Here is a 576,716-nt window from a genome sequence, read left to right as displayed (position 1 = left end):
TTGGATGTTAGAGTATAGCCATGGTGGACGATTGGTTCTCCATCTTGTCCATCCCAACAGTCCACTGGAAAAAACCACACGTAGTTTACAGTACAGTCAGCATTCAGATTAAATTGTTAAATTGCCTCAATAGCATATTTATCTCTTCAACATTTATGTACTGTGACTTGACTCCAAGACTCCAAGTGTAACTCTGAAAGAGCTAAAGAGAAAGATCCAGAGATCTGCTGACAATACTGATTACTGCTGATCAATGATTCTACCACCAACATGCTTCAGTGTGTTTTGAAAGTTACCCTTAGCCATTTGGTCACTTTTCTGTCTTTAACCGGTCACTTATTTTTAGTGGAAGGCAGAGTCGGAGTTCTCTCTATATCAATAACAGATATATCTTTTTTTCAAGAGCATGTGATAGCTTCTTGCTCTTCCTGATGCTATTTGTTAACATATTTTCTCTAACAAATTATGGGGCCAAATAATACCCCCCCACACACACACACCCCTTACAGTATAGTGTTATGGGCTATTTTGTGAAGATTCATGACATATCACACTTCAGTCCATTTCAATTCCAAGTTGTCACATTACAAAACATGGGGAAAGTTCAAGGGGGTTGAATACTTATGCACTCCACCGTATCAGAAAATGAAATCAGACCGAAGTGCACTGATGCCTTACCGTTTATACCCTAACTTAAACTGACCTTCCACACATCTGCAGCCTGCTTGCAGGACCCATGAGTACATGTCCACCCTGGACTGAGACATCAGCTGGTCCCCCATCAGGTAGGTGTTATGTGAGGAGGCGATAAAGTACTTGCACAGAGGCTGAGTCATGTCCTGGTTCACTTCATAGTGTTCGGGATTAAAGATGTCTCCAGCTGGACTTCGCATGTAATTTGTGAAACCTAAAGAGTAGAATTAAGAGGTGAGCTGATTCATACACATGCCCACCTCAATACACGTTAAAGGACAGATAAACCGGAACAGGAAGTGGGTGTGGTCTAGACCAGTAGTATTTTTCGAATTTCTGTAATATATAAATTTGAAACTGCAGAGCAAAACTTTATTCAACTCCTAAACTTTCTGAAAATTTCCCTCATTCCCTATCTTCCAAAGTCATAACTGGTCTCAAGCAGATGTCCAGTGGATCTTTCTAATCCTTCTAATTTTATCATATTTAAAAAAAAAAAATCTAATTCATCTATTGCTATGTAATTTCTGAGTAAGCTTTTAGAACAACCACCGTCTTTTTAAGATCAGGGAACTTTTGTTTCTAGCCACATTATAATGTCATCATATTGTTTTAGTTTGGGGATTTCTTTTCTAAAAAGATCAGGACATACTATTAAAATTTACTATAAAGATGGGACACAGTGCTGCTGTGAGTCAAATGATTTTCTGGGCAGATTTTCTTAAAATAATAATAATAATAATAATAATAATAATAATAATAATAATAATAATAATAATAATAATAATAATAATAATAATAATAAAAGTTAAACGTACTTAAACACTGATATTTAATAAAAATAATATTTCATAATTAATAATAATTAAATAATTATTAAAATAAAATTAATTATTATTTTTCGTACAGCCCAATTTTTTTGTGAATTTTAGGCCAGTTTGTGTAGAAAAATGCTAGACACCTAGTTTTATTTTGAAATGAAGTCGGCAGAATTTAATTTGAATTCAATAAAGCGAACACAAACAGCACACTTATTCATGTCTGTAACTATAACTGTTTAGAAAACATTATTTGTTCAATCTGTATAATGTATTTATATTCAGTTACAATATTATTGTATAAAATGTGACAGACAAGTGGAACCAAAAGAAGTCCAGGTTCGAAAGAATTGCTGCACTTTAATATTTGGAAGTCAGACATGGCCTGTTTATAATCTACTGTATATGATCTAATCTACAGTTTATTGTCTGTATTTGGTAAAGTCAGGTGTTTGGGGAGCCAGAAAACACTAAAATATGTAGGGCAGGTAGATGTTAGGTCCACGAGGACTCAGTTGATGAAAATTTCAATTAAGTCACACTTAGAAAACAACAGTTAATCATCTCCACAGAGCTCATTACAGACGAGTGGATTCACAAAATAAAGTTTTTCATTTAGAGTCGGACTAGGCGAGGCAGTTCGGCCTAATATAGAGACCTAAATTACATTTTGTAAATCCTGAGTAGCTCATTTTCTTCGTTAGCTGACTTTGTGATCATCTACGTTATTAAAATGCTCTCTGAGGAAGAAACCAGACCTCATCTTACCGTCAATACCTAGAACCCCCTGCTTCTGGTTTTCAGGACAAGGTTCAAACTTGGCGACGATTTCAAGGCAATGCTCTTTTGTGACTCGTACCATCTGAAATAAATACAAATATGTGAGATGAAAATAAGGAAGTTCTTTACAATCAGTAGATTTGTACTTCATGTGAACAAAGTATGGAAAACAAAACAGCCTGAATGCACCTAATCCCATTGAGAAACGCCATCACATGTAAATGGATCGTTCTGGAATCAGGCTGGTTTAGCCAACAGCTGGGTCTTAAATTGGTTTTATTAGTCAATCAGATTTCCATCCCATCCCATCAGCATCAGACCACATCCAACACAGCAGGGATGAGTGTTAATTTAGTGGTACATGGTGTGCATCACTGCCAATGTTTGCTAGCTTGCAGCTACAAGCAAAGTTCGGCTAATTTAGTTCTTCATTCACTTCAGAAATTGAGACAAATTAGCCATCAGTACACTAATACTGAGCTGAGGTAGCGGGTGGAGGCTAAGACATGAGCTACTGCTGATGTGGAGGCCTGGTAAGGCTTTCTGAAAAAGCAAAAAAAAAGAAAGAAATCATGCCTAAATTTAATTTTTATTTTAATCCTGTTTTCTCAAGCCTAGAGATAAATCCTCATGCAGTTAACATAGACTGGGACTTGTGTGTGTGTGTGTCACATAAGAATTTCATTCCAAACAGGATGTTTTGAGAAGAGAACGAAATCGCATGCTTGAAGCTACTAATAAATATTTCCATGATATTAGATTTTTTCTGACGCAAGAAACAATCCTGATTCATTTTATTTTCTTGCCAATATTTGAATTTCACTTACAGACTGTATTTTCAACTTTCAAATCATTGGCTTTATAAATCCTTTAATAAATGAGATCAGGTTATGAATTTACATTGCCCCTTTTTAAATGCTGTGATAGCTATAATGATATTTTATACCTCTGGGTTGCCAGATTGGAGCTCCCAACATGGAATACACTAAATCCCATGGGTCATGTGGTCTGACAGAATAATTTGTAGTAAATTACGAAGATTTTACATTATGATTGGATTAGAAACAATAGATCCGAGCCTGAATTTATACACAACTATCTGCTTTCATGCTGAATAAATCCAGTTTGGTTTGATTTCACATGGCCCATAATAAAAGAAACAAAAGAAGAGCAGCATCTGGATTTAGTTTTCTCTTTCAGTTCATTGTTAATTTTCTTTTGTTTTTGTTCCCATTTGGATCCAGATTTTAAAAATACTTCACATTACTTTACAGCTAGAGTGTTTTTTTCCCCGTCTATTGGCTCATATTATGGCTCTTGGCTAAGTTTAACTGCTCGCATCTACATAAAGATCCTTCAACACAACATACACAGAATCATTTCGGCTCATCAGTGCGGTTGATTTAGGGTTGAACTGCTTTCTCACTGCAATCAGACTATCTTTGGAAGTTAGAATCTGACTGAGAAGACCTCACTCACGGACTGGTCATATTGGTGTGATTGCTGTGTTCTCATCTTTTTAAATGAACTGCGGTGAAGAGGAAAAACACCAGGGTTTGATTAAAATCGAAACTCTACACACGTGAAAGCACCCTCAACCTCCGTTTCATCGAGAGCAATGCATGGCATTATAAAAAAAGGAATAAATCCAATAGACAAAGAGGACGGATTTATGTGTCAAATTACAGGTGGTAACCGAAGGCACTTATTAGTAAGTGATGTTCGGAGATTTCTAGAGTCTACATCTTCAGGAAATAGTAGGGACAATATTAAGCAAAGGGGCATGTCACCAGTGTAAATTACGCCTATGCCAAAAAGTCTGAATAATAGTAATAATATGTTGGAGGCTGCTGTAACCTAGATGATCTTTGGGGTGTGTGTTTGTGTGGGAGAGAGAAAAAGGAAGCAAAGCAACCAAGCAAGAAAAAAATAAGGCTTCCAGATAAGTGTCATTTAAAAAAAAAAGAAAAGAAAAGCCTTTGGACCCATTAGCAGGCGAGAGTCGAGCTGCATATTCATCACTGAGCTGATCAAATTACAGGCCTGAGTTTGGGAAAGAGCCCAGGAGATGCACATTAGATGAAAATATGGGGAAATATGAACACCTTCTAGTGCTGTATCTATGCGTCATTACTATCCACATGTCTGCCTGATGTAAACTCTTGAACTCTTCTGAAAACAGATGTTCAGCTATAAACATATCTCAAAAACCCTATAATTCGTCACCTTTTGTTCAATTTCGAGGAAGCGTGCCAGGTCGTCCGTGTCTAGGTGGTCTTTATGGTTGCTGTAGGTGAGCATCAGCAGGTACAGGTCTCGCCGTGTCGACATCATCTTGTAGAAGGAGCAGAACTCGTCAAAGCCCAAAGTGCCCTGGTTATCATCTGTATCTGCTTCCTGTAGGAAATAATACACAAGGCGAAACAAATATGAAACAAATCAATTTATTCATTCAGGAACATTTATTTATTCGTTTGTTTGAGTCCGCCTCAAATGTTGAACCTGAAGAGATCACAGTAAATAAATGTTAATCTTCATAGCATTCACAGTATACACCAATCAGGCATAACATTATGACCACTGACAGGTGAAGTGAATAACACTGATGATCTCCTCATCATGGCACCTGTTAGTGGGTGGGATATATTAGGCAGCAAGTGAACATTTTGTCTTCAAAGTTGATGTGTTAGAAGCAGGAAAAATGGACAAGCGTAAGGATTTGAGGGAGTTTGACAAGGGCCATATTGTGACGGCTAGACGTTCCCGGTCTGCAGTGGTCAGTATCTATCAAAAGGATATGGTCCAAGGAAGGAACAGTGGTGAACCGGTGACAGGGTCATGGGCGGCCAAGGCTCACTGGTGCACGTGGGGACCGAAGGCTGGCCCGTGTGATCCGATCTAACAGACGAGCTACTGTTGCTCAAACTGCTGAAGAAGTTAATGCTGGTTGCGATAAAAAGGTGTTAGAATACACAGTGCATGACGGGTGAGGGCTGTTTTGGCAGCGAAAAGGGAACCAACACAATATTAGGCATGTGGCCATAATGTTATGCCTGATCGGTGTATAATTTAAATGACTCCATCTGACCAGCGATAAAAAAATTGACAGATATAAACCAGTGTTTTATTGATTTGCCTGCCTTTCTTAATTTTGGGGTAGTTCGCTCAGTGCCCCTACTGAATTTCTATCAAGTGGTTAAGAATGTGAACTGCACAAAAGGGCAAATAGAGGGCTATTGTGGTAAGAATCCTAATGCCTCTCTGGAGGAGGACAGGTTAATGACAGATATTTATTTATTTATTCACTCAAAAGCCACTGCAGTCTTGTTTTATAGCAAATAATTGGGATTAATTTCTGCAAACAAAGACAAATTGTAAGTGTTGACAGCGTGCCTGCAGTATGACGTACAGAACCTCTTTTATTTCGACATATATTACAAAGAATGGAAGCTGGAGAGAGGGTTGATAGAGTGGATAATGTTTGTACGTCTGAAACATGCGCCACGGTGACCTTGTTTCCCACGTAAATGCTGAGAAAAAAGAAGAAAAATGTGTTTCCTTTTTCCACTGCCTGAATTTTGCGTGGGCTGAAAATTTTGCTGAAACCTGGCAAACCTGGTTAACGATATTAGCTCTTCTGTGTGTGCAGCGCTGACGGCGGAGAAACACACCTGCTTTATAAAAGCACATTTCAACAAATATATGACTAAAGCTGCTTAAAACAAGCTGGATGCTGGATGACTGTATGCTATTGACTGTCAATTGCCTATTACTGGATTGTTCTAAATATTCACCAGAGTCACTAGAAGCCAGTGTTGCCTTCATCACCATCAACAATTTGCCTGCGAATGACCTGCTATAGACCTCTTTCTATAGATATATTGATCGAAAATGAGGTTCTTACGTCGCATTTATCGATATTGCTCGCCCTCTCTAATTAGAAGATCAGCCCCCTTAGCTGGTCGAATCATTTTTCAGCACAGTGAATGAGGGGAGAATGTAAAATCTCAGCTGTTTAATTTTTTACTAAAGCACATTTGACTGGATGAGAAACACAGCTCCTGAGTAAAGAACAGCAGAAGCTGGAAAGCTCCATGAGGCAGCCATCTCCAGCCCAATCACATGAGCTTTACATGTATAATTGACTCGTGAGGATTTCGAACACTTCATTTAACGCACTAGAAACAAGCCGTTAACAGCAAACAGAAAAGAAAATCTGTTTTTCGCCATCAAGTATTGGAGAAAAATCAGCTTTCTAATTGGTTTCTTGGCAGGGGAATTGCAGAAACCTGAGCTAGTTAATGTACTGGATTTTAATTATTTGATATTGATTAGATAGCTACATTTCCAGCCTTTATTTCACAGTAAAGAAATTTTGTGTGAATAGTTCGTTGTTATACAGGCAGTGTGACGCCTGTTTAAGTCAATAAACACAAAATGAAAACGCTGCTATATTATCCTAATGAATTGACTGTGGCATTGATTCATCTTTGCAACGTGTGAAAGCTCGTTGATTGCTAATGTTATTACCAAGCATTGATTTCTGTACATGTGTCTGTACGTTCTTTAAGATTTCCCAGACCCTCAGAAAGTTGCTCATTCACCACCATGTTTGATATTTTAAACCTTTATTAACTATTAATCCTAAACTGTGCAAACAGCTATAGTACAGAATGTTGGGGTGAAGAAACAACAAAGCCTGTGCTACAAGGTGCTACAAGGTATCTCCATTTTACACAAATAATGACAAAAGCCCAAAAGTCTGGGATTCTACTTCATGCTTGTTGTGAAAACTTGAGAAGAAAGCGTTGAGATGCAAACCCAAGCAGAGGGAATGAGTGAGTGAGCAAGGCCATGAGAACATGATCGTCAACTGCTGAGTATCAGAGTGTGAAAACAGGTCATCAACACTCTGAACACCAGAGCAGGAGGGAAACATTCACACTAATTCTTCTTGGGTTTTTCTTTTTCTTTTTTCTTCTAGAAGTCATTCTTTATGCTTGTAGCAGAAATAACCCCTGCAGGGAGCGGTTATAAATCAGTATAAGACGTTCAACAGTATAGATTCAGTAGATACAGTAGCGAGTAGTCACAAGTAGTCACTTAATTCATATATGGAGGAGTCAATTAAAAAAAATTACAATTCAAAGTTCATTTAGGGGTTACTTATAATAATAATAATAATAATAATAATCAACAGTTGTAGTGAATAATTAATACACTATAATTTATTATTATTATTATTATTATTATTATTATTATTATTATTATTATTATTATGATTCAGAGGTAATTATTATAGTTTATTATTGTTTTTGTAATTTTCAATTAATTGAATTATTTCACATTTGTAATCAACGGTTTAGCTTTTCTAAACAAAAAAATCCTCCAGGGTTATTTTTATGATAATATAGGGGTTATTTATAATAATAATAATAATAATAATAATAATAACAACAATAACACAATTTTCCTCTCCTTAATTTAACTTAATTAAAAGTTCATTTAGAGTTGTGACTTAATCCACTATCAGCCTGGACAACAAGCAATGACCTAAAGGCAAAGATTAATACACCTTTATTCCTTTATTCCAAGAAAATGATGGATAAACTGTTCAGGCTTCTATAGATGTAGCACTTCACTTAAAAGAATCAAGATTAAAACCTCTCCTACGACACACACACACACACACACACACACAAGGCCAGATTGGTGTGCTTTATTCTCTCTTACAGTGTTGGCCATCTGTGTTCATTTACAGCAGATGGGGTGGGTCCTGATGGACTGTGAAGCTTAGCGACCTACAAACGGCTGAGGTGAGATCTCAACCACATACTGTACTGCACACACACACACACACACACACACAAATCTGGCCTGGCTGGGAAATTGTTTTTGGGAACAGCAGTATACCATAGAAAGAGAGAGAGAGAGAGAGAGAGAGAGAGAGAGAGACACACAGAGAGACAGAGAGAGACAGAGAGAAATACAAGCCTTTGCCAGTCGAGCAATGGTTTATTGCAAATATGTGCTGTATATACGAGCTATACCTACCACATATGGATTGGTGGTAATATATGTCATTAACAGTACAGTTTTCCTCCCAGTTTTACAAGACACACTAAACTCTAAAAAGACAAATAAATGACATACTCTTACAAAGCAATGCACTAAATCTACAGTCGATGAATGCTAAGCAACCGCCTTAATTGCTCCCCAGATGTGCTTTACCTTGAACATCTGCTTTACTTTCTGCCTGGGTAAGTTGACATTGAGCTTATGCAGAAGCTGTAGAACCTCGCTGATGCTCAGGCTGCCGTCTCCGTTCTTGTCAGCTTCTGTGAAAGTCTGCTTCAGCCACGTGACGCATGCAGTTAAGGAGAAGAACATCGTAAACAGAGACAGAAAATATACGCTACAGTACACTACAAACACACAGCTGTTGAGTCAGATGGTATATTATAAGAAAATCTGAATAATGACAGTTAGTCCACTATACAAATTAGATACAACACACACACACACAAAATAGAAGTTTGAGCTTAAATAAAGGCAGGGTTACTCAAAAAGAAAGTGAATTGATTAAAATGTGTTGCTAGGTCACTAAAAGATGCACTGACTTCGTGGTAGCGTGTTTGTGTCACAGCACGTAACGTCATGGCTCCTGTTTCGCCGCAACAAATATGGCCACCATATGAGCACGCTTAGTTTCAGTGCTCCTTGATGTTAGTAAGCCTTTCTTTGGACTTTGACTCAGATAGTCTCTGATTATCCTGTCTTGCTCCTGTATGAATCATGTTTTTACCTGCTGTTTTGGATTTATGCTATTACTGTGTGTATGCCTTTTGAATTATCTGGTATGAACAGATGAATGAATAGCATGTCTCCTATTTGTATCTATTTAGGACACAATATCTGTTTATTCTAAATAATGTCTTCATTTTCAGTCACTTATTAAACAGATACATATTTCACATGAATTCTCCTGAAATTTGCACCTTTTTTAAAGCCAATATCAAAACACATTTCTGGGATCAAGCTCAGTGTCCCTGATACAGCTTTCCATTAGGAAGGATATTGGTCCCGGGTGCGCTGGCGTTTGGCCAGACTGTCCTCATCGCTGATGCCTGCCATAAGGTACTTAAGACCAGTAATCCAGGTGCGCGCCTCCTCGCCTGTTCCCGAGACCAAATCCAGCGACTCCATATGTTCACCGTAGTAGATGCTGAAGCAGCAGTTGGGGTCGAAGCTGCCGTCTGCATAGCGCTGGAAGATCTCTGACTGCTTCCCCTCACGCACCTCACGAATCAAGTCGATGGAGACTGCAAACGACAGAGAGCAGAGGATGTGACACATGCATGTGTGGTGTGAGGGGTGGAACAGAGCAGACTGAGGAGGACAATTAGAGATGAAGAGAAAGAAAGAAAGAAAGAAAGAAAGAAGGAAAGAAAGAAAGAAAGAAAGAAAGAAAGAAAGAAAGAAAGAAAGAAAGAAAGAAAGAAAGAAAGAAAGAAAGAAAGAAAGAAAGAAATTAAATCTCCATTAAGGAAGGAAGAAAGGAAGGAACGAAGGAAGGAAGGAAGGAAGGAAGGAAGGAAGGAAGGAAGGAAGGAAGAAAGAAAGGAAATATTTGAAAATATGTCTATTAAAAAGGATTGTTGTATCCTTCCTCCAATCAGGAACAAGGAAGGAAGAGATGGAGGGAGGTACGGAGGAAGGAAGGAAGGAAGGACAGAAAGAAAAAGAAAGAAAGAAAGAAAGAAAGAAAGAAAGAAAGAAAGAAAGAAAGAAATTAAATCTCCATTAAGGATGGAAGGAAGGAAGGAAGGAAGGAAGGAAGGAAATATTTGAAAATATGTCTATTAAAAAGGATTGTTGTATCCTTCCTCCAATCAGGAACAAGGAAGGAAGAGATGGAGGGAGGTACGGAGGAAGGAAGGAAGGACAGAAAGAAAAAGAAAGAAAGAAAGAAAGAAAGAAAGAAAGAAAGAAAGAAAGAAAATCTCCAGAAGAAAGAAAGAAAAGTTTTAAAGTTCTCCATTAAGGAAGAAAGAAAGAAAGAAAGAAAGAAAGAAAGAAAGAAAGAAAGAAAGAAAGAAAGAAAGAAAGAAAGAAAGAAAGAAGGTATGGAAATGTGGTCATTAGTAAAGGAAACAGTACAATAACAGTTGTTGAGCAGAAACAGGAGTGAAGTGTGTGAGTGAATATAAAAGTACAGTTACAGAGTAAAAGCTGTGCAGCAGCTACAGCATTAAAGCAGCTGTGTTACTGCACACTCCACTCCACTCCACTCTCCTACAGCCGGAGCTCTCACGCTTCACGTTTCCTCATGCTGGAATTGGTGGAAACACAAAGCTGCCGGTTGTGAATGACAAGAGGAGCTTTGCGAAATCACAGATGGTGCTTGTAAAACGTTCACTTATCATAATCCTTGTTATTCTGTCAGTGACGATACTGAATCCTAACCAGGTGTATCATGTGTGTGATATGAAGGTGCGTGAAGTGTGAAAATGAGATCAGCACACTGTATAAAAACATACCTCCTGGATATCATGTGGTGGGAAAGTGACCTCAGGCTGCGCTGGTATGGACGAAGCCTGTTGAATAACTGAAGCCATCTTTGATATGCAGCGTCATGACTGATTGTCTGAAATTGTTGCTGTGACACTTGTTTGTCTTTCCAGAACAAACCTCGCTTTGTATTCTCACCCAGGTTAGATCCGTAAACTCATGAGGAAACATTTGGCTCTTTAAAGCGGCTGAACCCTTTCCAGTTACGGCTGATGAATTATTGAGGAGACTTAAGGAGCTGATTCATTTCGGAAATTTTCCTCACCTTGTGCTCTGTCACAGCGTTGTAAACGCTTCTGTGTGGTTTTTAACGAAACCATTAGTACAGAGATGTTTTTAAAAAGCTGCTTTTATAGAAAATATATATTTTACAAATTTCAAGAGAGGGAAAAGAAACAGCTTGTGTTTGTTTATAGCTCTTATAACTTTAACTAATTTCACTAATGCACACAAATTATTATTAATATACTAGTGCACTGTATATGAGAAGAAGAGAACACAAGATGCCAAACGACCTTTTATATTTAGAGGTATAATAATGATGGAAATACTAAGATCAATTCTGTTTTAGAGTATTTTACATATACAGTATACATTACGTATAGTGAACAAAAGTAATTTGAATAGAGAAAAGTTTTTAATTTGAATTAAGAAGATTTATGCGTCTTGATACAGTTTAGTCAAACATAGAACCGGTTCAAGGATAGTGTATAAAGTAAAATGGAAATGTTCGTATACAATACAATATGCAGTTATTAGTTAGTCCTAGAGTCTCAGGGTTGAGGCACAGATAGAGTTAACAGAATTAAGAGAATTAACAGAGTTAAATAAACTGAGTAAACTAACAGGGTGGCTGAATAAATGAGCCCCAATGAGAAAGCAGAAAGAGAAACTTACTTTTCGCCCTCTCATTCTTCCTGGAGGGTCTCCATCGGATGCAGGACTTGTGCTCGTCCACGAAAAAGTACCGTACCAGTCCCTTTGAACCACCTCTTAGTTTCACCATCTGTGTCCCTGTCTGCATCAAGCTCATGCATTTCTCCACTGACAGAAACAAAGGGAAAACAAACAAGGAGGATAGATTTTAGCCAGACTTGTCAAACAGGAAAAAATACATTTATGCTCATGCATGCTCCAATTGCTATCGAAAATATCGTATTAGTTGCAGTGTTATTCTGTGGTTATTATTCTCTGTAGTGGCTTGTATGGTCTTAATGATTGCCACATAGAATTACCATGCAAAGAAAATGCAAACAGTCAAAAAAAGTATATTTAAAAACACCCCCACACAAATCAATAGCAGGGAAATGATGCAGAATGATACTGATCCCTCCATCTCAATTACAACATGCTGTAAAATGCAGAAGGCGAAATTCACCAACTGGTGTCATGTGTTGCGGTTTGACGAGATCAAAATCACACTTTTGGCAAGGCAGAACTCATTGGCATGTTTGACAAAAAAGCCCCTAAACCTTTTGTAGAATATAAAGGATTATTAATGCTTTAGTGTTGTTTTGCTGATCTTGGGTAGAAACCTGGTTGCCTCTGCCAGGAGGTTATAACTTGACCATATATGGATATCAATCCATTTATTTTCTGTACTGCTTATACTACACAAGGTCAGGAACCTGGAGTTTATCCCAAGGTACTTGGGACACTGACAGGCTGCCAACCCATCACAGGGTACAATCACACACCCATTCAAACACTACAGCCCTTTTAGAAAGGCCAATCAGCCTACAGCTCATGTCTTTGGACTTAAGGAGGAAACCATAAAATCTCAGAAATTACATGCAAACTCCATGCATGCACGGAAGAAGCAGAAATTGATGGATTTCCATATACGGATATATTATAATATAATATAAAATAATATATTGACTCAAACCAAAATCAACTCAAAAGATGCTGAGCTACAAAATCAGTGTTTAGCCATAAACAGCTCAATCTCTAGATCTGAAACATGGTATGAATTAAAGAAAGCATTCCACATGCACAGAGCTATTAATATAGTTTGTAATATTCTACACGGAGGTATAAATCAAACTCAGTCTCCAAGCTTGTAGAGGTAATTCAAAATCCCTTTGGCCACTCACAACCCACAACCCAATCCAAATTTCCATCCATCAGGTGTTTAACCGCAGGTGCTTATACTCTGTTAGCCATTTCCATAAACTCAATCCAAATGGCTGTTCAGCTTTAATTAAGATGACTGAGAAACGATTCATCTTGAGAACACCACTACGGCTGCTCACACATTTTAAGTACAAAGTGAGGTTAGTTGCATTAGGCGGTAAATTTCTGATTGGCTTATTGACTATGGCTAATTGATCCGTAGTGTAGAACTGACCAAGCTGTTCAAAGTGATACGTTCGCTCACACTCTGCTTGATCAGTAAAGTATCTAGCATCTCCTCCAGTACTGTGCCATGTTCAAGCAGCAGTCTGCCATTAATAATTAAGGACTGCCCTTCTGACAGGCACAATGCAGCAAATGAAACTGCCCTGCCAAATGGATTGCCAACTCCAAATGCAAACATTGCAGATAACAACGACAGATTGGAGAAGGGAAAAGGTGCATTAAGGAGCACACAAATTAAAGACCTGCTACTCATTTGTACATGCATAATGACTTCCTGCAGCGTGAAATGTCAGTTTCCACGGCAAAGCAATTACGGTGAAGCTGAAGTGTACTCACAAGATGGACAAGTCAGTACTCCTGGTGCCGGGAATATGCATAATTTGTATCTAAGGAAGGTTTAACAGCTAGTAAAAACTCTTATAATTATTTCTTATTGACAAAACAAAATTTCATGTGGGTAAGTGGGTTTAAACTTATTGCGCTTCACAGTGATGCAATGAACCATAACGCTGTAACTGTAGCACACAACTGCACATAATGACTGAGGTGTGTGAGCAAAATCAAATCTGACACAGCCATGATACAACCCTCCTGTTTACACCATGCTGTGACAGAAATATCTCAAACCTAATCTTATTTCTGTGTGATGATGACAGAACACATACTCTCAGCACAGTGGTGGCTCAAGTGGTTAAGGGTTTGGGTTGTTGCTTGGAAGGTTGGGGTTCAAGCCCCAGCACTGCCAAGCTGCCACTGTTGGGCAATTGAGCAAGGCCTTCAACCCTTCCTGCTCCAGGGGTGCTGTACTGTATCATAGCTGCCCCTGTGCTCTGATCCTAACTTCCTCAGCTGGGATATGCAAAGAAATGTATTCCACTGTACTGTAATGTAAGTGTGGTGATAATAAAGGCTTCTTCTACACACTGTTAAATCATTAATTATTTCTACTCTTTAATACCAATTGTCATTGCAAGGACTGTGGTGGTGGTAACTCGGAAGTGGTAGTTATCATGTTGTTGGATTGCTGCTTGCAAGGGTGTGTGTTTGAATCCCAGGTCCACCACTGGGCCCTTGAGCAAGACCATAACCCTTAGTTACTCAGTTGTATAAAAATGAAGTAAAAGTAAGGGTGTTAATCATGTTTTATGGTACTTTTGTTTAACCATCTTGAAATGTTCACATACACCGTTTTGTCTAGGGTATATACAGGATGTACTACAATAGGAAATTTGATAGAACAGGATAATTTGTTAAATCAATTAAATGCACGTAGCTAACTACAACTAAGTGCCACAAATGACCACTTTTTTTCCACAGGACTGGGCAAGCTTTTACTTTTTCTCACGGAGCTAATTTCCTCTCAAAGGTGAAGCCAGTTGCAAATATATTCTTTACATTTTGTATGTATTTCATAGAACATCTGTGAGCCGTTACAACGTTATGGGACGTGTGAATCATTAGAGTCAGTCAATACAGCCTCATTACCTCACATCTTTTTTTTAATGAGATTATAGATTATTTTTATGTGCATAGTTTCACTGTGATTGCATTTGCAGCATTAATTACCTGTTTTTTTTTTTGTGTCAGCTATGTGTTTCACCAGTGATATATATATATATATATATATATATATATATATATATATATATATATATATATACATCTTAAAAGCAGCAAGTACATAGACTGTGAATTTAATCACAAGATAAACGGCAAATATGTTCACAATTTTCATTTGTATGCATCATAAACTTGCGATTCATAAAATCCAAATCGCTGTACTTACTGTTGAGTACTTTTCACAGGCAAATAACAGAGACCTGTGTCAGAAATACTACAATCAAAACCAAAAATAGTGGTTCTAGTGTTATTTCATGGATGAAGCCGTGTCTGAGGATCCTCTCAAAAGTAAAGGAAAAAAAAAAAAGGTTGATTGAACTCATCTGCTGTTCTTTGCTGTTTTATTATTCAAGACTCTAGGCACATTTTTTTTTAACATGCAAAAGCAGCAGAAAACATTCTAAAATTAATCCTTGTTGTGTGGGATTATGGGTGAGTGACATTATGTCTCCTGCGCTATTAAAAAACTCATGGATGCCAACCTGTGCCCACAGTGCAGAGAGTGCGGAGGGAACCTTGTGTTAACTTGCTAGTCAAGTCAGACATCCACGTTCTTCAACTCAAACGTGTCAAGTGGTTATAAAATCAACATTATTCAACAGAATGCCAAAACTGCTGTCTATTAGAAAGCAGGTCCTTGTTTTGGCTCCATTTTGAAGGCAGCACTGTAAACCATTCTGTCCTAATGAGATGTTACTGAGGTTTAATATTTGGCCAGTGAGAAAGCAAAGCATGCTGCAATAAAATATCGCCTGTGAAATTCATGTGGAAATGAATCTCACTGCATGGATCTCCATGTTAGGAGTCCAGACAGCAAATCATAAATGTTTTAAAGGATTAATCTAGGATTAAAAATTTTTTTGTTTGTTTTCAACCTCATATGTAGTGAATGTCTGATGATCACAGACACATTTCCTGCTCCTTAGAAAAACATTTATATTGAAAATGAATTGCAGTTCTATTAAACAAATGTTTAAATGACATGACTATACTGTAGAGTATGATGCAAGGAGGAAACGTCTGTGTTTGTCTTTACTACATCTGTTACATCCTGTGAAATAGACAGTGTCAGTTTATCTTGTCTGCGCCTCCAGACACCACTTTTTTTTTTTTTTTTTTTTTTTACTTCGATGCACCATAGACGTGATTATTGTGTGCAACAATAACACATGGCCAAAGGATTTGTCTTTCATTCATCGATCAATTTCTATGGTATTTGATATTTGATGTGCAGCGAGAGGCAGGCTGCAAGTGTGTAAATTCTACATGCTTTATTCGGGTAAATCCAAGAATCTAAAAGCACAAGCAGACACAAGAAATTAGAAATTAGGTACGTATTAACAGGGAAAACGTGGCACTAGAAAGTACCTAAAATGACATCAGATCTAAACACAGAATCGGTGACCACAATCAGGCAACAAACCAATAACAGGACGCGGCAAGACACCGAAACATGCACATGCACACGGCATGCATCACCATGGGAACCTCATCCGATGGAAAACTGAGCGTACAGTTGCTGTTACTATGGTTACCGCGCAGGAGATGTAAGCTATTTTTCAGATCATAAGCTGTGCTAAGCAGGAATGCTGAACTTTCATATACAGTAGGAGGAAGATTGCTGGAGGCTATGTCTAAAGCCTTTGATAGTGAAGGCCAATTTAATAGTGACTGTGATAGATGGACTTTATGGACAATATGGTGTTGAAAATCAGCTCGAACCGACTGCCTGTGTTTTGTCTACTACAAATTTGTCCTTCCTCTATACACATGCATTTAAATCTATGTAACCATACAAACATTTATTGACACTAGACATATGTGAATGAGCTTCTGTTTTTTTTGTCAGTACTGAAAAACTCTAAAAATGATTGAATATACACTACCAGTCAAACGTTTGGACACATCTTCTAATTCCATGGTCTTTCCTGATGTTTATTTCTTTCTACATTGTAAAACAATGCTGAAGGCGGCCGAAATCCACAATAATGTCCTTTGAACAGTTGATATTGAGATATGTCTGCTACTGATGCTCTGTAAAGCCTTCATAACGCCTCTAATCTGAGGTGCTGTTAATTGGTGATTTCTGAGGCTGGTGACTCTAAATGAACTTCTGAAATCTCCAATATTGTTCAAGAATGTAGAAAATAAGTCACTAAACAAAAAACACTGAATTAGAAGGTGTGTCCAAACTTTTGACTGGTAGTGTATCAGAATGCTTGTATACCTTAAAATGCATCCCTTTACACATCATAGCACCCAAACCAAGACTAAGTAAATAAATTCACTCCATGTCGAATGGACAGATTTGCTCACGTCCATTTTGCACTACAGGCTAAAAAAAAAAAAATGCTACTGCAGCTCTACATGATCAAATTAGCCACCCATTACGCAATGCAATATACCGTCTTACAACTTGTCAGGGACCTCTGAAAAAGCGTTGAGCTTGTTAGATTTTAATTGCACCAGACAAGTCCATTCACACCGGCAGCTACAAAGAGTACTCAGAGGAAACACTGCTTTATCAAATCTGAGTCGAGATGATTCCTATTTATAGGAATGATGTCCTGAGGGTCGAAACAAGACACAATGCGTGATGTTGCGTTTGCATTGCTCAAAAGTTACGAGTTATGAGACGAATCCAATAATCTATATACTCTACGTATATGAGTCAGATGAACCTTTTCCCACCAAGACTCCCGCCACTGGCTCCAAATTGGTTGCTGTGGAAACCAGGTTCAGATTAGCAGTAAATCAGATTCTAATAAATCGGAAAAAAATGAAATGCACTGCGAGAAAGGGCACCTAATCTTGTTCTACAACAATCTCTTGCATATATAAATGTTCTGTTAGAAGCGCTAAATGGCACTGTAAAGCCCAATTACGGCTTCATGTCCTCCAGCTTGCAACAAGATGCAGTGCAGTAGTGCCTGTCTCTTGCTTTCCTTCTTTCTCTATTCACCAATGAAGCATTCACAAGTAACTGTATTATAATATAATAATGATAGTATATAATAGTATCATACTTATAGCGGCCACAGTTTATCTTTTGAAGAAAATAAACCTTCTGGTGTGATGTTCATTATTTTATTCAAAGATCCGAAAATCAACATGATATCCGTCATCATGACAATATAAAAATACACTTTGGCTGACATTCACACTACGCAATGACATTTCTAATGTTTGTGAAATATAGTTTGATAGAAAAAAAAAAAAAACGGTCTTGAATAACAGATGATCTAAAGCGGCTCTAAGACATGTGGATCCGACTACACACATAAATCCTGGCAAGGTTTCATATTTCTTTAAGCGTCAGCTCAATATTGTGGGTGATGCAGCTGTCTCGAGATGAGAAATGGATGGAATCACAAAGGAGGTCAAACGAATGTGTGACGCTGCTGTTTAAGCTTGTTGAAGGGAAATGAGGTTTGAGCTCACATGCCTTCTGGATGTCTACTCGATGCGTGTCACCAGGCTCTGGTTGAGATTTAATCTTAAAGAGATTGTCTCATGTCCAAATGCCGACTAGGCTGTTAGGTGATTTTTGCGTGTTAGAAGTCGGCTCTTCGATCGAGGAAGGAGGACTTTGAAAGACGATGTTGTAAAATAGAAGAAAGCTGTTTGTCTTATGAGACTGATGAATCAGCAGAAGCTGCAATAAATTTACATGTCCTTAGGAAACATTTGCTTAGTGATGGCTCTAAAAGCAAAGGATGAAAAACAGGAGCAGGAAGACTGGAACAGAAAGAGCAAAGACACCATCTCATGTAACAACTTTCACATCTAACCTCATTTCAGAATTTTGAAGTGATGGATTAGTGAAGTAATTAAATAACAAAAATTGATATACTTAAAGAAAACACCCGAGTGTGTGCAGTTATCGGTAAATAATCACCAATGAGATGGTGTGATGCGGCAGAGTGTATTTATTATCACAGCAATTGGCCAACATTACCATTTATTTAACTTTTATTCCATTTATTACCACAGCAATTGGCCAACGATTACACTTTTAGTTTTTGATTTTGATAATAAATTGCGGGTTGAACATTTTCTCAGTCGGAGCTGTTCTGTATTTCCTCAGCAGTCTCTTTTTCTCCCTTGAAGTTAATAAGACAAGAAAATGAAGTGAAGTTCTGTCCTAAAGACTCGAGTGCTGACACTGGACCTTCCATGAAAGTCTATCTATCCATCCATTTTCTCTACCACTTATCCTACACAGGGTCACAGGGAACCTGGAGCCTATTCCAGGAGACTCAGGGCACAAGGCAGGACACCCTGAACCCCATGGCAAGGGCAGAATCACATACACACTCAAACACAAACAAATCCAGACAATTTAGAGACTGCGAACAGCCTATGAAACATGTCTTTGGACTGGGAGAGGAAACCAGAGGCAACCCCTAAAGCACAGGGAGAAGATGGATACCCCACACACAGAGGGGCGGAGGCAGAAATCAAACCCTCAACCCTGGAGGTGTGAGACAAACTACTAAGCCACCATGACAATGCAATTAATATCTCCTTATCAAAAAAAAAACAAAAACCTTCATATCTATAATTAGCTGTCAATCTTTGTTAGATAACGACATATATTAATGCTTTGTTTAATTTATTACTGTTACTGTAGATCTGGAATGACATCATAAGACAAGCTCATTTATCTAAATGTACGATATGAATTACACTCCACTCTAGCACATTTTGATAAATAGGAAAATAACCAACAATGATCTGATTTGACAGTTGGATAAAATCTGGCCTCAGATAACAGATCATATGGCGATGTTTGCAATTCCTGACAGAAATAAATTTGAGCAAATTTGCGACTCTTACCAAACCCTCCTAGCGTCCAGTTGGCGCTTGTCATGAAGGGATGGTGTACACAGAAGCTCTCTAGAAAGACAGAAAGGCTGAGTTTGTTTAGTTTCTTTGAGAAAGAGGAAGCGGCAGCCGAGTCCTGGAACTGTGAGGATGCCAGCTGTGATACTGGCGCAGGTCTGGACCCAGGCGTAACGACTAACGAATAAACAGGATCCACCACCATGTTGGTATAAAAAAATGCGCTCATGTCTCCGGAGACTCAGACCTGGGGTGTGTCTCACACTCTTCCTACCCCCGTCTCTTTCGTTGTGGATGATTTTAAAAGAACAAGCGTATCAGAAGTGAAAGATGTCTTTCAAACAAACTAAGCTACAGACAGATTTACAGGAAATCTTCCAGTTCACGGACGCAAGCATTCATTTCCATTCCCAAAGTCACAAAAGAAGGCATTAATCAGTTCAGTTTCTGTTCAAAATGATACGGTCTGTATGGTGCGGCTCCCTGATCGTTATCGTAAAGACGGTTTAGCGTAGTGACGCTAACAAGTAAGTGTGTGACGTGTCAGAGATCCTAAATCCTCTCTCGGGTGTAATCCAGGGTTAAGGGATTTATGTGGACTACTGTGCATAGTAGCAACAAGAGGGATGGGGGGTGGTGGGGTGAATTGTTGGTTTTCCATTCAAGGTTTTTTTTTGCTAATATTTGTAAAAAACAGAACAGAAAACTGAATTAAATTGTCTTTCCATCAATTACTTCCTTGAAGACCGTGTAAAACGACTAGGGTGAAAAAAAGGAACACGTTTCAATTCTTGAACCAGGGCTAAGATTTGTTGGGTTCCACAACATTAAATGAAATTACAAACAGTTAAAAAGTACGACATGCTGTTCATTAATAATTCAAAACAACGGTACTTGGATTGTTGTGCTATTAAAAGGAATGTTTGTAAGTAAACATACAGACAAAGTCTTTTGTTGATCAGAAATTCTCCAAATACGCAGAAACATCAGTTTCCGTCCCACTTCTTCCACCTGTGTAAAAACTTTTGCAGAGATTTTTTTCCATACAGGCTTTTTATTTTTTTTAAAAAATCTGCATTTTATCTCAGAAAAACGAGAGTAAGCATTGCAGGAGAGACCTGCAGATCTGCAAGAGAAAGAGCAATACAAGAGGGGCAAAAATATACTTCACATAAATATGAGACTGAGGCTTTGAAACGAAAAGACAGAAAGGTCTTACATACAAAGGAAACTAAGGATCTAAGATTCTGTTCATGGCTAAGTAATTCTAAAAAAAAAAGAAAAGAAAAAAAAATCAAAGATGTGACAATAGCTGGAGCCTGTCTGCTGGTGTACAAAGGACATGGATAAAAGGCTCAGAGAGGGCTTCTCATGCCACAATGCCTTCTATCAGTCTCACCATCCGGCTGAAGTAAGAGCAGGTAAGTGCAGCTCACCCCGAGGACCGCTGAGAAGAACAGCGAGAAAGAAAGCTTACCGAGGAGGAGGAGGAGGAGGATGAGGAGGAGGAAGCTGCACTGGCGTTAATTGAAACAATGCCAAAAATAGCTTGTGTAGTACAGGGTGTCCTCTTGTCAGCTCACAAAAAAAAAAAAAAAAAAATCGAAATTAATTCTGCCTTAAAAGAATCACGGCAGCGTGGAGCGCAGCATCCCGTTTTCTCATTATTTCTCGACTACCTTTTTCTTCGTTTTATTGCGGAAAGCATATTTGAAAAAGCCGGATACGTTTCGTGTACCACGTAGATGATTTGATGGGGAAGATCAATTTGCAAAGTTCGTTTATTAAAGCCGCGCTGACACAGAAATGGATTTTTCATTACGGCGGGCTGTGCTCCGTCCATCAAGATAGGATGTTTATGAATAAACATTTCCACTTCAGGTTGACATTTGCTTGTCAAATTAAGAACCCTGCGAAAGTTGAAAAACAAATCTTCGGTAATCACCTTGCATTAAATGGCTGCTTCATCAAAGGTTGTTTGCACATGGTAACAAGCAAGTCAGCTCCACGTACTGGAATAATAGCACGTCGGCACTGGACGCGATCCGTCAACAAGGATTTTTCTGCTGATGTTGATACAGTGCTTTCTATTATAGAGCTATACTGTATATAACATTATGAGCAGTGACAGGTGAAGTGAATAATACTGATTATCTCCTCATCATGGCACCTGTTAGTGGGTGGGATATATTAGGCAGTAAGTGAAGATTTTGTCCTCAAAGTTGATGTGTCAGAAGCAGGAAAAATGGGCAAGCGTAAGGATTTGAGTGAGTTTGACAAGGGCCAAATTGTGATGGCTAGACGACTGGATCAGAGCATCTCCAAAACTGGGGTGTTCCCGGTCTGCAGTGGTCAGTATCTATCAAAAGTATGATTTAATGGAGGCCATGAAAGGCTCCACCTCACAACTTCCAGGAGTTAAAGAATCTGAACCAAACATCTTGGTTCCAGATACCACAACACACCTTCAAGGATCTAGTGGAGTCCATGCCTCTAGCGAAATGTCAAACATATAAAATATATATGTTTGTAGCATTGGTTGATGCAGCATTATTATTTTTCCTCTGAAAAGTGGGTTCTGCTCTGATGTCAGGAGGAAATTTATCCTAGTAGAGGTTATACTGATAATTAATTCGAGAGAAAATTCAATAATCTTAACCATAAGGGAGAATATTTCTGGTTTTCCCGTTAGCTCATTAAAAACGTATATTGTTTACCGTTTGATGTTTAATGTTCAATGTAGAAATAGTAGAGATGACAAACGTTAGACTCACAGTGACAAATTATGGCAGAGGTTCAGTAAGCGATCCAGGAGTGATCCATTAGCATGATGGATTAAATGGTGGCATTATTGTGAAAGCTTTGGAAGCTGATCTCTTTGAGCTGGTTGTACAGATGAGGAAGCAAAAGAGCTGGACAGATTACAGGATTAAAGCCCTGCTGCATCGCTCTCTTTAGGCGGAGATGAAGCAAGACAGTGGGACAAATCCCACTGGCACCATGACAGCTTCCAGGCCATTTCCATCATTGCTACTATGTATGAAATATTCAAGCCTTAAGATGAACAAATTGTGTGGATCCTAAACAGCCCCAGAAACACAGGAACATGTGTCTGACATGAAGCTTACTTATTTGGATTCATTTAAATATCCTAGCCTTCTGTCATATCTTTATTAACGATCTTGTACATATATAGCAGGAAAGACTGTTAACCACTGAATCACAGGAGTCAGGCTGCAAAAAAATCAGGAGAAACATTTTGTCAGCAGCATCTTTTGTGCACTAAGCACGAGACTAAACACATCCTAAGACTTCTATGGCAATTTTCTTGGTGTATTGGCCCGAAACTAGAAAGCCACCCACGAGTGAACGCTTGACTCAGGTTCTGCACTTGTGGGTGGCTTTGTACAAAAATAATTACTGCTGTTAGTGAAAATTATCTTTACTCTTGTGTGGAAACAAGAGATGTAGCCTGGGAAGTTTTTTTTTTCTTTTTACTAAGAATAACTGTATTTAGTGTTTTTAGTGGTAGTGTGCAAAAACTGCTGCTGATTTGGTTTATTAATAAGCAAACATTCATTCATTCCATCAGTCAGTCATTTTCTATAGCTACTTTATCCTTACAAGCAAAGGTTTGTTTTTTTTCAAGGTTTTAATCCAAAAATGAAATGTATATAGATTATGTAGTATATAGATTTTGTACATTATTCCACATCATACAAAGTTGGTTCCAAGTTGAAAACCCAGTCTGATTTGTTTTCTGTTACAGCTTACTCTTACCTCTTTTTTTTGGTCACTAACTACCATTAAGAACGTTATTATACTTATTATTGACTTCTTTTGGCCTTGAAATGTTTGGGGTTCAATCCAAACTCCAACTCCAAAAACAAGTAGGAATATAATTGACGTCAGCATGGACATGTGCTGTAGGTGGAAAAGCTCTAATCTAACAAATAGACAAAATTTTATTCTAGACATGAAAGGAAATAAATCTGTACTGAGGGGATCTGTGGAATTTATTTTACAGTTTAAGGGGTCCCTGGTTACAAAAGGTTTGACAAACCCAGCCTTATAAAGTATAAAAGGAGTAATGAGCCATTCGGGATTTAACTAGTGGCATGGTCCAGTGATTAAATAGCTTGAAACGTTAAGGCAAGTGTGCTGAGCTTTTATGTAGCTCACTCCTTCATCCTACACTTGCCTTCACTATGGGGGTTCCAGCTTTACGGATAATGCTAGGATAATACATACAGAAAATCAGACGGTGACACTGCAGCTGGCTTTGCAGAATATGGAGTCTGTATAAGTATTCACCCTTCTAGCACTTTCCCCTCATGGTGTAGCGTCACAACCTGAAAGTAAACTAAACTTATTCTAACAGTAGACGTCTTCAGTTGCATTAAAGTTTGAATTGATAATAGAATAATAGAATAATGAAAGAGTCTTAAAGGATGATCACTATGAGTTTTTGAAGCATTATTTTAATCTGATATGGTTTTCTATGCAACGGGAGTGACGTAGAACCAGCGAGATGTAGACGTAGCATGAAACAGGAGTGACGTAGAACCAGCGAGATGTAGACGTAGCATGAAACAGGAGTGACGTAGAACCAGCGAGATGTAGACGTAGCATGAAACAGGAGTGACGTAGAACCAGCGAGATGTAGACGTAGCATGAAAAGGGAGTGAAATAGAAACAGCGAAATGTAGACGTAGCATGAAATGGGAGTGACGTAGAAAAGGCGAAACGTAGACATGGCATGAAAAGGGAGTGATGTAGAACCAGTGAGACATAGACAGAGCATGAAACATGGCGTGACTTAGATCCCACGGGACGTAGACATAGCATGAAACAGGAGTGATGTAGAACCAGCAAGATGTAGACTTAGCATAAAACGGGAGTGACGTAGAACCAGTGAGACGCAGACATAGCATGAAAGGGAGTGATGAAAAAGCGAAACGTAGACGTAGCATGAAAAGGGAGTGAAGTAGAAAAAGCGAGATGTAGATGTAGCATGAAAAAGGAGTGATGCAGAACCCGCGAGATGTAGACGTAGCATGAAAAGGGAGTGACGTAGAACCAGCAAAAGGAAAATATTAAATATTTAATTCAGAAGCTTAAGGCTGTCCACCTGGAAACAACACCGTCATGACACTCTACTCTCCTCATGGAAGAAGGAAGTTATGTTTACAACGGTGACAATGAACGCTTATAAGGATCAGACACACACAACAGCAGGAAATATTTCATTAGTGCCTTTGAACTGACAAGAATTCAGGGAAACTGGGTTGTTGCCTCTCTTGAGGTTCTCAAAACGCTCAGAACAACACAGCTTCTAGAGGTTCATGGTCATCTGTTGGGTCAAGTACAACGAATTTAGCAACTAGGGCTAAATTATTAATTAACCCATACTTCTGGGGTTTAAACAGTAATTCAGGTCAGGTTTGTTATTTGTTAAATATGAAATGTCTTGCTTCACTTTTTTTTATTATTAGAATTTGTTATTATCTGTCATTAAATTCTAATGGAATGATTCCATTATTTAAGTCAGTGTTGGACTACTGATCGGAAGGTTGTGAGTTCGAATCCCAGGTCCACCAAGCTGCCACTGCTGGGCCCCTGAGCAAGGCCCTTAATTGCTCATTTGTATAAAATAAGATAAAAATGTAAGCTGCTCTGGATAAGAGCGTCTACCAAATGCCAGAAATGTAAATCATAGAAAAGACAACTGGCTGGGTCACTTTCTGGAAGAATATATCTTTCAGTTTTACACCCCACCTGACGTTTGAAACAAACAGACTAATAAACCTCCACACTCTAGAGCACACACACAAATATATCACACATACACACACTCAGAGGGAGAGCTCACAGTGAAGGTTCCTGTTGGTTCATAGACGTCAGGAGCGGCACCGAGAGGGCAGCCTCCGGTACAGAGTGAACGAAAGGCTGAGAGAACAGATGGTGGCACAGAGGAAAGGACTGGGAGTCCTGCTGCTACACTTTCCCCATGTGGACGAGTGCGGAAGGAGGGGAGCTCGCACATTTCTGATTTAGTTAATCCTGTACCTCTGTCGAGTCGACTCTTGTTCTGGCCAAAAAACAGAACAATAACAGAACGTTCTACAGGTGTCAGAAGCGTGAGCTTTTATTTGGCCTATTTAAATGACCCAGATTGTATTTCATTTGGTTAACATTGGTACTAGACCTAAAATGATCATTTCAAAGGTACCTTCATTCATTCATTTGTTCATTCATATTCAGCAGCTTGTATCTTTTTTAGAGCCATGTGATCAGGAACACTGTGTATGTCTGACTAGGACACCAGTCCAATGCCATGCACCAGGTACACACAAATTTCGTACTACTGCTGTGCTTTTAGGCGGTCAGAAGAAATCAGAGAACTAACAGGAACTCCAAGTGAACAGAAAGAGAACATTTTAAACTCCACACCGCTCAGGGTCAAACCTGGGGACCTACAGCATGCTGCTTCATTTAGAAAACTGTTAATTGCAATATTGTTCCTTAAAAGGCAACTAAAAGGCTTATGTAATTTCAGCAGAAGGGATGGAGAAAAATGAGGCTTGTAATTACTTTTGCATTTCACCTCACAGGCAACATAAAGAAAAACTTAAAGAAAAACTTAAAGAAAAACTACACGCCTCTCTTTAAAGGCAAAGTTTTTTTGGTAAAAGTTTTATAACCAAGCATGGATGCCCTCTGATCATGAGTGTTTTGTATGTGATACTAAGGTACTCTTGTATTTTATTTATTTATTTATTTAGAGAGCATGTAACCCTGCATAAATTGCCATATGCTGTCATTCAGGTCTCTGAGGAAATTGCTTATTCCCGGTTTCTTGGAGAACTTGGAACAGTTCTTCTGCATCTGCAAGTAAACTCCCAGACAGCCTCAACGCTGGTTTTATCAAACCTTAATACAGAAAGCTTAAAATAGCCATGCAAGATACGGTATATACTATACAGCCACAAGTATATGACACCCAATATATAAAACATATAGTTCCAAAATGATGGCTGACGTCAGTGTTCCAATTTATCCCAAATGTCTTCAGTGAGGATGAGGTCTTGGTGAACCATATTTTTATGGACCTCACTGTCCTCACAGGGGCATTGTCACGCTGGAAAAGATTTGGGCCCCTTACTTCTAGTAAAAGGAAATCTTAACACAACAACACACAAATACATTTTGATAATTCTGTGTTTCCAACTTGGCAACAGTTTGTGATAGAAGCATATATGGGTGTGATGGTTCTATTAATAATTTTATTAGTTTAGGAAAGTTTTAGCCTTCTTCAGAGGGTCAGATTAGTAAATCCTATGGAGAGGGACCCTCTCTCCAGCCAACTATGCAGACCATCCCACAATACCACACTGCAACTCAATTACTGTGGCCTTTTTCTAGCTTTTTTCCATCAAACTCATCCACCAAAATGTGTTTAACCAGCTCTGACTCAATAGCCAGAACGTCATTCACAAAACTTTAGTAGAAGCCCTTATCCAGAACAGATTACATTTATTTCACTTCATACAACTGAGCAGTTTAGTGTTAACTGCCTTCTCAAGAGTCCAGCAGTGGCAGCTTGGTGATTCCTGGGATTTGAACTCACAACCTTTCATTCCAAACATCATAACCACTCTGCTATCAGCTTTATTGGCCCATTGGCCATTTTGGCCTATTTATCGGCCCATTTTATGTTTTCATTAATGCAATTCAACATCAGCAAATAAACTCTTTCATTCATTCTCTGATAGGGTTTGTGTGTGATGTGACGTAATGGTCTAATCCTTTAGACTAAATCTATGCTCTAGGGCCCTTGGATATGTCCCCTGTATTCCTGGTTTTAATCTATCCCTAAATATAGATGGAAATATAGATATCAGTTCTATTTTCTTTCTTTTGATGTCCTCAATCTTCTCCAAGATTCTTCCAGCTACTACAGAAACATTTACAGTCAATACAGACACAGAACCCAAACATGGCCCACATCATGCCAATAATTATCTGACTAACCACAAAACACCTGGGAGTATTATATGGGAAGCCATACCTTCCATACAGCTCAAGACAAAACAGTGCCAATGAATCATTTTAGCACACTGACTCACTAGTGTGTCCACGCTGTAACACTTGCTGCTGGTGTAATAAGATGACTAATGCACTATCTGTGTAATATCTGGACCCTGTGTGACCAGGGCACAGTAAATTGCCTGGTATTTATTAAAGACCTGCAGAGTGTCAGTTGATCTAATTTAACCCCTCTGCCTTAAATGTGACTCTGCAGGGGGTCGTTTAACACTGGTGCAGTAAAAGTGTGTGTGTTCGTATGTGTGTGTGTGAGAGATACACAGGAACATGAGAAAGCTGTGTGGACTGTCAAAATGTACGAGTGTGTCACCCAGAACAAGCCTCATTGTGACTAGAGCTCTCAGCATCCACACTTGCATGCATACAGTACACATTAACAAACAACACACACACACACACTTACTTTCTATCAACATTTACAGGAAGCTTATCTCTCATAAATCTTCCTTCCTCATAACTCATAACAGTAACAGAAACAAATATCCGTCGCATTTTGTTTATTAGCAAGCTTGTTTGTTAAAAAAAAATAACACACCCGACTATACTATTTAGATAGTAATATTCACTTAAACGCAGATCTACTGTACATTGCCAGCTTGTCTCTGAGCATAAATGATTGAATAATGGCCTCCAGAATGAGGAACACACACTCTTAACTGTGATCTTATTCCGAATTTAGATCTGTCTGTTCCATTCACACTTCCTTTAGTGCCAAAAAATGCTTTAAATCCAATTATGACTTGTACTTCTCTAATAAATGGATTCCCAGCCTTAGTGTACTGTTACATTTTAAGGCACTCTGCAGCATCCGTACACTCCTAAGGATATTCTAATGCAAGTTTTCCTTTGTATCGTGAAGCACTCTGCTTTTTCTGACAAAGCTGCAACAGGACACGTACAGGCCTCGGAAGGTGCATTTGCAGCAGCGAGTTCCAAGCGTTCCTGTTCGTGATATATATATAAATGCAAGCGCAAAGAACAAGAACATGCTGAGACAAAAAAGAACATCTTCTAAGCCAGGAGTCTCTCTGTCAGAGTCAAACAGTAAATGGATTCAAACTAAAGGAATGAAACGCTAGCTGTTCTCCGTAGGAGGAGAAACTTTAATGAGTCACGCACCTTCCCAATCTCGCAACAATTCACATACCTGAGCTGGACACCATGTTACACAGGAATTAAGTAGAAGCCTAAGCCCGGGTATGAGAGCTTTTGATGTGCCCATGAGTTTCTATACAAAGTAATTAAGAGGCAGACATTGTTGAAAAAGAAAAGCCATCGCAAGTATTTCCACAAGGGCTAAGTTTACGTGTCTGGATGCATAATTCCTTGGTTAAGTCCTCTCCTCGTTGTACCATCCTAATACACCAGATGCAGTCTGTGTCTCATTCTGGATGTGGTGTGACTTAACCTTTCGATGACATGGTTGTCCATGACAAATTACTTTCACTGTCTTGCTAATGAAATACCACAGAGAAAGAGAGAGAGAGAGAGAGAGAGAGAGAGAGAGAGAGAGCAAGAGAGAGAGAGAGGAGCCCTCACAAGCCATTACAGCTACTTGTGTGTTTTAGCATGGAGAAAAGGCTGCCTCAGAGCACCAGATTAGCATGAACAGGGCAGGTTTTGACACTTACAGCAGTGGAGCAGAGGGAAATTTATACAATTTACCCATGCTTTCTGTTTGAAAGGTACATAAAAAGCTAAGAGTTTTGGCAATCGTGGTCTTCAGAGTCACATTTACGCTGACACTACAAGGCTAATGCAGCTCTGTCATTTCTACCATACCTGCCTCGGTAAAGTTAGACATCCTGAAATATCAGTTTGTAGAGTATTTCAGGTTAAATATAGACCTTTTTTTTTTATTTACACTGACACTACAAGGCTAATGCGGCTAGCACGCAACACTTCTTTATGAAGTAACGTTTCATTAAAGCATTTAACACTACATGGCTAATCCAGCTAGCAAGTAAGGGGAAACATAGCAGCAGTTAGTGTGATAAAAAACACCCTCAATTGCCTCAATAAACTATTTTGAATCATTTGGCCTGATATATAGTGTATTTTCAGTGCTTAAATATAGACATTCATACTTTTTAAAAAGATATTAATGTATATGTACAAATAGCAAACACTATATTTTGATATAGCTAATTAGCAGGCATTAACATTCATTCCTTGCTATGGCTACTAGCTCCAGGCAAAAAAAAAAAAAAAAAAAAAAACCCAGTCTAAGCTGATTCAAGCTTGTAGAATTTTTATGTTTTCTTCTTCTAAAATGTTCCATTAACTTTGCACTGTGATGTTTCTGCCAAGGTTTCTAAATCATTCAGCTGGGTATATAACGAGGAGTGCTAACTGTTAAACCTTTAGCATCTTTAAACCCCATCTTCTCACTAGAAGTTGTAATTGAGTTGCACTTCACAAAAGTGCAGCTGCTCCTTAAGCGAATTTGCATCTGACTGGAAGTGAGCTGTCAAACGTTCCTGTTCCTTCCACTTTCATTCTTTTTGATCGTAGTCACTTTATCACCACCTCTTCTACCTCTCAGCGTGGTGCTGACCACAAGCGCTGAAACTCTCCTTGACTTCGTGAAGTGCAGATTGTCTCGCAATGCAACAGAGCTGTCAATCTACACATTAGTATTCTCCAGCATACTGTCGCTGGTCTCAGATATGCTTCAGGAAAATGAATTTCGGATGAAGTAAGCTTCAGTGTTGCCAGGTCTTGTCAATAAAAACAGAACATAAATAGGAAGGCAAAAAGTCAGACCCATTTCTTACAGATTGTATAATCGAATACTGTTTGAAACGCTAATGTGGTGATATCCAAGGCCACCGCTGACGTCCCTTCAGGGTATTATGTTTCATCATGTGGACATGATGTAGCAGAGAGAGAGAAAATGTGATAATAAATTAAATTAAGGTGTAACCCAGAATATCCATTTGCAATAAAATAAAACTATTTCAAAGCTCTTTAAAGATTATCACTTTTTTCGTTTAATAAAAGCCAATAATGGCTTTGAAGCATGTGCGACAATATTCTTAGAGAAGTAGTTTATATTGTTTTTGTTTAGAATTTTTTTTTAATGCAGTACATTTTGTTGGGTTAGGGTTAGGGTTAGTTTTGTTGTTTAACCAATCAAATATCTGCATCAACATTCTAATAACGATCAATAATTTAACAACTACTCCAGCTGAGCAATGCATTATATCTTGAGATCTAATATTCTAATATTCCACATGGTCTAGTGGTTAGGGTTCCAGGTATCTGGGGTTTGACTCCTGATATGAAAATGAAAGTTTGCACACTTTATATAACTGACCTGCATGTTAAATACATCTCTTTATATGCTATGACATGTAAGGTAACATCAAATATCAACCCTTATCCAGAGTAATTTACATTTTATACAACTGAGGGTTAAGGGCATTGCTCAGGGCCCAGCAGTGGCATCTTGGTGGACCTTGGATTCAAACTAATCAATAGTCCAATACCTTAACCACTAAGCTATCAGATCAGATTTTAGCACTGCTTTTTATTTCTACGTATTTGTCTTTAATTTGTTTTGTTATTTACATGGACAGTCCAAAAGGAGTGGCCAAGTTGTATATAACCTTAAAGGCCTGACTGGGTTCAAGTAGATGTTGGGTAAAAATTGAAAACCCTTTAATTTAAACCAAAATAATATACATTTATTTTGTGTGTGTGTGTGTGTGTGTGCATATTTTGAACTCTTTCTCCTCAAAAGGCATTTTAGGGAAGGTTCAGTATGATAGAGTAAATAATCCGTCCACACATTTTCTGTACTGCTTATCCTACCCAGAGTCACAGCCAACCTGGAGTCTGGACTGGGTGCCAATCCATCACACACACACACACACACTCTCACACAAAACACACAATTTAGAGATGCCAATCAGCCTGCAATGCATCTTTGGACTGGAGGAGGAAACTGGCATACTTAGCGGAAACCTTCAAAGTTCTGGAAGAACATAAAAAAAACTCCATGCACACACAGAGGACAGACTTGCGGATCGAACCCCTGACCCCACATCAACAAAAGTCCAAAATAATCCACTAAAGACATCTGAAATATTTTTTATATTTTAAATGCAAGGATAAGTTTGAAAGATAGCAGCAGTTTAGCCCTAATAGCCCATTTAATGCAGAAGTACTTTCTGAAGGCCAAGAGCAATCTGCTTAACCAAGCATAAGTTTTAAAATATTCTAGCAGTTTCTATGGCCAAAGAATTGACCTGTACTGCTGCTTGAATCTCACAGCACTGACTGTAATCCTGTTTGAAAAATAGTTCTGGTGGTATAATGGTATCACACCGTGAACACTTTTCTTTCTATAGTTGAATAATATTTTGGCAGATTTGTACCTGAGATAGAATATTTGCACTCTTACGCCTTACAGTTTTCCTGAGACCTTTAAAAGTACAAAGAAAAACGGATTACCCGTGCCCTATTGTGCTCTTACTGGAATGGGTTTGTGCACTGTGGATTATTAATACAAGCACATTTCTTTCTTGTTTGGCAGAATCATTCTGATTGCACTATAGCTATGACTAAGCTGTACTATAAAACTGACTAAAGCTGAAATATTGTTACGATTACAAAACCGATCAAATCTGTGGACACTTCCATTCACTGCAGAAAATGATTCATCGTCATTGTCCGGGAAGAAAACAAAAAAATGAGAAAAAATTGGTCAAAAACAATTTCAACTGTAATATTAACGATTCGTTGCCGTCTACATGATGTTTTAATGCCTCTGTGTCACAGTTTGAAGCTGAAGGTTTCTCACCGTGCAGGAGGCCACTCGAAAATAAAGAATTAAATCAAATACAATGCAGTGCTCGGGAATGAATAGTGAGGGTGGTGTAATCAGAGGTATATTGTGGCGGAGGTGCTTCAGGTTCAATTTGAAAACATGCCAAAGCATATGTTGACAGGAAGTTGGCAAGAGAGCAAGGAAATGGGGGAGAAAGTAATGCTGTTTAGGTTTTCCTGGTCACTTTTAGGGATGTGGATGTAGGAGAGAGTTATTTTTAACTGGTTTTCTGTGGGTTTGTGAAGACTAATTGTGTCCATAATAACTGGATGCATTAGGATTTGGAAAGTGTGAAGATGTTTGGCTGGTTCTTGCGAGACAAAATGTGCTTCACAAAAAGTAAAAAGAAATAAAACATTGATGAGGCAAAAGATTTATTAAGTCTGGGTTTTGTAACTGGTAACTGTGTTTATGTAGATAACATTGGATGTGTGTCTGATTAAAGATGCCAAAAATTAACTATTGTCTGAGTTTCACTTCTGTTATTGTCAGTAACATTCACCTGAACTATGATTTTCAGCACTGCAGGTCACTAAAACACAATCCATCCAGACACACAGTCAGGAAATATTCATCAGATTCATATTAGGAAAAAAAATAAATAAAACCGCTCAAGTGGTTAAGGCTCTGGGTTGTTGATCGGACAATGGGGTTCAAGCCCCAGCACCGCCAAGCTGCCCTTCTTGGGCCCTTGATCAAGGCCCTGAACCCACCCTGCTCCAGGAGGGGCTGCATAATGGCTGACCCTGTGCTCTGACCCCAGCCTCCAATGATGGGGTATGTGAAGAAAGAATTTCGCTGTGCAGTAATGTATATGTGACAGATAATAATAAAGGCTAAATCCTGCATCTGCAGACTGAAAAACTGAAGAGGACCTAAAACATAGTGCAAATCACATATTGATGTATTTCCTTTTGCTGATTCTTGACTAGTTTACATGCAAACATACAGTATTTCGCCTGGAGGAAAACACTGGCTTGTAGAAATCAATAGAGAAATCTCGACTCACATTTCCTTACACCTGCTTTAATGGGTGGGCTGTCACACCTTCACTTAGTTATCTTGAAAGACAGGAATTAAAGGAGCGATGAGAAATTCAGATCAATACCATTTTTTCATTTAATTGGCTGATGCCAGGATTTAATGCCAGACATGAAAACAGCATGCTGAGTAATCTTGTCAGGTACTGCAAAAAAAAAACAACCCAACCTATTACTGAAGTCTGAACATCCCTTGTTGTTTAGAAATGCAAATTTATATGTGTACAGGCTCTATTTTTGTCTGATTATTCAATAAAGGCTAAAAGGCATATCATAAAACATGTTGTTCAATTTCTTCAATGGGATTGGCTGAGCTGGGTTTGAAGCTGTTTTAAATCCTTTCAATACACACACATGTGACTGTCTCATTCATAGGCCAGGTTTTAGTCTACAACTATCACACTTAAGTCATTGCTCTATACAGCATGACTATTATGCAGCATGACTATTATGTTTCTTAGCAACCAAAGCTCACAGTAAACATACTACACTGTATGGCAAGAGAACTGTTTATTGCAAATATTATATATACCGCTGCATTGGATCATGTTTTGTCATTCTTATATACTTATAAAAGGAATACACTAGTCGAGGGCGTAAAGGTGTTCTTTAGGCTAGATGTAACTCCCTAAATCCTATCTATCTGTGAGTAAATCACTATAACACTATGGTCCTGCACTAAGCACTCTCAAATTTAAGAATGAAGTATCGGAGGATATGGTACACCATGGAAGTGGACTTCATACAGGTCTGCACTGGCCAGTATGAGCAGATGTTAATTCACAACAGTCAGCATGGCAACAAATTGTAGCACTGTGCACTAGACTGTTGAGTTAAGCTGCTTAAGACACATTTGGTGCTAAACCCAAATTCGGTGGTTAGCCTAATGACAAATACTTTGACTTTTTTCTTACAGCGGTCTGATCTTCCCCAGCGTTTTCACGTGTTAAGAGTTTAGAATAAATATCTGACAGAAAACGCCTTTTCTCACCAAACATGACCTTTCCTATGCATATTTAGTGGGAACCATGTGCACATGGAAGCCCGAGTACTTACAAGACTACACAGATTATTACCAACAGGCCATGTTGAGATTACATGTCACATGAGAGGTAAGTCAAGAGCAGCGCCCCATTGTGTTCTCTTGAGAAGAGACTCTTAAGAAAACTCTTGAGGTTCTTGTCTTAAGATTTCATTTTTGCGGAAAACATTTGTTGAATTCTGCATTCGTCCTCAATGTAAGTGAGAACATATTAGATTCCATCTACTGCAAAGACTTATTTTTTTACATTGCAAGAATTTTTTTCATGAAAAAATTGCTTAATATTAAAATATATCGATATTATTTAGTTATAAAATGATCTATTTAAAAAATATTTAAAAAATAAATAAATAAATAAAATAAAATAAATAAATAAAAAAATATTATTAATAATATAGGCTGAAATCAGTATAAATATTTTGGATTATTACTGTGATTTTTATTATTCTTGAATCTTTCTCCCACATTTTAACTGAAACTCAATCTGACTTGTTTGAGTTTATGAGTAAGCAGTCAAACAGATTAATAACTCAATAGTTGCAACTCAGTAATAAATATAATAGTATCTACAATGTGGATTGTAATTTATGGAAAAAAAAACACCCCTGGCTTTGCTTCACAGCCTCATGGGGGTCCTTGGTCCTCACTTTGAAAAACATGTGGAATAAACTAAAACAATAAACTTCTAATTTCCACCAATTGCTATTGCATGAAAACATATTTTGCATATTTTTAATCCAAACACTTCATTAAAACCCGCTTCATCTCTTCAGACAGAGAGCATCCTAATTCTATAGGAAACTCCTTTAATAACTACTTTAACGAGCAGCCTGTCTCACTCGCACTCCGAGTGGGATGGTGTTAAGCTTCCATCCCCAAACAAAGCCAACACAATACTTTCTCCTCCGCACTGTATACACAACAGCCTTCTTGCACACAACATTATCACACAAGGAGACAAATAAGAGAAGCACAGCAATGTCACAGGGGAAAAGAAATAAATGCTATGTAAGTCCATAGAGAGGATGCCTAGGAATAATCTAACCAGCTGAACTCACTTACAGCCAACAATTTTTCCTTTCTCTTTATTTCAGTCTTTTTCTCTTGAGGTTGTGTCCAAAAAATGTCAAGTATGCTTACCTTCCTCTGGGCTGAGACTCCTTATATTACTAAAATCCTCCATATTCCAGGAAGAAGGCTCTCCATGTGCTAGTGGGAGGGGGATGGAGGTGCATGGCACTCCAGAGCCACTTTAATGGGAGCGCATCTCCGAGATGAACAGATGAGTGGCTGTGTGGAGCGGCAGAGAGTCATGTCAAAGCTGAGCCACCTGGGTTACAGCAACTAATACCTTTTTATTTTGTCCCTCCTTCGCTCTTAGTCAGTTCTTGTTGATTTTCTTCCTCTTTCTCTGCTTCTTGCTTCTCAGGCTCTGGGTGTCTCTTGCTCTATTTTTCTCTCTGTGTCTCTCTCTCTCTCTCTCTCTCTCTCTCTCTCTCTGATGTGGTCCACACTCTAGGGAAAGCTTTGCATCCACGTGTGCAATTGGCCGCTCATTTTTTCTATACCACCAAGGGAAAGGTAGGAAAGGAAAAGCTGAGAGAACTGAAAGTGAGCAGAGATGAGTAGGGGAGGAGAAAGAAAACAAGAGGCACAGAGAGTAAGAGAGAGAGAGAGAGAGAGAGAGAGAGAGAGAGAATTGAAAGCATGGGTACATTTGTCTAAACAAGGGCTGTCTTTCATGTTTTATTCAGACCTATCTTGCTTATTGGGGAGTGAATGGGTGTGCCAGCCAGTGCCTCTGCCAAAGTGGGGTGTGTGTGTGTGTGTGTGTGCGTGTGTGTGTGTGGGGCTTAGAGATTTGACTGAGAGCCTATAAGAAGAAAAATTGCTCTGGTATCAGCTGGGAATATCCCCAATATCCTCAATGGATTTACAATAAAAGCACTTCCATATGCTAAAGCAGTCTGATGAGTGTTAATGTACCTTTCCATTGTGTGCTAAAAACACCAGGATGCAGTGCATTAGCTTCCCTCAGAAAAAAAAGCTTTCAGCACTGATAATAGTAAAAGCATGTTAAAATAAGTTTAGTCCAAAATCTAAAATGTCAGTTTTTGAGGATAAACAGGGAGCTCAGTCACTGTCCACTGAAACAAGTATTTCAGAACCATCTGTAACTGATTTGTGTCATCTGAGCAGGCACGGATTAGATGCGAACATCCCGAACCACCTTTTATTGCTGTAGATTCTATCGACAGGATCTATATTTGGAGCTCCACAAACAGGCTCCCAGTTGGCGAGGCACACTAATCTCAGCTGATACGAAGTGAGCCGGACGATATTCGACTCTGAGGCTGGAGAATCGAACGAACTGTAATGGAGGAAAGCGACGGCTCGGGAACTGTCCGTGGTTCTGAAGCAGCCTCGGGGAACCTCCTTCGGATCAAAGAAAGTAGGTCAGAGGAGACAGATGAGAAGAAAGGTGCAGGATGTGCAGGGAGCTGTCCTGGATATGGGCAGATTTCCACGTGCTGATTTTAAATCAGCCTTCAAACCACAAGTAATTTACAGTGAAGGGAAAAAAAAGGTGAGTATGAGGTTATACAATATGAATCTTATTAAAATAATAGGCAGCGGTGAGGTTTTTAAAGGGGATGGACTGCAGTTATATATAGCAAAAAAATAATGGACAAATGAAATGCAAACAACCTGTACTGAACACACACACACACACTTGGCACATCTATGCACCAATAGACAAAAGAAAATGAGACTGAATAATGCATAAACGTAACTGTGAGTGTAAGGTGTAATTAATTCAAAATTAGATTTCTTTTGCTGAACTGTGATCGTAGGGATTCTGTATCGGCTCCTTGTACAGTGAAATAAAAAAAAAAAGAGATGTGAAGAAAACGAAAGCACCATAAAGACTCTTCTCTGTTCTGTATTCCTCTCTTCATTTATTAGGAACCCCTCTGTGCCATTTGATACAAGACTCTGGTCTGTGATGAAGCCGTCGAGGCGTTAGCTCGGCAGGGAATCTGCATGGCTTTGACAGTTCCACCACAGATAAAGGAAGGTTAGATGTCAGCAAGAGGAAAGAAAGGAGCTGATAATCCAGGTGAATGGCAGGGTTCTGATAGAACAGATTGGATTGTGATTAAAGATGTAGCCAATGGTGTAACACAAAGATCAGCCAGACCGTTATCTCTAAGTCTCTTGAACTTGGACTTGACGCTACATATGTTCAGACCACACAAAGCCATTTTTGTATGGCAAATTGATACATAATACACACACAAAAAAAACTGAATTTCATCTTTTCTTATTGCTTCCAAAATTTAATATTGTCTCAATGTCCGACGGCTCCCCAGAAACCATTACATAAATTGAGCTTGCCTTTCATTGTCTGACCCTAAAAGACCTTCACTCTAATAGAATGTGCTTCCTGAGTTAGCTGCCCTCCATGAATCTCTGATTGAATTTCTATTTTGACATTTCTGCTAAACAAAGATCCAGTAGAGAAAAAAACACCAGTGTTTTATTTATTTATTTATTTTTTTGAACAATGCTCTGCAACCACTGGGTTCCCATATTAATCAGGTGTTTTGTTGCTAGTGTGTGCTTAGAGCACAGTCTGGAGTTCCTCCATTTGGCAAGGATTGAAGTGACAACATTAACAATGCTGTTGGCGTGTGCTGCTGTAGGGAGGAGCCCCTGCTGGGGACTCCCATTTTTTTTTTGTGTGTGTGTCTCAGTTTCAATTTACCGTAACATCACGATTACCTCATGGTTTAATTTGATTTAGATGCAAAAAATGTTGTGCAGCTGTTCTGACAATTATGGAATAAAATATGCATGTTATGTTGATGGCATCACTATGCATTATTGTAACAAGATCATCCACTCTGGACTCCTGGGAAGGATTTCCACTAGAGTTTGGAGCATTGCCTTTTTGTGGGATTTGTGTTCATTCAGCCACAAGAGCATTAATAAGGTCAGACGCTGATGGAGGTAGACATTCCAGTTCAGGGCTCACACACACAAGTTATTCCACTTCAAATTTGGCAAACCATGACCTCATGGACTTTGTGCACAAGGTATCGTCATGCTGGAACATCTTGGACCTCTTAGTTACACCAAATAGAATTTGTTATGCTACATAAAGAGACATTCTAAACAGTTATGTGCTTCTAGTTTTATAGCAACCATTTGGAGAAGAAGTATATATGGGAGTGTTATAGTCAGGTGTCCACAAACTTTTGCACAGACTCACAATTGCTGATTTCTTCATTCAAAAATATCTCGTATTTGCAAATTCCAATTTCACACAACACAAAACATTAAGAGGAAGGACAAGGAGGTTATATACAGGGCTAATGGGTGTACATTTTCTTATGACTTCATTTATATGAATGTGAATAAAAGCCAATAAACTCTTTGTGCAGGTTTACTGACAGAATCAGGGCAGACCAACCCGGAGGGCAGATCAGTAATCAGACACGTGAATCAAGCACAGGGTTAGGTGATGTTAAAAGAGGCTACAGTATACAACTGCCTGACAGAGACATGACGTATTTCCACATTTTATTCCTTTTATATATATATGTGTGTGTATCAAGTCATAGCACTGGACAGATTTGGGGGAAAAAGATTTGGAAATGATTTTGGAAGAAATGCACTGCATTATCTATTTTCGCAAATGTTCTTATACTCAGACTCTTTAGAAATCGATATAACCATTTGTATGAATTCAAAAGAAATCAAAAGATTTTAATCAGCCGCTCTCTGGTCCCCGTATACGCTGCATTCGGAAAAGATTCTTCTGTGAAATGTGAATAATAGTATTTTGGATTATGGAAGTGCTCTGCTCCATTTTAATTACTCATTTGGTGTCTACTTGGTATGCTATTTGTCTTAATAAGCACATTGACAGGATCTCTCTCTATGCAGTTTAGATCTAGTCTACAAGTTCATCCGAGTCTTACTCCCTCAATACATTCAGCCAGGAAAGAAAGTTATGTAGGATGTAAGGAAAGGAATAACTTAATGGTCATTAAGTTTGGAGGAAACCCATAATGGTGATGGACTAAGTTAATGGAGTATATCCATGAATAAAGGAGTAAGTAAATAAAAAATTATGTTAGTTAGCAATGTGGGGATTGTAAGTAAGCAAGTAATAAATAATATAATATAAGTAATAAATAATGCTAGTAAGAAATGAATGAATAAATAAAAATAAACAGTGGAATAAAATTTTTTATTATATATTCAATGGGGTAAGTATTGAAAAAAAAAAATATCAGGAGAATGAATGCAAGTAAGGGCACGGGTGTTTAATTTGGTAATAAAGTCATGGAGTAAGAAATGGGATTTGTTAATAAGATGTATGTAAGGCAATAATCAAATAAAAATTTAAATGGAGTATGAAAATGGTGGTATGTGTAATTAACTTATGGACGAAGTAAGATAAATAGGGAACATAATGGCATAAGTAAGAAATGGAGTATAAAATATATGCAGAAAAAGTAATGGAGTAAATAATGAATGTTAGATAGATAGATAGATAGATAGATAGATAGATAGATGTAAAATGTAATTTTACATGTATGTATATATATATATATATATATATATATATATATATATATATATGAGTAAGAAAGTAAACTGTATGGGAATAGAGTGATCGAATGATGTAGTAAGGTTTAATAAAAGTAAGCAATGGAGTATAAAAGTAAGCATATAAATATGATATAGAGTGCATAATTAAGTAATAAGATAAGTAATGGATGAAGTTAGTTCAGTAAATGATGGAGTATTAAAGTAAATAATTGTGTGAGTATGTAATAGAGTAAGAAAGTAACCTGTATGGAAATAGAGTGATCAAATGATGTAGTCAGGTTTAATAAAAGTATGTTACTGAGTAAGCAGCGGAGTAAGAAAACCATGGAGAAAGAATGGAATAAGTCAATAAGACTCAAGTGGTGCAAGTAGGTAAGTAATGAAGTTGTAAATAAATAAGCGAGGAGCGAGTAGGAAAGTGGTGGAGTATGAATGGGATGGAGGTAAGTAATGAAGCAATGGAGTAAGTAAATATGCCATTAAAGTAATAAAATCGTGAATTAAATAAGTGTGTTGTGAGAAAGATGTAGTGTTGAAGTGTGTATTTGTGTATTCATGTTATATCCCTTTACTTGTAAGTCACTTTAGATAAAATTGTCTGTTAAATGAATAAATATAAACATTAAACCAATAGTATTAAAGGGAATCATCAGTAGAGATGCCGGTATGTCTGTAACAGCTTCAGCTAATGTAAAAGTATTTGATATTTGATTCAAGACTGAATAAATAGTAACATCCATCCATTTTCTATACCTGCATTATTCCTAATTATGGTCAGGGGGATCTGCTGGAGCCTATCCCAGCACACACTGGCCAAAAGGCAGGGGTTTCACCCTGGACAAGTCGCCAGTCCATCACAGAGCCACATATAGACAGACAGCCACACACACTTACAACTTAGAATTACCAATCAACCTAATGTACATATTTTGGACTGTGGGAGGAAACCGAAGAACCCGGAGTAAACCCACACAAGAACGGGATTCGATCCCAGTACCTTCTTGCTATGCACACACTCTCAGGACCAAAAGGTGACCAGCAAACCTATTCAACACACAAACCTGCACTGTAACAAATAGTTTTCAATATAGTAGCATTACTGCTCCCCTCTATTCTCTTAGCTCAATAAACACATGCTACGGTTATCAAGAGAAGAATAAAAGAAGAACCGTTTTGGACAGCTGCGTCTGATTTGGAATTGGCGCTGGACATCTTTGGGGTTAGAGAGAGAGAGAGAGAGAGACTCAACCCTGTCTTCTTTCTGCCTAATAGGGCTTTCTGGATGATAAATGGGCAACAAAAAATGAAATCCAGGGAGAGAACAGAAAAAAATGCAAGACAAATGAAAAAAAGGGGAGAATGTAGTTTATAGCCAAGAGAAAATAAGGCTGGTTTATACTTGATGTGGCGCAGGGTTGCATGGGTCCACACAGCCAAATTGATGGCACTACGGCAGACACTAGCTATAAAACACACATGAAACTTTATCAGAGAAGCCTGGCGGGATGCTGATAGACCACTGAGACGACTGTGATACTATATTTCTGGAATGAACATAGCATTTAGTTTCAAATACATTTTAATTGTCCACTTCCTCATGAGATTGTCTTTGTTTGTTTTTTTGTGCTGTTGAATTCTTGAATCTTGAATCTGCAGACTGGACGCTCAACATAGTTAACAAAGCCTATAAATAGAATTTAAATTCTGTTATTTATTAATGAAATAAAAACATTCCGTATAATCACTGAATGGCGACGCTGTATTTAGGAAGATGAAGGAAGGAGTCTCACCGTCCGCATTCGCAGTTGCAGTTATAAAGGTCATGTTTTCCACCACAGGGAGTTTGTGGGTTTGAGAAGCTTGTGCTTTGCTTTTTTCTCTGAAACAGTGAAAGCTGCAATGTTTTTATTTTTTTCTGATCAAGAAAAGAATTGAGGTTTGCGATGGAAAGGCTGTTTTTGTAGCTGCTACAACGTAAGTAATATGGAATATATATACACTATATTGCCAAAAGTATTCGCTCACCCATCCAAATAATCAGAATCAGGTGTTCCAATCACTTCCATGGCCACAGGTGTATAAAATCAAGCACCTAGGCATGCAGACTGTTTTTACAAACATTTGTGAAAGAATGGGTCGCTCTCAGGAGCTCAGTGAATTCCAGCGTGGAACTGTGATAGGATGCCACCTGTGCAACAAATCCAGTCGTGAAATTTCCTCGCTCCTAAATATTCCACAGTCAACTGTCAGCTGTATTATAAGAACGTGGAAGTGTTTGGGAACGACAGCAACTCAGCCACGAAGTGGTAGGCCACGTAAACTGACGGAGCGGGGTCAGCGGATGCTGAGGCGCATAGTGCGAAGAGGTCGCCAACTTTCTGCAGAGTCAATCGCTACAGACCTCCAAACTTCATGTGGCCTTCAGATTAGCTCAAGAACAGTGCGCAGAGAGCTTCATGGAATGGGTTTCCATGGCCGAGCAGCTGCATCCAAGCCATACATCACCAAGTGCAATGCAAAACGTCGGATGCAGTGGTGTAAAGCGCGCCGCCACTGGACTCTAGAGCAGTGGAGACGCGTTCTCTGGAGTGACGAATCGCGCTTCTCCATCTGGCAATCTGATGGACGAGTCTGGGTTTGGCGGTTGCCAGGAGAACGGTACTTGTCTGACTGCATTGTGCCAAGTGTAAAGTTTGGTGGAGGGGGGATTATGGTGTGCGGTTGTTTTTCAGGAACTGGGCTTGGCCCCTTAGTTCCAGTGAAAGGAACTCTGAATGCTTCAGCATACCAAGACATTTTGGACAATTCTATGCTCCCAACTTTGTGGGAACAGTTTGGAGCTGGCCCCTTCCTCTTCCAACATGACTGTGCACCAGTGCACAAAGCAAGGTCCATAAAGACATGGATGACAGAGTCTGGTGTGGATGAACTTGACTGGCCTGCACAGAGTCCTGACCTCAACCCGATAGAACACCTTTGGGATGAATTAGAGCAGAGACTGAGAGCCAGACCTTCTCGTCCAACATCAGTGTGTGACCTCACAAATGCGCTTCTGGAAGAATGGTCAAAAATTCCCATAAACACACTCCTAAACCTTGTGGACAGCCTTCCCAGAAGAGTTGAAGCTGTTATAGCTGCAAAGGGTGGACCGACGTCATATTGAACCCTATGGATTAGGAATGGGATGTCACTTAAGTTCATATGCGAGTCAAGGCAGGTGAGCAAATACTTTTGGCAATATAGTGTATATATAGCAGAGTGCTATTGTGTGAAATAAATAAAAATTTCATAATTGCAAAACAAATTTCTGACACTCATTCTGCATCACAGCACACTGACGTTGATCTTCCTGATATTTTTTAAGAAACAGTAGGCCCCTGAATGTTTCACTCCTTACATAACAAGACTCTTTTTGTACTCCTGAGACCAACGTGTCCCAAAAGTAACCCAGAGTTGAGCACTGACCTGAATTTAAATCTTAATTACACACATCAGATACTCCAGAGAACAAGAGATGAGCAATAGATATGAATTTCCATATATGCAATCACCATTGAAGTCATCGAACTGACAAATTCACCAACATGAAACACAAATCTGTGCTGATTTTCCTCCAGGACGCAGCCTGGACACCACAACACCGCAATGTTAATCCTGTTCGGGATGCACCTGATCCGTGTACAAAGCTGTGTGTGCAAATTTAACTGTAACTAACAGGGCAAACTGATGTTGCCCATTCTTATCCAGGGAAAAGCTTATGTAACCCAACTCAATAGATCTGCCTCTTTACATAATACACAGAAGGGAGCACTCAAAAGGCACCAGGAACTCGGTGTAATGAAAGCAACACAATACTCAACCTTCACACACCTGCAAAATGGCTTTGCTTTGGACAGTGCTGATACATTTATTTCATCCATGGTGACTTCATCCATCATGCTGAAAAAAATATTCATTTAATCGAATTATACTCGAATGGGTCCTAAATAATCCTGTTATTTAATACGGATCATATTGCTGAAATATTTTGCTGAAACAAATGACTGATTATTTTGTATGAAGCATCATATTTTTCCCAGTGTGACTTTTTTTTACCTGTTAATCATGATAGATAAGATCCCCTCGCACATCCTATTACAGCTACACTCACCTGGCACTTTATTAGGAACATGTACACCTACTCATTCTTGCAATTATCTAATCAGTCAATCATGTGGTAGCAATGCAATAAATAAAGTCATGCAGATATGGTCCTGCAGCTTCAGGCAATGTTCACATCAACCAGAAAGATTTGGAGGGGAGTGGAGAACGTGATTGCAGTCATTGTGACTGTGGATTGATTGTTGGTGCTAGATGGGGCTGGTTTGAGTATTTCAGACTGCTGATTTCGTGGGATTTTCACACACAACAATCTCTAGAGTTTCCTTAGAATGGTGCACTTCCAGCGAACAGCAGTTCTGCAGATGGAAATTGATGAGGGAGGATAAAAGGACAATGGCCAAAATGGGTCGAATTGACAGACAGGCTATAGCAACACAGATAACCAATCTGTTCTATTGTGCTAAACAGAAAAGCGTCTCAGAATGCATAACATGCTGAACCTTGACGCAGACCATTTCCTGTTTTTATTTCACAGCCAAGAATTGAAAGATGAGAAAGTCTTAAAAAAACCTAGGCTGGTCTGAGGAAGATTCATTTCAGAGGCACAGAGATGGTAGGGTCAGAACACCAACAACATAAAAACCATGGACCTAACCTGCCTTGTCCCAAGCTGGTGGAGGTGTGGGGATGGATGTTTTATTGGGCCTGTTAATATCAATCAATGTTGCTGATCATGTGCAACCCTTCATGGCCACAATCTCACAATCCCAATCATGTCACAAAGCAAAATCCATCTCAAGCTGGTTTCACGAACATGACAATGAGTTCAGTGTCCTTTCTAGTCACCAGAACTGAGTCCTATAGAATACCTTTGCGACATGGTAGAAGGAGATTCACAGCAGGAAAGATCTGAAAAATCCCCAGGTTTATAATAAAGCAAAGTAAACCATTCTCTTTTTATTTTTATAGTAACAAGGATTTATATGGGAGAAAAACTCCAAGAGATAAACATTTAAGTTTGAAGAATTTTTGCTTTTTCTTAACATGACAAGCTGCAAGTTTTGTTTTTATTTTTTATTTATCTTTTTAGACTAAAAAAAGGAGGCTGGTGAGGAAACAACAGTTTATATCTGCTGTAATGTAAAATGTCTGGTACACATAATTAACTACTGATTTCAACACTGTATTATAGACCGGGTGGCAATTCCAACAGATACTCAACCAAACCTCATGAAAAATTCCCAAATTACAAATGAACAATTTGATTGAAGCGTGATATGGTTGATGGCTGGATTTTGCTCCTTTTGAAGCCTGAGACCATTATCCATATTCAGAAATGTGCTGTGCATGGCTGAGTTTTAGGGTGGCACATTTGGAGTATGGAAATGACTTTTTTGTGCTATTTAGACTTGTGTTGTTGCCTCTAGGTGTTTATTTTTTGTTTCTTTTGGAGCACAGCTTTCATATCATTAGCTTTTCAAGGAAAATTGCTTTTAAGCCCAAAAACAAAACAAAAGAATCATAATCAACTGATAAAGCATATGGATGAAACAGCAATCAGTATAAAATGAGTATCTGGGGATTTGGACAATATACAAAATATCTCCTGGTTTTGTGCAAAAGATCTCTAAAAAAGCGAGGAAACTAAAATTAGATCTGGTTTAAACATGTGCATTTCCTCGGTGTAATTCCATGTTTGGAGTTTCCTTTCTTCTTCAATTCTGACTTCTGCTCATTGACACAGTGTGTGTTTTCATCCAACTGCTCCTGGGCCTCATTACCATTATGGTCTCACCTCTGGCCCCAGGGCAATATTTCCAACTCTGACAGAGGTGAGAAGTAATTGAAACTCTGGGGGATGTTCAAGATCATTTTCTCTCTCTGTCTCTCATAACACACAAACAGTACATTTGGGATATTGAAGAGAAGAGAACATACTGCATCTCAAATACTGGGGATTTTTTTCTTTTTCAGCTCAGTCCTGGTGCTCGTTTGTCTTCATCAACTTCTCATTAGAAACCACTGATTATGCTTTCAGAAGTGGAGGAAATAAACAACATGCTTACATGGATAACACTCAATTATTGCCCTGAGAATGAGTTAGTTTGATTAGGTTATATAAGGGCTGCAAGCTTGCACACATTATTAAGGAATTAGCATTTTTGCTGAAGTGTTCTTTAAAGATACAGTCATTGGGCAGTAAGTACACCTTTGACTTTAGAGTCAGTGAGGGTTTTTTTGGCAGTGAACACTGTTGACTGATTGGAATTTGTATTCTGCATGGTTTCCCCAGCTACTTCAGTCACAAATGTATTCATTGAATGAATACTGGTGTATGTTGTACAGAGTAGAAGCCTTTATTCTGATCTTATGAGATATTAATTTTTTCATCACGCCGCTGACCAAGAGGGAACACGTGTTGCAGCAATGATGTTGAGGTCTGATATCCACAAGGGCCTGATCCCTGAGAACACCAGGCACCAACTATAGAATTGGAGGATCCATTGATCTAATGGACACTCTGTTCTGACTCACTACTGCCTAATCAGCAGTAAATTGCCCCATCACTAGTCCTTCCCCTGCTCTACAAGGGGTGGAGGTGCTGTTTTGGGCACATACCTTTGGCGAATGGAAGGTGGTCAGGCCTCCCATGTTAGGGACATGTCTGTGGCTTGTGGGATTTTTTTTTTGGTGGACTTTAGATCCAAGCTGTGTTGACATGGTAGCTGGTCTTGCAGCATTTGCTATGATGGAGGTAAACATGCTAGCTTTTTTAGTTTTAGATATGGTATCTTAGATGGCAAGGGCAGTCAGTCAGGCATTAGACTACAGACTGGAAGATCAAATTTTGAATTCCCAGCAGTGGGCAAGTTACGAGGCCCTTGAGCAAAGCCCTTAACCCTCAACTGCTTAATGACTCCAGAATGCACAGGAATTAGTGACTAGTGATGAGAATAAGGAGGGCTTAACTTGGGGGAAAACAATTCCCATCCCTCTTCTGTGTTTTAGCAGATCCAGGTAAGAGCAGAGAAGAAGATGACATATAGCAAATGAAACCTATACATACTCACCAGTCTGAGTAGAAAAATCAAAGATGAGAGAACTGACTAGGATGACTGAAAACAGGAAAAAGGTAACAGAACCCAATTCCAGCCCCTGTTATGTGCATTAGCAAGCAAACTTAGCAGGCTCAGGCGAACACTCGGGTTGGCAAGGTAGACTCACTCGAGCATGTATATATGCATGATGCCAGGTTGTGCACAGATGGGCTGCCTGGTTGTTTATTTGTTATGTAAACTACAAGTCACGTGAATAATGACACATGAATAAACTCTTCAGCTGTGAGTCAACAGTGAATAAAAGTCATTTCAATTTTAAAATAGAATGCCTCCCTAACACTATACCTGGTACAGCAGATGCACATATTTACAAGCGTAAGACTAAGCTAAATAAGGTCATGCGGAAGTGCATGCGGAAAATTGCTCCACAAAACCAGCCCTGAGGCATATCCCTTTAAGGACACTGATGGCCCCAGCCTTCTATCTGGATATTCGCCTGAGTTGACTTTCTCTGAACTTAAGCCGTGTGGAAGCCGGGCACTGTTTCACTCTCCCGGTGATCTCAGGCCTGAAATTGAACACGAGATGAAGAGTCGAGTCTCACTTTTCAGGGGAACTCTGGGGCACTCGCTTAACTCCTTTCTGAGGACAAGTGCTGCAAGAGTGAAATTCTTCCCGCAGTTGAATATAAACCCTGGCCTTGTTCTTATCAAGAATAACGAGAGAAGTGAAGCAAGATAGAGAGAGAAGCTTAATTAAGGCATGGCTGAATTTGCTGGAAAAAGATGGAAAGGGTGGAGAAAAGGGGGAGAGCAGCGCAGATGGTGATAAGTAAAGTGTTTAGAGGCTAATACAAGTATTTATTTTTTTTTAGCTATAGGAAAGTTTTGCCTTTAAAACATATGGGCTAGGCATTTACAAACTGGCTGTTTTATAAGCATCAGAAAATGTTTAACATCACTGAGAAGAATAAAGTTTTTATTCATGTGATCATGCTGAAAGCGTCTAATATTCATGCTGTCCTTCATTTTTAGCCTAATTTGCATAAATTGTGTGAATATGTGAGATTTGTATTTATGCTTCTGATTCTGTAAAATCTCTAAAACTTCACATTATATGTTTTTCAAGACAAACCTTACCTAGAAAGTTCAAATAAAAAATAAATAAATAAATAATTTATATATATATATATATATATATATATATATATATATATATATATATATATATATTCTTTGAAATAAAATAAACAAATAAGTAAAAAATATTTTAATGTTTAATGTTTAATGTTAAAGCAGCGCAGTACATGTTGGTTCTCTATAGCTAGATGTATGTATAAATAGATTTTTCTCACCCTCATAGATTTGTTATAGATCTCAGAGTAGAAGAGCAGAAACAGTTCTTTAAACCACACAAACACTACTTGGAGATTAGTCGAGGTCCCTCTGGCCTTCCTGTAGTCAGGCACCACTGTGTATTGTCAGTAATTGCTTACTCTCAGTGACACCAGGGCCAATTTACAGTAAAGCCACACATATGCACACACACACACACACACACACACACACACACAAACACAAACACAGTGTGTGCCTTTTCAGGAAATTAAGGACAGCATACATCTTGTTAGCACTGCATCAATGTAAAAAGAATCTGCTGATTCAATCACTTGGAATTCACCAGAGATAAAAGGAGCTATATGTGCTGCTTGTGTTCCTAGATGCTTTATCCACAGAAAATCCATTTAAAATGATGGATAGAACAAATTATTTGTAGATTTTAGGATTTGTTTGGAGCAATTAGATGTTTATCAGGTGTCAGGGGCCACAAATAATAATAATAATATAAATATATATTTAACAATGATAATTGCATGTTCTCCCCATGCTTCGGGGGTTTCCTCTGGGTCCTAGGGTTTCCTTCCCCAGTTCACAGACATGCATGGTGAGATGATTGGCATCAGTAATTTGTCTGGAATGGGTGTGTAGGTGTGTGTGTTTTTGTATGTGTGTGTGTGTGTGAGAGAGAGAGAGCGAGATTGTGCCCTGTGATAGGTTTGTACCCAATCCAGGATTACTAGGATAAGTAGTAAAGAAAGTGAATGGATGGATGGATGGAGAGATGGAGGGAGGGATGGAGGGATGGATGGACGGATGGAGGGATGGATGGAATTACAGTGTATCATTTTTGCTTTCCTTTCATCACAGAAGCCTGAAATGGCTTGGAGAAAAAAAAAAAAAAGATAAACAAGAATGTTCAAAAAATCTCAGTGTAGGAAGAGGAAATCGAGTGTAAAGAGATTTGTCTCAAACGCTTGTGTGAAGTGACAAAGCGACATATTCAGAACTGAGTCGGTTCTAGACGTAAGATTTGTGCATGGTGTCAGTTCTCTTTATGCTTGATGTTATATGCTGGTTCTGATGGCTTCATACATTCATCTTCAGTGATTACTCAATCCTGATCAGAGTAACAGATTCTGAGTATCACTGGGCAGGAGGCAGGAATACACCCTGGATGGGATGCATTCATATGGACAGATCATGTGAAACTCCAGACATTGAGGATCTCAGGGACAAACTCCTCCACCATGACACATTTATGTCTTTTAAAATAGGGTGAATCCTTGTCCATTGGCACCAGTTTCTAATTATATATAATTATAATTATTTATAGCCGTGCAGTGTAGACATAAGCATTACATAATTGTTATTAAAAAGAGATTTATTATCAGTTTAAAGAGTGAAACTTTCTCAACAGGGTACGATATCTTGAAGCAGGGCTTGAGGGATTAATCCAAAGTGTATGAAATCCAGGCCAGGAGTTTGATACAGTTAGAAGTGTTTCCATCAATGGAACAGATGCAAGTGTGTAAGATCTGATAGACAGGATGCTATGTTTACACATATAGCATCTTATAGCGACATGAACGAGATGTAAATGTTGCTGATCAGATAAAGGTGTGTGAAAAGTTTAAGGCAGAAATGCCTTAAGAATGTTTCCTTTTAGTGGCAAGAACATTTATATTGAATGCTAGTTGCATCACTTACTGATAAATGTTATTACTATGGTAACCAGTAAATTAGCATACACGTCACTTGATAGCCAAATCCAATCCATTCCTCATTCAGAAACCGAATAAACACTAGTTTCCAGTTACTCTTTGCGAAGTCTTGCCTGCTTTACTATACAATATTACGAGCCCTTTCTTATTTCTAGTCCTGGTATTTTGAATCTCAGGGCTGTTTTCTGCTTTTTCCTGTCCTTTTGATTAGTTCAGTGACTGTCACTACAATTTGTGTCACATTTTGTTTAATACGCTCTTCACTTGGACTGTACTCTCTTGTGTAACTGTTACAACTGTCACTGAAAATTAATGAAACAAAAAAAAGTCACCCTGATCTCTGATTCCTCGGCTAAACCTCATTCGTCCCTGTCTGTCTGTCTTTCTCTCTCTCCAGACACAGAACATCGTGTAAAATGTCTGGCGTGAGTTATCTTGAGATCTGCTGCCAGCTGGTGTTTAAAGCCAACAGCTATACTCCCAGCATATTACCATATCACCATATTGCTTTCCAAAAAATCATTTCCATGATTAAATAGACCTTCCCATGATTAAAGTTCTAAAAAGGTGAGAGGAAAAGCCTGGCAGTCATACCATGAGACAATTAGTCCATTATTACTTCAGATCCAGTAGGTCTTAAATGCTTAGCCTTTAATGAATCTGCTGATAAACAAGAAGTAATATTCTTTATCACATCCTTACAGCATAAACAAAACTACTAGAAGCAATTAAGGGGGCCAGGCACTTGCAAAATCAACAAATTCCACCCATTTGTGTGTCATGGTTGACATAATGCATTAACAAAATATCTATGCATCGTTTAATACGTTTTGAAGGAAACCGGATCCCAGCAATTTAATGTGAAGGCTGATGGGGACGGTGGTAGCTCAAGTGGTTAAGGCGCTGGGTCGTTGACTGGAAGATCGGCGTTCAAGCCTCAGCACCACCAAGCTGTCCTTGAGCAAGGCCCTCAACCCAACCTGCTCCAGCGGCTCTGTATCATGGCTGACCCTGTGCTCTGACCCCAAACCCCAAGGATGGGATTTGTGAAGAAAGAATTTCACTGTGCAGTAATGTATATGTGACAAATAAAGATAACTGATGAAATATTTGCTGGTGTTTATAATGCTACATAACACCTGTACATGTCCATCATGAATAAATAAACATTTAAACTTGTTTCAATAAGTGCCTTTAACTTGACTCAATAATAATAATGTCATAACAATCGTCTCTATTTTAGTGATAAAGTGCATTCCTCACTGTATCATCATTTTCCTCTGTCCTATTTGTCTTGTAAGCTAAAAGATATCTAAACGTTAATTGCAAGTATATTTTCAAACTAGTGCTTCAGCCTCAGATTTGTCAGCATTATATGCTATATCTAATTATAAGCCTCTTTATTGTTTTCTGGACTCAGGAAATAAGTTGCACTCGTGTTAATGTGCTCCGAGAAAAACTCAAACCATGAACAACAGCCACGCCTTGGTTAAAGTCACTAAGATCACAAGTTTTCCTTCATTCTGATGTTTGATATGAACATTAACTGTAGCTCTTGACCTGCGTCTGCATGATTTTGTGTATCGTTCTTCAGCCACATGACAAATGAGTGCATGAGACATGATTAAAATGATATCAACCTGATAAAAGTCATCTATATGTCAGTTGATTGTTTGTATAAACCTCTAGTAATGTTTATGTATATCACGTATATTAGGAGTCATATAGCCCTATCAAGATTGCAGCTACTAAATCATTTGTGTTGTCTATTTTCTAGAAAATTGCCATACCATGCATCATGTGATCGTGTTCTAAATAAATAACACAATAATCATCAATTGTTACATTACATTTCAGCTACTTATCACATTTAATATAACAACAAAAAAGTTAATTATTTCTAGTCTTGTCACAAAAATCATTATAAATCTGCAAATGCCTCATTTTAGTCACTTTTCTAAACCCTAACAAATGTTAATAATAATAATAATAATAATAATAATAATAATAATAATAATAATAATAATAATAATAATAATAATAATAATTACAGACATTTATATATTATTCACAAGCCATTATCAGTTATAAATCTTGTGATGTTTGGATCACATGATTACATATTACTAAGAACTGCCCTATAATGCATTATGACAGTTTTATGGGCTTCACAGAAAGTGTTACCGAAGTTTTTCAACGTGACTAGCGTCGACCACTGCCGAGATCAAACGAGAAAGTTAAATCTCTTGCTTTATTGCCTCAGACACAGTTTCTCCTGCTGTCGTCTACAATTTTACGTAACGCATTCTCGCTAGGAAAGTGACTGAAATATGGTTGTACTGTATTTTTTCCCTCCCGACATATAAACAGAAAAATAAATCTGAGAGATACACAGCAGCCAATGCATTTCACAACACAGAAGACGAAGCTCACTCGGGATTGTGTAAGAAAAATGTGCTGCATTAATGTCCGTATAGCCTCGAGATACTAAGTTTGGCTGACAAGGGAAAAAATGTAAAAAAAAAAATCAATGCAGAATTCAGTGTGTGGCTCTTGAGTGAATGAATAATATAGCAATGGCGTGTTTAGCTTTTAAAGAGTTGAATCTTTTAGAGTCGAACCACTCATGGGTGTCTAGATAAAATGCTCTGCCATCCTTTTTTTTCCCCCTAGAAGGTCACCTGTATAGTACAGAGTTCTGTTGGGGAATTTATTAAAGAAAAATAATGCACAGCCATTACTCTGTAGCACAAGGGAGTGAGATAGTTATTCTTCATCTTAATAAGGCATGATACACACCTTAATAAGGCATGAGCATTGTTTTGTGTCTCCAAACAGAAAGGCTTATGCAAAAAACTATTCTAGAAAAATAGATGTTATGTACAGTATAATAAAGTATATAATTATACTCTACTAGTGTTTACATTTTAACTGAAATAGGCAAGGGAGAACTGAACCCAGGTCTAGCTATCACATCCTTTTACTTTACTATAGCCATAGCTTAGTTATCTCATTCTTTCACTTTACTTGGTAATAGTCGAGGCTTAGTTATCTCATTTTTACACTTTATTAGGTCATGGCTAATGATTATTGTCTCTATTTTTATTATTGATCTTATTTTTCACTATACATGGTCATGGCCAGGGCTTAGTTATCTCATTCCTCATGCTACTAACCTATGGCCAAAGTTTTGTTATCTTGTATATTTCCTTTTTTTTTTTTACTAGTTTTTTACTATTTTTACTTGGTCATCTTTAGTTATTAAGTTATCTTGTTATTTCTCTTTACTAGGTAATAGCCTCAGCATAAACACTGTGAACTTTTGTTTTACTTGGTCATAGCCATGGCTTAGTTATCCCATTTTTGTCTTTAATTGGTCATGATCATGTCTTAGTTATCCCATTTTTGGCTTTAATTGGTCATGATCATGTCTTAGTTATCCCATTTTTGTCTTTAATTGGTCATGATCATGTCTTAGTTATCCCATTTTTGGCTTTAATTGGTCATGATCATGTCTTAGTTATCCCATTTTTGGCTTTAATTGGTCATGATCATGGCTTAGTTATCCCATTTTTGGCTTTAATTGGTCATGATCATGGCTTAGTTATCCCATTTTTGGCTTTAATTGGTCATGATCATGGCTTAGTTATCCCATTTTTGGCTTTAATTGGTCATGATCATGGCTTAGTTATCCCATTTTTGGCTTTAATTGGTCATGATCATGGCTTAGTTATCCCATTTTTGGCTTTAATTGGTCATGATCATGGCTTAGTTATCCCATTTTTGGCTTTAATTGGTCATGATCATGGCTTAGTTATCCCATTTTTGGCTTTAATTGGTCATGATCATGGCTTAGTTATCCCATTTTTGGCTTTAATTGGTCATGATCATGGCTTAGTTATCCCATTTTTGTCTTTAATTGGTCATGATCATGGCTTAGTTATCCCATTTTTGGCTTTAATTGGTCATGATCATGTCTTAGTTATCCCATTTTTGTCTTTAATTGGTCATGATCATGGCTTAGTTATCCCATTTTTGTCTTTAATTGGTCATGATCATGGCTTAGTTATCCCATTTTTGTCTTTAATTGGTCATGATCATGTCTTAGTTATCCCATTTTTGGCTTTAATTGGTCATGATCATGGCTTAGTTATCCCATTTTTGTCTTTAATTGGTCATGATCATGGCTTAGTTATCCCATTTTTGTCTTTAATTGGTCATGATCATGGCTTAGTTATCCCATTTTTGGCTTTAATTGGTCATGATCATGGCTTAGTTATCCCATTTTTGTCTTTAATTGGTCATGATCATGTCTTAGTTATCCCATTTTTGTCTTTAATTGGTCATGATCATGTCTTAGTTATCCCATTTTTGTCTTTAATTGGTCATGATCATGTCTTAGTTATCCCATTTTTGTCTTTAATTGGTCATGATCATGGCTTAGTTATCCCATTTTTGTCTTTAATTGGTCATGATCATGGCTTAGTTATCCCATTTTTGTCTTTAATTGGTCATGATCATGGCTTAGTTATCCCATTTTTGTCTTTAATTGGTCATGATCATGGCTTAGTTATCCCATTTTTGTCTTTAATTGGTCATGATCATGGCTTAGTTATCCCATTTTTGTCTTTAATTGGTCATGATCATGTCTTAGTTATCCCATTTTTGTCTTTAATTGGTCATGATCATGTCTTAGTTATCCCATTTTTGTCTTTAATTGGTCATGATCATGGCTTAGTTATCCCATTTTTGTCTTTAATTGGTCATGATCATGGCTTAGTTATCCCATTTTGGCTTTATTTTGTCATGGTCATAGCTTATTTATCTTTTTTTTGGCTTTCATTGGTGATGGTCATCACGTTCCCTCATGATATTGCCATGGCATTATTGTGCCCACGCTTTTGGTATCTCATACTTTCAATTTACTAGATTGTAGCCACAGCTTCGTTATCTCATTCCCTCATGTTAGTAAATCATGATCATGGCTTAATTATTTCATTCCCATTTTCAGTGACATAACAATCTTCAGTCAATACACAAGCGACAAATCAATTTATTCTGAGGATGTGTGGAGTGGACCCAGAGTTCACATATGGACACAGTGTCACAACACTGTTAATCTGTATTCTGATTAGACAGTGTCCTCTCCTCAACAACCCCTGCTCAGGGACCCTGTGTAATTATAGACACTTTCTCACCTTGTACAATGCAAATCCCCACTGACAGGGTGAAAGCTGATCTGTACAAGGATTCACTGTGCAATTTGAATTCCAGGCGTAATTGCAATGCTAAAATGAAGTCATTTGAATATTGCAAATGAGAATACAGTCCCCATGATAATAGCAGGTGTGAAAAAGGGCGGTTTCATTTTTTATTCTTAACGCTCTTAATGCGTTTGTAAAGTCGTTATCAACCACTTAGAATAGAATTCAATAGAATACATTACACATTGTTAGAATTTCATATGACTGCAATTATGCTCATACAGATAGGTGTGTGCTTTGGGCAAACTTCTCATGCCCTTGGTTCTAACTTAACACTGTACTTACTTCATATTAATACATATCTGAAAACAGATAAAATATTAAATTTAGTTAATTATTGACTTTTTAAAGTTTCTAGTTTGTTTACTTGTTTGGTCACATGAACTGAATGAATTTAATCCAGACCCCAAATTCTTCTCTCACTGGAAGGTTCTAGATAAAATGACCTTGATAAACAGCCAGAACATTTTTTGCATTGTACAAATTTACATAATGAGGCTAATATTTGAAAATCTGGATTTATTTCCAGCAAAGAGGCTGTAGTAGAGAATAGGAGTGGGGAAAAAATGATGTGGAGAATTACAAGATTTCTATAATAAAGAATTTTGCTGAACTGTGTGAAAAGCAATTTAGGAATTTGTTGTCTGTTGTCATCTTCTTCCAGAGAGAGAGAGAGAGAGAGAGAGAGAGTGCACAAGTCACTTGTCTTCCCAGAAGTGCGATAAAGGAAAGGTTGTGTACAACAACATGCCAGATGCAAGGCTTTTCCACTGACAGGAAATGAAATGTGTCAAATTGCCAGAGCTAGTTTGACTCGAAGCAAAACATGTACAGTATTTTTCATGTAACGTATATTAAAAAAATTGACATGTTGTGATGCCACAACAACAAAAAAAACAACAGCGTACGCTCCTGGAGGCCAGGCCGCATCACCGTTCCTGGCATTTCATTCACTGCCATACAAAAGGGAAGAGAGAGACAATTACTGCGGCACCGAGAGTCTCTCGCTCGCAGCCCTCCAGCTCACTCCTCGCCATGGCAGAGCCTTTCTTTTACACAGACTAATCTATAACACACCTCAGCACAATGTGCTGCCTTATCATTTCCCCACCGATTCACATATGAAGGCTCAAGCTGCAGTATACAGATATATAAACCCATGATCTTATATAAAAGGACAAACCACCACAGTGATCACAGTGTCAGGTCTACGTCATTTAATATTCTTCAGGGTTCCAAAGTTATTACAATATGTATTAAGAAACGCAGACCTGTTTAAGCTGATTCTCTTGGTTATTCAAGCCTCTGTTTTTGGCAGACACTGTTTTTTTTTTTATTAATAGCACCTCTACCTCACCTTTAAAAACAAAAACATGCCTTTAGGAAGGAAGGAAAAAGAACATAAATACATGTAATACCATTAAATACAAAAAATTACAATTTAAAAATACGATACAAGACAATAGCAAGCTTTGAATCTAGCAAGAGTCTTGTCTATTGTTGATATATTGCTATATCAATAGTCCTGATTGTAATCATCACAATAATTTAAAGATAAAAAGGTGTAACTGAGACTCCAGCCACCTGAAATCGACTACATGAACAATTTCAGGACTGAAGCATCACTTCCCGCTATACTCAACTCTGAATACAGCCCCATGACTCCTTTTGTCCTACAGGGACCACGGCTAAGAAAAGAACAGTCGATGATGAAGTGCTGATACTCACAGCCCAGTCCTTGATTTACACCTTCAAGAGCGGAGAGTGCATTTAACTCCCATGACACCGCAAAGCATCGCCGTGAATCGGCTCGACTCATGAACAAAGCGCTTTTATAAGCCAGAGACCTTTACACGGCAGAAGACAAACGGCAATAAGTGGCGTGTTTCGTTTGAAAACACAATGGTATTTCTATATTCGTTTGAGTTACATGAACGCAGGAAGACAGAGCTATAGTGCTAAGGTTAAACATTTTGAACAGTATGATAACTTAGTCTAAAAATATATCACATTTTCACTGAATGTTTAAATCCATATAAGCTTTATTAGGAAATCTTTGCATGACAATCTCTGTATACACTTACACTCACTGACCACTTTATTAGGAACACTATTGTTTCATGCAACGCATCAAACCGAATGCAGAAATAAATATGAGTGACTTTGACAGTGGCAGTGTTGTTGGGGCCAGATATACTGGTTTGAGTATTTCAGAAACTGCTGATACTGTAGAGTTTACAGAGAACACTGAAATTAAGAGTCAGCGTTGATTCCTTGTTGAGAGAGGTCAGAGGAAAAGCTCATTTGACAGGCAAATTATGATAACAGCTTTTAAAGAATAATCACTCTTTACCATGGTGGTGAGCAGGAAAGCATCTCAGGACAAAGAATTTGTCCAAACAGCAGAAACCACCTCAAGCCACTGACATATGATTGGCTGCGTGTGTGTGTGTGTGTGTGATGCAGAGTATCCATCAGAAAATACAGACAGACACAAGATTCCTTTGTCCTTCCTCTCTTCACCATGTCTTTCTTTTTCTCCTCCAGGCTCTGTTCACCTCTAGCTGGTGAAGAAACTATGAACTCCGATATGGCCAAACACAGTATCTGTGCTATTCCTGGCCTTATTGCGTTAGTCAATATTTAGGTGAATGATCCAGGGGATAGCAGAGGAAGTTGGGAAGGAAGTTGAAGAGATTATGAGGAAAGAGGAGCTGAAAAGCAAGCAGAGGTGATGACACCAGGACAGCCTGGTACACGACATAGGGATGCAATTACAGATTATAACACACACACACACACTATTAGAATGTTATAAAAGTATGTAGTATAGTATGAAGAAAGAGCATGGATCGTTAGATAATCCCTTTAAAGCAAGCCTACCGTCTAAATCCCAGGACATGAGCTGCCATTCAGTGCTACTGTACTTTTCTATGCCATACATTGTTAATGGACTGAAAAATAAATCCATAGATGTCTCTCTGTCAAGCAAGATGCTGTACATATGATATCTCAAATCACTCAAGCGGACTAAAGAGAGCGCTTACAGCTGACTGAGTGTAGTGATTCTTTTACTTCAGGTATGGATGGCCACATGACCCTTCTTGTGGAGATAAACAACCTTACGTGTGCTGCTAACAGCAGAAAAGAAAAAGGGCCAAATTATACATTTCTAGTTTAATATTCTAGTGAAACACATAGTGGCATGTGAATAATTGTTTAGCCTCACCCTATTTCATGCACTCTTTAGGCCCATGATTGCCTGAAGTCACACTGCAAAATATGTTGTTGATTGGAATATATAAGGAGTTGATGAATAAGGGTCTGATGAGACAAGAGTGCTGTTTAAGTTCAACACATATATTCAGGTGTCAGAATGTTGTTCTTTCGGCTGCTCCCTGTTCAGGTTCTCCACAGCCGATCGTTCTGTCCGCATGCTTTGATTTGTCACAGGCTTTTACCCCGCATGCCCTTCCTGACACAACCCTCCCATTTTGTCCAGGCTTGGGACCAGCACTGGGAGTTGAGCGCCTCAGAGGCTGGGTTAGCTCCCTGCATGGGACTCGAACCCGAGAGCACATGATCCTGCCACTGGACCACCAGAAGGCTAGGTCAGATGTCAGAATAAATTTTGAAAAATTTTACTAATGATAAAAAAATGCAAAACACAACATTGGTATACATTATTTTATTATTTATTTTAAACATCATGTGACAGGAATCAGGCTAGCTCATTATGGACCTTGTGACCACTGTGCACTGAAGCTACTAAGTGGAAAAAAACATGGACTGTGACCTGTACATCAATGTTACATGGAAATCCATCCATCCATTGTCTATACCCTCTTTATTCCTAATTGCTGGATCCCAGCACACATTGGGCAAAAGGCAGGGGTACACCAGTCCATCACAGGGCCACATATAGACAGACAACCACAAACACACACTCCTATGGGCAATTTAGAATCACCAATCAACCTAATGTACATGTTTTTGGGCTGTGGGAGGAAACCAGAGTACCTGGAGTAAACCCACACAGGCACGGGGAGAACATGCAAACTCCACACAGAAAGGACCCTGCCTGTTCAAACCTGGGATTCAAACCCAGGACCTTCTTGCTGTGAGGCAACAGTGCTAAGCACTAAGCCACTGTGCTGCCTGTTACATGGAAATAATATATTGTATTGTATTGTATTGTATTGTATTGTATTGTATTGTATTGTATTGTATTGTATTGTATTGTATTGTACTGTATTGTATTGTATTGTTGGTTTTTTTTTGTATATTCAGCAAAACATCTCGTTTGTTTGCTTTTTTGTTTACTGCTGATGCTGAACTTGAAGTCCCATCCCAATTACCCTGTAGACAGCCTGATGGGGTTTTCTTCTGGTTTTACAGGTTGGAGGTCAGGAATTACAAACAACTACCTTTTGTTGAATGCATTATATACACAGAGGTGGAAAAATCAGAGTCCCAGCCACTAGGAGCAAGCAGATCTAACATATTTGTCACCCAGCAGACTAGTAATAAAAAATCAAACCACTCCTTATTGACATTTGCAAAACAAATGTTAAGCTTCATCGTAGTGTGACGCTTCAACTGTAATCAGTTAGCGTGGGGCTTTAACTAAAATCAAGCAAAATCTACACAGATATACGCTATGTAAAGGTTACACTGTTGGCTCTGTTGTGCTGTTGGAATCTGGGCTCTCTGAATAGTTTAATGAGAAGGAAATTGAGGTAAATCATATGTTATTTCCTTCCCAGCCAGCGGTTCTCAACCCAAATGAACACCTATGGGAGATTTTGGAGCAGAGTGTTATACAGCACTCTCTACCACCATCATTATAACACCAGCTAAGGGAATCTTCTGGAAGATTTGTATTCATCCCTTTAGTACTGTTTCAGGGAACTGAAGTGTGTTGTAGCTGTTCTTAAACTTCACCTTACTATGTTAAGAGTAGATTTTTTTTCCCCTTTAATTTTTCATCCAGCTGTTGCTTTAGAAATAAATTGTAAACCTTACACACATCTTTCAAAAATTGGTTCAAGAAGGCAGCTCATTTTTAATTCACTGTTGTGTCAAAGGTTTAGAAATGAATTCACCAGAAATTATTATTAACGATTTTAACTAAACTAAGAGACACAGAATAGACAATGACATTATCCCATTTCTGTAAAATAAAGGTTAATGCTGATGTTGAAATCCACTTTCTTGAATGATTTTTCTCTTAAAAATGGACACATTTGGGGTCAGAACCTGTGGAAACCTGCACAAAATCAGTAGCGTATCGCAATTTCGTGGGCATGACATCCACAAGTGACTCTCGATAACAGACTCACACAAGAATTTGTTGCTTCACTCAAGATTTTCCTAGCTATGAACCATATCCAAATAACATCAAGGGTGATTTTCGAACTGAAGTTTTCAGCACTTAGAAGAATTTCCTGCTGCGCATATATAATCTCCATTAAATTACCAAGCTAATTAAGTAGCAGGCTAAGTCACTGCTGGATGGCACACTGCTGTTTATTTGATGAATGACAGCACACACATGGGAACGCACAAGAAATGGGTCCAGATTGCAGCAAAGTCACATCATTTCCGTCAGCACTTTGAAGGAACGCGTGCATTTTCTTATTCATCTTTTTCGGAGTGTCGTTAGCTTGATTTGGTTGCAGACTTACTCAAAAGAAAGTGCCTGGTGTGCTTAGTTCGCTGGAGAGACCCTGTCGCAGCGTTTCTTCCTCTTTCCACAGCAATCTCCCAATTAAGCTAGTACACTTGCTCCATAACATGTTACTGCTCTGTCAAATTCTATTCAAGAAGTAGCCTGATCCTGAAGATATACTGTACGGTTTAGTTTAGCTGATCATCCGGAATGTTCCTGCATTATGATTATATGCTGATTAACTCATAACGAAACATCTGGAAGAAACTGCCAAAAGTGCAAAATAATAGACACACCGTGTTATGCAATATCCTTAGGAAAAGGACATTCAGGTGTGTACCAGTACATTCCATATGCTAATCCGGCTCTCTGACTGACAATTAACGAGACTAGTAGGAGGTAGTCGTGGGTTTTTGGCAGAGTCCATGCCGACACAATACCAGAGCTAATGATACAACAGGAAATTTCTAGCTTGACTAAACCTGTAGGCAAAGATCTATAAGCTTTGCTATTTATACAGCACCCACCTTCTTATTTCCTTCCTTGCTCTGGGACTGAGATGACCCCTTTTTTATTAATGATAGATTAGTATAAGGAGAGAGAGAGAGTTTTATGTTTGTATGATTTTCTTTGTATTATTTCTGTAGTTATTCCTCTTTGCTCCTTCTTAATTTCTTTCATTTCTCTCTCTCTCTCTCTCTCTCTCTCACTTGTAGCAAGTCATCGAATATTCAGGCAGTAGATAAAACATTGAAGCAGATGGCAAGCAGATTCAGGCAGACGGTAAAGGAAGCAGTCTGAAAATATTGCAGGCTACATGAAGCCAATTCTACACTCAACTACACAACACTACACAGGGATAAAAAAAAAAGTGTGTCCAGAACTATTCTTGCATTGCTGAGCAACCAGATCATCATAACAGGGCCTTTTAAAGAGTTTATACGTCCTTAAATGATAGAATATGATACAATGACGTATTATTGTGCTTATTTATTGCATTTATCAATGCTGAAATACCACAGCAACCATATTTAGGAAAAAATAATACAAATCGATAGCTGTAAGTTAAGTGATAGAATACAGTTAAGATCACTGGATCTGTGCACTAAGTTCAGTGCATAGAATTAAATTAAAAATGGTCCAGCACTTTCTCCAAAACATATGAAACATCATAGTATGCTTATAATACAGCACCTAGGAGAACTAGGGCAATTTTAAGACACAAATATTAGCCACAAATTGATTGTATTTCGTTTTTTAATATTTACTTGTAGTATTGTTTTTTTTTTTTCCTTATTATTTTTCCTCTACCTTCTGCTCTGCCTGTGACACTAACAGTGATGAAATTGCAATGAAACATTAGAAACTGCAGGGTTTATTGGCTCCACTGACCAGGCTGTATATACATCTATCAGCACATCGCTGAGGAAGACTGAGGTGAAGCTACAGAAATATCTCTTTGCGATCAGGTGTGTGACAGCATACACACCTAGTCTGTTATATAATAAGAGGAAACGGACAGTAAGAGATGATGATAAATGATTAATAAGCAGTGTGTATTCGGTGACACTGCAAGACAAAAGGAAGAGCTGTGTCCTTCCAAATATGGCACAGTTTACTTTTTAAAGCATAAATCTACACTGACTACATTTACTACTTACGTTGCTATTGAAGGCGGTTAATGTTATTTCAAATCATATAAAAATGCGATCTGTAGGCCGACACTATAATGCGTCTAAGATGTGAAATTACACATCTTAAATACACACACATATACACACGCATGCATTCCTTTGTAGTGCAAGGATGATATATGGCACAGCTGTGCCTCTAACCTCATAATCTGCCAGTCACACTATAATGAAATATCTGGCTCCAACCCAAGGTGATGAATAGCACAACACATGAAAGATTGAGCTGGCGATGAGGCTGATCAATTTCTATCATTACAAGAAGGAGAGCGTTTCTTCACAGAGGCATTAGCATAACCTCAGGGAGGTGACACCGAAAATCCCTTTCGGCTCAAGCGGGATTTCCGAGCACCAAGAAACCTGCTAAAATGTGTCTCGATGTGTTCTTCTCCGTTCCAGCCTTCACCAGCACCCGCTCTTAATGAACGAGGCTTTAGCTGCTCACCAGTACAAATGTCACACTCAAATATAGCTCCACAGCACCATAGGTCATGTTTGAACTGCAATCTTTCGACCTCCAATAAACATTATTTATTTGGAGTGCTGATCCATAAATGGAGACAGATGTCATTTAGATGAGTGAGAATAAAAAAAAATGGCTGCTCTGAGAAGCTGAATGCTATCGATGTGACGATATCAGCATTCAGAGTTTAATCTGCTACTGTCACAGCAGAGCAATTCAATTACTGCTTCTCTTTGGAATGGAAATAATCAGGACTAAAACAAAAAGGGCCTGCAAAATCACCAGTGGTGTTTTTTTTTTTTTTTCTTTAACTTTCAAGCAAAATATGATTGTGGTAATATCAGAAATATTCAAGGCTGCTTGACTGATGTTTAGTTATGACCATGTTCCTATTATGTACCTTCTAGTACAAGAGACCTAACTGGACACAGTTAGTTACGAAACAATGGACCACATTTTATCAACATCTATCATAGATTATGACGTGATACTATGATGCGTACACATACTATTGAAATCTATTGAAACACTAGGGTTTTTTAAAAGTCAAGGCTGTGATCATGCCACGGCTTTTCCATGCAATTTGAACTTTCACAGCATAGTCTGTTTACTTTCAGGGTTTCTTCCAAAGGCACTTTAGCTGAAAAATGAATTATTGAGAAAGTCATCCTCAGACCCAGCTGATGATGAAGTCGGCTTAAATAAATGCCCCCGTGCACACAAAATCCAGGGGGCATTACTCTCGGTGTAATTAGTTGACTTGACTTTGGATGATAGGCTGTTTGAATCTACTTCACACCATCCTGTGTATCTTTACTCATGAACGGTGATGGTGGTGGGGGCATATTCTCATATGTATCTTGATTATGATGTAAAATTAACACAATCAATAGATTATTATTTCTCTTATTGCAACAAGAAATTAATCAGCTAATTCTGAATAAATGACCCTGTATAAGATTCTATATAGAACCATATAGAAACTCAGTGAGGCATAGCATCTCTTTCCAGAACCTCCAGACTTACTGTACCTCAGTGGTGGAATAAAATTCTAACCTAAACCTGGAGAGAAGAATCCATCACAATTCATCTTTCAAAAAACGGCTAAAGATCCACTTCAACCATGAAGCCAACCTCTAACTGCCCCCCTATTAAAATAAATAAATAAATAAAAACAATAATAGTAATAATAATATGCATTTACACAAGCTCCTACACCTCTACTTTGTGCACTCAATATATTGCGGCACTACTTGCATTGTCCTCTGCTTGACATGTCGCTTTGCTTTTGCTGTATTTCCCCATCTGTAAGTTGTCTTGGTGAAACGCTTCTGCTAAGTGAAAGAATATAAAATTAATTTTTTCTCAAAAGCAGGGAACAGATTTGCCCTGCACCCCCATTTATTCCAGCCAGCCATGTTCATTTGGTAGAATATAAAAATGTGTCATTTTTACCCACCAATCCAAAAATAGAGCTGTGTACTCGAGGGTTAAGATTCTTGCGCAAGGCTCCCAATGGTGTAACAGAAAAGTTTTGCTTGGTGTGTGAGTCTGAGTCCCAAGGATGTCACGGACGTCTGTGACTGGAAGCCAAGGGACCGAAATTGGCCATGCGTCTGCTCGAGTGTGTTACACTGCGCTGTGACACAACACAAGCAATAATTTGTAAAGATGCCATTGGCTGGTGGTCACATTTTTCAGAGGAAGCCTTCATCCTCAGTGGTTGGTAGCTATTTTGTGAATTGGGAGAGCTGGATGATGTGTAGGCACTGGCTCGTGATCAAATTTAAAAAAAATTAAACGATTCTTAACATTGGCAGTCTTGTGATTTGAACCCACAACCTTTCCTAAACAAATGAAACAGCATGATAATACTTATACCAAGCAACCACTTTCCATTCTATCACTGCTTTATTAACATGCATTAAAGCAGTCGTCATTAACCCCGCCTTTTCTTCACCACTGCAAAAGATCTGTAAGCAGCACACATTCATCCTCTCTCATTTCCTGGAGGCTGCATTCATCTTCGCTCAAAGCATCCACCTTCAAAGGGCTTTCTGACCTTTCTAAGAGCAGCACAGGCCTTGACCTTTCAATAAAGTAAAAGCAGGTTAACATGCGTACAAAGCAGGAGACCTGACGAGACACTGCTCGGGTCAGAAAAGGCAGAGACAGATTAAGATGCAGAGCTCGGACAAGGTGGCTTTTGATTAAGCTGCAAACTTTCTGAATTCGGAATGATTCATTTACACAACCTGCACAAATAGGGCACAGATTCTTCTGCTGCTAAACATTAACGTCTGTCTAGTAGAGAATATCAGGTCATATTAGAAGGTAAGAAGATGATGGTATTGATAACATTTTATAATATAAGAGTACATGAATAATCAAGCACTAACACCTGAATTAATACTAACTTAATTATGAACTAATGGAGTTAAGGCATATACTAATGAAGAGCTAACCTTAACTATGACGTGAGTCTGATGATTTAATGCGTGAATAACGACCATCATGACTGTTAGTTAATGTATTAATTAACCTGTAGGGGTCAATTACATCAAAAAGCTTTATCTAAGACTAAAACACCAGAAAATAATCTTACAAAAGACTTATAAAATAATCCAGTGAATTTGGCAGATTGTATATAAACCATTCGAAATGATGCATGATTAATTCATATTCTTTCATATAGAGCATGCTTGATTTAGATTAACCCCTATGTGTAAATTAATAATTAAGTTAGTCAGTATTTACACATGAACACACGTCTAGTTAAGGTTAGAGCTAGATTAGTTCATGATCAGTACAAGTATTCAATCATCATTAGCTTATATTTAAGTATTAATGCAGGGATTAGTGCAGAAAGTGCAGCCATAATATTTGACATCACATGCATTCTGGCTTCTACAACTGTAACCCTATAACCCGTGATTTTATCAAACTAGACGCACACGTATATAATATATGTAGCACCCAAGAAATGGGACATTCATCAAAATTAGTTCTGAGAAACTGATTTTATTTTATGAGGGCTTGTGAGACCAAATCATATAATTGTCTATGAATTTAACGGTTCATGAAAATGTACACACAGATGATTAAATTGCTTATTTATTTAAATTGTCAGCGTAAACGTAGTGAAAATATAATTAAATTAATGACTTAATTAATGACTAATGACTTTCTTTCATTAATCGACGATTTAGAAAGTGATCTTTCACCATATAGACGTCCGATTGTCATTTTCAGCCCACAATGGCCATCGATACATACAATTCAGCAGCCTATTAATCATGCCTGATTATTTATAGCTGGTTGGTGTTTAGCAATAAACGTACACTGGGACTTCAGTGAAAAATCTGTGTAAAACATTTGCACACAGTTTTACTACAAGAGTGAGAAATGTGGTCCATTGTTGGATTAGTGCTTAAACCCTGTAACCTGCCATTTGTCCTCTTTCTAAACAGATCTTAAGGTGATCACATTTATGGACTTCCTGCATGTCAAAATCCTTGGAGGAAACATCAGTTAACATCCATTATTATATTATTACTGCATATTCGTAATTTATTAATAAGCGTTTTCTCCTGATTTGGAATAAACTGGTTCTAATGTGAGCACACTGGGCTCAATAATGATGTAGTACTCAATAATTTAGCAGTATATATCCATTAAAAAACCAACAAGATATGAAACAATATAGAAGATCATATAGCTTGATTACGCTAATAGCTTGATTCAAAGCTAGAGGCTATGGTATTTCCCGGAACAGTATTAGTTGCACTTCATGCAGTAGTGTGCATAGATTCTTCTTTAAGAAGCGGATGAAACATTCTTTTCTTTTTTTTTTAGATTAATGCACTAGACCACTTCCTGTAGTGTAATGCAGACTGTCTGCCAATAGTTCCTTTAAGTGGCCATCTATCAGCAACAATACACTTTGCTCACTGCTGATAAGTCGTGATTACTCAGACCGCACGCTGTAATATGTGCATTAAGTAGTTGGAAAGCCAGTACAGTGGAATTGATTGTCACGAATCATATTAAGGAGCTGGCCGTCGCTGCCTCTCAGCCGTATTACCTGTAGCCGTATTTGAGACCAGAAAAGATATGAAAGTTATTTAATCAAGATGTCATAGATGTTAAAATGAAAGCTAAGCCCTGGGGACATGATTCTTTTCTGGGGTCACTGAGCATTGCTTGGAAATAGAATTTAATTGCATGAAGAATTTCCAGGATGATCATACGGTGACCCACAAGCGTTTTCTCTCACGGTACACCCGCCACTGAATCCATACCTGTTCTAAATAAATAATAAAATGAAATTTAGAAGAAAAAAAGTCAGTATAAAAGTCAGAATACTGAATATCTAAGTTAAAAACCTGTGCACACTCAGCGCAGCCTCAGATTCCTGTTACTGGCTGAAAGAAGTGGGACCCGAAGTGATCTTCTGCTGTTGTGTGCAATTCATTTCAAGGTCTGATGTGTTGTGCTGAGATCCGAGATGTGTTTCAAGTCAAGTGAGTTGTTGTTGTCATTCTGCTTGAAGACATTGGAAGAAAATGTCCATGGTGCAACATGGACGCAAGGCTGCATAAAGGTCAACAGTGTTGGACAAGTGCTGGACAAAAAATACACAGAAAAGAAGAAGAGAAACACAATAGAGTCAATACACACACACACACACACACATCATGGGCTGTTGAATTGAAGCAGCAAAAAATAATAAAAAATTGTGGTGTCCAGTTGTGTTGCGTCCTACTAGGTTAGGTGTTTGACTCTCCCAGGTGAGCGCAGGGAGGCAGCCTGAGGGAAGAAACTGTTATGAAGTCTGCTGGTGGTGGCATTGATGCTTCTGTACCTTCTGGTGGATGGCATGAGGATGGAGAGTCCATGAAAGGAGTGTGAGAGGTCACCCACAATGCTGCTGGCTTTGTAGATTCAGCAGGTGTTGTATGAATGCAGTGGTTGTTGTATGTTTAACTTTATGCTCACCTTGGTTTTAGTAAAGAGTAGTAAACCCCTCTCTCTCTCTCTCTCTGTCTCTCTCTCTCTTAATTTCCGCACCATTATAATGCGAGGATACTAGCAGTTTCTGAAATTCTTAATTTCAGCAACAACCATACTACAGTTTAAGACACATTTTTTGCCACACGTTTATTTCATGTGAACATTACAGTAATCCTGCAACATGACTGGCTCTATATGAACAATCGCACGAATGAGCAGGTGTACAGGTCTTCCTAATAAACTGTTCCCAACTGCTCTGCATTTCTTTTCCATCGCTTTATTTCTTTTTCCCCTGAATGAACGTAATGGATCACATTGTATTTCTCTTTTTTTATCCCAGCACTGATTGAGTTCATGGCCCTCGATTTATTCTGTAATATAACATAAAGGTTATTTTAAATTAGACAATTCAAGCCAATGCACACCAGGAAATTAATGGAATGGGAAGGCTGAATTTGAGCAGAATTATAGATGGGTAAAATCATTCCATCTCAGGTACAGAGATTATCTGATTAAAGGAGCGTTAGAATGAACACGATGAACACCAAATGCAAAATAATAAAAAATATTCAGAAATACGGTATTACATCAGCAGCTGCACAGAGACGTTCAACATGACCCTCAGGTGAGGAGCCGTGTCGAACAGATTAGATGAGGGTCTTGGGCTGAAGAACCCAACACGGAGCTCTGACAGTCCTGGCATTTGAACTTAACCTCTTAGTTACAAGCACAGAATCTTAAAAAGAGCCACGGCTGAACAGTTCTGCAAGCGGGATGTAGTTTGGCTAAACAGAACTTTAATTAGTCATCTATTTTAACTTCTTCAGCTTCCCACATGTTGGGAAATGTGTTAATTAGCTGATGAGCTGCAGTGGAGAGGTGAGAGAGGTGATGAAGGTGATTGAGGCATTTCCATAGACGACATCCATCATTGCTGTTTGATTTGTGTTGCACAAGCTTCTAAGCCATTTGTTTCCACATTGTAAGAATATATTCTGCATCACAGTATGGATGTAAGCGAATATCAAAATATAAATGTGTCTGAAACTCAAATACAAATAGAAGGATTGCTGGAAAGTTTCCCTGGGAATGTGTTGACGTGCATCTGGATTGGGATCCCGCAGGATGCTATAAAAACGTCTTGTGAGAATGGGATGTTTTATGTTTCATGAGTGAGCAAATAGAAATGAAGCTCACAGGACAGTGAAACATGGTTAGTAACATGAACATGCATTCAGGGGGGGACATGAATGCTGGCCTAGTGGCTTAGTGATTAGTATTTGTAGCCTCATTCCTCCAGGTTTGGGGGGTTCGATTTAATTCTCCCCGTGCCTTTGGGGGTTTCCTCTGGGTAAACTCTAATTCTAATGAAGCATCGTAGATTGAATTGAATTATCAGTATATCCTTAATCTCAGTAGTTGGCAGAAGTTTGCACACTGTAGAGTGAAGGAAATGTATCTAATATATTTCTTAGTAGGAGATGATTAAATAGCAGATATAAGATTTTTAGACATGTTTATACATTTCTTAAAAATGTTCTCGGTATATCGGCAAGTAATTTCTCTTCTTTCTGGAATTAAAAGCTTGAAAGAAGCGATTTCTCTGCAGAATCCCACGCAAATCCTTAGATATTATCAGATTTTATTAGTTCATGTTATTTGATTGAATAAAAACCTAATGAAGAGAAATATTTGCTCATATCTAAGACATTTCTCGCATAAGTATAGTACACCTAATTAAGCCAACTGTTATGTCTGCCAACGTATGCTCTAAAAGGCTAAAAATATATAGAAAGGCATGGTAAGAGACAGGCGTTGGCTGGTAATAGGCTTTTTTTTCCCCCTTCTCCCTCCTGCATAGGGTGAAAATGTGTCACAGCATTTTTAAAGGCAAAAATATTATTAAACTGTAGCCTCAAACTGTCAGAGATGTCAGGATAATTAGGCAAAGCACCTGCTTTGAAGGAGGAAAAGTGCGTGTAATCATGAGCGAGGTAATTGTGCACACACACCACAGTAATTGGACAGTAATATTATTTGTTTTTGCTCTGCTTTTTCAGCTCATTGGACGCTAAGTGTTAGCAGTAATGAATGAATGACTGAGCAAGGAATTTACCCAGGAGTTTAGCTGAATTACGAAGGTTGCCTTCCCCCAGTGTAGATATAAACACCATGAAATGACCACAGATTATATTATTAATGTTATATTTCACATCAAACCACGCGAACATGAGGCGCTATTTTCTTCAGCTTAGGAAATCATTCCACCATCCACCAGAGAGGATAAACCCATCTTAAATGTCCACAGCTCAGACTATGCCAATGGTCTCATGAAACATTTAGAGTTACTTGGGTTTGCACAGGAATAAACATCGGCCTTAAAAAGAAAGAAATCTACACAGCTCGCTGTCTGTTTTTTTATGGCTACTTAAACGTAAGAAATATCTCCTGAAAGCGGTCATTTAGCAGTTTGCATCGAGTCCCCCAACTGCACACTTAATTTGTTTCCCAATATTCCGTGAGAGAGAGAAACGGAGCGATGAGAGAGAGAGAGACCTTTACTTTTAATGTAGCTTCACAATGAGGAGCTTATGCGGCTTTAATTGCTGGGCTTTCAGACACTCTGTATCCATTTTAATTATCATCAGGCGGATAGATATCGCCACATAAGCCATGTGAAAGGGGAAAAGAAAACGCTTAGAAAAGAAGCTAAGCACAAACAAGATGTTTGTTAAGATATTCCTGGTTGACTGGTGGTTTAGTTTTAGTGCTTGGCAAATCTTTTGAATGATCACCTCTAAGGGCCCATTTTCCAAGCAATGATTAAACCTTGTTTCTAAGGAAATGAATTGCTCTGAGGTAAATTTCTTTCAAGTCAAGGTCTAATGTTGTGAATTATGAATGAAATCCTAGGACATTTTGTACATTTAAGATCTGAGAGTTTCAGGGCATCACCAGTAGGGCATGCAAACACCATTAGCATTTTCCATAATGGTAACTAGTTTACTGTTAATCAGGTTTCTTTATGGCTGGATTTTTAGTTGTGTCCATTTTCAGCATTGAATTATTTCTTTGTTCACAGTGGTGGTTAATGACTCCTATAGGAGTAGACACTCAGGGCTTTAAGAATTTGTAGTATTTTCAAATTTGTTCCTAGCCTACTCAGGGGCAGAATTTTCACAAATGTTTATACTGAATTTTCAAAGTAAATGGTGATATCAAACCCATTTCCGCTCTCTGAGATGCCACGAATAAGCATCTTGAATCCCATAAGTGCCTAAAATGTGAATTTTTCCCAACAGATATAAAATAAAAAGTCTTACACTGAAAGCCAACAGTGTCCTGGTTAGATTTGCATTGATAAAACAGTTCATTTGCTTGTGTTTTCAAAGTAAATGGTGATATCAAACCCATTTCTGCTCTCTGAAATGCCCCAAGCATTTGATGTTATCCCAACAGAGGTAAAAAAACAAGTTTCCCAGAATTTTATGTCATACTTGCGGTGATAAAACAGTTTATTTGCTCCTACTGATTGAAAATGTCCCATAAGTCAATTAACAGCGTATTAGTAAAAAGGGTTTAAAAACAGACACTTTTACGAGATGATCTGTCAGACATTCTAATCGAAATCCGATTTTCTTCCTCACGTATCGATCATTTGTCTCGTCACTTTTCGTTCGCCAATCAGCACCATGCAGTAATCATACACACTCAGACAAAATGACATGAATGGTCTGGGTGCTTAATGAACATGACAGTACGAACAATTACAATGCAGCCCCATCTGAACAGAGTCCAAAAGCAGGCCAGATGGTGAACGTGATGATGCAGTTCAGTGGCCCGTTGTTAGATTACTCCAGATAACGGAGAACATCTGGACACCACTGCTAACCACGAAAGCCTCCTGGCAAGAGCAACATGTTGAAGCAAAACATTTAGCAGCCATGTTTTATAACTCTGCCTCTCTGACAATATGATGATGACACTCACTCACATTAAAGTCATGTTATTCTGCCCAGACGTGTAGAGAAAGCAGCAGTTGTTGTATTATTTTAGCATCATTTTCAGATTCCTTCATTGCAGTATTTGATAATTCTGGTGTATCTTTATACACCTGTCGGGGAGCTACAGTTCTTCTTTGAGCTCTGAGACGCCATAAATATTGAAAGGAGCTTTCTGTGATGAAGGAACGCTCTTACTTTTATCCTGGCAGTTTTCTCGTGTCCAAGTATGAACCCTTAAGCAATGATTCTCTCGCTCTTTTTCAAGTGTCTGTCTTGCTTCTCATGCAAGGAAGGTGCAATGATGAAAGCAAAACTGTAATGTTTCAGGAAAAGTATTCGAGCGGTTTAGAGTCAGAAAGTGGTTACGTGTATACAGTGCTATTGTAAAGCACTGCCATGTGAGGATCCTTCATTATCTATCATTTTCATATGGAAATGAGAGCTCTGTATAATCTCCATAGTGCTTTCTATACTTTAGAGAAGTCACTGCTTCTCAATTTTTGGTCTGTGAAGTACAGATTTCTTTCTAATTGCATTCTACACTGGTGGAAATTATAACCCAACGTGCTATTATATTCATTACTGATTTCTTCAAGGTGTTATCTATTTTTGACCGAGCTTTAATGCAAGCCTCAATACCTCAAAAACAATTCACCCTATTAATAATGCTCACTGGAATCTTCTGATGCTGTGTTAGTGGCGGTTTATTGGAGCTGCTGAACTCATCAGACTCATGAAATGTTGACTCATGAAAGGACTGTGCTCATGTTTACAAAATCTGTTCTAAAGGGCGTCATGAATTCATTTTAGTGTAAAAAATGGCTGCAAAAAGGCTTGCGCTAGGTCACTAATTTACACAAATGTATTCATTTTGATGAATGAGAATAATAGACACTCACTGCACTGACTGTCCACTGGCCCATTCATGCAATTATCTGATTAGTTAATTGTGTGGCAATGGGAGTGTGATGCATAAAATCATGCACATACAGGTCAAGAGTCTCATCAATCATTAGATTGGGGAGAAATGTGATCTAATTGACTCAGTTTCGAGCTGATTTGAGTAAAAAACTAAAATAAAATAAAATAAAATAAAATATTCATAATAATAATAATAATAATAATAATAATAACATTTAGTTCTGTAGCCGGATAAGCCTTGTGAATGAGAGAGATCAACGTTGAATTGCTTGAGATTGAGCTGACTCAAATATTTACTATATCACTAAGCTTGTATTGTCATTTCAACCATATACACCTGGTCCACACATTTTACACAGTTCCTCCAGGACCATGGAGCTACATAAAACAGGAGACAACACAGAAGTAAATACACTACACAGACCTAAAGTGCATGTGTGCAAACATACAAACAGAGCAAGACAGTGCAGTGCCGACCAGTACACAACTGTGTAACAAATAAAGTGCAAGAGAGGAATTCAATATAATAAAAACGATGCAGATGAAAACATAAAACACTGCTGAAAAAAAGTTATAGGTGGTCTGTACGGGGTTTTTGTTTTAGTGTATAGCAGCGGTCTAAACAGACACGTGCAAAAATTGCAACGTGAGTGCAAAGTTATAAAGATGGTGAGAGGAAAAGCATCGCAAAACACACAGCACGTGAAATCTTAAGGTGGTTGAGCTACAACAACAGAAAACTACATCAGCTTCCAATCCTGTCTTCTACCAACACAAATATCTAGCTATCATGGGCACAGACTGACCCAAACTGGACATCTGAAGATTGGGGGGAAAAAAAGGTCAGACATTGTTTTCCTAATCCTCAGGTGATGTGTAGAAGATTTTCCATATAGAGAGAAAAGCAAGCCTGGTGTGTAGGAGGAGCTATCCACACACTGGTGCTGAAATCTATTCATCCTAACTGCTGCTTTTAGTATCCCACTATTTTTTAAAATTTGGTATAAAAGCTGTACTGCAAAAGTAAAATATTCCTTTTGCATCGTTTTTTGCATCTGTAAATGATCACTGAGAGGATATTTCTTCAGTAATGGCAGTATTGAGCTCTTATCGTGTCGAAAATGATAGCCTCGATCTTGTTCATGATGTGTAAAAATTAAGTAAATTCTAGGAAAATAATGCATTTTAACAGCAGTTTATCAACCACAGGTGACTGTAGCAGCATCTGGTGTCCATTAAAGCAGCAAGTTTTTCTTGCCTATCCAACAAAGTCTAATTGCGACTTTGTTACTGGATAGATTCACTCAGAATTTATCCGGAAATTCTCATTAGTTACCTCGCTCTGGGCTAGACGCCTTATCTTCCTGCTGTAATATCATCTAAGCTGATTATAAAAGTCTACAACGCCTCCACTGTGTTTAGCTCTCATGCTGCACAAGACAAAATCCAATATGAAACAAGTGTCAAGGATTTGAAGAGGAAAGTGTGTCGAGCTGAACCGAGTTAGAATCCGGATAGAGTCATGTAAAGGAATGCACACAGCAGCAGCAGCAGCAGTAGCAGCGGCACACACTCGCTCGCTGTACGACCTGCTGCCAAAGCACAACTAACATGTGATTGTTCACACATTTTTCTCCCGCAACTCTGCCAAGCATACGCTTTACTGGAAGACAGAAGCCTGCAGCTACAACCCCACCAGGGACTCAGCGGTTATGGCAAAATCCGAGAAACAAAGTGCCAATTAAAAACTAAAAGTGATACCAAGAGAAGCATGATGTCGCATGCAGCCAAAGCAAGCAATTAGCACACAAGAGAAAGAAGCCTACTGTGTTTCTCTGGCAGCGCTCCCAGCTCCATGCTCCTGCGTCTTCTGTAAGTTGGTCTCGAGGAGTGCGAGAGTGTGTGCGCATCTGTGAGTGAGAGTGTGTGTGTGTGTGTGTGTGTGTGTGAAAGATACCTCTCTGCTCTTCTACAGCTAAAACCAACTGATGGTTGCGCGACTGTGAAGGGGGAAGGGGAGAATGATAGTGAGTGTGCACGTGTGTCTGTGCGTGTGTGTCTGTGTGTGTGTGTGAGACTGAGAGAGAGAGAGAGAGAGAGAGAGAGAATTGAGAGTATTGACTAATAGCTACCTCGAATAATTCATATATTGAAAGTATTAACAGAGAACAATATACAAGGTAAGAGTAAAGGTAAAACAAATGTGCATGTAAATTAAAAGCTGGAAGAAGATAAACTAAAAAGAAAAGCAAAAAGTGAGAGAGGAAAAAATAAGAAAAAGAGAGAAGAGAGAAAGATGCAGGAGAGTGTGCCTTTATTAGCTAATAGTCTTTGTGAGAAAATGAATTAAGCAGATGACATTTGGCCCTGTGTCTCTCTACTCTGTCATTCTTTCTTTTTCTTTATCTTTCTTTCTTTCTGTCTTTCTTTCTTTCTTTCTTTCTTTCTTTCTTTCTTTCTTTCTTTCTTTCTTTCTTTCGTTCTACCTATATCCTTCTCATTCTTTCTTTCTTTCTTTCTTTCTTTCTTTCTTTCTTTCTTTCTTTTTCTCTCTCTCTCTCTCCCCTCACCCACACATGCAGGTGCTTCTCTGCTGCGTAATCACTCTCTTCCTCCCAATCAAGACTACACTGCAATTACATGACCCATAGATATTTGTTTTTAGATGCACCTCCATCAGTGACACGCAAAACTCTCACGCCGCTGCTTCTCCTGATAAAGTTCACACATGTTTTCAGGTCAAACTGCTTGTCACGCAACACTAGAACCCCAGCCTTATTTCCATAGCGACCACAGAAAATAAAGCGAGCTGGAGATCCTGCATCCTCGTGCTGCAGAATGCACCAGGTGACCCTGGAGAATAGAGTGCGCATGTTTTTCCTCGGTTCTCAAGTGTGTGGTGTTTGGACATCTGCAGAAAAAGCTGTGAACGAGGAACGAGCAGGAGGAAAGGACACATGGGGGAGAGAGAGAGAGAGAGATTTAAAAAATAAATAAATAGAACACCTCTCTTAAGACATTTAGAGAAAATATTTGCTCCTTCTTTCATTTTGTGTAATCAGATCTTCTCAATCTATCCCTTCTGAACGATTTCCATACTGACTCGGTTAATCTCAGGTTTGATGCAGTGTGGAATATTGTGTTGCGGTGTGATTTTTATTAGAAATGTCACAGCCCTTGAGGGGGGATAGCATTTCTATGTCATTTCCTTCATTATAAATATAAAATCACTGAGATTTGAGGAGGGTTGCGGAGGAAAACTACACCACTTGACACTTTTGGGGCTAGAAGGACGTCCTCTGGTGTACTTTCTGACTCGTTTTGCTTCCTCCTGCACCGTGTGGACGAGCATCATTGTGAAATGACACCAATTGAGACCAGCTGTTTCTCAGTGGGTCGGTGGCTCTGCTCTAATGGAACGGAAGGTGCGATTTTCACAGCACGGCTTCTATATTACCCTGTTCCCTGCTCTACCGCAGCCATCGGAGATACACACACACACACACACACAGGGCTGAACTGATCTTAACGGTTCTTTAGTTTGTCCTTTTAGGGAGATATTCTTCGTACAAGTTGTTCAAGAGAGATTCAAAGAGGAAGAAAAATGAGGTTTATTACCCAAACCAGCCTTAAGGAACCCTCTGTTTGTTTGTTTTTGAATACCTGTGAATTCAAAAATAGCTATATGTATGGAATAAAACTCCTCAGGGAACGCTGCTAAAACTAATGAATGAGGAAGGAGTTGGTGTGATGTGTCCTGACTCGGGAAGATGATTATTTTCCAATAACAGCATGGCCTGAGGGGGTTTATTGCTGTTAAACTACAGCAAGCAAATGATTTACATTTAGTAATGAAAACCAGCATGTAAAGTTTACTCTTCTAAAGTTCATATTGTGCTACATCATCACATCATCCCCTCATCTGCCACTCTCTTTTTCCCTTATTTTTAAGGTTAACTTGAAGTCATGGTCCAGAGAAACCACAAGACTGACATTGGAGACTCCTTCTATAAACGTTTAATAAACATCTCTTTACTGAAAGCGTCACCATAGCAACGGATTACATGTTTTTTGCTGATTACATTTTTAAAAAAAACACATTTTTAATCAGAATGTTCTGATTAAATCGTGTAGAGCATCCACTATGTACGAGGCTATACTGTAGGTTACCATGGAAACATTACGGTGTAAGAAGCAGGGCATTAATCTAAAGCTGCTCAGAGCTGCTGTTAAAGGAAATGAATCAACCCCTTCTGACCAATCAGATTTGAGCACATTTACACATGCTCAGATCGCGTCCTGAAATGGAAATCTTAAGAAACCATTATATCGCTTTAGCTTTAGCTTCACAGAATTGAAATAATAATAATAAAGCAAGCAATTTTATATCTTATGCTTTATTTTATATTCTTCTTTTGTGAGAAACAAAACATTTTTTTGCTCTGTAAATATCTTCATGTTGTATCATCGTTCACGGCTTGTAATACATGCATTATTCTTTTTATTTATTTATTTATTTTACTTATTTATTTATTTTGCAAGTGAATTCCATTGTAACGTATCAATGCTGGTATATCTTCCCGCTCCTCGTGTCTTCTCGTCTTGCCATTAATTCTAATGCATGTGAGCACAGCTATCTCAGCTCTCCTTACATGCCTTGTCTCCAAGCTGATCTCGAGCCTCTTTTAGAATTCAGCACAAGGAGGTCAGCATTGGCCAAATCTGCAGATATTTTCACTTGGTTATGAGTCACATGCATATGTACCCAGATATGGACGCCAGGCATCGATCATTAATATGTAGGCTGGAGGCAGGTTTATGGTTTATTTTCATTGTTGTATTCATGCATTTGCACAAATTAGCCTTGATTAGCCTTGATCTCTGTAAGTCAGCACACTGTGGGGAAATCATTTATTCATCCTCCTTATAAATGCAGAGCTGGCCCGAAGTCGGCTCAATGTAATCTGTGCAGCGCAGCTGTGTGGAAGGTTTTATTCAGGGTTGGAAAGAAGGAATGATTCAATGGCGGAAGCGACTGATTGAAATGAATGAATGAATAGATAGATGGATAATTGGATAGATAGATAAATGGATGGATGGATAAACAGATGGATGGATGGACGGATGGATGGATGGAGGGATGGACAAACAGACGGATGGATAAAAAGATGGATGGAAAAATGGATGGGTAAATGGATGGATGGATAAACAGATGGATTAATAGACCAATGGATGGATGAATGGATGGATAAATGGATGGATGGATAAACAGATGGATAGATGGATGGATGGATGGATGTATGGATAGATAAACAGATGGATGAACAGACAAATGGATAAATGAATGGTTAAGTGGATGGATGGATGGATCAACAGGTGGATGGATGGATGGATGGATGAACAGATAGATGGATGAATAAACGGATGGATGGATGGATGGATGGAGAAACAGATAGATGGATGGAAGGATGGATGAACGGATGGATGGGTGAATGAGTGGATGAATGGATAAATGAGACATTTATATTCTTGAAGGCAAAGCATCTTTCACATGACACTGATAATTGAACTCACTCAAGATTTAATACAAATGGCTGATATGAGTCAAGCTAAAAGTTTCCTTTACACAACCTACATGCAATTTTCAGACAAATAACTTCATAAACTCATAAATATAAATAAAAATAAATAAATAAATAAATAAATTTAACCAATCTACACTACAGCATTTTGGCCATTCCAGCCCATTATAACTACTTTACCTTGATATGAATCTTTATCATGAGGTTTTATCATGAGACATCCATTATAGCTTATACCTTTTAGCCCTACAGCATTCACTCAGCCCTGTTACCCGAACACATTTTAAATCTTTGAAAGATTCCACAAGTCAGTTGCATCATCCAGATTTTCTAAAGATCAGGTTAAGCAGAAAATCAAGCTCTCTCATTCTGCTTTCCTTATTTGACTGATGAAATTAAGTTGAGTGCATCCCTCTGTTACCCTGCAGACTGAATAGGAATTATTCATTAAAAAAATAAATAAATAAAAATAAAAATACTAAACCCTGTTACTCATTTAAGAGTGCTTATAAAAAAAAGAAAAGGGTGGGTTAATACATTTTAAATTGTTGAACGCATGAAAAATTATTTAAAAAGATTATTAAAGATTGTTAAATTTTTAAGGGTTACAAGCAGTAAATGTCACTCCAATTGTGGAATGGCCTACATAACCCTGTATGCATCTTATAGTCTGAAAAGCACGTTTTAATAATCAATTTACAGATCTGAATCATTTAAATGATTCTTCAGTTTCCATGGTACAGCACTGGTGAATATGAATTATTGAGAAGCAACCACATTGTGTCTAAAAAAGAGACACTACATTTGTGCTGAAGTGGTGTGGAGGCACTCTGGTAATGGCTCTGTGTTAAATCTACTTCATCATGGTCTGCACTTGGTGTTTAGGGTTTAATGACAGAGAGACCTTGCTGTTCTGCCGTGGTCAGCTCAGAGGCACTTCAAAAGGCACCTCGTCTGCGTTGCCTCCTTTACCTCCAATCACCCTGACCCCGGCGAGCTACAAAAGCCAGCCATGCCTATTATGGTAGCACAATGCAGGTATGCTGGGCTGAACCGAGGACAGAAAGTGTGCTTTCGAATTCTGTTCAGCCAGCAACAATGTGTACCCTGATGGCCTAGATATACCATTCAGGCTGTTTTGTAGTCGAGGGCAATGGCAGGCTCATATTTGCCCAAGCTCATTAAATGTTCGGGGCAATTGCCACTTATAGTTCTCCTGACAAATGTAAAAGAGAGAGAGAGAGAGAGAGAGAGAGTGTGTGTGTGTGTGTGTGGGCCCTGGACATCAAATATTCATCCATGTAAAGTCTATTAAAGTGACTATTACAGTGGATCATTTGCATAATAATATGTGCATATATGATAAGATCACATGACTCAAAATACAAACAGGAAAAAAATACCTCAATTCTGTTACATGTATTTTAGAAATGCAATTTAAAACATCTGCAAGTCTTTATGCAAGTCGTTTTTAAACATTTGCAACATTACACACAACGTCAGGCCTGGTCATGTGAGAAATTCAGGAACAAGTTAGTAAAGAGTTACTAAAACAAGAGCCGACGGTCTAGAAAAAGAATAACCATGCAGTAAACTTCCTATATAATCTCACTCGCCAGCTCTGAAACCTGATAATTGTCATACTGTGCTGTTGATAGGCTTTTTTTTCAGCCATGTAATCAGTAAAGTGATTTAGATAATGTTGGGGGAAAAAAACCTTTTTCTGTCAGCCTAAAAAAAAAAAAAAGTAGGTAGACGCATTAACAATAATGGAGGGAACAAACTCAAATGGAGCGCAATCAGTCTCATGGGAGGACTAACCAAAGCTGTCATTACGCCTGTCCACTAAAGCCCACTTACAGTAGGTGTGCTGAGTCAGCACTTCTTCCAATCACATTTCCAAGATGTACTCTAGAGTGCTGCAGGTAGACGTGTTCGTAGCATCACCCTGGTTCCCTCGACAAAAAGCCGATAGGATTTTTCCACTGGCTTTTGGATTATTGCGGGAAAGAAGCTCTGCCATTCTCGATCAAGATCATTTTCACAAGTGAACACAATGTTTGTGAATTTTGAAGCTTGAATACAATCAACCACAAAACGCTGTAAACCAGCTACATCAAAGTCACATGACTTCAAATATCATGAATTTTTCAACCTTAACTTAAAGAAAACCTATGTCCTGATAAGGATCCACTGTCTGTGAATCTAAGTGAATGAAAAGTGTGAGTTGGAATAGTTTGCAAAAGCAGGTTATTAGTGTAAACACAACAATGCGGTAGTTGATGAGTTTTCTTGTTCGGCATGATGACGTTTAATGTCCCGAAAAAATCCTTCAGAGTCTACGATTTGTTAGCAACTGATTTTTCCAAGACATATAAAAGCTTAAAAAGTCACAAGTGGGGTATTACTGATGTATTTTAAACACTTGAGGTTGTGTTAACCACAAACCTTGTTTCAGGCATTTAACCAAAGTCTTATTCAAACAAGCCATTGATTTCTGGATGGTGGAACTGGAAGTGCGATCGTTTTTCAATGTTTTTATGACTCATTCATGCAGCAATCCAACCTGCTGTTATAAAAACAAAACCAGAACGGCATATCACATGGCTCTAACTGGTGAGTTTCCATTACTCTGTTTTCATCTAGTCTCCTTATGCATAGATTTGCCATGTGAACAAAATGGTGTACTGTGGCAGCATGTACTGCATTCAATTCAGTATCTCATGCATTTGATTCAGTACCTACTGCATTTGATTCAGTACCTACTGCATTTGATTCAGTACCTACTGCATTTGATTCAGTACCTCATGCATTTGATTGAGTATCTACTGCATTTGATTCAGTATCTACTGCATTTGATTCAGTACCTACTGCATTTGATTCAGTACCTACTGCATTTGATTTAGTACCTAGTGAATTTGATTCAGTATCTCATGCATTTGATTCAGTACCTACTGCATTTGATTCAGTACCTACTGAATTTGATTATGTATCTACTGCATTTGATTCACTACCTACTTGATTTGATTCAGAATCTACTGCATTTGATTCAGTATCTACCGCATTTGATTCACTACGTACTGGATTTGATTCAGTACCGACTGCATTTGATTCAGAATCTACTGCATTTGATTCTGTACCGACTGCATTTGTTTTTGTACCTACTGCATTCAGAATCTACTGCATTTGATTCACTATCAACTGTATTCGATTCAGTATCTACTGCATTTGATTCACTACCTACTGGATTTGATTCAGTACCGACTGGATTTGTTTTTGTACCTACTGCATTTTATTCAGAATCTACTGCATTTGATTCACTATCAACTGCATTTGATTCAGTACCTACTGCATTTTATTCAGTACCGACTGCATTTGATTCAGTATCTACTACATTTGATTCAGTACCTACTGTATTTGATTCAGTACCGACTGCATTTGATTCAGTACCGACTGCATTTGATTCACTACCTTCTGCATTTGATTCAGTATCTACCTCATTTGATTCGGTACCGACTGCATTTGATTCAGTACCTACTGCATTTTATTCAGTACTGACTGCATTTGATTCAGTACCTCCTGCATTCGATTCAGTACCTACTGCATTCATGCAGCAATCCAACCTGCTGTTCTACAAACAAAACCAGCACATCAAGTCACGTGGCTCTGTTTCCATTTAGTCTGAAAGACTATTAGAAGACGCCCCTAGATAATGATGTGCAGGCAGTATGCGGAATGTAGAATATGATATGTTTAAGGGGTTCGAGTACGTAACTGTATGGACGGCTTCATTAAAGGTAAACGTGGCAATTGCATCCTTAATCGGTAGAATATAACAGAAACAGATATAGAAGATGAATTTATAAGATGCTATCTTCCATACAAAACAGATCCAGTATGAGCTGAACTGGAATAATTGCAAAGGCTATTGAAGAGGTGTTGTCGTTGTTATTAGCTGAACGCCGCCGAAATCTCAAAACCTAAATGCACTGGCACAAGACCATATAAAATAAGTCTTACTTGATGATAATCCTTTACAAGGTCACGCCATGTCTATCAAATTTGTTCCAAACAAACTTATCCCAGACCTCACTTTTTGCAGTAGTTCCACTTTCTGTGACAAATGAGCGACTCAGTGTCCGCCTTAAGCCTCTCTATTGTTTGAAGTGGGTTAGTGAGTGGTTCCGAAGAGGAGAAGAATGCCTAAATTAAAGACTGCTTCACTGCACCGCATCATAAAAAAATATATATATTTGATGTCTATCCCTGGAGCTTATTTCTTCATGGGCTGCCACTCCATCAGGGGGTGTGGAAGAAAGAACAAATATTGATGTTTCGTACTATATAAGTGTGTTTCAGAACACACACACACACGAAAAAAGTAAGTCGTTTTACTGTCGCTGGGTTGCAATGCATTGTGTTAGCATTAAATAATTAAAAGATGTGTGTAAGCACAACTACCCTTTCTTGAAACAATAACTTTTGTTGCGCTAACTGACCTTGGAATTGGAAAGTTAGAACTCCGGATGCTGTCTAAACAGTCAACTGTCAAGTTATGTCTGTTTGTTGTTAGTCTAAAGAAAAGACCTTGTCCTTGCATAAATCTTTTAAAGATAAGAAGTGCTACTTTGTTGACTGTTGATGCTGTGAGTAGTTACATTGGATTTGACATCACTTGCTGAACTCATGGGCTGAGGAAACCTTCCGGAGTGTCAATTCAGTACCTACAGTACAGCGTTTGATACAGTATCTACTGCTTCGATTCAGTATTTACTGCATTGAATTCAGTACCTCCTGCATTCAATTTAGTGCCTAAATTTACCTAGATTTGCCATGTGAACAAAATTGTGTAATGTGTCAGCACATACTGCATTCAATTCAGCATCTCATGCATTTGATTCAGTACCTGCTGCATTTGATTCAGTATCTCCTGCATTTGATTCAGTACCTACTGCATTTGATTCGGCACCTACTGCATTTGATTCAGTACCTACTGAATTCGATTCAGTATCGACTGCATTCGATTCAGTACCTACTGCATTTGATTCAGAATCCACTGCATTTGATTCACTATCAACTGCATGTGATTCAGTACCTCCCTCATTTGATTCAGTACCGGCTGCATTTGATTCAGTATCTACTGCATTTGATTCACTTCCTACTGGGGTTGATTCAGTATCTACTGCATTTGATCCATATCTACTGCATTCAATTCAGTACCTACAGCATTTGATTCAGTATTTCCTGCATTCGATTCAGTACTTGCTACATTGAATTCATTACCTATTGCATTTCGATTCAATATTTACTGCATTCAATTCAGTACCTCCTGCATTTGATTCTGTAGCTCCTGCATTCAGTTCAGTACCTATTGCAACTGACTCACTAAATACTGCATTTGATTCAGTACCTGCTGCATTCAATTCACTACCCCCTGCATTCAATTCAATACCTACTGCATTTGATTCCGTACCTACTGCATTCAATAGTATTCAGTACCAGTCGCATTTGATTCAAAACCTACTGCTTAGTGTTAATATCGTGCGTAGTGATATACAATCCAGGATATACAATCCTGAATACAATCCAGACATACTACATCCACAATGATGACCCATGACAAAAAGGACCTACAGGCTGCCTTCCACCATTTCTGATTCAGACAGTTCTTCCACATCAGTTGCATTATGGGATAACGCAGTGTGCATTGGTATTGGAACTGCAGAATCTTGGCAGAAGCAGTAGGTCATCTGGGTATTTCTCGCTTACTGTTTCATGAACACTGAGACCTACTACTCCTTTGGCCTGTGTAGTAGGGATATGTATGCAGCTTTGGTCTTGAAGTGTCTATTTTAAGATCTGGATCTGTACTGAGTATGTGTGTGTGTGTGTGTGTTTGTGTGTGTGTGTGTGTGTGTGTGTGAATTTCAGCACATACTGACATACTAAGAAAAGAAAAAGTCAGTTTAATTAAAACTTATTTTAGAAAACACTTTCATTAATAGACGTGTAAACACAGAAGCACCTCGGTTTAGTCCTGATCGAAGACAAATTCCACAGAAACCACCAGGAAAGAGTAATGTAGCGCTTTTATAAAGGCATGTTTGGCATTGTTAAGTCATATTTCAATGAATGTCTCAGACTCCCACTATAAACGAGGTTCATAAGTGAAGTTTCTAAGTGTTGCACTCATTTATAACCACTTTTTTTTATTTTGCCACCTGTAGAGTTGGTCATAAAACCTTCTCATTTAACATTAAACAAATGACTTCTTCTGTATATCCCAGTTTCCCACAGGGCACATTAACTTTCAATTTCTTATGAACAGATTCGGTTTTGCACAGCCGTCGGGGGTTAAATGCCTTGTACTTGTACAGCAACAGTACTTAAAATGAAACATTGATTATTACAGCGATCAGCTCTGTGTAATAACTGCAGTCTATTGCTAATTAGTCCTCCTGCACTTTTTCACGATTGCATCACTCACGCTATGGCTGACTGCTGTGTGATTAGTGTTTTGCAGCTCTTTCACTAGAATCCTGTGAAATCTTTTATTTATTTGTTTATTTGAATTATTTTAGTTTAGAAAGCAATTTTCTTATATATACAGTACCAGTCAAAAGTTTGGACACACCTTCTAATTCCATGGTCTTTCCTGATGTTTATTTCTTTCTACATTGTAAAACAATGCTGAAGGCGGCCGAAATACACAATAATCTCCTTTGAACAGTTGATATTGAGATATGTCTGCTACTGATGCTCTGTAGAGCCGTTATGAAGGCTATATATATACATATATATTTTCTTTTATTTTTATTATTATTTTATATGCTTGTCATCACGGTGCTGCTGAATTCTCGATCTGATTGGTCAGAAGGTTAATAGGAGGTTAATACCAGTAGTTTGACTCCAAGCAGAAAAACATCACAAGTTTATAGAAATGTGTTTGTTCTAATACATTTTCATGTATTAGAGGCAGAAGGTTAACAGACATGAAGCAAGCCACATTCAAGCCACAGAAAAGTGCTATCTGCCCCCTTCCTCATACCTGAGCTCGATCTAACCGATCAAGTTGCCATGATTGACCTCCTTGGCTACTATACACATCGCTGTGAATGAGTTGATATTACAGCAACTATTATAAAGGCACTACTGTCAGAGATGCTGTCAATCATCCTTCTGACCCAGCAGAACTGAGATTTTAATAGTAATGTGGTATAAAAGCCAATATAACGGTTAAAACTCCGGCTTCGTGCTCACAAATAGCAAGCCATGTAAACGTGCGCATTCATTCATTTAGTAAACATTTTACTAGGTTTCAAAAAGCTTCTACCTTTTAGAGCCTAATCTAAAAAGAAAAAGAGTTGCTTTCAGAGGTTTGTTTACGAAGTATATCGTGTGTCCTTATAGCACTTTATAGGCTTTTTGTGGTAAAGCTGGCAATTTTACAACACTGTTAGCAAAACTCTGACTCTGCAAGCAAAAAACCCAAATGTAAATTAATGTGAGAAAGATGAGTAAGAAGAATATTTTATGTGGGTTTTTTTTTTTTTTGTTCATCTCACCACATTCCTGTGTGTCTCAGTGATTTACTCGGGCATCTAGAGAGAATATTCCATCATAAATCTGTCAGTAGCATCCTATTACAGAATCCATCTATAAGTCTGCTAAAAACATGGTTCAGTGTCGAGGGGAGATTTGGAGGAGTCTCCCAAGAGACCACAGTATCTCTGTAAAAGCAAGCTGTTAAGCCTGAAACAGCCAATAACCGTCTTCGGTTCAGTGTGAGCTAGCATTTCTACGACAAACGACCAGTCGACGTTTACAGTTTCAGAGCGAAATGGGCATGAATTTACACCGCTCACATTACCCCAATGAGGCAGTCTGATAGGAGCCTAAATGCAACATTAAGGCCTGCTGAGAGCACAAGCTGCGCACTAACCGAGGACATATTTACAGCAACATCTGCTTTCGCTGATAAGACGTAACGATTTGGGTCTTTCCGTTTTCCCAACGCTTGTCAGTGCGCAAGTAAGAAAAACACAACGCGCAGACATGCGCCCACAGCGGAGTGAAATATATTTACACTCATTACTGTGGAAGCTGTTGTAAGTCTTAACATGCAGGGCTTTTTTCAGCATTTGTGTCACTGGGGATCGTGAAGAAAAAAATCAATTAACCAAGGCAAAAAAAAAACAAAACAAAACAAAGAACCACGCTTCTAAGAGAAAGCTTCGTAAACCATATTTAGGTGCAAATGAGTCTACAATTTGCCCACGTGTACTGTATGTCGATGATATGAAGCACGAGGAAGCCGGTTCTATTCCTAGCTCTTCATATTAATATTGATTTTGTGGTTTCTTTTTGTTTGTTTTTTTCTCTCTGAACCAGTCATTAGTCATTCATAAGATGATGATCTTACTCATGATATCGTCTACATGGCAAATATCAGAAGATTGATGAGGAAATAACTCAAATTTAACATACAAGTGACACAAATAAAACATCATATGTGCCGGATTATGTTTTTTTTTTTGGTCAATATTATGTATATATTGAGAAGGCTCTGCTCTCTGTGTGTGGTGTAGAAAAGCTCACTGGTTCACTGGACAGTTTATTCAGGAATTCATTAAAAGCAAAAAGTAAAACTGTAAAGTCATGATTAATTATTAGCATTTATTCTACAATCTGGTGTTCCTTAATTTTCTTTAACAACATGGCCGCTCATCATTAAAACTCAGACGAGACAAAAGACATCTGGACATTTTCAGAATTCTTTCAGAAATGAAGCCTAGAGATTTGGTTCAATAATGTAGAGACAGATGGACAGAGTGGGACTAAAAGTTTTATTATGTAGACTGTACACGATCCAGAGGATTGCATGAAGACCTGCGAATTACAAAAACTCTCAACCAGTACCAACCATTTTACCCCGAAACTGTAGGACAATGATACAGAGAACATCAGCAATGTTATTAGCTTGGGTGAGGATAAATGAATGAAATGGAAATGAAGTGCATAGGACAGTGAAGTACAATACGCATCAGCAAAACAGAAAAGACAACAACAAAATAGAAAAAACACGACAAAAATGCAATGAACACAACAATGAAATACAAAAACTCTACAATTAAAAACAAAAACAACAAAATAAAAAAATTAATTTTTTTTGTTTTTTAATTAAAAAATAATCAAAAACACACAGAAAACAAAGGTTAAATAAACATAACAACAAAATCCAAATTGTCTTATTTTGCTTTTTTGTCATTTTTTGCGATTTTATGTTTTTGGTTTTTTTTGTTTAATTTTGCTGATTACTTTAAGGCCATCGTACCAAAGGCACCACATTCCTATATCCAATATTTTTGAGCAAAAAAAAAATCACAGTTCTGCTGAACAGAAGCATAGCAGGGATAATGGGGATATGGTATTTTAGTGGTTAAGGTGTTGGGTTACTGATCGGAAAGGTTGTGAGTTTTAATCCCAGGTCCACCAAGCTGCCACTGCTGGACCCCTGAGCAAGGCCCTTAACCCTCGCTTGGTCAGTTGTATATAAATGAGATAAAAATGTAACTTGCTCTGGATAAGAATATCCAGATGCTGAATGTAAATGTTGCAGCATGATGCAGAGACTTTTCAATTAAAATATAGTGAGCTTTGTCTCCTTCTCCAGACTAAAATCTGAGGAAAACAACACACATGCATAAAGAATTTGAAAAATGATTAAAAAAAAAAAAAATGTGCTGAAGTATTTACTTTTTCTTTACTTCTTCAAACTAATACAAATATCTTCTATCTATCATCATCCAGAGCAAAATCTAGCATTTAACCTTGGATGGAAATAGCAGTGTCCCAAATTTTGAGACGTCCCATCCCTCTTTTTGGCCCCTGGATAAAGTTAGTTGTACCCCTTAGTGGGACTATATAAGTTATTACATGGGGGAAGGAGTGGTCAAGGGCACATCAGGGTGGTTAAAATAACTTATTAACACAAGAACGTCCAGCAGCACAGGAGCTTTATTTGGATTAAAATCCAGTCTTCAGGGATATAAATCTTCAGACAAGGTGAAAAATTAGCCATGTCATTTTGGAACAGAGATTGTTTCAGTTCTCCTCGGCACGAACGACTGTCAAGGAATTCTTATTTTATATATATATATATATATATATATATATATATATATATATATATATATATATATATTTCTAGAAGCAGATGCTCCACGTTGTTTCCCAGAGTAATAAGCAAAAAATTATTGTGAGGATATTTCAGCAGAAACAAGCAGATGTGCAGGGAGATGAAAGAATGTGGTGTTTCAGAACGGTTTCAGAAATTTCCCGGAAGACCTGCAAATTATTCTTTTTTTTTTTGTCTTGGGGAGAAAAGGTAAAGAGAAAAACAGTGAAAAAATGAAAAGTGTATATATTTAAATAAGCTGCAAAAATCCTCCCATAAGGATGGTGCCTTATGTAGAACAAATACTACTGCATAATATGTAAGAAAGGGGTTTTGTTATATAATTATATATATATTAGAAATGACAATTAAATGACTCAAAAAACTGGTTTCGATTACAATTTACTCTAGAACAGTGGCCTTTTAATGACCTACTGAAAGCTACAATACTAAGGAGGAGCGCTATTCTATTCAGTTGCTCAACATTCTACAACACACACACACCTTCCATTGACAGTTTTCCTTGTGTGGACTAGCCGAATGTTTCCATAAGGTCAGAACTGTCAGATTTCCAGCACACACACACACACACACAGCATCAGCAAGCTTCCAGTGTAAACATTTCCAAACAACTGGCTGTATCTTCGCATGTTGTATAATGAGTAATGTTAATCATACTGTATCATTGTTTAGAGATCCTGAGGGTGAGAAACTGCACAAATTCTGCCCTCTACTGGGAACCGAAGAGCTCGGTCAGATCACACCAGGGATCACGTCAACTATAACATTAATTAGGTACATGTTATTTAACATATTATTTTCATGAACATTATTTTAAAAGTGTATAAACTATATAAACTATAAAACTAGTCTATTTTCCCTATTGAAGCTTTTTATTTCTGAACCTTTCACCAACAGAGCCCATTAGGTCCAAGCTGGCATTATTTATAGAACTACTTTAAGAAGACATAGCCTACTGGTGGTCCAGAGGCAGGCTCTCACGCTTTCATGGCCACAGCCCGGATTCGATTCCCGGGCAGGGAGCTAACCCAGCCAGTGAAGAGTTAACTCTCAGTGCTGGTCCCAAACCTGGGTAAAATGGAAGGGTTAAAACCTGTGCCAAATGAGATTATGCGGACCAAATGATCTGCTGTGGCGACCCCAAACATAGAGCAGCCAAAAGAACAACAATTAGTTAAGAAGAACTATAACTATAACTTATTAATACATCTAATAAGCATGTATTAACAAAATCATGGATCTGCTGGCTAGGCTGTGGCTACTGACTCCACTTTCACAAACAACAAGCAAATCCACATGAGTTTGAAATGAAGTTTCTAGAGATTATTAAGATGCTGTACACAAAGAATCTTATATATTTTTTTCCAAGCTGTATATTTTTCAAAGCAGACTAGGTGTAACCTCACAGTCTTTCTCCTGTTGGCAAAGCTGCACTAAAAGGTGTGAAACAGATTTTCAAATCACATTAACTCCCCAGCCAACTGCTTCCCTGATAGCAACTCGGCACACAGACGCCTCTAAATGGATTGTCCAGACAACTGTTTACAGTTTTCTCTGAACCGTATATGGCTTCCCTTCCCTATTAACGCCCAATCAAACGCTTTTTTCCCCACCCTGGACCACACCCACAGCAAAAATTTCAAGTAAGCAAATCCCAGCTGGTGGCCAAGTCAGCATATTAGTGCATTACATCAGAGATGCAGCAGCTTCAGTTTCTTTAATATCCAGTGTAGTGCACTTTAGGTCCAGTAAAGAACCAATTGGGATTCAGCCGATGGGCTACTTTCTAAAAGCAATGTCTCTGGGTATCTACGAGTGTGTTGCAAACAGATGTGCTGTAATTACTCCCATGGCAGGTGCAGATAAATGAGCTCTGTTCTGTTTTTCACACACACAGAAACAACGGATATCAAAATGATGCAACAAATTTAATAGTAACTCTATAAAATGCACAGAATGAATATAGCAGCATGCAGCACGTATTTAAACAATCTACTACTTACTCAACTAAACTCATAACAGGGGCATATTAAATATACTGCCCCATTACAAGCATCTGAACTCATAACTATGACTTGGCATGCATTACTTGTACACTAAATAAAGATTACACAGTATTTGCTCCCTTTTAAGGGACTGATAATGAATTCCTATAACACATCACTTACTCAGTGTTTTTTAAAAGAAAGTTGGTGGAAATGACTCAGAATTACCAGACGGCTTATATGACGGTGGTATGTAGGATGCAGTTATGGACATGGCCGAAGCTTGTTTTTCTGGGCTGTCGGGGCATGTTGTGGGTGAGATTAATGCAAGTTTGAAGTCATTCAATTATGGCTTCGAAAATCAAACAGGAAAGCCCGCCAGCACAGCAGATGGGAGATTAAAGGAGTATTAGAAGATCTCTTTGTGTGCTGATAAACCCAATTAGAATGTACAGATGTGAGGCATGAAGCCAACTCCAAAAGTCTTGTAATGAATGTAGGGGATTTTTTTCCCAAAACAAAATATATAGAACCAAGAATGATTGATATGATGTAATGAATTTCTAATTCTATTACAATATTTAGAGATTATACAGATAGCATGGGAAAAAAGCTTACAGGATTGGGCTCAGAAGCAGTATATTATCATTTCCATCCTACTGTCCAACCCCCAAAACCTAATCTCTAATAAGATTATTGCTATAAAATAAATCCAATTAATTTCCTGCTTTAAAAAAAAAGATATAAACATGCTAGCTTGCTAAAAATCCCATGCCTATCCTGGGCTAGCAGGCTAAGTCGCTTTTCTCAACAACAAACCACTCTAATTATTACCACTCTAATGCACATTTCATCACAATTTTCCTTTTCTACTCTTTATAGTAACTCCAGGTACCCCTAAGGGCACATATATACCTGACCCTTTGAGAATACTGGCTTATAGTGAGTTTAATTTGTTTCTCAGCTGAAGCCATTTAACCTTGTAACTCAACCAGGAGAGTGTGTACAAAATGATTCACCTAATGAAATCAGGCAAGGAGTGACGTTGAGCCTAAACCATTTGGAAGACAGGAGATAGACATGAATACTAAGCTAGGTATAATAATACAGACTTTTTTAATGTTATAGAGTGGTAGAAATGGCTAAATAAGATGTGTCTGGATTTCAAGCAGTTGTCATGATACACCATCTCATATATGGCACCTATTATCAAATTCTACACTTGGCGGAAAAAGATGTTCCAACTTTAGGCACAAAAGAAGTCAGGCTACACTGTTACAGTCTGTCAGAGAGAGAGAGAGAGAGAGAGAGTATAAACAGTATAGAGAGACAGAGTCTGAAATGATATAAGGTCTGATTCAAGATGGAGTTTTATATGTATCCTGTTGGAAAGCTAAGGTTTTTATTTGTTCTCTAACATGGAAGGAAGCTAGCGATTGATAGATGACAGTCACATGATTTATCAGTTTCGTGGGGTTGCTATTTTTACCCAGTTGTGTTGAGAACTCTGTAGAATTGATATATGGAGATTTTAGATATCAAGCAGGGTCCCTCAGTGTGTAAACGGTTGCACTGACTAGCACGCTAACACTCTAACTAATACACAGAGAACACAAAATTCATCAAAACAGAGACGGCCATTTTGTTCGCTACATATACACTGGATATATATATATATATATATATATATATATATATATATATATATATATATATATATATATATATATATCAAGATGTTAACGGCCTAGTTCTCATCTATGGACATTAGAAAATTCATCTCAAAGCTAGACCCATGTGGTCTACACAGCAGGTTTCTCATTAGGTGTCTGTAATACTGAGGAAGTATTTAATTATATCCTCACAGTCATAAATGCTTCTTCTGAATCCCACGGACTTTAATATATTAAATAGTTTGTCACTGGTGTTACTGGTAATGAGAGCAGAGGTTTGTTAGTTCATCATTGGTGTTATTATTATTTAGGCATAGTACTTAGTGTTTATCATGAGCTTGTGGTTGCCTTGATTTGTGATCAGTTTATGCTTTGGAGATGAGCACAGCAAGGCTCACGTTAAGTATCTTGCAGTAGTATTTTTTTCTATTAAAGAGTAAAAATTCTTATATTCCAAAGCTTGAAAATATTGTCTGAATACAAATTATGATTGCTATTATTCGCAGACGCTTTCTACAGCTGCATTCTATTTCTTTCAGTCTTTTACTTACAAAATACTCTACTACTTCAGTTTTACTATTCAGACAGCATGCAGTCCAGGGCATTGCCTTGAATACCCTTGAATGTGTATTGACTCACCATTTGAATTGCAATAACCTACAGCTACCGTAGAGGCACACAAATCCCCAAGGTTATGTCCTATTGTTTATGGAACATTCCATAAAAATCTGTCATTTTAAGTAAATACAGTGGAATGTACACTGTATTCAGCATCAAACATCAGGGAAAATTGCCTTTAAGGAATCGTGCCGAAGTGTACAATGAGAACAAAAAGCACACAACCTTTCAAGTAACTTGCCTCTGCAGTACTGCCACAACTAATGCTTCCATATTTCAGGAAATAATCTGTAAAAAAAAATATCATTTTTTTTGTTTGCTGAAAGTCTGCATGCATGAATAGAAGTCGATGAGGTGTAAAAAAGCATGTGATCTGAATCCTGAATCTAGCAAGGATGAAAACCAGGATGTCCTGCATGACAAAATCAACAAGTTGCCCTCTGTACTTGCTTGTGCACTTATCATCTGTGAGCTTAAATGTTATATTAGCCAGAGAGATCTTCATTAGGGTTATTATGAAGACCTGTGATAAACAATTATTATAAAAACATATGACCGCTGGAGTGCGGATGTCTGTAGAGCACCCTCTGCAAGCTTCAAATAGACAGCAGACATTTCTTCTAAAATACTGAGACACTGTGACGATCAATCAGGTTTCGACCACAATAGCATAAACAACAGCACTCCTTTGAATCTTTTAACCTCTGTATATGGAAACTGATACCAAATAACACTGACCACAAACTCCAAAGTAAAAGTTTGAGTATAGAGCAGACAGAAACTTTGTTGTATCATTACATTATCAAAAAAGAACCACAGCACTTGCCTAATAATATATTGATACTGACTTACCGACACGAATGAAGTTAGCGGCTAAGAAGAAGTTCCAGTGTTGGCTCCGGCAAGAATCACTGTCATTGGTGAAGCCCCATGATTTCATTGATAGACTTGGAGACTCAGTGCCCACGCTGTGTCCTCCAGACTGCAGGGATGTATTCAAAGACAGTGTATCCATTTTTGAAGAAGGATTCTCAACTTGGAGAAGGGCGTTCAAGGGCACAGGTGTGTAAAAAAGTATGCATCCAAATAGGTTCTGCTATCAGACAACGTCAACTCAGGATCTCTATAAAATGTTGCACCGTGGACAGAAAGGACTTTCAGAATCGACAGAATCTCCAGCCAGGCTTAGTCTGACTGACGCTGGCAGTTCACTGGACTTTCAGCAGATGTTCTCATGGAGGCTGTAGTGGTTAAATGTCTGGAGATGGCAGGATGACTGGTTGGGGTTGATGAGGGTAATAGGGTGAGCTGGAAATCCTTTACAGCTGTTTTCACTGAATTTCAGCTCCCAGGCAGATGGCCAAAGCTAGGACAAGCTGGAGCAAGTCAGCACCTGAAGACAAATGACAGTAGATTCGTTTTGACAATAGTTTGACAATGGTTTTGTATTTGAGTGACATTTGTCAAGAAGATATTTGAAGGAAAATATTTTTTATTGCAACACGTGGGTTCAATAATCACTGCAAAAATAAAAAAATAAATAAACACACATTTGTTACTTGCAAAAGATTCTCCCTCCTGGGTCAATATTTGTTAAATTATCTCTGAAAGTCTTCTAAGATATATCTCTATTAGTTTTATGCATCTGTATCATATTTCAGGCAGTTTTTTGTTGAGAAATTGATCAAGCTGTACAGTATAACATGGGATGGAGTCTGTTAATGGACTGCAGTTGGTCTGGGTTTTGAATGGGACATTCTTGGTCATTCAGGTTCTTGGTAGGATCGTTGGCTGTTGGAAGGTGAATCTCTGCACCAATTTTTTTCCAGCACTAGCCTGTATTTGGCTCCCGTTCTCAACCAGTGTCCCAGTGACTGCTAATTAAAAGCAGCTCCAAAACATAATGTTGCCACTACCATGCTTCATGGGTTGCTTTCCTGACTAATCTGATTAACGACTGAGATGGCTTCCCTTTTGTAATTTGTAAAAAAGTTAGAGAAATGCAAAGTACTTTATGGGATAATCATGAAGCAATCAACAGCTGCAAACCTACAAAATTGCTCATTTGAGATAAACTCAACTTTTTTTATTTTAATTTAGATAATCACTCAACAGTGCTAAACCCTTTTCTTTTCTTTTTCTTTTTTTTTTATTTCTTTCCTGATATCTACAAGCTCCTGATCCTATCCACATCCTATTCCTGTCATCCTGAAGTAAAGGAGCTCCTGCCTCTACTACTACTACTATTGCTCACTTGCTGAAGTCTGTAAGCTCTGGCCATACTGATCTCTACTACATTTATAATGAATGACTGCTGACTATGACCAAAGATTAAGGTGTTAAGGTTTATTCCTTTAAAAAGAATGATGATGGTCTCCTATTAATTCCTACTATGGTTTCTGTCATTGTCATTTCTGTCAAGTGTTTAGACACTTCATTTTAAATATCTTTAATAAACTATTCCATACTATTATCTTTTGTTCTGTTTTAAAGTATGTTGCAACACTTTAGGAAACACTGGTCTGGTTGTATAACTGAATAACAGTGTCTAATTGCATAGAAGAGTTTGTCTGCCTCAAATAGCACACTTGTCCCTGTCTTTGAGGGAATTCCTTCTCCGGTCTCCAGAGAGGATTAGAGAGTGTGTGCATAGCATTGTAAAAGTTGATATGTGAGTGACAATTTAATGGAAACCTTCTCTCTTTCACAGGTTGGGGATTTCAGTCTTCGGAGAAAAAGCTTTAAAAAAGGTGAAGTTTCCTTCTCCAGTCAAGACACCCCCATACACACACACACACACACACACACTGTTTTAATACGGCAAGTAGTGGATCATTCATATGTATCAAAAGCATGTCTCGAGTACACAAATTTCTTTGTTCCTCTTTTCAATTCCATCACACATCACCTCACAGATGATTGCTTTTTCTGGCTTAGTCAAAACATAAACTCAGCCACTTCCATCCTGCCGAACAATGGGACACTGTTGTGACAAGACAAGTTTAGGCCTGAGGGCCACATGAGGAGATGTGTTAGCAAACACAACACCTGGATACTCTCCGAGGGGAAAAAAAACCCAACAACCCCTTCCCATCTAACCATCCCCCTACACAGCAAAGTATGACAAATATATCTGATGTTAAACACCCTGCTTCAAACTGTAATCAGGATATAAATTATGCACTAATATTACACAATTTAACAAAAAAAAAATCTCATTTACAGTTCCAGGCCTTTCAGATCATACTAAATGTATAATATATATATATATATATATATATATATATATATATATATATATATATATATATATATATATATATAAATGCTGTCTGAAAAACTCATTTATTGCTCCACTGAGCAGTAAACAAAGTAAAGAAAAGAAACTTTCCGGTGATAAAAAACACTATAAATGGAAAGCAGATCTTCAGCAAGGTACTAGATTTCTTAACATTCAATGCAGAAAGTGTGAAATGGAGATATCTGGCAAGTTTTAAATCACTGTGCATTGTGTTTCGATGTAAGCCGAGCCGGCACGAGGAAACACAATGATCTGCCTGAACTTTGCTCTCACCTGCCTCTGTACAAAATCTCCCTCTAAACCTCAGACAAAGCCTTTTGTCTGTTTAACTCATCTGCCGCTTACAGATGAAGGGAGTATGCAAAAGTTCTTAATTCCTCATTCTCATGCAGCTAGAGTAAAGAACAGCAGCTGTTATTTAAGAAAGGGTCAGTTAAATGGGTGCGTATCAGAGAATACTGTATGCAGGAATATCTGCACTGCTGATCAGATGCATGACTGATAGGAATATTTGAATAAAAACAAATTACCGGATTAACTACTTACACTTTTTGCTTATCATACAGCGTATGGTTCGGTAAGTACAGTAACTATAATAGAATATATGGGAGAGAAAGAGAGAGGGTGTTTCATGGGTGGTTCATGGGAAATCTTTGAAAAAAAAAAATTATATGGCAATTTATTTTTCACGCAGTTTTATTTGGGAGGGATTAGAAATGACAGGAAGGAAGATTTGTCCTGGTACACCCTTCCAACCACACAACACACTTAAACAGGTGGAAATTAGTACTTGTGACAATCAACAACTCTTCTATTTTAACCAGTGTTTATTGTGTACAGTTAAAAAATTTGCAGCTATTAAATAATCGAAGCTGCCTTCTTCAAATACGTAAAAAAAAAAAAATCGTCGGTTTACCAGCATTAAAGTAACATGCAAAATGAAAACACGTGAAGCTGGACATTTTCTCTGTTAAGCATTCCTAATTTTCTCTCATATTAGCAATAACATGTTTGCACAAACGTCGTTCAACACATATGCCTGTTTCGGCTCAAAGCGTGTCGTTCTTATCAGCGAATAAGAGATGGTGATAAGAGATTACTCGATACTTAAGAACACTTAAAGGTGCAGGTTCAGTCATTTGAATATCGTTTACATTTCTAGCAAATATGTCACGTATAAAGGCTTGCCAACACACTAGTAGGTCACCAGCTGGCAACCTGGAGTTTTCTCTATAACTCCGAGTCACTCGCTGGCACACAGAGCAGCCAAACACAATAAGCCTTTTCATTACCTTTCAACCGACCGGTTCATGTTGCACCTCACAATGCAGGCTTCAAGACAAAAAACAAAACAAAAACATGCATAGGCTAATTCAAAGCCTGATTTTATTTTTTTTTAGGAAGCTCACATGCTGGATTTCAAAGGAGGGTCGCTAGAAACTCTACTAGGGATTTAAATAAATGGGGCATGCTGTAAACTTTTGAAATGACATAATTGGAGGGGTGTTTCATGTCTAAGTACACGAGTTAACGTCTAATTTATGGGTGTCGGAGTCGCAGTTTAGCCTGAAGCGCTGTTCCTGTCAGAAACGGGTGCCTGATTCACAGTTTGGCCCGAAGAACTGTTCCTGACAGAAACGATCGCTGCCAGTTCATGACAGCATGAAAAAAAAACAAAAAGAAAAACTTCTGATCCATTGAGAGTTCGCTCACCTGAAAGCTCTCCTTGTTATTCTCTTTCTCTGTGCACTTACAGGTAAGGGATATAGAGTTTCAGAGCAGTGAAGCTCCTACAGTGAAAACCCAAACCAACTGAGATCCAGCTCCACAGTCGCGCCTGGGCATTCACATTATCACTTGACAATATCTCGATATATAAAAAATAAATCATAGGGTATCAGATCACTTTACCTTTGTGAGACACAAGAAGCAATCTTCCTGAGGCAGGAACCGGTAAATCCCAGAGTGACTGTGTAATAGTGATAGTGAAACACACACTCTCCTCAGGCTACTCCACTCCTTTTAAACTCAATATGCTGTTTGATTTCCATAAGCATAAAATGTACAGTTCCACGTTCCAGGTAAAGGAAGTTGATGTCATCTGAAAGTTCTTTGTCCACAGTGGGTGTTCCCGTATGGGGTAACAACTGTGTCAACACCGGACAAGTAAAGGCAAAAGAGTCTTCGCAAGAGAGGGGCGGGCAACGGGGTGGGGTGCTGAGAAGAGGAGCACATGGGAAACGTGCTGAAATGTTGTGTAGGTGATCGCTGGAGATTACTGGGGTCAAAAAAAAAACAGGCAGACGATCGATTCTACTGGCTTCGCTTCTCACCAGCTGCTAAGATGTCTTCTGGCTCCAGTATTTCATACCTAGTCGTCATCCAGCATGTGGACGTTTTCCTAATCCTCTTTAGAGGACACAGAGTTCACAAAATACACTGCATCAGGATAACTCATGCAGTTTGTATCACCGTAAAAAATTTAATAAAGTTGAAATGACATTTTAAATAGATCAAGGATTCATCACAGTGCTTTTAGTGTCTGTCAACAGGACAAAGTCCTGTCTGTACCAACCTATGATTTTACCACAGTCAAACAAATCATGGAACTGTGAATATAGAAGAATGAGTTTGCACTTTCCTTCTAATTAAAAGCAATTTTGGCTGTAAATCATATGCAGAAGGATTCACTCACTTACATGCTCCTTCACCGACACTTTATGTTGAAGACTTTCCAAACTAATAAAACAGTGACATCTATCATATTTTGTTTTTTTAAGTCAAGTTAAAAAATAGCTAAACCAGTTTCACTCCCTTTGCAATCATGGCAGCTAGACAGAACTGTACTGAAGCTTTAAACTTTGTAAGACCTGTAGATAAAGAAAAAGTAGTGTTTGTCTGCTACAAGGACTATAAACATCATGTACATGCAATAGAAACATGACCAAACTAACTAAAAACCAACTAAAAAATAATAAAAGGAACAATAAAAGCCGTACCTCAGCAAGCTTGTAGTTTATACGAATTGAAATCCAACTTCTGTTGCTTTCCTGAGTTAACCTGTACACCATTTAACTTCACACTGCAAGAGCTCACATGTATCTCCTAGTCTGAAAGACTCTGCCCCTCCTCAAGTGTAAACAGTGGCCACACTTTCTTGACTGCCACAGTGAACCAATAGGCTCCGGCAAGTCTTTAATCAAACAAGACTTGCCTTAGCATAGTTGACGTCTGGGAACAAGTCATGCTTAGGAATTCTTCACCAACGTGAAGAGGGATTTTCAGTTTCCTTTACAACCTGATTTCAATAGTGCTGATGGATCCGGGTGGATCTCAAGAGAAAGAAAACTGAAAACTGGTTCTGCCACTTAGGCTAGGGACTAGATGATAAAGAAAATAATAAACTAATGCCAGATAGCTCCAGGGTCTATCTATGTAGACTCTCTAGAAAGGACTTTACTCAGTAAAGTTTGGAAAATGCTACTCCCAGCCATGGAGTTTACAGTGAAAGCTATAAAAAGAAACAATAAAGAGCAAGACATAAGGACGTAGGAATCCTGGGCTTTCACAAATAATCACTTCAGAAACAAGTAGGTAAGACAAAAACAGGATTTTCAAAGTAACATCATACAACAATAATACAATAACAACAATATGTCGGATTAAACCACTGTTACCCCTCTGCATTGTACTGCAAATTGTACAGTCTAATTAGCGAAAAGACATTCTGTACGAGCAGCTCTGACAGTAGTACAGGCTATAATTGATATGATTAATATTAATGTGCTTGTTTTAATATGGTATTAATTAATAAAATAGTGTAATGACAGTGCAATGTGAAATATATTAAGGACATGCTTATTATGTATGATTGTGTACGGAATGTATTATCATTGCTACTGTGCAGTTTACTGTACTTTTATTTGACTTTTTGTTTGTTTGTTTGTTTTTGTTTCGGCTACTGTAAAATCCTCAGGACAGAGGAGTTTGCACTTTCTGGGTTCTCGATACCATGACCAGCTGCATTTATTTATTTTATTTTTTTTACTTCAAGACAGAAAATGAGTAAGCCTGGTAAGTGAATAGCTGTATGTAGCTGTTATAGCAGATGTTGGGCTTGGCCTCTTAGTTCCAGTGAAAGGAAGTCCTAATGCTTCAGCATACCAAGACATTTTGGACAATTTTATGCTCCCAAATTTGGGGGAACGGTTTGGCGACATCATGTTCCAACATGACTGCACACCAGTGCACAAAGCAAGGTCCATAAAGACATGGATGAGCGAGTTTGGTATGGAGGAACTTCACAGAGTCCTGACCTCAACCTGATAGAACACCCTTGGGCCAGGCCTCCTCGTCCAACATCAGTGCCTGACCTCACAAATGCGCTTCTAAAGGAATGGTTAAAAATTCCCATAAACACACTCCTAAACCTTGTGGAAAGCCTTCCCAGAAGATTTGAAGCTGTTATAGCTGCAAAGGCAGGCCAACTCCATATTGCATTCATGTGCATGTAAAGGCAGACGTCCCAGTTTTGACCTGGTTCACAGTCTCCGCTCTAATTCATCCCAAAGGTGTTCTATCAGGTTGAGGTCAGGACTCTGTACAGGCCAGTCATGTTCCTCCACACCAAACTCACTCATCCATGTCTTTATGGACCTTGCTTTATGCACTGGTGTACAGTCATGTTGGAACAGGAAGGGGTCATCCCTAAACTGTTCCAACAAAGTTAGGAGCATGAAATTGTCCAAAATGTCTTGGTATGAAGCTGAAGCATTAAGAGTTCCTTTCACTGGAACTAAGGTGCCAAGCCCAACCCCTGAGAAACAACACCTGAACTCAATGATTTGGAGAAGTGTCCCAAAACTTTTGCCAATACAATGTAACTTGTCTTATAGCACAGACGTTCCATAACATTTAATGTGACTGTAAATTAAAAAAAATTAGTATGGCATGTTGTTCCTTAATATATTTTTTAATGCAATTTAGCAGGTTAATGTGGTATGAGAGGCATAAACACATTGCTGTCGTCTTGTTGCTTACACAACACATCTGTTTTAATTCTTACTAAACATTTTCCAAAGTAGCAATTCAATAATGAAACTAATACTGTATATGGAAAACTTCCTACCCCTTAAATAACTCCATCCTAGATCACGGATAAAAAAACACAGATCTGGCAACCGTCGTTACAAAACATACAGAGACGGTCACTCTTTTCATAAGGGGAGTCTAAGCAACCAATAGAAATGCGCAGCCGAGTCCACGTGACTAACACGGAAGTGAAAGGTGTGCAGCTCGTGTTAACGGTGCACAACAACATTAGCTCCTAGTTTACAATTAAGGTGTTTTTCTTCCCAGGTTTGCTAAATTCAAGTATTTAAGAAAGAAAGAAAGAAAGAAAGAAAGATCTTGTGTAGATTCCCTAACAAGCTTGATTACAGTATTTGGTGACAGGTTAAAGCAGCATGCTAAAGGAGCTCCATTAAAGTTATTGAAGCTTCATAATGCCGCTTGTTCCAGCTAACCAGCCGCAGCTGATCCGCTCTGCCCAGAAGGACGAATATTATCAAACTAGTCTGAGAAATAACGCTAACGAGGCTTTCCAGACTCTTGCTGGTAAGTTTTACATGGTTCAAGCCTGAATAACTAATGATCAGCAGTTAAATTTGGTGCATTAGATCAGAGAAAGCAGGAAAATTCCCCAGGAATAGGATTTGGAAAGTCTGTGTGTATTTTTCAATGTAGGATCAAGACGATGGCTGCAGTGGAGGAAAGAAGTGGAAGTACTGTCAGATCTCGCCTATTATGCACTAACCACTCTGTCAGGTACAATTACTGCTAAATCACTGTATCATTACCTCACTGTGAATGTCAGAGTAACATGTAGTATGTCAACATTGTAGGATATCAGACATTAGGTGAAGAATACGTCAGCATTATCCAGGTTGACCCCACCAGACGCAGGATCCCTTCCCGGACACGCAGGCTGGCTCTGGTTCTGCTCCACACCTTCGTACCGTATGTCCTGGACAAACTCCTGGTGTGTATAGAACGTGAGCTGGAGTTGGAGGATTTAGATTCCCAGAACACACAGCGAGACACGGCATTAACCTGGAGCCCGATGTCCTATATAAAGCCATGGATTCAGAGGGCGGTGAGAATGCTGAATAGTCAGCAGAGGAAATCTTTAAAGCCTGTGGTCTTCGCAGTGCAGCAGGGGATCACCATTTTAAACAGGGTGCATGTGGCTCTGTTCTACATCAGTGGTGCGTTTTATCACCTGGCCAAAAGGACATCAGGCGTCAGCTATGTGAGTGAGGCTTCAAATCTGAAGAACATAAAGAATCTGAGTTATTTTCCAACAGCACTGACAAGCTTACATTGCTTGTCATTTTGTTTTATTTTTTTAAATCCAACTATTTTATAGACTATGCGCTATAAGCAAAAATGCACAGTACAGCTCAGACACTCAGTAAATCATTAAGTAGTTATTGTGCAACACATTTAGCAAAACAAATAGTAGAACAACCTTCAGAGTTTGTAATTAACATTACAGATTCTACCTCGTTTCAGCTCAGAGTGCAGGGGATGGCCGTGGACGATAAAGGCATCCGGACCAGCTATCGGCTTTTAGGGTGTGTGTCACTGTTGCAGCTGGCCATCACACTTGCTCTGCAGTTTAACAGCCTGAGACAGAGGCAGCGTGCCAGACAGGAGTGGACACAGCACAGAAATCTGCCCTCAAGGTAGGGCCACTGCTACATCAAACCTCAAAAAAAAAAAATTCAGACAGTCCTTGTTCTGCAGCAAATAACTGCTCTTATATCATTTCTAGTTAAAGCAATAGGATAAGTAATATATACTGCAAACATTCAGTGGGGTCCAAAAGTCTGAGAGCACTGATGAAAATGCATCTATTTTGCTTTCTTTTCTAACTAAATACAACAGATATATTACTAACTTGAATACAGATTATATTACTAACAAAAACGAAGAAGTGAAAAGAAGAATTTTGGAAATATTGTTTGATTTTCTTTGTATTTTGTTCATCCCATTTTTACTTCAATGGCAGTGTGCACTCAAGCTGGCATGGACTCCACAGGTTTGTGCAAAAGCATCTGATCCGTTTGAGATTAAATCCGGCTGTGTCTATTCAATAGAAGAGATTAGACAAGAGGAAAAATCTGACCTGTTGTACTAAGCAGTTAGCATGGTCAGTATCACATATTTGCTTACATTTAATTAGGGACCTAGAATTAGTGTAGAGTCTTGAATAATAGTTAAACATTCAAGATGTACAAGAACATTTTTTTTATTTATTTATTTTTGGTCGAGTGGTCAAATATTTACTCACAGTAGTGTTAATTGGAACAAATGTTTTGTATAATTGATATGACTGACACCAGACTGAAAAAGCTTGCCATGTTACTGAGAAAACCAGAGCACCAGAAACTCCTTGCTTAAATGCTATACATCTTTAAGACTTTATACACTTATAAGAATTATCACATTTGTTTCAGATTTCCCAGAAATCTTTACAATATGTGTAGCATCCACAATGCAAGTTTCTGTATATAATGCAGAAACTATAAAAACAGCATTAGCTCATTAATATAAACCTTGCACGCTGACCTGTTATAGAAAATGAATCAGAATCAAGCACTGCAGTATAAAACAAATGCCTCACGTAATTATTTTGCATATTTTTTCCCCCACTGGAGAATGCTGTAATGAATTAACTTGTAACGTTGGTGGAAGATGATATAAATCACCCTCATTACCCATCCCACTGTCACTGTCATTTCTCTTATCTGTATGAATAGTCACATGGATTGCTTCATCTCATGGATGCTGTTTTTTTTTTCCCCCATTCATTGCTTAGTCCAAAGGAGACTTCGTCCTCTCGATCTTCTCGCTGTATTCTGTGCTTAGAGGAGAGGAGACACTCCACAACAACCCCCTGTGGCCATCTGTTCTGCTGGGAGTGTATCACAGAGTGGTGCAACACCAAGGTAACATTCATCTCTTGTGAACTAGAGCTGCCAGAATGCAAACCTTACCAGTGCTTTCAGGTTTGATTTGCTCTGAAGCAGAAGCATTAGCATGAGCATTTTGAACATTTTCATTTGCTGTACTGTGAAGTCATTTGGGTTTGGGATGAACAGAAGAATATACCCCGATCAGCCATAACATTATGAGCACTGACAGGTGAAGTGAATAGCACTGGTTCTCTCCTCATCATGGCACCTGTTATTGGGTGGTAATATATTAGTTGATGTGTTAGAAGCAGGAAAAATGGACAAGCGTAAGGATTTGAGCGAGTTTGACAAGGGCCAAATTGTGATGGCTAGACGACTGGATCAGAGCATCTCCAAAACTGCAGCTCTTGTGGGGTGTTCCCGGTCTGCAGTGGTCAGTATCTATCAAAAGTGTTCCAAGGAAGGAACAGTGGTGAACCGATGACAGGGTCATGGACGGCCAAGGCTCATTGATGAACGTGGGGAGTGAAGGCTGGCCCGTGTGATCCGATCCAACAGACAGTCTACTGTTGCTCAAATTGCTGAAGAAGTTAATGCTGGTTCTGATAGAAAGCTGTCAGAATACACAGTGCATGATGGGTCAGGGCTGTTTTGGCAGCAAAAGGAGGACCAACACAATATTAGGCAGGTGGTCATAATGTTATGCCTGGTCGGTGTATATGTGAGTTTGTAATTTCAGACTTCATTTCTTGATACTTGCATCTGGATGTGTTAAACAGCTTGGAATGACACCTGATATGTAATAAAATACAGGACTCCGCCTTTTGTTTGTCACTCACCCAAGTCTTACAATTGTATCCCCTAAATGATTATAATACAGAAACGGCAGTGGGCCATCGGAGCCATCGCAGACGAAATCAGGCGCTCATTAGCTTAACATAGAGAGCATAACTTCATTAACATTAAAAGCCTGAAGTCTTGACTGTTCAGGGGTTCAGTCTAGCTTCAGTGTGCCCAAGGTACTTCTACGTGCTTTGTGAATAACCGGCATCCTTATTTTTCTTACACGCCTTTAATGGCAGAGCAAGCAAAAGTATTGAAACAGATTGTCTTGAAGGGGGGGAAAAAAATTGGTTCCATATCCTTTGCTTGTTATTACAGCATGAAATCTGTGACCTGCTGACATCATTAAATTGTTGTATTTGATACAAAGATTTGCTGGATTTACAGACTATAAATAACTGTTGTTTTTGTGGGTTGTGATTGCAGACGGAGTGTCCGCTGTGCCGAGAGAAATTTCAGCCTCATCGCCTGGTTTTTCTGAGAAGTTACAGATAGATGACTTAATATTTCACCACAACATGAACTGGGCCTTCATTCCAGGACTGCTTTAAAAAAAAACCCTCATAGCCAGCTGGCAAGTGTGTGTGTGATCTGCATCATGGTGCTACGACACAGGATCAGTGGATATTTAACCAGACCACACTTGCACTTTGACAACAAGAACCATACAGCTGAAATGGTTTCCTCTGAACTGTGTGCCCAGGCTTGTGATTGGTTGGGTTTGTTAATTAGGCTAATTAGCTAGCTACATGGTTATGTAAAATAAAATAAATAGCTACCAATGTGTAAATTTCATTGAAGAATAAGTAGGAAAAAATATTTATTGCTCATTTTTCATTTTCATTTTAATTATACTATTTAATTGTGTTCATGCTGTAAAAGGAAAATCGCTTTTCCTTATTTAAATTATAATCTCATTGCTTTTTAAGATAAGGCCCTGCCTTACTTACCCTTCCTTTAATAACCTGTTTCTTACCGGTGTCCCCCTCGTACACGCGACAACATGAAACGAACAGAGATTCTTTTAAAATAATAAACGATTGAGTTTTCATTCCTGATTTGTTTTCATCGAATGTTCCCACTTTCCTAGTCTATGTAGGAGTATAGAACTCTTAATTATTATTAAATTTTAGGGTGTGGTTTACCCAAATGGTTGAACTGGACATATGGCTGTTTATGTAGAATGTAGTAGGAAGGGACAATAAGACAGCATTTAAAAATTCGTTCCATTTATTTTGTGGCTTTGCAAGTAATCAGTAATTGAGCATATTAAGCTGGAAAGACCTCTTAACTGTGTTTTTCAGATGGATGACGCCTGTGACCAAACTGGATACAATTTGTTTTATTGAACACGATCCCACTAGTGTTTCCCCGAGGTGATTTTTCACATTCTAATGAGTCTAATGATTACTTTAATGCAAAATAAACAGTCCGAGGCACACAGCGTTTGAGCCTGTAAGTGTCCTCTACAGATCTAATTTTAATATCATCACCTCTTCTAAATCATTGAACTTTGCAAATGAGATATTTGCGCAATAAAACGTTTGCCTTGTCATGACCGTGAAAGAGGGATCGTTTATCATCTCATGATATTTAGAGTAGACGACCTGTAGGGTGCTGAAAAAGTTATTTGGGTATAGGAATTTCTGTCGGCTCTGTTTGATTGACAGTTTGAGTCTATCTTTAGTTGGACCAAGGATGCATTTTAATACAAGAGCTGACTTGAGGGAATCGTTTTCACTTCACTGAGCGCCATTTTCAATCTATCCCGAAGGATGCATTAGGTTTTAAATGCCTTGAGAGATTTAGAGACAAGTTATTCTCGCCGTATGGCTTCAGACATTACAGTGTTGCTTGTTATTATCCACAGTCTCGCTTGACTTCTATTTTTATGCAGAGAGGTTGAGTTGGGTTTTACAGTGCCCATGCTATAAGGAGTGCTATAAGTTGTCATGAGATGAACTAGACAAACAAAACCAGAATGCCAAAATGTGTGCCTTTTTGTAGAATAAATGGGATTTTTTTTTTTTTTGTCCAAAGCTCTGGTTGCAGTCGAATAGTGGAAAAGGAACTGCCTTCAGTACCACCCAAGGTGAACAGAAGTAGAAATCACACCGGACAATCTGCTAGAACCGATCTGTTTGGTTGATTTGTTTGCTTTGTGTTTGGCTATCATGTCTCTAGAGATTTAGGACAATCCCAGATGTAATTTTTGAGAAACACACTATCATTTGTGCAAGCAGTTACTATTAGTCTTTGCTCCAATTCGAATTGGACTGAAAGTCATTCGGTTACGTCACACATGGAAACATGGCATCAACAAGAGAGGACCATTCCTCTTTGTGATCATTAGAGAAGATGTGGAGGAATCTTCGTAATTTGTTCTTTGCCGTTCTCAACTTGTCCATTAGCTTGGGGATTAAAGCCTTGCATACTTGAGATATCACTGGGATAAAATGGTTTCTTAGAATGTCCTGTAGGTTTGGAAGGATGTAGTATGAGCCAGCTGGACCTTGAAAAGCAGTCTTTGACCACCAAGATGGACTTGAAATGAGAGCAGATATGTGATATAGTCTCCAGCAATATGGGATCATGGGCGTTGTGGGACCGGTAAGGGAAGGAGTTTGACAGTTTATGTGGAATTTTGACCTAATGCAGGGGTGTCCAATCTCCTCCACAAAGGGCTGGTGTGGCTGCAGGTTTTCATTCCAATCGAGCAGAAGAGCACACCTTTTGCTTTTGCTTGATTGGAATGAAAACCTGCAGCCACACCGGCCCTTTGTGGATAAGACTGGACAACTCTGACCCAGAGTAAATCTCTTGATGTTTTGTAGTATAGGGTTACGGTTAGGGTTAGAATATGCAGAGATGGCTCCCTCCCCCTTTTTATTTACTTGCATTCATAAACAAACTATCAGATACCCCTAATTTCTTCATAAATGCCTTGCACACTTGCTCTACAATTGTCTGTAGGTTTGAAAGGATGTGGAATGAGCCAGTTGGACTTTGATAAGCAGTCTATCACCAACAAATGGCCTTGAAATGAGACCAGATCTGTGATATTATGTCCAGCACTATGGAATCATGGGATCATTATGTCTTGTAGTAGGTATTCCACCTATTTGTTGTGGTGAGACGTTCTTAGTGACTCCAGAAAATTAGTTATGGGATACATATTGGCCGTGATGCCATGACATTGGTACAAGATGGCTGTCATCTCCTTTTAGATGCATCCATCTTTCCAATTTGAAAAGGATGTGAAAGCTAGCTTTAGGGTGTCAAATACATGATCTGCTTTAGTTGTGTCAAAGTAGTTTCTTTAATCCTCTTAGACTAAATCTTGGGTTAAAGGGGCTACAAGGATGCTGAGGTTTCTAATGGTAGAAATCTGCAAATCCCAGGAATCCTTTAGGTTCTTGATAGTTTGGGAAGTTGGCTATTCTGTTGCCGCTTTGTCCATGACAACATCTCACTGACTTATAATGTAGTCCACGATGATTACTTGAGGCTTGTGGATCTCTTGTGAAAGAGGTTGTTCCAGCCAAAAGTGAAAAGTTAAAAGTCATATGTAGCCAGTCACTAATTTTCTCAGCACGTCTCTGAGTGCATCATTAATGGAGGCTTGGATGACAGAAGGGGCATTAAGTAGTCTATATGGCATTACCAAATATTCACAGTGCATTGAATAACAAGCTTGATGAAGATGGTGGGTGTTTTAATCTGAGCGAGGTGAGGGCACCAGGGGCTGTAATTATCTACCCTGTTATTTGGTACACACCATGGTAATCTAAGCATTGAGGAAGATTGATTAATGTAAAACTTACTGCTGCAGTCAGCAAACCTACTCAGTAATCACCTCCTCTTTAGCTTTTGACATTATGCAGCGAGAATTGCAGGCTTGCCTCTTTAAGGCAGCTGACACGAAGGCACTTTATTTTTTTTTTAAAAATGAGATGTTCAACTGCTTCTGTTGCTCCACAAAACAGTTCAATGAAGCAGTCATTCATCTAAATGGCAGTCATCCTCCCAGATGTTTTCCTGGCAAGCAGTGAGGAGTGGATATACTTTATCTTTGTCAAACTTGATCTTTCAGGAAGAGATGTAACGTGTGCAGGTTTGAAGGAAACCTTGGCATGTGGATGTATCGTCATGATGGTATCAGCCTTCATCATTTGTTGTAGCCGGATGGCTAGGCTTCCTGGTGTCAGGTGGATGTCAGAGGGAGCCGTGGAGGGAGGGATATACATTCTCTCCCTGTCAATCATAGCGACATTGGCAATCGGAGGCATCTGTGAGCTTGCGCTTGGATAGGGGAGATGGCTCGTCAGAGGGAAAAGTGGGGAGTTTTTATACAGCATTTTATACTATACACAGATTTAAGCATAGAGGGGCTTGGTTGGTTTTCTTCTGTCCTGAAACAGACAGACGGATGCGATTGCAAACAAAACAGCTAGGCGATACTCAGAAAAATAACTGATTTCAAAATAAGTATTTAATGCGTTCAATTTCCAACAACTTTGTTAAAGAAGTGAATAAAAATCCCAGAAACAAAGATGTTCAGCATTTTTCCACTCAGGTTTACAACAGCACAAGACTTTTTTTTTTTTTTTTTCCCTTAAAAAGTGTGATTTCCACGAAGACCAAGGTTGCTTGGTTTGAAGTATTCTATTCCTCTCGTCTCATTGAGAATGCTATAAGCAAGCTAAGGAATATTACTAAACACTAGGGGACTGGTGTCAGAAAAATGTGTTGAAGAGGAAATTGGATAAAAGCATCTGCATAGAAAAAATTAAAAAAATAAATATACATGTCATGTGCACACAGGTTTCAGGTCTAGTCCAGGTTCTATGAGCTGCCGTGTTGCATTACAGCATACTGCACTCAGCTTCATCACAGCAGAATGTTTGGTCTCCAGCGAGCTGTTCTGCATCATCGTGCTCCGGCAGATCCTGCAGCGAGGAGATAGACTGCACTAATACTTACGAAGTCTTCACACCAGCTAAGCATAAAGGGGCTCAAGGTGGCATCTTACAGGGGACGCCATTATCATAATGTGATCTTTCAGTCTTTGTGATTGCATGCCACTGTTGAATGACAGAAAACACATAGAAATCTATAGCTAGCATACACAGGGTGTTTGTGTGTGTGTGTGTGTATGTGTGTGTGTGTGTGTAAAATTCATCCTGGTATATAACCAGGGAATGTTTATCCATCTCCCTAAGCCTTGGAAATGTCTGCACACTTTTTTTCTTTGCATCTATTACTGTACACGTACACAGCTGTTGGTTGGTGTGCATTTTGCATTAGATAAGGTCAAGAGTGTAATGCCTCCTGAATCAATAGTTCTAATGATGACTGATTCAGGAGTACTTACTGGTGCAGATTTGGACGGGAATGTAATTTATGAAAGAATAAAAAATTAGTGCTTCTTTCATCGTGAGTAGATCAGCAGGAAAAATTGCTGAAATGAAGCAAAAGCAAGTGGTTTCATGTGACAGTCTTTTGATCATCGACCTAAAATCTATCAGCATTATAGCATATACTGTGTTATGAAAAGCTGCTAAATATCGCTGTTTTGTTATCATACACTGATCGGGCATAACATTATGAGCAGTGAGGTGAATAAACACTGATGATCTCCTCATCATGACACCTGTTAGTGGGTGGGATATATTCGGAAGTAAGTGACCATTTTGTCCTCAGTGTTGATGTGTTAGAAGCAGGAAAACTGGGAAAGTGTAAGGATTTGAGCGAGTTTGACAAGGACCAAATTGTGATGGCTAGACGACTGGATCAGAGCATCTCCAAAACTGCAGCTCTTGTGGGGTGTTCCCGGTCTGCGGTGGTCAGTATTCATCAAAATTGGTCCAAGAAAGGAACAGTGGTGAACCGGCGATAGGGTCATGGGTGGCCAAGGCTCATTGATGCATGTGGGGAGCGAAGGCTGATCCAACAGACGAGCTACTGTTGCTTAAATTGCTAAAGAAGTTAATGCTGGTTCTGACGGAAAGGTGTCAGAATACACAGTGCATGATGGGTCAGGGCTGTTTTGGCAGCAAAAGTTATGCCTGATCAGCGTATGTTAATTATCTTTATTTTCTTTAAAATATTCATTATATATCTAAAGACAGAGAGGTGAGACTTCCTATGTTGAAATGACTACTTCTAATCTAATACTGCTATTTTTTAATGAGTAAAATGCTACTTTAAATACCAAAACAACTACAATTTCGATTAAATGCCAAATAAAAAGGATGCTTTTTCAAGTGTTAAAAGAGCATATAAATGTACACTTGACTGCTTAATGTAAAGCTGTATGTAGGTTTTGAACAAAAACTGGAAAAATTGGATATTATATAAATCCTTTTTTTTCCTGTGACTCTTTCAGTCAGTCCAAATCTGAGGAATGAAGAATTATGTGTGTATTACAGCAATAACATGTCAGATTTACAACAGACATGTCAGAAAGAAGGCTGATGATCGATGGACTTCGGAGGAAACTGCACAGAATGAGTATTTTATTTATAAGGAAGAAGCCACCCTTTTGAACTGATGCATTTTTTTATGTCTTATGTTATCATACAGACTTTGACCGCTTTCTTGCTTGAGATAATAAAGCAAAACCTACAAAATATCTTGCCGATATAAATGATTTTATCCAAATGGAAATATTTGCACTGTTAAACATTTTCCGATTAATACATACAGCAGATTTCTAGATGTTTTCCATATGTATTTCTGTCAGGTTTTTTGCAGCGTGTGTATGCAGAGGTCATTGCCTTTCAGCAAACATACAGGTCCATGAGGTTATGCTGTATATAGTGACCTGCGAGGTCAATTTCTGATCATATTTAGAGACAATATGTATTTTCTGAGGGTTTTATCCCTTCAGGCAATTCATTCTCTTCCCCCCTACATCTGTTCATCCATCATTAAGCTACATGTTTGTCTGTTTTTCTAAAAAAGATAGAATACTGTGGTTTTTAATTATTAATTCTTTCACATTTTCTTTCAGAAGAACACACACACACACACTTCTCATCTCTGACTATATATAGATAAGTTTTTCTTAAACTAATTGCATATATTACTTTTTATACTTCCTGTAACTTTTTGCGTTTGCCTTGAAAAAGACTTGAACTGTTTCAGACTTGAACTCTTGGGATTGTTTCGTCTGCTGTGAGTCCTTAGTTTCCACATAATTAGAAAAAATTTAAATAAAAATCTGTGTTGAAATTACATCTGACCTAGTTATTCTGCATCGCTGTGCAGAGAGTGCAGATGTTCTACTGAAGTTTAGTGAACTTGGTGAAACGCTGAAGATTTGGGATTTTAATTTGGGGGGAAAACGTTTAATATAGTGACTGCACAGGAATCAGTGGACTGTATTCAACATCGCCTGTAAAGTACAAAACAGTTTAGAATAGTAATGAGACTTAATGTAGATTATAATTGAATGAATGAATGAATGAATGAATGAATGATTGAATGAATGAGTTGAATTGAATTTTACTGCATCAGTGGATTTGAGAAGAATAATCCATATTCAGAATCACACAACTAGGAAACGCTTGCAAAAACACAAAACAAAGCTCGGACATAATGACCACAAATGCACAACAAACAACAACCCATAAGTGAATAGACAAACTAATGAAGGACTATCACAGTACAGGTGAACACAATCAGGTAACAAACCAATGGCAGGAAGTGAAGACAGGACTAGTAGAGAAATAGAGTGTTTGTTGCCATGGGAACAGTAAAGGAAACCAGGAAGCTGTGACAATGTGACTTTTTTTTCTCTATTTGGTCTCCCCTAATTTGGTCTTACCCACCAACCATGCTCTTAATCATAAAGCAGCTACCAACCAGGAGGAGTAAAATCTAAAATGATTTTTCTTCATGATGTGTGAATCCAGCCAAATATATCATTTCTGTGTTACAGGGAAGTGTAACACACTCGCTGTCTACCCTCTCCTACATACATAAGCTCACAGACACCAACAACTGACTAATCAGCTGTGATTGACAGGGGAAAAAGTGTTTAGAAGAGTATCCCTCCCACCCAGAAAACAATTAAGGACGAGTGACATTGTCAGCATTCGGGTGCAATCTATAATAATTATTTTTGCTTTACTGTTCTGTTATTTATTAGTATTGGTATCTCAAAAATAAATTAGGTGGATTTCACTTGGTAGTGCTGTGCACTGGATTGGTATCCAACTCCATCTTGAACGCTGTAAAGGGACACAATACACCTCATTGTGAAGATTAATGCATGAGCTCACCTGTTTGCCCCAAAGACTCAACTTTGTACTTAAGGTGTTGGGCTACTAATCAGATGGTTGTGAGTTTGAATCTCCAATGGTCCACCAAGATGCCACTGCTGGGGCCCTGAGCAAGGCCGTTAACCTTCTGTTGTATAAAATGAGCTAAAAAATGTAAGTTGCTCTGGATAAAGGTGTTATGTCTGCCAAATCCCATAAATATAACAATGAGTTAATTCAGGCTGAGTAGGGGCAATTGATTATTTAGCCAACTATAAGTGACAGTCCATCATGTACCATTCAGTGTATAGTGTATTATTTTTGTTCTTTTCTGCTTTCACTTTAACTGACAGAGAGGACCCCCCAGGAGAGGAACAACTTCTACCCATTTGTATTCTGTCCAGTAAGAGTGGCACATCCAAGACCATTTCCCTTTCCCCTCACCTCAATTGACTGGCAGTGGTCTGTAACAGCACCTGACAGTGTAGCCCTTCTGACAGCCACCATGCTCGAGGGCATGAGCACACCAGAGCTGACAGAACTCCACTGAAGTGAGAGGAGAGGAAATGATGGATGACTTTTTAGCTCTGAAATGACATTCATGACATGGACAAAGGCTATGGACACAATATATAATAAAAGACTAGGAATTTAAACAGGCAACATGTTTTGTTTTGTTTTTACGGCTAATTACATCGTTAATGCACGTAGTACTTATATTGCTTTTATTCTTTTAGTAATGGCTGTTTATTTTATTTTTATTCCTATTTTCTTCAGCCAGATAGCCATTGCTTTTTGTAATAATGCTCTGGGTCAGGTTGCACTTTGTAATAATGGAATTTCTAGCGCTGTTCTTGGACAATAAAGCAAGAAAGTGGCCTTTCTTGGGAATGCATGTGTTGGTTCATTTGCACAATCCATTAAGCTATGCAATAACCTTCCCAACGCCAATAACCAATAGTCCAAATAGGCACTAACAATGTCTCTGAGGGACCGGAATGGAAAATCGATTCAAACAAATCTTTAAAGCATGTTTTCGAAGGTTATGGAGTGTAACTCTGTGAATTAAGGAAGAGCTGGTCTGTAGTACAGGCCGAATGAATCGATATCAAACTTGGATCAAATTTCTCATGCTCATCATTTTCCTCTGTATTTAAGAACATTGGAACCGTGTAACCAAAAACCCTTAAAGATTCCGACCTACCATAAAATGAACAAAAAAATCATTAATATATGAGAACACAGCTTCAGAACAACGTCTAATATTCTAATGCATAAAAAGGAAAGTGAGCCTGATCCTGAAAAATGGGGATCCCTGATTGGTTTAGGGCAAATGATAATATGGAAAAAAATTCCAAACAAACAAATAGACCAAACGCATCATAGACAATGGGATGTGTTTTTTCTGCTAAGCAGCAGACCGAAAGCAACTTCACTCAAGAGGAAAAGGGAAATTCACTGGAGGGGAAAGGACACAGGACGTCAAAGACACACATTTTTGTAGACGGATTATTATCATATTCAGCAACTGATATAGATCTAACTACAGATGGGATATGAACAATTTTATAAGACTGGAAGGAATGCACTCAGCTATTCGCTAAATCAAACATGGTTTTAGTTTTAATTGTTATTTTGCTAGAATTTTCTTGTTAGCAATGTTGCCACCTCTTTATTAGCAAAAGCTGTTTTTGCTTCTCTTTTAGTTGATCAAGTCATGGAGTCACCACAGCATATAATTAATCCACATATATGATTTGGCAAAATGCACTGAATCCGAAGAGCCTAATGAATCCGTTGTCTTGTGCAATCCCCCAGTGGCTAAAGTCTGCACCGAAACCTTACCACTAGTCCTCCAGGGACCTCCTGGAATAATGTCAATTGAGATTTTAACATTAGGAAATCTCAACAAAACAGTGTCTTGTTTTGGTTTGTGTTTTTATTTATTTATTTTTTTTGTTGGTTTGGAGCCATGGTTGCTTCAAAGTCTCTTGAGAACATGTTCCTACATGTTTCTCAGAAAAACAACATGCTAATGCTAGTTTTTTTGTCTGTTAATATAATCCCTTTCTTCTTTAAATATTTAGCTTACAATTACTGCATGATTCATAACAGTAAGTCATGGTGTCTAACTCATTAAAGAAACAAGAGCGAGTCAGAGAACATCATCTCATTAATGCATGCATGCTCTTTATACTCTATCTTTCTTTCTCTATCTCTCTCATACACATATACTCCTCTCTTTCATATTCTTTTGCTTTTTGTCTACATCTTTTCTTATTTCGTTCACATTCCTTTCTATGGTATTTGTCTTTACTCCTTCACTGGATCTCTGTCTCTCTCTGTGAACACTCTCTCTCTCTCTCTCTCTCTCTCTCTATCACTCTCAACTCTCTCTCTCTCTCTCTCTCTCTCTCTCTCTCTCACACACACTCTCTCTCTCTCTCTCTCTCTCTCTCTCTCTGTCTCTCCCTCTGTCTCTATCTCTCTCAACACTCTCAACTTTCTTTCTCTCTCTCTCTCTCTCTCTCTCTCTCTTCAGATTGTTCTGTACACTTTACACTTTATAATTCACACATTATCTATGTATCACTTGTAACTTTTTAATGGTTTTTTTACATGGTACATTATTGTAATTTAATGGGTACTTTAATACTTATCGAGAGGTCATTCTCTGAGGTCATTTGGAGTAGGATCTTTGCTCTCTGTTATATTTGCATCTCTCATTAATGAGCACTGCACCAGAACAAAAGTACTAGCCATGTAGAGGCAAAGCTGAATAGAGAGAGAGAGAGAGAGAGAGAGAGAGAGAGAGTAATACTGCCCTCTCATGGCCTAAGCACAAAACACGTCTCTCGTTTAATGTTTAGCAGTGGGGTTTTTTTTGTTGTTTGTTTTGATTTTTTTAATACACTTTAGCATGTCATTATTATAAAGTTTGAATTAAGTTGATAAAATATAGGGACATTAGGAAAATTGGGCCAAATTTTCTGAGCAATATTTATTTATGAGAGAGAGAGAGAGAGACCTTTATTACATAATAAAAAAATATTGACATACAATTGAGTCAATAAACACAAAATAAAAGATAAATAGCATTTTTCTGTACATATTAACTCTAAAATGTTTTTTTTTTTTAATTACAAAAGCACTTAAAAGTGTGTAAAAATTAATTTTTCTTCATTGACAGTGCACAAAGCTTCATTCTTACACCACTTGCTACTCAAATGTTGCAAGGTCACTGACAGAATTACAAAAGCAGAAGTCAATCAGCACTTGTGATTTAACAAAGACTGCATTAGTGCAGTAACGTCTTGACACGGGGTTTTCTCAATTTTAATTTTATTATTATTATTTTATTTTTTTCTGAAATAGTTGGCCACTTTTGCTTGGCACAGGATAAAATGTTTTGAGCATACTTGAAATCAAATATAAAAGTCATTAGTTATATTGGGTATATATATATCAATTAGGTATGTAGTGTAAAGTGTACAGAACAATCTGAAGATTGAGAAAGAGAGAGAGAGAGAGAGAGAAAGAGAGAGAGAAAGAGAGAGAGAGAGAGAGAGAGAGAGAGAGAGAAGGAGGATGTGTAACAGAATTTCTGCTCTCTATGTTTATAAAGTCTGGTTATTTGATTTGCTATAGACTTCCTGTCAGCTCGAACCACTCTGACCTCTCTCACCAACAAAGCTTTCCTGCCTGCAAAACTACAGTTCAGCGGATGTCTGATTGTTTGTTTGTTTGTTTGTCCACACCATTCTGTGTTATCATAAATAATTATTAGAAGATGATTCAGTTTTTAGATGCTTACACACAGGTTTTACATTTTTTTTATTCTGTTAACAGATTATTTTTGCTTCTTTCTAGAAGTAAGTGCTTAAAAACCTGCCAGTAAAATAATTTTACTTGAATCTTTTAAATGACTACGAAATGTTTAGAAATAGGTTTCATGATTTCATGTATTTTGTTTATTGTAATCTTATACTATATTATGTAATGTGTTTTGGCTCTACTCCCATCACAGAATAGATCCGCTTTCTGTCTCTATCTCAGTCCTAAAGCACACAAAGTCTGAGATCAGTGGTCAGACTCACTCCCAGTCTATCTCTCCTAATCTAAGATTCCTTTTGGAGACTCAGTTCCTTCATCCTTGTCTGTGCCCCTGTAGGCCCTGTAGATTGTTTTCTCATGGCCCAATGTTTGATGAGATTTCAGAGCAAAGACCCCGAGAGTGCTCCTGAGTACAGAATCTCTTCTAATCCTCCCGAGTCCTAGCTTGTGGATTCTCCTCTCCATTTCACCTCATAGGTTTTTAAGCTGGTTTCGGTCAGGGGACTGAGATGGCCATGTCAAAAGATTGACTGTATTGTGATTGAAGCATTTTCGTGTGGATTGAGTGGAATGTTTGTTTTAGATCTTTGTCCAGCTAGAAGATGACCATGACACTTGTAGCATCTCAGAATTTAATTTTATGTCTTATGTCTCCTGGTACTTCTGGAGCCCACACTGTAAAAAACAAACAAACAAAAAAAAAAAACATCAGTTCCAAGTGATTAAATTGTGTAAATTGAGACCATTTATTTTCATTCACTATATTGCCAAAAGTTTTGGGACATCCCTCCAAATCATTGAATTAAGGTGTTGTTTTTCAGGGGTTGTACTCGGCCCCTTAGTTCCAGTGAAAGGAACTGATGCTTCAGCATATCAAGACATTTTGGACAATTTCATGCTTGTAACTTTGTGGGAACAGTTTGGGGATGACCCCTTCCTGTTCCAACATGACTGCACACCAGTGCACAGAGCAAGGTCCATAAAGACATGGATAAGTGAGTTTGGTGTGGAGGAACATGACTGACCTGCACAGAGTCCTGACCTCAACCCGATAGAACACCTTTGGGAAGAATTAGAGCGGAGACTGTGAGCCAGACCTTCTCGTCCAACATCAGTGCCTGACCTCACAAATACGCTTCTAGAGGAATGGTCAAAAATTCCTAAACTTTGTGGAAAGCGTATAACATTCATGTGCATGTGAAGGCAGACATCCCAAAACTTTTGGCAATATAGTGTACTTCAAGTGATCATGTATGTTCCTAAGCCTTAATTAAAGACACTGGTGTTTTGCAACCGCCAAATAATCGCTGTACTGTTCTACCTCATGTTTTAATTTAACATTATAGTAATATTTCCTGTTCATGCCAATGTCCTTCATAACATAATTGGGTTATATTAATACTATGTGAACTGACCAGGCTGATGCTGATGTAGGATCATTCAATCTAGTTGATAAAAGCAAAGTTTTAATAAAGTTTAGTATGAAATCATGTGTTGATGAGAAACTCTGTGGAACATTCTTCTGCAAATCTTCATCTATGATCATTGGAGAACATTTTTGCTTCTCTAACCTTCATCCTCATCTTTGCAGTCTTTGCAGAAGTTCCTGGCAACTTCATTACAGCTCCAGTAGTTTTTTTACTGACCCATCCTAGCATCAATGGATTAACCATCAAAGAGACCAGAAGAGGAAGAGGGTAAAACAGAGAAAGCATGAAATAGAAAAGGAGTGAGAGTGAGTGAGACAACATGCTGAGCAGACAGAAGAGAAGCCTTAATTAGCTCAACTAGTTGCTGAATGAAATATGGTCATTGTCCAATCTGTAGCTCTTTATTTATAGCCATTCCTTTTCTTACAGTAGTCTTGTTTGATTGATCTATTCTCTAATCTTTCCCATATATTAATGAATGTCTGAGGGAATTTGGCCTCTGGGTCACTTCATATTTCTGCTCTGTGGGAAACAGGAAATCATAGAAAATGAGAAGATGCTTCAGTTCATGATTCAGAATTTGTATGTCAGTATTTTTTGTTGTTGTTGTTATTATTTTTTCTTAGTATAAACTTAAATTAACTACACAATAATCTTTACTAAAAATGAAAGTGACTCTAGGTAAACTTTATAACTGTGTAGAAATTCTATATTTCTCAGACTGATCTCTGTTTGAACAGAAGAGGGCACTGCGAGTGATGGATGATGTCGCACACACACACACACACACACACACAGCAAAGAAGAAAAAAAACATAGAATTCCATTGACTCCTGGACTGTACTGGAGCAAAGTACCACTTTTCTTGGAACCCTAGCATTTTGTTGGTGAGCCGCTGCACTGCAATGAGCTTTGGGTTATCATGGTTGGGTTCAGCTTCCTGCTTGTCTCCCTGCACCTGTCTCCTCAGGTCTCTACTATAAAATACACTACCAGTCAAAAGTTTGGACACACCTTCTAATTCAGTGTTTTTTGATTAGGGATTTATTTTCTACATTCTAGAACAATACTGGAGATTTCAGAACTATGAAATAACACACATGGACTTAAGTAATCCATATGTAATGACAACAAAAAACAGTCAGTTGTTATTTTAAGACACGAAGGTCAGGTGTTCTGGAATAGTTCTTGCAAGAACAGTATTGTCAAGTGCATTTGCAAAACCCATCAAGCACCATGATGAAACTGGCTCACATGAAGACCATCCCAGGAAAGCAAGACCAAAACTGACCTCTGCTGCAGAGGAGAAGTTCATTTAGAGTGACCAGCCTCAGAAATCACCAATTAACAGCACCTCAGATTAGAGGCGTTATGAAGGCTTTACAGAGCATCAGTAGCAGACATATCTCAATATCAACTGTTCAAACGAGATTATTGTGGATTTCGGCCGGCTTCAGCATTGTTTTACAATGTAGAAAGAAATAAACATCAGGAAAGACCATGGAATTAGATGTGTCCAAACTTTTGACTGGTAGTGTATATGAAAATGTGCTAGCCTGTTTCTGAGATAAGACATAATTCAAATAAATTACATGATTCTTTACATAGCACATACCTGCAACACTGAGCTGCTTCTCCCTGTCTTGAAGCCTCTTCACCTCATCTGTCCTCTGATATGAAAGCATGACACAAATAAAAATAAACAAAAGTTCATTACAATTGAAACTATATGGAAATGGTCAACAAACAAATATCAAGGCCCAACTGTTTGTTTCTCTCCCACCACACAAGTGAGCAGGTAAATAATATGAAATCACACCTATGTGATGATGTGACCATGAAAAAATATTCTAAACATCTAAACACACACTTTGGCTCCTATTCATTTGGATTCATTCAAACTGTATTCACTACTTATCATGTACACTTCTTCCCTTTCATCACCAAGAAATCAAAATCACCTGGCCCTTCATACAGCACATAACCTACCAGTATCATTGTCCTGCTACTGCTTCTCCCTGTCTCACCCTCTCTGTTCTGAATTTTGAAAAGTGGGAGGGACATGTCCCCCCTGTACCCAGTGGAAATTACACCCATGAACCTTTTATTCTATGCTTTCTTCCTTACCATCTATCTTTTTATTCTAATGTAGATCCAGTTGGTAGAGGATGGAGCAGATACAACATCGCCTGATACTCCTGAAGATGCTATAACTAAAGTGCCTAAGAGAGGAGAAATTCTCTTTATGGCCATTTATAGGAATCCAGTGTATACAAGCTTTACTCTAGATTTGTTACAGTCTTGTTGGATTTTACAAATATGGCCTTCACAGTTTTTCGTCTTTGTGTCTTTCCTTGTCCACAGAGATTCTGCACAGTCGTGAGTCAGCAAAGTGAATAGCAGTGGACTTAGCACACAGCCCTGAGGAGCTCCAGTGCTCAGTCTGGTGGTGCTGGAGATGCTGTTCCTGATCCGGACTGACTGAGGTCTCCCAGTCAGGAAATCCAGGATCCAGTTGCAGAGAGAGGTGTTCACGCCCAGCAGGCTCAACTTCTCAATCAGCTGCTGAGGGATGATTGTGTTGAATGCTGAACTGAAATCTATGAACAGCATTCGTACGTATGAGTCCTTACAGTCCAGGTGTGTGAGGGCCAGATGGAGGATAGATAGATAGATAGATAGATAGATAGATAGATAGATAGATAGATAGATAGATAGATAGATAGATAGATAGATAGATAGATAGATAGATAGATAGATAGATAGATAGATAGATAGATAGACAAACAGACAGATAGACAGATAGATCACATGACTCAAAATCATAAACCATGATCTTTATTTCTATTCCTCTCAGTTTTATAGATTTCTGGTATATATTTAAAGCAAAGTGAATGTAAAAATCGTCCTCGATAATAATGAATGCCATAGATTTTCTAAAACCTTTGGAAAATCAGCTACACAAAAATATTGCTCTATTTTTGTACTGAATATGAACAGTTTTGTTAACAGATTGTTTATTAACACATTGCGTTTTTCCACATTTTTTTTTTCAGAAGTAATTTTTTTCGTTTGTTTTTGTAAAAGGCAGGAAAAAATGTAAGCTCCATCTATCCAAAGTAGCATATGTTAGCCCAGAAGGGGTATTTAAGGGCCAGGACAAATTCACTGTTTTTTAGGATTTGCAAACTTTCTTTGGAGATTTGTCTTACACTTCAGCATCATAGCATCACCCCTAACAGCCATGATGAAGGAAGGATGGAAAAGGTTGAAGTGGAATCCCTCAGCAAATCAATCATTTAAAGTCCTTAAAGGTTTGGTCCTTAACCTACAACACCCTGATCCTTCCATGCTCCTCATCATGGACATCTCAGAGACAGGGGTGAGGGCATTCTCTCAGTGCATTTTAGAGAAAAGTTCCAGCCTGTGGCATTTTTCTCCAGGAAGTTGTCCACTGCCGAGCACATTATTGTTTTCCAGGTTCGAGCTCACGTTCTTGCATAGACCAGGGTTGAAGAACCCCAAAGCTGACATTCTCTTGTATATACAGTCTTTCCGTTGAATGCATTCTTCCACAGTCACCCTTTGTAGGGGCTATAACTTGGGACAGAGGTAGAAACAAGAACTCCCATTCACGGTCCAACTGGGAAAATTTTCCATCTCATTTCTGTGACATGATGATCATGTGGTTCACCCCCTCCCCTCAGCTACAGTACACACAACACTCTCAGAACATTTCAACTAATACAGAGCAAATACTGGTGGCCAGACAGTTTCATCTCTTCCTGTTCTGTCTGTACCCAAGCCAAAATACCTTACAACCTGTCCACAGGAAAACTACTCCCTCTACCGACACCACAAAGGGTACAGTCACATATAACTGACGGCTTTGTCAAATCTCCCCTCATCACAGAATAACACGGTCATCATGCTGATTATTGACCATTTTCGAAGTCCCTTCATCTTCTTCCCCTCCCTGGCCTGCTGCTGCTAAAATGGCCGAGGTAATCTATAACCATGTGTTTAGGCACTTTGGCATCCTTTAGGAAATAGTGATTGACCGGAGAGCTCAGTTCACATTTCATGTATGGGGAAGGTTCATGGAATAACGTGAGCCTAATGTCAGGATATCATCACCAAACTAATGGCCAAGAGAGAGCTAATCAGGACATCGGAGTCTTTTTGCAAACGTTCTTCACTAACAATCACGAAGACTGGGCACAAGTCCTACCGTGAGCAGAACATGTGCAAAATTCTCTCTGGCACACAGCAAACACATCTCATCATCTAACTGCATCTTCCACAACACCATGTGGCTTTTAAACTCTCAGCATATCTAACTCATTACTAGTTGTTACCAAACCTGTATATTTTCTTAGTATTTCTGGCTTCTGGTTTCTTTTTTTTGCTCTTGTTGTCCTAGTTGATGCTGTTTGTTCATCACCTTACCTGACCTGGAATTGTGTAGCTTCAACTGTGTCTGTCTCGTATCAAGGAGTTAAATAAAATAAGCTTTTTTAAATATTTTCACACCATGGCCATGCAAAAATAATGCTGTAACTAGACGTGTGTACATTAAGTCATTTAAAATCATCTTTTCTTATCATCTCTTACCATCTGTCATAAACAGGAAGTACTACAGCCATGATCGGGAAGTGAGTTAGCTTCTCTCTGCAATATAATATAATATAATATAATATAATATAATATAAAATAATATAATATAATATAATATAATATAATATAATATAATATAATATAATATAATATAATATAATATAATATAATATAATATAATATAATATAATATAATATAATACAATACAATAGGCAACAGAGTTCTGATGATCATGAACTGAGCCTGTTATAGGAATTCTAACACAATCATAAATATCTGCACATATAAAATGTAAAATAACTGAACAGAAAAATGTAGATGACTCCAAATAGCCAGTGGGAGGTCTTTTAAAGACGCTGTTGAAATGTCCGGCAAATAATAAGAGTCAGAAATATTGATCGTGATCAGGTTTTTCTAGGCATAAGGTCCTGCAAACTGTGACCCTTGAAATAAACTACGCCTCTACTACTACCCCACATCACTGAGATATCTGTTACTCTTATGCATTTCACCCACATTTAAAGAATCATGCCAAGTTCATGTAGCTTCAATCATCTTTGCAGTTTCATGTATTCAGACCAAATCTTTTGGGGATTAGGAATTATAGACCGTTTCAGAGTGTGTACTAGAAACCCTGGGGGTTCATTTTTATTTATTTTAGCATATTTTATTTCATATAAAATAAAAATCATATCAGATCAACTTGGACCAAAAGTGTTTTGGTTTAATCATTTAATATGTATTCGGATTTTGTTCATAAAATAAATGGTGTGTATGGAGTGTGTAATGACAGAGATTTACAGTAAAAATGTGTTTTACGTTTTAGGCCAATGGCTAAGGCAAAAGAACTAAATTTCATTATTGAGAAATCCAGTGATTTCAACATTTCCATGTGTAAGCTTTTATGAAAAACTGCAATAACTGAATTATTGATAATTGAATGGCAGCTGACTGAGAGATGAGGAATATTTCCAATACAATCTGTAACAATAGCCCCCTCTGGTGGATACAAAAGGTAACAATGTCCACTTTCTCTGTAGGCCATAGACACTTTAGCCCATTAATGCAAAGTTGCGTTTTGCTTTCATCTAAATACCTGGCTGCCTTTAGTTGGTTAGGATTTTACCGTAAACATCTTCAACCTTTCTGTTTTAAATAGTCTCTTAGGCTGGTACATGCTTTAGCTAAGCTCTTTCAGGAAGGACTTACCCTTTCTGTTTCTGTAAGATGTAGATTTAAACTGGTGCTTTTTAAAGTAGAACCTCAAAAGAGTGTATCTAATTTTTCACTACTACACTTTTTAATATTATCCTCTTTTTTTTACTTCCTTCATGTCCTCTTAGCTCATCTGATCAATCCTCTTTCTACTTTTCCCTTCAATGGGTCTGTCTGTTGTTTCTGTCATTAAGATGTCTGCCAAAATGAAAGACCCCCTAAGCTGGATATCTGTCCAGGGAATATAAGAGCCACAGCTAAGGTGCAATAGTAACCACATGATGTACATTTACAGTAACTGTGGTGTTATTTTGCTGGTTACTGCATATGTAATGAGACAGTGGAGGATCCCATCAGTTAGTCTGAGATCCTAGTTGTTTCAGTGTAGAATCTTTAAAAGAAAAGCTATAAATGCTTCATTGTTTAAGTTCATACTGTGTGCTACTCCTTCTGTGCGTGTATGTGTGTGTATGTGTCTGTGGCACTGGTCTGTCTCTTTGGCTTTTTGTTAAGAAATGCGTCACATTGAAGCAGGCCTGCAGCAGAAGAGAAAGGCTGAATAGCGAGGCCACCTTCCTCCAGCTCGCTGCCTTAAAGTGACCTTTCCTTTTTCACTCTCATTGACGTTGGGAAAAAGAACAACTAAGAGCTGACTTCTTTGTGATTTAATTGGTGATGAATTGTGTGTGTGTGTGTGTTTCCTGAACAAGTGTTGATAATCACATATTGCAACCTTAAAGAATACAAGAGCCCAGAGCATCACACTGCAACCACTGGCTTGCTTTCTTCCCATAGTGCATCCTGGTGCCATCTTTTCCCCAGGTAAGTGATTCAAATACACCTGGCTGTCCACATGATGTAAAAGATAGCAGGATTCATAATACCAGGCCACATTCTTCCACTGCTCTATGGTCCAGTTCTGATGCTCATGTGACCATGGTCAGCAAGGTCAGCATGAGCTCTCTGACCAGACTGAAGCTACACAGCCCTATATGAAGCAAGCTGCAATGTACTGTGTGTTCTTTCGATCATAGCAAACATGAATTTTTTCAGCAATTGGTGCTACATTTTATATATAAAGCTCTGGAAAAAAAATAAGAGACCACTGTAGCATCTGTCTGAGTATGACAAGCATTCCATGCCATTCTTTGTTAAATTTCTTCACAAGCACACCTTTTTCTGCTTAATGAGATACTGATTTGGTGATCACCTGAATCCAATCCTATTTAATGGGGAAAAGTATAAAAAAGCACTGCTGTAATCCACACTCTCCTCTTGCAGTGTGACCAGATGGATGGTAAAAAAGTGCTAGAAGTCTTTCAAAGGTAATTGGAAATTTAAAAATAACCATTGAACATGCCAAAAACAGTGAAAAGAAAGGCTTTGAGTGAAGGAAAAAAGAAAAGGCTCAATCCTAGCTTTACTGGCACAAGGATTCTGTGAGCGTCAACTTGCTTCTATCCTTAATATTTCAAAGACGGCAGTTCACAAAAACAAGATCAAGCAACAGACACAAGGAACAACAAAGCTACAGCCTGGAAGAGGCCGAAAACGGGTCAGTAACAAGCGAGATGACCTTAAACTTATTCAAATGTCAATCAAGAACCGTAGGCTGACCTCAAGTGACCTTCAACAACAGTGGCAAACTGAGACTGGGGTGAAGTGCACAGCAAGAATGGTTCGAAACAGGCTTCTACACGCAGGGCTGAAGTCATACAAAGCCAGAAAAAAATCAGTGAAAAGCAAAGAAGGCTGAAGTTTGCAGAAGACCACAGGAATTGGACTGTAAGGTAATCTTTTCTGATGAGTCCAATTTTCAGCTTTGCCCGACACCCGGTCATGTTATGGTTAGACGGAGACCTGGAGAGGCCAAACAACCCACGGTGTCTTGCACCAACTGTAAAATATGGAGGAGGGTCAGTGATGATCTGGGGGTGCTTCAGCAAGGCTGGAATTGGACAGATTTGTCTTAGTGAAGGGCGCATGAATCAAGCCAAGTACAGGGTTGTTCTAGAAGAACATTTGCTTCCTTCTGCTAAGACAATGTTCCCCAACTCAGAGGACTGGATTTTCCAACAGCCATGCCATAGAGCCAGAGCAATCAGAGTCTGGATGGAGGATGACCAGATCAAGACCCTGTCATGGCCAGCCCAATCTCCAGATTTGAACCCTATTGAAAACCTCTGGAATGTCATCAAGAGGAAGATGGATGGTCACAAACCATCAAGCGAAGCTGAGCTGTTTGCTTTTTTGCAAAAAGAGTGGTATAAAGTTACCCAACGGCAATGTAAAACTGGTGGAGAGCATGGAGCCAAAACACATGCAAATCGGGGTTATTCCACCACATACTGATTTCTTATTGTTATTTAGCCAAAGCATTAACACAATTTGATTTGCATTTTGTTTTATTTGAGTTATTTAAGCTCATTTTGTCCTCAAAGTTGATGTGTAAAAAAAAATAAAATAAAATGTATGTATATCATTTCCAGCAGCCTTTATTCAGAGCAATTAACAATTCATGTCATTTTATACAACTGAGGGTTAAGGGCTTTGCTCAAGGGCCCAGCAGTGGCCTGAGATTCAAACTCACAACCTTCTGATCAGTAGCCCAACACCTTAACCACTAATCTACCACATTCCCCATCACCCAGCCCACTAACTTAAATTGGTTAGTAGGGGAAGTACTTGCTGTGTACTTATTCAGTCCACGTGTGCTTGTGCATTGCTGTGTTATCTGGGATTGTGTGTGTCAGAGTGTGTGTAGTACCAGTCAGAAAGCCAGGAACTGGGCCATCGTGTGCCTTAGATACACAAACCGGCAAAGTGTAAACACAGTCAGACAACAACAGAGGCACACACTCTTTCTGAATGCCAAAAACTGCTGCAATTTTAGAAACACACAATCAGTGAGCCAAACAAACCAACATGTAATTATTAACAGAGCTGGAATTTGAATAAATAGTAACTGTGTGTGTGTTTGTGTGTGTGTGTGTTTATATCTTAATATTAAACTCTTTATCAGGAACACCCTCTTAGCACACACAGTTCTCACACACACACAGACACACACACACAGTTGCTCAGTAAAATGAGTCACGTACATGCTGTGTATTAGCTTGCTGGACTGACTTTGACACTACACCATGTTGCAAATATTATCTAACAATATTTTTTGGATGGTTCTAGATAGTTTTGCGTATCTAACTGTGTATTGTGTATCTCATTCACACCACATCACCCTGATCCTAGTACACATTACACAAAATGTATCAGCACTACTCCAATTTCCTCCCAAATCCAAAATTATTCCAGGAGGCAGGTTGTGTGCGTGTGTGTGTGTGTGTGTGTGTGTGTGTGATGCCCATGATGCCTTGTGATAGACTAATCTCCTGCCTTTTCATTTGCATGTTCTGCGGTCAGACATAATATACAGAGCAAGAGAACAAAAATAGCTATTCAAATGTGATTCATTATCAAACAGTAGACTGATAAATTCCTGGATATTAAAGATAATGTTATTAAATAAAACAAATTACACTTTCGTATGGATGTATTGTATATTGAGGTTATAGCTAAAGAAAAAACCTTAATCTATGACCAGGAAACTAACAGCATTCACACTGAATAGCGCTTTCTATGTTATGATAAGAAATTAGATCAGTGTGGGGTTTTTTTGCAGTAAAAATGTTTAAATATCCATCATTCAGAAGTTTACTGTAGGAAATTCCACCCTACACACACAATAAATGCTTCTCAAATGTTCTGCAGATAACCTCCTAAAGACGTTCTCCTCTTTCTAGGGAATCTCTCAATTTCCAGGCGGATGAGGTGGATTAGAGCCTACATGTACTACAGATCCTATTTCTGTTTGATTCCTGAACATATAACCCTCTTTCCACCGTGTCCCTGTGGCACACAACATATTGAATTTCTTGCTCTTAATATACTGTACATCGAGAGCAACATTCAGGATCGGCTGTGGTTTTCACATTCTAGCTGTGCTTCTCAGTTTAAAAGCAAAGGATTTCACTAACAGCCCTTTATTTCTTAAGATTTTCAGCAGAATATGGTTTATTAACCAAAACTCTTTCACGGTTTAACAGCATTGTGTGATGTCCTTGAAATGTTAGTATATTTCTATAACTATCTGACTGATAAGTAATGTTATAACTTGACAGCAGAACTGGCTTAGCCTTGTCATGTTTAAAAGCTGTGCTTTTATAAAGTTCTGCTAGAATAAAAAGCCCTCAGATTAACAGCAGCAGGTTTGTTAATACAATGCTTCTTTATAGTTATACTGATAGCCAGAAAAACCCTAACCTTCTCTCGCTCATCACAAGTTTTAGAGTTTTCGGTTATTTTTGACTGGTCTGTTCTGGTCTGTAACCAAAGTTCTAAGTGACACTGAGCAGCAGAACATTCCAGATTCAGGTTATCCTGAAACCCTGTAAACGCCGACGTTCTACAAGCTGCAGAGATATTATAGCCTTAACCCTTAATTCAGTGCACAAGTATAATCAGAAGAACACATAGGTAAAGGTGCAAGGGTGATTCCACGAATGGGGTTACATTTATCATTCATTTCCAAATATGTATAAAATTCAATTTTTTAAAAAATGAATGCATTTTATATTTGCGGGATTTAATGCGATACAGGAACCAGCAAACATAGAAATAAAAAATAAAAAAGAAACAAAAGGTTATAATAACCAGGTTGCAAAAGTATCCACACCCCTTAATTAACACTTTGTGTAGAAAAAAATCATTTTGCTTGTAATACATTACTCTTTGTAGACTCCACTGCTCCTTGAAAGAAAACTGAAAGGAGCTCTCCTGCAATTCCACATAGAAGAATTCTATAGAAGTCAGATCTAAAAAATCTCCTTCTTTTTCTCATGCAGTTGCTTTACCTGACTTGGATTTTTGCTCTGGGTCATTGGCGTACTGGAAGTTGAAATCTTCAGCTTCAGAGGCCTGCAAGTTTGGTATTTGAAGCTGTTCCTTAAAAAGGCTGGAATTTGGAGCTATTCCTGGTTCCTTCTATCGTGACTAGAGCCCCAGGCCCAGCTGCCACCACCATGCTTCACCATGTGTATGGTGTTCTTAGCGGGATAAACTGTCTTGGGTTTGTGCAAAATCTATTTTTAGAATGACTTCAAATAGTTCCACCTTGGTCTCTTCACACCATAATGAAGTATAAGAGAGTGTTGTCACATGACCATGACTTTGCTGTAGCTCCTTTAATACTGGAGACATACTCTAGGTCTCTTTGCAGCCTCCCTGATAAGATTTTGTGTTGCTCATTTTTGAGGGACATCCAAGCACCCTCCATGAACGCTTCTATGTTTAAACTATATTTATGTTTAGCACCTTATTTGTACTGGAAAATAAACCTGTCATGGTCAATTAAAGAGGTTTATACTGGATAATATTAATGTACAAGATGTTTTCTCAGTATAAACTGACACCGAATAAAACGTTATGCTTCTCTATTTGGTTCAAATTAAGTTACATAACACCCTCAGAATTTCCTAAATATTGTTTTCTTAAAATAAGAAAGATTATGTTTTTAAAATAAGAAATTGTGTAAATATTAAAAGGCTTAAAATGTCTTGCTGCATGGTGGACTGTGTCATAATATACTGTTCAGTTAAATGAATTTATAATCCATTTTAACAATTAAATGTAATAATAAAATGATTAATAATTAAATGTAACAATTAATTTCATTTCAATTTAATTTTTATGTCAGGAAATTCAAGATATATTTTTTTTTTCAAAACAAGCAAAATAATCATTTTTTTTCTCTTAATGCTAGTTTAGATTTTTTTTTTATCCTTAAATGATTTTAAGATTTATCAGTCAGGATTTCATATTCTGCAGCGTTCTTGACAATGTCACTCTACTCCTCTCCACCTGTTTCTCCAATTTCTACAAGTTCTTTTGCACACTTTTGTACCGGATCAATACCTTTTAGAGGCTGAATACGCTTTATCAGCTCTTTATAGACCCTTGCTTCAGCAAATCAGATGAAACCAAGAGGATGTCGAGAACATCCTAGAGAAACAGCTCATCTTTCTTTGGGGTGTGTATTCATTCCATTTGAAAATGAGTGTGAAGATGATTTCTTCATGCTGAGCGCAGTCACATGCCCCATTATGAAAGGGCATGTACACTTACCTCTGCAATCAGGTTATTCTACATTTTTAGAAGAAGAAGAAGAAGAAGAAGAAGAAGAAGAAGAAGATTTCATAATTATTTTCAATCATACTGACTAAATGTTCACTTTGAAAGTATAACCATGTTTCCCAAATTATAGATTGAAAGTATTATTATTGAGGAATTCCATTCAAATTGTGGGTATTTGCTAATCATATTCCAAAAATGAAAACAAACTCTGTTACTTATTTAACAGCAGCAAAAAACACTGTAAACATAAAAAACATAGATTTTTAATGTTAAAAAATAATATTTTCCTATTCATATTTTCTAATACATAATTAGAATATTTTAAATATTGAAAAATTCATTTAGAAATCTAAAGTTTGAGTTATACTGGCTCTAAATTTTACTACAAAGCTAAATAGTACTTACTATTTTTTTTTTTTTTTTTAAATATTAAGGTAAAAGTTGAAGTACTCAGCTGATTAATGGACTATAGACCACATCACCTGACAGCTGTCCCCATTCACACCTGCACTTTTGATCTCTCTCACACACACACACGCACACACACACACACACACACACAATTTTAGAATAGACTTTTTCTGAGAATGTTAGCATTATGTGTAATGTAGCCCTGGAGATGCATTTGAAATGTAGAACTGTTTCTTTTCATTTCTTTCGTAAGTTGCTGTAATTTATTTTGTAAGGATATCACTTCAGTGTAAGGTACAGAGTTTTTAGCAAACTAAAATTGAATGCCAGCTTTGAGAACCTGTGCTATGGATATTACCTTTACCAGGTTATACCTCACATTTACACCGATCAGGCATAACATTATGAGCAGTGACCGGTGAAGTGAATAACACTGATTATCTCCTCATCATGGTACCTGTTAGTGGGTGGGATATATTAGGCAGCAAGTGAACATTTTGTCCTCGAAGTTGATGTGTTAGAAGCAGGAAAAATGGACAAGGGTAAGGATTTGAGTGAGTTTGACAAGGGCCAAATTGTGATGGCTAGACCACTGGATCAGAGCATCTCCAAAACTGCAGCTCTTGTGGGGTGTTCCCGGTCTGCAGTGGTCAATAGCTATCAAAAGTATCCTGTAAGTCCTTTCAATCCTGTAAGTATCCTTTAAGGATCTGCTGCTAACATCTTGGTGCGAGTGGAGTCCATGCCTCGATGTGCCAAGGTTGTTTTGGCCAAAAAAAAAAAAAGGGGGGGGACCGGCAGGTGGTCATAATGTTATGCCTGATTGGTGTATATTTACACTTGCCTAATTAGACCACACACACAACACAGAGTATATAAGCAGTATCTATAATCAGTCCTCTTTAATCTGATTAAGGAGTTTATACAGAAGCCATGTGTCTTAGGTCTTGTCGTGTCTTAAATTTAGAAGGAAAAAAAATCACAGTTCTTGTGATCTTTGGATTGTTGAGGAAAAAATGGGAATCTTGTTATGAAATGCTTGTAATGTCATGAATGCTGACTCCTATGATACATAATGATACAATACAGCACTGATGTCCTGTTTCTGATTATTCAAAACAGTGGTTTCTTTTATGCTCTTGTGGGATGACCATAACAGGATTTACAGAGAAGGATGACATCAGATTTTTATACATTGCTCATTCCAGGTCTGTTGCTGTGCCAAACCATGTGATCAGCTGTAATCATTAAATAATGCCAACAATGTCCCCTATTATAGTCTTAAAACAAACAATGTATAATAGAGTATTTCATAGCATTGCAGGCTGAAGAATGGCACCATAAATCGGTACTGATTTTCTATCTGCTATGATCTCTCTAAGGAAAGAACACTTGGTTAGGTCATCCTGTCCTCTAACACAGTAAACAAATAAAAATAAAGCACACATGGAGTAGATTGGACTGTGAGCTTGTTGGCAGTTAAAAGGTCAGTGATGTTAGTTAGGTAATCCAGGCCACTCTGCACTGTCATAAGCACTTGGAGATCTGGCAACTCAAATAGAGAGAGAGAACTAACCTCAGAGTTCATCAGAATTATTAATCAATTAGCAAGTCATGTGCTAGCAGTGCAATGCATATTCTTTGCAAAAACAACTACAAAAGTGTGATCATGATGACTGTGGCATGATCGTTGGCCATTTGAGTATTTCAGAAACTGCTGATCTAGGATGTTCACACACGGTAGCTCAAATATCTCAGAGCACATTTGAGGTAGATGGGTCTATAACAGAAGTCGACCACACCGGGTTCCACTCTTGCTAGCCAAGCACAGGAATCCGAGGCTACAGTGTTTACAGGTTCACCAAAACCACACAACTAAAAATTTGATTTTTTGCCTCCACTTTTGCCAATGTTTAACGGCAGAACTGCCAGTCAGTGGATTTCTTTTGTAAATTCTAGACACTGGAGCATGAATATCCCAGATCAGCAGTTTGTGAAATACTCAAAGCAGCCTTACTGGACACCAAACACCATGCCAAGGTCATAGATCACATTTTCTCACATTCTAAAATTAACTGAAGAGTTTTACTTGTATCTGCATGATTTTATGTACTTTGCTGCTATTTGTATTTGGCTTATATGAATAAGTACATAAAACTCCGGACAGATACACTGACCAGGCATAACATTATGACCACCTGCCTAATATTGTGTTGGTCCCCCTTTTGCTGCCAAAACAGCCCTGACCTGTCATGCACTATATATTCTGACACTTTTCTTCATCAGAGGGAGTCCCAAAGCCCAGAAACAAGTAATTATGAATACGGATACAAATGCACCTGTACCGACTCACTGTTATTGTTGTTCTTCAGTGGCTCCCTGTTTTGGGTGGTGATTTTGGCACAGGTTTTACATCGGATGCTCTTGCTCATGCATTGTATTTGGGCTGAGGACCAGCACTGAGAGCGGTGGCTGGTTGGTTCCCTGCTCAGGAATCGAACCTGGGCTACAGGAGTGAGGGGACAGCGTCCTGCTGCTAGACCACCAGGCCACCACATGTTCCTACATAACTTTCCAGTTATCTAAAAATGGTTTACATTAAATGTAATGTTTTGAATTTGGATCTGCGACAGTTTGCTGCGTAGTCAGTGCGGTGAACAAAGCTACATGGAATGCACTAAAAGATGAGTTTCTGGCTTTCCCTTATGAAGAGCAGCAGAAGAACAACAGCAATCAGTGGGAGTTCTTTCTATAACAAGAAGGGATTCTGGTAGTGAATGGCTGTATGTGATGTCAGTTCTAGTTCTTAGGTGTGCACATAGGAGCATATGGTGAATGACTCTTTTCAGGAAGCCACTTTGACTCTCAGCTTATCTAGGGCAAGTTTCCCCTGTCTCCTTCATCTAATCTGCCTGGTAGTGAAGTCCTAATCCCTAATAAGTGTTTGTAACAGATTAACCTTCCCACTGAAGGAGAATGTGATACAACCATATACGAGTAAGTCTGAATCATTTGTCTTATGATAATCATTTGTCCTTTCTTTAAATGGAGTCACAAAGGCATGTATAGCTCACAGTTACCATTGTGTAACTGATCGATTCAAAAGGTAAAAGATACACCTGCAGCACATTGGTGGATGAAGATAATGTCTTTGGGGAACGGAGAAAAATGTACGAGGGAGACTCCAACTTCACTGATACAGGATCCCTCACTGCTGATAATATGATTTGGTGCTGATGTTTGAAATTGTTCCAATGACCAGTTTCTGATGGACAGAAGGAGGCACAGAAAGTGGCATTTCAGGATACACTATATTGCCAAAAGTTTTGGGACACCCCTCCAAACTTTTGGCAATATAGGGGTTGGGCTTGGCCCCTTAGTTCCAGTGAAAGGAACTCTTAATGCTTCAGCATACCAAGACATTTTGGACAATTTCATGCTCCCAGCTTTGTGGGAACTGTTTGGGGATGACCGCTTCCTGTTCCTGTTTCTGTGACATCACATCTGCTGATGAGCGCGAGCCCAATTATTCTTCTCTAGTGATAAGGTTTCACCTTTACTCTCATTCTTTCCCATAATCTACAGCTGTGTTAAAGTTCTAATGAATGCAATGTGGCAAAAAAAATGACAAATACACAGTGTTACAGATAAAAGAATAAAACACAGGGTCTTGGTGTGCAGAATATTAATTTTTTTTTTATTTTGCTATTATTTGCCAGCAGCCCACAAATACTGTGGAAATAAAAAACAAAATAAACATTAAAAAAATAGAGGTTGAAATTATCCAAGGCTATGGCAAGCAACGAGTGTTTATCAGATTATAACAGTAATTACAATCACGGTCAACATCTATGGCCTTGGATTACGTGCGTTCACGTCTGCTTCAGTCTCTTTAAAAACAGAGCACGCTTGCCTTAGTGTGTTTGCACACTCCAGCTGGCAAAAGTTCCCAAAACAGCCTCAAAAAGCCTCAGACTTTGGACTTTTTAGACCGTTTATAAATAGCATTAAAAGCAGTCAAGTTAAACTCATAATAGTAATTTAAGTGCTGTCAAAATGTAAGCAAATAATTTTGCGTTATATTAATAATCTATGGTTTAAAACCATATTTCCTTAATAATACATTGGTTTTTTTTTTTTTTAAATAATCCACTCAACATGAATGACTTTTAAAACCAAGCACTGCTCTGAATATTACTGAGATTTCAGTATCGTATGCAACAACCAAAAGGTTAGTGGCATTAGAGTAACTGCCTATGTGGGGTGTTTACAAAAGTCCTAAAAAAAACAGCAGCAGATTGGTTATTCAACTTTTTCGTCCAGAAGTTCTGGAGGTGCGCCTAGCAATTCGAACATGTCGTCGATGATCTGCCACAGACAGCTGTCCAGCGGGAAATCATTGTCCACTAGGTTGACTAGGAAGTAGTTATCGTGGATGTACTGGACAATCATTCTGGAGGGAGACTCGTCCTCATAGAGCTTCCCCCACTGTTCAATCCACAACGCAAATGCCTCGTCCTGTAGTGGGGGAAAGAAATCTGCATTATCACTGGCAGGTGATTTCCCTCTCAGATTATACGTGTTTCTTATTGAACAATAAAGATAAGAGGCTATTCGAAAGGTGTGAAGCTTTCAATCTGGCCAAAAGAGAATAACCTTTAAAATCTAATGGATTCCCATCAAAATATCCCAATATCCTACTTCAACTTTATAACCAAAGCATATTATGAACACTTGTCTACCGGCTTATTAATGGAATTAATCATTAATTAATTAGTAAATCATTTGCTAGCAGTGCAGTGCATAGATTCTCTGCAAAAACAACTATAAAAGTGTGATCACGATGACTTACTTTGTGGCATGATCGTTGGCCATTTGAGTATTTCAGAAACTGCTGATCTAGGATGTTCACACACTGTCTATAGTAGCTCATACAGTTCAGAGCACACTTGAGGTAGATGGGTCTATAACAGAAGACGACCACACCGGGTTCCACTCCTGTCAGCCAAGCACAGGAATCCGAAGCTACAGTGTTTACAGGTTCACCAAAACCACAGAGTTGAAAAATAAGATTTTTATTATCTACACTTTTTCCAGTGTTCAACCACAGAACTGCCAGTCAGTGGATTTTTTTTGCTGCTATGTAAATTCTAGACACTGTGAAGTATTAAAAGCACAGATCAGCAGTTTCTGAAATACTCAAAGCAGCCCACTGCCATCAACCACCATGCCAAGGTCATAGATCACATTTTTTCACATTCTAATGTGAAAATTAACTGAAGCACATGATTTTATGTACTGTGCTGACAGATACACTGCCCAGGCATAACATTATGACCACCTGCCTAACATTGTGTTGGTCCCTCGTTTGCTGCCAAAACAGCCCTGACCCATTATGTGTATTCTGAAACCTTTCTATCAGAACCAGCATTAACTTCTTCAGCAATCTGAGCAACAGTAGCTCGTCTGTTGGATCGGATCACACGGGCCAGCCTTCACTCCCCACATGCATCAGTGAGCCTTGACCGCCCATGACCCTGTCACCGGTTCACCATTGTTCCTTCATTGGACCACTTTTGATAGATACTGACCACTGCAGACCGGGAACACCCCACAAGAGCTGCAGTTTTGGAGATGCTCTGATCCTGTCCTCTGGCCATCACAATTTGGCCCTTGTCAAACTCCCTCAAATCCTTACACTTGCCCATTTTTCCTGCTTCTAACACATCAACTTTGAGGACAAAACGTTCACTTGCTGCCTAATATATCCCACCCACTAACAGGTGCCATGATGAAGTGAATAACACTGATTATTTCCTCACCTGTCACTATTCATAATGTTATGCCTGATTGGTATATTTATCCATCCATCCAATCATCAATCCATCCAGATAAAAGGACTGTACTCAACCCCAGGTTATCACCATTCTATACTGAGGTAGAGGAACGTTTCACACTTGTAATTTAGGGTTAACCCCACATTGCAGGGCCAAACGAGTACAGAATGAAAATCCTGTGTTAGAGTGTTATAGATGCTTAGCAACAGACAACAGAAACTGAACAGCGCATTCCTCACATCGCATGCTTTGCAGTCACAGAAACCCCACATGCTGTATAAACCCTAGTTTATAAAGAAAAAAAGTCAAAGGTAAAGGAAAACGCATGAACTAAACCAAAGAGGAGACGTTATTATTTAGAGTTATAGTCAGAAATGATAGCAGAATGAGAAATAATTAAATTATTTGTCATGTACGGAGAGTTGAGGCAGATGCAGGTGCAATAAAAGCATTTTATTGAAAAGGGCATGCAGACAAATCAGAACAGGCAACAAGCAGAGGTCAGGCTTTCAGCAAACACCGATGGCGGGATAATCCAAAACACACACAACCAGAATAAGATCAAAATCAGAGCGGCACATCACAGAAATGCATGCAGGAGCGAGAGAGGAAAACACACAAGACACTGAAGCTAAATATCAACGAATACCCTGATCAACTACGTAACATACTTAAAATAAAGCCTAAAAAGATTACAAAGTTAGAAATAAACAATGCATGTTCGGCGCACAGAACAGCAGACCGGTCCTTTTTTCCAAACCGATGCGAAAATGAGAGACAAGCCGTTATTTAAACTGGGTCACGCGCTGTATTAATCCAGTCCCGATTGCTGGCACTACAAATATGCAAACAAGAACATTAACCCGGGGTTTACGAACGAACAGTGTGTAACGTCAAATGGAAAGCCAGGATTAATTGTCATGGGCAGTGCAAAAAAAAACGTGAAACAATAAAAATATAAATTTTTATTTATTTTATTTTAATTTAATAAAAATATATAAAATATAATCCAGGATTCTGTTTAGCCAGGGTTTACAATCACCCACGGTTAACCAATTCAAGTGTGAAAAGCCCTTATATAATAATCATATATAAAATTTTCCCTCACCTTCCAGTACATAAAGCTGACTGGGTCCACCACCGTGGGTTGAATAATCTCTCTGCCAGGGAAAATTCCCCAGGTTACAGCATTAGGTTGCATATCAGGGGCATTTGTAATATTCTCACCCTATAAGAGAAGATAGTGTCATGTAATGGTGATTATATAAAGAGAGAAAACATGAATCAGTATGGAAAAAGCAGAGAGAGCGGGAAGATTGTTTTACCCGCACGTTGACGAGGTGATAGTTCACACGTGGTTCATATTTCTTCAGCACTTTAAGAAGTGCACTTGCATTTTCGCTTGATGTGAAAAACTCCAGGTAAGCCTTTAAATAATAATAAATTAAAAAAAAAAAAATACATTTAATTAAGACAAGAGTCCACAATAAACGTAGCTCAATAGTCCGTTATAACACTACATAACCTGATCACTTTTTCGTGAAGGGTAATGATGTAGAGGAGGTAAAGTGAGATGATGAACCCACAATAACGTTTTTCATGACTTTGCTACCTTTTGGAAGACGTATCCTCCGGGTGGTCCCCAACCTACGACTGGGTCAGAGGAAGGTTTTCCGTTGATGTTGGGCTGGGAGTTGATTGTGAGGATACCTCTACGGTTCACTTTGGCTAGTGCATCCTTTAGCATGTTTGTTTCTGGAGCCAGAGGGTCATCGTTCCATGGTAGACAGATCACCTAATAAAAATGAGAATAATATATCATACATTACATTATATTGTATTGCCATGTACATTATAGTATTTAGTAGACTTCACTTTTAAGAAGTCCTGAATTTCAACATATGTTAGTTTTGCAATGCCATAAAACCTACAGAACTGATTAACAGTAATGTGCTGTGTAAGCACACGTAATCATCTATCTTAGTTTTTGGATTTAAGGAAATGAATGGTTTAAAATCATAGAACAAATACAGCTTTATAGGTATGTTTGAAGAATGACAGCCCTTCTACCTTTTGTCCATTTTGGTTGGGCTGTGCTGTAATGTAGTTGGTGAAGACTTCATACACACTCTGCTCATTCATTAGCTCCTCTCCCCACATTTTTAACAGGGCTTCTTTAGGAGACTTGCTCTTCAGGTAGAACAGATAGTAGTCTGTCAGCTCACCAAAAGCTGGAGATGAGGAGTTCCCCCTATAATGGAAGAAAGAGCAGGTGTTTGAATGAATGTTTCGTTGACTCGTTTTAACTGTTATTTTAAAAATTGGTGCTAAAATATTTAGAACGCATAATAATAAACAATAAACATTGTTAATAAACAAAAAATTATCTAGGTACCATCTCCCATTGGGAAAATCATCCCAGTCCTGTGTTCTATAGATGTAGCTTTTGGACCTTGTGGACCAGAAGATTGGCCTGACGTCCTCCATCTTTCGTTTGGGATGAGCACTAACAGCCCAGGGCAGAGGTCGCCTTTTAAAAAGATTACAACAATTAAAAATAGCAAAAACATACACTCAATTAGTATTCATTTGACGTTATTTAAAAACAGAGACAAATTCAATGCACTGTGGAGCTAAAGATCTCTCTCGGATTTGCTCACCGAGGGTCCTCAGCCCATAAGCCAAGCTGTCGGAGTACTTCAGTTGTAGCCACCTCTCTGTTGAGTGTGTAGAAGTGTAGGCCGGGCACATCGCCACTGTTAAGTAGCACCTTGCACATCTCTACAGCCTGCTGGACACCATAATTACGGATGGCAGCATCATTGTCTTTGATGGGCTCGATCACTTTCATGATTTCCTCTGGCACCTCCAGCTTCGATAGTTTGACCAGTTGACGTAGTGAGTGATAACCCTGAGAAGAAGGAAATATGTAAGAATTCTTCCCAAATACAATAAATCAGGAACTGTGAGAGACCTGCTAATATAGAATATTAATTCAACACTTTCTGAGCAATCAGATTAGAGAACTCAACAGTACTGTGCTATATGAAATACTGACTTCTGATAAATAGTTACATAAAACAGGGGATTTCTGGACCCTTATGTAGGTACAGACTCAATAGTGTGTGAATTAATTCAGCCTATAATGCTTCATAGCTAAAAGGTACTGATGTGTTTCTAGTTTCAAATACCTGAAGAGGGAATATTCCAGGCAGAATGGGACACGTGATACCTATAGCTCTGCAGTCCTTAAGGAATTTCAGAAACGTTTCAGCTCTGAAAAAGAGCTGAGTCACAATAAAGTGTGCTCCTGCATCTACTTTCTCTTTTAAGCGTTTCAGGTCCTCTTCATAGCTGTCAGCCTCTGGGTGCCCAGTCGGGTAGCCTGATTATTACAGAAGGTGAGGGAGAAAATAAATAAATAAATAAAAATCAATCAATCAATCAATCACTGTACACATTTTCCCAACTGATCCACCTGACAGACTGGAGCAGAGAAAACATGCACCCCAGTCATTGCTGACCAATACTTACCAGCGACACAAATGTCAAAGTAATCATCAAATTCACTGCGGATGTGCTTCACCAGGTCCACAGCATAGTTGAACCCTCCTTCTTCTTCTTCCCAGTCTGCTCCCACTGGATCTGCACAGATATGTTGTTGTCATGCACTGCGTGAAGAATACAATACACACAATAGTATGATGCAACACTAACCTCCTCTCAGCGCCATGATGTTCTTCAGTCCCAGGTGCTTAGCCTTGCTCAGATAGAACGTGAGCTTCTCTTTTGTTTGCTTGCAGCAGGTCAGGTGCAGCACACTCTCCAGGCCACAGTAGTTGACTGCCGTGCTAGCGATCATCATGGATGACGTCTCTTTGTCCGAGCCAGGATCTCCTGCTGGATGCCATGTGATGTCAATGAAGAGAGGTCCACCGGATCCCATGCGGTCAAATCTAAAAAACAGAAAGCAAATTAGACCAGTCAATAGACCTGTTTTAACATACGCTTCATCTTAGCTGACTAATCAAATTCTTTAACAACATTTATTTGGTTTCTTTATTCTGCTAGACTGTATGTTATGTAACATTGTGTGAGGCTTAAAAATCACCAAGGTAATCACTTCATCTGCTTAGCACCTGTTGCCAAGGGCAAGCATTATGAAACAAATAAATAGATAGATAGACAAACAAACAAACATGCTGCTCAGTGGCATATAGCTTAACAAAATTAAGGACTTGTTCTTTATCCAAGAAACACAGTATGGCCAAAAGTTTGTGGACACCTGACCAAAGATTTTATAATAACCTCCACTCCTCTGGGAATGCGTTCTTTAGTCTTTATGGGCATTGAGGACTGAGGTGTAGCATTTCAGGATCCTAAAGGTGTTCAGTGGGGTTGAGGTCAAGGCTCTGTGCAGGACACTAGAGTTGTTCCACTCCAGCTTTGCCAAAACATGTCTCCATGGACCTCGCTTTTGTTCACAGTGGTGCTGGAAGAGGTTTGGGACTCCTGTGACAGGAAATTGTGTACTCTGTGGCAATAGTTTGGGAAACAGTCACGTGTGCGTGTGTGAGATGTTCAGGTGTGCACAAAACTTAATCATTCATCAATTCATTCATTTTGGAGATGAAGGAAACCGGAGAACAGAAGCAGAGCAGTGGGAGATGTAAACTCACCTAGAAATGAGGTTGACAGCACCGCCAGCTGTGCGCGGAGGAAAGAACTCGAGGGAGAACCAGCGATCCCCGGACTCGATGCGCCGCTTCATCTTGTCCCTCAGCCGGTTTCCGCGATCCGTCTCCCCGACAGGGGTCGAGCACCTGGAGCTCTCCTTGGAGCTCTCACCGCTGTTACTCGCCCCGCTTGAGTCGCTTTTAAACGACAGGGAGCCGTTCTCCTCCCGCTGGTTCACCATGACTCCTAAACGATCACGGAACACAGCTGAATAACTACTACAACATTCATCATCTACACGAGACAATGGGGCAAGTGGGAAGCTCGTTAAACACAATAACGTACTCCATAATGAGTTTTATTTAACTGTCATTAACAAATAAACAACTCGATAAGAGAGAAGTTAACTAAGCTGCTTCTCGAGCTCAAAAGCATGCTCGGAACCATGTGCGCGCGTGCACTCCAGCCGCGCGTTGCTAGCCGGCTAACTCGTAAAAAAACAAACAGACAGGCTCACTTACACGAGCTCACACTCTCATGAAAACAAAAACAAAACGTAACCGGATGTGTTTACCTCAAACGAGTTCCTGTGTATTCAAATAAATAAATATATGCGAGCTGGAAAGAGTTCTTCGACCAACCGGTCCAGCATCCGCCGAATGGTCCCGAAAATGCTACTACTATAGATAGAGTGGGCGGAGTCTCCGAGCACAGGACACATCCCCGTTAAGGCCTGGGAAATGAGCGCGATTGCGTAGCAACGCAGAGAGGAGGCGGGTTCTGTGCGCGTGATACACAAAGACACAGGAGAGCTAGCTTTATTCACGAAAAGTCAATGAACAAGTGTGTGTGTGTCTGTCTGTGTGTGTGTGTGTGTGTGTGTGTGTGTGTGTGTGTGTGTGTGTGTGTGTGTGTGTGTGTGTGTGTTAGAGAGATTATACTTTTATTATAGTTTGATTGCGGCATCGTAGGATTCGTTAAGGAATATATATATATAGCTTCCAAAAAAAGATATTATTTAATGTATTTGTAATTAATATAAATGTGTTTATCTTTTGTTTTTAATCACTCTTTATTGTTGTGTACTCATATTTTTGTTGTCTTTTTTTTTTTTAATAAAAAGTATTTTAATTGCTAAAGATTTACTTGTGCGTTTTGTTTTTAGGAGCTAGTCCGCATCACACAATTATTAACAATATTAATTTGCAATTGATAAATGAATCGAAATGTTAATAACTCTAAATAATAATGCGCGTGCTATTATATGTAATGCAAATAGGAATTTTCTAATCTGTACTGTTTAAAAAAAACTTATTAAAAAAAGAGTCTTAAAATATATATTTTTTAAAAAGTATTAAAAAGACTTGAATTAATTCTGCGCAAATCGAGGGCAGAAACAGTTCACTTGAACAACTCCGTTCGCCTCCCTGTAGCTCACGTGACGCGGGTGGCATGCCCACCAGGTTGTGATGCTGAAGATGGCGTGTTGTGGGAGCTGTTTGTGTTGTCAATGCTGTTGCAGAGAGGGAGAAACCAGAACACCAGAGGAGCTGGTAGGCTTCATGTTCAATGAATTCCGCGTTATTGTGCCGTATAGGATAAAAATAGAACACAATCTGTGAGTGTTTTGTGGTTGCAGCTTGTGTTTTGCACGGTGCTACAGCTAGCAGAGATTCCACTCGAGGCTCCACCCTCTGTTTTCATTCTACACAACGGACCAAGATCATGACTTTTCATCTAACATCAATCATTCCAAGTGTCCAGTCTGGACTTTTCATGAAGTCTTCATCGTGTCTGACTTTAGAATAAATTTATCTGTCAGCTTTCAGTTCTCCTTGTGTCAGAGTTATGTAGCTGTAGTACAGGTAGAGGCTTCAGTCTCTGATTAACTGTGTATTGATTCAACACCAGGATAAAACTATAACCTTAAATACCTTTTCTGATTCTGTGTTTGTGTATTTAACAGTCTTTAGAACAGACATAGAAAGGACCGGCTGAGCTATGGATGTGGGAGCCTTTTGTACAGGAGTAATTGGCCATCTGGTGCTCTGACATTAGCCTAAATCAATAAGTCAAGCTGTTTTAGGGCTGAATCCCAAATGACTCCTCACCCCATACATATGTGCACTCCTTCTCCTATAAAACAGTGTTTCATGGATATAGTAATCTATTGCGAACATTAAATGACGATTTTATCAGTACCATCAAGCAAGCTTTCACTTTCCTTTTTACAGCTACACAATATTGCCAAAGGTTTTGGGACACCCCCCCAAATCATTGAAATCAGGTGATGTTTTTCAGAGGTTGGGCTCTGCCCCTTATTTCCAGTGAAAGAAACTCTTCAGCATTCCAAGACATTTTGGACAATTTCATGCTCCCAACTTTGTGGGAACAGTTTGGCGATGACCCCTTCCTGTTCCAACATGACTGTGCACCAGTGCAGGTTCATAAAGACATGGATGAGTGAGTTTGGTGTGGAGGAACATCAGAGTCCTGACCTCAACCTGATAGAACATCTTTGGGATGAATTAGAGCGGAGACTGCGAGCCAGGCCTTCTCGTCCAACATCAGTGCCTGACCTCACAAATGCACTTCTAGAGGAATGGTCAAAAATTCCCATAAACCCACTCTTAAACTTTGTGGAAAGCTTTCCCAGAAGAGTTGAAGCTGGTAGAGCTCCAAAGGGTGAGCCAACTCCATATTACATTCATGGGCATGTAAAGGCAGACATCCCAAAAGTTTTGGCAATATAGTCTATGTAGATAACTGGAAATGTAGTTTTTAGGCCTGAGTGGTGAATAATGTCACATTTCACTTGTTAATCAGAGAAATGAGATCAGCAAGGATTAAGACACATGAATACACAAAATGAACGGCTGTCAGAACATCAGGAAATGTCACGGCATGTATGGAAATAAACACTCAGAGGCATGCCAGTATAGGAAAACAATCTACAACATAGGCTGATGTGTTTTTTTCCTTTTATATTAATTTGAATGCTTTCATTTGACACAGAACATTCAGAATTATAGAGCTGTGACACTGGAGACTCCGAAGGTTTTTCTGATTTTTGTCTTAGATTGTACAAAGACTCTTGCGACTCAAATCCCTGTGTATGTACTGTTACTACAGAAGCCACACTGAAATATAAATTTCTGTGAAAACAAATCAGCACCTTTTGAATCAAGACTCCAACTCACTGTGTTATGCAAATTGTAATTACATTTACATTAGCTGAATGACAATAGAAAGAGTTTTGAGTAAGTGTTACTGATATGTGCGTATACATGTGTTCTGATTATTCATTTGGGATTCATTCAGTTCTGAAGTAATACATTATATTGTTTAAACTTTGCCAGACGATCCTGGGTGAAACCAGGGAAGATGAAGATGAAATCCTACCACGGAAAGACTACGAGGTGAGGCTACTATCCTTAATGCAGCTCATTTGAACCTGTGAAGAATATGGAGATGGTTTTAATGATTTTTACTGTATATTTGCAGAGTTTGGATTATGACCGGTGTATTAATGATCCCTATGTGGAGGTGTTGGAAGGGATGGACAATAAGGTAGCTATGAATCTCTCCTGTTTCAGTGATAATTGCATCTCATTTTCTTTTCTTGTGTGATTTTTAATTTTTTTTTTTTCCATTTCATTCTAGAAAGCCAAAAAGTTTGAAGCTGTCAAGTGGCTGTTAGTGTTTGCTATTGGAGTATCGACAGGCCTGGTACGATAAGTTACGATATGAATTATTTCTTTAAGCGGATATACACTGATCAGGCATAACATTATGACCAAATGCCTAATATTGTGTTGGTCGTCCTTTTGCTGCCAAAACAGCCCTGACCCGTCATGCACTGTGTATTCTGACACCTTTCTATCAGAACCAGCATTAACTTCTTTAGCAGTTTGAGCAACAGTAGCTCGTCTGTTGGATCGGATCACACGGGCCAGCCTTCACTCCCCACGTGCATCAATGAGACTTGGCCGCCCATGACCCTGTCACCGGTTCACCACTGTTCCTTCCTTGGACCACTTTTGATAGATACTGACCACTGCAGACCGGGAACACCCCACAAGAGCTGCAGTTTTGGAGACGCTCTGATCCAGTGGTCTAGCCATCACAATTTGGTCCTTGTCAAACTCGTTCAAAACCTTACACTTTTCCATTTTTCCTGCTTCTAACACATCAACTTTGAGGACAAAATGTTCACTTGCTGCCTAATATATCCCACCCACTAACAGGTGCCATGATGAGGAGATAATCAGTGTTACTCACTTCACCTGTCAGGGGTCATAATGTTATGCCTGATCGGTGTATATCATGAAGCACTCTAGCACAGCGGATATTGGGACGTCTAAGGATGTTCAGGATGCTTTGCTGTTTAAATGAATGTTTCTGTCTTTTCATTTAGATTGGCGTCCTTGTCGATTTCTTCGTGCACCTCTTCACCCAGCTGAAGTTCAGACTTGTAGGAAAATGTATCCTCCGTTATACTGAACCGATGTTGCGTCAGTTTTTTTTCCCTTGTGTTTACAGAATCATTCTGTGTTGCGTGTTGAACATGAACAATTCTCCTTAATTTATCTTTTAGCTGTGGAGGAATGCACTGAAAATGGCTGCCTAGCTTTGTCATTGCTTGAACTTCTAGCATTCAATATGGCATTTGTGTTTATCGCCAGCGTCCTGGTTCTGATCGAGGTAACACAGCCGTTACACCTCTCTCACACTGTAATCAGATCTGATGTAATCGGATCGCTCACCATCACCGTCATCATCCTTAGGTTGGGAAATGCATGACATCATCACAGCCTGAGAGTTAAATATGTAAATGTAGTATTGTGCAATGCAGAGTAGGTTTCTCCTTCCTTACACCCCTGATATATGGTATTTTATAGCTTTTATAGTTCATTGTGCTTCTCCGAGAAAAGATTTTAATGCCATCGTTGTGTTATTTCAGCCTGTGGCTGCTGGATCAGGTATTCCAGAAATCAAAAGTTACCTGAATGGCGTGAAAATCCCAGGAATCGTACGACTGCGCACCTTCATCTGCAAAGCCGCCGGGGTTCTGTTCGCTGTAGCCGGAGGTAGTCCACAGGTTTACTATATCATCTGTGATATCGTGTCAAAGATTCCTTTGTGATCGTAAACTTGTGGAATTTTGTGAGGGCTGTAATATTACAAACAGCTTCTTTAACAAGTGTAGATTAATTAAACAAGTCTAATGTCATACGTTTCTGCTTTCAGGTTTGTTTGTGGGAAAAGAAGGACCCATGATCCACAGCGGTGCCATTGTAGGAGCTGGACTTCCCCAGGTACAAACTAACAAATGTTTTTATGTGTTTAACCTCGAAGTTATTAATACTTTACACCAGCATTGATCTGGTAATGCATTTGAAGTTCTTTATTAAGGAATAAAACTCTTGTGGTGTTCAACGTAAAGGTGCCATGAAGCATCTTGGTAATGTTAATGTTAAGGTTAATGTTCCCACCCTTAAGGTTATTGTTTTTTTTTATTAACAGCATATCCCAAAGTGTGTTATCTTTGAATGCTTCTATTTATTTGTTTGTAGTCAGGGTTCATGTTGTGGAACCGTGGTCTCTTATTTTTTTTCCAGAGCTGTATGTGGTAGCACTCTAATAGTATTAATATTATTTATTCACTTTCTTTAATGTTTTTGACTATGATCTTGATTGTCATAAAAAAAAAAAAAAAAAACAATATGCTTCAATTTAGTTTCAGAGCATCACCTTCAAGAAAATCCGTTTTCAGTTTCCCTACTTCCGTAGTGACAGGTGAGAACGTCAAGGACATTTATAACGTATACACTGAAAGTCTTGGTGCCTCCTAAATTACAGCTTTGATGCTGATCTAACATTATGGGGTTTATACTGCTGTGTTAATGAAGTGCTTTTTTTTTCTTTCAGGGATAAGAGGGATTTTGTGTCTGCAGGCGCAGCAGCAGGAGTGGCTGCAGCCTTCGGGGCTCCCATCGGGGGTACTCTGTTTAGTCTGGAGGAAGGATCATCTTTTTGGAACCAAGCGCTTACGTGGAAAGTGGTGAGGAAGCGGTTCACACTGAGAGAAATTCTTGCATCCTGGAACAGTTTGTTGTTATAGTGGCTGAAATTGTGGTATTTAGATATCTTTCTGTGTTAATGATGAGACAGGTAGACTCAAATAAAGAATACATTTTTTTCTTTTGTATTTTTCCCTGTAGCTGTTCTGCTCCATGTCGGCCACCTTCACTCTCAATTTCTTTCGCTCTGGAATCAACTACAACCAATGGGGATCCTTCCAGCTGCCTGGCCTGCTCAACTTCGGAGAGTTTAAGGTAAAAGCATGTTTAAAGCAGTGGTTAAGGCACTAGGTTACTGATCACTGCCACTGTTGAGCCCGAACCTTAACCCTCTCTTCTGCAGGGACGCTCTATCATGACTGACCCTGCACTTTGCCCCAGCTTCTTAACAAGAGTAAATAATTTCACTGTGCTGTAATGTACATTTGCATATGCGAATAAAGGCTTCTTCTTCTGTTAAAGTCAGTTGTTTTCGCTTTTCAAGAGAGGGAGAGAGCACAGCTCGCTGAGATCACAGCCTACTTTTATCTCTTGGACTCTCAGACACTAGCTGTTGCATTACCAGGGATTCAAATCTCCAGATATCAACACGATTGGTTTCCTTTACCCGGAATTCCTCTGTGAATCTGAGTCTAGGCATTTAAAAAAAGTTTTAGGATTTTTGTGTAAATATATAGTCCCTGTTGTGTATCTTTTCTCTGCAGTGTCCAGACGGAGATAAGAAGTGTCATCTATGGACAGCGGTGGACCTGGCTTTCTTCGTGCTGATGGGGTTAGTGGGCGGTCTCCTCGGCGCCACCTTCAACTGCATCAACAAGCGGCTCGCCAAGTACCGCATGAGGAACGTCCACCCCAAAGCTAAATTCATTAGGTTAGCGTTCTGAGATGCTCGTTGTTTCTGTTTTAGCTGTAGTGAATATTTATAAGAATGAAATTCTTTTCTTTTTTAATGGCCTCTTTCTGGTATTCAGGGTGCTGGAGAGTCTGCTGGTGTGTCTGGTGACTACTGTGGTGATTTTTATATCCTCCATGACCCTGGGCGAGTGCAGGGATTTAGTCTCCCCAGCAGCTAACAACACAACAGCACAAGTAAGATTATACCTAAAAATCATTTATTGTCTCTTACTTTTGTTAGGTGATGATTTAATTTCAGTACTGTAATAAATTACGTCACACTACATTTTTCGAACATATTATGGATATTGTTTGGATATCTGGATATTTTGATATATTTTTTAGTTGTTTTCTAGCATATTATGGATTTTGTATGGAGATTATTATTTTAAAGTCAATGAATTCAGAACTGATTTAACTTTTTTTGTTTGTTTGTTTTTAACTATTATATACATATATATATATTTTTTTTAAACTTTTTTTTATTGTAAAATTTGATTTTAATTTTTTTCTATTCATTGCTAATTCCTTTCAAATATAACAAATAAAATAAATGTATTTTTTGTAGACCAATATACATAATAAATATGTGTTTGCATATATATATTTTTTAAAAAGAGCACTGTATTAATATTTATTTATAGAGATTTATCTCTTTGACATGTTAAGATGCTGTACACGAATATGTTTTGTTTAGATTGCATTAATTCATCATTTTTTTATTTTTTTTTCTATAGATAACATCAAACGAGGATGTGAACTCAACGATACGGCGGTTCTTCTGCTCCAATAAGACCTACAACGACATGGCAACACTTTTCTTTAACCCACAGGAGACAGCAATACACCAGCTGTTCCACCAAGATGGTGAGACACATGTTGATTATACACACGTGTACACACACACACACACACACACTTACACACCCATGAACTAGCCTTGAGTAAGAAAGATCATTAACCATGGTGAAATTAGTGCAAAGTTCAAAAGCTTTAGTGTTCAAAATGCATCATTTCTCCTTTCTTATCAATTAACCCCTAATTAAGCTTTATAACTGCTGCTGAGGTTATAATAAAGTTCAAACAAAAGGTATCATATATTGTCCAGATATCTGGCATTGAAACTCCTGAATGGTGTAAAAGAAATAAATAGCACTGGAATGAAATAAAAAAGAGTCACTTGTTTTGTGTATTTCTAATTACAGTCTATCTCTCTCTCTTTCTCTCACCAGCCACCTTTAGTCCAGTCACACTCTCTCTGTTCTTTGTGCTGTATTTTTTGCTGAGCTGTTGGACATATGGTGTCTCGGTCCCTAGTGGACTCTTTGTCCCTTCACTACTCTGTGGAGCCTCTCTTGGACGCCTAGTGGCCAACGTCCTTAAAATGTACGTATGTGTTTTTCATTTTCATTTTTTAAGCATAGACATTTTATAAGGAACAAAATCAGCCAATTGTGTGGCATCAGTGCAGTGCAGAAGATCTGATCAGGTCAAGAGCATTAGTTAATAATGTTTACATCAAACATCAGAATGTGGGAAAATGTGACCTTGTTAGATGTGGTGTGATTGTTGGCACCTTATGGGAGGGTTTAAGAGCTTCAGAAATTGATTATCTCCTTGAAATTTATTAAAGCAGCTTCACAGAACATAATAAATATAGCACAAAGCTCAAGATTAGTATTAGACACAAAACAGTTCACGATTAATGTTAGACTATACCGATCAGGCATAACATTATGAGCACTAACAGGTGAAGTGAATAAGTCTGATTATCTCCTCATCATGGCACCTGTTAGCGGGTGGGATATATTAGGCAGCAAGTGAACATTTTGTCCTCAAAGTTGATGTGTTAGAAGCAGGAAAAATGGACAAGCGTACGGATTTGAGCGAGTTTGACAAGGGCCGAATTGTGACGGCTAGAAAAACTGCAGCTCTTGTGGGGTGTTCCCGGTCTGCAGTGGTCAGTATCTATCAAAAGTGGTCCAAGGAAGGAACAGTGGTAAACTGGTGACAGGGTCATGGGCAGTCAAGGCTCATTGATGCATGCGGGAAGCGAAGGCTGGCCCGTGTGATCCGATCCAAGAGACAAGCTACTGTCGCTCAAATTGCTGAAGAAGTTAATGCTGGTTCTGATAGAAAGGTGTCAGAATACACAGTGCATGATGGGTCAGGGCTGTTTTGGCAGAAAAAGGACGACCAACATAATATTAGGCAGGTGGTCATAATGTTATACCTGGTCAGTGTATTTTTTGAAATTATTTGAATTAATCCATATTGAGCAAGCCTAGGTGTGGCAAGGAAAAAGTGTGGCAAGGAATTATTATAAACACCAGACAGTGTGATTTATAAATTATTCTAAACACTGGAGATTGTGATTATGAATAATGTCCTTTCTGCAGTCATATACAGTCAGTTGTAATCAGGAGCTCAACAAATTTCATTGACTAGTTGGCCACATTATAATTCCATAGGTGTTATTTATTAGTGTTAATGTCCTCATTATTATTCTAAAATTTTAGAAATTCTTTGTAACCTGTGAGTAAATCTTATGTTGCCTCTACTTCAGACATGACTAACAATGTACGTCTTGAGATGGATTTAAGAAATGAATAAAACCGAGAATGAATGCAAGCCCAGATTCGTTCGCAAGCATTTATTTTAGTGTAGCTTTCGATTTGTTTTTATAACAGAGCCATGTACAGTTTTTTGTTCTTGCTACTATTACTACATTGGGGGAAAGAATAGGAAGTTTCTAAATGACCGTTTCTCTTGTATTCTTCAGGAATCTTGTTATGCAGATATACTCAGGGACTTTTGCTCTGATTGGAGCAGCTGCCTTTCTGGGAGGCGTGGTACGCATGACCATCAGCCTCACCGTCATCCTCATCGAGTCAACCAATGAGATCACATATGGTCTTCCCATCATGATTACACTAATGGTGAGCATATAGTCAGGCTTCATAGTCACCTGTTTTTGGTGATTTCTAATAAAATGGGTAAGAATGATATAAGAAAAATATATAAAAATCTATAAATGCTTCAGTGATGATGTATATATGTGTCATATATATATTTTGTATATTTCTTTGCTCAGGTGGCCAAATGGACAGGAGATTTGTTTAATAAGGGAATTTACGATATTCATATTCATCTCAGAGGAGTGCCGCTGCTGGAGTGGGAGACTGAAGTAGAAATGGACAAGTGAGACAAAGTTCCTGTATTTCCTGTCTCCGTTTTAGCATTCAATCCACAATACACACCACTGGACAAAAACAGAGATTGTGCTGACAAGTAAAATTTTGTCTTTCAAACTTCAATGTAAATTTAAACCACACTGATGGTTTTTAAGGCCCACTGGTGGACAGGGACTTTTCCAGGAAACTAAAGGGACAAAAGTGTAACACTGATCTAGACTGTTGTTGTTGTTGTTGTTGTTGTTGTTCATTAATTTCATTCTCACTCTTAGACTAACCGCCAGTGACATCATGGAGCCCAACGTGACCTATGTGTATCCACACACACGCATCCAGTCTTTGGTCAGCATTTTGAGGACCACCGTGTATCACTCCTTCCCCGTGGTCACCGAGAACCGGGAAAATGAAAAAGAGTTCATGAAGGGGAACATCCTTGTCAGCAACAACATCAGATTTAAGGTACTGCCTTCATCATGTAGATTAAATGTAACTGTCATGTGTTTATTAGCAGTGCAAGGAATAAAACATACAGTGCTGCTGGGGATGTGGTAAGTGGTTAAGGTGTTGGGCTACTGATCAGAAAGTTCACTGCGGCCACTGCTGGGTCCCTGAGCAAGACCCTTAACCCTCAATAACTCAGTTGTATAAAATGAGATAAAGTGTAAGCTGCTCCGGATAAAGGCGTCTGCCAAATGCCACATATGTAAATGACGTAGGATAATAAACAACACCAAAGTATAGACATAGGATACATTCAGACATACAGTGACTTCATGCCTGCAAGTCACCATTCACTGTACTGTTTCTAATACTGGTTGCCATAGTAATAATGTTTATCAGTGGGTGGCACAACAAGCTTTCAAAACTGTTTAAACTTTCTTGAGGGAGAATTGGCATTTGTATATAAAATTCAGTATATACACCAATCAGGCATAACATTATGACCACTGACAGGTGCCATGAATATCACTGATTATCTCCTCATCATGGCACCTGTTAGTGGGTGGGGATATATTAGGCAGCAAGTGAACATTTTGTCCTCAAAGTTGATGTGTTAGAAGCAGGAAAAATGGACAAGCGTACGGATTTGAGCGAGTTTGACAAGGGCCGAATTGTCATGGCTAGACGACTGGATCAGAGCATCTCCAAAACTGCAGCTCTTGTGGGGTGTTCCCAGTCTGCAGTGGTCAGTATCTATCATAGTGGTCCAAGGAAGGAACAGTGGTGAACCGGTGACAGGGTCATGGGCGGACAAGGCTCATTGATGCAGGTGAGGAGCGAAGGCTGGCCCATGATGAGCTACTGTTGCTCAAATTGCTGAAGAAGTTAATGCTGGTTCTGATAGAAAGGTGTCAAAATGCACAGTGCATGATGGGTCAGGGCTGTTTTGGCTGCAAAAGGACGACCAACACAATATTAGGAAGGTGCTCATAATGTTATGCCTGATCGGTCTATATGCATCATATTATATATGAGATGAAGGAGAAACAGATAACATGCACTCCACTGTCTTTACTCCCATTGGTTGCTGCAACAAGTCGCTCCTTATTTGCATAAAGTCCTCATGCCCACATCTAATCGCAAACGGTTGCTGTCACTCATCAATGAAAACAAATGAATGTAGCATTAACAATGCAATGATATAATCTGATTACATAATATGATAATTGTATTATATATTATAGTATATGGTTGCAGTTATGCTAGATGATGGTGATTTGATTATAATAGTAATGGCAGGATGTGAAGAACTCTGTTCTGTCACAGACAGTAGTATTTAATCATCAGAGCCGGCAATGCTGTTTTTGTCCACACGATGGAGCAAGTGACCTCCTTTTAAAATCTCTTAGCTCACTTTCATGCTGAAGAGTTTGGTGTTCTAGTATAAGTACAGTCCTTTAGCTTTGTGTTTTTGCCAATGGAAGGATGCAATGTGCAGCTGATATGTTGGATCATATCTTTTTCCAAAGATTATGGAGAACATTTCCAAGGACATGATCAACAAAGCTTCTTATGAGGCTTTTGCTTCTTTCACAATAGTTATTACACTATCAATTTTCACCATATGGATATTAAATATAGATATAAGCTACGTTTATAAATATATAAGAGGATAAAAAGTAAGTTGTCTCCCCCTGTAGAAAACGAGCGTGCTGACGCGGGCCGGGGAGCAGAGGCGGAGGTGCCAGTCGATGAAATCGTACCCTTCCAGTGAACTGCGCAACGTATGTGATGAGCAGGTGGGGGTGGAGCTAGCTGAGGAAGGTCAGGACATGCTGCAGCAGATGCTGGACAGGAGGTAAGCAGTGTGTGTCACAATAACACACTTCCTGTAAAATCAAGCTGCCTAATTCTGGTAACTTACTACTTCTACTACTCTTTAAAGGAATAGTATAGTCAATGAAGTTGTGTAACCGGTGTCTCTGAGCTTCCCTTACTTTTAGCTCAGGATTCTATCCACTAGTCATCTAATACATTCACTTGTCACCATGAACAATCCTCCTTGCTCTTGCTGTTATCTTTATTCCACAATATTTTGAAATATAATGAAAATACTCATTTAAAAGAAATAAGCCACAGTTTTTCTGACCGGGAAGATATAAGGAACATGAACAAGTGTCCTATTTATCACAAAAATTGTTAATCACCATGGCTTTTTTCTGTCCCACAAGCTTCATATCTAACGAGAGATTATATGCCACTCTTGGACCTTTATTGTTGTTGTAAAGCCATGTCTGATGTATTAGTTTGCGAATTTATTGCATTGATTTAGTTCTTTTTGTCTTTGAGAATGTAGGCTGAAGAAGCATTGAAGCTGGAAATGTAATTCTAGCTGTTTACGGCTGTTTAGTTTCTTTAGAATGATCACAGAGAAGAAGGTGGTTTTTTTTTGGGGGGGGGGGTTACTGGTTGACTAATAAATAATAAAAACTACATAACTGTTACTTGTAGCTCAGTTAGCCTCATAGTTCTAGTGCAAAACTGAATAATTTGGAAATCTTGACTGATCAAATGCAAAGATAACTATATTATACTATTCCATCCTCTTCATTCTTATGAACTTGTGGAAAAGTAGGAAAAGTACTGGCAACCCTTAACGTAGCTCCAGATTAAAAACAGACACTAAATTATGAGTTTGTTTGTTTGTTTGTTTTTTGCCTCTTTTCACTTTTACTGATCCCATGGTAGGGCATTGCGTAATCCGACAAGAAAGAGTTCGACTCTGAGTCATCTGATAAGTAACATATTGCAGTCTTAGCTCCGAGAGGATCAGCATAATGTTTCACCAGAGCGTGCAGTTTGTTACGGCTCGTTAAATAGTGTTCTGCCTTCAGGGTCTGCCACCCTACTTTCATCTACTGCTAGTTTGACATTCATATCGTCTGCCTCCTGCAGCAAGCTCGCATCTCTAAATGGCAAGCTTCTGCGAGCAGGAACAACGAACTCGTACTTGGAAGGCTTAACACAGAGATGGCAGATGTTTGTTGTTATCAATCCCAACATAGCTGGATGAGTATTAGCAGGCTAGAGCGAAAAAAAAAAACCCACCTTCTGCACCCTGAATAAAGTTGCTGTAATGTGATCTGTGTGCAGAGACTGTAAACATGAGATCAGCTTTTTACCCATTATTTTGGCCATAAGGACTATTAAGGACAATTATTATAAATATACAAATATACACCAGATAATGAAGCTACAAGAAAAGAAAAATCTTTCCTTGAAAACGCCACAGTGAAACAACATAGGCTTGTTTTGTTTAGAAATAATCAAAAGACATATTGAGCATTAATTATTTAAATTATTAAAATATACAGTCAATCGCATGTAATGCTTCAGCTATGGGATGTGTGTTGTCTCCGACAGACACGCACCGTATCCGAGTCTGTACCCAGACCAGTCCCCCAGCGAGGAGTGGAGTATGGAGGAGAGGTTCCGCCCACTCACCTTTCACGGCCTCATCCTGCGCTCACAGCTCGTCAACCTGCTCATACGTGGCGTGTGTTACGCTGAAAATCAATCGGTCAGTGTTTATACACTATATTGCAAAAAGTTTTGGGACACCCCTCCGAATCATTGAGTGTCGTTTTTCAGGGGTTTTTGCTCAACCCCTTAGTTCCAGTGAAAGGAACGCTTAATGCTTCAGCATACCAAGACATTTTGGACAATGGTCCCAAGTTTGTGGGAACAGTTTGGGGATGACCCCTTTCTGTTCCAACATGACTGCACACCAGTGCACATAGCAAGGTCCATAAAGACATGGATGAGCGACAGTTTGGTGTCCTGACCTCAACCAGATAGAACACCTTTGGGATGAATTAGAGCGGAGACTGCGAGCCAGGGCTTCTCGTCCAACATCAGTGCCTGACCTCACAAATGTGCTTCCAGAGGAATGGTCAAATATTCCCATAAACACACTCCTAAACCTCGTGGAAAGCCTTCCTAGAGGAGTTGGAGCCATTATAGCCGCAAAGGGCGGGCCAACTCCATATTACTTTCAAGTCTATGTAAAGGCAGTCGTCCCAAAACTTTTGGCAATATAGTGTAACTCATCAGTTCAGTATATTCTCCATATTCTCTCTATATTCTGAGTTTGAGTATTCACTACACTCACAATCAATATATTATCCATGATTGAAGTCACTACAGAGTTCACCAGATCAGCTGTAATTGATAATTCATTCATATTATCACCTATTCCACTTGTCAGTGTTGGTTAGTGTTGCTGTGATTGATTGACAGGTCAGGGAGTATATGCCATCAGAAACACTGAGCAAGTTCTTGCAGACGTCTGGCCTATGACATTGTTGGAATTTGAGTTCCAGATTCTTCCAATGCTTTTTCCTTTTTTCTTTTTTTTTTAAATGTGATTTGTTGATGCCCCACTCCACTCAGCAATCCCATTAGCTCAAGCACATCTGACAATTCCCAAAAACCTTTTAATTTCTCTCCCGCAGAGTGCGTCTCAGCCACGACTCTCCTACGCAGAGATGACGGAGGATTACCCACGCTTCCCTGACATTCATGATCTAGACCTCACCCTCCTCAACCCACGCATGATAGTGGTAAGACTGCTGGGAGACGAGGTCTCTGTGCTCATGTTCAGATCTTAGACTCTGAGGAGATCAAGAGTAGAAGAGAAACATAGGCATAGAGAGAGAAAATGAAAGGGGGATGCTCAAGCTTTGGCCATTGTTAATTAGTAACTAATTAGTTATTAATTAGCATTAGTGTGGCTTTTCACTGAAGTGTGTATAATAATAGTTTGTTCCCTAAACTCTCAGAACTAATTAGCCTAATTATTTCCACACAAGCTCCATTCCTGTTGATTGCTCATGCCTTTCTCTCTTTTACCACAGGATGTGACTCCTTACATGAATCCAAGTCCATACACAGTCTCTCCAAACACGCACGTCTCTCAGGTCTTTAACCTGTTCAGGACCATGGGGCTCCGCCACCTGCCTGTGGTCAACGCAGTAGGAGAGGTACAAGCACTAATAAGGATTAATTATGACACAGATATAAAGCTTGTGTGTGGGTGTTTTGGGTTTATGTGACTCTGAAGCATTCACAGGTTATGACCGTGATCATATACGATCACTGGCCACTTTAATAGGGACATCATGTGATTATCCAGTCAATTAATCACACTGCAGCAGCATAGTGCATAAACTGGACAGATAAAGATTCTACACACATCATCTGAATTGATTGTTAAAAGCTCATGTTTTAGTGAACCAGTCCACAGTGTATCCTCAGATTTCTAATTCTTGGCTGACAAGAGTTGAACACAATGCTGTTGTAGCCTCAAGGTTTGATGGCATTCCGAAATGCTTTTCTGCTCATCACGGTTGTAAAGAGTAGTTTATTTGAGTTACTGTAAACTCAAACCAACCAACCGTTTTATTTTTGTTTGTTTGTGGGTTGGTTTGTTTGTTTTATATATCATACAGTAAAAATCCCAGGAGATCAGCAGTTTGTGAAATACTCAGAGCAACTCATTCGGCACTAATGCGAGCATTTAATGTGAACATTAACTGAAGCTCTTGACCCACATTTACATAATTTTATGCATTGCACCGCTGCCACGCGATCGGATACCATCGTGAATGAGCAGGTGTACGGGTGTTCCTATTAAGGTGTATGCATTTCTTTGTCTTGTGTTTACACATGATGAGGATTATGTGTTCCTGCTCTTCTTTTTCAGATTGTAGGAATAATCACAAGACATAATTTGACCCATGAGTTCTTAATGGCGAAGCTCAGACAGCATTCCATCACCATCTGAGAGGAGCGCTCACATCATCTGTTATCGGCTGCAGCTCAGATGGACCCAGGTGTGTGTGTTTATGTATGTGTGTGTGTGTGTGAGCCATGTCTCTACTCACACTTGGCCAGCTCTCACTGTTAAGCCAATCCTGGGTATTTCCTGGACCACTACAACATGGTAAAGCATGCTCATATTGACCGACACACACACACACACACACACATGTAAACACACAGGCAGACTGTATCATACTAATTTAAAGGCCGAGTCATGAAACATTCTCGCGTGTGTTAAACATTTGCCTTGCTTTATGAACCTCACTGTAGCACTTTTTTTTTTTTTCTTGGACGTTCATTATGTTTTGGTGTTTCTGTTCCCTGACGTTTTTGTATTTGTCTTAATATGCTCTTGCACTAACTGTTCATTTCAACAGGAATGTAAAGTTAAGGCCAGAAGGGAAGGTTACTGAAAGTGTGGCACTTTCCCATGTCCATCCTACAGTGTTTCATATATGATTTTAACTCCCCCATCAGTGTTCCATCAGAGTCGGGGGGGGGTTGAACTGGCGTTAAATCTGAATCTCATCTCAAAAGCAGGGCAGTTCCAGGATCGGATTGTTTAAAATGGCATTCATGTCTCTTTTTATTCATTTTAGTATTATGAATACTCCAGCATTTGGTTTGTTTTGTTTTTTTCAAATTCGCATGTATGTGTGATGACTACAGACAATAACTAAGTCTTGGAATGTTTCCCTGTACTGAGAACAGAACAAAAACCGTTTACTCCAAAACTGATTCATAATGGATGCTTAAGAGATATTGGGGATTTCAGTTATTGAAATTTCATATGTTACTATATAGCAGACATTCAGCTCAACAACCATGACACTTTAAAAGTTAAAAAGTCTTAAGATAGGATGTTCTTGAGAAAACAATCTTACCAACTCTGCTGCTTTTTATAGAACAATCTGATCATAGCATGAAAAGTGACATAAACCTATATAATGCTTTATAAATGCTCTTCCCAGCAGGTATCAGCTGGCATAAGGACTGCTTTTATTCATTTTAATGTCATTGTTATGTTATTATTAGTTCCAGAAATACGATGGCACCGTAGTTCGTTTTTGTTTTGTTTTTAACTATTACTTGACCCACAAGCATTAAGTTTACGTTAAGCATTAACGCAGTGTCATGACAATTATGTACATTTTCTCTGACACTGTTTAGTTGATGTCAGTTGAATTTGAGTAGGTGGTTGTTTATTAGTAACAGATATCCTCAAATTGAAAATTCCCTATTTTAAAAATTATGGCTTGATTTACAGATCATTTTAAATAAAGAAGTGTTTGACCCAACAACTTCTATTAGAAGTGAGTTTACAGTAAACAGGGTGTTTGTTGTTGTTGTTCTTTTCTCAGCACAGGAAAAGTGTCAGTGTGTCCACATACTCTATACACATAGTAGCTACAGATTGAAATACACCGGAGTAGTCCTTTATAACCAAGCTTACAGGAAGAAATGAAAAGACTTTTACTCTCTGAACCCTTTGAGGGACCAGCTTTAGTTCATCTATAGTCGTTCTTTATGAATAAGCATCATATCAGATGCCAATTTAATTTATTATTCCAATTTGGAGTAATAACAGTATTTTAAGAAACGGTGCAATTGCCGTCATACGAGAAGGAGGGCTCATACAAATGTACTGCTCCTCTTACGAGAGAGAGAGAGAGAGAGAGAGAGAAAAGAAGCTTTCTCAGGGTGTGTTTGTATTGTTGAACTGATCAAAATACCACACAAGGACAGGTTATTAAAGACATGTCTGATACTGTGGTGTAACAGTAGAAAGCCGTTTAGGCACAGCACCTATCATTCACGTTCATGTGGTGTAATATTGTGTATAGTGTTGGAAATTTATGGCATGAATACACTAAGCATTCCTTTTTTAAATTGCTATCATTTTATTATTTTTTTATTATTCTGTTCTGTATTTAAGATTAAGCTTCCGTTGAGATTTATTTGCTGAATGATGTTAGCGTTTTAAATGCTTTAATATGGATCGGTCAGTGTTTTTCTTTCGAAAAAGCTACACATTTCGAGTGTTCGTATTTTCCTCAAGCAGATGATGTGAACCAAGTAAACTGTAAAGGAACTTTCCTTCACCTCCTCCGTTACATGTAGGTGACTGTAATTCTTCCCTTCTGTTTAATTACACCTTTCTCGACTACACTGTCTTTCATACACGCAGTGAGAAACTCAATATGATTTCTTATTATCTTGATTAGTGTAGTAGTAGTATTTCAGCATTAAGCGTGTCAGTCTCAATAGCAGCAAACTAACTCCACCAACATGTCCAACATTGGATTATTTAAGGTTTATTTTGTGTAGATTTTCAGTATTATATTCATCTGCTTCTGAGATTCACATGCAAGCTTGCATACTGATGGAGTCACCTGACTCGAAGATTTAGTTAGTTCGGGTTTCTTTACGAATAGAAACGATTTTGACCCCAGCCCTTACTGTTATCTGTACACACCTGCATATCTACATCCCATGTCAGTTTTATGAGGAAATAATATTCATTTCCGAACAGTTAACAATCACAGAGTCATGACCAGCTTTTTTTATCCATGACCCCCTGCCCTCTTTTTTTTGTTTTATTGATGATGATGTTCCACTTGTCCTGCCTTGGTTTCTCTGTAATTGACACGCATTGAGATTGATGCAAAGTCCTGTGCCTTGACCCGACTTATAATAAACATTACTGCAAGCTACTGAATGAAGACTCGCATGGTAATTGCTTGTTTGTTTGTTTTTTTAAATCAAATGTCTGTCAAATGTTGCTTAAGTCAGCCATGTCAAGCCAGTTACAGGTGTGTAGATAGAGATATGGCATCATTGCAGGAAGATATTCTTTGTACAGTACATATTTCTGAAAGTTTCGATTTGACAATCTTTTATTCCTGAACAGTCTCTCTCAGGATGTCTTAAGATGCTTTGAACTAATTTTCAGGTAAAAGATCCAAATTGTAAGTACGTTTGGAGGGAAGTAAAGAATCAGAATAATCAAGATGGTATGATGGAAGATGATATTTTTGAATTTAGATTGAAAAGCACTTGTGAGACTGTATAGAATTCTAGAGTGTGTCTAGATTATAGGCTCAGGTTTCATGATAGTAACAACACTAACACTAAGGCTGCATTGCACTTACCTTCCAAGTGAGAAGCCTGGAATTATATCAGGTGCGATCTTCAAGCGTTCAAACCAAAAAATAAGAGGATAGTGGACGTTTCCGTGTCCGTCTCTTATTATAAACAAAACTATCCTAGGGGTGTTCAATTCAGTTCATTTCAATTTTATTTGTATAGCGCTTTTAACAATAAACATTGCCTCAAAGCAGCTTTACAGAACATAGGAAACAAAAAACCCAGTGTAAAGAGTCCTAGATGTTGGAGAAAATCATCCTTAGTGAGCAAGCCTGAGGCGACTGTGGCAAGGAAAAACTCCCTTAGATGGTTTGAGGAGGAAACTTTGAGAGGAACCAGACTCAAAAGGGAACCCATCCTCATTTGGGCAACACCGGAGAGTGTGATATGAACAATGTCCTTTCTGCAGTTATGTACAGTGTACAGTGTGAAGTTGGTCCATCTCTAGATGCCTCAGGATCCTCGCAGGGTCGGCCCTCTGTCTACTGGAGCTGGCACAATCTCCAGATGCCTCGGGATGGGTAGAAAAAGGAACAGGTGGAAAGGAATTATCGTAGCTGCTGTTCATAATATTAGCAGAACTAGATGATAACGTGCATTTAATCAGATGTACTGGAGTACGAGGTTATGGGATGAATTATGTGTATGCCAGGCATACACATATGGTGGTTCAAGTGGTTAAGGGTCTGGGTTGTTGATCAGAAAATTGGTGTTCTAGCCCCAGCACTGCCAAGCTGCCACTGTTGGGCAACTGAGCAAGGCCCTTAACCGTCTCTGCTCCAGGGGCGCTGTCTTATAGTTGCCCCTGTGCTCTGACCCCAACTTCCTCAGCTGGGATATGGGAAGAAAAGAATTCCACTGTGCTGTAATGTATGTGTGACGATAATAAAGGCCTCTTCTATCAAGCTATATGTTTTATGTAAAGTTTATTTTTTATCATCAAAACAACTCTGTAGTAAATGTTCTAGAATTAACAAGTGAATGTCTGTATGTCGCTTGATCTGAAGCAATACATGTATATTCAATATATTACAGTATATACAGAATAACTTCTTATATACCAGAATAACTTGCTGAACTCAGAGGAACTTTCTTTCTTTCTTTCTTTCTTTCTTTCTTTCTTTCGTTTTGTTTATTTCCTTATTTTCTTTCTTTCTCCCTTTGGATGACAGTGTAACCATTTATAGGTCACATGGGCTATACAAATATTTTTTGGAAATTGATATATATATATATTTTTAAATATTGCTACAGGATCATAAAATAAATATAAGATGTAAGTAGAAAATTAGAAATTAATTAAATCATGGAAAAGCTTTAAGGAAAAGTAAAGAAAATAACTAGAGCCTGCATTTGGAGAATTAAATCAAACGGTTCCTTCACCACTTATCATCATTTAAGCACAAATAACCGTCTTTTATTCTGTTTCTCTCAGCTTGTGATTTACATAAACCTGACAGCAGTAGCTGGCCAGCTGTTGCATTCTCCCTTGGCACAGGACAATGTGTCAGACCACAGAGACATTTCGGAGATGAGACTAATGCTGTGTCAGTCAGTAATCAGATGTCCCTCAGTAGAATATTCCACCGTGATCTGATGTGCCAAAGATCTCTGACTTACGAGAGCAAAGAACTAATGAGCTTCTAAAGTGAATCTACGTCTGCTTTGTGTCTTTTCTTATCACTGGGAGCTTGTAATTGTGGTTGATGTTTGAGTAGGCGGTCGTAATTGATATAGATAAACTTAAATGGACAGTGAAGACCCAGTGGCAAGCAAACGCATCTTTGTTATGAGGTACGATTTATTCAAGCTGTCACCATGTGTTCAAGTAACAGGCATATCGGCGTGTAAGACACTAATCTGCATGAACAACTTCCTGGAAATTTTACAGCATGCGCAAATGTTGGATGAAATGTGAAAATAATCTAAATATCAGACATCAGATTCTTAGCAGCAATGTCTGAGATTGTGAAGACAGAAAAGAATCCTTCAATTTTAACTGAAACTGTTTGATAACTCAATCCAAAACCTCAACATCCAACCTGAGGAAACGTGTACAGGTAAGCCATTAGCAAGCTGAGCAAGCTAGACTAGCTAGTCAGATGTCTTGATGTATGAAAGCATACAGTATAAAAGCTCTGTATTAATCTTAAGATGTCACTTCAATGTTCACTAACAGTAGCCTATAGTGTTAAATATATGCTCTGATCCAGTGGTCTAGCCATCACAATTTGGTCCTTGTCAAACTCGCTCAAATCCTTACACTTGCCCATTTTTCCTGCTTCTAATACATCAACTTTGAGGATAAAATGTTCACTTGCTACCTAATATATCCCACCCACTAACAGGGGCCATGATGAGGCAATCCACCCGTCCATTTTCTATACCCACTTTATTCCTAATTAGGGTCACAGGGATCTGCTGGAGCCTATTCCAGCACACATTGGGCGAAAGTCAGGGGTACACCCTGGACAGGTCGCCAGTCCATCACAGGGCCACACATACTCACACTCACAGCCAATTTAGAATTACCAATCAACCTAATGTACATGTTTTTGGACCGTCGGAGGAAACTGGAGTACACCCATGCAGGCACGGGGAGAATATACAAACCCGGGATTCGGACCCAGAACCTGCTGTGAGGCAACAGTGCTAACCACTAAGCCACCATGCTGCCCCGTGATGAGGAGATAATCACTGTTATTCACTTCACTGTCACTGCTTATAATGTTATGGCTGATTGGTGTAGAACAAACAAGAATATCTTTTTCAGATGTATATGAAAGTCACTTTTTAGTATTTACTCTCTAGTTTTTCCATCACACATTTACTCGTGTATATTTTTTACATTAGTGTTGCTTAAATGCTCCCTAGTAGTCCAGTGGCAGGATCCTGTGCTTTCACCTCTGTGGCCTGGGTTTACTTCCCAACCCACCCACTAAGGGGTGAGCTCTCAGTGCTGGTCCCAAGTGTGGATACAATGAGAGGGTTGTGCGAGGAATGGCATCCAGCATAAAACCTGTGCCTAAATCTGGATCATATGTGGATCATATGGGCCATGGTGGTGATGGCAAACAGAGAGCAGCTGACGGACAACAACAACAACTTTTGTGTGTATGTGAAAAGAAGTAGTACTATGCAAATTACGATGGGACCATCACAAACTCCCTAATTAAACACATTACACCAATCTTCACATTCAACAGGTGTGGGACGAGTACGCCAAAGCCTGAGTCCTCCACCACCACACATTTATGATGTAATTGGACAAGACAGTTCATAGCGTTTCTCCCCCGTGTGCTGGTGAGGACCTGGGGTAATTTGAGAAGCTGGAAAAGATGAGCCATTGACAGTCTGTTAGAATTTGATGAGGCGGCCGCGTGGAGCGGACGGAAACACGGCAGCTTTTTAATCAGAGTCGTCTGACACGACATAGTCTAAGAACCAGAGCATTATTAATGTAATCAGGAGTGGCCCCTGAGAGGGTAAGATAATAGGATTAAAGGCAATGCAGCTCAGGCTTTTCAGTAAAGGTTAGCACAGGTGTCAACAAGCTCAATGCTAATGACCTCCTGCTGCGGCGTAGGTCCTTGATCTGTTATAGCTTTGCACTCTCTCATAAACCTCATCCATTAGGCAGGATTTCATTAGTCACAATTTAGCGAGTTGTCCACTAATAAGCTCGGTCCATTAGGCAAGACTTCATTAGATATCCAGGATGAGTAGGAAGTGGAATTTGTGACCATGCTATCCTCCTGCTGATATGTTTTTAATGTGATAATGTGCTAAAGTGCCTGTATTTGAGTCCAATCATCTCATCACTAGCTCTATATAACTTCATATATAACTTATAGAGGACATGGTAAGGTATCGCTGCCTGAGGAAATGTTTCATAAGGTGAAATGAAATGTTTGAGACAAAAAACTTTTTTCAGACAGAGACAAAATAAAGGATTTATTTATTTATTCACACTGAGACATTTCAAAGTCGTTTTGATTTGACTGAAAAGAGAAACCTTACATACATGTAGATTGTTTGTGTGCATAACAAAGAGAACAGTCAAAGCAGAAGAATAATCTAGATAAATAAACTCCAGAGACAAAAGTCAGCTGGTAAGTACAATGTGAATACATAGACAAAACAATGTGATCTTCTCTATAAAATGAAAATCAACGATACATCCGTTAGCTGTGTTAATTTAGCAAGAAACTACCCTCAAATTTAAATCAATCTTAGAAATGTTAGAACTATAAATCACTGAATTACATTCACACTTTCACACCAATACTATAAATTTATGCTTGCCCAGTTCAACAGTTTTTCAGCATGTTTTTCTGAAGCACTGTTACCTACATGCTGTCCACATGAACTGCAAACAGATCCAGTCCCTTGCCGGAGAGGTTTCAACCTTTCATGGAGTTGCAGCCGAGGCTGCTGGAGGACCCGATACGGTCCAACCTTCCGCCGAAGCAGCCGGAGAAGTTCTTGCTCCTTGTGGACAGCAGGAGATCCATGAGGTGCTTCCTCTGCATCTCGAGTCCCTCATCTGTGTTGCTGTCCTCATTCGGGGCAACAGCCTGGTCCTCTCTGCCTGGAGAAACCTGGCTTTGACTTAGTGCTATGTTCCTGTCCTCATAATCCACAGCACCTTCAGCGTCCTCTTCAGCTACCAAGGCTTCTTCAAGCTGCTGGAGCAAGTTCTGAGAAGCACATCATGAAGAAGATTTAACGATTTAGTGGCTGTTTAGTGGCAAAAGTTCCTATGTTCCCTGTGTTCTCAAGGTCATCTTGATGTGTCCTGCTTGTGTGGTGGCAGAAACCCATATTTGGCACTGGTTTACTCATGTTCTCCAACCATCTCTTATTGGAATTATTTTAGTCAAAGCCATTAAACTGGTGTGTACTACTTTGATGTACATTTTAGGCAATTATAGATATTTTGTGGAAATGTATAGAAATTTAGTCTCATATGCTAGAATCATTTCAAAAAAACTGGTTGCATGGGTAAATCTGATAACTAGTTTAAATTTAAGTTAGCAAGTTCTTCTCAACTCATCAAAACCAAGATGACACCTTTTCTCCACAACTATTTCATCAGCAGTCATTTAGTTAAATAGACAAAGCATTAATGTTTCAGGTCAACATACCTTGATCTTGCCAATGCTGTTGGCACTGTTGTGCCTACTCAACACATGAGCTTGTACAGTTAGCTCATGACAGAGCAGGACCAGGAGTCCTGCTAGAATAAGTCCTTTAACCATCCCTGACTTCCTTTGAGGCTTGGCTATAACTTTCTGTGTTGGCTGTGTGCTTGGTTCGTGCTTTTATTGAGACAGTCAGCCATCCAGGGCTCATCCTTTCACAAGCCACGTGAAGTGCATTCCAACACCTCAACCTCCGATAGGTTCTTGTGGTAGATTTCCTTTTAAGTGGCTGTTTGGTGCTACGTGATGTGCCTTTGAGAGAGAGTTTGTGGTGGGCGACGAGTCAGGCACAAACAGTAAGTGACCTCAGGAGCAGTTTTTGAGGGCAGGAAGAAGACGTGACACCCATCATCAGGCATTCGTCCACTACACATGCCTTGCGTTGTTGGAGCATCAGGTCAGAACTGATAACTTCAACCTATACTAAATATACTGTTTGGATGGTCAGACCATAGGCGTTCTATATTTAGACTGAGAAAGCCTTATATCTCAGTAATATGTTAAGAAATCTGTTGACCTTTGCACTTTGGCAGACGTTTTTGAAGTGCAACAGTTTTTATCGATACTGTAAGTCAAAAGTAGCTGATAGGATATTAGGATATAAAATCTAGCTGGGTTTTTTTCTGAAATGGAAAACTTTTGCAAGGATAAAATAAAGAGGAACAGGCATTGATCAGTTGCCTTTCTAAACCCTTCATCATAGCACACTTCAAGAATCAAGAACAAGAAGTGTGTCCAGACTCCTCACTATCGAAGTCTTAAATACATTCTTTAGTTTCAAATATTTTATTGCACATAATGAATAATATGCTGATAAATATGCTCAATGTACAGCGAGTTTAAGAATGCTGGCACGAATTTAAGAATAACAGTGAATAGATATTTATGAATCGTTTTCTTTGTAAAGGCCTGATAGATCTGATCTTACCAATGACTATAGCTGCAAATATTAAGACAAATGCTGTAATGTGTATTAATTAACATGAGAGTGAACATGAAATTGATCAATTCAAACTAAGGGAGTCCATGGTGAGGAGTAGTCTAGTGTAGCACTATCGCATGTTATGTTATCTGATAACAGTTGGTCATTATCCTTTTAAACTTCTAGGACTCACAAGTGACATATATTCCTCACTTTCATAACTACTTCCACTGTAGTTTCTGAGTAATTCATAAAAGTTTACATTATGGTGACAGGACAGGAGTTTAATCTTGTCTCGTTAACAAGAAAGTACACAAATAAAGCATGTTTTGTCTGCCAAAATTACTGTCGATTGGATTGGACATTAGTAATTGGATGCCAGGAAGATCCTGAAATTAAAATCTGTCCTCTTTGTACACAGGGGTCTGAATTACAAGCACAAATGACGTGTTCTATGCATAAATGTCTGTCTCTGTCCATTTCCACTTAATACTGCTAACTAAATGCTGTCATCTCAATTCTGAGTCATTCACTGAAATTGTTCCAGGCCTAAATTAGTATAAGCTGCATGGAGATGCATGGAGAACAACTAGACCCTAAAGATACTAGGTAAGGCTAAATGTTTTATTTATCCTCATGAGATTAGGTAAGTTGTCTTATTTGTCATCACCATATCCAATGTTTTAACTTGTTAAGAGACTTGAGGTTCCTGTAGCAGCGTTCGGCTGGGGATACAGTACGCTCTCCATGGTGCTGAACAGAATATTGCGACACATTCACACATATGAAAATTGAAAATATTGCAACACATTCACATATATGGTATTTTCTTTTTTCCTGTTTCACACACAGGTGGAGTATGAACCGAAAACCTTGTCATATAGAGCTACTCATCCACACTTTTAATCAAAATAGGCCTAGAACTTCACGGGCCCATAATCATGTTGGAAAATGAAATGAATAAAATATGAATGAATGAATGAATGAATGAATGTGTTAAATAATTATTAGGCATGCATTTTTTTTTTCTTCTTCAAAATCATTTATTGAATATTTCATTTATATATATACAACTGACTATTGAGCATAAGTAAAGAATGCATATAAATATAAATTTGTATCTAGACAGATCAATAAATATTCTGATAAATAAATGCACATTTTAAATCAATCTGGTGTCATCGCAAGCAAAGACATAGCAGTTCTGCTTAAGACGTCATTTTCTCTGCTGTCCTGGAAAAAAAAAAGAACAGAAAAATCTTATAAGTGACTGAAAAAGACTTTCTGGATTTAAGAAAAATATATGTTTATCCCCCAAAACCACCTGATCTCAGAGCAAGTGCAAGACTATTTTGTGGGAGACTATGTAGTACACAGAAAGCATTAACACAGATAGAAGCCTATGGAATGATGAAGTTAACTTACTCTGGCGTTTAACAGTGTTGCAGCCCAGAGTGGACATGGAGCCGATCCGGTCCAGGCGGCTGCCGAAACAACCTGAGAACTTCTTGGAGCTGCTGGAGTCTTGGCGAACCGTCTTCAGGTCCCGAGCAGAGAGGAAGTCCCTCGCAAGCAACTCAGGCAGAGGTACTTCCTCTTCCTTAACTCCTGTTTCTTCTATTTCTGGTTCCAGTGTTTGAGAAGGAACTGATTCTTCCAACTGGCTAAGCAGAAGCTGTGAGAGAATAATGATATCAATACAGTTTACACAGTTATTTTGTTCATACTGAAATAATTTGTTGTCCTGCTGAACTTTGGCATGTATAGAAATAATAATTATGAATGTGTACACACTGTTTAGTGCGTTTTTTTTTAATGTGGCTACACTTACCTTCAAGACATCCAGGTCTTCTCTGGTCAAGGCTGTACTTTGTAGTGGATGTGCACTTGTGAGCGCCAAACTTATGAGCAGTAAAAAGCCAACAGTTGGAATGTAAAATGGAGACATGTTCTCTGTTTCCTTAAGATTCCTCAAGAATTGCTGGCTTGAATGTGATTCCTCTGGCCTTTGGAAGCTGCGTCCGTTGTCTGTGTGTCATAGCTCCCAACTGTGAGATGGAGCTCTTTTATACTTTAAAGTCTGACTCAGAAAAGTTATGTGAGGAATTAGAGGCTGCATTCCAACACCTCATGTGATAAAGCTGTCTGTCGGAAATAACTCCTTTTAAAGCTTCATCATAGCAGATATGAGCCCTATGACATCACCTGCAATGTGTTGTGTTTAGATACTGAGCTTGTGTTTATTTTGTTGACATAACGGAGTACATATCGACATATAGGCTTATTTGTGTGTATATTAAATGCTATAGACTTTATATTCCTTTACTTTAGTGTTAATAGTCAGCTCCAGAATAACTGGCAACCTTCGTAACGATCTTAAAAACTGAACCTTTGAAAATTCTCATACATACGTTTTTTAATGAAATCACAGACATCATGATCACTTCCACCCCTTAAAATGTATTTAAACATATAGTCACTGATACTGTTTATGCCCTTTTTTTTAAGTGAGTGATTCCGAACTGCTAACATCATCCATAATTTCCTGTTGCTCTTGAATAGATATGAATAACACAAGGGCCAAATTCCCTCAGTCGCTCATTATCAACATGGGGAAGATTAGAAAATATGCTAATTAAATGAGACAGCAGTGTATTATCCTTAAAAGGCTATAGAAATGGCAAGAATCCATATCCACTGTTAAAGCAATAATTCTGTGGTTTAATACAAGCCTAACAAACAAATCTACAATTACATACCACCTTCAAACTGTTTACAGAGTCCCAGGAGACTCTTTCCTTTCATCTAATTACAAATATGATCACATGGGGTTCAGAATTAAACAAAACAGCTTCTATAGTCAGATGAGACAAAAACAGACAAAAACGTTTTGCCAACAAACACTCAAGATGGGATTTTTTATAAAATAAAGGATGTGCATCGAGAAAACATTGGTAATACACATATGGTGGAGGATTTGGGATAGAGGGCTGGAAACTTTTAAATGATGGTCAGGTTGCCTCTGCCAGAGGTTACAAACTGTAGTGAAGGCCCACGTGGTCCGATCCAACAGACGAGCTACTGTTGCTCAAATTGCTGAAGAAATGCTGGTTCAGATAGAAAGGTGTCAGAATACACAGTGCATAATGGGTCAGGGCTGTTTTGGCAGCAAAAAGGGGGACCAACACAATATTAGGCAGGTGGTCATAATGTTGTGCCTGATCAGTGAATATAAATGTTTTTTTTACAATGTGATCACATATTTTTCATATATGAAACTTATAATCACCCAAGTAATTTGTTTGATCTTTTTTCCTCTAAGTGTATCGTTAGTGATACAACTTTACTCGCCTTACTAATCTTTAGTCTTCATCAGTGTCCCAAATGTGTAATTATGTGTCACTCAAAGTTTAATGGAATATCTCTTGACCTTGCAACCCTTCTCCCTAACTTTCTCCTACCCCAACTCTAGTCTTCATCTTGTATGTTGTCCTATTAGTGAATAATTACTTCAGCAGCAGGTAAATTATGACATTTCTGAACTGTCCTAATAAGTTGCTGATCTCTCTTATATCTTGAAATAAAATCACCAAAATGATCATGTTTTGATAAATATTTTAATTAGAAGACCAGGACTGTAATTATAGGAGCAGCATATTTAGTATTCTAATGCCTTCCTATATGAAATATTGGTATTAAGAAGGCTACAACATGTTTCCATGGTCCATTGGCTTTTTTTCCCTTCTGTTTTTTAGCTGTTATAATTGTCCGCTTGATGCAGTACAGATGTTGATGTCTTTTCTTTATCTCCCCCCACCACCACCACAAGACAAAACCCTCTGGACATTTTTCTTTTTTCCTGTGTCCTTTGCATCTGCATCCCATATTTAAGCGTTAAACAAGACTGACACAAATATTATGCAAAATATTTATTCAATATTCCACACCATTGAGTCTATGACATGAATTTGGACAAGAAATAAATACATACACACAAGAAGCAGTAAAAGCTTTAGATGATAGGCTTTAAAAAAACAGACTATATACAATTCTACACAGTTACCACAGAATAAATAACACTCAGCAAATGATGCGCTGTGCACAGCTGTAAACATGGCAATACTTTAAAATAAAGTTACGTCCAAAAAAAAATAAATCATAATAATAGTAATAATAATAAGACATGTGCCCTGCCCAAGGAGTTCAAGTAAGGAGTTTCAGTGCCCTGTTCCAGTACAAACAGCTCCTGTGGTGAGGAGAAGGGAGGGAGGGTTAAGAAGAAAAATAAAAAGCGCACATTAGTGATGTTTGAAATATATGTATTTATTATATATGTCGACAACTGGAAAAAAAAAATACACTGGATGTACCTGACACTTCTAGCATCCGAGACCACTGAAAGAGCCGATGCGCTCTAGCCTAACACCAAAACAGCTCCTTAGGCCACCTTTCTTGAAGCGACTGCGTTTGGACACGGACAGGATGTCTCCAATGAGGCGATCCAGCGCGTTCTCTTTAGCCGCCAGTGCGCCGCTGATCTCCCCGACTGTCCAGGCGCTTCCACTCAGACCGCGGCGCTCCGCTGTCCCGCCTCCATGCTCCGACTCCGACTCTGACTCCGACGCCGACTCCGACACCTCCGGTCCGAGGAAAGGCGCGTTCGCAGTTTGGTCCTCCTCCAGGAGCTCCTTAAGGCTCTCCTAAGCAAAATGCGTATACACTTTTTGAATAAATGTGCACAAAATAAAGCATGCACAAAGCAAAATAAAACCATAATCTTTAAATACTCAACGAGACATGCAAGTATGGTGAGCTTAAAATAAATGCGTAAAAAGCAGAGTGCAATAGTGCGCTGCGCATCACGAGCGGTTTATATAGAACAACGTCAGCTCACCTGTAACTCGGAGAGCGGTTTGGCCCCGATGGAATTCAACAGCAGGAGCGAGGAGAGGCAGAACACGCAAAAGTTGGCGGTCATGATGCGTTTGCTGTGGCTAGGTGGCCGGTTTCTGAGCGCTCCTCCGCACGACAGCTTCAGCAGCGCAGTCTCCAGGTGCGCGCTTTATATCCGCACTGATTTCGTCACGGGCTGCCAAAGAAACCAAACGAGCTGTAAAGTATAATGGAAGGGGAGGTGAAACAGGGCACATTCATTTTCATCCTAAACTCACCTCCACTGATTGGGCGCGAAGTGCCAAATTATCCTAGCTAATGTCAGGGATGCCACATAAGATTCTTTTACATCAGGCACCACACACTGAATTGTAACCAGCATGCACTTCCAATATATTTTTTCCCGTCTTTAATGGTATCAGAATAGCCCAGTAAATTGGGAAAACTAATTTGGAAGCAGCAGTTACACATTAGACAGGCAATCCACCCCTATAGTTGGAAAGAAACAATACTTTCTAGATACAGCTTTGCGAGCAAAGTGTCCCTGAGCCTGCAGGAGGTCAAACCAGTTGATTTTTCCACATGAAGAAATCCACAAATTTATATTAATCTACCTATTGGATTTGGGATGTTGTACTTATTAAGACTATCTAGATCAGTTGATCCAGATCTAAAACAATAAGGCTACCTTATCACGCATGCTGATAATCAATTATTTTTTAATTCTAATAAATATCAGGAGTCTTAGCTAGACTTAAAGATTTCTGGAGAAGATGTGGACCAATGCCAGTAGAACAGCTCAGATGAATGTATTTCTATAAGAAGAAATCTATTAGTTTTTGAGTAATAAAAATTTATTATTATGTACTTTTCACCTCACATCCATGTCTTTCAGCCCATGTGGGTACAGAGGACATTTGCTGTAAAATAATAGAAAACTGGATTGATGTATTATTATTTTAGATTCGATTCATCTTTATTGCCATTGTGCACAGTATATGTACAAAGCCAATGAAATGCAGTGAAACCCATCACTGTTTTAAAAGTGTATGTATAGTAAGGGATGTATAAGTACAAACACTGGTACTGGGTATTGTGTACAGAGTAGTGTACAGTGATGTGTTAATGAAATGACACCTTAAATTGGCAGTCATGTGGACTTAATTCATGATTAGCAATGGCAATGAAAACCAAGAAGAGTGCAAAATGTGCTCTGAGAAAAACCATCAAGTACATACTACAGCATCTTCCTACCAAAAAAGTAACCTGACAAACACTAGCGGTGTTTGAAGAGTATATTTATTGCACTATGACCACAGAGGCACCTGTGAGGAAGACGGCAGACAGCACTCCTCTGGGCATGTGACAATGCCCTGTGATGCAGAAAGCACTTCACCCACCCTGACTGGTAACTGTTAGTCGTGTGATACGGGAGAGCTGGGTGGTGGATGGTTAATGGGAGTAAAATGGGGACAAACCTGAAGAGTGCAAGGTGTTATGAATTGCATGAAACACAGCTTGTGAGTCAAGATGCATCTGACTCTGTTAAAGATACTGTTTAAAAGCCATAACGTCTTGAATAAAAAACTCAGCATGAGCCACATAAAGCAGCTACCAACATAAACAGAACTAAATTAAATGTTCCATGATGCTTCTGTTTGCTCAATACTAAATAGATTGCTCATCAGTGCTGGTTACGAAGAACACTGATAAAAATGTACCTGGATTCTGTCTAACATTTAAAAAGGCCAACTCATTATGTACGTCTTGAGGGGCTCCATGGGAGCCATTAAAACCAACACAACCGTAAACAATCAGAGAGCTTCAGCCATCAACAAGAGAATGCCCACATAACCTGTGGTTCCTTCTGTTATTCAAGCTGTCTGGGTGATGGTGTGGACGAGGTGTGTGAGGGTGTGTGATGGAGTGTGAGGCATGTTTTCTCTCAGGGATTTCCTGAATCTATTTCAAGCATGCACATTTCACCTGCTCACCTCTTGTCCTCCCCTGGTACAGATCACTGAGCTCCACACATTGTCATGATTGAGTCATAGAGCTAATTAAGATTTTAATGGCAGGCCAGAGTAGCCCATGCCATTTCACATATCCTCTTGCCAAAGGACATTTCGTTTGGAAATGTCACATGATGAATCACTGGAGAGGCTTTATACACGAGAAAGGCATTATGGTCCAGACCATGGAGAAAATAAAACGAGCACTAGGAAAGAATATTCTACCATTTCTAGAACATCGACTTTATATAATCTTTGGTACAAGGAGAAATGTGCCAGATGGACTCCAAGCCATTTCACCAACAGTTGTTCTGTAGGTGCCAACAGACACTAAAAAACTAATCAGTCCCTGTCTGTCTCCACATTGTGCCTCAGTTCAGAGCTAGCAGGAGACCATCGCTCATGCTGACTTTCTCTGGCTGTGTCTCTCACGCTGGATGGCAATGGGCCTCAGGGTATGAATGCTGAGGCTGAGACTCTCACACTTTCCACAAAAAAAGCCAAGAGAAAATAAAACTAAAAAAAAAAGAAAGAAAGAAAAGAGCTGCTCTCATATAGGCTAGCCATGAGCAGCCAGGAAACGGGAATATGATCCAATCTAGCCTCTGACTGACCGAGATCCTTATAACAAAACATCATATACCAAGATTTCTGTGTTACTCGAAGATTATCAATATTACAATCCATTCTCACAGCTAGAATAACTACATTCCATAACTGTATTCAATATAGAGTCATCAATAACTCTGTTTTATTAGTTCCATCCATATTTTCCTGAACCTCATCTCAAGCGAGGGTTGGATTTTTGTTGAGTGAAAAGCAATCATACCAGTGAAAAACTAAAAAAAACATGCTTTTCTTTTATGACTGTGACTGATTTCAGAAACTATATAAGAAAAAGGCTGCTGAATTGAGCTGTAAAATAGGGCATGTGTGTGTGTGTGTGTATTTATTGGTGGTGGTGAAGAATGATTTTAAAACAAGCTTAAATTTGTCAGAGTAGGTAAAACACATAGTTTCAGGTCCGGAAACTCTCCACAGATGTATACTGTGTGCTGAATACTCATGCAGATCTCACTAAAAGTAACAACATTACAGGACGTGTTATACAAATGCCTGTTGTTGAACAGCAAGGTTCAAGCCCAAGCACTGTCTGAGCAAGGCCCTTAACCCTCTCTGCTCCAAGAGTGCTGTATCAAAGCTGACCCTGTGCTCTGACCCCAACCTTCAAAGTTGGCATATGTGAAGAAAAAAATTCAGTGTGCAGTAAAGGGTATGCGATAATAATAAAGGCTTCTTCATCTAAGCTAAATCAACCAGATTCATGGACAGCTACTTCCCACAGGCCATTAGATTTCTCATCAGATCAGCCTGAAGGGCACCTCACCTCATTTCACTTTGCATTCAGTCATTTTTTACAAAAGACTAATTGTGTTAAATGAATGTTTAATACTGTCTGAAAAGTTTGTTCAATGAAATATTCATTGTCACTGTGTTGCTCTACTATGAGAGCGACATTTCATTCCTAACGTTACATCTAAATGTGATGAGAGGTATGCATCTATGGTATGGTTTGACTGCAAAAAGTATGTAGACACATCACACTCACGTGGTTCTTGCCCCAAATTTGGAAGCACACGATTGTATAGGATTTCTTTGTTTGCTGTTGCATTACAACATCCCTTCACTGGAACTAAGAGGACCCAATGTGTTCCAGCATGACAGTACAACTGTGCATAAAGCAAGCTCCCTGAAGATGTGAATTGCTAAGATTGAAGTGGACAAACTCGAGTGTCCTGCACAGAGACCTCAACTTAACCCCACTGAACACCTTCGGGATGAATTGGAACGCTCCTTCTCCTTCTACATCAGTGCCTGATATCACTTGTTGTTCTTAGAATTATTCCTATATTATGAATGATTTTAGCCCTGTGATGGACTGGTGACCTGTCCAGGCTGTCTGTCTTTCGCCCAATGTGTGCTGGGATAGGCTCCAGCAGATCCCCATTACACTAATTAGGAATAAGCGGGTGTAGACGATGGATGGATGGATGGAATTTAGTTGACTAACATTTTTCTTAAAAAATAAAAATAAAAATATGCACTTCCTTTTGGTTTGTTCCAGGGAGAACTGACAAACTACAAAAAAATGCACGGGAAGTCTTAATCTAAAAAATGAGAACTCTGACCCTCTGCATTACTCACACATATTTATGTCTCTCAGAGGAATCTCACAGCTGATAAAGGCTCGGATGTTCTGTTGCATGTGTTTTTTCAGACTTGAATATGTCATCGGGATCTTCTCACACCGTTAGATGACACTGGCAGCTTTATCGCCGAAGACCCAACAAGAATGCTCGACAGCCGACGTCCAAAGCACTTATTCTCGCATTTACATTTCCAATTCAGAAATCATTAAAGACTGCAGCTAAAAATATCCAAGAAGGTCCCTTCTGAATGCCAGCTAGAAAGGTCTGGTTGATGTTTAATCATCTGCCAAAAGCTTATTTTTGGTTTCGCTGAAGTGTGGCAGTTATGACATGTGTGTAATGACCAATTTAATGGCAATCACAACCTGTTTATGATCTTCAAGCTCTGTAACTCAAAACCAGGATCAATTTTAATTAATCTGATTATAGCATAGTCAGGCTATTCATGCTCTCATAAAGAAGCAAATGCATAAACCATGCAGTTTATTTCCTTACTTCTTGGTATTTACCAGGAAAAAGTCTGGCAAGAAAAGCAATTCATTTGGTAATTAGTGCAGAAAAATTAGATCGCTACCAGGTAATTGTAAAAGGCTTCGGAGAATTGGTGACATTTAAGTTTTAAAACAAATCACGCCAGTCACATGATTTAGTCCCCAGTAGTGAAAATGAAACTATAATCTGGTATTAACAAAATCTAAAATCTATTTTTCTGTATCATTTCATCATTACACATTCTTTACGAGTAACATGTTCTTGAAAAAAAAAAAATGCTAATCAAATTTCTGAAGACTGGACCTGAGCTATTCATGGTAATAGGAAGCTCATTATCATTACCGTGAATTTATATGTTAAAAATTGTCAGAGTCACATGAAAGCTGAAGGCAGGTAGGTCACGTAGCTTTATAAACTGTTTCTGTCTCTTGTAAGAAGAAGAATGCTCAAGTACGTCCCACTGGTACAGACCCTCAATTACATCATAACTCATGGGTCAGAAGCTATCCGTCTGCCTGCGTTACAGCCTGCTAAAAAGGCCTCCATTTGACACGAGTGCTATAACCTCTATGCCTCTTCCAGAGATAACACTATTTTAGCGGAACTAAGACCTAATTAGATATATTTAGCCCCTGTAATGGCTATATTTAACCACTGAAATGCGAGCATTTTGTCAACGGAAACAGCACAGATGCGATATTCTTTTACCATCGTTCATTTGGAAAACATATAAACAAAAACAGAATCAGTTTATATATACGTCCAGTAAACTTAGAAAGACCTAATCGAAGGCACAGTGCTAAGCTGTGATATCTTATTTTCAAACTCTACAGCAAAACTAGTTTAATGTATTCAACTGAGAGTCAATGTCTGTTCCATTCCCACAAACAAGACAGTGTTAATGTTGGAAATACTCCACAAGATCAGGGACAGATAACACCTCCATGGAGTTTTAATGACTCTGAAATGGTTCTGTTCTATTTTCAGGGCTTTTCAGTAGCTTTTAACGAATATATCGATAAATGAGTAAGAGAGAAATGACACATTCTGAATAAAATGTCTTATTTGGTATGAAATCACTTGCTCGTACATGTCGTTTTGTTCGTCATAAACCTGGAGTTGAAACTGAAATCTAGCTCCTGAAAGACGTATGGAGCAAAGCCTTCGAAGAATCTTTGTATTGCAAATAGAAAATAATTTTCTTCTTTCTGAAATTATTTATCCAGGTGAACTCCTCTGATGTCCGAAGCTACAGGCTGCATATGAATTAACCTTTTCAACAAGTTATTCGTTCATTTGTATAGCTGTTTATTTATTCATCTGTTTCTTTGTTTTGTATGCTTAGTTGTGTATATATTTTATATGCTACCTTTATTTTCCTCTATTATGATGTTTAATAAAAAATAATCAGGCATATAGATGATCTTGGAATCACACTGGAATATAAAAGGAGGGCTTTGTGACATTCTTTGCCAGTTGTATGAATCATACATCCCGTTTGTTCCTCCAGTTGTATACCCCAATGCAACATAACTCCATTAGTGGTTCTTTAAGAGTCATTAAACTGTCTTTAGTGCTCCCCATGATCTCAGTGACAGATATGAATGGCTGACTGTGGGGCTCGAGCCTCCCTACCGTGGTTCATGTTGGAGCAGCAAATGTGTTCACTACCACACAAGTTCCCTCACCCTTCCGACATTGTGCTTTTGTAATTCGACTGTGACAAGAATGCAGCATAATCTGCATCTCCATGCATCTACAGGTGGTAAAAAGGCTTAAAACATTTTCATTTAGGTGTTACCCAGCTCCATGGCAGTCCCTCACAATTAGTCGTGTTCATACAGATTTTACAAGTGTACAAAACAGGGCGTTGTGGTGAGCTCATAATTAATGGATGTGTATTGTTCTTTTGATGCATAAACTATGACTGCCCTTCTTTGAAACCTAGCCAAATGTCCAGCAGCGCCATTCAAACACAAAGCTCAGCTGAACAGAATAAACATGAATAAGAGTCAGATAGAGAGAGAGAGAGAGAGTCATCTGCATATTTGGCTCTTGTGTTTGTCACCTTACGGCAAGGCCACTGGTGCTGTCCGGCCCACACCACTGCCATTTTTGGGGTGGAATGTGGTGGACACCTTCATGCAGCATGGTCACACATAAAAGACACGGATAAAGTGCCACAGCATGGGTTACAGGATAAAACCATTTCTAGCTTCAAGGCTATACTTGGATATTTTCATGCCTCTCCTTTATATCAGTTTAGTCTGTTTCAAGGTCCATGAATGTTAAAGACATTGGTGATATACAAGGTCAAATCGTTTCAACGTAAGAGTCTGTAAATGGATCTGTAACCGTGAAAACCGTGCAGCTTTCTGGGTAGCAACTGATGGACGGGAAGCATGCCTTCGTCTCTTGATAGCGGTGTCACCATCTTTCACCACACTGACTAATTTACTGAAGGTTGCCAGATTGTTTTTAATCAAACCTAGACTTTTTAGCTTTATGATTTCGGGCTCTCTAATGACTGTATCAGTGTGGAGAGGGAAGAAGGTGGTGCCTATCCCCGTGACAGCTGTATTATCTTTCGGAATGTGCAGCCAGTCATTTCCAATAATGATCCCGGCAGTTTCCACACCTCCAGACAAGTGAGTGTGACTGACATGCAGAGAGAGAGAGAGAGAGAGAGAGAGAGAGAGATTCATCATGTGACTTCCAGGCCCCTCATTTAATAAGATGAGGTGCAGAAGATAATTCTTGACCTGTATAATATTTATTAATGTTACTTATAATATCAGAAAATAAAACCCCGAGATGCATAAACATGCTCCCATTAATTACTAGATAAATTTAATAATTGCTGTATTAAGCTTATATTAATTATAAATTTATATATAATATAAATAATATATATAACATAAAAAAAAATAACATATTTTAAAATAAAAATAAAAATAAAAATATAAAATAAAAATAAAAAAATAACATTTTTTTGTTATATTGTTTTTAATAGTATATTTATAATTAATTTTTGAAAACTATTATATTAATTATATTATATTATATTATATTATATTATATTATATTATATTATATTATATTATATTAATTATATTATATTATATTATATTATATTATATTATATTATATTATATTATATTATATTATATTATATTATATTATATTATATTATCAGCCTGACCTACTTCCAAATACTCTCTCTGAGAAACAGTTTGATTCCTAATTACTATTTCTACTGTGACATAATGGAGTATATGTACTGTTTATACATAAATGAATACTATGAAATGAACTGAGTTTTTGCATGACCAATCGTTGATCCTGGTATTGCAGTGATACACTGGTATTGCTTTTGATACTGAAGCTCAGAGTGTCTTTCTGCACGCGCCAGCACCCACACGTGTATATGATCCTACATCGTCCTCTAGTGTACAAAGAGAGAACTTGCTGGAAACTGGGACCAAATTATCTGAAGGTAGTTCTATTACACATCTATAAATAAATATGAAAATATAATATTTTGCTAATAATTCATGTGGGAGGGAAAGAATGCAAATCATGCATAATTAGTTGTACAAATGCTAATTTATATTAGTATAATTAAGTATAAATTTACTCATTTCAATTCCAAAAAAGAATATATTGATGTCAATATGTTAAATCTAGTTCAAATAAACTGTTCTATATTTCCAGTTATTTTGAATAGATATAAAAAATATTTTCCATATATTCTAAATGTATAGGGTTCCCTCTTATTAGTCTTTAATCCATAGCACATTTCATTTTCATTTTATTTCATCGTCTGTACCACTTATCTGATCTATCCTCGGGTCACGGGGAGCCTGTGCCTATCTCAGGTGTTATCGGGCATCAAGGCAGGATACACCCTGGATGGAGTGCCAACCCATCTCAGGGTACACACACACACACACACACTCATTCACTCACGCAATCACACACTACGGGCAATTTAGAGACTCCAATCAGCCTAGTAGCATGTCTTTGGACTGTGGGAAGAAACCGGAGCACCCGGATGAAACCCACCAAGCACTGGGAGAACATGCACTCCTGTAAATTCCTCCTAAAAATTTTTTTAAGATGGTCTTCAGTGAGCCTTTAGCTTGTAAAAACATATAGTTTACAGAAGCTCTGTAATAAAGCACAGCCCTGGAACATATTTAAATGGAAAGCACTACAAAGTTTGTTTTCTTTCTTCTTCTTTTTTTTTATCATCTAAAACTGTTGATATTGCTGTAAAGTCAGCACAAGTTGTGCTAATGAGGAAACTATGTAATGACTGAAAACACTGTAATGACTAAACTAATACAATCTTCTCAGCAAGACTCCAGTTATAGTCATGAAGGACTGACGATGTGTTGGAAGCTCTGCATACAAAAGCAATCTGCTCTGGTTAACAGCACAACTTTCTCTTCCCTTTATGAGTAAACATTCCCCGTGTAGGTGCTCATGGCACGGGCCAGATGGCTGTAAATGTGCCTGCTGTGAAGTGGAGTGTGCTTCAGCTAGGCAATTATCCCTAGCCTTCATCTGACTAAAATACAATGGCTCCTTTTGGGCACAGGCCGCGTCTTTTCATAGCACCTAAATAAGGGGGTATGTCTTCCAAATTACCCTCAGTGTAAGAGCTGGGATTTCTCCATGGGATTACACCCCATTTCGCCTAATGAAGATCATTTGGTGCTCTTTGATGATATGTGCGGAGAACCTGTGGTATAAGACCATAATGACAGAGGCAACAAAACTGCTATCACCACAGTGAAAACACAGGACTGTGAGAGGACTGGAGCCGTGTGTTTAATTTGTTAAACACTAAGGTATTTATGGTTATTTGACATGTACAGCATAATGAATTACTGTAAACAATCTCTCACCTTCATGTAGCATAAAGAGACAAACAAAATAATTGAGTAAAAAGAGGAAAGAGGAAAAGTACACACAGACCAATAAGAGAAAAGAAGCATACATTCGTAGTCCTAATTACAACGAAGTATAGTCACTATAACATAAACCAAAATTCCTAAAGCTATTTACATCCAAAGAAATTGTGGTTCCCAGAACCTCAGCCTACCAAAGAACCTCAAACCTCTTCCCAAAGACCACACCCCTCATAAATAGCAAAAGTCCTGCTCCTATAGAATTCTACTTTGTTTGTATATTCATTTTGGAGTTTTGCCCAGTCGCATTAATGTGTTTGTTGACCACCTGATACTTTGCCCTTCTGTCAGTTTTGGATTTGCCTGCTTTGTTTATTTATCACTGCACTTCCATCCAAACTCCTGTCTTTTTTTGATATGAATTGGATTGGTACACTCCCAGCCAACATGTCCATATGGACAGGTTTTTGGCATCGGTCTGGCCACTCAAATGGGGCCCATAAAATTCAATTTGAGGACTAGATGGGCTAATATCCATGTTCCCTGGTCCCTCATGGACTCCTTACCCTCTCGTAGCTCATGTATATTTTTCTGAGCAGCTCCAGTATTACCACAGATCCATCTGGAGTGCTACCAAGGCTACATTTAACCCATGTGGCTCCCACAAAGGCACACTGGTTGCAAATCGTTTTTGCCCTGGACACCATTTTTCCTTCTATCATTTAACCAGGTTATATGATTATCATGTCTGACATGAGATTACACTTTAAAGTCAAATATTGTTTCTGTGCGTGTCTGACAGTAAAATGTCACTTTTCTAAAATGATATTACTGATGAGCTACAGGATGTACATGTCTGCAAATCTGAAGGATTTACTGTAATAACGGCTGTCAAGTTTGCATTTGAATTTTATAAATGGCTGAGCACATAAATAACTAAGATTCTCTAAACCTGTGTCTAAAAAATACAAATAAAAACAAACGCACAAAATCAAATCTCAGTTCTGTCTAGCAGTGTGGCACGAGGCCTGGTAGTGAGGTTTCCTTGGGTGTTTGTGGGTTGGTGGACTTCTCCTCATCCTTAAGAGTCCCCATCACAGAGCCGAGGGTCCCAAAGCCGCCCACAGTGTTCTCCACCTGAGCCGACACACACATGGTGACCTCTGCTGTCTCTGGTATGTAAAGAGCCTCAGGCTGAGAAACCGGTGTGGTTCTTTCACTCATGCTCTGCACTGTGACAGAGGACTGGAAAGTCCAAATACAGAAGAAAAAAATACATATATATAAGTTAAAATTAGTTAAAAAGAGTCAAAAAACTGATTTCATTTAAATATTGACTGATATTTAATATCTGATTAATACTTTATAGTACTGAGACAACGAAACAAAGAATAATTGTGATTCATGTGATCACTCCCAACACATAGGTTTAATTATCGCGTCCTTCTGTGACTGCTTTTTCCTGTCAGGGCAGTAATGGATACAAAGCCTATCCCTGAATCACAGGGCACGATGGGATGGGTCGACTGTTTAATTCAGGGTACCACACACACACACATACACACATCTAAGGCCCCAAGAATCACTAATCCACCAACTGGCGTATTCTTAAAAGGTAGTAGGAAACCAGAGAAGCTGGAAAGCCATGCAGAGAACACAGGGAAATGAAACACTATACAGACAGTAACCTGAACTCAGGATCAAACTGGGGACCAATGATATAGCTACAGTATTCACTACAACACTGTACCCTTCACCTGATGTTTCCTAAATTATTACCATTTCTTATTACTATTATTACCAAATGTGCTACATACACCTATCAGGCATAACATTATGACCACTGACAGGTGAAGTGAATAACACTGATGATCTCCTCATCATGGCCCCTGTTAGTGGGTGGGATATATTAGGCACCAAGTGAACATTTTGTCTTCAAAGTTGATGTGTTAGAAGCAGGAAAAATGGGCAAGCGTAAGGATTTGAGCGAGTTTGACGAAGGGCCAAATTGTGATGGCTAGACCACTGGATCAGAGCATCTCCAAAACTGCAGCTCTTGTGGGGTGTTCCCAGTCTGCAGTGGTCAGTATCTATCAAAAGTATCCTTCAAGTGGAGGCCCCACCTCAGAATTTACAGGACTTCAAGTATCTGTTGCTAACATCTTGGTGCCAGATACCACAGCACACCTTCAGGGATTTAGTAGAGTCCATGCCTCAGGTCAGGGCTGTTTTGGCAGCAAAAGGGGGAACAACACAATATTAGGCAGGTGGTCATAATGTTATGCCAGATCGGTGGATTTCAGTACTCAATTTACTACATAAGAACTTTTTTCCAACAAGTATGAGTAAAGAATGAGTATTTGGAAAATATAATTTGAAAAAACTGTAAGAGATTATTATAACTGATAAATAAATTTGAACACTGATTAGTTTGTCTTCTATGCTATGTTCACCAAGTATTATCTAATTTCACTAAAGGGACACCTGCTTTAGTTGAATCTAGAGAAAAGTTATTAAACCGGTGAAAAACTCACCTGTGCTAGGACCTGGATTTGTGTAATATTGTATATGACATGTAGCATCGCATACACTTTCATACAGTAATTTTTTAATATACCTATACTCACATTAGCCACTGAGACATTACTCCCTATAGCGGTCTTTTTCTTTCTGGGGAGGTTCGGGTTCCAGTGGCACACCAGGCTGTCATTCTGGACGCTGTAGTTTTTGTTGCCAATCAACCAGTAGGTGTTCATTTTTCCTTTCCCCTGAAAATAATCAGAGAATCTTAGCTCATGGCATTCACACAATAGTGACACAACACGGATGTGATCGTTTCAGCATTAACAAATGTTTCCCCGAGCAACTATGTGCTGTTGTGCTGCAGAAACAACATCCAGTACTCCAGGACATTCTCACCTTTACTTCAATCTCTCCCCGTAACTGGAGCTCATATGCGTTGTCTTTCATCAGAGCCAGGTAAGTGGCAGAGCTGGCGTGAATCTTCTGAGCTGGAGCAACAAGAGACAAAAGGACAATTTACTTCACAGTTTTATTTTTAATCTTTGGTACAAGACAAATTCATTTTCTTTTACAGTTGACTGAAGCAGCCACTAAAAATCAGTTGTTGTGATCATGCATAAAGCATAATTTTATTTTATTTTCATAGCATGCTGTTCAGGATTTATTGTAATTTAACATGAAGATTAACCAAACAACCTTTAAATTATATCCTAATTCTCAGGTGGTCATCGTTTTTACATTATGTGTGAAAAATAATGTCACACATAAGAAACACCTAGAATATTCAATGCTTTTATAAATCAAATGAATATTTAAAGAGAGATAAATATTTAATCTGACATTAATAGTGTCAACATTTACAGTATATCATGTTCATTTTGCCATATCTGTATATTGACCTGTCTATGGCAGCCCTCTTTCTAATCACTTCTGATGATTATTTATTTAAGTTATTTGTACTTGTATAATATCATGCTGTTGTTTTTTTTAAAGTAAGGATTTTACTATTTACAATTTATAAATAATCTATAGATATACTCTATTGAATAAACAAAATCTAGATAATTTATCATTAAATCATTATTTATCATTAAATAAAATTTGCTAAAAGGGCACATGGGTAAGCAGTGAATGAACAGATGCTCTGATAACTTAAACCAAAAAACGAAGAACGTCATGATCATGGCTGAAATGGCGGTCTGTCTCTATGGTGATGTAGTAACTGAAAATATTCATGAACATCACCGCAGTGAGAAAAACAAGCCTTTCAACCTAGCTGCCTTCATTTCCACTCAAATTATAGATCCTGATCGTATATAATTTGTCCAATAATATGAGCGGATAAGTGGACGGAAATATTGATGTCAAGGTGTTATGATAAGGACACATACGCAGGCTGGTGGATTCCATTCGGGAGGCTGTGTTTACTGTGTCTCCAAACAGGCAGTATCTGGGCATCTTGTAGCCTACAATTCCAGCTACACATGGTCCTGCAGCACAAGGTAGATTTTCCTGTAAATAAAATCTCAAAGCCTTTTTGGGTGAAGAAACTCCTAAAGCATATAATATAATTCACTTCCAATATTATCGTCAGAATTCTCTTTATTTCATTATATAATCCTTGTAATCTCTTGTGGACAACATGAAAATATTAGAAAAGTACAAATATTTTTCCATAACATCTTGTGGCCTTGGCTTAATTTCATTTTAATTTATTAGAACTATAATTAATATTTAGAATTAATATTTACATATATTACAATGATTATATTCAACCCCTCTTCTAATCTACACATAAAACTGTGCACACACCAGGATATTAATTTTTTTTTAGGGATATTACATTTTGACTATATGCTAGTCAATATTTCTATTACTATATTAATAGAAATAACATTATTAAATGCACTATAATGTTACGTCTTACTATAACATTATTAATAGCCAGAACACAAGGGTTATATAATAACAAAACCCTTGGAGAAAACAGCACACAAAAGCGCACACCTGTGTGTATCCCTGCTCGAAGCTGAAGGCGTTTATTGGGCATGTGGGGAATGGAAACCTGCCTCACAGCAGCCACCAGGTCTAGAGACATCTTAGCAATCTCATCAGCATGTTTATCCCCATTTCTCTCAGGAAGCCCACTCACTACCATGTAGGCATCACCAATAGTCTCCACCTGTTACAGAGAAATACAGTGGAAACATCATGTAAGCATATAAAGTGAGCTTAACAGTATACGTCTTTGTTGCAGGTTACCTTGTAGACATCGTAAGAGTCGATGCGTGTATCGAAGCACATGTACAGGTTGTTGAGCATCTCAACCACTTGGAGAGGTGTGCACGAGGCTGATATGGCAGTGAAGCCCACAATGTCTGAGAAGAAAATGGTAACCTGAAATGAAACTGTGTATTAGTGCTGATCATTACTTGTTTAAAATGAGTTTAATTTAAATGTATATCTACAGCCTGTTAAATAACAAAATATATATTTTCTAAAGTAGTTACAGGACAGAAAGACATGCAAAAATTGGCTATAATTAACTGTTTTGTCTGTTTTTCTTTGTTTTGTCTGTTTTCTTAGTTGTTTGGTCTAATATTTCTGTTGTTTTGTCTAATATTTCTGTTGTTTTGTCTATTTTCTTTGTTGTTTTGTCTAATATTTCTGTTGTTTTGTCTATTTTCTTTGTTGTTTTGTCTAATATTTCTGTTGTTTTGTCTATTTTCTTTGTTGTTTTGTCTAATTCTTTGTTGTTTTGTCTAATATTTCTGTTGTTTTGTCTAATATTTCTGTTGTTTTGTCTAATATTTCTGTTGTTTTGTCTAATTCTTTGTTGTTTTGTCTAATATTTCTGTTTTTTTGTCTGTTTTATTCTGTTGTTTTGTTTGTTTTTCTGTTGCAGCCATACAACAATATACAAATCAAAACTAAAGCCTGTGCCCTAAGTATTCGTTTTCAGTATCTCCAACATTTACCGAATATTTAAGTGAAGAACCTACATGCTATTACAGAGAAAATGATCTGCCAAATTTATCCTCCATGAGGGACACACAATTTGCTTCTCTCCACCATAAGCTGTTTTATCTCCTAATGAATATGTAATACCGTAATTATAGGCAATTACTACAACAATAAGAACAAACAAAATGGGTGCATGTGCTCCTTCTGTGTGCACCAATCTTCCCAACATGTCTAATGAATATGGACTGAGCTTTCTAACATCAGTTTGATTTGTTAAAAGTACACGACTAGTGTTAAACGCTTCTCTTAGCGTTTTCTGGTTTAAAGCTGTTGAATTCCTGGTAATTTAACTGTCGCTTACACTCTCATAGCTCTCAGCCTCCACGTGTCTGTTTTTGCGAAGCTGCTTAGCCACAGACTTGGGCAGCATCTGATGAAGGAGATCCTCAGCAAGCTGCCTCTGTTTTTTCAAATCTTCTGTCTTCTCCTTCAAAGTATGTGCGTAGTCCTGGATCCAGCCAGTCATCTGCTTAAAGGAGAGCAGCACAATGGGGTAGATGAGGCATGCAATGGTGAGCAGGCAGATCTTCAGGCTTATGCTAGATGAGACATTCCTGGATTTCAGCTTCAGGACTGCCGTGGTTCTTGAAAGAAAGCATTTCTGGATGTTTCTTAAGGCAAAAATGAACATTTGGGCCACTTCCAAAGAGGAACCAGAGTTATACAAGGAAAAGTCTTTTAGATTGAGCTCCTGGTCCACATTCTCCATCCAGCAGCTCTGGAAATTCTCAGATATGTCTTGGAGGATCATCAGAGTGGTTAAAGTTTGTAACCATTTATTCTGGATGTCTGGTCCTCCTTCATTCAAGATCCACTGATAGTTCAGCTCTTGGAATGTTACTAGAAATCTCAGCGTGATCATGTCTATCCAATCCGCACTGTGCTTCAGAAGCCCAATGTCCACATCTCTTATGCCTGATAAGTCGAATATTTTTTCAATCGCAGGAGTGAAAATCCATGTCCCATTGCTGCATGTGGGATCATCTCCCCACATCATACTAACGAACTCAAAAAATTCAGACTGCAGTCGCTCACAGAACTCAGCAAGCTCTGTGCCACAAGGCTGCCCTAAGCCGTCCTTTTCCACACCTGTACAAGTGTCACTGATGGTTGACAGTTCAGGAGTTGGGAACGTCTCCTGATCGCTATGTTTGCTCTCTCTCAATGAGCATGAATTTCTCATCATCTGGAGCTCAGCAATGATTCGGAGTGTGGCTTGAATCCTGCAGGAGGTCAGTTCAGTGAGGCAGTTCTCAGTCATCTGCCATTGATCCAAGGAGGAACTGAAGTCCATGGCCACGGAGCAAAACAGAGCCAGGAAAGAGATGACGCAGGCAACCAGGATCCTGCGAACCGTGCGACTGCAACTGCTGCAACTGCAACTAGGAAGAAAGATACTGTGGAGCAATATAACGTACAGAATGAACTTCATATACAACTAAGCAATGAGTTGCAAAAATATATATCTTAGGGAGGTTTGGAATACATTCAACAGGTAATGTGTAATAACCTATTACAAAGACAGATTAAAATGATACCTCCAAGTATTACAGGGTTCCTCCGTCTCCTCTGGGTGTGATAAGAGCTTTTCTCTGGCTTCGTGTTTTCTGCTGTGAATTTTGGTTAAAGTGCCTTTCAAAGAGGTCGATGATAAGGTGCTGGATGCCAAACAGTCCTTCTTCATGGACTCCAGTGATGACATGAGACAACTCTCCTGCGTTACACGGACCGGGTGTGTTAAAAAGTTTGGGTTATTTCTTTATCTTTGAAAACGCGACTTCGGACCATATTTACAGCATGTTTGGGAATATGTCGTCTTTTCTTGAATATAACACGGATTCGAGCATCTTCCTCTCCTTTCCTGGACATTAGCGGTACTCAATCGGTGACGTATAACATAATTGCTCGAGGCTGCATTGTGATTGGTGGATTTATGCGCTCCGTGTTAATCCTTCGATTCCGGTTTAAACCGGTTTTAAAGTCAAATTCGTTAGTCTGATAGGTCTCATATATTCATTCATTTTAGCTTTCGGTCAATTCTATTTATTTATTTATTCGATTTGATTTTTTTTTTCCAGGTTCCAAATGATATGTTTACATGGTGTATTAAGTATTTACTAAGTAGTTTGTATTATTGGAATGTTTTTCTTACAAATTTTGTTGAATAATATTATTATAACCTAATTTTTCGATCATTTACGTCATTTGTAGTCATTAATAAACTACATTATCTGTTTACTATTCCCCGAAACTGTAAAAAAAAATAATAAAACATATATTAATCAATACGTTTATTAAAGTTTGTGGTACATTCCTTGTAAAGATTTTCCATCGGCATAAAAAATAAACGTCCCCACCAATTTCAGTTTTTATCGATAACCTTAATTAACTTTATTCCTTCAAATCAAAGTTTCCAACAAAACATTCATTATTAGCCATTAAAAAAAAAATTGTAAATGAAGCATATAAAATAATGAACATAATACAAAAAGTTTCCCAACCCACTCCACACCTCAATACAAATAACAAGCAGTTCTCTCCCCTGGCTCCATAATTTTGCAGAAAGAACCTCTTTAATATGCACAAGCCATACAGCTGATTTGAGAAGGTTGTATTTGTATACAAAAAAAAAAAATCCACATTAATTAAATATTATTATTATTATTTTTGTTTCATTCTCCTTCATTTTTGCATCTGCATTCACAAATCAATCTTACAGTCTACTTTAAACAAAATCTACGTTTCGATTTCTTTTATGTGTATATATATTATTAATATATATTATTATATATTTATGTGTATATATAAATTTCATGTCAGTGATTAGTGTCAAGATGGGTTTAAAGCATTTATTTTGATTTAGGATCAATTCTAAAAGAGATCCCCATTTAGTGTATGTGGACAAATTATTTAACAGACATGAAAAACTTACAATGATTGTGTAAATCACTATATAAATCATGTCAAGAGGAGACAATCATATGTGCAGTGCAAGCACAGGCACCTTATTCAGATTTCACTGTCTCAATCTCTGGAACACTTTCCCCCTCTTAATCATTATCATGATTACATCCTTCACTTTAAATGTGCAACATTATTTGTTTGACACCTAGCTTTTTACAGTACAGAGTACACTGGCCTGGCATAACATTATGACCACCTGCCTAACATTGTGTTGGTTTTGTTTTTGCTGCCAAAACAGCCCTGACCCGTCATGCACTGTGTATTCTGACACCTTTCTATCAGAACCAGCATTAACTTCTTCAGTAATTTGAGCAACAGTAGCTCGTCTGTTGGATCGGCTCACACGGGCCAGCCTTCTCTCCCCACGTCCATCAATGAGCCTTGGCCGCCCATGACCCTGTCACTGGTTTACCACTGATCCTACCTTGGACCACTTTTTATAGACACTGACCACTGCAGACCGGGAACACCCCACAAGAGCTGCAGTTTTGGAGATGCTCTGATCCAGTCCTCTAGCCATCACAATTTGGCCCTTGTCAAACTCGCTCAAATCCTTACGCTTGCCCATTTTTCCTGCTTCTAACACATCAACTTTGAGGACAAAATGTTGCTGCCTAATATATCCCACCCACTAACAGGTGCCATGATGAGGAGATAATCACCTGTCACTGCTCATAACGTTACACCTGATCAGTGTACATGTATCTAAATTAAATAGCTACGTAGCTAAGTAGCTACGACTGCTTACTACAAGTCTCACCCTTTAGTTACCTCTATCAGTTCTTTCTTTAACAGTGTAGTCTCTAGTAAGTTGGTAGAAAATGAGCTTTGCAACAGCTCTCTGCTTGAACTTCTCACATACAGATCACCTAGAATTAAAAATAAATAAACCCAAACTAATCAATCCAAACTATGTATGAAATAAAATGAACAAGGGAGGAGTGATTTGTTTTAGAAAGTTATTAGACGTAGACTAGCCCTATCTCTAACCCATTCTTACACATTCCCACAAAGTTAGCCATATGGATTGTTGGTGATTTGCAGACGTGAGACTGTGTTTCAGAATCAGTGAACAAACCCAGTCTTGAAGCAAAATTATTATTCTGTGCATCATGTCCCTTAAATCTTAAATAAAAAAACCCCTTAAATATTACCTAAAATATAAGCATTTCTCTAATCATGTGCATTTTAGCTCTGCATCGTATTATCTTCATTCATTATCATTCAATGCACATTGAATTTCCCTTTTATGTTTAATCATATTGCACATTATTTGCAAATATAAAATGCCATTTCCTGTTTTTCCTACTTTAACAGCACCAACAGAGCAACACAGATTTCTATAATTAAATTTAGTAAATAATAATATTCAGTGAGTTCCCAAGGTAAGGATTGACCAGGTTGTAGAGATAACTGATGATGAGAATTTGACTCGTTGTCCTCAGCACTTCAGGAAGGGCTTCACACATTACCTGATGGAGGTCAGATGTCATCCTCATACTGGAGACAGACATTAAACAGGTAGGAATTAGAAATAATGTGGCTTTTTCACCATGTCAGTGCACTAAGGATAAAATTCATTTGGACTACATGGATACTGAATTTTATTCAATAGAAATACACAGACCAGGCATAACATTATGACCACCCGCCTAATATTGCGTTGGTCCTCCTTTTGCTGTCAAAACAGCCCTGACCCGTCACGCACTGTGTATTCTGACACCTTTCTATCAGAACCAGCATTAACTTTTTTTTATCAGTTTGAGCAACAGTAGCTCGTCTGTTGGATCGGATCACATGGGCCAGCCTTCGCTCCCCACGTGCATCAATGAGTCTTGGCCACCCATGACCCTGTCACCGGGACAGGGTCATGGGTGCCACTTTTGATAGATACTGACCACTGCAGACCGGGAACACCCCACAAGAGCTGCAGTTTTGGAGATGCTCTGATCCAGTCATCTAGCCATGACAATTTGGCCCTTGTCAAACTCGTTCAAATCCTTACGCTTGTCCATTTTTCCTGCTTCTAACATCGACTTTGAGGACAAAATGTTCACCTGCTGCCTAATATATCCCACCCACTAACAGGTGCCATGATGAGGAGATAATCAGTGTTATTCACTTCACCTGTCAGGGGTCATAATGTTATGCCTGATCAGTGTATATACTCAATGGCAATCGGAAGACCTATACGTTTACATTTTCATGCAATTATCCAATCAGCTGGCATCAGCACAATGCATATAATAATATAGCTTACAGGTCAAAAGCTGATTTGGAAGAAAAAGTGAGCTCATTGACTTTGGTTGTGGCAGGGTTGTTGGTACCAGATAGGCTGGTTCGAGCATTTGAGAATCTGCCGATCTCCTGGGATATTCCCCACACAACAGTCTCTTTTTAAAACATTTACACAGGATAGCGTGAAAAAGGAAACACCTTGTTACTGAGAGAGGTCAGAGGTCCAGGATAGTTTGAGCGGACAGGATGGCTACAGTAGCACTCTTTACAAGCATGGTGAGCAGAAAAGCATCTCAGAACACACAACACACTGAACTGGACAGGTGATGTCTTTCTTCCGTCGTCATCTGTACCATTTCGGTGAGTCTGGGCCCACTCTAGCTTCAGATTCCTGGTCTAACTGACGGAAGTGGAACGTACTGTGATTTTCTGCTGTTGTTGAACATCTCCCTTGTGGTTCAACATGCTCAGTATTCTCACATGTTTATCTGCTCAGCATGGCTGTAGAGAGTCAATATTTAAGTTATCATAGTCTTCCTGTCAGCTCAAACTTGTCAGGCAATTCTCCTCTGCCCTCTGTATTCAACAAGGCATTTTAGACACTTTGGTGTTTTTAACTGAAACTTTAAAGCTGTATCTTCATTTTTTAATCCACATATTCGTCTGATTGAATAATTGCACAAATGTCAAGAGCGCAGGTGTTTCTAATAATGTGGTATTTTCAATATGTGAAGGTACACTGATCAGGCATAACATTATGACCCCTGACAGGTGAAGTGAATAAGACTGATTATCTCCTCATCATAGCACCTGTTAGTGGGTGGGATGTATTAAGCAGCAAGTGAACATTTTGTCCTGTGTTAGAAGCAGGAAAAATGGGCAAACGTACAGATTTGAGTGAGTTTGACAAGGGCCAAATTGTGATGGCTAGACCACTGGATCAGAGCATCTCCAAAACTGCAGCACTTGTGGGGTGTTCCTGGTCTGCAGTGGTCAGTATCTATCAAAAGTATCCTTTAAGTTCTGTAGGTACTTTAAGTCCTGCAAGTATCCTTTAAGCTGCGAGTTGGGGCCCATGGAGGGTTTAAAGGATCTTCTGCTAACATTGTGGTGCATGAAACCACAGCACACCTTCAGGGATCCAGTGGATCGATGGGTCAGGGCTGTTTTGGCAGTAAAAGGGGGGCCAAAAGAATAAATGGGCAGGTGGTCATAATGTTATGCCTGATGTATGTGTAGAAGAGATCCTTGTTTTGATGTGCAATCTAAATTCGAATGTCAGCTTTGCCATCATTTTTCTACATCTGTCACATGGTTCTTCTTTGACATTACATATATTTATGAGTTTTTCATAGTGGAATTAGAGATTTGGATCATATGCTCTAATGGAAAAATACATTAACTTCAGCATTCTTTTGTTTGTGCCTCTTGAGGAACTTTTACAGCTTCCATGTGGAGTTCATTTAGAAAGCCATTAACCACCCAGAGAACCCTTGAGGAACCCATTTTTCTAAAAGTACACTGTCTAGTTGTGAAAATTCTACTTGTGGTTAATAGAGCTGGGTGATATAGACCATAATTTTTTTCAAAATATTTATATACTATATTATCAAAAGTTTTGGGACACTTCTCCAAATCATTGAGTTCAGGTGTTGTTTTTCAGGGGTTGTACTCGGACCCTTAGTTCCAGTGAAAGGAACTCTTAATGCTTCAGCATACAAAGACATTTTTGGACAATTTCATGCTCCCAACTTTGTGGGAACAGTTTAGGGATGACCCCTCCCTGTTCCAACATGACTGTACACCAGTGCACAAAGCAAGGTCCATAAAGACATGGATGAGTGAGTTTGGTGTGGAGGAACATGACTGACCTGCACAGAGTCCTGACCTCAACCTGATAGAACACCTTTGGGATGAATTAGAGTGGAAACTGCGAGCCATTCCAAAACTGGGACATTTGCCTTTACATACACATGAATGTAATATGGAGTTGTCCCGCCCTTTGTAGCTATAACAGCTTCAACTCTTCTGGGAAGGCTTTCCACAAGGTTTAGGAGTGTGTTTATGGGAATTTTTAACCATTCCACTAGAAGTACATTTGTGAGGTCAGGCACTGATGTTGGACGAGAAGGCCTGGCTCACAGTCTCCACTCTAATTCAGCCCAAAGGTGTTCTATCAGGTTGAGATCAGGACACCAAACTGACGCTCATCCGTGTCTTTATGGACCTTGCTTTGTGCACAATCATGTTGGAACAGGGAGGGGTCATCCCCAAACTGTTCCCACAAAGTTGGGAGCATGAAATTGTCCAAAATGTCTTTGTATGCTGAAGCATTAAGAGTTCCTTTCACTGGAACTAAGGGCCCAATCCCTGAAAGACAACACCTGAACTCAATGATTTGGAGGGGTGTCCCAAAACTTTTGGCAATACAGTGTATATTGCATATACTTGTATAGAACAGGCCTAAATTTTGCCATCTTTTGTATAACACAAGAGTGTCATCAAATAATAAAGTACAATGAGGATAGCACAGAAATTGCAGTTATCATCTTAAGCCTATAAATCTTTGCTTCTGTCCGTCTTTCTCTCTCTCTGCTTAAGATCGTTTATCAGAATGGCACATTAGAGTATTTCCTGGATCTTAGCGTCTGTTCTCCAATATCCCAGCTTAAACATTTTATCGCCCAGCTCTAGCTCACAATAATCAAATTTGCAGGTAAATCAATCTCAGCAGACAAATCAATGACGATGAGCATCACCTCTGATTCGTTAATTTAATCATAGTGAGTCAATATAAAAACACAAATCAAGACTCAAACAAATGCAACACCACGAAACACCAATGATTTCCAAGCTGACACTGAAGGGAAAGAAAAACAATAAAGGGAATAAAAATAATAATAATAAAATAAAATTAAAAACACCTTTCACCCTGAAATTTCACCTCTAAAGTTTTGAGAAAAAAAGTCCATCAATGTAGTTTCACATTTATAAACTAGAACAGATACAACAAAGTGAAAGATCTTTTTTCTTTTCCAATTGCTTTGTACCACCGATGATTAATGGGATTCTTGGCTTGGGTTTGCTGGGGTCCAGATTATCTTTTGTTTAAATGAAACGGATTCAAAAAAGTATGAATTGTTTGCATATAATGTATTTACATTCTGACGATGTATTATGAATCTAGCGTGTTTTAGAAGCAGACATTTGGTTGACATGGTTTGTCTATTAAACCATTGGGTTTTATTAAGATACGAAACCCGATTTTAACCACGGACCATGCGAGCTCGTTTCCGTTTCTGCCTCTGTGGCAGCAGGTGTTTGTTTAGAGGTCTTCTTTGTTTAGAGCGTTCTTATGCATGGTGGTAAAAACAATTGTCTAAACAGAAAAAGACATTAACACCTAAGCCAAAGCAAAGAGGTGGAGCGCACAGACAGAGACCCCGTCTACCAGCTTGGAAGAAGAAAAACTTGAAGGCACCAGTGAAGAAATTATGCACAAATTTCTTAGATATCAAATAAAATTCAAATCCTCACTCTGTTTGATTGAACTACTTCACAATTCTCTGAAATGTATAGTCTACATGAGCAAAGAAGGAAGTTTCCAATTAAATGATGGAATTTTCTGACAAAAGACTAATTTGTCGGTTGTAATCTCGCCAACTAAGACGCATTTGTATAAAAAAATAAATATTTCATTTACTTTATGACTCGCAAATAATTATTAATAGCATCAACAATAATCAAACAAACCAAGAAAGAAAGAAAGGAAACGTTCATCAAGATCTTCGAGATCATCACACAGCAGTGCCAGCCAAAATTACACTGGTGCTTTCAGTTAGCAAGGAGTTTGTGTGTGTGTGTGTGTGTGTGTGTGTGTGTGGGAGGGGGGGGACACCCGGGCAGATGATTGTAGAGATCCTTCACCGCTGCCTTACTCTCCGAAGGTTTTGAGAGTACGGGGTTACCGACACCATTCAATCATTCTGATCAGTACTTTTCAGGAACAAAAAAGATTTGCGGATAAGAAAGAAAGCGAAGGGAGAAAAAAATAAAGGAAATCCAACACCACCCCAAAGTTGATGAGCGATCCCTGATGGATTTATACCTTGCTCCTGAAGAGCGGCTTGGCGCCGGGGCCGCAGTACTCGTTGTAGATGAGCTTGAAGAGGAAGAGGTGGAAAAGGGCGACGAGAGACGCCACGCTGAACCAGAACAGGAAGGGCAGACCTGGGTCCTGCTTGGCCATGTGCTCATCGTGTGCTAGGATGGCCTTGACGTGCAGAGTGTGGCGCAGATCCTGCAGGTGCCTCAGGTCTGTCGAGATGTAGAGCAGCGGCGTGAGAGGCTGCGTCACTAAAACAGGGATCACGTGACCCCGAGGCTCAGAAGTGAGCTCCACCGGCTCGTTGATGCATCCTGCCTCACAGGCGTACAGCTTCACCGGCTTCTCTTCGTCCTGCGGTTTGACAGAGACGTGCAGTGAGGGACGGCCGTCTGCGTCGGCCACCACGGAGAGGCTGATGCGGTCCCGGTGGTAGCGCAAGCCACGCAGCGAGTAGCTGTTATGCAGGACACTCGGCTCGGCCTGGAACTGCAGGTGGTTCTCTGTGAACTGGAGGCCACCAAAGCTGAGCGTCACGGCTTGCATCATGCCATGAGCACCTGCGGAAACCAGAGCCTTGCAGGCACGCTTCTGGAGGGTTAATGTCCAGAGATTAACTAGTTGCAGGAGAGAAGCAGCGCCACTCACGCGCTCAGGCCACAGGTTCTCGGCGTGCATGGTGGCGTGGCCGCTGAAGCAGTGATCAGCGTAGTTCAGGCTTGCCTCCAGCTTATCGCGCTCCTCTGTGCTGAGGCTGCTTTCCAGCAGGGGGGCTGTGGAGGAGGACAGGATGTAGTACAGTGTAGTGTTGACTGTACGGCTCGACGGCGTGTGAGCGTCCGTGATTTTCCTTATCTCTATACCTATGAAAAGAAGACAGAAGGGATCTTTCAGCAGGATGGAATTTTTGTATTTGTGCAGCAGAGTGGACCAGGCCATTATTTTTAATGCTTTTTTTGAGACACAGCAGAAAAATTAAAGATATAATAATATTTATGGGTCAGTACTATCTCAGCTCATGCTAGAGTGATTCGAACCACATAAAATGATATTGTGGTATAAAATACAGCCTTTATTTACATGTACGCATATCCATACTCTTAACTGGTTGGAAAAGCCCAATGAAATGATCACAATATAAAACATTTTGGTTAACTTGCCAGATATGAAAAGATCTGCCCAAGCCTGCTGGTGCTCCTGGACCAAATCCTCCAGTTTTGCTCGTAGCAACTCCACCATTTCTCTTTTGACGTCATCTCGAAGCTTGCTGAAGGTGTCGTCCGTCTGCATGGGCTCGACAGGCTCTGACGTGTGAATTACGCTCACAATGTTTTCAGTATGCTCAGATTTTGCAGGCACTTGAAAGCGCGTGCTCAGACGTTTTGTCCCCACAGCCATCAACACCGTTTCCTTCTTTTCTGTAAGAACTTTACCAGTGGACATCATGAATTCTTTATCGTCCACCTTTTCTGCAACACCCCTAAACGATGGCGATTCCACAGACACCTCGACCGATATCGCTTTGTCTGTTGGGTTGTTAATGTGAACCCGCTGAATGTAGACGTTAGGTCGGCTACGGTGGGCGATGTGTTCCTCTCGAATGATGACGCAATCCCGAGAGGACTGGGAAGTGTCGAGCAGGATACACCGTGAAGACAGCACAGAGCCTTTCCGGTACCACAACATTTTCGCCTGTGCCTCCGAGCGCTTTCCAGCTATCTGCCATCGTACTATGGGGGAATATTCCGTCAGGTGCACTGGGGCTGAACCCGGCTGAGAGGACAACGTCACCCAGAGTTTATTAGAATCCACGTCCACCAAAACATGTCCATTACCTGTTACAAACGGCACCGAGAGTTTCATCTGCGGCGTGCTCATGATGCCTTCACCACGGTCGACCTGTGTTGACCATCTGTTAATATCAGTCTGCAGACAGACTCCAGCCGTGCCTCCAGACTCCCGGAAGAAACTGGTGAACTTGAAGATCCTATCAGGGCTCAGGTACCAGTAAAATATTAAGAAAAGGAGCAAGACAACCAATACACGTCTGGCCCAGCTGCTTGAGAGCAAACCAGGAAGACCTTTTAACCTCTGCTGGAGCCACATGGTGTCCGCTTTCGACCTGATATCTTTTGAGTAATCACACATCAGCTAATATTGAGAACAGCCACTAAAATATAAAACAATATTAGTCATAAAATGACTTCCTGAGAATGAGAAGTGGGAGTGGCACAATCCCTGAATGCCACTGTAATTATTAACCAGCTTTGCTGTTATTTTTTATGCTTTTATCCCCAAACTGAAAGGCTGATCGATAGCAAGACGTTTGGCACGATATCCGTAGTTAATAAGTACAGGTAAGTCTAGCCCTAGCCAGTTATGCAACCGAGTAAACAAGCCATGTTTCTCATCTAGCAAGCTATGTGCTACCTGGACAACGTCTCCTTATATGACCTGAACTACTGGACGCTGTAAAAACCTACAACATGTTAATTCACTGCTACAATATGGATCACTGAAACATTTAAAACTTTCCTATCTAGCCCGTGCTCTTATGAGTCAGCTGACTCGGACATTACTTATGCAGCTAGCCTCATAGCTAACGTTGTCTCTTCGAGATAACCTTAAAAATATCTCGCGTAGCTCCCAATAAACGCCGATAGTTTTTACGATTCTCTGGCTTTACCCAATTTTCTTCCTGACGTAAATCCACGGAAACTCCATTCTAAGCACCATGTCAGCTATCTGGTTTAATCAACCCACCAAACTTGACATTTTGGTTTGTTTAAAATGCCGTAAAGCAGGCTGACTCATAACCGGAAGTGTCGCGCTTCAGAGCGCAAGACGCGATGTGTCTGAAATCGCTGATCTCAAAACAGCCTTGTCTGTCGCGCACGTTTTAGTTTAATCGTATGGTCTGACCTCGGATCGGTGTCTTTTATCAAGCATTAAAATAAAACTTTCATAAACCTGCTATAAAATCTGCTTGCAGTCTGAATTTTTTTTTCTTCGAGCCACACCGACTAGTGTCATAGTTATACACCGATCAGGCATAACATTATGACCACCTGCCTAATATTGTGTTGGTCCCCGTTTTGCTGCCAAAACAGCCCTGACCCGTCATGCACTGTGTATTCTGACAGCTTTCTATCAGAACCAGCATTAACTTGGATCTGTTGGATCGGATCACACGGGCCAGCCTTCGCTCCCCACGTGCATCAACGATCCATGACCCTGTCTCCGGTTCACCACTGTTCCTTCCTTTGGACCACTTTTGATAGATACTGACCACTGCAGACTGCAAGAGCTGCAGTTTTGGAGATGCTCTGATCCAGTGGTCTAGCCATCACAATTTGGCCCTTGTCAAACTCGCTCAAATCCTTACGCTTGTCCATTTTTCCTGCTTCTAACACATCAACTTTGAGGACAAAATCTGCCTAATATATCCCACCCACTAACAGGTGCCATGATGAGGAAATAATCAGTGTTATACACTTCACCTCTTAGTACTCATAATGTTATGGCTGATCAGTGTAGCTGTGTTTGTTTCTTTTTGTTTGTTAATGATAAACTGGAATTATAGAAAGTAGAAAGGGGAATTATGTTAAAATGCTCTTTGTCGACTACAGTTCAGTGTTTAACACTAAAATGTCCTCCACACTCGCCACCAAGCTGGAGCACCTGGGACTCAGCCCATCTCTGTGTCAGTGGATCTCCAGTTTCCTAACTGGCAGACCACAGACAGTGAGGATGGGCAGACATGTCTCAGCCTCCCTCACCCTCAGCACTGGAGCCCCCCAGGGTTGTGTTCTGAACCCCCTGCAGTACTCATTGTACATGTATGACTGCACGGCCACTACCAACTCCACCACCATCATCAAGTTTGCTAACGACACCGTTGTGGTTGGACTGATCTCTGACAACAATGAGACAGCCTACCTGGAGGAGATTAGGAATCTGGAGAACTGGTGCCAGAGGAACAACCTCCTCCTCAATGTCAGCAAGACAAAGGAGCTGAGAGTGGACTTCAGCACAAAGCAGGAGAGGAACTACCAGACCCCCATGATCAATGAGAGCCCAGTGGAGAGAATGGACAGCTTCAGATACCTCAGTGTTCACATCACGCAAGACCTTTCATGGTCCTGTCACATCAACACAGTGGTGAAAAAGGCCCGGCAGCATCTCTACCACCTCAGACGCTTGAGAGACTTTAGACTGCCTTACTGTGCTTAGAAACTTTCACTCCTGCACCGTAGAGAGCATCCTGACGGGAAACGTCGCAACCTGGTTTGGGAACAGCACTAGCAGGACAGACAAGCTCTTCAGAGGGTGGTGCGATCAGTTGAGCGCATCATCCATACCAAGCTCCCTGACCTGCACTCAATCTACAACTAACGGTGCTGGACCAAGGCCAGGAAGACCATGAAGGACATCAGCCACCCCAACAATTAACTGTTCTCTCTGGCGAGGTCAGGAAAGCGCTTCCGCTCCCTGAAGGCCGATACAGAGAGGCTGAGGAGAAGCTTCTTCCCACAGGCTATACAGACTCTCAACCAGAACTCCACATAGGACTCCTACTGATTGGATTTGTTATGTTTCCTTCACACGTGTTGGAACGCACCAAACCACTCTGAACATTTGCACACTGCACAGGACTGAAGAATTTCTGGTTCTGTTAAATATAAAGAGGACTACTGTGCACTACTGCACTTTAAAGATGGACAATACCACTGCTGCTCATCATTTCATTTCACTCCATGACCACCCCGTGCTGCTGCTGTCTGCACATTGCACACTTCACACACTTTATACAGTTTATTTATACAGATCTACTTTCTTACATTTTTATATATATTTTTACAGGTTTCCACTTATACTTTATTTTATTTATATTTTATTTTATTTTACTGTAACAAACTGCAGATTTTATATTTTTCATTCTTCCTTTGGCATTCTACCTCCTTATTTCCTTTTCCATTTCAAGGTCATAAACAGTTGTGTAAGCATTACACTGCATATCATACTGTGTACAACTGTGTATGTGACAAATAAAATTTGAATTTAATCACATTTGCCACTATAACATGCATCTACTCTCCCTGATTGTTTTACCTTCACTTGAGTATGAAGTATGTAATCTTCTATTGCTTTCAGCCCCTTGACCACATCCACCAATAAAAAATGATATACAGTGGTACCTTGCTCCTCGACCACCCCTGTGTTCGAATTTCCGGTATTTGATTAAAATTTTCGAGTCAATTTGACCTTGGTGTACGAAAATATTTTCGGTGTATGACTCAACCGTCAGGAACGCCGGTTTTTGTTTTATACAGGATTGCAACGAATATCTAATTTTCATTTAAGGCTGGCTCAGCCCCCAATGAGGGTATAATAGTTAAATAAATAAATAAATAAATACATACACGCTTGCCATGCAGCGTACCCTGGGGTAGACAATAGAGATGAAGCAGCTAAGAAAGCATCATCTGTGAGTGCTTGTGTTATAAACCCCACGCTATCTTTTGTGGTATCATTTCAGTAGCCATGTCTCCGAAAAAGGGTAAATCAGGCATCAGTGTTACCGAGAGGAAAATTGTGAGATCAACCATCGAGTTGAAACAGATTAATTTGTTTTACATTATTTCCTATGGGGAAAAATAATTCAGTTTTCGACCAAATCGGTATTCAACCAGACTTTTGGAACGAATTTAGGTCGAACACTGAGGTACTAAATGTACTAAAGTACTAAAGTTTTGGGTGGATGCGTAACAATGACTTATAACAACATTTCTTATATTATCATATAATCATGATCTCATCCTCCCACTGAAACAATCTGTCCAGAATATACACTCCTAATTATGGCTATACACTATATTGCCAAAAGTTTTGGGACATCTGCCTTTACATGCACATGAAGTTTAATGACATCCCATTCTTACTCCATAGGGTTTAATATGGCAGCTATAACAGTTTCAACTCTTCTGGGAAGGGTTTCCACAAGGATTAGGAGTGTGTTTATGGGAATTTTTGAACATTCCTCTAGAAGCGCATATGTGAGGTCAGACACTGATGTTGGACGAGAAGGTCTGGCTCCCAAAGGTGTTCTATTGGGTTGAGGTCAGGACTCTGGCAAGGCCAGTTAAGTTCTTCCATACCATACTCGCTCATCCATGTCTTTATGGACCTTGCTTTGTGCACTGGTGTGCAGTCATGTTGGAACAGGAAGAGACCATCCCCAAACTGTTCCCATAAATTTGGGAAGCATGAAATTGTTCAAAATGTCTTGGTATGCTGAAGCATTAAGAGTTCCTTTTAATGGAACTAAGCGGCCATAAAAACCCATTCCATGAAGCTCTCTACACACTGTTCTTGAGATAAACTGAAGGCCACATGAATTTTGGAGGTCTGAAGAAAATTGGCCACTTCTGCACACAGTGATTCTGTGATTTTACATAGCCTACCACTTAATGGCGGAGTTGCTGTTGTTCCCAATTGCTTCCACTTTGTTATGATACCACTAACAGTTGACCGTGGAATAAGTAGTGAGGTAACTTCATGAATGGACTTATTACGCGTGTGGCAACCTATCATGGTACCACGCTTGAATTCACTGAGCTCCTGAGAGCAACCCAGTCTTTCACAATTGTTTGTAGAAGCAGTCTGCATGCCTAGGTGCTTGTGTCCATAGAAGTGATTGAAACACCTGAATTCAATGGTGTCCCAAAACCTTTGGCAATATAGCTTATCTAATTTAATTCTGATATAATCTACTTTGTGTATTTAATTTTATACTAAATAATAAATTGATTGCTTGTCCACAGAGCCTCAAACATTTACAAAGCGTCTGATACTCGTACACAAACCTATCAATCTTGAAGGTTGTAATATCACTGTTTTCACAATTTTGTGCATGCATTTATACAAAATTTTTAAATAAATTCATTTTTAAAACTGCGATTAGAGCCTTTTGGAGCAAGCTTGAACCATAGTTGAACTGAAGATGTAGAAGACAACACCAAAGTGATTTTAGAAATTTGAACCAGTTAGCATAGAGCAAACATGACACCCTGGGTCAATTTGTAAAGTCGACTAAGTCAATAGTTGGTCACTTGCAATGTCAGTAAAATGGGTTCTTGACATGAAAGAAAGTGGGTTTTGGTTGTGATTAGTCAGGGAAAATATTTGACTCTCTCTAGTGAAAGTTAAAGGTCTGGCCAGAGCCAACACATGGCCCGGGGCTGATGAATACATGAAACTCCATCTGGACTATAATAAACATTAAATGTAACAGTAAACCAGGATTCAAGCTATTCAGGAAGGATACAGTTGTGTAGAGTAGAGAAAATAAGTACAATTACTTAAGTTTACTTTTAATAACACAATAAAACAAGTGCACTTATATCATTTATTTAATACAATTTCTTTGGATATGTATCACTACAACTAAACTCTCAGCCTTAGCTTTTCTCCATTAACTAAAATCAGTGTATGTACTTTAACTATTCACATTTTAATAAAAATCTAAGGATTTTTTATTAGATTTATTTATGTGCAGCCCTTACCAGATATGATTTTGATTCTTTAGCATAAGACAACCATCTAACAGAACACGCCTCTGCTTGCAGCCTGTATTTTATTCTCTCTTGTACAGTTAAGTCAAGCTCTGAGATGCATTAAAACACCACACTTTATTTTTGTTAAACATACAACAAACCTACTACAATACGATGTGGTGACAATTTTTTTTTATGAATTTCAGCTCATTTTCCCCAGTATGGATATAATCTTAAATAATGCACATTTTTATAAACCTGCACATCAGGAAGTGGATTGTTGTGTTGTTTTATCTAGCAAAGCCTGAAGGATGGATGTTATGTCTACACACCAGGCTAAAGAATGCTCAGGTGAGCTTATCATCAGAAGTCCAATTGCATTACTTAACTTAAGTCTAGTTTTTAAGCACCGGTTCTTTGGTTTTTCTTTCACCTAACACTTTTGCTTTTTACTTAATACATTTTAAACAAAACTAACCTCTACTTACTACATACACAGATCAGGTATAACATTATGAGCACTGAGAGGTGAATAACACTGATGATCTCCTCATCATGGCACCTGTAAGTGGGTGGGATATATTCGGCAGCAAGTGAACATTTTGTCCTCAAAGTTGATGTGTTAGAAGCAGGAAAAATGGGCAAGTGTAAGGATTTGAGCGAGATTGACAAAGTGCCACACTGTAATGGCTAGACGACTGGATCAGGGCATCTCCAAAACTGGAGTGTTCCCGGTCTGCACTGGTCAGTATCTATGAAAAGTGGTCCAAGGAAGGAACAGTTGTGAACCGGTGACAGGGTCATGGGCGGCCAAGGCTTATTGATGCACATGGGGAGTGAAGGCTGGCCCGTGTGATCCGATCCAACAGACGAGCTACTGTTGCTCAAATTGCTAAAAAAAAAAAGTTAATGCTGATTCTGATAGAAAGGTGTCAGAATACACAGTGCATGACGGGTCAAGGCTGTTTTTGCAGCAAAAAACGGAACCAACACAATATTAGGCAAGTGGTCATTATGTTATGCCTGATTAATGTATGCCTACAATCACTGCAGTAAAAGTGTTTGATAAGTTTTTTCTCACATTTCTTCTTTTTCTTTCACATTTGGAGAGTTTATCATGTTTTACTTTAACTAGTAAATCATTTAAAGGTGTACTTAAACTTTTACCAGAACTTTTTTATAGCCTTTTATAGCCTCTTGATCACCAGCATGATCAGAATAATCCAAGGCCAACTTTACCAGCTAGGTTTTCTTTTCTTTTCTTGTGACTAATACTAACCCTATCACATCCTACTGTATGCTGGTGTCCCTTTTGTCCAGCAGGGTAGCCTGGTAATAAAACAACAGACCACCAAACCTTGTGTGTGATTTGGATGCATATTACTATGTCCCTAGTGAAGCCGTAGGCCTCGAAATCACAGTATCTCTGGTCCTGCCCCTGCTTTATCTAGCGGTATGCTAATGTAGCATAGCGTCGTAGCTAACTGGGCAGTCTCATTGCAAAGGGTGGGCTTAGCTCTGTTTATATAAGTTAGGCTAACTTTTACTCGAAACGTCTTCAGCATTTAGGAGGCGTTTATTATCACAAAGATAGCCACGACTTTAAGGAGACATGAAGACTGAAACGCTAACATCTTTGCTTGGACTTTTATGCTTGAGCGTGTTTTCCCCGTTACACTGTGAGCCAAAGGGACCAATTCCTGAAGGTAAGACCTTCCTGGGGTTCTCAACATCAGCTCGTGCAATCGTAAAATAAACACATCGTAGCTTGTAGATGATGTAAAGGTTTATGGAAAAAATAAGAATGGGATAAAATCAAATCCGGAGGGGGAGATTTAGTGTGTGTGTGTGTGTGTGTGTGTGTGTGTGTTCAGCTGAGTGTAGCTGACGTGGAGTGTACATGCCAGAGCCAGTTCAGTTATTCTGCAACAGAGGCGGCTGGGATTATTTTTTATTATTATATCATCGTATATTAAACAGTATTTGAGACATGTGAAACTTGTAATAGCTCAGGTGTTTAATCTAACCTTGTTGAGACTGAAATTTGTTTATAACGGTGTCTGTGCAACAGCTAAATTCATCCTTCCGGAATTCCCAAAACATGATATGATTCCTCTTAGTTTTCCAGCTTTATTTTTCTGATCAAAGATAACGTCAGTATTAGATATTACTGTTTTAACAAGATCCGCTTTTCCTTACTGTTTTGTTTCCCTTTAAAGCCCTGAATGCTGAGTAAGCAAACATTTGCGCCATAGATGGAAAGAAAAAAAAAAAAATCTTTCTCCCTTACAGTTAATAGGATTTCCGCTCGAGACTCTAAATGTGTCGGAATTCGTGGCTATAAAAGAGGAGGAACTTGTCCCCATTATTCACGACCCTTAAGGCACGTAGGCTGTGGATCTCCTCATCTTCAAACAGCTTCATCTGGACATGAGGAAATGATACACTTCCATGTTTTTGCTCTTATTAAGGAACTAGTTAAGATTTAGAATATACAAACTTTCTTACATGTATTCCTTTCGAATCATTCTTCAAGCATTCTGCTGGACACATTTATAGACATTTAAAAGTGAGATATAGTGTGTAAAATATTATTTATTTTTCCTTAGTCATTAAAACCCCCAAACATTTTTTTAAACATGATCTACATATCACTTAAAGTGTCCATTACATGATTTTTAAATGTATAACTTTATTTATTTATTTATTTAAATGTCATTCCTACTAGTTGGATGTCGACAAAGCATATATGTTGTAAAAATCCATTTTTTATTAGTCAATTAATTTGGTAAATTAATATCTGTCTGTCTGTCTGTCTGTCTGTCTGTCCAGCTATCCATTATTTAGCTACAAGATCAGTGAACTCCTAGACAGTTATAATGAAATGTCTGGCGTTAAGAGATCTCCAGTGTAATCAGTATATAATATCAGGGAGTTGTTTCACATTTGGGTCAGACTATTAGATTTGTTAGGGTTTTATGCTAGGGTTTAAACCCACCATCTACCTTCGCATGCATATAGCTGTATAATTGTGGTTTAAGGCTCTTTTTTCAGGGGCCAAAAAGTGGGATTTAAACTTGTAGCCTTCTGATCAAAGTTTAAGCACAGAGCTTCCACTTCCTGAAGCGCACATTATTAACGGTCTCTAATATTTGTATTCACGCTCACATTTTTGGAGAAAACTGCTACTTTCTCACCTATCCTCTTACCAAACTTCACATATAAATTCGAAACCCTCAACCCTCGAAATAGGACAAAAATGAAAACAGCTTCATGCAGCTGGAGTTTTATAAGATGTTAGGAAAAAGTTTTTATTTTTTGTTGACCTGCAGCAGAGAGCTAAATCAGTACACAGTAATTTGAAATATCATTAAAAAAATTCCTTGCACGTTATTTTTACAAGCAGACCTCTCTGTTATTTTTAAGTTGCACAGAAATCCACTCCATTACATTAAACCGTTTAACACTTAAATGCACAATGTACTTTTATAAGCAGCAACTTATGACTTTATTGTAATAATAATAATAATAATAATGTCTTTTCTTTATGTCTTTTTTTTCCCCCTACAGAAAAACTCCTAGTACTAACCGTAGCTACAAAAGAAACCGATGGATTTAAGCGGTTCATGAGATCTGCACGCTACTTTAACTACACAATTAAGGTACAAAAATATGTCTATGCAAATTTGATATATCTCCAACTTTAAGCATGAGTCCACACGTCTGATTGTTACTCATTTAAAAAACTCTTTTGTAGGTTCTTGGCAGGGCTGAGAAATGGACCGGTGGGGACTACATGTCTGCGCCAGGAGGAGGACAGAAAGTGCGACTTTTGAAGTCTGCCCTGGACAGCATAAATGAGGAGGACAAAATCATCCTCTTTGTAGACAGGTATTTACTCTTACGGGTGATTTATTTCAATAAATTATGCATCCATTTAAGCTAATTTTACACTGAAAAGAAAGATTCATGGCTGAAATGAAACATTCAGGACAGAGCCAGAAACGCCGGATTAGATTTGATTAATATTTTTTTAGAAACTCTACTGAAAATGTAGGAGATAGGATCATTTTTCACTGAAATTAATTTCAAAGCAGATTATCCAGTGTAGGGCTTAAAACAAACCTCGGAAATATCACCATGCTGCTAGTGTAGGAAGATATTAATAATGAACAATGTTCGATAGCAGTGGCTTTTTAACCACTAAAAGTATTTCACATTGAGATTTGCTCTGTTAAGGTTATTGTGTTTAAAAAAAAAAGTCACAATGTATTTTTTATTTTTATTTAAAGCTAGTCCAGAGCGTTATAAATGACAAACGTTATAAATGATAAACGTCTTCTTAATCCCTGCAGCTATGACATGATCTTCTCTTCGGGCCCAAAAGAACTGCTGAAGAAGTTCCAGCAGACCAGGCACAAGGTGGTCTTCTCTGCCGAGACCCTCATCTGGCCAGACCGCCATCTGGAGGACAAGCACCCACATGTCAGAGAAGGGAAGAGGTTTCTCGGATCAGGAGGCATGTGTTTGTCTTATTGTTGACACAGCAAACGTCGTTAACTAGGCTGTTAGCACTGTATGTGATTAATGTTTGCACTGACATTCCCATCTCTGGGCCTGGAGAACCCCCTGTTTTGCACATTTGAGTGTTACTGCATCAACACACCTGATTCAACAAATCAGCTAAGTGATAACCCTTTGGGTGTTTTAGAGCAGGGGAAAAGTGCTAGAGAGGTTGGGAACAAGTTGTAAAGTAATTTAAGCAAGTGCACTTCAGGTCAATCAGGTTGCTCTGATTGGAAAATAATGACAGGGTGTGTTGCTTCATGCCATTACTATTACTACCAAAGTTAATTATCTTCTAATTATTATCCTTAACTAAATAAAGAAAGGATATTTTTATGCATTAAGAGTTCCATTTAACACACTAGCTCCTGTTAACTACACCTGTAAACAGTTGTTCTTTACACATCATCTTTCTGTCTTTTTTTAATCGATTTACGTATTATATCCATCATCGAAGCCAACGTAAATTAGTGGTTACCATAGAAACAATAACTTCTCTTGCTAACTTGCTTCCGTAGCTGTGATTGAAAATGAGTCAACACCTTTGGACCAGTCAGATTTGAGATTTCAACAGCGCTGTGGTATTAGATAGGAATAATGCTGAGCACTATAGTATATAAATGATTCAGTTTTATAATATTTTCACATTAAATGTTTTAAAGAGGTAATTCCAAAACGAATGGCATTTATTGAAGATCCTGCCACAAGTTTAAAGTTGCGCCTTTTCCCCTAACATCTCATTAACATGCTTGCAATGATTTTACTACATTGTTATGAGTTGATGTAGTGAGCTAACAGCTGTGATACAAGCTGGCAATGTTTTATTGTTAGTGAGCAGCCCCCCCACCCCACCCCCGCCTTCCATGATAATGTGAAAATCAGATGTGGGAACATGAGACAGGAAACTGAGACAATTCCATTTGTCCTACCTCCAGTTTCTGCTCTAGTATTCAGAGCTCTTCTTCTTTTTCTGCATCCAGGTTTCATAGGCTATGCCAAAAACATTAAAAAGATGGTCTCTGATTGGTCGGGGAAAGATGACGACAGTGACCAGCTCTTTTATACCAAACTATACATCAACCCTGAGAAGCGGGTGAGCTTTGTCTTTATCGTTAATGTTTTGTAAGAGAAAGTAGCGAGTTTGTCACTTTTTTTTCTTGTTTTTTTAAGGTTTAATAAGGTGTTTTTGGTGCTGACATTTTCTCTCCCCCACCCTGTCATTTCCTCCACAGAAATCCATAAATATAACTCTCGACAGCAAGTGCAGATTGTTCCAGAACCTGCACGGAGCTCTAGGTGAGTGTGTGCTGTGTGATTGTGGACAATGCAAAAGAGTTTGCTGAGACAGGAGAAGACAGTTTACTGGACCGCTTTATAGGGAAGCAAAGTTGCTGACTTGTCCAAGAACGGTGTAACAACAGTGCAGGTTTTATCGCTTGTAAAAATCTCCACTAGGAGGGCCTTAAAAAGAGAAACCCAACCCTTCCCTTTTTCTGTAAATTTCCTGCTTAATGAGGGCTTGCTTTGATGGTAAAGAGTAAAGGATGGAATTGACGATCTATTTCGCATTGAGCCCAGACTCCTTTCTTCAGAAGGTCTCACTGCAGGAGCAGGAGCTAGAAGCTAGAGCTTTGGCTTTCTTCCAAACTTCTGCAATCCCTGGTTTCCCCGCCTGCCTCCGTTTGCCTCGGGGAGTGGAATGTGAGAGTCAACTGTAGGATGTGCCTGTGCACACGTAGGCCAGCTGAACGTAAAGCCACCATTCATTCTTGTTTCAGCCTTCAGCCCCGCAATAGCTGGGTGTTAAGACAAACCTTCTGTGTTCTCGAAGAGCCTCAGCTCTCATTCTCAAGTGACTGTTTTAAAACCAACGTAAACAGCTGGGCCTCTGATAAATTACCAGATGCTCAGGTTAAATGCTAGTTATTCTGCATGTTTATGTGGGTGAAGTTAAAGAAAACTGTCTGTTCTATTTAAACAGCAGATCAAGTTGGTCACTTCAGTTCTACTGTATTTCCTTTACTGGCAGTAGATTAAAGATGCCAGAATCACTTGGCGTAAGAGATCTGTGTTTAGATAACTGCGAAAATCTGGAGGAAGTAGTGCAGTACAAAAGAGCTTTCTTTGTCCATCCTAGTGGGAAACCTGTCTTTTCTGGGTCATTTAACAACAACCCAGCTCACACAACTATTACAAAGAAGCTTGAAAGGGAATTGCTAATGGGATGGGGTTTTTTTTTCTTTGTTCCGAGCAGATGAAGTGGTGCTCAAGTTTGAGAATGCAAGGGTGAGGGCCAGAAATGTGCTCTTTGACACCCTACCTGTTATCATCCATGGAAACGGACCTACAAAGGTAGACAGAATTTTTTTTAAATCATTTAATCACCTTAGGAAATATGTATTTCCTTAATATGCCTACTTTTTATGAATGCCTCTCTATTTTTGGTGTTAATCACCATTTGCATGCGTTTTTCAGCTTCAGATAAATTACCTTGGCAACTACATCCCCAAAGTGTGGACCTTCGAGACAGGCTGCACAGTTTGCCACGAGGACTTGAGGCCTCTCTCGGGACTCAAGGTAGATTCCCCAGTCCCTTATTATTGCAGGCCTTCTAGATAATAGAAGCCTTTAAATTCCAGGCTTCACATTTTAATTCATTTTGGTATCATTTTTTATTATTCAGTTCAACAATACTGTATGGATTTATACTCTTAAACTCACATTGTAATGTAAATGTTCTGTTTTGATGTATGATTTATGAGTAACAAGCAAAGGTACAAAAAAGTAAAGGTCTACAGTACTTTTACTAGCTTTAAAAAGCCAAGTTTTTTTTTACCAGTTATTAGTTATTTAAAGATGGGATTAAAAGTGTGTTTAATAAAAACCTTTCTTGATAAGATTAAATAAGGTTACATTCCAATGGTCTCAGAATTTGAAGATTTTTCTTGTAAATGGCAAGACCTAGTTCTATAGGTATGGATGCTGAGGTATGGATGCTGAGCTTGTCATTTCTCTGCAGGAGAGCGAGTATCCCGGAGTGGTCATCGGCATCTTCATTCAGCAGCCCACTCCGTTCGTATCGGTGTTCTTTGAGCGTCTTCTCAGCCTCAAGTATCCCAAAAATCGTCTAAAACTCTTCATTTCCAACCAGGTGAGACATTATCCCCCATCATTTCAATTCATATTTCAAACAATACCATTGATGCTTTTGTAAATATTTTGCCATCTTTGATTGTTGCCGGAGTTCCTGTTTAACAGTATGAATATAAAAAATATCAAATGCCCTGTAACTATGAACGGTCTGTGATGTGGAAGTATGTGATATGTTCAGTTTCACTAAACTACTGGACATTACTGATAAGTAATGTCATCCAGTTAAAATTTTACAGGTTTACATTTTTATTCTTTTCTTTTTATGAGTTTTTTCCTCCATTAAAATTGATTTTTGTTCTTTTCCAGGAGCCCCATCATGAGCAGCACGTCCACGCTTTTCTACAGAATCATGAGGCAGAGTATCAGGCTGTGAAGCTGATTGGACCCAATGAGGGTGTTGACCACGTTACCTCACGCAATATAGGCTTGTGAGTTTCAAAAGGCCAATGACATTCATGAAAATCAAGGTGTAAATTCATCTCAGCCTAACGCACCAGAGCATGGCTCGTGTGCCTTGTGTGTTATACCTGGAATACAGAAGTAATTACTGTACAGTGTATCTGGAATAATATTCTTTCTGCGCAGTGACATGTGTCGAGACGACAGCGACTGCGAGTACTTCTTCAGTATGGATGGAGATGTTGTAATGAAGAACGAAGACGTGCTTAAGATCCTAATCGAGTTAAATAAGTAAGTTTGCAGTATTAAAAATTTGTCATGCGTCGAATATGCCAAGATAAAGACTTTTCGACAATGGAAATTATTGTTGCCTCTCACGAGATTGTGGAACTGTACCAGCAGCAGATTTCACACTTCATTAATAAACCCAGTGCCAGTCACCGTCTCATTCCTAACTCCACAGGCCATTCATAACGCCGATGATGAGCAAGCCTGGCCGGCTGTGGTCTAATTTCTGGGGAGCTCTTAGCGCTGATGGTTACTACGCTAGGTCTGAGGATTATGTGGACATCGTTCAGGGTCGCAGAGTGTAAGTCTATCTTTTTTTTCTTTTCTTTTTTTTTTTTACAGTGCATGAAATTCTAACATAAGCTTGGAAAACTCTGAAATGTATATTTTTGTGTGTTCTCCCACAGGGGTATCTGGAACGTTCCATATGTGTCTCAGGTGTACCTGCTGAGAGCGGACATCCTGAGGAACGAACTGAAGGCTCCGGATCTCTTCCAGTCGGCGACCCTTGACCCAGATATGGCCTTCTGCTCCAGAGTGCGAGACCAGGTCAGTGCACTGACAATGTTTTATTTAAAATGGACAGGATACAGCAACAAAATCCATTCTGAAAGAGATGCTTTGGAAAATAGCAGAGCTCTGATTCAGGTGCTTCAGTTAAATGTCAGAATGAGGAAAAATATGAATTCTGACCTTGACTGAGGCAAAGCCGTTGGTGCAGTATTTGTGCAGGAGCCAGCAGAATAATTGTGCACACATTTTTTTTAATATGAGAGCAAAAGAATTCTGTATGAGCACAGATCATGCTTATTGATTACTCTGTAGCATTCTAGGCAATACACCAGTACATCGTGAAATATGATGTAATGCTGTATGTACTGGTGACATACTGGGAATACAGTATCATGTATTATATATGTAATCTTATTCTTTTTTGTCCTTTAAGGGAGTTTTCATGTTCGTGACGAATATGCATACATACGGCCGAATCCTGAATACGGAAAACTACCAGACGAATCACCTTCACAATGATCTCTGGCAGATCTTTGATAACCCTGTGGTACGTGGAAATCGAAGATATTTCTAATAGCACATTGCTATGTCGCTTCTTTGTTTAACTCACTATTCCACCCCACGATTTATTTTACAGGACTGGGAAGAGCGATACATTCATCCAAATTACTCAAGAATTATGAAAGACAATATAATTGAAACGGTACGCATCACAGACAGAAGACTAGTGGAAACTAGTGTTTTAAAGATGGATTATCCAAATGACCTGCCTTACTCATCATTATCTTTGTCTATCACACAGCCATGCCCTGATGTATTCTGGTTTCCTATTTTCACCACTGTGGCTTGTGACCACCTCGTTGAAGAGATGGAAAATTTTGGCCAGTGGTCAGGAGGTGGCAATGTGGTATGTGGAGGATGTTTGGGAAGAATTCCTGTTACAGTTGCGAAACTAAACACACTCTAAGCATAATGAATAGGCACAATGAAGCAGTCCCACTTTCACATAATTTCTGGTTGTTTTCTCGTTGCAGGACACTCGGATACAGGGTGGCTACGAGAACGTCCCCACTATTGATATTCACATGAATCAGATCAACTATGAAAAAGAGTGGCACAAGCTCCTCTTGGAATATGTTGCACCAGTGACAGAGAAAATGTTTCCTGGGTATTACACAAAGGTAAGGCTTTTTAAAACTCTTCCTCTCCTTCATATTTTTTGTTTACAATTAAGAAATTATTATATTGTATACATATGAGTGATGAATAACCTCTGTTGCACTCGAAGTGTTCATGCAGGTTGGGCAGCTAATGCGAATTAATTAAATTGTCCAAAAGGCTGGTAAGTCACTAAAGCCTGGGTCACACTACAAGATTTTTTTACATTCTTGCCTTTGGATATAATTACAGATTTTGTTCAACAGTTCACACGAGACATTGTGCATTCTTCACACAGCGTACATGCTTAGATCGCCAGGGTTAAGACTAGATTTTATACACCAGACAAGCAGACTAAATTTAGAATATTTGTCATTACAGAGGTGAATCAGACTCAAAGGGGAATTAGTCTGATTGTCCTCTAGTGTGGCCCAGGCATAACTCATAAGTAAACGACGATTTGTCTCACCCATGTCTCTTTTCTCATCAGTGTACCTCCTACCTGAACTTTGTAGTGAGGTATAAGCCTGACGAGCAGCCCCTGCTCACCCCGCATCATGACGCCTCCACTTTTACTGTTAACATAGCTCTCAACAGCAAAGACATTGATTATCAGGTAAATAAGTCTCATCGCACAGAAGGACCTGCGCTGAAAACACAACGAAAGTCGACACTCTGGCGGCTGTAATGATGCAGGGGAGCTGGGCTTTTTTCCCTCTGTCTTCTTCCCCTCATTCTTGAGGGATCCTGTTCTGCTTGTGAATGCTGCATGACCTGTGTGTATGTGTGTGTATTGTCTCTCCCCGCAGGCTCAGTTTGACTTGGCGTTTGTAGTTAGGTATAAACCCGATGAACAGCCCTCGTTAAGGCCTCATCATGACGCTTCTACTTTTACTGTAAATATTGCCCTCAATCAAGTGGGGATTGACTTTCAGGTGAGTGAGATAGAGTGAGAGTGTCTTCAGGTGTTCGTTAGTTACATAATGTGCCCTGTGCTGCTTTTATTTTGTCTGGGACTAATATATCAGTGACATATTATTACATATCATATGTTACATGACTGTGTATTGTTGATGTAAGCATTTCACCCTGAAGCTTAGAGTAAAGGAACAAATCATGCTGCATGTTTAGGCTGAAAACTGACAGCATTTCTATGTTGGTGATGTCATTCTGCTTTTTTCTGCTTGCTAACTGAGGTCTTAACAAGTGTTCCCTGCATGTAGAGCTAAATTGGCTTCAGTTTGCATTGCGACTTCAGACGTTTCACATTAAACAGTACATTCAGTTGTTTTTATTCTTTCAAATACAGTGCTGCTTGAAAGTTTGTGCACCCCTTGAGCTGTTCAGAGTGTTCTGTTGTTTTACCTTGATTTTCTTATTTTATCATCACCTGCTTTTAATAAATGAAATGTCAGATGTATGTTGATCAATTGCATATGTTTGTTTAGAGGGAATTTTGCGAGTAGCCAAAAGACTATATGAAAGATTGAATTATTGTATGTGCAAAAGTAAGTGAAGCCAAAGCTGCATTGGTAAAGTCAAGTGGGTAACAGATTCAGGTGAAACACATTTGGGTGCTTAATTAATCAGTTAAGCAGACCAATCAAATTAGACATCCTTAGGAAAGTGGTTGGGTAAACACTGATTAAAAGAGAGAGGAAACCAACCAAAGCATTGTACTGTCAAGGAGTCAAACAATGCCAAGAGGAAAGGAGATATCTGAGGACATCAGGAAGAAGGTGGCGACAGCCCATCAGTCTGGAGAAGGCTATAAGTCCATCTCCAAGAGATTCCAACTCCATCCATCCACTGTAAGACAAATCATCTCCAAATGGAGGGCATTCAACATGACCACAACTCTGCCTAGAAGTGGACGCCCATCAAAACTATCTCTAAGAAGTACCAGAAAAATGATAAATGATGTAAAGGCCAACCCACACATCACCTCTAGAGTAAATGTACAATCAGACAAAAATTGAACAGACATGACATTTATGGAAGGGTTGCTAGAAAGAAGCCTCTGCTCTCAAAAATAACAAAGCTGCCCATTTTATTTTGCCAGAAAGCCTTTGGACAAACCAGAGGCCTTTTGGAAGTCCATTCTTTGGACAGATGAGTCCAAAATAGATTTATTTGGTCATTATCAAAGCCGTCATGTTTGGAGAAAAGCCAACACTGAATTACAGGAAAAGAACCTCCTCCCAACAGTGAAGCATGGTGGTGGAAATGTGAAGGTCTGGGGCTGCTTTTCTGCCTCTGGGCCAGGGCGACTCCATATTATCCAGGGAAACTTGAATTCTCAGACCTATCAACAAATTCCTGAAGAGAATCTCCTATCATTAGTCAGAGAACTGAAGCTGGGCTGAAAATGGGTGATGCAACAAGACAACGACCCTAAGCATTCAAGCAAATCCACCAAGGAATGGCTTAAAAGAAAGAAGTTTCACCCTCTTCATTGGCCTAGTCAGAGTCCGGATCTCAGTCCAATTGAAATGTTGTGGCTAGACCTGAAGCGGGTGGTATGTGCCGGATGTCCTTCCAACCTCTCTCGACTGGTTCTGCAAAGAGGAGTGGGCAAAAATCAGATGTGAGAGACTGGTCAGTGGTTACAAAAGACATTCGGTTGAGGTAATGGCTGCAAAAGGAGGTGCCACAAGCTAGTAAATAAAAGGCTTCACTTACTTTTGCACATATAATAATACAATCTTTCATGTAGTTTTTTGGCTACTCGCAAAATTTCCTCTAAACAAACATATGCAAGTGATCAACATACATCTGACATTTATTTATAAAAAAAAAAGCAGGTGATGATAAAATAAGAAAATCAAGGTAAACAACAGAACACTGAACAGCTCAAGGGGTTCACAAACTTTCAAGCAGCACTGTATGTAGGGTGTAACATGAACGTATTAAAGGCTGAAACAGCCATTTCCCCTTTTGACTTCCTGCTGATCAGCCAATGTAACACGACTTGTTGTATTGACTATGTCTGTTTGGCTTTAATAAGCTTGGGATAAAAATGTATTTAAAAAACGAGCCGATTAGATCAGCATTCTGTAGCTTGTGTCCAGAAAAGTGCGCAAAAGATATCAGATGCTTAGTAGCCCAGGTGCAGAGTGTCTGAGGCTAAGCCTGAGGCTAGTTTTCATGAACTTGCATAATCTTTACTGTAATGTGTATCATGTTTCTGTGTGTTGTTTGTCCAGTAAAACACTTTACCTTGATTGAAATGGCTGAAGATACAGACAGCTTATTTATTTATTTGTTTGTTTGTAGAGTTTGTTTGTTTGTGTGTTGATTTTGCCAGTAATTTTCATCTTTGCATGGAGGTTTGAACCATATCAATAGTGAGGCTCGGATTTACATTTATGTATAGTTGATCAGTTTCTAAAAGAAGCCAGAATATAACTGCATTTTGCAGATTGTTTATATGAAACTTCAAAAAATATAATGTACTCCTCAAAAAATATTAAGTGTATGAAGTATTGCTTGGCTAAATATATTTAGATTATCTACAGTGGCCATCCAAAGTTTTCTCTCAACACATTAATGGGTCAGTTATTGTATAGGCAACTAATAAGCCTTATACCTAATAAAAGGTTTTAAGAGATTTGCAAAATATTCTCATTATCTTATAAAACATTTAATATGCAAACTTGTTTAATCAGGTAATTGGTTTTTGTTTTCTTTTTTTAAGTTTCAGGAAGCTAGTGTTGCTGTATCATGTTATGCACTAGTAGTAAATAAATAAAGTCGCTTCAGTGACAGGCTCATGTAACTTCAAGTGAATTATTTTTAACAATGTACTGTTGGACAGTGTTTTATTTGTAAGTAAGCTTTGCTATGTGACTAATTATCATACCTCCTCCTTCGGTCAGGGTGGCGGCTGCCGGTTCCTCAGGTACGACTGCTCTGTACAGGCCCCGAGGAAAGGCTGGGCCCTTATGCACCCTGGCCGTTTAACACACTACCACGAAGGCCTGCCTACAACGGCGGGTGTCAGATACATCGCCGTCTCATTTGTGGACCCTTAATTTGAAAATCTTTAAAGGAATGTTACAGTCCCTTTCTTTAGTCCAAGATGTCCAGTGTGAGAGTTGAGACAGGACTGTCAGAAAGACAATCAGATATAACAGTGTGTTGAAAATCATTAAAATTGTGCCTTGTATTGTTGTAAAAGTTATAATGTACTGCCTCGTCTGTAATTCGAAGGCCGATCCGTGAACACAGTTTACTTTGAATGCAGATGAGGCCTGTACTTTTTTTTTTATTTATTTATCATTTTTTTTAAAGCAGTCACTCCATTCATCTGGCATGTTTGCTTGTTTTTAACGATTTGGCCTGGGATAAGTGAATTATACACCTGTTTTTCTCCTCGATACGTTTCCCAGGGAAACGGTGCTACTGTTTTAGAAAAGGCTGATGTATATGTTGGGTTTTTTTTGTCTCTTCTAGATCATTGTTCAATGTTAAATCATTTATTTGTTTTTTTATTGACATAAAACAATAAAAAGTGACTGTTTTCTTTATGCTTTTGTTATTTTGGGTTAATGACTGTTTAATACCTTGATTTTACAAAGCAAATCCATTGGATTTAGAATTGTAACATATTAGTCTTTTATAGATCTGATTATAAATGGGAATGTGCCTGAAGCTGAGGACAAACATTTCAGTCATGAGGAACTGTTCGGTGAGAAGACATGGTGGGCTTCGCCCTAGGCTGTCCTCGCCTTAATGAATCCTACCATAATGAATGTTCATATTGTTGCTTTGCTGTCCTTCCTTGAGCTTAAGATGTGCTGACAGGTTCCACCATTCAGAGATCTATCCCAGTGAGACCTTCAAGAAGGGAAATAAAAATATTTGCTGTTTCCTAGTTCTATAAAATGAACTGGAGTAAATTACAGTAATATGCCAAATACAGAAACTGAATTGGGAATATTGTTATTACCTAAAAGCAATATTAATTATTAATTGCAGTTCAAAATAAGCCCAGTAGGCGGCAATGGTGTATTAACCTTAAATAATAATGCAATAGATAAACACAAAAAGAAAACTGCTATAGGAAAAAGAAACCGTAATACTGTTTAATAATAAACCAACAGGTAAAGTTTATTTTATAGTTTAGTTTATTAATTAGTAATAAACAAAACATTCAATATTTGTTGACAACTCTTTGCTTTTTTAAATAGTCTCAGTTACATTTTTGCAGGTAATTCCCATAAAAGTAGTCTATTACGTAATATGTTGCTTTTTTTAATAGCAATGCTAAAATAATACTTTCTAAAAATAAGCACTTATTAGTTATTAGTATATTATTAGTAGTATTTAGTAAGGACTATATATGTACACATATATAAAAAAATGTAAGCCTTTGTAAAGTAGATGGTATTCAGTATATATATATATATATATATATATATATATATATATATATATATATATATATATTTATATACATAAATTTATATACATAAATATATGTGTGGTAAAGTGAAAAAAGCAGTATATAATTATAATAATAAAATAGTAGTTATATATTATATCTTATGATATATATATATATATATATATATATATATATATATATTCCACTTTATGAACATTTTGTTGTAGTAGTATTATCGTGCAAAATAACCTTTGCGCGTTATGATGATGTCATAAATTGTAGCCGGAAGAAAGTAGGCATTGCTAATGATGACCAATAATTGGACAATTGCTAGTTTTATATAAACGACCTACTTACTTACATTAATTTTTCCGGCTTAACAAGGTCATTTGTGTTAATAACGATAAGTGTGAGATATTTCTACATTATTTGTTAGTTATTTGGCATATCGAACTTAGATGTCGCAATCTTACTAGCTTAGCTCGCTAATGTTACTTTTACTTTCGGGTAGCAGCCATAGGTTCACCAGTGTTCGTCCCTAATCTGTTCCTGGTGTTTATTAGCACTGCAGAGACATTGTTCAAAGATTTCTGAAAGAGGAAATATATTAGTTTTCTTGGACCAACATGCCTGAAGACTTCTCGTAGTCACTTCTTCCCTGGTAAGTTGTTCATCTTAACCGTCTACTTTCATAATACCAGTTTGCTAACAGGTAACAGGCTCTATAATCATGTTAATTCATGTTAATGCAGACAAGTGTACATGCACTCTATTGCCAAACGTTTTGGGACACCCCTCCAAATCATTGAATTCAGTTGTTGGGCGTGGCCCCTTAGTTCCAGTGAAAGGAACTCTTAATGCTTCAGCATACCAAGACATTTTGGACAATTTCATGCTTCCAACTTTGTGGGAACAGTTTGGGGATGACCCCTTCCTGTTCCAACATGACTGCACACCAGTGTACAAAGCAAGATCCATAAAGACATGCATGAGACAGTTTGGTGTGGAGGAACTTGACTGACCTGCACAGAGTCCTGATCTCAACCTGATAGAACATCTTTGAGATGAATTAGAGCGGAGCCAGATCTTCTTGTGCAACATCAGTGCCTGACCTCACAAATGTGCTTCTAGAGGAATGGTCAGAAATGACCATTAACACACTCCTAAACCTTGTGGAAAGCCTTCCCAGAAGAGTTGAAGCTGTTATAGCAAAGGGTGGACCAACTCCATATTAAATTCATGTGGATGTAAAGGCAGAAGTCCCAGTTTTTACCTGGCTCGCAGTCTCTGCTTTAATTCATTCCAAAGGTGTTCTGTCGGGTTGAGGTCAGGACTCTGTGCAGGCCAATCAAGTTCCCCCACACCAAATTTGCTATCTTCCATTCCAACCTTAGCAAAGCATGTGAAGATTGTTTTCTACACAGGGGCATTGTAATGTTGGAACAGGTTTCAGCCTCTTGGTTCCATTGAAGAGAACTTGTAATGCCAGAAGACATAATGACAGAAACAGAAGGGAAGGGTGGTTTTGAGGAATATATCAGACCGAACATGACTAGTAATGACTACACATCAGTACATTTGTATATAATCGTAGCATATTTGTAATAAACTAAACTGGTTTCATTTGCAAGTTAGATGACTTCCTGGATAATTGGTGCAGTGACCTCCATTTCTGATGCTATTAGAAGACGTATCCAGACATTTGTGACTTGATGCATGATACTGTGACAATACAACCCAAAGCAAAACATTATAAAGGTATTAAGTCTGTCCATATGCGTAATACTGTCAGGTTGTGTCAGAGAAATATGTTTCTCATAAATCACTAACAGCTTTAAAGAAACTGTAATCTAGATTAAGATCACTAATAAGAAGCCAATGGTGACAGTGGCAGAGAAAAACTCCCTTAGACAGCATGAGGAAGAAATCTTGGGAGGAACGTTATTTATCTGAGAATTCGAATAAATGGTAAAAAGGGCCGGATATTAAAATGGGCTTTATTCCATTTAGTAGCTTGTACTAGTTCGCTAATCAAAAAAACATAAAGTTAAGGCTGTTGATTCTTGCAGATGATTTCCCATACCAGGTATCTTAAAATATAAATCATTTTTAATGGCGCATTTAAGCCCTGGTCCTGTATTTGTAATGCAGTCAGATTCAATGTGACATCATTTCTAGATTTTTTTTTTTTAGATTTCTATTAAACCTTTTTATTAATGTGATTGTAACTATAATAATAGACTCTCCTAGTGCAGCATGTTTAATAGATCTATAATAAAGTTGACCCTGAATCAGACCCTGAGCGCGGTATAAAAGTCAAACTCTTTCACGTGCGCTTTGGCACATACACACGAGGGGCGGGCTCTTGGGGTGGGGCTTTCTGACAGACGGACAACGCAGCCAATCAGATGCCAGTGTAGCCTTGCGCGCAGTAAAATTTGCGGAAGTGAAAAAGTAGACGGAGTGGAGGTGTAACCCCTGTGTGAGACACATGCGGTGAACGCATGAGGCAACATTAGATGCACGACGAACGTGGTGCTTATGGTGAACGTTAAAAGTTAGTCGGATTAACTCGCAAATATCATCTTTGATCGGATTCTGTGTAGTCGGATTTGAGAGCAGTGTCTTGTGTGACATTGACATTGGACTTGTTTTTGTTTCTACTTCCTGTTAACTCCCATAAGATTGATCTGCGAGTCGAGGTTATCAGACTGTAATCAGATAATGATGCTGTGTAAAGATTTATAAGTGGTTGATGTTTTTAAGCTAGCTTTTCTCACTATGGTGATGTTTGACCGCTGATCTAACTCTGAGCGGTCACTGCGCTGCCCCACTGGCGACTATTAACGCTACAGGACACATTTTTTATAGCAAGCTGCTTGTAGTACTCCAAGGTAAGTCTAAGACCAATATGAACCTGTTTTATTATTATACCATTAGTTTATTTCTATGATCGACGTGCTATCATACACTGCCTTAGAGCACACATCAGTAATACTTATGTATTTATATTTTTGCATGCTTAGTTTCTTGCTTTTGTGCCCCTTTAAAATATTCCTGACGCACTGGAATATTCAAAAATGACTTGTATCTACAAATCAAGACAAGTGTGTGTCTGTTTTAACCTGAACATAGCAGTATAAATGGATAGAAATCTCCAGTTAGACCTGCAAGAGCCCAGGATTTGGCAACAAAATAGTACAGAGGTCAGGTACTTAGTCTACCTATCTGTAACAGCACACAAACAAATCGATTGAGGCAAGTGAATTATATGATGTGCAGACAGAAATGTAAACAAATATTGAGTCACTCTGTGATAATATTAATTTACAGCCTGATAATTCTACATCATATTATACAGCCCTACTTCAAGTACCTAGTGTAGAGGGAGTCACTAATTTCAGCTTCAGGATCTGATCCCTGTGTGCAGCAACTTAAAGTTCAGTGTGTGCGCTCAAGGTGACTTTCTGTGGCGTGCATGTCGTCCAGCATATCTGTCAACCTCGCGCGTAACTGTGTAAGTGATCAGTCTTCTGTTGACATTGGCAGAGCTCTTATTTTATCAACACAATTTAATCATTTCTGTCCTAGCACAGAGAGAGAGAGTGCAAGTCATATACTTTGTCCTTGGCCAGTCTCTGGTTCATAGAATGGAGGATTGGGGTTCAAGCCTCAGCACTAATGATACACAATAGTGTATCATTGTTCATGTCATCTTAATTTACCTAAATTCTATTAATTTTTTTATTTATTAGTATACTCCAACCACAGCATTACAACATGAGCAAGCAAGCAAACAAGTCCATCTGGGAACTTCTCCTTACAATAGACACAATAGGAATGACTTTTAACCAGACGTTTGTTTGTGTTGTATTGGATGCATGCAGGATTTCACACACTCAGCTCTCTACAAACATGTGCAGGCTGTATGCAAACATTGCGAGTGTGGACAATAAGCTGACTTCTGTTTACCGGGGCTATTCTGATATGTAGGATGCGTTTAGTGTTTTATTTAACCCTGCTCTGTGTCATGTGATTGGCTTTTTAGTTTCGTAAATGCTTAAAATGGGTGTAGGTTAAAACCAAAAATAGCATTAGAGGGGGTGAACTGGTCTTTCAGTGCGATGTTTAGCCAGTGTCTACACAGTTGCCAGGTAAGGAGTGTTTGAAATGTGTTTTATATCACAATGTAGTTGAGGTTTTATTCTGATTGGTCAGAAGGTGTTAAATTATTTTCTGTAACGGAAGCTTTTCAGCACTTCCTGATGTATTTTCTAGGCAGGCTGGTGATTCTTCTACATTATTTCCCAAATCCATCACACAACTGTATTTTAAGTTGCATTTGCTCTTCTCTCTGTGGCTTCAGGGCAATGTCTCTAGTTTTCCTGCGGCCCAACACCAGTGCAGTCGGCAAAAAGGACAAGCGACTCATGGCGGAGGTGAACGCTTCCCCGCTCAAGCACTTCGTCACCGCCAAGAAGAAAATCAACGGCATTTTTGAGCAGCTCGGGGCCTACATCAAAGAGAGCTCGAGCTTTCTGGAAGGTAAGTGCTCGCAGATGTGTCATAATTCTGACCGAAGCACATCCTCAGTCATGCATTAGCTCTGTTATTTCACAATGCTGGTAAACATGGCTCCAGGAATGTTAAACACTGATGTTGGATGTCAGTCAATGTTTAACAATTCTAAGATTGTGAGGCTTTTGAAAGATCATTGATTGATTGTTCTGACAGAAGAAAGGTTATAAATTGACCAGAGGGGTGTTATCGTTTTACTTCCTAAGGAGCGACACAGACAGACATTGTATGCTACGCACTTGCATTACGTACACTACATCCTGTACTGTCTAGTGTATGATTTTTTCGAAGGGTATCCTCTCAAATGGAACATCAACAGTTTTGTACTAAACTGAAGTATTAGCAATGCCGCTTGCTTTAGCAGAATACGGTGCATTTGTGAGTATGATTAAAAGTAAATCACAACATGGGCTTATTTAAAAGACATTTGTAAAAGATGTCGTCGGCCATTTTGAAAATGTTTTCCACCCACCACTCTTCCACTACATAAGTAAAGCATGAACACTCTATTCACACTATTTATTTATGCAACATAATGATGCCGAATAGTGCATAAGTATGTGATTTGGGATCAGACCTTTAGTAAAGAGCAGAAACGGGCTACTTCACTTGTATAGAAATTTGTATTCTCATTCATAACATGGGGATGTGGTAGCTTAAGTGGTTATGGTGTTGGACTACTGATCAGAAGGTTGTGGGTTCAAGTCCCATGTCCAACAAGCTGCCACTGCTGGCCCTCTGAACAAGGCCCTTAACCCTCAATTGCTCAGTTGTGTAAAATGAGATAAATTGTAAGTCGCTCTGGATAAGGATGTCTGCCAAATGCCAGAAATGAAAAATGCAAGTAACATTTCTGCATTTCTTTTGATGACAGTTATGTAAAATGTGGATGCTGGCTGCAGTTAATACAAACCCTTAGTATGTTATGATGTTTGAGAAACAGTTAGAACAACCTTTATAGAAGTGCATTAATTGTCCTGTATCTATAACAGCATGAAGCAGATATTTTTAGCTTGGGTTAATAACAGAGCTTCTCTGGACTGGAGTCATGCTGATCGATCATATTTGTGTTGTATTTGTGTAACAGAGACTCACAGCAATGAGGAGCTGGATCCAGTCACTACAGAGGAGCAGGTGGGGGAGGTACGGGGTTACCTGTCCAAGGTGGCAGGGATCGGTGAGGTGCTGTCCCGCAGACACATGAAAGTGGTGTTTTTTGGCAGGTACGTGGTCACGTTCAGTTCCCAACACGAACTTGCATGCTCAAGTGTCTCTTTGCTCTTTATTTGCTCATTAATGACTGGGCATGGACACACAGGCTCAGACACATGCTGAGAACATCTGAACATTTGTTGCTCAGGGTGTGGTTGAGTTCAAATATTTCATAACGCAGCCAAGATGCATGCTTACTGGAGAAAGAGAGCACAAGGGTGTAACACAACATCTGCTGCTTTGTTTCCCAGATCTGATAAACACCTATGTACTGTCAGCTCTACAATGATTGGCATTTATGGTTAAAAAAAGGGAAAAATATATTAGAAAAATGTATTTGTCCTTAATTAATGTATCATTTCTAAGTACATTTACCCTAAGGGGGAATATGTGATTAAAATCTTGGTACCCCTAGAAGAAATTGTATTGGTTTTTATTTATATTTTACTCCATTTTCTCTGAGTGTTTGGTAATGCTTAACTGGTCATATAGGACTTCCTGTGACACTGGGATATGTATAAATGTGGAGTGATGCAGGTCAATTTTTACCTGTTTTTAACAGCTTTTCTCTGGCTGACTGGTTTTGCATTAGTAGCTTCTTAATGCTGTTGGAGTTTATAGCTTGTGTGTGTGTGTGGAAAAGCCCCTGATTTTATTTTGTACATAAAGGACAAGCAACGGCAAAAGCTCAGTGATCAACGCCATGCTGTGGGACAAAGTGCTACCATCCGGCATCGGCCACACCACCAACTGCTTCCTGCGGGTCGAGGGGACCGACGGCAACGACGCGTTTCTGCTCACAGAAGGATCAGAAGAAAAGAAGAGTGTTAAAGTGAGTATCTCTCTGTTACTTTAGAGATCTGATAGTAGTATTCTCACTATAATGCAGAACCTTTTGAACCCTCTGAAGTCTTTTTCAGCGTTCCCTAGCTAAATTTAATTCCTGCTCCACTGATGAATGAGAAGCATATAGTTTGTGAATGAATCATAATTGCTTAACTAATGGGTCTTGTTCTTTACCCGATCACAACTGAGTTCTCAGCTTGGCACCACACGCTTAATTTGTTTACAAAAAGCTAGCGTGAAAAGACATCACAGCAAAATTTCTTAAAAGCTCATATATCTGAGCAGTGATTGCTTAGAAGGTGTTGAATAATCTTCTATAACAGCAGATTGAGCAGAAATTTTCAGATGCAAGGTTTATATTTATGTGCTCCTTATAATGTTTCCATATCTATATTAACTTGCTGAATAATGGATGCACAAAACATAGGAGCATGTGTAATTGTTCATATACAAAGCAGGCATAACATTATGAGCAGTGAGAGGTGAAGTGAATAACACTGATGATCTCCTCATCATGGCACCTGTTAGTGGGTGGGATATATTAGAGGCAGCAAGTGAACATTTTGTCCTCAAAGTTGATGTGTTAGAAGCAGGAAAAATGGGCAAGCATAAGGATTTGAGCGAGTTTGACAAGGGCCAGATTGTGATTGCTAGACAACTGGATCAGAGCATCTCCAAAACTGCAGCTCTGGTAGGGTGTTCCTGGTCTGCAGTGGTCAGTATCTATCAAAAGTGGTCCAAGGAAGGAACAGTGGTGAACTGGCGACAGGGTCATGGGCGGCCAAGGCTCATTGATGCACGTTAGGAGCGAAGGCTGACACGTGTGGTCCGATCCATGCGTAAATTGCTGAAGAAGTTCTGATAGAAAGGTGCATGATGGGTCAGGGCTGTTTTGGCAGCAAAAGGGGGACCATATTTGAAAAGTGTGATTAGAGAATAGTGTTGATTATTTCTTGAAGCTTACTGGTTGTAGACAGCTTTGACCAAACTTATGTAAGCTAAGAGATGTGAAACGGTTGGACCTTTATCTGTTTGCTGCAGCCTCATCCAGTTAACCTATAATTAGTGCTACGTGAGCATGGAGGTCTACATTGCCAGCTGTCACAGGGCCACATGCTCGTTTTTCGCTATCTGAGCTCTGGTCTCATGACTTCACGTGTTGCACTGAAAGGCATGAGAAAGTTCTAGGTGTCAACTGAGAAATCTGTGCAGTTTGACAATGTGTATGGTTTTTTTTTTTATTCAAGTAAGCAGCTGCCTGTGATATTTGAATTACATGCAGAGATTTGGCATAATTTGTTGCTCCAGATCACATCGCTCTTATCATCTAAATATAGCACAGCCGTAATGAGCCACAAGCTCCTGATGGTAGTGTGGGTACTTTCTCGCGCACACACACACTAGCACACACCCCTTTAGTCACGTACCCCATGTCTGCTTTGCTGCTCTGCATAACGTACAGAATAATGATAAACACAGATGCATTACAAAGCTCTCGGTCATGAAGAGGTCTAAAAATAGCCTCATGTTTCACACCACAGAGGACTTCCTCTACTAATCTCTCAGATGTCTCCTGCCTTTGCAAAGTATTTTGACTCCAAAAGGGTTATGGGGACATTTTTAAGTGGGAGGATTTTAAAACGAGTAATTAGAATATTAACACAGAATGAACCATCTTGGAGAAGAATGACCGTGAATGCCTGTGAACAACTGAGTGTATTGTGTTAGGAAAGGATGTGTTTAACTCGACACACAGTGCAGATCCTTCCTGCTAAGCTGCCTGTGCTGGTTTTCCCCTGATTTACCCAGACGTCAGGGCTTTTATCTCATTTCAATGCGCTGCCTGTACTGTGCTGAGCTGAGCTGTAGTCTGTCTGCTGTCTCTTCCCGAAGATTTAATGATTTAACAAGCCAAGGAAGTCATCCTCATGCCATTTTAATCTGCAAACTGTTTCCTATGAAATAGTGAAACTTCCTTTATTTAGGTTTCAAGTAAAAAAAATATGCAGAGAAAATTAAACAACGCTGCACTGTGTAAATGAAATCTGCATCTCTGTGCAATATCATATTAATGTTAATGTAATAGAGACATCAAAAGAGCTGTGTGTACATGTAGGCTTTATGTGTGTGTGTGTGTGTGTGTGTGTGTGTTTGCAGACAGTGAACCAGCTGGCCCATGCCCTGCATCAGGACCAGGAGCTGGATGCGGGCAGTTTGGTGTGTGTCATGTGGCCTAAAGCTAAGTGCGCTTTACTGCGGGATGACCTTGTCCTGGTGGACAGGTACACACACACACACACACACACACACACACATTTACATGGGTATTGTTGTATTTATTGGACAGTATAATCTGAATGATATATACCTCAGTCACTTGTTTTGGAGAATCATGACTGATTACTATGTAACACTGTACAGATCAGAGCATGATGTATTCTCCTCCTTTCTCCAGCCCAGGCATTGATGTCACCACAGAGCTAGATAGCTGGATTGACAAGTTTTGCCTGGATGCTGACGTTTTTGTGCTAGTGGCCAATTCCGAGTCTACGCTGATGCAAACGGTAAAATTTCATCACCACTGATGACCTACTAAGCATTGACACTAGAGCAGCCCAACCACTTCCAGCCCAGGCAAATACATTTTGCACTGACTTACCCTGGGTGGGCGTGTGGTATGCCATGGGTGTTCAAGGAATGTCTGGCAACTTAACTCTTACAAAATAACCATCTGCTTGAGCCTTATTTTGATGAAACAGTTTGGTATAAAGTTTAGGACTTACTAAAGCAGTAAAATGAGGCAGAAGTGAGCAGTCTCATTCTCTCTGTTTATGTTATTCTCTTTGTAGGAGAAATCATTTTTTCACAAGGTGAACGAGCGACTCTCGAGCCCTAACATCTTCATCCTGAACAACCGCTGGGACGCATCAGCCAGCGAGCCAGAGTACATGGAGGAGGTATGGCGGAATGACTCATGTCTTGTAACCCTACTTCTATTCAAATGTCAGTATGTCTTCATGGCGCTGTATTACCAAGTCATTTGAATAGAGGGAAATTATTTGCATCTGCTTTGTACCTCTTACCATGTTAGAGAGTTAGGAAATGGCTGTGGTGCTTGTGTTGGCTTGATGGAATAAAGGCTCAGATGTGAACATCAACTGGATTTACAACAATCAGGCATAACATTATGACCACCTGCCTAATATTGCGTTGGTCCCTCTTTTGCTGCCAAAACAGCCCTGACCCGTCATGAACTGTGTATTCTGACACCTTTCTGTCAGAACCAGCATTAACTTCTTCAGCAATTTGAGCAACAGTAGCTCGTCTGTTGGATCGGATCACACGGGCCAGCCTTCGCTCCACACGTGCATTGGCTGCCCGTGACCCAATCACCGGTTCACCACTGTTCCTTCCATGGACCACTTTTGATAGATACTGACCACTGCAGACCGGGAACACCCCCACAAGAGCTGCAGTTTTGGAGACACTCTGATCCAGTCGTCTAGCCATCACAATTTGGCCCTTGTCAAACTCGCTCTTGTCCATTTTTCCTGCTTCTAACACATCAACTTTGAGGACAAAATGTTCACTTGCTGCCTAATATATCCCACCCACTAACAGGTGCCATGATGAGGAGATAATCAGTGTTATTCACTTCACCTGGCAGTGTTCATAATGTTATGCCTGATCGGGGTATAATCTTAAAAAATTGCTGCATATTTTTATATTGCTGTTGGTTTACACAGCAGTATGTGATTGTGAAGCTTGTTGTGTGTTTCAGGTTCGCCGGCAGCACATGGATCGCTGCACCAGTTTCCTGGTAGATGAACTGGGAGTGGTGGACCGAGCGCAGGCCAGCGACCGAATTTTCTTTGTGTCCGCTAAAGAGGTGCTGCAGGCGCGTGTGCAGAAGGCCCAGGGCATGCCTGAAGCAGGTAAACCACAACTTGTACATATGTAATAAACAAGATTTTACGTGGCCTGTACAATTTATAAACCACTAAAGATCACAAATAACATGTACATGAAGAATATAAAGTTAAATAAGTGTACACAATTGTTTTACCAGTCCATTGACCCCTTATGTCTTTTTTACTGCAATGCAGGAGGTGCACTGGCTGAAGGCTTTCAAGCTCGGATGTTCGAGTTTCAGAACTTTGAGAGGCGTTTTGAAGTAGGTACTTGGTAGCATCTGACGCTAGAAAACAACATTTCGATGGAGAATTGACAGTTTGAAAATCATTGATTTGTGTGATTGTAGGAGTGCATCTCCCAGTCAGCAGTAAAGACAAAGTTTGAGCAGCACACCGTTCGAGCCAAGCAGATCTCCGAAGCCTTACGACTTATCATGGACTCAGTGCATGTGGCAGCCCAAGAGCAGAGGTGTGAAATTAAACACTACACATCGGCAGTTATATGATCTGACCAGGCTCTCAAATCAGACGTAACCCAAGAATAAACAAGAGTAACCCAATATTCAAAATATCCAGGATAATTAGTAAAGTGTTTCTTGTGATCTGGAAGGCACAGGCACTGCAACACTGTACAAGTTGCTCTACATGATGGAGAAAATGTGGTTTTCATGCCTTTTAGATTATCTTAGGAGATTGTCGGAAATCTAACCGAACTTGTATCCAAGTTTACATTGGTCCACTGAGTGTATATGGAAATAAGTAGAGGTTTAAAATATTTTGTCTTTACATGCGTCGATGCAGTCATAAGCTGTAAAATTAATCTAGATCCTGTTCTGTAAAATAAGTCATTTTGCCTGATGTTTCAGGATCCACTGCATGGAAACAAAAGAAGAGCGGGAGGACCGTCTGGAGTTCATCGATAAGCAGCTGGACCTGCTCACCCAGGACTGCAAGAGTAAGATCAAGAAGATCACAGAAGAGGTCGAAAAACAGGTAATGTAAAGCACTGTGTAATTACCATGTGACCTCCTAAAGGGAGTCTCAATGTCTACATTCCTGAAACACTAGCCGGACATTAAACATTTAGTGTTTAAGCTTATATTTACTTCTGTTGTTCTGACACAGGTTTACCTGCTGGATCAGATTTTAATCCAGGATATTACAGCACATTTTACTGATATTTGTGTTTGTGTTCCATCTAGTGGTGAGAATAATGAAACGGCAGATAGAAAATGATGAATATTCATTTGCTTTTAATAAATGAAATTATTATTTTAAGTAAGATATCTGAAAATGTAGAAAAGTAATATAAAAATACAGATAATTTATTTTTAAATGTAAGTTTAATCAAATAAACTAATAACACGAATGAATCTTGTATTGTTTATGCTGCTAGAATAATACATTTAAAGAAATTATTAGCTTGTATTAGACTAGGCCAATTAGTGACTGACTATTTGACAAATCTACTAGAAGAACTATGATATTTTGTGGGTTTTTTATTTTATAACCTTAAGCGTAGCGTCTTGGTGGTCCTGTGGCAGGATCCCATGCTCTCATTGCCACGGCTCTGGTTCGATTCCCGGGCAGGGCGCTAACCCAGCCAATGCCTATCCCAAGCCCAGATTCAATGGGAGGGTTGCGTCAGGAAGGGCATTTTAGTTCAGTTGCAGTATTTGTAGTGTGTGTAAAACCTGTGCCAATTCGAAACGTGCGGACCAAATTATCCGCTTTGGCGATCCCAAACTGAGCAGCCAAAAGAACAAGCACATTTTATAACCTTAAGCGTAGAGTAATTTTGTGCAGAATGCTAATCGAGGTAATCTAGCTAGATAAACAAGGTAAACTAGTTCAACTATGTTTAGAACAGTAGATTTTTGGATCCTTTTTTTCCACAAATAAAATGTTAAAGTAACTCCAGTTTACTCTGTGTTTTACTTGTGTTGCCTTCCTCAGAAATGGTGTTTGTAGTCATATTTTTTTTCTTTTGCGCTGTCTTTCAGGTGTCTAATGCAATGGCCGAGGAGATCAGGAGACTGCACGTGCTGGTAGACGATTTTCACATGGACTTTCATCCGTCACAAGTCGTTCTGAAAGTCTACAAGAATGTGAGTGCAGTAGAACCAGCATTGAATTTCTCTCTTCTGTTGTTTGTTGTGCTGTATGCGGGTGTGGGTGTGCGTTTCTTTTGCTTTCACTTTATTGTTTATTATTATTGCACCGATCTGCTGAGTGGAAAGTCCACAGCTTTCTTGACCTCTAGTTTGTCCTGTGTTGTTACCTTGATATGCCTGCATTTGAAATCTGTGTGTTTTTGGATTGCAGGAGCTTCACAAGCATATAGAAGAGGGTCTGGGTAGGAATATGTCTGAGAGGTGTTCCAACGCCATCAGTGCAGCTCTGAACAGCACACAATCTGAAATGATGGGTCAGTGTTGCAGTCAAAAATAGAATATTGGTTTACAATGTCATACTGTACTGCACAGTTTATACCAATTCAGGCGTAAAAACATCTTCACTTTCCCCTAGATGGCCTGAAGCCCTTGCTGCCCACCTCAGTAAGGGAACAAGTGGATAAGATGGTGCCCAGACAGTGCTTCAGTCTCTGCTACGACCTCAACTGTGACAAGTTGTGCAGCGACTTCCAGGAGGACATCGGATTTCATTTCTCCTTGGGCTGGACCATGCTGGTCAATCGCTTCTTAGGCCCCAAGAACACACGCCGTGCCCTCATGGGCTACAACGACCAGGTAATTCCTGGTTTCTTACTGTATAATGGTGCTTTTAGGGCAGACTTTAGCTGCGGAACTAGCTTAACCCTGGGAATGTAGCTCTGTAATGGATCTCATAGAGAGTATGTGTATAAGAATACTAATATTGGATTAAAGTAGGATTTAAGGGCTTCTGATATCAGAATATGTAATCTTGTGTGTTTCTAGAAAAGCTGAACAGATTTGAAATGCATCTGACTGATGCATGTCTCCCTTTTATTTTTCTCTAACTCTATATAATAATATTTATCCTGCAATTAGCTGATAAAGTGAGTATGAAAGTGAAACACACCAGATAAAGATTAGGTCTCATAGTTTTAACAAGAATGTGAATTAATTGCCAGTGGGACTTCTTTACTCTGAAGCGATCATAGAATAAAGTCTGATGTCAGTTTGTTTACTGTGTAGCTCTTTATCTAAAATTCCTGCCAAATGTGTTTGTGTTTCTGCAGGTTCCCAGGCCTTTGGCAATCACCCCTGTTGGTACTGCCATGCCCCCCTTCCCACAGGGCTCCATGACCCAAGAAGAGCTCATGGTCTCTATGGTGACAGGACTCGCTTCTCTGACGTCCCGGACGTCCATGGGCATCATTGTCGTTGGAGGAGTGGTAAGATATCTGTTGTTCATCTAAACATTTCAATATTTTTATACGGGATGTTTGTAGGCATGAAATTTAAAACCTCTGGGCTTTGTGTGTTTGTGTGTGTGTATCAGATCTGGAAGGCTGTAGGTTGGAGGCTCATTGCTTTGTCAGTGGGGCTTTATGGCCTTCTTTATGTGTATGAGAGGCTCACATGGACCACTAAGGCGAAGGAACGAGCCTTCAAGAGGCAGTTTGTGGACTACGCCAGTGAGAAACTGCAGCTCATCGTCAGCTACACCGGCTCCAACTGCAGCCACCAAGTCCAGCAGTAAGTTTCAGTTCAACTGGATTCATGTACACTATATTGTCAAAAGTTTTGGGACACCCCTCCGAATCATGGAATTCAGTTGTAGGCCGGTCAAGTTCCTCCACACCAAAGTCGCTCATCCATGTGCTTGTGGTGTGCGGTCATGTTGGAACAGGAAGGGGTCATCCCCAAACTGTCCGAGTGAACCGTCCTATATGACCATGCCCACATTCTCCGTATCTCATATAATTTGATTTTTTTTGTTTTGTTTAATTTATAATGTCCAAATGGTAAAAGATAAGTTATTTATCCTATTTGTATAATTACATTTAGGTCACGTATTGAAAATCTGGACATTCATTTTTTTTGTCTTTATATAACAGAATACTCTTTACAGACTTGGTCTACAGATTTAGTCACTTATTCACTAGTCATTAACATTTATTTTAGTTTTATATTTATATTTTTTTTATTTAACCGAAACGCACTTAAATCTGAAAAAAATCTTCCATCACTGCAGTTCACAGATCATGAGAGCTTTTTCTGTAAGTAATTATTAATGCTTATGCATAAGCTTGGGTGTAATAAATACGCAATTTACAGAGTCCGCCATCTAGTGGACAAAGCTGTACACTGCATTGGAATGGCAATTATAAAGAATTTCATGTTCCTTGATGTCCTTGTTGTATTGTAAAATAGAAAATTTTAACAATACAGTGCTCTAATCAAACGTTAAATAAATAAACAAATATTTATGTGTCTTTTCCAGGGAGCTGGCCGGCACCTTTAACCAGCTGTGCCAGCAGGTCGATGTGACGCGGCAACAGCTGGAAGAAGACATTCAGGACATGAACTGCAAGATCGAACAGCTGGACACTCTACAGAGCAAAGCCAAGCTGCTCAGGTAATAACCTAATATTTTGTATTCTTCCATGCAAAGAAACGTAATCTTATAGAGTGATTAAAAAGTCGATTATATATGTATTTTTATTTTTTTTTGTAGGAACAAAGCTGGCTGGTTGGACAGTGAGCTGAATATGTTCACCCAACAGTACCTTCATCAAAGCCGATAAAGGAATACAAGTGTGATTATTTAACAATGTGACCAAGACCAACACACTTCACTTCTAACTAAACTGCTAACTAAAGAGTGCTGCAAAGAACAGCCAAACATTACTCCCCCTTTCAGTCGATTCAGTGCATTCACTTATTCAGATCTTTTAGCCATGCTTTTACAGAGGAGAAGAGGAGGAGTTAATAATTACCAAATCAATTTGAAGGCTGAAATGACTGCCTTGTTTTCTATTGGCATTAAACTCGTCTTGGGAGATACTGAGGTAGTGAACTGGCACCTTAAAGACAGGCTGTTTTCTTGTGTAAATCAATTATTTATTATTTGCATTGTGAAGTTGTTTACCTTGTCTTGTCTTGTCTTGGCTGTGGCCAGTGGGATATACAGCGAGACCTCCTGTACGATAAAAAGCCATTGAGAGAGCGAGAAAAGGATTGAGATAGTAAATGAATCCTAATCTTCTTTGATTGTGCTCATATAATGAAATATAGATTGAATATGGGGAAATAATGTTTTGCAGTCATAAACCCAGCTCAGTGGGGTAGATGTAGTTTAGGTGGCTTATTTAGGTGTCTGAGGATGTGCAGAAAAGGACATCATTGTGTCTGTGTTGCTTTAGTTGAATGTGTGATGGCCTGGGAAAACTCTGAAATCCATTATACATAGATCACAACCAGACAGTAATATCCCTCAAATATCGAAAACGGAGAAATAAACATTTGTATACTTCACGCCAGGCATCTTGACAGCCGGAATCTGATTCCAAACCAATTTGTTGAAGCTTATGTCTGTTTTGCTATCAAAGCACGGTGTGTGGAAATCACACTCGGCTATTACAGCTTTCCTCCTTACCAAATTTGATCTTTTGGAGAAAAATGGCCCTAGCAAGAGCAAGTCATTTTTTGGAGAAAGATACCTGTGGTTTCTTACATTGTTATATGCAGGGAAAACACACTTTTCTGCTGTTTGCCAGAAACCAGCTCCAGCGCCGTCCAAAAGGTTTTCCCAAACCACCACACCGATTGACTTCTGACTTTTGCATGGACAGCAGGATTTCCTGTGAATGATGTGTACTTTTTTTTTTTTTTTTTCTTTTTTACACATCTGTATAAGTAAGCTATCACATTACAGCAGATTCCTTAGCTATACAGATTTGGCGTCTTGTACTGGTGCGAAATGTAGGTCAGTGTTTGTGGGACCGTAGATGCAGAATGATTCCAGCTTGTAGTCTTGACATTGTGTCTTGTGCAAGAGGCACGGGTTTTTGTTGCTGCGAGCACACTATAAAGACTGAACTAAAATGCGGCACTGTGTATATTTGCAATGCTCACTGGTGTAGTAGTGGCACTGTTTATTTAATCCAAGCTAAAAAGAAATCTTCGGGTTTACGTTAAAAGAAAAATCGAGACCTGAAATATAGAATGCAGGATGAAATGTTCTGGCATGTGCTGAGTGCTAATGAACCATGAAATTTCCTCAAGAGGGGAGAAAAATTGCAGTTTAGGTTTACGGACTACTTATTTAATCTTGTTTGAATGAATGAAATGCCTCCAGGATTGGTGACTTATCACTTCGCTGTATTGTCTTGCACTGAGATTGATATAAACACATTACTACATATAATAAAAGGCCTAGATAAAGAGCATTCAACTCCTACATGTAATGGTGTGTGTGTGTGTAAAATAATCTCCAGTCCATCGCTGTTTCCACGGTGTGTGTAACAGCTGTTCAGCTTGGATTACAGATTGTGCCAAGTGTTTAAGAAAGAGATCTGAAGAATTCTTCACTGATTTTGCACTTTACTTTTGCTGCTTTTTTATCATTATTATTATTTTTATTATTATTATTTTTTGTCGCCATGTGAAATGAAATAAAGAACAGCTGATCCTTAGACTCCATGTCAGTAGTAATGTATAGCTCTGCATGCTTTGACTGATGTAACACATCTTGTATTCCACACATTAAATGAAATAAACTTGATACCACCAGAATTTTTCCCTGTGCTATATTTCGACGTTAGAGGCTTCAGATACATGCTGCTTGTTGCGATGGAATAATTTTTATCGATATGTTAATATTATTCATTATGATGGAAAGGGGGAACGTGTATTTGAAGAAGAAATGACAGCTAATAAAATGTATATCTCTTTTGGACTAATGGTATCAGTGCCTGAGGCATTGTATAATTTAATATGCTATTCAATTAAGAGCTGAACTTAGATAAACTGCTTAATTAAGCTAAGCTAATTAAAAGCTCATATTAAGCAGTTTAAATGTCTTCTACTTTATAATTAATTTAACCAAAAAAAACAAAACAAGCTGAATTATTTCACAAGATGTCCTCTTATAGGTTGTCATAATATACTGTATTTGAAAAAAAATAAAAAAATAATTGTCTTTTCGAAGTAATTCAGATGTTGAGGGATACAGTTTATATTGGACAAAAGAAAGGCAGGGATATTCTGGGTAAAAGAAAATCCCTTTTTGAAATCATCATAACTATCTCTCTTTCCCAGGACATAAAATAGCATGATTAATATTAAATAGTTTAGTATTCATACAGTAATTAAGGCTTTAATGAATGAAGCAGTGCTACCAACCTCTCTTGCTAGTCCCTGAACTCATTTGCATGTTAATTATCATTAGCAGCAAGAGAGAAAAAACCTACATAAGCTAAATTACCAGCTCAATCACCTACCTTATGGTACAGATGTTTCTCTACCTGAAGAATGAGGAAAGGAAAAAAAACAAAAACCATAATATTTATCATAAAATCTTATCACAGATAGATAGATAAATACTTAAAGTGGGTGTTTATATTCATGTATATATGGAAGTTTGTAAGGCATGCTTATGAGTTGATGCTGTATTTTTGTCACTCTTATCCGAAGCTAGCAAATTTCTAGCACTTTGCAGTTACCAGTGGATAATAATTAGATTAGATTAGATTAGATTCAACTTTATTGTCACTGCACATGTGGGTACAAGGCAATGAAATACAGTTAGCATCTAACCAGAAGTGCATTTTCACAGTGCAAATAATTAGCATATATAATAAGTATATAAACAATAAATAATTAATCTCAACGATCCTAAGCATAAGGGATAACAGGGATAACGGTCACTAAGTCACCAGTTACCAGCAACATTGAACATCATATTAATGTACAATAGTGGAAACTACAAACACTGGACCCAAAGTTTCCTCTGTTGAAACAGGAAATCATGTATTAATGAAAACTGTACCATTGCAACTAAATACACTATATTGCCAAAAGTTTTGGGACATCCCTCCAAATCATTGAATTCAGGGGTAGTTTTTCAGGGGTTGGGCTTGGCCCCTTAGTTCCAGTGAAAGGAACTCTTAATGCTTCAGCTTACCAAGACATTTTGGACAGTTTCATGCTCCAAACTTTGTAGGAACAGTTTGGGGATGGTTCCAATATGACTGCACACCAGTGCACAAAGCAAGGTCCATAAAGATGGATGAGCGAGTTTGGTGCAGAGGAACTTGACTGACCTGCACAGAGTCCTGATCTCAATCTGATAGAACACCTTTGGGATGGATTAGAGGGGAGACTCTGAGCCAGGCCTTCTTGTACAACATCAGTGCCTGACCTCACAAATATGCTTCTAGAGGAATGGTCAAAAATTCCCATAAACACACTCCTAAACCTTGTGGAAAGCCTTCCCAGAAGAGTTGAACTCCATGGTACATTTATGTGCATGTAAAAGCAGACATCCCAAAACTTTTGGCAATATACTGTACATCAGGGCAGGTAAAAAAAGTTTTAAAATGTCTTCCCTTTAACAACTCCAGTGTTACACTTAACACAAGCCTGACATACAATTGGACAGCTGTCACTCATATTGTGGCACGATACTTTCCTCCTTGCTCTGAGCTAGACTGACATTAACTGGTCTGCTTCGCAACATCCTGATGTTTATCTCCATGATGTCAAACTAAATGCCTTTAGAGCAGCCATTCTCCATCATGACCTGTAGGGGACAGCAAGGAGCTACAGAAAGCAAAGAATGAGCACCACATCCATTACACATTAACAATATTGTAGAGCTTGACATTCAGAAAATACACTAGTTGAGGGGAAAAAAACACCCATTTTTGTTCTTGTCACCTTGTTGTGCACACTGGATTTGACATTATAGTGTAACTAAGGGAAAGTGAACACAGGTTCTTGGGAAAGGAATAAAATGTAGGGATTAGTAATTGTTTGCACTGGTGACACTGACGACTCTTCATGTAGGCACCAGTCATTTGAAGTATAGTTCGGATTCTTCTGCAAGGCAGATTCAACATAAAGTGAGTTAATTAAGCCAATTATTAAGCTAAAAATGTGAAACAACTTAATACAGCTTTAGAAAACCTGGTCCAAATGCATAAAAGTAAAATTTTTACTTTTTTTAATTTTTTTTTTTACTTAAAAGAAAAACAGCTTAACACACCTATCAGGCATAACATTATGAGCACTGAGAGGTGAAGTGAATAAGACTGATGATCTCCTCATCATGGCACCTGTTAGTGGGTGGGATATATTAGGCAGCAAGTGAACATTTTGTCCTCAAAGTTGATGTGTTAGAAGCAGGAAAAATGGACAAGCGTAAGGATTTGAATGAGTTTGACAAGGGCCAAATTGTGATGGCTAGATGACTGGGTCAGAGCATCTCCAAAACTGCAGCTCTTGTGGGGTGTTCCCGGTCTGCAGTGGTCAGTATCTATCAAAAGTGGTCCAAAGAAGGAACAGTGGTGAACCGGTGACAGGGTCATGGGCGGTCAAGGCTCACTGATGCACATGAGGAGCGAAGGCTGTGATCCGGTCCTACAGACGAGCTACTGTTACTCAAATTGCTGAAGAAGTTAATGCTGGTTCTAGAACGATGTCAGAATACACAGTGCATCACAGTTTGTTGCTTATGGGGCTGCATAGCCACAGACCAGTCAGGGTGCCCGTGCTGACCCCTGTGCACCACCGAAAGCACCAACAATGGGCACATGAGCATCAGAACTGGACCACTGAGCAATGGAGCAACGGATTTCCCTGATCATCGACAAAGTGTTGCATCTCACTTCCAAAGTTGCTAAAAGAAACAACAACATTTCTATACAAAGAGGTGAAACAGGTCAGTGATCTGCAGACAGACTTTACTGCAGTACCTTGTTGTTCTTGTGGAGGCGTTCCTTATGAAGCTTCTTGGTCCAGGCAGCTTCTGGACTTTGGCCTGCTTCTTGTGCTCCTGTATCTCCTGATGATATTCATGCTTCAAGATTAGATTTATGTCATGTATGCCAAACTTAGTCACAAGCATATTGTCTCACATGGAAATAGAAAGGTTTTACATTGTCCAGCCCAACGTCCTCAGCATCCATGATGGAGATCTAGATGGTGGTACTTCAGAAATGACATCTCACTAAAAGACTGAGACTGGAGGTGGGAGGCAAGCTCAGGTTCAGATTCAGACTATGGCTAGGGAGTGGAGAGCTTCATGTGTCCGGTACTGTTGGTCAGAATGAATAGTCAGTGCTAAATGGTCAATATGACAAGTGGTCAGATATAAATTATGAAAACAACAGAGATAATAATGACACCAGTTTTACTGCAATATTATTTTCACAAAGTATGAGCTAAATGACGACAACTCTACGGTTTTCAGTTCATAAAACAGTCCGTAAAGTATATTCAATTAAGACGTATTAAAGCTCGGAAAAGAAATTTCTAGAAGCTGTACATCAGCGCGCGCATCTCTCCCTAGGCAGTTTAAACCGGTTTATAGGTGCGCGCGAGATAAGCCGTTCAATTTCCTCACCTGAAGTGAAAATAGCAGCTGAGGTAAATTTATATATATATATATATATTTAAAAAAAAAAAAACTTGTGTACTAAAATATATACCGTTTTCGAAACCAATTATAATTAATTCGATGTAGTTAAATAGATACTTGGAGCTAAACTATATAGAAAGTTCAATGAAAACTTTGCTGGCTAAACGCTCGGACCGTTGATTTAGCCACTTAGCTTAGGTAGTTAAAAGTTTTAACTAGCTTGACAAGCTAATGCAGGTCCTCCAGTGGAAATAAAGTGAGATAGTCGCTTGTTGTTTCCTAAATAATAAACACAAACTGTTTTTGTTGCTCTGTCACTTCACAGCAGTGTGCTGAAGGATGAAGATCTAACACTAGAGTGGAGCTGTGTATTTTTGAAGGTAAAGATAAACGTTGTTAAAAATACCTCTATGTTTTAGTCTCATGCCATAATACATACTATTAGATTATAATTTTAATAGCTTTTAATCTTTGCACCTTTCTGTTCTTTCACACAAGTCTAGAGCTTATACTGGGAACTCTGGGCAGCAATACACACGAAATGGGCACATTAATACACACACAATTACTAAAAAGGGTAAATTCACCTACCAGTAAGAACTGGAGACTTTAGAAGAAGAACTAAAGCTCAGACTCAAACCCATTACCATGTGACTATGTTCTATCAATGCGACTAACATTTGCTTAAACCACTGAGATATCAGGCAGTGATAACCATGCAAGTCTACGAGTGATATATAAACCTTTCTTTCCTTTCTTTTCAATTCTGCCAGACTAATCTTAAAGTGTGTGTGAGATCTGATTGACCGAATGGTATTTCTGTGATTATAATTATTATTACTATCATTATTTTCTTATGATGTATAAAAGAAGCAACGCTCAGGAGGCAGCCTGTAGGGCAAAGTAGTCTGTGAGTAAATTTTAAGTGTGCCAGGATATTATTTTAATTCAACAAAACAACACTATTTTCAGCTTGCTTTCTGAAGATTTAGGATAATAAGCACACCGACCAGGCATAACATTATGACCACCTGCCTAATATTGTGTTAGTCCTCCTTTTGCTGCCAGCACAGTCCTGACCCGTCATGCACTGTGTATTCTGACACCTTTCTATCAGAACCAGCATTAACAATTTGAGCAACAGTAGCTCGTCTGTTGGATCGGATCACACGGGCCAGCCTTCACTCCCCATCAATGAGCCTTGGCCGCCCATGACCCTGTTGCCGGTTCACCACTGTTCCTTCCTTGGACCACTTTTGATAGATACTGACCACTGCAGACCGGGAACACCTCACAAGAGCTGCAGTTTTGGAGATGCTCTGATCCAGTCATTTAGCCATCACAGTTTGGTCCTTTCGTCAAACTCGCTCAAATCCTTACGTTTGCCCATTTTTCCTGCTTCTAACACATCAACTTTGAGGACAAAATGTTCACTTACTGCCTAATATATCCCACCCACTAACAGGTGCCATGATGAGGAGATAATCGGTGTTATTCACATCACCTGGCAGGGGTCATAATGTTATGCCTGATCGGTGTTTGTTGGATCGAACAAAGCAGCAGGAATAGCATATTTACAAAAACAAACATATTCCCACTTCCATTAAAGCAGAACCCTCTGACACATGTTTTTAATAAGAAAGAATTCTGTCAGTAATGAGCGAAAATATGTTTTCGCCTTGCAGAAACAAAATTCATTAAGTTGTGCCATGAAAGTACAATAAAATAATATTAATAATAATGATGTGGCTGTCCACATTTTTTGTATTTCTTTGAAGGGACTCAGTTCATTATCACGTTGGTATTGATGTATTTGAATAAAGTACAGGTTTATTCAGGCTTAAATGTGGATGCGTTTGACTCGCTGTTCACTCAAATCCCATATTAAATGCTTTTTCAGGTTGTATTTACTGTCTGCGTCGACACGTAATATTTATTTCCAGCATTTTTTCAGACAGTGAGACACCACCTTATGGCACTAGGTGAAATTAATCTCAGATTTTTTCCCCCCAAAGAAACCTATTACACATATGTTAGGGGAAGGGTTTTAGATTAGATAAAAAAGCAGTAAAACAGTATTCTCACTTGTAAATATTATAAGATTATTCTTAAACAAATGTAAGATGCCAGCCACTGACAAATAAAATTCTAAAAAAAAGCTAAAGTTTATAATGAAGTTCGTTGCTCTATTTTGCCCTCTAGTGGAATAACTAAGAGCAAGGCAGATTTCTGATTGAACAGAGGTTAAACATTTTGTAGGTCAGGCTAGAAAACAAATATGCCTGTATGTGACAGGTTTGAAGTATTTTTTTATTTTTTTTTGCAGTGAATAAATCATTCGAAAGCACAAAAACATTTTGAGCAAGGTACCTATTTTCATATCCACTATATTTTAAAAATAATACAGTAAGATCTGACATACTGTAGTCGTCTTTGTTCTTGGTAAGTAGAATATCAGTGGAAATCTGAAATAGTCATAACATTAATCTTGTGCTATACCAGGATAGATATGCATTGCAGGGATTTTTTGGTATGATGCCTTGAATTATAATTATAATATAATTTTGTAGAACAGACATAGTATGCTTTTCATTTGTTCCCATATTAAAATAAATAAAGCCCAAGATGATTTTTTGGAGTCTGACCAATTCCAAAAAGCCTGAACACAATAACAAAAATTAGTGACATTACATGGTAACACACAGTATTGAGTTGTACAATTATTATATTGAATATTTTTCACACTTTTCAAAACACAAGTTATGTTTATTTGTATTTAATAATGCTATCTGAAGTGAAAAGTCATTAAATGACATTAAACAATTGAAAAAAAGCACATAAATGCTTTCCCATATTGCACAACAACTACCAACCAGGAACAATAAGGGCCAGTGCATGCGTCCTCTACCACTACATCTTCTTGAGCCGCTGCTCATGCAGTGCATGAAAACAGCAAATCATGCATAGAGAAAACTGCACGCTTCTGCAAACATACCCTTCCTTCCCACACTGAGAGCAGGGATAACTGGCTGTGGATAGCTGGTGGCATTGTCAGGAAAAGTGCCCAACAAAGTGAACACTCTTCTGTTTTAATACTCTCAGGATAAGAAATCAAGATTTACCCAAATAGGAAACACTCCCAAACCAGAACCCATGCCTGCCCTTTGTTTTCTATTTTCCTATGATGTATTTTTCCTGTGAGCACTGGTTTGCTTTTTTGATAGAATTTTGCAAAACAACTCCAGTGTCAGGTTTTGCATGTAGTTTTAGATTTATAAAGTTTAGGGTGACTTTGCAATGCAAGAAGGGGAAATTTGAATTGAGAAATTTGTTCCACTGGTGCCTTACAATGTCATTCTTAAAAACACAACTTGAAATTCTGGCTAGTCATTAAATACTGGTCATTGTGGTTTGGCTTTGCTGAAATATTTGTCTTAGCTCAGTTGCAATGCCGTAAACATATTAGAAATTAGGATGCAAGAGCAAAGGAAACCAGGAGCTGTTGCAGTAATATGTACTGATTTATCAACGACAGAGCTTATTTATGTGAGCAGACTATGCCAGTCTTCTGATGTCATACTGTGTGTGTTTGTGTGTGTGTGTGTGTCTGTGTGTGTGTTTTGTGTGGGCACGGAGGGACAATATGGTCTTTATGAGCAGAGCTGCGCTCCAAGGCAGAAACATTGTTCAGCAGTAAAACATTCTGAAACCAAAACCACATGTTCCAAAGTGCAGGACACACTTTACATTGCAGAGCTGTTACTCAGATGGGACTGGAGGCTCCTGAGCTGTGCCACACCAGTGTTGGACATTGCACTTTTTCATTTCTACCTGGAGGCTTAAATGAAGAACAGATTCTGTTTCAGGCATGCTGCAGGAAAAGAAAGGGGGAGCAGGGAAGGAGAGTGAGAGAGAGAGAGAGAGAGAGAAAGAGAGATAGAGAGAAAGAGAGAGAGAGATTTTAAGCACAATTGAGCAGGCTGCTTAATGTAGACTGTTTTGACAGTCTTACAACTGACTGTTTTGCATAGTGATTTATTTTCCATTTTTTAAAATGGATTTTACAGCTACCCTGTGTGCTGAAAGCTATATTCCTTCGTGTACCCATAACATGTTCCGTATTTGTTCATATAACACCAAATTCATTCTCTAATCAGTTTTTTATGTCTGTTTGTTAGAATTTTTGTTGTTTATTTTTTCAAGTAAAAGTTTAAGAGTATTGCCTAAAATATAAATGTCCACGGATGCCCTGTGTGGTGGTCTGCAGATAATCCACAGCACAGAACTAAAACCGGACCAATGCTCACTCAATCTGTGTCATTGTTTTGTTTAAAAAATGTATTTAATGCTGGCGCAAATACCACACTCATAATTTTGCACAGCATGGAGCTGCGAGGCCTCTTCAAAGTGGCAAGATTTCAAGACTCAATTAAAATGTGCCGTAGCCAGCGATGGGGGCCCCCTCATGAACAAAGAGAGCTCACGTGTGTCTGCTATCCGTGCACGAGGATGCTGATACGCAGGCAACAGTTGCCTTTAGCTAGAGTTGAACCCTTGACTTGTGAGCTACCCTGCTAGGTTTGGGTGTAACTTTGTGTGCAGTGTGACTTCACAGGTGTGTTTGTGTGAGTAATTAGCTATTAGAGCATCTAAATAAATAGGCTTTCGTTTCCATAACTACTGCCCTGACCAACTGATGTTGAACATGTGTTTGCCTCTGTATGCGCAAATATTTTCTGAATATACTCCAAGGTTTAGAGATGGCATGCGTTTCACTGTGTTACAGGTACCCATGTTTTATTATTTTGATTTTTTTCAGATGATATATTTCTAGTAAATTAGGTGTTCTAATTAGAGGCATGAAAAACTCATTAATCATAATGATCACTGATAATATATGGAAATATTTCCCAAAAGATGACTGTCTTTGCAATAATGCATTGACAAAATACACATGCAGGACATGTAGTGACTGTTACTGTATCCGTTGATGTGCCTATTGATGGTTGATGTTGTTATATCCATAGACGATATAACACGATTAAATTTATCCACAGATATAACATATACGTTGTGTAACTATTTTTCAACAAAACCACATTTTACAATTATTGGCATTCCTAGAGATTCTAATGAACAAAACAAAATTTATATTATACTCTTTCACTTTTATGCAAAAATATGACAGGACACAGAATGGTCATGCATCAACATTGGGAAGATTATAGGATACACAAATGAAATGAGACACAAAAGAGACAAAAGCATATTGACCATAAATCAGGTTTATTTATTATTATAGTTGTTAAAATAGCTAAACATCTTTAAAGTGCTATATTCACTATAATCAAAATGACTGCAGTTGTAATGAACATGCCTGGAAGGGGAACCATATTTTGTACCCAAGGACAGTGAGCAGGAAGTGAGAGGCAAAATGTATAGAAGGATCACAGTTGGAGGTTAAATGCCATCTTCATCTCCAACATACTGTTTGTGGGACCCTGAAGAAATCCTTTAACCAGAAACAAAACTGCTTTTCTACATGCTACTGGAACTTAGTGGAACAATAGTTCTGGGTTCTATGATCAGATGACACAAAAATAGGGCTTTTCGAGGTGGGTTTGGCATTAAAAGTCAGTAGGAAAAGAACCTTATCCCCAAAGGCCTAGGGAAACATGTTACATGGTCACCATGAAGTAAGAGGAGATTTAAACATTTTAATCAGGCAGCCAAAAAACTACAGCTTGCTCGTGGTTGGATCTTGCAGCGGGATACTGATACAAAACATACATCCCACCAAATTCATACAACTATTTCATTAACCACAAAATCAAACCTTGGACATAGACTCCTCACTCCTTTGACCTCAATTTCACCGAATAGCTGTGAGATAAGATGGAGGAAAGACCACAAGAGAGGACCCTGGAGAGATTGTGAATTGAGGAATGCTGTCAGATTTATGTCAAGTCAAGTCATCCTTACTTCTACAGTACATTTTAAAGACAGCAAGTGTCAACCAAAGTGCTGAACGGTAAAATTAAATCAATATAAGATTAAGATAGAATAACATCAATAACAAGACAACAACAAACAGATGTTAGAGACAGCCAGATGATGGAGACTTTACAAGGACTCAAATGCCTTGGGGAATAAATGTGTTTTTAAATTGGCTTTAAAAATGTCTCTTGTGGGGGATGACTTTATAAACAGTGGTAAAATATTCCACCATCTTGGAGCAGCAACAGAAAAGTCCTGTCCACCTTAACTTCCTCTGTGAGTGTTGAATGATTAAAAAATGCTGATTAGAAAATTTGGAGTAGAAAGGGGGCAAAGAAGTTTGGAGTTATATTTTGACGCAGTACCGTGTACAGCCTTAAAACAAACAATAAGACCATCATTTCAATTTTGGTCAAATATCCTTTATGCTCTAGCATATATACCCTGTTATGAATAAATCCATGTATTTTCTGTCTTTAAACAAAAGAAATATAATACCTACTGCTTCTTGAAACAGAAATTATGTGTTTAGAATCTTATCCAAATATAATCAAATCACTAATTACTATACCAATTCCATTGGTATGCATCACAAGATGGCTGCTGCTCCAGAACATTTTTTCTACACTCAAACTAGCTGTACAGTCACCTTAGGATTGAATAATCTGTTAGTCTTTCTATAAGTCATATACGCATGGCCAAGTTCATGACAAAGTGCTAAAGCATTAGATTTTTAAGACACTGCTGCTGATTGTAGTGTAAGTAAATGATAGGACCTGTGGGAAATTCCCACCTTTTAGTATGCTTTTTTTTTTCTTCCCCAAATGGTTTTGAACAGTAGGTTGATCAAGAGTATCAGATATGCTTTGATATGATTGTATTGTGGATCAAAGAGTCAGACCTGAGCTCCATCTTGACATTTTAACATGTAAATTCTAAATCATTGTATGGACATTTTCACTTTTTAAAACTCAGTGAAAATAAGTGGAAAAGCAGGGAACATTTTGCCCTTGTTTATTTGATTCTTTGATTCTTTGAACATGTTTATTTCATAATGGATCGCCATGACTGATCTATTTAGTTGAGACATAGATGTAGCTAGAACAGCTGTCTGGGAGGTGAAAAGTTCCCTTGTCAAAAAAAAAAACAAAAAAAAAAAAACCCAGCTTTATTTGATTACAAGGGGATGTATGCCTCTCATTGAGGAGAAATACTCCAAAGCCTGAGTCCAATCTGAGTCCAGGCATTCAGGGCTTGACCATAAGAATCTCTCTGAAAATAAAGTATATTTTCTCCAGTATTTTTGGCTTTGAAAAACCTCCAAAAGCCCCTTAAGCACCCTCCAGTTTTTTCATCAGGTACTGCTTGCCAGTGACTTACCACTAATATCTCTGTCCAAAATAAACAGCAGGAGATCCTATTGTCCTATTCCTCATGTTAAAGCCCACCCTCCCATTTGCCTTGTCTTCCTTTCTATATTCCACAATTGCCAATCCCAATCTAATTTATGGAATATTTTTAAGGTAACCGTATACGTTGAGGTGGCAGCGATAACATCTCCAGGCCCCTGTGACAGGCAGGAACTGTGCAGTGCGCAGTTAATAACATAAACTCCTGCAAAAGGCCAGGCCAAGTGAGCAGAGATGCAGAGAGAAGAGCGAGGAAGTCAGAGGGATCTAATTGGGAACATGTGAGGTTCCCTGATGGAGGATTAGCCAAGAAAACGGAACTCGGGCCTGAGCCCTGAGATCGCTTTCAATTAGATGCGCCCAGGGCGAATGAGTGAGAGAGACCCAGAGAAAGATTTGGAACGCTGCATGGAGGGCACAGTAGAGCACTCCTGGCTAGGGCTAGCATGGGGTCATGTCTAAGTGGTGCTAATAAGAAGGCAATGGCTTTTGAGAGTGCACTGGATTTGAACTGACCAGCAAGCAGCATAACAAATCGAATATCCTTTGGAAGATGGGATGAGGTTAGGTAGAGGAGTAGCCATCATTTGGGTACTTGTACTTGCTGATTTTAAGCTGTAATAAAAAAGGTCCCAAGTCTTACCTTTCCAAATCAATCTCATGTACTGAAGCAGCCTTTTAAAAATAAGAATGGATACAGCATAAATCCGGCACTACAGATCACATTTTTAGCATACTCCAGCCAAACTGCCACAAAACATTTCTTAGGATTATATGAGTGTTATGTTTGTATTCCATTGGAGCAGAGTCTGAAAGAGATACAGTTAGACACATGGATGTAGGGTATGTAACTTGTAGTCTGTCACAACAACAAAAGTTGTTCTTTTTTAGGGGCTAGTTCTTGATTCCATGAGATTAAACAACCTGAATTAAAATCAGTGCAGTACAGTAAAGTCCGGGTTTTCTGTCTTTATGTGATTGTGCTTGGCAGCAGATGGAAGTGCACTAGCTTTTTTCACACTCTGCTAATGGCTGTACCTTTGACACACACTTTGGCATTCACCCAACGGACTCCTGCAGCTCTGCTAAGTAAGTCTCCCTTTAGGCGGCAGTCACAAATTCAGCATATAAAAACTAAGCACCCATTGGGATGTTTCATTGGTAATTAAAAGTTGAAAGCTTTGTTTTAAAAGCTTACCAATTGACAGACACACAGTTCAGTGTGTTCCTCCAGTAGAGTGCTGGAATAAGTGTAATATAAGTGGATAAATATCATCACTGGAAAACTTCAACATAGCAACGAAGTTTCCAGTCACGCCAAGTCTCCCCTTCTCTGGATACTATTCACTGATGCATGGCCATTTAAAAACATAGGACAAATTAAATCATCTCTCACCTAGCAGCGACAGATTGCTGCTTACAGCATGTGACAGCTATGATTGATGCAGTTTGAACCCTCCTATGGTTGTTGTATACAAAGCACCACAAAGGCTCATTTCACTCAGCCCTCACCATCTCTCAGGCACCTCTTGCCTTCTTTGCTCCATCTTGCAGTGTAAGACCCTGACTGTTTAGTTTATGTAGCTTATTTTTACAAAGTTTTTTTTTTTTTTAAATCATACCTCTTCATAAAAATACATGTGGCCAATCCTTGTTATTCTTTCTGCATAATTGAGTTTAAACTGTGTGCTTTAGACAGACATGCACCTTTAACCACTGAGTACAGTGATCAGGTATATAAATTGGCTAACTGAAGTGTGAAGGTAGACATACACATACAAAGATATACATAACATGTGACTGTTGACAATACTTTATCCATGTTAATTCATCAAAGCAACAAAGTTAGTGAAAAGAAAACAAATATTCCCCTGATTGGAGTTTAGCGAGGCACTGTAATACATTAATAGAAACACTGCAGTGCAAGGTTAAAGGTCATTTTCTTTGCCTGGCTCTGTGAGGTAATTATGTCTTTGTGTTTATTACATGCTGACTACTCTGCTTCTGTCTCTGTTTCTCTCATTCTCTCCCTCCCTCCCTTTTCCTCCTCTCCATTCCTCTCTTCTCCCTCCCTCACATTAGGCCTCTCCCTGTGGGTAGAGGTGCCTGAGATGCTGGCTGGGCCATACATCTCTGTCAAAATCTCTATGAATAAATTAACCTTTTAAAGATTAGTGCACCCTAATACCTCAGGGTTTTTACACAGAACAAACACTGAAAAATGTTTTTTTTTTCTTTCCTCCAAAGCCTCACTAAGTTGGTGTTAGCCATGCGTTGAATCCTTTAAAGGTATAGGCACCCTGTTGGATAGATATTCCTGTTGTTATAAACTGGGTTAATGTTATACCCTTGAATACAGTTTACTAGGTAATGAATATGTAATTCAGATGATTTATTGTCAAGTTGATGACACATAGAAGGCAGCAGCAGTGGTCACTGGCTAACCTTTCTGTGCATATAATGAGCTTCAGCATGAGACTTCCAATCATTTTATAAACCACAAATTATTTCTCGGATTAACGTAACTTTGATGGAAATTTATTAACCACAGGTAGCATTTTTCCCCTGAAAAATTTAGATTTTTCTTTTTTCTCCCTGCCTAACATTTCCAAAAATAAATGCTTGTATTTGACCTGCTTCTGCAAGCATTTATTTTTTTTTATTATTGCAGATTATTTTTTTATTTTATAGGCAATTTAAATGTTTGGGATATACCAGGTTCGATGCACTTCTTGTGATGTATTAACACAGAACTAGGAAATTATTTAGGTTTAAGAATGAAGGTAATTCTTGTGGTTTTAGAACTGCTTAAAAGGCTGATTTGGACAGATTTCATCAGCGGCTGAGCTTGCTTAGGCTACAAGCCGCACCTGGATGTTTGCAGACTTTACTTGATTGAGTTGACTGCATTAAGAGTATAAATAGTCAGACATATTTAATTGATGATGGAAACATACCTTGAAGAAATTTCTAAAATAGATGAGATTTTATATGCACTTTTTTTGGTCAATAGGGCTGTCCACCTAGGTTTTAAACAAATCAGAATAATTGTGTGGGGCAGGTTTTAGGTTAAAATTCCTCCTTGAAAAATAAACTCGTCATGTAGATGGAGGGAATATGACATGTATTGGCTATGTCATTGGTTTTAGATTACACTTGCAGGATGGATGGGAGGCGTCTCCTATACTTCCTGACTTCTTGCTCGTGCCAACTTGTGCACAGGAGGTTTTCTCCCTCCCTAAACTTTGTGTTTCAGGGCAAAAAAAGGTGGTTCATGCACCCATCTGTGCCCATATTCCTACATCTCTCCCCGTTCCCCCTCGATGCTCAATCTTTGTTTAAACACTGACGTTTTAGGTAAGCATACTCAGGGTTAATTTATATCTGCGTGAGAAGCTTTCCAAGACGAGAGCTCAGGAGAAAAGGCCACTGCGTGAGTCTTGAGACTTATTCTGTGGCTAATTTAGTTTTTAGTGAGGAAGCAGGGTTTTTATTGCCATAAACTTTATAATGCACTCCACCTTTTTGTAGGAAAAAGTTTTAGAAATGGATTTTTTTTTCTAAGCACTTTCTTACCATGTGTCTAGAGGCTAAAAGCGTAAAGATATTTCAGCTGCATTATATCCTATAGGGTGTCCAAGTCTCCATACATATGAACACTTTTTTTTAGTAAAATGCTTTCCAAAACGTATATATATATATATATTTTTTTTTTTTTCAGCCTTTAAAAGTTCCTTTGACAGAAGACGACTGTATTGAAATTATTCTTATGGCTGAATCTGGAAGCTGTTGCATGGTTGCAGTGGACATGCATAATACCAGATGTATTAACACAAGTTCATCATGAGTGGGAGAGACAATATTAATATATTATTTATAATTTAATATAACTTATAATTATTTATATGTTACTTCTTCTTCTTTCGGCTTTTCCCTTCAGGGGTGGCCACAGCGAATCATCTCTCCACCTATCCCTATCTTCTGCATCCTCAACACTTGCACCCACTAACTTCATATCCTCATTTATTACATCCATATACCTCCTCTTTGGCCTTCCTCTTTTCCTCCTGCCTGGCAGTTCCATGTCCAACATTCTCCGACCAATATACTCAATTATTTATAATTTACATTGTAATAAAAAAAAACATTGAGACATTGGACACCTTGTAGGCTGTAACAGAAACACAATATAATACAAAAATGTATTATAATTCTCTTTTTCTGGTACTTTATGATCATTTTTATTTTATTTCACACTTTGGCAGAGGTCAGACAGTAATAAATTTAAATAACCAACACTCTGACTTATTGCTTAAGCTGAGCTATGAGCTTGAGCTAACTCCTTCTTGACCACTAATTGATCTATCATTGATACATCAACACCCAATGAGAAACACTAATCCAAAGAACTGATCCACTCAGTAAAAGCATGGTGAGATTTTTACACAGGATTTTAATGTTATTTTCTATAAAACACTTTTGAAATCAATACTGTAAAAATGTACTACATTTAGTATTATCATTATAATGGTTTGTATGATTGCACAATGAGTGTATCTTGAGCCATGGATTTGGCTTGTCGTCCAGGATCAGTGGCAAACAATGCTAGTGGGAAAAGCCACACTCCACTATTCACAGTAGGTGGCTCCCTAGCCCATGATATCCCGCAACCATTTGTCTCATGTCCCTGATAGTAAGCTGCTGTTCAGTTACACTCACTCACTCACTCACACACACACACACACACACACACACACACACACACAGGACCACTGCAGCAACAGCCAACATATGGAAATGCTTGATTTGATATAGTGTCATTTTACATTGCAGAAATAAGTGCATGTCTTTTTTTTTTTTTTTTCTTTTTCTTTTTTTTTTCTATGGTCCTTTTTTCTCACTCCCTAACTGGTGGAGTGCGAAATATGATCCGAGCTAACTACTAGTGTTAAAAATAAAAAACAGACATATGTTATTAAACCATTAACCGCATGATGGAGGAAGGAGCATAAGGTATGGATAACAAATAGTGCAAATAATGTGTTTTCTTACTGACTGTACCAAAGTCTGATGTATAATATACTGTACATACAAATACCATTTTGTTAATAATAATAATAATAATAATAATAATAATAATAATAATAATAATAATAATTTGATTTGTATTACATTTATAGTCTAATTAAGATCTAAATTGTGTGTATTGTATTATATATTCTTTTGCAAAATAATATCTATGGTATATTTATGTTCATCTACAAGCCATCCTGTATTTTCGCACATGCTCCGCTCCATGCTATTCTACATCAGTCTTATATTTTTCTATATTTTCTATATTTTTCTATATTTTTTCTATCTTTCCTACAGCCACCACCCTTGGGCAATAGAGCTTTTTCTTTACAAGCTCTGCTTTTTTTTTTTTTTACTTTTCTTGTGACAAAGGGAGAGAATGAAAAGCAGGAGCACTGTAAGGCACAGGTTGAGAAAAAGCTAATATGTATTACCATTCTCAGCTGTAAAAGCGAGCAGAGTGATTCTGTTTGGGTCAGGTCTACATCCAGAGTGAGATCATTTTAGAAAAGGAGAGCAGAGTAAAGGGGGTCTACTCTTACAATTCTGTCTGTCAAAGCAGCAAAATAACAGTGCCAGCTGTGGTTTCTCTTATGTTTACAGCAAGCTGCTCTACTGTAACACATGACAAGATGCTTTCTCAGGTTTGCTGGTAAACACTGTGTCCTGTAGAAACAAAGCAGGCTCATTGTCTGCTCTGTGTGTGTGTGTGTGTGTGTGTGAGAGAGAGAGAGAGAGAGAGAGAGTGTGTGAGTGTGAGTGTGTGTGTGTGTGTGTGTGTGTGGGCATGTTTTTTAAAATTTGGTGGGGACCAGATATTCCCACAAGGAGTTTTGACCTTGAGGGCACATTTGGTTGGTTCACAATTTTATTTTTTAAATAACAAATGTTGCACATTTTTATTAAAAAACACACAAACAAAAAAAACAACAACACACACACACGCAAACGTTTCAGGTTCCTGAGGTTAAGGTCAGAGCTCATAAGGTTAGGCTTAGGCGTTCATTATTATGTTGGAGAAAGGTACTTACAAGGATGAGATAAGACCAATATATGTGACCAATGTATGTGTGCATGTGTGTGTGTGTTTGTATGTGTGTGTGTGTGTGTGGTCATTGACATCAGAGCTTCTGTGTGGTGCATAAGGAAACAGAAGTAAACAAAATAACCCATGCGCCACATGAGAAACAGACCAACAAGCCACAGACTGTGCTTCAGGCAGAGGGCATGCTGCTCCTTTTCTTTTTTTTTCTTTTCTTTTTTTCCCTTTTCTTAAAATAAATCAGGTATAAGAAGTGATGAATGAGAAATAATGCACAAGCCGAACAAATCAAAAGTCTTATTATGGTGTGTGGTTATGTTGTCATGTTACCACTGTAATGAGCAATGGAACCTGTTGTGCTGGGCTGTGTCCATGGTGGAAAGTAACCAAATGTTTGTTCCCGTTTTACTAATCAGACTGCTTTCACATGACATTCAGTTTGAAAAGTTTTGACTTTGTATTAATGAAGTGAAAAATTAAATCAGACCATCAAAACTAATGTGTTTTGCAGTTCTAACACTTTTTATTTACACTGACTCTGATTAATGTCCTAGCACAGCACAGGCCTGACTTGACTGAGCATAGATATGGAGAACAAAATGATTAACTAGTTTTACATTTGCATGTAGAAGGTGACATTGTTCACACCTTATGTCAAATCCACAAGTGATCCAATGCGATTTGCGTCTTTCGAACAGGGTAGAAAACTGAACATGACAAAGATTTGTTGCAGCACAGAGAAACGTGAGTTTCTCTAACTGGTATTAAATAGAACTGTCTCCAGTCCAACATCAAAACTCTAGCTAAACACTCCTCCTTGTCTAGTAAAAGCTGATTCAAAGTGGTTTGCTGTTTCATTGGCTGTTTGTTGTTTCCTGCGAAGTTGTGGTTGAACTGGGCTCTCCTAATCTTGCATCGGTTGAGACCTCAAACGCCTGTCACCTTCTCTGCAACGCTCCGCTGCCTGTCCCCGATTGGCTGAAGGCAGATTTATTTCTCCCTGTCACAGCCAATCGCGTGGCAGCGCTGCTCAAGGCTCTGTTTAGTTACAGTGACACACATGCTGATTAGAGGCGGGACATGATGGATGGACCTGGCCCAGGAGTTTTTATCAGCTCATAATGAGCCTGACACTATACAGACACACACATACACTCCGCCTCACACTCAAAGGTCACGTCTCCCACATACACACTCACACAGGAGGTCAGGAGCTAACAAACAAAGCATCTTTCCCTCCAGAACAAGCCGGCCAAATGAAACGGACCTGCTTTCGGTCATCTGCTTAGATACTCCATCATCATTGCCATCATCATCATCAGCGCTGTCATGCTAAACAGCGCTAACGTTCCCAGTCCTCCTCCTTTGGCAGAGAGTGTGATTGAGTTCCATTTCTGGCTCGAATGAAATAAGGCAACGATGGGAACTTTTGCAGACCCCCTTGATTATGTCAAACCATAAGCAGTATACACTCATTTCCAACCCACAGCGGTGGTTTCTGTCTGCGTCGTATCCACCGTATTTGTGCCAATTCGAAGGGAATGCAGCCTGCGGTGTGTGACAGCTCGGCATGAAGTCATGCTTGAGATTGGGCCGTGAGAAGTGTACCATTTCAATCTGCCATGACTCTTGCCTAGAAGTCACTAGAACTCCTGGGCAGTTAAGGTTGCCAGGCCACTTTGCATGGAGTTTGAGGTGGTTTCTTTGTGCATTGACCTTGACATTGATTTTCATCATTGCTCCATAAGTGTACAGTGATGGTTCATGTGCATATTTATATTGACGTTTGCTTTATGAGAAGTTTATTCAACAAAATTGGCTACGGGTTTACCATGGCTGGTGTGCTTTTTCTTCAGTAACTCAACTCTGGGACTTAAGTCTTGTGATGGTTTTTTTTTAAGATGAATCTGTAGACCCAAATATGATAAATGTTTTTTTTTTTAATAATGTGTCAGCTGGGAGATAGAATGGTTCAAATCAAACGACTAGGTACAATAAAAGATTTATAAGTGAAGCCATTCAGATGGACTAGATATCATTTAAGAAAGTATTTGCTTTGAATGGCAGTTATAGCCCAGAAAAGTAAGGAACGAGAGCTTAGGGGCAGCCTGTAATTACCATTCTTCTGCATATACAAAATATGCTGGCCAGCATGATAATGACTCTAAAACTAAAACATTTATAAAGTGTTGCTGGATTTTGAGTAGCAAGGTTAAGAAATGCAACCTTAGAGGCCCAAAGTGCACTTTCTGGCTTCTTCGAGTGCTCCCCCATTCCCCCCTCAGTATGTCTGTCTGTCTGTCTCTCTTACTCTCTCTCTCTCTGTCTCTCTCTCTCTCTCTCTCTGTGGCCTTTCTCCTATGTTGGGACTGTCGGGTTACATCATCGGGAGCAGTGGCTCCAAATTGGATGCAGAGAGTGAGAAGTTCAGCACTAGCCTGGGGCTGGGAATATTTTTCCATTTATTTGGGAAGAGAGCGGAGAGAGTTGAGGGGAATGAGGGGGAGAAAAGAAGCATGACATGCAGACAAAAGGGGCGGAACACATTACAGGTTAAGTAATGAGTAATCAACAATGGCTCCTTCTGTGCAGCCCCCCTCCCTCCCCACTCAATCTCTTATGGAAGTGAAGCATGGTAGGATGGCAAGCGCCAAATGACCCCCCCACACACACACACACACCTCCTGGTGGTAGAGAGAGGCCAAACTTTAGGCTCTTATGAAGCTCAGATATCCAGCACACCAAGGTGAAAAGGGCCCCAAGACAATCACCAACATTGCTGCTTTTGCAAATTCAGAATCCTACAGTTTCCTATTTACCACTTGCCTTCCCTATTTGGTTATTATAATCGTGTCCTGGTTCTTGAGATCACATTTATGGAGGCACACTTTGCATTCACATGCATATACACATTTCTCATATTATTGTAGACTCCCCACGCCTGCAGCTCATGCAGAAAATGCACATGCACTAATAATTTTCACCACATCAAAATCCATGGCACAGCTACAGCATTTTTCTATTAGTTGTCTATTCTAAAGAAAATTAAAAACTACTTTATTTACATTTTTATTCAGTGTTGCTGGTCAGTATAATATAGTGTATTGTACCTTTGTACAAATATAAATGAATGAAATAAAATGAAATAGCTTTATAGAATTTGTATGTTTGTGTGTGTGTGTCTCCTTACACACGTTTACAGGCGTAGGGCATGTCTTGCTAGTAGACACATATTACTACAATAGCCCAGGCCGAGTGACCGTGTATGTGTGTGTGTGTGTATGTATGCATGCATGTGTGATCTATAACCATGCACTACGTAAAGCCTCAGGGACGCACCCAGATCTTGTATTACATTTCTCACTCCACACTCACACACAGTCTTAACACACTTATGGTTCTAATCACCTGATCATTTCCAGTATTAACACCCCCACTTGCTATCAATCGCAGTCATGTTCAATCAAATAAAGATTTCTGAGCTCTTTTTTTTTCACCGCGACGATTGTGATTTTCATCGCTTTTTATTCTCATGCTCAAATTAATGTTGGTGTACCGGACGGGACTTTTGTGAATGATTTGGGCTTGGCCGCGTTGTTAAAGCGCTATAACTGTAATCTAGAGAGAGTGAAAGTGTTAAGCCGCCATGAAATAGAGGTTGGAGTTTGGGTCTAGGCCCAGTTTGCTTTGTCACTCTGCCAAACCATCTGTACCAAAAGAGAAGCTCAAAGTTTTACAGCGCCTGCAATGCTATTTGAATCCATCCTAAACTAATGTGGTGAAAATATAGCCCAATCACTTTTTAGCTTCTGAGTTCCACACTTACTTGTACCTACAGATTTAGGAAACCATTTTGCCTGAGCAGTTCCAAACCTTGACCATTGTCGACCTATCACGTTAGCCCCTCCACTCAGACCAATGAAATGTGCTAATCTTGCTAGCTGTGATAATTGGATTAATGATTTGAGCTAGAAGACTGTGTCTGGTGGTGAAGTTGTTGGGAAACGGTTTGTGTTAGTGAATGTAGGAGACACCTACAGACTGGTGACCGTAGTAATAAAATCTGCAAATAAAAGTCTTTTGACAGGCAGGTCTGTTCTTCGCCATTCCTTCTTTTCTCAAATTCCAATTAAATACAAAGCTGATTCTTCTTAACGGTGTCTGCTTTTTTAATATCACACCAGTCACCACTGAGCAGAAATTTTATGAGTCTGCTTCAGTAACAGGACAGGACTGTTAAAAGTATTTTAGCAATAAAAATCCCATAAAAGATGTGCCAAATTGAATTATACAGAACCCTCGTTAAAAAAAATGGGGAATTTGGAAATTGATTGTGTAGTGTGGTTTAGTTTTTTAAGTGCTAAAGGTCTTGTGTAGTTTTAGACTGTTGAATCTAAACATTTCAATAATGTGTCGATGCTTTTATACATTTGTTCAGTATGCTTAGTAATGACAATATTTTTCAATCTATTAGAGAAATCTATAGTTACTATGACTTTTTTCTTTTTCTTTTGTCTAATTATATAACAAATTCATTGAAGGAATTGTGCAGTACATTTATAATAGTGAAGAATTTTGAATGCACTGGAGCTATTATGTGGTGTGGCATATGGCTCATATTGAAAAATATGTCTCGTGTCTGAAAAATGCCTAGAAATCATGACTTTGTAATTGGACCATTATTGAAAATGTTGCAGGTATGTATTGACACAATTCCGTTTTATGCTATTTTACTTACTCTGTTCTGCGCTTTTAGGTTTAATTCTTCACCCTTGTGACCTGCTTCCTTTCACCCTTATGTGAGGTTACGTATCCATAATGACCATAAACGCCAGCGTGGTGCTGGGGATCCGGAGAGCAGCTCACCTTGTCTCGGGACGTGACTCAATTAGTCCTTCATTAGCCTTGCTCTGCATTTTTTTGTGATTGCCGAACCAAATTGCTTTCTTATGTGCTATTTTCATTTCTACTGGCTTGCGGAAATGTATCTGATTTGGTGTCAGGGTTCAGAGAGAATGCAGCGTGCTCTTTTGCCGATAAATCTCGGGTGGGTGCCAGAATATGCAAGGCAGTTTTGCACGGCTGAAGATCTGAGATTCTAATCTGACTTGAGCTGTTTGTGCAGTGCAAAGATGCATACAAGGGCCAGTCTAATTCTACACTAACAATATTGCAAAAAAAGAGAAAAATACATGTTCTATAAGCATTTGAGGCTTTTGACATTTGCAGTCCATGTGTTTGCATATAGAGGAGGCAGTATATCCTTTCATATTCAGGCTTCATGTTGATAGGTGCAAGAAAACAGTCACGTCTCCACCCATTTCAATTCTATTTCCACATCATGAAAACCCGAATGAGGCTCAACCACATTCACTGGGCCTTTTCCCACTTAATATTGAAGGCCTTCTGTGCAAGTGCAAAAAAGATCGGTCCTCCAGTACAAGCACATGTGTAATGCGTCTTGTGCCCCAGGCCATATTTTCTTAGGGTGATGGTGTCCTTTTAATTCCCCCTCCTCTTTCCCTCTCTCTGTTTTGATTTCTACTTAAAGTTTGATGTCCGTGCCCTCCCTCTGGGGCAACATTAGCTTGTATGCTAATAGGCCTATGCATATTCTATTAGCACTGTCAGTGCAGGATGAGGGACATATGTGGTAAGAGCCGCTTTGGGGCCAATAAACCCAGCAAGGGGATTCTGGCTGTTCCTGCGCCATCAGTCATCTTCTTGCTGTGAGTGGCTCTGACTTATAGGCCTTAACAATCTCTCCATTTAGAGCTTGACTTTAACGGCTGCTATCTCAGTTCACTAGAAGGATGTGTAAGTGTAAATCAGTAGGTGGGATAAGAAACTTAAATACAAAATGGAACGCATATGTAGTATGTGGGACTAAATGTTTACAGGCATATTGGAGAGTAATACACTTCTTTGACAGATGCACTGTGCTAGTAATTCCAAGAGTGGGTATTTTATTTTTATTTAGTCTCATTGTGCTGTAATTGGATTGGAAGGAAGATGAGGGGATAGGGCAGGTACTTATAGTAGATATACTGCTAAAAATGTCTCTTAATGTCAAATGTGAAAATGGTATTTAATCAATTACATACTGATTGGTTCAGTGATTAAAAGGTTTGCTTGCAGCATCATGTAAAATGGTAAAAATATATGGTTAAAAATTAATGGTCCTGATTAAGGTTAGGGTGAGAAGGGTTTAGAAGTTGTAATTTAAATTCTTGAGATTTTATATATGATATATCTACATACTGTATATTCACAAAACAATTTTTTTTTAAATGTTTACAGAATCTGCCATTTTTGGCCAGATAGGGTCAGCACAGATAGAGTGCAATGTTAATGATAAATTAAGTACTGAGATATAGACTGAGCCACATGAAATAGGATTGGTTAAAAATGTTTAAAAAAGTCGATATCTGTCTTCACTTTTTAGCAGCATTTCCCCCTCCTTTCTGCAGCTAACCAATAAAGTGGTGCTCAAAATTGGAAAAGTCTGTTGGATGAAAAGTGGGCTGCTCGTTTAAGATGTTGAATTAAAATGATCTGAGTTGAAGTGTACACCGTGACAGAGCCAACTCAAGCTACTTTTCAGACCCTTAGTGTAGTGCTTGGGGACAACATTCTCTCTAATCTGAGATTCTATAAAAGCAGTCATCTAATGATATGACTGATTGAGGTTGAATATTTTACATAACATGCGCAAAGAAATGTTCTACACTGTTGGAAATATTTATACTGAGGTACTTTTTGGCTTCTCGCTGCGACATTACAATTCTCTACACCAGTCTGTAATGAAAATGGAAACCACACTGGAGATAACACAACCACCAAAATATTCACCATAAAAGAAAAGAAAATTCTGTTTAATCCTAAAACAGATGAACCTTTTATAAAAATGTGGAAGCGATTACTTTAAGGGTCGTCTTTTAGAGTAATTCCCAAATGAAACTCTCCGGCCCTGTATTTATGAAGCCCATTGCGAAGGACTCTAATGAGGCAATTAAGCAAAGGGTTGGACGACTTTGATCTAAATGTGGTGATTTTTACCAAAACATCTCATCATGATAGATACTCATAACTCAGGGCCCTTAATTGTGCTTAATTTGTTTGGAATAGGAATGTGTTTTCAATTAGACACTGCATTCTGCCAGCGTGTTTAAAGGAGTCTGTCAGAGAAAATTAAGAACTAGTTTGCTTTGGTAGTGACTGTTTTTTATCACGAGGAGGAGTCTCTTGAACAGAAGGCAGAGGATAATTAGATTCTAAAGAGTGGTCAGGGGAGGTGGAATGAGACAGAGAGGGAGATGGGATGAGAAGGAACAAAAAGTAAACAAATTCATCTGTGGCAATATGTGTGTATATATATATATATGTGTGTGTGTGTGTGTGTTACATAGGGTACACAAACAAACACACAGACACACACATACAAAATATTGTTGCCTTTATAAAATGTTGCCTTTTTTAAAAATAGCTTTGGAAGTTCTCACTGGTTCTCAAAGGGAATACTGTCAGAAACTGCAGATAAATTGAACATTTTTGGGTAGCACAATGCTAAACTCCACATCACAGTCAGGTGTGATTGTTGATGTACTTAAATATTGAATCTTATTTATTTGCTTGCTTGTTTATCAATTTAAATATGTATTCAGTCTTATGTCAGTCCTAATAATGTGTTTATGACACAAAATCAGATGCACAGTCTAACCACTAAAAGCATTCTCTCTCTCTCTCTCTCTCTCTCTCTCTCTCTCTCTCTCTCTCTCACTTGCTCCTCTCTCTTGGTCTTCCACTTCACACTCCATTAGCTGTGTCTTCTTCTATCTGCTCACTGTCAGTTTGTCAATGATAATCTGTCAGCTCAAATATATACACACACACACCTACTCCTTCACAATCATTACCAAGCAGAGGAGGCCTTAAAGTTTAATGCGCTGAGAGAGATACTGGTAATTGATTCAAAGCAGACGCTGACATCAGTGTTTCCACTCTAGCTGACATGAGAGTTGACATGACATGGGGAATCCCTCTCACTCAGATGATATTACTGCTAGTGTACCTTTCTGTGTATAAACAGATCAGGCATAACATTATGATTACTGACAGGTGAAGTGAACAACACTGATTATCTCCTCATCATTACACTTGTTAGTGGGTGGGATATATTAGGCAGCAAGTGAACATTTTGTCCTCAAAGTCGATGTGTTAGAAGCAGGAAAAATGGTCAAGCGTAAGGATTTGTGCGAGTTTGACAAAGGGCCAAATTGTGATGGCTAGATGACTGGATCAGAGCATCTCCAAAACCCGGTCTGCAGTGGTCAGGATCTATCAAAAGTGGTCCAAGGAAGGAACAGTGGTGAACCCGGCGACTGGGTCATGTGTGGTGAAGGCTCATTGATGCACATGGCTGGCCCGTGTAGTCCAATCCAACAAACAAGCTACTGTTGCTCAGCTTGCTAAAGAAGTTAATGCTGGTTATGATAGAAAGGTGTCAGAATATACAGTGCATGATAGGTCAGGGCTGTTTTGACAGCAAAATGGGGACCAACACAGTATTAGACAGGTGATCATAATGTTATGTCTGATTGGTGTATACTTGTATATATATTTGTATACTGGTTTCCTTAAGATCTCTGTAATAATGAGAGTGTATTAAATACATCAACGCAATTGTTGAAATACATTTAATTCATTCAGAGTCACTGAACTACATGTGTAATGATACATCGTATTGTATTGTATCATTCGAAAGAAGGCTTTTGTTTCATTATGTCTATATGAATGCACACAACAGAGTGCATAATAAAGTAGGCTATGCTTCATGAAATACAACTCATATTAGGTATAATGTGCTCTGAAAACTGAGATTTCTCTTTATCTTGAATCAGGGGAGGCTGCAGAGATGTTAATTAAAACATTTGAAGGTGGAACAATTATGTCAGATAGGGTGCAAAGATTTACTTATTAATTTCTTAATTTCTGTTAAGAACCTTACATAATTCCCAAAGATTTACATTATTTAGCATTATTTAATTGGTATGGAACTGACTGCTGATCTGACATGGTTCAGACCGTCTCAAAATGTGACTAGAGCATTAATGATTTTTTTTTCATATAGTCTACCTGAATATAAATAGATGAAACTGACTGATTGATTAATTACTATAGTTGAAACAAGCATGCGTAGGAATTATCTGCATAGTAGGTGGTGTTATACATCTATGCATAGTGTTTTAATCTGAATTCATACCCATTTATACTTTACATTGTTTATAACCAACAATTTCAGAAATATTTGCTCAGTGGACTGTTTATAAGTATGATCTGAAATTCTTAGTGCAGGATGTAGTTTTTTTAATTTTATTGATTGGTTATTATTACAGATTACAGATAGCTGCTGAGGGGTGTGTTGGATAGAGCAGTGTTGTATCATGTAGCATTGTGTTCTTGCTTTGTGAAGTATTGTGATTACTTCTCTGGGGGAGTGGATGAAGTTAATTGGCAACATCAATCATTAGAGTTTTTAACTATCATATAAACATTGATAGACCAGTATTATAGAGCCTGTTAAACAGCAGAACTGGCAAAACTCTGGAAATTAAGTATCTCTTTTATGAATCTATCTAAATATAAATGGCTAAAAATTGCAATATTTACAGTATATAACATCAGTGTTTTTAATAACATCATAGATTTGGTTTATCCCATTTAACAATTTCACAGAAAATTTGTATGCAATATATAGTATGTATGTTTTTAACAACAGTTTAAATAAATCTATATTTCATTAATAAAATAATATTATTTAAATTTTAATATTGTGGGCTTTTTAAAAGAAGGGGATTAACTGTGACACAATGAAATTGCAAAGGAAAACACATATTAATATGTCTTCCTTGGAATCTAGGCACCCCAAAGCTATTAAGCTATTTCTGCTCTCCTTTTTTGCTTTGTTCTTGGGAAATCATGCCAAAAGACTTAATTAGGCTGAATAATAGCCAAGCATGTGCAGCCTGTAATCCCCTGCACCGAAGGCGTGTGTTAATGGTTTCCTTGTCATTCACTGAAGTTATAAGAAAACATGTTTCCTTTCAGCCTCCTGAAACATGTTCTCTGCATGCTGTCTGGGCTGAGCGCCGTGCCTCTCTCCCCCCTCACTTTCTTTCTTCTTGATCTCAGTTTCTTTTGTGCTCCCCATCTCTCTTTCTCTCTGTTTCTCTTTCTTTCTCTTTTTCTGACCCTTCCTGCAGTTTTGATTCATCTGAAGGGAATTATGATGAGTCTGGTTGGGTTAGCACAAAGTATGCCTTCCCGTCCTCAAACGAGAGAACAAATTACTCACTTCCCTTCTTCATATTAAGCACACTTTTTCTGCTTTTCAGGTGGTGTCCAAGACCTTGCTGTTTTTGCTTTTTGCAAGTGCTGAAACACTTAAAGATATTCATGAACCTTTGACCGTGACTCGCTTACCCGCCAAACACAAATAGCTGAAGCATGTGTTTACCTTACGCAGAGAGCAAAATAGTGTTTTCTAATATTTCATATGCGGTAGAAATTGAATATTCATGAATCCCTTCTACATAATGTATCATGTGGTAGTCCACCTTTCATTCATGGTAAACAAGGTCACAAGCACATGCTTGAAACTATGTTTTGATTACTAATGTTAATTTTATAATATGTTTTATACTAAAAAGATTTCGCACTTGGTCTGTGTGTATAAATATATGTGTGTATACACACACACACACACACACATACACACACCAGTTTTGACCTTTTTTGTGTAAACACTGACTGACTAGACCATTCAAGTAAAATGAAATGAAATCATCTGTCATTAGAGCATCTTTAAAGCATCAGAGCATAAACCAAAAACAATTATTAATGTATGACATATATGAATATATGAACATACCATGCCATTCTGCAAAATATGCAACCTTGCAAAAATATATACGTTAAGCATATGCTTCTGGCACTTCTGACTGTTGTACAGGAGCCCTAATCAGAAGAAGCAGGATGGATAATCCTAAGATGGCACAGCTTTCATTCAAAACAGCTCCCCTTTCACTTTTAGTGCATTCACAGAAAAGCATGAACAGATATTGAATTGTGTGAAGGGCAAATAAAATTTATATTAGATGTAAATCAATAAATAGAACTATTTTAATGGCCAAATATAAATCTTTTGAACTACAAATTAATAAATGCTTAATACAAAAATAGGTATCTTACTAAATATTTAAGTAAGGAAGTGTAGATTGGAGGAGTGAACGATTATTTAGACTTAACAACAGATAAACAATAAACAACAGAGGGAAAACACACTCACACCTCCTAAATGTATTTGGTAGAAAAATGGTGAACAGCAGCTCATGACCATGTCCACACAAAATCATGTGAAACACTACACAAAAAGTACATACAGAGTTACCTAATGGCTAAACTAGAAAAAGACACACAATAACTGACACTCTTACCCTTATACAATATACAGTCTAGACCAAAATTACATAACGGTTATATTCTTAGCACCACCTTTTATAAACTTTTTGCTTTCTCCAAGAAATACCCAGGAATTTGTTTTGTAATGTACATTCACATGTTATGCGTATGCACAGTGTGTCATGCTGCTGGCACTCTCATCTGATGAAGCACTACATACAAATGTATGCTGCACAGGCACTGAATGCAGACTTACTGATTTACATTTATAACAAAGTGACTTACTTTTATCTCATTTTTTATACAACTGAGCAGTTGAGGGTTAAGGGTCCACTTGCTGGTCCTGGGATTTAAACTCACAACCTCCTGTTCATCTAAACCACTGATCTGCCACTAAGAAGCCTGAGAAAGGGTTCCCAAACACAAAAACATGCCAATGTATAGTAGACCCTGTGCTTGGCAAATAAATTCTGGCAGGTTGCTATATGTGGTGGCAGGTCTTGTTGAAGGTGCTAGAATTGCTGACAGTAGCCACCGCAGCAGTTTGCTTGGGCTGGCTGTAATTAATAGACTTGAAAAACAAAAAAGGTTATCAGCCTGTGGCTGGACTCCATATACTACAGACAGTGACATGCCCTCATTTCAGCAAGAGGGGCACAGACTCTAGCTATCTGGAGAAGCAGTATTTTTCTAATGAAAGGGTCCACTTGGGAGCAGTGCCCCATCTGGTGCTGAGATGTGTTGGTCTGCTCTGTTGGACCTCTCCAGTTTAAACAGAGACTGTCTCACTGGGTACTGGAAGTCATCACAATTGCCTATAGACAGGCTGGATTTCTGGCCACATTTATGAAATGCCACTCTATGAGGAGTGTTTCCTCCTGGTTGGCATTGCACAGAGGTTTGTCACTTCTGGAAGTCTCTCTGCTACTAACACCATGTATTTTTTCCACCTGCCACAGATTAGCATTGCCCATCCTAGTGCCATGGATGTTATGCATTTTTATTTTTGTGGCTCTCTGAACCCTGGCTAACTGTCAGAGTTTGTCATTCGGAATCAGTGCCAGTCTGGAGAGATGGATATATTATAGTAGTATTTATTGCAAATGCTTCATCATAAATCACTTTGTTGGAAGTTATTGTAATGAGTATGCATGTGTACATAGGATCCAGGTGATTCTCAGCACCCTTGCTGTTACTTACAGCATCTGTGATTATTGATGTAATGTTATTCTGTTAAGTTAATTTTGATACTGCTGCATAGTTATTTATTATATAGTAGCTATATTCATTTCAGTCACCATGAACTGTCTGATTTTTTTTCAACTCCAGATGGATATGTTTGCTTTATTATGATCCTTCCAGGGCACATCTTTAAACTATGTACCTTTTAAAGCATTTCCTGTTATTTTCGGACCATAAGACAGCCATGTCTGACCACCAGAACCACAGAATCACTGCACTAAACTTGCCGCACCTAAAAAAGTTTTTTGCTTTAATATGTTTATATCAAGACAAAATACTGTTTACCTATTTAATTACTTAATTCTGATTATTATCTATGCAGAAGTTTAGCTTAGATTGTAGCTACTTTGTTTAGAAAACATTTAACATCAAAGTGGCATGTTAACTACAAGAGAGGAGAAAAAAGTAATCAACGGGCTGGCTGTGACATTACAAACAGCACAGCAGGCAAAGCAGAGCTGAGAGCACCATTTCCGCCTTGTGCCCAATGTTTATCTGTTTGATGTGCGTGACGCCTTTTTTCCCGCCGGGAATTAATGTTGCGGAACGTTCCTACCATGCACATGTCTTTTTCATCTGCTCGGTGGGGAAAAAAGTGACACTGGAGGTGACAGTTCAATTTGTGGAGAATGTATGATGGCTATCAGCGGTGCGCCTAGTGTGTTGATTTCTGTTTGTGGCTGCTAGTGGAGTTGTGGCTGCGCGAGGAGCCCGAGAGCCAGTCTTCTCATCTCTGTTTGGACAGCTATAGCACTGTCAGCGCTTCGGCTTTTCACGCAAATTATCCCTGCATTTCCCTTCCGCTATATAAAGGGCACAGTGATCTATAGCTTCAATTTCCCCACTCGTGCTGTTCTAAGGATTGATCTCTCTCCATAAATGATGATGATTATTATTTTTGCCTTGTGCCGTCTTGTCACCTTTATTAGCTCCTAATGTGCTAATGATGAGCTTTCCTATTCTGTCATTCTCTCTCTCTCTCTCTCTCTCTCTCTCTCCACATTTTCTTATTCTATTTCTCCTGCACTGTTGTACTCTTTTTATTCCATTGCTTTTGTTTTATTCTTTTTCATTGTCATTCTGCCCTGTGTCTTTCCATCTTATTTTATATCCCACTATATAATTCTCCCCCCCCCTCCCCCTCTCTCTCACTCACTCACTCACTCACACACACACTAACACATATCTCTTTGCCTTGAAGTCAACGCTTTCCTTAATAAATATATTCTCATTCGATCATTTCATCAGGTATGACTTATTAAAAAAAGCCTGCAGCAATATGAAGAGCTGGCAGTGTTCTGCTTTTTTCAGGAATAGTGCTTGAAACAGTACTCTAGGCCTACTATAGAGAGCTCCAGCTTGGCAAACAACCTATGTGCTTGAAAAACTGATAATGAAACTCCAACTGTATCTTAATGAATCATTTTGCTATTTTAGCACCTTTATTATAGTGACCTGTTCATGTGTAGATTATGGCTACTCCACTGGATGATCACTGCTGTTTCTGCTGCATCTATCTTTTAGCCCCTAACCAACAGAGATAATTAGACTGTACATCAGAGCAGTGATTTTGGAAGCTTTTTTTTTTTTTTCTTGTATGTATCTAGCCTGTGTTCATTTTGGCATGTTAAACACTAGCAACCTTCTATAGCTGATGTAGTGAAGAAATCCCTGTTCACATTCATTAAGAGCCCTTAGCTGAGGCCAATAGCAAATGTATCCAGTAAATGGAATTGAAAATAATGAAGAAAAAAAAATTCCTAGTCTACTTCCACATCTTTTTCAATAGATCTAAAAGTGAATCTCTCTTTATTTACTTCCTATTTACTTCCTATGAAATTACAGCCAGCTGAGCCGCATTTGTGGCTGAAGCTCCTTTCATTTGTACCTCATTGATGACACCTTAATTTCAAATAAATAAAACTTGGCACTACTTGGCATGACAGGATGTTAATCGCTTCATCATATCATGCAGTACACCTCATGATTCTCCACTCACTTATTAATTGGGTGTACATAGATGGGAATGGCAGTAAATTGCAGTCACTGTGACAGTATCTTATTGTATAAATCATGGCTGTTTAACACAGCAACAAATAAACACAGGACAAACACTAGAGCCACAGTCCACCAGCAGTTATGTGTTTTGCCAGCAGTACCTCCCACACTATGGGACTATGAACTACAAGCTGAGTGAAAGGACACTTTTCGGAAAAGTTACACCCATTAAAAATGGCATGCAAGTGGATGAAACAAATAGCATCAGTATATTTTAAAGTAATCCTAGCAGCTTTTGTATTGATGCTTTTGTATAGTAGTAATTTAGTATCATATAGATGTCCAGTCTTTACTTAATTAAATTACTGTGCTCAAACATTAATGTGCACAAATAAACAGTTTTTATTAAACCTATTCATACCCGAGAGGAAGCCTAAAGTGTGCACATCTGTGTATTTGGAAGTGTGTGTGTGTGCTTGCTAGACTGTGAGGCAGAGTAATGGAGGAGCTTCTAACGGTAGGCCACTTCCTTTATCATCAGCAGAGGCTCTTTAAAACCCAAACTCAGCAATCTCACACTGCCCTCCAAACTGCAGGCCCAGCAACCCTGCATTAATGGATAGAGGAGAGCGAGAGAATGACTGAAAGTAAGAGAAATTATATTCAGCAGATTTTTGCCCAAACATTTTCTCTGCCTGAGCCCTGTCAAAACAGCCAGGGTCAGATCCTGATGGTCCCACATTTGAATCTATAAGCAGGGGAGCATTGAAGAGAGAGTGTGGCCTAAACAAAGCTGTGGTTAATATTTAACAAGAAAATAATGGAAAAACAATGTTCAGAAAAGGAGAGTCCAGCATGTCTTTTTTTTAACAAAAAGAAGGCAGTCTAAATAATATATCAAAGTCCTATGTTTTACATTAGGTTTGATATTGTGAATATTAAATATTAGAATATGTAGAGCACAACATACTAGAGCACAGCACACTACATGGATGGACTTGAGCTGTTGACTGAGTCAACTAAGTGTGAACAAAGCAACCTTTTTTCACTAATGAAATGTGATTTGTCTATTCCAAAACTCAAATTGCTCGCTCATTGGTGTTTTATCTTTCTTTACCTACTTTTTTGGTTTATATTACATTTTGGGTATTTTATTGAATATTGAATATTTATAAATGATTATGTTGAGGTATGTAGATTTCCACAGAAAATGGATGCATCTGCAACAAAATCCATCTAGCTTATGAAACGTCTATATATTTTCACCTAAAATTTGAACTCATTGCGAAATTTAATTCTATACATGTGATGATAGCTTTTTGTGTCGTGAATATTATCTCCATATTTGCATACGCCCCTTATTCTGACCTTGAGGCTAATTTGTCTCTGCCATTTAGTTAAGCATAAGCTTTTTTTATTAGGCATGAGACATATTTCACTTCAGTTTGTGTGAGACATCAATAGGAGGCCAGTCTGCCTGGGGGACAGTGCTTGACGCACTGAACATTTTTTGTGTATCTTGGCGGTGGAAAGATGACGAACTCGCTGAGGAATCTGTATTTTAATGGGCCCTGTAGTACCAGGGGAGGCAGCCCATGAGGAGAAATACATGGGCATAAGACCTATTTCTGAAGAATATCTTTAGGGTGCAGCAGGCTTAACTGTTAAAGGATTGTACTAAATATTTGTGTGTTTATAACACAGTTATAACACACATAGAGACCTTGCATGAAAGGATGATGTCCTTGTATTTCTTCCCTCAAATTAGAAAGGCTAATCACTAAATGAAATTGATTAGCTGTCAAACTAGTGGTCCCACAGTTAAAGACAGTGCCTTTAACACTATCAAAGCAAACAATTGCAGGTCTGACTTCTCTCTATTCATTGCTTTGCTATACTATATGCAACTCTTTATTTTTGTATTTATTCTGTATATTTTTTAAACAGTATGACTAAGGTTTGAGCAAGAAATCATTTTGCATAGTAAGGTCAGAAGTTTAGAGTAATTCTTATCTGTGCAGTACAGTCACCCAATGGAAAGACACTTAGTTACACTAGATGGAGCTAGTTAATAATAAGACTTTGTGGCTGAGTGGGACTGGGAGCCGAAGTAAATGTGTTTCTGAACCTGACCCTTGATTGGTGCTCCGATAAATGTAATTAAAAACAGATTAAACCAAATTGAGTACTGATTTTAATTTAATTATTTTGAATTAGACTTATTACATTTATTTAATTGTATACCTTGGTTTCAGCTCATTCAAAAAGTTCAAATGAAGAATCACAAGAAACATGATGGTAGGCACAAATGTTAATTGACACTGCTCATCAACTGTATTCCAGAGGCCAATGTTTGACATATTGCCAGTTAATTCAGAGACTAATAGTGGTCAGATAACACAACAAGGTGTCAAAAGCACGATCTCTCACCCTAACATATCCGTTACACATCTAAGTTGTCAAACCTAGGAACTGCATTGCCTTCAATGGGTGAAACACTTTCCTCAAACCGCCAAGTACTGATTCAGTAAAATCCCCCTCTCCAAGCTGACAGGCAGTTTCTTTACTTTGGATAATATGTGATTTACCAAGCAAAGGCAGGAGAAGGGAACTCCAGCCCTTGAACCTGCCTTGCGGTTAACTCTGCTCATTGGCAGAGACTCTGTTCGATTGTAAATGGTCTGCTTAAGCTTGATCATTATGAGGGAGCAGGCACTGCTGCTGCACGGTGTACAGGCTCTGCACACAAAGAGCTCTTTTCTTGAATAATTGGTGATTACCAGTGGAACAGGCACGGCCTGTGAGTGTGTGCATCGGTGGGGGGAGTGGGCCACTCCGTGGTCTGCTGGCACCATGTGGTTGTGATTTAAGCAAGGAAGGTGTGCCACTGTACTCTCAGCTGGCATCTGCAGAGTGACCTGAGTGTGCTGGAGCAATTGGCCCTACAGCTCAACCTCTGCAACCTTTTTCACCTCTGCAACACTTCACTTGTAACATACGCACAGGGATTGGCCAGACAGGTCTCCCTCAACTGCCCAAGTTTTTTTTTTTTTTTTTGCTGGCTACCTTGGAAAAACAGAAGGACGTAAAAGAATCCCAGTGGTATTTTTTTTTGTCCTCCCTCAGGAGTATTTGATTAGCATAAAGGAGTGTTGCTGTCTAGTCCATATTGGCCTCCTGCTTGATTTTCAGGTTGACCATTTATCTTTCCAGTAAATGATCAGGTTCAATGGTATGTAAAGAGACACGTGGAATGCCAAAACAGAGTCAATAAAGCGACGAACATCAAAGGTCTTGCCCCGGTACCAAGGACAATGGTCTCCCTTGGCTGAATGGTTGATCCATCACCTTTTAATGATGCTTTGTTCATCTGTTCTCTGGGGTCACTGCGCAGTGCATCTCTAATCAGAGGAGTGCTTCAAGACTTTGGGCAGCGGCCAGTATCTGATGCATTCCAGTAATTCAGCCATCCCAAGACTCCTGAAATGCATTTCCTCCTCTTTGGTGTACTGACCGAGGGGTCTTAATTTAATTGCACATCTTGCTGTTGTTCAGCTTGGATAGGCAGAAAGCCAATTGAGTGCTGCCTCAAGCTGCCCTGAGAGAGAGAATGAGAGAAACAAAATGCTGGAGATTTCAGGCGTTCTGGAGCGATTGAGATCTAAGATGGTTACCTTGGTAACATAGTTCTTAATGTCTGCTGTCTTGAGGTCTTCACACAAAATTTGTTCAAAATGAAGTATTTATTTAAATAGCACATTATGTTTCTTGGCATTACAGAGAAGCATATGGTCATAAGTACACATGCAGGTTTGTAAGTGTGGATAGTCATCCCTTCTCATACTTGCACTTTGGGACAATGCTACTTTACTGTGGTTTTTCTGTTGCATTTTTTCATGTTTTGTCCTGCTATCTGTGTCAGCTGCCAGAGCTAGGTTTTAGTTTTCTGCTGATCTACGATCGGCTTATTCACCCAACATCTAAGTTTGCAGTTTTAAGAGAAGCCACAGGACTAGTGTCAGCATAGTGCAACAGGGAAGCTGGATAAGACTAGAAGTGCAGAACTTATGATACATTGCCGGAGTGAGTCACCATTGTGCAGGCATTTTTAGAGCTGTGGTTGTGAGAAAAATCAGTGCTGTGGATTTTACGTGAGCAGTCGATACTTTTCCCAGACAAAACAATCGCAAATGATTATGAATTTCACTCAGTGTCTTTCACTATACATGTTTATAGGAGACAAATTTGTATTTGCATTCCTGCATAAGAAGCAGAGCCATGGTTGTTATGGGGGGGTGGGGGGGGGTGTCCTGCAATTATTCAGTGTAAGCATAAGTTATTCAAAGAGCAAGTGTATCCTTGGGGCATGGCAGTTAAAGTTGAGGATGAGGTAAGAGATCACAGAGGTTTGGGTTAGACGTTAATCTGGCCTCAAAGCAACTTTCGGCTCCATAAAACATCAGTGTGTTTCTACAGGGTGTCCACTTTCATGGTGGCAATTCAACTTCCTCCTGTCTCATTTTCTTTCCTCTGCATTCTTATTAGAGCATGTCTGTTTCAAAAAGAAAAAGATTCAAAAACTGTCGATGTCTCTCTGTTTCATTTAGTTAGTCAAAATCACAAATCAGTTAACTCAAAATTCACACTGAGATGGAGATTATGTGTCATTTTAGGTTTTTATGTCTACTAGTATTTTGTTCAAAACACTACTTGTGAATATTTAGCATCACACTTTAACTTAGCAACAGGGCATGTAGAAAAATATATCAGGTTTGTGTGGGGCATTAAAATAATTTACATTATGTTTATTCTATATGTAAATACTGCAGTTAAAATAAAATGACTGAAAGTACTGTTATGTTCTGTTACAGTGGCATTTTTAAGGATAAGGTATTCTCTCATTCTCTTGCTAATTTATATTTTTTATGAATGAAATTAAGAGCTCAATTCAAACCATGCACCCACATTGTAATTTAAGTCAATGTGGAGTAAATCATTTTTGTGGCTACAATTAAATATTCCCACTGGCCTAAAACGTCCACAATATTATGTTCTTGCTGAGACCACCAGATAAATCTGTGCTGTCGGCTCCGATTCACTACGCCACATTAAATTCTTTTAGATCAATTAAACTTAGCAGCTCGGTTTACAAGTGACAAGTTTTAATGTTAGCTGGTAGGAGAGCTGTGGTAGGGGTTACTGAAACTTGCAAATGCACAGCGGATCAGGAAAATCCCGAACTGGCCATTTGGAAACTCAAATGTGTGTGTGTGTGTGTGTGTGTTTTACAACTTGGTTTAGTCCCCTTAGAATGGAAATTTGCAAAAATACATTTTGGTCTCCAGAGCGGGCTTATTATAAACTCATTTTATGTTTACAGTTACTGCTGTAACTTTGGTTGAAGACCTGCATACCGCGTGTTTTTCATTGAACCAGCAGTTTAAAGAAGCTGCAGATAAATGCGTAAAGAAATTTCTTATTGGACAAACAACATCTGCAACAACAATAAGCGTCCATTTCCTCCTATCAGGCATTACAGTATAAAACTTGGCTTTGCTTGGCTTGTTTTAATTTTTCAGTGTCAAAGGGAATAAACGGTTAACATTATTAATAAGAGACAACAGATAACAGAAGCCCACACTGTTTCTCATTTTCACCTGAAAGGTGATGTCTAAATTATGCCATGTGAGAATATTTACGAAATTATTCTTTTTTTACTGTCTCAGTTTTGCCTGTCATAGAGAACAGACTAGGAGCGTTAAAAATCGCTGAATATATTAACTTTATGACCCCAGTGCGGCACAAGCATCTGTGATTTCACACACTTTATGTACACTGTACAGTTGCGGTATTGAATGACATGGTGGCAGAGGTAACCTGAGCCGTGGTCGCAGCTAAATGTCCGTTTTTTGTGAGCAGCGCACATGCTTTCCCGGCCGTTCTGTGGCTTTACTGCATCTCCCAATGCGCAGAGGTGTGGGCAGAACGAGATGCTGAGTGTCACGACTGCTAAATAAGCGCTACAGCGTTATTGGCCTTGCATAAGGGGCTAATGGGAAAAACACATGGGGGAGTGGGAGCGCTTTCATAGGGAGCCAAGGAGAGGATCTGTGGGCACGGGTAAAGCTTTTGACCATGGCTTAGCCTCAAAATTCATTCAAGTGCTATGAGAGATGTTGCAGTTGTTTGTAGTTCACACGATCACCAATTTCAGAGCAAGCTTTGTGTCACATCAGAGGCAACATACAGATTTCATACAAAATTCCCTCCTTTTGTATATGAAAAAAGATCATCTGTAGGACAAACACATTGTTCATAATCAAAACTTATAGCAAATTTGTGTTTTGACACAAATGGACAAGATGGTAGATGGTAGATTATATATGTATTATATAATATGTAAATGCCATATATATATATATATATAAAACATTGAGAATCTTCCACTCATTTAGTGTCTGGCACTATGTAACTGGTCTGTTGATATAAATAAATAACCTTTATTTATCATGGCCTGAGGGCACCTCTTGCTTATTGTCCGTCTTATGCCTCCATTTTTGTTTACACTATCAGTCATATATGTGCTCTTTGTTTGTGCTGGGCTAAGTCCAAGTAATACCACAGTGGAACTTTCAAACTAAGTGAGAGAGAAAGGGGATGTTTTACATACAGTACATCCTGTGTTGGAGTCTAAGTTTTCCATCCTGGTGAAGGTTACATCCCCTGGTGTTGAAAGCAGACTGTTTGGGTTGATGGAAGGAGGGCAGTGAGAAAGTTATGTTTTTTTCTTTCTTTGTGGCCCCTTAGTATCAGCAGTCCACCTGGGTCTCTGTCCATCACGTCAGGCCTCTCTGTGGCAAAGACGGTGTTCCTCCTCCTCCACCAAGCCATAAATGTGCAATAAAGTTGGTGCAGGCCATATGCGCGGTGTGGGTAACGCTCCATATATTTTAATGATACTCTGGACAAGTCCATACATTTTAAAGCGTTTCTGTCTTATGTGCAGATTCATATTTTCACAGAGTTGATAGGTTGTTTTTTTTATCATGTTGAATGTTCAAGATGGAAGCATGCCAAGCATTGCAATTCAGATGTAGGATCCTAGCTATATGAAGGATTTTAACTCCTTGAAATTTATTCACAAATGTGTTTATTCATTCAGAAATGATCATCACAATGCACATGAATTACAAAATACTTGACTTAGAAAAAAAAACCTCTCCAATGCAAGGAAAGAACATTTCTTTGTCCCAACATGTGATAGAATTTGTTTAGTGATTGGTTTCTCAGAGATGTCTAGGAAGGTTTTCAGTCATTGTACTTCTAAATAAAAAAGAGAACTATTTTTGCTGTTTTATTATACATTTCAACTGCATTTTTCATACTTTTCACCTTCTAAAGTCAACTATAATTAAGGAGGACTTTTTGTCTATACTCAGTAACAGGTGATTTTGGGAAAGACTAGCTATTACTGCTCCAAAAAGTAATCATCAGGACACTTTCACTTATGTCTTTTCATGTTTTCATGTCATGCTCGGTGTAAAAATAAGTCTCCTTTATCCAGTTTAAAATGCCTATAAGTGCTCAACAAAACACAGCTTTTCTTTATGACTGTTTCAGATATTTTATGATAACCTGCTGTCAGGTAGCATCAATTATAATATCAAAAATATAATTAAAGATTGTATCACTATATCACATGATTCGCATGTAGGTGTAAGGTCTCATATCAACTTTAATGTTATTTGTTTTTGTGGTGGAAGTTGATGAGCCAAACAATGTTTGACATTTTGGTAATCATACACTGATTGTTGATTTCATGTTGCGTAATCTAAATAGATCATGCCTAGTGAGAGGGGGGGTAATCAAGTAATAACTGTAAGAGCAATTATTAGGGTCTGTCCTGCCAGTTGGAGGTGGTAAAGACTAGGCCAATGATGGAAATTCCTTTAGAGTGAATAGACTGTTTTTGCTTTGCTTTTGTAATCATGCATTTTACATTTGTTTCAATTGAATATTAATTCATCCACACTGCTCTGGTTTTACTAATATTTCAGATAAGATTGCATGTGCATCAGCATATACGTTTTGTTATTAATTTGGGAAATCAGTTTTGTTTATATGCAAATGACAAGTCGATTGTTGTTGCAAAAAAAATCCCTATAGCTGCACTCCAAAATGTATACAAAATCAAATCCAAAACTAATATATCAAAATAGCCTAGGGATCTGTAATGACAGCTGATCATGTTCTACACTCATATTTGGTTGTGTTTTAGCACGGCTGTGAGAGATTGGAGTATGGAGATAATAAAGGGCTTCTCTTTTTAGTTTGCAAAAGCCCTTAAATTAAAGCAGATTCTGGGCACGCTTGCTGAAGGAGTGCTTTGAGCTGCAGATGTTCCTCTGGTTTTGATGGGAGCCCAAAGACAACAGCCAAAATGATGAACAAGACAAGGTGGTTAGTGCAGTTGTCTAAACACTAGGATGCTGAAAGCTCAGGCCTTTTCTTTTACTCACCCCAAGGGCAGCTGGGCTGGTGATGCGTACACTTTTGTGTGTGTGTTTGTGTGTGTGTGTGATTGCTGTGGACACAAGGTCAGGGACTGCCATGGGAAGCTGTTGCACTTGTGTGTCATTTTTTTTGTTGTTGTTCTTTAATGTCACCCAGACCCACCAAAAAGCTTTCTTTAGTATGTAATGTATTATGGTTTTGCTATTGTGCTTTCAATGATGATGAAATTAAAACATTACAGATCAGATGTCAGAGCATGTTATTAAACATATGCACATTAGGTAACAGCATTGCTAAGTTATTGTGACACCCCAGCTGGCTGGATAGGGAATGAGGACACGAGAGCCAGTTTGGATGGCAGAGCTGTCCTTTGTTTTTATTTTATTCAAACACAAATGGCTCATACAAACACTTTTCATTGCAATTTGTGTCATACACAATAAACAGGCAAACAGTTCTGTCATCTGGGTTGGTTTTATTTAATTCAGTATAGTTGAACTCAATTCCGCAGGTCTCCGCCTCTCAGGGAATCCACCGCCTAATGACAAAAGACAGGCACATGAGTATGCTAGTGCTAACAATGCACAGGTGTATACATTTACCTGCTCATTCTATCTGGCCAATTCCCACACAGCCATACCGCAACGTTATTTAATAAATAAATAATTTGAGCAGTGTTGTTTTACTCATAAAACATGTGAACAAGTGTGGGTGAAATCTTTGCTTGTGCCATAGAGCCAGGAAATGCAGATCAAAAATGACACTTCCTCCTGCTCCACGGATTTGTTGAGCATCACATTTTTTTTTTAGAGTGGATCATTTTCACATACTCCTATACTTGGCCCTGAGTGAGTTTGAGAAGTTTTTTTTCCCTTCAAACTTGGGTGAGTGCCTTAACTTTTCTCCCTGACAGCGCTTTGAATATCCAAAACCTTGAGGCAAATTCTAAGAGCTGAAAGCTGAGAGGCAGGAAAGGCTTCATGGACAGGCGGAATTTGTATTATTTTGTTTAGGCTCTGACAGCGATTTTCATTCTTCCCTGTTAAGACCACCTATTCTCTCTTTTTTCTTCCTCCACCTGGCTATAGCCTGCTCTCACATGTGTCCATAATGTATGCTTCTGACTTGCCAGGTCCCATCATCAGACCATTTTGAACATTTACCAGCAGTTTTTTTTCCCTGTTCTACCCATCTTCTTTTCTCATCCATAATCTTTTGGGATTCAAGTTGTCCATCCACCCAATGTGAGAGAAATGGGTTCGGAAATATTCCAGCGCCCCACTTCAGGTCTTCCTATGAGGAAAGAGAAGGAGAAAAATAGGAAAGGAAGACAAAATGAAAGCTCTATGAAAGAGTGCCAGTCGTGAAGCAAACCTGATTTATTATCACCAGAAATCAGCAGCAGATGTCAGTGTACCGCTCCCCGCTGCAGCCAATTAAAGACAAGCACGCAAAGATCTCCCTCTTTTTCTCTTTTACTCAGAACAAACATATAAACAACGCTCTTCGCCACTGCTTTTGTGCCATGCGCTGTTGATAATGGCATGTCACTGCAAACCAGTTGCTTTCTGAATAGTGCTTAATTCTCTAGAAACATATCACAGGAAAATGAAAGAAACACAGTGTGATAAGGGTTACTGATGGTATGCATTTAATGACAATTCTTTATAGTCTCCTCTCTTTGCCAGTAAATATGATTCAGAAACCTGTTTCTGATAGGAGGTACTACTGGCACAGATTTTCTTTTAGAATTACATACATACACTTGGAAAGGAATAAGGTATATTCCTTACAAATGACATATGCAAAAATAAATTGGAATTATCTGTGGTAACGTACATTTAATAAACATGTCTAGGTCCATCTCGATCAATAGTTGCCATAAATAACAAAATTAATGTGTGACATGGATGTGATGAAAGGAGTTTGGTGCAACTTCACTACATGCATTAAGTTGCTACATGCATTCCACCAGCGAATATTATCCATAAGAAGTTATTCCTCGTCACACTTAGGTACATTTCGTTTAGTGGATTACAGATGTTTGACCAGCATTCATAGCACAGCTCAAACCAGAGTGCGAGGCCAGACGCATAAGTGCCGTCTTATATTTCGATCTTCTCAGGTGGGCTCCTCTACTTCCAGAAAGCAGACCTTGGCCAGCTGGCTGGCGTTTCAGAATATAATGCATCCAACATAAAAATTAATATTAAGTAGCCGAAGTTTTGAGAATTACAAGGAAGAAGAAACATGCTGGGCATCGGAATTTCCTGTTTGACATATTATTTGGCATATTATGTTTACATAATGAACTTTGTCTCTAGTTTGCTAGGATCCTAGGATTTATATTCCAGTATTTCCATTGATGAAACTCATTTGATGATGTCGTAAATCTACAATGTGAATGGATGGATGAATGATTATTTGCAATACTGGATAAACATTGCTGCACAAAAAAGCTATAACCTATAATATAAACACATTCAAATCATTAGACCTGATCAAGTAAGGAATAAGGAGTTATTGTTGCCACCTCCAAGCTGATTATTTTCTTACGACAGCATGTCCCCATGTTTCAGTCCTTAATAACACAGCAATTTGCCAACAATAACAATAAATAATCAACACTGTTTATTCAATTACAGTTTTTTATTGATTTATAGTCAGATTTAAATAAAAGCATCCTTAACATCCTTAGTGTTAAATAAAAGCATTGTTACAGAAAATGTGATCATTCTGATTGTCACTGATTATGTGGCATGTCCACCATGCAAGTCTCGGTGAATGAGCTGTTACTATAGAAACAATAACGAAATAGAACCAGTGTTTTAATATGAGCCTATGATTTGAACCACAGGCTGTCAGAACTGCTGGTATGCATATGAGTGAAGAATTCAGCAGTGCTGTGATATCTATGAGTATGAATAAATGAATGACTGATCTATACAGTGTGATTTCATTTGCGGTTTATAACTGCTAGGAATAAGTGTACGTTCCTGAATTTACCCTGACCACACATATAAAGATTTAAAGCTAGATATAAGATGGTTGACATGGCTAATGCATTTAAACGATTCTTTACTAATAATAACAATAAAAAATTCCTTATGATTGCATTTTTAAAGAAACAAATGCCGTTTTATTCAGAGCACCTTTTTTGTATGAAAAGTCAGAGCCATATATGACAAATGATCAGAGTTATGCTTTGAGTAAACACCCACAGGTGAGCTTTGTCAAGAATCTAGAGATCTAAATTATAGTGACCATCACAGTACTCACAGGCGTTCAAGACAAATGAGCAGTCCGTTTCTCTTGCACCTTTTATCCTTTTAGAACGTTGTGATGCATGTTTCCATATAGCAACAAAGCTGCTTTCCTCACTAATGCAATCAGTAGTCAAATATTTGGTTTATGGTATGTAATGATGCGTAAGTGAAATAACAATTAAGCTTAATGGCTCCAGGAAAATCTCTTTTGTTTGGGTGGTATCTTTAAGTTTGATCAATGATGCTTGCATGTAGAGTAAATAAATAAAACGCTGTGGTCATAATAAGAGGGTTCGAGTTTACAGTTTACAAATCAGAGAGCTGATTTATTGCTTTATTGTTAATTTCATCCTGTCTGCCGTACATTCTCAAGGGCTGTAGGTACCTGTAAAGTTTATTTTTTCTTAGGTTAGGCCCTCGGGCTCTTTTACCCTGCCTGTTCTGTTGGTCATATGAAAGAGTTTAAAACAAATTGCTGAATTTATTTGTTGCATCAATTTGGTTTTGATTCATATATATATATATATATATATATATATATATATATATATATATATATATATATATATATATATATATATATATATATATATATATGCATTTTGTATTTTGACACCTTTCTATCAGAACCAGCATTAACTTCTTCAGCAATTTGAGGAAATGTAGCTCGTCTGTTGGATCGGATCACACGGGCCAGCCTTCGCTTCCCGCGTCCATCAATAAGCCTTGGCCGCCCATGACCCTGTCGCTGATTCACCACTGTTCCTCTCTAGGACCACTTTTGATAGAGACTGGGAACACTCCACAAGAGCTGCAGTTTTGGAGATGCTCTGATCCAGTTGTTTAGCCATCACAATTTGGCCCTTAAACTCAAATCCTTACGCTTGCCCATTTTTCCTGCTTCTAACACATCATCTTTGAGGACAAAATGTTCACTTGCTGTCTAACATATCCCACCCACTAACAGGTGCCATGAGGAGATAATCAGTGATATTCACACTGTCAGTATTTATATATATGGTACAGATGCAGAACTATAGGGTATAAGGTGATTTCAACCCCCAGCCATCCCAAATTTTATTTTGAGATCGGTTTTATCAAATTATAATAAACATGTAAGATTCTTTAAGATGCTTTACAACAGAGAAAAGGTTCACAATGAGAAACTAGGATTAAAAATACATGTCCACTTCCATCACAGAGAGTAAGCCACAGTATAATCCAGTCTAATGACACAGGTCATCTTTCAACTCAGAATCAAACGTACTCCCCCTGCTGACTCTCTTTCCAACATAGTAAAAAAAAAAAAAAATCTTTGAGCATGGACGTTCATAGCGAGCAAGAAACATTGCAATCTCTTTAACTGTTTTCATTTTAATAGCACTGACCACAACTAGAACTAGAACAATTGAGAAACAATTGAGAAAATCAGAAAATAATATTTTTTAGTCATCCCTGTCCTGAATCTTAAAATAATTTGAGTTTTATGTTCTTTTTTCTGCCGAATGATGGATTTGAACTCTATGCTTTGGTATTTAAATCTGAAAATAGTCTTAGCCTCTCAGACGTTGTTGTCTGGTTTCTTATTTGTATATATTTTAGTGCAGAAATACAGTGTAGGATTTGGACACTGCTTTGTTTAGAGTTGTTTGCCTGTGTTTATTATTATCAGCCAGGAAGTTAGGAAACAGGTTTTCTTTCTTCTTTCTTTCTTTGGTTTGTGTTTTTGCAGAATAAAATCAAAAACCTGTGTTATTTTGGAAAGTCACAAAGGTTCACAATTATTATAGAACATGTTTCAAACAAATAATAAAAAAATTAATATATTATATGATTAAACACATATACTATACAGATATAGACTCACTCCTGTTGCTTCTTACAGGTAAATAGCTTTTTTGCATTTGCATTAAAGGCTAAACAGCCTTGTTATATTTGTTTATGCAATGTCAGGTAGGGCTTATCACTTACTTGCACAGACATGTTTATTAAGGCTTTCATGAAGTCTAAGGTTCCACTTTTAAAAGAACTGAACGCATGTCATGAGTAAGTAAGCTATTGATTCTCAGTTTCTTATATAATGTAATGACAAAAATTAACATGTGACATTAGAGAAAGGTATTAAAAGCTACTGTTTTAATTGGTTGTCGGTGCATTTTGTAAAGAAAGCTCGCGTACTGAAACTCTATTTGTTGCCAGGCTATGATGTGCAGTTGCTGTTGAGTCAGAGTAAACCTTAAACAATGTGAAACTCATCATACTCTTAATGGCTTGGAAATGTGTGTCCTAATAACGTTTGACTTTGGAATATAACGCAGCTGTTCATGTCACACTTGTGTGAATGGAAGGTGTGCCTTCTTTCAGTGCTCATTAATAATCTAATATGCTGCCTGAATGGCAATTTTCCGACTCTTGATGATGTAGGTCCTATGAAATAATGTTAAACTTTGCTGCCCTTTAAAGCAATATTGGCATGAATGGATTGTTCGGTTTCACTAATACATTCACGACTAAAAGCATGAAGGCACTAATGTGTATCCATTATGTGATAAGAAAGCGGTAACTGCTTCATACTGTATGAACTCAACCTTGTGTACAGAATCTAACAGTTTGCTTACGATGTGAAATTTGTTTGTTTTCAACGCATTTTGCTTTTCTAAATGGATTGCCATCACTGATCAGATAATATTAATTACTCATGATGTAGATTCATCAAACGGCTGATAGGTCTTATTATGGAAAAACTGATGGAATCGTTGCTTAAATCTTAGCAGATGACAATAGAAATTGAAATTTTTTCTGTAAGCTGTAAGGTTGTTCTGAAAGGCTTGGTGCACGTTTTCATGTGCAGTATTCTAGGTGTTTGGAGTAAAATGCTTTTTGACTAGTTGTTCGAATCTGTCGTGTTAGGGGATTGTGCTGCCTTTTTCTACATTAGCGCTCTATATCCTTGCTGCCATGTTTCATACATTGGAAGGGTCAGAGTATTAGCAAATAGAAACCTGAGCGTTTTTACATTAAGTAGCACGTATAAAAACCGCAGGAGACCCGAAAGCTTTCCTCATGTCTATAGAATATGGTGTTGTGCCCTGTCAGTGTCTGGAAATAATCAAGACCAAGTACCCTCTGAGGCACGGTGTCTGCCTGTGACATTTTGTACCAGCAATGACTACACACACACGGCTAATGAAACAGGCTAATGACTCTGCTCCACACCTGCATTGCAGATTTTATGAGCCAGTGTTACTCAGCGACACCTTGAAGTCAGAAAGAAAAAAAAAATCAGGTGTCCTACCATACCGGGTCTCTACAGTAGCAAGAGTTTGGGAAACACCCAAACATTCCAACAATACCAGCAATGTACAATTTTGTGGCTATTCATCCTGGTCCTGTTCATTTGTGACTTGGACCTAGGCTATGGTTCAACACTTCCATATGAATGAAAGTTCTTGTTTTGTTTGGTGTATGGTGAATGTATTGGTGTTGATTTGAGTCTGTTCTAAATATAGCCCAATTAATGACACATTATTTGCTTCTCATTCAGCCCTAAGAGGGGCAAGTAACCTGGTGCCATGTTTTGAAAAAGGAAACATAGGGATTATATATTATATTTCTCAGAAAGCTACACCTCCCTGGAGACTTAATTAGCCGGCTCGAGTGCTACACAGCTACCCTGTGTAAGAAATACCTCTACGCTGTTCACACTCCGTAAATCTTCGTGCCTCACGTCAAAGCGTGCGGGGTCTGCCGCAACCGGAAACACTGATGCTGAGCAGGAGATCAAAAGAATCTCATGCCTCACCTTTGAGGGATCTAGATTTGCAGCACTTGAATAACTTGGTACTAATAAAAGTACCAATAAAAGAAAATTCAACTTGTTCATGTAATCAAGGCAGCAAATTGGTTTAGCACAGTTGACTAGTGCACAGATAACGTGTTAGTATGACTTACAATGGATGAATGTTGTCTTTATTAGGTTGTGTGCTCTAAAATGATATGCATTTTTTTTTTACATTTCTGAAAGGAGTGACTGGATATAAAATGCATCTATAAAATGATATGAAATATGAAATGATGCATTTAATGAGCATTTATAAATAAAACATTTGCTCCGCATTTACTAGAGCTCTGTCCCCATTGCAGTGCTATACGCATTGCCTATGCCTTCTGCATAATATAATAATCTTATGAATCAATTATTGCTGCATTGAATGATTTTTTTGGTGTGAAATTCTGTCTGTTTCCACATGAAATTCTTCTGTAATGAGTCAGATGGAGAGGACAACAGCTGCCAGAGTCACGAGAGCTTATAGATTAGATCCTTGCCATAAGCATGTAGCATAGAGTTTCCATTTCAAGGTAATATGGCTCACGGTGTCGGCGTGACTAATACAGGCGATTGTATTATCATGCATATTAATATTTTAAATACACAGTAAATCGATTTATTTTTCATTCAGATGTAACAAATTTTCATTTCTACAGTATACATTTATAGACGCCAGCCTTGCCTTCCAACGGTTTCTACAATATGCAACCAATCCTCAAACTCTAGTCGTCTCTGATAATTTGATGATACAGTGGAATCAAGTCATAGAATTAAGTTTTAATACAGAGTACGTTTTTGTCTTAGCTTATAAAATAATCATAGAACTTATACAAGGTAGGATTTCCTGTTTTTTTATGTTTAACATTTGATCCTAAATAGTTCCTTCCCATGCATTGAGTTTTAAACAAGGAAAAAGAAATTTAGTAGAAAGAATAACTTGGATTGATTTTAGACTGAAATCACATTCTGGACTGAAGTTATTGCACTGATATCGCACTATTTTTATTCATAACATTAAGATGTTATGGAAACTGTAAACATTTATGCAAAAAAAATTTTTGGGGCTAGCTTCCCTTGAGTTATAAGTTTCCTCAAATTACAGTACTAAGAATGTTTGGAACTAAATTTGCTAGATTAATAGATTAAATAGAGTTTGATAGATTAAATCTCTTCCAACATCTTTTAATAGGGATTATTGTTGTAACTTACTGTGCAGGCTTACTTTATGTTGTTTAACTCAAAGTCCACAAAGGGCTGGTGTGGCTACATGTTTTCATTCCAACCTCAGATGTTTAATTAGTTGTTCTTGGTTTTTAAATGACTTTTAAGTGTGTTTCCAGCTTGACTGGGATAAAAACCTGTGGCCACACCGGCCATTTGCGGGGTAAGATTGAAGACTCTTTGTTTAACTAATAGCATTGTGATGCTTTTGGCACGTTGCTACAAAACAAAATGCTATGTCATTGTTTAAGATACTTGCAGTGTATCTCGACAGGTAATTTACGACCTCCCTGTAAAATAAAGGTCCATGTCAATAAATGCATGTGATCCAATGTTTTGCCAAACGTTTGCAAATTCAGTCACAACTTAGCATTCAGTTTCTCCTAAAATAATATTCAGCTAGGTTAGTATTTTGCAATTCAGCAAATATGACATCCAAGGAGTTATTTTCAGGCCATTCAGATGTTGTATGAAGACAAAGAACTTCAAGCTCATGGGTTCAAGCTCATGTTAGTCACTGAGATATTAGGAAATGGAATAAACTTGTGATTGCTTGTCATTATAATAGTTAATTAAACGTAAAAGTTAAACGTAATAAATAGTACTGTACTGTTCATCTGTATTAGTGCCAGTCATTTTCAAGGTTTTTGAACCCAATAACTTTAGTAATGTTTGGAATAAGCTACACAGCTTCACAGCAACATGAAGATTTAACTTATTTTATGCAGAGCAAAGCCAGATTGATTGTGTGCCACAACAAAAAAGAAAAAAGAGTAGCAGGTGTTTGGTTCACCTCCGTAAAATCTGTCTCATTGTTCCTCTGTATTTAAATAATAAAAAGTAATAAAAGATAACATTTTCTTTTATTAGTATGTATTTTATTTCAAGCAAAAATAGTATGTTTTAGATTTTTATTACAGCTATTTTTACATGATTGCAGAAATTAATATGTGTCTACTTGAAGTAATAACAAAGTAAATGTAAAAATGCAAACAACCAAAAAACATTATGTAGGGTTTATTTGAGTACTTACTTAAAAAAAATTAATAAACCATTTGTTTCAAAAAGCATCTTTTTATAGCCAGGAATATAAGAGCTGAATAAATAATTATTTCAATTACATTGTAAATATAGCTGCAAAAAATGTATTTCATTTCATCTACAAATTATTAGAAATGCTTTTCTGTAGAGGAGACAAATGACTTTATAACATGGTGTAACCTTTGTCCAGCTTGGTAAGATAAGATGGAACCTGAATCAACAGGCACTCTGCTTGACTTCCCTCTTCCACTCGGAACAGAAGAGAGCAAAAAAATCACCAAATTGAGGCCACAAGAGAGAATGAATGGAGGATAGGAAGAGTGTGGCAAGAAAGGCCATTAAAAATAAGAGGAGGTGAAAAAACGAGGAGGCAAGGGGAGAGAAGACACAATAAGGGAGAGCAAGAGAGGGCAGACAGAGGAAAAAGTTCTCCCGTGGTACACAATGCTCATAGCTGGGGTTAAGTGCTAGTGTTTCATCCAGTGGGATTTAGGGTCCACATTTAAGCCGTCCCTAGTGTAGGGGCCACCCCAGTCATCTGCCATAATAACAATGATGATATACAGGGCCATTAAAACAGCGAGCTGCTGACATGCTGAACAATAGGTCCTCACAGCAGGCCTGGCCTCTCTGGACATCCAGGTGCACTCATGGCCCTGGCGACTGCCTTCTTTTTCATTCCCTGGCTCTCATTGTGTGCCCAAAGATGTAGTGGGAAGCAGTGGGAAGAAGGGAAGGGCCGAAAGGAAGTAAGGGAGAGTGAAAAGGAGAGTCAAAGAACAAAAATTTTGAAAACTCTGGGATGTTGGGGGGGACAGAGAGAAATGTTGTTGCTGTAATACATATGCTGAAAACAGAGACAGGCAGTGGTGGCTTGGGAACCACTTGTTTGTAACAATAGTCATAAATGTCCCCTTTTACTCATGATAGATGGAGAAACCTACCGCAGTGTTCACATGGCTTTAAAAAAAGCGAAAAGGAAGGATACAGAAAGAATCCTCATCATCGGGTCAGCCGATCTGTTGGCGCTGAGCGAAAAAGAGATACAAGCCGCACAGAGGAGGAAAGCCGAAGGTCCATCTGTCAGCAGGTGCTCAAAGTTTTCATGGAGGGAGTGCGGGAACGATGGAGAGAAAGAGAGAGTGAGCATTCGTTAATCTGTACACACAGACCGAGCCCTGTGTATGCTCACTCAAACGTGTGTCCGGCAAGGCTGACCCAGCCCAGAGTTGCCCCCATTACCCACAATCCTGCACTCCCAACAGCCTCAGCCAGGCACAGATTTGAAGGCTTCACTGAGCAAATCCTTGCCGTCGTACACATTAGAGTGGAGCCATCTCCATGTGTGGTCCAACTGCAGTTTATGGCTCGAGTGAAAAAAAGAGCCATCCCCAAATCCACCTATTAATGAGCTAAGTAGTCACCTTGTCACCAGACACCTAAAATCCCATATCGAATTTGAGCGCTTCTTATGGAGAAAGAGGTAAAAAAACAGGAAGAATGAGGAACCGTTTTTCAAGGTTGGGAAGGTGTTGCCGTTTCAGGCTTGCTACTGGACCAACCCAATGCCACAGAGGACAATGTAAAATACAACCTGGAAAAATGCAAAAAAGGATGAGTAAGCAAGAATCCTAATCATTGATGATATACTGGTGTCATTCAAAAGGGCTTGACAAGATTAGAAGGACACTTTGTGTGTCGAGGCAAAAGCACAGAATAATTACATGTGCAGAAATATTTGCACAAAGCTTTATTCTCTGTTCACACTTCAGTTTTCCCCATTCAGTTCTTGTCTTTCCCCCTTCTTTCCTTTGTATCTTTCACTCTCAGGTTAACCGGCACAAGTTTGGCATGGCCGACAAAGTGCAATTTAGAATAAACGTAGAATAAATAAAAAATAATATGAAATGTTGAATTTCAATTGTTTTTGCTATTGAACCTTGACATCTCTATTAATCTTTCTCTGTTTCTCTTGTTCCATAGCACTGGGTCTATAAAACAATGTCCTCCAAAAAATAAACAAAAAACAAACAAACAAAAAAAACCCAAGCGTCACATGGAACAACAATAGCCAAAGGGGTCTAGCTCTTAATTATGAGTAAAGCTGTAGAGTTTGCATACTGTGTGGTGGGTATGACCAGACCGGTGGATGGAAGCCATGCAGGGCCGTCATAGATCTCTCCTGAGACTCAGACATCGCTCACAGGAGTGTCTGTTCAAGCTCAGGCGATGGCAGAACGCAAGCCTAACACGCAGATTAATTCGTATTTTCCGTGCTTCTTTTTTGATTGAGGCTTGAAGTTGATGGAAGAAAGACTCCCACTCTGTGTGTCTGTCTCCCTCCCTCTCCCTCTCCCTCTCTCTCTCCCTCTCCCTCTCCCTCTCCCTCTCTCTCTCTCTCTCTCTCTCTCTCTTTTCTCACACTACATGTAAAGTCTTTGGCTTCTAGGACAGAGTCATATATTGTGAACTCTCCAAGGCAATTGTAAGAGAAACCATTCAAGTACTTTCTGACTGGTTCCAGTATAAAACTATAACTCTTGCTATAACCACAGGAACAAAAGTTTGACATTTCGCTTAAATTTAACTGAAATGTCAGGAATTCCCACTCCATTTAACGAGCAATGAATTACTGGCTCCTCATTTACGTATCATAATATTGGCCGAAATGTCATGCTCTCGGTGAAAAAAATATCACAATATCTGCTTACAACACTGTGCGTCTCTCTGTGATGCTTTTTCGGTGAATTTTGTAATAAATCTTTTGCTGCATATGGTGAGGTAGAGCAGACTCGGATTTATTATGGTTCACGTTCAGAGTAAGAACATCGATTTCTTTTCTCTTCATTGTTGTTTATGGCAGAAGGCTCTTGTTATTATTTCTGTTTAGCGATGGAGACCTGCCATCTTTCAGTGACACACAAAGAGCGACAGGAAACAGGAAACGTACACGCAGACACACAAAATGATACCCTGAGGGACACATCTGCTATAGAAAAACGTCATTATTCTTCCAAAGGAAGAGAAGTCAGTGCTAAATGTCTAATACTCATGTCACTAACTTACCAGTAGGCTTCCAAGAAGCACTGCGGGTGTTCTGAGAGCCAGATGAAATAACTGCTCTCTGGTAAGCAAAAGATGACAACCTGTTCATTTCCTGAGTGCCCTTGCATACACCATTCTGACAATCCGTGCAGTGCATTGTTCCATCGTTTCAACTCTGCTGTTTCTGGATCAGTTTAATGGCCTTGGTTCAAAGTGATCAATTGAATCAGTGGACCATCTCATCCCAGCTCAGTGTTCGTGAAAAGCAGAAAAAGCCATGTTTGTAGGGCGTCAGATTTCATACAAATGAAGTAATAAAAAAGGTTAACCACGCCCCTAACCTTAACCTTAGCCTTTATAACTTTTATTATAAATTGAGTCATGAGATTTCTTACAAGGTACGAGAGAAAATCAATGGAGGGGAAAAGAGACTTGTAGTAGTTGGGGGATACACCGAATCACTGTGTGTGTGTTAGAGACACAGGAGGGCAGTCTTTAAACACGCACTGATCTTTTTCTGTCTCTGTCTCTCTCTCTTACTTTTTCTAATGTGGACTCACATAGCACCTGCTCTATTGCTTAATTCCTTAATTTAATTAAAAGTGATGTATATGTTAGTTCCACCTACATTATCTTTAGCATGTTGGATTTTAGGCTCCTTTTTTCAGCAGTGTAAAGGCAATCCACCACCTGAAAGACCAGTTCTCTCTGACAGAAGCAGTACGTTATGGGTTTTTTTGGTGACATTGTTCTTGCTTCTTCACTAGAATTTTCATCAGGTTAATAAGTAACAAAGCCTCTTGGACAGAGAGGACATTCAGAGGAATATAAAAGAGGGTGTCCATTCTTCGTGTTTCATCTGCTGATGAAATTCTTACACAAGGAAGTTGTTTTATTTAAAATTCAAAAGCATTGATATGTATAAAGTTTTTTGTTTTGAGCAGCTCTGAATCAGCAGTGCAATTTGAATTATAGTTTTTTTTTAATAGAAATTAAAGAACATTCTAGGTAATATAAGCTAAAATTGTCAATAATAATAATAATAATAATAATAATAATAATAATACCACTACTACTACTACTTTTACTACTACTACTACTACTAATAATAATAAATTTATATGAAGCAGGTGTTTCGTGTTTTTTCTTGCATGTATAATTTTAAAAAAGAAAGGAAGACTATTTTAAGTGTTATCTAAAAAAGAACATGATGGCATAAACATAACTATCGTAAAAAAGAACTATAACACAGTAAGTGGAACTCTAAATGTGTGTGTGTGTGTGTCTGTGTGTGTGTGTGTCTGTGTGTGTGCAGCAGGAGGCTGATTAATCTTGCTGTCACAGACGGACTGCCTCTGATGGACTGCCTAATGAAACTCATAAACAGGTAAATAAGCAGCCCTGCTTGGGACTTAATCCCAGCAGTGAATAAGCAACAAGAGGCAATACTCAACCTAAACAAGCCACAGTTTGAATGATTTATTGCTACTGGTATGTGTGTGTGTGTGTGTGTAAGAGTGTGAGTGAATTAATCAAACACTGGCAAAGATTATTTGTATTTATTTACTATGGTTTACAGGTATATATATATGTATATATATATATATATATATATATAAAAATAATGATTTTTTACAGAAGCATACAGTTTCCAACATGGATTGTCAGTTCTGTTGTTAGTCTTCCGATCCACTCATTTATTCATATATAGTTCACTTTTGACTCACAAATCCCTCCTGTATGCTTCTGCTACACAAACGTTACTTGTTCGACACATAACACAAGCGGGAACCGTACACTTTATCCTGACGATGTCTCAGAACTCTGTCATGGGTCAAAGGTTTCCCAAGCAGGATGTGTTTGAAAACACAAATGTGTTGATTTTGCTGAGGAGTCTGGTTAGGAGATGGCCCTAATCAAAAGGAAACTATGCATAGTCATTCTGGGAAAGGTTTCCAGCTTGACCAGAGAAATATGCAGTGTGTAAGAGAGTGCTTTCATAGATCTGCTCCTCACTATTTATGACCCACTGAGCTAGTAACATGCTCAAATCAAAGTCAAGACTGTTGAACCTGAGCAATGAATTAATTAAAATGCTTTGATTTTTCTCCCCTTGAAAGCTCATATTAGTTAATGCTGCCATTCCTGCTTGATTTGCAGAATTCATACCCCATATCCTAGTGCTGTATTTCTATTATATATATATATATATATATATATATATATATATATATATATATATATATATATATATATATATATATATATATATTCATGTGTCACATACCTGGTGGATATAATCTTAATAAGTAATATTTTGGCAGAATATTACAGTAATAAAGCAATTTGGATGTGAAACTGATCCTAACTGGTCCCAGTCCCTTACTTCTACTTTTTGTTTAAAGGAAACAAACCTCAGGTTTAGTTGAACTAACATGACATGTGTTTTGTGTTACCCAAAGCAACACTTTATACTTGACCTGGCTTATTAACGGACTTGTACCTGAATGATCCAATCTTTGTTGTCTGGTAATATGGTTTGAGTTTTCCCGAATTTTTATTTTTTGTTGTTTCTTTTAATTCCGTCCTTGCTATTGCTATTAAACAGGAATGTTGGCGTTTATATGCTCTCGCATAACTCGCTACAGCTCCTTTTATGAAGCTGATATGGCCATTTCATTGCTTAGACACCTCTCGTGTTTTCAGTGTGTGATGGAGCCGCAGTGTTGGACACAGACTCGCTTGCTCTCTGTCGCTTGTACGCGGCCAATCAACATCCGGGACTTTTGTGTTCGCGCCCTCGAGCCTTTTCTGCAGCCTATTACCGAGCGGAAACCAAACGCTACTGAACACGCAGCGCTGCTCTCTACATGTAATAAATACTTAATTAACCTTTTCATTTATGTCAACTGTGCGAAGAGATGAAGGGAGCTGTACCAAAGACATTTGATTTTATTCCTCAATTCTGTCAATGCAAAAATGAGCCCAGAATTAAAGCCCATATCGGGTATTTTTGAGGAGTCGGGAGCGTTTGCTTTCAGACTAAGCTGTTCATTTCAATCCGCAAGCATTTTGTTTATTTAATTTTATTATTTTTGCAATACGCAGACATGTATGGAATACAAAAACATTTTCTTAAAGCTTGATAGCTGTCATATAGAGAGGTCTGAAATTGAATGCGACTCTGAGTCATTCGAAACGAAGATTAATTTAATTATTTAAGCTGTATGAAACTATTTTTTGCCGTGAATTTAATCTCCATAAATACAGTGGTCAAGATATTTCTAATGGTCGAGGCTAATGCTTTCTCTACTGTTTTATATTTACATTCGTTTCTGGTTTTGATAGATATTTCACTGTGTTCTTATTTGTTTGGGAAGTCACTTATTTTTGCGCTGTAATAATTATACGGTATTTTATATATTATGTTTTACTGGGTTTATAAATTTTGAAAGTAGCTGTATATAGTTAACACCACTAACAATAATAAAAAAAATACTTACAATAATAAAAAATTATAACGATAAAAATAATAATAATAATAATCTTTCCAAATTGTCAATTTTTTGTCGTTTTTTGTTTGATTTTGTCTTTATTATTTATATGTTTTTTTTTAAATATTTGTTCGATCACTGATGCAATATAACGTAATAATATCATTTGCTAACCTCTATTCTCACGATAGCTTTCCTGTTATGAATATATTTCACATTATAGAGCAGTCGGACAGCTTTGGCGTTTTCCTCCAGCAGACAGTGTGATTGATTATATCATATTTAAGGTCGCTGCTGTATTTGGCTAATTTTCTCTCCTTGCCTCAGGCATTGCTCTCCTCAGATCTCTGGATACAGATGACAATAAGAACAGACACACACAAAAAAATGTGGCATAATGGAACAAAAACACCGATGCAGACCTCCTGCTGCGCGGAACTAACGCTGTTGTTATAAAATGTTTGTAATGTAATTGTATTCACATATCTCTTCCGGTCTTGCCCGAATTTTTGCTGTGAATCTCGTATCAGTGCATATAGTTTATTGGTAATAAAATAGCACTTTTGTCTTTTATTATTTTGACAATGATAATGACAGGTTTAAAAAAAAAATAAAGAAAATAAATCCGGCTAATAATTCTTCATTAGTGAATTGTGGATCGCATTCTATTTAAAGCCTACTAAATAAATAAACAATATTTGTAATGAATTGTCGGGAAATGTTGCTGTAATTACACGTGCGCATTTAATGAAACCAAACCATCGACTATGAAACACAAAGAAGAAAAATATTATAATGAATACTTTATTAGCTCATAGATATCGTCGTGCATTTTATTAGCACGTAATTAGAAAATAATACTAAAAGGTTGAGTTTGTAAGCAGTGGCGCTTAAAACCATATTCAAGACTCAAACAAACAAACAAAACAAACAAACACAATAGTAAACGTAAAGAATTGACCTGCGTCATGAATTCTGAATTATTTAACAGATTTTTAAAATCAAATTCAATACAATTCAATAGATATCAATTTCAGGTGAAGTTATGAATTTTACAGAATTTACTCCAGGTGGCATGACTTTTTGGCGAAAGTTGAGTGTATGTGTACTTAAGGTAGGGCGTCTGGTCTCCCTTTCCACACTTCAGGAGAGGTACGAGGAGGGGGAACTGTCTGGGATTTAGTGGTCAGATTTCCCATTTCCCATAGCTTTTCAAGGTCTTGAACCCAATTAATGGCTAATAATTACCCAGCTAACTCCAGCGTTGCAGTTCCTGCGGCTTCATTAGCACTATGAGAGAGAGAGAGAGAGAGAGAGAGAGAGAGAGAGAGCTTCTTTCCAGTAGCTTCCTTCTCCAGTAGCTCATCTGAAGGACGCAGTACAATGTGATCATGCTGTTTAAGTGTATTATCCAAATAGGTTTATTTCACAGTACAACTCCATAAAATACATTTGCTGTGATGACTCATTTGAGGAGTACGTTAGCAATTTGTTAGACACACCTTTTTACAGTGGCTAAAACTTAGGCTCATTGGTTGGGGTCTTGCTCTTTTTGTGCGCAGGTTTGTTTTCCAATTAGCCCGTGTCGCTTTTACTGTCCTCAAAGCCTCTGCACTAACCGCTTTCCCCTGTTAGTGTTTTTGTTCCGAGGGTCATTGAGTGCTAATGCTATTTACAGAAGTCCTGGCTTTGTGTGTGTGTGTGTGTGTGTTTGTGTGTGTGTTGTGTGTGTGTGTGCGCGCGCGCGCGAGGGGGAAGAGAGCGCGTGGTGCCACAGCCCCACCTTGAAGTCCCCATGTTTACTTAGTCATTACATACACTGCATTAGCATTTAGGGCGCGATGTCAATGTCGAAACAGCTTGGGTTTTTTTTTGGTGTGTATTCTAACTATTGAACTCCGAGCCACGACTGGGTGGATATTATTTCCTATATTGAGTGGGCTGAGATGTTATCAGCGCGTAACACATAAGCCGGGCCCTTTTCTAACATGGATAAAGCTTCGGTTTCAGTCCGTTTGAGTGGAAACGTGTAGGCCACAGAGAGCCACCTGACGTGGCTTTCTGTTGCTCACAGAGATCTATCTAATCAGTTCTGCCACAGCTAATTATTACCTGTACCACCTTTACTATGCCTGTTACTGGGATTGTGTCCCAATACCACATTACATATCCAATTGTGCTCTCTTAGTCCTTGTGGGCGTCGTATGTATTTGTATTTAATCATAATACAACATTATAATTAGAAATTATTTATACAGGAATATTGAAGATAGATGGAAGTTATATGGCACTTTATTCACGTAAATTGCTGTTGTAAATTGTTGCGCCTTACAGTGTAGCGCCTTTAAATGGATAAATAAATAAACAAAACAATTTTAAATAGAATCCAAAATGTACAACTTTAATAATGAATTACATATTTAATTATAAAAATAATTTAAATATTATAAGTATATATTTAAATGCGCAATCACACACAGAACATCATGAAACAAAATATTTAATATGAGTAACATTTGTGGATCTCTACATTGTTGTCAAAATAAGTAATGTCCAGTGTTAATTATACCTGGGCTATGTCTCACACCGGATGCTAAAATAATACACCAACCTCAGGTGACAGTATTTCTTAGGTATATGCGGTTTGGGTCAAGGCCACGTGCACTTCATTTCCAGGGTCTCTTCCGGGGTGCAGCATCTCTCTCTCTCTCTCTCTCTCTCTCTCTCTCCCTCTGTTTCTCTCTCTCTCTCTCTCTCTCTCTCTCTCTCTCTCTCTCTCTCCCTCTGTTTCTCTCTCTCTCTCTCTCTCTCTCTCTCTCTCTGTCGTTCCTGCGCTTAAACCACAGGGGAAAATGGCAACAGTCTGGAAAGAAAATACTCCAAATGCGCGGTTACATAGCCATCACGTTTCCAGGAGCTCGTAAAAAAAGGCAGACGTTTAAATGACGCAGAAAACGATTCCCAAATGAACGAGTGTTGAAGAGAAACACTTTTCTTTACAAGTGTAATTACAGTTAATTGCTCTTAAAAAAGACCCGTTTGCTCTGTATGAAATCATTTGTCCCGCCCGCGAGAGAAATGAACTGCATTTCAATTGTTCTGAGACTTATGGTCAAACAACAAAGCACATTTATCATGCTGGTCTGGTGTGTATTCTGCTTATAGGTCACATTGCTTCTGTATACGCATCTTTTAGTAACGAATTTTAAATGGACGTTTTGGACGTCACTACATACTTACAAAATGAAATATCATCACGGACAATAACGTCCTGTGAACTTTAGTTAGTCTTCGGTTTGCAATAAATGTGTTCTATGCAAATAAAAATATATGCAAATAAGCGATAATGGAACAGTGTTTAGTAGTAAAGCAGTAAACCAGGTAAGGTATAGATCCCTATATATATATATATATATATATATATATATATATATACTAAACGTAGAATTAGAATTTAGTATTATTGATTTGTCATGACCAATAGCTTCAAATAGCAGATTTTCGCTCATATGTATATTTGTGTGTGTGTGTGTGTATGGATGAATGGATGGATAAATGTGTATATATAAGTGACCGAGAACAATTTATGTGACTTATATGTCTAGTTGCTCTGTTTGTGAAGCTGCTAAGCTGCTGATGCTGAAAAGCATGTGTTGTGTGTTCTCTTCCTGTTCAACAGTTTACTGGAGATCCTTTAAATGAGAAATAGCTACAAATCTTCACTGCTCACAGTGGTCAGTATTAACGCTGGGGGAAAAACTATTACAACAAACGAAAAAAATCTAAACTTTAAATATAATTTGAAATGTGAAACGATCTCTGGCCAAACAAATGCCAGATGAGATCTTAACTCTCTTGAGCCCAATTATAATATTTCATACACAATATGATGCATTATACATTGTTATATAATAATAATAATAATAATAATAATAATTATTATTATTATTAGTAGTAGTATTAGTATTAGTATTATTAAGTAATATTATTATTATTATTATTATTATTATTATTATTATTATTATTAAATAAAAGCAACAAAAAACAATTAATGCGATTATAACATAAATATTTAAGTTATTTTTGTGTAACATCAGAATGGTGTTTCCCGGAAATTAAAAGCGGTTTACCTTTAAATACAGAATACATCTGCACTCCGATCTCCATCTTTCCATCCTCAAATGTATTGGATGGCAAAAAGCAAACACTGAACTTCATTTTGTTTTTCACGTCTTTTGCAAGGAAGGTTTTGCGAGAAATCTCACATGCAAAAATGATATCTTACATTAAAGCTCAAATTTATTCCGGATTTAGAGAGAGCTGTGGAATTTGGATTAATCACAATTAATCATACATATCACATCATGCAGCGGAATGGTACTTACATTTCTGCCCATTTTTGCTCTTTGGCTGCTACCTGTCACAAAAATAAGCTCTGTTTACCGCGCCATCATTAAACAGATATAAAATAAACCAAGAGTGGCACGTTACGCGAGGGGCGACATGCTTACCTTGTCTGCACTGAACACACACACGCGCAGGCGCGCGCGCGCACACACACACACACACACGTTCTCTCTCCTTTCCACTTTCTCTTCCCCACATTTACCTTTTCAGTAGCTCAGACTTTAGACTTGCCGAGCAATGTTTGAAAGAAATAAATACCGCACTATGTGTATGCACCTATGAATATGTCTCATATAAAATCAATATTCCTGCCAAGAATTTTAATAAAACAGTGTGCACAGATGATTAGTGGAAAATCAAACATTTCTGCAGTTGTATGAAGAAGATAGACTGGGTGCTGGATATGGAATCATTTTTAAAAAACTTTTTTATTTAAAAGGATTTTATATTAGCCACACTGCCGTAGTGAGAATAAAGAACAATAATACAAATAACTATTATTATTGTTATTATTATTGTTGTTATTATTATATCAACAATAAGGACGCTAACAACAACAATAATAATAATAATAATAATAATAATAATAATAATAATAATAATAATAATAATGCACGTTTGTTAAATGCTATTTCATACACATTACTCTTGTCAGTGTTGTATTGTTTTCTAAATATTTCTGAATGAGTTAAATGCTCTAATCACCTTGCAGTATGATGCGACCTTGACCCCGTCAAGCACTTTTTTCGTCCCGCGCCGGAGCTGATTCCGCAGGTTGGCGAAAAACACGACTTATTCGTCTCTAACAAGCAGAGAAGGAGTGTGTGTGTGTGTGTGTGTGTTGGGGGGGCGAGATGGTGCGGAGCGAGGGAGGAGGAGGAGGAGGGAAAGAGATAAGTGATCTGAAGGAGAGACGATAGGACAAAAAAAGTGATGATGATGAATACATTGGAAAGTTTTTTTGGCCCCGACGACGGTGTCAGATTGAATGGCCTGTGCGCATGTGCGAAGGTGTCCGAACTGACAATGCTCGTGAGATGAAGATAGTGCTGCTGCCGCTTCTGAGCTCAAGGAGGACGAGAGGAATCCGCAAGCCGACGAGATGAGATCCAAGGCGAGGGCGAGAAAACTGGCCAAAAGTAGGTGCCTTCTTTCCCTTCTTTTAGCGTCTTTCCTCTTTCCGGCCGCTCGCTACTCCGAACTCTTCGCTCAGATCACCAATGTGTCATTTTCATTGATTAGTTCCTGGTGAGAGCCCATCTTTGTTCGCTTACATTTCTCTTCCTTTCCTTTTCTTTTTTTTAAATGCCACTTCAATCGAGCTTTAATGCCCAAAGTCCGCGTGCCCGGTCTTTTTTGCGCTTTCTAGTCGCAGCCGGAGTTATTCGCAACGTGAGAAGTTTGTGATGTGATGGCCCACACGATATTTTACTCACTGATAAGGAGAAGAGCATCGCGCTGTTACAGTCCCACTCTTTCGTTTTCACTACGGTGCTCGAAAAGTTAGCGAAAACTTGTCGAAAGGAATAGTTAACTTTTTTTATTGAGTCTTGTGAAATAATATTCCTGGCTTCTGAAATAGTGGGCGCTCGCGCACTGCGCATGGTCACGGCGACCCCAGCACTCAGGAAAAACTCTCTCCCGGACAAGTGGATACGATAGACAGCAGTGAATTCGTAACAAAATGGCTAGATGCTTTCGTGGACTCGGCTCGAAACCACCTTTACTTTAGAAGATGTCGCATTACTTGTTTTCATTAGGACCTGCACATGGCGTTGCTCCGGTTTCTACCTCCATCTGGAAATAGCGATCAATAATGTATGTCGGGCAACAAAATAATCTGCTCTTTTCTGGACTGTTTGGCAAAAGGGAAGTGTGCAATCTGCATCTGGACGGTTTAAGACATACATGAGTATTGTCAGCTTATCGTGATTATGCTAGCCGTTTCTTATTTCCCAACTAAATAATTTTGTGGAATTATCGAGGCTGGAAATATTTATAAGTTGTAAAATCTTGCATGCTGCTTACTTAGCACATCTGGGTTTCTGTAATAAGCAATGTATTTATATTTTAATGTGACTTTCAGTTGAGGACTTGGCCTAGGAATGTAATTTTGGTCATTTTGTAGTTTTGCACACATCATGTGCATAACACTATATACTGTATTCACTGGCAAAAATTGAACTCGTGTATTCCAGCAGTAGCTCGTGGAGCTTTGCCGTTGTCATACAGCTCAATTGTGTTCATTTAGCAATTATTTTCAAATTACTTGTTTGGCGCTAATTTGGTGCAATTAACAAAAAATTGCACGAGTTCCTAGAAATTATTGAGTATACTAATTATGCGCGATCAATTTTTTGTATTTTATTTTTTGTCAATTGTTTGCATTGTCCTCATATTATTAAACCGAGCATGTACTATATATTACTCCAGAAAATCTTTTTTTAACGAGTCTGCATTTACGAAAATGATTGTAAGACTACATTAATTTTATTTTTTTTAAAAATTATAATTTTTTTCCCCATAAATCAATTGCATCACTTGGTATTTTTCTACGTTTCGATTTTTTTGTACCGATAGAAATACTAACTTATTATTAGTCTCTAATTTATTCCAATCTTTTGAACATTGGTGTTATTATTATACATAATTAACGCTAGATAATTTTCTACAACGATTGAGTCGACTTGATTACTTGTTGATGAACATTGTTCAAGTCTCATTCTAAACGAAAATATTTATAGTTTTTTTTAATGTCGGTACTTGAATTGAAGTCATTTTAAGCTCTGGGCCTCATAACCTGCATCACTTTCACCCGATTTGTACCTTTTAAAGCTAAAGTGAGGCAGCTCGGCTGTTTCTAAGCGTTTCCGTGTCTTTGCTCGCAACGCCACACACACACACACACACACACACACACACACACATACACACACACACACACACCTGTGAGTGATTTTGAACATTTCCTTTAGCTTCTCATCTCTCTGTCCTTTTCTTCATCGTCTCTTCGTCTGCATCGCTGAAGTCAGTTTCTAGAACTCAAAGCCCAAAGGCCTGTCGGTCCCCCGGTGTTCACCTCCACGTTTTCAGGCTCAGGAACAGATCAGCTGGACTTGACACACTCAGTCAAAAGGGTTCCCACCAAAAAATGTCATCTGTCCAATGTGGCCTATAATAACTCATGGACATACGTAAGAACTCATGGACATGATGTATCGGTAATGTAGCTGCAACAAAGCAGCCGAGTGAAACGGCGTTTACATGGCCACACAACGGATAGAATCATTTACAGTATAAATATTGGTGTAAGGTTTTAGGATGAATATAAAAAGGTAAAATATTTCTTCTGAAATGTTTTAATAGTAATATCTTTTTTAACAAAGTATATTAAAGTAAATATGATTACTATTATTATTATTATTATTATTATTATTATTATTATTATTATTATAGTAATAATAATAATTGCCATACTAATACTAATAATTATAATATGTTGCACTTAATTGAAATTGTTACCTTAAATAGTTGTAATAATTAAATTACTATAATTACTGAATAAAATAAATTATTATTATTATTATTATTATTATTATTATTATTATTGTCATTCGACTTTTCACAGACGGATTAAAAAGCATGTTAAAACGAAGCCTGAAATAATCGGATTGCCTTTATTGCTTGATTTAGTTTACATGAGACACGGCAATCTATAATTTTTATAGTCTATCATGCTAATGAAATATATATTTTGCGGCTTAAATGAACCGCATTAAATGCCCGTTGCAGTTGTCGGCCTTCAAGACCTTTACGAATAGTCATCTAACCTACAGGGACAACAGCGTCCTAAAGGCGCAGTGTGAACTCGGGCTACGTCCCAAACCGCATACTACTGCAGTGAATAGGATTTCAAAATATCCTTCCACCTGTATTAACTACACGCACACCTACATTAAGAACTTTTGGCGTGTTAGTTAACGTCGATGTGCATTAACGCTAAAGGATTTCCTAAGTGCAATGCGCACAGGAAACTAAAATTATATTATTCATATTTTCTAAATACTTATAAAGTAGGTCTGCTTATTACACGCATTTTTGCACGCTAGTCTGTTAATTTAGTAGCGTCGAACATTCTGTATATAATTTTATATTTATCTCACTACTCTAGGGCGTGTTTCAATTATTTATTTATTTATTTATTTATTTATTTATTTATTTTTGTAACAAAAATCAATAGCCTTCTCCGTGTATATGCAGCTTAACATTCTAATCTAAAAAAATTAAACAACCTATATTTAATTAATTAATTCAAAAATGTCTTTTTTTGAGTGTCTAATAAAAGAGTTTAATGAAATGATTAAGGATAGCTGTGAAAGAATCACAAATTAGTGCAACCCAGTTCAAATCCCCGAAGAGCAGTCATCTGCATGACAGTTTCCTGCAGCGCCTTGTATGAAATCATCGATATGGATTGGCAGGGTTGGATTGTGCAGACTCTAATGGGTTATAGATATCCAGTATACCAAGGTGTTTTGTTATGAAGTGCTGAGCATAGCAGAAAAAAGGGCATTTGTTCCTTGTAGTTTTGTAGTTTACTATGGAGCATGGATTATATATATATATATATATATATATATATATATATATATATAAAGTGTTAAAGTGCTTTGCATTCTTAAAAGTCAGCGTGATTAAGTATTAATATTAAGTATATTAAGTATTTTGACTTCTATCAAATTCTCCTGTTCTCTATTACCACAATCACTGAGCGCATGTCCAGGAAAGCACACAAGGCTGGCGGACACATGTAAAGCAAGGGCTGCATTAAGTAGCCTGCATGAATCCACCTCATTGCAGGCCATTGCCTAATTCCTTGTGAGCTCAAAAGCATTGTCGAGTCATTACTTATTATTATTTTTAATCAGACATTTTAGGTCTAACATTGCTGTTTTCATTTTGATGCCCTCTTTGAAGACAAAAATATGGATCACAAATCACAAGGTTCTTGTGCAGCCTATGATGTTTTGACAGATGTAATAAAATCAAGCCACAACACTATAAAATTGTGATGGGAACCGTGTGCAAGGTCTGCTATAAGGCTTAGGCCGTCACCACCAACCACTGGATTTACACAATCACAAAGGCTGACGTTTAGATTTTTACGGTCACGGGGGCCGGATTCATACAATCTGATTTTTTTTTTCTGCAGACTAATGGTGTATAAGTGATTAGGAGCAGTATACACTCGCTTGACATAATCTGTGGGCTGGAGGTTTGTCTTTGATAAGAAGATATTGTGAAAAGCCAATCGAAGTGGCACTTACGTGTGACTGGTCAGGAAGGTGATAAACTGGCCTAATGAACGTCTGCATGTGCGTTGGGGGTGGGGTTGCTTTTGAGTGTGCATTTGTGACTGCAAGCCAATGGAAATGACTTCCATATCCACAGGTGTGTGTGTGTGTGTGTGTGTGTTAGTATGGCCTAACAACGAGGCACTGATTCACATTAAGCACAATAGGATAATTTGAATTTGATGGAATTTGTTTTTCATACTGCATTCAGAACACACACCGGCATGCAGATTCTGTTGTGCGTGCACACACATGCACTTTCAGTAGGGGCTTTTTTGTTGAGTTTTTGCTTAGTTAAGTCCAGTTTGGTATGAGAGGTGAAGAGGACAGGGTGCTGCCCATGCGGTGTAAACTGGCTCTCAGCTTTGAGATCCAGCCCACCCGAGCCCTACTCACCTTTAAAAGCACTCTGTGGTTCCTGGAGGGTGAAGCAGCACAAACCTGGCCCTGGCCTTGTTAGTCACTCTCCACTCATTACCGCTCCACTTTTTGCCCTGCCCTTGTCTGGCTCATGGCACCTTTTTATGACATCACATTGAGCTCAGGTGGAGGTGTTTTTTTTTTTTCTATTTTTGTGTACTACATGCACAGACAGTGGGACTGCAGTACATCATTTTCTCTCCAATCCAAAAGGTGCAATTCCTCACTGGGGCAATGTTTTGGCAGGTATACGCACATGCCTTAAAGATGACTTGAATGTCTTGCTGCATTCAACCTCCAAACGTAACAGTCTTTATTTGCTCTTTTACTTGTAATTATTTATTCGTTTTGAAGAAACAGACGTATATTGCGCGCAGCAGAACAGGGCATCGAACGCAGCCGAGTCAACACAGCCATTACAAAACAGCCATGTCTGAGCGCAAGAGGAGCTTATCATGTTACAGCCTACTCTGTCTGCTGCTCCTCAGCCATGGAAGTGGGACAGACTTGACATTTTTTTCCCCCCTAAACGTGCTCCAGGAATAGCTTTCTTTTTCTTTGTGCAACTTTGGTTTATAGTCCTTAAAATATGTTTAGGTATATTTAAAATCCAAGTGAGAATTTTGTATTTGAGCTAAAACAATTATTAGAAATTATAAGTTGTTAAGCTATGAGTAATTAATAAGGAAATATTAGTAATTAAAATCAGTAATCTCTTTGTGACCAGTGGATTTAAAGTTTGGTAGCAATGGTGAAATTTTGGTAACCACATGGCCAATGAAATGCTGACATTAAATTGTAAATTAATATTTCCTTCATGTTAAGTAGACTAAAAAATTTAAATTTTCTATAATTATAAACAATATTTTTTGTTTATTATTATTTAGTTAATTTGAGATATTGATTATATATATTAGCAACAGATTTATTACGTGAAACCTACATTATGAAACAGATGACGTAAACATTACTGTACTTTTAATTTTTAATCTAAAAACAATGTGATAATCTGAATATGTTCGAACTCGTCTCTACAGTAGACTATATAGGCATAACAAAATAAAGAACTTTCCCTTCTATCTTTCCGTCATAAATGTGGATGTCTTTTTACTTAATCATATACTGGGCGTTAAATTCTCTAAAGATATTTTTGAAAATGTGATTTTGAAAGTTGATACACAGCTTGTTGTAGTAAGTATTTTAAAGTAATTTATTTACACTGTTGAGTGGATTTGCTTTTGTTTGTTAAATGCTTTAAGTGAATGTTAAAGTTTTCAGAGTTTGTTTTTAGAGGTTTTTGTTGACATGTGATGACATACACTGAAAATCTGAGTGTTAGGCTTGCCTGTTTTGTTTTGTTTTTCTCAAAGAAAGCATATACACCTTCTCACAATTTTAATTACAAAGCTAGCGATGAACAAATTAGAATATTTAGTTATTTATATTAACATAAATTTCAAAGTAGTTGCCAAGCGAATATCATAGATGCTAGCTCTGCATCTCTAAGTTTGAAGAGCAAACAAACCACTACATTTCAAAACAGTTTGGAAAGATCTGTATGTATTATGAAAGCTTGATTATATGTGCTTTTTTGGTTGGGGTAAATGCCCAAAGTTCAGATAAACAACATAAACAGTTTTTTTTCTCCCAGATTCCTGCATGTTAGTAAACATTATTAAACAAGGTGTTTTTATAAATGATAAAATGCATGTGTATGAATAAGTGTGTAAAGTAGAATATGAACTCAAGCTTTTTAGGCTGGCGCCAAACTAATGTAGCCACTGACTGATAGATAGATCACCTGTTCACACCATGGCGTGTTATTCACACCAATTAATGTTATGAAGGATCCCGTAATCTGTAGTGTCTGTGTCTGCAGTTTCTAAGCCTGATGCTAAAAGCCTATAATAAGCTGTTTTGATAGATGTCTGCTCTCCCAATATGGTTATTGACCTCTTGCACTATGTGCTACTTTAGTCCCTAGCTGCAATCGACAGGGCTTTGATTTGTTTGTCTTTGGCCCTCCTCAGCCTACACTTTCTAGGACTCTTGAGATCTTGCGTTATCTGTTTCTTTCTCTCTCTCTCTCTCTCTCTCTCTCTTTTTTAATTGCATGATGTTCTTCCAGTAAATGCTTGCCAAAAGTCAACTTGTAATGTGTAATAACAATTGCCTTACTTGAAGTATATGCACTGTACATTGTACATATAATATAATTCACACTGCTTCTGCATATATGTATTCATTCTAATAAGTTTCAAAGGACAGTTGGAAGTCCCAGATGAATAGTTCAGATTTCTGGAAGCAGAGCTTATTGGCTTCATATTGAGACACTTTGAATGAGGTTGCACTTGGAGCACAAAGAAAAATAATTAACTCAAATTCATCTGGTAAAAGCTGTTAATTTTGGCCCCTAAAATGTTTCAATGTTATAACTCCTGCCTAGAAAGTGCAAGTAAAAGGAAGAGACCTGCCTGTAATATATTAAATTAAATTAAAAAGTTTTGGGTTGGTCTATAAGCATTAATCAATTTTTAAAATAAAAAAAAAAACATATGAACTGATTTTTTTACATGATTATTTTTTAAATTATTATTTGCTGTTTATGTTCTGCACTTTGTTCTGTACACATTGTAAATTTATATGCATTATAGGATCATTGATTGACGCCATTTTAAGGTCACTTATGAACCCATTGTGCATAATAATTCTGGGTGATTACCTGAAGCCTTAATGAATATTATACACGTTTTTACAAGTATCATCTTCATTCATAAGTTCACCATTTAGCTATTTTCCTCTTTATGCAACGCTAAATTATGCACTAAGATATGTTGCTAAAATGTTCATGTACAATGTTATTTGTCTGCTGGCTGTTTGCAAACTAAACTACAAGATTATGCAAAAGCCCTGTTGCAGGTGTTTTGTATAATTATATGTAAATGATTCATTTATCTTTCTCCGGTGTTACCATGTATTGAGCAATAAGTGGTTTGTGAGTACTTCCTGCCACTCCCTTAATCACTGATGTTCTACCAGTAAAGTGATTTGGATTCATAGCATTAAAGAGCTTAGCCAGTCTTGTGTAAATTAGCACATGTTCTACAAGACTAGAAGCGAGTGGCGATTTTGCTGTGGGGATATTTACTTCTTCTTATCATCCTGGTCATGGCACAGACACACATGCTCAGACACACACACACACACACACACACACACACAAGCACACAGGCTATACAGTAATTCCCCTATTCTTAAATTCCCATACTGGCGGGTGAGTCAGTATCCTCCCTGTCCTGTGGCCTGTGTTCGGACAGACGTGACTTCTTCAGCCTTTGATGTTCCATCCTTTGGTGATAAGAAAGTGAATGCTGTTCCCAATAGAGCAGCTTCTCTAGAGGGACGCGGTTCGCTGCGTTGCTTTAAAGTCCGCCACAGATTACACGTTCAAAGGCCCCGGCTTTTATGTTTATCTCTTTCACTCATCTTCTCTCCTCCATGTTGTGTCATTAGGAAAAGATGGGAATGCTTTGTCCCAGGATAGGTTGAAATAATAATGTGTGTGTCTTTTAGAAACGGTTTCTACTTTTGGAACTGTAATCAACTATCATTATTGTTGAACAGCAAGAAAAATGTATATTATACATTTATATATATAATATATAAGAATCCACTGAAGTGCTAGTCAATATCGTTAGTGAAATGGTGAGAAGAGGCTTTTTAAGGGGTGTCAGCAAAACATTTCAAGATGACCTATTAACTCCAGCACCAAGGTAATGATGTAGCAGCTCGTGAAAATATTGAATTGCAACAACATCCCAATGTGTAAATGTGCACCGGTGCTCGAACAGAGGCTTCTGAGTGATGGGCGACAAATGGTGACCTAAAGCCGGGAAAGGACCGAAACCTCATATCACCACATTATATAGTATTCCAAAAGTGTACACCAGCACTGGTTGCTTTCTTGGAGGCCAGCAGTATTACTATATTGTATATAAAAATAGTACAGCACTACCTGAATGGCTAGGTGATGGTAAAAATAATTATTTTGCCAAACTATGTGGTAAATAATTCTGTAATATGCTGGTCTGATGTATAGCTATAGCTGAGGTCTGCTTATTAATGAACTCATCAACTGTAAAATAAAAACTTTAGGCATAACTTTAATGCAGGCTTAAGTGCAGTAAGTAGCTTAACATGGTTTAATATGGGAATCAGCAGACAGTCATCTGTTTTCAGGTGTGAAGATGGTGGGCATTAAGGGCTGCCATAAAACTTTACGCTCACTGCTATGTCTCTCTTAAGATTGTGACTGGTGGCATTAGGAAGAGGGGCCTGTTGAATTCTGGAAGTGTCTGTAGGTTGGCTGTATGTCAGTAGCTGTCTACACACTCACACGCACAAGCGCACGCACACACACACACACACACATACACACACACAGACACACACACACTGCTCTGTTTGCTCCCTTTCCTTCATTTTGCTCTGTGAACTGCATGTTGGCATTTGCGCCTCTTTTCCGACTGCTGTCCACTTCTTTAATTCCTTTTCTTTTTTGCTTTCTTACTCCCCCTTTATTTCACTCACTCTTCCTCTGCTCTGGAAGCCTCGACACAGGCCTTTGAAAGGATGCGGCAGCTTTGTCCACCCCAATAAAAGATACCATAGTTTCCCTTTTCCTCTCCTTTCTGTCCTCCCTATGCGGCTCCTGTAGAAGTGCAAATTGTTACCCTCCGAGGAGCTATCCTCCTGCTTCAGAGGGTCCCAATCCGGCTTGCTAATTACGCTGAAGATTCCGTCCTGACGAAAAAGGCCGCGATTCCCACAACCACCTGGCCTTCTTTTCTTGACGGCTTTGATGGCAGACACCCCCGGCACCCCTCAGTACCACCCCCCACTCTTTCCCCTGTCCTCCCATACCTCACTTTTCTCTCCCTTGCTCATTAATAGGGGTTTTGAATTGCTTTCTGACCCTGACAAACTGCTCTTGTTGAAAAGGAGATGAGAAGAGGATGGGGGGAGGGTGAAGGAATGGAAATGAGAAGGAGTGACAGAGAGAGGGACACAGAGAGTGAGAGAGAGGGAGAGAGAGGACAGGAGGGGTGGATGAGGGTGGAGGCGGGAATTCACGGGGCAGGGGGTTCTGGTCATATGGTGTCTTTGTGAAAGTATGTAGCAGAAGTTCGTTATCATTAGTTTGGAGTATTTTAGTCTTTCCAAGGAACTCCACCCCCTGACCTTGTCCTTCGATGTTGTCTTCAAAGCTGGGCAGAACAGAGCGCTGTAAGGGAAAAAAAGACAGAAAACATGACTAATAGAACTCCAACACCCCAACCTCAACAAGTTCTAACTGTAGGTGACAGACCGAAATGGAGCTGCGACAGACTTTGTAAACTGCCTTGTATTATTTCTCAGACCCTCAATTATTACTTGTTGTCATTAACATCACCTTCTCTCAGGAAGGACCTGCAGTGAGTTTTTTCACCATAGTTCCAGGGTACCCGGTTTGATCCTGACCTCAGGTTACTGCCCGTTATGAGTTTATTGTTTTACTGCTTGGGTAATTTTTCTGGTCTTCCTGTTTCCTTGCACCTCCTAAAATCATGCTAGTAGGTAAACGGACTATGTTAAATTGGCTCATCTATTAGTGAGCATGTGAATATGTGTGCATGCTGCCCTGCAGTGATCCGGCATTCAATCCAGAAAGTATTTCTGCCTAGTGCACAGCAGATAGGCTCCTGATGCACAGTGATCCTGATTGGGATAAAGTTGCTACTGTAGACAAATGATTGAATGATTTATAGAAAAACAAAACTGCATATATGCCACTGTAGTCCATACATTTCTTTTCTTTAGTATATATGTCCCATGCCAATGAAACTAAAACATTAATTTTTAAAAGTGAGATCATGATTGGCCGAGGTGTCTGGGTGCAAGGGGACAGTCCTCTCTCCTATGCTATAAAATGAAGGTAGGTAGGCAGCAGTGTTTGTATAGGAAAGAGGGCAGTTGTGTTCTCCTCCATGCATGTTGAGTTGCCTTTTGACATTCCATTGCCCTCCCAGGTTAGCAGATGCCCATGCATTCTGTCTGAAGTGGGCGGAATTGGGAACAAATAAATGGTCTTTTGGTTCAAGCAAGTTCAAAAAGTAAACTCAAAACACAAACTATTTTTCATCATGATAAGATTTATTAAATAGTATACCAATCTTTTCAGATATAGCAGAACCCACCATTTAGTTGTTATTACACAGCCTTTTTAAAAGCTACTGATCAATAAGCCACTCTCTTTGCACTCTGGCAATCCAGAGCAAGAGAGTGAGAGAGAGAGAGAGAGAGAGGGAGGGAGGAAACATAGCTCTGGGAGCAAAACAAATTACTCTGTTATACACTTGGACTCTATGACATTATCAGCTGGGACATCCCCAGAGGAGAGCCTTGTGCAAGATTAGCATCCTCCACAAAGGGCAAAGGATGTACTGTACTGGCGAGACGCCTCAGCCCTCGTCCACTTTCAAGATAATCATTAACTCCTACTCACACAGACACTCACCTGGCTGCTGTCTAACGCAACACTGTTTGTCTTGTTCTGAGGGATCATGTGACACAACAGGAAGTGCTTGTGTGTTTTCAAACCCTTCCTGGTCCCACCTGATTAGCTGCAGTTGGGCCAAGAACACATAGCATACAGTGTCTCCTGGGATTTGTTTGGTCATTTAAAATACACCAGGGATTTTCTAATAGTGCCTAGGCATGACTAATCATAAATGTGCAATATCAACACATTTATACAGCCATCCATTAAGATGAAGAAAATGGACTCACCTCATTCACACTTTCTTTCACTCTTTTTCTTCACACTATTTTGCTTTCGCTTTCATCTGTCAAAGAAGCTTTGTAAATTAGCCTCTTAACGGAATAGCTCAGACTTGAGCATAACACATAAACAAGCAGAGTACTCAGTGACTTTCACTCTCTCTCTTTCGCTCTCTCTCTCTCTCTCTCTCTCTTTCTCCAAGTTAAGCCACATCCTCCAGCTAAACATAAAATGAAGATCCGGTTTCTGCGTTGTGTTTTACGAGCGGTCAGAATGCCAGCCTGTGTGGCTTTTCGTCCACTCCTGAGTTGACCATTCACAAATGTCTCTGAGGTTTTCTTGAAGATGTCAATTAAAGTTTTTAATTGGGACCAAGTTATTTAAAACAAATGTTTTCCTTCTGAAGACAGCTCTGTCAGTTTTTGGACTCTGGACACTGGACACTGCAGTTGCATGTATTGGGGCAGAAGCTTGTTGGCATACTTCAGTGTGTGACCACTTTAAAACTTTCATTACCCTAAACCCATGCATTTGATGTATCACATATTAATGTGCAGAACAGCACAAAAATAACTGAAACATTTGGATTTGTCTGCTTTAGGTGTCAGTAGAGTAAAAAAATTAATATTGCTGATAAATATTTTTTTATTCGTCTGCTCAAGATATCAGAATTTTCAAAATTGTGACAAATATTACTATTGAGTAAGGAATAAAAAGGCCTATACAAAAAAAGCAGCTCGACATGTTACCAAGAATCCAGAAAGCACAAAGTCCTCTTGTCCTGAAGACTCTCTCATGGTAAAAAAAATGTCTCCCTAAAGAACGTCTCATCATGGCAACATATCACATTTTTCTTTGTGAAATAAAACACTTTTAAATCTGCTTCTTATTAGTATTATATTAGCAGAATTATTTTGTGTCCATTAAAAAAGTCCCTGTCTTCGTTGTAACTAAAGAAACAATATTGTAATAGAAAGAGCACGTTGATATACAGACAACACTACAGCGCTGCTGTTATAGTATGATGTTGTTATACAATTAATCAATACCTTCTTTCTAATCAGAACCAAGAATCCTACAGCAGTGAACAGAACTGAGAGAATTATTCAAAAGGCATAGAGCACTTATAAAATATTTGTTTTATTGTGACATCAGAGACCTAACACCACTTATAGTAATTGGTTTTAGCTGAGTGTAGGTCGGCACATTATGGTCGCATGCTCCCCTCACGGTTCCTGTGCCACCTGAGATCATTTAGCAACCTTTTGTTTGTTATTCTTCTCTGTTTGACTGACATATTTGGAATGGCAAGAGGTCATAGGGCTTTGGATACGCGTTGGTTTAGAGCCCACCGGTTGCCCTCTTCTCTTACAACATCCGTAGTGGGGATTAAGCACAGATATATGTTTGACAGATGAGTCGTTAATTTTCCTGATGTACCCAGGTTTGGTTAACTGAATGTCCTTCTGTATCAGATATCTAAATGCTTAGCAGTTTGGTGCAAGCTGTGTGTTATGCAGCAGGTATCATTAAAATTTAAACAAAAATGGAAAAGACAGCAGGTGAGATATGCAACAACTAACATTTTTACATCAGTTCGGATTTTTTTTTTTGAGATACTGGGTGCCCCAACAAATTCAAGGTTATTTAAATCTCCTAGAAGGTCAATGCACCGGCATGGGAATTTATCTTTTTGTATCTTAAGATATAATGTCCTACAGACAGAGGTATGTCCTTGGGGAGACTCTTTTTTTTGCCTCTAGTATGGGTCTGGTTTTCATGAACCAGTCAAGGTGTAACATCCCACAAAATTTAAACTACCGTCAGTTGCTGCTTTATGAAGTGATCCGTGTCTCAAGTAGCCAAAAAACACTAAGGTGCTGAAAAGATAGCATTCTCTCCATCTTCACAGCATGCACGTCAGCACTCGGCTGTTTAATTAAAACAAGTCAGCGGATTCTCCTGCTTTCTTTTGACACCTCTGTATTTATCTACCGGACCAGATTCAGGGCAAGACCTGTGCAAAAATGAAGAGTTTTGTTTTAAGAGACTTGCCTTTGATGCCCCGTTTCTCCTGCAAACGAAAAAGAAAAAAAAAAAAACCTGCTGCCACATCTGACTCGAGTTTGCTGAAATAACAGCAAATGTTTGTCTTGTATTGTATGGCATGCTGTTTGAGAAGCAATAAAGCCCTTCTTCCAGTGCCTAAAGCGCCTCTTAATAAAATACTCAAGAATAACTCCTTTACCTTAATCACGACCATGGATTAAATAGCTTGCGGCGGGAAATTAGGAGCAGACCCCCATGGCTTTCTCCATGTCTCTCAATGAACTTTTATGTGGCTGTTTTATCACAGTGTCATCTTTATTCAATTGATATAAGCAATGCCATCAGATCTTTGTCACCAGGTCAATCAGGAGGGGGTACAAACACTACAAACCTGCTCGTTGACTAATAAGAGTCCTGCTGGTAAAAGGTCAAGGGTGTGTGCGCTTGCTAGGGTGAGTTTAAGAGCATGTGTGGGGTTTGAGTCGGTCTGCATGTGACATGGAGGAATGTGAGATGCGTTTATAGTAGCAACAAAAGTCTACGAACTAAACCAGCAGCTTTGGCTGTATAATCAAAAATCCATGGTAGAGCACAAGGAAAAAATGGAACCTAATGCTCAATTCCTAGAAAACCAGTGAGCTTAATACTTCCTGTCATCCTACAAAGCTGTAGTGGGTTTTAAGAAGCGTGCGTAAGAGAAGAGTTCTCTGTCTCAAACACATCCAAATGTCACAACTTTGGTTTGCAGGAATTTCATTTTGCTCTCTCATGCATCTTCATTTAAAGCTGCAGCAACTGACCATATAGGCTTCTGAAAAATATACAGAAGAGGACCTTAGAGGGTAACACAGAGGAAGACTTTGTTTGTGTAAATGGGGACTTTCAGTGTGTGTATTCATGGTCTGTATGAGTTTTTCTAGTTTTTCTCAGCTGTACAAAAAAACAAAACTAAAAAACGGCATTTTCACTTTTGAAATCAGAGTGTTGGAATATGGACGTCTCCATGTGTGCTTTGGTGTGCTTGAGCTGACGGTCTTGTGTAGTGGTGAAACTGTGTGTTCACATGATGAAAGCACATAAATAAATCTGTTTTTATTGGCTGTGAGCGTCATGCCTTAAGTCAAGTGTTTTACTGAAGAGAGAGAGAGAGAAAACGTGCAAATACAACCTGTTTATTTTCAGGCCTGCAGGTGTCTGTTAATGGCTTATTGGTTTAAAATGACTAGCTCACATCTCGCCAAGCAACTGCCGACTGATGTTGGCGGAGTTGTGCAAACGTGCGTCTATACTTGATTTCTGTTTTCCCCCCTTTAAGACCTAAATAGATGTTTCTTTATGTAAAATAAATACAAGAAATATTCACATCATCAGTCAAAAATAATCGATTATCTTGATAGTTTCGTAATAGCTACGAATTTGTTGAAAATCAAGAGAGCATCCTGACTTGGTACAATTTCAAATATTTTTGTTTGATCATCTTTTCCAGCTAAATAATCTGTTTTCAATCAGAAAACAGTACTGGACAAAACATGAAGCCTTAATGAAAAAACATGTAGTACGCTTTCTTTTTTGCAAATGCCATAAATCATAATTCCTAAATGTTATTTTAGTAAACACCTGTGCTTCACTGGAAAGTATAGCACATGTCACGAACAGGCAGGATAGTATAGTTTCAGCTCGGGATGAGCTCATTGCTCTGCAGGCGCACCACAACTGTGCACTGTTACCTGTCATTCTGATAATTTCAGTGCATGTACGACACAGCTAAGGGAAATCTTCACGTTGCCCCATGGCCTCCACTGTCAACTCTGACGTACTCAAGCCTCACAACAACGACCCAGTAACAGCTATCTGCACGCAAGGAGGCCATTAATTGAAAGTGACCTTGTCAACTTCCTTACTCAAGAATCAATCACAAGATTTGTGTTGAATTTTTTTTTTCCCTCAAACTTTTTTTTTCCTGATGTGGCTGCAAAGCTTGATTCAATTATGGCGTGGAGGCCTGTCCTCAGATGTGGGGTCCGTTTCCAATCGAACCAGGAGGTCATGCTTCGTGTTTCACAATGTCATGACAGACTCACTGAACAGTTCTTGGAGGAGGCCGGGGTCCACAACTGGTTTTGTTTCACCGTTTTGGTTATGTGAGTTTAGCCACCCCCCCTCCTTAAATTGGATTCCCAATCAGGTTAGTGTCCGATAGCGTCCAGGGTCTCCGGTAAGGCTTTGAAGTGCAGGAACTCTGTCTGCCTGCCTCCGGCTGGAGCGCCTTATCTGTTGCACTAGGGGACTATTGTTTCAATCAGCCAGACATTGTTAATTACCCTTTTCATTGGAATAAGAAGTAGGTAGAGACAAATCCAATTTGGCTGCACTTACGTTTGACCTCGGACACCGCCCCCGGGTCCTCGCTTCGTGTCGGTCTGGTATTACGTGGCTTCTGGAAAGTTCTTCCTAGTTAAAAAAAGTTGTCTTATAAAACTCAGATTGTGTGGAACCAAAGTGTAAGTCAATGCAGTGTGAATGCATACTGTGAGACATCATAATAAACATTCGGTTCTCTGTGCGACAGCATCCGATATAGCTCGCACCAGCCAAGAAAAATGGGGCTTTAAGCAACAAAGACATAGTGAACGGGCTGCAATGTGTTTACAGTTGATCCAACGGAATTGGGAGGGGTTAAAAGGGGGTGCCCAAGGGACAGAGAGTCCATCTGAAAGGGGCTATTCTTCCTTCTTTGAGCACATCAGCTTGTACAGCTGTTGAAGCAGTGCGAGCAATTATCACCCGTTTACCACTGTTGACTTAGGAGCGCTTCTTCTGGCCATCTTTGGAACATTTTTTTTTCCCCAGGGTTTGTTTCTAGGAGACTCAACCCTCCTTGGAAGTGGATTAAGTGTTTGTGGTTTATCTGTTTTGATAACATCTGGCTAAAATGGGTCAAGCCTGCACCACCTTACACAAATGGGATGAATGGAGAGCATCATGGTGCATAATTTATGGCCATAGCGAGGGGCTTTTATATTTCTGCTGAACAAAACAATCTGTCTTGTGTGAAGTTTGGACAGAAACACATTCCGTCTTTGCCTCAGTGTGTAAACTCATAATAGACTTGTGTTGTGCCATCATAAATAATCAAATCACAAGCAGAAGAATCTGATGCAGTTGAAACCTACAGTTTCAGTTACCCACCGATTGACTCTGGAAAGAGACAAATATTTGTACCGTAGCTCTACTGGCTATAATAGCAATATTAATTAGCATATACAATATACTTTGTACAATGGAAAACAGTTTTAAGAGAAAAGTCTTCTGTCACAGAATCTCCGGTGTTGTAATTAGTATGCAATGGATCATTTTCCGCTTGTGTAATCAGTAATGTTTTGATGACTCTGTGTGTATGGGCTATTTTGTCATCTGAAGGGTGGTTGTGTGTGTATGGTGTTGGAGTGATAGTTTCTCAGTTGAGTTGCTCCATCAGGGACAATGTGTGGGTGGAAGTAATGGGTCTTATAAAGGTGGCAGAAGGGCAAAGAGACATTTCCCCTGTTTGTGTGTGTGTGTGTGTGTGTGAGTGTGTGCGTGCATGCATGTGTGTGTGTGTGTGTGTGTGTGTCTGCATGGCTTGCCTCTGGCGTCCTGCTCAACTCTCACCCAAATTAAACCTCAGCAGGTCACTGGCCAGCATTTACCCACCTCTCTCTCTCTCTCTCTCTCTTACTTTCTCTCTCTCTCTTACTCTCTCTCGCTCTTTCTCTCTTACTCTTGCTTTACTCCACTTTGTTTCCCCCTGCCTGAAGAAAATATTCATTTTTGTGGCTTAGGTTGGCTTTGGTAACCTACTAAATTACAAAATTCAACCACTGACTTTGAATCCAGTAAATACAGCCCTGCGTCTTTTAAAAGTCTTATCTTCTATCTGCACTAACACTTTTTTTTGGTCTCTTTCCTGCTTTTAATATCATGGTTTTACTACAAGTCCCTCCTGGTTTTAATGGCATTCTTCTCAGTAATGTGGGTGGACAGTTCGACTTGACATCCATGTGGGGGCATATGGCTCATTTGAGTTCGGTGGACGCAAGCGAAAGAATAAACAAAGCATTGCCATTCAGGTTCCAGGTCATTTTTGGCCCATGCAAAACCCATTTCCCAGTCAGCCCAAATAGCCCCACTTTACTCCTGTCCAGAGGACGCTTGCAATAGAGATGCCTATCTGATCGGAGCTCCGAAATGAAACATGTCATAGCAAATTATGACCATGTTTTTTGAATTACTTAGCCAAGCCAAGTATAGTCAGGGAAAGAGTGTGTGTGTGTGTGTGTGTGTGTAAGAGAAAGAGAGAGATTCGGTGTTTTCTCTGGAACAAATAATATCACCATGGCTGACTCATGGCCTGTGCAAATGAGGAATGATGAGCAGAAGCCCAAGTCATTCCTTTCAGGCTATGTTTGGAGCATCATTTACTGAAACTGGCCCGGGCCTCAGCGCAATAATAACCACATCCTCCAAGCATCTTCAGCGCTGCCTTGTTTTTATAGCTGGGAAAAGGGACGGGCGAGGGCTCGTTAAGGCACAGACTATTTCGGATGGAGAAAGGGGTGCAGCAAGAGGGAGCAGTGCCACGAAAATAGTCATCCTGATAAAAACGGCGCGAGAGTTCTCCAAACCCGTTCCGCCGCAGTAAGAGGGTGACTAGGCCAACTGAAATGCAGAGTACTCACAAGCGGCCAAAAATGAGAGGGAAAAAAAACGAAGGAACAACAGAAGACATGGAAAAATAGCTGCAAAGGAGATGTGTAGATGTGAAGGATCCGAGAAGAAAAGTTATGAACAACCAATTTGTTGTTTTTTTTTTGTTTTTTTTTGCTGTTTCCTGCTCTCTTTTGGATGTCATGTCACTCATCCAAACCATTTTGCACTCAGTCATGTTCAGGTTCCTACACCAAAATAAGCCGATTTTGAAATTTTGTGGCATATGACTGAGTGCCAAGAGAAAGAGGGAAGATAGATGGATGGACTCCGACAGAGTGGAAGAGTGAGGAGGAGGGGTGGTTGGAAGTAGAAGAGTGGGGGAGCATGGCTGGGGGTCATTGTTATCAAAGCTGGTAATAGGTTCTTGACCCTTTCTCTTAGAAGGCATTTTCTGAGCACCGGGGGTGAATAGATTGGAAGGGGTGCGATTTGTGGTGAGACACCAGCAGGTATGAATGCAGGCAAGGATTTCCTGCAGGAACAATGCCAGAGCATTTCTTGTTCCCCATCATATATAGTTCTCAGTTAGATTCCATTCACCTGGCCACAGGCACTGAATACTGGCTTGGAGAAGGTTAATCCCTAAAGACGGTACCATGCAATATGATTAATTATGTTCAAACGAGGATTTGTACACATCAAACCATGAGACAAAAACTGGTATGTGTTATAAGATCCAGAATTTCTGGGAAACTGTTGTCTGTTACCATTTCAGCATCAACTTATATAGCATATGACCTGTCAGCTGAGATGCCGCAGCCAAGCTTAGAGACAAATATTTAGATTCTAAAATCACTGGGACTCGTCTCTTTTTGCAGTTACAAGTTTGCAGCGGCAGTGCTGTGGGTCTCTGTCCAGCCTCGTGGTCAGGAGGCATCCGCATCCCAGGCTGAGATACCCATCTGGGGTTTGTCATCTTAGACATCTGCCTGTGTCTTTTCCCTTCTTTCTGTAATTAGAGGAATATTTATTTTCCCTCACTCCCAGCATGGGAATACACTACATCATGTGGGTTGGCTTTTCGGAGGAATACAAAAATACTCGGCTGTAGAAGTGCAGGGTTTGTTATTTTAAAATTGTTGGATTGACTGACAGAGGTATGGGAGATTCAGTATGATTCGAATATGGAATACTTATGTTTGAGTGCTGAGGATTATGAAGGTGCGTGTTTAAATATGCAAAAACAACAGCTAGTGTTTACTCAACGTTTCCTTCACTAGGAATCTAAAGCGCTGTCCTTTTTTTATTTTTTCCAAAATATGCCATCTATATCTCTCATGTAATAGAGTGGGCTCACGTAATAGACTTCGATCAATATTGCTCAATAACTGAGATCATATGTATTTTCCTCATTAAGCATATTGTCCATCACCATATTGGCAAGTCCAGATTTGAGATATATGCCAGGCTGCCGGGGATAAATCAAAATGTAAATGGAATAGGGTTGATTTGCTTTGGCATTTGACATGCTCAGCTCAGCAATGGCTATGATTGGCGCTCAGCTGGTGATAACAGAGAGACCTTCTTGGAAAAAAAAGGCTCCAGAAGCACTGCACCTTCCTCTTGCATTTACTCTTATTTATTACTCATTTTAAAAAGAAGGACACACAGGTATTTTTCTGGCTTAGTGGCTGTTTTAAGCATTACAGATTCTGTCTAAGAGGCCCACACTGTCATCTTGTGCTCTTCTCTATTTTTTAATTCCTAAGTGGTTTGGTGCTTTCCTAATTTCCCTCCTCATTTTCTTGATTTCCATTCTTTCGTACCTGTCACTCAGACTCTCTCTCCCTCTCTCTCCCCCTCTCTCTGTGTGTCTATGATAGCGTTTCCTGACCTCACCCGGCATCTACATGTTCAAGGCCCTGAATGAACTTGGCACACAAAACTACTTCTTTCTTCCTCATTCTCATCCTCTCTTTCTTGCTCCCCTCTGCCATCCCTCTCTCTTTCTCTTTCCGTCCTGGTCCGCCTTTGCCATTCTCCGCACAAATGCGGACGATTCACTGAAAATGAGAGATAATGGCCAGCATCCAATCGGTCCGTGCTAATCAGCGTGCATCGTGGGAAAAGCCCAGGACGAGGGGTGAAAAACACACCATTGTCTGGAGGAGATTAAAGTCCCCGAAAAGCCTGCATTGTCTGTGGAGGGGATAAATCTTCCTGCTGTCACTCAAAGCTGAATTAAATTCTCCTTCGTTTCTAAAAGGGGCTTATCTCTGCTCAATAGCTTGTTGCACTACAAGCAGAAAGGAATGTATTGGGTGAACTTGTGTTGCTGACACCTTATGAAGAACAAAAAAAGGGACCTAAGGACCAAAAAAGAAGAAGAAAAGCAAAGTGCTGTCGAGCTGAGGGACTGAAAGAGGATGTGCTTTTGGGTAGATTGGGATCATGATAGCTCTAGGGAAAGAAGGGGGAAAATGCTGAGGGCATTTGATTGACTGTGGTCAAGATTTAGTGGGATGGATAGAGAGAGAGAGAGAGGGAGAGAGAAGAATATTCATCCCCTTCCATGTCTGCACTGATCCGTTTCCCCTCGCCCACTCCTACTGGTGCCAAGGGGCTCTTGGAAGCACGTTGTGGGCCGGAAAAGGGATCCGTCCCTGGCACGGTAGGCCTCAACGTGGTGGCAACGTTTGAAAAGCTCTCGGCCGCATCACTTTATCTGTCCTCCAGCAAGCGGCCCTCGCCAAATGCTGCTCCCTCACACGGTTCTCTTTATCCGCTCTCCAGCAGGGCGGCCATGCCAAATACTGATCCTTCACAGCAGAGCCTTGGACGGACCCTTATGTACCTTGCACATTTAAAACAGAGCCCTGTAAAAGGCTGCAAGAAGAAAAGCATAGGAAGAAAGGAAGAAAGGAAGAGATATAAAAAAAGGAACTTCTGCAGACACTGCTTCAAACGTTGGTGTCCCATTTTTCTTTGGGCCTTTTCTGTGTCCTGACGAAGAGTGGAAGGGAAAAGATATTGATGATACATACAACAAAAAAGACGAAAGAAAGAAATAAAGAGGGAACGCGAGTAAGTTAGAGACCAAGGAGGAAAAAAACAAGCCTATTCTTCACCCCCTGCTGTCTGGTCCCTAAACAGGATTTTCCGCTTGCCGTTTGGGCAATTCAGTGTTGTTGTTTATGCGCGCTTTTAATTCTCCCCTTTCACAATCACTGGGCTGTGTTCGCGCGAACTTTGCTCTGGGCAGCCTAAACTTGGCTCCTTAACAAGCAGGCTTACACCTGCTTACAGGATTAAATTAATTAGCACGAAACAGAGATCCGAGAAGGGGGAGGGAGGAGGGAATAAGCACAATGAACCAACAAAGCCATTGTTGCCCAGTCATGGTATCCTCCAGAGCAGATCCATGGTGTGTTGTTGTTTTTTTAAGTGATAACGGAAGTTGGACCAAAAAAAAAAAACGGTGGACTGGTTTGTTTGGGTGTGTGAGCTCTAGAGGTCAGAGGGGACGCATACTGTGGACTCACAATGATGAGTAGAATGTGCAGAGGAGGCTATTTGCTATGTGTAGAAATTAGACAGAACATTTGTTCCAGACTTTCTAGAGTTTCCTTCTAGAGGTTGAGTGAGTGTCGTTTTTTATACGTCACAACATTAAAAGTAATATTCTCTGTGTGCTGGCTGCAGCAGATTTTATTTCCATTCGAAAGATATAATTTATAAATTTTTATTAATATAATTTTATTGTTATATAAATATGTAAATGATTGTGCTCATTAAAATAACAAGGAATGACTATGGGATATTCAGTAAATGCCTTACTAAAGTATTAATTATCTCAGTGACTGTGAAGCTTTAAGACATTGTTTCTGGACATTTAGAGGTTTATTCAGCAGAATTATTTTTACATTTCTTTCTTTTTAAACTAGCCAAGCCCCATTGGTAAGCTTGTACCCACATCTGTACCCTCCTCCATATGCTGAAGGCTCTTTTATTTACTCTTTGACAAAGAGGTCAGAGGGATGGTAACATAATGGAGGACAGGATAGGCAGTTCCACCTCCGTAATTGGTTGCAGATGTAGAGACCATGCCCTTGTCATGTCTTTAGTCACAACCTTGACATTCGCTTAGGCCTCCAGTGACTGGGGCAGATGTGAGGTCCTGTGTATAAACTCAAAAGTGTGTGGTTATTTAGATCTGGTTATTGAGCTTTCTGTCAGGGCTTTGCGGGTTGTGGCGACCATTTTTAACGTTTAAGAATTTATAATCGTCTCTATAAGCGCTTTGGGTCCTTTGTTGTTCAGCCAGGCCAGGTTACAGCCAAGGTTATTCACAAGACTTTGAGGGTCATTTGATTCTCACGAGTGCATATCCCTCTTACTTAGATGTAGGTTGTTTGTGTTAGAGAGAGACATAGAGAAGGAGAAAGAGACACAGACAGACAGACACGGTGATACTGAGACAGATCACTTGAGAAGGATGTGACACGGAGCCACTTGACCCGCGCAGATAACCATGTTGTTGTCAGCATCTGCCTCCACCAGCGGATCTTAAACCAGTTTGGGTTTTTTTTCTTCAGTAATTGCTAAAGGTAGGCATTAAAGGGACAGTTAAACCATGTAACGATAAACAGCATACAGTAATGTATTTTTTTTCTGGATCGGCTCTTCAGTTTGATCATTTGTATCCTCAAGCAGCACTCTTAACACCCACTACTTAGGTGTTACATTGCAAGGCTCCATTTATATCAAAGAGATTTATAGCTTATGCCTGTTTAATGTAATGACCAACATAATTTCTTGAAGTTACAATTTATATCAGCATGAGGTAATGACTTTCATATACAACCAAATTATTATGACACGTCTTAATTTACCTGTGATGAGGTTGGGAACAATGAATCAGGACTCTGTGGGCTGTGGTCAGTGGCAGTGCAATCACAAATAGTGCATCACTATACATGGAATAGCTAGCTAGACCTGGCAGTGCTGCTTTTCACATCTGCTGGAATCTTTCATATGGAGGAGCCACCTTTATAGGGCACTTTATTTAGTTATGAAAGAGGTAGGGATCTTTTGATCAAAATGTTTCTTTTCTGTTCAGGAATGAAAATAAGGTACGTATGGCCTGTAAACTGCCAGACATGTTTGCTGTTTGCCAAGGTTATGGTCAAGCTGTGTGTGTGTGTGTGTGTGTGTGTGTCTGTGTTATTATTTGTGTGAATATGGGCAGCTGTGAGGCACTCTGGCCTTCAACATCATGGCAGCTGTCACCTGTCTGCTGTCACCTAGGTGGCTTACACACACACACACACACACACACACACACACAAAGGGTCAATGGCCCCTTGTTAGAGATGTACCCAAAAACTGTGTATTAACTGTGTAAAAAAGCCATAGAAACGTGAATCTTAATGTTAACCATGCTAATGCATTTGACATGCCTTTCTTACCAATATCATCATGATGTGTGATGGGCACCCATGCTTATGGCAGAGGAAGTGTTAACTCAACTGGAACGGTTTTTGTCCTTCAAAAAGGAGGAGAAGAAAAAAAGGAAGGGGGAGTGAGAGAACACGGCTAACAGGACTAGTCACGGCAGCCTTGATCCTGTCAGGTATTCACACCATTGTCAGTCCATATAACGGCCAGCCGTCCGTCCGTCATCCCCGCGGTCAGACGCCTAATCTGCCCTTTGAATGCGCGCTCTGGAAAAAAGCAGCCCCGGCGACACGCCGATTCTCCATTCACTCTCCCCCGCCGAATGCAATCACTGGACAACCCCGCAATAACGCTCTCCCCCGCCCGACCTCCCTTTGAAAAACAAAATAAAGGTGGTGGCCTCGTCATGCTTAGTCCCGCCAAGATAAATCATGCACTCCAAATTAACTCCCATTCAAAGGGACAAGGGGAGAACAAGGCGTCCGCACATGGCCGAAGCACTCCGAAGGCACTATGGCTCGACACGATAAATGTCAAGGCGAGCAATTTTAGAGTTCTGATTAAAATCTTATCGAGGCAGGAAGTTAATGGAAAAGAGTTAATAAGAAAAAAGCAGCAATGGATTCTGCCGTACATCCACGCACGAGGCCCCTCTTAAATTGGCCTCACTCAGGTACTCACCATTCTTCTCCAGCTCAAAGAAGTGACATGTCAAAAAGAAAAAAAGTTCCTTCCCAATCCCTCAAGTGCCTGGATGCCATGAAAGACAAAATCTAGATTAAGCGTTGGACAGGTGATCTTCAATGTCTTGATTTTTTAGTACTTAATTCAAGGTAAGAATTAAATTCATGACTCAACAGGAATGAACATTCCACACGGCAATCAATTGGCCATGATGACACCTTTTCCTCTATGATTTATGATATGCCAGTATCTAAGGTGACTTGGTCAACGCAGATCAAACTACCAATCGTCTCTATAAAGTAACCATGAAATCTGTCTTTTACAGTGTTTTACAGCTGCTGTAAATCAGAATGTGTCCATGCATTTGAAATTTCCACATCCTTAAATGTTCTTTGCTCATCTTTCCCTTAAATATTTCTATGGAACTCTACGCTATATGGAGTGTTTATCTAGCAGAACCATTTTTGGAAGCTAAGAACCTTTAATTATCAAAACATCCAGTGAAAGAACCAGTTTGTGTGAGGGTGAGTGAACATATTTGTCTAACTTTCTTGCGCTTAGAGTAATATGGGTAAAAAGTAACCATTTCTGGTGGGAAAAGCCAGTAGATAAGCAAAAGGTGCATCATGCTCCTGGAACGTTTGATCTGTTTTAAGAAAATTGATTATTCAATCAAATTCCCAAAACAAAATGTCCAGAATCATCGACCACTCTGGGAAGCCTAGCCTGAAATTAGCGTCAAGTGCTTAAAATATACCCACATTTGTGGGAACACTACCCTGTGTGTTGAGTGTCTTTTCCAACAAGCTACCACCTGTCTGATCACTCCTCCACCTCCTTTACCTCCACCTCCTCCTCCTTGTCCTCTCCTGTCTCCAGTGCTGAAGAAAAGGGGGGATGTCCTGCGCTGTTGTTCAGCACTGCTGTGCTTGAGCAGAGGAACGTGCAGGTAGAACAAACACAGTGATCTGCTGTACAAACAGAGGAGGACAGGAGCAAGTGATGAATGATGGGAGTGGTGCAGCCGGCAAACAAGCAACCCGGGGGAAATCAGAGGAATTTGGCTTCTCTGAGAGAGCGAGAGAGATAGAGAAACACTAGCTCACTAAAATGAACAAGATCACTATCTGTTCTTCTATATGTGTATAAGTATGACGTGATTTGTGTAACTAAACAATCTTCAGGGAGGGAAAAAACAGTGGCTCTGGAACATGAGTGCTGTAACAGCAGTAAAAATCCATCAGTGCTCTTACATATGTATCAGTATGTGAAAATGTGATGTAACTCAAACACACAGTACTAGCTACTATATCAAACTAATGACGTAAAAACACACATGCTGCTGATTTCCAATTATGTTAACCTGGTGATATATTCTTACGTATTTGAACCACTGTTTATTGTGTTTCAGGTCAGTGAAGGAAAATGTAAAAAGTGTGGTGACATATTTCAATTACCACAAAGGACATGCACTGCTATATCGGTGTGTTTTGTGTGTGTGAAATTGTGAGTGTGCGTATCTATCTAGGCACCCATGCTCGTATTGTGTTGTGTGAGCACAGTGACACAGTTTGGTTGTGGAGTCTTTGACAGAAGTGAATTAATTGGGCCCCCTTGGATCATTTGTCTTTATTGCAGAGGCTAATTGGAAAAGAAGCAGGTGTTAATGGAGAAAGCTGGGCGGCTGTAGACCGAATCTCAAACACGGCGCTTGTAATGGAGCTCTCTGAGTGAACTTAACCATGTTTTAATTAGATTTCGCTCCGAAATGAAACCACACATTTCTCCTCTCCACCCTCTTAGGTGAAGTGAATAGCCTAGAGAAAGACACGAAAAGAGAGTGAGTTGGGGGGGGGGACAGAGAGGGAGAGAATGACAAGGGCAAGCAAATTTACAAAACCATATTGTCTCTGTAATAGGGTTTCGTTTAGGCAATTGGGACTCCCCTCCTACACACATACATATGCACAATGGAGGTGAAACTTGAGAGGCTCCCATGCTGTTTACAGTACATGGCCAAAGCCCGAGTTGACACCATGCTCCATAGTCCTTCTCACATGTGCAAATAATTTAAGTCTTGAGCCCCGTCAACACACTTTTGAACATGTTCACTGTGCATGTCCATCTGACGCTGGCGCGCAGTTTGTTTACGAACACTGGGCCGATAAGGCGGCGCGTTGCTAGGAGCCAAACGGAACGGTGTCTGGATGTGGGAAATCCGGACGGGCCCGACTAGCACGCTGGCCTCGTTAGCGCTCGGCGGCCTAGTTCATCGCTAAGTGATGTCAGCAAGTTTTAATGGAGGCCACATTTTCCCAATTATACCACGGAGGGATGTGAGCTGAAATGAGCACAGGCTGTTTTGATGTGGTGTTTACTCGTTGAAGAGTTGTGTGTGTGTGTATGTTTGTGTGTGGTCTCGGTACTGCTTGGCCTACTGCCACTGGCTAACCTTAAGCATTCAGGTATGTGTGTAACACACGGCAAACGTAAAGGAAAGTGTTGCACTTATTGCGCGTATTAGCAAATCAAACAAAATGTGCATCAGCTTGGTCTTGCAGACATAAACTTGGATCTTGCTTACATTGTGTAAAATAATACATCTGATCCAGAATTCAGTCACGAAAAGCATCACCCTGCTTGTCAAACAAACGGGTTTTAAAATAAACAGAGTACATGCAAAGATCTAATTCGTTCTATATAATGTTTCCTCTGCCCACATTCACCCAAAAATTTACATTTGTCTCCCCGTTGGTGTTGGGGCACTTACAGTGCATAGGAGGGCTTTTTTCTCCTGTAGCATCTCCCCCCTCCACAATCCCTGTACTAGTGTCCCTGGCTCTCACTGCCAGTGGGTGTGGAGCAGATCTATAAAGCAGCAGGACTGAGCTCTCTCATTACTGTCACTGCCGGCTTTATGGGGCCTCAAACTGCAGCCGCTGCCAAAGGCACATAAACGCAGAGCTAGCAGCTCAAACGTCAGCCTTGCAGGATTTGGGATGCAAATAAAACAAACAAACAAGCAAACAATACTCCATGTGCCCAGTCCGGAAAGTATATCTTAAGGTGATTCGACACATCACATTTTCCATTTCACCATGCCCTTTGAGAGATTATAATAGCCTTGCAGGGTTTTCTTGTACGTAGTTGGTTACCAAGTATTGGCTTCTGTGTTGATAAACATTTTGAAATTAATATGTTCTTTCTGGTCAGGAAAGCTGTAGAAATCAATGGGGCTCCTTTTGCCTCAAGGAATATCCCATGCATGTGTGTCCTTAATGAAAAACGTCAAAACAAATTACAAATGCACCGTGCTCTCATTGCAGCCTCGTACCTTTCAGGGTGTCATCCCTGGGGCTTGAGGAGTGTGTGTGAACAGAGTGCCCTCATGGACCTCTGACACAGGGTCCAGCAGTGTGTTCAAACACATACACACACACACACACACACACAAACACACACACACACACACTGTCCCTGTGTCTCGGTGTGCTGCATTGAGAGGTTGGGAGGTAGTAGGCGAGCCTCAGGCAGCTTTAGCAGCATTACAGAGGGCCTTGCGCTAATGGTTGCCATGTGCTGCCTTCCAGACGTTTAAGGGGCCGCTAGATGCTACCTCCCTGCTACACTTCCAAAAACATTAGCACGTAATACTTTAATGCCTTTTGTGTCTGCTCAGGGTTCGGTGGAAGAAAGATATAAAAAGAGGTAAATAGGCGGGAGGCATACGTGTTTGTTCAGGCTGCGCAGGAAAGGGGCTTTATTGTTTCGAAGGCCTGTCTTTCTCATCCCCTTATCCATCTGCTTTCACCCACTATCCTTGTTTCTTTTTTCTGTAACTGCCTTTTCCCTCCTACTTAGATGGTAGAGAGAGGAGAAAACTAAAATGGGATTTTAACATGAACAGGATTCGCATAGTTCATACTTAGATTGGATAACGTTTCAAGCCCTGATACATTTTATCCAAGAGGCAGCTTTGGTCCAACTCTGATAATTGAGAGAATGATGCATGCTCTTAAAAAAAACTTACTGCATGCTATGGACGCGTCATCCAGAAACAAGCTATGACCTCATGCGTTTCAGAACATTAGTGCGTATGAGCAAAGGTATTCTTCTTTTTTTGGGTGCAGAGTTTGCAACAGACAGTTCATGGGGCTCATTACAAAATCAAATGTACTGGGAAGTTGTAGGAGTTCCTTAAAGATCCACTGTAGGTCCATTTTAGGTGATGTTCTTTGCGTTGAAATACGAAAGTGATCAGGATCTGAACTCAGAATGGTTTTACAAAAAGAGTGCAATTAGTTTGCTTTACCTTTACCTTTATCTCCCACACATATACACTTTAGAAGAAACTCCTTTCTGTGTAGATAGTGAGAATCAAAAAGAGTTTGCAAAAACAACAAATCATTATAAGGGCTTAAAAATGCAAACAGCAGAGAGAGACGAAGTAAAAAAAAAAATAGTATAATGCAGGTATTTACCCAGCCTGAGCGACATCTTATAAGAGAGTTATTAAAGGAAGTACAGCGCCAAACTGTACACATTCCCTGACACCCTCAGATGCAATCAGTGGAAAGAAAGTGGTCTCTTACGAAAAGTAGACAAGATCTTTCGCTCTCTTTTCTGAGCTCACCCTGTTTTAGTGCAATACTGGCCCTAGTGATAAAGGCCATGGCAGGATACTGTAGAGTAACCTCTTTCATATGTGCCAATTCACCAAAGTTTAAAATGTAAACATTAAAAGATATATTTGACTGAAAGAAGTCTCCATTTTGATCAGGTCTGCCTTACTGGATTTTGAAATAATACTATATTTTATTCCAGGTACCTTTACACCTACAGCTGCTAATGGGTAGGAAGTCTTAGTAGCGTCAGAGATGTTCCTCACAAACACCTCCTATTCCACTGGTGAGTGGTTGTGGCTAGAAATAAAATGATTTTTAGCATAATTGATCTGTGATGAAACACCTCTCCACACCAATGGGCAGAATGGATCGAACCACAGCGGCATTGTCTCTGCTGTGGAAGGAAAAGAAAATTTTTTATTTGATATATTAATGCTGCTGTTAAAACATCTCATTGAGCATGCCACAATAGCTGTAATTGTGCCAGGTTGATTAGGAATTTGCAAAGCAACAATAGACTGCCAATTACTTAGCACTTAAGCGCAATTAGCCAAGACCAATAGGAGTCAATATAAATGGGCCAAAGGGCCAGAGTGGTAGTCAATAGCTGACTTTTGTGCTTTACCATGATGTAAGGCTTTGTACACATTCTATGATACAGGCTCCATACAGGCAAGAAATAAAAGTCAATGTTATCAGTTTTTTTTAAAGATTTTATAGAACCCGTTTTTAAATGAACATTATAATCACACTCATTTTAAAATACTTTACAGTATAAGTCTAACCAAGGAACATGTACAGATGAATTGACATATGTTTGTTACTAAATGTTCAGTGAAATGAAAACTTAGAAATCTATATAGTCTAATTGGAAAAGGTTAAATTCTAAATAACTCTAATTAGGCACTTGTCGCACACCACATATCTATATGTTACACTTTATACTGCCCCTGGCTGAGTCTTTAAATCTCTCTTTCTAGCTTTAATATGTCCTCCACATGAGCCTGCCTTCAATAGGTTTCCTTGTTTAATTACTATTCTATCTATCATTTTGTTTGGTTTGTGGAAATAAAGTGTTCAGAGAAACATAGCGGTACTCTATATAAATCTGAGAAATTATGAAAGCAATCACATTTATTTACTGAACCAAATCCTTTGTGATAACGGCAGGAAATTCACATCTGTTGATTTTAGCCAACTCAGCAAACTAAAAAATCCACTAGATCCATTGAAATGATCTACTAAAAAGTCAGACATTGTTACGTTTCCTCATGGTTGTATATGGAGTACGAGTAGAAATGTTACTTAGTGCCTAGGCCTGCTACACTTAGAGAGAGAAAGAGAGATTACTGCCATGGAGGGTTAAGACCAATGGACTCCAAGATAAAGATTTCTTTCAAGCGACACCATGGCCTCATAGCCATAGTCAGCGTGAAAATCAAATCAGATCGATCCTGTACAAAGACACAGACGGACTTGTTTTGCACTCAAAGTGAGACGCATACTCATGTGAGCTGTGGGGGCTGTCTGGGGCTAAGCTATCAAAGACTGTCAAAGAGTCCATTTTAGACCAGGAGAGTAATGTGCGAATCTCTTTGCAAATGGCCTTTTGTAGCAATTAACAGGCCTTAATTACGGCTGAATAGGGAGCTGAGTGGCTAATCTTGGCTTCCAGGCCTTCAAAAGGCTCGTCAGCTATCTGATTATACATTGATCTATACACTCCAGCGATGTCGGTAATTTAGCACACACATACCGAGAGCGGGTCTCGATTTGTTTGTTGTTTTCCCAGCCTCCAAGAGCTGCCAATTAACCCCCTCATCAAGTTCAGTTTGCAGTTACAGTAATTAAGACTCTAATTAGTAAACCTGAAAACACAGATGTCTTCATTTTGTGCAGTGTAAAGGAATGATAAATGAGAGATGGAAAGAGAATGGGTTCCAATTTTGTTTCTCAAGCTTGTCTGCCAGGGGCCCTCAATCCTGGACCAGCTTCAGTGTAGCATACCAATGCCTAAAATAGTGCAAAATACTTTTATTTAGTATCACCAAGGCGGCACAGCATCCATATTTTTCGAAGTGGTCCAAAACATGAGGCAGAAGCAACAGAATGTCTGAGAGCTCTCTGCCAAATTCCCAAGTTAAGAAATAGCATAAGAGAGCTATTATTTTTGGAACAGTAGAGAATGATATCATTACTCTAGTTCTGATTAGTCTGCTTTAACAGGTAATGCGCGATATGCTAATTGAATTAAATCAGTTTTTATTTTTACTAACGCTATGGTGTTTAGGTATTGTTTTAAGAATTTTGGTCTGGTGATTTCAGTCCTATGTGCACATCTTATCTGGGCACTGCATGTCTGTTAACCAGTAAAGCAATATTTAAAAAAAACAACAAAAAAACTGATGTAAATAATTAAGTACTATTAAAATGATTTGAACTAGGACTAGGGATAAGACCTAAATGGTTACCTCTAAAAAATACTTTTCTCCAGTAACGCTACATCTACGCTTCAATGCAGTCTCCCCCATCGCTACCTTTCCTTCTCCCCTTGGAGGAAAATAAGCCTCTCGGCACAGCATGCAGCCTGTATGGACGGAGAGGGTCGAGATCGATAGCAAAGGTCACTCCTCTAAAAGGCCAGTGGCTCCACAAGTATGAAATGTCACTGGTGAAATATGTGCTGCGATTCTGGTCTGGACAGATCAACTGCCTGGCTGTACAACTCGTTCTTTTGCTCAGTGTTCGGAATTAAGGTGGAAGGAGTTTTAATTGAGAAGCGCATAAGGTTTTTCTTTTTTAGTAATCAGGTGGGTTCAGGAGAGAAGGTGAAATAATGAGAGACTGTGTTATCTATGGGGTGACTTGTTCTGCCACAGCTTGAAGTGACTCTGATGATAAGGTCCCACTCATTCCCAGTTGTTGGCAATCTGTTTGAAATAAGAGGCATCTCAAAATTTTGGGCTGTGCTTCTGGAACAAGGTGTGTGTGTGTGTGTGTGTGTGTGTGTAAGAGTGAGAGAGAGAAATACAGGGCCAATATATTTTTTTTGTGTGTAAAGTGTGCAGGCTTCAGGCTCCTGCAACGCCTACGTGTGTTAAGAGCAGGTCTTGACTATGTGCGGATGTGTGTGCGAGTCAAAGGTAAAGGCAGGCAGAGCGAGGCCGCCTGTTGCGGGTGGCTTTTGATGGAGCCAGGCAGCTGGGTGTGTGAAGGAGCAGGGTAAAGCAGAGGCGGCCTGGCTCACCGCTGGCCTCTATTCACCGGCTCTCGTTAAAAGTCCTCACCCGCTGCTTCCAATCAGACGCTCTTTGTAGCTCTCACTCTGTGCCAACGCACCAGGCCCATGGTTTCTCAGCACTGGCACATCTGTGTCTGCAGAGCAAGAGAGAGAGAGAGAGAGAGAGAGAGAGAGAATGGGACAGCGGGGACGGCTGGTCAGAGAGGCTCGATGATATATGAACTGATGAGCATATATGTTAGATACAGTGATGAAGGAATGGATGGATAGAAGAAAGAGAACAAGATTTAGAATCTGCAGAGTGACAAGCAAAAAAAGATGGAGAGAAATGTGCTTTTCTCACGCACTTTAAGTGAGGTGACCCATAAAGTCAAAGGTTAGGGCTATGGGTCATAGAGCCCCTGAGCTCCACTTGATAAGTAAGAAAGATAATACGACAGGGCATGTTTTGATAAGAAAAGAATCAATGTTGGGGTGGTGTGATTTTATATATTATGCCCAAAACCCAGCTAGATTATTATTAGCTTTAGATGTATAGTAGAAGCCAAATTCCCCCATGAGTATGCTGTTACCATAGAAACACCATAGAAGTAAACCTGTGATTATAATTATAGCCAGAACTACTGTCCGAGTTGCTGTTGTAATAAAAAATTAATCACACTTTCTGACCAGTCAAGAATTCAACAGCGTCGTGGAATAAAATCACATAGGGTGGCAGGCAGTTTGATAGCTTTCTGACTCGCATAAGTTTGTTAGTCTGCACTGCTTGAATTTAATTTTTGTGCATTATTTTTTTTTTTTACACATTTGGACTGTAGGCTTCTATTGGAATAGGTTAAAAAATCCAGTACACACATTCTGGTGAGGAAACACTTTGCAGCCTGGATAGGAAACATACAGATGGCATTAAGAAGGTTGTTCGGCTAGTGATCTGCACTTTTCTATAAAAGCCGACACTTGTGCAACCGCTGAGACATCCGAACTGGTAGAGTGATTTATTCTCACCAAATATTTTTAATAGACAAGCCTGTCAAAACAAAACACTGCATTTGTCAAATGCCGCTATCTCGACATGAGTCTCGTCCTGCCGACTCTAGCTCCAACAGGAACTCTTCACAAATTATTGCGCCTTTGTGACCTTTTGGTGTCCCATTGACCCAGTCTTTCAATGGCATGTCCAGGTGCGCTGATCACTACCCTGTCTCCTTTAAAGATTCACGTCTGAGAGAGCTGGATCCGAGCTCAGGTTAGCTTCCTGTAACCCAAGCCTTTCCTCATCCAGCAAGAGGGGGAGAATGAATTAGTATGTACTTGCGCTGGACGCAAAGGGTATTGTCAAAAAGCGGTGTCCTGTGTCTCGATCCCATTACAAAGGTAAATAAGAAGAGGACAAAACTGTAATCCAAGCATTCCTGCTTCAGCTCTCACTGATGTCATGTCCGTCCCCTCTCCATTCAGCCCTTTATTGGATGTAATTATGTGATTAGTTAGGCTTTTATAACTTGCACTTGGGCCAGTGTGGTAGTAGAGGAAGCTCATGTGTGTCACTGAAGAAGTTTCACCTGTACCTCAGGGTCATAAGATACGCTCATACATCAGCGTTAGCTAAGAGAGCCAGTGTTTATTAGGTTTCATATAAGTATATGGCAGAGTGAGAATAAGGAAATATAGTTACAGCAGAACAGTGAGAACATGTAAAAGAATAATGTTGATTGGAACAGATTGGATGTCAGTCATTTGTCTGTATGCTAAGAACTAAAGTGGCAACAGCATACACTTGGTACACATGCAATTCTGATTATAACTAATGATTATAAACAATGATTTTTATTTATATAAATAAATATATATATATATATATATATATATATATATATATATATATATATATATATATATATAACTGGCATCATTAAAGAATGTGTGGTAAAGCTCTGAACTTGGACATATGTCTATCTTCCTCACCAGGTAGTTCCACTCTGACCTAATTAAACGATGCTGGATAACAGTCAAGTCATAAGCACAGCTAGCCTGGGCTTTTACAAAAGCTCAACTTAAACTTAAAGAGATTAGACAACTTTTGCAAGATATTAGCTGTTCAAAAATGAGAAAAATGTCTGTAAGCCTCTTGAGCGTGAGGGGCGAGCGAACAGACGTCCTTTTGTTCCCTGCGGCCGGGGTCCTGGCTCTTCGGCACCGTGTGCGGGACTGGCCTACACGCCTGATCCCTGGCCCTGTAAACCCAATCAGCTCCAGGAATTAGAGAGGGATTAAACTCCTACCTACTAGTGCAGCACTTGAAAAAATATAAGGAGGGAAGGAGGAGGGGGGAGAAAAATGCGCGGCCCACCCAGGAGGTCAAGAGAGGAGAAAAGTGGGAAAAGGTAAGGAGCATGGAGGAGAGGAGGATTGGATCGGTCGAGTGGACACAAGATGAAAAAGATGAGGATTTTTGCATCTCTTCAGACATCAGTGCATGAACTTTCTAGTGGAAAAGAAATGCTCAGAACATCCGATGCATTCTGATCGTCCTCACTAAACTCAAAGAGTTTATTCTCATTTCACCGTTTCATAGTTCATTCCTCTCGCTCTTTTTCTTGTCCCTCACTCCATGGTGGGCGAGCTAAAGGAGATAAAGACACACAGATCCTTTGGTGTGTGACGAGGCCTGGCCCCTGTCATCACAAGCCCCTTGTTGTGCCTGTGAAATCCTCCCTCTGCCCCCACAGAGTGAGAGAGAGAAAGAGAGATAGAGAGAGAGGTGGTCAGACAGAGCCATGTGAGGAGTGTCATATGGAACAGCTTTAGTCCCCAACCCCTGTATCATCCTATCAAAGGAATGCTGGCTGCATCTGGAGAGCAAAGCTGCCTCATGTGTGGCAGCACGGGTGGGGTGGAGGGGACACAGTGGCTCTGCCAGCCTCCTACACACACAGACACACACACACACACACACTCACATAAACACTCAAATACACATATTGCTCTACTGATGATTTGCCATTATTACAACTTATCACAACTCCTGTTTTTTACACTCCTTAGTCTTTCCTTGACCTTTGGCTTCTAGTATCGAGAAGACAGTAGTAGTGGAGATATTTTTTTTACTTGAACAGGGAAATACCCTCACACACACACACACACACACTCTTTCTCACTCAGACCTGAGGATTGTGCTTGACTCTCTCTGTCTCTCCGCTTGACCTCTGTAAAGTGTCCTTTCCTTTGCACCATCGTCCTCCTGCACACATCCTATCTCTGACACTGACATTCTTTCACGTTAGCAGCGTTGACTGGCCAGATAGGCCTTCCTCACTAGCATAGCCCCTATCTCAGAATGTGTGTGTATGTGTGTGTGTGTATGTGAGAGAGAGAGAGAGAGAGTTAAATGGTGACAGGCGTTCATGTGAACTGGACACATTTTAGAGCAGGACAATCAGAGACTATGTCTTCTTTTGGTAAGTTTCTTTAATTGACCTTGACTGAGATTAATGTGTCAACAGTTTGTTGATTTTTCCATACAGCATTTTTCTGTTCAAAGTTATCTTTCTAAAGTAAACTATGTTGCATTGCGTGCATGACTAATGTTAACTGTGTGAGTCGGCATCTTAATAGAAAATCTTCAAACATCTCGTCACATCGTCTTTGTCAATGCCAAGGTGAAACATTTGGATACTTGGAGGTCTTTCATTTTGTTGTCAGCTTGGCAAACCAGAAGAAGCTTACTGTGGTATTATCACTAGACTGATTACATGTGATTTACAGTCCTGAGTCATGCACAGCGTCTCCTCCTCCTGACAGCAAAACAAATGTAAGACAGGGAGGCCAAGATCATTTTATTTCTCCCGTCTTCTCCCACGCTTTTCTCTTTTTTTCCCTCTCGCTCTTTCTCTCCCTGTTCTTATTGCACTCCCACACCTTTGTTGGTTTTATCTACGTTGGTGGCTGTTTGATGCCTGCGCTTCAGAGAGTCATCCATATTCCGTCCACAGGGCTGTCAGAGCCAAGCGGAGGTGCTCATTCTTCATTCTCTCGTTATGTCTGTCCTCCTCTCCGTCTGTCCTGTCAAGAGGCTCGGTCACCTTTAACCCTGGTCCCTGCTCTTTAATTTCTCCTGCTTTCTCTACAGCCCAGGGCCATAGAGAGGCACAGTTAGAAAGAACAGCTCTGGCCCAGTGTACACTGCAACTGAGTTATGAAATAAAAGCTTCTTTTATCGCAACTCACTGCACTATTTAGACACAGTTATATACACCACAGTGTTGTCAAGTCTGGGCAGCATAGATCTTGAGCTAAAAAAATGAATGTTTCCCTCTGCCTTCTCCCTGTCCTTGTACCTCGATTCCTAGTTAATATTGAGACTGATGAGCTCAATTTGGTGCCGGTTCTCCCAATGCAAAAATGATTAATAGCTCTGAGAGGTAGCATCAGCGAGCTATCCTCATTCAACAGTCACCAGCGACACCCTGCTTTAACCCCTCCCTCACACACAATTGATGACAGAGCCTTCGTCCTTTCCAAATGAAATAGAGAGAGCCAGAACAGAACTTTGATGCCACCACTCTCTCTTTTTCCATCTCTCGTTCTCGTTATCTTGCCCGTTGCTTGCCCTACCCCACCCCCATCTTTCACTCGCTTGTTAAGTGTCTTTCCCATTTGTTATGCAAATGGGGCGACAGAGAGGACGACATCATCTGGAAAGTGTGATAAATATTTGATCAGGCATAATGGAAGTTGTCGAGGATGTCTAATTGTGCCACACGTTATCTGGAGGGAAGTCAGACATGGCCTTTGATCTCGTTCCCTCTCTTTTTCGTCTGCCTTCATCATCTCCCACTGTCACATTCATTTTTTCTCCCACTCTCTTTCCCATGTCCTATCCTCGTTTGGTCCCACTATTTTCAGCAGCTCCTTCTGATCTATGAGTAGAGCATTGCTGAATGTCCTTCTTAATGTCACACCAGAGAGAGAGAGACATTGTGTCATTGAAATCTCCCCTTTCCTGTTCCCATACTACACTTTGATAGGCCACTACTTCTTTCCTTTCTGTTGCACATTACATCCTTTGTGGCGCTATTTTTTCCTGTTTTAGGAAATGCTGGGCCACTGAGAGGTTATGCCTCTGATCTTGTGTCTTGACTTTACTGAGATATCGACTTAAGCACTATTCGAACAATGTACATAACTAACAATACACAGAAACACTAACTGACAATAAACTCACCTCTTTACCGTTAGCACTCTGTTGAGTCAATAATAGAAGCAGATCTTTTGGTGCATATATAAAAAAAATTGGCAGAACGTCATGGCTAGCATCCAAGTGCTTTGCACAGTCGTTTGTTTGAAGCAGAATGTGACCGTCATGTTTACTATATGCAGGATATCCATGCGGCAACTAAGCTGTTTGTGAACAATTTTGGGTTTGAATAATACTAAATTATATGTAATAACTATATACAAATCATTGTTAGCCGTCTTCTACAGTAGTAGTGCTGAGGTGGGAGCATGTTTATTGCCACTGTGCAGTGCAGTGATTGTAAGCTGTTGTTTGTTTGTACACTGGAATGTTTAGACAGGATTTATTTGTGCACTCGTCTCATCAGGGCCTTTCCTCCACGATCCCTGCTGCTCATCTGCGCCACTGTACTCAGCTTTGACTCGCAGCTCTATTAAGCCGAGACAAAACAACTTAATTATGGGAAGCTGATAAGCAAATAATAATCTGTGTTTAAATCACACAATTGGAGTTTCTTCAAAGACACAAAAGAAGCAGAGGGTACATGTGTACACACACACACACATACACACACACACACACAGAGGCAGAAAAAGAGAACGAGCAGAGAAGAGAGGGCAGTAATTGTCCTGCTTGAAAAGACAGGAGAATTTGCATGAAGGTTAGGCAGTGATAGATGACCATCATTTTCTTAATCGAGACCTGCTCGTGTTCTGTGTGCACTTGTTTTTCTGTTTTTCTTTTCAACATTTCTGGGATCGACGTGAAACCAGCTTTGGATAATTCATTACTGTGAGCAACTTTCAAATATGTTTTGTACACTACAAAATATATTTGTATGTCATGACAGGCCTTCCTTTTTAAAGCAACTTAAAATTTTAAATTGTGTGCGAATCAATCAGTATCAGTCTCTTAAAAGAACATTGTTTTTCTATAATTTTCCACCCAAAACAAAGTGGGGTTTCCCCTCACCTTTACATAAGATCTGATAAATTTTTTGTCACCATACATGAGTAAACAGGGAAAATAATGCTGAACAATAATATCACGTAGACAGTGGGTAGCCCCTCCAGATTCCAGGGTCCAATCCTGAACTTGGTTTATTGTCCGGTTTCCTCCTTCATCTTAACAACATGACATAATTTGCCTGTAGGTGTGAATGAGTGTACGAACATGTGTGTGTGTGTATGTGTGCATAGTGCCCTGGCACCCCGTTCAGGGGTATTCCCACTGAACGTCCAGTATTCCAAGGATACGTCTGAGATCCACTACGACCTTGACCTGGATAAATCACAAGCTGAAGAATGAAAGGGAATGAAAATGAAAGCATTAACAAACTTTTTTTTAAATTTATCATCGACTACTTAAAAGTTTTGAAATTTTTTTCAAAAGTAACTGAGTTTTCACATGCCTACAATCTTATTTCTTCTGTTTTTCTTCTATGTGTCTACAAGGTTCAGGAGAACCTTGCTAGACTGCCCCTCAGGACCAGTAAGGTATTTAATAAATCAGTGCCCAAACAGAGGCAAATTGGATATCACGAAATGTCACAAGAGAACCACAGAGAGAGAGAGAGAGAGAGAGAGAGAGAGAGGTTCTGACTGTCTGAATCATGACTAATAGTTCACCCCACCGTCCCAAGAGAGCAACGGCGTGTTGTTTGAGATGTCACACGGTGAGCAGAGACACAGATAACAGAGACAAAAGAGGGGCTCAGCTCACATTACCGAGGGGACCACCTCCGTTTAAAGAGCGCCATTTGTTCCCCACATCGACCTGGCGACCTCCCTAATTGCTAGCCAATTATGTGGAATTCGACGCAATTCGCCGGCGCTTTTAAACGGGGAAAATTGCCTGTCTCTAACCCAACAACCCCTCCTCCTTCTTTAGGCTGTTCATCTCTCTAAGGTTAAAAAGACATTATTTATGTCAGGGAGTGAGAAACGGGCACAACAAGAGTCCATGCATCTAATAAACTCACATCCTATGTAGTCTATGAATGTTAATTAAGTGCAGTAGGGTCATTAAACATTAAAGACAGCAAATTACAGGTCCTCCTATTTATATTAGTTAACAACACATTTAAAGAAGTTTTCAGTAAAGAATTGAAATAAAGTCAATAAAACAGTTTGATCAGAGTCATAATATTTTTTGTACAATTTCATAATTTAATGGAAACCAGCATTTGTTGACATTTTTTTATATTATCAGAAAACAAGCAAAAGATAACAGAATGATTAAAATACAAAACACATAAAGAATGTATTAAGAAATATCCAATGAAAACACATTAGTCATACAATACTCTGTGTGACTCACAGGCCATACTGTCAGTTATTAGAAATTAGTAGGTTAATATTGTCTAATATAAGGCTGTGCTTTACACCACAAAGTAATGCTTTAAAAGGCAAATAAACAGTACATCACTATATTTACCACAGATGTAACCATAAGTCCAGGCTTTAGCTAGCTATTAAAGCCTTTAGAGAGTGAAAGTGAGAGGTTTCACATAGTTTAGAGCTACATAATATATATTAAAACAAGGTTGTTTTATTAAAATATATGCAAAAATAGCAAAAAAAAAAAAATTAAAATAAAATAGGATTATATGGCACTTCTAAACTGTAAATACATAATTGATGGAGATGTACAGAAGGATAGTGCATCAGTTTTTGAAATAGTTTCAGCCACACATTTCAGTTTTTCATGTTTGTACTCAAAGCACTTTGCAGTGGATAAGTTTTTTAAAATAATTATAGTTATTACTACAGCAAATCGACTTGCTTTTAAATGCACTAGCACACCGACTTTTCTGAAATGATCAGAACATGGTGAGGTGGCACCATGCAGTCTCATGCGGCTGACAGCACGGGTGGCCCATCAGGCTGGAGAAGCGGGCCTGAGCCCCTTTCCCAGAATTCTTGGGGCCAGACTCATTGTTTGCCGGGAGGGTATCGAGCATTGTGTAGCAGCTGATTGTTGCTCGGCCTGGTTCTCAGGTCTGTTGTGCTGGAGAGCTGGCTGCATTGTTCTCCAACGCACTTGTCACCATTCACTATGCCGAAGCATCTGTTTCCCTGCTTCCTTCCCCCTGTAGAACAACATGGCTTCCTTTGCACAGAACTGCTAATGCCAAGAGTTCTGTCCGGCTTGGTTCTCAACAGGGAAAATCTAAACGGATTGATAGATTTATTGATTTTTGTCATTGTTGCTTTTGAAAGGAGAAGCTGAGTGGTAAGAAAAAAGATCAGTGTTTTTGTTGCATATTGTTCCTAATGAATTAATTCAATTATATTTACCCCTCTAACATTCACATTCTCTCTGCTTTCCAACTGTTATATATACCAAGAAAACGCTGCAAAAAGGATAATCAAAGCAGTGTACCTTTGAGCTCAGCCTGTGTAGTAATCATGTTCAGTCTGAGTAGAAGATCATACTATACTACCATAGTGGGTTCTGACACTCAGTGGAACTATCCTGGATTAAATGAAACTAGATTTGATCGTAAGTGGATTAGCTGTGCTTGAAACAGAACAAAATACAGACAGTTAATAATCGTTTAATCAAACATGGCGTTTGCTTTATTTTGAAGCCTCTGGCTTTCTAAAGGCTTTCTAGCCTTTTTATATCTCGGTGTGAAATATTGACAGACTTAATAAATCAAATAATGGGTGAAGGCAGCTATACTATATCAATCAATAGAAAGAAACTGACAGGAGATGTCATGCTATTTTACATGTACAGGATTTTTTTAACCATAGTATTCCATACAGTTTTAGGCAAGTATTTTTTTTTTGCTTAAGTTAATGTTAACGTAAGGAATGGTATTAGGTCATTTATCCCATGATGAGCGTTAGTGCTAACACAAGAAACTTGTGTTGATAGCAGTTTTTGTGACAATGAACATTTACTGACAATATAATATGCTGTAAAGTTATTTTTGAAGTTGCTCCAGTTGCTTTATGGCTATGTCTGCTTTACTGTGTTCTGGACTTCAGTCAGGTATAGTTGTGTTTCCAGCCTTCTGACGACTGAAAGTTTCTCCCACACCATGGAATCCCTGTTCCATTTTATTGTATCATTTATTAGCTTCACTGGCCTGCGGTGAAGGAAGAGTGTGATGAATAAAACAGCTTTCCCATATCTCTGCTATAAGAGAGTAACAGTGTCTCCCTCCCCGTGACATTTCATGTAGCCGCCTTTCCATAGAGTGGTCACTTCTCCATAAATGTCATCCTCAGCTGGATTAGTGATTTATGAATGCCGGCTATAGGAGCGAGTGAGAGAGAGGTGTACAATATGTGGGACAGAGATAGGGTGAGAGAGGGACAGAGAGAGTGAGAGAGAGAAACACGGGGAAGGACGAGTGCGAGGAGAGAAAGGCTTGAAGAAAACGGTTCCACCATGAGTGTGTTCTTTCAGCTCTCAGACTCTCGGTCCGGCCCCCAGCCCGCGCTCCTTTAGCTCGAGTCTGACTGCTCAATGAGCCAGAACAGCATGATTAGCCAGGCCAGTGCTGCGGACGGCTTATTGAGCGACCTCGCCTAATTCACTTGACCTGCTCGCCTGAGTCCACACACATAAAAAAGCCTAGCTGAGACAGACTCAATTAAGAGATGAGAAAACATCATGCTTTGGGTTTTCTTCACGCATTGGCATGAAGTACAAAGCACGGCATTGTGCCAAACCCTGGATAAGGGGAAAATATATATACACTTTTAGTAATAAAGCGATATAAGTTTCAATTCAACCGTTCAATTATACCACAGTGCTGCTGAATACTTGATCAGAAGGTTCTAATTTATTTTCTGCAACAGCAACTGACAGTAGCTCCAGTAACAAGTTTATATCAGTGTGCTCATTCCTATACATTATTACATTATTATGTTTCTATAGTAACAACTACACAGTGACCTTTATGATGGATGCTTCACAAAAAAAGGCGTGTAATTAAAGTTTTCTGTTTTTTTGTGGAAGGAGTCTCCAGTGTCAGGGCTTTAAAAAAGCTGTAACTTCAGAATGAATGGTTTTGCGCTTTGCAGTTTGTTTGGTGGTTTCATTCTAAGAGTTTTTGAGTTAAACACCAATAAGACTTTAATATTGCCTGATATTTAACCACCAGGTTAAGAATTACACAAATTCTGTCATATGCTCTCAAACACCTCGTATGGCCAGTCAGCATTTTTAAAACCTTAAAAAAAAATCTTTCAGCAGTCAGAGGATTGTGAAAAGCAGCCATGTGCTAATGCTCAGGTGATTCCAGTCCACAGTCCACTCCTTCATTCATCTCCATTATTTCAGTCTGTCCTGTTTTTTTTTTAAGTCTTGCTGTGTATCAGCTCTTCCACACTGTACCTTCCCCTCCATCCTCTACCCCAATTTACTCTGTTCCTCTCTCTCTCTCTCTCTCTCTCTCTGCCGTTCTCTCTCTAACAACCCCCCTTTGCTCATGTCCCCGTGCGGCAGCAGGTCAGTGGCATGCTAACACTTTTGTCAGTGTGATTAATAGCATGGTGGATTGTCGTTAATTCACTAGCTAATGACTAAGACCGGGGCCAGTCGAGGAGTAATCGGGTGATGTATAGCCAGGGAGTGCTCCCTGTGCCAGAGGTGAAAATCATTTCCCCCACTCAGATACCGTTGTAGGCCAAACCATTGGCTTTTCCTTTTAATAAAAACGAATGCATTTTCCCCCCTCTCCTCTTTTTCCCTTGTGTTGCAATTCCCAGTAGGTTGCTAAATGAAGCTGTTTTAATACAGGAGCCACTGGGACACTTCTCTTCGCCCGGATGGGAACTTGTGCACTTCTTTTGCAGAGTTTCTGATGCTTCTGATGTATGCTTGTATAATAGTGCTGAGGTAGTCGCAGACTACTTGCCATAGTCCCTTTAGCGCCATTAGCCAAGTGCTCAGTTAGGCAAGTGTTCAGTTACAGTTCTGGGCAGCCCTCGTCCACCCCCTGATTTCTTTTCCACAGAGAGGGCTGTGTAAGCCTTGCAATTAAATACGAGCAGCGGCGTTTCCTCCGAGCGCATTTGGGAAGTGCAAACAAATTTGAATTCTTATGGAGGGAGGCATGAGAGTGGAGTAAAGGGAGAGGGGAAAGGTTGAATTTGTTCCTGAATAAGCTGTCACTGGTCCGGCTGTGTGAGGCTGCGCTCTCAGCCCGAGGGCAAAATGGTAATGTGCCCACTGAAACACAGGAACGGTAGAGGCCCGAGGAAACGAGAGAGAGAGAGGGCGGAAAAGGGGTGAAGCCAAGTCAGAGCACAGAAAAAAAAAAGATGGAGTAGTGATGAAGTGGACTGCTCACCTCCGTGAGTTTTCTTTACACAGCCAAACAGTGCTGAAAGTGGGGCAGCCTGCACAAGCACGCACTTAAAATGCTCCGTGTGCATCGTGACTATTAGGACGTCGTATTTAACATTTAAATATGGTTTACTTCTTCCTGGGGTGGTCAGGATGGTGATGAAAATGCTTTTTTCCCCCACAGAGTTGTTTTTGATTAAACAGTGAGCTCTTTTATATATGCTTTAATCTTTCATGATTCACATAAATAAAATAACGCAAAGCAACATTTCCCCCCTATGATTGAAAGAATCTGTGCTATTATTTTATTAATAGCAAAGATTTACAAGCAATGCCAGTCAAGGCCATGCTCCAGTCCAGTAACAGCAGCACGTTCTGAGTGTGTGGAGCATATGCTGTTCTGTCATTACCCAGGCTGAAGCCTTCTGGCATTTATTAGCAGACCAGCCTTCTGGTGCTCCCTCTCTCTCTCTCTCTCTCTCTCTCTCTCTCTCTTGCTCTCCCCCCAACTCTGCCCTCCTCTCCCTGGGTGATGTTTGCAACTCAATTTGGCAAATGTAAGTTAGTATTGATTATTATTAATATTTATCATGTTTCTGAAAATGTCTTTTCCCAAGCGCTATTAATCTGTCGTGTTAATAAATGTCTGTGCAAGGTCTTGTGATACTCCCCAGGGAGAGTCGCAGACTAGAATGGCAATCAGGAGCCTGACAGGAGCAGCACATGCTCTCTCTCTCTCTCTCTCTCTCTCTCTCTCACACACACACACACACACACACACATCCATATGCATACATGCCGACTGACTCCTGCAGGCCCTAATATGATTGTGGTAACTGATTAGGCTTTGTGTTGAGACTCTTTAAGCCTTCTAATGACATGCATCTATTAAACTCAAAAGGTGTTACAAATCTTGCCACGGATCACAGCACCATGAATAGAGCTATCTTACAGCTCGGTGGGTTTTTCTCATTTTAGTACGGAAACTTTTTTTTTTTTTTGCTTCAGCACAATGCAGAAAAAGGCATTATTATTATTATTTATTTATTTTATTATTATTATTATTATTATTATTATTATTCACAGAACTAGTGATATTGCATTAAAATATGCAATAACAGATATACTTTTGCTAATTTTTTTCTGTTAACACGACAAAATTAGTTTCAAAGAAATAGAAAGACGCTCAAGAGGGACCGACTATTTATATTTTTAAAGCTGCTGTGACAGGTGCTTACTGCCTTCACAGAACAATATATAAAACTATAATCCCTTAAAAAAATAAAGGCTTCATTTATAAATAACTAAAAATTGTTGCCAAATTGCTGTGGTTTCAGAGGAATTAAACACTTCAGTGCATGCTTTTATTGGAAAATCATCAATTTCTTTAACAGCACACTCTGAAGTGTTTTATTCCTTAATACAATTCAGTATGAGTGCACATTTTCTAACCTTATTCTCCAACACATTATCTACTTTGGGTCATTAATATGGTCCTGGAATTTTCACTTTCAGTTCAAATGACGCTCGTATAGCTCTTCCAGTGCTGGCAGGCCGTAGTGCGCTGTGGGCTCGACAGCTCGGCCACGGTCCTTTAGCACTTATTGTGTATCGACTGTTCAAACAGCCGCAGTGGTCAAGGTCAATTCCTTTAGCACTTTCTTCAGCCAGTTTGTCTTCCTCCAGCAGATGAGGTGGAGAGAGGCTGCACGCACACCGAGTTTGCACTGGCTTGGACACTGTATACATAGACACACTGACCCTGTGTCTGTGTGTGAGCCTATAGACTGTATTTCGCCTCACAGATTTTAGGATTAGCCCCTCCATAAGGAGCATCTGAAACACTGAGGGCATTTTGAATGCACAGGCATCAGGGAACTCCCCTGGTTTCAATCTGCCCCATGGCTCTCACCTCAGTGGAGAGCCAATATTGCTACTTTAAGTGTTACTTGGAAACAATCCCTGCTGCTTTTACAAGGGGAAACAGCGCAGGTTTCTGGAACGCATATTCGGCAATCTAACGAACTGTCCCTTGCGCCCCCTTTTCCGAACACGTTCTTGCGTCAATCGAAATAACTGTGCCATGGAAAAGATCACACTATTTCATCCCTCCTCGCCTCTTGTGTGTGTGTGAGTTCGATTTTTACTGGCACACGCCTTTTTTCCTCCTGCATTAAAATAAGAGCAGCAGAGTTTTGAGTCCAGATAAAATCATCAAAGCTCTGATTAAAGTGGAACAGGTAAAAAAGGTTCCCGTTGTGGCTCTAATGATGGCAGTAATTCTGTAAGTGGGAGCACATTTCTGGATTATTAAGTGCGCAAGTAGAATAATGGACCACATGGCACGTTTGAATAACTTTTATCAATGCTGCTACCAGGAATACCTTTTTTTCGCTGTCAGAAGCAGAGTTGTATTTTTTCCTTTCTTTGGCCCAGCACACACTTTGTATTAAAAAAAAAAAGTTCCTTGGTGTTGACAAATCACCTCCAGAAAGAAGAACAATTTGCTGAATACTAAAACAAAAAGAGCCCGAGGTTAGGACTGGCCTATAAAATTCAACCATTGATCGCATCACTGACATTTCATGTGCAAAAATGTTATCATCTTAAATACGGCCATTTCTGCTACAGTGCTGAGTACGGAGAAATATGAGAGCTCCTGAGATCAGGCTGTTTATTTGAGCACAGGATCCCTTGTTCACATCTCATTTAGCGCAGGGCATCTACAAACACAAAAGTGCAGGGTTCAGCCCGAGAGGAAACTACAACTGTTGCAGGCTTTGTGCTGAAATGTGAACGCAGATGCCTTTATTCTTACCATTTGTATTATTTTGAACTTTGAAAAGTCATTATTGTCAGTTCGAATGAATGCACTTGATACTTATAATTCCCCTTTCCCCTAGTAGTAAAACATCTCAGAAAATGCCAGTGTGTGTAATGGAATCTTTTTTGAAAAAGTGTTACTTTGACACACTGCCTGAACTCTTCCCATAGAGAGTTGTTAAAACCCAGAACTTCAGGAAGAGTGAAGCAGCTCCCTGCGTGTGTGTTTGCATGTGCGTACATGCGTGTCAGTATCTCTCCTGACAACAACAAAGGGCGCCGTTTAAAAGCGTCGCTTTTTACAATTTATCAAATAAATCTGATGCCTTCATGTGGCGGGGCCGGGCCGCACGGTAGTTTCCATTGGAATAACAAAACCGAACAAGCGCCTCATTGTGACCAGAGCTCGGAGGAGAGCAGGACCCCCAAGGTGCGAATTAATGATGGCGGCCTGGTGTAATCAGGATAAATAGTTCAGTATGAGGGGGAGAGAAAACATAGAGAGGCACAGAGGAAGGCACTATCTGTCTCTCGCTTCTCCCCTCCAAATACCTCCAGGAGACAGTGCTAACATCGCCAGTCTGCATAAACTCCTGCCAAAGCAACTCACTTCAAAATGTTAGCTTTGTGTTCCGTCGCTGACGTTCCTTGAAAATTCTTTTTACGCTTCCTTTTTTTTTTCACCCGAGCTTGTTTGAATTACTTACTGTCGCAGAGACATAGTGAAAACACAGCAGATCGGATGGGTTTTCATTCCACGTTCATGACTCCTCTCCTTCTTGCGGTGTGGAGTCATACGAACAGGCGGAGCTCAGAAACGTGTTCTTAATGCTCAGGGATAAGAGCTTGTAAATCGCATTGGGTTTTTAGTCTCGCAGCGCTGGTGGTTGCTCCGTCTCGCACAAATGATGTCTTGTGTATTACACTCTGGCCTCTCGAATACATACGCAATTTTACATCGCTCACTTTTAGTGTGTATTTCTGCAGGCCTCTTTAACTGGAGTATTTAATAGATTTTCCAACCCTGTCTTTGCTTGTTGAAAATTGTACTTGATGGGTCAGATGCCAAAGAAAGGGAAGGGGGAGAAAAAAAAAGGTTTAATGGGCTTGAAAACACTTTTGATTTGCAAACAGCACCAGATAGGCTATGGTTGTAAAATTTTAATTGATCTGTGAAAAGGAGAAGCTACTACTACGCCACATGTTCTTCAGTTAATTGCCTGACTGGTCTGAGACTCCAGTGAAGTCTGATCATTAAAGAAATTGGTAAAACGTTTCTTTTCCCTTGGAATCACAAGATGACGCAGAATCTCTTTTTAAAGCTCTTGCGTTTTTTTTTTTTTTATGGTTGGGTTTTTATAAGATAAATTTCCTGCCTGGATCTCTTAGGATCCTTGTGTTTGGGAGGCTCCGTCACCAGTATTCATATTACACATTTTACAGTTTAGTGTCTGTTAATTCCTTAACTGTTACATATTTTTATAGGAGAAAATGTACAAGGAGTGTTAAAGCTATTTAGAGCAGTATCTTTGGATATATCCTTCATCAACTATTTCCCCGCGGAAGATAGCTGGAAAAAATAAATCACCAAATTAATTCTTTCTTGCCGCATTGTACACGCATCATGCTGTTTTCCTGATGTTTGCAGCTGTGTTTATCTGCATGTGAAATTGCCCGGAAAAGCTTTCAAACTGGTTCACCTTAGCCTTGTTCGGGAATGATTGCATTTCATATATATATTTTTTTCACAGCTCGGTTTATGTTGCTTATGAGTAAATAGCATTTCAATTTGAAAGGAAACAGTTCAGAGCAATAAAGTTGTGTTCTTGGCAGCACTCACAAGGGGGCTGAGTTGTGGCTGATTGGAAGCACTCCTGGCGTAATTGCGGCCTAGTTAGCTCTGATTGCTGGTCCTGTGTTTGGATAGCAAACTGCACTGGTGCTTCTACAAATTACACTGAGTCAATACGTGTGCACTGGCATGGCTGTTGTCATGGACACAAGTGAAAGTGGCTGTTGCATTTGTAATCCCCATCTCCAGTGAAAACCCCATCTCCAGTGAAAATAATACAGCTGCAGTCATGGTATATAGGATGGTGGGCCCTGGAGGTGGTTGCTGTCCTTATACTTGACGTTTCTACTAAATGAATCAATTGCAGTGTTGTTTTAGGTTTCTGTCTCAAAAAAGTGTGCAGTTGTATTCATTTTTAAGGTCTGATAGCAGCAGAATGTGCCTTGAACGAATCAAGTGGGTATCTTGAGCAACTTTGTGGCTCCTGGCCTTAATGATCAGCTTTTACCTCCGTAACCACGACGGCTAAATACCACAATTACTCTGTCAGGCCCAGAATGACAATAAACATAGGTGACTATCTGAGTGGTTGAAGATGACTGGCCATGGCGTCAGACCACACGGTCATTTGGTCTTATTATCTGTAAGACGATCAGACAGGAAATGGTAGTGGCTGTGATTGAGTGGAACAAACGCCAGAAGCAGGCTGGAATGGAGCTGAGAGTCATTTTCCATCTTCAGGGGTTTGAAGAAGGCCAGTGAAGAGATGATAACTACACACATGCCTCTCATGACTAATGTGAAATGATGGTGTTGAACATGTACACTTACTGGTAGTAATTCTTCTATTTGAATTGTTTTATTTTAATTTAAAATAGCATGAGAGTTTTTTATATGTTGTTTTTTTTTTTCCATTACTCATTTCTCTGCTAAACCAAGCAAGAATATTGTATATAAACAACCCAAAAATCTAGGGTAGGATAATAATGTTGATGCACACACTGCTGATGATGACACCCAGTCCTTGGTTGTATTGTTTCAGATGATAGTGAGGCAGTAGTCAGCATGTACGACACAGAGCTGAACCCTGCAGCGGGTGAGAGTGCAGAGGAGGAGACGGAGGACAGCGTCATGTCTCCGATCGCTATGGGCCCTGCCTCGCCCCAGCCCAACAACGAAGACTTCACCCCAAAAGAAGGCTCACCCTACGAGGTGCCTGTCTACATTCCCGATGACATTCCCATCCCCGCCAACCTGGAGCTGCGCGAGTCCTCTGTGCCGGGCGCTGGCCTCGGCATCTGGGCCAAAACCAGAATCGGGATGGGCGAACGCTTCGGACCGTTCCACGGGCTGCACAGCACCACCGTCAAAGAGACCACTTTTGGATGGGAGGTAGGTACAAACTATACTGTACATGTAGAAAATGAGCAGGCACCATTAAAGCTTTTGATTTGTTATGAAATGTGATTATGGAGATGCAAAGCAATAAGATACTGTACATATAGGAGGCCCACTAGAGGATTTTTGGCTAAGGTAAGTGAATCTTGTCCTAGTGTGATTAGCTCCTAGTCTGTGGGAAAGAGAGAGCAAACATGCTTATTCTGTGTGCATATTCTACATGGATCTGATGTCATTATTGTGCTCTTGAATGCCCTTCTTCTCCACAATGTCATGTGATGGCGGTTTGCAAAATCCTGATTACTGAAGAGATCAGTTTTTCCCCCGCCCCCTATATCCATTCCAGTGCACTCATTTGGTCACGCCACATGATATGGGGAAATGGAAGAAGCGTAGCATTTGCATGGAACTGTATTGAACTATTCGTTTTCATTTTCAGCATGACATCAGGGGCTATTGACGTTGCTTCACGAAGATTGTTAGTGCCCTCAGTAATGTTTTCCTGCTCCTGCATGACCATGACTCAGTTCTGTAACTCTCTCTGTTTCTTTCTTTCTTACCTTTTCTCTTTTTGTTTAGTTTTACCCTACCTTTTTTTTTTGTTTTTAGCCAATTTCAAGTCTCAGCCATTAGCTAGTCCTCTATTACAGAACAAGAGGCGGGTGAAGTCTAGCACATGCTTCCTCTGAGATATGTGACACCAGCCATTGCATGTGAACACACATTCAGAGGAAAACGTTAACTGCCCTCTTCTGCATACATGAGCTCATAGATGCCCGTGTGTGGTTTGTGTTGCTTTGATTGAAAGAAGAGAAACACCATCCCTCCCACCCATAGAGGAACTTCATGATGATATAACTCTTTTTCACTATGATTTAGTTTTTTCATGGTTTTGTCCATCCCGTTTAGATTATCACAAAGGCTCCTTGCCTCCTGTTTCTCTCTATTTTATTTATCTGCTGAGATACACTTGGCATCCAGTAAGTGCATGCTATGAGCAGCTTTTTTTTTTTTGCCCTGAACGGTTTCGCATTTTGACTAGACTCTTGACGCGCCCAGGGCTTGACTCCAAAAACTACACTCTCCCTCTTAGGCCGCATTGGCTTGGATTCGCCACTAATGGTGCTCATCAGGATCCGGCCCCAGGAAAAAGCCTGTCTGTGTGTCTGCCTGACACAATGCTCAGATTTCAGCCCCAATTTATGCGCTCAAGTACTTTCGCTTTACTTTTTATAAGGAGCACTCTCAAGGCTCCACTCGACAGCGTAACGATTGACAAGGAGCACATCGATGAGATTCTGCGCACATACGCACACACACAGCTACACATATGCACACATACACACTGCTCTCACACACTTGCTGAAGACCAGAGAGACATCTGTTGGCCCATCTGTGGCAAACCATCTATAAAAGTGATACTTGCCGGCAGCTGCCGGAAATTGGGTGAAGACAGTGTGTAAAATCCCGTCGCCTCATTTTATGATTCGTTTTTTGGTTTTAGCTCATTATATTAAAATTTTTCTTTGTTCTGAGAATTTATTTGAGCTATGTGGTAGCTTTCAATAAAAGTCTCATCTCTACAATAGCTACAACAGGCACTGGATTTTAGGGCATTACGCCAAACAAAAAAGGGAAGAAAAATCAAGTGAGAAAAAAGACACACACACACAGGAAAATTGGTTGAATGAAAAAAAAAAACCTGCCTGTCTCTATTGCTCAGCATGGCGAGAGGGGCCAGAGCTCTTATCGGGGTTAGTCATAACAGTTCAGGCATGGATAGCCATCGCAGGACTCCCAGAGGAGATGGACTAGACTACGTCAGAGCTCTTAGACAAATAGACAGTGTGGAGAGAGGAGTAGGTCTAACAGCACTGGGTCAGAGGTGTTAATAGAACCGGATTACATCAGAGCCACAGTGAGCCAAACGCCACCAGATAATCGCACACTTAGGAGAGTTGGTTTTACACAGGAAGAACATCATTTAGACTAGGATGGGTATAATTTTTAGATTTGAGCCTTGTTTTTTGCATTTTCTGACTTGATGATGCGGTTTGTAAATGTGGCTCAGCTACATCTGTGTGGTGGCCTGGGAAAAGCCATCACATGGTCAAATTTTGACATTTTCTACTATTTATACTTCTGAAAACTATAGGCTTTGCCCTGGATAGACTGCCATTCTGTCAAGGGTGTATTCCTTCCTCATGACCCAGTGTTCTCAGAATAGACTCACTGAGACCCTAACCAGGATAAAGTGTTTACTGTAGATGACTGAATGGATCAGTGGAGCTACAGGTTTTCCTGAACTGCAATGTATATTCACTTTTGCATGCATCCCACCCAGACTTAAAGTTACATCATTTTAAAATCTGCTTACCAGCAAAAGAAAGAAAAAGGGCGAGTACATAATTTACATATGTAAAAACAACATCTCAGCCAAATTTTTAAAGGGAAATGAGTTCTCACTTTGATTATCAGCTTCACTCACATCAGTCTCTGTTTCATCATCTGAGGCACAGTAAAAGCACTTCCTTTATGAGTGAGGAAATAAATGCTAATTAATTCAGTCATTTCAATTCTGTTATTCTACAGGATATTTTCAGTCAGACAGCAATGGCAATGTTAGAAAATAAAACATTTTCTTTGTTATTTTTTGCAGACATTTTGCAGTCAAGTTTTCCAGAGAGTTTAGAATATACAGAGAATTACACAAAAACTTTCTGATATTGAAGCCTGCCAAATCTCAGACTCTGTCTGCTGATGGAGGTGTGTGTGTGTGTGTGTGTTTGTGTGCCTGTGTGTATCTGCCTCAGAAGCACACAGAGGTGTGGGTAATGAAAGCGACGGCAGCTGTAGGTGGATGAGGACGCCTTCCTCCGTCAGTCCCTCAGGCTGTGCCGTCCCTGACTGAAGAGGTGTTAACTCAGATTCATTTCAGCGAGACGGACAGCTCAATCTGCACGACGCTTCGCCTCAGGGGCTCCGCTCGCACACAGACAAGAGATACAGCCCGTCTATTTAAAAGCCATTATGCTTCCCTTTATCACAACATAATATAACACTGGCCCCCACCACACATGTTTCAATCAGGTCCTTCTCCAGTCTCCTGGAAGTGCCCCATGAGGAAGGTGTGTAGCCACTGGCCTTGTCGGTTTATGGACTTGATAGTTCACTGTGTTATTGTAAGAGGGGTTCATTGGTTCTGGTAATGGTATTGACAGGAATTTTGGAAGCACTGTGGAATCCTGACACTGACAGTCATAGTTGAAATAAAGTGTCTGATTCTGGCTCCATTGGGGACTGCTGTCACTATGTGTGTCCATCTAGTGTCACATGCTGTCAGATATATCTAGAGGGGACGTTTGTGTCTCTGTCTGCGTGGCTTTTATCCATTTATCCCAAGACAGTGTCATTTTCTGAGTGGGTTGGCGATTGGGTAGAGTCAGGATATAGGATATTGCACAACGTAATATCACCTTGTATGATGTGGTGAGCTTAACCAGTAAGCAGTAAACAATGCTGACATTTTCCGTTGGTAGTCAGGTACAAGAAACTGAACAACTGGAAACACTGGTCAATGAACAACTGGTGCCAAAAGTGCTGGTAGTATTGGCAACAAAAGAATGTGTTTTATCCATAATATTTCCACTATCTGTCAAGTGAGACTTGTTTTGAACTTAGCCAAACCAAGAGTGGTTAACATGGATGGTATTTCGGTATTTAAATTGCTAGTCCTTCCGACTCCTTGCTTTAGCTGCATAGTAAAATTCTAACTTTAGATACAATACCTAAATCCAGATATTACACAAGATCTTATAAATATGCATGGAATGTGCATATAAATATGCATTAAATGTTTTCATTCTTTCATTCATGTGGATTGTAGCAAAGTATTCAAATGAACACTTTTACCTAGCAGTCCACACAGTGGTAACATCTGAACTGTCATTAGGCATGTTTTTAGCGTTAATCTTATTTTCTGCACAAGCGGATGAGAGGTAGCCCCACTGATACTTTTTTCATTCAACTCATTTCACCAGAGCAGTCAGATAGAAACACCTTTATTCATCCCACTCACATTCAGCAGTGAAACAAAGAAAGCAATGTAGCAGGGTGAATCAGAGAGGGACTCTCAAAAGCTCCGAGATGGTATTTCTACAAAAGCTAGATTAATGGTGTGTACACACGCCGTGCCCTCACAGTGTGCCGAGGCGTGTTGGAGTTTTGATTGAAATTTTTTCTAATGACAGCGATGACTCTTTGCCTTGCTGTTACTATCCCTGAACTCTGCTTAGTTAGCTAGATTAATTACATTGTTCCAATTCACATCTTTGCAAAAAGTAAAGACACCCATGGCACTAGAGAACAAATGAGTCCACTGAGCTTCTTATAGGCACAACTAGGGGCCATTTTCTGACCCAGTAAATGAGAAGGAACCGGTTGCCTGTAGCCCAGTGGATTTGCATGTGCTCACTGGGCAGAACAATTTGCGTACGAGTGCATGTTTTTTTCCCCACTTCTGCACAGGTGAGGAAAGGCACCTTTAGTGATATTCAGTGATTATTTATTTTTATTCCTTTCTCAATGAAAGTCATGAAAAATCATGATTCGTGTCAGGTTCTCCTAGAGTATCTTGCGTTCACCTCCTATGACTGATGCTCTGGCACATTCTCTATTGTGTCAGCTATCTCTTTACCTCTTGACTTCAAAGAGCTTTGACCTATTGATGACTTTGCTGCAATGCAAACTTTCTGTTTGCCTTCATGGCTTTTTTGTACCTTTCCATATCGTCATTATTCATCCCACTGAAGAAAAAACCTTGCTCTTGCCCGGCATTTTCTTGTATTTGCCATGCTGTTTGCTTAGCGATACTCAGGATTGGATGTGTTCACTTTGCACCTTTGGTATACGTGACAGATGCTCTATTCTGCATGGTTGTTCCTCGTAGGTCAACCTGAATTCCTTTGTGTCCTGATTCCGCTTTCATGCCCGTGGTTGACTTTTGTTTGTCCTCATGCTAACGTTCCTCTCAGCATTTGCGCCACGCCCCAGCACTATCTGTCCTGACCTTACCTTTCACCTCTCTGTTTGTCCACCTTTGTGTGTGGGACTGTTTAGCCGCCAAACACATGTGGAGATAGCACTTGCCGTTTGCAGCTTGTCCGATCTGTTTGTGAAACGAACCGTTTTTATCTTGAAAACAGGCCAAAGAACAACATTGAGAAGTTCTGATAGAGGTGAGCAGTGACATTAATCAATTGGGAAAGAGTCAGGGGAGTGGAAAAGGAAGGGTGACTACAAAAATATCTTGACTGATTTTAAGCCATTGCATGTTCACCGACACATTTTTATTTATTAGGCATTGCATTACCTAATTACATTAATCTCAAAGTGCTTTGCTTTATGAGAAAATTAAAGTGATGAATCCACCATTACCTTAGAGTAATACTGCTTTAGCTAATATTTTAAGGATCACATCCTGCACATCCCAAAAAATGTCCAAATAAAAAACATCAGCCTTTACTGATGGTCATATGACACCCATCGTGTAAATGTTCTCACTCTCTTTCCCACAAAGTGTAAACTTATATCTTTGCTGTGGTTGTTCCCTGCTCCATTGACCAAAACCATGTGGTTTTGCATCATTTAAAGAAAACCTGCATTTACACGCAAAAAGAAGGATAAAAAAAATCAACCACAGTTTTGCCCTGGCCCATAATATCTTCCATTCACATTCGTTTTAGGTAGGTTTTAAACATGCCATTAACCAATTTAATCCAATTTTCCCCATTTTTGGAGCACTTGACTAGAACAGATTACATCTAATATTAAACATATGGTGTGTGTCGCTGTAGAAACACCAAAGCAGCGTTTTTCCGAGCTGTGAAAAATGCCCATTTTGCGTCGCATACCTGAGTAAACATTGTCAGTTATTCCCTTGAACATGGTAATTGATAGCAGGGGAAGCATGCAGCAAATTAAATGTCAAGATCGATTACCATGCTGATGGCTTATCATTTGTTAATAACCAATTACCCCCATCTGTTAATTAATCTTGGGCTTTAATGAAAGTTATATAGAGGATAGGGCAATTAGGGTCACTCAATTCAGCTGATCTGGCTTTGTTGTTGTTTTCCTGTTATTTACTTTCTGACATTTTTTATGCTTCAGAAATAAATGCTGTGGGGCTAATAAATTCTTTCTGAATTCTAGCTGTGGTTGAGGAGCGCCATGGTAGTGTCTACTATGTTCTCTCTCTCTCTCTCTCTCTCTCTCTCTCTCTCGTCATCATTTAGGAGTGGGTGTTGATGAATAGGTCCATCAGCAGCTCTTATGGCCCGAGGGCACAGTAGATACTACCTCTGCTCTGCACTGCTCTGAATGATGGCGTTTGTCACTGTTGTTTATATTGCTAATTACAATGATATTTCCACATTAGAAACATCTATTTGTCTCAAGGCTCTACTATTCACCTTCTTGTACTAAAGTTAATCAAACTCACAGTCAGAGGCTGGCAGAAACCACTAGCTTCTGTCTGATGCTCATGATGGAGCATAATACCTTCCTGTAATGTCCAACAAACCTGTGAGAGAGAGAAAAAGATAAAGAGAGAGAGAGAGCGAGAGCATGTGTGTGTGTGGTGACTGTATTTTTTTTAGGGTAATACATAAAAGAAAGAATCATCTCATGCCAAGCACTACATTTTCTTAAGTGAGAGACAACTGTAGTATTTAAACATGAACAAAAGTTATAGATGAGACCGGTTTGATTGCCAACTTGATAACAACACAGAATAATGCATAAAACAATAAATTCATAATGAGACAGGCTGTTGGATTTCTCAAGTTACTTCAAGTCCAAGGCTATGTCTTTGTTAGAGCAATGCTCCAACATCCCCAGTGTCTCATAACATGTCTGTAAATGTGAAACATTTTCAGCATTATTCACCAGATTTGAAGTATTGCTCTAAAAATGACTATGTAAAATAATGCTCCAGAATAAACAACAAAAAACCCCTGCCATGTTGAGAAGTGTCGAATTTGTCTTTTTACTGGAAAGAAATCCAGTAAAATGGCTCAGCCATGTCTAATTATAGCTGAAAGGTAGGAGAAAGAAGTTCTGTTTCTGAGTCATGTCTGCTTTTGTTTTGTCTCTCCAGCTTAACTCATCTCCGTAAATCTGTCGTCCTCCTCCATGGAGAACGTTTTTCACACAAATTTCCATCTATGATAGCGATTTAAAGATACTATTTAAAGATGGACCACAAATTTGTCTCCAAGTGGGGTGATATCATGTGCGTATGTTATGATATGACATGCTGACATAAATAGCAATCCAGAGGGAGACATAATTGGTCCATTTTCTTTCAGTATATGGCGGCTTGGTTTTCAGTATATGCCTAATTTTTGTTTTAATCTTCTGTAATTACTTTCTTGGTCTGTGTTGCTTTGGAGAAATAACACCAGGATTTTTCACATCAGTTGTGCAAATGTGCTAGAGTCCAAGGCATTAAAATTGTTCTTTGAGTAAGAGCGAACAAGTGCTTGGTGGTACCACATACTTAGCAAATCTTGTGTTTGCTAATAGGATCACAAGATAGGATCCAATCTCTTGCTCTCTTTCGCTCACTCTCTTTCTCTCCATTTCTTACCCACACCCGTGTGTTATCAGGAGAGTCAGGATGTAAGGGTGCTAAGAGTGTGTATGAGAAAGGATGAGGTTTGAGACCTGTTTCAGTTCCTTGTGCGTTGCCTCTTTGTCTCTGCGGCTATGCCCAAGCCCTCAATCATTCGGTTTTGACAAGTTGTCTAATGCACAAGTGCTTTCTCACCCTGCACTATGAAGTGCTATGACACAGCCATCTTTGGAACAGGAACCAGTTCCTCGTACCACTCAGTACCTGAGGTGACCAACTTGTTGATACAGAGATCCAGCAGATATCTGTTATCAGTTCCATTTTCTTAAAACCAGGTGGACAACTTCAGTCAGATCCACAGACTTTAAATACACAATGCGTCATGGGACTTGATAAGCCAATGACACCTCGTCCTTGATAAGCTCTCATTTCACACCGAGATATGATTCCAACTGAGCATAAAGGAATGATATTATGTTGTGAAATCTACTCATGTGAAAGGAAGTTCAGGGTGATCTTGTGGTGTAGTATCATAGGCACCTCAAAATGGGAGTCACTTATATTTGTTGCCTCTTTGCACACATCCATGCACACAACAGATTTACTACACATATTACACAGCATTCCCGAGATATGTTCTATACTCTGTACTGCAGATTGCTTAACTCATTACTCAAAGATTTTCCTACTTAACATTAATCCTGAGGATACGTATAAGACATTCTGCATGCTGCAACTGAGCATACGTGAAATATTTTGTGTTAGTCGTCCTTAAAGCAGAGTAAACCAGTGTTGATAGTCGATTTCCCCAACCATGGAAAAAACAGTAGCAAGGAAAACGATATGGAACTAAACAGGATATAATACAGACAATAAATAAATCAAGCTGAAGATAAATTATATACATGCTCTCTACAGGTTGCAGTGTTAAGCATATTTAGTACTTTCTGGACAAGACCCCATGAAAATAAGCAAAGTTAGCAGAAAATCCTCTTCTCTTCCTCATTCATCCTCTCATCCTCCTTGTCATTGGGTGAGCTTCTAATCCTCCTCTTCCGCTCCTCTTCCACTTCTCTCTTGTTGAGCTCTCGGGCCTCAGTCCTTCTAATTCGGCCTTATCAGTGCGGTAATTTAGTCTGCACAGCTTGGGTTTCTGTCAGCCACCGCTGCCTCATTGTCCCACGCAGCTGTAGTTTAGATAAATCCTCAGACGGAACAAAGTCCACCCTGACCTTTACAGACCCAATCGCACTTGTTTCCCCCAAAACTAATTTCTGCGGCTTTTGACCCTGGGAGGGCATTACAGACGATATGAGTGAGCAGGGTAAAGACAGGAGAGGAGAGAGAGGATTTAGATGTCTGGCTGCTCCTGGCTCAGTCTGTAGAGCTCTGCTCTGTGACAAGAGGAGCAAAAACGTCGGGGGGGGGTTGGGACTGAAGGATCAGAATTATCAGTGCTTTATATATCAGTGCAATTTATAACATTTTTAAATATTTATTTTTTGTTTTTGTAGGTGGTGGATTCATAGCCTTATCATATTCTACATATTAAACCTATGATCAAAGCCAGGGAGTAGAGTGTGAATATCTGTGTGAAATGCCTGTACTTGTTTTCACATTTTAGCCATTATAATTTATCGGCTTCTGTTATCATCGGCTCTGTCAGCTCTACATAACTTCCTTGCATTATGTGACAAACAAGCAGAGGAAGCTGAGCAAAGAGTGGAAGCTTGGCCGGAGGGGGAGACGGGGGGATGATGCAAACGGATTCGTTCTAAACGCTCCATTTTTTCCCCTCTGTCATCCTTCAGCTTGATGAGCACTCGAAGATGTAAATCCAAAATCCCACTGTCCATCAGGCTGTGCCCATCAAAAGCACTCTGAAAAGAGACAGACAGGACGCACAAGTGCCTCAGTTAGAGCCCCAGCTCAAGTGGCCAGCCAGGTTCGGGATGCTCGTCTTTGGTTCCCAGGGTGATGCGAGCCCTCGCGCACACACACACACACACTAGGATTAACTTTTCACATGGCTGGGGGTCTGCGCCTGAAAAGACCTGACAACCAAACAGCTTTATTAAAAAACAGAGAGAAGAAGAAGAGGGGAGGGAGGAGAGAGGGAATTCTTCACATGATGGCCCTGAGAGAGGATTTTGGATATAGAGTGTCCCTGAGGTTTTTTTCTTTCTCGCATTCTTTTTCTTTTTTGCTTTTCTTTTTCTTCTTTTTTTTTTTTGGAAAGACCCACTTTTGTATTGAATGAACAAATTGTCTCCCTCCACCATTCTTATCCCTCTTTCCTGGACAGTCGAGATGGATTCCCGAAGCCGATTATTAGTGAAGTGGTTCCATATTGTGTGTGAAGTCGACTACTATCTGAAATATTTCATGAACTGAAATAATTTAATTTTATATAATTCAGTACAGAAAGGTATTTACAACTATCCTTGTACAATCTTGTATAATGTTCTTATATAAATTATTATTATTATTATTATTATTATTATTCACAAATTCTGTTTGACTTGACTGTGTCTGAATAATTGAAAAAAGATCTAGAGGGATTGCAATGACAGTCTGTGAATCAGGAAATTGAATCTGTTTAAGGACATGCACTTGGCATGGCCCATAGCCAGACTAAGGACAGAAGGGTGGATGTAGTTAGTAGGGCATATCCTTTCACTGCTTCACCCACAGACTTAAGCTATCATTGTTCTACACTGTACATAACACGCACAGAACTGAAAGCGGAACCGGGGAACATTCTGTTGCACTGTTTTATGAACTGCATGAAGGAGTTACTTCTCACGTATGCTGAGCATTTTTTAATGAGAGTTTAGTTTTTTGCGTCAATAAGGAAAGTAATATTTTCTAATAGACAGTATGTCTGAATACAAATCAAATTTGTTGAGAACACATTACGCAAAAAAGTGATTTATTCCTCTGAAGAAATGGTACAGTCGGAGCAAGTCTTCAGCATTGTGGGATTTCTCAGATTAGCTCAGGTCTCGAGGTGAGGTTACGGCTACAGTGGGGTAAACTCCAGTAAAATCCCTAGAATTTCTAAGACTCTCCAGTTACGGTGTTTACCAGACAATCTCAACACACCTTTTATAGTTTTCTCCTCCTCAGCCATCACATTTCAAGATAAACCCTCCTCACTCTTACATCCGGTCACCGTATCCCGTACAGGGCGGCCATGCACGGCTCCTGAATGGGCATCGGAAAGTTGATCTTCACTAAGCATTAGGCCTAAGACTGAGGGTTTTGACTAACCTTAAACTGTTCTCTCATTCTTTCTCTGATTTACTCTCCTTCATGCTTCCTCATGTGACTTCTCTCTCTCTCTTTCCTCTTAGTCTTGTCTCTGTTTCTCCCTGACACATATTCTCTCTTTTCCCTTTGTATGTGTGCTGCTGTTAAGGAAAAACCTTGTGATTTATTCCAGAGTAAAAGTGTTTAAAGCCTCTGAGGTTGTCCAGTAAAATCAAGGCATGAAAATTTGTCGGAGAAATATGAATTTTGTTCTCTTTGCCCCCCCCCCTTTGTTTTAAATACCTCCAAATCCTCTTTTACTTGTGCAATCAACTGCTCACAAGTTTCTCCAGCTCACTTTCTCTATGAATGCTCAGTACTTGACCTAATGTGGAATGGCTTTGATTGCTTTAATAGCAATACAGTGGCCTGGGAAGTGGAGCATATTAATGTACATAGAGGGAAATGTGCTAGTTTTTCAGGGGAGGTTTATAAGGGTAGCTCACAAGTAGCAAGCAAAAAATAAAAATGAATAAATAAATATGTAAATATATAAATAGATCTATAAATATATGGAAAAAATATAGACTAAGCGAATCTCACTATTTTATGAGGATAATTAGACATGTGCACTATTATATACATATACAGTGCTGTGCAAAAGTATGAGGCAGGTGTGAGAAAAGGCTGTAAAGTAAGAAAGCTTTCAAAAACACGAGTGTTAGTGTTTTTTTTTAACTAACAAAATGGAAAGAAAATCCAAATCAATATTTGGTGTGACGACCATTTGCCTGCAAAATGGCATCAGTTCTTCTAAGTACACTTGCACACAGTTTTTAAAGGAACTCGGTTGTTCCAAACCTTCTTGGAGAACTAACCACAGATCGTCTGTTGATGTAGGCTGCCTCAAATCCTTCTGTCTCTTCATGTAATCCCAGAGAGATTCAATGGTGTTCAGATCAGGGTTCTGTCTGGGCCAAACCATCACTTCCAGGACTCCTTGTTCTTCTCTGTGCTGAAGATATTGGCTGTATGTTTGGAGTCATTGTCCTGCTGCAGAATAACTTTGGGGCCAATCAGATGCCTCCCTGGTGGTATTGCATGATGGATAAATATCTGGATATATTTCTCAGCATTGAGGACACCATTAATCCTGACCAAATCCCCAACTCCATTTGCAGAATTGCAGCCCTAAACCTGCAAGGAAACTCCATCAGGCTTCAATGTTGCATGCAGACACTCATTATTGTACTGCTCTCCAGCCCTTCAGCGAACAAACTGCCTCCTGCTACAGCCAGATATTTCAAATTTTGACTCCTCAGTCCATCAACACCTGTTGCCATTTTTCTGAACCCCAGTTCCTATGTTTTCATGCATAGTTGAGTCGCATAGCTTCGTTTCCACATCAGAGGTATGGCTTTTTAGCTACAACTCTTCCATGAACACCACTTCTGGACAGACTTCTCCAGACAGTAGATGGGTATACCTAGGTCCAACTGGTTTCTGCCAGTTCTTTGCTGATGGCACTGCTGGACATCTTCTGATGTCGAAGGGAAGTCATCAAGTTTCCTTGGCCGACCACTGTGTCTTCTGGCTTGTATTTTTGTGCTTCTTCAAAATAGCATGAACTTCACATCTTGAGTCTACAGACTACTTTGAAATCTTTGCCTGGAAGAGACCTTGCTGATGCAGTACAACTACTTTGTATCTTGTTGTGGTGCTCAGTCTTGCCATGGTGTATGACCTGTGAAAGAAAACTGTCTTCCACAACCTCACTTTAGTAGCAGAATTTGGCTGTTCCTCACCAAGTTATAAGTCTCCTACACAGCTGTTTCTGTTTCAGTTAATGGCTGTGTTTCAACCTACATATGAAATTGATGATTAGCACCTGCTTGGTATAATTGGTTAATCATACATCCAACTCTGACCCTACAAAATCCCTGACTTTGTGCAAGTTTGCAAGATGCTGGTTTGAAGCCAAAGGGTAGTCAAACGAAATATTGATTAGATTTAGGATTTAGATTAGCTGTTTGCTCACTTTAGCAATGAGTCTTCTGGCTTTCAAATATAAATTGAGTTTAAATTAGCTTAGTGTTCAGAAGAACACTAAGTTCAGTAAAACAAACAACAGTCATTCATACAGCAGTCCTGGAATTAGACATTCATGGAGTTCAACACATCAGGGAGAACAGCTGTTCCAATGTTTAGCATTCAAAAATGGTGACAAGGTTATAAACCAAAACCAGTCTAAAAGAGTTTATGTCATAATCTTCCTAGTTCATATCCTTAGTCATACAGTTGACAATGCATCAGTACCAATCACATTTTTAAAAAAATATTGTTATTCCATAATTTTCCTTTAAAAAAACAACGACTTTCACCCACCTCTAAGTGACTTGACATTTTTGACTGTCACCATGCACATGCAGTCGGAAAATATTTTGCCCTCCTGGCTAAATTTGAGCGAAACCCATGTTTCATCAAAAATGCATTATGAATTCTGTTTCAAATTGTCTTTAAATGTGTTGCAGGCTTTTTCAGTGTGATACACTGCATTAAGAAACTGACGTTTAAATTGTCCAATGTTGCAGAAAAGCTCTCTGATTTTAGTTACCCAAATTTTAAAACATTTCAAAACACTGAGCCTCCAACTGAGTTGTGGTTATTACAGAATTTTTGTTTCAACTCACACCAGTGGCTAGCTGACAGCATCTACCATTTCAAGAATGCCCTTTTACTCAGGATTGCTCTCCAGCAGTCCATCTGCCGATGCCGGCCATGCCGCCCCATTGTCTCAGCTTTCATCTGTAGGTAAGCACCCCACTAAACCCCTAGCCACTTCAAAACACGTGACAATAGCCAGATTTCCTCCCAATTTGCTTGTGGAGAAAGAGCCCAGGAGCTTTTCAGGGGGTTCTGAATAGTCTGGCTAATTCAGGCACAATCCAGGCCTGACCCCCCCATTTCCCCTTTACGTCTCAGCCCCTATTTAGGAACCCCTGACTTTGCTTAATTCAGGAACAATCCCTGCTGGTTTTCATAAGCCTGGCACCCACTGAAAATATCTCCATGTATGAGTATGTGCATGCGAGTGTAAGAAAAGTAATGCTTGAAGAGTTCAGAAGCAGACCAGTAGGTGAAAATGCATATGAATGGTCACACACACACACACATACACACACACACACACACATTTCGTGTGTGTTTCCTTGGAAAACAATAAAATTTTTGAGTGATCCCAAACTTTTGAGTGGTAGTATATATATATTAGCCATCATATGCATGTGTGTGTGATCATTATAAAACATGAAAATGCATTGCCCACTGTATGACTAAGGACTAGGAAGATGAAAAGGTTAGTGATTAAGACAAAGTCTTTTAGACTGGTTTTGGTTTATGACCTTGTCACCATTTTTGGATGCTAAACCTTGGAACAGCTGTTCTCCCTGATGTGATGAACTCCATGAATGTCTAATTCCAGCACTGTTGTATGAATGAGTGTTGTTTGCTTTACTGAACTTAGTGTTCTTTTGAACGCTAAGCTAATTTAAACTCAATTTATATTTGAAAGCCAGAAGACTCATTGCAAACCAACAGACTTTCTTTATGAGCCAGACACTTCTGCATCTCAGAAAATGAATTATATCCAAAGCTCTTTCCCTAAAATTGCTTTTCTTTTTCATCTTTATGTCTATGAAAACTTTTGCAGAGAAGGTGATGACAAGTCCTACTTTCTTCTGCAGTGCTGTTATAGATATATGACCTTTAGTTTAAGTACTTCTAGGATTTTCTGGTCAAACCTTTAGTTACAAGTGAGAAAAAAATGCCCACCAGATGGGAGAGCACCATCTACTGACTCAGTGTGTGACTGTGGGGCAGAGAGTGCACAAACTTTAAATGGCTGAATATTTACCACTTTAATGAATATTAATGTACTTCCACAGTCCTAACTTCCTTTCAAATATTGTGTGGGTTTGTGTGTGTGTGTGTGTGCGTCAATACGGCACACACTGGTGGTAGTCGGGAAGTGTGCTGGTCAGCAGTGATTGGTGCTCTGGCTGCCAGCCCTCACCTCACCTCTCCTCTCCTCTCATGAGGCACTGGGTCCATGTTTCTCGTCAGTTCGTGCACCCTCTTCCTCCCTCTCCACCCCTGAGGTCTTCCGGAGCCTTCCTCAACATTCTGCCTGTGTCCTCACTCTCATTAATCAACGTCAAGCTCAGACCCCGAGCGCAACAACAAGGCCAGTATTCTCCGCACTGGCCCCCTCAAATGCTCATACATCTCATTGTTCCTCCACCGATTCACATGGGCAAGAGAAAAGGGCCAAGAGCTCAACATGAAAGGGATGAGACCGAAAAACGAGCAAAGACGAGGCATCTCTTTCTTTTCGGCTCTCCTCCTCCTCCTCCCCACAGAGCTCTCTCTATCTGTCGCTCTTTTCATTTGGGACAAAAAGTAGCATCACAGACATGATCGCTTGGGAATCATTAATTCACAGAAATAAAAAAACGGCATTGAGATAGTGAGTGAGAGAAAAAAAAAGAAAGGGGGAGAGTGAGAGGGAGAGAGAGAGAGAGAGAGAGAGAGAGAGAGGGCGATGTGTATGCCACTCTTTGTCCCTTGTTTGTCATTAACCTTTGCTGTAACTCCCGGATGGAGCTGCCACTTTTTTTGTACAAAGACAGCACTTTTTTCCGCCCAAGGAAAAAAAGCATTTATTCATGTCTAGGGAGAGAAAACTCAAATATTTTCGAAGGGTTTATGCTGATGCCGAACATTTTGACAGACAACAAAGAGCAAAGATTCAGTCATTTAAACAGAGCCAAACTGACAGTGTTGCTGGTTTGCATAAGCGAAATGGAAAATCATTTCAGGCAAGAGAAGGACTGGCAGTATGTCGCATTCTCTCTCTCTCTCTCTCTCTCTCTCCCTCTCCCTCTCTCTCTCTCTCTCTCCCTCTCCCTCTCTTTGCATGTGGCAGTTGCTTATGATCATCAGTGAACTAATGTTTCTAATCATATAATATAATGTTTCATTCCTTCCATCGCACTGCATATTAAATCATTATCAAAACATTTTGACTAATAGTTTACATGTGCTGGAATTTTTTTGTCTGTATCAAAATGTTAACAGTGCAAGATGATTTGATAGACATGATAGACAGACCAGGAGAAAGTGGGATAGAGAGAGCGAAAGCACAAGACAAAGAGAGAGAGAGAGAGAGAGAGAGAGAGATATGGTACAGAGTGACCCTCGCCTGGGTGACTGATGACCCCTTCTCCTGTTCACGTCAGCCCTCTTGCCTAGCCTAGTCACATGCCACATTGTGTAGCGCTGTTTGCCAATAGACCTCTGTCTTCAGCACAGAAAGGCAATCAGTCTTTTCATCTGTGAGCTCTTGCTTTCACACACCCTCATACAGTTCCTCCAGGCAGCGGCCGGCTGGAGGGAGAAGGGCGATGGGAAATTACATTGCCAATCAATCTTCTCTCCTGTCTTGATGAAGGCTGTCTAAACTTTCGCTCTTTAACTAACCCTCAGAGGTCCATTAAGAATGCTGGACATAAAGTGGACAAACAATAGGGAAGATTAAAAGCCATTCGATTTTGCCCGTGGAGTTTAAGGAGGGGCTCAGGCTGGGAAAGCGAGGGCGGGTGGGAGCAATGGTGTCAACAATATTTTTAGGAAATGTAGCTGTTCAGAAAAAGGAAAGGTATCCAGTGTGATTTTTTTCCCCCCATATCGTCTTTGCCATGGGAGCCATATGCCTCGACAGCCAACACTGACCATTTTGGGTGACTTTTCACAGTCTGAGATAATTGAAGCATGTGAGACTTTACAGAGTACACAGCAATGTGGGCACTGACCTTTCATTTTATTTGGAATTTGTTAGTGGAGGGTTAGCAAACCCTTCAGTTAAGCACATGTCACATGCCTTAATTAGCCAGTTGTTCATGTAACATGGACATATGTTCAAGGTAATTTCACATTTTATTAAATGATCACATTCTTTGAGCAATACTCACATTTCATACTAGACATAACTATACATTAACAATCCCACTGGCTTTCTTACAGCATACAGTATGAAACCACATTCAGTGCTCCATGTTGTGATCAGGCCAAGCAACAGTGTGAATCATATAATCACAAGATTCTGCTGGAAAAGGTTTGAATGAATTAATACAGATACCTGACTATCTTTACTAGCTCTAGCAGGTAATATTCTAGCATATTCTTATCTCACCTCATATTATTACCTCAAATGTAATGTAAAAGAGTCATTAAAGCAAATTTTATTGCTAAATTGTGATCCCATATTAAATCAATAATAAATGTCAACTGCAATTAAAGTCTGTTCCTGATATTGTTTTCAATTTTTTTCTAAGTGTGTACTGAAAGAGGGAGTGACAGAGGGCACAACTGAAAGCTCAGCAGGCCCTAAACTCAACGAAACAGACTGACTCCAAGGTTATTTTCTCAGCTCAAAAGAGAGCAAAAAATACCATGACGGTCTCAGAGCAAATTTCTCCATGCCCATACACGGTATTAAGATGTTTCTGATCTCCATTGGCCCACTGCACTCCCTCCTTGTCTCTCTCTCTTGTCTGGGACGATGGCCAAGTGCCACCGAGGACACCCTGTCTAATAAATCATCCCTATTTCAACATCTGCAAGGCCCAAAGGCTCTACCCTTCACTAAGACGGGCCCTTCTCTCTCACACCAGGAGAGCCCTCAGGGACGACAAAACCCGCTATTGTCTCAGCTCCAGTGAAGAGGAGTCTCTCTTCTCTTCCACTCTTTTTGACAAAAGGCGTCTGAAGGCCAGCTTTAGTCTGCCAGCAGAGATGGCCTGCTCTCGGCAGGGAAGCCACTCTCCTTCGCTTGCCATCTCATTCTCTCCATCCTCTACCCTCTCTCGCCCATCTTTTAATACTCTCCTCCCGCGGAGGTCACTCGCCAGGCCTGGCTCCTTTCATTCCCACTGCACTCTCTGGAGAATATAAAGACATCAAGTGCGGAGGAGGGGGCGAAAAAGCCAAAATTGCCAGAAAGAGATATTAGGCATGGCTGTCACAGCCATTCTTTGGCCACTTTTCATCTAAAGTGTAATAGAGAAAAAGAAGGGGAAAGAAAGAAATAGATAAATAAACAGCACGGCTGAAAGCTTGGAACAGGAGCTTGTTGCGTTATTCATGTAAAAAGTGGATAGAAAAGGGTAGATAAAAAACGCTTCCAACTGCCAATTACATAGAAAGAGGGGAAAAATCAATTCTGAGCATTTAGATGTATAGTTGGGATTGAAACTAAGCTATTCATTGGGTTTTGCTGGATTGTGCAGAAGACAGCATGGTGCACTTGTGTGTGTTGGTGAGTAAAGCTGTGTGTACTTACCAGGTGCTGACTGAAAGGTGTTTTTTGGGGCTGTCACTACATGGATATCTGAATCAGTTCCCATCACTATTTCAGCCTCATCCTGCAATTTTCAGTAGACTTTCTTTTTTTTTTAGCACTGTCATAGGCAGAAATGCAATGCCTGGTGATGCTTACCAAGACTGCACACCACAAATAGGACCCACACCAGGACTGAGAACATGAGATCTTCTGTGATTATGCTGTCAGGGCACAACTCTCACTGAAACTTTGAAGATACAAGAATCTAAAAATATGCGGCTGACTATGATCTCTTTGAGACCACTGCTTATGACTCAAACTGTGATGACCTTGGCTGTTGGCAGACCAAAAGCTCATGGCTTTTTTTTTTTGTTGTTTGTTTTTCTTTCTATGCCATTTGGTCAAATCAGGTGGTGGTTCTGTTCACAAACATGAGTATTCACCTCCAATGTTAACTCCCGCTTCAAAAAAAAAAAAACCCAGAACATATCAAACAACTTTTTGAATTGGCAATTAACCCGGAGAAGAAGCACACATTTTCTGCTGGCAGGCGGATCTTGATGTCTCAATCTGCTGCACATCAGCGCCATGAAAAGAGGCATTTGACAGCATTTCCCAGCATCCAGCAGAGCACAGCAAAAGCCACACAGCTCTGAAGAGGTTCGGGGCAGCGAGCCCAACACCAGTCCCAACTATCTGTACTGCATGAAAGTGGCAGATAGCAACAACGCATACATTGTCTATCCAGACCTGCCACAGAGCTTCAGAGTTGGGGCTGGCCAGCAGAATAGATTGCTATTACTTGTTGGCCTTGGCTGGTATGGACAGTGTGTAGCACTTGGATACAATGAGTAAAAACATTTAACGCCACTTTTGCCAGACATAGCATGCATGATTTGACCGGCTATTTAAATGGCTTTGTTTTTCTTGTCAACAGGACTTATGTCTCAAACTGTGATGATTCTGATAACTGAATGCATGTACATGTTGCAGAGGAAAGGTAACCTACCCAGAGTACCCTTGGATTCTTAAATGACATGATTTTTGTTGGCTGTGAGCAGATCCTGGCTGAGAGATAGGGAGAAAAGGAGAGAGAGGGAAAGGGAGAGAGAGAGAGACCAAGTGTCACTCATCACTGAGAGGCCACTTCCATGGGAAACACTGAGCTCATGCCCTATCGGCCCTGTAATGGACACTTTGGAGGGGATGGACTGCCCTGATAGGTCACCAAGCTCTGATAAAGCAGAATTCCTGTCTGGACACAAACCCAAACAACATTAACAGCAACACTGCTACCTCAACCCCCCCCCCCCCCACCCCACCCATTCTGCCTCACTCCTCTGCCCATTGGCATAAAGCAGAGGCAGATTCCTCTGTCCGACTTTGGCAGGACTGGACGGTCTCTCCCTTCAGCACCGCGCCACTTATCTCCAGCCAGAGGGTAATGATAACACTGTTAACAACAATAATGTGTGGCTGGTGCACACAACTGCCATCATGACAAGTCAGAGGGGTTAAGAGCTTTGGCATATCATGTCAAAAAAGCCCTGTCCTCCATGGCGTCTTCCTTGAAACACTTTCTGCTTCCTGCAATTTTCTCTTTTTTACACTAGACTATGGTTATCCTGTGTCTAATGTTAACAAGAAATGAATTAACCATAAAAAAGGATTTATCAAGGGCCTGCAGATTTGTTGCTTTATTCACCCGCCTTCACTTGCTGCCTTGGGGGAAAGCCTCTTGTTAGTTTAAAACTCATGTTCTAAAGATTAATGTTGGTCAGAGGAGCATGTCATCATTGCTTAACTTACAGCTGCGGGGTGGATAAAGCCAGTTTTGTGTTTTTTTCAACAGAGGTACGGATGAGTTCTCACTCAGCGCCACTAGCGCTCTACATCTCAGCGCCCAGCCACATCCATTAAACCACCACGACACTGAAGAAACACGATGTGAAAGCCATGCAAAACTTTAGCTTTTTCCTCCTCGTTTCACTCATTTTCACTTCTCACTCTTTTCAATGATCAGACATGTACGTCAATGTAAAAACAGCAAAAGGAAAAATACGTTTGAGTTCCTTTTATAAACATTTTCCCTGATGATTGCTCTATTTGCATGGCTGTTGGAAAGTTCAAGCCAAGACATTTTGCGTCCATCAGGTGAAATGATGATGAGATGCCTCCAGGGTCTGCGAGATTCATAAAGTCATGATGTTCCTTAGTTCCGTAGTCAAGAAAAACCAAAACACAACAAACAATGGAACCTTAAAATGCTAACTCACCTGACTAGACGATAGCAGTAATACTAATTACTTTGACAGTGATGATGACCTTTACCTGGATGGCCAGCAGGTCTTCTTAGTATCCATCTGATGGTTCTTTATGATAGCAGTGGATAAAAATGCACCACATCAAACATCCCGCCTGGTGCTTTTGGGGCCCTGGCACCTGACACTGCTGTAAAGTGTTATCTGCTGGCTAATAAAATCATTTGTGATGAGTCGAAGTTCATCTGCAGGGGCGTTCGCAGACAGCACCTGTCATTCAGGAATTATTTATAAAGTAATTTAGAGCAGATTTGCTGATTTCCTCTAACGTCCTGTCGATCAAAAGTCAACGTCAAAGCCGATCCAAAGTCAACATCATCTTCTGAGATACCAAATGTAAAGCCAGAGGCTTAGACTTTCTCCCTATCTGTGCACATTCCCTCCCTGCTGTCTTGCAGAAGCCCACCTACAAAGTCCAGGCTGATATGACTGACTCCCTTCTGTCTGGCTTGTATTGCTGTGATTTGGGGTTTATGCTCCAGACGCATTGGGCCATGTGTGCACTTTGCATGACATTAGTAAATGTTGAAATACCTGGGCTAGTGAAAGATTGTGCTAGGTGCACTAGAGACAAATCATTGTGGTATAACTATTTATGTGAAGGGATACGGAAGAATGCTGGAAAACCTGGAACGTTACCCATGCCTGGCGTCATCAGTGTAAATAAAATTATAATAAAGGTCAGCTATAAACAGTGTCCAGAGATGTTCCCCTGAGCGCATGCTAGGCCTTGAACAGCTCATCTTTCACCTAATCTTTGCGGTTAGAGTAAACAGAGTGCAGTGAATCATGGGAGTGCAATGTGCTGGGACGGGCTAATCAATTTCATTAGCTGCATCAATCATCGCTAGCTGACGTTTATTGTGCTGGTGATGGGTTGATCTTGTGGACTTGGGGACAGGCGGCTTCGGTGATAAATGCTGCTATCTCCAGAGAGAAGAAATAAATAGAGGCCTCTTGTCTTCTGTGGGAGAGTTGGGCAGAAAAATACGGCGTGCGAAGAGGGAAAAAAGGTTAGATCAATTCCATCGTAGCTATGCTACATTTCCACGCTGTCGTACAGAGAAAAATCAATGCGCAGAGACATCTGGTATAATGAATTGAGTGCCTCTTCATTGCAGAGTTCACTGACATGTTGTTTCATGGTGATCATTTCGATGACAGTAAATCAAAGACTTCACGGCCATGATTCACGTTAAAGGTAAAGGTTTGAAAGCGTTGTCTGCAGTAGTGTGGCAAGATGACATTTTCCTATCATGTCGTGATGATTGGGTCGAAGCAGAGTCAAGCCCAGTCTCTCTGGATCTCTGGTCAAACCTTTAGAAGCACATTACAACATTTTACTAGGAAAATATCCAGATTTTTTTTCTCCGAAACAAATACTCCCATGGCATGGACGTCTGCAACTGTAGATTAACAGAGATATATTTTCCCTCGTGTCCTCTGTAAAACATTTTCAAGACAGAATTTCAGTACTGTGTTTTTCTACAGTATTATGAACAGGACCATCCATCATTTTACTTCATACAGGAGCATCTGTGTTTGCTTGGGGAAAAAAATGCTAGTGTGTCCTGAAAAGTTTGTGACCTGCCAGAAATGTTTATTTTTGCATTAAACCCAGCAGTAGTTAACAAGCTTCTAAGTGAAGGAATGCCTTGTTAAAAGAGACTAGAGAGTAACTAAACTAATCAGACAGCTAAAGTAATGTTTTGGGGTTTTTTTTTAACATCGTACAATGTGAAAATACACCATTTAGCAAATTCTCTTCAGTCATTAATAACAGCAGCATTTCCCACCACTAATATCACTGGCAGAGGATAAATAAAACATAAAACACTCTGACCTTTGGCCCTCATCAGCCTTACGACGGAGGAAATATCCTGTTTGTGATCCGTACTTTGTATCACCTGGCGGTATCGCTTGGCTACAGCTTTCAATTTCACTCTTTGAATTTTTTAGTGGTCAATGTGGGAACTAATCTGATCTGGACGCGTCTCAAGCCAGGAGGGTAAACGGTTTTCTAGCTACAGTTCATTTCACGCACACAAATGTGTTTTCTGTTGTCTGCACGACTGCAGAGCTAAAACGACATGAATTCTTATCCCGCCATTATAACCATTACAGATGTTATTGTTGGTGGATTTACTCAACGAAGCCCTGTTCCAGTTATCATCAGCAGTGATTGTTTTCCATTCAGCTTAAACTGATGGGCGCATGAACAGTTTAAAATCTGTGATTGTAGAGATTTTTACATCACAAGGCCTTTTCATTGGCAAACTGTTGCTTTTTGAGATTTTTTTTTTTTTTTTTGGTGCCGAAAGTTGAAGAGTCCATCTGACATAACTCACTCAGTGATGAGGTTCATGTGTGTGTGAATCTCTGAGTCTGTGTGTGTGTGTGTGTGTCTAACAAGGCCATTGTACTCCTTCTGTCAGCATGGTAACAAGTGTGGAGCTTCGCTGTCATCATGCTGGAGATGAGAGTGTAAATGATAGGATAAAACACCACCCCGCTGTCAGTGAAACACATGAAAACACTCACACTCTCAGACAGCTACAGCCTTGTAAAAACCCTCACACGAGCACACACACACACTCACACAGTTCTGAGACAAATGAAGAAAGTGATAAATCCTTCCTCAGCACATCTTTGCCATTATTTCATTCAGCTGAAGAAACCACATACCACTTCGCAAAAATTTCTGTGCAGTGTAAATCACTAGAAATAGAAAGCTTTGAAGATCCGGGCTCAGAATTTAAGCGCAAGCTTAAATTCACGCCAACAAATTATCACTCTCTGTTCAGCGAAGAATCATTCATGTAATTATGCTTAGAGGCCAGTTGCTGTAAACGAAAGCTTACAGTCACTGAAACATCTTATTATGTTATTTTTCACATGTTATTTTATAGGTAAACCAAGCTCCAACTCGGATACATCTGACCTTTTTCAGAGCCTAATATCCGCCATGATCGTTTACATCATGAGGCTTAGCCCATAGCTGATGTTATTGCAATATTTATGTCAGATATCTTTAAATAGTTGTAAAAAGTTGAAATGTCTCTCTGGAAATAGTTGGCTTTCATTTGAATGTTGTAGTATATGACCCACCAGCAGTTGCATGGAATTAAACCCTCCAAATGTATGGCTTTAATGAAGGAGAGTCCTGAAGAGTGCTGAAGAGAAATATTTGAGTGCGTGCATGTGCGTCTGTCTGTGTGTGTGTGTGTGTGTGTGTTCAGATACAAAAGGCTGGCTCATGAGCTCTGTGAACTCTGTGTTTTGCTTGGCTGCAATAATTGCTACGATTATTCTTTTCCATCCAATGAGACAGATTTAAAGATCTCCTGCACCTTCATTTTCTTTCTTATATGGAGTCTGTCTTGGCGACAAACACATTTGACTTGCCCAAATTTTTTTGTCATTATACAATCACCCCAAATAAAACAGAGCTTTACGTTTACAATTGACAGACCTTCTACCATGCAGCTGGGTTTGTTTGAATCATGCACAGGAAAAAAACGGTTCTCTCACCATCAGATGACGTATTAATTTATTTTGGGGAGGAAAAAAAATCTCATCAGGGACTGACCTCTGCCTTAAACTCAAAGAAATCACCTATATATAGACATTTATGTGTGTGTATGTGTGAGAGAGAGAGAGAGAGAAAGGTATATATGCACACTTAGAGCACTTCAGAAGAGACTTTTCACTTTAATATTTGTCTCAAATTTGCTCTCAGCGTCGATATTTGCAAAGCCGCAGTCCGGATGCCGGAGTAACTCCTCCTAACCATTTCCTCCCTCCCGATGTTCCTTTAATATGTCAAGACTTTCTTGAGTGAAGAGACTGAAGTCTGCTCAAAATTCAGTGGAGCATGCCTCCACATAACAGGTGGTTCAACGTTCTGCATAAACAAACTAATTACGAGAAGGGACCATGGGAATAAATGAAAAACTGTAAATAAATAAAGGATTCAATGAGCATGAATATGAGTATAAAGGCCAATTATTACATTCTGATATTTGAGTGTTTTTTGTTGTTGTTGTTGTTGTCTTTTCTTTTTTTTCCTTGCAGCTTACACTCTCTGAATGTCCAATAATCTCATCTCACATATATGCTTCTGTTTGCATTTGCATAAAAGGGAGATCCTGGCCTGAATTAAAAGCTTCTATTGATCTTCTGTAGACATCAGAGCACTTTCATCCTCGGTTTGAAACATTGCAGGGCTCGCAGCGAACGTGCCGCAGAAAAGCAGATATTGATAAAGCAGTATTGGGTTTCAAACAGTCAATCATAGTTCAGGAGAGTGTATTAATAAAAAAGTATTCAGATAATGAAAATCCCAGGCTACCTAATATAAATGATCTAGGGTGTGCTTTCTGGCGATTCTTTAGAGTTGTTGCTGCAGGTGCTGTTAGTAAATCAGACAGTTTGACGATCCTATTGATGTTTATTATTAAGGAATGAATCACGCAGTTACTTCAACATCCCAAAGTGTTTTATTTCTCTTATACCACAGAATATACACCATCTGCCTGCATAAACAATTACTTATTCATTAAAGAATGACATGTACGTTTTTTTAGTTTAATTATATTTCAGAATGTTTGTGAAACGTTCCTGTTAGCGTTTATGTTATAACAATGGCTTCACCAGCCATTTTTTTTTTTTACTGCTTGTCAAGTTTTAAGAAAGCTTGCAGCTGTTACACACAGAGTTTAATTAAATCTAACGAATTAAATATATTATTTTAAATAATGTCATATACCACTTTAAATGCCATTCATTTGACTTTATATAATAGCACAGAGTCAGCACTGGCAGTATGTGCTGTATTGTCTGGCCTTCCTGTATGATTATTACAGATCATCCTCCCAAACGATTTATCAATAAACACACTCCGCACCTTGATTTATCTGTATTGCTCTGCCAATATGATGTCTGGAGTCCTAAAAGGCCACAGTGAACTAAAGATGATGGATGATCACACCATGCATAAGGATATGGCTCTTAATAAATTTGTGGCAGCTCATTATTATAAACAGCAATGTTGATTTCTTTTAGCCAGAGGTTCTTAAAGTGAAGTCCTGCTGTGTAGGTAGACCTGCTGAGTTAGCATCTACAGACAGGATGCCTTTTAGCATTTCACTTAATTAGATTTTAAAATCGTTACATTATTGTGACTTTTTTGTGAAATTTTTGTTTTGTAGGTCAGTATCACGATCTATTTCTAACTATTTTATTCTGCAAACTGCGGCACAATTTCTAGAAATCTGCCTTGACCTTGAAGTAATACCTGAGGTGTTTGTCTATCAAATCTGTTTTGCTCTCACACACCCACCTCATCCTGACCGAAAGCATGGGCCGCTGTTAGCTTAACTTGTGGTGATAAGTGTTAAACAAACTTGCTTGCCGTAGCCGTCGCTCCTCTCTCCTTTGTGTTCGTACAATAGGAATTCAGCATTCCTTTAGCCATCCGTTTCGCCGCCCGCCACGTCTTTCTCACACTTCCTGACAGGACAGGAGATGTTGATAAGAATATAATAGGGAATCAAACAATGCTAAGCTGGGAGCGATTATATTTAATTGCCCACGGTGGAGTGTTCACTATCAGTACTCCCTTGATGTTTGCCTTGGCCCTAAAAAGCTGCAAGTCCTCAACTTATTAAAGTCATCACGAATATATCAGATTGTCGCTAGTTTCCTGGTATTTACCACTGAACTCTTTTTCTGTTCTCACTCTGACTTTTTATGTGTAGCCTCTTTGTTGAAATGTTGTTAACAGTAAGAACAGTTCTCCTGCATCCCTGTTGGTATCTTGTGGTAAAATCTCAGAATAACTTTTTTTTTTTTGCCCCATTTTGAAGACAAATGACTTTAGATGTAAACGTCCAGCTGTGGTACAGTCTCACATGGTGCTCTATGAAAACACAATTCAAGCACGGTCATACCCACGTTAACGACGCCTTAGTCTAGGAACGACATGTGAACAGTATGAATGAGCCACGTGTGTTCGTTGTTCATTTAGCAGCACAGCTTTCACCTCGGTGTGTATCTTGCTATTTATACATTTACAACCGTGAGAAACATGGTTTACATGGAACCATGAGAAAAAAAATGCTCGGACGCTGGTTTCTGGACACACTTCAGATTCTCTCATTATGTTTATTTTTGTCCACCTCGGACTGGGCGACAGTTTCCTCCTCACTAATCTGTATGTCAGGAGATCAATAATGCGCCTGTGTCCACATATCTAAAAGCCGTACGCTCAGCCAAGACAAGAGAATATTCTCAATAACTGCGAAGCAAAACTTTCAATTTGTGGCTTTCTTTGTGTGGTTGTTTGAGCCAAAGAGATGCCACTCAGCCAGTTCAAAAGGCATTGAGGTTTGTTTTCTGGTGTTTCTTTTTGGAAACTTGTGGCTTTTGACATCCATAACCATCTATTGGCCGCGCTGCTATATTGCCTCATATTATCCAGACTTGAGGAGAATTGTTTTTGGCAATGAGCACTGAAATTTCCCCACTGCAAAAGCCCTTAAAATGTGCTCGCTTTACTCCTTACCTACGGTGTCCAGCTTTTAAAGCTCTATGCCAGGCCCGTTCACAGTTCCCCACTAATTGCAATTAGGATAAAATTAAGCCAGTGACGAGGCGGCGCTGTCATTGGCTTGATTGAGGCTGTCTTTTCCTCAGCACTCACTCCATCACTTGTGTTCGGTTAAAGAAGGAAAAGTTGAAGAAACACTATTATGTAAAATGAAGGGGTGTTTTCTTTGCCCGTTGTGTGTCTATTAAGACAGCTGGATGGCTGGGTTGGAAAAGCTTTGCTGGTTTGTGTGTGTGTGTGTGTGTGTGTGTTTGAGGGGTGAGGTTGTTTTCTTTTGTCTGTTGGTCTTCACTGTGTGTCAGTATGAAAAGGAAATGAAGGTGTGCTTATAAAGGTGTGCATATAATGTTAATAACAGTGATTTTTTTTTCCAAGGGTGATCACATGGATATACTTTCTCTCTCTCTCTCTCTCTCTCTCTCTCTCTCTCTGTCCTCTTTTCTTCTTACATACACATACATTGGTGCTAATTAAATTCAGCCATTTGGGCTGAATCATTCCCCCCGTATTTATTTTTGAAATCCTCCACCATAGTGCCTCTGTTTTCGGACACTCTCAAGCACTGTCAGCATGACACGCTAATCACAGAGCTTCACGGCTTTTTCATTTACATAAGAAGCCCTGACAAGCTTGTGTAAGCAAACGTAGCGAGGCGCTTCTTAGAGGTCCAATTGTGCATGTTACGTCTGTTTAGAAAAAACATCGCAATTCCCACCGGAGTGTCAATGGCGAAATTGTCCCGTCACAAAAAGTCACAAAAAAAAAAAAAAGAGTCAGAAGAGTCACTTTGAAATGATTCTGACATGCCATAAATCATACCAACGCTTGTGGCGAATCATACTTTCCAACCATCTAATTAATACATTATTTATTTACTTGACATGCACCCACACATATGGCCATCGCTCTCTGATGGTAAGTCATTTAACCAGCTGGGTGTTGGCCAAGTATTCACACACACACACATACACACACACACTCTCTCTCTCTCTCTCTCTTTCTCTCTCTCTCTCTCTCTCTCTCTCCCTCTCTCTCAAATAGTGCCTATTTTCTAAGTGTTCAAAATATATTCAAAGTATAATTTTCTTTCAATTATTTTAAATTTCATGTCATTTTGCAAAATAATTCATGCATTTATTTAATGCATTTAACGACAAGGAACAGTGTCATATATTGAAGGTGGAAATGATTTCAGTCTGAATGCATCAATAAAGCATTGTGTGGTTTCTTCTGCACCTGATATATATTTTTATAATATAATTAATATTAATAGCAGTGATTATTTTCCCAGGGTGAACACATTACACATGCGCTTTCTCTCTCTCTCTCTCTCTCTCTCTGCCTCAGACTGCAGTGTAATTACACTACACACATTTATAAACATGCAGTAAGCATGTGTCTTTGTGTATCTGCGTGACTAAGTGTGTGTTCTGGCGTGTGGGTCTCTGAGTGTACACCGCCAGAATCGCTTGCACATGTGCTGTGGTGTAGAGATGAAGCAAAGACTAGCCTTAAAAAAAAAAAAAAAAAGAGTAGCTGCAATTGTAGTTACTCGCTTTGGATTCAACACCACGCTTGTTTAAAATGTGTCATTCGAATGCACCGGCACCGTAGCAGCGTTTTGGTCTGGTGTGGTTCTGACATGGCTACAGGATTGAATTATGTATGTAAGTAGTTTAAGTAGACTTGTTTGAGTATTTGTGATGTAATTGCTTCCACTTGGTTGGCTTGGATACAGTGACAGGCTCATTTAGGGAACCACAGCTTTTGGGCAGTGTGCAGTGCTGCCAATCAAACACTGATAAAGGGTTGCTTGGAGCATGCTTTTTTGTTTGTTTGTTTGTTTGTTTGTTTGTTTTCCTTCATTTTTCACTGGGTTTAAATGCCCTTTTTTCATCCCCACATCCCTTTGCACATTTTTATTACCCAAATGGCTTGCACGCTCACTTTTAGGGCATCCTTCCCGATTTGAATTGCATTTCAGCACTCTGCCAGAATGCATTCAGATGAATTGAAAGAACCGACACAGTTTTGCTGATGTGCGGTTGAAGCAGCTTGACAGTCACGTCTTTTAATATGCAACATATTCTTTGTGTGAAAGACACAAAAAAGAAAAGAGTTTATATAACGGTTAGTGCCCACAAAAATGCAGTGCTTCTTATAAGACATGCACACACACGCACACACACCAACACCCTAGCACCTGATACATCCAATAATTAAGAGGACCTACCAAAATTCTGACACACTATCATGACAGTAGGTTCAAAATGCATTTCATTTAGTGAGATGAAATAAGAAGCCCAAAACTCCAATAATAATGATAAATAATAAACAGCAGATGTTATGTGAAGGATATAGGTGCCACCATTAAGACTTTCTTCACTAGCATGTCCCAAATGGAACTAAAAAAAGGTCTTTTCAAATAACATATGTGTATCTTCAGATCCTACACTCTCAAAACACAGAGATAAAAATCTCTCAGTGTAGCAGAAAGCTCCTATGTCCAGCAGAATTGCTTTTTGTGTGAGAGAGAGCACTATAAAATGCTCCCATGTCAAGTTCAATACAGAGCCACATGTTTGGTCACGGAGCCCTTCCTCACCCTCACACACCTTCCATTCAGAAGATGAGACAGGAAAAGGAGGTGGCTTTCGGATGGTGGAGATCAGCGTACTCCTGTAACACAGCCCAATAATCCCAGAGCGCAGCCCTCTTCCTCTCCTCCCCTGCCCACGAATGAATGAACGGCACACAGAGAGTGGTGAACTCACACGAGCTCCCATTATCTCCTGAAACCTGGAACAGACTGGGCTCTCATCAGAGCCGTGGCTCTAAAAGACACTGGCTGTATTCTGGCACGCGCCTCTTTAGATAAATATTCCTGAAGGCCCCTAATACCACATCTCCTCCTCCGACTGTCTGCGCCGAGCAAAATTTCCTGCTACCGTGAGCTAATGTCAAATCTATGAGCCTTTCATTTCAGCACACAAAGAGGGGGCTTCAGTGTGCGTGCGCCCGTCACTGGGGGGGTGCAGGGGTCAAACGATGGACTCCTGTCTCATCACTCAGTGGCCGCTTTATGCTTTCTGCTCGTCAGGTTTCAGCCCCCACTATACGCCTATTGGAAAAGACATTTGTGCATTAATATTAATATAATATTAATACCCACGTCCTGTCCTTCTGTTTGTTTAGTATTATGCATGTGATTTTAAACTGAGCTGAGGTTTAATACTCTTTTCTTTTCCCCTACAGCAAATGCTGAATGATCACGAAGTGTCGTCGCAGGATAGCTGCATTAAAAAGGTAGGCCTCATTGTATGTGTATGTGCTTTTAATACTACAAAAACCTGAACAAAAGAAAATTACACATCATCACACACACACAGATTAGATGCAAAAGTTTCACAAACACGGGACTCTTATTTGCCCTCATAACTAATAAAATGAAAAAGAAAGTAAACGAAAAAAGAGAAATCCTGTGAGCACAGTCTTAATTTCTGTCTAAACGTCTGCCAGAATGCATAAAAGAATCCCTCACAGTGTTTTGTTAAAATCAATCGATAGAGAGCTTTTACTTCACAGATATCAGAGAATCTCTCTTTACATACTGATTCCAAGACGTGTTCCACTAAAGGCTCAGGGTTAGGTTTAAGAGGTGATAAATTTATTGTAGTGGTGGCAAGCTTCGTTTCTTTTATGGCCTGTGTGAGAAGGTCGAGGAGGTGGTCAGGGGGAGAAGAAAGGAGTTCAAGTGTAAAACCAATGGAGCATGAAAGAACAATGGCAAGACACCTGCTCGGAGAATCAGCACGCGTCTCATGTGAAGACCGCCTAAGAGGCAGCTGAAGTGTGCAGCTTTATTTAATGACTGCGACGGCTCTCACCAGGCTTTAGGCTTTCAGAAAACATGGGGACGTATTGTAACCTTTTAAAATATCTCTCTCTTTGAGGCTTTTATTCTATCAGAAATTATCATTACATCATCATCAATAATGATGTAAAGGATCCACGACTGTTTAATTGGCCATTGTGTCAACTTGTGTTGTGGCATGTGTCGTCTAGCATGTGACTTTTTCCTCTTTAACATCCAAAATTAATAATAATAATAGTGACTCACTGACAGTCACTTGAATTAAAACATTTATTTATACATTGTTGTGTAATCTGTCTTTCTTAAAAGGCTATAATAATAACTTGGGATTCGTTCATAAATACATGTATTCGTGCATGTTTGTCGAGCCAGAACACTCCTGCAATAAAAACATCCATGCCACAATATCTATAATATCATCATCTCTATTTTCTCTTTCAATAATACGCTCCTGACCCTCCTAAAGACAACAAGCCAAAGAGGAGGTTTTATTTCCCGAGTTGAAAAGCCTTCTTAGCCTCAATCCCACAGGATGGGATAGATACAGGGAGAAAGGGAAGGTGAGAAGGATGAGGGGATAGAGGCTCAGCTCTTCTTTCATTTATTTATCCTCCCTCGCCAAACACAAACAGTTTCCAGACTCGCGGCTGGAGATGCCTATCGACAGCGGTGGGAGATAGGATCTGCCTTATTGCCCGTGATCGCCTGGGTATTCATGCACCCCCTTTCCACTCTCTCACACTAATATTTCAGCTTTCCCCGAAGCCGCCAGATGTAATCTGACTGCTCGCACTTTGTTCAAAGAGAGTGTGTGTGTGTGTGCATCTGTATGTGTGGGTATTTTTCTGTGTGTCTGTGTCTTACAAACATGTAAGCTCACAGTGATCCAGCAGCGATAAGACTGAGAGACATAAATTCATTATAGAAAATCAATGGGTTGTAATTGCATTCAGAACTGATCCAAAAAGAAGCCTGGGCAGATCCCCCACAGCATTGTCCTGCATCTGGCCCGACTCGAAATTAAAACATTTACTCCATTTAGACTGCTTTATAAATGCGAAGGGCCTAAAGCAGGCCTGTGATGCTTTAATGGGAAAGAGATTAATGACTCTTTTGACAAGCACCCAGAGATCACGTTAATGTCTTTCTGGCCCTTTACTGCCATGAGTCCTTTTCTTTAGGTTAGAAAAATTACCACTGCTCTCTTATCTCGTAGTGATTGTATTTGCAAAAAAAAAAAAAAAAGCTATTGTCAAATAATACGCATTCTTTGACATTCCTGGATTTGAGAGCATGTGATGAAGATTGCCTTTCATGTTAAGCCAGCCTCCTTTTGTTAAGTTGGTTTGTACAGGGTCAGGTCATCTCTTTAACACTTTCTATTCCTCCGATGAGAAACAAAGGAGCAGAGGATAGTGGGAGTGGTTAGACAGGCTGGACTCGGGTCAACACTGTTAGTAAAGAGAGTCACTAGGGGGTGAAAAGACCTTTAACGTTTGCTTTATCAAGCCAGGAAAATTTCCCTCCTGTAAAGATTCCATCTCAAATGATCCGTCAAATTTATGATGGGCTTATTATGCCCCAGAAACGCATTACAGGTCAGGAGGAGCGCTTTCCTGACCTGCGGGCAGCTCGCTCCAAATGTGATGATTGATTGATAATTATGATAATTTGTTTGAAATGATTATCTGGATACAATAATCGCTAGCGTGCAATCCCCCCACACCATCGCATGCCATTTTTTCCCCCTCTTGGTTTTCACCCACTCATAATGCAGGGCCATCAGAAATGGCCTCTGGTTATGGAAGGGATAGAAACAGGGGCCTCCCAGTCCGGTCCCCAGGGCCCAGGGGGGCCCCGTTGATGAATGATGACCCAGAGGAGACTGAAATCAGAGGAGAATAAACAGGGGAAAGAAGAGGAGGAGAGGGACAGGGGGAAGGCTGGTAACTATCTGTAGCGGAGGGCAATTATACGCCAGGCCAGGCTGCCCCAGGGGCAGCAGCATGGTCTAAAGAATGCAGGGGGCTCAGGGTTCTGACCACCCAACACACACACACACACAGCAAGCAAGGTGGGAAGAAAGAGGACGGTCTTGGGAAAACCATTTCTTCCTGAACTTTCTGCTCATTGTCTGACCAATAACAAATGACCAGGAAGTGGTAATAATTAATGAACATGTCTTGAAGGAACAAGTAAAACAAATTCTGAAAAGAACTGACAAGATTCCAAAGTAAATTAGTTTCTCTTAATTTAGCTTTTTTTTTTTCAAAACCCCCTCATTTTAACTGTCAGTCGAGGTTTTTTTTTTTTCTTTTTTTGTCGTTTAGGAATGTGACTCCACTGAACAACATGCCTGTTCAATTAAAACGGAAAGCCTTCTTATGTGCTTCAGCAGCAGACTGTCAAAAAACACTCAGCAATTGGATGTCGTGGGCTTTTTCTGTCACCAAGAGGGGAGGAGGCCTCTGTAGAAATAATATTTGTGGGTTTTTTTTAGTAGGACTAGGAGATGACTTAATGATAATATCCTTTCTTTCTTCTCCTGGCTCAGTTACACTCTAGTCACAATCTGCTTTTTCCTCCAGAGCTCGCTCAAGTACGTTGTATATATACACACACTCTGTCTGCTTACTTCAGGGAGCACTCAGTCACTGAGTCTGTGACTGTTGAATAAGACACTCTTGAATGATGAACATCATGGATACACACACACACACACACACAATAGGGCTATCAGACTGTATTTTATGATCCAACTACTATTTGAATTTTTATAATATTTACATAGGAAAAAAAAGTCCACATTATACAAGGTCACATTACACATCCCATTTTATTTCCCTATATGCTTTTCAATTCTGTTGTTCTGAAATGACGCTCTAACAGGCATACAGCGCACTGTAAAGGGCTTTAAAACTATACTCCAAGCAATGAGCATATATAATAAATACACACAACCTATGTGCTGCAGACTAAAAATTTTATATATGTTTTACTTCATAATGAAGAATTAAAGATCTAATTTTTTAATGAGTGTAATAACAAATTAATTAACAAATTGTTAATGAGGGAGAAAGCGCATAAAACCCCCCCTAAAAAGCTTCATTATGATCCTGCCTCAGAACACTTCCCTTTACTTTTCAAACCGGTTCTTTCCGTAACATTTCATACGGGTTCTTGCGAAGACATGTCGCATCTTAGTGTATGTCTTTTTTTTTTTTTTTCTTTTTTGACAAGAGCTGAAAACAAACATGCCTTTCTGCCCTGTCTGTGGGAACTGTCCCTCACTGGACAGAATACTGTCATTATGCATGATCTTCTTAGCATTCCCAGTTCCAGATGCTTGAGTACAGTATGTGTGTATGGGAAGGCCAGTGTGTAAGAGTGTGAGTGTGTGTGTGTGTGTGTGAGAGAGAGAGAGAGAGAGAGAGAGAGAGAGGTTGAATATGGAGTTGTCCATTGTGGCATGTGTATGGCTGCACACACCCCACTGCTGCACTGGAATTCAAGTGGGAGAGTGAGATGAGGAAAGATGGAGAGAGAGAGAAAGAGAGAGAGAGGGATGAGAGGAAGAGGCGAGAAGGGAAATGGAAGACTGCTGAAAGGGCAAAATATTAGCTTTCCCGCACTGCTCTCACACTCTCGCCCTTTCTTTCACAATCTTTCTCTGAATGCCACCCCACCGCACACAGCTTTTGAACAATGAGGGCAGAATGTGACTGAGATTGGTATGTCTTCTTCTCTCTCTCTCTCGCACTGTTTCTGTGTCTCTGTGAGAGAGTTCATCATGAGTGGGAGTTCATTAATTCTGTCGTGTGAATGAATGAATCCCCCTCTCGCACTACTCCTATAATAAAGCCGTTGCCATAGCGACAGAATAGTTCTAAAGAAGTTAGTTTAGGTGTTAGTGTAGTTGGGTGTATGTTCATGACACTGGTGGGCTACAAAGTCAAAGATTTTTTCTTCTTCCTGGAGAATGAATTGTGATTTCTGTCAAAAGATTCAAAGCCATGTCCTCAGGCCCCATTGCGGTGTATTAGATCTCAGTAAATGTGTATTTGTGCATTTGTATGTGCACAGCACAAGGGGGAGCATTTTTCAGTCAGTCAAATATTTTTGTTCACTTTAGAGAAAGTAAAATAAACCTTTGTAAATGATCCCTACACCGACATCTTCCGCTTTGTGTACCACAGATGTATTTGATTCGCGAGACATCTTATCATAGCAGATACAAGACACGAGAAAGGAAAGTAATCACCATCACAGAAACATTAGCTTAACGAAGGACGAGACAAAAGAGCAGAATGGAAGAGTGAAGAGTGAGGAGTGCTGAGGGTTAGGAATGTCTGAATGCCCATGAGAGAGGCTCTGCCAGTCAGTGGCTGTCTGACCAGGCCATGCCCAACCATGCAGAGGTCATGTGAACACAACCCCCTCACACTCCTCCGTCTCTCTGACATGTCTGCTTGCACATTCTCACCCCCAATTCCCCCACTGCCACCCCCAAAACGAATGAATATTTCGACTCAGATCAGATAAGAAAACAACTGTGATTCGCTGTTTGTTCATCTTTGAATGCAGCTGGAATGTGCTTTCAGCACTGTTAACCTCTGCACAAATTGAAGCACTCACTTCACATGTAGAAACCCTCATTTATATCAAAGATGTTCAACTGTTTAAATCTGTGTAAAAACCAGGAACGGTCAGAATTATTATTTTTTTTACTTAATTGAATGAAAGCTTAAGAACAATAAGTAAGTAATAAAGCACAACAGTGCATGCTGGTTCAAGAAATTAATCAACACCGTGGTGCTGTGATATGGCCTGAGACAAAGTCTGTTGCTGTTAACACCTTTCATAAATAACGAGAAGTCCCAAAGTCTCAGCTTATACAATGCAATTTGTCACCATTTACAAACAATTACAAAAAGATTCTCCCTTAATGAAAACTGTTTTAATAAAGGTCTTAAAAGTGATTAGTCTTATATGAGAGCTGTTCTTATAGACATGTTTAGAAAAAGGATGTTCATTTAAACCTGAGATTTGAATTATAGCGCGCATTACTGACAGAGCTGCTGTTATAGGAAATGAATCAACGCTTTCTGACCAATCAGATTTGAGAATACCTGCAGAAAAAAAGTATAATCTCTCCGTTTTATCCAGCTTTTGTAGACTGGAGCAATGCAGTTGATTCTGGTTCTTCGAACTTTCACAGACTCAAATACAAATAAACTGATAACTGAAAACTACACTATTGTCCCCATGTAAAGGTAGAGCTGTACAGTAGTTTAGAGCCTTTGATAGACGAATTCATTAGGCTTTTACAAAACGATATGTTTTGCAGATTTGCAGATATTTATTACCTGCTCCAAGCAGCTGCGTTTACACTTCCATTATCAGTTTGTTTGAGGTACACAGGGGAAATGTGTCAGTTCTTGTCCACACTACAATACACTTCAGATGTGGAAGATTTGAATTTAAAAATGCCGTATACATGTATATTATTAGAGAAGTGCATTTATCCGTGTCACTCCTAACACCAGCATTGTGCCTTCCTTTCTTCCGGCCCCTAACCCCCCCCCCCTCCCTTTTATAAAACTACCGTGCCCACCTGTGCTTTCCTGCACAGCCTTGTTCCAAACAACCTGAACTGAAGTTTACAAACGGCACATTTCTCATCCCATTGTGGTGCCTGTCACCTAAACCTGCGCCTCTCAGAAAAGAGCCTCGGCTGCGCTTGTTTAGTGGATCATGTGGCCGACGCCGGAGCTCTCGTTTCTAAGATGGCTGACCTCCGCTTGCACTCCAGAGATTGCTAATCGTGCCCACTGAGACACGCTTGTTTACAGAGGAACAATTCAAACTTGTATATCTGCACTATGTGTATGAGCACATAAATCATCCTGCTAGTTGCTGGTGCACAAGCAACCAAAAAAAAACATATATTTTTACAAACTATTTTATAACCTATCGCTGAAACAACATTGAATTTATCTATGAATGTAGATTAGATATTTATACTAAATATTCTGTATTAAATCTTGTGTGTGTGGGTGTGGTATGTGTGTGTGTGTGTGTGTGCGTGTTCAGGACTACACACACATTATCACTATGAAAAGATAAAATCCCTTTTGCATCCGATATCAGTGTGAGGTCCAGATGTGTGTGTGTGTGTGTGTGTATTGTAGTATGCCTCCATCTGTGGCACACATGGGATGAATTCTGTAGTAGTTGAAATAATTCATGGGTCACTCGCAGACATACTCCTGGATACTTTGCAGCTTCTCTGCTTTAAATGTGCCTAGCTGCAACACACACACACACACACACACACATTAAAAGGCTGCAATTAAACCTTTATATATTATAGAAAACATCTAAAAATGAAATCATTATTGATTATGCATAAAAATGTAAAATTCTTAGAAATGTGGCACAAATATTCATTTGTACTTTTATTGTGACTTTTTAATCAATAATTATTCATTACATTTTTAAATAATCAAGAGTGTTAAAGTTTAATACAATTGTCATGTGTCTCGTTAGCATTTTAAAGTATTTCTGTTTTAAAATAATTTCCTTTTAAAATATTTCTTAATATTTCTTAGTGTTGATAATCTGGTTCCTTTCATACAATAATTCACAAGATTACTCTAATGATTCTTCAAAGAATTTCAAAGGCAGCCCCTTTTCCGGATGTGAGGTTAAAAATAAATGAAATGCATACAAACAAAAGAGGTGTGTATGGAATTAGTAAATAAGCAGGCTAAAGTCTGAGTCGTGCTAAGCTTTCGCAAATTGCCTCCTGCATCAGACAAGTTAATAAAACCTGGATTCACCCCCCTCCACTTGCCGAGCGGCGTTTGGGCTTGGAGGGTTTAATCTTCATTATGGAGCATTACCCCACTGCGAGCTTTCTGGTTGAGCCTGGCACCACCGAGCCGGTACACACTCTCACACACACACACACACACACTGACCTCACCCGCTCAAATGAACTGTTAAATAACTCCACCTAATCCTGAGACCCTGAAACAATAGGTGCTTGGAACATCCATTTTCCTACCATCAATCAAGCTCTGGGGCTTTAGAGATTTATCATTAATTAATGCACACAGGGAACAGGACAATCTCGAAAAGAATCTCGCAAAGACGGCTTGCAGAGAGAGAGAGAGAGAGAGAGAGAGAGAGAATGAAGTAAGAGAGCCTACTGTATATCACCCTGCTAACAAACAGCATTGCTAATCCTCTCACAGTCAAAGGTTTTTCAAGAAATGCAACCATTACCCTGAATAATTTGGGTATTGATTGTTTGCTGAAGAGCTTGTGTTTATCTAATTAATCCCATCAAAGCCCTGTGTTACTTTACCCTAGGGACAAAACCATTTACTTATGCTAATGAACTGTTGCTCTTCATTTCTTAATTAGGGCCTAATAATCAGGATCAGTTACAGATTCGGTGTGTGACGCCGTGACCTTGTGACTTCGCCACAGCTTCAATCACAAGCCCGATCCTCAGCGTGTCACGAAGCCGAGGGCTTCATTTAATATGCTAATGCACGCGAGCAGAGGCAAGAGGACGATCTGAATATCCGCGAGTCATTAGGATAATTAGAGAGGAAAGGCAATTGAGTAAACAGGGTCGTTAGCCTGTCACCCCTAATTAAGCCATTAAAGAGACACGGGGCAGAGGGTGTCGTGTTAATTAACGGCTGCTCGCCGAGAAGAGTGTTCGACACACAAATTATCTGATTGAGAAACAATGATTAGGAGAAGCAGGGGGGCCAGAGGGAGAGGTGCTGAGGAGCCCTCGCCCGTGTCCCACACAATGCTAATGACTCATCCTTAATAATCCTTTTATTCTGCAAAACAGCTCCATTTAGGTCCCATGTATCCAGAACCAATGAAAAGCATGAAAGCATGAGCAAAATCCTGTTTAGACGCCTCTTATCTGCGCCAATTACACACATCCTCTAGCACATTAACACACACGTGAGACCATGGTCTGTGTTCGAGGTTTAAAAACCAGGCCGGTGACGAGCAGCCGTTTCGAGCCGACTCGCATCTAGTGTAGGCTTGCATTCATTTCTTTTCATTTGTGTATGTCACTTGTATTAATTCAGCATATGCACTTATTAATAGCCTCTTTTATGAAATATGACAAAATAAATAAATGGCTGTACATGCCAGAAATGAGGGTCAAGAACTGAGAGTCCTCGCTAAGGCACTTTTGGAAAAAGCTCACCACTCCAGACCAATTCAGTTCTCTTTTTGCTTTTTTGGAACCCATGCACTCAGAAATAAAGGAACCAAACTGAGCTTTTCTTTGTCACTGAGGTGCTACAGTCATGGGGACGTGTTTCTCTGCCTTTAGATATGTATTTTTTTTTTTAACCAAGGAAAGTGCATGTGGTGTGGTTTCCTGCAAAAATATACATAATAAAGATACAAAAACCAGCAAGTATGAAAGGTATTTCTGAGAGTTTACAGAGCCTTCATTAACGTTCGGAAAGACGATCAGGTATCCATGATGATGAATTACTCATTGATATATCCTGCACTCGTTAGACAGCTGGAATTGTGAGAGATTTTGGAACAAAGCATTACTGTAAAACATCTTACGATACAATGAGAGATAAAATCACAGAACCTTATAGAGACACTAGATATTTTTCCTTTCTGATAATAATTCAAGCTCTGTGTGGATAAAATAAAAAAATAAAACATCACACATTGCCACAATTACATCTCTTTGGAAGGTATCAAAAGAGTTTAATAACACAGAAGTAAATAATTCAGCACAGGAGGCTTTAGACACACAGAGGAAACTCATCTAGTTTAAATATGCAGAAAATTGACATGAACGTGTTTGTTTGTATTCTTACATTATATCTCATTACACACTCGAATCAGATACATGAAAAAGAAGCTTTTGTGAGAGACGCAGGCACGACGTAGAGAAGGTGCACAGCTTAAACAGGGCATTATCATATAAAATAAGCTATCAGGATGTGATGCAGAACATTAGGCAAAGAATCACACAGAGCGGCGTGCAATAATTCACAATACAGAGCAAGGCAACGACGAAGAGCACAGCCATTTATTTTGATTGAAACGGTTCAGGAAGTTTCCTCTGCACATACCAAAGCAAATGAATGATCGTTTTATTTTTTAATATCAATTTGAATCACCGAATTCTTTATTGTGGGGTACTTTTATTAAATCCTGATCCAGATTTTGTCTATAATCCATAAATGTATGTTTTACAGTAAGGCACATTTTGCAGAGGTATTAGGTTTATTCTTATTTCTGGTTATACCTTTACACCATAATGGAAAATGTGCCATAAATAAATAAATAAATAAATAAATAAATAAATAAATGGAAAGATGATTAGTTGGTAAATTTTTAGCTTCAATCACAATAATGCTTGCTTGTAATTATTTGCCTCAAACGGTGACTTTACCACCGGTTTCCTTTTTTGTCATCGTTGTGGATGTGATTTAAGATCTTGCCCATAATGGCAATACTTTGACAAACATGACTTCTTAGCAGGAGATTTGTGTCAAGTATTTCTGAACCAGCACATAAATGAATTAGCAATAAAATGGACTTAGCCCGTAATAGCAGGGGTGCCCATTATTGGAGTTCTAATCACTAAAGAGATGCCATTCAATTGCCTCAAGAAGGCGCTTTTTTTCCCCCGCCGCTTTGCCGGCCACCGGATTTCATAAAGTAACACGTTTTTAATGGAAGGTGCTCTGCTTGAGCCGAGGACCCCAGAAGCTTTTTTTTCTGCGGGTCTGAGTTTTGATTACTGCTGGCAACAGGCTCTTAGCTCTCGTCGGAGGCCACGGCTGAGTTGAAAGGGTCCCAGCGTGCGTGCCGAGGCTCTGGAAATTACAGCGGGGAAAAGGGGCGAAAGTGCTCCTCTGCATTTAGTGCATTTAATCAGCCGCTCTTTTTTTTTTTTTTTTTTTTTTTTTTTTTTTTTGATAGTCAAACAGTAGTTAATTACAGTTGCACCTGCCCACGGGTGTCGGGGTGGATCGTTGTTAATGAGGGATCTAGAGCGCCTGCGTCTTTTCCTGGAATATATAAAACTCCAGGGGATGCGCCGCATGGCCTCGCCAGCTCGCCACTTATGCCTGCCGCTCGCCGGGTCATGATTGACAGCGGAGACAGGAGGAGAAAAGAAGGAGCTCGATTTTGATTCCATCTCTTGTGTTTGGAGAAATTATACATCTCTGCCCTCAACTTCACAGAGCGAGAGAAAGAGAGAGAGAGAGTGAGAGAGAGAGAGCTACATGGTTCTGAGGTCTAATTTTTAAATTGCATATATATTTTTTCCCTTAAAATCTTGTTTCTTACTTTGGTAAGGCAGATGTCTTTTTTTTTAATTATAATTATTACGTACCATAACTACGCTGTTTCTCCTGATGTTACTCCTTAGAAGTGACTTGCTCTCCTTCCCTCTTGTCTCTCACCCTCTCTACTAGTTCCTCTCTCTTTCCCTAAGGTGAGGGAGCGAGGGAGAGATAATGAGATGAAGTGACTCAGGCCATTAAAGGACAATTTGATGGTGCACACACCATGTCGGCCGTTCCAAAACAAGATGTGCTCGGTAGCGTGCGCACTGCTGGACGCCAGATCAAAGCGTATTAAAGATGACCTCTGTGTCAAGAGCACTGATCAAAAAGCAGGTGCAAACAGGCACACACACACACACACACACATGCAAAGACAGAGAATTTCACACATAAATTCAAGCCTGTACTGAGTCTTTTGTATAAAAAAATAGTTTTAGAGAACGATAGTTAGAGCTATTTATTTCCCGTATTGAGGATTGTGTTGAGTGCAGCTACTCTTGACTTATCCGTCACCTCAAATGTTGTGCATGTGTGTCTGTTTTTTTTCCATGTGTGTAAGAGAAAGGATGAAAGAGAAATATTTGTCTCTTCTGGTGCCACATCCTGACCTCTTTCATGCGTTCATGTTTTATTTTTTTGACCCTCACCCTTCCTCTCACTCAGACCCCCATGCTGTGCTATAATCTATTTTTCGCCCTTCTATTGGTAACCATATTTGCCACACCCAATCAGTTTGATTGATCATCAGCAAGGCCACAGGCTGGGCAATCAGCTGGGTCTCAGCAATTTCCCCACAGACGCACAGGGCTTGACAGCACCATAAACTGGCCATTCATCAAAGTGTCCCTCTCCTGGACAATGGCGCTGCCCTGCGGCTTACTGTCACACACAGCTCCAAGCTTGCTGGCAAAGTCACGCACAACCGTACAGACCTTCTCGACCTGTGTGCATGAGTGTCCTGAGTCAGTGTATCTGCTGTGCGAAAAGAAACAATAACGCAGCCCACCGCTCTGCCATTTTTTGCATGCCCAGGTCGGGCAACGATCTTCTCCGGCTCGCTTGAGAGTCTCGGCTGCTTAACGAAATGGATCAGGCCCTAAAGCAATATTGACTGAATAGAAATGTAAGATGAATGATGGCTCTAATGTGATATCCACACACACAGAGGTCGTGATAATAAAGCATTTATCAGACCTCTATTACTTAGACACACACACACACACACACCTACACTCACACTCACACTGTTAAATACAGAGCGCAGGGGGAGAGCCACAGACGGTTCAGAACGCCATTGAGGGAGCTAGATATTAGCTCCTAAAGTACACTTAAAAGCCAGCAGCAACCATGAGAATGTGACGGTGTGGAGAGGGCGAGAGAGAAACGGTGGAGGAAAGAAAAATACGAGAGGGGGAAAAGTCACCAATACAAAAACGCAGAGGAAAGAAGGAGAGAGAAAGCGAGAGAGAAAAGAGTGGCAATGGAGCATAGAGTGTCAGTGTGAAAGAGAAGGAGAGCGTGAGTGTTTCTGCTTTCCAAGAGCGTCCAGAGAGTTAAAGAATGCCGCCGCTCACCAGGCTCCTCTGTGTTTTACGGCACATGGGTCAATAGCAATAATAAAGGAGATATTCATGGACATAGAGTTCTCCCTCTCCTGTTCTCTCTCTCTTTCTCTCTCTCTCTCACTCTCTCTCTCTCTGGCATATCATCTAGTTATTTAGAAGACGTCTCGTCCCGGGCGTTCAGGGAGCCCATGAATCTGCCAGCGCCTGTACACTTAGGGGCCTGTAGTCAAGACAAAAGAGCCTCTGCTGACCTGGTCACTAAACCCTGTCAAATGGAGCCATTCCTCTTCAGGCCAGGACTAATGAGTTCCTCAAGCAATGCCAGCTTCAGGAGCACATGCTAACATTTAGCCTGCTAGCAGAAAAGAGAAGAAGGGATATTTGGGGTGGTATTGGTTTTCATAAATATTTAATTATCATTTATAAGGTTATGAACGATTGTGGATTTATGTAACATCAACGATTGTAGATGTTGCACATAGTTGCAGTTGGTAATTATGGGTGCTTGTACTTTAATTATGATGTTTAGATATGGATTTTTAAAGCATGTATTTAAAATAGTACTTGATCAAATATGGTGTTAGAGTGCAAGAGCTTTCTATACTTTGTTGTGCTTTTAACTGGATTAAATGTGATCCTAAATTTCAAAGTTGTGTATGGCAGACAGCTCTGCTAAAACAGAGACGTTAGCCAACTCTGTGTAGTCTGACACTGTGAAGACGGCCTCGGCCTCTGTTTCCGAGTTCAGTAACACGGGGCGCTTTATGTGCACATTCAGGATATGGGGGTTATCCTGGATGACCTGCCTATTGAGTCCCACTGCTCGAAGTAAGAGCAGGAGTGTGGCAGGGAGGAGCATGCTAACACTCCACCTAAACTAAACTAAAATAACCAGCTTTTCACATCCAGGACACAAAGCACACACAGAAATACGGACTTAATTTTCATGCAGTATTAGTTCTTGTTTGTCTTGTTCACTTTGATCTAAAAGAACTTGTGTTCCATTGCAGTGTATTTTCCTTCACATTTATCTAAATAAAAGTAGTGTCATATGTATGCATAATGTGCAAGTGTATATTTAATATCTTTATATATGCAGCATTGAGTGCGTTGTGCATGGCATGTTGTGTGAGGAGGATATGTGTGTGTGAAAACACGTACCCCGATCCAGGCTCATAAAACATTGGGTGGGTTTTGATGTCAAGATACCTAGCAGCTCACAAACATCAACACACACATACGAATAAGTTTATATTTAATAATCACAACTAAGCACTTATTTTGCAAAATTCGAAAATCTAACCAAAAATTTTTTATGTACTACCCATAAATATCATATTTCTATCACTTATACACATCATATCCTGAAGTATGACTGTACAATAATCACATTCACTATCTACTTAACAATATATACTGTTTTACAGCCTCATGCATGCATTCCTGTCACGTAATGCTCTCTCGGAGCTTGTTTGTGTTCCTAAGGCCTGGCGCGTCTACATTAGGGGTCTTTCCCACTTTCCCAGCACTCTGAGCCATTCTCTCCCAACTTCCTGTGCTCTCACCGGGAGGAAAGGTCTGTTTGTGTTGCCACGGAGACGTGCTGAAAGGAGCCGGACCTTCCTTCGTCTCCTTCAATGCTACTCTCCTACAGAAACAAAACAAGATGGAGAGAGAGAGAGAGAGAGAGAGAGAGAAGTTCTTCGTTCTCAAAGGGAAACTCCGAAGCAGGCTGCGTTTCAAACAATTGCAGGAGGCTCCTATTAGTTTGTGTGTTGTGATAAGGTGGCTCAGTGAAGCGAAGGGCAGTTCTTGCTCCCAGCTCAACTGACTATTTTTTTTTGACGTTCTTTGCATCAGACAGCAAACGAACGCATAAACAAACGACAGAACAGAGGGCGGACGAAGCCTCAAGCCGGCCCCCTCTCAGCTTTCGCAGGCCGACCCGGGCTGTCGCTGTTTACTGCAGGCCGACAAGGTGACAAGTCAATGTGCAGTCTATTTACACACAGCTGATGGTGTCAGTTCCCCTGTTGATGTACTGAGGTTATTTTTTGTGTGTGGTATATATAATACCTTTTGAACGTTTTTGTCCCTCTCTGGCGATTTGGCAGAGTGTGACTGCTGACACCGTAGATAAATGCGACTCTGACCCCAGAATCCTCCACTGGGTTTATTTGTGAATTTCATTGAGTTAATGCCTTATAGTGTACAGTGTGTGTGTGTGTGAGTGTGTGGTCCTCTTTCTGTGAGCTGCACCGCTCCAGAGATCCTGCTGTGTACAGGCGCCCTCTGTTGCCTGTTTGTGTTGTGAGAGTTGTACCTCTGTGTGTTTCAACACACCTCCAGTGAAAAAACGGCTTTATACTGAAGCAATGTGCCATAAAGCCAAATGAGCCATTCTGCAGTGAAGCGCCCTATTGAGTAAACAAATCTCTCTCTCTCTCTCTCTCTCTCTCTCTCTCTCTCTCTCTCTCTCTCTGAACAGACACTATGACTGTAATGGAGGTTCAGTGTGAAAAGCATTTAATTCTCCTTCTTGTGTCATCGCAAATCTCTTGTTCTGTTTTTGCTGTCATGGACAAAACACGCAAGGAATTTTTTCACAGCATGTTGTGAAGTAATAGTTTAACCATTGTGCATGATCAAACCAGCAAAGTGTTTGGACAACTGCAGAATGTTCGACTCCAGCCCCCCCCATCCCCCCCCCCCCCCCAACGCCTCAAAAACGATACAGTGAACGCAGCTCTTGCAAATTAGCTAACTCAGCTACCATTCAGGCTTTGTCTTATCCCCAACGAAGCTGCTTAAGCACTACACCAAGCCTGTATACATTTACAAAGGTTATCACCACAGCTAGATGCGGTTTCACTACTTTGTACAGACTTGTTGCGCATGGCGGGTTTTGAAAAATGCTTTGTATGACGATGCTGCCTTTTTAAAAAAAAAGTAATAATAATTATGTACGGTTACTAAAGTGACAGAAATTAATATTGATTCGGAAATATTATTTCATATTTTAAAAATTGATTTCCTCAACATTATGACATTTCTTAATGACAATAACTGATATATTTTTATTGAGTTTACAGGTGAAATCATGCAACAAAAAAAAAACACACACACGCACAACAAACAAAAAAAAGGCTGGTGTGTTGAGAAATGCTATATCGCATGCAGCCCAACTATAAGTGCTGCTCTCAAATGCTCTTAAACTAAAGAGGAAATTGAGAGTTTAAATTGCAGTTGGATTGGTTTTCGGCATCCATCCTGGAGCAGGGTTGGATTCCGAGATGCAGCTCTGTTTCAGTGCACAGAGCGAATGAGAGGCGTGAGAAAGCCATGTGAATTTCTGCCCTCCGCTTCCTAAAAGCACCTCTCTTTTATCAGCCCTGACTAGTGCTCCTGAACAGCAAACCTGCTGTTATTTCACTGATCCTCCGTGGCACACACTGTCCCTGCCAAATCTCTCTCTCTCTCTCTCTCTCTCTCTGTTTTTGGCTCTGTTGTTTCCTCTTGGAAGTCTCTAAAGTGTTGTACTGTACTTTGGTCGCTCACATTCTACCGTCCTGTTGTAGGCTGTGGGGGGTGGCTGGAGGTGGTGGGGTGAGTTTTTTGAGGAAGAGGTGTTTTTTGGGGAGTGGGGGGGGTGGCTAGGGGGGTCAGGGAGGGCTTGGGTATTGGGGGTGCTGCATGTCCACCTCTGCAAGGCATGTTCTGAATTTGTGGTTAACTCGAGATGGTTCTTCTTGCAGGAGGAGAAAGGAGAGGCGAGGCGAGGGGAGGGAGAGTTTGGTGGGGGAAGGAGTTTTAGGGAGGTGTTTTCATTCAAGGTTTTGTTAACCCCTTAACCACAGCAGCGCGTGTCCACAAACTAGCGAATTGATTCCAATACAAACTGCAGACGGAGTCATTTGGCTTGTGGTTGCGTTTTGGAGTAGGGGAGAAATTAGACAGTCTGCACACACACACACACACACATCCAAAGATTCTCCTTTAGCTGTGACCTCAGACTCTGTGTGAATGTTTGCTGTTTAACAGAGAAACGTATGTATTTATGTTGATGTGACAGCACTTTGACACAACTTAAGTGGCTAATAAAGTTAGTTGCACAGGGAGCTTTCAGACCTTCGATGAGCCTGATGGGTATTATTCATGGTTTATTGGAGATGGGTCACAGATGTGGCAAAAGAGAAAGAAGGCTGTTGAAATGTTGCATCTGTGTTACATATAGTTTACACTGCGTATCTGAGCAGCCGTAACCATGTCTGCAGGGAGTAAATCAAATAAATAAGTAAATCAAAAACGGCCTGTTTGCCTTGTTCACACTGCACAGAACATGGCCATGCCATTCTCCTCGTCCTGCTTCACGAAAAGGCCACCGCTAAAATTATATTTTTTACAGAGCCTGCTTTTGAAACAATGTGCAAATGTTTTCAATATCCACTAAGTCTTTGTGTGGAACAGCTGGATTTTTTTGGGAGCACATTCTGGCCCCAGTAGACTTTCTAACTTGTAACATTTCACTGATTTGTTTGTTTGTTTATTTATTTATTTATTTATTTATTTATTTATTTGTGTTTATTTAAAGGTGGTTTTGGATTTCCTCATAACCACTGAAGACTGCATTTCCTGAGATTTTAACAAACCCCTTATATGGAAGCCTTGTATCTACCTGAATTTTATCCCTGGATGGTAAAGGTCAATGTGTGCTGGTCAGTTCAGTTGAGAAGGAAGTGCCCTGTTTCCGGCGTGTTTTAAACAACACATCGCTATTTTTTCTGCCCACATGAACTTTGCATAGGCATACTTTTATGGTTGAAGGAGGTGTAGTGAGTGGAGTTATGCTAGGACAAACCACCTTCACAAAAAAGGGGCACAATTACCTCGTGGTAGAAGGCAAGGAAAGAAACCCTGCAATCATTTTACATATGTGCTTGACCAGTGCAACACTATTAAAATGTAAATGTTATATTTTTGGGTAAAAAAAGAGGCCAATTTTTCCCCTTCTCCTAGGCCAAAGTGATAAAGTCAGCAAACATTATGCTAATGGTAGGGCTTCGCCTGCACCCAGCCTGGCGCACAGTCAGTGATGCGTTTCCTTTCCTCGCTCCCCCTCGGGTAATGTTCCCTCGCAGTGGCGCTAGTAATTGAATCAAGTCAATACAGATACACCCCCTTCCCATATCACCCCTCACCTAAAAAAAGAAAGAAAGAAATTAAAAAAACTTCTGGTAATGAGAGCCAGATGTTTTGAGCTGGTGGCCCTCGTACCAGGGGATGTCTTAAAGGTGCAGGATCATTTTGACAATGGATATATCTTCATTCAGGAGTCGCGACAGCCATTACCTGAGCAGTGAGAGTCACATATGCACATGCACATGAGTATGTGTGTGTGTTTTATGAACAGCAGTACCAGACTGACACCCATCCTGCTTCTGGCAGCTCAACTGGTCTGGATCCAATCCCCTGGTGCTCATTACAGAAGCGCGCCATCCCCACACCCATCCTTTAATGAAACACTAAGGGGGTGGGGGGTGGGGGGGGTTGTAACACTCTGCAACAGATGTGCAGCCGGGACGAAGACATACCTGAGCTCACAGACTGCCGAGTGGACAGTTTCAACTCAGAGACAAAGAGAGAGAGGGAAGTGTGTGTGTGTGTGTGTGTGTGCAGACAGTGAAAGAGAGAGAAAGGAAATATCTGAATTTTGGAGAATCACAGCTCATCATTTTTTTTAGTTCACAGTACCGGGAATCAAAACCACCCACATTAATCTAGTCGGAGGAGACATGATCCCTATAAAACACTCTGTCCTTTATGAATAACAACTGGATCTGGCAAAGTTTCTCAGAGTAAAAACTGAACAAATTAATTCAGTTAATTGCCACTGTGATGTCTTCAACATAGCTTTATTATCAAAGATGACAGTTCTTAATGTGCTGGAGAAAAGCAAATTATGTGACGGTGACATCTTTGTATATTCTTTGCCATATGCAACAGATTATACTGAGTCTATTATTTGTACTGTATATGGCCCGAGTTTCATGGTAGGCATTTGTTAAGAAAAAAAAAACATTTTTTGCCCTCTCTTTCTCTCTCACTCTGTCTCTCCTGTGAGCCATCCTCATTTCTCTCACACACATCTCCCTTTTGCAGTTTCCGTCTCCGCGTGCACTCTGCGCGGTGAAACCACACGCATTCCTGAACATGCTTTGGGTCAGGGTTTTGTGCAAGAATATAAAAGTGACTCATGAGAGAGAGAGAGAAAGTAAACGAGGCCTGTCAAAGTCATCACTTGTCAACGAGTAGACAGAGGGATGAGAAGACAGAGGAAGAGACGTATTTGTTTTCACAAGACCGCTGTAAATCCCTCATTAGCTCACTCGGGCATTTCTGTGCTAGTCGGCGGGGAGAGCACATCAGCAGGACGTGTCCTTCTCTCCGTTCCCTCGCTCTTCCCTGGAGAGGTGCTGAGCTGAAGCCGGAGAGGAGCTGACACTGACAACTCTGAGAACAGCAGGGGAAATTCCCCTCCATATCCCCTCAATAAAAGCCCAGCTGCAGCGCAGTAAGTGAGACAGTAAAGTAAAACAAAGTCTACTTTGCCCCTCTACCCCCCTGAGTACACACTCTCTCGCCCAGTGTGTGTCAGCTACAAGGTTTCTGTGTTCCAAATGTTTGGTAAGTTTCTGAAGTAAATCATTGTGTGCTTCTATCAGCTCACATCACGTGAATATCCTGAGAGGGGTACAGCTTCAGTCAGTAGCGTATGGGGGCGAATCATGAAATCATATACGCCTCTCTGACATTAATGTAGTCCAAGTCTAAATATAAGTCTAATTTGCAGGAAGAAATCATAGCACTTATGCAAGTAAGTAAAATTGCTGCAAGATTGGTTAAATTCATGTTAAACAGTTCTTGTACAAATTCAAATTCTGCCAATTCACCTTGGTAGATGTGAAAGCAAATCTTTACACATTGCATTTTCTAGTTTCCTTATCAGTTATGGCTGACCATGATATCAAATGAAAGAGCTAAAAATTCAACCGCCGAGTAATAGCACAGCACTACTATTATGAAACCTGTATACTAGCAGCATAATGAATGCAGTCTCATTATACATCATACAGCTTAAAAACATTATATACACACACAACACACACACAATTGTTTTATGAAGTCCATAATAATGCCATATATCTTTTGAATAAAAAGTAAAAATAAAATAAAAAAAAAACCCAAAAAAAAAACAGTATAAATATTAAAAAGTTGTACGATTCTGATGTTTTACTTAATTTGTACTTTTTTTTAATAGGATGTTGATTTGGTCTTCTATTTATTTTTAGCACGTCCAAAGGCATTTTGAAAAAATCAACGACAAATCCACCTGCAATTTTACATCACATACGCCTTTCAAGTCACTGCTGAATGATGTGCTGCTGATGTAACAGCTGCACAAAGCACACATGAGTGTAATCACTCGACGTGACAGTGTGTGTGTGTCAGTGGCAACAAGTAATGGACAACTGATATGACATCCTTTTTGGCTCACATTCTAGCACTTGAGAACGCATTCGAAGCTTGTTCCACTCAGCATTCACCGAAACTAATGAGGAACAATATCATAATATATGAACAATATCACAGTGTTCCGGTCTTCCTTAATGGTCATGAGAACCTGACACTGAAGCTTCACTATAGACATGCTGTCACGTCAGAGTTTACTGTGTCATAATTTATTCTTAAAAAATCTGTAGTGCCAGCGTTTCTCCTGCAGCCAAGCATAGATTTTATACTTGAAAATTTACTTATGTGCAAATGACAAATTTGCATGATGGTTGGAAGCTCCACTACAGACTGCATGTAAAGCACACACAGGTCAGGAACACTTGCATACAGGAGATATGCTCTGTAGGGTTAGGGTTTTTTTTTTTTTTTTTACATTTTTAGCTGCTTATCTTTTTTGTGTAAAGAAATATTTAATTTCTTTTTCCATGACCTTGAATAGAAAAAAAATGTAACGAGAAATAAAGGAATAAAATAGGTCTGATATGCCGATGCACTGTGTGAGCGAGTTCAGTCAGCATGCAAAGGAGAGAGGGATCAGGGTCAGAGACAGAGAATGGAACTCAAGCCCTAAGCCCACCATGGTGCTAGGTAAACATGACACCTTTTCACCCCGGCTGAGAAGAAAATGCTCGGTAATGACCCGCCTGGACCCTGCCAGCTCTGGATGACCCCCTCCTTTAGCTGGCTAAAGCTTAATTCTTACTAATTACATTCCTGAATGACAGAAAGTTGGCAGAAGCTACATCAAGGGCCCAGGTACTCTGGCATCCTGAGAGAGAGAGAGAGAGAGAGAGAGAGAGAGAGAGAGAGACAGACAGACAGACAGAGCCAGGCTGGACATGCTGAGGACGTGACAAACTTATAAACACACCAGAGTGGAAGAGTAGGAAAGAAAGAAGACAGTAAAATGAGGAGAGGTGAATGCTGATGGGGTGAAAAAGATAAACACACAATCAGTCAGTAATGCTGATTACTGCAGAAGGTCAGTTTTCAGGAGAATTTTCACACAGAGGACACAGTAAGACTTTTTCTGGACAGGAGTTAAATAGACACGTCTATGAAGCTGGATGTTCAGATTTCCTCAGCTCTGTTCAGCTGTTCAGTATCAGGTTGCCTTCATGTGCCTTTACGAGATAATTACTGGATTTTTTTTGGGGGGGGGGTGTTGGGGGGTGCAGCAGTCTGGCAAGACAGACCTATTATGTGGGCGGAATGAAACGCTTTTATCACCTATTTCACAGCCCTCTTCAATCTGTGAAAAGAATATTATGCAATTAGTCAGCCTGAAAGAACATTACACCTATATTTATATACAATACAGCGCAAATTGGACAATATTCTCCAGTATATTGAATTCAGATACGCTTTAATAGTGCAAGGTTTCTTTCCTTTTTTTTTACCATCAGATGCTGCCGATATTTCTGATATAATGGTTTCAAATGACTCAGTGGAGCAAGATAGCTAATACAGAGCTTAGCAGAGGGAAAGGGACATTGCATTTTTTTATATAGCATAATACAGCTCTTGTGTTTGTCTAAGACAAGGGCCCTTCTGCGCCTCCAAATCCTCGGGGCTATCTTTCAAACAGTGATAGTTACGGAAATTAGCGGCACAGAAATCCATAAGCATCACTCGTCAGGGGGCTTATTAAGTGTCTTTGTGAGGTTATGAGGGGCGGGCGAAGCTCCTGGCTCAGAGGACTCCCAGGCGCTTCCTTTGCTCCACCAGCTGTGAAGAGTAACCATCCCTCTTGCACACACACACACACACATGCTGAACATTGCTTGTGTCAGTACACACTGTGTCATTTATTATCTGTCGGACTGAGAAGCAGACCTGTAACTTCACACCTCAGGGTCAGGATGTTTAATGTAGTGCTCTACATATCGCTTCTACTGCAGTCATTCTGCAAATAAACCAACAGGACCAGGGGTTCTGGGACAGTTTCCATCCACTTTAGAGAAAACGGCAACAGTCACTGGGACAACAGTTAAAGCGACTGCATCATCATTTTGGCAATTATTCCTTCATCTGTTTTTGGTTAACCAGCAAACACTGGTTGCAAGAAGATTACTGACAAAAAGGCTTCTTGATGATGTCTTTAAATTTCCCAACAACAAGACAGAAAGTGACTCAAAGACCAAACGATAGTTGACAGGTGACATAAATTTGGCACTCCAGTTGATCAGAGAATTAGTAGCACTGCTTGTGCTGTACTTGTGATTATTATAAAAGTCTTTTTTTTCAGGTTGAGAAATGGAAAAAAAATCTAAGAAACAGAATATATTTAACAAAACATTCCAAAACAGCTGATACAAGACGTGGATTAGAACATCATCAGTACAGGAAAAATTAAATGTGTTGTTTTGACAGTACAGTCACAGCACCACAAATTTTTGTGTGTGTTTAGTGTGTATATGGTATCGCTGTACTGATTAATGATGTCGTATACACAGATGAACTAGCACTGCTTGCCCCGCCTATGAAGAATATATGGTGCTGGATCAATGCTTAGTGGAAAAGCACAGTTTTGTGATACCAAAGGTTCCTGTGTGTAGTGCAGGAGAAAAAAAATCTCCAAAAATTCAGTAGAGAATAAAGGGTATTTGTGACAATCATTGCTCCTAGTAATAGTGCTGAAAAGGCTTGGAGTGCCTTGTATCTAATTATGGCATGTTTTAGTAGTCATGTTTGTCACAGCTCACTAGTTTATCTGCAGTACAGGTATTCACACACACACAGCCCACTTTAATTCCGAAACATAACTGTTTATTAGCTCATCTAGAGATTCATAAGCCTTCCCCTTCCCCCGCGGTTCAAAATGGGCTCCATTTACCACGCAAAACTTCCCGCACCGCCATCATAAATCTCCCCAGACATGGACATTGATTCGGGTAATAATATGTGGCTGAATGTCGCATGGATGCCTCTGTCGAGATCCATCCATCTATGAAACAGGACATGCCAGTAATAGGAAAGACTGTATGGCTCGAGGGCTAGAGCTGCTGTACTCGCCGGCTCATCAGGCCCAGTGAACTTTGATGCGTTGCTGGTAAATATAATTCCATTATTTCCTCCCAGCTCAGGAAGCTGCAAGGTGCACCAGGGCATGAACCGGCAGTCCCAGAGGAACAAGCCCCTGAAGCAGAGCGGGAAAATGATGTTGTTGTTTCCTTTCAATGGCTTTTAGGCCAGGTGGGAGTCATGGAGGCATTTCATTATCTATTTTTTTAAGCTTGGAATTTTTTGAGTATTTTTTTTTTTCTTTTCTAAATGTAATTCCATGATCATTATTAAAAATAAAAATGATAAAACTGTCAATTCTGAAATTTTTAATCATCGCAGTTTAGCAAAGAATATCATTTAGAAGTCTGACTTTCTAACTACTACATTTTTAATAGGTATTTGTTTCTTTATACATGTTTTGCTTCAATTTCCAGGCAGTAGTTGCTAGTGAACTTTTGCCACTTTAGCACTTAATTTATGCGTTAACACACACAACAAGGGCAAGTTCGCTCACCCCTGACTTTGTAGAAGTGATCGGGTGCAGATTGGATGTTTTCCTAACCGACCTTGTTGCTTGCAGGCTGTGACCAGATTTTGTGTGTGTGTGTGTGTGTACACGTACGTGTACATGTACATGTGTGTGTATGTCTTGATTTTTCCCCAAAATAAACACTCATGTTGTCTGACCCAAAATAGAGATGTAGATGGAGGCCTGTTCTGTATAAAAAAACAAAAATGAAAATTTTACGATGAGAGTGTGAGTTTCAGCAGTCACTCTGTGGAGGGAGCTTTGCTCTGCCTGTCTGCCTGCAAAACGAACCCCACCCATCTTAAACACTCTACTGGTGGAACAGGAAACGAGTCTCTCACTGTCCAACTCTTGCAAAATAGCTATCAATCTGTACACCATCTAATGAGCAAGTCAGCCGACAAGCATCAAGTAACAGAAGTTTATATAATACAGTAGAAATGTGTTCAGATGTAAACACAAATGTGTTCTGTTACCTAATAATTCCAACAACAGATCTATATCTCCCTAAAAATGCTCAACAGCGGAGACGTATACAGAGCACACAGTCTTTTCTCCTGACAGAGAGGGAAATCAGAGGAAAGTGGATTTCAGTGGGCTGAGGAAAAGTCTGAGAAGGCAGAAGGGAGATGGAGGAGGAGGAGGCCAGCACAAACTAGACCATCTCTTCAGGCTGTTAATGAAAACCAGATCACCGGTCAAACAATTCTGCTCTGTTACTGCCTGTCACTCACTTCGTCTCGTGGGCTGTCCATCTGTCTGTCTAGCTCTCCATCTCTGGCCCTCTCTGATGACTTAAACATGAATATACATCTGTTTAATATGAAGTTAAAATCAACAGTCATTAGGGTTTCCTTCATGTTAACCCAGGCATTAGGTAACAACAACAAACCATGAACTTCCACATTAATAAAAGTAATGTTAACAAAGTCATTAACAATTGTGTTAATTGACATTTGAATCTTGAGTAAATAATGAACATCAGTTAAGTATTTACTTAACGTTCAAACAATTAATATTTACTTTTCTGGTTTGTTATTGTCCACTAATGTGCTAAACAACGTTAAGGAAATGGAAATGTGTTATAGATAGCATATAAATTAGGAGAGATCTCAGCGTTGGCAAAGATTTTCTATTTCTTTTAAAACAAGATGTCCAGTCTTTTCCAGCAGCCACCCCCCTAATATGCTTTTTCCACCAATTTCAACAGTTTAATGATGGCTTGGAGAGTGAACTTGTGGTGAACAACAAAAGGCTGTCTCTCTGTTTTTATTTTCGATTCTAATGGCCTCATTAACCCAGCGCCGGCAAAACATCATGCTTCATTCCTTTATTTGCTCGGCCTCGTCTCATTGCAGCACACCGCTGACTTACTTTGCCTCATAATCATCTCTCTCTCTCTCTCTCTCTCTCTCTCTCTTTCTTGGTGTTTGTCTATACCTCACTCTCTCTTAAATTTCTTCCTTCCCATTCGTTCATCTCTTTCCCTCTTTTGCCCTCCCTTTCTTCCCTCGCCGGCCGCTGAAAAAGTGCTGATCGCAGCCAAACGTGGCGCAGTCTGGAGCAGGGGTAAGGGGATCTGTGAATGGTGCGAAAAGTATTAAGTGCCAGTAATAATTGGAAGCGAGCCTAGAGAATCCAAATATAATCTTACAGCGGGAACACTTGTAATGCGTTCAGTCTGGACTCTGCCCCGAGTGCTGACAGCGGCTGCCGCTGAAGCCGCTCTCTCTCTCTCTCTCTCTCTCTCTCTCTTGCTGTCTGTCCCGATTCTCTCTCCCTCACGCGTGTTACCATGTTTCTGCTGCCAAAGAAAACAGTCGCTCTGTTGTTTCTGGCATGTTTTGCAAATCTTCCCCTTTTATTTGGTTCCTCCCGTCCCAACACAGATACACACGCACGCACATGCAGGCTCTTGTTTTCATACGGACATCGAGAAGGTCTCGAGCCTGAGTGCCAGGAGTCTAAAAAGTAATTGCTAATGCAATGAGACACCTTATAAATTTGTATTTACTGCGAAAAAAATGCAGTCAGTAATTATCTGTTATGATATGCTTACCGTCAGCTTTCAGTGTCTCAGCTCATCAACAGCTGGAACTTACAAATTATTAGAATCGTATTCGAATTATTATTTGCTGTTATTATTACTACTGTTTTAAATGGATTGGTTAATAACAACAACAACAACAACAACAACAATAATAATAATATCATGGGCTGGGTGATATGACAATAGAACATCAGTATCATGATAAATTATTTCCCAGTACATTTTATCTGCAATATCATTGATTTTGATAAAAAATAAAAAAGAACCGGATTGGAAGTATTGATGTTAACATTTTAAACTTAATCTTTCAAAAGATGAAATTGTGTAATAATAATAATAACAACAACAACAACAATAATAATAATAATAATAATTATTATTATTATTATTATAGGAATAGAAACTTGTGCATTTGTGTGTGTTTGTGTGAAAGAGGAGGATGATAAAGGCTAACCTGCAGGCTCAGTGGTAGGAGTCAGCGATTCTCCATAAACGTGGAAAGGAAGCGAGGTGGTTGGCCAAAGCATTCCGGTGGTGTGGCCGTGTTGGTTACCCTGCCCAACCTCGCCCTTGGCCAAAAAGTGAAATGCCAGCACTCTCTCTCACCCTCTCTCGCCCTCTCTGAGTGCCTTACATTGTATTTTTAGACTGCTGCTGTTTTTAAAGTCTCCTAGTCATTCTGACGCTAATAGCGCAAAGTTGAACTTTATTTTCAGAGTTCTCGTGTTTCCTGTCTAAATCGGGCACTGTGGCACGGCAGCCTGCGGGATTTCCACAGCTGCACACACGGCCACGATGCCAGCACTGCAGGTTAGTGGAGCTGCTCGCAGATCGCCAGTGAATTGCTTAAGAGCAATTCATTACATGGCCAATTAGTAGCGAACCTGATATGTTTCTCTGTATTGAACACTATGAGTTGGAGGAGAGGGATATTGGAAGCTTGTCTGTGGCTCTGGGATTTGCTGTCTCTCTGTATGATTCTTGAAATAAACAGAAAGTAAAGCTTGAGATGCTCATGGGCATGTCCAGAATAACTACACAATTTGACCAATATGTGACATTTTTAACTAATTTGTGGTAATAAATTGGAACTGGTGTGAGAAATTCATCATCCAAAACTGAGTTTTTCCTGGAGGGTGTTCATGGAATTGTGGAAACTGTGGAAAGTAACTCAACTTCATGTTTTCCTTAAGCCACAGTATCCCACCACAAGGATTCTCTCCTAAACGAAGCATGCGGAACTCTTCATCTTTATAAGCACTATCCTGAATCTGTGCAAACACCTGCTGCGCTCTCTCACTGCACAACTTCTGCACTATTTGATATTTATCTTCTGACCGGCTCAAACGCGTTCTTTCCTGCTGAGAGTCCTGTTTATTGTCTTGTCCTTTCCCCACCCAGAAGATAACCTCATAAAGACATGATGTGGATCCGACACCCACAGGCTTGCACTCAGGCACGCAGTGAAGAGCCCCATGAGAAAATGAATGAATCCCTCGTCTGTGTAGTTTTCCAACTTGCTTCTATTCCACACAGTATATTATTCTTTGAATGGAAATGTAAAGGGGGAATATTTGCTCTCAAAACATTAATATCATTAATGTAGACTAGATGAAAGGTGATAGGCCTCGAACATGTCCTGTTTTTACAGACAGCTTTTTATCCAAACAGGAAAGATATATAGTGTCCAGAGTCTAGTGTCGAGACCTAGTGCATACTTGAAGAGCGCTCTTTATGGATCATTTCAGCTCCTCGGTTCATAAGACCAAGAACAATAGTTGTAGATCAACTCTCCTGCTTCTAGCATCAACAGTGGAGAAGAAATGATACAAATATGTCTTTCCTTCTTATGATCACTGGAGTAAGCCTGTGCACACTAAGCACTAATACTAGGGTGCAGATGGAGGGCACGTAAACGTTAAGTGCTGGAGAGGGAAACAGAAGCAGGGAGCAGGTATCCGTGACAGCCAGCATGGGGAAGTGGATGGAGCAGAGAGGGTCAGAGACGAAGGGATGGCAAGAGTGATAGAAAGACGGAGGCTGCTTGTTGAAATGACACCGGCGAGTGGGACGATGGCTTTAAATGACGTCTCCAGGGATGGGATCGGGCTTCACAGGCGCTTTTATCCGTGGCACAGAGAACAAGCCCCAGCTTTGAGCGGCACAGCAGCGGCAGAAAGGTGAGCTGGACCACACAGATAAAGAGCTCGCTCTCTCTGCCGCTCTTTCTTCTCCTCCTGCGCCTTAAAGCCATTTCCACCAGGGAGCTCCACCTCAGAGAAAACGGCTTGCATTTCGCTTAACCGGAGAGGCTTGAAGAGGAGACACATCAGTGTGTGTGTGTGTGTGTGTGTGTGTGTGTGTGAGAGGGGATATGGGCAGTCAAGTTGCACTTAAATAAACATTAATTTTTGGCATCTATCTATCTATCTATCTATCTATCTATCTATCTATCTATCTATCTATCTATCTATCTATCTATCTATCTATCTATCTATCTATCTATCTATCTATCTATCTATCTATCTATCTATCTATCTATCTATCTATCTATCTATCTATCTATCTCAGTTTGTCTGTCTGTAGTGTTTATCAGAATGTTCTAAAGCACTGTTGGTGAAGATTATGTGAGCAGACAGCAGACACAGCAAACATATGAACTCTGATGAGCTTCATTTAGAACTGAAATTATCAGATTTTCTGCATGTAGCTTGTCTCCACACACACACACACACACACACACACACACACACAAAAACCCACCCAGCTCCTGCCCAGGGGTAATTGGGGACTTTGATACACACTGTTGTAATTGCTCTTTTAAGTAGTGGCTGATGTAGTGGAAAATTGTGCACCAGAATTTTCTTCTTCTTTTTCTTCTTCTTCTTCTTCTTCTTCTTCCTGTTCTTCTTCTTCTTCTTCTTCTTCTTCTTCTTCTTTTTCTTCTCTAAATTTTTCCACACTTACTTTCTCACTTTTTTCATTCTTTGGCAAGTTTTTTTTGTTCATTTCTTGGTTATTTTTTTATTGTGTTTTTGTATAGTGGGGGATGTTGTTTTGTCTTGGGTTATGTTGATGATAGGCTGTGTGGTTGAGTGGTTGAGAGGAAGAACTTGGCGTCTGCGTGGCACACAGACACACACACACACACACACACACATGATCAAAACAGCATGCTGGGGTAATAAAGAACTCATCACTTTGTGTTGAAGCCATGCGCCGAGCTCCTTTCCAGAATGGAAACGAGAAACCAGAAACCGGCCTGCTCAATCTGGGTTTTATCTCCTCAGAATGGCTGTCAATTATGATTTACATGGTTTAAATGGTTCTTAAACTCTTTTAGCTGGCATACGTTTATGATTTTCATTCATGTCAGTACTTTTTGTGTTTGTGTGTCTTGGTTATGGATATGTGTATGCTTTCACGGATGTGTTTACAGGAATGAGTGTGTATGTCTTGTCTCATTGACCTTTACAGTAGGCGACCAGACTTGTAGTAATCTCAGACCTCAAACCTCTGTTTGTCTTCATCAGTGACATAATCAAGACTCACACAAGATACCTCTATTGAGTGGAAACTTGCCAGACTAGCAAAGGTTTTGTAAACCCACATGCTGATTTTTGGCCTCCAGCATTCCATGATGAGGTGATGAAGTGCTGTACAACCTTGATTAGCATTTTCATATGCTAGTTCATCTTGAAGGATGGCTCCATTCAGTATGTGCTGTCACAGAGAATTAGTCAGACAGCATTTGAGGGGAAAGTGAGATGCAGTGACACATCTGCTTCAGCTATTCTGACACCGCTTTGACGCGCATGCTAGTCTAAACATTAGTGTTATCCAGGCCAACGGGGGCTGTTTTGCTATGAGATTTTATTGCATTGTCAAAATAAATGTGGCAAAGGTCCAGTACTGAGAAGTTCAACACGCAAACATACCTTGATGAACCTATGTATTGTTAAGCCACTTCAACAAGCCTGGGGAGCCATTTGATTATACTTTACATACGCTGCTACTCCATAATAATCAGAAAAAGTGCAGTAATACCAGTGATACTATCTTTACAAATTTGTGTTGTTCAAAATGAGTCATATTTTGTGTAGTTATAATCATTATAAAAACATATGATACTTTATCTTACATATAAAGTTTTCCATACAAGCCAAAAATGGCTGGCTTTACAAGCTGCCTGCTCCTCCTTGCTAAGGTATCAGATTTAAGCAGCTATGAGCTAATATTTTTATGAGGTAATGCTCGCTTTCTGCTCTCGCTCTGCAGTAAATTGACTGGAGATTTGCTTGTGATTGGATTCAGTGGCAGTGACGGCAGTATTTATTTATTTTTTGTTAGTCTTGCACGGGACCTTGCTTTCTCACTCTTCATGCATGTATTTATGTTATTATTAATATTCAAAGATATTTGTGTGAGTATGTTAGTATGTGTGCAGGTATGTCTGAAGATTACATGATCTAAGTCCATCAACACATACACTGAGCAGAGGAGAGACAGATATAGTAATTTATCAAGAGGCAATGTAAAATATAAAATAGTAGTAGTAGTAGTTCAGATACAGGGTATGATTGGGTTAGAGTGTGAAAGAGATCTGAGCAAGAAGTATCCAGCCACAGGAAACTTTCTAACAAGGCCCCTCTGACAGTTCCTGGAGACGAAGCCTGTCTTGAGTGTTTAAGGAGGAGGTAAATCTGTCATTTCTCCCTCCCCACACAGCAGCTGGAAAAAATTAGCCTGTCTTTCCGAACTCAGGAGATAACCTGTCTCCAAGACCACCTCCACCTAACCCCATTCACAGAAGACACAAAGTCACCATCCTGACAGTGACAACCATGTCCCTCATTTTTACTTTTTGACACCACCTGGCTTGAGAACTTTTTCTGATCAATTCAGTCTGTAGGTGAGGATCATTAATCGAAGTTGATGTGAGTTAAAAACTGCTGAAGCAATGATGTACTTGAGAGAGCAAAGGAGAGAAGAGAGAAAACAGAGAGAGTGAAACTGAATAAAGGCATTAGAGACTAGCTATCTGCAACAGGTTTGCCAAGGCCCGTTGAGCCCTAAAGTTGTAGTTTTGACATGGCCTGAGTCCCAAGTCCTGGAGATAGACAGCATTTTTCATCCTGTCTGACAGTTATCTCCCTCTCGGAATTACCCTCCTAATATATCCCCTTTCATCGGCCAGGAGAGAGCTCCAACCGAGAGAGACAGGGATAGAGAGAAAGAGGGAGGGTGAGGGTCTCTGTTTTGTCTCAGGGATAAAAAGGTGGGTTTCTGGCAGCAGCCAGGGCCACACTCGAGCGAGGAGGGACACAATGTCCCCTCTGTCTCACATAGAAAGGAGCTCCTGACAGGAATCAGCTTTCAATTAGCTCTCACTCCCCCCGTCCATTCTAACCTCCCTCTCACCGGAGGCCCGGCCTGTGGCCCAAGCCCCAGATCCACCGCTAGATTATAGGCAACCTTGTGACAACCAAATTGGACCTTATTTATAGGTAATGGTGTCTCCAGCCGCCACATGCCTGATCCTACGCTCCTCATCACCATGGAGAGAGGCACAAAAAGGTGGCGCGCCGCACCATTAGGACGTGAAATCGTCACAATTACAGTCTGCAGATGAGTGGCGAATGCCTTGTCCCTCACACCTTAACGTATTATTACTATTGCTATATATAAATTCACTTTTTTCCCTGAAAGTGTTTTTTTTTTTCAGTGCAACAGTTTTGGCATGACAGGCTTTTAGGTCAAGAGTCAAGAAGGTGTAGATCTGCAGACAGATGAAATTCACCTCAAGATCAAGATAGTTGACATTGGAGCGAAAGGTTGTTCCGAGGTTACAAGCAAAGAAAAAGATGTCGTCGTTATTTTATATTACAATAACTGTGGAATAAATGCAGTATGATACATCCAACAATCAAAATTACCTATGTTTTGAGTGTTAAATTCTCAACTATTTAAATATTTCAGATTTTCTGTTTCTGTGGTATCTTGTTATTATTCATTCTTTTCTATTAAGTCTTGTTTCAGTCTGACCCCATAAACCTCTTTCTATTAGTTTATCCTCAGTGTTTTGTCTATTGCAGTTCTCCTCAGGTGTGTTATGCCACGTTCCCTGGCTCTCACTACTACGTATGGGAACTGAGTTTTAGGGGGAGATGAGGGGGGGATTTGAGTGAAAAGGCTGTCTCTCCACAGCATGGCTTAGACAGTGATTGCCTATGTGGGGATGGATGAGAATGCATGAGCCAGAACAACAAGCATTGTGTGGGGCTCGGAGGGCTGTCAGAGCAGGTGTTGTCCATTGGGACCGGGCTTTGGCATCAGAATAGAATCAGGATATGAATATGGGGATATTGTGCCCTCCCGAGCACCTGCAGACCCCCTGGACAAAAGGCCACGGAGGGGGAGGTAAGAAAAAAAAAAGAACAGGAAAGGCAATCCTGCTCAGCGGATACATTCCAGTATACATCCTCTCAGCAAATCGGATGGGAGAAGAACCTTCTTTCCTTTTGGAGATCCTCTCCCCCTCATCTCATTATGGGTAATCAGTCCTTCTCAACAATCTTTTCTCACGTTCATTCTCATATACTGTACGCCCACTTATACATCTTCTGGACTACTTGACAAATTCCATGAAGGTACATGGAAAAAGTACAGATCTGACTCTGAGACTTCTACAGTTAATTTGCCTGCTCTAGAAATGAAAATAAGGCTCCAAGCTGCTGTATATGCTATAAAGACTCTGGAAGGCATCTCTTAACTAAGAGGCCCCCAGCCCCCTTTCAGAGCTTAGTGATTCGCCACACTCGCCCTGCCCGTGATCCCTATCGGTGGGGTGACGATGTAAGAGTCCTGCAGACAGAACCAGATTGAATTCTGAGCCAGGCACGATGACTGATATCTGCCCAATGCTTCTGACCACCCACCCAGACAGCACCTCTCTCTCTCTCTGCTGTCCCATTCCACTGCCTCCCACTGCAAGCTCTTCAAAATGCACTTGTAGAATCGACTGCCCCAAAGCTATGCGATACTGCCTCAGTTCACAGCACAGACCTGTACAACATTCTGTAGCTTCCTGCTAAATTGAGCTTTCAAGTAAACACCAGCTGACCATGCCAGTTTTTTGTACTTTGTCAGTGATCTGGACTTTAAAATCGACTGAATCAGCCTCACTGAGATTCCTTCTAGTACTGTAAACTGCAGGGTCGAAACCCTAATCAGTATTTAATGTCTTGACTCACATAATATAATTCAGTTAAACATTTCTGTTGCTGGTAACTCGTTAGTTCTTATTTACTGTATAACTAATATTATGCAAAGTTTATTTAAAACATTATTGAAAGGCATAGTCAAATTATTTTGGGGTTCTTTTTTTGTCTTGTTTACAGCATGTACACTGCCACAAAGACTGTTTGATTGACAACTGCTGGAATGTGAGGCGAACAAATGTTACGAAATGTGCTGTTAACAATTACGACTCCGAATTTAAAGAGTGCAACAACTCTGGTTCTTATAAATATTGCTATGTTTCTGAGGTGTGAGGTGTCCCTAGTCTGCATGTAGTGACCCCTTGCGTTATCAGTCATGTAGGGAAGCTACCGCAGTAAACATAGTGTCCCCTGAGGAATCCATGCCTACAGTTTGATCAGTGATCCCACCCTTCAGAAGCGGCAGAGTGCTGTGTCGCTGTGCCTACTGCCAGTCCCGGGAGACAAAGGCACGGCCCTCCTGGCTATGGAGCACAGAGCACCGTAAGCGCACTGGAAAGTAGGGTGGGGGTGTGGTGGTGGGTGAGGTGGTGGTGGGTCAGAAAGATAAGGGCACGGGGGTTTTGTAAAGGGAAGCTTGACTTTCAGAGCACAGGAAGAGGGGATGAATAACCCAGAGAAAAGGAGGAGGAGGGCGGCTGAAACTCCACACCCCGGCCACATCTGATAACAGACCTCGCATTAAAGTTAGTGTAAAAGAGAAGGTTAGCGGTAAAATGTCAATAACGGCCATGAGAGACAGAACACACAGCAAAGGACCAAGTGATAGAGGTTAGAAGCGGTGCATTTTTGACAAGCAGCTCCATCAGCTGGTAAATCCTACTTGAACTCGGAAGCATGTGCATGCAAAATGTGTCCTTTTCTCATTGGCATATTGATCGGTTATGACAAATGAACTGGAGGAAAACTCTATTTTACTCCCTGTTTGTCCAGATCAATACATTGGGTCTGTCTGAGATCGTTACTATTTGTTTTGGAAGGCATGGAAAAAGCCAAGCTCCTCATTGGCCACTTTTATAATTTATATTTCACACCAAAGTCCAAAAAAAAACATATTTGTACATTTAAAAAAAAAATTGTTTTTATTGTACTTTAAGACGTATGACTGTATGCCTGGAGATTAACTGACCTTTAAAAATGATAATAATATCAAAACAAGACTATCATATTAATCAAAATAATGTAATACATCTAGTCACAGACTAATTTTCTTATTGGGCCTAGGGCGCTTGAACTCGACTCGCACACTTGGCATCCAAACCGAAGGGGGGAAAAAAACATCATCTCCATCTGTGGCGCATTACTGCACTAGGACACTTTGATGACAGGTATTTACTGACACCAGGGCTGAGAGGTGGGCCCCGTCGAATTATTTTACAGATTCCACAGTAAAACGGTCAGCTTGAAAAGATGAGATTCACCACAGGAGACAATGGCCGACCACTGCGATCTGATTACGCCTTGCCCCCTTCACGGGTAAGCTGAGAGGGCCAGGAAGTGCCCCCGGGAGCAGAGCACGAGGCCTTGGAAACATTTGGCTATCGAGATGAGGCTCGTAAAGTTATCTCCTCTCCACACGTGCTTGCACATTGCAGAGTACACACTATAAGCTACATGTGGCTGTGAACTTTATGGCAATGTGATGACTTTTGGACTGTTAGTTGTAATAATATATATATATATATATGTATATATATATATTATGTACACATTGTGTTACATTAATTTAATTCATTTAGGAATAAATACAAGTGCAAGTGTGTGTGATAAAGAGAGACGTGCATATGTGCCTTTCCACTGAGGCATTCTCAGGTGTTTATCACACACTTCTGTTTTCCATCTTTCACTGCCAGTGGCTTTATTCTGCTGAGGTTTTTCTCCAGTAGCTGCTCCTGATTGTGTTTACGCTTGGCTCTCGGTGCTCAGAGCTGAACACAACCTTTTGATTATTTGATCTGTGTTTGCTCTTGTGTTGCACACTTCCACACCGGCTGGCTGAACGTCAGTCAGCGAAACTTGCACATTCAATCTATCAAACACCTCTAGTGAAAAGCATTTTGATCCACATTAAAGCAGGTGCAGTATATGATTGTATTCAGCAGTGCTGCGACAGTTACACTAAAGACTGCGGCCCAATAAACCGCGGCTGAGTTCATGCCAGGGAGAGTCCACTTTTTTTTCTTGCGGACAGGTCGTACTGGTGGATCATCACATTTTTCAGATTCATGCGGCACACAATGGGTAAAGAAATGAGAGCTCGAGGAGTCGACGTTTGAAGCAGGCGGTTGATGCCACACACTCAGTGGCCTGGGGTCTAAGGCATTCAGTCCATGGAAACTATCTGATGAAGCCTGTGTATGTGTTTTAGTGTGTGTGTGTGTGTGTGAGTGACGTAGGCCCGTCTTCATTCAGGCGGTGCTCAAATGGCCGGCTCAGAGGAGGCGCTGGGGCCAACGGGTCAGCGCCTATCTTCCCCTTCAGCCCAGATCGCTTTTCAGGACAGAGCGGGGACAGAGTCGGAGTGAATTTCAATCGCCCAACGCTGCCTATTGTACACTTGCGCTGGCAAGCAGCACCAGATACAGACGCTGCCTAGAAGTGGGGGAATATGTCCGGGTACTCTACACCGGGCCAGACCACCACGATCAGAGCGGCTAAGCCGACAGTTTTGAGACATGCGAGATCAAAAAAAAACTGTCCCAGACAAAAAAGTCATTCTGTTCTCTACCTTTTCTGTCCTCTCCCACTTTTTCCCCTCACTATCCATCTCTTAATCCAGTGTGTGAAGTGAGTGATCAGGTTGGTGTTTGTAAGGCTACGTTGTTCCTTACTATGTATCGACTTCAGTTAGATGAGAGAACACGGGATCTTGAAGATCGGCGGCATCAGATTGTCCTTAAAGACGTGAATGCAAGAAACACAAACATCCCTGTCCTCATAAATTATTCTGTCAGGTGTAAATAAACACATTTAGGTAAAGATTCCACGTGAATAACATTCATTTTATTCAGCTTTTATACTATAAACTCGTGTTAATGTAGCACTTGTACTACTACCTTCCCATAGATCTGTTGGGTTCTCAATTCTGATTGGTCAGAAAATGTTGATTACATTTCTATAACAGCTGTGTTTACACAGAGCGGACTGCATGTATTTGTGCTTAAGTGCACAAATAAATTGAACCTGTAGACCCTTTTCCCTCTGTAAAGGTTTTAGCCTGGAGACGAATTGAGGAATCAAACATCCTTACAAATATTCCTGGGGGTCAGGAGAAGAAAAAAATATATAATGCGGAAGGTTCCGACTCCTCGGTCCACCTGCAAAATGAAGCCTTTTCATGGATCAACAAATCCATCAGCATCTTTTCCTTCCCTCTGAGCAGAAATCTGAGCAATTATTTTTGACGTGTAACATCAATAATCTCATTTATTTTCTTCTCCGTGCCCCCCTCCTCTTCCGCGGCTCCTAGAGCGGGGGCCTGCACGCCTTCCGTACTCTCGTCTGTGTCTGGGGGAAATGTGAGAAAGAGCACTCGATAAAACCAATTTTTTGCACCATCGATCCCACAATTGTTTTATTCCTCTCCCTGTGTTTTCTCTCCCTCTTCTTCTCGTCCTCTCCCTTATGGAAATGTTATTGACGGTGGCTCGGTGTTAAATTATTAAGTAAATGTTAGCAGATGCTGGGGATGTGTGAGCGTGCAGCAGGGTTTGTAATCTGCGTGTGCTCTATGTGTGTGTGTGTGTGTGTGTAAACACGCTAAGGTCGCGTGTGTGTTTTGTAAAGAGCAGCAGGGATACACAGTTCCTGAGATGAATAGCCAGAGGAGAGCGGCATGCTGAAACAGACACTAATGGACAAGACTCTATTGGACTTGGCACGCTGCCACTGGACAGTTTTTAGAAGCTTCCCTCTGTGCCGGGGTTTTAACCTGGCAGGGAAGAGTCGCTCTTCTTCCGGCTTCACTGTGACAATCAATCCAGCTCCGCTGAAGCCATTTTAGCCTTGTTTAGCACCATTGTGCTCCTGATGGATTTCTTAACCAGTTGGCTTTGCTAAAAGTTTCTTGTTTACCCCTATCATAGTCTAATGAGGGCTGACATTTGGGTGCTTATTGGCTTCCAAAGTGCCCTTACAGCCTGTTATAATAGCCTCATGGCTAAAGGCTAATGTGTGTGTACAGGAGAGTTGGCTCACGCAGCAGATGAGTGCCAGGGGGCTCACATACAGCACGAGCTCTGTAATAAGTCATCCTCTTATTATGCTTTTTTTAATTAGTGTTGTTTAGTTATGAGTCCCGGGTGAACTGTTCGTGCAGCAACACCATGTGTGTGAAATTGTGTGTGTGTGTGTGTGTTTAAATCATTAGTCAATTTGCTTTTTGCCTCATTTACATATAAGCACGTTCGACCTAAATTAGCTATGATTAATTGTTCTCACTACAGGGATAAATGGTTTGCTGTGTGTTTAGGTTGTGTGTGTGTGTGTGTGTGTGCGCGCATGTGGCTCTAGTGTTTATCTCAAACATGCCCTCCAAGCCACTCCTGGCAATGGGGTCAGAGCCGGAGCCCAGGGGGCAATAACCACAGCCTTTGTTTGCGAGGGTAATTATCCTAACACACAAAGATGCACCGATGAACAAACAGAGAAGATCTCAGGACAAACATACAAACATGATCCCACACACACACTCTCTCTCACACAAACACACACACACACACACAGAGAGCAGGAGGAAGAAAATGCTCCAATGGGTGCAAGCGAGCATAAATCATGACTACTCACAGAGGAACAGCAAACATGTCATTAACAGCAAACTGCTATACAGTAGTGAAAGACAAACTTTTTTTTAGCCAATATTTCAACAAAGAAAGAAAGATGTCTACTATGATTATCCAAATATTTAAATAGCAGGCAAAATTTAACAAATATGTGCATTTAAACAAGTTCATATATATATATATATATATATATATATATATATATATATATATATATATATATATATATATATATATGTGTGTGTGTGTGTGTGTGTGTGTCTTTATCTTTTTATACCAGATCTTTCTACTTACATAACCCAAACTACTAACACTATAGACTATATATTATATATATTTGTTTTTGAGGAATATATTAAAGGTCGAATCAAGTGGCCACTCAGGCAGACATATAAATACAAACTAACACACACACACACACACACACACTCTCAGCAAGGGGTGATAAGAGGCAGCGAGGGTGCTGATGCAGCCACATTAGGTAATGAGGTTAGTGAGAGCCAAAGGCTGACTGATAACCTGTGAACTCCGGGTCTTGTAGGGGGCCAACACTGGAACCACGAAACTATGAACACGCATCCTCTCTTTCACCTGCACTCTGTTATCAGCAGATGCATTCACTGAAAATCATTTACTACATTCTACTGGAAACAAGACCAACACCAAAAATCCTCCTTGCTTTATGTACAGTGTAAGGTTATGCAGAATAGCTGTTTGATGTGGCCTTAATCTGTCCGTGCTACCTGTAAATGAGGGTCTGAATCACGGATTCACACAGCAGCATGCCAGAGCTGTTAAACATAACTTCAAACATTCTGCTGTGAACTGCGAACTGGCTGAATGCACGGCTCTTTTTTTTTTTTTAAGGACCATCAGCGTCCTCTGGTTTTAGAGGCTCCCTCTCTCCCTCGCCCAGTGGAAGTCCAGTGACCAGAGGTTAACTCACATCTCCCTGCTGAGTTCATTTTGAAATAAAACTGAAACACACAGCTGTTTTTCCCCTTCAGCAGTTTGGCTAAAGCAGCAAGCAACTTTTTTTTAGAGAGAGAAAATGCACTCAGAGGTGAATCAGAATCAGGAGAAAAAATAGCAGGTTTTCAATTTTAACTAGGATAAAAATTTATCAAACAAAGTTTGCACTCGAGTAGGAGAAGGTCTGGCGTGATTAAGTGAGATCAATGATCCTCCTAAATGAAACGTAGCGCAGCGTTTAATCAATCTCTCTCACCTGCTGAACATCTCAGGAGCAGACAGGCATGGAGCTGATAGAGCATTGTGTCAGGTGTCATACCTCTAGACTCATACCTCGAGAGAGAGAGAGAGAGAGAGAGAGAGAGAGAGAGAGTGTGTGTGTGTGTGAGTGTGTGTGTGTGTGTGTGTGAGTGAGAGAGAGAGAGAGAGAGAGAGTGTGATCGATGGTGTGATGTCTAAACAACCATGTCTGTGTTATCTGTTTGTCAGCAGCAGGCTCAGAGGCCTGTTCACACCTCGTCTCATTCTGACCAATCAGAGAGGCACTGGAGTACGTCACATCTATCTCCTTTAAACTCTCTCTCTCTCTCTCTCTCTCTCTCTCTCTCTTTCTCTTGACTAAAAATCATCCTTGTACCACTTGTATCTTTTTTAGTTGCTCTTATAACTACTTTTAACTATTTGAAAATTTTACACCTCACCATTAACTCTCACTTAAAGGCACACAGGACATGCAGAATAATCCCTTTTTTTGTGTTAAATAGAGTATTCAATAAATTTATCTGCAGTTCGGATCAATTCATTACGACTGACAAAATCTCCACACATAGACGCTCTTCAGCGTTGACCATACGTCACTAGAATTGGAAAATGGTATAAAAAAATACTTTGCATTTTGGTTCTGAAATCTGTCTCCTCCACGCCATGCCCATCCACCCCCATCCTTCACTCCATCCCACACACCCATTGATTAGCGGCCTGGCTCTCCCGCTGGCCCTAATGGAGCTGAGAGCCCGATCGTGTGATCGCTGCATCTCTTTTGTGGTGCCTCGGCTCCGACCTGAAAGCAGCCCGAGCCTCGCAATCACCCTAATGCACAAGTGTCGGCCATTACTGTCAACCGCACTAGCGTGGCGTCCATACATTAATCCCCCATAACCCCCGGCAACCCCCCCTCATTCCCAGCCGGATTAATGCACGTCCCGGGGCTTGACTGACACACTCTCCATACTGGCTTAAACACTGAGTCAATGGCCGCTGTGTGCGCGATTAGACGTGTGGCTTAATTAAAAGGTCTGTCAGATATATAGCGGCTCCAAGTATCTGTCATGGCGTCGGATGAAGGGTGAAGGTTAAGGCCAGAGGGCGGTGAGGTGAAGTCCAACAGTAGCTATAAACATTTCTCAAGCTCTAGGCAGAGGAGCTATCACTCAAGGTGATGTATAGCAAGCCAGTGACCACAAAGAGTGAAGGAGTGGAAGAGAGAAGTCTGAGAGAAAGAGGAAAAAGGCGTTAAAACCGGCACTTAGCGCGAATTGAGCTGGAGGTACAGGGCCGAGCTCAATGGCTTTATTGTTCGAGGCTTGACGCTGTGCCAGAAAGCTGAGAAATATTAAAAAGGTGGGACGTTAAACAATGGTTTACACAACAGTAAAACAGAGCCCGCTCCTCTTGTCTTCATAAAGCGACGTTTTTTACGAGGACGCTTGCACCACTGGGCCAGGGCCTGGGTGAGAGCGAGAGAGCATTTCACCTTCATGTCGGACAGCAAAAACCCAGGCACAGATAAACACAGCAAGAAAGCATTTTGAAGAATATAACATGATAGTTCTGAAAAAACACAGTTGCTGCTCTTTAGTCGCATGGATTCTTCAGTTTTGTTACTTTCAAATGATTCCTGAGAAGTACAAACAAATTTCTCTAAATAGTTTTCCTGTATAGATTAAGAACATCAGGGAACATGGTTAGGTTGTTTAAAGGAACAGAAATTGCAGTAGACAAATTTGTTGGAATTTTTTTTGTTGTTGTTGTTGAATTGAACTCCATGTCTCCACACTCATACTTAGGATGAAACAATATCCAAACACTGGAAGGGTAAGACTTTTTTTTTCAGTGTGGGGCCACATTAGATTCAATGTTACCAAACATAGGAGCTCATTAGAGAAGCCTGACTCATGTGTTTCCAATCATAGAGGGAGTTCAGGTTTATCGGCCCCGCAGACTCTCTCTCTCTCTCTCTCTTTCTCGTTTGCTCTCCCTCCCGCTCTAGCCCTCGCTCATAATTTGGTTGAGATCCACCCAAATTACTGCACAGGTTTCATTATAACATCTTGTCAGCCTGAGACGAAATGGAGAGAAAATGAACTTTCTCAGCACAAAATTTCTGGAGGAGAAACGAATCGCTGAAAGACGGCTAGAGGTTACGGGCTGCACGTGTATTGTTTTTTCATTTACAGTTACACTCAGGCTTGGGTTACAGCCCTCTACCCTGTACTCAGGTGCTGTCATCTGTCTTTCCTCATGACTTACTGCCCATTTGTACCGGCCGTCTACTAAGTGCTCTCCGTTAACTGCATCCCTCTGTAAAACCAGGTGTGTGTTAAGGCATGATGCTTAAAACCGGGGCTGGAAACGTTTATAGATTTTGCTCGGTAGCCGCAGGATACGCTCAACATACACGATATACGTTATATACTTCATGTATACACTCCAGGTCCTGCCTTGTGTATTTGATGTAAATATAGGAGAGGAAAATAAAGCTAGGGAAAGAATCATCACAGGCTATCAGCACTTTCACACTCCTCCCCAGCTGGTGCCAACAAGTGCTAATGAGCTCATTCATTTCTTCATTCCCGCTAATAGATGTTAGCATGCGAGCCACGCTGGCCGCGTTATTGCATTTCTCGCTGTTGGGCTCAAATTTTACCACTACGCTAGCACCACAGAACACTCAGTTTTAAAACCACAAACCTGTTTTTGCCCAGAACACTGGAAAAGAGGGAGGGGGAGTTTTTTTTTTTTTTTTTTTTAAAGGCAAAGAAAAGAGGCGGTCTTGGATTAATTAGCGTCATTCGAAAAATCCTCCATCTCATTGCAACTGCAAGCGAGCCGTAATCGAACACTACTTCATGCTCGAGGAATTCCTAGGCAGATGCGACGGCCAGGCCCAACTTGTCTGTTTACCCTCCATCACAGCGAATTTACAAATCGAGTCTGAGGAATTGGCGGGGGCTTTGAAACATTTGCGTCGTTGATTGTGTAGATTCAGTTTGATGTTGAGCAGGTATGCTGTGCAGCGCGCCTGCAAAATTCTGTTTGGAATTGAAACCGTTATGCCTGTTTTGAGTTAAGGAATAATTAGGAGTGTTTGCTCTCTCTCTCTCTCTCTCTCTCTCTCATGTTAAAATCTGCCAAGGATGGAAGAGCTGCTTTGTTTTTTCAAAGGCGACTGAATGACTGCTCCCTAAATTGTCTTTATTCAGTTTGTATAGTGCTCTTGTAAATAAATAGTAGTCTTGGTTACAGAGCATTTTTTTTGCAAAGGAAATGATTAATGCATTATTTTTGGATTCAACTAACTAAATGCTCATCAAAAGTCAGTTCAACTGTTACTATTGTACTGTTCTTTTTTTTTTTCTTTACAAATTGAGTTAAAATACCACACATTTCCTGGGGTGGATTTCATTTCTCTGGCAGAGGTGTGCCGGTCGGAGGAATCTAAGCCGTTGGTCGGATGCCAAGAAAACGCATGTTCTTACATTTTTGGCTTCACCAGATACACTGAGAATAGATGATCCGTTAGTTAGTAAGTGCTTTCAATAGCGAAACCATAATATAAAACCGTATCCCACCCCTGACACTCGTATATAATTCTATTTGATGTTTCAATAAATAAATATTTGAAATTGTAATGTAAGACGGACTTTCAGGTTGGTTTGTAATTTATGGTTTCCTGGTTTTGAGCCTCTTGCCCAGAGTGCACTACACACACAAATTCAGCAGCTGCAGAAACTACACAGAGAGAGAGTGAGAGAGAGAGAGAGAGAGAGAGAGCCTCATTAAGGGCGGCTCTTGTTAAGATCATGACACTCTGGCAAACCGAGTCTGTAAATTCTTTCCCCCGGCTCTGGGCAGTTCTGTGGCTGGGCCTGCCAGTCCTGCACGAAGGGAAGAAAAGGCCACAAAGAAAAGAAGGAAAAGGGAAAACCACACACACCAAACTCCATCATGAGGAAAGAGAGGTTTTTGCTAATCTCCATTAGCAGTTGCAAGCTGGTCTTTGCGCTAAACACAAGCCGGTGTTTTCTGTTGGCTCTTTGATGCAATGCCAGGCTGTGTGTGTGTGTGTGTGTGTGTGTGATAGAACAGATTGCAGGTAGAACGTGTAATGTACCTGGACTCTGATCCTGCCGCCGTTGCCTTTCCTGCTGACGCTCTCATGTTTCTCTCTTTCTCGCTCTCTCTCTTCCTCAAGATACAGGCCAGTTCTTCTGACAGTTGCAGCTTATTAACCAAATTATAAATGTACCTACATGCTTTTTCTTTATAGCATCGCATCATAGTCCATTCTACCTGGTTCTCTGCCAAAGTCACATGACATTATTGAGGACATTGTGTTATTTCAATAATCAGGCGCTGAAGCTCTAGGCATGGAAATTACGATCGTCCATGATTTAGCCTCAATCTTGAACTTGTTGACGAGGTCGAGAGCACGGCTCACAAGTTGGCTGATCTTGTTTCTACGCACTGAATAACTAGCTACGGATCTCCGTCCAACCCCTTTACCACAATTAGGGAGTCCGTGTCATTTTACCCCATGTGTGGCACATTTTCATTCTCCCTCGGCGGGGGGCGCCGCTATGATTAGCCTCATTATTCAAAGTCAGTGTGGGCTCACTGTTAAGAGTCATTTAGCCTTTATGTACTCATTTCGAAATGGACCTCGTCTGATGATGGGCTACACAAATGAAAGAGGGCGAAAAAAACTTGTCAATCCAGCCTGATATTCAAAGAAATTCTATATAGTGGGTCGTAATTGCTTCTTCTAGGGAGACTGTACATGCCAAGATGATTCTTGATGAAATATTACAGTGAATTCTGAATTCTCTTCCATGTTCTCATATAATCTGATGTTCACTTTATCCCAAGCACTGCTTTATATCACGATTAAACAGAATCTTTGGGACTGATTAGTAAAGGAATTTCTTTCTTTCTTTCTTTCTTTCTTTCTTTCTTTCTTTTTATTCCATACTACTTTTAGTGTAGTACACCTCTTCGAATTTCTATCCAGGTTTAAACTTTCTCCATGCCACGTGCAAAGTTATGTTTCTATGCTGCAGCTTCAACTCAGAGCCCAATCTTTTCTGACTGCCATTCTTAATGAGCAAATCGAGGACAGATCCAGCCACCTGGGCATTAAAACCAACGCACAAGTGGGACCATGATGAAGATAAAACCTGAAGCGGTCTACAGGCTTGGCAGGAGGGAGAGAGACGTGCCCTGTGCCGTCTCTGTGCCCTTGTGTTGCATTTATACATACGCCGTTCTCCCCTCTGCACCTGCCCAGCCATAATGAGTCAATATATCTCCTCTCTAATTGCCCTAAATACATATCATAAAGCCTGGCCGTAAAAGGCGGACTTCCAAAGCCGGCTAGTAAAGCAAAAACACATAACGCACCAGCGCCATGCCTCAGCCGGCCATAACGAGAGCCTGTAAATTACTGGGTGAGAGGAGGGGGGTACCGTTTCATTATCGAGGTGCAGCCTGAAAAATAACTTTTTTTTCTTCAGCACCAGGTCTTTTTTCTGTTACTTCTTCACGTCTTTTTAAATGATGCCTTCTGAGGCACAGGGAACTCCAAAAAATTCCTAAGAGCGAAGGTGTTTGTGTGTGTACAGAATGTGTATGTGTGTGTGTGTATTCCATGCTACATAAGCTATTAGAACTTCCTTTTTGGCAAAACGTTCATGTCTTAATGCTAGATTTCACTTTATGTATGAATAACTAGATCTGTTTATAAACATATAAATACATGTAACGTAGTTTCGAGTCGTTCCAACATAAGTTGCTATAACAAGACTGTTGTAAGCAGCCAGCCTCTCGTCCTCATGCCCATTAATCTCCTTGCACAATGACAAGTCTCTAAATACACAGGCCCAAACGCTGACTTTTTTACACAGCTATCTCTCTATCCATCTATCTGTTGAGTTAAACGCTCTAGTGAATCAGAACCGCTGCCGAGCTTCCTCTTCCAGTGCAGCTTTGAGTGTGTTGCTGAGGGGTTAAGAGGGTCAGGAGCCGGGGTCACTGAGCACACGGGTTAAATGAGAAGAACGGGACCCCCTCCTCTGCCTCTCCCTCCTTCCTCTCATCAGTCTCTCCTTTCTCTCCAAGTCTCTTCAGTAATGAGCCGCTCTGCCGTCCTCTGGATCTGTCTGCGTCGCTTAACAGGGCTCCAGTGCTGTCAAGCACTAATGCATGTCAGCCGCTGCAGAGGAACAACTCCAGCACTTGTATACGGACTGACGCAGCATGGCATTTTAGAGAATGACTGTATATACAGAATGCAATTGGTTCATGGCTCTTAATGTGAAACAAAAATGGTTTTACATGAATGCTGTGCTTTCTTATTATGAGTCATGATTATCATGTCAGTAAGAGCAGCAGATCTGTAGGGTAGCCAAGGGGAGGCCCAGGGGGAGCACTTGCCATCCTTGATGCAGTTTTATGCATTTCTAGGAACTTCAGGAATCTCTGCTCTCTCTCTCTCTCTCTCTCTCTCTCTCTCTCTCCCTCTCTCACTAAGCACAGCATCATCTGAGTCTGCTGGCTTTATAGACCTGTTTATGTTTAGCTGTGGTGATATTTAAACTTTTGAAACATCCCTTGGACATCTGTTCGCGTGTTTGTGTCTTTGTGTGTGTGTGTGTGTATGTGTGTGTGTGTGTGTGTGTGTGTGTCATGCCTGTGTTTTGTCACTGCTCTTGTCCTGGCAGCAGCTCTATCAGAGAGCTCATTCTCTCCACAGTGGCAGTTCGGCCTTCCTCTCACCAGCCGCACCGCAGACCAGATGTGCTTTTATGAGTGCGGCCAGCCATAGCTGCCTACTTTTTAATTAAGCAGTGGCCTGCCCTCTTGCAATGAGGAGCGCCTGCAATCATAATTGCCTTATGGACGAGAGCCACAGTTTAATGTACCCACTCACACACACACACACACACATACTATATATATATATGTCATGTGCTATAGGTGTATATGATATATATATATATATATATATATATATATATATATATATATATATATATATATATATATATATATATAGCTTGTATACACACATATAGCACATAGGAGTGGGAAAATGGGGTTTCCTCATAAACTTTATTACTCCTCACAGATTTCCAAAGCTGTGTGTGTGTATGAGCAGTCGTGATCGGTTCGCATTCACTAATATAAGTAATGATACACCTGTGTTGTGTGCTGGCTCCATAATGACAGCGCAAAGGGGAAACAGGTAGTAAATCCTGTAGGTTTAACATCACATACTCAAACACAGACCCAGTCACTGGACTTTTGAAAATGTGTGTGTGTGTGTGCACAGAGAGAGTGAGAGAAGCTTTCCAGATCCTGCCATTAGCTGCAATGAGTGATTTTAGATTTTTTTCAAGACTGACATTGAATAAAAGATCTTTAGCAGGCAGATAGATATCATTCTGTGACTGATTATTTTTGCACGTCTGGCACTAACACACATCCACAGAGTTGTTGGCCCTTCATTTCTCTCTTTGCTCTCTCAGTGTCATATAAATGTCTGACAGCCCAGGTCACGAGCTCAGGAGGAGTGTGTGTGTGTGTGTCTCTTTATGTTTTTCTGTCATGTTATTGTCCCACCCAGGTTTCAGCACTGGCCCAGATTTTATTGATACTTGTCTGGGGTTGATTTTGTAAGGGAGGCTTGGGGAGGGAACTATTGCCTTGTCACCCAAAACACACACACACACACACATACCTCATTCTCCTCCCTGGGCCTCTTCCCCACATCGTCCTCACTCCAGCCGAGTCCAGTGAAGTTAATAAAATATGATTAATGACCGCTCTCTCGCTCCTCAGTTTTGCAGTGTAATTTCTGTAACAGAGAAAAGCTGTCAGACAGAATTGCTCAGAGATCACTTGTTATTGGCACCACCAACCTCCCCACCACCACTCCTCCACTCCGGATTCAGTCAAATCCATCAAAGCTCAGAGGCCAGGGGATGCTTCTGCTCTTCCTCACTCGCTTTATTAGACAGTTCTGAGTGGGGCCCTCTATCGGGAAACACACACACAAACACACACACACACACACTGAAGTCCCCACAGGTACCTTGCGTCTTCATTTCATTCTTCATTGCCTTATCTGCAGCACCATTATCTTGTTACGACCATAGAACGAGTGAGACTTCCTCTCCTGAAGCACTCGTCTGTCTCTTTCCAGGCCGCCGCTTGTCTGAAGATGCAGCTGTCTGTCCGTCTCACCTCATTTTTTCCCACACACGCCTGGCCTCGAGCTTTGATGCCTGCTCTGCTGTGGGTGTGACTGGCGTGTGTCTGGATCAGGGGCAGCTTGAAGGAGTTAGGGAGTGTGTTTGTGTGTGTTTGAGATATGGAGTAATGGCTCCTGCCACTGTAATGAAGGCGGCAGGATATCCTGTGTCAGAGTTGCAGGTTAGACTTGCACTAGATAAGGTGTAATGAATGAACATGTGCGTGTGTGTGTGTGTGTGTGTAGCAAGAGAAAGAAGTAGATAGAATAGAGCAAAAAAGGTGGTAAAAATATGCCTCAGAGCCTAAATTAACCTAATAAACACCATGAAATAGACTTTATTAAATCCACTGATCATTTAAGAAGTAATTCAGATAAATCTTTTAATTAAACACAATTTTAACACAATTTTTTTCTTCTTAGTCCGCCAGGACATATTTGGTGTCTACATTATCATTTCTTGCACAAGCCTCCAGTTTAGCGTCATCAGATTGCACGTCAAAACGTGTAATTGTGAATAGATTCACTTCAGGCATTTCTCTGTGATACACATTTAGTACACATTTAGGACATTTAGTAGGAGTTTGTAATCACTACAATTAAGTGTCAGATGCAGATACAAGCTGTAGCCTGATATGGAAAGTCATTAAAGAAGTTTTTCAGATATTCAGAAATTTTATTTGTTTATTGTTATGTTTATTAACCTAAACAGCACTGGTGAGCCAAACAGTCAAACGTATGAAAAAATCCATCATGTAGCTAAACTGTTAGTGATATTAGCCTCCGGTTCAAAAAGTCAGCTACATTTGTCCAAACTATTCCTATAACTATTACTGTTCCTAGTGTTGGTGGTATTTGTCTTTGTAAAATATTCATGTTTAATCATATGTAAGCCGTTTTTAATCGCACTACTAGATGGTTTTCTAATGACCGTCATATGAGTGAACCCCTTGTGTGATCAAATAACAGTAATAATTCTTGGTGTGATCAAATGCAGCTGGTGTCTCAGCTTCTTCTATAAAGAGAGGACCTGCCACTGAAGGGAGGGATGTTTTGAATATTCAGAGTAATGCTGAACATAAAGATTTGAGCAGACAGAGCACTGCAGGCAGTGGCAGTGAATTACGACGTCACTGTGCTTGGCTGAAGTGCGAGGCCACTCGGGAGAAGCAGCCTGGACCGCGAGGAGAGAGTGATAGAGTGTGAGAGTGGACGTCTATTCATGAGGAGGAGAGCCTGACCTTTCCACTCATTTCCCTCGTTTCCCTGCTCCTGCTCTCTACAGAGCTCGTGCATGACTGCCCTCTAGCTGCCACAGAGTTAGAGGACTTCATCTCTCTGTCTGTTTCTCATTCTCTGTCATATTCAGCCATGCACAGTATTCCTTATAAATGATACTGATACATCTGAAATGGTCAGAAAAGTTTTACTTTTGCATGTAGAGAGAAAGTGGAGGCAGGTAATGTTGCTGACACATGTTTGCTAGAGAACATTGCAAAAAATCTTGATTCTTGATAGGTGTAACTGAGCATCTATGGGAAATCTAGGGAAAAAAAGACACCAGATAAGTGAATAGCTTTTGGAGGAATGGAAGAATATTCATTGCTCCAGTACAATTCCAGAGAAATGTAGAGTCTTGCTATTTTTCCCTTTCATTCGTCTAAATTTTGCCCATGCTTGGACTTTTTTTTACCCACTTTATTGATTTATTTTGCAAAAGACACAATAGTGGAACATTCACTTGCATTTAAAACTATTAGTACCCAATAATTATTAGATTATTATGTGCTTTATATTTAGTTCTAATTTTATTTTGCTTTGTGAAAGTAAAGCGCAAGTAAAATACACTGATTAAATACACAGCCTCATTTTCTGCTACTGTTCTGATGTTTTACACACACACACACACACACACACACACACACACCCCAGTCTCGGCTTAGACAGTATAAAGTTACAGATATGACTGTGTCTTTCTCTGTGTAACCTCTCGACTCACTACCTTTTAGTAACCCTGTACTTAGAACGAAGCAAAACATTTCCACAATGTGGTCTGAAAACTACCACAAGGCTTTCTATAGACACACACAGATGAGAGATAAGCACTCTCACTGCAGCTTGCTCTTAACACATTGTGATTTCCCTATCATCTTCTGTGTAGATCAACACCCTAACACCTAGCGCAGGAGTGTGCTATCTTTTAGCAAAGGTGTGATTATTTTAGTCAAGCATTAAGAAAGACATGTGTAAGCCCATGGGCAGCATGTTAAAGGAAGCGCTTTAAATGGGTCTCTGTTTCTGGGTGTATAGTGCTGAAGAAATCATGTCTGATAGGGTTGTAAAATATTGATAGGTTACAGGTACGACTAGTGGAGTCACGACTGCAGGTGACGTTTTACAGGCTGCTTACTTTGTTCATCGTCTCAGACTTGCAGAAGCGAACAACCCAGTTAAAGTGGTGTGTGTGTGTGTGTGTGTGTGAGAGAGAGAGAGAGAGAGAGAGAGAGTAATGAGTTATGGTGCCAGCTGACAGTTTGATAAAGTTTGGGAGAAATTTCTCTGCACAGCCTCACCTTATAAGCCAAAGCAAAATACAGGTGTTACTGGTGTTACTATGCGTATAAATGTTTTTTTTCTCTTTCTCTCTCATCACATTTGCACTCTTGTAGTCCTTCTGCATTTGATTAGCTCATAATACGTCCATTGGCTGGTTCTCAGGTCAGACTGTTTCTCCACACACCTTTCACCAGCAATGGTGTCAAAGTGCAGCAACACCTTAGAACCTCACTCGCAATATATACCTTCGTTTAAGGGTGCTGGGTGCTAAAAAATCAAAATAAATAAACATTTAGGTGTGTTTTGACACACCCTTTTCTCACCTTGTGACACACATCCAAACACATAGCCAACACCTGTGTTTTCCCTCCAAGTCCATTAGCTGGTGTGGCTCTTTGCACCAGATGAGGGTAATTAGGCCCTTAAAAAAGAGCACCGAGGGGCTCTGTAATCTTAATGTAGACGCAGGAGATTTCCCCCAGGCCTAATCATGGCTAAGAGTCACCTGGGTATGAGGAAGAAGTTGGGAGGGGTTGATTATAATTTTATAATCCTCACATGTGCCACTACCTTTCCAGGAAAGTGTCACTATGACGTCAGTGGCTAAATAAACTGGCAGTTCTCTCTTTCCCTCCCTCATTCCTTTTCTCCCTTCTTCCTTTTTTATTGAGCTGCATATAAATCAGTGTTCCACCTGGAGCCAGAGTGTTTGCAGACTTCCAAACACCCTGAACACACCCCCAGCTACCTCTGAAGGTGTGTAATGTGTTTTTGAACCCAGCCTTGACAAGCAGCCACAGCCTCTCCACCCCTCCACCCCTCTACCCCTCTACCCAGCTCAAACTGTTTCCCAGCTCTTAATAAAACATGTAGCATACCTGTAGCTGGAGTCACACTAGGCCTGTCGACAAGCACTCTCTCACTTGAACATGTTCATGTGTGTATGCGTGTGTGTGTGTGTGTGTGTGTCTGCGCAAGTGTTCAGAGTGCAGGATCATTTCCTCCTATGCCTGGTTAGTTTTCAGTGACTGTTTTCGCACATAAACCGGAGTCCTGCTCTATATCATCACAAGCCTTTTCCCATAAATTGCGGCAGCAGTAGCTCTCGACGAAGCAACAGCTTTACAATGTCATTCCTGCATTCAACAATACCAGACCAAAAGCCTTTTGTTATTCAGGTGAACGAACGAGTTGTTAGTGTGTCATAGTTAGTGCATCTACCACCTCATGCCCATAGTGTACCTTTGTATACATGAACGTAAATAGACAGTGGCATAGATCCAATCTTGATTTTTTTAACTAGTCCAAACAGCTCATTAGCTTTTATTTCACACTTCAATAAACATCTTAAATGTGAAATGTTGTGTTCTTTATCTTGATTTGACACTCAGACAAGCTGAGGCTATTGGCCGGTCATTTTAACTCTCAAAGTACCAGTCAAAGCCTCGTTTTAGACATTCATTTAGAACAGGACTCACTATTCTACAGCATTTTCTACATTTTAGAACTGACCAGAAACAAGTGACAGCTTTTCTTTCTGTCTTTCTGTCTTTATATTACCCATATGTAAAAATGTAATAAATATAGTATTACATTTATATATATATTGACTTGCTTATTTGTTTGTTTGCTTTTGTTTGTAACTCTTTTAGGTCAAATCTTGTCTAAGACAATGAACAAAGAGGCTGAAGTTTTGCTCAAATTCAGCATCTCTTTAATGACCCTTCAGCCTCTCAAAAAACAAGTGCTTATGTAAGATTAGTTTTGTAATTAAGCATACTGAACATGAGGTTGTAAAAATAAATTTGATCCGAAAGAACACTGTGTTTTGCTTTGTCTTCTGTCAATTATTCTATAATATACTGTAATATATTGTCCTAGGTTTTTATAGGTATTACTAAATGGGATTTTTATAATTAAAATCTTGCAAAACACCCATTTCAGTTATAATTAAACTATTACGCTTAACAACCTTTCATACTAAATTTCCGAATCTCTGGTCTGAAATGAAACATTTCAAATAATCATTCTTCCTGTCGGAGTTTGAAAAATCTCACTAAGACCGAAAACATCGCACCATTAGATTTACAGCCGCTTGGATTTATGCTGTGTGGATATTTAGTTTCGCTCTTTATTGCTGACTGCCCACTTGATATTTTGTTTCAACTTGATAGAGCAGAACCGAGTATTCTTTCAAAGTTTTTGTTTTCAAAGAGGTACACAGCAATAATTTAGTGAGGCTCTTTTCACTGTGGGTGGGGAGCATATTGATGGAAGAGAGAGGGGATTTTTTTTCCCTCCCGTTTTGCTATAAATCTTCCCCACCGTGAACGCCGTTCACGCTCCTTCCGGTCATTTCCTGACATTCGGTCCATCTCCTCCTCCCCTTATTCCCCCTCTTGTCGTTCTCCTTTCCCTGCAATAAGTAACCGAACACCACAAACTTCACTTCCTCGCTGGTGTCGGGTTAGCCGACGCTGATCAGGCAGGGTGTCAGGGAGTGCGTGGAGAAGGAACGGTTTTTCACTCAGCCTTTCCATCGGAGATTTAAGAGTGTATTCAGTCTTTGAAGGGAATTTTCACTGATAGTCTGTAACAGAAGTCAATATGTGCCACAATGGCAAGGGAACTTATTTGCATTATATCAGCATTCAACACCACTCTCTTCAAGACATACAACTATTTATAGAAACAATGCAAAATATATTTTAGTGATTTACAGTCACTAGGCTCAGTGTGCTTGGATGTGTTCTAATCAGCAATGTGTGTGTTTGTTTGTACTACAGGTAGTAGACGACATGGGCAATGTGAAGTTCTGCCTGGATGAAGCGCTGGAGGCTAGTGGGAGCTGGCTAAAATACGTACGGGCAGCACCGTCCTACGAGGAGCACAATCTGGCTGTTTGTCAGATTAGTGAAGACCAGGTCAGCTACTTGTCCTGTTTGGTCCACTCTGTTCTCTCTTTTCTCTGTGGCTCTTTGTCTCACACACACTTGTTTTTGCTCCTCCATTCCATTCACATTAACTTGTAACTCCGTGTCCTAGCCACAGACCTACATGTAAAACCACAATCCCGTCTCCTAAAAGGGAAATTTAGGCATATTAATAATTAAAGTCTCTTTTATACATCCACCAAAAGCCAGATCAAATCATATTTCTTTCCCCTAAGCATACAGCTCAAAGACAGAAACTGGCCTCATAACAGGCCTCAGGTTTAGGCTGTTTGCCCAATGTCAAGTGAAAATACTCCTAAATGAAATGTTGAGCTTTTAAAATGTCCATTTATATAACACCACCTTCCGACCGGTTGCAAGGATTTGAAGATAGTATTGATGAAGTCATGAGTCATAAATCAATGACTGAGCCTAAGTAAATAAATGTGATTGGGTGTGAAAATCTAGCTGCTGGCAGACAAACACACTCACCATCGCAGTTCTCACTCGCAGTTTCCTCATGGACTGGTATTGACACAGTGAATTGACTAAAGCCGGCGATCCTCGTCCAGCATGTTAAGAAACACGCAGCAGTTGGTAGTGTCAGGAAGACGTGGAGAGGACCTGCTGATGTCACGACACTGACTCTCCAACAATAGATAACAAACAGGGCTATTGTTTGTACAGGGCCGTTCTCAGTGTCTGTGTGTCAAAGGAAGTGAGTCAACACTCCTATAAAAGAGTATATGATATAAGTCAGAAGAAGAGGACACTACTGAAACCTGGAATTGTTTGAATGTAGTTCCTGTCTTCTTTGAAATGATGGGGAGGGATTTATTATCTAGGAGATAAGATACAGTACCTGGTAAATCAGACACACACAGTTTTAAATTTATTCCTGAAAGCCTTTCTATGCTTCTGTATATGGTTTATTTATAGGTCAGGAGCCTGTACCTATTTTCACCCATTTGTGATACCTAGGATTTATAGACAGTGAAAATTCTTATACATCTGTAGTGTTCTATATATTTTTTTTCAGCATAAGTTGAAAATGCAGGATAACTTATTTTCTATTTAGAAGCTAAACAGAGAATAAACAAAATAAAAAACCTTTATGGCTGCAATCAACAAACACAACAAAAAAGGTGAAGCTACAAGTGGATTTTGCAATAGTGCTTTGTTTTTCGTTAAACCTCTTCAAAAAGATGTAATTAAAAACAATGTTAAAAAATGACTAATTTGTTAAATAAAATGTAAGACATGATCCTTCACAGCACAGACACTGTTACAAACTTCTGTGAAAATGCCAGAAGAGACTGTTGGAGGTTTAGAGAATGTAGGATCTTTGTTATTATTATTTATATAATTTTTTTTAAATCATTAATTTTTCTGTTTCTGCAAAACTGAGTCAGTTCCACAAGTCTGCCTGTTTCTCTCTCTGTCAAGAGCTTTAGTGGTCTGCTAATGCCAATTTTAGACCATGTCCCCGTCTCGCTCTCTCTGTCTGAACAGAGTCTCAGAAAGCAGCAAAAGCCTTGGCCTTTGTCCCCTTCCCCTTTTTTCTTTCCTTCTTTCTTCCTTTCTGTCCCTGTGCCTCCACTGTCGACGGGGGCAAACAGCGTGGTCACCATCCTCTTTGAGCATGGCACGTGAAACATAAGCCTAACAAACAGGGGACGATGGAAGGGGGGGCTGAGGGACGGCCTCGGAGACTGACAACCAACAATTGACTTCAACTAGCAAACCTGATCATTAAAGCCCTTTCACTTGAATGACCAGCCACTGCTGAGCTCAGGCGAGAATAATAGCTCCCGCTGAAATAAATGTATGGTTTCTGTTTACTTTTCCTCTTCTTTTGGACACCTAGCTGTTTTTTTTTCGTCCTTCTTTTTTCCTCTTTGTTCTTTTATGCACATTTTATGCGGTGTCTTGCAGCCTACGGCTTATTATTTATTCAGAAAGGCGACACAATGCAAAAATGCATAATTCATCGAACTTTGGACTTTGCCGTTCTATTTGAACATGCACAATGCATGAGCGCTATAGGAAATATGTGCACGCCCAGCAAATTCAGATGTGGCTGTAACCTTTTAAAACTCGACCCGGATCATTTATTTACTTGTTTACACATTTGTCGTTTCTGTCCCGGTCCCAAAACACACACAGCTGACCATGTATAATGTATTTCATTCGCCCAGGTCCTTTTTTCCCCTTCCTGTGGTTTTTGTGCCTGAGCTTTTTAAATCTAATCCGGATGTCAGTGGCTGTCACTTAAAGTGTGAATGACTTTGAATAATAAGCATCACCTGAAGTAGTGAGAACACTTTAAAATAAAATAAAAAAATAGAAAGAAATAAAGAAAAGAAATTCACAGCTACGTTTCAGATGCCATTGTTTTGGCAGTGTTATCTACAGAGGTGTCACAAAACTGTTACATGAGAGCTAACTTTTTAAAGATGTGTCAACAGAAAGACCTGAGATTAGATTCACAGCTTATCACCCATTCTAGGGAGGAACTTTAGTTCCTAAAAGTTTAGTGCAGTTAAGAGTTAAGGTGATGGAGACTCCAGACTATTGGAAAGTTGACTCCTGATAGCAGAAGCAATAATGCTGGTGAAAATGTTGAGCTTTTCCTCTCTGGATTAAAGCAGCCAGCCCGTTAACCCCCTGACCCTCAGCCGTCATTTCTCGAGATGCACTTAAACCGTTTGTCATAACAACTGAAGTATGACGCCAGACCTTCCATGCCATCTCCTTCTGTTTGTGAAGAGGCTCACACACACACACATGCATACATACACGTCTATCCCACAGTTGGACCTTGCCTAAATAAAGGTACTAGGATAAAAAAAAGATTTGTTCATTCTGTGCTTTTTTGTATAATGTTAAAGTTTTGTTTCTGTTATACTAATCAAACCTAATCAGCCTTGCGTTGTGTTTAGTCTGGTGTTTCTTAGTTACAAACCACCGAACAAGGGTCAGTTTTCTGGACACATGTTAATCCTAGTCAAGACTAAATTAGAATTTTCATTAGAGAATCATTATTTAACATTGCAAATTAGTCTGAAGACAGAAATATATATATATAGTTTGGCGATCATTTGTTTCTCAGTATATTACTTCCACATTTAGAGTGAAAAGAAAACATCATGCCTTGTTTCATCATGAATATTAGGAATGTGAGTTGATTTATTGTTTCTTGTTTCACTGTCGCATGGCTTTTGTACAAAATGTTAATGGACAGATCTAGAAATCATAAACGGACACCAGTACACGGTTGAAATTTCAGCTCCTGCCCAGTTTGTGTGTTTCCAAACATATTTATGGCTGGCCAAGTTTATGCACATGTTCACTTTCTTGTCAAAGAATACTCAAATATGTGTGAGAGTGTGTGTATGTGTGTGACAGAGGGGGGATTATAGTGTGTCACGCTGGTGATGGATGATGCATCTGCCCCCAGCACTTGAAAGCGATGTGAGGAGGTCATGATGCCCCTCTCAGTGCTGTCGGATCCTCAAAAGATTTACTGTAGAGACAGCTTCGCACCATCATAATGGATGGCTTTAGGGGGAAAGCACGACATTAGCATATGCCTGCAGCAAATGTGCGCTGGACTCATCTTGGTGTAACAGCAAACTTCAGTCTGTGCTTCTTATTATAACACATTAGAACTGAGTAAAATTTTGTCTAATAAATTCATTTAAGCAAATGAAACAGTTTCATTGTGGCAGAATCACACTTTCCCAATGATTATAAAGTAATCTGTTATTCGTTTCAGAAAGTGTAAAAAGTGGAAGCTTATTGTATCAAAATAATTTAGCTGTCATATAACAAAAAAAACCCAAATCCAACACAATCAAATCTAATCTAATAAAGAATCAAATAAAAAAAAAAATCCTAAACTCAGTATAATAAATCTTAAAGCACTTGCATTTAGATTGGCTGATTTTAATCAAAGCATTTATAATTAACCTGTTATGACAATTCAACTGCCATGTTCACCTTGAAATGTGTTTCATAATTTTCTGGTGTGGTGTAACAGAAAAACGGGAGGTTTAACAATTTTAAAAATCCAAAATTACATAATACATCATTTAGGATTATTAATTGCGTAATTTTATGTAGTGGTTTAAATAATAATAATAATAATAATAATAATAATAAAAATAAATTACATCTCAGAACATCTCAATTTTAAATGTCAGTAAAATTAAATAAATGTGTTTTATATTTAGTAATATATTTGTTTTTGTTAAATCATTAGTATTTCGCGTGACAATTCAAACATTTACATGTTAATATTAATCGTTTACATGTTTCTCTTTTTTTGTAGCTCACTAGGACTAATTATTCGAACGTTTTCCGTTTCTAAAGCGTGTAATCTTTCTTTGTTTTATTTATTTTATTTATTTAGAATCCATTATTTATTTTTTAGAAACAGTAAAAATCATTATGACAGTCTGGAGTTTGTTTGTTTGCGATTGTAAATTGTGAAAATGCGGTCGGTGAAAAGGCAACAAGCAAAACCAGGTGTGTGTGTGTGTGTGTGTGTGTGTGTGTGTGAGAGAAACACGAATCTAAAACGCTCTCCGTTAAGCATCGTTTCCATGGCGATAACAATCAGCGCGTGCCGTTTGTCCTGTATGATAGTTTTAAAGGCGGGTTGGGTTCATGGGCAGGAGGCGCGTTTTGTGCGTGGCTGACAGATGAATCTGTCGGTCAGAGGAGGGGAAGATAACGGGGAGGGTCCTCCTGCGCGGCACATCACTCCAGTCCTTTCAGCTTTTGAGATAAGAAGAGGAGGAGTGGCCGGGCCGGGAGCGCAGGGCCGTGAGGGGACTGTCGCTTAATGAACGAGACGCGCTCAGGTCCGCTCATCGAAACACACTGCTCAGCTGAGCTGCAGAGAGAGATAGAGTGAGTGAGAAAGAAAACGAAATAGAGAGAGAGAGAGAGAGAGCGGTGAAGACTCGCTCTGTCCCCGCTGTCTCCTCCTCCCGCTGCTGGGTGGAAGAGTCCCGGCCTGCCGCGAGCTGCCTTAATGAGACTATGGGTTGTGTGGTGAACTCTACCGGGACGGAACTTCTGCTACGACTGGAAGCGCTGAGATCAACCGCCCGACCACTTCCCCAGTTCTACCCGTTCACGGAAAACAAGAAGGTCAGATACACTATCCTTACCTCCGTTCAGCGCTGTAATAATAATAATAATAATAATAATAATAATAATAATAATAATAATGACAAATCGCTTATTGTTGGGAAATATTCGATTTCCCATACTGAAAAAAACTTTTGGCCAACTTCAGAATCATACCTGAGCTGTCACAGCATTAGGTCGGGATGATGGAGTTACTGCTGCGTTTGTGGACGTCAAAAACCCCGATGTTACACCTTATAGTGTGAAAAATTAGTACACCACCTACTGTAACTATAGTAACTTATGGTGGCCTACTATTTTTGTCACCCTATCTAGTACAGTAGTATGCGGTTTGGGCCGAAGCCCGTGTGTGTGTGTGTGTGTATGTGTGTGTGTGTGTGTGTGTGTAGGTTTCTGCTTTGGCCTGGTGCTGATCGCCCCCGTGAGGCCGCAGTGTGTATCGCTTCTACTTTGTGGCCTTATTGTTTGTTTGATTAATGATTTGTTCTGTTAAACTGAACTGTTTTACATAGTTGTGCTTTCCTTTATCGTCTAATCGTGTCGGCTAACACGCAGGGTGCAGATTAATAACGTCCATGTACTGTTTCTTTCCTCCAAATGAGATTCTGCTTGAAGTTGTGTTTAATTTTGGATGTGTAAATGATGTATAATTACGCTTCTACATCGCGCCAGTGCCGTGCTGTGTGTCCTTGGCGGAGCGTCAAAGAGCAAATGATTTATTTTATTCGATGATAATTATTCAACATGCAATAAAACATTAACTGTATTTCTCAGATCTGTCTTCATTTTTTTATTTCGTTAGTAAACCGGATTGTCGATAAGTCCTCATTTCACTATGTGATTTTTCGTTTGGATTCCAGTTGTGCATTATTGTTTTGCTTTTGTTTTTTTTGTTGTTGTTTTTTTGCTTGTTAATTAAACTGTTTTTTTTTGCAAAGGCTATTCGAATCAACAAACCGGGTTTGAAATATGCGACATCGAAAAATCTACAGCTTACAATTTATTCACATTACAAATTCTAATTTAGCATAATAATAATAATAATAATAATAATAATAATAATAATAATAATAATAATAATGTATTGTTTGTGCCGGATTATTTTTTATTAATTTACTAATTTTGTTCTTATTTGTTCTGTATCTTTTCTCTATATATTATTTCTGTGCAGATTTATTATAAAGCCATTAGGGATATTGAAGTTGGGGAGGAGCTGCTGGTTTCTATGAAGGACGGAGTTTTTCCCGAGGGCTCGATGGCACCTAACCTGGAAGGTAAGATGAATGCGCCAAATGAACGCAGCCCTTAAACAAAACTGCGCCGAAACCACACACACACACACACACACACACACACACACACGATCGGTAGTCTAATGTAGCTTTGTAGTGTGTGTGTGTGTGTGTGTGCTAAGTCGCGCAATGGAAAATTTATCATTTCAGCGTGAAAGGCGGCAGGAGTACTTAGCTGAATTTTTCACACCAAAAAATGTACCCGTTAAACTAATGAACACCAACCGACGAGCTGATTTAGGGAATTAGTAGACACTATTTAATTAATGGTTCAATTAATGAAGATTGAATTAATTAACCTACAGTTATTATTTACAAACTATTTTGTTTTTATCTAAAAAATAAAATAAAATAAGGAGTGTTAACCAGTGAAAATGTGAAAAATAAATGAAAAAAAAAAGGTCATAAGAAGTACCATGAATTAAAAAAAATATCGATTGATGCTGATGCACTTGGGACCTTTTTAGCCATTTTTTTAACATATTACAAAATGTATTTTTATTTTTGCTCATTTTTTAAATTAAAATTATGTTACAAAACGTGTAAATGCTTGCACACACCTTGTATCTCATAAATTATGTGTACATAAATTCTAGTTGTTGTTTTTTTTTGTCTTTTTTTTCTTGCATTTATCTCTGTCATAGATCTTAGAATTAGAGGTATGTGAATAGTCTGTTAGAGCAGCCAGTTTATGGGTCCCTTTGATTGTGAAGGAGAAACTATGAATAATGCATGATCGTCACACCATATTAAATGACTCACACAGGTTAAAATATCTGTTTGCTGCAGGCGTTCTCTAATACACTGTTTTATTCAATGGATTCTCATGATTTTTCTGCAAAAGAAATGAGAGGGAGAGAGCATGTTAGGAATGGAGCAATGGAGATAGGACCCTCTGAAAGGGCAAGAGTGAGCAAAAGTGAGAGATCTTGGCTAAGATAGAAACAGAGCCATCGAAAGAGTCTGTGCAGACGCAGCAGAGTCGGGCCAATTCAAAACGAAAAGACAAAAACACAAAAGCGAGTGAATATGGTCAAGAGAGTCAATCTGTCAGACAGAGGCTGAGCGGCCAATATATAGAAGGAATGAGAAAGAGAGAGAGAATGAAGGAGTGCGCTCTCTAGACCTCTTCCTCTTGGCTTATCGGTGCTGGAATTTGGAGTGGGGCTTGAGGAGTCTCAGGGGACCTCACCCATGCTCACAGATTAGCCGCTAAACTGCACATAATTGTATTCCCCCTACTTCTCTCCAAGAGCTATTAGTTTCCCACTTCCCCCCTTTTTTCCAGCATTCCCGGTTCTCTGTGCTGCTGATGGGACAGAGAGATAATAAAAAAAATTATTTTTATGCCCCTTGTCCAAAAAAGCCTTTGGCATTGATTACCCTCTTTAAGGTTGCTTGAAAAAAATCATGAGGATGGAAAAGTTTGCTGGTTTATTAGTTTGACCTTGGTGATAAGTATAATTATATCAAACTTAGGCTTTAGTCTAAAACCGGAAAGCCATTGTTTATTTTTTTGGCAGTTTCTACTTCCTACTTCCTACTACTTCCTGTGTTCATTGTGATTCTTTATGTAATTAACACGGTTATTAAAACAGCATCAATATGTCATGTTCTTGAAGTAGCAGTATCAAAAAAATATTATTACTATTATTATTAATAATTAGATTGTGTTTAGTTGATGACAGTTTGCAATACATTTTGAATATTCTGTCACTCTCAGATGAACAAATGTACCGCTGTGAAGACTGTGATGAGCTCTTCTCATCAAAGCTGGAGTTGCGACGGCACCAGAAGTACTCTTGCAACACCGGCAGCTCTATTTTCGATTCCTTAAGTGAAGACCTTAAACAGGAGCGGGACGACAACGATGAACCAGTGCATGAGTGTAAAGACTGTGAAAAGATTTTTCCCAGCGAGTATAGGTTAGTGTCAGAAGCCACTTTGCTGTAAACATTTCTGAACTTTTACTTAAGTTACCTTATAAAACCAAAATTAACACGTAAATATTTTGCCGAAGAATATAAGTTCCTGAACTGTTGATTTTGATCTTTTCTTAGTCTTGGCCAGCATATGGTTGTACACACAGAAGAGAGGGAGTACAAGTGTGACCAGTGCCCCAAAGCTTTCAACTGGAAGTCGAACCTCATTCGTCATCAGATGTCACACGACAGTGGAAAGCGCTTTGAGTGTGAAAACTGTGATAAGGTACGAATTTCAATGTGGTAAACAGCTGATACACTACATTAAATTATAAATTAATAAAATGGTCTAATAAATAAGTAACGTAAGTTTACAGGCTTCAGCCTCCAATGTACTGGACTATGCCTTTGTAAAATGCCTTTCTCCTGTTTAGCACATGACTGTCAGTGCGTATAACCTGCCTTATGTTTCTTTGTTTCCTGCAGGTATTCACAGACCCCAGCAACCTGCAGCGCCACATTCGCTCACAGCATGTAGGTGCCCGTGCCCACACCTGCCCTGAGTGTGGCAAGACCTTCGCCACATCCTCAGGTCTCAAGCAGCACAAGCACATCCACAGCAGTGTGAAGCCATTCATGTGTAAGTTCATGCGTGTGCATGCTTGAATAAGTCTCTGACGCAAATTGTAGTTTTCAAAGGTCTCTTATCTGGCTCTTGAATTTCTGAAACTTTCTGTCATATCTTGGCTCATTTTTTCATGTGCATTTTCTTTTTCTTATTTGTGTTTTAGTCCACTTCTGACAGATGTTGGAAGAATGGCACATTTTCTTTTGTTCCACCCATCTCCCTGTGTAGATAGCTCAAATGCATGTATACTTTGTCAGCTTGCATGAATTTATTAGTATTTTATTTATTAAAACAGATAGTTAATTTTTAGAATGTTAAACAGAATGAGTAACTTGCATACATTGATAATGAATTCGCCTGATGAGTCTAATTACAGTATGTTAATAGAATTAATCAGGCATGTGTGTTCTACCAGGTGAGGTGTGTCACAAGTCCTATACCCAGTTTTCCAACCTGTGCCGCCACAAGCGAATGCATGCAGACTGCCGCACCCAGATCAAGTGCAAGGACTGTGGGCAAATGTTCAGCACTACCTCCTCCCTCAATAAGCACCGGCGCTTCTGCGAGGGAAAGAACCATTATAGTCCTGGAGGCATATTCACGCCAGGCATCCCTATGACCTCCAGTCCAATCATGGGCAAATCCAAGCCGCCTGGCCTGAATCACGGTGGACTTGGCTTTGGTGATTACTTCCCATCTCGGCCGCATCATCCCGGCCTGCCCTTCTCTACTGCCCCTCCTGCATTCCCATCACTTTCCCATAGCTTCACAGGGATATTTCCACCATCACTGTATCCTAGACCCACATTGTTACCCCCTAGCCCATTACTAAAAAGTCCACTGAGTAACAGTCAAGATGGGAAGCTTCCTCATAGTCCCCTTGATGCTCCTGCTCTCCCAATGGTCACATCTGTTAGCAATACCAATGGCAATGCAGGTAGCGGCCTTAGCCAGTCAGAGGTGAATCGTGAGTCTAAGCAGGATCTGTCCATTTCAGACAGCAAGAATAAGGTGAAAATGAGTGACATGTCTGATGGCAGCGACTTAGAGGATGTTAACACCACCAGCGGCACTGATCTAGACACCACCACTGGCACAGTTTCTGGTTCTGATCTGGACAGCGAGGCGGAAAGTGAGCGAGAGAAGAGCCGAAGAAAACACAGACAGGAAGGCAAACAAGAGGAGGTCAACAGCAATGTAGTGTCAGTGTCCAGCTCAGGTAACCTTCCTCACGACCGTCCTTTCCTCTCTTCTCAGCATTCCTTCTTCCCCCCTCCTGATGAGCAGGCACTCCCACCTACTGGTGCCACAACCGACTCTATCAAAGCCATCGCTTCCATTGCAGAAAAGTACTTTGGGCCAGGCTTTATGGGCTTGCAGGAGAAAAAAATGGGCTCCTTGTCTTACCCTTCCATGTTCCCCTTTCAGTTCTTACCCAACTTTCCACATTCCTTGTACCCTTTCACAGACAGAGCACTCAACCCCAACATGTTCCTAAAACCAGAACCCAAATCACCTCGTGAGCACATACAAAAAATGGCTACCACCACTGCTGCAGAGTCACCCTTTGACCTCACCACCAAGCCCAAGGAAGTCAAGTCTTTCCTTCCACCCTCCAGCAAGCCCTCTAGTGCACTTCTTCCCAGCGGTGAGGATCAGCCTCTGGATCTGAGCATTGGAGGCCGGAGCAGAGCCAGTCAGAATGGTGGAACACCTGAGCAGCGTAAGAATCACGTCCATAGCACCAACTGCAAGATGCCTGCTAAAGAGGAGCATCCAGTATTAAACCAGTCTCAGAACCTCCACCAACCCCAGATGCCTCAGCAGCAAGTGTCCCTTCCACAACCTCCTCCTCAGCAGCAGCCCTCACTCCACTATGCCAAGCCTTCGCCCTTCTTCATGGATCCCATCTACAGGTATTTTCATCCGATGGGGTCACACTACAATTTTAGGATGATGGTCAGAATTTTCTGCTCTGCGATACAAATTGGTGTTAGATTTATATACCAGACAAGGAATCGTTGCGATTTCCTTCATTCATACGTAACCCTCTGTGTTGTTGTCCAGCAGGGTGGAGAAAAGGAAGCTGATAGATCCTGTAGGAGCCCTGAAGGAGAAGTACCTAAGACCGTCTCCACTGCTCTTCCACCCTCAGGTATCTGCACGCACATATGTTACCTCTGGTTCTGCTATCTAATTAGCATAGATATCTGGAACCTAAAATAAAGGAATCTGATCTTCTTGGGGCAGTTGTGAATTAAAATCAAAGCCTACATTTAATATGCTGAATTCCTTTGCATACCATAGTACATATGCAGCATGCAGTGGTAATGATAACATTATAATGCAGGTAATAATGCAAGTAATGAATGTGGATATCAAGTTTTTAATATTTAAAATATGTTATTGCCCCCAAGTTTTTTTTTTATTAATCTTCACACAATGAAAGGGTTCTTCAAAAATGTTTATTCCTGTTGCAACAAGCTAAAGATTAATGCTTAAGATTAATGCTTGCTATAATATGTATATGGATGTAATACCTCTAGTATTGTGTTTGTTCTGTTCATCGCTCTGGAACTTAATGTGTAAACCTACCTACTATTTTGTTTGAAATTGAGCCATGATAAGGTAGAAGTGCATTTTAATTGGATTGGATTTTTATCAAAGATTTATGATAATCTTGAAAGTGTATAGCCCTTTCTACTATTAAGAGTGTGTAAAGTTCAGTTTATTATCTTCTGCTTTGAAAAACAATCCTTCATTGTTTCTGGTAGCATTTCATATTTTGCCCACCTTTGAGCGATGCTAAAATGAAAATATTATTATTAATGACCTTTTGAATTGAAGCAAGTTGTCCCATGTAGTGTTGAAGCACAGCTAAGTTTAGTCAGAGCATTGTTTCTGTGTAGCTCTACTCGGAGGGCCACTGCTAAATAACTTCCTACCATTTTTTTTTGCTCTGGCCGCCTAGATAATGTCTGCATGTCCATCAGACACTTCCTGTGTTTGTGTGCAGGAGAATGGCCTCTCTTGTTGGGAACTGTTTTATCTGCCCTGTAAATCTGTTCACTATCGATGTGGAGCTGGCTCCCCCACACCCCAAGCCCTTCTTTCTCCATTTGTCTTTCTCTTTTTCTCATCTACCTCCCTCCTCCTTCTTAGCCTCCTCTCCTCCATGTGGCATGAGGACAGCTGGGTAGACGTGATTCTCGAGAGAGCATTGTTTTGGATGCTTAGGAGATGTTTATGATTACTCTCTTTCCCATGCACCTTATATCCTCACAATGATGAAGGGAGGAGTGCCAGACATGTATAGCAGACGCATACACAACAAATACAGTATAATGACTCACAACACCCATATAATAAATGTGAAAATAAAATAATGAAATTTATTTGGACTACTGATACGAATTACTGTTTGAACTATAAGAAAATAGTTCAACAGTGAATAAAGGAATAAAAATAAATTATAGTCCTGATTATAGAATTATAAGACCAGCATATTATACATTCAGTGGTCCAGCTTTATCCCATGCTTAATTGGTGGAGTGATGAAATGAAGGTACTCAGACATAAATAAATAAATTGAGACAGTTTGTCTGTCTCCATGTTTATTCATATTCCAAAAGCAGGAAGGATGTAAGCTGTTTTTGGCCATCGAGACACATAGCTAAGCCTTTGTTCTGTGTCTAATGGGGAAGGGCTATCAGCGAGGGGTATCTTAAACTGCATTGTACGCTTACCGTTCTCAGAGGTGAATAGCTCATTCAGAGGCTTCTTTCTGAGACTTGTTGGGAACAAAGTGGAGGGCTGGGGGTTCCCAGGGGGCTGCTCGAGTGGCTGCTAACGTGGCATAGGTCAGGGAGGTGACTCTTGAACAGCACAATCAAGACTCGACCTTCTGATATACAGCTTCCTCCGGCCTTCCGCCCTGTCTCGTAATGATGCAAAACTCCCCTGCTCTCTGCCAGAGCCCCCGCCATCTAAATCATTGTATTCATCAGGTAGCAGGCAAAACAAAATATTTTCAGTAGGTCATATTTTGTACCACTAAAGATCTATTGGTCATTTTTTCAGAACAAATTAATGGTTAATTATAGTTAAAGCCACCTTACATTTACGGCATTTGGCAAATACACTTATCCAAAGCAACTTCAATTTTTTCTCACTTTTACTGAGCAATTGAGGGTTGAGGGCCTGGCTCAGGGGCCCACAATGGCAGCTTGGTGGACCTGGGATTCGAGCTCACAGCCTTCTGATAAGTAGTCCTAAGCCACTAAGCTTCCACATCCCCCTCACCACCAACAAAAGAATTCCCATTGAAAGAGGCAAAAGATTGGGTATATATGGTTCAGATTACAGAAATAAAACTCTGTCTGTAGGTGCCCTAAAAGCAGTTAGGGGAAGTCCCCAGACTGGAAAAAAAAATCATTCTCTTTTAGAGCTTTTGGATTGACATGGAGATCACATGCACTGAAGTGGTTCGATACAACCTCAGAGAGACTCTTAAACTGTCAATAAGACTGCTTTATTCTCCTGAAATTTCAGACTTCACTGCAGTGTTTTATATGTCATTGCGATCTGTCAGACTACTCCTCAACTTGCCATAAAACATAAGTATGTATCTTATCAGGATCTCCTTTCTTTTTAGGTGTCTGCAATGGAGAACATGACTGAGAAGCTGGAGAACTTTGGCACTTTGAAACTGGACGCTCCCAATTCGCTACAGCACTCCTCACATCACCTCTTTAACTTCCGCTCCCCTCCTCCTTCACTGTCTGATGCTATCCTCCGCAAAGGCAAAGAACGCTATGCCTGCAGGTAAGCACAAGCCATTTATCTCAGGCTGGAGTTTCAATACAGCCATTTTAAATTCCTCCTATTTCAATTAAACATATTTGCAAACAAGCATTATGTATTAACCAGAACCGTGCTCAAGATCCATTTTCTTCTGGTGCAGGTACTGTGGGAAAATCTTTCCCAGGTCGGCTAATCTTACCAGGCACTTACGAACACACACAGGAGAGCAGCCCTACAGGTAAGCCGCTCAAAAGCACTCAAATATAAAGCCCTAAAAGTCATCCCCATTTCTGCTTCTAACACAAAACCACACATAGAGGTAACTTCAGCCACTTAAGTCTATACAGTCTACCAATCCAAACATAGTGAAGTGTCACCATCACTCCATAATCTAGCAGTTTACTCCTGCTGGTGACATGTCTATTTTGGAAAACCAAGAGAAAATATTTCACTCAAACTTGTCTGACACTCTGACACAAAATGCCTTAAGAAAAATGGGAACATTTCTGCTGTTTGTTCAGCACAAGCTACAGTGCATGGGCTGGTGATGCAGAGACACCCAAGACTGAATAAAAGAAAAAAGAAAAGAAAAATGGGAGGTCGAGAAAGAGAAGGAAGATTAATTCTGTCTGTGCAGATGTTGTGGAGTTAAAGGGGCAGTGCAAGCTCTGGACAATGTTGGCCCGTAATAGCACCCTAGAGACATCCTTGCAATGTTTATAGAGGAGCTTAATTATCACAGATTTGGCTACCTTCCAGCCATGCACTGCCCTGTGCCGTGAGGATGAGAGTGTTCTGAAGAGGGGGATTTACTGGACGCTATAGCCTTAAGTAGAGCATCAGGCTAATGGAGGAAGATTAACACAAACCTGCAGGTTTGATGGCCAGTTTCTCCTTTCTCTGTCAGGTTAATCAAATCTAGATTGACAAAGTGAAGTTTAAGATGCTGTAGAGGTCTAGATGAAGCATGCCTGGCTTTGTGCATCATTAAAAGTTCATGCAATGATATTGGAAGTCTTAATAAAAATCAAAGGGCTTATTGTCTGAGGAGGTTAACATTCTTAACATACATTGTTTATTGTTTTGTACATAAGTTCTTTTTGTATTTCTCTTTTGGATATACCTTCTGGAAGTTAATTTAAGGCTCTGTTCCGGGAAACCGAAAGCGGGTTCAGACAAAATCTCTCCACATGTCTACCGCTGTGCTTTGTGGAAGCAGTCGGCGAGATAGGGAGCCTCCCATGGGACATGGTCACTGTATGGTTGGCTCCTTCACAACAATCCCTTGATTAGCTCGTTTAGAAACAATTTACCCTAACAAATGGTAGACATCATCATCATCATCATCTCCCCTCCCCACTTTGAGGGAAATAACGCTGAGGCAGGCTAGTATCAGAGCTGGACTGCACTCAGCCGTCTTCATGCTTCATTGTAGTAGGTTATTTGCCTTGCTTGAGATGCTATCGCCTCTGCTCTTTGCAGTGAAATTGGCCTAGTAGTGCTGACCATTGAAAGACCCCATTCAGATTGTAACGCTCCATGTACAGTCCTTGTAACACTGGAGGAAAAACTCAAAGATGATGAAGTAATTGAAAGTCCCCTTGGACAGGCTAATAAAAATAAACTAAACAGAGGGTAGAAAAGGCCATTAAACAAAGAAAGAACGCTGTCTTGGCATTTTACCATTCTCTATGAACCATGATGCACCAAGTCTGGAACTTCACACAGAGACGCACACACACACCCACTCCTGAAAATAAATTGGAACATGAAAAGAGGCCTGCATCTTGATTCTGAGCACTTGATGACGAGTGATTTTCCCAAAGCAATTAGGCCTGAAAGTCAATCTTGCAAGCCAGCCGCAGGAGTGTAGATCGAGCAGGGCCACCCAACAAAAGGGCCACTGTCCGGCAGGGTTCTTGACACGACCTCGCCATCGTGTTTGTTTATCAGCACGTTAAATTGATGTTCTCCGGCCTATTCTGGATAGACTGTCGTCGCGAACAAGCAGGCCAAAGAGACCAACTGGAGGAGCCTAAACCATGGCCCTCAGGGCTAGTTACTCAGTGCCAGAAATGTGCTTATACACAACAGTCACTAAAGAGTACCCATCCAGCTTATAGCAAGTTAATGATCTAGTCAATACACTTTAACCTCCTCTTTAATTTATTCTCTGAATGATTAGGCTGAAAAAACAAAAATAGAATTTGAATCGCATTCATCTTTTGCAAAAAGTAATGAGGAAGCTCAGTTGGTTTTGTTATTAGTTTTGCACGGAAGCAAAACAGGTTGGTTTTCTTTAAGTTACCCATCAACCCAATTATTAATTTAATGTTTGTAGAACATCCACTTCATTTTACAGTTCTGAGAACTTGGTTGGTGAAATATTTAATCTGTTCAATTTTCTGGAAATATTTTTGCTTTTATGTATTTGTAGAAGCTGATTAGAATAACATGATAAGAACATTCTGATTATATTCAGTCTGAGCTAGGAAATCAGTACTGCAGAAAGCCTTGTTTCCTGGGAAAAGAAATAATATGAAGCTTTGTGGTATACATTAGAGGTCTATAAAGATTTTTAAGCCAGTGATACTCATACCAGACATCAACATCCCTGAGACTGTCCACATTTGTACTCTAACTCATTTCACACAACACAGGCATCTAACAAAAACATAGATAAGAGGGCCCTGATATATGAGCATATGAGAACCATAGGTTCTCTAGGTACACCTACATGTTAGCACTAGACATAGGCAGCAGCACTCTCAGCCACAGGGTGGAGTAATTCACAGCAGCTCTCAAATGTTGCTCAGTGAAAGAAAGTTGCTTCTCTAAGCACATATGCAATACACAAGTCATCAGACGTCTGTGAATGTGTGTTTTAAAATTATATTGTCATATTTGAAACTTTCATTCTGTACGTTACATATTTATAAATGTCAGTAAGTCTGACTGCCACTGATTACAGGACCTAGTCATTTAAAACTGGCTTAAGAAACTTAAAAAAAAATATGGAGGCGAAGAGTGCTGCCCATGCTCTGATTTCACTGTCAGAGCTACGATGACAAATGTGTCCCCACCTAAAGAGTCCAATTGCCTGTAATGTGTTGGCCATGTTTATACTGAGGCATTCTACAGCTAGTGATTGCTGTTTATATAGCTGAACAGGGACCTCATTTAGGGTTCTAATTCTCTTTCTAACCCAACAACCCCCCCTTCCCTGTCTCTGTCCCTGTCTCTCTCTCTCTCTCTCTTGCTCTCTCTGCAGATGTAAATACTGTGACCGTTCCTTCAGCATCTCGTCCAACCTCCAGCGACACGTTCGTAACATCCACAATAAAGAGAAGCCTTTCAAGTGCCACCTGTGTAACCGCTGCTTTGGTCAGCAGACCAACCTGGACCGCCACTTAAAGAAACACGAGCATGAGAATATCCCAGGTAAACATATCCTCCACACACTAGTCAAAGGGTGCTCTGTTGTCTTGACTTATAAGATCATTTTTGCTGAAATAAACTTTGTGCTATGAAATAGATGATATATTTATGTGTGGAATTATACTGTATAAACAGTGAGTAATAATCTCTGTTTCTCTCTGTTCTGTACTGTTTGTGTGTCAGTGAGCCAACACTCCGGGATTCTCTCAAATTTGGGAACAAATATCTCCTCTCCAAACTCCGAACCTGACAATCACGCACTTTTAGACGAAAAAGAGGACTCGTATTTCTCAGAGATTAGAAATTTTATCTCCAACAGTGAGCTGAACCAGGCCTGCAGCTCCTCAGAGAAAAGGTAGAAATGCATACACATACATTCCTGTTGTGTTTTGAAGCTATAGTAACCAAGAACATAACTCACAGGCATGAGCAGAGTCTTGAAGCTCAGTCTTTTGTGAGGTTAAAGCCTGCTCCCTAGTGGCTGCATGTGGAATGTGCTTACTTTGCATTCTTAAATGTGAACCTCTGGATGCGCAACTTTTATTTTAAAACATCAGAGAAAGAGGTGCAGCATTTCAGAGACCTATACCTGATATTACACTTAGCCACATATGTGCTGGGCAGTACATGAAAACACCAAATAAAATCATTGTTGCCATGATGAGGGTGTGTGCAAAGAGTTCTGTTCAGAGTTGACTGGCTAAACTCAAGAAAATTTGGAGAAATGTTCTGTGAAACAGTTTTGTGATGTCTGTGTAAATAAAAACACAGATGTATGACTTCTTCTTATGACATATAATGGTCCTGCCTAATTTCAGCCTTGATACCCTGGCCTCATCTAGACACATGAAAGCTCTCACTCTGCCATCTGGGATCAATAGTCTTGTCCCTGTCTAGAAACGGCAAGCCTGGCATTTTAATATCTGTAATTCAAATAAGTGCTCTGTTTTCTGTCTCTCTGCAAATCGCTCCAGTCGAGACAGACAGGCAGCTGCAGGATCACTGCTCCTCTGAGTCCTCTCTGCATCATTCATTTCCGTGTCTTTCTATCATCCTTAATATTTAGTTGTCATTTCCTCTAGCTCTTTCAGTTTCTCTAATTCTGTTTTGATGGACGTGACAGTCTGCCGGCACATTCCTCCACACTTCCTTTTTGTCTGTCTTCCTTTTGCTTTTGTCAGAAAAGGATCAGAATTTGCTAGTGTTGGAGGTGAGCGCTGTTGGACTGATGGTGGTTAAATGCTGTGTCCGGTCTGGCCCCCCTTGACTGATCGTGACAGATTGGGGTGGGGGGTTTGAGCCAGACCTTCAGGTTTAGGCGTCCCTGGGGACCCTCAGATTGAGGCATTTATCTGTGCACTACATTGATGGAGCCCCACATCTCCTCCCTCCAGCTAAGGCAAACAGTGTTCTGACATGTTTAGACTGAGAGACAAAGCACAGGTCTGTGGCAGGCCTGTCGATGTCTTCCGCACGCCATGGACTTTCTCCTGAGCCAGGACCCAATTTGATTATGCGATATTTAAGCTTGACGGAAAATGGAAAACAAGCAGTCTTTCTTGAGTCCCATTTCCTTTTTTTTCATAAGTCCACCCCTTACATAGCCAGCTGATGCCTCTCTCCTGAGCGCTTGTCATTATAGTCTGCTACGATGGACTGCTTTGAAGGCAAAACAACTTGAGGGGACAGACTCTGTAAAGCCAGTGAGATCATGACTGTTTGAGGAACTGGAAGGTTTGAAAAGAACGAGAGAGTGACCAAGTAAAATTGAAAGAGTAGTAATGGAACGGTATGGTGCTGATAGGTGCTTTGCAGAGCAGACGTTTTCTGTGGAACTCTGTGGCACCGAGACAGGCTGTGATGATTGGATCTGACCCTCCTGGACTGGCCCGTCTCGCCTTTCTGGGATTAGCTAATTTATCATCGCCAAAACGTCTGTCGTTAATTACACAATGTGTGTGTTTGTCATTCGGGGGCCCTGCATGTTTTCAGGCTAAAGCCTGGCAGGGAAATCACAGGTCATTCAGCAATGATGGATAGTAATTGGGTGGCTGGAACACGGTACACAGTGGTGATATTTGGCAGTTGCTCTATGACAGTAGATCTGCCATCACAGGCCTCAGAGGCTAAAATAGTCCATCTGAGGAGAGATGGAGTAAGCTCATTTAGTTATATGAGCTTATGTTGTAGTAGAAAACCTCAGCTTACTGTGTCAAATGTAGACTTCAGTACCAGGTCTGTATGTAATATTTGTGCAATAAAATGAAAAAAAAAAGCTAAAATGAGAGATGTGGAAGTAATGTGTGTACTTGATTGATATTAATAGATACCATCTCTCGTTTTTAATAGAGGCCATTGTTAGGAAATTTTCAGGCTTATTATCTAATAATTATTAATTATACTGTAAAACATAACTGAGCTAAAACATAAGCCATATATATAATCTTGACCCACATTTTAATCTGGGAATGTTATAGGTCAGAAATGACAGAGGATGAGCGTCCTGAAAGCCACGCCATCACGGACTCCAAGCTCGAGGAGGAGGAGGAGGAAGCGGAGGGAGATGATGAAGACGAGGAGGGCTCACTAACAGAAAAGTCCCAGGACGAGATGACTTCTCCCGCCACCATGGTGCAAGGCACTTACGATGACGATGAGGAAGCCGCTCCGCTCTCCATGACCTACGAACACCCACGCAGGTAAGATAGATCACACTCGGCTCTCACCCGAATAGATCTCATTCATCTTTCATGTCCATTCAAATGTGGAAAGAAGAGCAAATTATTTGCATGATAAGCAACAAAGTGAACACCAGATGATGTCATTTTTTGCTCTATTAATGTTTGTAAGGGATGAGTTTAATTACATTACAAGCACAAGAATAAGATTTCAGTCATTTCTTTTTGATGAATCAATATGCACTATGGGATGACATAGTTTTCCTCCAATAATATTTGCTTTCTTATTTAGTGCTGGCAATAATGATTATTCCAAATCTAACATTACTTCCAATATCTAACATGACTAACACGATTTTCTCTTTGATATTCTAAATAGTTAAAGCAGACTCTGAGACCAAAAAAATACAAAATTCTAAACCTCTGATTAAAATGCAGGTACTGAAATTGATCAACCTGTTAGGGAGCGTGATATCGCAGATAATTCAATTTGCCAACCAGCTTAGGAGACTGAAATGAAACTAACTGCTGTTGATATCTAGTTGTGCATGGTTGTGTATTACTCTACCTGCATGTATGTGCACTTTGTGACACCATCACTCCATGCCATCCCTCCATTAACACCATGTGCATGCGCCACATAATCACGCCTTATCCGGCTTTAACAGCCGTTCTGATTGGGTTAACTGAGGGTTCCCTCCCCTCTCCCCAACCCCTCGTCCCTCCTTCCTCGTGCAGGTGTATTGAGGAGGACGCAGGCCTGTTAGATCTGGAGCCTCTGCCTGGCTTTCCAAAGGGCCTGGAGCTCCATAAGCCTGCTGACGAGCCATTTGATGTTAAAGACATTTTTAACACCTCCTTAGAATCTGAGGCGCTGAAAGAAACACTCTTGAGGCAGGCTAAAACTCAGGTATGCCTTTGCACCCACCTAAGGCAAAAAGTGAGGGGTCACTTCATTTGTGTCAATATGCTAGCTGACTAATTTCAAGAAATTCAGGGTTTCATAGCAGAGCTTACCTCTGAAGTTTATGACAGAACAATCAACTATAAAAGGATTGCTTTTCTTAGGTGTTAGATACTGCATTTGACTGCATTGTGAAAAGAATCAAGAATGATTTCTCTCTTTCTCTCTTTTTTCTTACATTCTTTCTCTATTTTAATGTTTGCAGGATAACTAAATAACATTATAATAACTAACACTTATGACTGTAACACCATATAGACTCAAACCACTAACTTTATACATATAGTATCTTGATTAATTCTAATTAAAAAACAATATAATATTTGTAATATATGACACATTTTGTAATTTTTTGATTTTCTACATTCTAGAGAATGGCAATACTGCCAGATAATATATTTTTAATTTTCAAGTCTCAGTTAACTCCACCCAGGACAGAGCTGCTAGTATTTTTTAACTGCAGTCGCATTTTACCTTACAGGCAGCAAAGGGCTCTAAAAATTACAAACTGCTTCTTTAAATGTCTGAATGAGATTTGAAATGCTTTGTGAAGACTATAGGTTAAATATGCTGCTCCACTGTGTGCCCCTTTCCTCTCGCAGGCTTATGCAATGATGCTCTCTCTGTCGGAGAACAACCCCCTGCATCCATCCTCCCAGAACTCACTAGACGCCTGGCTGAACATGGGAGGAGGCCCTTCAGAAACCAGCTCCTTTCACCCACTCAACCATATCTAAGCCCAGAGTGCAAGGAGACGGCGAGTGGTCGGAGGGAAAGGATGAGGAGGAGAAAGTGAGAGAGAGAGAGGACAGTAGGAATGGGTAAAGACCACCACGAAGCAGATGCATGTGTTACAATAGCACATGAAGACCAGTGATGCTTTCAGTAGATGAATCACCACTTCGACTGGGAAAAGGGGAGAGGAGCTTAGCTGAAAGACTGTTAGCTGAAACAGAGACATGAACCAGTAGAGCTGTAGATATCTCCTTCCCACAACAGAGAGACAAAAGACTGACCACACCACTTCACTCTGTCCAACTCAAGATCTGTTTTAAAGCTCATTCTGCAGTTTTCTCCTCAGAGACTCAGTCCGGGGAAAAAAAAGCGCCCATGTATCCCAGTGACATCACAAATCTGTGTCATTCATCATTTCTCATACGGACAGCCGTGCTTATTAAAGTGATGAAAGAGCAAAGAAAAAAGGAAACAGAAAGTATTTTTGTCATGTATACTGATCTGATATGATCGAGTCCCCAAACTGTATTCCATGCAGTGGCACGAACAGACCATGAGAGTGTATGTTGCCGAACCAAGACAAGGTCTGAACATATGTTTCCATAAACTGCACTGTAGAACCAATTTATAATGGATAAGGATTAACAATATATATATATATATATATATATATATATATATATATATATATATATATATATATATATATATATATATATATATTCTTTAAAAAAATTCAAATGAGCCACAGACATAAACAGAATCCACCGCTAATCACATCCCTCCTCTTTGATTGTGTTGATCATCATCAGAGTGGTAGAAACAGTAGCAACGCTCAAAGCATGGCTGCTCAACTCAACATATCACCTTAACCTTGTTACTGTTATTATTGCCATTTTAACTGTACACAGTTTTTTTTTTTTTTTTCTGAAGAAAGCGTTAAATTATTCTCCTCCCAACGTTCTCATGCATTCGAAACACTCTCTCTTTTTTTTTTGTATGTGATTTGTTCTTTGATCAACAGTATTGTTTTCTTTCGAGCACTGCTGTGCTTAAATTGTTAATATAATTATTTAGTGAAGGACCAAATTTGTATGATAATGTAAGATGTACAAAATAATTTCGAAAAAATTCATAGCAAAGAGTGTTGTGTGCCAAATAACCCCCTTTTTTTTTTCCTGGACAATCATTTATTTTTATTTCCCAGTGGTTATTATATGCTGTTTTCGTAGGGTTTTTTTCTCTCTCTCTTATTGCCTGCTCACTCTATGTATTTGATTTGAGGTGCATTTGATTTCTATTTATTTTTAGTTGTTTCATCATTATAGAAAAATATGATTCTAGAAAAAAAAAAAAGTAAAGAAAAACTGACCCAGTTTCACCCAGTTGTTGAAGGAATTGAATCTATGACTGAGACTTTTAATCTCATTAATGCTCTGAAGGATATTGTATAGAGACCGGTATGCCAAAATGTAAATGACAAAATCACCTATTTTATTTATAAGTTTGGCGTCGGCACCAGTCTGTTTGTGTTCGTTGTGAGGTTTGTTTTTATTTTTCTCTTGCTCGACCATTTTAAACTGTACATACAGTGTGTGATGTTGAACAAATGGTTGATTTCTTTTTCATTTTTTTTAAATGAATCCTTTGATTAAAGCATCAGGTCACTTGAATGGTGGGGCATTATATTTGTACTGCTATAGTCAGTTTTGCTTTCTGTTTTAGTCCGCCCGTTTTAAAAAACAGCAAAAGAATGGTCACGTCAGTCTCTCTAACAGCGTCCGGTCCTGTGTGTTGAATAGGAAACAGCATGCCACTGTATCCAAAACAAATCCAAATTGTGTGATGGCATCTTACAAACCATCAGCACCGAGCTAAAAATGTGGACCTTGGATGCAACTGTGTTTTATTTTTTTTTTTCCATTCAATTTTATTATTATTATTATTATTATTATTTTTTACAAAACATAAGCAGCTGCTGTTAATCGAAGGGGCTGGAATGGGATTAAATCAACAGGATCAAACGGTGAGCTGGGAAATTTCTATTTCTAACGCTGATAGGTGAGTGTAGTTCAGGGTTGAGCAGGAAGCACAGCCCTTAAAAACACGCATGTTACCCAAGTGCCAGGACTCAGGAGTCCTCGTGCAACTCTACTGAACTGTGAATCCAGCGCATGAATCGTACAAATAAAGACAACAACGAAACACAAACTCATGATGAATGTGTAGAATAGATTCAATGTGTTGCTAATGTATCAGACCTCTAGCATTACTTTTCTTCTTCGGATGGCAATTAAAGAAAAGAAAAAAAAAAGTCAAATCTGTCGTTATTACTTCGTCCATCGCAGCCTTTTCTTTTTTCTTTGCATATGGTCTCAAATGTGTGCAAATAGCACTTAAAATACACAGCACTCCTGATCTCATCTGTGTCCCTTCAAATTCTCCAAATAAAGCCACTTGGTTTTAAACAAACACTTCAGCCACACTTTATTCATGAACATCGTGTCGCACATTTGGGGAAAACATTATGAACCACACATTGTGTACTGCCCTGGATAGAGAGAGTTTATTTCAGTACTATTGCAGAGCGCTGTTGTCTTTCTTTGCCACTAGATGGCGAAGGCGTCTCTGTGTCGTTTTCCATATTGACCCGGTAGCTAGCTGTTCACACCTAAACTGGCCTAGCTGGAGAGATTTAATCATACTGCATATGTCGAGGTTCATGATGTCACATACTACTGTAATACACAAGCGCTGTAGGTGGTGGAGAAATAGATCCACGACGAACCGTCCCAAACTGGTCTCGATATGAAAGTTGGTGTACTCCCCAAACCACCCCCCCACCCCCAACTGTTACAACACAAAACAAATGTAAAGCCATAACTCGTTATGGTTCCTCTAAAAACTGTATAGTGTTATTAAAAAAAAAAAGAAAAGAAATTGTTGCATTCGTCTGCAAATTCGTTTTAAAACATGAGTTTGAAAATAGATGGTGCTTGTTTCATTTGGATCTGAGTTGTATATCGCTTCTGTTCTGTTTATTGAAAGAAAACTGTTGTGCATGACTTGTGTTTTAGCGGTCATAATGGTGTCCATTTGTGAAATGTGTATCTTAAATTAAAAAGGAGGTAAAAAAAAAAAAAAAAAGGTCATAAAAAATTACTGAATTTGTAGATGCACTTATTGTACATGTGGTTAGGTTAGTAGGTTTGACTTTAAGTCCTGTTAACTGCCTTACCTGCAACAGGCAGATGGTTATTGAATTAAACATTATGCTTGTGGGAGAGAAATAATGAGAAAAAAAAATGAAAGGATTGTAGAATAATAACGAAAATTCTGATAATTGCAGTTCTTTTTTTTTTCTTTTTTTTTTTGATGCTTGTGATTATTGAAGATGTACTTTAGAGAAATTTCATGGAAAAGACATGATTCTGATGTTAATTCTGTAGAATAGATATGTATACCAAATGTAATCTTTCCAATGCTATGAAGAATTTATACATGAAATTGATATGCAATAAAAACCTGTGTGCTTTTTATATGAATTCTGCCTTTTTCAATTGTGTGTGTGTGTGTGTGTGTGTGTGTGTGGTCAATCTGTGAAAAGGATTTTCTACATCCACTATCAAGACCTTTATAATTTCACTACTATTTTCACCTTGATCACTTGCTCTTCTTGTTGCTTGCTCCATCTTCAGTGTCTCTTGGTCTGAAGTTCACAGTTTAGACGGATCTCCTCTGCCTATGTGATCACTCATGGCTTTTCCAGATCTGTCTGTCTTCTCATTTTCCCCCTTTCACTTCATTGTTTCTTGTTTTTCCGACACGAATAACATTTCTCGTTAACATCTCACTATATTTATGGTCTGTGAGGTGCATCAGGAATCCTGAAGCATCCATACAGAATCATTCGATCAGTCTGAGAAAGGTTAATAAGCTGAAAGTGTTTCGAGAGCTATATTATTCATATCATTACTCAAAGACAACTTAGTAAAACTGTTACACATAACATTGTCGTGCAACTGCCCATGGCATTTCTGACATGATATCTCAGCCTGCTCTCCTTCTCTCATCTCTATCCTTGTCCCTTAGAATAAAAAACTTGAAGCAGAGGCAATTTTAATAATGTGGATGGGGTCTGCTGAGGTGTTTATGACCAATTATATCCCAGTGCAGTTTAATTCTCAAGTCCTATTGGTCAGAATGTCCATCCATCAATCCATTTTCTGTCCTACACCGGGGAATCTGGAGCCTATCCTACAGGACTCAGGGCACAAAGCAGGGGACACCCTGGATGAGGTGTCAAACCATAGCGTGGTCATTACACACTTTCACACACTACGGACAGTTTAGAAATGCCAACAAACTCATGCCTTCAGATTGGGGCACCTGGAAAGTGCTAATTAATTTTTTTCTTTTTTTTTTTTAAACAGTAGCTCTGGGGCAGTGGTGGCTCCAGTGGTTAAGTGTCTGGGTTGGTGATTGGAAGGTCAGGGTTCAAGCCCCAGCACTACCAAGCTGCCCCTATTTGGCAACTGAGCAAAGCCCTTAACCCTTTCTGCTCCAGGGGTGCTGTATCCTAGCTGCCCCTGCACTCTGACCCCAACTTCCCCAGCTGGGATATGTGAAGAAAAGTATTCCACTGTCCTTGGCGATAATAATAATAATAATAAAGGCTCCTGCTTCTAGTAGTGTCAGTAATCTGCATTACAGATTTACATTAATGAATGTCCATCTAAAACATTCAGCTCATTTACTGGGACTTGAATAGTTTATTAAATGTTCACTTAAACAAATGTTTAAAAATGTGGATAATTGTTGATATTGTGAAGCTTTCTGTGAGATGTTTATGGAAGCAGTGTCAGAAAAGTCAGGAGGTTTTCGTGACAGAGGTTTGCAGTTTTGCTGTGTGTGTTTTTGTCTTAGAAAAGGAGAAGGAACCACTATAACATAACAGTGCATGATAACAGGAACTATCTTAACATGATAGATAGATAGATAGATAGATAGATAGATAGATAGATAGATAGATAGATAGATAGATAGATAGATAGATAGATAGTTTATTCATCCCAATGGGAAATTTACAAGCATAGGTAATAAGGTAATTTAAAAAAATAATAATCATGAAACTATAAATAAATAAGTCATCCTTTACCATAACAATGGTAGAGTTCACACTGTATTAGAGCAATAAAACGCATTTGTTATAGTGCTATTATAAAAATACTTCATTTCGAGCGATTATTTTCCTAAAACTGCATGTCACGAGATGTTTTATATCTTCCTTGCAGTTCACCTTGCAGACAGCAGAGGGGGCTACAACTCCAAAGCCTTAACTCCAATAACAACAAATATTTCTTTAAACGTTCTGATTAAGTCAATAGGTTTGAGGCAATTACTGTGGATTTGTTGTTGTTGTTGTTTTTAAAAAATAAAATATTCAGAGATTCATTAAAATAGCTTTTGTGTTTTGCCCACGAAAGTTTAGTGATCTTTAAAAGAAAAACGCAGCTTTATACAAACTAATTTGTAAAGAGACAAAATACAAAAGTGTAAGTGAAGGTGTGTGGATTTATTTACCCACTGGTTTATTTACAGAGGTTTATTCCCGGTGGTTTATGGAGGTGAATGTGGCTTTAAGAGTGAAGCATGTGGGTGTTTCCTCTCCAAGCAAAACAAGCTTCTGCAGCGCGCCTGCTGCCTTCTGCAGATAAAATAATAACGGCGCAGTGGTTATTTAAACCGAGCTAAATAAGGCTATTACTGCTGTTTCTAATAAACCTTTAGAATAATATGCTTCAGCTGAATGACTCGGTGGAGCCGGAGAGTCCAGGGGCGGCGATCCTGCCTGCCGCCGGCGTTGAGGAAGCGCTCGACGGTCTGGAGGTGGCGTTCAGTCCGGGGCCTGAGGCCCAGCCCATGCTCGGGTTCGGAGCTGCTGTAGCCTGCTGCTCTCCTCTCCAAAAACTCACACCTTTTCACGTCCACAACCCGACCCTCCGTGCAAAAGTGAAGGATTACTTCGTGTTCAGGGTAAGAACCACACACAGCATTCATAAATAGTAGTTCATTAGTTATAAATAGCCGGCTTGTACAGCACCGTAGCTAATAATGACTCTATAGCTAGCTTAATTATTATCATTATTAGCTTCAGCTTTAAATAAATATATATCAGCTGACGACATCTATCAGATACTTCAGACAAATTGTTAATAAAATTAAAATAATAATTTTAATGACATGACAGCTTGACATGCATTTATATATATATACAATTAGGGTGTATAAAATTTCAGTTTGATTAATATGGCATTGAATTTACAACATATTAATGTATGTAAATGGCACAGAGTTTTGACTTCATGCTAACCATGATGGTGCAAGCTTGCTACACCGATCAGGCATAACATTATGACCAAAAGTCTAATATTGTGTTGGTCCCCCTTTTTGCTGCCAAAACAGCCCTGACCCGTCGAGGCATGGACTCCAGTAGATCCCTGAAGGTGAGCTGTGGTATCTGGCACCAAGATGTTAGCAGCAGATCCTTTAAGTCTTGTAAGTTACAGGACTTAAAAGACTTAAACGATACTTTTGATAGATACTGACCACTGCAGACCGGGAACACCCCACAAGAGCTGCAGTTTTGGAGATGCTCTGATCCAGTCATCTAGCCATCACAATTTGGCCCTCACTCAAATCCTTACGCTTGCCCATTGTTCCTGCTTCTAACACATCAACTTTGAAGATAAAATGTTCACTTGCTGCCTAATATATCCCACCCACTAACAGGGGCCATGATGAGGAGATCATCAGTGTTATTCGCCTGTCACTGCTCATAATGTTATGCCTGATCGGTCCTGATAGTTTTCCTCTGGTACTGTTGTTTACGTTTTTTCCTTTCATTCCATATTTATTACTTTTCCTTAAAACATTTAAATAATAGTATTTAATTTCTACTAACTATATTTCTTTAAAAATCGTATATGGTGACTTTTTAAAGCAGATCTTTTGACAGTTTGGGTTTTGGTTACGTGTGACTTGAGTGTAAACCTGTAGGAACCGATATAACCTCCGGAAAATAATTGAACCCAAATGGCTCCAGAAAATGAGTGTCCTTAATGTGTATACTGAAATGAACTCATTGCCTCCATTCTCCAGTTCTAAACACACACAGACTAACGCTTGCCTCGGTGAATGGACCATAATGACTGTGCTGAAAGCTGTATCTGAGAAAATAAAACAAAGATGAGATGCTGTTTCTTTTAGTTTCCATGAGTTCAGCTGAATGGTGCATCTGCAAGAATCAATGTACATTTGATTAACATTTTTAATGACATTTTCTTTAGCTCTTCAGGCTGTTTCAGGCTACCTGAGACCAAATTAGGGTTCACAATCCTACCCTGATGTCAAGTTGTATATGACTGGTGTAAAATAATATTTGAAATACCAATGGATAAATTACAGCATTTTGATATTTAGCTTATGTTTTTTGTTTTTGTTTGTTTGTTTTCCAGCCAGGAACCATAGAGCAGGCGGTGAACGATATCCGTACGGTGGCTTTACCTTCAGAAGATGGAGAGGTTCTGAGTGTGTGGCTCTTAGCAGAGTGAGTTGTCTGTTTTTTCATTACCTCACATCGCGTAATGTGCTGTTTAATTAATCCTGGATCTCAAGGGAATTGGCCGGAGATGGAGCCGGAACAATAGCCAACACAAAGTGTAAGAAGATTGAGATGTGTTTGGAGGAAAACAGACCACATTCATTGCTGTAGAAATTTCTTTCCTTATTTCTGTGGTCTACATCATGGCCATTTTCATTTATTTGTAGTTCATTCATTTGGCTGTTAATTGTAATGCTTATTATTGTGCATGAAATAAAAGACTCATCTATGTTGTTTTTCCTAAAAAAAATAAAAAATAAACTTGATCGGAAAAAAATTTGCAGAAAATCAGGCTTCTAGCGTATTCCTGGCAGATAAACAGCCTTAGAAGTTCAACATAATGCCAGAAGATGTTATTCTGTACATGTTATGTAGTAAGTATTCATTTAAACATGTTTATGGTCTGTGAGGTGCAGTTATTAAAGCTTCAGTTCGCAGGGGGAAAATACTCTATAATGCAGTATTCCTGTGCTGCTTAGTCAATTTAGTAATGCTGTAATTTACAGTCAGATTGTTTCGGTTGTTGGGAAACTTATATATACACGTATGTCGGCTCGGATACGTCTGTCCTCATCACTCCACTCAGATCACTGCTTGAATGATGCGCATGCCCTCACTAGATAATATGTAAAAGGAAAGCCATGCCAGAAAGTAAGCTGCTGCTCTAAGGCTGGAAGTATTGAAACATTGAGCCGACATTCAGTCAAATATTTATGCAGTATTTTATCCCTTTATTTCTCTATTATTATGGTCCGTCAAACATGCCACGCTTCTGCAGGCAGCAAAAAGTTCTGAACAGTTCTAGATATCAGAGAGAGTAAACAAAGCGAACAGAAGGCTGTGAGTAAGAGTCAGGTTGATATTGTAACCAAGATTACAAAATATTCTTCTGTAAGCAGCTTGCAATGATGATATAATATGAAATTTATTACAGTATATTATTAACCTGACCTGTTGCACAGCCAACACAGATTCTATGTCATTTTTAAAACACGTGTTCAACATAATACTATTTTTGTTTTATTCCGAATGCACAATCGTGATCATATGGATTTCAGCTGAGTTTGACCAACCATGTGTACTCTCTCTACTCAGAGTTGATCACTGGAACAATGAAAAGGAGAGACTGGTGCTCATAACCGAGAGGTGAGAAAGGAAGGTCCTCTTCACGTGATGTCTTGGTTTTTACCCATCAGCTCTTAGTGTACTGATGTGTGCTGTCTTGTGGTGTTTTTGCAGGTCCCTTCTGGTTTGCAAATATGACTTCATAAACTTGCTGTGTCAGCAGGTCATCAGAATTTCCTTAAACGCCGTGGACACCATTTCAGTCGGAGAGTTCGAGTTTCCACCGAAATCACTGAATAAGTAAGATCATATGAGAGGTTAGAGGAAGTGTTTGAGTCAAAACAATTAATACGTCCTCTTTTCCAAAAATTCTTTATAGAGTTCTAGAGGGTCTGTTTTGGTGTTTTCACATGCTAATCCAAACAAACAGACCGTATAAGATAAGATTTGGATATTGTAGTATTATTATGCTATTATCATTAACGTGGGAGTGTCACTACTGCGCTCTGCTTGGACATGAAGCACAAAACACACCCCTGTGTCAGACTATTCTGTTCAATATGAACTGGGGAAGTTGATGCTTACTCGGTTGTTTATTTATTGCTCACACCAGTATAAAACTTGAAAACTCCGGATCAAAGAAAATGAGAAATTGTCTGCGTCTGTCTACAGGAGAGAGGGCAGTGGCGTTCGTGTGCATTGGGATAAACGGCAGAGACCTTCTTTTCTAAACCGCTGGAACCCCTGGTCCACTGACATGCCCTATGCCACCTTCACAGAGCACCCTATGGCTCACGCAGATGAAAAGGTGGCTTCCCTTTGCCAGGTAAATCCAGATTTTATTCAGAAAAATAAAGAAAATGAATATACTAATTGCATTCTTTTTAGGTCTAAACTGAATCTTGGTAATATAAGCACTTAAGCGTGGTAGTTGCTGGCTCAGTGGTTAAAGCTTTAAGCTCCAAATTGCACTGTGGGTCCTTGAGCAAGACCCTTAATCTCTACCTCTTACTTGTGTCCTGCTTCAATTTTAAATCACTTTGTTTGAAAGCATCAGCCAAACTAGCAAATATAAACATGAGCATACAGTGCAAGATTATCCTGCTTTGAGCGATCCTCAGCCGGCTGCAGTGACCATCCTGTTTCATTCATCAGCTGGAGAACTTTAAAACTCAGCTGATCCAGGCGGTAAAGAGAGCCCATAAGGAGTTTCCAATCCCAGGACGGTCAAACGGGGTGCTGCTGCTGGAGCGGCCGCTGCTCATCGAGACCTACCTAGGCATCATGTCTTTCATCAACAACGAGGCCAAACTGGGCTACTCCATGACCAGAGGCAAAATCGGCTTCTAGTTCTAGTATCATCGCTAACTCGCGTTGTTGCACTTGAATATGTCGAGCTCCATGAATCCCTCTTGTGTTGCTTGCTGGATCCCATTGGGGGGGTGAAGTATATGCACCCTCTCCATGTGACTCGCTGGCTCCTCAGCATGTGCCTAGAAGCCTCTGATGCCAACGTCGATGCCCCTTTCCTGGGCTCGTGCCACCCTGCTTCATTTTTGTTGTCCAACTTTTACTAGATGTTTTTTTTAATTAATTTATTTAATTTGTTAAACAGTATGTTGATGTGGGATTTGGAGTGTGTGATGCTGGAGTATTTTGGGTATTAACCATTAAAAGGTAGGGTAATTCACCATGTCCCTTTATTAACATGTTCGGTCAGGTGTTCAGATTAGCGATGGGGACAGAACGATGGAAAATGAACAGCCATAATTTCAGTATTCCTCTAACAGCAGGCAACATACAAACAGGTTTTCTTTTTTTGATATATATTACAGATAGATGGGCCAGCGTCTACAGTTTTGCCTTACAGGTTTTCAACGTTGCTATGACGTTACAGCAGTCAGGCCAAATGTCAGTAATATTTCCAGTTCACTGAAGAGGAAAGGATGGAACAGATGCACATTTGTTTTTGGTAGCAGTTATTTTTCACTTCATGGTCTTATGAGGCCAGGAAGGTGTGAGTTGATTGATTGATTAATTATTAAGTTACAGCAACAACAGTTGCCATTTTCTTAATGTTGCTTGGCGCACATCTGGACAACAAAAAAACCAACAAAACAACTTAGCTAGCTAACTTTACCCAAACATTCTCTTCAAAATCACAGACAGTCATTGCGCTGTATAAAAGCCTATATGCACAGCCGGTTGCTAAACCCTTACAGTTCTGCCAGCAGTTCATCCACTGCATTTTATTGATCAGTTATTCCGTTTGCATGGAATTTATTGCATAAACTTCTGTCCCTGCCTGCAGATTGAGTAATAATTATGTTTTTTTTTTTTATTGTTTTGATTTAATCTACTGTGCACTTTGAGGTTAGCAGTAGCAAGTAGAAATGAACGACTTTCTCTTGGATGCACTAGCGTTGTCATGGATAAGCTATAAGAGAAATCTGAATGAAATACGTGTTAAAATTTTTTGAATTGTATTTAAAAATCGTATAAAAGTATTAAGCATTATTATTAATATAATTATTAGTAAATTCATTAAAAAAAAAATTTGCAAACCATTATTAAAACTAGAAATATGAGACTCATTAATGAATTTTACCTTTGCTGTCTCTGAGGTTTCTGAAACATAATTATTAATCTTCCCAACTGTGTGTGTGTGTTCCACTGCTTGCACTAGGCAGGCACAGAATAATCACACTGATTGATTCATTCATGTGTGATTCAGCTCTCATTAACTAGTGAAGCACAACCTGTTGACTCCTGTGCAGGTCAGTGACGTGGAAACGGATATTTGGTGGAAACTAGCCTGCTCATGCAGAGAATTTTGTATGGCGCTGATTGCATTAATAACATACAGAAAACTCGTACACCGCTGAAAGCTTGTTAGTAAGTGGCTTCCAGCGGTCATGCTGAAAGTTGAGTGATCAATTATGTACGTTTCCTTTCAGTCCAAAAATGTTATTGTCTTACAAACATATTCTTTATTATTTACGAACTTAAATCACTGTGAATGGTTTGCACACTTTTCTTTGGAATTATTCGTTTCGGTCACTCCTTTTGTAAACGTACATTTTAAGCTATTACGTTTAAACCCTTTTTGGTCACTTTTAACTGTTTTCATTTTACTGCCATTCTACTACCAGCAGTGCCACTGGGATTTAGCCCTCGCTGTAAAGAGAGCGATGCAGCAGCGCTTTAGTCCTGTAGTCTGTCCTAGTTTCTCACCTCTTCCTCTGTACACAACTCAACAGATCAGCTTCCAAAGTCACTATCGTAAGTGCATTGTATTCTGGAACAGATTTCCTGTCTCTTTACACTGGGGTTTTCTCATTACTGTGACCTGGACAATAAAAAAAAAAAAAAGAGCTCTCGTTCATGTGTTTCAGGCTCTAACTAAATCCTGACCATTGTCTCTCATGTTTAAAACGTTTTCCTGCTTAATTGTACTATGATCTATTGCTATTGCAACTGCACACATCTCACAGAAATAATAAAGATACAGTACCAACCAACAAATCTGTACCAGAATGACTGGAAAAACACATCAGATATTTGCAATTTTGTTTATAACGTTTCATTTTCTTCAAGACATTCTATCACACTTTCATAGCAGTGACATCAGTGCAAAAATGTTCCCTTACCGTAACTAATGCGGCTCAGTTTGTGACGTTGATCAGGGCTCAGGTTAGGTTAATAATTCAGCAATCTTTCATTTTAAAAATGCTGCTTTATTGTTCATGGATGCAAAATGTGGGTTAGGAGTTTCATTCTAACCAGAGGTGATTAGTGCAGATGCGTTAATACGGGTTTCCCTAATAGGTTATTTTTTTGCTTGTATGCACTTTTATCCGTTTATTTTTTTTTTGCCCTCTCGCTGTACAATGTTATGTGTTTTGTATCAAACCTCTTAATGATGGCACTGTTTTGAAGGATTTTTTGTTTTTGTACAAATGTAAAGTATTGCATGTGAACTGTGCATGCGGTTTACTGTGTGGAAAAAGTGCTTTTGTGTGTCTTTGTAAGCTGGTTGTTGCTTCGAATCACCCATTACAGCTTTTACACCCCTGATCTCTGGCAAAATATTACTAATTAATACTAATAACCATTGAATTCAAAAATAATGCCGCCACTCCTCAATTTCTTGATGTCTAACTGCTGGACCACTTTCTGAGACCTAAATTATGTACGATTATTAGTTACTACTGCACCTTTTTCATGCTTAAGGTCGTTTTTCCCGGAGCCAGATTCAGCGTTGTAGTCTACCTTTCAGTTCTGTGGATTTGTACTGTACCGATGCTCATGCTTAAACTTATTAAAATTGCTTTACATTCTTGTACTTTGCTTTGTCAGTTAATAAAAGTTCAACGGGAGCATGAAGGGATTCAGTCCAAAACATTCCGGCGGATTTGTAGAAAAAAAAAACTTTATTAGAAATTCTGAGCCTATAAAAATAATCCTAAACTCTACAGATACAAAAATCTCTCCTACATCAGACAAAACACTGTCCCTATAAAGCCTTTTCCCTATAAAGTTCACATTTATAACGGAATTGAGAGCAACATGCTAGCTATATCACACAGTCGGTTTCTACATATTAATGCGCTTACTTCATGAATATTTGGAGTTATAAATAAAATAACAAATAAACCAGACAATGCTGAACATTCCAGTATGAACAGCTTCAGCCTGTGCAGTGTGATTTGGCGTATTTGTGTTCCAGCATTAAAATCCTGTGGTCCTGAGGTACAGCGGCTGTCGATCACAGCAGTGCTATGTTTCTACATAAAACTCCAGCCCTTATTTGCACTGTACTCTGCCCTTCATACAGTCGACCAGGGATTCATTGTAAACGTCTTCAACACTTGTAACTGAAAGGAATAATCCTGGGAATCATTTATCGGTAGAAGGAATGTGTGGCGTCTGATCAGAAATGAAGTATAGTGCATACGTACAGAAAGTAAAATATCTCTCCTGTCTCTGTTGTTCTAAGCTCTTTTAAGATAATGTGAAGTTTGTGTGTTTTAAATATTTGACACTTTTAGGCTTCTATTATGAGCTAATTCCAACCCACTAGCCATCTTTCCCCTAAACAAGGAACAGCTACCTAAGCATGCTTCCCATAACACACTCGGAGAAAAGCCCCATCTGCCCTCGTCCACATATGTGAGCTCATAGACACCTATGATTGGCTAATGGCAGCCTATAACATCCCTCCCACCCAGAGAGCATTGCCAATTGAATAGTATTGGAACTCATGATCTGACAATAGAACAAACTATTGTGCCACTTGAGAGCCCTGGAGATGGGAATTTGATTGAAAATACTTAAATATGACCATAATACTATAAGATCTAATGATTTTTTTGTCTAAGCCAGAAAGCTAAAAAAAAACAAAAACAAAACCATCCTATAGGGAATGTTCTGATTTTTGCCAACGCTGTTCTATGTGCTGACTTCTACATTCATAACACAGGCGATTATCAGCTTTTAACTGTATCTTGGTGTTAAGTCCACCTCATAGCAGAGATTTTTTAAAACACATCAAATTAAAATGGAAGATGTCAACGCTGGTGCTAGTGTAGTTTAGCCATTGGCTTTTCCTTGGCACTCACTTCTCCTCATCTGTGGCCATGTAACAGACACACAGCTGATCTTTCCCCAACAGGATCAGAGATTCTCCATCGCAGTGCCAGAACAGTGACTGCACCTGTAAACCTGAGTTACACAGAGATTGTCACAGAACCATCAGGGCAAGTGAGGAGGAAAAGATAAGGTCTAATATAAATTCAACTTTTTGTAAAACCTCTTCTATTCTGTTCAGCATTATAAAAGACATACAATCTGACTTGTCCTGCTTTAAACTGCTGCCATATATGAGGAAGAAACCAACTCAAGTCGTGGTGTTATTGTAATAATCCATGTTGAAGTGGTATAAATATATATAGAAGCTTGCACCTACCTACACCTTCCACTTCCACTTTGACGGAAACACAGCCGGCGGGGGACCACAGATAGAGTTTGGCGTTTCCGGTGCAGAGTGCCAGGCGTGGCCAGCGCGGGTCCCAGGCGAAGCAGCGCACAGCTGAAGTGTGTTCCAGCACAGCCTGCAGGCTGAGTCTCTGCATGTCCCACAGCCACACACACTGCGCCATGCTGTCTGAGACACGCGGTTGGCACAGCGTCAGCCAACACAGTGGCATTACTACTCATCAGAGTACTTAATGATGATTAACACCCCAGTGCCAAGCCAAACAGGAAGACACACTTGTCAGGGAGTTTGCACTCGCAAGAATAAAGCTTAGTGGATAGAATAAAGGGGAATTACACAGCAGCTAAAAGCAGCAAATGTCTCTAAATACCAGACTCAGCGGGCAGCCGGTAATGCTTCTCATGACTGGTAGTGATGCCAAATGGGGCAGGGGGCACTCATCAGGAAGTAGCTATGGCATACCGTATGTGAAAGAAGCTTCTGGATTTACCCTTGACCCTAACAAACTATATAAATACCAATTACAGAATATCAACAGTTTGATTATTACCATTTTTTGTGGCAAGGTAACGGTTGTCTGCACTGAAAGCAAGAGTAGAGATTCCGATTTTGGGGTTGGCACGATCTGGATCAGGCTTCACCACCGACACCTGGACTGGCAGTGGAGCAATCTCATCTGAAATAAAAAGTAATGATCAAGTTGAATAGAAAAATCTCAAGCCCAATCTCTCAATCAATTTCTAGCAAAGTCTTACACCAGCACCACTCATTTCCTTAAGATATTTGAATAAACTCAGTGATATTTCAGTGTATCCACAGTATAGTGTACATCAGCTTGAGTGTGGGATGTCAAATTGCTGTGAACACATCCCTGGAAGTGCAGTGTAACATCTGTTGCCAGGAACAAATCACTGAATTTGAGCCCCGCAAACCTCTAAGGCAAAGTGTGACTGTCAGCGTGGGTGGTTTCATGTTTTTAGGAGCAGAGGCAAAGGCTTAAGGAAGAGATCTTGTGTCAAAACATGACACTAGGCACCATGTTTTCAGTGGTAAGATTTATATGGGGGCATTCTCAGAGCTCAGTCAATGGTCTGCCTACAGAAATAGTTGGTCAACTTTGCTGCCTGCTGGAATTCGTAATGGCCCTGTCACCATGCTGAGCCTTCCAGCCTCAGGCTCCACTCAAACACAACTGTCTGCATAACACGCAATATTAGCATACACATTCACCCACACACACCAATAGTGCTCATCAGCAAGATAACTGAAACAAGACCTAATATAAACCAAAGCAGACAGTTACTTGAGGTAATGTAATAGCTAAACATTGAAATAAATATGATCATGATTATAAACATTCAAATTTATGGTCTGTTTTATAATGAAATGATGTACATGAAAATTGATTTTGAATTATCATATTTCTTCACAAAGATTTTTATTTTGTTTTTTTTTTATTGTCTATCTATTTTTCTGTTCTTTCCTACATGATCAATACAAAGCAATGTTATCAGAGATCCACTGTTTCATGCACACTTGGATGATGAAAACATTTACAGGCCTTACATTTGCTCTGTGTGTTGAATAGGGAATTTGTCATGGTGATCTGATGATTGGACAAATCCTCGATGCCAACAACGGGCTTTTTCTCCACCTCTTTGTACACAACCTAATAACAAAAACAAATCCTCAGACAAACAGCTGTCGAGCTTTGTGCATACACACACCACCATGTCTCAGCCATCTTTCTATATAAGTCATGTAAATACATGACAAAAGAAAAACTAAAAAAGTATATGAAGTTGCTCTAGAAACTGGGCAAAAACTGGAATAAATGCCTACAACTTTGGAGTTAGTGATTGTAGCTGGATGGTCGAACTCCACGAGTTTCTTCCAGGTGATGTGGTTCAGGATCCGAACCTAATGGAAAACAGCCATAGCATAACAGCTGGTTTGTACTAAAAGTAGAACTTGAATGTATAAATTACATATAAATTGATTTCCTGTCAGACAATCCACATTCTTGATCAATCCCTATGATGTAGGATTCCTACTGAACTGAACGTTAGCAGCGTAATTTTAATATCAGAAACTAAAAGCAGGTTGTGCTTATGTAAAGGTTGTACCTTCTCATCGTAGCTGCCGATGGCCAGAAACTGGCTACTGGGACTCCAAGCGACTGATTTAATGCCCAGTGACCATTCATAAGCACTGTATGTTGATAGCAGACGCCCATCCAGGGAATACAGCAGCATTTTGTACTAGAGGAATGTGCGAATATTAGATAATTAAATAATTAGATAATTATGTTCACATGTATTTTCCTCATTAATCCTGTGAGATGGATGCACACCTCAAGACAGGCGTCCCACGCTGCAAGGACACAGCCGTTAGGAGACCACTCCACCCCTGCTAGGTCCTGTGTTTCTGTCTCAAAATGCTGCAGTACATTCACAAGAAGTAAAAAAGCATAATACTCCGAATTAATAATCATCTGAGTATGACATGTTCATCAGATAACACAAAGGTTTCATCCTGCCAGTTGCCTGTTTAACATCTTCTCTTTTCAACAGAAATGTTAAACTCAAAATTACACAGGGACACAATCTAGGACCCTGAAGCTCCTGAATCTCACAGTAAGTGGACTGTACTTTGGGAAAAAAAAAAAAAAATGCTCACCCTGAGAAGATGCCAGTCATCACACACAAATATGCTAATGTAATCTTTGCAGTCTCGTCGCTCAGCTAGAGCCATGTAGTGTCCGTCTGCACTGAAGTCCATTCCTAATGATGAGAAGATAGTTGGTGGTGTTGGGATGTTTTAGTCTGTAAATTTCTAAAGCTTTTTCCACTTTGTCTGAGCTACTTTTTATTCTCACACTCTCACCTTTCTGGCAGGCTTTAGGGTACTTGATATAGGAGACGGATTTGTTGCAAAGAGACCAGACAGTGATTCTTAACTGTAAGGATAAAAAGAAAAGTCCATATTCAACACCAACAACTATTTTATATTGCTTATGTTCTGCTACTGTTTAAGTGACAGTTTTTTTGTGATGTAAAAAAAATGTATCCAAGATTAATCATGTCAAAATTTTTCCAATATACAAAATTAAGTAAAACACAATGAGAAACGTTTTAGGGAAGAAGGGGGGGGGGGGTAGAGAAACATACAATAACCTAGTTGCATAAGTAGGCATACCCATAAATACTCTGTTAATCACCTTTTGATACCATTACACCTCATTACACTCTATCAGCATGGTACATCTTGACTTGGCAATATTTTTCCAAAATATTGTAAGGTACACAGCCCGCTTCGGGTCACCAAAGATTTTAGTAGGATTCAGTTCTGGTCATTTAAAAACATAGATCTTCTTTTTGTTAAACTTGTTCATGCTTTATTTAGATGTACAATTTGAGCCTCTGTCATGCCGAAAGGTGAAATTCCATTTCATCTTCAGCTTACTAGCAGACACACTGGTAACTGACTGGGATTTGTACCTCGATGAAAGCCCTAGCTCTTGCTCAATAAAGCAGCCCTTAAGCATGATGCTGCCACCATACTGTGATATTTCAAGAATGAGTGGTTTAACCTTCGGTAGAATGGAGATGCAGATGAACTGATTAGCTTTTGTAATTGATTCAAACAGGTTCAAGGTCAAACATCTGAAAAAGTTTTTCCACAATAGTTTCCTTCCGGTCTGAAATACACTATATTGCCAAAAGTATTCGCTCACCTGCCTTGACTCGCATATGAACTTAAGTGACATCCCATTCCTAATCCATAGGGTTCAATATGACGTCGGTCCACCCTTTGCAGCTATAACAGCTTCAACTCTTCTGGGAAGGCTGTCCACAAGGTTTAGGAGTGTGTTTATGGGAATTTTTGACCATTCTTCTAGAAGCGCATTTGTGAGGTCACACACTGATGTTGGACGAGAAGGCCTGGCTCTCAGTCTCCGCTCTAATTCATCCCAAAGGTGTTCTATCGGGTTGAGGTCAGGACTCTGTGCAGGCCAGTCAAGTTCATCCACACCAGACTCTGTCATCCATGTCTTTATGGACCTTGCTTTGGTCACTGGTGCACAGTCATGTTGGAAGAGGAAGGGGCCAGCGCCAAACTGTTCCCACAAAGTTGGGAGCATGGAATTGTCCAAAATGTCTTGGTATGCTGAAGCATTCAGAGTTCCTTTCACTGGAACTAAGGGGCCAAGCCCAGCTCCTGAAAAACAACCCCACACCATAATCCCCCCTCCACCAAACTTTACACTTGGCACAATGCAGTCAGACAAGTACCGTTCTCCTGGCAACCGCCAAACCCAGACTCGTCCATCAGATTGCCAGATGGAGAAGCGTGATTCGTCACTCCAGAGAACGCGTCTCCACTGCTCTAGAGTCCAGTGGCGGCGTGCTTTACACCACTGCATCCGACACTTTGCATTGCACTTGGTGATGTATGGCTTGGATGCAGCTGCTTGGCCATGGAAACCCATTCCATGAAGCTCTCTGGGCACTGTTCTTGAGCTAATCTGAAGGCCACATGAAGTTTGGAGGTCTGTAGCGATTGACTCTGCAGAAAGTTGGCGACCTCTTCGCACTATGCGCCTCAGCATCCGCTGACCCCGCTCCGTCAGTTTACGTGGCCTACCCCTTCGTGGCTGAGTTGCTGTCGTTCCCAAACACTTCCACGTTCTTATAATACAGCTGACAGTTGACTGTGGAATATTTAGGAGCGAGGAAATTTCACGACTGGATTTGTTGCACAGGTGGCATCCTATCACAGTTCCACGCTGGAATTCACTGAGCTCCTGAGAGCGATCCATTCTTTCACAAATGTTTGTAAAAACAGTCTGCATGCCTAGGTGCTTGATTTTATACACCTGTGGCCATGGAAGTGATTGGAACACCTGATTCTGATTATTTGGATGGGTGAGCGAATACTTTTGGCAATATAGTGTATATTATAAAGGCCTTTCAGGCATAAAATTAGTAATAAGAAGGAATAGATTTGTCAGTGGTGGATATATACCATATACTTGATTAATATTGTAAACCATAACACCCCTAATATAAATTTATATCAATATCATTTATATGGTTTCATTTTTAAATAAAGACTTTTTTTCATTCATTGACAAATGCATGAAATGAGGAAATGAGAGCATGATTCTTCCCTGAAATGACCCTCAGAAAGTGATTTTTCTTTTCTTTTTTTCATGAAACTGAATCTGACCAACTATAAAATTAACTTAAAGTAATTTCACTCATATTTGGACTAGACAAATGGAGTCACAGTTGAAACTGCACCAGGATATTAACAATATATGGCACCATTGTGCATGCATTATATTTCTGCTTTTAAGTAGAGCTGTTAACCACTATTACTCTATAGCATTCTTCAAAAGAGTTGCCCTGAAAAAGGACATCAGCCAAATACCTTGTGTGTATATGTACTGTAAAATCAGCCAGTGTTCTGTTGGCTGTAATTAAACCATTAAATCAGTATGTGGTCTATAGGCCTATAAAGTGCAACGCTCTCATATTATTTTACAAGCAAGTTTTATAATCTAGTGTGAGTTCACGACAAAACTGAAAGATTTTCCTTTAACCAAGAGTGCCAAAGCCACTGTGCAGCCAAAGGAGTTAACATTCTTAAGCTCTTCCTGAAACATGTCTAACAAACATGAAACAAGTACATCAAACTGAGCCCTACAAAAGAGGATGCTCTCTGTGCTCCCCTGCTGTGTCCTCTGGTGAACTCGAGCTCTAGGAGGACACTGAGGTGCATCAGCTGCTCCCTGTCTCATAACTATCTGTCTTCAGCCCTGAATGGATTGATCAAAGCCCTACAGCTGCATCAGACGTCTCAGTTCTATGCAGACCAGCATCTACACAGGGTGATCACTCGAAGCGATGCCGCCTCTCATCATGTCTGCTACACAGAGTAGGTTATATGGGGTCTGGTGTAAAAAAGAGATAGGCCCGGCATAACTGAAATATAAAACTCTAGGACAGTGGAGAGGAAGGTGGGAGATGATTCTCACAAGCTGGAGGCGTGTGGAGCTGGTGAGGCTAGCGTGTTCAGGGGTTCAGTGATCCAGCCAAGGCAGACACGTGTCACCACAATGTCTGGAACCTCAGGGGAATATTCGGTAGCGTGACAGCTGCAGCTCCTTGTGCTGCCACAAGAAAACAAAAGTGCTACACCAATGGCTGTTTAAAAAAACTAGAACATCATCGATTTCTGCTGATGCAAGACCCAAATACACAGTTAACCCACAATGGGAAAGTGAGTGAAACAATAAAGCTTTCAGTGCAAAGACAACACAGACAGCGCAACTAAAACATTTACACATACCCTGCAGAACCTATTTGGAAATGAAAGGAATCGATATGATTCACAGTGGGAAAACCCCTTTGTATGCAAGTAGTTGCAGTGGCATTTGCAAGAATCTTTACATAGACCTGCCTGTCAGCAGAGGATTAAGCCAGGGAATTCCACATCAGAAAACATCTTTAAAACGATACAGTGCCAATGCTCCTGTTACACATTTGATTCTCACTTGTATCCGATACAGCCGGCCAGACTTGCTACAGGGGCAGGAGATGCCACCCCTGCCAGCCTGGGGATTTTGGCCCTGTCTAATGCTCAGCATTTTGACTGTGGGCTATTAGAAAACCGAGACTCTGAGCAGCCACAATAGTTTAATGATGGCACAAGCGTTGTTGGTAGGATCCCAAACAATGTGGCATCATTTGAAAGGTATACTATTCACCATTGCCCTTGGGTTTCTTCTTTCAAGAGCCACTTACAACACTCAGCAAACACTTGGATCACTACACCAGGGACAAAGTGTTAGTTAGCTCATAGTCATGGTGTCTCCAAGCCGGAGCTGCTCCTTTTAAATAAATAAATAAATAAATAAATAAATAAAAAATAATACATACAGATCCAAGAGAAAAACAACAGAACCATGGTCTGATATTAAAAGTTCAGGGAAAATCATTTTTCCATACCCGTCAGTTTGCTGTTTGCATTGCTCAATACAATATTTAAAGTTGTGGATACTATGATCACTCAGGGGATGTGGTAGCTTAGTGGTTAAGGTGTTGGGCTGCTGATCGGAGGTTTCTAAGTAGGAATCCCAGGTCCTCCAAGCTGCCACTGCTGAGCAAGACCCTAACCCTCAACTGCTAGGCTGTATAAATTAAAAAAAAAGAAAAAAAGAAAGAGCGACAACAATGTTGCTCCGGATAAGGGCATCTGCCATATGCTAGAAATGTAAATGAATCTGGTTCAAGTGGAGGTTTTCTGTGACTGTTAGGATAAACCATGGCATTGGCGTGATCATCACAAGCTAGCTCACCTTCCTTGAGTTGCACTGTAGTTTCCATGGCAACAAGTGTTTCATTTTTGTTTTAGTTCCTGTTTCATTATCAGTCTCCACCTCATCCTCACTAACATACTCGGTCCGTCTCTATTTCTGCTCACCTGTACCCAATTCCCCAATCTTAATATTCTCTGTATATTTTCCTGTGTGTTAGGTCAAATTAATTCAGACAAATTCAGACAAACACAGTTACTTAGTTTCACTGTATTTTCACTGTACTTTCCAAATCAGATGCCCCACAGAAGAACCTTAATAAAAAAAAAAAACAGGTATCTTCATCTGTCTACAAATGAACTCTACAAGGGGGCAGAAAAAAACACTGCCTGCTGTAATGCCACACAGCAGTTCCCAAACATGTCAGCATCCTGTTTATCACTATCATGAGACCACAGTCCAAGCCACCATGCAAACATGCAAACCACCTTATAACTAAAGCTTAATGAATTCTTTTCTAGTGTGAATGTGATGTCGGCTGATATCGGCCTAATGCCAGTGACTAAACTCTTAACCTTTCACCTTTGAGCAAACACTGTTAATGACAGAGCTTTACTAAACCTGCCTGCCTTAGAGACTCACCATCCTCCAACATACACACATTATATTAACCTACATTGATTTGCTACCTGCAAATCGACACTACCCATTTTACTTTCTGACCATAAACAGTCACATAAGATACAAATGGAAAGACAAAGTCTGAATTTTGATTGCTACTGAGAGAAAGTGAGAATGTCATAGACACCCAACTCTGTTCCCCCTCTTTCATTCCCAGACACAGCTGCTCTGTGTCTCAGCACCTGTCAGTGACTCTTGGAGTCGAGTTCAGGCAGCAGGCATCTCCTGCCCTGGCACTTATCCCACATGTAATCCTAACAGGCAGAGATAGAGGGATGTAGATTCACATGTAGTTCCAGTCCTGAGTAGCTTTCATGGCTATTTCAGAAACACCTCTGGATCAGGAGATACTTCCCACAGCTACAGAAGTTAGGCATGTGTGAAGTCACGGAGCAACCTAAACCACTATACAAACTAACAGAAATTCGAACTTTGGATGTTCCAAAGTGGTATTCGTGATATTTGGATGTTCCAAAGTGGTATTTATCACAAATGATGAGTCAGACGTTTATCATGAGACATATCATGAGGTTTCTAAATTTGTATAATATAATTTTAATTATAAAAAGCACTACGATCTACCAAAGCAATGCTAGTGACACCAGGCCTAAGTTTGTTTCTGATTCCTTCAGTCCAGACTTGCATTCCAGCGTTTTTTCCAGGAATTTTCCAGGAAAGGTCACATGCTTACCCCTTGTGGTAATTGTACAACACCAGTAACCCCAATAAACGATCCCACCCTGGTTTTTCCCCCTCATTGACTTGTCTGTAAAGTGAACAGGCGCTGGGCATAGCTCAACGCTCTATGTTAGATGGTTATTTGAGGTCCAGCCCTGGTCCACCCGACAGCCTGCTATTTTCAGGTCCTCGGTTACGAGGCAGCGACAGTTGACATGGCACGCGTTAGACTCCTCCTGACTTCACACTTACGTGAAACTCGGTGGTGTTGAGTATGTGACGTCCGTCTGGACTCCAGCGTGAGGAGACTAGACCGATTGAGCCCTCGTCTATCTTACAACGCCAGTCTGGCTGCTCCAGAGACCACACCTGCATGAGACAGAGAGAGAAAGAGAGAGAGAGAGAGAGAGAGACATCCACGTTAACCTGCACATCATCACGACTAAGAACAGCCCTGTTCACAGCTTCCGTCCCACCTGCGCTCCTGAATCAGGGACAAAATGAAGGACTGGCGCTGGCTTCCTTTAGAAAGGTAATACTGTATTTGTATTCTTTTAAAAAGTGATGATGAATGGATAAGATGATGCTGGCAATGTGAAACTAACAGAAGACGATATAGGTTCAAATCTTTACTAATTAGTCAAGGCTGGATACACCACTTTTCTAATGCATCATGACATTTTCCCACCTAATTAGCATCAGGACTAATAAGTTCTGCGAGTACCTGTACAAGCCCTCTTTTGTACATAGCACAGAGGATGAAGAGGGAGTCTGAAGACCACTCCATGTGCGCCACCTGGTCCAGACAGGTGTAGAGCTGTAAAATCTGCAGCGTCCTGACATCTCGCACTACCAGGCGATACTGAACACATGTCGCCTGTAAGAGATGAGCGGTTAGTTAGAGGGGGAAAAACCTATATCTATAACCCAATATAACTATATCTAATCCCCATACTGAAGAGAGAGTTAACACAAATTAAATTTATATAATAGATAATGAGGTGTTATTAAAAATGATTAGGATCATACTTTCCCTTAGGAGATAGTTATGACACCTATATCATATGCTGATCCCATACCAAATACTTTCCATCGGGGGAGAGTTTGCACAGCTGATTAGACTGCTTCAGGAGCTCGGAGAAATTCATGCCAGAGCACGAACGGTGATGTGCCAAAGGTGAATGCTAGGAATCACCTGCGGGTGGAATTTAAAATCACGTTATATAAAATTCTCAGCAGCTGCATGAACTAACAGAATCATTCTGCCTTAATACGCATTAAGTAACAAAGTTTCCAATGTCTGAAGACACAATGAAAATTTATTTTAGATCTGAAATATCACATAACTTGTTTGCACTCTTCATAATTGCCTCCGAACCTGTTTGTTAATCCTCTTAGCCGAGTACTCAACCCTTATTTGTTCAAAAAATATCTGCTAAATCTCATACACCACCCTCTTCAAAATGTAGGTCCGAAAACCAAAAGCGTCTAAACGACAAAACTTTGACTTGTTTCTCAAGCTTCCTTTCTAATTATTTGATGCATTACTTCCATGCTGCAACAATATAGGTTCATTTTATTTTCGGGTTTTGAGGTTTAATGAACTTTTTGTATATAAATAATAAAACAGAGGTAAAATTTTCTTTCTTTCTTTTTTTTTTTTTTTGGGTGGAGGCAAACAGACACCTCGTTTGTGGAACAGCTGCCTGAACAGCAGTGCATTTGTTTTAATAACTCTTATGAAACACATGATGGCGCCAATAAAACTTCACTAAAAATCCACAAGTCCCAAATCGCACTCCATTAAAAAAAAAATGTAACGCATTAACAATCCCTGTCATTTAAATAAGAGATTTTTTTTTTTAATTTTAGCCACTATTTGTATAATGAATTTTACTTCCCATTATGGAGTGCTGCCTTTACTATTATTTTTTTTAATTTAATTATATTTATTTTAACTAATTAATTAATTTATTTATTTATTTATTATACTAAAAGCAGTGTTTTAGGCTAAAAACAAAGCCCTTTCTCACCTGGGTAACACCAGATACTGTGACTAAATTATCTTCTACACAAGTCAAATGTATTAAAAGTTTAGAATGTATTAAAAGGCATTTGCCCCATTTCTGTTCAAAATATATATATAAATATATAGTGACATAAATAGAGACCTCCCCTATGTAGTGCACGTGCAGGGAGCAGACATCAATTCGGGATACAGCCGGTGTCTGTTTGTTAAAGTGTACATGACGTTGTGCTTCCTCTCAAATTAAAATAAGCTTATTTATTGTTTTTTACTAAAAAGAAGTTTCTCAACTGCTAGTAGTTGACTTTAAAAAAAAATCTAACCATAGATATCGCCGGGTGTTTGTGTTGGATACCAAAGCAACTGCGTCCATATAATTAGCTGGCTAGCTTATCCCATTCAAACACGTCCCACTAATCACAAGAGCCTCGGGGCTATTAGTTAAACCTCTAAACACATCGTATTTACCTTGTTAACCGGATTAGACGATCCTTTACAACAACAAATCGTGTAGAAAACGCAAGAAGCTCCTCTGTGCCGCTAAAATCTCGCCTCGTCTTGACGGTTGGACTTGTGTTTCGGAAGTGTATCATCAACCGACCAATCAGCGTTGTCCGTGTGGATCATGGGAAATGTAGTTGAGCGTATTCCGTCGGTGTAAATTAATTTTTTTTTAATGTGCAATTTATCGTAAATTAAGATGGGAAAATTGTGTGATATTAAAACTTTAATAAAATGTATCGTGTTTTTGAAAATAGTTATAGGAGAGAAAAAAAAAAGTATAAATATCAACCCTTATGATGTTCTTTATTCCGTATGCGCGTGCTATTTAAAGTAGGAGTCTGTGATGAAAGGTGATGAATTGGGAGTAGTGGCTGTGTGTGAGGCTGCAGGGCAGTTGGATCAGCACACTGTGTGGTCCCCTGGTGAGAGAGTGGCGTTTCCCGCTCGTGTGAGCCCAAACGGCGGCTAACGCCTCCTCCTGTCAGCCCTATTTCTCCCAGCACCCAGCCCATCCCAGCAAACCTATTTCCCCATCCCCTAACCTGCTCCATCAGCTCCTGCACACACTTTCCACTGCCTCCCACTCTCTTTACAGTTCGTTTCATTTCATTTTCACCTTGAACTTAAACACCCGCTTCATTCTCTGAACTGTGTGTGTGGATCATTTCAGTTCCACAGCATACAGAGCCGCTTATTAGCCGGATATTATATTCTCATCAAGAGTTGTCCAGGCTTTCATCACTTCAAACCAAAATGATTCTGGGATTCATGAAATTATAGGCCACTGTGGATATTTTAAAGCTGGAAGGCGAATTTCATTATACAAGGTAAGCAAGCAGACATGGGTTGCTCTGTATGTCTTAGTGAACTTAGTTTACGTGATCAAGGGAATGACATTCAAGCAGTAATGTAAAGATGATCTGTTGGTTTTGTTTTTCTAGGACTTGTGATGCACGATGTAAGACACTCTATAGACCTCAAAATAGACTGTCTAATCATATTGCGTTGAAATATAATAATAATAATAATAATAATAATAATAATAATAATAATAATAATAATAATATCTTTATTCTTCTCCATATTATTATTATTATTATTATTATTATTATTATTATTATTATTATTATTATTGCGTTCTATTTAGTATTTGTACATAAATAATTTGTACAAAGCGGTTTGATTTATTTTTCTTTTTTTTAATGCTGTAGCTATTCCTTTTATTATTTTCCAGGCACTGTCAACAGCTTAAAGACGGAAATAAATGTCGCTATAGATTTGTATATTTGTGAGAGTATGTGTTATGTGAGTTAGGAATCGATATTAGTCAGTGAGAAGGTGATGCGCTGGTCAGAGTTCAGGTTTGATCATTATTAGTGGGGGGGAAAGCAGGTCGGACCGATTGCACTTGGAAATCTTGGCTAAGTTGTTTTCACTAATCAGGTAAAACTCATGGATTGTCCTAGCCCAAGTGTTTGTTTAGAAGGATTGCTTAAATAAGTAATATCTAACTGTATTAGTTTCATAGCTTGTTAAGCAAAATTGAGAGCGTTACATTGGGTCGTTAATGTGAAGTCTTTCGGATGTTGTGTGTTTGTTTTGTGTGTCAGATAACGCTTTACAGACCGAAAATGCACACAGTGTCTCGAAGTAATAATAATAATAATAATAATAATAATAATAATAATAATAATAATAATAATCACATGCATTTATTATTATTATTATTATTATTATTATTATTATTATTATTATTATTATTATTATTATCATCATCATTCAAAATTAAATTCATTTTGACCTGGATAGCTAAATAGCTTAATAATTGGTTCCTGATTTTTTAAAAGGACTTGGAGTATGTAGTGTCATTGCTGCGGCGTGTGAAGTGTGCTTGAGAATATGACTGTATTGTGTACGGCGTTGTCAAGGCTGCTTTCACTAACTTCACTGTGTATGAGTGTGTTAACTGAAGCTCTGGCTACATGGCTACAATCTTTCACTTGTCTGTATGGATGGCGGTATATTTTACCTAAAACACTATCTGAGTTAAACTTCTGGACAATGAAAGGTAAATGATATTTAATATATTTAATGTTCTCTCGCGCCGGCTTGCTGAAGTTAAGGTTTTGTATTGCTGTAAACCTGTATAAAGGCTGAAGTGTTAATTCAATTCTCAGTGTTAATCCCCACTGTCTGTGTGTAATTGCTGGCAGGGCAGAGACTCGGGGTCTCAAGGCGACAGCCGCCGCGGGAATACGGCTCTAATTTAGGACGCACACATCTCTCTTCTAACTGCACTCGCCTTTTGACTTTCAACTTTATTATCCACTCCGGATGAGTGTTAATAATGCTAAGGTTAAGATTATTATTAATGTTATTGTTTAGGTTGTCGTTATGTTATTTTAGTCTGCTGTCTTTTTTTTTGTTTTTTTTGCTTTACGCACTGTGCCATGATGCGTATTTGGAGCTTTACGCTGACTCACACTTGGGCCAAGTTTGATCACGGCACTCATTTAAGGACATTTTGTTTTCAAACCGCTCAGATTCTGGAAATTCTTATATGCAATAACATTTTGCAAAGCACGAAGCATTTCATCTAAGTAGAACGTGTGTTACTTTAACACCGTTAATTTGTCCTATTCAGGATCAAAATGCAATATGCAAAGATTGCACACTACGCCACCATGCACACAAAATTATACACACACACACTGCTTAGTACAACGTTGTGCGGTTTGGGACGCGGCCGCTTTCCTTGTCGTTGCCGGGGAAGCAAAGGACGCGCGCGCTTCGCGCAAGAAAGCGCGCCTCAGGGGTTGAAGTTCTGAAATAGTGACGTCACCGACAGGGCAAGGGTGTCGCGGAGGAAAATATGTGGAGAAAAATATGGCTGCATTTGCACACCAATATTAGGTAGTGCGATTGGGGTGGGGTGGGTCAGGAGCGCGCTGGGTGCGTAAGCAACATTGCTTAGTGATTAGGGTGCTGGCTTTGTGTGTCAGTGTGAGCGAACAGGTTGCATCGGTTTAAATTTAAAAGCAGATAAACCTTCACTGGAAACAAAACATAACTCTTTTTGCAGAGAGTTACATCACTCTCTGCAATTATCAAGTAGCCCATTGGGTAAAGAAAATGACTGATATTTACACTTTCGCCTCTGACTCAAAGAACCAGTTTGATGGAATACACATAAACTAACAAAAACAAAAAACGTGTGGTTGTAGAAGTGGACCTTGTGAAGTGGTCCAGTCTGGGTTGAGATTCCTTCAAACTTCTCAGCAAATAGATAAATGTTAAATTGTAATGGGCATTACACTGAACACTTTCTCTGTCACTTAAGATGTAAGGAAAGTGGGTTCTTGTCTTGGTGTCCACTAATCAGAGGGTGATGCCTTGTCTCTCTCTCTATCTGAGTTGAGAGGAGTAGGGAGGAAGGAATTGTGTCCTGCACCACGTGTCTCAGTGGTCCATCGGGATGATGCCAGGCAGGTCCAGGCCTGCCAAACTCGGCACCTTGATTCTGAATCTGCACACCCAGCCTGAAAACCTGCTGGGATTTAGACGGAAGATGCAGCACTGGGAGCCTGGGTGGAAATTGCTTTCAAATGAAATCACTGTTGTGCTAAGGGCTCTCCAGCCCATCCAATTCAAACATTGGCTCTTATTCATGAGTTATATTTTGGTCATATTTAGAAAGAATTGCCCAAATGGAAGTTGTATTGCTATTTAAAGCGGAATGATTAAAAATGAACAACTGGTGTAATAGATCTCTTGACATGCTCTTTTTGTATAAATATTTTTTGTATATACAATGGCTTAGTTATGATCAGGAACTGAATCTCACTGACACTGTATATGCTTTGTAGAGTAATCTACCCCACGGTGGAGCACCCCATGTCCAAGATGTCTCAGTCCTCCACCAGTGATGAGGGTACAACGTTTGAGCACCTGTGGAGCAGCCTGTGAGTTTCTTATCCATTGTAACATATGCAGCATTACATGAAATATATTTTAATATTGACATAATTTTTTGTTGTTGCTTGCCAAGATTTTTTTTTTTTTTTTTTTTTAATAATTATTTACTGGTTACTTGTATCTCATAATTGATAAGCAGTTACTCTGTTGCACAGCATAAAAAATAATAAAAATGTTAGTGGTAAAATAATTTAGAATGTAAATAATTTATGTCCACATGAGAAAACGTTACACGACTAACAGTACATTTAGTCTTCTACTCCTCTTAGGAATACTTGCTGAACATTCACTGAGCATGTGATATTACTTTATAGGGAACCAGACAGCACGTATTTCGAACTCCCTCAGACCAGTCATCCAGAGAGGGGCACTTCTAGCACCATGCCCAACAACCGGGCCGAAGTGTGTATGGACGTCTATCAGATGAGAGACCTGAATGATAACGTCATGGTGAGAAAAAAAGAAAAATTCTACTGTTTTCTGTTACAGTCACACATAAGCACACAATACACTGAGCTGGTCTACATTTTCTTACACCACCAATGACTGAGTGTTAGATAATTGTTGTGGTTTCAATGGTGGTTAGAAGTAGCTTTTATTTACATATAGGCTGTGGATTTCTGACAAAATAGCAACTGGTTAAAAATTCAGTTCAGTACCAGGATCAACAAGTTGCTTGTTTTTTTTTTTTTTTATTTATTTATTTATTTATTTATTTATTTAACCCAGGGACACTTTAAAAACTGAAAGATATATTCCACTGTCTCCTTAGTACAGATATTTCCTGAGCATTATATAAATGTGCACAATACAAATTTCTATTTATCAGTGCTATAAAGCTATTATTCATTTTGAAATGATTGAGGTTTAGATTAAACAGTTTTCATATATCGGACCTGCTATAATATAATAAATAATATAATAGTGATACTAATCCAATCATAATTATATAAGCAGTTTGATAATGGCATCATTGTAACTAAATTAAGAGATCACTGACAGTCGTGGCTATGCTTCACCGACCACACTGCAGTAAAGGTACATCTGCAATGGAACTACTTTAGAGAGACTTCTTTTCCAGATCAGGTTTATATAGGTTGATTTTTTTGACACAGAAAACAAATTTAGAATAATATATATATATATATATATATATATATTAGAAATTACATGTAACAACAGATCACATATAGAGCCTTTTAGCTTAATTTATATTGTATCTTTATTTAAATATGGCAACCTTTTAGATCAGACTCAGCATTTAAGGGTCCATAGAGTGCTTTCTGTTCCAATGAGACTAGATCGTATCTAGATCTATTATTATGTTAGTGTCTGCTGTGCTAAAAACACTATACAAGGCCTTTGTTTCTGCTCCCATCCCAAACCGGGTTGCTTTTCCCTCCACATCGGTGCAGATTCCCTCCTCACTGCCTGCTTTCCCTCTTCTCCACTATATTTTCCCTCTCCACAGCAGGCCCGGCTACGGCTTGGGATTTAAAGTGGGAGGGCAAAATGGCTTAATTAGAGGGAAAACCAAGCCAAGAAAATGACACCTGCTGCTCCCTTCCATCTGGGGCACACGTGCTGAATGGTGGGGGGGGAGGTGAAGGAGGCTGAGGGGGTGTGGATGTGGTGGAGGGATGTTTGGAAAGATGCTTTAAAGGACTTGTATTTTGACCATTGTATCATTATCATTAGACATTGTAATGACCTGATCATCTCACTACTAGCAGAACTGCCAGTGTCTGAACTTTCTTTGAATGGTTTTATGCAGATGCATCCAATTCTTATTCTTAATAATCTGCTAATAAACAGATTGCAGGAAAGATTGTAGGGCTTTTAGAAATATACACCATAAACACCATGAAATACTTATCCAGCGTGTTTTATTTATAAGTGTTTTATTTTTGCAGTGCATTTTGACAGCATGTCCTTTCTGTAACCAATCTTGCATTGTGTATTAGCCTAACACTACCCGAATGGACAGTCTTGCATCTGAGGAAATGCAATTCTTGTTGTTCTCCATGTGAGCAACACCACAGATCAGTCCTTGTCAGAAATTTCTCTTCACTTGCTCTCATACCTGTCCCCTTCTAAACAACATTGGTATCGTCCGATCCATCAGCGGGCAAGTCCAGGCCTGCCCTTTTGGTTAATAAATAGTCATGAGGCCAAAAAGTGGGAGGTCCAAGATTTGTTGTTAGCTGCAGCTAGAAGTTGACAGGGCCGGGACGGCTGGAGGAATATAGAGAAATATCCTCGCACTTGTCCTCTACACTCAGACAGAGTATTCAGAGCTGCAGATTTCATCAGACTTTCAGTGTGAAGCAGGAAGGTACTGGTTCTTACAGCGCTCACCTGTACGTACGAGATCACATGACCAGCCGGGTGAGAGCGTGTGCCCTGACGGCCACCCGCCCTGCGGGAGCGCTACAATGCTGTGCACAGGTGACCCGGCTCATCACTACAGCACGGTAAGCAAACTTCATTCTTCAGAAGGATAGCATGATTCTGGTTAAAAGAGAACATCAGATGCAAAAAAAAAAGTGTATCTTGAACTTTTTGAGCAGCAGGTTTTTTTATAGAGATGATGTTTATAGATGTTTGTGATCATTTTCTGATTCATTTTGAAGAAACAAGCTTCCATTTTTGTGAGAAAATCCTGAAGTACTTATATGACATGTTAGTGGTTAGAAATAGGTGACACTTAGGCGTAAATAAGTAGAAACGCATTTTTGCGGGTGAGTTGTGTTGTGCTGTAAGTGTTGCATGTGTTTACTTCTAAATTCCCAGAAGTTAAGGTGGCACTGGGGAGCTGAAGCAGAGCTAATGCTTATTTCAGTTTGATTATACAGCACTAGCAGTGGTTGTTTCATCCAGGATGATGACTGTGTGCCCTGTTTCTGAGATACCTGTTGATGCATCTGCATGGATCTATGAATTCTAGTGATCGCTCCATGATGTTTAGAACTTAAGACATGTCTTGTTATCAAGAGAATATATATTTATTGAGTGCTACATTGCGTGTGGCTTGAAGATTCAATTTGTAATCATTTGAGGTGTTGAGAAAATATTTAGCGAAACAATGTGAGATGATAATCAGCAGGTCAGACCCAATCGAGGCATATGTATTGTAAAATCACTAAATACATCGAATTGTTATTGTACATACTGTGCTGATTTTCTGACACACACCTGAGTCACATGCCCTGACTAAACACAACATCAGTAACTAGAACACAGACTCATTGTGCTACACTACCTGTGCAGTAGAGGGCGATGTTTTTGCACTTTAGCACACGTTCATCAGTCTGTTAGCTGTTGTTTAAGTTCCCTGTAGTTCCCCCTGTGTGGCTCAGATGTGTCTGAACACGCTCTGAAGATTATGTCATGCTGAACATATCAGTTCCCATCATCTCTACAAGCCATCCTTTTCATCATTTTTATCTGGAATATCAGCAGAAGGATAAGATGATGTGAATAGATGAGGACATGGCTGGGAACCAAACACCACCATCAACACCACCTCCACTACTCACTCAGGGCTGCCTGCTCATCATAATAAACTTCATGAGCTTGAATTTTCCTCTCACTTTCACTCGCTTATTTTGGTAAGATGTTTTGTGGCGTGGGATTAAATGATACAATGGTCATAACTTGAGGTTTGTATTATGTGAAGTGAGATGAAATGGCAGTAAAACCTCTAGAAGGGTGGAAGAATTCAGCTCATCTACACTGTTTTCTTTGGCACTTTTTTCTACCTAAAGTCACTTGGAGGTGATTCAGAAAACAATCCATTCATTCAACGGGGTCCAAAAATCGGAGAGCACTAGTGAACATGCATTCAAGCGTCACTATTGTATGCTAAGGTTTTCATTAGAATTAATATTATCAACAAGAGGAATCTTTTTGCATTTGCACTCGAGCTGATACAGACCTCACAAAACTTTATTATCCATTTTGGATCGGATCCACCAGTGCTTCAATAGAAGGGATAAGTCTTACAGAAAATCTGACCTTCTGTATAGTTCACATTGTCAATATCAGGAAATAATTGTAAATAATAATAAAATAATAAAATAATAGTAAAATTGTGCAACATCATGAATATTGAATATAGAATCTTCTGTTTATTTTGAATCATTCTGTTTATCTATTAGTAGATTAAAAAATATCCAACACCTTCATTAACCAATAGTCACATAATCAAATTGAACTCATAGTGACCAATATGTTGATGTTGAATATATAGTATTTGTTCTCCGCTTGTCCATATAGTCTTCCTCAGGGTTCTCTGGTTTCCTTCCACCTCCCCAAAGTGAAATGTACATGCGTTCATGCATTTAAATTGCCCCAAGGTGAGAATGAGTGTGTGAATGTGTTTGTGCATGTATTCCTGCCTCATGCCCAGTGTTCCTGGGTTAGATTCTGGATCCTCCACGATCCTGACCTGATCGCTTAACCGAAGATGAATTACATGATATGATTCCCAATATATAACTGGCAGAATTATTAGAAGCCCATTTAGGAGCATTGGGTAATTTAAGTTTAGTCAAGGATCTTATAAATAATTTATACAGCCGTCAATGAAACCCATGTGTTACGTAACATTATTTAAGGTTTCTTAATCAGGAAATAATTCTAGTTATGGGAACTGTAATGCAAAGCAGTGGCAGTAAAAGTTTTAATCCTCTGGCTTAGTACAAGTCATTGCCTCAGTGATGCTGAGCTTTACCTCATACACTTTACGTCTGACCGTCTCTCCACTTAGACGCAGTAATCTGGCAATTAAGTAAGTAAGTAAGTGTCAAGTAAGTGACAGTCTGAGAGAGAGATTGAAAGAGAGACAGAGAGAGAGAGAGATGCTGTTTGGGTGCATATATTTCTCCTAACCTTAATCCGTCAGGTCAGAAAGAATGCTTAGATTGCTCGCATACACACACACACACACACACACACACACATACACACACGCGCGCATGCACACACATGAGTTGTGCAAAGGAGCGTCTTTGTTTTTGCCCTGTTTCGACTTGTTGAACGACATGTTCCAGCGTTGTAATGAGGTTTACCTGAGCGTGTGTGCAAGTGTGTAAGTGCACACTGAAAGGACGCTCCTCACGTTAAACATTTCGAGAGCTGACACTGCAGGTTTGATTCCACACCTGTGCGGAAAGCCCCCGGTTACGGGGGGGGGGATTCAAAGCACTATTTTAGAGACTAACATAAGAGAGTCTGCATATGATTATAAAGGACTGAAAGATTTAAAAGCAATTAACATGTTAGAGATTTTAAAGACAGTTAAAACTCCACCCACTGTGTGTGTGTGTGTGTTTGTGTTTGTGTGTGTGTGTATGTGTGTGTGTGTGTGTGTGTGTAAAACAAATACACTAAAGACTGAAAGGCCCTGGAGACATTAGCTTATCTCTCTAAGCCTCTTAATTTCTCATTGTGGTCTAGTAGAATGTTTACATACAAATTTAAAAATAGTCTCGAAAAGCATTTAAGACTAATATTCTTATAAACACACCAAACAGATTCATGTAATTTTATGAACCATGAGGTGAGCTGTAGTTTTGAAAGACAGTTTTCTCTATAGAGCGTTCAAATTTCTACCTTTATATGGCATTTTATTTGCTAGTAAATGCCTTGATGAGACAGAGGAGAAGCAAGAGTGGAATATTTCTGCATGTTTTAAAAAATTATTAATTAATAATTAATGTATACCTATAATTTCTTTCACCTAAAAATTAACATGGCATTACATTCATTGTCTTAAAAATAGATTTTTGGCCTGGCATACACTCTCCATGCACAAGATTATTTTTCCTCATCTAGTGTTCCTCTACTTCCTCAAGGTTGCATGTGTCATTTTTTTCTGAGATGTTTTTCTGCCTCGGAAGTAAACAGTGTGTTATTTTAATTAACATAGCCTTCCTATCAGCTCAAACCAATCTGCCCACTTGGTGTTTCCCTTTTTTGACCCCATTCTTTGTAAACTCTAGACACTGTTGTGTGTGAAATTTTGCATCCAGCCTGTCACTTAGGTCACCATTCTTATGGTTGATGTGAATATTAACTGAGGCTCTTGACGTGTATCTGCATGATTGTATGCTTTGTGCTTCTGTCACATGATTGGTCGATTGTGTAACTGTGTTGTTTGTACAGGTGTTTGTAATAAAGTTGGCGGTGTTCAGATGATCTTGAAAAGTTTATGAATGTGTATGAGTAGTAACTTTAAAGCACATGATTACTTTTGCAATATTGAAAAAATTATTTTGCAATTTCTCTAGAACTACAGTGAAAAACTATTGGATGGATGCTGAACTCCTCCCATTTATAATTAATTTATTTTAGTTCAGTGCTCTCTCTCTCTCTCTCTCTCTCTCTTGCTGTCTCTGTCTCTGTTTTGCTCTCTCTATCTCTCTTTTGCTCTTTCTACCTCTCTCTCTCTCTCTCTCTCTCTCTCTCTCTCTCTTGCTGTCTCTGTCTCTGTTTTGCTCTCTCTATCTCTCTTTTGCTCTCTCTATCTCTCTTTTGCTCTTTCTACCTCTCTCTCTCTCTCTCTCTCTCTCTCTCTCTTTCTTCCACTGTCTAACTGTCTAACTCTTTTACTGGGAGTGTGTCAGACAGGTAGTGTTGCCGCAGCCCAGACTTGTGCGAGGTGTTTTCCTGCAAGTATGTACTTGTGCCTGTGTTGTCGTCTAGCTAAGGGCATGCCATAATTAGGACAACGTTTGCCTTCCTTCTCTCTGTCCCCCCGAATCACTCACTCTCAGGGCTGCTAGCCACAAGGGTCACAGCTCAGGAGAGTTGCTCTGGTCAGAACTGTTGCCAAAGAAATACTGAGAGAGATGTGAGAATGGAGGGCTCATGGTGTTGAGAGAGTGTGTGAGGATATGCGCTGGCCTCTGTGTGATTGAACCGTCTGCATCCTTGTACTGGAGGCTTTACTGGATATAGTTAGAGATTAACTGAGGAACCAGCGTTCAGACAACTTGGACAATGTACTATGTGAAAAAGAAGGTAAAGGCCCTTGGGTCTGTGTGTTTGAGCTTGTGTACAGCTTGATTTTTGCCAGTCTTCTGATTGGTCTAGAGCTTAATGAGAGAAATATCTGCCATCATGCTTTAGATGCGGTTGATTTATTCCATTCATTCTATCTTCATTTAAAGATAGCGTCGTACATTTTGTATTGTTTGAATCGTGTTGCTTTGTTGATTTTAATGTGTAAATGTGTAATGAACTGAATGCAGGAAATAATGATCAGAAGTAAGCAACTGTGAAGTGCCTATTTTCTCTTGATTTCTTTAATACAAGTATTCAATACAAGTGTGTATATATATATATATATATATATATATATATATGTATAAATGAACTAGTGGTCACAGAAAATAGTGGGCATGCTCACAAATAATTTTGTCCCTTAAGGGACTGTGCAATTATAGCTATTATTACAATAAAAGCTAGCAAACATAATGAGAGGACTATTACCTGTAATCTGTGCATCCTGAGCTGCAACTCATGTTAGCAACTGTTCCGTCTAGGAGCCTTTGCCAACTGGAGATAGTAATTTATTAGGGGTGGCTCTCTGTGGCATGTGTGTGTGTGTATGTGTGTGTGTGTGGCTATCCATGATGGAGGGGTACGGAGGGCAATTAGATGTCTAACAGATTATGCTTGTGTTTTACAACCCCCATGCCTGAGGGGAGGCACGACTTCTGCAACTTTTAAATCTCAGCGCTGTGTAACCAGAGCTGAGTGGACGTCTTCCAAACCATGTCTTTTCCTTTTCCCTCCTCCCTTTTGCTCCTCTATACCTGTGCTGTTTGACTTCCCTCCTGCCGTCCCTCCCTCTCGAGTTTACCTGTGGCTCCTCTTCTTCCCTCCTTCCTGCCAGCTTACCTGTCCTTTTCCTCCCCCCTCTCTATCTCTCTCTCTCTCTCTCTCTCTCTCTCTCTCTCTCTCTTTCTCTCTCTTGATTCAGTCTCAGTATAGCTTGCTGAGCAGCAGTATGGAGCAGGGATTGGGGAACCGTGCGGCGTCCACCAGCCCCTACAGCTCCGAGACCGCCTCCAACGTGCCCACACCATCGTCCTACTCGCAGCCCAACTCCACCTTTGAGGCCATGTCTCCGGCCCCGGCCATCCCCTCTAACACTGACTACCCCGGGCCACACGGCTTCGAGGTCACCTTCCAGCAGTCCAGCACCGCCAAGTCAGCCACCTGGACGGTGAGTGGAGCTCAACTTGTGAACAGTTTGACTTTTTTCTTTTTTTTATACTCTTTATACTCTTTCCTATTCTCGTCTTCTAATTAAAATCATTCTCTTATGTTTTTTCCTGTATCGTTTCTCATCTCTTTTAGAGCTTGCAGTGATTCTTACTATAATTAATATCAATTTAATAGTATTAAACAACTCTGTGATTGCATGAAGCATTCCTAAAATACTTTGTCATTTTTCAGTGATATATTGAGGAATGTATGCCATTTGACTGTTTAACATAATGTGAGGTGTTCCCAGTCACTGAATCCAATACAAACTGGAATTCCATTCAAAACGACTTTAAACTGAGAAGCTTGAAAGCAGAAACTTCTCTGTTTTGCCCAACATCACTACAAAAAAAAATGTCACACCTGTCTGTCATGCAGTTGACCCTGTGACCCTGTTCTACAGAACCCTCTCTCTCACACTGGCTTTTAGACTGTTTGTTGGATTAACTCAAGCATGAGGTCTGTTCATTCTTTAAGTGTGGAGGTGTAATATGATCACTGAGGTGGCCAGAGTGTCGCCTCTTGTCCTTACTCGCTGTGTATGTGTGAAAATGATCTGTCGTTCAGGACCATTGTAGTGTAATCACGTGGCCTTCAATAGCAACACATAAGGTTTGGTCTGGTGAGATAAATAACTCGGCTCTGTGCAGACATTCCACTGCATAACCTTAATCTGTAGGAAAAATATGCTGGTGCTGAGCTTTGTTCTTGTGGGACGCCATGGTGAGAACTCCAGGCCTGTGAATCCTAACAATACAAAGCTTCCCTTATTATCTTGAGGGAAGAAAACGTTCAACATGACTGTTTGCTGTTGACCTAAGAAGCTGGTAAATATCACTTAATATGAACCTGCTTGACAAGAGCCTAATGTTGAAGGTGAACAATACGACTCTTGAGAACATTCCCAGAGTCATTTCTCCGTGTGGTAACTTTTCTGACCATAAATAGAAGTAAAAAAAAAATGGCTGAAATGTGCACCTTGCTCTTTGAATGCAGCTGTGCTTCTTTGCTATAAGGAGCAAAACTAAACACTTGTTTGGAACAATATTCTGTATCTGTTGATGAATTTAGATTTTATTATTCTATTTTGTTTTTTCTACTAAAGTGCTACTATCGTTGTTTTCTCTCCTTTTTCTCCGTAGCCCTTTTAGAGCATGTGTCCTTTGTATCGTTTGTCATATAACTCAACATTTTTTCATCATTAAAATGCATAAATTAATAGAAAGTTATGAGATGGTGAGCAAAAATAAACCTAAAGTCCAAAGTAATGTAAATGTAAATAAATGTAAATAAAGAACACAAATCTTTTGTTATATTATCTACAGAAAGGTCTGAAAAATGTAATTTAAAAGAAATTGTATTTTATTATATATTATATATAATATATATTATTATTATATATATATACATACATACATATTTTTAGCTGTAAAGGTAGCTGTAAAGGTATTGTAATATTTTTGCTAATATATGTCTTGATAATGTTATTAGTCGAATTCATATTGTTAGTCAAATACCCTGGCGAAAATCACTAAATCACTTACCCGTAACTTAGTAATCATAGTAATCAGGGTGTAAGTTTCTCATTATTGTTAGAGCAGGTAAGACTTGGGTAGAGAATTCATGTAAAGCCAATAGAAAGATGGATCATTTAAAGAGAAACTGATTTAGATTATTATTATTAGGTGAAAGTTGTGTTTGATGCGTCTTCTTTTAACATGGAATCTTTTCTAGACAGGCATGACTAAACTGTTACAACCACACAGATGTATAAATACACACACACGCACACACACACACACACACATGCGCTAGTGTTTTGAAAATCGCTTTCATGTGGAAAACACGCTGCTTGCTCACTTAACTGATGGGAGAAAATGGACATGCTTGGATTTTTGTTAGCTGCAGGCAGTACTTGCAAACAGAACAATGTTAAGTGTCTCGCTGTGGAGAGATGAACTATTATTACTTTGTAGTTTTACAAGGCAAAGTGAGAACATGAGCTGGCAAAAAAAGAAAGAAGCTTGTCATGTGCTACATAATACTCTATATTGAGGTTTTATATATATATATATATATATATATATATATATATATATATATATATATATATATATATATATATATATACTACCGTTCAAAAGTTTTGGATCACTCAAAAATTGTATTGTTTTCCAAGGAAACACACATGAAATTAGTCTGAATAGAAAATATAGCAAAAGAACAGGACATGTTGACATGTCAGAATTAGAAATAATGATTTTGATGGAAATGATGAATGTTTTCTTCAAACTTTGCCTTCATCAAAAAAAAAACAACCTTTTCACCTTTTGCAGCAATTACAGCCTGGGCATTCTAGCTGTCAATTCAAGATAATCTGATGAGATTTCACCCCATGCATCCTTGAAGCATCTCCCACAAGATGGATTGGCTTGATGGAGCTGAAATCAAGCTGAAATATGCAAGTGATCCCAAACTTTTGAGTGGTAGTGTATATATATATATATATATATATATATATATATATATATATATATATATATATATATATATATATATATATATATAAATCTATATCAAATGTGCTACACAGAGTATCAGAGTTTTTCTTGCCTTTATATAACACATTTTATTTTGAATTTAAAGCATTTGTTGATAGATCTGAGGGTTTTTATAAGAATTAGAAACATGGTCTATTAACATCATCAGAGATTTACTCAAACTAATCTCTGTACAAATGTTTCATCGCTGGATGTACACTGTGTGTACAAAGGATTTTTACGGTAAATCTATTTATGCAAGTTTTGGCGAGTTTTTAACATTAATTGTCATGCTGTTTATTCTGTTTGTGTATTCTGTATTAATTTATTCAAGGTTTATTTAATCTGGATTTTTGGTGGCTCTGTTGAATCCAGGCCTCAGAAGTGCTGATTTTTATCTGTTATCACGTATTAACCAGTTGGTAGGTGTATGTGAGAACTTCTCAGGTACCAGTAAGATGAAGATTAGGATTGGTTTATTGTTGATGTATTCAAGACTCTGCTTGTGCGTGCTAGATTTTGTAGGCATCAAATAGGAAAACCTGAAAAATCTGATTACTAATATCTCAACTCCAGGTCTGTGTCATGCAGATGTGATTTAGAAACAACAAATCCCCAATTCTGCATTTGCTGCACTTGAATGTGTTTTTGATGCACTCTAAAACATTTACAGTAAAGCACTATAATATATTTAAAGGACATTTTCTTATGATGATTTTAATAAAGAGATTTACAACTGATGCAGGACCAAATGGTTAAGGGAAGGTTAAGGGTCTTACTCAAAGATCCAACCATGGCAACTTGCTGGTTCTGATCTATAACTTAATGACTGAACCACTAGCTCTACTAGCTTACACTGCTTCAACCTCCTCAACCACTGTACTAATTAATTAAATATATTTTTCCAAATTTATATATTTAAACCCAATTTTGACACAAGGAATTTTTACCACTCATTTTTTTTCTAGTGCTCTATGCATTGCGTTTTCTGGACTTTCACTGGAACCCAATGCACTGCTCTAATTGCCTGGTTGTTTACAATCCTGTAAAATAAAAAAAAAAAAACAGCATTTTGCTGTCAAATAAATACTGTAATATTGTAAACATTGTTTTTTTTACAGTGGGAATCAAAGATATAGATCAATTGTAGCTATTCTGAATGATACCAGTGCTGGTACAGAGCTCTCCTGGCTTCTTTCTGATCTACACAAACCTTCACTTAAGCTCCTAGATGAAGAGAGCAAAATTGGTAAGGATTATGGCCAAGCTGTGCGGAATGCAGCTTCGACTCTCTAATTCAGGGATTTCCCAGGTTGGAGACGGAGCTTGGCAGACTGTTGTTATCTGGGATTACTATTGGAGAAGTGAGTGACTCATCAGGAGAGGCAAGGTGAGGGGTTAAAAGGTGTCACTGTGGAGTTTGCATAGCCGTGAGCTGCTGGGGGAGAGACATAGTGGCACATTGACGGTGATCTGCCTGATGTGCTACGCACCACTACTTCTAAAAGCCCTCGTCTATGGTAACGGTTTTCCACTGACAGGTGTTGATATTGAAATATGTGTGATGTGCTTAGCCAGTTTCTTGGTCAGTACTGTGTTTTCATTAGTAGTATGAGAAGTTTTCAATGATTAATAATAGAAGAATAAATTTTAACAATCTAACACAATGGTCAGGTTTCACTATGTGCTCTTAAAAACTCAAAGAACAAGAGCTTTGTGTTTCACTCACTGTTTTTCAGTGATGTGCAACAAGAAATCCACTGTAGAGATGGACTCAATGTTCAATACAGCGACGTAATGCAGTTGCACTGAGTTATAGCTGAGACTATGGGATGACAAGTGTAATGGTGTTAACGGTCATGAAAGCTGAAGCTTTGGAACGCTGATCGGTTTGAGCCGAGACTACAGACGTGGAGTTGGGAGAGCTGGACAGATTAAAAGGCTACAGTACAGCTGCATTGCTCATTTTAAATAAAGATAGTTATTAGCAGGTAGTCCACCAGGTTATCATGGATAAAATAGACCTATAAAATAATAGTCTAAAAAAACTTAGAATTTCATTACAAATTAAATCTTGGAGATCACATATTGATTACGTCTAAAGATTAACGTGAAAGGTGTTCAGGGTGGTCCTACACATCCCTCTCTCTATGTGTGATTTCAGGCATGAAGGACATTTCAAATGATCAGTAGTCATTGCTGCCGGACCTCTGTTATAATGCTGAAGATGATTCTTCACAATTTGATAGATAGAACTAGTGTAGAAGTCATGAAGGAGTGTCTTTAACTTATAACACAAGTCCAGTCACATGTTGCTATTTACTTAATACCTGAATGCATAGAATCTGTCCCAGTCACGTGTACTTTCTGTGTAGATTTCCATCTTTTACTCCACTTTCATCTGAACATGCTCGGAGTACAAACTTTTACTGGTGTGCCACTTGTCATTCCAAGACTGTTGTGTGAATGTTGTGAAATTAATGTACATTAACCTTTCACTGCGTCTGCTTTCTCACTCATCACTCCCACTTCTGATCCGTTCCTGGAAGCAGGTTCTATTGTGCTCGTTGGCTCCGGCAGTTCCGCAAGGCTCGTATTATACCATGATATCACGGGTTGAATCATAACCACAGTTTTATGCATCAGAATCGGAGATGAGTTTGAGTGTGCTCAAATAAGAGCTTTGCCTCAAACACACATTCCAGAGGCTCAAAGCATGAGGTGTCATAAGAGATGAAAATGAGTTCTAACACCCCAGCTTTTCCAGTAAAGATCCCAACACTTTTTTTTATTATTATTATTATTGTTGGCATGTTCATGGGACAAGTCCGAGCAAGCCTTGCGTTTTAGCGTGTTCGAAGCCGCTTTTCCCAGCCATTACCCTCCTAGTCAGACGACGGGTCTAAACACGCCCCACACCCAGCAGCATCCTTCCACCCAACAGCACACACACCTTATCATAAGGGTTTCACATATAGCATGTATAAAAATGAGGAGCCACACACACACTTACACATTCAAAGTATAATCCGTGGCATTTATCACAACAATAATAAATATCACATTGTGCATCAGGTGAAGTAACTGGAAATTATTCATTGTTATTTTCTAACAAGCCAGTAAATGACAAGCTGTGATCATTTAGTCACACAGAGAAAATATTACTTAGCTCGTCTTTAATATTCTAACGTCAGGCTTTTTTAAAAAAGGTTATTCATGTTTAATGTAATTTAAGGTTACTTTCTGACACGAATAATTGAAACTGCATATTTCAGGAGTATTACATTTAATTTTTTGCAGTGGAAAATAGCTCTTGCTCAACATAGCCAAGTACGTGTTTTAACCTGCCTCCTTTCCACGAGGTCCAAAAACAATCAGCATCCTAAAATATAGAGAAATCAGCTCGGCAGCCTTGTGCCTTTGAGTCTCACCGGAGGAGGAGCTGCGCTGTATGGGTCAGGACATGCTGAGACTCTTGTCTTTGTATAAGTGAATCTACAGGATGACAGATGAAGTAGAAATATGACTGAAAGCACAAGTGACTTTACACTCTGTGCAAATCGTGTGAAGGATGTCACATGACACTGAGGCCATCACTCGGGTCAGATTTACAGTTCCATTTTCAGTTTGAGATGACCTTTGTTCCTTAAAGCTTGAAAGCTTGTAAGAAAATACTAAAAATTGTTAACGGAGCATAGGTTTTGAATTTTAATGCTGCTGTTGCTTTCCAACATGGATCAGCTGTTCATCCGAGCACTTATAGCTGTACACCCAAAGAGTCATTTTTGCACACACAAACCAACTCATCAGATCATTTACAAGGTTAAAATGTGTGTGTTAAAGCAGGGACAATGCTAAAAGTGTGGTGTATATGGGGAACTCCATGAGCAGGGCTGGGAAACACTGGTGTTAGGAGAGTTAAATGAATTCACAGGCGGCATGCAGCAACACGTCCATCGGCCCGTCAGACGCATCATTATCGCCCGGGCCGAAGAGCCTGCCCGAACCTGTGCTGGTCCAACGCTCACATTCCCTCTCATCATACTACATCATTCTCTCTGATGCGCTATCAATTTCTCTTGTTCCCATCTTTACGTGCTTACACTTTAACATTTTTGGGTTTACCATTTAGGCATTGGCATCTACTTTGTTAATGTTCATAATTTCGGTTTAACTATTGCATCCGCACAACACAGCTCTTCTGATTCTCGTGGATGCTGAAGCACCTTATCTGTTAATATAAACTCTTTGAATAAAGGGGTCTTTGGATTTCTACCAGGAATGGTGTAAGTATTCTGTAAAAAAAAAAAAAAAAAAAAAAAAATCCAGACTGGAGCAGTTCTGAAAAATATATAGAATAATATTATGTGTGAACCACCATGGCTTATGTAGAAGGCTCTCTGTTATGGTTTATCCAATCATTTCCAATGTATATTATTATCTGAAGGCAGCTATTTGGACCAGAGACTAGCTAGAGGACTATGACATTGTTTACTCAGTCTTGTCTGATAGGTGAAGTGATAACATGCCTCATTTAAAACTTTAAAACAGAACAGACAAAGGAGTGTCAGTTCATTCTCCCTGCATCAGAAAAACATCTCATTTGTTCAGAGTCCAGGGCACTAGTCAAAGACAGGAAGCTCTAACAGGATAACAAAACATAACCACTCTGAATTGCCTTATTTATAGCCTGTTAAGCATCTATATGCAGTCTTTTTATTTTTATTTTTTTTACTTCTGTAACTGGCACTATATACTCATAAAGAGAGAAACATTAATTCCCCCAAAGACAATTGAGTTTGATGTGAATAAAAGAGGATGTGTCACGGCTGGGCGTGTTGAGACTTCTCTTACTGTTCACAGCTGCACAGAATGAATTATGCTCCTGTGTGAATGTATGACAGAGAGAGAGAGAGAGAGAGAGCGAGAGAGGGTGTGTGTGTGTGTGTGTGTGTTTGTGTGTGTGTGTGAGAGAGAGAGAGAGAGAGAGAGAGAGAGAGCTAAGCCTGAAAACCTCTCAATATTCATAAGCAATAAGCTACTGTGTTATAAATATATTTGGTTTTCAGCCTATTTCATGTAACATGCAAAATACCTGGCTATGATCTAAGAACCGTGAACAGGGTTTTAAAATTTAATGTGTAAAGTGATGCACATTACACAAAGCTGAAACAACCGTATGTAGTTCTTGAGAATGAATAGTCTCACACAGTTCAAAAACATATCCACTCGATGGTATATAAAGAAATAAGCCTTATAGAGGCTGGTGATGAGTGTCAAATAAATACAGACCATCTACAGGACATCAGAATAAGATGATTCAATTAGTAAATATATGAACTTTGGGAGCAATGTGTAGGCAGGCAGCAGTTGAGTGACACTTAAAGGCAGTTTTCTTTTAGGTTCACCGATCGTTCATATATCGCATTTATGTGGCACTGAATGGTGCTTAATAAAACAATCATAAGAGGAATATTGTCCAACTGCATGTAAAACTGGGATGTTAAAATAACAACAATGTTTAAACCAATTTTTTTTTTCCTCCAAATTTATCATCCTGACACTCATTCCCTCATTCAACATTTGTAAATCATATTGATTCAAGTCCATACAAAGCAGCTTTGCTCCAAGAAGGTTAGATTTTGGTTTCCTTTGAAGAATATTTGGGATGTCTTTATAGTGTTATGCAGGCTCTGACATGCTGTGTGTGTCTGTGTGTGTGTGTGTGATTAATTTGTTTCTGGATAACCAGCAAAACACAGAAAATGATGTTTGGTGCTTGAATTCAATTGAAATCAAATAGGTCTTTTTTAAAAAGTCTTATCATACTGCTGCCTTTTCTAAATCATTCATTGCACACAAATGCTTAAAAATAACCTTTAAATTGAACTTTTGGAATAGTTTTACATATCCTAAACAGCTCTGTGGTTCGTTTTGGTTACAGTATTCTCCGTTGCTGAAGAAGCTCTACTGTCAGATAGCTAAGACCTGCCCGATTCAGGTGAAGCTTGCCTCCACTCCCCCGCACGGCAGCGTGGTACGAGCCATGCCTATCTACAAGAAGGCTGAGCATGTGACCGAAGTGGTGAAGCGCTGCCCTAACCATGAGCTTGGACGCGACTTCAACGAAAGTAAATACACTAAGCTCCGGACTGGTGTTTAAACAAAAAAAACCCCAATGATTTGTTAATAGAAACTAGACCAGTATTGTAGTACCACTTACATGCTTTCTTCTTTCTATCCACAGGTCAATCAGCTCCAGCTAGCCATTTAATAAGAGTAGAGGGCAATAACTTATGCCAGTATGTTGACGACCCCGTAACAGGCAGACAGAGCGTGCTTGTACCATACGAAGCCCCACAGGTAGGATTCAACTTTACTTCACACACCTTTAAAACAAACACAGGTTAACTTGCATAAGTGTAGTTTACAGATAATTAACAGCACATGTGCGGTATAGAGGTGTCTAATAATGTTTGTAAGAATGCAGCGATTATATTAAAGCACAGAGTGATACTTTCGCGTGGTTTGGCAGATGTGCTCTGACGAGCCTTTAGACAAGCCCATTAATTACAGACTCAGTCATTCTGTAACACCAGTAGTAATTCAAACTAATTATGAGATCCTCTTTTTCCCTGAGGCTTCATCTATAAAACCTTTTATGTGCAGATCTGAATCTATATAGCAATATGAGGGTTATGCCTTTTTTGGCTGTTAATTTTACCAAATGTTATATAAATTTTTTATATATAGTATATGACATATACTGAAGTGTTTATGCAACAGTAATTTGACACATACCAAATACTTTTGGTCAGTTTATAGTTAATTTTGCCTGTAAGTCAGGTCCTGTTTTCACTTATGTTATAGTAGCTATAAACAGTGTTACTGAACTTAGTAAGACCCCTTAAAAAAAAGCAGCTAGTTACCAAGAAACAGCATCATCCTCTACATTTGTGACTAAATACTAAAAATGGCTTTTACCTCTGACTTCTACAAAGCACGGATTTTTAATCAGCAGGTCCCTGCAAAGAATCTTTAATATAGAAATTATATTCTATCGTGACTATGCAAATCATCTAACAAATTAGTACAACTGTTCTGATATAGCTCTGTAATTTGAATATATCCGGCACTACACTCAGAGCTGTTAGGAAACGTGGTGAGTGGCTTATCAGACAAAATCACCCAATACAAATTCGTACAGTCAATTCAAAGTAGACTTCTGTCTTGCTTTTAGTAATAAATATTTTTTTTCCCTAAATAGCTATTAATTTCTGCCTGGATAAGCCTGAACATGCTGATGTGACTAACATCTTTAAAATACTTGAACTTAGATCATACACGGATATCTGATAGTGTTCACTAGGTATATATGATAAGCGTGTTCATGTACGGTCAGATTGAAGACGATTTGGGATTTATAAACACATCGGGGAAAAAAATTGTTGGAATTGTTGTTATGGAAATATATGGATGGTAGAATTTTTTTTTCTATAAATGATCACAGACACATCTTTAGGATGAAATAGGGGAAGGTTTATGGGTGTAGTGCTGCCCCCTAGTGGCAAAAATTAAACGCCCTTCAGAAAGACTTTGCTTTAAAAAAATAGAAAGTGCTGTATGCAGTGTTTAAAACTGCACTGAGAGTAAGTAAAGTCGATTAAAGAAATTGTATGATCTAATCTCTCTGTCGCTCCTTTTCTCTCTTTCTCTCATTAGGTGGGGACAGAATTCACAACAATTTTGTATAATTTCATGTGTAACAGTAGCTGTGTTGGTGGAATGAACCGCAGACCCATTCTCATCATCATTACTCTGGAGACAAGAGAGTTAGTGATTTTTTTTTTTGTATTCATGACTTGTTTGTGGCTGTCTGAGATAAAAAGAAAAAAAAAAAACATACCCTTAAAAAAACCTTTTGATTAGCACGCGATTTACTGTTTTTCATCTTGCAGTGGTCAGGTGCTGGGTCGGCGCTCCTTCGAAGGCCGGATATGTGCATGTCCGGGTCGAGACCGCAAAGCAGATGAGGATCACTTCAGAGAACAGCAGGCGCTGAACGAGAGCGTGGCCAAAAACGGAAATGCTAATAAACGCAGTGAGTCAGGCACTCTTTCATTAGTAAAAAAAAAAAATCTTCAGTGTCAGCACTCCAGTGTCAGCTACAGGATATTAGAGATGGTGAAAGATGTTGCAGTTTCTCTGTAGCATGAAATCTGCATTTTGTTAGTTTTATCAACTTCATTTGAGAGATAAAAAGAGGCTAATAAGGGAACGACTTTATCGCTGCTAAAACATAACTGGTAACTGGAATTTTCAACAACATTAAACTTTTCTTTTGAAAGCTGAGCCCCATGTCTCCTTCCACAGATTTCAGACAAACGCCTCCCAACATCACCGGCCCTCCCATCAACATCAAGAAGAGGAGACATGGAGATGAAGAGATGTACTACATCCCAGTAAGTGCACACACATATACACACACACACAGACACACACACACACACGTTATTTATTACATGTACAACAGTACAAGGTTTGTAAGGTGGTGTTTGTGTTGCGGGGACATCACTATAACGTGTTTGGGGATGTTGTCTAGGTACGAGGCAGGGAGAACTTTGACATCCTGATGAAGATAAAGGACAGTTTAGAGTTAGTGGAGCTGGTGCCACAGCAAATAGTCGACTCCTACAGGCAACAGCAACAGCAGCTACTGCACAGACAGTGAGTACCACATACACACACATGCTGCACATTCAGTTTCTCTCCATTTTCTAATGTATATTTTACCCATTACCAGAAAAATGATAAATTCTGCATAAATTTTTTTTTTCTTTTGGCTGGAGAGAATACATTGTCATATAGTTCTGTACCACGATATGTATAACTTTAGTGACAAATGCAAATAATGCCTTGCTCTATTTATGTTTATCGAAAGACATTTTCTGTCAAATAGAGAAATAAAAGCATTCATTTGATGCACTTACATATTACAGCAAACAAAAGGTGACTATTATTCGCAATAAATGGAATAAATTAACTTCCTCCATCTGTGAAGGTCAATAAATAAAAAAGCCATCTTGTTGTCATTTAAAAACTGTGTCTATATAACTGCTCACAAAATGTGTTTTTTTTGTCTTTAAAATGATGTAAATGACCCAAAGTGAATGAATGAATGACTTTTGTGAGTCACAGAATTAACTTAATATCATTTAGTTTTAGAAAATATATGTGTAAAATCATTATAAAGACATAATGAGCATTTTCTAGCACTATAGACCTCCAAAGTAGTGCTTACTGGCAAAATATGTATGTAAGAAGTTTCTTTTATTCACGATATAATGTCTTATCGTGTCTTATTGTCTAAAATTGACCAAACATTTTTTTTAATATTTAAAATGTATAGCAAGATTTTTTTTGTCATGAAAGATGTAGTAAACACAGTCACTGTTTTAGTATATTCACATAACGGAATTTTTTACACAACATTATTATGAACACGTTTCTATACACATTGCACAGCTGGATTATTTCATCCCTGAGTTCATGCTTAATCCCTTCTATTTCCTTGACGCATCTCTTTCTTTGTAGCGGTCACGTGACCTCTCCGTCGCCCTATGGAACACCGTTGAGCAACATGAACAAGGTCCACAGCAACATCAGCAAACTTCCTTCAGTCAACCAGATAGTGGCGCACCAGAGCCATCAGAACGCAGGACCATCTGCCAGCATGGTGCACATGGGTAAGAGCTTCAACCACATATAAGAAGCTTGGCTTTCGCTGAGGTGCCTGGTGTTCTGGTGAGCTGTAGTAACAGCTAGGTTAGAAATGTACACATTCTGAGCCAAACATCTACCTGTTTAATTTTTAATTCTTGCTTACTATTGAATTTAAAGATTAAAATCTATCAGAATGAGGATATTTAATATCAGACATAGCCACAGATTTGGGATATATTTATAGTACAGCCACTCTGATTGTAAAAACAGTGTGACTAATTTATATTGATTTTTAAAAAAATAATAAATAAAATGATTTGTCAAGAAAATTTCAATTTATTTTTCATACCTTATAAACATGGGTGATGGGTATAGAGGGTCACCAAACAGAACACACACTTTCACACAAGTCTAGACGCTATCTGTAAATCCTTCCTGCTTGTTAGATTAAATATTAAAGGACGGTGTATAAATCCAAATCCCAGAGCTGCCCAAGAGCCACTTTTGCCCTCTGATTAAGTTCCTTCTTAGCTAAGTTCGGTTTGGATTTGTCCAGTAACCTGTTGCCTTACCGACATGGATGTTTCCCGTAGGTGCGAACATGCTGGGAGGCCACCACATGCAGTCGAACGGCGACGTGAACGGAGCACACACGGCACAGTCGATGGTGTCGGCATCTCACTGCACCCCGCCTCCTCCCTACAACCCCGACCCCAGCCTCATCAGGTACTTCACCCTGCAGTAGCACGGCTTTCCCTCGCTTACACACACAAACACAAACACACACACACACAGACATTTGACCGCAAATCGATAGAAATGACCACATGTCTAGTAATTCATTCTCATGCTGTACATGTCACACCAAAAGACTTATCCTTTCTGTCTACTGGGCCAAAATATGCCTTTTTCATTCATGGTTTGAAAAGCACTGTATTGTCTTTTCTATGTGTTAGAGTATTTATGATGTCATTTTTACAAGAAGATATCACGGGGGATTCCACGATTGGGGTGCCATGTGTCCCACTGACATTCGTAAACATTTTAGGTCACTAAGAATAAATTACTTTAAACAATTAGAAAACACTTAAACCTACAAAGCAGCATTTGGCTTGTCCTAGCACGCTATAACTACATGATGGATTTTAATTTTCTTATTATTTTCTTTGCATTCATGTGTGACTCTGTTTAACATCTCATGCTTGAAACATCCTTTTCCTTGATTCTTCATTTTATAGCTCATGGAAAATGTACATCAGTCCCATAGCATTCGCTCAACCCTGTTACCTGAACACATTCACCCCTATGAAATAGCTAAAATATTCAACAAGTCACATGTTCAAATGAATAAGAAAAAAATAACTATTTTTCTCTTCTTTATTTTCAATTATATTGTAATATTGACTGGCAAAAAAATGATAGTTTCAGCACAGTATCATTGATGTCAGCAAAGAAAATGTCAGCAACAACAATGCCAAGAAGATAATAATAAAAAAATGAATAAATAGATTGTTGCCAAGGATGGGATACGACACTGAATGGTTAAATAATTATTATTACTTTTTTATATTCAACGTTGAAAATATTATTATATACATATATATTTTTAAAACAGTTATCAGGCTAAATGGCACCACAATTGTGGAATCCTCCTTTTGGAGAACTGTGCCACAGGATTTATGGCTGTCGTGTGTTAAGTAGAAGGGAAGCCTGTGTTCTGCTGACTCAAGCCCTTCTGTTTACTCTTTCTGTAAATACTTATTTGAGATTTGAAATATTTGTTCTGCTGGTCAGAAACAAACGAGAAAAAAAAAAAGTGTTTATCTAAGAGAAATCACTTGCTTTGACTTTTCTCCTGGAATATTGAATGGAATAAATTTGGTTTTTCCCAGTCTTTCTATCTTTGTTCATCCAGTAAGATAATTATATAGAATGATTTTTGTTTTAACTTGTTTCCATGCATGATATTGGATGTACTGTGTGATCTCATATTACATATAAACCAAGCCACAACAATACTGTATTACCGTGAGCTGGAGTTCACACTTTGTACACATTTTCTGCATCACACAGCCTGCACAATGGTTTTTGACTTAAACGAATAAAACATATTTTTCTCATGAAATATGTTTTATTGTCATGTCTAATTGCGATGCACTGTTTTACAATTCCGTTGCCACTCTATTATCATAAGTTTCCATTCTTTGCCATTTTTGTATTTTTCATGTATCCCTTTAAAGGTAGAGTCCCCAAACATGTCCAGACATTGTTTATTTTCTTTCTCACATTCTTTCCTTCGTTCTTTCTTCCCCCCTCTTCCATGTTGGTATCCAATAAACGCATCAAATTGATCACCTAAAGTTGCATGCGATGACAAATTAATATCATTAATATCATACATTTCAAAATGATTTTTATTACAGTTACTGTATTTTGTATACAAATTGTAACTGTTAAACACACACACACACACACACACACACCTAATAAGAGACATGAAGAAATTGCGGAATCTACCTTTGAAATATTCATGTCACTATATTTATGTCCCGTTCCTGTTTTACAATACAAAACAGATGAATGTTTTTTCACTGTATGTAGCATTTCCACCTTTTTTGTATTTATAATAAAAGTCTGAATGCTTTCAAAAAAAAAAAAGAGTTGTTTTACGGATTATTAATGCAGCTGCATGTGTTTTTTGTTTAATTGGGTCATTTTTTAGTAGATTGTAACTGGGTGGAGTTTAGTAGATGCCTTTTAAATATACATTTTGAAAACAAAAGGTTTAGAGGTTAAATACAATTAGTATTTCCTAGATTTTAGCTAATAGGCACGAACATTATCATTAACACCACTTCATTACAACTGATTTTAGACAGTTCTATAATTTTATTTCTTTGATCGCATCTTGTAGAAGAATCGTTTACAGACAGAATGAAAGTACTGGTTCTGGTTAAAATGTTGTCCATGCACGAATCTGTAATTCCCAGGGTGCAGCCCCTTGGTCTTAGTGGGATTCCTTTTTTCTCTGAACAGCTTCTTAACCAGCCTGGGCTGCCAAAACTGCATCGACTACTTCACATCGCAGGGCCTCCAGAGTGTGTACCACCTGCAGACCCTCTCAATGGAGGTAAACAAATCGAGAATCATCTGTGAGGACTTGAGTCCACTAGCTGACGCCATATCATGAACTGATTCCAGCTGATATGAAATCCCACTTGGCATAAGTGCAAGAAATCAGGACTAAGTCTGGGTTTTGTAGTAAAGTGAACTGTTGTTTGCAACCTTAGTTAAGCTAACAGGAGCTGGATAAAGCAGTCTTGAAAGCGACAGTAGTTATTTAGAAAGCACAAGAACTTGAGACGTACTCAGACAACAAAGGTTGGGCGATGTTTATAGATAAATATCATGATGCACTGACATCAAGATGAAAATTCACACATATCAGGAGACATTATAGACATTAAAAACTACTTTTTTATCCAGTTTTTCTTTGTTTATTACTCTTATGTATTACACGCTATACTTCATTATAGATGGTACATACAGTGGCCACGTTTGGGCTTTACTAGCTCAGCCAGTTCAAAGATTGTGGTACATACACAATATCATGTACTGTGTTTTTTTTGCTCACCCCTACAGAACAAGTCTACAGTCTTTGTATTAAGTGAATTGTAAATAAAATGCACAGCTTCAGTAAATTGTATTCAGTTTAAAGGAACTATGAGAAGAAAAGAAACATGAATTGGTGAAAGCCTTTACAGCTAAGGTGAAGCTAACACCTCTGTGTTTACCCCCTCAGGATCTTGGAGCTCTTAAGATCCCAGAACAGTTCCGTTTGGCCATCTGGAGAGGCCTTCAGGACATGAAGCAGGGTCATGATTACGGCCAGCAGCTTATTCGCTCCAGCAGTAACATGGCCACCATGGCCATCGGGCCTGGAGGTGAACTGCAGCGGCAGCGTGTCATGGAGGCAGTGCACTTTCGTGTGCGCCACACCATCACCATCCCTAACCGCGGCACCACAGCCGGAGCAGACGAGTGGCCAGACTTTGGCTTCGACATGCCTGACTGCAAGACTCGGAAAAACTCCATTAAGGAAGAGTTCGCTGAGAGTGACATGCACTGAGATGCTTCCCTAAAGCTCTCACAGAGAACCTGCCAGCTGCTTTACCTTTCTTTCTTTCTTTCTTTCTTTATAACTGAAATGGACAGTTCAACCTTGGTTTCTGTTTTTTCTTTCTTTCTTTTTTTAAAGCAGTTCCTTTCAAACCTTTTTTATTTTTCATTTTCTCACTTTTATAACGTGTAAATGCGACAGGAACTCCCCCTGAAATTTTTGTTTTAATGAGTAACTAGCATTTTTTATTAATAAATTCTATCAACTACACTGTATATAGTAACTCACATTAAGGGACACAGTAAATGTTAGGACTATTATAACAACAACAGAGTTCACATATGAATGTCTCAACGAATGTAGACAACCTATACAAAATTCAAAACAATCACAACCAAACCACAAGAAGAGGTTTTTGTGTGTGTGTGTGTGTGTGTGTGTGTGTAGCATCATGTTATGTCTAGATTTTGAATGTTTCTGAATGTGCAGTGGAAAATAAATCCTCACAGTAATTTAATCATACTTTAGAGAAGGAAAGGAATTCAAAGGGCTCCTTAGTAAGATACATTTGACAATAGTGACAATTATATAACAGTGTCATATCGAATCGTTCATTTCGTAAGTATTTGAAAAGCGATCTGTCAGTAAAATGAGGTGACTATCAAAAACGTGCAGCTCTGTTTAGCTTCAAGTCAAGATGAAACGGTAATGGAAATCGCATCAGTCCTGCTCATATGAAACCTAGTATTAGTGAGTGTTATGTTGTTTACTTGGCATAAAATTGACACGGGTTAGCTTTTGAAACGTGTTTAAAGTGCTAACTCTTGACCAGAAAAGTAAATGTCCCTGTATTGTGTGGTATTAGCCTTGCAGGACAAGGTTTTATTTATCATGTCAAACTATTTCTCCATCTTTTGAAATAGGAATCATTTTGATTGGCCGGATTACACTATTGAAAATATTTGTGCTATTACACAATTCTTCACCAGAACCCAGGCATTTTTATGTTTTCTTTTTTTAAAAAATTGATGTGTTTTTGTTCCTAACCCTGCTACAGACTGAATTATTGTAATGTTAATGTATTTCTTCCATTAGATTATGGATCCTTCTTAACTGTGCAGTTTTAATAAATATTTTTAGAGGTTTTGCTACCTGAATAATTAAATACTTGCACTGCCACTGCAGTGTTACATCACTTAACACCGCCTTGTTTGTAAATGTATAGTATTAAGTAGATCTCGTGATATTGGATTGTAATTCTTTTTCTTTTAACCCTTATTGTATATATTTTTGGTTACAAACAGGCAGTTTTACATCACATTTACTATGATAAGCGATCACTTTAGCTTCACGAATGTAACTAGACTGAATGCGTATAGGCATTGTGAAAAGTAAAGACTGAAAGAGAAGCTTCTCAAAGCTGATAAAAAGTTCAGTTAATATTCATCGGTTATCCTGTTTCACTAGAGTCTGAACAATTCACGGTGCTCAAGGTTTTTATTTTTTGCCATCGGCGCTGACTAAAATCCACATCAGAAAGCACTTTATTGCTTTTGTATATTGTAAACACTGTAATATTTTGATTGTGATCAGTATTATGTCAGGTTATTCATAAGAGATTTTATGAATGTTTGAAAGTTGAGATGTCTTTTCTTTAAAAATAAAGAAACAATTTTTGTTCATTTCCACATTCATGAAATGTTTGTTTGAATTGTGTAAGGTGATTTTTTTTTAATTATTATTATTATTATTATTATTATTAATATTAAAGTGTGTATCATAGTAATTAGATCTCTTGTCATTATTATCAACCCAGGCCATATTAAAGAAAATAGGACCACTCCTATTCAGAAAAAATGAACTTTTAGTTGGTTTGGGTGGGTTTTAACTTTAGACATCAGCAGTAAACATAACTGCTGGGCTCCTTCCATATTGTTATTGGTTTTATTAATTTAGGAGAATGTCCCCCGGACACTGAGGAACAGTATATTCAGATCATGTTCTTCTAAGTAGAGCACCAGAAAAACATTTATGAGAGAAATATCACAGGAAAATCCGTCAGCACTCGACTTTACTATTTATCTACTTTACAAACTCCAACTGAATGACCAAATGAGCTTGTTTCTTCTTGTTTCATCACCTGTTTTAATTAAATTCAACTTTGTCTCTGATTCTTTTATCTAAGAAAAGCTGGCACATTCATCCACATTATTTCATGAGCACAGCTAGTGCGTTTAGGAAAAAATAGCTTAACCCATTCTTCAGAAACTACTATAGCTGTGACAGTGAAACAGAAATGGGATGCAGTGAGGATGTCTGTACATCTGGTCCTGAAGGTGAGTCTTAGGAGTTTAAGCGGTTAATTGCAGACCTGAGCACTTGAAATACATTCTGTCCAGCACTGAATAACAATTTTTGTAATTAGCATTTTAGTGCATATACTGTAAAATCATTGACTGAACATTTTTTGGCCATTTACAACCACTTAGGTCTACTTTTCACTAATTGTAAACCTAAAGAAATAAGTATGACAGTGCTGGGATTTAAACGCATCTGACAGAAACCATCTGCCAAATAAGCAAATGTACCGGATTATGTGTTACAGTATTTTACTGCATATATGTTTTACATTTGTTTACTGTAAATTTGACTTCATTCTCAATGAATGCTATGTGCTAGTCTATGAAAAGAAGGGTTCAGTCTTGAATGAATTAAGCATTATATTCATAGAGAATGAGGCCATATCAGTGTTGTGATTTATAATACTGTTATCTAATATGGTGTAATATCATAAAGGCACGACTTCATTCCGGAAACTTATGAACACATAGTGAGGAATGCTGGATCTGTAAGGACAAGCCTTGTGCCGGATGAGGGCAGTGAAAATCACTTTGTCTTATATGGATACTGAGAATGTTCACTTTTACCCCAGTGGAGTAAAAAACGGAATCTGACCTGCACACCGCCACGCAGCAGCTCACCAACACTCTGCAACTGAATTACACTGCTGACATGATATTTGATGTGTAAAACCTGCTACATTTGAGACACCAAACAATGAACATATGTGTAGATAATTAATTGATTTGCCCAACAAAAATACTGCGTTTTTTCACTGCATTCACCCTCCAGAGTCACGACTATTCGAATGCGCCCCCTAGTGGCAGCACTAAAGATTTGAGTCATTGTTTCATTCTTTATGTATTGGTTCACTAAAACTGATTCGATTCCTTTGCAGAAATCGTCTCTATTTAACAAGCTTCAGTCCTTACCACTGTTTTGTTTTCTTGCTTATAGACTACACCAGCTGGTGTGACAATAACCTTATAATTTTTTTTAATTTTTGTGTTTTGTGGTTACGTTTTAAAGCAGGTGTGGGGAGCACAGACCTTAAAGCAGCTGCGGCTGCAGATTATCCTTCACAGCAGGCAGAAGAAAACCTGATCTTATTTACCTTATTATTAGAATCTGATCCAATCTGTATCTGTATCTGGACTCCAATGAATATATCTAGGATAAAATGCATAAAACTATGCACCTCTGGATCTATTCTATTTCATGTGTATAATGTATAATATTCATTGTAGTAAAATTTATTTTATGTATGTCTATGAAATCTATATGTAGATTATCTGTAGATAGGTCAGAAGAACATTGTACCAGGAACCACACTGTGCACAGATATTCAACTTTCAGTTTATTTTGTCTACAACTAACCAGTAGCTTCTAGCACATCTGCCATATTACATTAAACTGCAAAAACAGCAGCCCAGAAATAAATAAGTCAAATGCACTTAATGCTTGGAAAATACAAAAGCCCAAACTGGTGCAGCAGGTAATGCAGCAGGTAGTATTTACAACTCAAAGCTACATGGTCCCAGGTTCGATCATGTACACTGGCCTGTGTGAAGATTCTGTATACACCTATCAAGCATAACATTATGAGCACTGACAAGTGATGTGATTAACACTGATGATCTCCTCATCATGGCACCTGTTAGTGGGTGGGATATATTAGGCAGCAGGTGAACATTTTGTCCTCAAAGTCGATGTGTTAGAAGCAGGAAAAATGGACAAGTGTAAGGATTTGAGCGAGTTTGACAAGGGCCAAATTGTGATGGCTAGACGACTGGATCAGAGCATCTCCAAAACTACAGCTCTTGTGGGGTGTTCCCAGTCTGTTCCCAGTGGTCAGTATCTATCTAAAGTGGTCCAAAAAAGGAACAGTGGTGAATCGGCCTCAGAGCCATAGGCAGCCAAAGCAGTGTCATCCTTTGGGCAATGTTCTGCTGGGAAACCATGGGCCCTGACATCCATGTGGATGTTACTTTGATATGTACCATCTGCCTAAGCATTGTTGTAGACCATGTACACCTTTCATGGAAACAGTATTCACTTATGGCTGTGGCGTCTTTCAGCAGGATAATGCGCCATGCCACAAAGCAAAAATGGTTCAGAAATGGTCTGATGAGCACAACAACGTGAGGTGTTAACTTGGACTCCAAATTTCCCAGATCTCAATCAAATCGGGCATCTGTGGGACGTGCTGAACAAACAAGTCCCATCCATGGAGGCCCTACCTCGCGACTTACAGGATCTGCTGCTAACATCTTGGTGCCAGATACCACAGCACACCTTCAGGGATCTGGTGAAATCCATGCCTCGACGGGTCAGGGCTGTTTTTGGCAGCAAAAGGGGGACCAACACAATATTAGGCGGGTGGTCATAATGTTATGGATGATCAGTGTTTATGTGTGTTCCCTAATTTAATCCCACTCAATGGAAAACATACTACACTTCACACAGACAGCAAACTGAGCTCATGAGCAAACCAAGGACCCTGAAGCTATGAGATTGTGACTTTTTTTTTTTGACTGAGATATTTAGACTGATATCACAGGTACCTGTGTGGGATTTTGACGTGCAGCCTAGGTAGAACCATGAGGGCTGCGCATGCTGGACCCGCATGTCTGTATGTATGTCTGTCTGTCTGTGTGTGTGTGTGTGTGTGTGTGTGTGTGTGTGTGCCCAAGCCTAAACCTGCTCACAGTCTCCCTCTACAGGAACGCTAGAAAAAGTCGAGTTAAGAGGAATCAGGGAGCTCTGTGATCTATTACTTCAGTCTGGAATGAGCTTTGCCTTGGCGGAAATACTGACGTGTTCACAGCAGAGTAGCGCGAGCGGCGGACAGGCAGCCGAGAGTGACACAGCGGCAGCACCTGGACAGAAAAGGTAGTTTATTCATTCTGATTTCATGGCAAAATCGGCTACATAACGTAGTGTTCGTCTTGCCTTCCCCTTCCCCCCTCTGACACTGTAATCCGGATTGTTTCTGATATAAATGTAGAGTATACCGGACTATGCTAGGATTTTAGCCTGCTCTCATAGCGATTTTCCCCGGAAGTGAGTTGTCCGGTTTTATTGGCGTGGCTGGTCATTGTAGTCCAATCTGAACACACCACGACGTTTATGATCAAATTATTAAATGTCATCGATGAAATTCATCTTAAACAGTATAAATGGGTGTGTGGTACTGTATAAAGTCGAATCTAGTTGTAGCAGCAACGTGTCTGGTGCTGTTTGAAAGACTAACGTAATTCATTAACAAACTACAAATCCCAGTGTGGCTTTAGAAAGCGAAAAAAAAACGAAAAGGGGGTAAAAAGACACCGCTTAGCTGGCTCGTGCTACCAAACGAACAAGCACATAGGGGAATTATTTCTATTTAATATGATGTTTGTAATCCATGTTCCTTGATCATATGCTGTTATGTCATTAAAACTAAGAGGACATGACAGTTTATGGAGTCTGACAGTTTGGCTGTAGTGGAGTTATGACAGTGAAGTAGCTAGCTAGCTAGCTAGCTAACGCTAACATTAAGGAAACCCTATACGCGGCCGGGTTTCTTTAAAAATGTCCTCGGCTCGATTGATTAGCTTTAAGGACCATATATAAAGCAATCCGTGCCCAGTGTTAAAGAGTAGCTGTTTAAAGACTTCAAAATGAACACGGACACCGAGCGCTAGCTAGCTGAACTAGCAGGTTACACTTTATACAGAGCCTAGCTTGCATAGCTCTCTTAGCTGCGTCGACATAAGGCGTTATTGATTTCTGAAGGTCGTGATTTAGACGATCAGATTCCTTATCACTTTAATGGCGACTCGTTGTATCTGGTACTAAAGCCTGAAACAATATTATTCCACTGCCTTTACATTTGTATGGCGAATATTTTATTCTTTCATTTTCCTGCCCACACACAGACCAGGCAGCAGTGATGGGTCTGGTTAAGGCTGGGCGAAAAATGTCAGAATTGTTGTATCACGGTACTCGAAGACATTAACAGGATACACATTTGCTAATAAATAAACAAGACAAAACAATCAATCCATTCTAAAAATGTAGGGTGATTTTACCTCACCCTTTTTTTTTCCCACAGAATAGTGATTTAAATGCATTTCTTTCTGTTTCTTCACCTGATTAAGTTTCTTACAGTTTTGTGAGTCCCTAAATGTCAGTCAGATTTTGCAGGATTCCCCCCCAAATCATACTACAGTAACATCATCTGTTTCTCTGTACAGCGAACACAACAGCACTGAAAACCCTTTGACTGCATAATCCACTGCTGTTGTTTACCTCATTACATTGCTAGTGCTTCTAGTGGCTTCATAATTGTATCATACACAACAGTGAGCAAATACACAAGAACATGGCATTGCTGATTCCAACTAAAACCAAACAAAGTTCTAAATCTGCTCGCTCTTTCAGATCGTTACAAGAAATATGTGTAACTGAGGTTTGTGTGATCTTATGGAAAAGCAATTTTCAAATTTCTGTAAAAATTTTTTTTAGAATAAGTAGATCTGTCTGACTGTTTATCTGCCTATCAATCTGCCTATTTGTCTGTCTGTCTGTCTATCTATCTATCTATATATCTATATATATATATATATATATATATATATATATATATATATATATATATATATATATAATAAAATATTATTAAATTGTCCATTATTTTTAACCATCAGCTTGTGTGTTTTTGAAATGGATGAATAATACATTAATAATGTGCAATGTTTTTACAGCAAGAAAGCATTGAACTTGTTTTTACAGCAAGAACCATTAAAATTACAAGCTCCAACCGATACAATCCGTACCAAAATGGATTTATTTCATACCTTGCATAACACTGTAGCAAAACACTGACAAGCACTGAGTTATACTTGTACATCTGTGAACTCATCTGTGTGTTCTCAACGAAGGCAAAATTGGCTGGGATTGTTTCCTTCTAACAGACAGAACATGTTCCCTCAAGGTTCTCTCTCTGACTCTCAAAGAATTCATTATAATTTCACAGTTTTATGTGATTCTTTGTGGAGGTTGTGTATTAATGTGTTATGTAAGGAATAAAACACTTGGTGGAGTATTGTTACAGGGAAATAACACTAATGGTGGGATGTGGCTGAACACAAAGCCTAGTCATTGTTACCATAAACATAAACGTATTAGAGCGAGTGCATTATTATAAACATTGCAGCCTGAGCTAATGCTCTTACAGAAAATGTATCAGCTGCTGAATGCTACCTAACCCTGATATAACAAGAAACAGATACACTGTGAAGATGCTCCATTTATCTGTCAGGCTTAGTGATGTTTTGTAATTTGCATGCTAATTTGAGTTTCCAGACTGTTTTGTGTATTGCACGTCCTTGTAAGAAGAGCTTACTTTTAAAATTGAAAATAAATTACTGATGTTGACTTGCTTAGTGATGCAGCTGTGACACATTAATCACGATGTTGGATCTGCTTTATGTTCAGACAGCATGTCAGAAGGAGACAGTTCTGCTGAATCCATCCATGGGAAACCATCCGCCATAGCAAGCTTCTTCACGCGTCTTGGACAGGTGAGCGCGGTCCCCAAAAATAATATTAACAAACTCCATTATTTACTGTTCATGTATTGATGTTTTTATTAGGTGTTGAATCTACAGCTCATCAAGGCAACTTATTTAGTGCATGAATTCTGCTGTGTGAAACATGTCCGTTAGATGGCGCTGTGAGACTGGGACTAGGTGTTGAATCAAACAGATTCCACACTGTCTTGTTTTATTCAGCTCCACATATGTGCGACATCAGACGTTTTCTATTATGAGCTGCGATACGTACCACATTTGAGCCCAGTTAACTGATCTGTCACCTTTTAAATGACCATTTTAATTAGCGGTGATCATTTACAATTCAAATTCCATCTATAACATTAAACATGTTTGCACTGATTTAGTTCCTACTGAAGTTACTTTGGCTTTTGAACCTATTTTTCGTCATTTAAATAAATCTTGCAATTTAGTTTTTTCTGCTGTTTTTATTTACAATATCGTTGCTGCCCTTGTTATTTCTGTTACAATACAGCCCTTATACTTGGAAATACTTCCCATTTTTGAAAATCGCTTTTCTTTACATTTAGACCGTGGTCAGCTGTCAGAATTCATGTTCATTCTTGCACAGTCCCACATGATCTGTGTTGTGCCTACGGTATCTATGTAATACAAATATTAAACTACAACCTTTAAATGTGTAGCCCCTGGTTCAAAAAGCTTAGTAGCAGTTAAGTTTGCAAGTTGTTTTTTAACCACACACACGCACACTGTGTCTGTTATAGATCTACCAGTCATGGTTGGACAAGTCGACTCCGTTCTCAGCAGTACGATGGGCGGTCACACTTCTCCTTACAGCAATATACATGATCAGAGTGTATATACTACAGGTATTCACAGCTCATATCCCTAATTTCCCATTTCTCCACGTTTCTTGGAGCTGTCCATCTCGTCATCATGATATGTTGTGAAAGCATTGATGCATGACGGTGTGGGCACTGATAGAAATGTCACACTAGTTTGGTTAATTATTGGAGTGTTAAAAAGATACAAAGCTGTTTTCAATTCATCAAGCTACACTTAAGAGCAAGGCTGCACCGTCTTGCTCAATAATGAAATCACAACTTTATTTCACAATTATTTATTCAATTAAGGAACAATGTTTTATTTAGCTTTCTGTCTTTGCTGCAGTGCTCTTACCAGTCCTAGCTAGTTTAAGTTTGCCACAGTTAAAGTGGGATGCCAAATCGCAGACGGCCCAAAATGAGAAAAGTTGTTATTTTTAATGTTGGAATAACATTGGAATACTGGCATTAAAATATTTTTGATTTGATATGCTTTGTAAAAGCTGCTCATGGTTTGTATCACCTCATCTTATGGTGTGTGCATGTATGCCAGCCTGTGGAAGTGGTTGCTTTGCATTTATTGATGATGTGAGTGCTGAGAAAAGCAGCGAGTGTGTAGGGCTAAAGTATCTGCTCAGATTCAGTCAGATGCTTCAGAACACACTGGGGAGCACTTCACAATGCAGATGAACAATTAACTGAACCATACTTCAAAAGCATCCCCAATTTTTTTTTGAGGCGAAGAAGTGGAATGGTCAGAGATCCGCATATTTTGTATAAGCCACTACAGAATGTGCAATAAACCTTATTCAGTCACCAGTATTGCTGCACATTATTTAATTAATTGAATAAGCCAGATAATGTGTTTATAGACTTTATAACAAAAGTCGACACTGCTTTTTTTTCTTGTGTTTCAGGGGTGGTACATAGTCACATATGCCCTCGGAATCTACCATCTCAATTTGTTCATTGCTTTTCTCTCGCCGAAAGTGGACCCATCATTGCTTGATGACCCAGGTTAGTTGAAAGTTCCAGCTCACTGGTCTCGTCTTTTCAAGTCAATTTTGTACACAACACTACGTCAAAATAAATGTGCATACTACACAGTTTCAGAAGTGACTTACATAAAAACAAACACTTATAGTATAATTAGCTATACACTGAAAATAGGGAGCAAGATAAAGCGTGATCAGACCGGCTACAAGGAGCTCTAGCAAATCACATGTAAGTATGAACCTTGAGAAGTAGCAGCATATTAAATATGTTGCTGATGCACTACTGCTGAATTCTCAAATCGGATTGGATAGAAAGTCTCGTTAACAAATATACCTCTGTTAGCATTGCTGGCTCCAAATCACATGTTTATTATAATAATTGTACATGTTCTAATGAATTATAATGTCTATTGATATATTTCGTTCACGAGGTCCTGTATGAGGTGCCACATATTCTAATAAAACACAGAGTTCATTTTAAAAAGGAGTAGTTTTTGTAAGGAAAGCTGTCTGTGAAACACTTTACACTACATGCTGCATTTTTTGTCTTGTTAAAGAGAGAAGCTGGAACTGTTTATAGCTGTTGGCTATAACATAAATGATAACATGAACCTGCTTGTCTCGTGGACATTCCACATCTTTAAACATAACTATAAATGGATGAAAGTATGCAGTGTCATTCTTCAATCGATAAATGCAATAAATTGTAATTGCTGCCAGTTGCTGTAGTGTAAGAGGAATAAAACGCGTGAGCACATTGGCAAGTGAGGATAGTCGAGACAGTGACTATTATGTAAAAGTGTTAGCAGGAACAACAGTGGGGTGCTTGAAGTCTTGTTTGTATAGGTGTGTAACGAACTGGAGTCAGGAGAGTAACAGCTGTTCAATCAGATGTCCTAAATGGTGCTGTTCAGGGGACCAGTAAAACCTCACATGCATCCCAATGAGTTTCCTAATGCATGCTGTAAAAATAACTACTGTGGAACTGTGGAACCTGCACCTTTTTTCCTTTTTTTTTTTAGCACGTTTATTCATTTTTGTGTGTCCATGCTCTTTCACAGTGAATAAATTAAGCAGAAATTGTAAACCATTTCTTAACAGTATATTTAGTTAACTCGTAACTATATTTGATTCAGAATGTTCTGCATTGACACTAATGTTTTAGCATTTTAACAGTCAGTAGTGAGATTTAAAGGTACAAAACACTTTTTGTCTTGTGACAGAAAAACATTTTTAAAGTTAGGTGATGGTGAAAAATGTGATAGAAATGCTGACATTTTCGTGTTCTTCATGCTAAACTGTTTTAATCAATCAGTTAGTCTTTTTCACTTGGTGGGCATGCTGTTATAAAAGAAATAATCAGCAGTTGGCTGTCTTTTGCTTCATTTGCACCATAGGTGTTTGCTATCAAATACTTTTCCGTATTAATTATTGAAACGTGTTGGTCCCGGTTAACACGTGTGTTATAGCAGCTAGAAAGACATTCCCACTCTTGCCCGTCTTCCTTTTTCTCTTTGCGTAAGATGAAAAATGCAGTTTTTAATGCTGACAAAGTGGCCTAAAAAGTTTCTATTTAAGAAAATGGCCGTTTACAACTTTCCCTATGACTCTTACAGAGCACCGGAGACTCCTTCTAAAAATGTTAAACCTCTCTTTATGGAAGGATTCACTGCATCAACAATTATTTTTTCTTTGTTACAAAACAATATAATTAGTATAGTATTAGATTTGATTGTCCTGTGATAAATATATAGAATTGTGTTTCTAGGTGATTGTTGGGATTTATTAAGCCTACTCCAGTTTGAAAAACCTTCCCTTTATGCAAAAATTCTCACGTTGTTTTTTTTTTCCCCCGTCCGTTTTTTTGTTCAAGATGACGGTCCTTCGCTTCCTACAAAACAAAATGAGGAATTCAGGCCGTTCATCAGAAGGCTACCGGAGTTCAAATTCTGGTGAGATTTGTTCATACAGCTTACTATACAAGATTTCATTGAATATAGATATTTTTCACTGGATGATGGATCTTTAATGTTAAGCAGTGCTAACCTTCTGACCTGATCACCACAACAGTATGTTTTCCTAGCAGTTAATACAGAAAAATGCTTTCTTGAACGCAATCATCCTTATTTATAGAAATTCTTAAATAATATATTGTCTGCTAAAGCCATTGTGAGATCTAGTATACACATGACTTTTGTCCATTTGTTCCCTTAAGACTCATTTTTATTCTATACAAAGCCATTGATGGCCTGTGTCTGTTGTGTAGATGACTGGCACATTGTTTGGGCACACTATTAAGAATTAAGGCAAAATATCAGTGTGGGTTAATAATAATAAATTGTGCCCACATCATCGTCCCAAATGACACTGTGCCTTGAACTGTGTGCAAAACAATGTCATGTCTACTTATTTACTATTCCGGGTCATTATGGAGTACTAACACTCAAGGTTTTCCCATTACAGTGTTTAAATTTTAAAAACTTCTTAATGCAAACGAAATGTCTAATTTAAGTACAAACTTTCTGGATTTTCTTGGTTACTAACCATTTTTTAGTGTGCTGTGAGGGTTTTTGATACGCTATGCCTATGACAGGGAAACACATAAAATTGCTAAGGATCTTGTTCAAGTGCACAGCAGTGACAACTCAGTGGTTCTGGTACTCTAATATCTCAGTAACCCAGAGCCTTCGAGCTATCATTGTTGTCCTGCTAGATAGCACTCTCCACTACCATCATCAAAACACCAGTTAAGGGAATATATTTAGCAAGAATGGTATACATCACTCCAGTACATGAGACTTGGTGTATCTGTGTAACAAGGTACGAACATCACTAATGCCCCAGGGGCTGAATTGACAAGTCTCTGTTATTGTCAGGTGTCTACATGCTTTTTATAAGTAGTCACAAGTAATTTGATGTGGCAAAACAAACATCAGTTTTCACTTCACTATTTACAGATTCAAAACAAATGTGAAAGACTTGATGCATGTCAAAATAAAAATGAGACAGGACTGGGATACAGTGATCACTGAAGATTGTTGTGAAAAATGTACAAAGTGCTGGCACTGGAAACTCCTTCCATAAATGTTAAATATCTTCTGACAGCTCTGAATTAGCTTGTTGTATATTATAGAGATGTATTTTGTATTGCATGTTAGGTTGATATTAATGTGCTCTAAATTGAATTGCAGCACGATTTTCAGAGCCGCCGTTATAGACAATTAATCAACACCTTCTGACCAATACAAACAGCACAGAGCTGGACCAGTAGGGACCAAAATGAATGTTTACTCATTTCACTGACACATTTATCAGAAGTAACTTACAGTTAAGATCAGAATATAGGTGAAAAGTTGAGAGTTTAAGGTCTTGCTCAAGGGTCCCGCAATGTTTTGACAGACATTTATGGTGTCTTCATAGTTATTGCTCCACTGATCACAACAAAAACAAGTAAAGTTGCACATATCACAGATTACAAAAACGATAATGGGGTTGTGTGGCAATGAGTGTCTATAAAGTTCAACGTCTTTTAATGCATGCTTGGACGCACTGGATTTCCGCAAGTCCAAAGCTGGAGGTTAGTGGAAGTACACCTGGAGAGGAAAATCAACGAAAGCTAAAAAGCTGTCTCCAGCTCGTGAAGTACAAGACACTGTCCAGGAAAAACATGCACAAGTGGCCCTGATAACCTCCCCAGGTGGACTTTCATTGCATTACAGCTGACTTCAACTTATCCCCAACTATCATATTTGAAAAAACCACCACAGTTATTGGAAAACCCTCCAGTCTTACTGAGATACATCATCTTGGCCTGTCTTGGATCCAGAATTCCTTCATTTGAATGCACCAGATGGTCCAGCCTGAGGTTCTTCAGACATTTAATCCAAGACCTTACAGAAAACACCAGCATTAAATTTGCAGATGATCACAGGTCATGAAGAGACACTGCACACCCCTGCTGAACAGAGATGGAGAGAGTGAGTAAGCACAAGGTCCTGGGTGACTGTTAGTGAGAACCTATTCTAGCAGAGGCTGTCATTCCTGAGGAAGGTGATGAAATTTGACACGTCACTGGGAATCGTCAAAAGCTTGTTTACATGTACAACGAAGAGCTTCCTAACTTGCTGTGTGATGAGTGACCGTGACAGCCCAGGAAATCATAGGAACAGATCTCTCCCCTCCCTGTGGAACATCTACATCAGGATGGTCTGCAGATGGGCTTACATTGTCATCAAGGGTCCCTCTCAACCTGCCCACTCACTGTTTACACTGTCTGGTAAAGGGTGCAGAAGCATTAAATTGAGAACATCCAGATTCATAAACATACATTTCTTTTGCCATACACTGAAGACATCTGGGTTTGAGAGCAAAAGATTAATATAAGACAATAGATTAGAATTTCACCTTTCGTTCTTCTGATATTTCCATCTCTATATGTTAAACAGCTTACCACTTGGCACCTTTTATTTGAACCCACGCACTTTTCAAGTAATCATAAAGTCTGGAACCGGTGTTTTTTGTTTGCCCTCTTAGAATTAATGCTTAAATAATTAATAGCTCTGAATATCTACTCTTGGATTGAGCCCTGGGTTTCCCCCCTGTAAAAAACCTGTGTAAAATTTTAAATGGATAAACCAACACGGAGACCAGAGAGCTGTCTGTATGAAAAAGCAAGTTATTTAAAAGATGAGTTCAAATCAATCAAAAGTAATAAAACCATTAGTGTCCCAACAACCAGAACATCTCCGCCAAGGAAAGCAACAGCAGCTGATGACAATCTTTAGAGCTGTGGGGAAAAAACAGAGCAACAGTCAGGGATGTCACCAGGGATGAATGTATCACTTCAAAAGCATTTCATGATTTCTATTTAAGAGAACCCAAACACAGTTAGTAGTGGAGAACAACATACATGATAACATAAGCATTAGACAATGTTTGTTGAACACAGGCAGGTCACAGACATTTCTTTACTACTTTAGTCGAGTAATGTGCTAAAATGTGGGATGTTTTTTCGCAAACAAAAAGACAGAAGTGCGTTTCCCCAACAGGTCAGTCGTGGTTCTGTTTACGATTTCAAAACCTTTGTCTGAAGAAAGCTCACAGTTTAATTAGAATTGGTTTATAAAACTTTCCAGTGAGCTCCAATTTATTTGGGGGAAAAAAAACATATCCCTACATGCATACATAGCCCATAGGCCAACCTGTGGAAACCAAGATTCAGGATAAATGATAAATATTTGTGTGCTGGATAAACTGGATATGAACTAATTTATTTGTAAGTTGTTTATACAAGTGTTGACTCAGATCATCATAATCAAGACAAATCATCATGATTTAGGAAGTGCTCTTATTTAAAGACTTGCCTCCCCTTCAATTGAATGTGAAATTCTGAGGTACTGAAAAACTTTGGAAGAGATTTGTAAGAGAGAATTCTTTTTATGCAAGGCACTGTGCTTTTTCTTCTTTTTTTTTCTTTTTATGTCCTTTAACAATTGTCCATATATTGAGTTTTCTAACTGATTATGTATTCATGATTTAAAACATTGAGTCAGAGACTAAAGACTTGCTGCTAAATAAGTGTTATTTAAATGATTCTTCGGTGCATGTATGTCTTAACCATTACATTTGCCCAAATGGCACAACAGAAGTGTTCGACCTAATATTGGGAGATAAACCAACCTTATACGCTACCAGTCAAAAGTTTGGACACATCTTCTAATTCCATGGTCTTTCCTGATGTTTATTTCTTTCTACATTGTAAAGCAATGCTGAAGGCGGCCGAAATCCACAATAATCTCGTTTGAACAGTTGATATTGAGATATGTCTGCTACTGATGCTCTGTAAAGCCTTCATAACGCCTCTAATCTGAGGTGCTGTTAATGGGTGATTTCTGAGGCTGGTCACTCTAAATGAACTTCTCCTCTGCAGCAGAGGTCAGTTTTGGTCTTGCTTTCCTGGGATGGTCTTCATGTGAGCCAGTTTCATCATGGTGCTTGATGGGTTTTGCAAATGCACTTGACAATACTGTTCTTGCAAGAACTATTCCAGAACTCCTGACCTTCGTGTCTTAAAATAACAACTGACTGTTTTTTGTTGTTGTCATTACATATGGATTACTTAAGTCCATGTGTGTTATTTCATAGTTCTGAAATCTCCAGTATTGTTCTAGAATGTAGAAAATGAATCCATAAACAAAAAACACTGAATTAAAAGTTGTGTCCAAACTTTTGACTGGTAGTGTATATATATCGGTCATCTGGGGATTATATCCCAAAATAATTTGTTGTCTTGTTTGTTGATTCAGGCATTCTGCGACGAAAGGCATCGTGGTCGCTATGATTTGCACGTTCTTTGAAGCATTCAACGTGCCAGTTTTCTGGCCCATCCTTGTCATGTACTTCATCATGCTCTTCTGCATCACCATGAAGCGTCAGATCAAGGTTTGTCACACTTCAAACATGTCTAGTAGGAAGATAGGTTTAGTCTATTTTAGGTGAGGCTAGATTTACAGTAACTGTCATTTTGTTTGATTGCTGATCTTTTTCTCTTTCTGTCCACAGCATATGATTAAGTATAGGTACCTGCCCTTTACACATGGGAAGAGGACATACAGAGGCAAGGAAGACACAGGGAAAACTTTTGCTAGTTAAAATCCCTCCCCTTTCCCTCACTCAAATTAAAGTTATTGATGAAGAATGGTGCGTACAGGGGTTGAAGTTTTGTAAGTTTTTTTGTTTTTGTGGGGATGCAAAAAAAAAAAAAAAAAAGTAGGCTTATCGAAAAAGAGTTTTGATCCATGATGACAGTGTTGGCTGTTTTATGTAATGATTATTGCTGCCTTTGAATTGATAAGTGCATGGAGTATGGAGTTTTTTAGGTCTTGGCAAGATTCACACAAAGTTTACGGATGAGTGTGTTGCCTATTGTCTTGTGTACCCAGACTTAGTTTATAGAGAGGAGGAAAACTGGGTGTATTCACACTGTGCTATGATGATGCTAATGCTTGCAAGTGAGCTGTATAGCTTGGGCTTTTTCATCATCATTCCCCGTCCTCTTTCATGTAATATTGGAAACCCTAGGATTTGATTTTTATTATGGTTAGGTGATCATTAGATGGAAATTAAACGTCAGATAAGAGCCAGATCTTCATCAGCCTGCAGAAATTTGTCACAAAACACTCAATTATTCCTACACAGATGCACTGAAGTACTTTTTCTTAGCACCTATCTCTGAACAGATTCAGTACTTAGATGCAAATCAGCAAGACGCTTTGACGCTAGTGCCCGACACATCCACCACATGTGATTCGCCTTCTTTCTTGAATGTGCATTCTCTAGTTTTCTTTTTGTATATATACTTTGTGCCTAGTAACATCCTTTCTAGCAGCTTGTAATTTATTCTTAAGTAGTTAAATCTTAAATCCCCCTGATCATTAAGTTGAACTGTATTTTGATGCTCAGTAGAACTTAGCTGTACATTTGTAATAGTTACATCATTCCAAACAAAACTTTTTTCTCTCTCTTTCTCTTTTCTTTTTCAGAGGAAACATAAGAGTCTTGAGGGCTTTAAAAATGTAAGAAATGGATGGAGAGGGTTGACATTTATTCTTTTAATTAACATTGTTCTGGACCCTAACTGCTAATATAGAGAGAGGTTTTTTTCAGCACTGTAGGTGAGGATCAAAACATTTTTTCCTATTAATGTGCATAATGTTTTATGGGGGTTTATATATAAATATATGTATATTTTAAAGGGTAAATTGAGATTATTTTGGATGTTTTTTTTTTTCTTCTTTTTTTTCTTTTCTTTTCCTTTAGACATGTGATTCCAGGTGTTAATTTTGACATTAAATTAAAATACATAAATTGAGTACTAGATCTGTACATTTCTCATTAAAGGCATTGCATGTCTTTGGTTTACTTGTGTTACTGTTCAAAAGAAAATGATTTTAATAACTACACTGTAAATTTTTCACTCCAAATGCTATTAAAAGACAGTGTCCCTTCAAGTATTGAGTTTTTGTGTTGATAATTGTGTCTATAATTTTTAGGGAAATACTAAAATGACCAGAGCTTAGCTAATGTAGTATTGCCACATGGATTTTTACTTTGCTATGTTATTGCATTGGAATTCTTAATCATTTAAAGAAGTACAGATCCACATAAAATCTTGTACGGTTTAGTCAGAGCATTTATGATTTGCTTGCTTGACCGCTTGATTTGGTGATATTGGGGACACATGTATGGTCACATGGATGCCGGAAGACAACCAGCGTTTCAACACCAAGTGAGACAATCATACAATGACCATACAAGAAACAGCCATCAGTGATGACCAACATTCCATTTGGACACCTCACCAAGTTGGGCTTCGGTTCTGACTGACTGGATACCCTGGAAAGTACGGGAAAAGGGTTACAGCCTTAACCTTATGTTGTATTTCACCTTTCATAACAGTGTTCTAACACATGGACTACTGTATGCCAGTGGATCTCTAGGAACGTACTTACCCTTGTACTAATTGGACAGGTATTCACATTGTTTTTAGATCTTGATATAAAAACAATATGTATGTATGCGTCTCAGTACAGTGTGTGGAAAATGAACTCACTATGGATCATGATAGCACTGTCCTTCTAGGTCACAGCAATCACCCTTTAACCCAGCATCCTTCTAAGTTACAGTGTTTTTGTGTACAGTGTACAGAGTGATTTGTTTGGTTACACTGACATTTTATTTTTACCTTTGCTTCTTCTTAATGGGCTGCGATTGACCAAATATTCAAAGCAAGTCATGTGTATGCATGTGCTACAAGCTCAGATGCAGCACAGCATAGTGTTATCCACCTAATTCCTACACTGAGGCATAGACTGTTTGGAGCCTGTCAGCAGCTTCTGCCATTCAGATGCAGTAGCCTCTCTCCAGCTTCTAAGTGTGAATTGTGGGATCACATTTCCTTCACCACTAGGAGCACGGTCCTAAAAAAAAAAAAATGAAAACATCTTGACAATCTTACTCGAAGACACATAATGGTATTCTATACTGTAGATATATAAATTTAGATATATGCATATACACTTTACACTTTGCAAAAATTCTTGTAAGTTTCTATCGAGGCAATATCTCACTATGGGCTTTAGGGATTTCTTTAAATCCCTTCTCCTTGGGAACAGACGCAGATAGTCCCAATAGCATCTGGTCTTTCTTCCCCATTACATCATCACATTTCGTGTAGTTGTACATTCATTTTATAGATGTCTCGTTTCAGCTGTTCCGGTAAGTCCAGTCCACATTTCGCCACGCAGTTTGTTTGGGCTACTGGTGCTTATCTGTCTCTTTGTGTACATATTCTGACTCAATCAAGGTCGTTTGCAAATCAATATATGGTACAATCACACACTCAATTTCTGGGGATCTGAGAGCTTCAATGGTGTTAAATTTAGTTTAGTAATATCAGTTAAGTTTAGTAATCTAGTAATATCTTTTAATAACTGAAGAACACTTTTTAGCTGCAGGTGAAGAGGATTTAAGGAGAAGATTCAAAGACCTGCCATACAAAATATATTTAATCTGACTGCTCGACATTGGTGAGTTAAAATGAATAGAAACCTATGGCAGCAGAAGAACTAGATTATAAATTAGCAGGGAGCATTTTTAAGCTACTGTCCAGATATTAGACCTCCATGTCAAAAGAACAATTTTAAATGTTAGTAGTACTTCAAGTCTTAAAATAAAAACGGAAATATATATGCAAAATATTTAGTTACAGTACCTCTACACTTAATGATTGTAACTATTTCATTCCTTGTTTATTTTGAACCAGTTATAAACCAGTATTGTCTAACTCAGTATACAGTGTATCTCATGATACCATTTAACTGGCATTATACAGGCAGCATGTTGGGGCAGTGGGTAGCATTACCTGCCTCACAGCTAAAAGCTCCCTGGTTCCTTCCTGCTCAATTACCCCAGGTGTGAATGAGTGTGTGAATATGTACACTACTGCTCAAAAGTTTGGGATCACTCAAAAAATTGTATTTATTTTCCAAGGACACACACATGAAATTAGTCTGAATAGAAAATATAGCAAAAGAACAGGACATGCTGACATGTCAGAGTTAGAAATAATGATTTTGATGGAAATAATGAATGTTTCCTTCATCGAAAAAAAGCCACCTTTGCAGCAATTAGTGTGGTCCTCACCAAATTCTATGAACAAACAAATTATCTCAGATGACAACAACAACAACAACAATAGATTTTATTATACAGAAATTTCCCCCCAGAATAAACCAACATGTAGAAACCAGGTGGCAAAAACAGCTTAACAAAAATTCTAAAAAAAAGTAAACACTTCTACTACTACAAAAAAGGTAATAATCAGCTAGGTGTTACTAATGAAATATACAAGATTAGTCAATCACCAATAAGCGTGACTACCTCTATAATATGTGTATATATATATTTTAATGTGATGTTGATACTCTATTTGCTCTGAGCTCTATATCCAGCAACAGAGACCAACTAGACACAGTCAAGTGACAGTCATGCAGTCACAATCCCAATCTGATAAATTCATAATTCAGAAAAGCACCAACTAAATACAAAATGCACCAACTTAAAAACTACAAACGCAGCAATTAAATACAAATGCAAGCTAAAAGAGAAAAGCTTCATACATGCATCTAAAATACAAGCAAAATGAGTACTGATGGAAATATGGTATGAGAAGAAGAAGAAGAAGAAGTTGAAGAAGAATATAATAATGTAAAAATTTAGATGAGAATTTGGGATCCTGGAGAAAGAGAGAGGTTGGACATGTGCTCCTAAGTTATGTTTACTGCCAAACCAAAACTGTTTGGTTTCATCATTGTGTGGATTTGTGCAAACATACTTATCACTAGTCCAGTGTTTCTCAATCTGTCTCATAGTTTCAAGGGGTCCATTGAATAAAATAAGTAAATATTCAGTAAATAATTTTTAGGTCTATAAAAAATTTAAGAAAAACCATAGAATTGCTATATGTTTATTTCCTAAATGAATTTATAAGCTTAGTCATTTGCATTCACAGCTCTTTCACTGATATAGTTTAGCGTATTTATTCCGGTGTGCCCTTGATCTAAGTTCACCCTGATTAATTGTTGCGTAAATTGAAATGTTGATGTCTAGTGTGAATAGCAGGGAGCATATCAACTCTAATAGTAAAGTGAAAATTGATTGACACTGACACTATTTCAAACTTTTTGGTTAATGAAAACCTGTACTGAAGACTAATGATACATTTATATGTATTATATATGTACATTATAAGTAATGTACAATATAAGTTTGTTCACACAGGTGAGAGAGAGTGTGTGTGTGTGAGTGTGTGTGTGTGAGTGTGTGTGTGTGTGTGTGTGTGTGTGTGAGAGAGAGAGAGAGAGAGAGACAGAGAGTTTTGTGCAGTTCAGTTCTGGGTGTGTGTGTGACTGTGTTAGAGAGATTGGCTTATCAGAAAACTGCAAAAATGTGCAGTACTACGAGTTCTACAAGTATTCCTAATAAAGTGGACAGTAGGTGTACACTGCTTTATTCTGTAAGGTTAGGAGTCCTTTTGTAAAAGGAAATATTTTGGTATGTCCTGGTACTCAACATGTACGTTTATATGTATAAATATATCGATTACAGTGTTTCAGTGCTTGAAGTTCCAGCTTCAGCTCCAAATCCATTTAAAATCATGATACTCTTCCTGAAGCTCACTCTACTCACCTGTAAGTCTCTTCCAATGATTTTCCAAATAATAAGTAATACCTTGGGTATAAATGGCTTAAATGCATCATAATGGTAGAACTAGTATGATTTCTGTTAATCTTTTAATAGTAAGGTACCTTTTTTTGCTTTACAGTCATTGCAGCTCAGAGCTTGTTTGTTGCTGGAGGTAATATTTGAATGCATTCAAAAGCCAACATTAAAGAAACAAACACTAATATGTGATAATGGAGAACCTAAGGAAATAATTCAGGCTAATATGTTTAAAGATCTGTGCAAATAATCTATCCATCTAGAGAATATAATTACCTGCGATGATGATATCCAGCAGCTTGCTTGTGGTAAGCTTCAGTTCTCCAACAGTATATTATGCGTCTAGGATAGTGCTATAAAACTTTTATTTATTATCATAGGAAAACATGTATCGCAGTACTATGATACATTTATAAATATGTTTTCAGACACCGGACTGATATTAGTGAAGTCTTCTTTGTATGGCCGTACTGACAACGATACCTGTGGTATTAGCTGGGACCCATTTAACCCTGTCAATACCAGCTGTTCTTCGAAGATTTCCACTATTGCTGATAGGTACTGGTTTCCTTGGCTTGGAATATACATGCAGTGATTTAGTTAATGAAACAATTAAATAATTAAATCCATAGTGGTGTGATGTGGCCTTTAAGCAGAGTTACTGCAATCAGCACATATATAACTTGCACATAAAAACACGCCCTGAAGTGTTTTATTCTGCTTCTATGGTATCCTTTGTCATTAAAAACAGGTCAAGCTTTTATTCATTTATAATTTATATTTATATATATTTTTAAAATTGTACTTTTATACATTTAATATTGTGGGACATTTACAGAAAAAGTTAGCTAATAAATACCTATCTTTTGAATTAAAACTGGTACAAAAGGCAAAGCTTCTGAGATAGTGGAAATGAATCAACACCTTGCAGCCAATCAGATTTGAGAATTCAAATCAACAGATTTGACCACTGTGGTGTGATAGGGATAAAAATCTATATCTAGATTTTTATAAAGCTGATTTGTGATATAGCTTATATAGCTATATAATTTTGTGATTTTAATAATTTCAGTGATTATTTATATTATCTTTACATTTTTCTATACTGTTAACAAATCTTAAAGTTCTCTCTTACTAGCTCTCTCTCTCTCTCTCTCTCTCTCTCTTTACCGACATCACTCTCAGAGAGTTGCCTGCCCCATTCCTAACAAAATATTAATCTTAGTTTTCCTATAAGATGAAGATAACCCTGCTGAAAGTGTTTGGTCTGTTTATCCCGAACAGATGCAATGGACTAAGAGTGTGTGAGGTAAAGACAGCTTTACTTTATACCCCTGACCCATGTTATGGAACTTACAAGTACTACAACACCACTTATGAGTGCATCAGTGGCCGTAAGTAGTCTATAGAGAAAGGGATTGGTGGACTCTTATGTAACCGACACAATATTTGCTGCTAACATACTGATACTGATCCAGTACTGACATTCTCTCAAGAACCAAGCTAAATTTGTCCTAGCTTCTGCTGCCAAATTCTTCAACTGTATTTCTGTGTACCCTGTGGGGACATGGTAGCTTAGTGGTCAAGGTGTTGAATTACTGATTGGAAGGTTGTGAGTTCAAGCCCAGGTCCACCAAGCTGGGCCCCTGAGCAAGGCCCTTAACCCTTAATTCCTCACTTGTATAGAAAATTAGCTGAATTGTAAGTCGCTCTGGATAAGGGCATCTGCTAAATACCAGAAATGTGTTGTCTCAGTCTACATGAAATTTGTTCAAAGTGTTGATAATAACACAAAGTATTTGTTTAGAAAATATATATTTTGAATCCAATCTACTACTGACCCATTGCAGTACTGGATTGGACTATCTAAGTGTTTGTTTAAAAACATGTAGCATAATTTTTGGGTTGTTTTTATAATTATATAATATGTATTTATGGTTTATTGCTGTACTAGTTAATCACATTGCATGCACTTTTTCCCCTTCCTTTAGGAGTCGCTGTGATCTGTGAGCGTGGCTACAGCACACTGGACTGCGGTACTTCATTGGGTCTTTCTCTTTATTTTCTTTTGATGTTGCCATTAATCCAGTAGTTTTATTGGTGTCTCTGTGCAGGAGACGGAACTATTCAGATCATAAATGCGAACTATGGCCGCAGTGATTCAGTAACCTGTTCCAATGGACTTTCTAACAGCTTGATTCAGAACACCAACTGTTTCGCTCCAAAAACATCCTCAAAAGTGGCCACACTGTAACTTTTTATGCTTGTTTTTTCCAATAAATGTTTTACTTAGATTCACTTTTACCGATTTATTAAGTGACTAATTTATCTTACTTTCTTTAAAAGCTGTAATGGACAGAGCAGATGCACTGTAGAAGCTTCATACAGCATCTTTACTGACCCTTGCAGTGAGACTGTTAAATACCTCACTGTGTCCTACATGTGCACTAGTAAGTAAGCTATTTCTCCTTTAATAGTCTCCTTTTACTTAATTAATTTTGGGTAATCAGACATGAACTTAAGGTTTTTTTTTTTTATCCATTCATAGTATAAATGTTACAAATTAGTAACGATAAGTTAAAGATTTTTAATATGTACATCTATAGTTTGTATCATTTTGGTTGTAAGATTTTGTTTAAAAAATTTGGATTAAAAGTGGGTTTTAGAAATTATGTGAAAATAATGTTTAATATATATACAAGCCAACAAATTTCCTACAGGAACGACTGTGACCTGTGAACACAATACTGCCGTGCTGACATGCGGTTTGTACTCTTTTCCCCTTTATTATTTCTTATCTACCCTTTATATCTACTTATTATGCAGCATGTTATGTAATAAAGAAAAAGTACAATACCTATTATAAAACAAAGACTTTAAGACAATATCTTATTTTCACCAAGTTAATCTTTTGTCCACTGCTTTTCTTTGTAGCTGTTAAGTTTTAATAAGTACATTTTTTCCCCCTTGGGCCAAAATTCTAATTCTAGGTGCTCACCGTATAAAGATCATCAGTGCTAACTACGGACGAACTGATTCCACCACATGTTCTTCAGGACGACCTACCAGTCAAATCACCTATACAAATTGCTATTCACCTGACGCAGTAAATAAAGTTGCAGCTAGGTAACAGAAGTATTAACTGAAGTGTCATCTTTATAATTGCTATACAAGACTATTATCATTATAATACAATACTAAAATCTATGGAGAAAATTCAAATGAAAATCCATTTTCTGCAGATGTGAGGGACAGAGCAGGTGTGAGGTGCCTGCGACAAACAATTTCTTCTCTGACCCTTGTGTTGGCACCTTTAAGTACCTGACAATTGCATACTCCTGTATTTAACCGTAAGTTTCTCCCTCTCATATATCTAAAGCCCAAGAATCACTTAGTAGTGAGGGCAATGTAGATTGTTTATACATTGAAATACTGTATTATGATATATAGTATACTGTATTTATATAATAGTAAACAATTTAAAACTTTGTAACATGCCAGGACCGAGGACTTTCTGGGTTCTGACTGACTGTTTATAGCTGCTATAAAACAAGTGATAAAAAGAAACAATTAGTCACTTATCTTGCTCATTATTCAATTAATTAATACATATATAAATAAATATTTGAATATAATTAATTGCATTAATTAAATTAAATTAAATGAGATTCAATGAATCAGTGATAATTATAAGTTAAAGTTATAATACTTATATACTATTATACTTATATATAATACTTATATAGTTATAAGTTAATTACTTATAATAAAACTTTACTTTTATGTTACTTATATAGTTATAAGTTAATTAATTATAATAAAACACATCTATTATTTGGAAATAATCAACTTTAGGGTGATTAGTCAGTTTTCTACACCAGCCCATATTTTATTTCTTATTTAAGTCAAAAACCAACAATTCACAATAAAATAATTTAAAGGTCAAGGTAGATGGATAAATAATGAAATAAAGAGAAACATCTTTAAATATTATTTTTTTATTAAATGTAAAAAGATGATTAAGATGATTATATATGAATATAAATTGCAATCACAAATTTTATTTTAAATACAAAGATTCAGAACTTTAAATACATGCTTTCAGCCTTAATCTGAATGACTATATTTTCCCCCCTTGTTCTTTTTGCTACTGTTCACAGAGCAACTCAAGGGATTCCAGCTTTCTCCCCAGTCTCTTCAACCTGAAAAAGAATTAGACCAAGATTTAGATACACAAACGTGCAGAGGATGGGGTGCAGGAGTTTTTTTTTGTTGGTGCACTTAATATTTGCATATTATACTAACTGCTGTAATGATTTCATTTTCAAATGTACTTGTTATTGTTACAATAATTGGCAATAAAGATCATCTAAACGCAAGCATAACAGAGCAGAGTTTATTGAAATTCAGGCAGTTCATGTAACTGTAGGCAGTTATTGATCAATCCTTGGTCTAATAAACGTTTCAAACACAAGCAGACAGGTGCAAAACGTAATCTAAAGGCAGAATACATACGCAATGCCTTATCTGCAGTCATTTGAGGTGGAAAAGTTAGTTACAATAATTATGCAGGGTGTCTTAAAAGTCTCCATACATAGAAGAAATTAAGGCTTTGTAGCAAAATGTCTTTCAAAACTTTTTTCTTATGGCTGGCTGTGGAAGCTGTTGCAAGGTTGCAATGAACCCGATGTCTTAACACTAGTTCATCATTGATGGGAGAGATAACTCTATGCACATTTACAAAGTATTATGTAGAGGATGTTTTGTAACTAGAGTTACATTTTGTTTTATATTTCGCTAATGTATGGAGACACATGAGAAGCACAGAACAGCCAGTGAAACAGGAAGGAAAATCAGACTCTTGTGTAATATAATAGTCTTTCAAAAATTAAAATTGAATAAAGCCTGTGGCTGCAGAATTATTCATCAGTGCTGTTATTACGACAGCTGTGATTCAGCGTAACAAAATATTGCTATTCGGTATTTCATGTAGTGAACACAAGTGCAGTGCAGTGATATTAACAGAGAAATTTTATACTCTTGGAGTAATTTTGTGAACATTTTAGCTGTATATATTTATACAACACTAACTACCATCTTAACTACCATCTTAGTGCCCCAGTGTTTTTCAAATCTATATACAACAATGAATGCCAGTTTATTAGGTTTGAAGACAACCTGCTGTAGAATGATAAAGTGCTCTTCCGCTTCAGAAAGCATACAGTGAGGGAAAGAATGATTTGATCCCCTGCTGATTTTGTACGTTTGCCCGCTGACAAAGAAATGATCGGTCTGTAATTTTAATGGTAGGTGTATTTGAACAGTGAGAGGCAGAATAACAACAAAAAAAATCCAGAAAAACGCATTTCAGAAAAGTTCTACATTGATTTGCATTTTAATGAGTGAAATAAGTATTTGATCCCCTATCAATCAGAAAGATTTCTGGCTCCCAGGTGTCTTTTATACAGGTAAGGAGCTGAGATTACAGTAGGAGCACTCTCGGGGAGTGCTCTTAATCTCAGCTCCTTAACTGTATGAAAGACACCTGTCCACAGAAGGAAGCAATCAACCAGATTCCAAACTCTCCATCATGGCCAAGACCAAAGAGCTGTCCATGGATGTCAGGGACAAGATTGTAGACCTACACAAGGCTGGAATGAGCTACAAGTCCATCGCCAAGCAGCTTGGTGAGAAGGTGACAACAGTTGGTGCGATTATTCCCAAATGGAAGAAACACAAAAGGACTGTCGATCTTCCTCGGTCTGGGGCTCCATGCAAGATCTCACCTCATGGAGTTTCAGTGATCATGAGAACGGTGAGGAATCAACCCAGAATTACACTGGAGGATTTTGTCAATGATCTCAATGCAGCTGGGCCCATAGTCACCAAGTAAACAATTGGTAACGCACTACGCCGTGAAAGACTGAAATCCAGTAGCGCCCGCAAGGTCCCCCTGCTGAAGAAAGCACATGTACAGGCTCATCTGAAGTTTGCCAGTGAACATCTGAATGATTCAGAGGAGAACTGGGTGAAAGTGTTGTGGTCAAATGAGACCAAAATCCAGCTCTTTGGCATCAACTCAACTTGCCGTGTTTGGAGGAGGAGGAATGCTGCCTATGACCCCAAGTACACCATCCCCAGGTGACGGGACAACTGCACCGCATCAAAGGGACGATGGATGGGGCCATGTACCGTTAAATCTTGGATGAGAACCTCCTTCCCTCAGCCAGGGCATTGAAAATGGGTCGTGGATGGATATTCCAGCCTGACAATGACCCAAAACATACAGCCAAGGCAACAAAGGAGTGGTTCAAAAAGAAGCACATTAAGGTCCTGTAGTGGCCTAGCCAGTCTCCAGACCTTAATCCCATAGAAAATCTGTGGAGGGAGCTGAAGGGTCAGCCACAACACCTTAATGACTTGGAGAGGATCTGCAAAGAGGAGTGGGCCCAATTCCTTGAGATGTGAGATGTGTGCAAACCTGATGGACAACTACAAGAAATGTCTGAAGTCTGTGATTGCCAACAAGGGTTTGCCACCAAGTCATGTTTTGCAAAGGGATCAAATACTTATTTCACTCAATAAAATGCAAATTAATGTATAACTTTTTTGAAATGTGTTTTTCTGGATTTTTTTGTTGTTATTCTGTCTCTCACTGTTCAGATAAACCTACCATTAAAATTACAGACTGATCATTTCTTTGTCAGTGGGCAAACATACAAAATCAGCAGTGGATCAAATCATTTTTTCCCTCACTGTATGTATAAACTGACTCCAGGTAAACTTACTGTTCATACTGAATTATATCTATATATATGTCTCCTTTTTACCTTTGGCAAAGAAGGCCAAATGTTCTAGATGACAAAACAGTTTCTACTAGTGCATCGCTGTTGTCTACATATGAGCACTAACTATATGCTAAAACTGGGGAATATCTGCAATATCTATTATGAAGCAATAACCTAAATAGTGCAAGAATACAGAATGAGGAATAACTACAACTCTTGCGTCCAACTGTGCACAATAACTAATTCTTGTACAATTATGGTGAATAGGAGGTAAAGCTGAAGGGGATAGGATAGACTTGCGTATATGTATGTGTATATATATATATGCACGCATTAGTTCAGCTTAGGGGAAGCTGCACTGTTTTAACATCAGAGCAGGGAACCTGCTAGTGCTGAAAGATTATATGTAAGTACTTTATTCTGTTAAGCATGGATCCATGGATCCATAAGTAACTGAAGTTTTGGAATATAATACAAAGTGTAGCATTCATCATCATTATTAGCAAGAATAACAAATATAAGTATTCAATTATATATAACATATACCATAATAAGTATTTAGTCAAGTATTGTTACATCTTGGGTTCCCAAACATTTTGGGGTAAACATCCCCAAATGGATAGAATACATTTTCACAGTATTTTCTTTTCAAATTTCCTATTTATAACATTGTTGTAACATTTAGTTTTATGTTAGTATCATATGCATGTTTAACATAAGTGACTAAAAACTTTTATATATGTCAGGGAAAAGAATAAAAGCGTAGCAATGTAGTCTTTGTATTAGTTTTTTTTTTTAATTATGATTTGTTTCCTGGAAATATTAATTGATCTGTGGTGCAGCTCTGTGACTTTGACTCAGCCAGCATCATGATGCTCCTGAAGCTCACATTATTCACCTGTAAGTTTCTTTCATAACTTTTTCATATAAAAGCAATGCATGTGATAAGCTACCTCTTGCATCCTAACAGAAGAAAGAGTCAACAATGAATAGAATTTATGGTCTTTTGATAGTAATCTATGTGTTTGTTTTTCTTTTCAGTATTTATTGCCTTTCAGGACCTGCATGTGTCTGGAGGTAATATCTGAATGCATACAAACAATGACATTTTTACAACTTTATATATAATATAAACTAATAGAAATGGTTTCTCAGATGGTATTTCAGGTTTACTTGCTCAAATATCTGTATAATAATCTCTTCCTAGAGAATCAAGTTACCTGTTATCCCCGGCACCGTGTTTGCCGTAAGTTTAAACATCCCACATTCTCCAAAACATATAATTAGCCGACAATGCAAACATTTTCTTATGATTTCTTATGAAACTAGACATTAAAATACTGGGATCAATTTTTCAATTTTGTCTTTCAAGTTGAATATATAAACTTACTAAAGTTACTAATCAGAAAGTGAATGTGAATAAATACTTTACTTTTAATAAATATTTACTGAATAAATACAATACACAAACTTGTTTTGCTCTTGCACAAAAAAGACTGGTTTATGGAGATAAGAAGGCTTAAGTAACTCAAATAGTCACTCTTTATATCTGTGATGAGCAGAACAGCATCTTTAGTAGTTATAGGTTTAGGATGGCAACATCAATGTAACCAGCAAGTGTTGAACAATTTCCTACCTATTATACAGAAAAGTGTATATATATTTTAATATTAGTTTTCCTCTCCTTTAAAGTGTATTTGATTGATATTTGGAGCATATAATTATAACAAGAAGGGCTAGACTTGCATAATGCAGTTGGCATAAAGTTTTATTTGTTCTACCCATCTTTCTCTTCCCTTTTCCCTCACTTTCATTTTTTCTCTTTTAAAACATTTCCCTCTTTCTCTTTAACATTTGGATTTTAACCATATTAAGGAAATTATTTGAAAGTGATGTTTGCAGTATGTGTAACAAGTGTCATGTAAAATATAAAATAACAATCTAAACAAAAAACTAAAGAATTAATTGTATTTACTATTCAATTTGTTTTCTGCAGCAATAGTTGTTACCTGCGATGGTGGTACTGCTGTGCTGAACTGCGGTTTGTTATTTTTTCCCCCTCTTATTATCTACCTATAAAATTGTACTATAAAATAAGTACATAAAAGATTATATCATACACTTTCTATTATAGAACATTGATTTTAAGACAATATCTCATTAGAGTCTGTCAATTAGCATAGCTTCATCACAATTTTGGTCCTTTTCCCCTTGCTTTTACTTTTGGCTTATTAGTTTTAAAAGCCTATCCTTGCCCAATTTTTTTAAATTTTAGGTTATCGTCGTATAAAGATCCTCCGCGCTTTCTATGGCCGAAGCGATTCCACCACATGTGCTGCAGGTCGACCTTACGATCAGATCACTAACAAAAGTTGCTCCTTGGCCAATGCAAGTCAGATTATTGCATCTAGGTAACTGATAAGTATTAACTGATGTGTGACTTTCATTATTATTTTTTTTATTATTGCAAATTACTATTATTGTTAACATACATTGCTGATTTTTATAAAAAAACAATTCAAATGAAAAAACATTGTTTTGCAGATGTAATAACAGGAATGTTTGTGAGGTGCCTGTTACAACATCTATTTTGCCTGACCCCTGCTTTGGCACTTACAAGTACCTGCGAATTGCTTTCGACTGTAACTGTGAGTTTCATTGTGTGTATATATATATATATACTACATCCCTAAATATAATTTTATATAAAACATTTTTTAAATTAAATATTGGCATAGCTTTTTATTATTTTGAAAAAAATTTTTTTTAATTTTTTTATTATATATATATTTTTTTAAATCTGTCATCTGAATTACTTCAGTTCTCAAGTACATACAATACACACAGTATGAAAGGTATTTTAAGTGCAGCTCTACATGACTAATTTCTTCCCTGTTCTTTTTATTGCTATTGACAGAATACCTTGAAGGATTCGAGATTTCTCCACAGTGGCCTCTCTTCAGTCTGAAAAGGAATCAAACCCTGTCAGCTTGATGAGTTTTGATGTTGGGGTGCTTTATATTTGATTGTTATCAACTGCTGAAATAGCCCAACCCCCCCACCTGAAACTTGTTTATTTGCTTTTACATGCAATGAGTTCTTCCATAATGAATTTTCTTCAATAATAATTCTGCAATAAACTATCCACTAAATGCAAGCATAACATGGATGAGCATTATGTGTGTTTATATGCAGAGCTTCTTAAAATTCAGACAGTTCATGTGATCCAGTGCAGTGATTTTCTGATCTGGGATCTGATAAATAAAGCCCAATAAACATTTCAAACACAGCGCTCAAGAAAAAAGGTGCAAAAGTGTAAAATGCAGGATACAGATCTAGAGCCCAAGAGTGTAATACAATCACACACGGTGTAGAAATTAACAAATTGCACACAGTTTACTGTAGTAAATTTTTACTATTCATAGATATTACATTTCACATACTCAATAAAAAGAAGTCATAAACTAAAAAGAGAAAGATTATTGACAGGATGGTATAGTGGTACAAGCTTGCAGTTAATTAATTATGTAATTTATTGTAAAAAGGAAGTATACAGTTTGAAGTATATGGTACACAGTATGTATATTTGTTCATCTGGTGGCCAGTGCAACAGAGGGACGACCCGAAAGAGAAAAGCAGAGTCATATTACTCTATTACTGTCACAGATACACACTGTGTGTTCAGAATTATTGTGCAGCTATTCAGTTATATATCACAGTAATTCTCCAACTGTTTATCATAGTTTGTATAACCATTGCACCTGATATTTTTCATTTTATTATTGAATTAAATTTCTTGTATTACAAGGTCAGCTGTGACTCACGATGTGAATGGACCCTCTGCAAGAAGCTGTGAGGTCTTGTGTGTGGCTCAGTTGGACTGCTGCTTCTTGTACACTGTTCAGTCTGGGTGAGGGAAGCCTTGCGCTGCTTATTGTTGTTAGCCAGCGTCACATATAGTGGCTTCCTGCCCATCATCCTTCCATTCATCTCTTTAATGGCTGCTTCATTTGGAGAGGAGAAGCTCACAAATCCAAAACCTCGGGAGCGGCCACTCTCCACAGTCACCTGTAGGGGTCAGCAAGGAAATACAGCAAGCACAAAAATTAGTATTACACACATACTGTATGTGGCTAATCTTGAGGAAAAACTAGCAATGTCATTACATCAAAACATAATGAAAATAGCTATATTATGTTAGTGTCAGGGTTCTGGTATTGCACATTCAGTATGAATCTCTTCAGTGTTAATAGTAATTTGAGGTAGCAACCATTCGTTTTAGATACGCAAAGGTGCAGAGGATGGGGTGCAGGAGTTTTTTTTGTTGGTGCACTTAATATTTGCATATTATACTAACTGCTGTAATGATTTCATTTTCAAATGTACTTGTTATTGTTACAATAATTTGCAATAAAGATCATCTAAACGCAAGCATAACAGAGCAGAGTTTATTGAAATTCAGGCAGTTCATGTAACTGTAGGCAGTTATTGATCAATCCTTGGTCTAATAAACGTTTCAAACACAAGCAGACAGGTGCAAAATGTAATCTAAAGGCAGAATACATACGCAATGCCTTATCTGTGTCACGGGTATACCAGACTCCCTCACCAACTAACGCGCCCAATCACCTGAATACTAATCAAGCACACCTGCACCTAGTTGCGTAATCACTTCCACTCCTCTATTTAAGTGCACTCTTTCCACTCAGTCACTGTCTGGTCCCGTACATGGCTCACGTCAAAGACGCCAAGACACCCGCTCCGCCCCTCTATTTACTTCTTCCGTCTCTCTACCTGTTTTGTGAAGTTCAATAAACATACCCATTTGGGTTTTGTTCTAAGTCTGTGTCCAGTCTGGTTAGCGTTACAGAAGACCAGACCTCTAACAGTATGAATCCAGCGGGTTCGGACCCTTTTCCAGAGCTGGTGGAGTCGTTACGGAGGATTCTACAGCCGCCTTCAGAACCCACCGCTTCTCCGCCACCTGCCGCTTCCGCCTCCGTTTCTTCAGCGTTCCAATACTCCGCCAGTCCCGTGGTCAATCCAGCGCCCTACTCTGGTTCAGCGGAGGACTGCAACGGGTTTATATTACAATGCTCGCTCGCCCTGGAGATGCACCCGCATCGTTTCCTTACAGAGAGCGCAAAAATCACATTTGTTCTTTCTCTCCTTTCAGGTCAAGCTCTTCGATGGGCGGAATCCCTCTGGAGTCAGAATGGACCTGTCACCCAATCTCTAGAGACGTTCTTTGCACACTTTACAAAAAAGTTTGAATACTTATTAAACCACAATCAATTTTCTAGTGAAAATTCCATATTTTTTTACCTGGGTTACAGTGATTAACAATGCAGCACCTTTACAGCTGTTATGTATCAGTTTGGTGGAATAAAGACTTCCATCAAATATACAATTTTGCTACATTTTGCAGATGTAATGTTTGTTTATTCATCTGGTGGCCGGTGCAACAGAGGGACGACCTGAAAGAAAAGCAGAGTCATATTACTCTATTACTGTTACAGATACACGCTGTGTTCAGAATTATTGTGCAGCTATTCAGTTATATATCACAGTAATTCTCCAACTGTTTATCATAGTTTGTATAACCATTGCACTTGAGATTTTTCATTTTATTATTGAATTAAATTTCTTGTATTACAAGGTCAGCTGTGACTCACGATGTGAATGGACCCTCTGCAAGAAGCTGTGAGGTCTTGTGTGTGGCTCAGTTAGACCGCTGCTTCTTCTACACTCAGTCCGGGTGAGAAGCCTTGCGCTGCTTATGGTTGTTAGCCAACATCACATACAGTGGCTTCCTGCCCATCATCCTTCCATTCATCTCCTTAATGGCCTTTTCTGCTTCATTTGGAGAGGAGCAGCTCACAAATCCAAAACCTCGGGAGCGGCCACTCTCCACAGTCACCTGTAGGGGTCAGCAAGGAAATACAGCAAGCACAAAAATTAGTATTACACACATACTGTATGTGGCTAATCTTGAGGAAAAACTAGCAATGTCATTACATCAAAACATAATGAAAATAGCTATATTATGTTAGTGTCAGGGTTCTGGTATTGCACATTCAGTATGAATCTCTTCAGTGTTAATAGTAATTTGAGGTAGCAACCATTTGGAAAAAAACACCCAACTACACACTCATCTCCTTGTGCTGCAAGTGCCCACTGGTTTTGACATAATAGAGCAGGTAAGGAGAAGTTTTTTTTTAAAAAAAAAAAAAAAAAAGAAATGTAGGGTTTTGTAATTTTAGGTGACCTTTGCACTGATTATGTATGGGGTTTGACCTGTTGTTCCCTCAGGTGTTCAGTTTCAGTCCGTCCAGTTACTAAGATGTCATCCAGGTAACAATGGACATTTGACAGACCCGGCAATGCTTGGTCCATAGCTCTCTGGAATATGGCTGGTGCCGAAGCAATCCCAAATGGAAGGCGGTTGTACTGGAATAGCCCTTTCTGGGTGGAAATTGTAAGAAATTGCTTGGACTCCTCCTTAACCCTCATCTGAAGGTATGCATGTGACAAATCCAATTTACTGAAACATTGTCCTCCTGATAGTGAGACAAACAAATCCTCAGTGCGTGGAAGAGGATAGTGTTCAGTGTGCAGAACGGGGTTAACAGTCACTTTAGTCACCACAGATGCGTACAGATCCATATTTCTTTACAACTGGGACTATAGGGGTAGCCCAATTGCTGTACTGTATAGGGGACAATACCCCAATTTCTGTGAGATGGTTCAGTTCGGCCTCGACCTTTGGGCGGAGTGCATACGGAACAACCCTGGGCTGGCAATTTTGGTTTGTGCTCAGATTTCAATGTTTTCGCTTTGATATTTTTCATTTCTCCCAACTGATGTGAAAAAATGGCAGCATGTTTCTGCAACACTGTTTCTAGTGTGTTCACTTTTACTGTTAATTTCCAATTCAGTTTGATCTGACATAACCACTCTGCCAAACAGTGGTGGGTAGTCCCCCTGCACAACTTGTAATGGAAGAATAGCTGTCTACTTACCCATTTTTACATGCACATTAATTACACCTTCAGGATGTAATGCTTGTCCAGTGTAAGTGCGAAGGATATCAGTTGCCTGTAGGGGCAGGTGTTGTAGCATCATGTCAGGTTTGTGTCAAAATCAGTGAGACTGCTGCACCCCTGTCCAGTTCCATTTCCAATGGAATACCCTCAACTTTTAGTTTCACAATGATACTGGACTTTCCCCTGGCTGTGACAATTTATACAGGGCTAACTCAGCATCTGTGTCATCATTGGACATTTCCTCTGCATCCACATGGTGTACACTTCCCTTTTTTACATTGCCTCTCCGTGTTGTCCATGTAACTTTTGCTATGCTTTCAATCTTTGTCTTTCCTTCATTGTCGCTCTTCCTGTAAACGCGACTGATATGGCCTCTTTCCACACGTGTTACAGTTTTTGTCTTTAAACCAACAGTCATCACTGGTTAGTTTTTCCACATCGCTTGCATTTGTTAGCAGTTTTACTTTTTGCTAACGAAAGTGTATGTACCGTCCCCAATCTGAGTTGGTGTGCTTCTCGAGCTACTGTTTCCATGGAGACAGTTCCACCGCTCTTTGAAACGTTAACGTAGTCACCATCAACAGGCGCTTTTGCATTGCTTCACTCAAGCCGCACACAAGTCTATCATGAAGTGCATCATCTAAATGTCCCCCAAATCCAGTGTTCTGATAGTCCTCTTAGTAGAGCAACATATTGTGTTACTGACTCACTCTCTACCTGATTCCTCCTGTGAAAACGAAATTGCTCAGTGATGATTAAAGGCTTCGGAGAGAAGTGTTGCTGTAGCGTGTCTGTGATGTGCTTGAAGCTCTTCTCTCCCAGTTTCTCTGGCGCAATGAAACTACGGAGTAATCCATATGTTTTTTTCCACCTATTACGCTGAGTAACACAGGTTCTTTCTTGTCAGCAGCAATGCTGTTAGCCTCTACAAAGTGCTTGAATCTTTCGATGTACATGGTCCACGGCTTGACGCTTTCATCAAAAGCTTCCATATGGCCGAAAGCAAAAGCTATTGTAGCTAACCTGACACACTTTAGCTACGAAAGAAAAGAAAATTTAAGTGTGCCTAACTACTCACTACTTGTGGTAGTGATTTTTAAAAAAAAAAAAAATCCCATCCTCGTCACCAAAATGCTATGTTTGTCAATACCATAACCTTTGGGAAAACAATTTTGGGGACAATTAATAATACAACTAACACTCACGGATACCTTACTTCTACTCTTCGTTTATTGACAACATACATTTTATTACCGGTGCCAACCACAGGCACCTGAGGGAACAACAGGTCAAACCCCATACATAATACTGATGACTCTTCCATATGGCAGGAACGCTTCATGCAGGCGCCTGTCGTCCACACTGTAGTCCAGATTTTTTACAAACACTTCACTCTTCTACAGAACAGAAAGCAAAATCAACATCCAGTGTTTGATTTAGTATTTTATAGTAATCCATCACTCAGTATTAAGACAATTATTAAGCTAAAAATGTGTGACCAAAACATGGGAAAAATCATTAAAGTCCTGTAATATAATCAGAAAAATACCTGTGCATCCTGGGACTGCAGTGTGGTTTGCGCTCTGCGTATGTTCCTGTCCCGTTGGTTGTTTCTCCTCAATTTTGGAGATTCATCTGTAGCCACAACCAAACATTTCACTATCATCCAATCAGTATTATAAGTAGGACCTATTGAGGCCTTAACAATGTTGTAAACTTAACACAAATCGAGAAGTGTGACTTGCTCTTTGGCCGAATGTTCCTTTGAGCCTGGTGTGGATTTGGACAGGGTTCTTTCAGGCTACTCTCTGCTCTCTCTCTGTGCCTTCCTCCATGTTCCTCCTTGCTCTGAACCACACTTACATATGCTGGCCTGCTTCCCAATACCCTGCCGTTCATCTTCATGATGGCATTTCTAGCTTCATCAGGAGATGCAAAAATGACAAAGCCAGTGCCTTTGGGATGGCCATTCTCCATATTGACCTACAGAGGAAACAGATTTAGAGATGCAAAAAGCAAAGAATGAGCATTACATGCACTATATGGTAACAATATAATAGATTTCCACATTCAGAAAATAAACCAGTTAAATAGTTAGCAATAAAAAACCCTCTGCTACACACTCATCTTCTGCTACAAGTGCATGGTGATTTTAACCTAAAAGAGTGAGTATGGGGACGTGAAGGTAATAATTGAAATTGACCTCTGCACTGATGACCATTCCAAAAGGATGGAATTCCTCATGTAGTTGTCCGTCATCCACATTGCAGTCAAGGTTCCAAGGTTGCAGAAAAGGGCAGAGTCAACAACCAGATTGTTTTTAATTAACAAATTGGCTTAATTAACAAACATACAAAAAAATAGCACAGGTTGAACAATAACTGATACAAATGCTGTATGCTAAATAGAGACACACAAACGGTCTTATACGGTGTTACTATTATTTGTAGGTAGGGATTTTGCATGATTTCTGTGACGTTATATCGCGTGTGCGCAGTCGCAGTCTCTCTCTCTCTCCTTTTTGGCAGCGCTTAATTGGAACCAGCTGCAGGGGATTGCTGCAGGAAATTTCGTCACGAACGGAAGCTTTAAAAGCTGGGAAGCAGAGCGGTGTCGGCGAGCTTCTGTAGTGTGCCCCTGGTGAAGCTCCGTCGCAGGCGTTGCGCCGTTCTGCCCCTGTCACCGACAACCTTTTGACTGCGTGTTGAAGGACGATAGTGGTGTATTCATTGCTGAATTACTCTCTGGTTGACTTGCGGCTGCAATAATCACTGCACGAGTAGTTCCCCTCCTGGGTTTGGTCACAGAGACCCCGCTTTCTGGCGACCACGGTTTAGTTTCTGTTTGGTTCCTCTGTACCCCTATTCTGTTTATCCGTTATTTGTACTCACTCTGTGTTAAGCATTTGTTTCTAAACCAATCCTTAGTTAATACGGGAGCAGTAGGTTGGGGATTGCCTTTTATTTTGTGACCTGGTTTTGGCTAGCTAGGGAGTTAGGGAAGATCTTTTGTATTTCGTTTGAAAACTTTTTGTTAGGCAATTTAACTCCTTCCACCAGCTAGTCTTCCTTTGGTTTATTTTGGCCTTGATCCCCTTCTGAAGTTATTTGCTTCCCCTACTTATTTCTGGTTTGAAGTAATAAACTTTCCAGCTTGTATACATTTTCTCGTGGTTATTGTGACCGAGGCGTAATTGGTTTGGTTTATTTATTTACATGTTTCTTGTCACCAGTCCTACCAACCCTAGACTGGTCAGGACGTGACAATGGAAATAAATCTGGAAATAAAGCATGTCCTCTCAAGCCTTGATCTGCAGACAGATTTTACTACAGTACCTTTTTATTCTTGCAGAGGCGTTCATTAGGGAGCTTTTTGTCACTAACAGGCAGCTGCTTTACTCTGGCCTGCTTCTCTACCTTCTGCTCCTCTGTTTTTCTCTACTTTCTGCTTCTCTACTTTCTGCTCCTCTACCTGGTTGATGATATCCATGCTCCAGGGATTCTGGTTTAAACAAAAAATGAGAGAATTAGAGGATGAAAGACACAACATCCTTATGTTATGTATGTGTCGGAACCCGGAGCCTCCCTCCAGGTGGACACCAAAGGGTGGTCCTAGAGCCTTCTCCAATTACCAATATAATCCAATAGTTGTGTAGTTCCAATTAGAAATTTGCAGAAAAACAAAAATAAAGTACTCCTCCAGGCTTGGATGAGAAGAGAAAAAAAAAAAAAACGGTTGCTTTTTAAGAGAAAATATCACCGAAACTGGCACTCATACACGGATTCATGAATTGATGCAGTCAAGCACACTCCCCTTCACAAATCCCCCAGTGTATATATATACCCTTTAGCCCAGCTGCCTAACCTTGCTGGATTCTATGTTTCTATGGATTGTTTTGACGTTCACCCATTATTCCCCCTGAAAAACGGCCCCACCTTTCTGTGGCCTTCATACACTCTATGGATCACAAGTTTTAATATTGACCCATATTGTTCTATCTAACTTCTATTAAACCTTATTTAGCCCAAAAAAAACACACAAATGTCATTATACCCCTTACACCTTTTAATTCAGCATTCACCCACATGTTCCATGTATTCGTTGTGGTTGTTCCTGTGTAGTTGAAGTTGACTGGCTGACATTTATTAGAAATCTTAGGACCTTACCACTATTTTTATCACATCTACATTTACACCATTCTATGTATTCCCACTATTTAGGCCGCGAGCACTATCTTTAATCTACATCAGGTTACCCAAGTAATACTGCTAATAAAGTAAAAATAAAAGGGCAAAATAGCTCTGCGTGCAGTTTAGGTTGGTTTACGTTGTTTGTTTATTATTGATTTTATTTAGGCTAGGAGTAGTCAGTTTACTTTAATTTACTTTAATTTAATTTAAATTCCTAAATCCTCTCTATTAAAGTCTGTGCTTTTCCATTACACTTACTCGGTGTGTTGTGTCCCTATGTTTACATTAACATCCGCCACTGCAATAATATTTTGCTGGCGCTTCAATAACATCATCTCCAAACCCCCTCCCGTCTCGGTGCCTATTGTTTAGTTCTTACTTACGCCACATGGAGTTTTACCAACTTTCCACTTGCTAAGGTAAGCTGCTTTTTTTTTTATTTTCATAAGATAATAAGACATGATATAACACCTGTACATTATACACGGGTAGTTTTAACTTTAATTTTCCTAAAATAAACACATATAGTCAGAATTAGGTCAAATAAGACTGTTATGGTGTTCTCGCCCTTAAGCCCAAGGATTCTGAACTTCGTCAACATGTTTTTTTCGGTCTCGGTGGAGCCAACACAGTGATGTGGTATGATGTGCTAGCCTATGCCCTTGTGACGTTTACGCCAAAGCCAGAAAGTTCGAGAATAATAACCCACTAACGATGATTCAGCCAGTTTTGCTCATCTCTATTTTTATGATTTTATATATTTTTTTTTGTCCTATAACTTCTACGTTTAGGTTTATGCTAATTGTATCTATTTATCCTAAGCTTACCCGCTGACTAATGATTATGGCAGGTGCTTAACAGTGAAAGAATTATTAGATAACCAAATAATCAAATAACTATGATTATCAAATAATCAATAAATTAGACGCTAATTTGATAGGCAGCATATCAGTGATTAACAATGAAAGTAAGTACTGATTACCAAAATGAGAATCATCATATATTTAAACATAACTGAATGAATCTAATGATTAACCAATTTATCCTTAATCATTATCTATGATTAAACAATTTATCTAATCTCTTTGTTCATGTATTAATGATTAAACCTGACTCGGATCTATCTTAAGGAGTAAAAGAAAGTATTCAAAATTATTAAAATTAGAATTAAAATTAGCATTAACCGTCCCTTACTGATTAAAATTAAACGTACTTAATGATTAGGTATAAGACAAGGATAAGTTTCAGAAATTTCCCACATATGCCTGACATATTCACAAGCTTACTGTCTTGCATAGAAAGAGAAAGGCTCTACATTCTCCATCTCAGTGTCCTCAGCGTCCATGATTTCACCCCACGTGAGTTTTGCAGGAGCTGGAGATGTACACTGTGGTAGTTCAGCCATGGACTCAGGCTTCATAGTAGGCAGAAAGTTGGAAATTGCCTCTGATTGGAACTGAATAAAGAAAGAGTTGGCTTTAAAGAAACCTGGTTCTTGAGGCACATAAAGGTAATTTATGTATAAATTCTATTAACATAGCATATTTGGTTACAATTACACCCCCCCCCAAAAAAAAAAAAAAAACCCTGAATAGCACAGCTGAACAAAAACTGTTAGAAATGCTATATGCTATATAGAGACACAAACTTGTCTTTATATGGAAATAAAGCATGTCCTCTTATGCCTTGATCTGCAGACAGACTTTACTGCAGTACCTTGTTATTCTTGCTGAGGCATTCATTATGGAGCTTTGTGTTTCTAACAGGCAGCTGCTGGACTTTGGCCTGCTCTTCTGCCTTCTGCTCCTCTACCTGGTTGATGTTATCCATGGTCCAGGGATTCTGGTTTAAACAGAAAAAAGAGAGAGAATTAGAGGATGAAAGACACAACATCCTTATGTTATGTACGCCCGACATATTCACAAGTCTTACATAGAAACAGAAAGGCTCTACATTCTCCATCTCATTATCCTCAGCGTCCATGATTTCACCCCATGTGAGTTTCACAGGAGCTGGAGATGGACACTGTGGTTGTTCAGACATGGACTCCGGCTCCATAGTAGGCAGAAAGTTGTAAATGGCCTCTGATCGGAACTGAATAAAGAAAAAGTTAGAGAAAGAGTTAGCTTTAACGGCACTCGCCTCTTGAGGCACGTAAAGCTAATTTATATAATCAGCAAAACTACTAATTAACATAGCTTAGCATATTTGTTTACAACTTACCATTGTACCAAGTGAATGTAATTCGTTACTGTACTTAAGTGTCTTTTTCCAGTATCTGTACTTTACTAAAATAGAACATTTCTTAGAGACTTCTTACTTTCACTCCACAAGATTTTGAAGTAAAATATCGTACTTTTTATTCCACTACATTTTCCCACATCTCTCATTACTTGTAATTAGAAAAAATAAATAAAAAGCAGTTGTCCAATCACAGCACAGCAAACCGAGCTACAGCGCGCGCAGTGTTTTTGAACCGAGGTACACTATATTGCCAAAAGTATTCGCTCACCCATCCAAATAATCAGAATCACTTCCATGGCCACAGGTGTATAAAATCAAGCACCTAGGCATGCAGACTGTTTTTACAAACATTTGTGAAAGAATGGGTCGCTCTCAGGAGCTCAGTGAATTCCAGCGTGGAACTGTGATAGGATGCCACCTGTGCAACAAATCCAGTCGTGAAATTTCCTCACTCCTAAATATTCCACAGTCAACTGTCAGCTGTATTATAAGAACGTGGAAGTGTTTGGGAACGACAGCAACTCAGCCACGAAGTGGTAGGCCACGTAAACTGACGGAGCGGGGTCAGCGGATGCTGAGGCGCATAGTGCGAAGAGGTCGCCAACTTTCTGCAGAGTCAATCGCTACAGACCTCCAAACTTCATGTGGCCTTCAGATTAGCTCAAGAACAGTGCGCAGAGAGCTTCATGGAATGGGTTTCCATGGCCGAGCAGCTGCATCCAAGCCATACATCACCAAGTGCAATGCAAAGCGTCGGATGCAGTGGTGTAAAGCACGCCGTCACTGGACTCTAGAGCAGTGGAGACGCGTTCTCTGGAGTGATGAATCGCGTTTCTCCATCTGGCAATCTGATGGACGAGTCTGGGTTTGGCGGTTGCCAGGAGAACGGTACTTGTCTGACTGCATTGTGCCAAGTGTAAAGTTTGGTGGAGGGGGGATTATGGTGTGGGGTGGTTGTTCAGGATCTGGGCTTGGCCCCTTAGTTCCAGTGAAAGGAACTCTGAATGCTTCAGCATACCAAGACATTTTGGACAATTCCATGCTCCCAACTTTGTGGGAACAGTTTGGAGCTGGCCCCTTCCTCTTCCAACATGACTGTGCACCAGTGCACAAAGCAAGGTCCATAAAGACATGGATGACAGAGTCTGGTGTGGATGAACTTGACTGGCCTGCACAGAGTCCTGACCTCAACCCGATAGAACACCTTTGGGATGAATTAGAGCGGAGACTGAGAGCCAGGACTTCTCGTCCAACATCAGTGTGTGACCTCACAAATGCACTTCTGGAAGAATGGTCAAAAATTCCCATAAACACACTCCTAAACCTTGTGGACAGCCTTCCCAGAAGAGTTGAAGCTGTTATAGCTGCAAAGGGTGGACCGACGTCATATTGAACCCTATGGATTAGGAATGGGATGTCACTTAAGTTCATATGCGAGTCAAGGCAGGTGAGCAAATACTTTTGGCAATATAGTGTATCTTTCCGGTTTCATTAAATGCAGCGAGTGTTAACGGTTCGGTAGAAAAACCCTGACCCCATCCCGCTACCTGCACACACATGACCCATGACCTGACCTGCAGGATTTGTTTTAAGATCGATAGAGAGACTCTTTCATATTCAGATACCTGCTCTGTCTCACTAACATCATCTTTGTGAAAATGTAGAGGTGAGCACGTGCTGTCAGGGACGTCGTAAGTGGGGGGAAAAGGGTGACTGAGTGAATAGGGCCCTGGCATCAGTGGCATGTGAGGGTTCCTGGCCGCCCTGCTCTCAAAGATCCTCATATAGTATTAGTATTATTGTGAAATTGAATGTACAATGCCTGCGCTTGCACGCAGTATTCTGATCCTCGCTGTTTTAGCAAGATTCGGCACACCCACACGTTTGTATGGGCACCTCATATAGGAACAGGGTGCACGCAAATTTGAATGATTTAATTGGTTGTTCAAGCCCAATTTAAGCACGATTTGCAAATTAATGAGCTGGCCGACAGATCGGGCTGTGATCGTGGGAAAATCAGCGGGTGATCAGCGCTCGGCAATCTTTGTGTGAACTACTCAACGACGCATCAAAGAGGCTCGCTGACGCGTCGCTGACAAAATCCAGATATGTAACAAGTACCACATTTCAGTCGTAAAGAAATTTGTCGACGGTCCCTAAACTACCGCTTCCGAATGTCTGTCTAATGTCTGAATATCAAACTTCACCGCGGTTCTGATTATGTCGTGATCACGAGAAAACAACTTTTGTTATCGCGAGATCACGAGAAAACAAAAGCAAAAATATCATATGGCCTCTCTTGGCTTCCGTATAAACCTCTTGAATTTGTAATTAATTATTGTCTTAAATGCAAAATTCTTTATACATAAACTTAAAAGAATTCGAAAGGAACAATTGAATTTCCCCCTTTTCATACTGGAAATGACCTCACTTTTGAATTCTCTTAAACTAATTCGATTTAATAAGAAGAATAATAGACTTCTACATTTCTATGACACTGTTTTTAATTGAAGTAAATATATCTCTTGCTACATCTTTCCCACTGTTTATATATCATAACTATCCTCTCGTGTCTTTTACCTTGACTTGGACTGCCATATTATTTATAATTCTTTGTCCTTTGTGTTTGGTTTGTTGTAATTAATGTTTTTTGTTGTTGTTTTTGTTGTTGTTGTTTAACTGTATTTAATGTGCTTTGTATTCTATTTTGTATTGTTTCAAGTTATTTCAATTTTGAAAAAAAAAAAGTGTCATAGACTATTCCCTGCCTGAACACCAGACAGGGTTTATTTATACCTGTGCCATGTGTCTTTGTTTTTGTTCTCACGTGTCCCACCCAATCTTTAGCCCGTTCCCTCTGAATACAAGCATAACAGATGAGAGTTGTGTGAATTTATGTGCAGTTGTTTAATATTCTGACGGTTTGTGTTATCTGTGTTATCCGAAGCCGATAAACAAACTCTAATAAACATTTTAAACACATCGCTCAAGTTGACTGATGCAAAAGGCAATACGAAAGCAGAATACAAGCTCAATATTGTAATACATATAAGCATAATTAAGAAATCATTAATCACACTTAAGCTACAATACATACATGCTACGTGTTCAGTAAAATATATCATAAAATACGGAGATGATTAAAGGCAGGGCAGCATAGTGGAGCAGTGGCTAGTGTTTGCCTGCTGAAAATATGCAGTTATCCATTCATTTTATACAGTATAGCATTTGAGACTTGAGCCAGGTTGCATACAATTGATCTTAAAAAATTATAGTTTCCTCATTTTTGGTGGACCAATGTTTTATGCCCTTAAACATTGGTCTGAACATTGCTTAATATATGAAGATAAATGGTATATGATTCTTTTAAGAATGTTGCAAATCTTTCTAGATGATCAAACATACTGATGTTTCACCAGAAGTTAGTTGACTGAAGTATCAGGAGATTGTGACCCATGGTGTAGATAAAGGACAGCCTGGGCACTTTACAGTCTAAACATAAGTGGGAAACAGTCAGTTTTTACTGATATCTGTATGAAAAGGACACAGTTGACACAATATAGATAATCCCCAAGGCTAAGACAAGGAAAAAGACAAGAGCAAATACAAAAACACTGTGATCCAGAAAAACTGATGTGTGTAGATATTAATGCAAAAATCACATTGAATTGGTTTTAACTGATGAAATCAGATATAATCATCACATAATCATGGAAAGATCAGCCAAAAACCCACAGAAAGAAGAAACCTCGGCACACATTTTCCTACTTTAAAAAGTCTAGTAGCCATAGTCATTTAGAATGGGGTGAAATTATGGTGGTGTAAAATACTTTTGTACATTCCATAGAGATATTATTACACTCAGCGGTCAAATGTACAAACTGTAACAAGCACTAACATAGATGCTGCCCCATGCTCACTCTAGGAACATTTTCAGTGGAGTTCAGTGGAGAATTTTTTGTGGCACCCAGTGTCACATAAATAGCAAATAATGAAATATTTGAAAGACAGAGAAGCATGTTTTCTTACGTATGTTTTTTTTAGATGGAAATTTTGCTGAAAAATAAAGCAAGCAGTATTATATTATTCATTTTTTTTATAAAGCACTTTACATTTGTGGGCAAATCTCAAAAAAGCAAGAATAAAAGAATAACGCACCCCCATTAATAAGCTTTCCTGAACAGAAAAGTCTTTAACTGTATTATTTAGAATCTATATTATGCACTACAGACTGTATGACAAGAAACTACACTTTATTGCCTAAAAAATAATAAATATAATTCTGTCATTATATTTATATGATGACTGCTGCTTGGACATTTCCCCATCTGACCACCAGAAGGCCATCTGGCAGGATTGGTTTATGTCGTTGTTTGTGTTCCATTATCATGCTTTTAGTTGTGTTTTGGTTTCCCTTATGTGTTCCTTGCCCCAAACTGACTTCTTGCTCTCTTCTCGCCTTTTTCCCCCTCACCTGTTTCGTGTCCCTCCGATTAGTTACCCTATACTCCGCCTCTTTTTGTTTTGCTCAGTCTTTGTCTATTCCTGTTCTAGTCTTTGTCAGAGCTTGTTCCTCTCACTTAAGTTGTTGTGGCACCTGGTTGTTTCTGTATGTGTTAAGTTTATTTGGTATTCGGTGTTATTTTTGGCGATTGTGCATTGTTTGTCCACTAAATCAATTATCTGTTTTAATCCCGGGTTTGGGTCTGGATACTGTACGACGGGTAAATTTAGCTCTAGAGACCTGGGTTTGATCCCCTCTTCGGGAGGCACATATTTTCTGACATTTAATTGCATATCAGTGTGTGAGGAAATACAGTAACTAAAGCGTAATTATATTAAATCATACGTAAAAGTCATTTCTTTAAAATCTACTTTTTTTTGCAAATAATATTCTTTTGTCTTAACTGTCAAGCTAAACTGACAATGTGTGAAGAAATACATGTATTCAACTGTATGTCCTTATAGCATAAAGAATACTTTAAAATTTTGATTTCAAAATACTCTTTAAATAATACCCTTAATTTAAACAGACGATAAAGTAGACTTTTGTTTCAAGCATGTTTAAATATAGAGATTTAGAAATACGCTTATTAAAAGCATAATCAAATGGAATTTGAAATTGTATTACTTTAAAATCTTTTTAAATAAGACACTTCATTTGAAATGACATTGTATTAATTTAAAGTAGACCTTTTCAAGAATACAGAACAGTATTTCATTTATTTGTATTTTCATAACCTACATGCAATTACATATTTTTATTTACTTACGACTATTTTCTTTACAGTTCACACGCTCTTAACTATACTTACTTCTATTAAAATAGTTAAAATAGTTATACTTCCTTCCATTGAAACACTTAACTATAATTCCTTTTCACAAGATCTATATTGGTAGATTATTACTAAGCCTGAATGCTGTATTACAAGCGAAAGGTGCTTTAACAAAGTTTAAGTGTGCACACCTTTGTTTTTAAGTTATGTAACATGTTATAATTATAGCCTTGAAACATATCACTTTATACTTAGTTTCAGGAAATAAGTATGAACTTCCTTAAGTTTGAATTAAACAAAACAAATACCTTCTATTGATAGATGGGAGGAAGTAACTTGCTGAGAAGTTATAAGTTGTAAGTTGCTGAGAGTTACCTGATATAGTAGCAATTGTGCTTATGCAATGCTACTTCTTTATATCCTTTTATAACATTTAAATAAATATAGATATACAGTAGAAAGAAAGAAAAAATATCCCTCAATGTGGCTTCTTGAAATAGTTGCTAGTGAGCGTCTGGGAAAACCCAAAGAGGTATGAGGAAAAGTGGAATGAGGAAGTACAGAACAGGCATTTTCAGTAATTTGTTTTTTTTATTTGTTGGAAATGTATATAAAGTGAGCTATTCCAGTGGTGCAGCACTTGATTGTTCCACTCCAGCATCAAGATGCTCTCACTGAGGCTCACGCTACTCACCTGTAAGTTCTTCTGTCCTTTTTCATATGAAAATCGTGTGTTCAGCTAAATCATATCTGCATCTTAACAGGAGAAATAATAAACAATGTGGAATTGAATGATTTAAGTAAGCTGTCTGTGTTTTGCTTTACAGTACTTATTGCAGCCTCTGGTTGGCTTGTTTCCGGAGGTAATAACTGAATTTACTCAAACATTTTGAAAAGCTTAACATAATAATGCTTTGTTAGAAAGTCCAAGCAAATAATTCAGATTTTCTCACTCTAATATTTACTCTGTAAACAATTTATTGTTTTAGAGAATATGATTACCTGCTACGGTAATGTCCAGCATCTTGCTTGTGGTAAGTTTGAATGTCCCACATTTTCCAACAGCAAGTAAAAAGCCAATGATTAGTTTATGAAAATATTCCATTGCACAGGAAACTAGATAATGCAATACTGAATTTCTATGAAAATTCAGAATTTCTATGAGTGACAAACAAGAGACATCCAGACAACGTCACTGCTGTAGGCAGAAACAAATAGCCAAAGTAGTTTGGCAGTAAGACGAAACTAACCAGTATTTACAGCAGTGTGTTTTCTGTTTGTTTTTGGTTATTGTGTTTTCAGACACTGGCCTGATAAAGGTGAGGTCTACTACATATGGACGTACGAACCGTGACACCTGTAATGCTCGGCCCGCTTCTGAGATTGCGAATACCAACTGTGCCTTGAAGATTTCTACTATTGCTGATAGGTACAGGGTTTTGTTTGGGTTATAACACATGTTAAACTGAAGGACAATGCCTCGCTTCATTTGGCTTAACTGAACTTGGAAGAAAATTAAAGCAAAATGGCCCTTAATACAGGTGTTGAATTTCCATGAGATGAGTTTCTCATAGAAGTCATAGAAGCTATAGAATGTTGTTTCCTCTCCAGTCTTTATTTTTTCTCCCTTTTGAAATTAATAAAACAGAACATGCAGCTTGTCATATAACTAATTAACTGGCATTTTCTCGTTACTGGCTGACACTGAAGACTATAAATAAAATTTCTCCTTACACAAAACTTTACCATATCCACAATTACATATTGTTGTTCGTTGAGGAATTTATTTATGATTTGTCTTTGAATATTGCAGAAACTTTATATTTTAGATATAGAAATAATATTGCTGTCTGTTATATACCCAAAATAGGTGCAATGGACTAAGAGAGTGTGAGGTAAAGACGGACTTACTTGGCAACCCTGACCCATGTTTTGGAACTTACAAATACTACAACACCACGTATGACTGCATCAGTGGCCGTAAGTAGTGTAGAGGGTGTGGGTGTGCTGGTTATGTGAAGGCATTTATGGAAATGGTATCAAAGTACAACAATACTGATATAATACAAATGACTGAATTTTATTTTGTCTCCTTTTTTCAGAGAACATTGTGATCTGTGAGCAAGGCTACAGCACGCTGAACTGTGGTAAGATCTGCCTTACGGTTGGGCTGCTGAGCATTTTGCTACTTTTGATGTTGCCATTGAGCTAAAGCAATTTTACATGTGTCTCTGTGCAGGAGATGGTTATATTCAGATCATAAATGCAAACTATGGCCGGGCTAATGCAGTAACCTGCGTGAATGGACTTCCCAGCAGTGTGCTCCAGAACACCAATTGTTACGCTCCAAGCACATTCTCAAAAGTGGCCTCAATGTACCCTTCTTTATTTGATCTACATTTTTCTCAAATTAGAAGAATGTTTACTTTTACTTGTTAACATTTTACTTTAATTTAAAGGTGTAATGGAAAGACGACATGCACTGTAGACGCTTCATACACCATCTTTACAGATCCTTGTGTTGGGACTGCAAAATATCTTTCTGTGTCCTACATTTGCCATAGTGAGTAATCTGAGATCCCACATTACAGACATCTAAGCCATGATAAAAGTAGCCTAGAGATGATTACTTCAGAAAAAATTGATCCAAGGTTATGTTCTGACCAAGGGGGTGATTCTAGTGTAGAAGAGTGTAGTGTAGTCATGTGTTTACTATGAAACAAAATGGCATTATTGTTTGTGTCTGCATTGTTTGTGTGTGTGTGTGCATGTGCGTGTGTGTGTCTGTGTGTGTGTCTGTGAATGTGTGTGTGTGTGTGTGTGTGTGTGTGAATGTCTGTGTGTGTGTGTGTGTATGTGTGTGTGTGTTTATCATTCGGTTAATATCCTAAATCTTATTTCAAAGATTGTTCTGTTAGTAAACATGTTTTATATTAAATTGAAAGTGTGTTGAAGAAATTTCTTGGAATTGATGGCCCAAATGATGGCCCTAACCAAAGAACTCATCAATGAATCTGTTTCTTACAGGGAGCATTGTGACCTGTGAAGGCAATACTGCTATACTGACATGTGGTTTGTGTTTTTTTTTTCTTTATTATTCCTGATCTACTTTTTAAATTATTTACCATGTCGCATAATAAAGATTACTAAATACATAATATAAATACATAAAAGATTATATAAAACCTATTATAGAACAAACATTTTAAACAATTTGTACCAACTTTAAATGCATGTTCTAGGAATGCTATGTAGTGATGAATGTTACACAAAAACCATACAACCGGTCTGTTCCACTGCTTTCCTGCTGTCTTATTAACGTATTTTCCTCTTGTTTTAAATGTTTCTAACTTTAGGTGATCGCCGTATAAATGCGGTCAGTGCTAACTACGGCCGAACCGATTCCACCACGTGTTCTTCTGGACGACCTGCCAATCAAATCTCCAACACAAACTGCTACACACCTGATGCTCTAAACAAAGTTGCAGCTAGGTAATGGAAGATTTACCAGAACTATTATTTTTCAAAATTACTATGCATAGCTGTTATCATTAAATACATTACTGATATTTATGGGTACAATTTTAATAAAAACCTGTTGTTTTGTAGATGTAATGGACAGAGCAGCTGTAGCGTCCCTGCTACAAATGATTTATTCTCTGATCCCTGTTATGGCACCTATAAGTACCTGACCGTTGTGTACTACTGTTCCTAACTGTGAGTTTCTCATATATCAAATGCATGAAGGATCTATATATTATTTAAGTTTTTAAAAAAAAATGCAATCACTAATAAGCTCAATCACTAATTTGAAGGCCAAGGCAACTTTATATAAAAATATTCACCCTATAAATATATATTTTTATTTTTATTCTGTATTATTTAATGTCAAGTACAACACATATAACATGAAAGGTATTTAATGTTTAGAACCACAACCTTTCTCATGTTCCCGTTGTCTTTACTGCTATTGACAGAATCACTTGAAGGAACCCAGCTTTCTCCCCAGTGGCCTCTCTTCAGTCTGAAGCGGTTTGAGACTGAATTCTTAATATGCAACTATGCAGCTGATACAGTGCAGGATTTGTGGTGTTGGTGTACTTAATATTTGCATGTTATATAATCAACTGCTCTAATGATTTTATTTTTGAAGCTAAACATATGTCCTATTTACAGATGATTACACAATAAAGTATCCTCTAAATTGGAGAGTGTGAATTTATTTGGATCCATGATCCAATAAAAAATTCCAATAAACATTTTAAACAAAATGCTAAAACAGAAAGGTGCAAATGGTAATCTAGTGGCAGACTACTGCACTGTAAACCCCGATAAGTTCACAGAACTCAAAAAAACTTTTAAGTTGATGAACTTAAAACTCAAGTGTCCTAAAAACTTGTTGAAAATGTTGATTACATACTACATGTTCCTTTTGATTGCAGTTAAATTAAATTGCTCATCAAATATTTTTGTTTAATATGACTCAAAGTTTTCATTCACGTCTAATAACAGAACTTAAAAAAGTAAAGTACAAGAACACACAATTTTAAGTTAATAAAACTTGATTTATTTGTTCTCTTACAAGATTATTTTTAATTATACTTAAGTCAAACAATTTGACTTAAAAATACTCAAAATAATTTTGCTCAAAACTTAAAAAAATTGTGGCAACTGATTGCCTCAATAAATTTGAGTACAACAAACTTTAACCGCTTGAGTAAATGTCTGTTATTGAACAGTATTTTCTTACAATTTAAAAACACTATATTTAAAAGAACGATAAAGTATGTATATATATATTTTAAAGTACAGAAACTGAAAATATAAATGTCCACCATGACTATCAGGCGAAAACTTGAATCGTGCAACAGGGGAGAAACGTTTATGAATGTACAATAATTGTAACAAACAAACTTGCTAACATTGGTCAAGTGTTACATTTGTAGAACATTAAAGGCCACCTGACTGAAAACCTGCATATATCACAGCAACTTAAGGCATTATTTCATTAAGTCATTCTTGAGAGTCTGCAACTTGGGCGACAGTTTGCCATCTTCCAGACCAAGTAAAACTTTCTGAATAAATTCAAAAGTGTTGGTCAGTCCCATTGGATAGGTAAGGTGTAATGCATAGATCAGTCCAAACTGAGCATCAGCAAGTCTGGAGAGGCTGACCACAATCTTACTTTCAGTGATGACAGAGATTTTCAAAGGCTGGTAATGAACTGAACCTCTCTCTTTGTCACTGATGAATGTAAGGAGGGCCACTGCGACATCACCAAGCTCTGGTTCATTAGTCTCATCCTGAATGGGTGAAAGAACCACAAATCACAAATTAATTTATGGTGTCTGCAAATATCAGAGAGCTAAATTTCATTGATTAAAAAAACATTTGTCTTCTAAAAAATCTTCTCTCCTGATCAGTTAAGTACTGCGGGTCCAGTGCAAAATGAAGTACATGCTAGTCATAAACTAGACGATTCTATGAACTAGAGGAATCTGCAAACCATTATGCTGTTATGTGATGTCATATTTCAAGTTTTGTTGAGGTCAGATAGCAAGGTAAGGTACTTGTTAGGTGATCACATGCAAGACTGAGCAGGTGCTGGGTTGTATTACTCAAAGTAATACAAGGGTAATTTAACAATACACAGTACCTTTATTAAGAAGCATAGAAAAAGCAAAGAGAAAACTGTCCATTACTTTGTTCCCTTTGTGAATAAAGTTTACCTATAGTGAGTAAAGTTTCAGGCAACTGGAACCTTCATTAGGTTACCAACACCAGCAAATGTTCAAGTCAAAAATTAAAAAGCTCTAACCAACAAGATGGTTTGTGTATGAGGGTAGTTTTTGACTATTGGAGTTATGTTTGAGAGAATGCCTCTGATTGGCTGTTCAGCATAGTGAATCAGTGTACGATAAGAGAAAGTGATGGAAGTGAAGAAAGCAGGAAAACAGTGTGAAAAGGGCACTCATGGAAGTCTCTGACCATATGACCATTTAAATAAGGGAATATTTCCACAACATGGCCATCTGGAATGAAGAAACAAAAATTGTCTGTGGTAAGCGATAGTTGTGTGAAAATTCAACTATAATATACACTACATATAAATGTGCCGAAATTTGATCAATCTAAATTAAAACCAGTGATATTTCTATGTAATTAACAACCATATTTACATATAAATAAATATTTATATTTAGTTTGGTAGCAGAGTAAGCTCAAATGGCACAGATATTCCTAAAAGGTGCCCAAATGGCCTATTCTGAAAATCAGCATAGACATACTTCTACAAAAATATTTTCTATAATCTCTCTGTTGAAAATTTAATAAATCAATCTTTGAGCAGTTCATGATAAGATGTTGTAGAATGGACTCCTACAATTGTATATGGCTTATTAATCATCAAAATTTAGAGATATACTGTCTGAAATGGTAAGATTTGTCAGGCGGAATTTTTTTTTCTTCAGTTTTGTCACCTTCTTTTATCTGACCTTGTAATGTATTTATAATAACACTTCTGTATTAACCTCACATGTGTTAACTTATTTTAAAAGCAGAATTATTTAAAATTCACACTGAACGGTGCTGAGATATGGTGGTCATGTGTTTTTTTTTTAAATAAATGAAATTATGCTTTCAAGTGGTGCTTACTTAATCAGAAAAATAGTTGAAGTTAATCAAAAATTATCAGTTTAATTTACTCAAAAGGAGTAAAATGTCACAGAAGCTCAAAATAGTTAAGTCAGTAGAACATTTTCTTAAAAAATTAAGTTTACAGTCCTTAATCTTTTTAATTAGTTTCAACATTTGGGTTTACAGTGTGGTAAACAGTCCAATGTTGTCACACAACAGCCACATTTATGAGATCAGCAATACATGTTAAGTGCTATTCTAAATATTGATATTGATATGAAATCTGATATTCTAAAATGGTTATAAGAGCTGTTCTAAATTTTTACATGTATTCAAGTCAGGAGTAAGGCTTTCTTATGTTGTTATTAAATTTGGTATTGGATGTGTGTGTGTGTGTGTGTGTGCGCGTGTCTTACTTATATGCTTTACTAGATGTTTTCAATCATGTTTGTATATTAATCGGCTGAAATTCACAATCTCTTACTGCTTTGGTCGATGTTTTCCTGTATGTTTAGATTTGACTGGGCGGCTGGTGCCCATCTGTCTGTACTCTCTATGCATCTACTGATTAAGTCAAGGCCAGGTGCAAATAAATAGATAGTATGACTGCCCACTCAGTATATAGGGTACTGAGAATTTCATGGTGCAACATCGAGGAATAGATTTTATTCTGAATTCTACATTCTACAAAACGGGTGAGCAATACAGAAATACAGAATCCAATCAATCCAGCTGCTGACTGACACTATCTTGAGAAAGCCCAACCTTGGTGAGTTAATAGGATTGAAAATTGTCTTCACCAGCAAAAGAACTAGACTATCATTTATTAGATTGTATTTTTAAGGGTTATGCATCGCAGGTAGTGTCTAGACTTTATTTCATGTCAAAGAAAAGCATTAGTATGCATTAGTTATCTGAAGCTTCTTTCAATTTAGAGGGAATTAATGATAAAACCCTTCAGATGTATAAACTAAATAGTTACTGTTGCATCTACAGCGAAATATTTCAGCTGTGAGCTTCTTCAAGCAAGATTAGAGTAGTAACTATATTTTGGGACCCTTTTAATCCAACTGAACAAACTTTAAGAGTGACTATAACCAGATTTGAGTGTAATGTAAATGAATGTAAATATAATTCAATATAATTAAAATCAACATAGCAAATCTTACATAAAGTTTTACATATATTTACTGTTTATAAAATGCAACTGTAAATATAGATTTTGCAGTAAAATTTTAAATATATCTGAATTCTAGCCAAATTCCTGAGAGTCTGCATTTTCGATTTAAATAAATTATGATTTGTATTTGAATATTGTCTGCAGTAGGCTTCCCAAATACTGATGTTTTGGTGGATAGTGTAGGTTTCTTTTGTACAAGTATTTTGGCTTTGGTTTTGATTTCTTTCCTCATTATTAATAGATCCATTCCAGTGGTGTAGCACTTGCGGTTTAAGCTTCAGCTTAGACACATCCAGCATCACAATGCTCTTCCTGCAGCTCACTCTTCTCAGCTGTAAGCTTCTTCCAAGTTTCTCTGTGTGAAATCCACGGGTTAATTTAAATGACCCTTCTTGCATCTTAGCAGATGAAAAAGCAGCAAAACAAATTAGCAGAATGTACACTGTCTGTGGGTTTATGTGTTAACAGTGTTGCAGACTTTCTCTGCCTGTGATTTTTTTTTTTTTTTACCTTTTAATAATTGAACATTAAATCATACATCCAAAACAAGAATCTAAATATCATACATACAAGAATCCAAAAATCATGTGGTGTAACCATAAATGCAATTACGAAAGATATTGCTCTATATCCGTTTAGATATTTATTTTACCATATTTTGCCCCTATTCTACATTTGCCCCAAATGTCCAGTTTAAATTCTACAATGTGTGATTTTACTTAGTTTTTTAGAATGGATGGGGCATTTACTGTGCTTTAGGAGTAATATACGTTAAATATTCTCTGTTCTCTTTTGCTTCCCTGTATTGTGCATCATTAAAAAAAACAGTCGCAGGTACTGAAGTACACTTTCATGTGGCATTAACATGAAATAACAGTATTAAATTTGCAATAACAGTACAATAACAGTATTAAATTTAAATATTACAACTTTAAACACATTTAAACATTATCCACTGGTATGGTCTGATAAAGTGAATACTAGTTCTTTTCTAGTTCTAACCCTTTTTTTGAAATCAGTTATTTGAGTTTAAGTAAAAACGGGTTTATTGGTCAAGTTTATTGAGTGTCATTAATTACACAATCATTTTTAAGACCATAAGCAATTACTGTTAAAGAAAAGCTCACGTTTTCCTATAAGTATATTTGTATGCATCATTCCAAATGTTTCAACGTTGAAACGCTTGAAATTTATATTTCGATTTTTGCCCTTTCTAAATCATTAAGTATACACGGTGTTCTGCTTTACAGTACTGACTGTAGCTCCTGACTTACTTGTTTCTGGAGGTAATATTTAATGCACCCAAACACTTAAATAACCTAAAATAACATGTGATATTGTTTTCACAGAGACCCCAAGTGAATGTTTTATGTTTACATGCACAAAGATCTGTGTTAATAGTCGGTCTCTTTCAGAGAATATGATTACTTGCTATGGCGATGTCCAACACTTGCTGTGTAGTAAGCTTCAATTATTATTATTATTATTATTATTATTATTATTATTATTATTATTGTTGTTGTTGTTGTTGTTGTTGTTATAACTGTTATTATTATTACTGTTTTTAGACACTGGACTGATTATAGTGAAGTCTTCTGTGTATGGCCGAACGGACAGCAGCACTTGTAGTATTGGTCGGCCTAATTCGCAGGTTGCTAATACCAACTGTTATTCGCTGATTTCTACAATTGCTGATAGGTACAGATTTACTTGCACTATTCTTACAGAATATTTCAGCATTATTATATTTCCTCTGTGATGAATTATATAACAACAATATAACTCTGGTGAGAGCATTTTGTCTTTATAACTCAAACAGATGCAATGGACTGAGAGAGTGTGAGTTAAAGACGGATGTACTTGGCAACCCTGACCCATGTTATGGAACTTACAAGTACTACAACACAAGTTATGATTGTATCAATGCCAGTAAGTAGTCTATAGGTTATGTTTGATTTTGAAAACACTTCAGAATTGGCATCACAATACAGTATTCCCAGTATAATTTCCCATGGTCCCTACTCCAGTTTATTTTGTCCCCTTTCTCTAGAGCTTGTTGTGATCTGCGAGCAGGGCTACAGCACACTGGATTGTGGTAGGAGCTCTTTCTCCCTACATTTGGGCTGCTGAGCAATTATTATTATTATTTGATGGTACACTTGGTTTACAGCAGGTTTATCTGTGCCTCTGTGTAGGAGCTGATTCTATTAAGATCATAAATGCAAACTTTGGGCGTGCTGACTCCAGAACCTGTTCAGCTGGACTCACCAACAATTTGATCCAGAATACCAACTGTTACGCTCCAAACACACTCTCAATTGTGGCCGCACTGTAACTTTGTTTTTGTTGTTTGTTTGTTTAAATATCTTACTTAGTAGATAATGACCTTTGGTGACAGCGGCCAAGTTAACATTTTACTTTCATTTAAAGGTGTAATGGAATGAAAACATGCACTTTACAAGCTTCAAGCACCATCTTTACAGATCCTTGTACTAAAACTGTTGAATACCTCACTGTGTCCTACATCTGCACTAGTAAGTAATCTTCTCCCCTTGACAGACTTTTCTGTTTTTACCCTTTTTTTATAATCTTGGGCATACAGGAATAACTAAAGCACTTTTAAAGCAAGTATGAATAAAACAAGGCCAAGGCACAAGTATGAATAAAACAATGGACCTATGGCCTCATCATCAAATCACACACACACACACACACACACACACACACATATACACTATATTGCCAAAAGTATTCGCTCACCCATCCAAATAATCAGAATCAGGTGTTCCAATCACTTCCATGGCCACAGGTGTATAAAATCAAGCACCTAGGCATGCAGACTGTTTTTACAAACATTTGTGAAAGAATGGGTCGCTCTCAGGAGCTCAGTGAATTCCAGCGTGGAACTGTGATAGGATGCCACCTGTGCAACAAATCCAGTCGTGAAATTTCCTCACTCCTAAATATTCCACAGTCAACTGTCAGCTGTATTATAAGAACGTGGAAGTGTTTGGGAACGACAGCAACTCAGCCACGAAGGGGTAGGCCACGTAAACTGACGGAGCGGGGTCAGCGGATGCTGAGGCGCATAGTGCGAAGAGGTCGCCAACTTTCTGCAGAGTCAATCGCTACAGACCTCCAAACTTCATGTGGCCTTCAGATTAGTTCAAGAACAGTGTGCAGAGAGCTTCATGGAATGGGTTTCCATGGCCGAGCAGCTGCATCCAAGCCATACATCACCAAGTGCAATGCAAAGCGTCAGATGCAGTGGTGTAAAGCACGCCGCCACTGGACTCTAGAGCAGTGGAGACGCGTTCTCTGGAGTGACGAATCGCGCTTCTCCATCTGGCAATCTGATGGACGAGTCTGGGTTTGGCGGTTGCCAGGAGAACGGTACTTGTCTGACTGCATTGTGCCAAGTGTAAAGTTTGGTGGAGGGGGGATTATGGTGTAGGGTTGTTTTTCAGGAGCTGGGCTTGGCCCCTTAGTTCCAGTGAAAGGAACTCTGAATGCTTCAGCATACCAAGACATTTTGGACAATTCCATGCTCCCAACTTTGTGGGAACAGTTTGGAGCTGGCCCCTTCCTCTTCCAACATGACTGTGCACCAGTACACAAAGCAAGGTCCATAAAGACATGGATGACAGAGTCTGGTGTGGATGAACTTGACTGGCCTGCACAGAGTCCTGACCTCAACCCGATAGAACACCTTTGGGATGAATTAGAGCATATATATATATATATATATATATATATATATATATATATATTTTGTAATTTATTTTTACTTTTCTGATTCAAAATTCTTTCCTCTATAGACAGATTTAAACCCTTTTTCCATTGGGGGGTGGGGGATATCAAGCACCCCTAATCTTCTCGCAACTCTAAAATATTAACGTCATAGCCTTAGTTATATTTATATATATGGTAATTACACTTGAAATGTATTGGGAATAATATTATTGTGAATTGCATGATATTATAATATTATAATGACATAATGACACAATAGGTCTTTTCACACTTGAAATTGTTAACCCTGGGTCATCCTAAACCCTGGATAAACGGAATCCTGGGTTATCTGTAATCACGTTTCACACTACTCATACTATTCCTGGGGTTACTTGTTAATCCTGGGTGTTCTTTAACAGACGTTTCACACTGTACATTCCTAAACGCCGGGTTAACAATCTTATTTGCATATTTGCTGTATCACCGTTGCTGATTGGACGAACAGCAGGCAACATGTTTACATGATGCACATTTCCTGTCACTGACATGACATGAGCCTTGCTGCTCAATTTCTGATTGGCTGTCTGTTGCCAAGCGTCCAGCAGCTACAAGCAAACACTGCTCTGATTCACACTGAACAGACTTAGCACCACAATGCAGGGTTAACGCCGCAAAAGCGGAGCTAACACCGCTTTCAAAATACAAGTGTGAAACCTTTCTTTACCCAGGGTTAAAAACGGTGTTTAAAATGACAATAACCCAGGGTTAAGTGCAGCGCAAATATCTCTGCGACACAGAAGTTAGTTTCAGCATTCAGTTGGACTCTGTATGTTCAAAGGTTTTTGTGTAAGACTTCCATTTGCAATTTGCAGTTACTTTTTTTAAGAAGTTAGCTAGTATTTATCTCAGCATCTGTTTATACAGCAATATATATATATAATGTCTCATTAATGTTAATTAATATGGACCTTTGCTTGGCTGTTGGCACCTTTATACCCATGTTATAACCTATTTGTTTATTTGTTTATCTGATCCAATATCCAGTGCTGTTATCCTCATTTTCACAAACATTTATTTAATTTTTTAAGTCAGTCAACTTACCACATAAACAACTTTTTAGTTTGTTTGTTTTTGGTTGTTTTATGCAATGAATCTGTTTCCTGCAGAGGAACTTGTGGCCTGTGAAGGCAGTACTGCGTCACTGAACTGTGGTTTGTACTCTTCTTTTCACTTCTATTCCCCCATTAATTATTATATACCTGTAACATTACATAACATAATAATAATACATTACATTGTACTACTTATATAACAAGAATTTAAACTATAAAAAGCTAATATACATTCGTCTAATTTTAGGTGCCAGCAATATAAAGATTATCAGTGCTAACTACGGCCGAACCAATTCCACCACATGTTCCTCAGGACGACCTGCCAATCAACTCTCCAACACAAACTGCTTCACGGCTGACACAGTAACTAAAGTTGCAGCTAGGTAATGGAAGTAATTGAAGTGTAAACCTATGCTAGTATCACATCATCTTGTTATCAAAAACATTCATTATTGATGTCTATCAGAGTTCAAATTAAAGCCTGTTGTTTTTGCAGATGTGAAGGAGTTAGCAGCTGTCAGGTCCCTGCTACCAATTCTGTCTTCTCTGACCCCTGTCCTTACACCTATAAGTACCTGAATATTGTGTACGCCTGTGTCTGATTGTAAGTTTATTTTTCTGCCAAACTGTGTATTCAGTAACTGTGTTAATGCAGATCTACACACACATATGGGTAATAGAATACTGTACATATTAATCTCCAAAAGTGCATGTCACAATGAAGTAGAAGGTAGGTACATCGTTACCAACTACAAAAATCCCTATATAGTGTTCATTTTTCCTCAAAAAATTGGTTCAACACACAATTGCTGCAATTCTAAAATATAACTTATGTTCAAATAGTCTGAACTTTTATATCACATTGTTTTTACAGTATATTTAATCTGAATTACTACACATCTTGAATACAGTGCATATAACAGGAAAAGTATTTTATGTGCTGTTCTCTTTTTCTTTGTTTTTTTTACTACTGATAGAATGACTTCCAGCTTTCCACCCAGTGGCCAGAAAAGGGATCACAAAGTTTTACCTACAAAGCCATACAGATGTTACAATGCAAGAGCTTTGTTTTTAATGTACTTAACACTGGCAGGTTAAATCATTTTTGCTTTTGCATAATCAACTGCTGCAGTGATTTTGTTGCTGAACCATACTTACTGGCTTTAACATGTAATCCCACCATCCTAAACGAATCCACTTTACAGATGATTGCGCAATAAACTTTCTAAACATGCATATCATATATGAGTTGTGTGTGTTTATGTGCAGATTTTATGCAATCTGAAGCAGTGGTTGTCCAAACAAATTCATACAAACAACAAAGTCTCATAAACATGTCAAACACAGAGCGGACAGGTGCCAAATGGAATCCAAAGGCATAATACAGGTGAACAGTCTTATAAACGCTGACACATTTCTGAGTTACTATTACTATAGGCAATAGAGCCAACAGAAAGACTAATGTTTTAGATTTTTTTCTTTGATAGACAGGCCATAGAATAGTAAAAGTACAGGGTAAAATGTGTTGTCTTATTGAAAGAAAGAAAGAAAGAAAGAAAGAAAGAAAGAAAGAAAGAAAGAAAGAAAGAAAGAAAGAAAGAAAGAAAGAAAGAAAGAAAGAAAGAAAGAAAGAAAGAAAGGTCATTCAAAATAAAAATTAAATAAATGATCTCTGTTATTTCTTTACATTTACATTTCCTGCATTTGATAGACGCTCTCATCCAGAGCGATGTACAAGCCTCAATGAATACATTATCACTGGTTCAATAGGTCACAGACTTAACATAAAACAATACATAAAACAAACAGGGAAAGATAAGAGCTAGTTTAAGTGTTTCAGGAAGAGGTAGGTCTTCATTCGTCGTTCGAAGACAGTCAGTGACTCAGCTGTTCGGCCATCTAGGGGAAGTAAATTCCACCACCTCGGTGCCAGAACAGAGAAGTGTCTAGATGTATACCTACCTCTTACCTAGAGATGGTGGGACCGGTCGAGCAGTGCTAGCGGATTACTAGGGGGCAAAATAGAGCATAACATTTGATGAATAGAGCAAACATTTGATGGTCTAAGTAAGTAAGTAAGGAAGGAAGTAAATTTCTATACTTATCAAATCATAATTTTGCTAAACTATCTTATTTTTTTCTCCCCAATTGAATATTATAGGATATTTCGTGTGGATTCATAATTTATAATCCAAATCTCAAATCAACTGTAACTGTAACACAAAACGTGCAATAGGAGGTAAATATCTATGCAAGGCACTGTGTGTGTGTGTGTGTGTGTGAGGTCTCAAATTTATTCAGTTGTGCCCATATTTTGGATTGTGTGTGTCATTATAACAAAAAAAAAACAATTACCTAATTATCTTCGAATAATTATCTAATTATTAGATGAAATTCTGCAGTGGCCTGTCAAATGATGGTAAAAAAGGATGGCTATTGACTATTGACTACTGACTATTAATGCAGTATGTTGACATCAAATAATGCAGTTCTTTGATATGAAGTTCCTTAAAGGAAAAGTTTATTTCCAGAACAAAAATTTACAAACAATTTACTCACCCCCATTGTCATCCAAGATCTTCATGTCTTTCTTTCGTCAGTCATAAAGAAATAAAAACATTTTTTAAGGAAAACATTTCAGGATTTTTCTCCATATAGTGGACATCAATGGTGCCCATGAGTTTGAACTTCCAAAATGCAGTTTAAATGCATCTCTAAACTATCCCAGCCCAGGAAGAAGGGTCTTATCTAGCAAAACGATCGACCATTTTTTTTTAAAATAAAAAATAAAAAATCCATTGTAACTCCTCTAAAGTTGAAGTTAAAGTCAAGGTCAGGTAGTCCGCTCAGAGCAGTGTTAGATCTGTGGAAGACCTGCAGCTAAAGTCTGGGAGAATCAGTGCATTGTTGAAGCACACTGATAAAGGTTTGGGGAAAATCAAGTTCACCCCTGGCCAAATCTAAAACATATCATCCAAAATGCATAAATTAGCTATAAGCTTAGAATAATTAACGTGGAAAAGGGATGGTGACTTTTGCATACCCATGATGTCTTCTCAACATGAAAATGTTTCACACTGAAAAATATGTAAAAAAAAAAAAACATAATGATAGGAATAAGACATATATATATATATATATATATATATATATATATATATATATATATATATATATATATATATATACATAAATTATATTAAAACTGAATAGGAAATAAATGTAAAATTAGAATATAATAATGCCCCAAACTTTCCACAAAAAAACAATAGGTGGACCGTTTTGACATGAGGAGCTAGGCTGATGTCAGCATGTATGATAAGAAACATGGATATAGACACTGAGCTTTGAAACTGAAGTTTGTGGGGTTCCATGTGAGCACCTTATAATTTGTACTCAACGCTGACTGCAATAAACTTCATCTCTGTGATCATCCAGTCTGAAGTATTTGGCTTTTTCTTAGTTAGTTTAAGTCTGCTCATTAGACTGAGTTAGTCGGGTCATTGTGGTCAATTTGGAGTCAGATAGATTAGCTTCAGGAGAGGCTCATTTTAAACTGAATTATTATTATTTTATTTTATTTTATTTTATTTTATTTTATTTTATTTTATTTTATTTTATTTTATTTTATTTTATTAAAATAAAATTATAATTATAATTATATATCTAATTTGAATCTGTTTCTGTAAAAATGTCAAAAATATCATTTCTAATAGTATTAAATGTTTATATTACTTGTATTAATACAATTAAGAAAATATTACTCCTACTACCAAATGCATTAAAAGTAATTTAATATACAGTATAACCCTGGGGAAGTTCAGTCGTTTTTTGCAAGGTTGAACAGGTTGAAACAAGGCAGCAGGCTGAATTTGCTTTGTAGGCCTTGAGTTTAAAACCTATGCCCTAAAGCTATATCAAGTGTCATAGAATAGAGATTCCTTTTATCAGAGCACTATCAGTAGAATTCTCAGTGGGTGCTTTTCTAAGGAGAGCAAACTTGTTTGATATGAAAACAAAGAGGAGTTAATCTTCTATGGGTGAGCCTTAAAACTGACCATGACCATTTAAGGTCAAGGCCAGTTGACTTAATCTTCTTTTTTTGTTGTTTTTGTAAAGATTTTTTTACATTCAAGGATGTATTTTGCTCATTCAGATGTATCTATCTTCTGGGTCATAATGTCTTTGCCCCTTCTCTTATCTTAGGCCTGGCCTTTATCTATATCGTCTCAAGTATGTGTTTTGGCATGTACATGTTGACTGTTTTCCCCCTCATGTTTAGACTATACAGTGCCCAGGCTGTCTTTCTGCAAAACTACAACAACTTTTTGACTATACCCTGGCTCTAAATCTCCTGATTATGAAATCATCTTGATTCTGGTAAAACTGCAGTATTTTCGATCAATCAGAACGTTTTAAAATGTGGGTGATTTTTCTGCAAGGAAACTACCCTATAAATGTTCCTTTGGTGCTTCCTCACAAGTCTCTTTGAATATTAAGGGTTAGGGGTCTAGTTGGGTATGCTTTTTTCCAGGTGGTTTATAAGCTCAGATAAAGAAAGTACTCTAACCTATCCGTGTTCATCTGAATTCCTGTGAAATCCAATTATTATGCATTCTGGGTGCGTCAAGGTGTCTTTAGTACAATTATTTTGTTTCCAGTTACTAGGACTCCATAAATTGTATACAAAGTGGTCTAGTCCCACTGGTGCAACAACATCAATACACTGAGCATCAACACATTCAGCACCATGTTTTGCCTGGAGCATACTCTACTCACTTTGTAAGTTTGATAGTAATAGATAATAAATAATCATAATATTAATAGATAGTGATAGTTAGCTATCTGTGTTTGCTTTACAGTGCTTATTGCATCACCTGGCTTGCTCGCGTCTCGAGGTAATATTTGAATGCAGTCAAATATTATTTTTGAAATAACCTAACATGTGATATATGTTTCACAGACAACCTTACATATTAACTCAGGTTTACTTCAAATATCTGTATGAATAAATATTTTCTTTCAGAGAGTTTGATTACCTGTGATGTTGATGTCCACTGCCTTTAAATGTATTTTATTCTGTCCAGCTGTATGTATTATTATAAGAAAAGCGATGCTGTAATAAATTTGTGTACGGCTGTTTGGATAGCACAATCTACAGGACTACACATCTGTTACAGTACTGATTCCACTATTGCTGACAGGTACAGTGTTTCTTGGGTTATAACATACACAACAGATCTACCATAATTGGCATATTATATAATGCCATATTTATATAATTCATTGAATTAATTAAATAGCACTTTGCTAATAAAGGCTCTACCATAATCAATTACAGATTTTTGATTAAAAATTATTCTTTCTATAGTATCTACTTATCCAGGAATTTGCATGGATAACCCTCCACATGAATGGATTTTTTTTTTTATTGTAATTGTTGACATGGTGACATTTCTTTAAACAGTTGGTCATTTAATTTTCATGAATGGAGCTTTAAGTATCAGTTGTTTGCAGTTTGGCAGTAAGCCGACATAGTGTGTGGATGCTGTTGAGGAAATTGCAGTCTAAAGCTGCAATAATGCTCAAAATAAGAGAAAATGGCTCGTCATTCCACAGCATTAAACATAACTGTATAAATGTATAAAATGTATAATGAGTCTTTCTTTAATTATAATAAATTGTAATAGTTGAGAAATTGTTCTGGCATTAGAGGAATAAAACAGACAGGCATGCTGTCTTTGAAAAATAATCAGTTTGGCATCAGTGTGGCAAGAGTAGCTCTTCTTCTGACTTGCAATAAATTAATTATAAATAATCAAAGTTATAGTGAGGCATCATATCAATATCATATTACCTGCATTAATAATTATCTCAGTTGAATATCCTCATAAGGATAATATGAAAAATCCACGCTCACAGAGTTCCCTGACCCCTTTCTGTCTAAATAAATAGACTCTGCTATTTTATATTTCTTTTCTGATCATTAAAATGAGAGGATTTCTACACAACATACTTCTGCTATTTATGCCTAATTCTGAATATAGGGGTAAAGGCGGATTCGCTTTGCCCCCTGATTCATGTATGGAAACTTACAAATAAATCACAACCACTTAAAACTTCATCGATGCCCATAAATAGTCTATATGACGGCCAAAGTAGATTTAAATTTTAAAAAGTGGCCAAAAATAACATCCCTATGTAGTGATAAAATCTCAAAATATGTTACAACACAAACTTACTTAAATATTAATAAAAATATGCCCAGTACTTCTACTATTCTTTTTTGCTTGCTATTCACACACTAGAAGGACTGCATCTATTTCCCCTGTGGCCTGTCTTCAGTCTGATAAGGAATCAGTTTTAAATTTGCAACCATGCACATGATAGTGCAGGAGTCTGGGTGGAGGAATACTTAACTTATCTGTATGTTATATAATAAGTTGCTCTCAGTGGTGGGCAGTAATGAAGTAAATGTAATCTGTTACCGTACTTAACTATCTTTTTCCAGTATCTATACTTTATTAAAGTATAGAAAGTCTTTGAGACTTTTAACTTTTGCTCCACTAGATTTTGAAGAAACATCTCTCGGTACTTGTATTAAAAAAAAAAAAAAAAAAAAAAAGCAGTTGTCTTGTTACAGCACAGGTACAGTGTGCGCATTATGTTTGACCGACCACTGATTGCTCTAATGATTTTATTTTGGAAACTTAATCAATTCCTCCTAAAGTAGTCCACTTAGTAATGATAAACTATCCTGCAATAAACCATGCTCTGAGTGCAAGCATAACAGATGAGAGTTGTGTGAATTCATGTGCAGTTAGTTAAAATTCAGTCAGTTCATTTTAAAAAAATTAAAAAATTATTAATGAACCAACTAAATGACTGTTATCACTTATCAGATATAAACTCTCCGGAGTTTATCAGATATAAACTCCTCAGAAGAAAGTCCTCTCTCCTAAAGTCAGTTTCATGTTAAAAAAAAATGCTGATACCAGAGATTCAGATTGCTACTATAGAAACAATAATGTATTAGAATGATTATAATTCTATGATTCAAACTTTAGCCAGCACTATAATTACAGCTGCTAGTACAGAAAATTAATGACTTTCTGACCAGCCAATTGCTCAACACTGTGATATACATGTATATAAATATATCATGATACAATACTGGCTTTTTCTCTTTCAGTCGATATTTTGGGGAGAGATAGATAGAGAGAGAGAGAGAGAGAGAGAGAGAGAGAGAGAGAGAGAGAGAGGAGTATGAAATTGTCATGTATTTAAAGGTTCAATAATCATTGAACACTTCATTTTCAGCAGGCAGCTGGCAGCTGCTCTCTCCGTCACACCTGGAAAACAATGGGGTTTTCATTTGAACTTGTATCCACATATAGCAGTATTGTACTGTATATTACTGATATCGGTCATGTGTACTGATGAAGGTCACACTTTTGCTTCTGTTACCTATCTTTAACTATATTTAGCGCTTTAGGGCAGTGGTGGCTCAAGTGGTTAAGGCTCTGGGTCACTGACTGGAAGATCAGGGGTTCCAGCACCACCAAGTTACCACTGTTGGGCCCTTGAACAAGGCCCTTAACCCTCTCTGCTCCAGGGGTGCTGTATCATAGCTGACCCTGTGCTCTGACCCCAACCTCCAAGGATGGGATATGTGAAGAAAAGCATTTCACTGTGCTGTAATGTATATGTGACAAATAAAGGCTAATTGTAATTATTTATAGCTTCAGGAGTGTAGCAGTTTGTGTTGGAAAGTTGCTCAAGAGGTCGCCCTGTAGAACATGTAGTGGAATCGGTTCGGCCATAGCTAGTGCTGATGATCTCTATTTTGTAATCACCTAAAAGTATTTATCACAAGGAAAAAAATAGACTATTAGACATCTGCAAAGAAAAGCAGTGGAAAAGGACTTCCACAATATGGTGGAAGAATGCTAAATCTATTTGGTATAACAATCATCACTAGTCGTCTTTACCTCACACTCTCTTAGTCCATTGCATCTGGGTAAAAAAGACCAAATATGCTTAGTGGGGTTATGCTATCATCCCTTTACTGGTATCTTTATTGTAGTGGAACATCAAGTCAGTTTCTCTTAATT

At 39.1% G+C, this 576,716-nt stretch overlaps 21 protein-coding genes and 2 long non-coding RNA genes across 39 annotated transcripts in view; 12 read left to right on the top strand and 11 right to left on the bottom strand.

The window, feature by feature from the left end:
- The window catches only part of plch2a (phospholipase C, eta 2a), a 125,468-nt gene extending 25,244 nt beyond the window's left edge, over positions 1-100,224 (bottom strand). The window contains exons 1-10 of the mRNA XM_058389550.1: positions 99,943-100,224; positions 98,855-99,352; positions 94,495-95,035; positions 11,760-11,906; positions 9,370-9,613; positions 8,523-8,652; positions 4,518-4,688; positions 2,280-2,373; positions 704-907; positions 1-64 (exon numbers count right to left, since the gene is read on the bottom strand). The exon at positions 1-64 is cut by the window's left edge and continues 57 nt beyond it. Coding sequence (XP_058245533.1) covers positions 1-64; positions 704-907; positions 2,280-2,373; positions 4,518-4,688; positions 8,523-8,652; positions 9,370-9,613; positions 11,760-11,906; positions 94,495-94,657 — 1,217 coding nt within the window. The 5' untranslated portion in view covers positions 94,658-95,035; positions 98,855-99,352; positions 99,943-100,224. The remainder of the gene's footprint in view (positions 65-703; positions 908-2,279; positions 2,374-4,517; positions 4,689-8,522; positions 8,653-9,369; positions 9,614-11,759; positions 11,907-94,494; positions 95,036-98,854; positions 99,353-99,942) is intronic.
- A 1,977-nt stretch (positions 100,225-102,201) lies between these two features.
- Positions 102,202-106,816, top strand: pex10 (peroxisomal biogenesis factor 10). Its single transcript, XM_058388879.1, has 6 exons — positions 102,202-102,559; positions 102,689-102,769; positions 102,847-103,253; positions 103,517-103,689; positions 104,826-104,955; positions 106,192-106,816. The coding sequence occupies exons 1-6, from the start codon at positions 102,448-102,450 to the stop codon at positions 106,258-106,260; spliced, it is 972 nt and encodes a 323-aa protein (XP_058244862.1). The 5' UTR covers positions 102,202-102,447; the 3' UTR covers positions 106,261-106,816.
- A 10,201-nt stretch (positions 106,817-117,017) lies between these two features.
- LOC131352741 (uncharacterized) lies at positions 117,018-130,574 on the bottom strand. The gene is made up of 4 exons (XR_009204553.1): positions 130,040-130,574; positions 120,912-120,966; positions 119,438-119,517; positions 117,018-118,541 (listed from the first exon to the last, which is right to left on the bottom strand). It is a non-coding gene; the product is annotated as an uncharacterized LOC131352741 (long non-coding RNA).
- Positions 130,575-135,405: 4,831 nt separating this feature from the next.
- On the bottom strand, positions 135,406-142,973 carry mthfr (methylenetetrahydrofolate reductase (NAD(P)H)). Its single transcript, XM_058390553.1, has 12 exons — positions 142,818-142,973; positions 142,246-142,489; positions 141,284-141,522; positions 141,101-141,211; positions 140,758-140,951; positions 140,227-140,477; positions 139,962-140,096; positions 139,637-139,817; positions 139,179-139,361; positions 138,892-138,993; positions 138,675-138,794; positions 135,406-136,247 (listed from the first exon to the last, which is right to left on the bottom strand). Exons 2-12 carry the CDS (start codon positions 142,482-142,484, stop codon positions 136,032-136,034), a joined length of 1,971 nt encoding a protein of 656 aa, XP_058246536.1. The 5' UTR covers positions 142,485-142,489; positions 142,818-142,973; the 3' UTR covers positions 135,406-136,031.
- A 705-nt stretch (positions 142,974-143,678) lies between these two features.
- clcn6 (chloride channel 6) lies at positions 143,679-161,471 on the top strand. The gene is made up of 23 exons (XM_058390285.1): positions 143,679-143,796; positions 145,603-145,662; positions 145,748-145,813; positions 145,907-145,972; positions 146,661-146,727; positions 146,841-146,947; positions 147,207-147,333; positions 147,494-147,561; positions 147,984-148,042; positions 148,175-148,307; positions 148,468-148,581; positions 149,031-149,197; positions 149,298-149,415; positions 149,958-150,087; positions 150,453-150,606; positions 152,003-152,159; positions 152,315-152,421; positions 152,687-152,873; positions 154,556-154,713; positions 156,279-156,435; positions 157,370-157,477; positions 157,772-157,897; positions 158,620-161,471. The coding sequence occupies exons 1-23, from the start codon at positions 143,713-143,715 to the stop codon at positions 158,698-158,700; spliced, it is 2,601 nt and encodes an 866-aa protein (XP_058246268.1). The 5' UTR covers positions 143,679-143,712; the 3' UTR covers positions 158,701-161,471.
- A 4,355-nt stretch (positions 161,472-165,826) lies between these two features.
- nppa (natriuretic peptide A) lies at positions 165,827-167,194 on the bottom strand. Its single transcript, XM_058390286.1, has 2 exons — positions 167,033-167,194; positions 165,827-166,585 (listed from the first exon to the last, which is right to left on the bottom strand). The coding sequence occupies exons 1-2, from the start codon at positions 167,144-167,146 to the stop codon at positions 166,289-166,291; spliced, it is 411 nt and encodes a 136-aa protein (XP_058246269.1). The 5' UTR covers positions 167,147-167,194; the 3' UTR covers positions 165,827-166,288.
- A 1,880-nt stretch (positions 167,195-169,074) lies between these two features.
- Positions 169,075-170,071, bottom strand: nppb (natriuretic peptide B). Its single transcript, XM_058389049.1, has 3 exons — positions 169,843-170,071; positions 169,437-169,686; positions 169,075-169,244 (listed from the first exon to the last, which is right to left on the bottom strand). Exons 1-3 carry the CDS (start codon positions 169,957-169,959, stop codon positions 169,228-169,230), a joined length of 384 nt encoding a protein of 127 aa, XP_058245032.1. The 5' UTR covers positions 169,960-170,071; the 3' UTR covers positions 169,075-169,227.
- A 1,854-nt stretch (positions 170,072-171,925) lies between these two features.
- Positions 171,926-173,064, bottom strand: nppal (natriuretic peptide A-like). The gene is made up of 3 exons (XM_058389048.1): positions 172,906-173,064; positions 172,382-172,711; positions 171,926-172,257 (listed from the first exon to the last, which is right to left on the bottom strand). Exons 1-2 carry the CDS (start codon positions 172,987-172,989, stop codon positions 172,391-172,393), a joined length of 405 nt encoding a protein of 134 aa, XP_058245031.1. The 5' UTR covers positions 172,990-173,064; the 3' UTR covers positions 171,926-172,257; positions 172,382-172,390.
- Positions 173,065-182,438: 9,374 nt separating this feature from the next.
- On the bottom strand, positions 182,439-190,267 carry LOC131352951 (uncharacterized). The gene is made up of 8 exons (XM_058389542.1): positions 189,620-190,267; positions 188,383-189,478; positions 187,320-187,454; positions 187,065-187,239; positions 186,449-186,547; positions 185,454-185,545; positions 185,162-185,302; positions 182,439-183,779 (listed from the first exon to the last, which is right to left on the bottom strand). The coding sequence occupies exons 1-8, from the start codon at positions 189,781-189,783 to the stop codon at positions 183,543-183,545; spliced, it is 2,139 nt and encodes a 712-aa protein (XP_058245525.1). The 5' UTR covers positions 189,784-190,267; the 3' UTR covers positions 182,439-183,542.
- Positions 190,268-190,872: 605 nt separating this feature from the next.
- kiaa2013 (KIAA2013 ortholog) lies at positions 190,873-200,214 on the bottom strand. The gene is made up of 3 exons (XM_058389543.1): positions 198,549-200,214; positions 197,392-198,251; positions 190,873-192,545 (listed from the first exon to the last, which is right to left on the bottom strand). Exons 1-3 carry the CDS (start codon positions 199,534-199,536, stop codon positions 192,528-192,530), a joined length of 1,866 nt encoding a protein of 621 aa, XP_058245526.1. The 5' UTR covers positions 199,537-200,214; the 3' UTR covers positions 190,873-192,527.
- Positions 200,215-206,346: 6,132 nt separating this feature from the next.
- Positions 206,347-219,550, top strand: plod1a (procollagen-lysine, 2-oxoglutarate 5-dioxygenase 1a). 3 transcript variants are annotated; one of them, XM_058390101.1, is made up of 20 exons: positions 206,347-206,650; positions 208,515-208,606; positions 208,702-208,835; positions 209,300-209,463; positions 210,491-210,603; positions 210,743-210,806; positions 211,765-211,862; positions 211,986-212,087; positions 212,530-212,661; positions 212,970-213,091; positions 213,249-213,353; positions 213,526-213,651; positions 213,758-213,899; positions 214,297-214,410; positions 214,501-214,566; positions 214,666-214,770; positions 214,898-215,044; positions 215,512-215,637; positions 215,831-215,956; positions 218,900-219,550. In XM_058390101.1, exons 1-20 carry the CDS (start codon positions 206,557-206,559, stop codon positions 219,053-219,055), a joined length of 2,328 nt encoding a protein of 775 aa, XP_058246084.1. In that variant the 5' UTR covers positions 206,347-206,556; the 3' UTR covers positions 219,056-219,550. The 3 variants fall into 3 exon arrangements, with proteins under 3 accessions (XP_058246084.1, XP_058246085.1, XP_058246086.1); XM_058390102.1 differs by lacking the exon at positions 215,512-215,637 and having other exon boundaries at positions 206,348-206,650; XM_058390103.1 differs by lacking the exon at positions 215,831-215,956 and having other exon boundaries at positions 206,349-206,650.
- A 1,128-nt stretch (positions 219,551-220,678) lies between these two features.
- On the top strand, positions 220,679-237,685 carry mfn2 (mitofusin 2). Of its 2 annotated transcripts, none has more exons than XM_058389914.1 (18): positions 220,679-221,071; positions 224,777-224,955; positions 226,076-226,211; positions 226,870-227,032; positions 229,204-229,328; positions 229,502-229,610; positions 229,896-230,003; positions 230,828-230,981; positions 231,153-231,220; positions 231,308-231,429; positions 231,827-231,953; positions 232,964-233,068; positions 233,286-233,388; positions 233,490-233,710; positions 234,184-234,339; positions 234,447-234,643; positions 235,392-235,526; positions 235,626-237,685. In XM_058389914.1, the coding sequence occupies exons 2-18, from the start codon at positions 224,781-224,783 to the stop codon at positions 235,693-235,695; spliced, it is 2,274 nt and encodes a 757-aa protein (XP_058245897.1). In that variant the 5' UTR covers positions 220,679-221,071; positions 224,777-224,780; the 3' UTR covers positions 235,696-237,685. The 2 variants fall into 2 exon arrangements, with proteins under 2 accessions (XP_058245897.1, XP_058245899.1); XM_058389916.1 differs by lacking the exon at positions 220,679-221,071 and adding an exon at positions 222,885-223,304.
- A 40,953-nt stretch (positions 237,686-278,638) lies between these two features.
- On the bottom strand, positions 278,639-299,415 carry LOC131353001 (uncharacterized). Its single transcript, XR_009204575.1, has 4 exons — positions 299,276-299,415; positions 298,549-298,580; positions 279,431-279,560; positions 278,639-278,805 (listed from the first exon to the last, which is right to left on the bottom strand). It is a non-coding gene; the product is annotated as an uncharacterized LOC131353001 (long non-coding RNA).
- A 154-nt stretch (positions 299,416-299,569) lies between these two features.
- prdm16 (PR domain containing 16) lies at positions 299,570-457,509 on the top strand. 6 transcript variants are annotated; one of them, XM_058389634.1, is made up of 17 exons: positions 299,570-299,709; positions 349,112-349,461; positions 379,941-379,991; positions 432,560-432,697; positions 439,038-439,140; positions 440,882-441,083; positions 441,219-441,366; positions 441,567-441,720; positions 442,124-443,624; positions 443,779-443,863; positions 446,363-446,532; positions 446,672-446,749; positions 449,783-449,952; positions 450,133-450,304; positions 452,427-452,648; positions 453,366-453,537; positions 454,194-457,509. In XM_058389634.1, exons 1-17 carry the CDS (start codon positions 299,673-299,675, stop codon positions 454,326-454,328), a joined length of 3,888 nt encoding a protein of 1,295 aa, XP_058245617.1. In that variant the 5' UTR covers positions 299,570-299,672; the 3' UTR covers positions 454,329-457,509. The 6 variants fall into 6 exon arrangements, with proteins under 6 accessions (XP_058245617.1, XP_058245614.1, XP_058245613.1 ...); XM_058389631.1 differs by having other exon boundaries at positions 443,776-443,863; XM_058389630.1 differs by having other exon boundaries at positions 442,106-443,624.
- A 2,475-nt stretch (positions 457,510-459,984) lies between these two features.
- tprg1l (tumor protein p63 regulated 1-like) lies at positions 459,985-467,129 on the top strand. Its single transcript, XM_058389159.1, has 6 exons — positions 459,985-460,362; positions 461,844-461,935; positions 463,085-463,135; positions 463,229-463,354; positions 463,727-463,880; positions 464,210-467,129. The coding sequence occupies exons 1-6, from the start codon at positions 460,123-460,125 to the stop codon at positions 464,402-464,404; spliced, it is 858 nt and encodes a 285-aa protein (XP_058245142.1). The 5' UTR covers positions 459,985-460,122; the 3' UTR covers positions 464,405-467,129.
- On the bottom strand, positions 465,378-480,359 carry wrap73 (WD repeat containing, antisense to TP73). 2 transcript variants are annotated; one of them, XM_058389157.1, is made up of 13 exons: positions 480,230-480,359; positions 478,815-478,930; positions 478,460-478,612; positions 477,988-478,104; positions 471,939-472,011; positions 471,732-471,835; positions 471,406-471,492; positions 471,179-471,313; positions 470,895-470,972; positions 470,619-470,721; positions 469,603-469,728; positions 469,023-469,220; positions 465,378-468,778 (listed from the first exon to the last, which is right to left on the bottom strand). In XM_058389157.1, exons 2-13 carry the CDS (start codon positions 478,881-478,883, stop codon positions 468,672-468,674), a joined length of 1,350 nt encoding a protein of 449 aa, XP_058245140.1. In that variant the 5' UTR covers positions 478,884-478,930; positions 480,230-480,359; the 3' UTR covers positions 465,378-468,671. The 2 variants fall into 2 exon arrangements, with proteins under 2 accessions (XP_058245140.1, XP_058245141.1); XM_058389158.1 differs by having other exon boundaries at positions 470,898-470,972.
- Positions 480,360-484,138: 3,779 nt separating this feature from the next.
- Positions 484,139-510,618, top strand: tp73 (tumor protein p73). 5 transcript variants are annotated; one of them, XM_058389155.1, is made up of 13 exons: positions 484,139-484,227; positions 484,555-484,690; positions 492,231-492,476; positions 501,002-501,188; positions 501,305-501,420; positions 502,780-502,889; positions 503,016-503,158; positions 503,431-503,519; positions 503,660-503,784; positions 504,652-504,803; positions 505,374-505,506; positions 507,817-507,910; positions 508,583-510,618. In XM_058389155.1, exons 1-13 carry the CDS (start codon positions 484,160-484,162, stop codon positions 508,907-508,909), a joined length of 1,926 nt encoding a protein of 641 aa, XP_058245138.1. In that variant the 5' UTR covers positions 484,139-484,159; the 3' UTR covers positions 508,910-510,618. The 5 variants fall into 5 exon arrangements, with proteins under 5 accessions (XP_058245138.1, XP_058245136.1, XP_058245134.1 ...); XM_058389153.1 differs by lacking the exons at positions 484,139-484,227; positions 484,555-484,690 and adding an exon at positions 490,740-491,266; XM_058389154.1 differs by lacking the exons at positions 484,139-484,227; positions 484,555-484,690 and adding an exon at positions 494,854-494,978 and having other exon boundaries at positions 492,337-492,476.
- Positions 510,619-513,994: 3,376 nt separating this feature from the next.
- rer1 (retention in endoplasmic reticulum sorting receptor 1) lies at positions 513,995-526,626 on the top strand. Of its 4 annotated transcripts, none has more exons than XM_058389906.1 (8): positions 514,064-514,132; positions 516,726-516,807; positions 517,563-517,667; positions 518,540-518,639; positions 520,491-520,569; positions 524,923-525,058; positions 525,179-525,233; positions 526,159-526,626. In XM_058389906.1, exons 2-8 carry the CDS (start codon positions 516,727-516,729, stop codon positions 526,167-526,169), a joined length of 567 nt encoding a protein of 188 aa, XP_058245889.1. In that variant the 5' UTR covers positions 514,064-514,132; position 516,726; the 3' UTR covers positions 526,170-526,626. The 4 variants fall into 4 exon arrangements, with proteins under 4 accessions (XP_058245890.1, XP_058245889.1, XP_058245888.1 ...); XM_058389905.1 differs by having other exon boundaries at positions 514,066-514,132; positions 525,179-525,316; XM_058389907.1 differs by having other exon boundaries at positions 513,995-514,132; positions 516,722-516,807; positions 525,179-526,626.
- A 1,378-nt stretch (positions 526,627-528,004) lies between these two features.
- Positions 528,005-534,777, top strand: LOC131353389 (rhamnose-binding lectin-like). Its single transcript, XM_058390387.1, has 13 exons — positions 528,005-528,204; positions 530,285-530,367; positions 530,502-530,534; positions 530,662-530,706; positions 530,827-530,956; positions 531,683-531,792; positions 532,390-532,434; positions 532,513-532,648; positions 532,745-532,848; positions 533,119-533,163; positions 533,389-533,524; positions 533,641-533,748; positions 534,559-534,777. The coding sequence occupies exons 2-12, from the start codon at positions 530,334-530,336 to the stop codon at positions 533,744-533,746; spliced, it is 924 nt and encodes a 307-aa protein (XP_058246370.1). The 5' UTR covers positions 528,005-528,204; positions 530,285-530,333; the 3' UTR covers positions 533,747-533,748; positions 534,559-534,777.
- A 2,716-nt stretch (positions 534,778-537,493) lies between these two features.
- Positions 537,494-540,349, top strand: LOC131353397 (rhamnose-binding lectin-like). Its single transcript, XM_058390397.1, has 8 exons — positions 537,494-537,592; positions 538,029-538,086; positions 538,228-538,263; positions 538,394-538,432; positions 539,183-539,227; positions 539,462-539,597; positions 539,731-539,834; positions 540,104-540,349. Coding segments are annotated over exons 2-8 (393 nt in total). The 5' UTR covers positions 537,494-537,592; positions 538,029-538,055; the 3' UTR covers positions 540,106-540,349.
- Positions 540,350-540,634: 285 nt separating this feature from the next.
- LOC131352890 (polyadenylate-binding protein 3-like) lies at positions 540,635-542,310 on the bottom strand. Its single transcript, XM_058389417.1, has 3 exons — positions 542,305-542,310; positions 542,067-542,237; positions 540,635-541,254 (listed from the first exon to the last, which is right to left on the bottom strand). Exons 1-3 carry the CDS (start codon positions 542,308-542,310, stop codon positions 540,988-540,990), a joined length of 444 nt encoding a protein of 147 aa, XP_058245400.1. The 3' UTR covers positions 540,635-540,987.
- A 14,241-nt stretch (positions 542,311-556,551) lies between these two features.
- On the top strand, positions 556,552-560,123 carry LOC131353390 (rhamnose-binding lectin-like). Its single transcript, XM_058390388.1, has 12 exons — positions 556,552-556,638; positions 556,770-556,805; positions 556,932-556,976; positions 557,245-557,371; positions 557,813-557,922; positions 558,045-558,089; positions 558,182-558,317; positions 558,402-558,505; positions 558,970-559,014; positions 559,299-559,434; positions 559,552-559,659; positions 559,920-560,123. The coding sequence occupies exons 1-11, from the start codon at positions 556,608-556,610 to the stop codon at positions 559,655-559,657; spliced, it is 921 nt and encodes a 306-aa protein (XP_058246371.1). The 5' UTR covers positions 556,552-556,607; the 3' UTR covers positions 559,658-559,659; positions 559,920-560,123.
- A 3,938-nt stretch (positions 560,124-564,061) lies between these two features.
- Positions 564,062-569,375, top strand: LOC131353391 (rhamnose-binding lectin-like). Its single transcript, XM_058390389.1, has 11 exons — positions 564,062-564,092; positions 565,009-565,044; positions 565,174-565,218; positions 565,327-565,456; positions 565,578-565,687; positions 565,809-565,853; positions 565,954-566,089; positions 566,189-566,292; positions 568,657-568,701; positions 568,850-568,985; positions 569,099-569,375. The coding sequence occupies exons 1-11, from the start codon at positions 564,062-564,064 to the stop codon at positions 569,202-569,204; spliced, it is 924 nt and encodes a 307-aa protein (XP_058246372.1). The 3' UTR covers positions 569,205-569,375.
- Positions 569,376-576,716: the final 7,341 nt, after the last annotated feature.

This window comes from Hemibagrus wyckioides, linkage group LG05, assembly GCF_019097595.1.
Source record: "Hemibagrus wyckioides isolate EC202008001 linkage group LG05, SWU_Hwy_1.0, whole genome shotgun sequence".
Lineage (NCBI taxonomy): Eukaryota > Metazoa > Chordata > Actinopteri > Siluriformes > Bagridae > Hemibagrus > Hemibagrus wyckioides.
The sequence above is the reverse complement of the archived record's forward strand: the minus strand, read 5'-3'. Positions and strand labels throughout refer to the sequence as shown.

Excerpts from the sequence above, each read along its gene's own strand:
- pex10 (XM_058388879.1), top strand. The coding sequence starts at position 102,448 with ATGCCGCTTGTTCCAGCTAACCAGCCGCAGCTGATCCGCTCTGCCCAG. Across the intron at positions 103,254-103,516 it reads GGACATCAGGCGTCAGCTAT|CTCAGAGTGCAGGGGATGGC; the intron begins GTGAGTGAGGCT and ends ACCTCGTTTCAG. Across the intron at positions 104,956-106,191 it reads CAGAGTGGTGCAACACCAAG|ACGGAGTGTCCGCTGTGCCG; the intron begins GTAACATTCATC and ends TTGTGATTGCAG.
- mthfr (XM_058390553.1), bottom strand. The coding sequence starts at position 142,484 with ATGGTGAACCAGCGGGAGGAGAACGGCTCCCTGTCGTTTAAAAGCGAC. Across the intron at positions 140,097-140,226 it reads TTATGGGCTGAGGACCCTCG|GCGACCTCTGCCCTGGGCTG; the intron begins GTGAGCAAATCC and ends TCTTTTTAAAAG. Across the intron at positions 138,994-139,178 it reads GAGGATACGTCTTCCAAAAG|GCTTACCTGGAGTTTTTCAC; the intron begins GTAGCAAAGTCA and ends TATTATTTAAAG.
- clcn6 (XM_058390285.1), top strand. The coding sequence starts at position 143,713 with ATGCTGAAGATGGCGTGTTGTGGGAGCTGTTTGTGTTGTCAATGCTGT. Across the intron at positions 143,797-145,602 it reads CCAGAACACCAGAGGAGCTG|ACGATCCTGGGTGAAACCAG; the intron begins GTAGGCTTCATG and ends AAACTTTGCCAG. Across the intron at positions 149,198-149,297 it reads CCCAAAGCTAAATTCATTAG|GGTGCTGGAGAGTCTGCTGG; the intron begins GTTAGCGTTCTG and ends TCTGGTATTCAG.
- nppa (XM_058390286.1), bottom strand. The coding sequence starts at position 167,146 with ATGGTTAAAGGACTTATTCTAGCAGGACTCCTGGTCCTGCTCTGTCAT. Across the intron at positions 166,586-167,032 it reads ACAGCATTGGCAAGATCAAG|AACTTGCTCCAGCAGCTTGA; the intron begins GTATGTTGACCT and ends TGTGCTTCTCAG.
- nppb (XM_058389049.1), bottom strand. The coding sequence starts at position 169,959 with ATGTCTCCATTTTACATTCCAACTGTTGGCTTTTTACTGCTCATAAGT. Across the intron at positions 169,687-169,842 it reads AAGACCTGGATGTCTTGAAG|CTTCTGCTTAGCCAGTTGGA; the intron begins GTAAGTGTAGCC and ends ATTCTCTCACAG.
- nppal (XM_058389048.1), bottom strand. The coding sequence starts at position 172,989 with ATGACCGCCAACTTTTGCGTGTTCTGCCTCTCCTCGCTCCTGCTGTTG. Across the intron at positions 172,712-172,905 it reads AACCGCTCTCCGAGTTACAG|GAGAGCCTTAAGGAGCTCCT; the intron begins GTGAGCTGACGT and ends CATTTTGCTTAG.
- LOC131352951 (XM_058389542.1), bottom strand. The coding sequence starts at position 189,783 with ATGTCATCACTGGAGTCCATGAAGAAGGACTGTTTGGCATCCAGCACC. Across the intron at positions 189,479-189,619 it reads GAACCCTGTAATACTTGGAG|TATCTTTCTTCCTAGTTGCA; the intron begins GTATCATTTTAA and ends ATTGCTCCACAG. Across the intron at positions 183,780-185,161 it reads GTAATGTCTCAGTGGCTAAT|TCCTCTGTCACAGTGCAGAG; the intron begins GTGAGTATAGGT and ends TGGACTTTCCAG.
- kiaa2013 (XM_058389543.1), bottom strand. The coding sequence starts at position 199,536 with ATGTGTGATTACTCAAAAGATATCAGGTCGAAAGCGGACACCATGTGG. Across the intron at positions 198,252-198,548 it reads GGCAGATCTTTTCATATCTG|GTATAGAGATAAGGAAAATC; the intron begins GCAAGTTAACCA and ends TTCTTTTCATAG.
- plod1a (XM_058390101.1), top strand. The coding sequence starts at position 206,557 with ATGAAGACTGAAACGCTAACATCTTTGCTTGGACTTTTATGCTTGAGC. Across the intron at positions 212,662-212,969 it reads AACTCTTCATTTCCAACCAG|GAGCCCCATCATGAGCAGCA; the intron begins GTGAGACATTAT and ends GTTCTTTTCCAG. Across the intron at positions 215,045-215,511 it reads TTCCTGGGTATTACACAAAG|TGTACCTCCTACCTGAACTT; the intron begins GTAAGGCTTTTT and ends TTTTCTCATCAG.
- mfn2 (XM_058389914.1), top strand. The coding sequence starts at position 224,781 with ATGTCTCTAGTTTTCCTGCGGCCCAACACCAGTGCAGTCGGCAAAAAG. Across the intron at positions 230,004-230,827 it reads AGCCAGAGTACATGGAGGAG|GTTCGCCGGCAGCACATGGA; the intron begins GTATGGCGGAAT and ends TGTGTGTTTCAG. Across the intron at positions 233,711-234,183 it reads TCATGGGCTACAACGACCAG|GTTCCCAGGCCTTTGGCAAT; the intron begins GTAATTCCTGGT and ends GTGTTTCTGCAG.
- prdm16 (XM_058389629.1), top strand. The coding sequence starts at position 299,673 with ATGAGATCCAAGGCGAGGGCGAGAAAACTGGCCAAAA. Across the intron at positions 349,462-379,940 it reads AGACCACTTTTGGATGGGAG|CAAATGCTGAATGATCACGA; the intron begins GTAGGTACAAAC and ends TTTCCCCTACAG. Across the intron at positions 450,305-452,426 it reads TGCAGCTCCTCAGAGAAAAG|GTCAGAAATGACAGAGGATG; the intron begins GTAGAAATGCAT and ends GGAATGTTATAG.
- tprg1l (XM_058389159.1), top strand. The coding sequence starts at position 460,123 with ATGCTTCAGCTGAATGACTCGGTGGAGCCGGAGAGTCCAGGGGCGGCG. Across the intron at positions 461,936-463,084 it reads AGTGTGTGGCTCTTAGCAGA|AGTTGATCACTGGAACAATG; the intron begins GTGAGTTGTCTG and ends CTCTCTACTCAG. Across the intron at positions 463,136-463,228 it reads CTGGTGCTCATAACCGAGAG|GTCCCTTCTGGTTTGCAAAT; the intron begins GTGAGAAAGGAA and ends GTGTTTTTGCAG.
- wrap73 (XM_058389157.1), bottom strand. The coding sequence starts at position 478,883 with ATGAATTTCTCCGAGCTCCTGAAGCAGTCTAATCAGCTGTGCAAACTC. Across the intron at positions 471,836-471,938 it reads CCCTAAAGCCTGCCAGAAAG|GAATGGACTTCAGTGCAGAC; the intron begins GTGAGAGTGTGA and ends TCTCATCATTAG. Across the intron at positions 471,493-471,731 it reads ATGACTGGCATCTTCTCAGG|CATTTTGAGACAGAAACACA; the intron begins GTGAGCATTTTT and ends AATGTACTGCAG.
- tp73 (XM_058389151.1), top strand. The coding sequence starts at position 491,856 with ATGTGTGTGTGTGTGGCTATCCATGATGGAGGGGTACGGAGGGCAATT. Across the intron at positions 492,477-501,001 it reads CCAAGTCAGCCACCTGGACG|TATTCTCCGTTGCTGAAGAA; the intron begins GTGAGTGGAGCT and ends TTTTGGTTACAG. Across the intron at positions 503,785-504,651 it reads CAGCAGCTACTGCACAGACA|CGGTCACGTGACCTCTCCGT; the intron begins GTGAGTACCACA and ends CTTTCTTTGTAG.
- rer1 (XM_058389907.1), top strand. The coding sequence starts at position 516,727 with ATGTCAGAAGGAGACAGTTCTGCTGAATCCATCCATGGGAAACCATCC. Across the intron at positions 518,640-520,490 it reads ATCATTGCTTGATGACCCAG|ATGACGGTCCTTCGCTTCCT; the intron begins GTTAGTTGAAAG and ends TTTTTGTTCAAG. Across the intron at positions 525,059-525,178 it reads CCATGAAGCGTCAGATCAAG|CATATGATTAAGTATAGGTA; the intron begins GTTTGTCACACT and ends TTCTGTCCACAG.
- LOC131353389 (XM_058390387.1), top strand. The coding sequence starts at position 530,334 with ATGATACTCTTCCTGAAGCTCACTCTACTCACCT. Across the intron at positions 530,707-530,826 it reads TATCCAGCAGCTTGCTTGTG|ACACCGGACTGATATTAGTG; the intron begins GTAAGCTTCAGT and ends ATATGTTTTCAG. Across the intron at positions 532,435-532,512 it reads CTACAGCACACTGGACTGCG|GAGACGGAACTATTCAGATC; the intron begins GTACTTCATTGG and ends GTCTCTGTGCAG.
- LOC131353397 (XM_058390397.1), top strand. The coding sequence starts at position 538,056 with ATGATGCTCCTGAAGCTCACATTATTCACCT. Across the intron at positions 538,264-538,393 it reads GGACCTGCATGTGTCTGGAG|AGAATCAAGTTACCTGTTAT; the intron begins GTAATATCTGAA and ends ATCTCTTCCTAG. Across the intron at positions 539,598-539,730 it reads AGTCAGATTATTGCATCTAG|ATGTAATAACAGGAATGTTT; the intron begins GTAACTGATAAG and ends ATTGTTTTGCAG.
- LOC131352890 (XM_058389417.1), bottom strand. Across the intron at positions 541,255-542,066 it reads CTGGATTCATACTGTTAGAG|GTGACTGTGGAGAGTGGCCG; the intron begins GTCTGGTCTTCT and ends TGACCCCTACAG.
- LOC131353390 (XM_058390388.1), top strand. The coding sequence starts at position 556,608 with ATGCTCTCACTGAGGCTCACGCTACTCACCT. Across the intron at positions 556,639-556,769 it reads GAGGCTCACGCTACTCACCT|TACTTATTGCAGCCTCTGGT; the intron begins GTAAGTTCTTCT and ends TTTGCTTTACAG. Across the intron at positions 557,372-557,812 it reads ATTTCTACTATTGCTGATAG|GTGCAATGGACTAAGAGAGT; the intron begins GTACAGGGTTTT and ends TACCCAAAATAG.
- LOC131353391 (XM_058390389.1), top strand. The coding sequence starts at position 564,062 with ATGCTCTTCCTGCAGCTCACTCTTCTCAGCT. Across the intron at positions 565,045-565,173 it reads TGACTTACTTGTTTCTGGAG|AGAATATGATTACTTGCTAT; the intron begins GTAATATTTAAT and ends GGTCTCTTTCAG. Across the intron at positions 565,854-565,953 it reads CTACAGCACACTGGATTGTG|GAGCTGATTCTATTAAGATC; the intron begins GTAGGAGCTCTT and ends GCCTCTGTGTAG.